Source organism: Typopeltis vanoorti, chromosome 21 (genome assembly GCF_054136105.1).
Source record: "Typopeltis vanoorti isolate ZY-2024b chromosome 21, IOZ_Tvanoo_1.0, whole genome shotgun sequence".
In the NCBI taxonomy this organism is placed as follows: Eukaryota; Metazoa; Arthropoda; class Arachnida; order Uropygi; family Thelyphonidae; genus Typopeltis; species Typopeltis vanoorti.
In genome coordinates this window covers 26,024,341-26,601,056 of record NC_143569.1, presented here as the reverse complement: position 1 = coordinate 26,601,056, position 576,716 = coordinate 26,024,341, and the positions used below count along the sequence as shown (strand labels likewise).

The following is a 576,716-nucleotide window of genomic DNA, read 5'->3' as shown; positions in this document are numbered from 1 at the left end:
GCGTTTCCGATTTCGTCTGTCGCCTGCTGGATGTCATGATTGATAAATTGCCGGATGTTGTCTTATATCCTTGTTTTCTTTTTACTTTTCTCTCTCCTCTGTTAGCTTTTGGCTTTACTGTGTGCTTCCTTGGAAATGTTATCGTTGCCTGCAAAGGGATGGCCTTACGTACGTGGTATTTTAACTTGAATTCCAGACTACTTCCGTTTTGAAATTCTTATTTGATTTAACATAGTGCGCGGTTCGCTGAGTCGGTAATACAATTGCCAACCGTGCATGTTGTTCAAGGGCTGTAAAAACGAACTACTGCGAATTACATGAAATTAAGGTCATTAAAAATAATTTAGTGGCTAAAGAGATCTCTCTTTTGCCTCCTCCCACTCATTTCTAAATTCGCATTATGTTGTAATTAGCCCAAATTGTTCCTCCTTGTTAGTACAATATGCGAGTATAAAGTCAAGTCATTAACGTTTGGGGAGGGGGAAAAAAGAAGAAAAAAAATCAGTAGCGAAAACGAACTGCATGCAGAAGTAGAAATCTTACTAATTTAAGATAATCTTAAGAATAATCTTTTTCAAGTTTTGTTCTCTGAATAACTGCTATTATAATTAACAATTTTCGTATACGACATTAAACGAGGAAGATCTTTCTTGAGGTAAAAAAGTTATCAATATTTGAATAAGCGTCAAATTCGCTTTCATAACATTTATAAATAATTCTTAGGAAAGGATTTTAAGAAGTTCAGATTTTAAGAAAATTCAGTTTTTTTAATTTTTAAACACCTCAATCTAAAAAAAAAAAAAAATAGACGTCCAAGATTCCTATCCTGAAATTAAATTTAACATTGAAAAGAATATCGGAATCAAAAAACATTTAAATACTTTAAGTCTGATCATTAGAGACGAGATTTGTTTTAAATGCATATTCCTAATCTGACTTCCATTTTTTTCTAAGAAAGTAGGCTTAACTTCATTAACGTCAATTAATTAATCTTCTAAACTCATGGTTTGCTTTATATAAAATTACGACCAAAGCAATTAAGTCATTTTACTGGTGTTTTTTCTACCTGCGTGTTGTGTGGTTTGTCTTTTTGGAGGATGAAAAACAGATTTTTGCGGAGACAAAACCTTGCCTCCTGCGTATGAGACTGGCTAACTCCTCTTTAGTAGACGACATAAAAGTTCCTCGCAGTAAGCCTATCATAAACTCGAAATAAAAAGTTTCTTTAACATTAATAAAATGAGAAAATCCATCTTAATTGAAAATAATTTTCTTTTGAATGATGTAATGAGGTTGCCCAGAATTAAAATCCAGTTACGTGAAAATTTAAAAATCACTAAAATAGAAAAATAAACTTAAAATAACACATTCTAGTAAGAGAAAGTAAAAAGCTTAGAATTTAATCCCGCTCGCAGTTATTTACTTTTAGAAAGGCATTAACCATCTGTAAAACTCCCAGATTGGGTCTTAATTGCCCTTAGTGAGGAATACTGAACACAAACTTCCGTTTATGCAAACAAGAAAATTATCTGGCCGACCACTTGGTGGGAGGCAGATGTTGTCGGTAGCAGGTAATGTGTAAGGAAAGTCATTACAACGCTGCGGGCCAACGGGTTATTAATCTTGTGTGGTCACGCAGGAATTTGGCTCCTGACGAACATCGCTTCTGCAGAAACTGGGGTACAAGTAAGCGAACATAAATAATAAATAGATTCGGGAGAAACACGTGGGTTATTCACCTGATAGTGTTTCCTCTGACTTCTATTCGTGTAGGCATTTTTTTTTTTATTATTACCTTATAACACCTGCTTGATCCGAAGCGAAAAAGTTGGCTTTGGTTAGAATCGGACTCTCATTTCCTGTGAAAAATTTCCGATAGGTGTGTCTGATTTACCGGTTCAGTCTAATTATATAATCGACTTGTTTTATTCAGTCTTCCTAATTTGCCAAATTATCGTTTCATTAATGAGATAATAAAAGTATTTTTATAATTATAAATAATTATAATTCTTTTAAAGGATATTAATCACCGCATTTCCTCCTAAAACTTTGTAAGCGTGCATAATTATTAAATACAAATTTTATGTGCGAATTGAAATGGTGTATGGATTTTTACTTTTACTAACAGCTGATTTTTTTTAAAATTATTATTTTTTGCTAATATATGATACTGAATATTTCAATAAAGCTTTGTTATTAATCTATTTACATATTCGTGAGCATTAAATTACTAACGAACTTATTTCTATTTCGAGTTAATGCGATAGTACAAATGATGTAAAAACTGAATTACTGTATCAGGAGTGCTTATTAACCGGGGTATCCGTATCGCTTGATGATAATTTTTCCTTCCTTATCATTTGCAGCGGTGTGGAGGAACTGGGATCATTGGTGTACTTTTTGAAAATAAAACCACTTTACACGTTTGAGTTCCTTTTCCCAAATGACAAAACAATTAATGAAACCAAATCTCATTATCGCTCTTTCTTTCTTTCTCTGGCCACAAACCACAACAAACTCAAGTTTCTCGCGCTAAAAATATCTTGCTATACTTTTGTAGCAAGTACGTGAGAAGAATTTTGTCTTACAGTAATTCTTTTATATGTTTTTGTTTGCTTTTCTGATCCGGGTTTAATTAAATTCAGACGCGATTGTAATGCACTTACTGATGGTTGTTCTCTTTTTTTCTCTCTCGCTCCTCTCTCTTTTCTTTGCTTCCTTTGTCTCGTTCAACCTTCTAATGAAGCTGTGATTGATCACTTGCCTTCAACGCAACGAATGCCAAACCCACGTGGCCAAAATATATTGATGTCAAAAGATGAAATCCAACCTCCCAGCTACTGTTGTCCTTCGTGCAACGTAAGAAAAAAAAACGTATAGCCAGTGATGTTCTGAAGTGCTTGTTGACGATATTAAATCCCTTCGCTCTTTCATAGATAAAGTTAGAAATTCACCTAATGGAAACAACAAAAAAAATTAATAATTTACCAAAAATAGTTCATTAGTGATGAAAAATGTCCTCACTTGACACCCAAATACCATTCTACATACTTCACAGCGAAGTTTAATATCATTTTAATAACAAGCAACTCATTTAAAAGTGTTACTAGGATTCGAAATTAGTTTCTCGTATTTTGTATCTCCCCATTCTCTCCTCTGAGATTGTTGGAAGTAGTTAAATATCTTTCAACTTTCGTCATCTGTATCCAAGTTTGCCTTCTTAGCTACGTATAACAATGCCCGCTTCAAATTAGTTTTCTTGAATTAGCTCATTAGATTTAAATTTGTAGCCAGCAGAACGTAGCGATTTACAGTTTTAATGAGATATACTCTTTGCCATCCTTATTCCACACGATTATGCATAAAACTCCTATCCTGAAACTTATTTCTCATGGGGGATGTTCTTCACGATCGTAGTTAATGAACTCATTAGCTGAACCTGGATCGTTAACATGCTAACAGTAGTAGAAATAGCCATATTTCTAATATTTGGGCGTCATTGCACATTTTGCAATGAGTAGTTCAGTAAATTCCAACAGTTGCTTAGTAACATTCGATAAACGTAGCTATGCTGAAGATATAAATTTAGTATAAATAGTAAATATTAATATTCACGTTAATGTTGATTTATTGCATTTATTGAGTATGTAATAAAAAGTGCAATACTCGTGTTAATCAACAATTAATTTCTGTTACTAAGTCACGAGTTTTGAATTGTTATGGTTCGTATTATTTCAACAATGTCTGATATCTTTGTCAACAATTGAAACAGAGCCCAACATTGTCGGGCTCTGTTTCAAGTCTTAATTTCTCTCTATTAAATAGAATATTATATCCATCTTACCGATACCTATTGGATCAGATATTTTAAAGCTACCTTTTATCATTTTAAATTCTTTCAGCACTTTGTAAGTTGCCATATTTTACAGCAAATGAACAAAAATTCGCACACGAAACACGCGATGGTAACACAAGACTGGTACTTCCTTGACATTCGCCACTTCCTAAACGACGTCATTTGTGAAGATTACAAAAGGATTCTTTTAAAACAACACTCCTAATGGTAGCAGTGATTTACAGAAAGGGGTTCTTTTGCCTTTCCTTTAGGTGTGCACTCAGAGATGATCTCTAGCTCACGCCATCAATGACAAGAAGAGCCATTTGGCAGAAAATGTCGGGTAGAAACAGTGCAATGAAAACGCAGCAAAACATTAACTACTACACAACACTGGCGCAAAGTTCTCCAATCCACTCTTGCGATTCCAGTTATTTCGGCCGGTTACGACGAACGAATCCACGTTTACTACCGCATAAAATCTTATTGAGAGGAGGCGGCTGCTGGTGGGAAAGCGAGCACTTTTCAGTACCCCCGAAAGGGTTGTGATCCATCGTATGAGAGTGTGTTTGCTCCCCCCCCCCCAGCTACGTGATGTTAGAACCGTATTAGGCGAAGGTTTGGCGCGTGATGTCGAAGTAGCTCGTGGTATGTTACGCTGAAACTTGCAACCGAGTCGAAACTTCAGCCAGATCATCATTATTAGAGGTGTGTTTAACGAAATACCTTTTCGTTTCCAAACTTTGGTTACAAATTCAAGCAGTGAAATGTTCTCACCGTTTTTGTTTTAAAGTTATAAGCGAAGTAAATATTCGGCCCTTGGACTTTCTCCCATTCCAAGTATAGAAATCTTGTGCATTTGCCAAACTGCAGCAAAATCTAATTTAATTTTGTTCAAATTTTTCGAGTCTCACGCGATTTGGAAACAGAATTGAAAAAAAAAAAAAAAAAAACCTAAAGTTATAGTAAAAGGAAAATTTATTATAAGGCAATTTGAATACAAATAAATAACGCAACGCCAACAATTGCTGCAACAAACACTCAACAATACTTCGATCACTGAGTAATATATCTAAACCACTGTTAAGAATTTTTTTTTTAGCTTACAGACAAAACTTTATTCTAATGTACAACAATGCTTTTAATTGACTGCGATGAATTAAACAATGTGTTTAATTCATTGCTATTAGCTATGTCCGCAGACAAGTTTAAGTTGGTAATAGTCACGAAATCAATAGCTAACAACAGTATGCATATATTATACTGTTTATTGAAAATATTTTATTTTCCTTGCAGCTTTAACTTTGATATTACAAGACAATTTTCAAACGTTCGTGTAAGAAAAAAATATTTTATTACATCAGCAACTCTCTTAGCGTCTAATACTCGGTTACCAGAAGTTAATACTCATATCCATCTATCCCATCATGATAAGTAAAACCTCTTGAAAAAAGGGAAAAAATCCTAATGCGGGGAGGGTTTATAGACTTCTTGCTATTTCAGATGGTATCACCTTTTTACACGCAAACTTATATCATTAGGCCCATGCCATATTCATCCCTTAATCCCTTTCTTCTACTTTACGGATGTCAAGCTGTCCATTCTCCCTCTTTTACCATCATTAATATTCTTTCATCTTAATGGATGCCACTGTTAGGAATGTATAGAAAAAAAGAGAGGATGAAATCAACCAAAAAGAGCCGTAGAAACAGACTTAATGCTTATTTCTCACGACTGCCCATTTCTTTTGAATTCTAAGTGGTAGCAACCGCTGGCATTATACATTTTCGCTCCGTACAAAGGAAAGCGGAACAATAAAATGTATGTTATGCTTCAGCAATTTCTTTTAAAAAAATAAATAACTAGTGAGAGGCTTTATATAGATGATAAAATGGTCGGTGCACTAAATGAATTATGGAAAAAAATATTTCAATAATAAACATTTCTATAGGCTGCCCGATTAAATAACGTCAGTGGATAAAATTGCCTCAACCTTTACCATTTAAAGCTGGACTTGTCACAAGCGCGCGCGCACACACACACACATCACGCGGTTAGTATGCAAACAGGATGTTGTTCGTGTCCTCAAACAAGAATTGATAATAAAAATGACTTCCTCTCCCGACTAATGTCATTCATTAAACGTAACTAGCGTTTGTATTTCTCTCTGTCGTCTGGCTTTTTCCGATTGTTGCAGGTCAGTATGGATTTTTTTTTTGTTGTTGTTGTTCGTGTTGCAGGCGTTTACACGAGCTAAAAGAGATAAATGAATAAATTAAATAAATAAAACAGACACTATGAGCGAAACTATTAGAATATAGCGTGGTTACCTTGGTAACGGAGTTATTAGGATAAACAAGCGAGAGGTAAACATTTTGGTACACGTGGACTATTGTTGGATGGCGTGTCTAAATGGACTATAATAGCTTGTATGTAGTAATTACCGTTTTCAAATACTATTTTGAAAGACTTTGTATGGTCTGTTTTTCTGTAGAAAATCACACTAAAATATACGTTCATTCTCTGGTTGCATATAGAATAAATCCCATATGAAGATATCACTCGATATTTTCATATGGAATCCACAAAAATCGAACTGCTCTCATTGTCCCATTATTCTTCCAACTGCGTTACGCAGGCGCACAAGCGTATACATTTATCATTTATACAGTTTGGGAGTTAATGTTTCAGATTATCGCTTGCATATTCTCTAGAAAACGAAAAATTTCAACTTAAGGATCTGTTTAATTTTAATCACGTTAATCAATAAATTAAGATTAAAAATTACAGCAGTCAACTGTTCCAGGCAGAACGGGGGAGGTAAGACAGGGATGCATCTTGTCCCCTCTTCTTTTTAATTGTTTTCTGGAATATGTCATAGATGAAGCTCTTCAAGAATATGACACTGAAAGAGTAATTTGCGGACTAAGAATAAACTTACGTTTTTGCAGACGATATCGATCTTCTGGCAGAAAGTGAAGAAGAATTACAAAGATAACCAGCCGCATTTTCGGAACATTAAAAAAATATGGATTATACATAAACCTGCAAAAAACCTCAAAATCCGACTGAATTTGTAAAGATACAAATTGACAATAAATAAATTGAGAATGTAAACAAGTTCACTAATCTAGGAAGCGCGTTATGTCAAGATGGTCGTTCAAAAACCGACATTAAATACCTAATTGCTAAGGTAACCGTGGCCCTACAGAAGTTAAAACCATTGTGGGGAGATAACCGAATAGCAATAACAACCAGACTAAGACTAACTGACACCTTGGTGAATTCTGTCCTCTTGTATGGTTGTGAGGCCTGGACTTTATTTAAGGAAGATGAGAGGAGACTCCTGTCTTTCGAAATGAAAACTTACAGAAGACTTTTGAGAATTCCCTCTGCTACTCACGAAACCAATGAAAATGTCTGAAAACTGATTGATTCAATTGATGGTAGAAAAAGGGAAAATATTCCGACAGTCGTCAGAAGATGAAATGGTTCGGACATGGGGAGAGGCCTAATGGCATTCCAAAGCAAGCACTAGAAGGAATTGTTCCAGGATCAAGGGTTAGGGGCCGACCTCGATTAAAATGGACTGATAACATCAAAAAATGGACAAATAACTCCCTTTCTCAACTGACATCAAGAACAAGAGACCGAGATGATTGAAGGAGGCTAACAAAGAATATCACATACCAGACATGAGCCCAACGGTCCATTTTGGACTACGGGAGAGAAGAAGAATCAATAAATATTGGAGAGAAGTTGCATGTTGTGTGCAATATAGCACGCTAAAAATTACGTGATAAAATATTTTGTATGCGTCAAGAATTAACTCAAAGTATTCTTTATATTGAGGAATAATTGAATTTCTGTTATGTTCAGCAGTCTATTAAATTATTATTATGAAATTTTAAACATAAATGGAGGTCTGCAAGCGATTAACTATTGAAAATGATAACTTTACTACAATTATTTTTTGGCCGAAAAGTATTTTCGTAATGAGCTAACTCGGAAGGCTGGTTACATGATTTAAAGATATTTTTTATTTTCCCGTTTATCTTTAAACAACTTACTGAAATGAAGACAGCCAATCAGATTTCGGTTGATGATTAGGTTTATTAGGTTGAAATTATGGCGTTAATAATTATGGGTATGTCTGCTCAAGATTCCTTGCTTCGTAGACGGTATTCGACAATCTTGTTTTATATGCATTGCAAAATAGATGTGACAGTTGCTACTTTGAAAAGTCGAAATGTGTTTGAAATTGTCGGTAGAGGAGAATTACAATTAATCATTCTTCTCCTTCTATTGATTTCCTTCTTTATGCTCAGGTTTTCTTTACTATAACAAATTCACACCTGTAGAAAGCGTCAACTAAAAAATTCCTATCTGTACCACAAGATATTAGTCAAGTTGGTCTTTCTAGTAGAATAAATGAATGCTTAGTTATTCAAAAGAGCTAAAAGTCGTAGAGAATGCATTACTCTCGATTCTAGTGAGTCGGGAACGGTCTTGTGTTATCGGGATCTTCATACTGCAAACACCAAATTTCAGTTCGCTTGCGTTGCTTCGTTCTTTTCAGTTTTGGGAGAACTCGATCCTTGACTCTACCTCGCAAATCTCCTCCGAGTATTCCTTCAAAAATAAAACCGACATCGAAAATAATTTGCAAGTGTGACATATACAACACATTGCAAAAATAATTTGGAAAATACCTCTATTTATTCACGAGTACTGGGTAAAAGTAACAAACCAAATGACAGAGAAAGGTATAAAAGCAAGAGATGGAACCGTCTTGTGTGTGATAAGCAAAGCAGAGGGTGATATCCATCACAATTTGCATTTGTCAACTCGGACGTGTTTGGGCATGGCCAATACCAACACTACGTTATTTGATACAGTCGTGTGTGTGTGTGTGTGTGTGTGTCAATAATCCTGGTTCACAATATCCAGTAAAGGCTCTGGGTTGCCTACGATGTAGCTAGCTGTTTAACTAGAGAAATTCCACAATGGCATATCATTATGATAATATACTACATAAGACTAAGGACCGTCGCAACATGGTGTGAGAAAATGGAAGGGTTAAAGGTTAAACTTGATCAGTACAGTGTCCATATCTGAACACCATACTGCTTCTTTTGAAACAGACCGCCAGCTAAAGACGAGCTCAAATGAATTAGAAACTAAAGATAGATTTTATAGTAAAATGTATGCGCCTGTTTGTCATTCTGAAGTGTGAGGTGTGGCTATTAAATAACGAGCCTGGTTGCAAAAATGTGGATTATTATTACAATTGTACAACTTTATTGTTATCCCCTCCTCTGTCTATACGCCGTCGCATACGAATTTTCCATTGTTGGAAGCAGTGCTGCAAGTCATCAGGTGTGTTATCTGCTTCAGTAGCGCTGCCGTTTTCTCCTTTACCTCATCCACTGACATCATGGAACGGCTGAGAGCGGAGCCTGAGTTGCAGGAGAAGATCATCTCATGTGATGAGACGTGGATTTTCCAGAAACAAAGAGACAACCGATGCACTGGAAAACTCCCTTGTCACTGGGAATGAAAAAAGCAAGAATGAGCAAGTCAAAACTGAAGACATTGGTGATCGTTTTTTTTTTTTTTTTTTATATCAATGGCGTGGGAATGGTTGAATGGGTACCAGAGGGTCAGATAGTTAACCAACATTATTACCTTGAGGTTATGGCCGAGCTGAGAGAACGAGTGAGGAAGAAGAGACCCATCTGTGGCTTGGATTCTCCATCAGGCCAACGTCCAGCCCACAATGCAATGTCTGTAAAGCAGTATCTGGCTGATAAAAAGATCCCAGTGTGGGACCATTCACTTTACTCGCCGGACTTAGCTCCATGCGACTTTTGCCAAAGTTGATATCCGCATTGAAGGGTCCCCATTTTCAGTATTGCAGTGAATGAGGTAAAGGAGAAAACGGCAGCGCTACTGACGCAGATAACACGTGATGACTTTCAGCACTGTATAGATAGAGGAGGGGAGTATGTTGAAGGGGATAACAATTCATCATCATACGTATCAAGGATTTAAGCCTAACATGGCCTGTGCCGGCCTTAGCAGTCATCGTTGAATCGTTTAAGAGGACGTCCTGGTTTTCTTTTTTCTAATGGCTTGTACTTTAAGGCTTGTTTTGGTAATCTTTCTGCTTTCATTCTTTGAACGTGTTCCATCCATTTATATTTATATTTTTTAATTAAAAAAATATACCACAATATACCAAAAAATATAATAAACCACATTTTTGCAACCAGTCTCGTATTTAATAGCCACACCTCGTATTTGGAACAAATGTTGTGTACAACTGAGGTAAAAGACTAGTGTATTGAGGTTTGTGAAACATTCAGACATAGCAATACTTTCCGCAGGATAGTGTGAGCGTATTACGAAACAGAATGGGAAATGAATAATTTTTGTAGCACGTGCTAAATATTTTATCTCCCTCTGTGAAAATAATGCGTAATATGAAAATATGGGAACTTTGTCCTTTGCATTCATTGAAGCTATGACACTCTACTAAGGTAAAAAAAACACACTTATACCTAAAAAAAAAAAACGTTTTTTTGTTTCATTCTTTTCATCTTTAAAGCAGAATATTTTTTTTTGTTTAAAATGGATACCGTTGCTATTTTTTTTGTTCTTCAAAATCTGTCGCTGTAACAGACAACTGCAAATGTACCAGAGAGGCCGGAACTCTCAAGGGAAGTTCCGGACTAAACTGATCCCATATAAAAAAATGCATTCATTAGAAGATTAATTCTCACTAGAAAATAAAATAAAAAAATTAAGCAATAGATGATGTACGGAACCGTATAGCCTTAAAACTACCTTCCATGCAAAACGCCACACGTCCGTTTTCACTTTTTTTTTCCCCTCCCCGAAATTTCCTGACATGTTCAGTCATTATTTCAGTTACTGGCACATAACAAAAGCACGTGCGCAGACTTTTTGATAGTTCTGAATTCATCACTTTCTGTTCGACGTTATGAATTATGCATTATGGACAAATTACCGTAGATTCTGCAAAGGGGTTTCCGAAATGACTATTTAATACGTGTTAATTACTCGTATACATTGAGACGGCCCACTGTACCGTTACTAAAGACACCCGTAACGACACTCGCAGAAGAAAAGGGAGAGTCAAAAAAAAACAAAAAAAAACTCGCCCATTTCTTTTCAATAGAAAACAAATACTTTCTTGACAGGGATTATAAAAGTATTTGTTCAATAATGAACACACTAAGAGATTCACAAGTTTATTAATTTAAACTGCGAAATTAAATCTAGCGCATTTTCTTTATTATTATGATTACAAATAGAATAAGGCAGGGAATGAATAAGACTTAAGTGGTGAAAAAAATTGAATTAACGGCAAACGCCAAGTAAATCCGTTAAAATTAAGATTTTTATCGCGTAGACTGGATGTTTAATTTATGAAAATTGCTGTTATTTAATGATTAAATGGATTCATTATATTGTAATTTATGACAAAAAGTTGTTTGGCATAAACATATATCGTTTTTAACTTGTTTAATATATCGAAGACTAACAATGGATTAAGTAGAAACTTTCTCCATTGTCAGTTTTTTTATTGTTTACGTCATTTTGCTCTATCATTGCGTTTCGTTTTATAATAATGAAACGCATCGTTTTTAACTTGCTAATAATATCGACCACTAACAATGGATTAAGTAACAACTTTCTCCATTGTCGTTTTGTTAATTGTTTACGTCATTTTGCTGCCTCATTGCGCTTTAGTTTATAATAATGAAACACAGTTTTTAAGTTGCTTATAATATCAAACACTAACAATAGATAACGTAGCTCCATTGTTGGTTTTTTTTTTTTAATTGTTTACGTCATTTTGTTGCTTCATTGTGATTCGATTTATAATAACGAAACATACCCCGATTTGGATGCACAATAAGTTTTGAATTTTGCATGAATAGGCAACTATATGATTATCCCTTAGTACTCAACGCACTCGATAACTCCATGAATAAATAACTTTCTACATGCAGGTACATATTAAATATTTCCATGTGAGCTCTTATTTTAATATTTGAACATTGGGAGATTTTATAAAGTAATGATTTTTGCTCACGACTTACAATAAAACTATGCATTAGATTCTATTAAGGTGAAAGGTCAAAATTACTCTTTTGCGAGAAGATACCAACCGGAACAGATTTATGCAAAATGAAATCCGGTTAAGCAGCTATTTTATATCTGAATCAGTTGTATAATATTAATTTTATTTCTAACGGATTTGGAATTCATATTCCACTGTTGGATATATATTTATACTTTTTGTTTTGGTGACAAGTGATTTTTGTCGTTCTTGTGAGCGAACCCTATACTACTTATTAAACACGAAGTGAACTTGAAAAATACGGTTGAGTTGTTCTGAATCAGATAAGAGTGAAAAATGCACAGACAGATGTTAGTTTTTTCTATACATGATTTACTGATGTCTTATAGGTTCATTCGTTTAAAAATGGATACGTTTGCCTTAAAACATTCATAAATTTTATCACCGTTTTTAATTAATCTCCACCGGAACTACAAAACAAAAAACTCATACTATAACTACAATACAGGTTTATTTTAATACCAATTTAAAAAGTCTATATTACATATTCAGATTCGTTTACCATATAGGAAAATTAAAAACTACATAGTATTTTATTAATTTCAGAAAGTTTGGGAAAGTATAACTTATATACACATTAAGTAAAATTTAACCAATATTTCAGAGAAACAGGAGAGAAAATTATAATCAGGAAAATCGTAAAGAAGGAAGACCTCTAAACGTTGATACTTTTATATTGATACTGGAATAAACAGTAGGTTGTATGAAAATCGTAAAGAAGGAAGACCTCTAAACGTTGATACTTTTATATCAATACTGGAATAAACAGTAGGTTGTATGAGTTTGTAAACTTGATATATTCTGAAGGCTAATTGAAACGTGCATCGAGTGCTTAGTAAGGGATGTTAATGTTACCAAGGAATGATTACGTCATAGTGAGAGCTTACTTGTAGCAAGCTGAAGTATTTTCATCAAGAGAGAAATTACTTTTTTCACAAATGAAATATTTATACCTCTAACTATAAATAATTATACAGCTATAATTTTACCCAAGCAAGAATAAGACTGTTGCGAAATATATCTGCTGCAGTTCTCTCTCGATATTTAATTAACATTTTAATTAAATAAATTAAATTAATTTTCAGATGGGCCGAAACCATCGGAATATTTTAATTCATTTCTCTGTAATGTTTACTGTATCCGTTTATTTTTTTAAAAAATAAAACGTCATATATTAAATAAACTGCAATGCTTACACTTTATCGCATTTTAAAATTTTATTTATTATATATACATTTTAAATTTATCTCATTTCCAGAGTGAACGAAATACCACAAATGAACAAAGTGTTAATGACCAGTTTCTAATGTGGATTTAAATTCGTCGGTACCATATTCTATTCAAGTTTCTCAATTTTATTGTAAAAATAATTTAATAAATTATTTATAAATATTTCTTGGGAAAATAATATAACTATAAAGGTCAGTAACGTATCCTACAAAAATATTAAGATTCTGTCATAATTAGGTTTTGAACTTATTTTTAACTGACTTGTGATGCGAAATGAAAAAGCGAATCCATGTACGTCGACGAGTGAATTCTTTACCAAGCGGATTACGTTCCCGTGTTCGGGTACGGGAGAAATAGTATACGAGGACATTTCTAGAGAGAGAGAGAGAGATGCATGACGGGAGACTTCATTCCAGGACTCCCGTGTGTACGGAGGTATTCTTACATCAGCTGCTGGGAGTAGTATAGCGTTTACCCTTAGTGCGATTTGAATTTGGGACCGATATTGCTTGTAGTGGTCGGACAACGCGGTGAGCCCTGTTAAGCTATATATGTATGCCTGAATTCATTACTTCTGACCCGAACAAATAATAGGGTCTAGAACTAACTCGTCTCGTGCATGCATAGGATAGGATACGAAATAAACAAGTGTTATTTGTAATACAACTTTGAATTATAACTTCACAGCATTATTAGATATGTAATAAACTGGAAATATGTACAAATAATCCCCATATATAAGTTGGCTGCATTCAGGAATTCAGGATCAAGATCCACAATAAATGCAGTTATTTTCCCGACAGTGCTGTGGGAAAATAACTAAGGACTTAAGAAGGGATTTGACTTATTAAGCATAAGTATTCCTCCTCTCCCTTATAAAATATAAGGGAGGTTCAAAGATTGACAGATTCGATTTCTGAAGTGTGATAGAAATAAAAAAATAAAAAAAAAGACTGACAGAAATGGAAACTATGGACATCCTATTTGAATTGAATTTCCACATTCCGATAATAGCAAGAATCAAAGAAAAACAGCTAGTGTATGAATGTGAGTACCGGAAAAATCAAAAACAGAAGAATGGAAGGAAAGACAAAGATTACAAAGAAAATTTATTGAAAACATCAATAACAAGCTCAACTGAAATGCTATGATATATCAAGATAATGTTGCTAAGAATTTTAAAATAATAAATTTTATTCAGTTATGCATATCTATAATTATATTTGTAATACGAAATGTGACAGTGAGGAAATGTTCGTTTCAGAACAAAATTATCAGCTTGATCAGAAAAAGGGTTTTAGAATTAACATTGCAAATAAATGGAGGATTTCAGGTTCACTATGATTGTGCAACAAAGCTCCTTTAAGGAGATGTAATGATCCATGAGCTCTAAACTAGGGGTTCCCCTGGTGGGCGGTAGATTATCTAGGGGGCGCTAAGAGGTGCTGCAAAATGCTGGAAAGTGCAATAATTAATTGCTGCTGTTTGATTATTATTATTGTTTCCAAGACATTTTTCGAGTTTTTTGTTGGTAATTTCTGAAGTGGTCCTTTTTTACATTAATAGTATTGAGTGTGTTATAATGTATTTTCCCATACTCTTGCTTACTGAACAAAAATATGAAGCTTTTAGCTATGTAACTGTTGTGTTACAGCTTGGCAAATTATAGGTTATGTTATATTGTGAGGATATAAAGATAAAGATTATTATTTACGAAACTTGCTTTTAAATATGTATGTACGCTTATTTCTGAATGTTCCAGAATAGAAATAGAACAGATGCAGATACGCCAAAGAAGAAATGTAGGCAGTATAGCATTGAATACCTAAAATATGGATGCATACCAGCACCAGCCAATGTGCGTATTGCGTGAAAGGATCTTCTCTAATGAGGTCATGAAGCCTTCCAGAATAATTGAACATTTGAAAAAGGTACATCTTGAAAAGGAAAATAAGAATTTAACTTTCTTTCAATCTCTCCGAGACAAATTTCAAAAGCGACCAACAGTTAATCATGTTTTGCAATGCTTCACAACAAAACACCGATGGTTTGTGTGCATCGTACATTTCATTGTTGATCGCAAAGTCTGGAAAACCACATAGGATTAGTGAGAACTCGTCCTGCCAGCTGTTAGTGAGATTCTGAGTACTGTTTTACATGAGTCGCCATAGACATAATTAAGACGATTCCTCTCAGCAACAATTCTGTTCAAAGGCGAGAAGATGAAATGGCTACTAATGTTGAAGAAACATTATGCTGTATATTAAGGCCAACAGATTTTGCATTACAACTGGGCCAGTCAATGAATTTCCTTTGCTTTTAGCTTATGTGCGCTTTGTAAAGGAAGAAAATTTGGTTCAAGAGTTATTTGCAAAGATACTAAATACATACACTAAAGGAGTCAATATTTCGTGTTGTTGAGCAGTTCTTCAAAGATAAGGAAATCCTACTTACTAACATTCTTTCTTGTGCAAGGGATGGAGCATCATCAATGACAGGTCGCTACAGTGGGTTTGTCGCCTACTTGAAAAAAGCAGCACCAAATATATTTACCATTGACTGTGTCATTTATCGCCAACATCTGGTTGCAAAAAACCTCAGCGATTGCTTGCACAACTCACTACACGCTGTCATTATTGCAGTGAATAACACTGAAGTCCATGCTCTCACTGATACTTTTTCGAGAGCTTGGTGATGAAAATGATGAACATTTTGAACGTTTGCTGCTCCATACTGAAGTTCGTTGGCCGTCAAGAGGCAACTGTTTCAGACGGTTTCATGATTTTATGATCTTTTTGATAGAGTTTTGTAGAGTTTTTTTGAATACAAAAAGGCTTTGCTCAGTGATGAACTCAAAGCTATCAGACATGATGTTGCTTATTTATCATATATATTTGCAACATTTAATGAAATTAATTTGCAGCTGCAAGGCGATGATATCAATGTAATCAAGGCCAAATCTTCCATCTCAACATTTATTTCAAAGTTAAATCTGTTGAAGCTAAACCCAGGCCGTCATGAGCTCTACCAATTTCCCTGCCTGTCCGAGTTAGATAGAAAGGCGTAGAGTGCAAAATCATGATCTGCAAGTTTACTGTGACCATTTGAATATGATTCATGAAGATATGACTAAACGATTTAAGAATCTACTTTCGTTGGAAGTTCCAGATTGGGTAATAAATCCATTTTCCGATAATGAGGTAGTGGGAGCCATGGAGGAAGAACTAATTGAGCTACAAAATGACTTTGAGTTTAAGTCAAAATTTAAGAAACCTTATCAAGAGTTTTGATTGCAGAAAGAGATCTCTGCTCGCTATCTTTCACTGTTGGGAGTGGTTACGAAGCTCCTCGTTGCATTTCCAACATCATATTTGGTGGAACGTGGTTTTAGTGTGGTCATACAACTTCTTTCGAAAAAAAAGAAATAGACTCCAGATAATTCAGCGTGGAAATTTAAGCCTCCTGATATTAAACTAGAGATAGGAAAACTGTTATATCACTCCATGAAGCCCATCCATCATGATTATTTACATTTCTGAACATTCAAGTCAATAGCTGCTACTGAATAGCATTATAATACAATGTTTTATTAGATTTAAATGTAAAGTTGCTATTAAAGTTAAATTTTTTTTTGGATTTAAAATAAATGTAAATTAATAATTTGTTTTAAAAATGTTATTACCGTTCCTTGTGGGTTGTGTGAATCGCTTTTCTGAATGTAGGGCGGGGGGGTCAGGTAAGAAAGGGGGGCAACTTACGATGAGTTCATGGAGTCGAGGGAGCGGTGGCCCGAAAACGTTTGGGAACCACTGCTCTAAACGATTGTTTACGACATTGATTGCTGATTTTTCTGTTGATATGGAGGAACAAAAGGCAATTCTTGCGGGTGAATTGGGGTTGGTTTGGTGGGTCTGATTAAGATTGTCATAAAAACTTAATTGGAAATCTGTTACTAACTGCGGGCTCCATTCCTACAACAACCCGTAACTGTTGTATTAGCATACATTGACGTTGGGTTACAAGTTTAATATTTTCTTTTCGTTTCCTTTAAATTAAAATGGGAGAGCTAGTCTGTGACCGTCAGTGAATTTATTATTTCCAAGGAGGGTTGAGGATACTTTAGTTTCCAACACAGAAGTCAAATAGGATATTTTAACATCCTCCTGAATGCTTCATAAATCCATCCAGACTACTGATGCCAATGCAAATGGCCAGAAGCGTATCTTTGTTATCTCTTTCGTTGGTCCAGCAGTGAATTTATTCATCAAAAGCGTGAGGTTTGATTCTTTGGTACTCATGCAACTCTTACCTTAAAGATAACTACTTATATTTAACATTATCTTATTTCAATATAAGCACACTTGAAATCCAAATACTATCTGGATTAATAATTTCAATACGGTTCTTAACGATTTAAATTACTATCAGATTAACTAAGTATTGATCAATTGCTATTTAACTAAATGAAGTTACCTATACAACTTCAGTTGCGACTACCCTATCGTGTTACACCTGATATTTCTGAAATTACGGTCGAAGTAAAAGGCAATTAACTCGCTCTGTTATGTCTGTTAAGACTGTGTGTTCTTTGACCCAGTTAACGGTAAACCTGCTACCTCCATATGAGACTCATAACCATAAGCTGAAAAGACCTTACGAAGGTTCTTTATATCCTACATGTGATCTAAACCCAGGTCTTTTAACCCTAGTGCATCCTCGATACCGATTTAGCTATGAATGCTCACACCTCGTAGAAATGAGTAAAAACGATGGCTGTTATGGACGAGTGAAGACAAATTGCAATTTTATTATACATGGCAAGTTTTTTTTTAATTTCTCGGGCTCTTACAGCATAGTTAATGTACTAGTGCTTAAGTGCATAGGTCTATTGTATATATGCTCATGGTGCGTAAAAAAATAATTAGCCGTACTCTGAGTACGAAACTACAAATGGACATTTGTGGTCATTTCGATATTAAGAGAGAAAAACCTGAAGTTGGAAGTATAATTTAAAACTTTCAAAATAATCCCTAAAGCTATGCGATAAAAGTAAAAACAATCCCTAAGTATTTACAAGTAAACAAAACTTCGCAATCTCAAATTTCTTGTCTAGTTAACATCCATCAAGATATTACGAATTTTCCAAGACCACCACACCTTGACTGCGGATAATTTAACACAACCTCAGTCCCACATCAGACGCAAAGCGTCGTCTGATAATGTTCTTGAAACGATAAACTTAGTTTGGGTTATTCAAGGACAACACGATACAAAAATCTCTGACCACCTCTGTGAAGAAAACTTGGAAAAGAAAAAGAAAAAAATAACGAAAAGCCAACTAAGATCGGACTTACGCTACATAAGAATCAGAGCGTAGCATCAGCCTGAGTCCTCCGAGATTAATCGTTCACGGAAGAAAAAGAAGGAACACCAGTCTCGCCGAACGCCTGAGAACAACACGCGAATTTGTACTGATCCACAGAAGAGTCATACATCCGTGGCATCACAGTTATCAGATAGCGAAGGTTTCAAGACGGTCACTAGCAGTGCCCTTCATTTCTACGTTCGATAGCAATGGTTGTGAGTGTGGGGATACGCATCACATCAAATAATACATCATTCTCTTATAAACCGATTTTCAAATGAAGCAGGGGACGCTCCACATGGTGAATCTCCGAAAATATTTAATGAAATATTTTATGTATAAGGAGAAAATGATCAACTTTTGATAGTAAGTTATAAAATAGTTTGATTATAAAATACTTCGAGAATAAGTTGTAAAAACGTTTAATAGTATGTTGTAAAACATTATGAGAGCAAGTTGTAAAACATTATGATAGCAAATTGTAAAACATTATGATAACAAATTGTAAAACATTATGATAACAAGTTGTAAAACATTATGATAACAAGTTGTAAAACATTATGAGAGCAAGTTGTAAAACATTATGAAAGCAAGTTGTAAAACATTATGAGAGCAAGTTGTAAGACACTATGAGAGTAAGTTGTAAAACACTATGAGAGTAAGTTCTAAAACACTATGAGAGTAAGTTCTAAAACACTATGAGAGTAAGTTCTAAAACATGAGAGTAAGTTCTAAAACATGAGAGTAAGTTCTAAAACATGAGAGTAAGTTCTAAAAGATGAGAGTAAGTTGTAAAACATAATGAGAAAAAGTTGTAAAACATTATGAGAGCAAGGTGTGAAAAATTATGAGAGCAATTGTAAATAATTATGAGAGCAATTGTAAAACATTATGAGAGCAATTGTAGAATATTATGAGAGCAATTGTAGAACATTATGAGAGCAAATTGTAAAACATTAAGATACCAAGTTGTAAAACATTAGAGCAATTTGTAAACCATTATGAGAGCAATTTGTAAACCATTATGAGAGCAATTTGTAAACCATTATGAGAGCAAGTTGTAAACCATTATGAGAGCAAGTTGTAAACCATTATGAGAGCAAGTTGTAAACCATTATGAGAGCAAGTTGTAAACCATTATGAGAGCAAGTTGTAAACCATTATGAGAGCAAGTTGTAAACCATTATGAGAGCAAGTTGTAAACCATTATGAGAGTAAGTTGTAAAATATTATGAGAGCAAGTTGTAAAATATTATGAGAGCAAGTTGTAAAATATTATGAGAGCAAGTTGTAAAATATTATGAGAGCAAGTTGTAAAACATTATGATAGGAAATTGTAAAACACTATGAGAGAAAGTTGTAAAACATTATGAGAGCAAGTTGTAAAACTTGATGAGAGCAAGTTGTAAAACTTGATGAGAGCAAGTTGTAAAACTTGATGAGACCAAGTTGTAAAACATTATGAGACCAAGTTGTAAAACATTATGAGACCAAGTTGTAAAACATTATGAGAGCAAGTGTAAAACATTGAGAGTAAGTGTAAAACATTATGAGAGCAAGTTCTAAAACATTATGAGAGCAAGTAGTAAAACATTATGAGAGCAAGTAGTAAAACATTATGAGAGCAAGTTGTAAAAATTATAAGAGCAAGTTGTAAAACATTATGAGAGCAAGTTGTAAAACATTATGAGAGTAAGTTCTAAACACTATGAGAGTAAGTTCTAAAACATGAGAGTAAGTTGTAAAACATGAATGAGAGTAAGTTGTAAAACTAGATGAGAGTAAGTTGTAAAACTAGATGAGAGCAAGGTGTGAAAAATTATGAGAGCAATTTGTAAAAAATTATGAGAGCAAGCAGAAAAACATTATGAGAGCAATTGTAAAACATTATGAGACCAAGTGTAAAACATTATGAGACCAAGTGTAAAACATTATGAGAGCAAGTGTAAAACATTATGAGAGCAAGTGTAAAACATTATGAGAGCAAGTTGTAAACCATTATGAGAGCAAGTTGTAAACCATTATGAGAGCAAGTTGTAAAACATTATGAGAGCAAGTTGTAAAACATTATGAGAGCAAGTTGTAAAACATTATGAGAGTAAGTTCTAAACACTATGAGAGTAAGTTCTAAAACATGAGAGTAAGTTGTAAAACATGAATGAGAGTAAGTTGTAAAACTAGATGAGAGCAAGGTGTGAAAAATTATGAGAGCAATTTGTAAAAAATTATGAGAGCAAGCAGAAAAACATTATGAGAGCAATTGTAAAACATTATGAGACCAAGTGTAAAACATTATGAGACCAAGTGTAAAACATTATGAGACCAAGTGTAAAACATTATGAGACCAAGTTGTAAAACATTATGAGAGCAAATTGTAAAACATTATGAGAGCAAGTTGTAAAACATTATGAGAGCAAGTTGTAAAACATTATGAGAGCAAGTTGTAAAACATTATGAGAGCAAGTTGTAAAACATTATGAGAGCAAGTTGTAAAACATTATGAGAGCAAGTTGTAAAACATTATGAGAGCAAGTTGTAAAACATTATGAGAGCAAGTTGTAAAACATTATGAGAGCAAGTTGTAAAACATTATGAGAGCAAGTTGTAAAACATTATGAGAGCAAGTTGTAAAACATTATGAGAGCAAGTTGTAAAACATTATGAGAGCAAGTTGTAAAACATTATGAGAGCAAGTTGTAAAACATTATGAGAGCAAGTTGTAAAACATTATGAGAGCAAGGTGTGAAAAATTATGAGAGCAATTTGTAAAAAATTATGAGAGCAAGCAGAAAAACATTATGAGAGCAATTGTAAAACATTATGAGACCAAGTGTAAAACATTATGAGACCAAGTGTAAAACATTATGAGACCAAGTGTAAAACATTATGAGACCAAGTGTAAAACATTATGAGACCAAGTGTAAAACATTATGAGAGCAAGTGTAAAACATAATGAGACCAAGTGTAAAACATTATGAGACCAAGTGTAAAACATTATGAGACCAAGTGTAAAACATTATGAGACCAAGTGTAAAACATTATGAGAGCAATTGTAAAACATTATGAGACCAAGTTGTAAAACATTATGAGACCAAGTTGTAAAACATTATGAGACCAAGTGTAAAACATTATGAGAGCAAGTGTAAAACATTATGAGAGCAAGTGTAAAACATTAATGAGAGCAAGTTGTAAAACATTATGAGAGCAAATTGTAAAACATTATGAGAGCAAGTTGTAAAACATTATGAGAGCAAGTTGTAAAACATTATGAGAGCAAGTTGTAAAACATTATGAGAGCAAGTTGTAAAATATTATGAAAGTAAGTTGTAAAACATTATGAAAGTAATTTGTAAAACATTATGATAGCAAGTTGTAAAACATTGAGAGCAAGTTGTAAAACATCACGAGAGCAAGTTGTAAAACATCACGAGAGCAAGTTGTAAAACATCACGAGAACAAGTTGTAAAACATCATGAGATCAAGTTGTAAAACATTATGAGAGGAAGTTGTAAAACATTATGAAAGCAAGTTGTAAAACATTATGAAAGTAAGCTGTAAAACATTATGATAGCAAGTCGTAAAACATTATGATAGCAAGTCGTAAAACACTATAAGAGCAAGTTGTAAAACATTATGATAGCAAGTTGTAAAACACTATAAGAGCAAGTTGTAAAACATTATGAAAGCAAGTTGTAAAACACTATAAGAGCAAGTTGTAAAACATTATGAAAGCAAGCTGCTAAATATGAGAGCAAGCTGTAAAATATTTTGAGAAGTTGTCAAACATTATGAGAGCAAGTTTTCAAACATTATGGGAGCAAGTTTTCAAACATTATGGGAGCAAGTTGTCAAACATTATGGGAGCAAGTTGTCAAACATTATGGGAGCAAGTTGTCAAACATTATGGGAGCAAGTTGTCAAACATTCTGATAGCAAGTTGTTAAACTTTATGAGAGTAAGTTGTAAAACATGAATGAGAGTAAGTTGTAAAACATGAATGAGAGTAAGTTGTAAAACATGAATGAGAGTAAGTTGTAAAACATGAATGACAGTAAGTTGTAAAACATGAACGGGAGTAAGTTGTAAAACACTATGAGAGTAAGTTGTAAAACTTGAATGGGAGTAAGTTGTAAAACTTGAATGGGAGTAAGTTGTAAAACTTGAATGGGAGTAAGTTGTAAAACCATGAATGGGAGTAAGTTGTAAAACATGAGAGTAAGTTGTAAAACATGAATGAGAGTAAGTTGTAAAACATGAATGAGAGTAAGTTGTAAAACATGAGAGCAAGTTGTAAAACATTATGAGAGCAAGTTGTAAACCATTATGAGAGCAAGTTGTAAAACATTATGAGAGCAAGTTGTAAAACATGATGAGAGTAAGTTGTAAAACACTATGAGAGTAAGTTGTAAAACATGAATGAGAGTAAGTTGTAAAACATGAATGAGAGTAAGTTGTAAAACATTATGAGAGCAAGGTGTGAAAAATTATGAGAGCAATTTGTAAAAAATTATGAGAGCAAGCAGAAAAACATTGTGTAAAACATTATGAGAGCAATTGTAAAACATTATGAGAGCAATTTGTAAAAAATTATGAGAGCAAGTTGTAAAAACATTATGAGAGCAATTGTAAAACATTATGAGACCAAGTGTAAAACATTATGAGAGCAATTGTAAAACATTATGAGACCAAGTGTAAAACATTATGAGACCAAGTGTAAAACATTATGAGAGCAAGTGTAAAACATAATGAGACCAAGTGTAAAACATTATGAGACCAAGTGTAAAACATTATGAGACCAAGTGTAAAACATTATGAGAGCAAGTGTAAAACATTATGAGAGCAAGTGTAAAACATAATGAGAGCAAGTTGTAAAACATTATGAGAGCAAGTTGTAAAACATTATGAGAGCAAGTTGTAAAACATTATGAGAGCAAGTTGTAAAACATTATGAGAGCAAGTTGTAAAATATTATGAAAGTAAGTTGTAAAACATTATGAAAGTAATTTGTAAAACATTATGATAGCAAGTTGTAAAACATTGAGAGCAAGTTGTAAAACATTGAGAGCAAGTTGTAAAACATCACGAGAGCAAGTTGTAAAACATTATGAGAGCAAGTTGTAAAACATCACGAGAGCAAGTTGTAAAACATCATGAGATCAAGTTGTAAAACATTATGAGAGCAAGTTGTAAAACATTATGAGAGCAAGTTGTAAAACATTATGAAAGTAAGCTGTAAAACATTATGAGAGCAAGTCGTAAAACATTATGAGAGCAAGTCGTAAAACATTATGAGAGCAAGTTGTAAAACATTATGAGAGCAAGTTGTAAAACATTATGAGAGCAAGTTGTAAAACATTATGAGAGCAAGTTGTAAAACATTATGAGAGCAAGTTGTAAAACATTATGAAAGCAAGCTGCTAAATATGAGAGCAAGTTGTAAAATATTTTGAGAAGTTGTAAACATTATGAGAGCAAGTTGTAAAACATTATGAGAGCAAGTTGTAAAACATTATGAGAGCAAGTTGTCAAACATTATGGGAGCAAGTTGTCAAACATTATGGGAGCAAGTTGTCAAACATTCTGATAGCAAGTTGTTAAACTTTATGAGAGTAAGTTGTAAAACATGAATGAGAGTAAGTTGTAAAACATGAATGAGAGTAAGTTGTAAAACATGAATGAGAGTAAGTTGTAAAACATGAATGACAGTAAGTTGTAAAACATTATGAGAGTAAGTTGTAAAACACTATGAGAGTAAGTTGTAAAACTTGAATGGGAGTAAGTTGTAAAACTTGAATGGGAGTAAGTTGTAAAACTTGAATGGGAGTAAGTTGTAAAACCATGAATGGGAGTAAGTTGTAAAACATGAGAGTAAGTTGTAAAACATGAATGAGAGTAAGTTGTAAAACATGAGAGCTAGTTGTAAAACATGATGAGAGCAAGTTGTAAAACATTATGAGAGCAAGTTGTAAAACATTATGAGAGCAAGTTGTAAAACATTATGAGAGCAAGTTGTAAAACATTATGAGAGCAAATTGTAAAACACTATGAGAGCAAATTGTAAAACACTATAAGAGCAAATTGTAAAACACTATGACAGCAAGTTGTAAAACATTATGAGAGCAAGTTGTAAAACATTATGAGAGCAAGTTGTAAAACATTATGAGAGCAAGTTGTAAAACATTATGAAAGTAATTTGTAAAACATTATGATAGCAAGTTGTAAAACACTAGAAGAGCAAGTTGTAAAACATTATGATAGCAAGTTGTAAAACACTAGAAGAGCAAGTTGTCAAACATTATGGGAGCAAGTTGTCAAACATTATGGGAGCAAGTTGTCAAACATTATGGGAGCAAGTTGTCAAACATTATGGGAGCAAGTTGTCAAACATTATGGGAGCAAGTTGTCAAACATTATGGGAGCAAGTTGTCAAACATTCTGAGAGCAAGTTGTCAAACATTCTGAGAGCAAGTTGTCAAACATTCTGAGAGCAAGTTGTCAAACATTCTGAGAGCAAGCTGTAAAACATTCTGAGAGCAAGCTGTCAAACATTATGAAAGCAAGCTGTAAAACATTATGAAAGCAAGTTGTCAAACATTCTGAGAGCAAGCTGTAAAACATTATGAAAGCAAGTTGTCAAACATTATGAGAGTAAGCTGTAAAACATGATGAGAGTAAATTTTAAAACATGATGAGAGTAAGTTGTAAAAATTATGAGAGTAAGTTGTAAACAATTATGAGAGTAAGTTGTAAAAAATTATGAGAGTAAGTTGTAAAAAATTATGAGAGTAAGTTGTAAAACTTTGAGAGTAAGTTGTAAAACATGATCAGAGTAAGTTGCAAAACATGAAGAGTAAGTTGCAAAACATGAAGAGTAAGTTGCAAAACATGAAGAGTAAGTTGCAAAACATGAAGAGTAAGTTGCAAAACATGAAGAGTAAGTTGCAAAACATGAAGAGTAAGTTGCAAAACATGGAGAGAAAGTTGCAAAACATTATGAGAGCAAGTTGTAAAAAATTATCAGAGCCTTAAAAAATTATGAGAGTAGGTTGTAAAAAAATATGGGAGTAAGTTGTAAAACATAAGAATAAGTTGTAAAACATAAGAATAAGTTGTAAAACATAAGAATAAGTTGTAAAACATAAGAGTAAGTTGTAAAACATAAGAGTAAGTTGTAAAACATAAGATTAAGTTGTAAAACATAAGATTAAGTTGTAAAACATAAGATTAAGTTGTAAAACATAAGATTAAGTTGTAAAACATAAGATTAAGTTGTAAAACATAAGATTAAGTTGTAAAACATAAGATTAAGTTGTAAAACATAAGATTAAGTTGTAAAACATAAGATTAAGTTGTAAAACATAAGATTAAGTTGTAAAACATAAGATTAAGTTGTAAAACATAAGAGTAAGTTGTAAAACATAAGAGTAAGTTGTAAAACATAAGAGTAAGTTGTAAAACATAAGAGTAAGTTGTAAAACATAAGAGTAAGTTGTAAAACATAAGAGTAAGTTGTAAAACATAAGAGTAAGTTGTAAAACATAAGAGTAAGTTGTAAAACATAAGAGTAAGTTGTAAAACATAAGAGTAAGTTGTAAAACATAAGAGTAAGTTGTAAAACATAAGAGTAAGTTGTAAAACATAAGAGTAAGTTGTAAAACATAAGAGTAAGTTGTAAAACATAAGAGTAAGTTGTAAAACATAAGAGTAAGTTGTAAAACATAAGAGTAAGTTGTAAAACATAAGAGTAAGTTGTAAAACATAAGAGTAAGTTGTAAAACATAAGAGTAAGTTGTAAAACATAAGAGTAAGTTGTAAAACATAAGAGTAAGTTGTAAAACATAAGAGTAAGCTGTAAAACATAAGAGTAAGCTGTAAAACATAAGAGTAAGCTGTAAAACATAAGAGTAAGCTGTAAAACATAAGAGTAAGCTGTATAACATAAGAGTAAGCTGTATAACATAAGAGTAAGCTGTATAACATAAGAGTTAGCTGTATAACATAAGAGTTAGCTGTATAACATAAGAGTTAGCTGTATAACATAAGAGTAAGCTGTATAACATAAGAGTAAGCTGTATAACATGATCAGAGCAAATTGTAAAACATGATCAGAGCAAATTGTAAAACATGATCAGAGCAAATTGTAAAACATGATCAGAGCAAATTGTAAAACATGATCAGAGCAAATTGTAAAACATGATCAGAGCAAATTGTAAAACATGATCAGAGCAAATTGTAAAACATGATCAGAGCAAATTGTAAAACATGATCAGAGCAAATTGTAAAACATGGTGAGCGCAAGTTGTATAACATGATCAGAGCAAATTGTAAAACGTGGTGAACCGCAAGTTGTATAACGTGGTGAACCGCAAGTTGTATAACGTGGTGAACCGCAAGTTGTATAACGTGGTGAACCGCAAGTTGTATAACGTGGTGAACCGCAAGTTGTATAACGTGGTGAACCGCAAGTTGTATAACGTGGTGAACCGCAAGTTGTATAACGTGGTGAACCGCAAGTTGTATAACGTGGTGAACCGCAAGTTGTATAACGTGGTGAACCGCAAGTTGTATAACGTGGTGAACCGCAAGTTGTATAACGTGGTGAACCGCAAGTTGTATAACGTGGTGAACCGCAAGTTGTATAACGTGGTGAACCGCAAGTTGTATAACGTGGTGAACCGCAAGTTGTATAACGTGGTGAACCGCAAGTTGTATAACGTGGTGAACCGCAAGTTGTATAACGTGGTGAACCGCAAGTTGTATAACGTGGTGAACCGCAAGTTGTATAACGTGGTGAGCGCAAGTTGTATAACGTGGTGAGCGCAAGTTGTATAACGTGGTGAGCGCAAGTTGTATAACGTGGTGAGCGCAAGTTGTATAACGTGGTGAGCGCAAGTTGTATAACGTGGTGAGCGCAAGTTGTATAACGTGGTGAGCGCAAGTTGTATAACGTGGTGAGCGCAAGTTGTATAACGTGGTGAGCGCAAGTTGTATAACGTGGTGAGCGCAAGTTGTATAACGTGGTGAGCGCAAGTTGTATAACGTGGTGAGCGCAAGTTGTATAACGTGGTGAGCGCAAGTTGTATAACGTGGTGAGCGCAAGTTGTATAACGTGGTGAGCGCAAGTTGTATAACGTGGTGAGCGCAAGTTGTATAACGTGGTGAGCGCAAGTTGTATAACATGATGAGCGCAAGTTGTATAACATGATGAGCGCAAGTTGTATAACATGATGAGAACAAGTTGTATAACATGATGAGATTATGTTGTAAAACATTATGAGAACAAGTTGTAAAACATTATGAGAGCAAGTTGTAAAACATTATGAGAGCAAGTTGTAAAACATTATGAGAGCAAGTTGTAAAACATTATGAGAGCAAGTTGTAAAACATTATGAGAGCAAGTTGTAAAACATTATGAGAGCAAGTTGTAAAATATTATGAGAGCAAGTTGTAAAATATTATGAGATTATGTTGTAAAACATTATGAGATTATGTTGTAAAACATTATGAGAGTAATCATTATTTAAATTAATGGGATATTAAATCCCACAATGTTTTAAAACCGAACTATGAGAGTAAGATGTAAAACATGATGAGGAGAGTAAGATGTAAAACATTATGAGAGTAAGCTGTAAAACATTATGAGAGCAAGCTGTAAAACATTATGAGAGCAAGTTGTAAAACATTATGAGAGCAAGTTGTAAAACATTATGAGAGCAAGTTGTAAAACATTATGACAGTAAGTTGTAAAACATTATGACAGTAAGTTGTAAAACATTATGACAGTAAGTTGTAAAACATTATGACAGTAAGTTGTAAAACATTATGACAGTAAGTTGTAAAACATTATGACAGTAAGTTGTAAAACATTATGACAGTAAGTTGTAAAACATTATGACAGTAAGTTGTAAAACATTATGACAATAAGTTGTAAAACATTATGACAATAAGTTGTAAAACATTATGACAGTAAGTTGTAAAAAATTATGAGAGCAAGTTGTAAAACATTCGAAAGCAATTTGTAAAACATATGAGAGCAATTTGTAAAAAATTATGAGTAAGCTGTAAAACATTATGAGAGAAAATTGTAAAACAAGATTAGAGCAAATTGTAAAAATTATGAGAGTAAGTTGTAAAACATTTTTACAGTAAGTTGTAAAACATTATGAGAGTAAGTTGTAATAAATTTTGATTTAATGATTTCAATTAAAAGTTAAAGCTTTTTAATAGAATGGAATGTAATTATTCCAGAATATAAAGAGAAAAAAATAATCCAAAACTTTCATAGCAATATACGCAGCTACTAAGCTTTAATTAGCCTCAGAAAGAAACTCCCACCTTCAGGACATAATTTCAGACAGACGTGCGAGTTCTGGAACAAAGTCTACTAGGACTAATTTTTCATTTCAGTCCCAAAGTAAATTGTTAATCCTTTATTTAAGAGATTCATGATTAATGAAAAGCGTTTAATATTATGTCAGCTGCGCTCCTTCTATGAAGAGACTATGGACATTATTTAAAATTAGTCACTTTTTTGTATATATGAATTGAGCATTTATGTACAATAGGAATAACGTGAGCGAATAACATGATGAGAGTAAGCTGAGAAGACAAGTTGTTTATCGTACTAAGCATTACATGTGGGTGTGATGCTTAGTACGATAAACAACCATAATCCTGTTTTTTGCTTCAACTAATAAACGAGCGAACGCAAGCACAATTATGATGTATTCACACTGGTAGATTAATTCAAAATATGATTAGTATACCCCTGCGTAGTTTTATGTAGTATGTCAACTTCACGCACAACAGGTTGTCTGCAACATTATGTTGTACACAAATGATGTACACAAATTAATAAAAAGTAAATATGGAACTGTTGATCTGTTTAATGAGTTTCCGGAGATTGTAATCCTTGGAATTTACAATTAGTTCACAAGGTTTGTAGTCGATCAATGCATGGATTCTGATCTTATGAATAGGCCAAAAGAGAAATAGATCTACGAGAAAGACTGCTTTCTCCCGAATTTAACATTTCATGGAAGGTTTTTAGAAGAGCAAGGTTTTTTCCCCGAAAAACTGCGAAGGCCGAAATGAGAGATACTTTTGTTCCAAAAAAGGCTAGACGTGCGAGGACGTGTAAAGGGTAGCGCAAGAATAGAAACTTATCACTTCTTAAGGTGCGATTTTCCTTATGAGAAATGTGACAAGATTGTGTCAGTAGTCTAAATTTCAGTAGCTTGCTCTCTTACAACAGGCGAATAGCAGGGTGATAATTGTTTAAGACATTGGTTATTGACGTTGAAGCACTACAAGTTTTTTTTTTTAATGAGAACAATGGATTATACAGCAAGCTATGGAAATGATTTAAAACTAGTCACTGTGAGCGTTTATGTATAGAAGAAAGAATGTGGGCGAACTTCGCTCTTTAACCTAACATTGATAGAGGAATCTAAAGATAGGAAATGTTCACCACAATGCAAGCTGAAACCACAACAGAGAAAACTATGCCGACCTATTTGGCATACTCGCTCTCAAATTAACAGGCTCAGCCACAATCCCGTCGTTCTAATCCCGCCGTGTGCACAGATTTGTGACTGACTTTAGGTGGAGATGAATTGTATTGCAAGGTGTGACACCACCTCTCCGCTTACTGAAGGTTTGAAGTGGCTTGAAAATCTTTGACCTCTAGAACAGCGTTTCCGGAATAAAAATACAAATAAAATATATAAAATTAATAATAAGAAAAATAAAAAAAGAAATTTGCCCGCCGACGGTACCAAATGTACTATAGGTTTCTTAATAACCTTCCGTGGGCGGGAGCAACACAAAAAACACTGCAGACTCAGCCAAAAACAGACCATACTGACAACTCCGGAACGAAAGTTTATAATGAGAAACTCAATCAAATACGCTGAACCTTTCAAGAATAACCATACGTTGTTACAAACTTTCCGTGAATCGTGTATAATGGGGGATAAGGTTAGCTAGGCGAATTTAATATTTATTAGTTATCATTAATTCGTTAGTTTCCAACAACCAAAATGCATTTGGTTGTTGATCATCGTCTCCATCGGTTTGGTGTGAAAGGAGGTGAGGGCAGTGGAACGATAGTTTGATGGATGACTTATCTTTCTGTTTAGGAAGGAATGAATGTAGACTTGCTTCAATGATAATAAGTGACAATTCTAAAGCCAATCCTTTCGAGAATTAAAATATCAGCAGTTAGAGATGACGTTGATATCTATCGTCATCATTCACATCGGTCTTCTCCTTCTACATCGCACATTACGGTAAATCGCCTCCTACTATGCTAAGAACTGGTCATTGCATGCCACCTCCAATCCTTCTTATCAAAGGAAGATCAGAATAATTCTTGATAGCATGGAAAACAACTCCAGGGATTCCCTCAGCTGTGCGGGAAATTTAACTTCATAATTAGCACCATTCCGTATGTTAAAGTACAAGCATTCATGCTCGTCTGGTATCCACCTAACAGAAGTGAAGCAAGCTTTGTATTCGGAGAATTTTGTTAACAGCAGCCGACTTCTTCGCTACTGGGAGGTCCCTTCAGTTAATAATTATTACCTGATGGGAATTTTTAACCGAGAATTTAGGTGCTGTAAGCGATGAACAAGGCGAAAGGTTTCATCAAGACTTGAAAACTATGGAAGATCGGTACCAAGGAAGATGGGATTCTCACATGATGGCCGACTACTGTTGGAGTATTCAAAGGGATTGCCAAAACAGAACACACAGCAGAAATTGCTACAAACAAAAATTTATTCCCTGAAACTCATGTGTAAGTAAAATTGTTATTTTTTTATAAATATTCTTGTAATTTTAATGAATATTGTTAAGTAGTTATGTATCTAATTATCGGCATCTCTCGCATTCAAAGCGCCAGTACGTGGGTTCTTACGCATTTATTCGTTTACTAACAAGCGAGAGCGGTGAGCGCTCCTATTCTGATCTGCGCACCGCTTTGAATAATAGGCTATATCTTCGGGAATTTTTCGAATTTCTTGATAAAAAGTTAGGAACAGATTTTTAAAAGTATATACTTTTAGAAAAGAATATTAAAAATTCCATTTTTTGATCCTCTAAATAGTACTGCCTCCTTAAAATTATCAAAAACTTACAAATTAGCAAAAAGAAAATGCCATAGAGGAAAAACCTGACGTGATAGAGAAAAATGGGTTTGATATTTGAAATCAGCGCACCCAAATTAGTAAAAAACAAGTCTCATATAAAAGTCAGCAAAAATAGTGTTGGACTGTGTAATCAACGATGCACTTCGACATGGCACTTCAAGTCAAATAATCTGGCCTGCCTTACCCTTAAGTCATGGAACGTTGGAATAGATTCCTGTAGTTGTTCTTGAAATTTAAGGGTGTTTGAGCTCACATCTACATTACTATTTTTTGTGTAATAATCTCTTTTCACTACCTGTTACCTTAGATATCCAGTCAAAACCCAATTTCTCCTCACAGACTGAACTTACACCTCTAACCTTTTCTGACACAAACATGCGGCACATCTGTTGCACGTCCAGTTTGCTTGCAAATAATTTCTCACCTTTAACCTCCTAACACTGCACAAATAGTCAATCTTTACATTAGAATAGGATATCCATATCTGGGATTGGCACATCAATGCCCGCACAAAATGTAAATGCAATAGAAGCACGTGAGCTTAATATACCTATGTGTACATGTATGATTTTCAATAGACATCAAATCTAATGCCTATAAGATTTTGGCAGAATGCCAAAATCTTATAGGCATTCTGCTTCTGCCTTATCCTTTTCTAATTTCCACCATTCCTTCACTTTTTTGTGATTTTTGCGAACACGAGCAGTTATTAGTCACCTTCTGTTTGCTTCAACTTTACCAAACCAAATTCCCATCCTTCTTCATTCCAACTACCATTGAACGTTCACGCATGTCTTGCTGATACTAGTCCCCTCCCCCACCCAAAGATACAATACAAGAAATACCAATGAGTTCCTTCTTTCTTAATTGCTCACACATGCCACAAACGTTCTATACGTATTATTAATTCTCGTTTGGGATTTTTTTTTTAAACTTAATTTTTTGTTTTTACAATTTCGAAACTTTCCCATTACTATTGGTTTTTATGAATCGTAAAGGTGGGATGCCGTCTTCCAACAAGAAGGTCACAATCTGATACTCTTCGAAGGTCGCTGTAACTTCTCAAACTTATTTGAGATCTGAGCACGTACATCCATGACGAATGACATCTTTGTGAGGTAATGATAGCTTAATCGTTAGGAACACTGAACTCCGACCACAACCCTGAAAATTTCGACTGCAAGAGTTGATATACTGAATGATATCAATGAACTCAAAGTTTTTTCATTCCATTTTTTTGCAACTGCAATAAACTTAATACATTTCTGCAGTCAGTATATTTTTAATTAAGTCTAGTTTATTGCTCTATTCAGCAGCGATCTACGTTGAAATTTCTTTCTAAAAATAATAATAAAAAAATTGCTTATATTGTGAGTGCCCGACTGTATTTGTACATGAGCGGATATATTCCCTTTATGTCGTTTCGACGGTTGCAATTTCTCTGTGTGCTTAATCTAATGGAACGTTTATGGTGTTATTTTTGTCCGGTTTAGTTTATATACTGAAGGTCTGTTACATACGGTTTTTTTTTGTCTGTTCTTTTTGAAAGGAATTTCTATACTTTTGCGTTTAACTACATTTAATACTCATGTCAACCGATTTTATTTTTTTTTTCTCGATTACTTAAAAAAAAAAAACAGTCAATGTTAGTAACCACAAACTATGTTCAACTATTTCCTGAAGTTGTCATCAAAGCACTAAATTGGGTTGACGTGAAAGGACTGAAGTGATGGGTCAAACAAATTTCCAAGTCTATAATAGAGTTCTGTAGCTTCATTTGAAAATCGTATCACGTGTGTACTAAAAAAAAAAAAAAAAAAAAGTTATAGGATATTTACAAGTATGTGGTCAACCGGTTTTGTGTGCAGGTATTGCTTCAAGATTGGTGATTCATGCTGATCACGAAACTGGAGCTTGCAGTGAACGAAAAAAAAAAAACTTTATAATATACACGTTTCGAGTCCATGTTAGATGGACAGTAAACGAAAAGGTAATTTAGGTTGCTACAGGCAGTGGCGAGTCTAAAAGCGTTTCGATGAAACACCAAATGTCCCAGGTAGCAAATGGACTGAAACCAACAAAATCAGCAAAGCGACATCTACCGGACAGCTTCGAAAACATAAGCTCAAATGATTTTTTTTTTTTTTTTTTTTTACTTTTCTATTGCGGTTTATTTCCTGTATCTTCGGCACTTGTAGTTTATTTCACCTGCAATTGTGATCGAGTAGGATATAAGAATCCCATCATCGTCACGTTCAATAGATCATACTGTTTTTATTTTTGGTCTGTTTTATTGCTTTCTTAGCCCAATGTACCATATCTCCCGTTAAGAACATCAAAGAGACAATAAAGTATATATAAATGAAGATGGAAACTTTATACGTTTCAAAGGTAGAACTAAACGGGCGATTTAACTTGGGTAGAAGGATAACAAAAATAAGACACCTGCTCTTTAATGTTGCGAAGTTGTGGCTATAAAAACTTAAACATCAGAAAAGCAGTGAGATGAGAAGAGTATCATCTCGATACAAGTATCGTCTTTATAGAGAAGTGTAAGGGCATATAAACCCGAATATCTTCTTTATAGAAGCGAGCGAAGTATGTTTTAAGAAAGTTACGGGAAAACCTGTCTTTTGTATGTCTTGCACTTTCCTCCAGTGATCGCATATTATATACTCTGCGATGACTCAATATTGCGGTAAGGATAGCCATTCTAAGACATTCTGCAATAAAACAACAGACAATTATTTGCCCCTGTAAAATATAATACTGAATTACCTCATTCAATACTAATCAATAATGCGAAAAATATTGAACTCCAAGTATAGGCTAATGCATGAAAACGTATTGTTTTGTTATTATTTTCTCCTTTGTTAAAATAACAGTTATTTACAGTTTAAGGCCACAAGTATATCTGTTCCCGCGTAAACCGAATTGAGATATCACAAAAAAAAACTCCTATCACCTCCGTTTGACTGGGTAACTTCTAATAGAAGACCTAATCGTCCCATTCCAAAGTTATTTTAATTTCGATTCGTTAATTAATCTACAAAAATTAATTTAACATTTCCAACAATATAAAATTATATTTTATTTGGGGATTTTATTTATCAGACAGTTAAAGAATGACCTGTGGGATTCTCTTTGTTTCGTTCACGAAATAAAATTGCCCAACTCAACGACAAACCTTCCGGAGTCGAGTTGGCAAACAAAGTCCGCAATTTGCAATCCAAGAATGTTTTTTTAAACCGGACGTGTGTTTCATTACTCATTTCTAGCTTAGCAATTTTTAAATCTGAACAGTGATTTTTGAATAGAAAAATCCTATTGCAAGATGCCCTCTACTAACGTACAACCCACTCGAAAGTTGGTTTGGTTAGAAAAGGCTTGAGGCATAAAGCCGTAATGTTTATTAACTTTGCGACTTCTCTACCTGGTCTGAGTCGAGGATAAGCAATGACCTACATTTTCGAGAGAGAGCTTATTTCATCTCTGACCATCGAACTCGCCTTCAATTTTGAAACCCCTTACAACCATTCCTGGTGCTAAGTACTATGATGACCACCAGTTATCATACAGTATAGCATAGCGTTCATGCCATTTTACTGTAAAATTTAAGCTGCGATAAATGACAGTGCATTTGTCACAAGTTATTTATCTTAGTGTGTTGCGAATAATATATTTTTCTAGTTGAAAAACGGCAAGAAATGTGAGCATGATTAATGTCTGTACGTGGATTTATCAGTGCTTCACTGTAGAAACAGCAATCTTATTTTTGTTTTGCTGCACCCTTCTTTAAAACCACATAAGGTTCGGCCAGTGCCCGGTTCCTGCTTGCTCAAAATTTACAATAAAACACTAAATTCTCAAGTTGAACATTTTCTGTTTAAAGAGATGTAGCTCATCATTGCGGATAATTATAACAAGAAAAACTTCCCAATCTAGTGGAAAAGGTTTTGTTTTCAAACTTTATTAAACTCTACGCTACATAGCTTTGGTTATTATCTATCCACCTCTCTGTTCACTAATTGTCACCGGAACTCCCGCTGAACGTGTGTGCGGCGCCCAAACATCTAGGATTAGCTAACACAAGCAGTCTGAAATACCAAACAATCGATACGAGGTTAACTTATGGAGCCATTTCGTAATTTGTTTACGTTACTGTCCTGTTAAATCATTAAATCATTCAGTGAGGTAGTAAATTAATTAGTTGCACGCACTAACTCATCAAAATATTAGAAATTCACATTAAATAATAGAATACAAACGACAATTTCAAACGCATATAAAATCGACCAAGTTTGTTGCGTACGACAACAAGAACGCAGGAATGAAATCGAGTCCATCTCGGAACAATACCAAAGCATGGAATAAATTTTGGAGCAACAAATGAAAAACGTAGAATACATTTCGGAGTAACAATAGGAAAACATATTCAAGTTTTGTCGGTGAAATGAGAATAAGTTTTAGAGCAACAATACATTAAATAAGAATCGCTTTAAAAGCAACAATGCAAGAAATGAGAGAATTCGTTTTAAAGCAACAATGTAAGATATAAAATATCGAATCAATTTTTGAGCACCAACAAACAAATAGTCGAATCCATCGGAGCACCAGAAAATGGACAAAACATTAAATGCTTCATTTCAATAGGTTATCAATGCTGCGTAAGTAGTGCTGACTACAGAAGCTTTTTTATATAGGCCTACTGTACTTCTTTCAAATACGCTTAAGTATACTAATATTATTCTTATTAAATATAAATATTACTTCATTATTTCCATACGATCATCATTTCTTCGGAAGCAGCAAAAGTGAAAAGGAACTCATGTTTAGATAAAGTAAAGTCAAAGGACTTCCCCTTTCGGATTATATGTCGAGATTTTGTACACTAACATCAATGGAATAGAAGAATGTTTTATATATATATATCTGAAAGCATCAGCATAATTTTCTCTTTGATATTAGAAATGAACGTATATAATGAAAAATACGCGAGGGGTGGAAAACTAGTCGCAACATTACTTCTTGGATGATTTATAGATACAAAATAAGTATATTTGAAAGAATGTTGATGTAACATTATGGACTTTTGTACAAAACACACACCAAAAAAAGCAGATATCCATATCTTGCTGCAGAGTTAACGAAGGATTGAACCAGAATGTTTGTCGATACCCACCTGCTGTATGTATATGTACGATGCATTCTGAATAATACGCTCAGCAAGTCTCTCCACAGCTCTTTGATAATGTTTCCTAGTACAGTCTACGGGTGAGTGATATATTCAGTGACCTATATAGTTGTGACGACAATATCCTCGCTACCTCGTTGTGATATCTCTTCTATCCAACCTCATTGCTCCACCTGCTTTGTCTACCGGATTAGACTTCCTAGCAGCCTCTGAATTTCCAACATTCTCTTAAATTACATCTGACTATGCAGGTGTTTAGGGAACAAAGAATAGTTACTATTGTTCGATGGAAGCACTCGCAAAATTCACAGCAGCAGAGTCGCTGTATATCTGGCGATATGCTAATATTCTCGACAGTTATATACAGAGGAATTAGCGGTAATGCATAAAGCCACATATATTTATTTTAATGAGCCGAACACGGCAAGCGTAAAATAATCATTTATTCTAATCCTATGCGGCTAATACCATCAACTCCTTTGAGATATGCGAAATTCAATGTAGTAATAGGGCGCCTACTCTAATTGGGGAGATTTCTGATAGGTTTCAGGTAAGCATCACTTAAATCTTAATCATATCAGAAGTAGTGTATTGCAATCAAAATGAATGGATCATATTGCAGAAGAGAAGACAAATGGTGGATTGGTTGGCGAATCTGAAGCTCGGATTCAAGCCTATCTAAATTAAGTCTCAGTTTTTTTTCTTCCTGCCAAGAACCGAGCTAGGCATCATCTTTCAATTTACATAGTTTTCCAAATTATGCGATTTATGTATTTTTATTTATCAATGAGAAAATCTAAGATGAAAGGAGAGTCGTTGCAAGTTTTTTCCACTTGGTTACACTATACATTAAAGATACCAAGAAATTATATACTTGGTTTAATCCTTTATCCGAGTGTAAGCAAACAAAGTTTGCGGCTGAAGTATTTTCAGGACTGGGCAACTCGTATATAAAAGCTAATGGCTTCATATCAATTGCCTGTAACCAAGGATTAAACAAAGAATATAATTTCTTGGTATCTTTAATTTATAATATAAGGAAGTGGAAAAACTTGCAACAACTATCTCTAATCCAAAGTATTCTAATAATAAGGTGTGACACCTTTTGGCTACTCGTATATGAAAATATGACCTGCATTATTTTAACCTTAGTATCACCTCTGGGTCTGGCTTCCACTGATGAGACCTCAATATAGGTCGAAACCAGTCTGGGTAGTGACCTTTCCCATAATGCATTCTACATGTCTGCAAGGATACGTGCTTTGCATTATGGGATGTTAAGTGATGTGAAGTCATTCGCCTCTATGTAGGTATTTCCCCAGTCCTGAAAATACTTCAGGCACAAACTTGTTTGTTTATACCTGGATAGAGGATTAAACTTAGCATATAATTTCTTGGTATCTGTAATTTATGAATGGAGATTGTTAATAGATAGACCTGGCTTACCACTTTATAGGTGATTCAGTTCATTCTGTCATCCCAACGAACTTTTTCAGTTCTTTTGTTTGCTTTATTCCTTGAAAGTTGAAAGAAATCAGTAAAATATCTGTCACAAAGTATTCACTCATACTTTGACTCGTGAAAGTAGCAATTGTAAATCGAAAGAGACCTTTAGAGATGTTAAAAAAGAGGTATGTGGCATCCTTTTGAAATCCGGTACCCAAAGCTATTCATCAGAAGTCATCAGACCACATGCAGCTTGCCGAAGACATGTGTCGACATGTACTGTCACAACGTTCAACCTCCCATCGGTTATCAATAGAAAAGGGTCTAGATGAGGAGCTAGAAGTAATAGCTTACGATTGTGACATCTGTCTCTTTCTCGATGTGCAATCCACAGATTCGGCAAAAGTGTTTCTTGTATTGTTATAGCGTTCAAGATGGCATCTTTGCTGGTTTTGTTTGTATTTTTTTTTTTTTTTTGATAAATCAGACTTCGGAATCAAAAGGCAAAGAAATATCTACAACGTACTGGTTGCAACAAACGGTTTTCGCTAACAAAGGCCAAAGAGCATGGCTAACAAACCCATTACAATACCTATTAAAGAAATGAATACATTTTTATGCTTTTAATGAATTTATCAATGAAACTTTGTTTAGCGACGCAGGCATCCATTACGCGTGACGTAAACCAGTCTTTCTTCAGAAGTAACGTGTACATAACCACTCGTTGATGCAAATATCTTATTTATTCACGAATATAATTACTTATATGCATTTCAAGATATAAACACAAAATATTTAGTCTTACTTCAACCCTATTTGATTAGATTCGTTCTCAAAGTAATCAAAGCCACTCAAAGTGCAAAAATAAACAAGGACATGATTGCCACTGGCGTAATTGACCCGGTTATATGAATATTGTTAAGATGGCTTAACCAAGTATCTCTAATAATCCTCATTAGGAATGTTAATTAGTTGATTAATTATACTAATTCGCATAAATTAGCATTTTCCAGCAGAACAAACTTCTAGTAGTTTCATAAATCGATTTAGCAAAGTATATTTAACTCCCAAGCTGTATTTCCAGTAGAGAAATCGATAATGAAGAGTACAATGTCCTACCGGATTCTTTAAAGATCCATCCTCTTTAACGGGAATACTCCAAGATGCATTGAGAAAGTGATATGTTAATACCCCTTTTCCTCCTAACAGTTTCACATCCATTTGCTCTTGATTCTCCTTCGGAAGATAATTTCAACGTTTAGCATTGCTGATTTTCTTCAAGAGAAATACCTATTGTTACGTATTAGAATCGAACAAGAATTAAAACGTTCGATTATCATACGTAACAATTGGTTTTCCCTCTTGACGAAAATCAGTTTCACGATACGTATTATTAGTAAAATACACATCTCTTATATTTGACAAATTATAAATTATTCGAAAGTTTGAAACCAAGGCATCGTTTTTGTGTTCCAAGGAAGATTTATCGCAAACGTATTCAAGACCTTATTCTTTGTTCGAATCATAGTCGAAGTTAGCAAAGGAATTTTAAGTTAGTGGTATTTAATGGTCGCGTAGAATTCTCGACAACTATTTCCTTATTCTAATAAATGCATATACATTTAAATAATCGAATACATAAATACATTAGATTTTCAGTTATACTGCTCTCAGGAAAATATGTATAAATGTCTTAAGAATAATACAATATGCATTCGAGGTTCGTTCCATGCCCAAGGCACAGAAATATTTATGATGCAGTTGGATTAAATGTGTATATTTTAATATTTGTATGCATAGTTTGGACCCGAGGATATTTTAGCAAATAAAGGAAATGGTACTTGTGTGACACAGGAATTCACAGTCGACTTGCTTGAACTTAATACTGTAATCCCGTGAGGAATTACAGTATTGGTTGTCGGTGGGTTGTTTACTTATAACGAATGGTATTATGGTGTTCAGTGGACTAAACGGCCAGGTTATTGACCCGAAAGAGAATTACAATAAAACTAAAGACATGCGCGCTACAATAACGAGTTTCTCTTTAAGTGTAAGGATGCTTCACTAAGGTCGTATTAGCTGGAAGGATATCTTTCATCGCGCTGATCAAGAATATAAAATCACTCTATTCTCAACTCTCTTTATATTTCTTATACACTAAATTTAAGTCGTAATTCTTTTCTCAACTCACTTCACGTGCATCACCAACAGCTGTTTTCGATAAGTGATCATTTATCGACAAATTCGCAGCACGTTTATAGGAGGTATATTAGATAAAGAAAAATAACGTGACAGGCTTTAAACACTTGAGAAAAATCGAAGACGCAGTAACATACACGGGAGCTTGTTGTAAGCGTTATCTGCTTTCCTTCGAATAGAACAATTTAAAATTTTATTTAACGAAAGTCGGAGATCATTCATGTCAGTATGGACGTGATTATGCACGAGGGGTTTGAGGCTACGATAGCCGACCATGTTTTAAATGAGGATGTGCGACGAAAGGAAGATGGCGTGTGAAACAAATCTTGGATAAATACATGGATATTCTCTCTCTCTAGAAAATTCGGTATTAAAAGCATTTTTTAAAAATATATATGAAATTATTTGCATGTTCGTCTTGGTGCATCTATGTTTTAGTTCAGCATGAACATACAATACCTGAGCAAGGAAATTGACGGTTTGCATTCAAAAGAACAAGCTAATTATCGCAAACACTAATCTAAATTCGCCCTTGTTTTATGTAAATGACGACAATAAAATCAGTTTTATTCTTTCACGCAATTTATGTTATTGCTTTATATATCAGTAGTGCATGTACTAACAAACTTACGGTGATGTTTATACGACTATGTTGCATGGTTAAAACGCAATCGACGAAAGGGGAAAAAATATGAGCAAGTGCAGCTAATAAATTATAAATGCATTTCCTCGATACCAAAGTGCAGTTTGACAAAGCTTTATAAGAGTTCAACGTTTCTAGGTAGTTTGTATCGGTAGGATGGTAGACTGATTAAAGTGCTCCGTGGTTATAAAAGAACACAAAATTGAATCGAGGGTTAGAGGCATATAAAATATGCATATAGTCCTTCTTGTTCAACTCCTCAAGTCTTTTAATATCTTGTAAAGGGCTTGAAGTTTTCAAGCAACTTATTCTTTCCTTTTTTTTTCATCTCACTAACAGAAATATGTTTAACATTTGAATCCAATACCAATATGTTTATCTAGGGTCATAACAACAAACCCTTTAGACCACTTCTAACGAGAAGACTCTCTTTGAAGCATCCTCCCCACCATAAACACTTGTTATCTGTTCACCAAATTCTTATCCTTTTCACTAGATAATAAACAAAATACCTTTGTCATATTTTAATTTGTTGATTCGTAAGCGAACATAGGCTTTTCTGCATCTCAAATGAATCACATTACCTTGTCTATCTCATTCAAAATAACTTATCTCATCTGTGTCTTCTCATAGCTTATCTCATCAGTATCTTATCATAACTTATCTGTAGCTTATCTCATCTGTATCTTATCATAACTTATCTGTAGCTTATCTCATCTGTATCTTATCATAACTTATCTGTAGCTTATCTCATCTGTATCTTATCATAACTGGAAATTTCCCAACAGAAGTTTACTATTGCCTTTCCCAGAGATTTATATAGGATACTCAAAAGTGGATTGAATATGTTTGCTATATATCTACGTAACATCAAAGAAAGTATCAGTCGTAATTACAATCTTATAAATCGTCAAATCAATAAAGATAAATCTTCTTTAGGTGAGTCTTATATAACTACTCTGAGTAATTTTGAATTCCCAGTAATATTGTAGCAGATCATTTTGGATCAATTGCATCCCTTTGAAGTGTTATGCAATTTTTTCTTTTTAATTCATACGTAGACTCAAATTATAATAATATATATTGTTGCGTTTTATGCGACTCCCACAAGTCGTTGCAATCTTTTGTACATTAACATTGTGGGTGGAATAACAATTTTTTCTATTTTTTTAAAATCAACATTATACCTTTTTTTTTGTATGTTTATTTATTGTTACATAATCCAGAAACCATGCTCTAGAGAACAAACGTGGTGTGGTTTTGAAACGAACAATAGCATATTAAATGGAAATTTAAATTTAATAAATTGCATTAGTACAAATATAATCTAATCGCGAATGTTTATTACTTTAATGAGGTAATGATGACGCAATACTATCTTTTATTTCCTCTGCGCTCCTATTTTTATTTCACTAGTTAAACAGATTTATTTATCTGCGTTATATAATCAGTTCAGAATAATCTAGTTAAGTATAAAGATAGTGTTGACAAGATGTCTAGGAAACCCTGAGTGTGTGTGTGTGTGTGTGTGTGTGTGTGTGTGTGTGTGTGTGTGTGTGACAGGAAGAGCAAATCCGAGAGGTAAGTGCGCACTGAGCTAGCCGGTTCTATTTTAACATCTATGTGCGAATGTATGCTGCACGTACATCTTGGAATAAAACCACAATTTGATCCAGCCAGTAGTAGTGTGAAAACAGATCACAAATACTGATTGAATAAGTTTTCTTGTTAATGTTACACCTACATTCAGTCTTCATTTTGTAGCTTACAATTTTTCTCAGCCCCAAATCACTTCATAAGCCTTGCAGAAGCCAGTTTGCTCCACATATCTGCAGTGGTTACTGATCAGTTTTAAAGCACTTAGATATTCAAAAGAATGAGTTCGATTATCTACAGTTAGCTGATTTTCTAAATAGATTTGCCTAACTCCAACAAACAACTATTCACCTAAAACACATTATATAGATGCCTTTAAGAAACGTTCAGGAAAGCTGTCGTCAGCATAGATGCACATCATAACTTATTCGATTGCTAAGTCATTAACGCGTCTTACGGGGTCGAATACTTACTAAGAAGTTTGGCGCTACTGTATCCACTTTGCCCTCTTAGACCGTGTTCTCCATATACCCCGCCCCAACACACACACACACACACAGAAATCTATGTAGAATAAGATCAGGTGTCCAACTTTGCCGCTGGCCACGGTCGAATGACACTTGCTCATTCAGAAACTACCTGACGTTACTAAGTAAGATGTAGGGGGGGGGGGAATGTGCGAAATGCTCGCTCATTCGAGTGTCATATCTTTATTCATGTTCCCAGAAGTTTCTCTAAGAGAACTGGCCGTTCATTCTGCAAAAAACCTCGTGCGTGAATATCAACCTGCCAGACGTTGCTGGAAGGTGTATTGGACTGATCAGTAAGTCACCCACGAGCGATATAACACTTAGGTTGTGTGCGCCTGCATTAATCCGCCGTTATGCTGAAACTATCTGATGTTTTAAAAAATAATTAAAAGTATTTTGGGTTCAAAAGTAATTTTGACTTATTTCCTTCTGTACCGTTTGCAATTCCATCTTCTGTGCATCAATGCGACAATATAGTTTGATGTTATACGTAATAACATAATATTTAGATAGCATTTTTTTTAATTGAAAGGACTTAGTAATCTGTTGAAAATACACCATCTTAAATATACCTTTACTTGAAAATGGCCGTTTCTCTTAGAAAAAAAAAATTCAAAGTTATTTGGTTATCTGACCTACACTTGAAATGTTTTTTTTTCACTATTTAGAATGTTTGATGGACATTTTCCCCCAGATTTACGGCCAAAGGAAGAAACTAAAGTAACGCCACAAGTATCGCTTCTGTAAATTGTGTGTGTTCTTCTAATCGATTTACTTCTGACCAAGAAGTGTTTTCAATATCAAAGAAAATTGTCAATGTTAATTATCGATAACTTTGTTAAAATTGGTTTAAAAATAAACTTTTAGAATACGAAATTAAAGTAACACGAAGTATTATTTTTTCTTTTAAGCTTACAAATCTCAATTATTTAAGATTTGTAATTATTTAAGGTAACTGATACTGAACCACAGAAATCAGAGTGAAAGAAAAACTGCGGATTAAATTAATGTTCGGTGAAAACGTCCGTGTTTTTAGAAGTACAAACACCTGTGTTTAAGAAGAGCTAACTAACCTTCTGTTGAAAAACGTATTCATAAAAGTTTCTCTCGTCATTGACAGGGGGGTCGAAGTCGGAATTTTTTTTTTTTTTTGTTTATTCCAACACAAAGAAATTATTGCATCTTTTTTGGGACTGGCGTTACAGAAAAACAACCAAGAAAAAAAAAGTAGTAAAGAGATAAACCCTCACCAAGAAAAAGCTGTATTGGAATAACAAAAGAGTGAGTTGAAGTTATGGCGAATATCTTACGCTGTTGGCGCACAAAACGGGCTAACGCAAAGAATTCTTCTCCTCGTAACTCATTTCCACTAATAAAGAGAATAGAAGGTAATAGGCGAAAGTGGCTGCTCAGGATTTAAGTGACAATGGGAAGCAGGGAGAAAAGAAATGGGATTGGAGGGGGGTCACCCGAAAGCTACACTGCGCCAAAGAGACACGAAAGCGGAAAATATGTGAAGTCTTTCTTTTTTTTTTTTTTTTTTTTTAAATTTCCCCAAGAGGGAGCGAGTATCAGTGGGAGTACAAGAATGTGGTATGAAAAGCCCCTGCATTTCAATAATGTATAGTTTATGGGAGAATTAAACAGAAACTCGGGAAAGATTTCCAAACTTACGTTGATAAATGGGTCACAAATCACGCGGATCAGAAGACCCCACGTGCGTCTGCTCTACTCCAACTATGACAGAAAGCCGTTGAACGAGACGTATGATATTACATGTGTCTTACGGTAGAACTACGTCGAGCGCTATTACTCCGACACTCCGGCGTGCGCGCGCGCTGCGGTGTCCTCTGTGATCAATCCCGCTCCTTTTTTTTTTTTCCCCAACGAAACGCCAGGATTGACCGGTAGGCAATGTTCTCTAACTTTCGATCAATGATTTTTTTCCAACTGCCATGAACAGTGCGCTAATGTTGCGCAGGTCATATCTTAGCTAAGAGATGTGTCCCGGTCTTTACTAACCCCCCCCTTCTTCCCCATCCCCTGTTTTCCCTTAGTAGTACTTTGAAAGGTTCAAGAATTCAACACATTTTTAGCTGTTGGCGGAAATCTGCAACACGAAACAGATGTACTGAATAAAAAAATACCGCGAACGTAAACTCCGTCGGGACGCATTTCTCATTCTTACCTTCTGCAAAAGGAGTTTACACCGAGATAGAATTAATTTCCTCTGCTGTTCATCTTTTTTACTTCGATATTTCATCGTACTTTGACAACGACTATTGGAAAAGAATATATATACGAAGCTGAGAATATACAATACCACTTTCTATGAAACATTCTGAAAGGTTCCTTTTAAAATAGTGTTTTGGAAAAACATGTAATTCAAACTACTAACACATAAACTGTGTTGATGTTTCATATAGAGAACTGCACCACGTATACTTTTTCAGATGTCGGCCATTGTGAAGCGTGTCAGGACCAATGCGGGGCAACATACTGTTGAATGCTAGACATATTTTTAGTCAGAAACGTGTATTAATTCTCCCAGCCAAAACGTATCACAAATACATTTCTTTGCAATAACGTTCACATTAACGGATGTCAAAAAATATGGCTTTCTATGATTTTATGATAAAGTCCTTTTAATATATAAAAATATTTTTTTTTGCTTTCTTTATATAATAATGTTTTTCAAACTAGTCCCCGAGTAATGGAACTTTTCCATCCCTCGAAGCGGGTTTTAATTTAACTCCGAAAAACCGAAGATAGAAACTCAAAGTTTCACATAATACAAGTTAGTGTTCCTTCTTATGTTAATTCCACCAATTAAAGGCTGTTAGCCTATAGTGCTATGGTATTATTATTAATGCAGCGGGTGAGATTAACCCTAAAACCCTGCATTAGGTCCAATCCACAGTAGAGTTTAGCAATGATATAGTGTGCACTGCTACACGTGGTTTGTCTATGCTGTTAAGGTGAATGCAATTTGAATATCAAGCTATATATGTTTCTAAACAATGTTGAGAAAAAGAACTGATCTTTTTGGATTACCCTGTCTAAACAAGAAGTAAGAAAATGATTTGAAAAGTCACTTCCGTTGGCTCAATGTTTTGACATTTCTGACTTCACAACCAGAATCTGTTCGTCATTGGCGATTTTGGAGTGCCTCTAAAATCTTATTACGCATTTTTATTTTATTATTTCAAAATATATTGTGAAGAACTTTAATTAAACTTACTTGGATCTTCTATTCAAAATATTTTACAAAACTGCAGTTTGTTTTTAATCGATTTCAGCGTCATCTTCACTTAGCGAATTTTGTAATAAATAACACATTTCACTCATTTCTGAAGAAATAAAAAGTAAAATGAATTTCTGTGTGGCGGGTTATTTCTAATAGAAAAATGACTTTTCGAAATTATACATTTATCATTTGACATCACTTATTGTTGATGCGGAGAGGGAAAGAAAAAGAAGAAGGATTTTGATACAAAATATAACTACGTTAGTATGCAAACGTAAATATCTTCAGATATCTGGTAACCAAAAAAAAAAAAAAAAATTAAGGAACAATATCTAAGTTCTGATATTCCTTATAAAGAAACCGGAAACATTTGGACAGTAAAATAGATACGACTGTGGGCTCAGCGGGAATTTCGTAAAACGTACCGTTTTCTATTGTACCTCTGTTCTGAGTGTCTGGGATCTCTTTTTTAGGATAAAATTTCCAATATCGGTACAGATCCTGGCGAGTGCACAGGCGTGTGCGAAGGTACCAAAGTATTTCTCTTTCTAACCGAAGGTGCATCAAAAATCCGTTTAGTTCCATACAGAGAACAACACTCCGGCAATCTTAAACCGCAGTTTAATATTTATCAATACCAAGTTTTTCCTCGGAACACACAGCTATGAAGTGGGATCCTCGGAGAATTCTGTGTCGCTATACGCGAAACTGTGACAACCATTCGATCCATAGGTGAGCGAAGGTTTTTACGGCTTCCCGACGGTAGCACAACAGATGGAGATTTCCCATGGGACGATGCAGAAATGGGGTCATACGTCTGTTCACACTGACAGTCACTTAAATTAAAAAGAAAAAAAAAATATTTCTAATATGAAAGAGAACGAGAAGGTTGATGACGAAAAAAACATGAAAGACATCAGGATTAAAAAAAAAAGGAGGGGGAGGGATTGCTCTGAAGTAAGCCAAAACAGTCTCCAGTAGTGGAGATACGTAAGGTAATGAGAATAAAAGTAAAAGAAATTACTCGGGAAATTGTAAAGCTCCATATTGTGTCTTAAGAAGAAGACGCAAAAAAAAAAGACTGAAATGAAAAGAAGTAGAATAAAGAAGTGAGTTTAATGAGTAAAATTAAAAAGGACTGAGAAGAGGAATTAGGAATTGAGAATGGATAGAACAGAAGAGAAAAGACTAAAAATAAAGAGGTGAAGAGAGCTTCAAAATAAAGAACTCAGGCGGAGAATGTAGGATAGATTTAAGCGCACTGCAAGTTCCTATGTAGTAGTAAATGATTTTTATTTTTATTTTATTTTTTGCTACTTCCACCCAGGAAGGTTTGTAAACATTAGCAACCTCGATGGACTCAAGGTTTTATTATTTTTAATTTTTGTATTTCTTAAGATTTATTTCTTACAATCATCGATTAAATTTTTCTGTCAGGGGTGCGTGATTGGAATGGATTGCTTTTTAATTTTGAGTGCAGATGGGCCCTGGTTCCCCCCCCCCCCAAAAAAAAAAGAAAAAGGAAATAAACACTAGAAAATTTTCAAACAGTCTTTTCCTAATTAAAATTCATTTCTTTTTATTTATGTTGTGTCTTCTACTTCTATACTACTTATCATGTATTGGCGATCACTGCAGAAGCTCAGTCGTGTGCAATGCGTAGTGTGTATTCCTAAATCGTCTACTGAACTTGGCCCAAACCAAGATTAAATCCTGAGTGCGCCACTGCAGACCGTGTCAATGACAAAAAAAAAAAAAGTACGACAGCAAGTGCGGTGATATCTGCCTCCTTCGATGAATCACTAACTCCCTGGAGGTCTCCCCTTAATAATATGATCATTCACTTTAGCTCAGACGGATACTATGTCAACTGTTTAATCTCTTGATTGGAGGGCATTGAAAGAAAGATACTTAAGTCAAAGTACTTTCCTAAGAATTTATATGTGCAGGGATCTATCAACAAAAATCATTCTCGGAGAAACTAAACCTTCGGGTTCAATCATTTTTATTTCTGCATCTTTCTTTGACAAAACTTGAATAATTCGGTTGATAATTTCATTCCAAATTACATTTGCACGATCTAACTTCGAATCCAGTCTAACAAGTGAATAAATTATTTTTATGCTTTTTTGAATCTTATTCAACAGCAAACGAAGGTGGATGGCTTTCTCTCCCCCCGCACTCCCCACCTAAGCAGATGAACGAATAGGACAATACACGTATTAAACATCTTTTAGGCTTCATAGACAGCTGGCTTCTCAATAATTACTGGAATTTGGAGAAAATTAGAAACAAATATGAACGTGATACTAAAACTATGCAACAATTTTTATTTAAATTAATTTCTAACCCCAAAATACATCCGCTTATGGCTTTGTAAATTCCAGTTTAATTCTCAAATATCCATTTTGTCAGCCGTCAATCTTCTCATCTCTCTCATTTCCTCCACGAGTATTTCGCAAGTTGGCATTTATGCATATTATTTCGTTCTAATAGTTTAGTTGCCCGTCGTAGAATCTCCTTTTCTGGTGAAACATACGCTTTTCTTACACTCCGCCCCAGTTGATGTCCCTTATTAATTTATTAAGTACAAATACATAACTCTTTAACCTTCGCTACAGAAGCGTTGAAACAATCAAAGATTATCTTAAGAATGTGAAAAATTAAATTCCTCACGATGGTCGTAACTAACTGCTAACTGTTTACATCTCTAAACAGTTAGCAGTTCATTGATCAGTAAATTGCTGAATAACAAGACGGTAATGACCAACAGAACATGTTTACTTCGACAAATCCATCCTTCCTAAGAAGTTTATCAACGTTCCAGCAGACAACTTGGAATCTCACTGTTCATTCACTATTATTGACAGCTTATTTCCCAACAATTTTCATCATTCTTCTTCTTAACTGACATTTTCACTGTTGCAAAGAAGCTTATGTAATTTCAATTCTAGACTTTTTTACTTTAAAAAAAAAGTTGCTTCTAAATCATTCATATTATTTTAAGGCTGAAATCCGGATGTTAAACTTAATTTAACTTTAAATTCTCAAAGCGGTAGATAATGAACATTTTCATGTTAAAATCCTTTTTTTTTATTAGTATATGAAAAGTAAAAAATCAGAAAAAAAGTGCTTCCTGAGCAGATGACAGCAATTTTTGTTTTCTTTTTTTTACCACACTAAATAATATTCAGGTGAGTGCAAATCAAAGTGTATACGTGTTAATGTAATTTGAAAAATAACGAGAGAGAATTGTAGGATTTGGAGTTAACTCCTTCAAACTAATCACACTTCTGTAGCAACACATGTTGCTCATCCCCGTTTATCATAGTCAAAATATCTGCCGAATTTTGTTTTTGAAGAGGATGAAGTATCGATTCGGGTTCTTCCTCCTTTAAACCCATAGACCTGCGTACATCCCTTAGTAACAACTCCGTATACAGTTTCGTAGCTTATATTCATTCGCCATGAAACAAAAAAAGGGAACATTATTGGCTAATCACAATATATTGACGCTATACGGAGCAGAAACGAACTGATGACCTTTCTGCGCGTTCGCTTTCGAGCACGCAAGTTGACATGAAAACCAAACATCCAGTTCTTATACATGATGGACAAACCTCGTATAGTTTTCAGAATTCTCTTTGTATGCATCCTTATAATGCTTTTGCACAACTCTAAATCGCCAGGATAAAGAAAATTACACGGCGATTCTAATCGCCGCCTAGCGGAATGTTTCCTAAGTTATTTTTCAAGCGATTAAATTACTCGATCTTTGGAGGCGAGTATGGATTTTTACACCAAAGTCGAGGAGAAAAAAATTAAGAAAAATATGTTAGACAACCGTCTCTATCCCGTATTTCTTAATCGCCAGTGGCCGTGAACTCCATTATCGATAAGGGCTCAAGACGGAACGAGGACATCTACAGAAGTGCAAAAAATTAGTTGAAGCGTTTCACTTTCGGGAATAAATGAGAGGAATTCGCAATAATATATATAAAAATCTCTATGGACAACTTTGGTAGAAATTGTCTTGAACAAGGGCATTTCTATTTGGTTTTCTTCATTTTTTATGCTTTTATTTTTTGATTTATTAGAAACCATGGGGACTTTTGATAATTTTTATATTTTATAATCAAATATCCAAGCTACTGCAAGTATTTCCGAGGATTTGCGTTTACCTAGTAATATTTCTGAAGTCAGAAACACTGCAACGTCACAAGAATAGTTTTCAATGGCATATGTAGCAAGTCTCTGATAAAAAATATAATGCTAAAAACTTACCCTAGAGATGATATGGCATTCGTATAGAATACGCAAAGTAAAATGCCAGCTTGCCATCATATGTAATGACAAGCTAGAAAATAAAGTGGATACTCCTTAGCAAAATGGGAATTATAGATAGACAACGCAAACTTCCAAAGAAATAGCTTTGGTTATTATTTTTTAAAAATTCATTTCTGTGCGGCACATGTGCTATGGAAAATTGGTAATAAATAACTATTAATTACCAATTTTCTCGGCTCGATCTCGGTTGTCCCACTCGCACAAAAAGCACGGGGTATTTGATGTATCCTTTTTGTTAGGTGAATATTTGCAAACTCTGGAAGCCATTACAAACACCACTTAAAACACAGTCACACGAATTTTAACGAATGACATCAACACTATTACAGGACACTTCGTAAAAACATTAAAAATCCGCAAACACATTAAATCTTCACACTAACTTAGAAAATATGCCACCTTTCAGAAGTATGATAACCTTAGTAGTCAACGACTAAGGTTCAACTAAAGAATCACACAAGAAAATGTAAATGTCTGTGACAACAGGAAAGTCATCCGTTATCTCGGCGAATCAGATTGAAAGTAGCCACTTGCTCTTTTATCTGCATTCCTCCCTCCCTCTCCTGTCTTAAGAATGAGAACTTTCGTGGAAATGTATTTATTTACCATAAAAAAGCACTCACACAACTAATTAGCTGTAATAAAGGAGAATGGAAATAAATACCAATGACTGAATTTAAATCCAAATACTACTATTAAAAACGATAAAATTAGAAATTGGGTAAAGCTGGTGGGTGATGGAATTTTTTTACTATTTTTTCTGAACTCAGCACCTAAAAATCTATAAGAATCAATTATTACTTCTCAGACAACTTTTCCATCGGAGATCTGTGTAGTTACTAACTGTTAAGAAAATGAATAACCGCCAATTTGCTAATGCTTCACAGAACTATTGTAATGAGTAAAACGAATTATGGATTTCAATACGCTCTTAAACAGCACTCCTAAAACTGCTTCGCTGGTCATTATTATTTATTAATAATCAACATTGTCAGAAAATAACTGTTAGAAAAAAATGCCAAAATTAAAAACAACTTTCGTCATCATTGAAATATGGCGAGGGTAGGATATAGAAGAGCAACAGCGGCCAACCAAATTCTATAAAAAGGGCAGTGCTAACAAATTGCAGTCTGGTCTATTTTGAGAATGAAAAGGCAGTAAACGATTATTTATTACGGTAGCCCATGACAGAAAACGATGTCATTGGTGTGACGCTATCTTCGTAGTATTATCATTAAAATTACTATTTGTGATTCATAAAAAAAAAAAAAAATTGAAGTGTTCAAAAATAGGTCAGTGTCGGTTAGATCTAGTTTAGTAAATCAAGAAAAAAAAAAAAAAAAACTCAGACTTCAAATTATTGTGCTAGAAAAACTCGCATCATAAACCAACAACAACTCTTCTTGGAAAACAAGAACTGTAAAGATGATTAGTTCCAGAGAAATAAATTCTTTCTTTTTCAAACCTGATTATGAAAAACTGATGTTTGCACTTACCGAGACAGCAGGGTTGATGTTTTCCCATTCTGTAATAGGGAAATGAGAGTAAAGGTGGTAACAGCTTCATCAGTTCAGAACGAACACGGTTCAGGTGTGTCTGTTTCCGCCTCTTTACTCCGCGTGAAGTTGAAATGGACATTATTTCTTCATTTACCTGTGACGTCACTGACGCTTTTAGCGAACAAGAGATCACCTTCCGTTTGCTTGATTCATCTTTCTGAAGAAGTGTAAAAACGTAATTACTTTTAGTATCCGCGGTGTAAAGAGCTTTAGAATCAATACTGACAATCTTAAGTAGAAGACCTAACCATTTATTTTTTAGTTAGTGTTTGCAAGACAAAAACACATTCTTAGATGTATAGAAGACAGTTTCTCAAGGTCATTTTGTTGTGTTTACAATTTCGGTATTTCTTTGCTAATTGCTTTATCAAAAGTATCTCCACTTCGATGTATTATAGCAGAACTAAATCGCTTGAAATAAGTTGAAAATGGCCGTAATAAATGCAAAGAAGCACTCAGTATTGCACTTCGCAAAATGACGCACGGCAAGCGAATTTTTGATTTTGTTATAGAAACAAACAGTTTCCTTTTCCCTCCCTTAAGAGGTATTTCAACAATTCAACAATTATTTCAATAATATTTCATAAAAATTCATAAAAATTGCGATATCAGGAAGCAATTATTGCTTCAGCTAGAAATCACTGAATATCTATTCTTGTAATACATTTTATTTTAATAATCTAAATTTAATAACTTAAAATTATTATGGTGACGACGAACGTGGATCTGAGTACAAAAATGCTGCAGAAATTATGCATTGCTAGCCACTTGGAAACTGGAATACACGCACAGCATAGAAAAGTGTGACCGATGAACGCAACTCTACAGAGCCTTCCTAATCCACTTTGTGAAGTGGATGCACTTGATCTCATTTTCATCTCGTCCGCAAAATCTACCAAGTCTTCCTAGCAAAGACTGAAATTTCAACTCCCATCAACAGCTACTTACTTTAGCTTCATTTACATACACTGACTTCCTTTCGACTCAAGGCTGTGACACACCATACCAGATAAAATCCAACCCAGAATCTACTAATTTTGACCTTCTCTGAGTAAAAATCTTTTTCCCATTCGGTCAAACGAATTTGTTCTTCTCATGTTGCCAATCTTTTTAACTCTTTGTCTTCCTCTCCTTAAGGCTTCTCCTCCGATTACACCACGCAGATATGTAGATGCTGAGCCATTTAGTATTACTAAGGACTTTACACAAATTGTTCACATGCCAACGCGAATACACTACCACTCACTAAACACCAGACATCTTTCTCACTAGTGACGCTTCCACGGAGGTCGTACTAATCTCTTCTTCTACGGATAAAAGATCACATAGCCACCCCCTAATCAAGAGATAAATGGCTTTATAACAATGTCAAGTGGGATGACGTTCTTAACTTCTATGCCTCATTAGCTCGGCTACATTGTTCTAGCTTATCAATCTAATCCTATGCTCCCCCCATCTGTCTTGGTCCTTCAAAAGCCAAAACGTAATAAGCAAAAGAAAAAAAAATACATTGAAGCTTTCATCAATAGCTTTGACTTCCTTCACTGCTTATACCAAAGCCAAAGAGTCTCCAGGAAACTATGAACACATCCAAAACTTATTTCGATATAAGCCATAAGCAGGAACTTGCATTGTATCAAAATAGCTGTCACTCCTTCTGGTCTCTTGTCAGAGCAATCTACTGTAACTTTTTACGTGCAATATTCCTCCTCATTTCACGCCATGATGGCTATATTGTGTTTTTACTCGCATAAAACTCCAATCTCCTGGGTTGATACTTTTCATTAATTGCAGCCATAACTGAATTTGGTAAACATTCTCCAACTATTGCAAACATTCCTCTCCGATCTACTCTTCGAGAGAAAGATCAGTAGAATCTCGTCCAAGACATCGAAGTCGTCTGGTCAGGATAGTATTTCTCTGAATCTCCTGAAAATCTGCGCTCCATTATCTCCATTTCGATCGGAATCCGACATGGATTCTCAACCAAAACGAGATGCGCCTATGCCACCCATCTTTGAAAAAATGCCATGGAAATGTATGGTGAATCTCATGTGGTTGCACTTGATATCTGCAAGGCTTTTAATAGGACTGCTTCAAGGGCTTGTTTTGTCTGCCCCATGATTTCTGGATGTTGCTTACCAGCCTTTTGACTGGACAGTAGTATGGGATGCTCTTCTGACAAGATCAAGATAAGATAAGGAATCGTGACGTGATTGGTTGATGACGTCATTGTGTGCATGGCTTCCTGGGTCTGGAATGTTTGGAATTTCCGTGTGAGCAACTGTGTCAGTGGCTTCAGCTCTTGTGTTTTGGTTCGCGTATGGGATTATAGGTGATGGTAGAGATAAGGATTCGTGTTATGATTGGTGGTGCCATTCTGACAAGATGAAGATCAAGATAAGATAAGGAATGGTGACGTGGGTGTGTGTTGTTTTCAGATGTAGATAAGTGACGTCATTTGTTATTTGTAAATAAATGTCTGGGGGGGGGTGGGGGGGGGGGGGGGTGGGGGGGGGGGGGGGTGGGGGGGGGGGGGGGTGGGGGGGGGGGGGGGTGGGGGGGGGGGGGGGTGGGGGGGGGGGGGGGTGGGGGGGGGGGGGGGTGGGGGGGGGGGGGGGTGGGGGGGGGGGGGGGTGGGGGGGGGGGGGGGTGGGGGGGGGGGGGGGTGGGGGGGGGGGGGGGTGGGGGGGGGGGGGGGTGGGGGGGGGGGGGGGTGGGGGGGGGGGGGGGTGGGGGGGGGGGGGGGTGGGGGGGGGGGGGGGTGGGGGGGGGGGGGGGTGGGGGGGGGGGGGGGTGGGGGGGGGGGGGGGTGGGGGGGGGGGGGGGTGGGGGGGGGGGGGGGTGGGGGGGGGGGGGGGTGGGGGGGGGGGGGGGTGGGGGGGGGGGGGGGTGGGGGGGGGGGGGGGTGGGGGGGGGGGGGGGTGGGGGGGGGGGGGGGTGGGGGGGGGGGGGGGTGGGGGGGGGGGGGGGTGGGGGGGGGAGAGTCAAAAATTTTTCTCTCACTTTACATGGTGGGAAATGCTAATGTCGAAGGTGCAAGTTCTAGAATTTTATTCACCCATGATGAAAACCAAAGTCCAAGATGGTGAAAAAATAATACTAATTCCATAAATTCCCTGAGTTCAAAATATATTGGACGAAGTGACAAGTTCGGGATATAAAAAAAAAAACATTAATGCAATAAGCAAATAAGATCAGATATAAACAAGAGGTGATTGCCTCACAAGGCAATCACCTCATTTTAAAACCCCAGGGTATATTGACCACCGTAGACAGTGCTGCCCCCTACTACTATTGCTCGAAAGTGAATTCTTCAACCAGTTAGGCGGCTCTTTCGCATTGTGTGGCATGAGTAATTACTAGACGCATCATTTAGGCTGTAATATGTCAGAGAATCTAAAATGACAGCAGCACGAGAAAAAAGTATACTCGAAGTTTAGCCTTATTTGATTACCTTATATTTCTGGCCAGGAGAAAATGAATAATTCAAATTATTCATTGTCTACGCCGGCATAGTTTAACGTAGAAAATAAGAATAGATACAATGTGAAGTTTTCTCCTCTTTTTTTTTTTTTTAATGTGATGAAAGTTGACGAACATCACTCTAGAATTCTGAAAAATAAAAACTAAAATTTCGTCAAGTTGACATTGTGACAATTTGCTTGAAAAATTAATTAGAAATATTTTTAAGATAAACTTTCATTCGCTAAACTTAGTAAAAAAATTGATAAAAATTGACTTTATAATTTAGAAAAACAACATGACTATGAAACGTGCGCATCATCTAAGGGCTAATGTACATTGCCTGGCCATACACTCATGACACTCTTTTTTAACTAAGTAATCATAATTGGCATATGAAAATAGACCGCTATCATCCATTAAATATTAAATTATTTAATTTATCTTAAAAATAGTATATATATATATATATTTTATTTTATTTTAACTTTGATTTAAAAACTACTTTTATTTAAATTATTTGAACAAATTCGAAAAATCTAAGATACACCATTTAATATTTTTCTTCAAAGTATTATAATAAGAGATCCTTCAAATAATAATCCAAATGGAAGACAGATTAATCGACCGTGAGATGCGGCGATTAATTCATTAATGCCCTTGGAGGTGATGGATGGCAATGTAAAGCTGTACCAATGAAGTTTAACTGAGGTTCGGCTGTTGCCGTTACCCCCTTGGGCGACGAGTTTTTGAGTTCGCTCTCTTAAGGTTTTTGCCTTAAGGGAGCACTTTGAGTCTCCGGCATGGCCCGCTGAGGGGCTTTGTCGGTGAATTATTTTCTTCGGAATTTGAGCGGTTCTGCTCAGTGGTCGGGGAGCCCGTCACTGAGTGGAGCCAACGCTGAGATTAGGACGGTCTTTCGCCCACTATGGAGTGGCCTAGAGATCGTCCGATTTTTTTGAGATTTCACCTTTACTTACATAGTCGGTGATTAATACCCCTGGAAGGTAATGGATGGCAATGCTGTAGCCAACGAAGTTTTAACCGAGGCTCGGCTGTTACTGTTACCCCCTGGGACGCAGAGTTTCGAGAGTTTGAGTTTGCTCTCTTAAGGTTTTTGCCTTAAGGGAGCAATTTGAGTCTCCGGGGAAAGGGTTTTCTGGCACGGCCCGCTGAGGGGCTTTGTCGGTGAATGCTTTTCTTCGGAATATGAGCGGTTCTACTCGGTGGTGGGGGAGCCCGTCACTGAGTTGGACGGTCTTTCGGCCACTATGGAGTGGTCTAGAGATCGTCCGAATTTTTAGAGTTTGCCTTTACTTAAACATCGGTGATTAATATCCTTGGAGGATAATGAATGGCAATGCTGTAGCCAATGAAGTTCTAACAGAGGCTTGGCTATTACTGTTACCATCCTGCCATGATCAGAGCTTTAATAGCTCAATAACACCTTATCCCTACAGATAAGCCAGTCATTATAAGGACCATAAGGAATAGTCCAAATCAGGCAAGGTAATGGATGGCAATGTTGTAGCCAATGAAGTTTTTACTGAGGCTCGGCTATTGTTGTTACCCTCCTGCCATGATCAGATCGTATTGCTCCATATTACCCTATCCATACATACATTTTCTTTACAGGGGAATACGAAAAGCGTTTTTGCTTCACCCATCACAAAATAACATTTTTCGTATGGTTTTCAAATGCAAAACCAAATATAAAATGTACTTCATATCAAGCTGAACGCAAATATCCTAACAGGGCGATTTAGCACGATATTAAAACAGTCAAAGGGTATAATTCAAGCATACTAATTTCGTACCAAATAAAGCCATTAATAAAGTGAAATCTACTAATCACTATTAAATAAATAAAAGTTTTCTCCTGTTCACTTGGAATATATTGTAGAAAGGAAATTCTTGTCACCACTGCTAAACTGGATAACTCAGTTTTATTTGAAAAGCTCTTATAAATAATCAGTATTAAGAGAATCGAGCCCAGCTTTCCGGTGTAAGGGCAAGAGCCCTTACAGCTACTCGTTCTAGATTAAAAGACTGAAAATTAAATTGTTTACTAAATAGAAATAACACTTTCAAGTCATTATAATCGGCCATATTGTACATGCCTAACAGAAAATGAATATATACTTTTAAATGAATAAAATGGAGCATTAACTTGTCATAACGTTACAATTAATGCATTATTTTGTCAGATAAATATTTTCAGAAAAAAAGCCTTTCATCAATCAATTTTTTATCTAATTATAATTGCAAATAAGGCAATATTAATTTAGCAAAAGATCAAAATTCTAAATGTGTTTACAAAGACCCACCCATTATGAAAAAGAAGGTTAATAAAACCCCAAATGCATTTCGTAATAATCAATAACGATTTGCTTTTAAGAAAACTATTTCTCATGAATAATGTCCTGACCGCTAGCAAGTTTATGCGGCATTTCTATCGAAGATAAACAATATAATTTCCAAAATAATCAGAATTTTTTTTCCTTCCTCAACCAAGAAAATAACTCTCCGAAATAACCACCGAGTGTGAAAGTAACTTAGCGAATTTAATTTGCTTTAATAGATTCTTTAATATTTTCTCACTATGAGAGTGTATATGTGCGTGTCTGGCAGTGTGTGAAGGATCACAGCACTGCGTTAAAAATTCATGGGTTCCTACCATGATGACTAAAATTATTACTGAGCTTTTAAAAGGGCGCTTTAATCTTCACGAAGGAAATTGTTTGAGAATTAAATTAAATTAAGTTCTTGGCGACATCACGTCAACTAGGAGCTGCATCGCAACGTGATGCATTAAAGAAATTAACCAGGGGAAGAATTTTTGTAGAGAGAAACTAATAAAGAACATGGACTTGGTGCGTGTATTGAAATTAAATATAACTCTCCCTCTCTCTCTGCACTAATTTTATTTTTCCGCTCTATCTTAACGTCCCAAATCTGTTTCTAACCCGGTATAATTCGAGTGAATTCGTTCCTCCTTGCCACACATTTCACACTAAGTCTCTCGGGGTAGATAAACCATGTGGATGATGTTCCATTTCACATTACTTCTCTTAATATCGCGGCTTTCATGTTATTTCCGAATCATTTTCTTGCCCTCGTAATCAAGCAGCTCTTTAGTGAAGAAGTGCACTCTTTTCCTGATGTCCAAGGTTTGCTAATTGCCTCATTTCAAACAGATGAGATCGCCGTAAAGGTCATTTGTTACGAGAAGGAGCTTCTAAAAATCAGAGGGAGACTTTTACGTTGCCACATTAGTAAGTAATTACGTGTATTACGTTCCTTTTACCATTTCAGACAAATATGTGGTATTAAATATCCCTTAAGCGTAGTTTCTTTCCACTGAGTCATCTTTCCCTGAGTGGTCTTTATTGTACCCAAGATGGAATTAAATAAGTTGGAAATCAGAGACAATCCCGCTTCTTAAGATTCATGATCAGATCTAGATCAGAAGGAAGCATTTAGCGGTCTGATTATCTGTGTAAAATAAAGATAGCACTGTGGCAATTATATATATATATATATATATATAAATTAAGGAACAAATTCTCCTACGTTACTGAGTCGCTTACTACACGTTTCGTTGGGAGCGGTACGTCGACTCTACTGTTGGTCCCGTTTCCCTTCAAGTTTGTAATTCTTTGTATAACTGTAAGATATGAAAAAAACGGAAATTAATAACAACCCCACCCCGAAATTAACAAGAAACTGGGGCAAGAATGACTCATACAGAAGCTACTTTGATCTGTGAAGACTAAACTCAAATAATGAACAATCATACTGACGATGTAACTGCTGTATTAATTATTGCATATTGTATATTATTTAAATAAGTATTTATTTAATAATGCTGCTTGATTCATTATACGTGTATAATTGCCAATTAACTTTAGGTGAAATGCTTTGTTGAGTTTTCGTCAGGAACTTCTTACCCCTAGCTATGATAACACTGCGCCTACAGACTTAAAGATTCTTTAATTCGCTGGAATACGTTAGGAGTATTAAAATACTAGCCAAAATTGTAAAATAGGATTTGATTAATTTGATTAAAATTAATCAAAAACTCCCATGTTAATCAATAATTTCAATTGTTGATTAACATGGGAGTTTTCCCAGAAATAATATACAACAATTGAAATGTTTCAAAAAGCCATTCAGAATACATTATGTTACTATAGCAACAGAGATACAATTATTGAGTTAGTTCGATTTTTTTTTTTACTTTATTTGATTGGAGGTACAGCTGAGACAGCTAATATTATTAAGCGTGGCTGACTGGTTTAGATTACGATCAAATGTTTTCTTGCCGGTTTGCCTATTTTTAGGAATAAAAAACCCCGCTACCTACGTTTGAGACATGTTAATTGGGTTATTGGGTTTCATATAATGAATCCATATTATAAAGGTCCTTAGCATCTTAGACGAGATGCGAACGTAAGTCTTTCCAACAAAAGAGACATCGTCGACTTTCACCGAACATGATCGTCAACTGAGTGTCTTCCTTAGCTCCAGGTTTAGCTAATGCATTGGTGGTGGTGTTTGCTATCATTCGAAACAAAGAATAGTTCGGATGAAAACAAAATTGAAATAACTCAATTGTAATAACCTAAAGTTGAGTAGAATGTCCAGCAAACCTAAGAATGAACAAAAATTGTCGCATGCTAAGCATGTGACAGCAATAAAAATACTGTACTTATCAAAATTTATATTTTTCTCAAAAAATATGCCTTAACTATATATTCCAAATAAAATATAAGTTAAAATGTCAGTTTACTAGATATATTTGATAGTTATTAAATATCTATTTTATGTATATAATTAGTTGTAAGTATATAATTATAATTAACTCAGCATACCCATGGTATAGTGCAATGTAGATTCGCAAATGACCTTTCCCGATGGGAGAAACAAATATATATACATATGCGCTCTATTTTATATTATATTCCACATGATGCATATACGCATAAGCACATGTAAACACTAAACTTTATACTGATTTTAAGAGTTTTTATTTAATATCTTGATCATTAATTCTTCATTCTTAAAATTACATTTTATTACTTCTTGTGCTACTCATAAATTTCCTTCCGCCATCTATTATCAGCGTTAAGAAAGTACGCAAACCCAGCTAAATATTTTCCTAACAGAGATATAAAGTCCCTTTTATATTGTAACAAGAAGCTTGAAATCTACGTTGCGGATGATCACCCACGATTTATATTTATGCAATAAAGATAAATTTGAACCCGATAGTGATGGAGCAGATGGAATACAGGGCAAGTAAATTCAATATTTTATTTGAAGTGTTATAAATGATTATTCTAATATCTACTCGGAAAGGTATGCAAACAGCACAGAACTAGTCCGATGTGCTCGGGTAATGGCACAATATTTTAGAAGGAATGCAAAAATCATGGAAGGAAGGGATATGGCTGCTGCTTCTATCTTGAAAAAAGGTAACCTTATTCGTTCATGAGTATCACGGTTGCTGTTTTTTTTTTTTTGTGACGCCATCTGTAAACTTGTAACATACTGAGTACCGTAAGTGGGCTAAAGACTAACACTTGCTAGAAAGCAGAGCTAATTACCTGTTTAAGTATCCTTATATAAAATACAATTAAATAGTAAACAGACGGACACAAACCTCCCTTATTGAGAACATGCACTGAATTCTCAGCCTGCATGTAAATAATCCGTCCGTTTCTACCATCAACTGAAATATATTTACTAGTTATTTGCTAAATGCAAGGCAAAAGAAAATAATTTAAGTTGCTATCGAACGAGTTTTGTGTGTTTGAATTGTAAATTCGTGCTCTTTGATTGTAATGACACTGAATATCTCCTTTTACGGCCTTACTAAAGATAATTATAGTACATCTGTTGTATATAACGCTATATAACAGCTTTTTTTCACTATATTTGCATTACCTTTACTTAGATAGTAAAGCATACAAAATAGATGTAGATGAAATAAGCTTATTTATCTGCATTATCTTCATTAAACCACTTCCCATTGAATAAATACAAAGGAAATGCACATAATACCGGCTTCAATATGATCGTTTCCCTGACAACAATCTCATTTCTTTAGCCACTATCTGTAAGAAGAATAAACATAATGGTAATCCAAGAATCTCATCGTCGAATTACTTTCAATGTAGTACATCTATTAGGAAAACATGGATGCATGCATTTTAATAACACAAAAAAGGTGACAAAAGTATAGCCTAACGAGGGTCGGGACGAAAATATAATCAATAAAACAATTTCAAAAAAAACAGAGTACGAATTGTATATTAAGGCTCATTGATAAGTCTTAGCATAACGAGAAGGTTACGTTGATGAGGCTTTCAAAGCTGCAAGAAGTCTCTTCAGTCGCTTGAAATAATGGAGACGCTTAAAAGGATCATTTATTAGAAGAAAGAAAGAAAAAAAAACGACCAACAATCTATTATTACTATAAACATGATTTGACGTCCATTTCTATTCAGGGTAATACTACATCGCGTGCAAGAGAAAACGTCAAACATCACTTTGGTTAGTGAAAAATAGTGTGCACAATTAAGCAAAGAGTTTCGTCAAAGGAAGAAAAGTGAGTGAGTGAGTGAGAGAGAGAGAAACAGAAAAAGAGAAGTTTTAACTTTTGTCTAACTGAGTGTCAGGTCGTCCGGCATGGAGTCACGCGATTGGAACGGCAAATGGAATAAACATGATGGGTCATTGACCATAGCCGTTATCAGCCTATTTCATGTGTCAAAAGGTTTCCACACATTACGCAGGTAATCTTCGCCTAGTTAAAAACGTTAGCGGCATGCAAATCACGACTGCAACAGTTCAGTTTATCACAGAAACTTCAGGTCGTAGAAGAGATTGAAGTAAAATGGCGCAAGTACCACATAAGTCATTAAATTAATGAAAAAAAAAATAGTAGTACTTAAGGGAATTTATTCATATAATATTTTACAGATACACGAGTATCCTTGTAATCATATTAGTTAAGAAATGTGATAAAATTCACAGCCTCTTAAAGTAGAATAGCATTTGTACTATTCTAAAAACATTTTCTAACTTCTTGATATTTTAGAATCTTCGACAATGTAAAATCTTTTCAGTCCAAACTGAGGTTTTGGAAAAGAAAAGAATTCAATAGGGTACTATACTTGTGAAAAAAATAATGGCGAGGATAATAGGCCGGCTATTTCGAAATAAATTCCTATCCACATAAAGCTGAATGAGCAGGTGCATTGTTATGGAGTAGAAGCTAATCCAGTACGTCACATTTCAGATCGTTTTCGTAGGCATCACACAACATTTACATACAAATGTTAAATGTATCCATTGAGAATGAATTCGACATAGTTTTATTAATATCAAAAATATCTGAAAACAATTTCATATTTGGTCGCGGAAAAATCAAAATCAAATGTTATCATTCTCATGGTTTCTTTAGCAAAAGCAATCTTTAATACATAGTTATATATCGTTTCTGTGACTATTTTCTTCCATTTTAAAGAATTTTTATACATAAAGTTGCAAGAAAGCTACCAGTTTTGATGGAGCGGAAATCGCAACCACAACAACGCGCGCGCGCACACACACACACTGAGCAATTCAATAGACAATGTTGAAGTAGTAAATAACCTAGCAGATGATTATAATGAGCTACACCTACCAGAATTGTATCAACTTCTGTATTGGCTTTATATTAATTTTATGTAAATTTCACCGAGGAAAGGTTTAAACATTGTAAACTTGTGGTACATTAGCACTTCAGGTGGGTAACGGATAAATAATGCGGAAACCTTGCTCTAGGAACTTTTCCACTTCATATCTCCAATAAGAAAGATGGTAATTTCACAAACGCTTACCCTCTACCACCTAACAACATTCACAACTATCCATGTTTCGGCCGAGTTTCAACCAAAGGCATATTTGGTTTGTAGCGAAGTGTGGACACAGCCAGGAGCCCAGCAACCGCTTGGATCTTATCTCTAATTTAGCATGGAACGTTTAAATATATCCAATATTTTTTTTTTCTAATTTAAGTCTCTATTTAGAGTTGTTAGGAGTGCCTTATTGTAGTCTTATTTAAGAAACATCTGATGCATATAGAGTCGACAAGATCTAAAACATAATGGCAAACAAGAAAAAAAGGTTCGATTTATTACTACTGACAAAAATGTCGTTCTAAAGACGAAAATAACCTGGTTTATTGGTGGACTATCACTACATGAACTGTTTACTGTGTAGTCATTGATAAACGCAATGTGTTTCAACAGGGTTAACATTGCTTTCAGTGGGAGTCCGTGATATGTCAAGTATGACGACGGTCGGCGATGCTATCATTCAAGTCAGTGAAAGGTGTATCACATCATGTTAACCATGGCCTCTTATGCAACTTCTCTCTGAAACCTCATGGACGGAGGTCAAGACAACGTGGTGGTCACGATTAACTTCTCGTTGTCATTGATGAAAGAGCTTTGCAGGTCTTCTTGAATAGATCGATGGAGCAATGTGAAATGGTACTCCACCCAGCAAAAATTGCGTCCTCTTCCTGTTTCGCTCGAGATCTCTTTTTCTCTGATTGATCATCTGTTGGACCGCATGCGGAACGATCCTATAAAACAGAGTAACAGCACAGTGCCATTTTTCCTGTACTTGTAAGAAATATTTGTTATCATTATCTTTCCCATGTACTTGATTATATATAACAAATTGACTTAAATGGAATTAGTAACATTTTTTGTAAGTAAAAACTCTGAAGACACTTCAGAGGTTTTGACAATAATATATGCGATATATACCGTCTGTTGTATTGGCCTGAAATCCAATCGCATTCACACAAATTGAGATCACTACGCGCTAGTTCGGTTTTTTAACAATGAAGATAACTAAGTGTCACTTCATTGTTGCTTCAGTGATAAAACAGGATATGAAAAGTATGTTTTCATATAATAAAATAACAGATGGATCAGACACTATGGCATGTGACAGAATGTGTAATACAGCATATAGTTTTACGTAGTAATAAAAAAAAAGTGACAAATTCTCTTTTCTTCCGGTCGAATATGTTTTAAGAGACTCTGTGCGTGTTATTTTTTCTCTCCTTCGGCTATTGATGGATTATGCTTTAACAACTTTTAATATTTCCTGGCAAACTAGATGCAGAAACAAGACCAGCCCATTCAATATTTTCTTCCTGTTACTCTTAACATCAATATCTCAATTTAAACCACCGAATTCCTAATATGTTACTCACCAACCGAGTTTAGCAAGTTTGTTCATGCAGTCGATATCTCTTTATCAGAATCCTGCATAACGAAGAAACTCCACACTCCCTCTGTGGAGTTTCTTCGTTATGCAGGATTCTGATAACTGATTGAATTTTCATTCGCTATGCAAGGCGAACTTCTACAGAGAACCACGATGTTGTTTATAATAGAAGAGGAGGGGGGGGGGGCTCTCGTTCAACTAGAAATACAAACTGCAAAAAGTAAAAGACATACGTTCTATGCTTTCAGATAGTTATTGACGTGGTAGGCTTGCATTCTCGCTGGCAGATAAATATTACTCTTCCTATAATCCTCATCTATATGATTAGTTGGAATTTCGGCAATTTCCTACAAACGTGATTTACAACAGCACAAGTGAAATATAAATTGATTTTGTAATTAGTTGGACAATCAACCTTAAGTGCCCGTATAGCTCAAGGTAACCTCCATGCTGCTAGATATCAGGAACCATTATAGGTCTGATTGCAGAGATCTTTTCTAGCATTTCTTCAGCCGGCTTGCGAGTCCTTTGGCTCAAACAAGTAGGTTATCTCCCCCCGCCCCCCCTACCCTTTCTGGAAACTCAGGTTTTTAATTCCATAACTTAAAAAGACCGTCGAATTCGTATTAATTCAAACAATGATACAAGCTAGAGTAAGGAACATGAGATTAAGGAGATAAGTAAAGTAAAATGTGCTATAGGTGGTTAAGGATTAAAAAATATGTTGACTTACTTATGTCCCCTTGTCGAAGGGGAAAAAAATTGAAAAAAAAAAAACTTCCATTCGGTCGAATTTCAGATACCACTCTTTTAATGGCCGTTGAATAAACCCAAATGCGCGAAAGATTAATCACGTGAAGGACCCACTGAGACGACTTTCGTGACCGACACCACAATAACCTGAAGAAAAAATCTTTCTCAATTACAATGAATGTAACGCATTGAGTGGATTTAATGGACGCAATTTACTGTTACTGAAAATAAATGTCGGACACCATCCAATTATACACTTGTTTTCGGTTTAAATTATTTAGAAAGATAAAATCGTTCCTAACAATTTATACGGCGACTCACTGAGTAGAAAAAAAACCATTTTAAACAACTTGAATTATGTAGACAAGATAAATAGTTAGAATTCTCACTTTCAGTCGCATTAAGCCTTTATATGCGATCTATAGTTTAATGGAGATATCTTAAAATGAACGATAAAATACATTTCGGTGGATTGCTATTCAAAGTGGACCATTGTTTTCCAACTCGCCGTACATAAACAAGTCATTAATTGGGTTGCTTCCGTCTAACAAGAAAATCCATAATGGAAAGAACTCTTGGTAGAGTAAGTTGTTTTACATGCACTGATAATCCATAATGTTTTTTTTTTTGCCTGTCCACATGGCGTTATTAGATTATCTCCTTTATATATATATATTGGGAAACAAAATTATTAAATTTTGAAGACTTCGTAATTTTTTCTAGATTAGTTTTTTTCTTTCAGGAAGAGAGAAATTTGGAAGTAAAAATAAAAGAAGGGCAAATAACGATCGGAGTTTTGGGAGCACTTAAAAATGCATAAGGGTACACTTCGGTAAAAAAAAAGGAAGGCGAAACCTTAACTTACACATGTGCTCGTCCTGCGTATGCACTTCTAAATGTATTGGTAATAAATTATTTTGCTTATAATAAATCAAACTCGACCTTTCGATTCAGTCTATAAAAGGGGTCTTACATTACCCTGACTCTTGTCTTACATAATTCGTATACTAATAAATTAAAGTCATCGGACACTTATGTGAAATGTCTTGAATATACAGAAGATAATTAGTTGCTATTCTTACAACACGTTTTCACTTAAAGGCTCATCGCTTGACGCCTATGGGCGAAACATTACTTTCCACCCTCCTTCAACACTGACAAGAACGAGCACGTTTCGGTTCTTTGTACGAAATACGATATTAAAGAGATGTTAAAACTTTTATCCAAAACAAAAGTGTATTTATTATAGAATTTTCCTGAACACATCAAACACGTCTTAAGAGTATCGTTTAATAATTTGTAAACTTGACAAGTTTAATGAGATCCATAAAAGTCCACGATAGCGAAGTTTGCAACCGATATATTACAATAATTTTTAATCAGTTCGCATTACATATAGTAATGCAGTTAAGGCATTTAACATATAGGAGAATGGTTGAGGACAGACACCAGAGATTAGTATATGGTGGAGTTTAGGAGAATGCTGGTGACTGGTGGATTACCTTGGGGTTCAGTACTTGGGCCACTACTCTTTAGTTTGTATATCAATGACATAGGGAAAGATTTAAGAAGGGATTTCAGTGTTTGCTGATGCAAAACTGGGGAGAGCAGTAGCTGATAAAGGTGACGTCCTGCAGGATAATTCAAATACTTTAGCATTGGGGACAAAGGACAATGTCCTCAATTCAATGTTTTAAAATATAAGGTTATGTACTTGGGGTTGAAAAGTTGCATACGATATTGGTTTGCAGGAAATTGATGAGGCTGGGAACTTCGGGATATTGATGGAGAAAGAGATAAATTGCATATTGTAAAAGTTGTTAAAATAGCTCAACGAATTAGTTGAATGTTGAAAAACAAGCTAACAGATTAAGACACGGAAAATATTACCCCTCTTTATAAAGCTATGATTCTACATGCTGACTACTGCGCACAGATTTGGTCACCTGGGTTTCTTGGGGACAGAAGGGTGGTCGAAAAGATTCAGGGACAAGTTCAAGATGGTGACAAGTCTGTGGAGTACTCCCTACGAGAATAAATTGAAGATTTTGAGTTACAAAGTTTAGTTAATAGGCGAGAAAAAGGGGGCATGAGAGAAACTTAAGATATTAAAGGTTTTTTTTACAAAAATGTTGCAAGATCCGTGGAAGTTGTGTAAGGACCATTTTTTTTGCATGGAGAGTGGTGAGAATGGATTGCCAGAATTGGGTGGGTTCCCTGAAGGTGAATGGATTTAAGGGGCGTATGATAGGATTTGTATAACGGTTGATGTGGGTCTTCCCGCGATGAGTCTCCAGACTCCATGGAAATGCGGTAAATAATAATATTCCCATAAGATTATGCCCCGATAATCATATAAATATCTATACTAAGTGACACAACCATACAAGAAATGAACAATCTCGTATGCTAGTAGTATTCGCTAACAAATGAGCTTTCAAAATGGCGGATTCGATTTATTACACCTTCTAAATTAGCGGCGAGCGTATTTAAAAGCACGGTGCTTATTTTATCATCTGTGGAGATAACGCAGCTCACTGACAAATTTAAATAAAAAATATCGATCTATTGTTTCCTATCAGCAGTTTCGCAATCAGGGGGAAAAACCTTCGAACAAATGCCAGATTTAATGAAAAATAACCTGATTTTAAATAGCAGTGGAATGCAAGTAAAAAAACGAGCAGTTAAACAAGGATTTTTCTGGACTAAGTAAATGTGATTAAGATTAAATTTAAAATGTCGAGTCTAAGCAGAAAACTATTGCTTCACAAATAAAAAAAACAAAGTGAAAGACTTCATTGGAACCGAGTTTTTCTTTTGTTATAAATCAATATTTCTATTAAACTTCGAAAAAACAGTCTTTTAAAAGTATCTTTTCCCGTTGCTACCTCAGTGATTTTTTTTTCAATCCTTGTCCACTTTTCGCACACGTTGTAGTCTCTCCCCACCCCCCTTCTCCCCAACTTAATTTACCCTTCAGATGTTTACGGAGTTTCATTAACAGCTCCTGGGCTACCGAAGTTGTCCACAAAAGGTTTCTAAGACGAACCACGTAATTGCTTCTCCTTCCTTGGGGTGTTCTCTCTGTACAAGTCTTTTTAATTTAACTTCTTTATGGTCACCCAAGTCCGTACACGCTGGCTTTTTCAACTCTGTCTACAAGAATCCGTCACTTTCTCAAGTTGTTTTTCTCCTCAAGTCTTATACAATGTTCGCTTCAAGTATTATCAACTTCAGTTTTATCATTTCAGTATTTTCCAGTCTTAATTTATTTATTTTTTAAAGTAATGTTGATGGCAGATTTATCTTACTGATCCAAGGGACGATAACTTGAAAGAACCAAACTCCACACTGATTAAAGCTATTGCAGGCATTTGTGTTAACGAAAATTAACAGTTTTTAAACTTCACGGCATTTCGAGTAATATCCTAAGGCTATTGAGAAACTTTTTATTTGAAATATCTGAAAAATTCCGGAACAAATTCAGACATGGAAGGCCTATTCACTCTTTGAACAACCTATTGACATCGTACAATAAAAGTTTATCGAAATGTTCACGTAAGTTTTGAACACAAACTCATTTTCAATAAATACAACGAATTCCTGAAATAAACTTTTGATGCGAATGCCACATTGATTTCTAATACAGAACAGAAGCATCCCCCTTCATGGCCGAATGTTATGCTCATCAGCAAAGTTAAATGAAAGCTGTCTACATTGTGAACAATCCGAAAAGCAACTGGTGACACTCAAATTAATTTGTATTAACAAAGCATCGAACATCCAAACGCACACATGAAAGGCCTTTTGTAGCCAACAATATTGAACGCAACTTTATTCACGTGTTTATTTCGCGTGTGTTGGTTCCCCAGAAGAAAGCTCGAGGTACAGACAACAATTTAATTTATGGAAATGTATTTGTTTCTGCTGTATGCACACGCGCGTGACATGCCGACGAAAATATGTCATTTATAAACTTTCGTTTGCGTGCATAAAAGACCATTTCCTCAACTGTCTATACACGGTTTGTTGGTTATTATTGTTGCCAATGCTTAGAAGGAAATATCGTTCTCTTATGAAAACACTGTCAGCTGTTCAATTCTATATAATGACTTCATGAATAGCACAACCCATTTCCATTTAAATGATAAAAAGTATAGCTTATCGTCTGTAAAATTCAACTAAGGACCTGAAAAAACACTCCACTTTATTATTTAATCCATGGGGCTTCCAAGCAGTTTTTATAATAACTAACGAATGCCTACTCCGTTCAATATTCCATATCTTGCACACTACACACAAAAAAGAAGTGAGCTTAAATATATCGAAATATTATTGTTTTTGTTAGTGTTACGGACTCTAATCTACATAATAAAACAAATGCACTGAAGTTGTGTGTATACAAACTAGTTTTCGACACATGACAGCTTATAAATAAAACATGAGATAAGAACCTGATCTTCAACAAGCATGTTTTCCAAAATTTTTTCTCATCTTAGCTTATTCTGACGTTGTGGTATCGAAAATGACAGTTTTTACAACCCTACAGTAACAACGTTGTTGCAGCGCCCTCTGTAACCTATTTACGTAATCATTTAAATATTTTATGCTACCTTTTCACAAAAAATGGCATACATGACCATTTTTACAGGTGCAAAATAACAAAAAATGATACTACACGTTGCATTGGGGGTCCAGTGTTATCGTTCTTCGCAAGGTAAGTGTAATAAATGGAAACAAACTTTGTGTACCATATCAAAAACCGAAGGCCAAAACTAACACAAGAAGAGTCCCGATGGCAGATGAAGAGTGGGAGCTATTATGGAAGTTTACAGAGCGTGCCTAACATCTAAGAAACGGAGATTGCTAACTCCTTTAGTGCCATTTTGGATGGGATGAGTCTCGCTTGGCACCTAAAAGATGAGTTTTAAGATGTGCACATATGATTAATTTATTTTAGATTTAAAATTTATGGATTTTTAAAATATTTAAAAAAAATATAGCATCAAAAATAACAACAATAATTCAATTGATATTTTCCTATAATATTAGAACTAATTATTATTATCTTGATTTAGATTAGTACACCTTTTTATTATTAAAAAATGAACTATAATTTACTCCTGTTCGGATAATTGCTGATAAGGATTCAGATGGGATCGACAGTGAGATTCGGTGATTAATACCCTTGGAGGGTAATGGATGGCAATGCTGTAGCCAATGAAGTTCTGACTGAGGTTCGGCTATTGCTGTTACCCTCCTGCCATGATCAGAGCTTTAATAGCTCAATAACACCTTATCCCTACACTGTCCTCTATGGTTAACGGGGAAGATGCAAAGCATTCTTGTTTCGCCTCTTTAAGGCAGTTCTTATAAGGATAAGATGAAAAACGGGGAAGATACCATACCCTTGGAGGGTAATGGATGGCAATGCTGTAGCCAATGAAGTTCTGACTGAGGTTCGGCTATTGCTGTTACCCTCCTGCCATGATCAGAGCTTTAATTGCTCAATAACACCTTATCCCTACACTGTCCTCTATGGTTAACGGGGAAGATGCAAAGCATTCTTGTTTCGCCCCTTTAAGCCAGTCCTTATAAGGACTAGCCCCGTGTGGAAGTGGACCGTGAGATGAGGTGATTAAGATTAATACCCTTGGAGGGTAATGGATGGCAATGCTGTAGCCAATGAAGGCCTAACTGAGGCTCTGCTATTGCTGTTACCCTCCTGTCATGATCAGAGCTTTAATAGCTCAACACCCTATCCCTACACTGTCCTCTATAGATAACAGGGATTCTTGCTTCGCCCCTTTAACCCAGTCTTTATAATTGCTGATAAAGTAGAATTCAAATTAACATAACAAAGATTTGATAATCTTGATTAGAGATTATATGAAGAAAACAAATGCGATCTTGATAAATACTGAAATTTTTGTAGTTTCCATCTTTGATTTACTAACAAACTGAGAACTTTTATATGCGCTTAGGAGGATTTGGAGAATGAGTTGCATTTGATGGGCAAGTTCACTTAACCATTAAGGAATAAGACCGAGTTCTTCTTAATACCCCAGGAGAAAATTTCCAATTAACTGTGTTCGCTAAGATGTGTCATAAAATGCAATAATGGAGCTCTGGTGCCTTTTATGACTCTTGGAAACGACTTATTGGCTAGGTGGAAAACATTTTGTTCGCATGGATCTACTATTACCTATAACAATTACATGTCCATCTGGAGTAATTACCAAGGTCTAAATATGTCAGTGAGTTGCAGAATCCCAAATAAAGATGGCGGTTAATCCAGTATGTGAGCTATAAAAGAACATGCGAACCATTGTGTATTATCTCTAACTTAGGAGGAGGTTTAATTGTCTTCAACAAACAGTGTACGTGAATCATTATATGCCTGAATGACAATTAAAACATTCTCTGAAGGCATTTCTAGACCTACTGAGTTTATTCTCATCATTTCTTTTTATACCGTCAGAAGCAAATCCATTATCTTTAATGATGCTATTCGGCTTCACATCACAAATATACTCAATATTTGCAAATCTAGTTGGCAGAGTGGTTAAGATAGCCGTTCTCCACCCAATAGGCTGTTGATTAGAATGCTGACTAGGATAGGTAGGCTAAGATGTTCATGATCGTCTTTAGTTGCAAGATCAGTTTCATCGCCCATTTGTAGACACGCCCTTCTTATTGGAAGCCTGAAGTGGCTTAGCAAAGTTGTCACTAGCAGTTTTTTATTTTTTCAGAATTACGTAAAAATATCTAAAAATTTAAACTAATGAACTTTGGCTAACAACTCATTTAAATTCTCTTGTACAATAAGATAAATTGAAATAACAGAATTCGTCGAATACGCTTATTAAATAATGACCCCATTAATTATACATTAAAACTTGCAAAGATTTAAACAATATCATATTTGCAATCACAGAGATTCAATCAATACAATTCTTCTTCCTTTTATGTATTAGGCCTAGTGGCCTGTTACGGATTTGCCCTTCCAAACCGTACCCGTCCCGAGGATAAGGTGGTTAGTCTTAAACCTCCCATTCGTCGAAAGAGACCAGATCAAGTTCCTCACATCACTGATGCGAATCGAACCCAGGTCTTTCCGACCAAAGGGCTTCGTCTATACCAACTGAGCTACGTAGGCTCACTACAATTCTAAGGGATTAAAAGAAGCTGCAAATTCAAGTCACGCGTACACACTCCATCAGAATAAAACATAAAAAACTCCCAATCTGAACCGATAGAGCATCGTGGAAGAGAAATTGAAATTTAATTTAAAACCAACTAACAAAACAGCTTAATCAGTACAAGGCCAATTTAACTATAACAGCTTTTCCCACTATGCTTCATACGAAATTCTCTTTATCTTGGTTTATCCATTTTTTTAAATGAGTAACAATAACCCAAACTTTATCTTCTTATCAATAGGCAAACTAAACATATTCCATTTTGTAACGCGTTTAGTTTTTATTGGCAGCTGCCTAACATCGCCGGCGGAACTACAACGCATCGTCTTTTTTTGTTGTTTCCTAATTTTTCATCTTCACACTACTGAAACTCTCACCTTCCTTGTCGTAAGTGAATTAAAATCATTTTAGAATAAGTAGAATTTCTGAACTCTCAAGAAATCACAATTTTTTCTTTCTTAATATATTCTTATTGGAAAACAAAATTTCCGCAATATTTCTTTTTATATTCCATTTACACTTAAAGTGTAGAACTTTCCTTATTAGCAACCCCCCCCCCACACACACACACTTCTTCAAGCGAACTTAGAGAAGTGTGTGTGTGTGTGAGGGGGTTCTCAAGTACGTATTTCATCACTGTTGAGTATTACGAATAACAAGTGGGGAAAACTTGTAATGAAAAATGTCTTAATTATTAAGAAACGAAGTTTCTAATTAACTTAACTGTTTGGAGTTCCTTGCAAGTAAATTTGATCAACTAAAAATTTACATTTTGAAATTTACTCTTGGGTTATTGGTAGAGATGAAAATTTACAATTTGGTATTTACTTATGTCTCTATCAAACTTAGGTAGACTAAATGCCTAGAACGAAAACAAACTGCTTCTTTTACTTCTGACTTTTATAACATTTATTCCTTTTTATTATTCCGATTATAAACAAAATTATATTAAAACAATCCGCACAAAATACTGCATAGTGATCGTGCATAATAATAATAAAAAAAAAAATATTACGACTTAGAACTAAAATTGGTAAATCTGAAAAAAAAATCATTTGGATAAGATAACGTGATATTTCAATCTCCAATAATCAGAATAACATTCACAGTGTCTAAATACAAACAGAAGGACGCTTCAAACGTCTTTACAAAAGATTAATAATACCCGCGTAACCAAATTTCTATTTGAGCATTTGGTTTCGAGATTATGTCAGAAACAGCTTTGTAGCCCTACACTGCGCATTAATATATTTGCTTTCTTTTAGTTTTAGAGATAATTTTAAATTAGGATCCAAACTAAAATTCTGGATCAAAGGTTGATAGAAAAACTACAGCTCTTTCGAATTAGATTAGAGGATCGTAGTTTTTCTTGCTGGGAGATGATACTCATATTATTACTATGTTAATATCCACTAAAGAGATCTGTTCAGATTTCAGTGTCAGGAGTGAAGCAGCTGTTCACTAAATCGAAGCTTAAGGGATAGTTCCAACGAGATTCGTCCTTTAATTTTTCTAATGAAAAATTAAGGGACGTCCCTATACACTGTTTTGTGTTTTTTAGGATTTGTTTTGTGAATAAATATACTCAGAAACAATGCTCTAAACATTGTCGTATCATAAAACTTATTTAAGACCTCTGGCAACTGAAAGGTCTTCAATATCATCTTCAGCACATTATTTGATACGCACACAACCATTTAAGACCACCCCTGTTACATCACTTTATGTGCAGGATTCCAGTCTAAATTCGTTCTGTCAAGATTAGTGTCGGATGTTCAAGAGGATATTAACCTTTAGATGTATTTCCGATTGAATACGTTGCAGCAAATTTTACAACTAAGGATTGTTTTGCTTAAAGCTAATGTCTGGTACTCTTCTGCAAGCAATTAAGTTGAAACTATTTAAAAATGTTGTTCAGTCTGTGTGTCTAAATAAAGTTCTTCTTTATTCATATGAAACATGAAAAATTGGTCGTCTTAATTCATTTATTTAGATAGGAAAAACCTGTGTATAATATTTGTGTTCATTCTTCCAGCAGATCGAAATCGAACATCCTTTATTGCTATATTTCTTTTATTTTGAATAACCATTTTTAGTATAAACGAAATTCAGATGTTGAAATTATTCGTTTATAAAAATTATTTTGTAACAGTTAAAAAATCTTATGCGATATCGAGACAGCGCAGATTTTTTTAACATTTTTTCTCTTGTCATTTCATGTGAAATTCCTATCTAATCGGACAGGATCAGCTGTAGTCAAGGGCGGTTTCTGTATTACTAACTAAAACAAGATCTTTACTGACCTGTTGAGTATTGTTGTCAATCGCCTATATTTTTCCCCCAAGGAAACGTTGTATTTCGTGAATGTTATACATAATACAGTAATTGCCTTAACCGTATGTGTTCCTATTTCAAATATATCGGTTTTTTGAAGTACACAGTTGGAAATGCATTATCGATATTACTAAGAACACGACATTTAAGTTATAAAAAAAAAACAAAAAAAAAACGAAGTCTGAGACATCGATATTACATAAGTATACAGGATCTACAGACTTTCGTATTCTGTTTAAAACCCAGGAGCTATCGACGATGTTCGACCTACTTCTTCTGAACATTAAAGGTTTGACCAAAGGCAACAGCTTCTTACTTTTTCCTCTGAACACCGCACTTTAAATAAATATAAAGAATAAGGACGATGATGGCCTTTTTCAACATCAATTCAGGATGTTGAAGTTACGAAACTGGTAATTTTTCATTGTAAGTGTACTCGTCCCAATCCTTTTCCATTTTAACATGAAGTAAATCAATCTGAAATGAATTAGTTTGCTCAAATGGACCTCTGTATTAATAAACGCTGTCATACCGGACTTTTGCTTTGATTGTATGTATATAAACAGCTAATCAAGGAAGATATAAATTTCCTATTGTAATCGTTTTTCTTCCTTTCTTGAAACTCAACAGTAGAATGCATCTCCCTCTCATCCCCCTTCTATTCTGTCATGCCACAGCACGTATCTAAATAATGTACTGTTCGTTAGAGGTTCACAATTCGAGATGGAAATTCACGTCTGTATTGTTGCCCCAAGCGCGAGACTGCGCGTCTCCATGTAACGAATTGTTAGGAAAACGCGACAGACTCATGTTTCCTAAAATACTTCTGGCAGAAAGAATTGTTCGCTTCTATCCGTTTTATCCATTTTAGACGCATGAGACGAAAAATATCAATGCGAGATTAGTTGATTCCTTTTCTTCACCCGAGAATTCAATTTCAGTGTGAATGGCACACTTTTGTGCTATTCCGGATAGAACCGTCGAGAACAAGCTAATCAGGGCGTTGGCATGCGATTCAATCTTCACGTGAATCAAACCGACACACCCTCGAAGAAGAACTCGAAGAGGGAACTGCTTAATTATATATCATTGAGAGCAACAAGTCAGGTATAATTAAATAACTTGTGTCGTTCTCAATTTGTCAATATTCCAAAGAGGTTTTACAATTATCAGGAGGACATTAATATGCAAAGGTTAGTAGTGGAAGAAAGTCTAGGGATTGTGTAGTTAGTATACCGACAAGACGCAGATACGATGCCGTTATGTTTTGCCATTTTTTAAAGGATACGTTGAAACAAAAAAATACATCCGTATTAATTTCTTTACTACCAATGCAGCTATCCTGTGAACGCAAAATATTTATGAGTAACACACTACACGAACACCTCATTAAAAGCGAGTGTGTGGGCTATAAAGGCAGCACTTGAAAGTGGAAGTTGGAGGGAACGCCTTTAATGACTGCGCTTCCTTCTTCGTAGTGTGCACCACAAAAATACCACTCGCGTTTTATGTGAGCTGAAAAAGTGGACTAAAAAAATGTGTTAAGTGAAGTGACTTATTTATCAAGTGGGAAATCACTCTTGCCTGTTCTCCATCACGTTTAAAGGGTTATTTTTTCCCCGTCAAACAACTGAGGTTTTTTATTTTAAAATGACGACAGGTTTTATAACCAAATCTTCGCTAATGCATCAATAGCTCATCTGCCACATGTGTTAGAATTTATTTCTGAGTATAACATGGAAGAGATGGACCTAATTACGAATTAAGGAACTATGTTTGGCAAACTTTCAACTTTCGAAAATATCTCCCAGCATTCTAAAATTTCTTTACGTAGACCACTTGAAGTAACAAAACATTTTAAGTCACCAACTAACAATTTTCAATTCTAAGTTGCAGATTTTCAAAATTAAGCTCGCTGTTATGACCTTTGATATCGCGTTAGTGTTTTTGTGAAATTAATCGGAAGGATAGTCGTTAGATTAATCGATTTCAAACAGCTCTTAGTAAACAATTAGTACACTAAGTATGGTACAATTTTAAGCACCATCCAAAATTGCCATTTGTGAACCAAAGCGTTTACATTTTTTTCCCAGTTCACGATTTAATTATATGTACGAAGCGAAGAATAAATGTGGACATATAAACAACATCTTTTCGCCAAAAATGTGAGAGTTCATTTGTATCAACCATTACGGCTATCGGTGGTGTTTAATTAAATTTGAATTAAGCAAACAGAATTAGCATATGAATGAGTTTGGAATGAAATAATTATATTAAGAAAGTGAAAGGAGAGGCGTTCGCTACCAGGATATAAAACTTCAATGATTTGCACCTTTCACATGCAAATTACCATTAAAGATCAAGGATGAGATCGCAGGATGACTATTCATCTACATTCGGTATCCACGTTGCTATAATAACCAAATACTCATTAATGCAGTTATCAGCTATGACGTCATCATTCGCTTACGTTATTGTCAGGAAAATCTAGCTATCCGTCCCATTCAAATACACACTACAAGGCAGGTATTGTTTGTAGATAAGGCAAAATATCAGCTCATGAATTACGTCGGGAAGAATGGATTATATCAAGATGCGACTCGGTACAGCAAAACTGTACAGAAGTCAAACTACTGTGATGTATATTCATGATCTTGCGCGCAAACCTAATTTAAATTCAGTTATCTCAATTGATGACTGAATTCTTGTTTATTATTATTCGCTCCTGTTCATTATGGAAGTTTAAGGGTGCAATATAAATAGTGTGCACGTATAGAATGAATATTACTACATATTCAGCTTATTTTTGTTTGCTGGAAAACATCGGAGCTATCCACAGTTTGCTGTTTCAATGGACTAATCAACACTCTTAGCGAAACAATTGCTATGACTTGTGTTCAATGAACTAATCAACACTCTTAGCGAAACGATTGCTATGAGTTGTGTTCAATGAACTAATCAACACTCTTAGCGAAACAATTGCTATGACGTGTGTTCAAACAAATCATTATCTTTTCGACTATGACCATGCTTAATTCGGCACCCACTGACCAGAAGCATGTCGTCCACACAGCTACCAAAACTAAAAAGCTAACATCAGTCCAACTAAACATCTCGGATACGTCTGTTCATTAAATTGCTAAAAAAAAAAACTAAACGAACCCTTTTTGTTTTTATACCACACAAGTCAGGGAAATCCTCTTATATGAACAATCGACAACTTCTCCACCTCTTAATTATATTAGACTAAGAACGTCATTACTCGTATTAAGATATCAATCGAGTGTGTATCAGTTGACTCCTCTGCAATTACGACAATCTATTGCTCTACCGGAAGCATGTAGTAATTGGCGGAGCAGATACCGGCGAAAGCAAAGTACATTCTCATCGTAACAAAGAACATCCAAGTCGTAGATGAGGTAATTGGATTTTTATGAAAAGCATTTAGCTATAAAAGCGGCGGTGTATGTGAGTGTGTGCGTGCGTCTGTCTGTAACCTTGTGTGTTTTGTCTTGTTTAGTTCTTTGGAGTTTGTTTGGAGTACAATTTTCCGAGGTTATTGCGTCTCTTCATCCGGAACATTTTGAAAATACTGTATTACTCGCTGAACGAGCGGAAGCTCGTTCCCTTCCACGAGATTGGGCTGCGAGGAAATGAACGACCTCCTGTGGAGAAGGGATAGTGTTCTTTCGGAAAACACTATTCTACGCTAGAGAGAGGGGGAAAAAATCTGTGAATTTGCAGCAAGAAAGATAGTTAAAACCCACTAGAAAAGTTTAAAAGTATGGGAACCATCATTTATGCCATTTTTTTCTATCTTTCTCTCTCGTTCTTTTTCTTTCTTGCCTGGTTGTATTATGGTTGTTAAAAGTATCTCGCACGCTCGTTATTTTGCCATTAATAACAGTGTGTGTGTGTGTGTGTGTGTGTGTTGGGCCTAAGTGCTCTGAGAGGCGTGAAGACTAATTCAGGCGTAGACGTAGGCAGCACTTGACTAAGTGTATATCGAGATGGCATTCATTGTACTGACAGCTAATTTTATTTCAGCTCTTCATACCCGAAAATTGATTAAACCCCGTTATGCGTAACAGCACATTGGATACGTCAAGTCTGGGTCGTGATATATGAAGAGTTCCTTTATATATAAACTTCGTTAGGTACTTACTTTCTGGAGAAAAATAGAATAAGCAAAAATGGATTATACGTTAAGGTACTGATGAAATTACACCATTTTCTACGTGAAGATGCTTCAGGGATGTGGAACAGAAACGTCAAAATACACATCTGAGCAAAAGACAAATACTGATCATTGAGTTCTTTGTTTATACGTAGGCTTTCGATTGTTTCTAAGATAATGCGCTCTGAGTGGAAGATCTCTCCCTGCTGAATTTTTGTGGCAGGGATTCTGCTAATTACTGTCATTATGTTCCTTTCATAGCTTTTAGAATGGCGCATGAAGAATCACGTGATCTTGACTTAAAACTTAATCCGATACTATTTATACAATAAAATTGTCGCAAGCAGTTCTTGATTCGTCAACATTCGAACCTAAGGTGGTCTCTGATTAATCTCCACCTCCGGTAGAGATTATCCTAATTTAAATAGTATAGGATTTAAACCCTATAACCTGATAATTTAAATTCCATAGAAAATCCTCGGTGAAATAAACTTATGATAAAAAGTTTTAACATAATTCCAGTTCGAAATAATTTTGAACTTATCCTCGAACCCAGATTCTATGAGAAACGCTTCTTTCAATAAATTATTGTTAGTATACGAAAAAAAAATACAGTAACTTAGAATTTAAACTTTTAAAAATATAAAAAAATAAGTTTTTCTGTCTATCCTTAATTTGCTTTTAACTAGTTTTATCCTTAGTAACTTCACAATTAACATTAGATTACTCGCTCGCTTATGTCCATTTATGACGTTATCTGACGTCTTTAAAAAAACTAAAATCTAACTTTAAAAAAAATTAAATAAACCTTGATTCAGTTTGACTCTGATCAAATTATCAGGATGGTCTAGAACGATGTGTTTCTAAATTTCAATTTCAATCTCTTGAAACCGCATATTTTGTAAATCAACAACAGTAAACATGTGCAACAAGTGGTCTGTTGACTACTATTAGCACATGTTTACTGCTGTTGATTTGCAAAATATGCGGTTTCAAGAGATTTGGGCAAATTTAGAAACATATCGTTCTAGACCATCCTGATAATTTGATCAGAGTCAAACTGAATCAAGGTTTATTTAATTTTTTTTAAAGTTATTGTAAATCTTATTAGGGTTCACAGTAGATATGAATATTCTTTGTGGTTTTTATTGTAATGCAAACTGATTTTTTTTTAAAATAAGCATGTGGTCTTGTAATCGGAAAAATATTTGCTTCTTTAAGTATCTAAGACACAAATGGATGAAAACAATACATAAAGGCAAAAGTATGCATTTTATGTCGAGATTTCGGATTTTAAGAGTTAAGTATATTTACTTGAACATCTATGACCGTCTCCATTCACCGAAATCACGCATTTAAATATGCAACACACACTAGAAACCCGACCTCTCAGGAAAAAAAATTGCCTGCTAAAATCTATGCATCACTCAATTACTTGCATGATGATTTTCAATTTTTGTCACATCGCCGTATCTCACACAATCTGTTTCTCCGGAATATAACTGCGAATTCAAAACACTTTTGATCACAAACAAATTGAAAAATACTTTAGTTTTTGAACTTCAACTCTGATATTAAAGATTGGGATGGGGATGAAGTCCACCAAAATACAGGAGTCATATGACCGAAATTTCGCCAAAGCTCAGGTGTTTACTGTAACATCAAATAAAAGCACTTCGTATCGAATGGTTATTGAGCGTTGGTGACTAATATTACAACCGAAGATATTGAAAATTTCAGTTACTTTTATATCGTACAAGTTCTTTTATTGAAGAGAAAACTTTTTCAATTGTGACCTTGTTATGCCCACAAACATTCGGTTTTCTTTTGAAATATGCACGGTGTTCTTGGCAGTTCTAAACCAAGCCAGAATTAGATGCAAAACTCCAAAGACCAGGATACGTACGTAAGCGTTTGAAATGTTCATTTCGTTCTATTCTTTGATTTCCAATTTCCAATAAAACTCGCGACAAACAGTGATCAATGGCAGCCTTTTTGTGGCTTTAAAATCGCTTGCTGTAAATGAAAAAGACTGGACGTTAAAATCGAAATATCAAAAACCAAAATGTTTCTATTGTGAAGTCCAACGAAGAAGCATAAACTCTCGCTACACTGGCTGAATACTTTTGAATTTTGGATTAAGTTCATTGGATGGACTATCTTTCTTATCTTTAAATATTTCTCAACTTTTCACTTTGAATGGAAGCTACGAAAATCCAACAATGGCCGCTGACAATCATCAGAGATAAAATTCTAGATCTTAAAAAGGTCCTCCTCTCCACCATTTGAATGAAACGTTTGAAAAAAAAATAATAATAAATAAATAAAAAAAAAAAACGTTTGAAACATTCAGAAAAACCAGCATTGCAGTGTGGCGCTATTGTCGTCTCACAGATAATTCCCGTTTGCAGGCAAAAGGGGACTTCACCAAGTGACACTCTGTGAACTAGTTGCGGTGAACTAAAAGGGGATATCAAAGAGGCTGTGGGGACATTGAAGATCGACATCGGCCGGGAAGAGTTTCGTCGAGCAAGACAAGACAACATTTCGCCATTAAGGGTCTCATTCGTGAAGATCAGCAAGCGAAATTGCACAAGTGATGAACTCTCGGTGGTGAACCAACATTTGACACAAACGACCACGACCTCCTGACACGCAGCGCGATTTTAGTGCTCGACGACGCTACTCCGCACACTACTTGTGAGTAGTTGCGCTGTAGTCGTTGGGAAACTGCCACATCTCCCTCTACAGCTCAAACTTAGCTCCTTCAGTCTTCCATTTGTTCTTTCCCCCTCAAGAAACACCTTTTCGGACATTTTCACTGCGAATGAGGAAGATCATCAGGCGCTGCGATGTTGGTTACTGGGTGTGGGCACGGACTTCAGTACTGATATTGATAAACTTATCTATCGCTGGGACAAGTGCATCCATAAATTTGTAGACTTCGTGGAGAAGTAGCGCATGTTCACTTATTTCTTGGTGTATAATTTCGACTTCACATTATTAAACATTCTCGAGAAAAAGGGTGTCACCTTACTTTTCGGAAACCCCAAGTATAAATAGAAAATCATGATAAGTCCTTAATAACACGAAGCTGTGAGTTTACTTGTCCTGATCGGGTTTCCTTTTTTATTAGAGAATTCATGCTCAGTTATTAGCTCATTTTATGTTGATATCTTTTTCTTTGCTGTATAGTATGCCAAACCTCAACGTTCAACTTTATTATATTCCCTAATTCTTTCTGAGTACTTGAGCTTATCTAATGGTTTCCTTTATATGTTAATCAGTTTTTACTTCCCCAATAAGACGCGCTCAAAAGGACCCTAGCTGGTGAAAGTAATCAGGAAGTGTTCCAGCAGCTTTCTACATGTTTCAGATTTTCATCTTTGCCTATTGTTTTCTGAATACCTCCTTATTATTCTGCAGCATAAAACCTTTATTCGAGCATAATTAACAGCGTATGAAAGGAAACCTCACTCATCTCACTATATTCTTCTTACACTTTAATTCTTTTCTACTTGAACTCTTAATATCTCGGCTGTTTTACATAACTATTATCACACTGTGTATAGAAGCGATATCTTTCACATCATCATTTGCGGAGCTAAAAGATGTTTTCATAAGTGAAAAATTATTTCTCTGAATATATCGTAATGCAAAATAGAAAACTAATTTCAGGTAAAAGCGTTGCAGTATAAGGCCTAAAGCAATTTCAACACACACTTTTAATTGTTGTGTGAATCTGAGTTTAAAACGAAGTGCACGCGAGTCATTGTTGCAAATGAGAGCAGCATGGATGTAATGACTGGCTAAATGCTCTTTGCATCTAATTTTCTCATTAGATCCTTCTCTCTTCTACTATTTGTGTTAATTTTCTATCAGTCTGTAAATGGTGTGGCTAGTTTCGTACTTTTCTTCCTTGCTTTTGTACTTAGTAAATTCTGAGAAGTGCTATTTAATTAAAATATTTAATAACACTTTAATTAACCTACCAGATGTAGGTTATCTTAAGTATTATATCATGAACACCAGCCATGGGATTTTAATTAAATAACATAATGATGTGCTTTGTTTTCCCATTTACCATATTTTTTTTGTTTGTTTTTATTTTCTTTGTGCCTTCGATAATCGATGAGATGAAAGGCGTAACATTCAAAATTATGGCATTCTCTTAACCATATTCATTACACAAAAAACAATTGCATTTCAACTCAATAAAGCTTTTTTTGACGAATAAAAAAATGGAATATATGTTGAAATGTTCTTCCAGTGATTGCTAAAGTGTCCAAGATAACGCATATAACAAATTAGCGTTATATGACTATGTTATGTTAATTAGCGTTATATATGTGTAAAATAAAATAACCCATTTGCTGTTTTTTTCCCATTGAGTAATCAAATATTCATTTCTGTGTTCAACACCAAATAGCTTGGATTTTTCGGCGGAACGTAACAACCTAGTCACCTTTAGTGCTTCAAAAACACAATCCTCCCTAACACAATATCTCTGTAGTTAACCACAAGGCGTTATGAACTAATCTCATATCCTTAATTTACCGGATAAAGTGGCATTTGGGAAAAATCATGTTTGTTAATTATTAAAATAAAGAGCTGAAAGGGGTCAATTTGGTATAATTAAGACATTAAAATTGTAGATATTATGGATCCATGCATATTTTATATCCAAATATAAAAAGAACCTTAAGAATGTTTCGAAAATTTGCCGAAGAGCTTAAAAGAATATAACCTTCGGCATTGGAATGCACTACGTAAAAAAGGGCAAGCCCGGATGTTTGTCTTATTAGTGCTTTAATTAGGTTTCACTTGCCTGACAGCTGTTTTGAACTAGTTGGTTCTCATCAGTGACCAGGCAGAAACCAAGAAAGCAGAAGCTCTTTCAGTATTCTAGCAATCCTTCGTCCTAGATAGTTTTGTCAGAAAGTTCAATTCATTATGAGTGAACTCGCCATCGATCTAAAACAGAGTTTGAAAATGAATTATTAAATGGCGGCCGTGAAAACTGCATTATTTTTTAAAACTTAAAATGAATGAGTGCGGCAAGTTTTGGAATTTAGTCTGTTCCAAGCACGCAACCTACTTTAACGTAATTCTAAAATAAAAAGGGGTGGGGAGAAAAAATGTCTGCCATAAACTATCAGTCATCTCTGTGATGGTCACCAACAGTCAACTTTCACGACACCTGGAAAACTGTTAAATAATCAGTAACCACTAATATGGACCCAACTAGTCAAGATATACAGCAGATGGCGTAGATATCACCACCTGATCACTTAATGTTGCACATTCAATGCATATATTATTTATAGCCCAGTGTAGCGAACTCATTTATCACGATGATAGTTTTGATGCTGTCAGTAATTCTTTTAGTGTTTCTATTACTTTTGTGTATGTTAAAAAGTTAGGCCTATTGTAGAGATTTGTAAAATCGGCTTCTGTGAGCTTGCTTCCATGATGTTTTGCTTGTTAAGTGTATATGTATTTCATCCAACAAATTTTAACTAATTAGACTTTTTGTCTACAGATGGAAAAAATGTGCAAAGGTTTAATCTAAATGAGGTAACTTATAATTAGACAATAGTTTTGCCAATCTAATGAAATTACTTGTTTTCTATTAATGTTTGATTTTTCTTTTACCTCAAGTAACTACATTCTTCTACCAAAATCTTCGTTCACTTTAATAAACTACTGCAGTCATCTGCATGGTTTATAAAACATCGATTAGCTCTTCGTTACAAATTATAGACAGTTACAATTAAACATGAAAACAGAACTATCACTTGTTCAATAGAAAAGTCGCATTAACGCGACATGACAGCAAATGTATAAACTCTGCTATGAACAATTCACAGCTTGCCCTTCTGATCTTTGACTGAAAGACATCAAAAAATTCTAAATAAACTACCAGGCCTCTTCCGAGTGGCATGCCTCAATATTCTGTCAGAATTAACACTATAAAGAAGCCTACCACTCGGAAGAGGAGGCTTTGCTAGGAAACGTAAATGAAACCAGTCTCCTAAAAAGGAAGATGAAAGTTCATCATGAAATTCTCCTCTTATTGCTGATATTTCCTCTGTATCATATCCAAGTTTCTTCTCCGTTATGCAGGATTCTCAATGAATGCCAGGATACTAGATTGTGCCTGCATCCACGGGGTCTCTCTTACTTATTAATGACCTTCCATCCTGTGCGTAGTTTTGTTGATGAGAGCGAACTATTTATCGCCTTCTTCATTCAACAGATCTTACTCAAATAATTCAAGTATAAAGGCGTTCTACAACCAACGTATTTAGGAAACAGTTTCTTTTTTTATTTTCCAACAGTGAGATAAAAAATAATCGAGTGCATTTTTTCTCTTATAAATGATAGCACTTCACTCACCTTACTCTTTACTGGTTCAAACTTATCACATCATCGACTACTCAGTCTTCAAAACTTAGCGTCCTATTTCGTTCAAAGCTTCATTTTGCCGACAACATGGTACACACTTGAAACATCAACAAATCGGCACAAGTTTAAAATATTTTTCTCACATTTGGTATAGTGTATAAAAATCCTCTTCAAATATGATCTTTGAGACAGCATCAATGCTTGATGCTGTCTCAAAGAGTTTATGCACTGCTTTTTCTACAGATATTTTGAAGGATGCTGTTTCACCTAGCTTGCCGCCACGTTCTTTCATTTTTAACTAAACGTTTAAACACGCGTGCAGCTACTGGTCAGTATTCATACACAGTTTCTACCTACAAATCAAGATCTCACTGGAACTCTCCTTTGTATACTGATTATCCATCAAAAGATCTTCAAGAATACGTCAATTCCTTCCTTCTCCTTAACCGCTTGCTCATGCGCGACACTCTTGTGTTTAAGTATAACTTGTGTGCGTAGTTAGGGGGAAAAAAATCTAAATATACACTAAACATAGTTTGTGATGTGGATGTGTATGCATGTTCATGCAGCCGGTTTTATTAAATTGCGCAAAGTTTCCTCTTCTTTCTAACTGGAGAGCATTTCTCAAACAATAAAGTTACAGAGGCGCTGAAACAAACACTTACTGCTACCGAACACTTACTGTGTCTCTTTCCTGCCAACCTGGGCAGGAAAGAGACCCAGATTTAAAACACTTGTTTCACCAACAAGTGTTTTGCTAATCTTTCCTCTCCCATTCTGTTTAAGTGACCATACCACCTGAGATTAGCTCTGCTAACGCACTCCTGGATGCTGACAGTGTCAAGTTTCTTCCTAATATCCTCATTTTTAATACAATATTGCCATCTGTTCACGCCTCTAATCTTTCTCAGGACTCTCATATCTGCGTTCTCTAGTGTTTGGTCAAGTGTTTTACTTCTGACCCAGCTCTCAGATCCATAAGTTAAAATTGGTTGGAACACCGTCTTGTATACAGCTAATTTACTGTTCTGACTAATTTCTCTCTTATTCCATAGACATTTATTCAGTTTGACTTCCTACCATACCAGCTTGTTGATCCTCTTGTCTATTTCCATGTTCAATTTACCATCTTCACTAAAAATCGTGCCTAAGTAGCTGAAATGTTTTTCTTGTTCTATAGGTTATCCATTCACAATGCAGTTGATATTTTCAACGTTTCTGCCTATTTTCATGGTCTTTTTTTTATTGCTGATTTTCACACGAAATTTATTACAACAGTTATTCAATTTAGTCAGGGAATCTTGCAGACTTGAACTGGATTTATTCAAAAGTATAACATTGTCTGCATAAAGTAAAGAGCTGAGATTAACATCTCCAATTTTGATATTGGATTTAATACCACTTTCCTTCATAATGTGATTCATATAGATAATGAATAACAGAGGGGATAATGTGCACCCTTGTCGTACTCCTAAATTTACCTTAAACAATCTTCTGTACTTCAATTCTAACTGCTGATTTACAACATAAATAGAGAGGCTAAGTATTGCTCGATTTAATGTCCCATTGACACCACATAACAGTAGCGTTTTGAAGAGTTTTCCTCTTGGCACTTTGTCGTTACTAAGGCAGAAAAAAGCTCAGCACTCGTTATACTGTCAGACTTAATTTTATCTTAGCATATCAATACGTCGCTTAAAAGCTATACAATAAGATGAAACGCTTTCTTTCAAAAGAGAAGTTCACTGTAATGAATGCCTGAGAATGATTTTATTTATGTCATACAACTTAAATATTTCAAAAAATGCTATTAGGTCGGCGATTCCTTAAAAATAAAATTAAATTTATTTCTGCTCACAGGAATGTAACGGATGAATAAAAATTAATTGTGAGCTTTATTGAAAAATATAAGAATCACCAAGAAAATATCCACTAATTAGCCTCCTCAAAACCTTGCAAATGCTGACAGCAGCCAACTTTGCGATCTCCATTGAGAGTTTGTAGCGAAGCAGATGCGGATTTTAGTTAAGGCACAAATTGACGCGCTGTAAATATTCAAAAATATAGTAGCAGACTAAAGAATATTATTAGATAATGGATTTTGCAAATGTTTCGGCTCGGTGTAATTGGAAACGATCAAAGCACTCAACATTGAATGCAACGAAATTGAAGTTCCGAATCATTACGCGTATCATATTATTTAAATCAGAGATCTCTTACTTCGGTTTTCTTGGGAAATCGTTAATCCAATACCTAAAAAGCATTTTTATAAACATTTCCTGCGTCGAAAAAGTTGTGGCACTACTGTACTTAATGGCCATGGATATATTGCAGCATTTGCAATAATAACGGGTTTCATGTAGTATTTATTTATCTACTTAAAGTGAAAAATAAGTTGTTCAGTTCCTATTTATTAAGTGGTTGAGTCCTCATATCTTTTGGGATGAAAACCATCAAAATGTGGCTGTACTTGAAAAATACAGCATATTCTTCCATTTTAATGAAACGTAGATTGCTGTTGACAAGACGTTCCATACGAAATTACTCATTGCTCCATACCACGTAACCAAACGGGAAATATCATCGCATTTCAACCACCAAACCCCTTTTTTGCTAAGTGATGAGAGTGAATCTCCAAATACCCGCTGAAGAATATAGGGAATATAAGTTATTTCTTAGGGGATTTCCGACTAATCCTCATAACATGGTGCTACGTAATGGTATAGTTGCAGGTAACTATACACTTTAGCATTGCCACGTCACGTCCGGAGACGCTCTTAATGTCAAATAACAAGGCTTTACTGGTGAACGTGCTCTTCTCATATTAAGATTTATTTTGTTGCCTCCCCATAACTCTTTGTATAATCTTAGAAACAGAGCTCAAATCTTGCGTTTCTTTTACACCATCGGGATTTTTTTTTAATGGAAAACACGAAAGGTTGTTGAACCTTTGTGTACTGGGCAAGGAGTGGGGTGAAACAGGAGTCATCCCCCTTTCAAAACAGTTGATTACTAACGATAACTGGTCAGTGACGCCACTAACGTAGTAACATCCCTTAATTTAGGCTTTGTGAAGACCTTCATTCTTAAAAATAGATTAACTGCGTTTATGTGGTATTTGCTTACGATATTTAGGCCTGGAAATTGAGTGCGTGTTTTAACCGGTACGCATGCTATATGAGTAGCGGTCAAAAGTGGTAATTATCCTTGGCTTTTGTTTTCTGTGAAAACTAACCTTGTCGCTTTTTACCCCATTAATATGGGTTCGCAAATATTTCAAATAGCAGGAATCGGCCACAACGTGCGTTAGAGAGAATACCATTTACAAAATAGAATTGAACCTATTGGAATGTACGTAGTTTCAGGTGACATTCATTTCTTCGTTTCTTGTTGGTTCTCTCTTCCTTGTTTTCATAAAAGGTATCAGCTTATAGATTACAGGGGAACACTGCCGCGGCAGTGTTCCCCTGTAATACTGGGGAACACTGCCGCGACTCAGTTTCTCCACTGCTTTTTTATCGTCTTAAAACAGAAGATCGTAATTTTGGATTTCATATAGGCTCGAGAATTCATATGGTGCTCTTTTCTTCTTCTTTTACCTTAACTTGGTCGAAAAAACTGAGTGGCGACGCCATTTCCTTTTGTCATCCGTGGAGATGAGTGCGTGTTTCACTCACTTTGAATAGATGAAATGTGATGAGACTATGGCAGACTTCTTCCTAATCCTAACTAGTATTAATTAAATGAATTGATTGCTACTTTAACTACTAGTATAAAATTCACTTGATAATGGTCAGATTCAATAAAGTACAATAAATATGGTAAAATAAAGCAACATAAATTACTCATTTATATATAAAAACGCAATTTACAATAATAATCAATAATAACGAATAACGTACAGTATTAAATGAATGTATATGATGTGATAATTCAAAATGCTTCAGTGGTATTGTTTCTTATTGTATTCATGAAAATAAATATTGACATACGGTATGAGACCGCCGAACTCCTTCAGTTGAACAGCCATTATAAACGCCTCTAATGCAAAAATCAGCTCAGAGAAACATCGATGTAAAACAAGGATAAAAAGTTTCAAAATTACTCGTATTGTGACCAAAACTGAGCAAAAGAATTTTCAAACGAGTTAAAAGCATTTGATTTTTAAATTTTTAAAACTTGGTTTTTAAATCCATGGCTGCTCCACTTGCAGTCCTTCTTCTAACGTTATACCTAAACCTACAAATAGTCTTCTACTGTGGTTGTTTGTTTTAAACAACATGTACTGCCCAATTCTTGCATAGTTGCTACAAATTCTCAATATCAACTCCGTCATATCTAAACACAGAAGTGTAAAATATGGCAATTTATTTGATCTACCATCCTCTTAATAAAAATTCACGATTCTCGTATGTTTATGATAGCATTTAGTGCAAAACGTTATATGCAGAATTCTAAGAATACTAAAACTACCATTAATAATAATAGAAACTGTTTTAAGCAGTCATTGCAAACATCTACTGAATCCAAAGTACTTAATTTTGTCCACAAGCTGAGAGAACCGAAGTCATGCTCAGGAACCGAACGAAACCTCTGATCTCTTAGTTTACACTAAGAAAGAATTAACTTATTTAACCTTGTTTTGTTGCGGCGTATTTCTCTGACTACCATCACCAAATTGCTCAAGAATGTGTCAATAATTACCGTAACGAGATGCAATCAAGTAACTGCACACCAATTATAATTCATAAATTAATATTTTGGGGAATAATTCGCTACTTCGCAAATCCTTGTTTCTTCGTCGAAAGCTTTGATCATAAAGGAGAAAACTTACGTGATTTATTCTAAGTCACAGATGAAAGGGACTCGGGTAATCAAGCCCCAGGTGCAATTACAAATCAGCACCTGCGTCCTCCTTATCCTGTACAACTCCCTCGGTTGTTACCTTTGTCTACTGTAGATCAGATAATCAAACTCTGGTGGCTAATGTCGTGAATAATTCTCGAATTAACGTATCTCTTCCTGTAATTCTATGATGTTGGAAAAGCTATTTTTCAGCAATAGATATAGATCTCGTTCTCTTAAAACGCGAAGTACTCAGAATAATAGCACTGCATGATTATAACAATGAAGTGCCTATCGAGGTGGACAATTGAAAATGAAATAATAATTAGATGGTAGCTGAATGTACGAGAATAATTCGCCAAAAGACCTTTTATTAATGACTTCAGTGGGAACAATGGGTCGGTAGAGGTTTCAATACGAAGAATAACTTTCAATCTACACAAAAGAATCTTTCCTAGGTATCTAAGGCAATAAATGACTGAAAGGTTCGAATATCATCCGAGCATGGATGTTGGTGTCTTTAGGTGGTAGATAAACCTAATCAACCAGCCCATCACTACACTACACTATTAGTTAGCTTACCGGTGGCCTGAAAAAGTCACAGTACCCACATAATATAGTGGTTTGGGGGCATTGCGACAGAAGTAACTACGGTGTGATGCCAGTGGATCCTGTCTACACATCGCATGAGGTCTTGTAGCCAGTTTGCCTGTTCTATATCATCAGGTGTCGCCTTCCTCTTTAAGGGTATATCTGTGACCGAAAATGACAGCTAATGAATATTTGTTTTTACAATTTTGTATTAATATTCGTATCTACATGACAAATTATTTCGTTCCTTTCATTTTCTAAGACGAACGAATAGAAGGAATAACCGGAACATCTTAGTCAGTTATATCAAAGCACATTGAGGCACTAACTTCGTCGTTGTTCGGGTTATCACTTGCCCTTAGACGTCTCGCTTTTCTTTTTAAAAGTCAGAGAATGTAACACAAGCATCGACTGCGTTTGTTATGTGCGTGGTTCCTTGTAAGGTGTCAAGCAGCGACACATCTACTCACACAGTAAGGACTTCAAACTTCGTTATTTTGGGTGTAAAACAGGGAACCAAGATTAAATGTGAGCACCTTATTATTGGAGCACGTCTTGTCAAGTTACTTCAGCTTCGTGAATTCGTAGAAAAGATTAGTCTCTGGCTTTTGGAATGCCAGTAATGTTGTCAGAACCAAAATATGATAGTTAATTAAGTTTAACTAATTTATCTTGATTTTTCTAAGGGGAAGAAACAGGCATTACGAGATCTAACCCACCTTTCTTACAAGATTTTGGTTCTGAGGAATCTTATGAATCTTGAGCTTCCTGGTGGACATCGTCATCCGATGAAATCGTTTACGAAGTTACAAATACACCTCCCCTAACTGAGCAAATGGAATTAAACGATCCTATTGGTGATCTTAATTAATAATGCAAAATTCCCTTTTAAGTAGTATATGTTATCTGCCGGGAATGAAAATTTGCTTGAGAGAGGGGCAAAACTTGAGCTTCCCATATTGGCCTGGTTGACCGAGTGGTTAGCGTGTCCGCTCTAAAGCCAAAAGGCTGTAGGTTCGAATCCCACTGTGGGCAAGGCTGTTTGTAATTACCTGTGGAAATATTAGTGGCGGTGAACGGTAGATGGCGTTGGTGTAGTTGAGGTTCGTTGTAGTTTGTGGATTGAGTCAGGTGGAGATAGAGTTGTAGAGCAAGTGCCCTCCGTCGATGAATCTTTGGACTCCCTGGAGGTGTCATATGATAATAATATTTTGAGACAAAGAATAACATTTGTTGATGATGTTACGTAGATGGATGACGTTTTCAGAAAAATGAAAAAAATTGCTGTTTCCAGAACAAGCAGTACTCTTCAAAACGTTTTGTTGCATAATAGTAACGAGAGTCCCTCCGTTCTTCTTGTCCATTCAGTAAATACGGAGAAACTTTTGAAAATATTTTCAAATTAAGAAAATAATTTGTGGGAAACTTTGAGCTGTTGCATCGCTTATGAAGACGCAAGCAGTTGCAAAATATTCGTGTTTTGTATGGGAATCCGGGAAATAAAAGAACATTTTGTAATAAAAAAATAAATAAATAAAAAAACGTGGCCTTTCCCAAAAGATTTGGTCCCAGAAAGAGAAACAAAAAAAATTAAACAAGCCGCTTCCTCCCTTTTCATTCTACCAAAAATAGCTGATATCTTTGCACATTGAAAAAGAGTCGGTCTCATTAAAATTGACCTCGAACCGAACCTCAGTAAATCATCATTTGAATGACAATTACCTAACAATAAGAGAACAGCACAACGTGAGAATAGAATGGATGCCAATGAAGATTGACTTTCTTCTTCCTAACTTGGACTTGTTAAAGCGTCGGTAATTGTTGATGAGGAGTAGAGTTAAGAATTCCATCTGGACATCAAAGGAAGCAATGATACTACAAAAAATAGAATGAAAGTATGATAAAAAAAAACTGCTGCTTTATAAGAACAGACAGACAGACGAAACGACATACAAGAAAGAGGGGAGGAAGCTTAAAATGCAAGAAATTTATAAACTTTTAGCGGTGGAAAATCTGGAACTGCTGCGCATGAGACCGGTTAATCATAGCATAATAAAAATTCGTTACTGATAAACTTTTAATCCTTAAATAAAGCGACTCCTACAATGCCATCTTATAATGTATTTTCTCTTTGGTTTTCAATAGTATTTTTTTTTAAATGTGATACGGATTAAGGAAAATAACAAAATTTGCCTTCTATAGATATTAACTCCATTTCTGAATATGTAAACAAATTATTAAATATGCCATATATTATCTTACTGCACAAGTAGGTATATCGGTTGCTAACATTTTCATGTATTCAACGCGTTTATCTGAACCGAATCGTAGCATTTGTTAGACGGCTACAAACGCAGTCCTCGGTATGACATGGAAAAACGGAAATCAGTAATATGGACAAAATAAATGTTACTGCTTTGGTGGAACATTTCGGAAAAAATGTTCGTAGTCAGCAAGCATTATTGCATCGGTTTTCATTGTTGTAGTGATGTCATAATACAACATTATTTGAAAACAGTGGCAATTCCGAGTTAAAAATATCGATTACATCTTTCCATATGGGAAAGAAAAATTATATTCACTCAGTCATCTACCACCTGAACATACAGATTGCCTTTGGAAACATATGCGGAGACAAACGATAATGCAACCGAAATGTAGGTCAGTTTCCTGAAGAGTCAAATTCATCTGTCTTTCATCCGATTCTGTCTCGAATTTCAATGGATCGTTTCCCCCTTTTCTTCGACCTTATCTCTTAAGTTGACACCCCCCTCTATCGTCACATCCTGTCCTCCATATTTGGAGTAACTTTTTTTAACGGCTAGGGAAGCTAACGACGTGCAAGAACCTTTAAATAATCGCTTCCACGCAGAAAAAGACAAGCACTTAATAGCACAACAGATACAAGACGGACTCCTGAAGAAAGTTTACAGTACAGGAAGAAAACTGGGGGGGGGAGGATGGAGAAGAAGGGAGAATAGCCACACGCTCACTCAGACAGAAGCATTCATTTCAGAAATGAATCCTTTTCGACGTGCAGCAGGTTTAATCGTAGCACTTTGTGACCGCTCCCTCTGCCGTTCTGCGGCGAACGTAATCCGCTTATCGTGGCTAAAGCTTCTACCCCGTATAATTTTCCACCAGAATTTGTTACGGCATGCGGAAGCCCGAAGTCGATAGTTCACTGATCTGGGGGGTGCTTCTATGCCATTTTTCTTCGTCTCTTGTATCTGAGTGGCGCAGATTAATTTTTTAAACACGAAAGTAAGTTTAATAGTTTTGTTCCATTTTCGTTGTTGTTGGTCGCACGCCCTCTGTTGGCAGACGTACTCTACTATCGGTAAATAATTGAAAATGTGAGTCAGACGAATAAGTTTACAAATCTTCCATTACCGAACTCAGTTCAATCGATACAGATGGTAAGGAGTTGCGTTCTAACTACAATCATCTTATGGAGTGTTTTTATTTTTTCTTTCTTCCCTCACTGTCCATTAAGATATCTCATTTGGAGTTGGATTTTGACGGAATTTGACTTATTAAGCTAGCTTTAATGCTAGATAAACTCATATTCTTTATTCAGGAAGTTATGTTCTTAAACACTATAGACCAGCGTTTCTCAAATGGTGGGTCACGAAAGCTAAATGCTGGGTCGCCTAACAAAAAAAACTCTCGAAAACCTAGGTGTTTCGGTTGTCTTTTTTCACGAAACTCTAAAATACAAGTAAATAGCGTTTAATCTGCACTAATGAATAAATACTTTAATTAATACAGACGAAAGATGCGCTCCGTCCGCGTGGCCATTTCACAGTCTCTTTGTTCGCGGTAAAGTAACTCTATGAACATTCAAATCTGTTTTATTTTACCTATAGACCATAAAAATTTTAGTGGGTCACGAAGATGAAGTATTAAAATAACCGGATCACGGAAAAAGTTTGGGAAACCTTGCTATAGACGAACATTAGTAAATTAATTATTACATGCTGAAACACTTCCTACTGCATAACTCCTGCACATATTCAGGCACTGAATATGTGCAGGAGTTATTTCATACCATCACAGATGACAATGGAAACATAATAAGTAGCGTTGTTTGTGGTTTAATTGTTCTATTTTATTTTACAGTTTTGGACCACTCAATGACCATGCATTGTCCAATAGGAATTCGTTTTATTCGGTAATATTTGTGTTCATGAAAAAATTAAATATCTTCAGACAAAGGACTAATTTTATTGTTAATTTACAGCGTCAGATGTTCTAAATTTGCTCGAAATTCTGATCCTACTATTATTTTAATTGGTTCTGAACTAGACGTTTTGTAGAAGTTAAAAAAAAAAATGAAAATCTCGTACTACTTCAAAGGTGCATTTATGTAAGTGAATGAATTAAAAGATCGCCCCTTGAATTCGCAATATTTCCCATGAATTTTCAAATACAGTAAACGCATTGTAAATACATTTTTAAGTATAAGATTTAAAAGGCGACTAAAACCGTAATATTGCCCTGGTTGACCGTGTGGTCAGAGCTTCCGTTCTCCAAGCCAAGAGGTGAGGTGGTTTGTTGGATTCTTTAGCCCACCCATGTAACTGATGCGCAATATGTTCACAATTATTCCTAGATCGGATTCACATCGTTTTATATAAATATCACACGCGCATTTTGCAAATGCACGAACATAGCTTACGAAGATTCACTTATCTCTTTTATTATTAAAGATAATGAATAGAAAAGTTTCTATTGATTACCTTTATTTAATTAGAAACATAAGTAACAAAAAGGCAGAAGACAATTTTAAGTGAAACAACTTAAAAAAAAATTAGTTAAATTACATACTAATTTTTCGCTGACAAAAATTTATGTGTTTGCATTCAATATTTTAATGAAAGCTTTTTAATTAAAGAGATCAAATTCACATATACCAAAGCCTTTGTCATTAAAATTAAGAGGATTTGGTATGCATTCTAATCGCTATTTATTGCAGAATGATCAAGAAATCAACACCAAAAGCAAATTTATGTTTTAATTTTAGAGCATTTAAATAAGTCTTCAAAACAATTAATTCTCTGAAGTGTACAATTCGCGATTGTATTAAAGACGAACACGTTGATCAGTATGCTCGTTCATTAATAATAAATTGAGCTAATTATTTTTGCACAGAAAAAAAGAATCGCGGTATAAACAGTTAGGAAATATTAACATATTATTTACAGCTAAACTTAACGAAATTTGAGAGCGTGTAAATAAAAGATTGGTCTAATTGAAAGGATTAAAATTAAAACAATATTCGAAATTAGTCAAAATAGTGAACCTCATTAGCATGAGAAACAATGACTCTTACGTCCCAATGAAGAACCAGTTAATAATTGATGTAAATCTTGCAATTTCAACTCCCTGACTATGATTAAAGAAATTAGGGGCATAAGACTAACATTTAAAAATAAAAATGAAAATCTTGTCATATTTAGCTAACTTGTATAAAGTATACATTTGAAACTACACTGAGGAACTTTTTTTTATTAAAAACATCAACAGTAGTCAGAGCAAATTTCATCCTATAGCTTTAAAGGCAACGCTTATATAAAGTTTTATTAAATAAATTACACTTTTGGTTTGATTTAATTCACAGTTTTGTCAGTTTTAAAATCGACTATTAGCGCAACATGCAGGCAAGCATACTTACATTATTCAAATCAATTTTTACGTGGGGTAATCAATAAGTAATAAGACTAATTTTACTGTGGCGAAACCACTCATCACAATATTAATTTCTTTGGAATAAAGAAATGTTGCTGTCTGTATTAACAAAAGAGGTTGATAGATGACACATCAGAGTGTCACGTGACTAAACGCAAGCTTGTTTCGAGGTGCCTACGAGCGATTAAATTTTGTGTGCGTTTGCAAAAATCGGCATCGGACAAACTTAAGAAGTTGTCGCCTTCTTGTTCCAGTCTTTCTTTCCATTCTGTGCACACATCCACTCGATGCTGCATTTGCTCTGGTGTCAAGAGTTTGGGATTCCATCGGGTACAAACACATTTCAGTGCCAAATGTCCAGCCATTATTGAGTGAACACTTCCCATAGAAATATTCAGGACAACATGCAGCTGGCGTACCGTAATTCTGCGATCTTCCTTGGTGATAATGGCTGCTGTGTTGATCATTGTCTCTGTAATGGACGTTGAAGGTCTTCCCTCACGTTCCAGATCTTCCACATTTTGCCTTCCTTCCTTAAAAGTTTTATGCCAGCGAAAAACACTTGCCCTCGACATTGCTTCATCGCGGAAAGCTTCGCGTAACATGTTAAAAGTGTCTGATGACGATTTTTGCAAACGCACACAAAATTGAATCGCATAACGCTGTTCCAATGACGCTTCAATTTCGACGACTGGTCGCGGTCGTAGGCACGCACAAACAAGCTTGGGTTTAGTCACGTGGCACTCAGGCACATCAGTCCGTATATGCCATCTATCAACCTCTTTTGTTAATACAGACAGCAACATTTCTTTATTCCACAGAAATTAATATTGTGATGAGTGGTTTCGCCACAGTAAAATTAGTCTCATTACTTATTGAACAGCCCAGTACTTGCCGACTGTGGATGTGAGTGTGAACTTTAATGGTTATTGCATCGTTTTATAAAATCCAAATATAATGAAATATTATTAAACTAGAAAAGTCACAAGTGATTTCATTTTCTTTTATATTCGAATTTATATCCTGTCTTATTGACCGCTAAAAAGTATTTCCGTTTTTTTTTTTTTTTTTTTTTGGTATTGCCAGTGTTCACTGGAATATGGTATACGCATATAGGTGTTTCAAACCCAGTGTTACGGTTAAAAGTGAGCTAATAAGGATCCAAAGGCTTTCAAATATAATTTATTAAATGACGATACTTGTAATACAAAATGTACTTATATTATTGGATATCTTGTGATGCACAAGGGGATTTTGAAATTATCAATCTGAATTAAATTATTTTTTTTATATGACTTAATACTCTAATGACAAACATGTCTCGTATATTTTTAAACTTATATACAGAATTACAAGCACACCGAATAAAATATCCACTCCTAATCTGAATATTATATTCTCTCTTTCTATAAGCAAGATGGATATGCGCGCAACAAAATTTTGTCTCTGCTTCTGCCATAAAGAAATCCTTGATTTTTATTTTTTGACGAAGGCCCACTCAAGAACGGACAATCTCCCAAGATAACCAAGTCAAATAAAAATGTAAAGTACAGGATGGCTAGACAAAAAGAAGGATTGTTTCTGACACGTCAAAGTCTGTGGGAAGCAGTGTTGCGAAAAATTCTTTTTTTTTTCAACAGAGTAAAGAAATAACCAAAATTTAGGGGTAGAACGTGAGATCCGTGAGCCAACCAGAACAAGTTTCAAAAATTGCTGCATAAAAATGCAAGAAATATCAAATGAAAATTTCAAGACGATGTAGGACCGGAAGAGAAAATCATATTAGGAAAAAAATGCACTCTAGTCTGTCGGGGAGATAAGACTATGTAGAAATCGAGTTAGCGATAAGAGAATCATAGGATAGAATCCTTCATACGCTGAAAATCAATGGATGAAAATCTATTTTCGTAACTATGCAAATCAATGGGAAGAATAACTTCAGATGAGAATGCAAAACAATTGCTTCAAGTCTCCTAATGTTAATGCAGTTCATGAAGAGATAAGTAACCAAATTGAAAAATATTTTTAGCTTACAACGCCTGTGTAATTGGTTTCGAAAACAATTTTATTCAAATCAAAACAACATAAAATTGCACTTATCAAACACTGTTTATAAAGGTGGGATTTTCAACTTTTTTTTCCCTCCCCTCAATGAAACAGTGGATGTCTGACGGCCTTGTTGATAGATTTCTTTAGAGACTTGGCCAACTTTGAAATTTAATTCCGCGTCAACGTCCTCCTCTTTCTTCAGATAAACACACTTCAACAATACACTGCATCACTAATGTTTTCTTTACCTTCTCATCCACGCGCTCCCCTTTTCTCTACATGCTTTTAAGCCGATGTTTCGTTTTCCCTGATAACACACCTTTTTTTGCACAAAGAGATGTCCTTCGTTTTATTTTGTTTCAGCGAAGGAACTCTCTTACTGGCAACACACATTCTTGCTCTCCTTGTCTGAGTACATATGAAAGTCCCTGAAAATTGTGCTTGCTTTTTCCCTCTTGTAGTCCTATAGTTTAAAGCTATTTAATCTGGCACAAAGACTGGGAATTCTCTTTGGGGATGCATTAGTCATCATCATTGTAGTCTGTGTTTGATTTAGAGACGCCCCACATTTCACCCGACTTTCTGCCAGGTGGCTTAACGATCAACACTTCCTTGTCCTTCTGAAGACTATAGCTACTTCGTGTTCGGACCCTCTCAGCATCCAGTTTCTAGCAATCGTAAGCAAGAAAAATAAATCAACAAAACAGTTCGCAAACGGTCAAATACTTGCTCGCTTTAAATGGTAAATGATGGAGACTTCTTTATGTTTATTTTAACACATTTCTTCCAATGAAAGAAATGTTTACTTCCTTATCCCTCTCTTTAAAAAAATATACAGAACATTCGGGCATTGGTGATCTTTATTTAGTTTTTTAATTAAAGAAACTGCAATGCCAGACTTCGTTTCTGCAATTCATTTGACTGGCTATTCGTTTGCGCAGACGCAGACGTAAAAATAATCACAGTTGCAATGTTGCCCAATTTCACAAATCGCATTTTTAGTTTTTATTTCTCGAAACTGTGTTCTCTAAATAATAATAATTATTTTTTTTTTGGAAATTCCACACACGAGTATTTTATGCAGAATGAAATGGTGTTCTCAAAGAAATGGTTTTCTTTAAGATGCATAACGCTTACTAATAGTCCTGTCGGGATTTTTTCTATTAAGACGATTAATCTTTTCTTTTTTAAACTATTAATTTTAAATTAGAATTTTCTTGATGCTTTAAAACTGCCGTGATGTTATGATCTATAACTCAACTCATTTCGTGGTTTTTCTCTTTTTCTTTAACTCAATTCAAAAAGAATTGAAATCTCAAGGAAGTAAAGGATATTAACGTTTTTAGGTTGTATTATAAGTGACTGTATTCTGCATTGTGGTTCAGGTTTATTATTACACAGAAAGTTATTTTAATTATCGTATTAAAAATATAAAAGTTTGAAAAACAGTTGTACCGTATAGAACATAACATACATACAATATTGCTCGTATTACGTGCAATATTGTGTGTATGTTAGAGCACGCGTTGTGTAATTTAGGTGCAAAAATATTTTCCACTGAGCAAAAAATAGAATATCTATGTTTTAATACATATCCAATATTTTCTCTCTCTCCATAAAGTATTCATTTATTCAATGATGAGCACATTTATTCAAACCGCTGTAGTATCTAAGTGTGCCTTATTTCAGCACAGTGATGATCGCCAACCAAAAACCTATTCCCAGAGCTTCAAAATTTGGTTCATAAAATTCCAAATATTTAAAAATTAGAATTTTTAAATATTTTAAATTCGGTTGATTTTGGTGTGATTTTTTTTTTATTCTGTCAACAGTACTAAGTTAAAAATCTAAGAAAGGAGCATAAAACTCATAAGCAATCGTTAATTGTTAAGAAAATTGAAAAATAAACAACCACAACAAACAAATTAATGCTTCCATAGCCATAGTAGTAACTGTACGCATCTGCAACTTGGTAGTTTATCTCGCCAAAAATAAAACAGACCTAAGGCGAAACAAGAAGCTTTTTGTCACGATAAAATATTAATGTACAAAATGTTACAAATGTTTCCTGCACTTTTAGGAAATACGTAATGACTTTAATAATTCTTCAACTACATTTAGTAACTCTTTCCAACTAAATTAATCATTAATTTAAATATTATTTTTGTAGTTAATTTGGGGGTTTTAACAGGTAATGAAGGAAATTATTACTCTTGTTATAATGAGCCTACGTAGCTCAGTTGGTATAGACGAAGCCCTTTTATCTATACCGATCGGAAACACCCGTGTTCGATTAGCGTCAGTGACGTGAGAAACCTTTATCTGGTCTCTTTCGACTATGAGTTAGCCGGTCTTATACGGGTGTAGAGGTTTTTTTTCAAACGTCAACTCGGGTGTTTCGTCCCTCAGGACAGACAAACCGGTCCGTGAACACACACGGATCTACAGTCAAAAATACATACTTGAAATCCCTCATTAGGAGCGCTCAGCAGGTCCTAAGAGAAGACAGATGAGGAAAATTGGGGGAATTCCACCCGACAACAATTATATTATGAATTTGCCACAGTATTTACTTGCAGCAAAAAACGTTTATCTCTCTCTCAATAAAAAAAAAAACTCCCCTTGGGAATTATATCTGGAGAGTAATATTAGTCCATCCTTCAACTATAGTCAGTAGCATGCATCAGAATAAACCAAAAAGGGCTTAGCAACGTCTCAGTTGTGAACATTTCCTTCGGCTTAGTTTAAAAGTGAAAGGATATCTGGATCGAAACAAATATGGAAATTCAAATGTTCATCTTAAGGACAAATAGAGTACGAAATCAGTGCATGGATTTGACTTACGGCGGTTATTTCTTGAAAGAATCCGAGAACCAGCAAATTACCGTTAACAGGACGTTTGTTCTCGTTACCAAGACCCTTTCATATCTCTCAAGAGATGGATCCATAACTAAGTAAATACCGCAGACAAACCACAATACTACTCTTTTATGGTCGTAACTCAGTTTTACATCCTTTTCGTGTCAGTGTTGGGTAAAAGTGCGAGAGTGGGGTTGTTCGGATAGTTCTGGTGTGTTTAGAAACAAGATTTTTAGCATCATTTCTTCTGAACTCGAAAAACACTGCCTCTTTCTTAATTCTGTTTTCTCAGTAAGCATTCTTAACACTTTTCTCTTTCGCCCTTCTCTTTTCTCGGTATCATAAACGCATCTAAAGGCGAAGAATTCGGAAGAAGAAAAAAAAAATCAAAAGAAGGAAAGAAGTGCAGCCAAAGACCCGAAGGCAGCATTCCTTTGTTGTAAGAAAGGATATCGTGAGAAAAATGAACCACCATTAGCTACTCTGTGTTCTTTTTCGCTGCCATTACAGACAAGTTTATTAGGTAACAAAGCGACGAATGGTGGTTGGATGGTAGCCGAACGTGATTCGATTAAAGCTACTCTTCTCTGCCTCCTTCGTTCCCCTCCCGACCCCACCACCTTTTCTCTCTGTCCCGAGCAGTGCAGAAGAAACAAACAAAAAAAAAAAAAAAAAAAAGAATTGCAAGCGTTGCCCTACTGATTACGAAAACGCGCCCTGGTTCAACTCATAAAGTATACAACCTGTTAAAATGTAAACGCGTTTCGGAGGTTCCCTTTTTAGCGTACGCAGTCAGCGGCCATGCATTTTGCAAATAGCATTAGTTACGACCTCAGGTTTTTAGCTTCGAAGAAGGCTCAGAAGCAGAAGTTGTGCATGCTGGAAGGATTTAAGCGGAAACATGTTACATGCGACTTTCAAATAGTGAATCAGGTCTAGTTAAAATATTGATCGAAGTAATTAGAAAATGAAAGGGAAAAAAAACGTTACAAACCCAGTTGCTTTTCTTTATGTAAGTACCAGAAAATAACCTGAAGTTCATAAAATCATCATATCTAGAAGTTATGCTTTTTTATGACGAAGCCCATCCGTATAATGTGAAAATATAATGCCTGAGTGTTGAAGACTAAGGAAAGTTTGACCCTGAAGCCAAACTTGGTATTTCCCCAGCCACTCCAAGACTCCACAATGAGCATGATGAAATTCATCCACCACTTATATGCATTCATAAAGAACAATGTAACAGTAGGATTCGTATTAAAAAAAGTAATAGACTGTAAAATATGCTATCAGTTTGTAGCACATTCACGAGATCTATCAGTTGAAACGATACAAGTTCCACTTGGTATGACTTTCCCTTACAGAAGCTTGAACTTTTCGCTCCTCAATAAAAGCAAACTGGCCAGAGAATACACTTGGTTAACTAACTCAACTACTACCTTAGCCAATTGGTTCCAGTGGTTAGGGATTTTATTGAGAATAGCTCATAGTATTACCCCCCCCCAAGAAGTAAACATTAAACTTTTAAACTTTTTTACAGTTCCGGAAACTTTTCTGGCTGGAATGATGGTCTTTATTACTAGCGAAATTGTTTGAATGAAGAATTTCATTGAACAGAAGAATTAACATAATTCAAATAGCAACGAACCTTATTTAAATGGTTTTCGCAAATTGATTCCAATAGTTAAGTTATTTTTTGTAATTAATATAAAAAACAAGTGCATATAAAATACTTTCTGATTTATAATAATTATCGCTAAATTTTATGTTAAACTTTTTGCTTTTCATTAATAAGTTAATACACCATTTAAAATTTATTATAAAAATAATTCTTTAATCAGAAGCTTGAAGGAGGGCAATGTCTGGCAAGGGGAAGAGAGTCCTTTTTAGGACTTCCAGGGTAACAAATAGCAATGCTGAACCGAGGAATTAAACTGAGGTTCGGCTGTTGCTGTTATCCTGGGTGTGAGTTTTTGAGTTCGCTCCCTTAGGGTTTTTGCCTTAAGGGAGCACCTTGAGTCTCCGGGGAAGGTGTTCTCCGGCAGGGCCCGCTGAGGGGTTCTTGTCGGTGAATTATTTTCCTCGGAATTTGAGCGGTTCTGCTCAGGAGTCGGGGAGCCCATCGGGGTGCTAGGATGGGGCGGCCGACACTGAGTGGAACCAACGCTGAGCGGTTCTGCTTAAACGGGGAGCCCGTCGGGGTGCTTGGACGGGGCGGCCGTCAATGAGTGGAACCAACGCTGAGACATGGACGGTCTTTCGCCCACTATGGAGTGGCCTAGAGATCGTCCGATTTTTTGAGATTTTACCCTTTACTTACTAATCAGGGTAACAATTAGCAATGCTGAACCGAGGAAGTAAACTGAGGTTCGGCTGTTGCTGTTATCCTGGGTGATGAGTTTTTGAGTTCGCTCTCTTAGGGTTTTTGCCTTAAGGGAGCACTTTGAGTCTCCGGGGAGGGTGTTCTCCGGCACGGCCCGCTGAGGGGTTCTTGCCGGTGAATTATTTTCCTCCGAATTTGTGCGGTTCTGCTCAGTGGTCGGGGAGCCCGTCACTGAGTGGAACCAACGCTGAGATATGGACGGTCTTTCGCCCACTATGGAGTGGCCTAGAGATCATCCGATTTTTTGAGATTTTACCCTTTACTTACTAATCAGGGTAACAAATGGCAATGCTGTAGCCAATGAAGTTTTAACTGAGGCTCGGCTATTGCCGTTACCCAGCCATGACTAGAGCTTTTTAGCTCAATAACACTCCATCCACACAGATTTTCTTCATTCAGATGACGGGATAAAGAGTCAAGGACTCAGTCCATCGCCCAGTTCTTTTAATTTAATTAATAGGGCAATGTCTGCTCTGCTTGAAATTGGAATTGAAATAAAATAGCAGTGGATAATTATTATTCTCCCGTTTTAATTGAATACGTTTAATAATTTGCTTAATCTCATATTTTTTAAAAATCTGATTTAATTATATTTCTCGTAACTCACGTATTTTCAAATTGCATATGGAAAACGTTTCACGTATTTGTTTCAAGTTTTCTTAAATACTTAGAGTAATTGCCGAATTACAAAACATAGCAGATAACCAAACGTTTACTCATTTCAATGTTAAAAATTTGAAAATATGTTAAAACCATAACTTAGCATTGCATTTTTTGCTTCCAGTGAGTTACAAGTCACATTAAACATTAATTTTAGGAGATACTTTCTTCTATTATATCAGTGTAAAAATAAACGACCTACATTTATATGCAGTTGCAATTAAAACAAGTTCTTTCAAGTCAGTCAGTGAAAGCAAAACAATTAATTGATAACTAATTAATACAAAACGAGGTTTTAAGTACTAATGAAAACAATTGTGATCACTTAATAATCTAAAATTTATAATTTATTAAGTTGACAATTATAATAATCTCAAATTTTGTCTTGCAATCTAAGTTTAAATACGTAATCAAGCAAATGTCTAGGTGAGGTCGAGATTTTCTTTTAGGACAATGTCAGGAAATGACTGCTCACTGAAGCACAGGAAATTCGGTGTTCAAACTGACTTTCCCACTGTTCGCTATTCAGAACGAGAAATGGCAAAACTCTAACGATAATGATTAAGTGTTAAAAGTTAGCGAACTTCAAGTCCAAAATATTTTTTTAAAAATCTTTGCATAATTTAGACTAATAATGAGAAAACAGAAGAAGCAAAAATCAAAGAAACCGTATCGAAAACTGATAGAAACTTTTAAGTACTCTAAGTATCAACTGCAATCTTTGCTTACCATTCAATTTTCTTCCAGCAATTTTTCCAAAAAAGGAAATTTCGAACTAGACAAAGAAAGCTTTCGTTATTCTTGTTCTTCGGTTTCTTCGCAATGCTATGGTTCCAATTATCCTGTCTAAAATCTCCACATTATAAATTTAAACTGACATCTCTACCAGCGTTAGCGAATTCCACTTCGGAGTCCCAACATTTTTCTATATTTGTCGAGGTCTGTAATCACTCTGATATTATTTGTTTTGTTATTTGAGCGAGTGAAGTTGTCTCCGTAATGTTTTCTGTCAAAAAGATGAGATTCAGTCATACATCACTGTGCGGTACACCAACCGTAAAACTACCAAGGTGTTACAGGTGAGGAGACATTTACTTACGTATCGTCTTACAGTTTTCTTAAGACGGAAACAGCAATAAAAGTGGGCACACTACTGTTTTGCACTATTCATTAGAATATCGCTGAGTTATTACTTTTGGGAAATGACTTCATTTTTTTTTTCAGACCGAAAAATAAACAGTCCTTCGACATCATTACGAAGACAACAGAATGACAAATTGTTTCCCTAAGATACTTTGCAATCATCAAGTGCTAATATTAGTTGGCATGTTTTGTTCTTTATGGCTGCTTGGAGAGTTTGCTTTAGTTCAAAATACTATCTATCGCTTTTTATAATAATAATAACACTTTTTTCCAACATCAAAATCGTTTGTTGCAATTTAATACATCTGAATCTTTGGCTCGTATCTAAGAAAGAAAAGAAAGATATTCTCATATCTGTTCTTTTTTTTTTTTGAGGATTACACTTAGCGAAGTATCAATTGCATTCTTGCCAGTAAAAACTCGTGTTTTCGACAGAAATAATCCTAACGCCTCTATATGAGACTGGCTAAATAATCTTCAGAATGACCAGAGGCTGAATTTTTTTTTTCTTTCGTCATGATAAGAAAAACTTATTAACTAAGGTCCAAACTTAAGGGGATAAAAAAGATACTAAGCAGTATAGAAAAAATGCGATCTCCAGTGATTCCTTAAGCAACTTTCTAGAAATGTTCGAAAGGAGTAACTTGGTTTCATTAGTTGATCCACTAATTAGTGGAATATTAATTGATCCAGTAATCAGTGGTTATTAGTTGATCCAATAATTAGTGGATTATTAGCTGGTCCACTAACTAATCTCTGAATGATAAAAAATGGTTTAGTTTATCGATGACTATGCGATGCGACGTCGTCAAGTATGAAATATGATCCCTACTTGAATTCTATGTTCTCATCCGAATTATGCCAAAATATTCTTTTGGTCTCGATTTGGACCGTCGTTATTTGCTTATAATAGTGAAATTATTAACATTTGATATTATATCACAGGTATTTTATAGTTAACATCTAAAGCAAATGTGAACATCTAACTGTTTCTCATATAATTTCCAAGTTTTGTATTTATTCCATGGAAGTAGCAGACCAGATCAAGATAAAATAAGATAAGGAATCGTGATGTGATTGGTTGTTCATTTGAAGACGTCATTGTGTGTGACGTCATGAGTTTGCAATGTTTGGATTTGCCCTGGGCGGGGTATATGCGTCAGTGACGTCAGTTCTTGTGTTTTGATTCGCGTATGGAATTATGGATGATGGTAGAGATAAGGATTCGTGTTGTGATTGGGGGGACACTCTGAACAGGATCAAGATAACATAAGGAATCGTGTCGCGGGTGAACGTGTTTTCAGCTGAAGATAGACTTTGAAATGTTTGGAATTTCGCTGCCCCCCCCCCTTCTGTCAGGGACATCATGTGGCGTGTTTGGTTTGCGTATCACATTGTGGATGTCATTAGAGATAAACAATCGTGTCGTTATGTGTTTGGAAATTTCTGGGGAACATATGTCTCTGGATATCACATGGTGTTTGGGTTTGGCTATGGAATTGTGGGCAATGTTTTTGAGATAGGATATCTTGGAATTTTCCCAGGGTGACACACATATGTCATTGTCATCATGCTTTGTCTTTGGTTGTCTGTAGATGGCCGATACTAATTTTCCAATACATTTTGGGGATTTCTTTCCTGTTATAGGGTGGGAATTCTTAGAGTAGAGTCGAGATGGTGGCAGTGATTAGGCTTTTCTGAATAATTGAATTATATGCTGGTGTCCCTCAAACACACACACACATTACACATGAACAGTTCCTAATGTATCCATGTTGATACTCTAATATATACCCTATGATTATTCTTATGAAAAAAAACTATTCAGTATTAGAATTATGCTTACCCAAACATACAAGCAGTGATTATGAAATTACAATTATCAATTGTTATGTTCAAGTTAAAAAAAAAATTAACTTACAATTCTTTCCAGAATGGGAACATCTTGGTACTATCTAGGTTTTCTGAATATTCCAAATTGTTGATTTTTAACATATATTCACAGAACACAAACACAAGTCTGAAAATGCAGTTGAATTTTTCATTATAGGTTACTAGGGCTAACATATATTCACACCACAAAACATAGGAGTTGAAAGATATTTCTGTAAATAACCAGAAAAGCTAGTTGATTACTTAATTAGATTACTATCCGATTGGTTCTCTGTATTAATTCCTTCCCACAGTTGCTCATGCCATGTTTTCCCTAGCTTGGTGGGAAAGTCAATGTGCCGTTTTGTTTTTAATGGTAAGTGTTATTTCCTGTTTTGAATTCAGAGTGCTGTTAGAGTATGGAATTCTGACAAGTGAAATGATTTTTTTTTTCAAATTGAATGGTTATTTTCTGTATTTTACTTTTAAAAATACAGTTTAACTACATATTCTAACAGAAGAACTGAGCAAAATTAATGAATAAATAAGATGTATGTGAATTTATTTTCCATCACTGTGGATGTCTCATTAAGTCTTATCTTAAAGATCTCTCTCTTATCCGGTCGCCAAATTGGTGTACAGGTGAGAAATCATGTATTTAGGTTGGAACTCTTTGTTCCCATGGGAAATTATTGCTGTAGTAAATTAATGCTCACATTTATTTTTTTTAAACCAATATGACTATTAATTTTACCTTCGATGCCTTGTGCTCATAACCTACTTCTGTAACTGAATTTTATTTATTTTATTTATTTTTTTCTTTACCATTAGTTATTTAAGTAACGGATATATGCGACAAACAAGGTTTTGAACTCTCCGCAGTGTTTTTGTTTAAAGACTTCTTTTGCAGCATAACAAATAATTAGTTATTTCTTATTATTTCAAATGAATATTAGCTTTATAATATATATAATTTGTTAATTTGTATGTTACATTTTATTTGACTGTAATATTATTAACAAATTTTATTTACTGAATCTAACATACAGAAATTAAATAAAGTGAAAAAGTGCAGTATTTTATTTATTTTTTCTTATTCTTCTGATTTAACATTTGTGCTGATGTTCATAGTAAGTTCATACGTAAGCACCAGTGGCAAATCATATTTGCCACTGGTGCTTACGTATAATTCACGTGATTTTTCTCTATGTGACATTTCAAAACAAGTTCAACTATGGTTTTTACATAGTTCAACTATGTAAAATTCATTTCTATTATTCCCAATTGACTGTTGTCCTCTCAGCCTGACATTTATATCATAATAGGGATATATATATATATATATATATATATATATTGACAATTATTACATTAGATATTCTATTCAATACAAATAAATAATTATTTATTCTTATTTCAAATCAAAATAAAGAAATAAAGAAAAATTGTAAAAAAAAAATGTTAACCCACAAATAAATATTTATGATCACAGCAAACAAGAAATTCATCAGCTTTTTCAAAGTTTTGAAATTCATGCAAATATGTTTTCATCATTTGGTATCATTTAAATGAAGAACAGGTCTGGCTATTAAGTTAGTTAATGTTTTTTTGATTTTTCTCTTCCAATGGCAAGTATTTTTTGATATATGCATGATGATTCACTTGTTATCTGCATGCTACGATACTTTTATTTTTTTGTCACTTTTCAGGTGAAATATTCTCCACTAAAATTCTGCCTATTAATTTAATACCCATTTCCTTTTGCTTCCAAGAGTTGACACAGTTTCACTGGGTGGATTTTCAAAAAAAAAGAAAGTCGCTGGTTAGTTTGTGGCACGAAATTTTAACACAATTATTATATTAGATATTCTTTCCAATACAAATATTTATGATCACAACAAACAAGAAATTAATCACCCTTTCAAATTTTTTACAAGGAAATTTTACAACGAGAAAAAAAAATATTATGGTCTTACTTAAATTTGAATAACACATCAACGACACCCAATTTATTCATTTAAATTTACACATTTTATTTGAATGAAATATTATTTACAAATTGTATTTACTGAATCTAACATACAGAAAATAAATAAAGTGAAAAATACAATCTATTTTTTGTTCCTTAATCTTCTTATTGTTAAATTTGCACTGTTGTTCAAAGGTTCTTCCCATTCTTGTGGAATTGCCATGTGGTTTTTGACAATGTGACTTGCATCTGAAATTTAATTTTCATTTGGTGATCGTTGGGAATTTATTACTGTAGTAAAATTAAGAGTTGCATATTTATTTTTTTGAAACCAATACATATATTTCTGAGCATTATTAAAAGCACAGAATCTTTCGTTATGTTCCCAAAAGCATTTAAAAGAACATGTTATGTTTTCACATTTTGAGCATCCAATTTCATTTAAATCAAGAACAGACCTCCCTATTATCCTTGTTAAGGTTTTTGATTTTTCTCTTCCTTTTTGATTAATATTTGATATTTGCATGTTGATTCTATCATCCAATTTCTTAGTATGTCCAGAGGTAGGGAACCAATTTCCCACTTCAGCTGATGGTTATATTTTATTAACCAAGAATTCTGTTTTTTAACTCTTTCAGGTAATTCTTTCCAACTACAAGGGGATTTTGTCAATGCATATCTTACAATAATTCCATCAGAAATACAAATTTCTTTAGGAAATAAATTTGAAGTGTTATTCAAAAGAAATCGACAATCAATTATTCCAATGATAACTGAAAATTCGTATTTTCACCCACTGTCATTTTTCATTAGAATTCATAATCGTTTTCCTTCATTCTTCTTCTTAGATTACTTCATATGGCATCACAAATAAATAGTTATTTATTATTATTATTATTATTATTTCACTGATTATTAGCTCTGATCTTATATTTTATGTTAACTTTCTGTTACAAAATTCTAAACAATTAGAACTTTTCACAAAGAAACTTTCAAAGAATTTTGTGGCTCACCCATTATTTTTACATTACCAAATACAAAACACCAGAATACAAAACAGCAGCTGCAGTGGTTGAACGATTACCTTAAGTCCAAAGTCACTCAACTCTATGGGTTTTTCTTATAGTACTGTTTACCCTTACTATGCCCTACCCTGCCTGTTCCTTCAAAAATGAACCTTTTGCACAGATGCCTCAACGACATGTTATCGCATGCTGTTGGTGTGTCTTTATCTTACTTTGTGTGGGGAAAGGTCAACTTTGTATATGTGTTATCTGGAGAGTACAAACATTTTTTCTATACCAAACTTTAAGACTTTAAGTCACTTTTTTGGGTTAATTATCTGCTGTCTCTCTGTAAAACAACCAAATTCTAAAAGTTCAGTTTTCGCTTATGTGAAAGAATTGTTTTCAGATAACTCAAATAATGTCAATAGGTAGCATTAGACAATTTCTAAAATAATCAATACATGGATATCAGTTTTCAACATTTCCCCCCCTCGTTCCTGGTATTAATTTCACAGTAGTGAATTTTTTTTAAAAAAATAATTAAACAGAATTGCATTAAGATATAAAGTTGTGGATTTAAATATCAATTTCTAATCAGAATAACTGAGTAAAAAATTCACTGCGATAAAACACAACAATAGTACACATCTTTGTTCATTCAAGTTTACAAATGCATATTTAATCTTGCTGAAATACTATTTACAAGTATATTCACTGTGAAAAATTCGAAACATGTAATTACCTAAAAATATTTCACAATATTTAGTTTAGACTCTTAACATTTTCCAAAGAGTTCAATGAATAAAATTTTTGTTACTCACTGTTTCTTGGTTACATTACATCAAAATAGTTGGTCATGCAAAAGAGTTTTTAAATTGGTACCATGGCAAGCACAGCTCCATACTTTTGATATTGTGAGAGTCGGGAAATGACACCATGCCTCCTTAAACATTCTGTGTATTCTTTTGTCACCAAATATACACAAACAGTTTTTTGTATAATGTTTGTAAATGTCCCAAAATAAAGAATATTTATTGAATTGTATAAAATCTTGAAAGTCTAATTTTACCATCGACGAATTTAAATGATTAGCGATAATTTTCCCCATGATACGAATAGCTGGTAATTCAGTTTCTAAAAATAGTAAATGATTATCAATGTCGTACATTTTTGGTGAAAATCTCTCAGCTTCTTCACAACTAATAGAAAAACTTTAATTCCATCAGCTCCTGTATCATCAAGTATTAGTTCTGAATCTTGGCATTTCAGAATATAACACTCACCAAGGTCCATTTCGTAGTCACCTCTTCTTTGCAAGTAGTCGAGTATATCAGACCACTTCCTGTGTAACTTTTCCCAAGTGGTCCTGGATAAATATATCACAATGTACGTGTCTTCTAAAATAATTATCGGTTTCCATCCTTTTAGAGCTATGTGAAGAGTTTTGTCTCATGATATTTTCCTGAAGAAAGAAAATTTCAATGATTTTTGTGGCTCACCCATTATTTTAATTTACTTTCCTGGATACAAAACACCACAACACAACACAATAGCTGCACTGGATGAACGAATTGCCATAACTGCAAAGACACTCGACTTGTTTGTTTTTCCTTATAGTACTGTGTACCTGACCCATAACCCTGACCATTGTTTCCAAAATGAAACTTTCGTGCAGATGATTCACGGACATGTTTCTACATGCTGTTTATGTGAGATTATCTTACTTTGAGACATCATAGAGCAAATCTTATCTCTGTGGCTCGAAGGGTATTCTGTATTATTTGTCCTTATTATGTTAAGTATTTTATCCTCAAAAAGTGTTTTTGATGTTAGACCATGTGACTAGTTCTCTCACTCATATATCCGAAATTGATGGAATGGAAAAAAATAGCATTAGGTGGTGGAAGTGAAAAGGTCGTCAAGAGGGTGACAGAGGTCTTCCCTGCAATGCTTCCCCACCCCCTAAACCCCATCATCCCCCTCTTCTTCCCCTCTCCTCCAGAAGATGTCTGCTCAGGCTAGTGGAGATGAGCAAGCTCATCATTTGCAGATATCTTTTAGTGATGTCACCTCCAACTGATACTGATAAATTTGGAGGAAAAAAACATTAACGAACTTAAGAGCCAGATCTGTTCTTCATTTAAATGATACCAAATGATGAAAACAATATTTGCATGAATTTCAAAACTTTGAAAAAGCTGATGAATTTCTTGTTTGCTGTGATCATAAATATTTATTTCAGGGTAAACATTTTTTTTTTCTTTCTTTCTTTCTGAGCTAATTTTCATTTGAAATAAGAATAAATAATTATTTATTTGTATTGGAAAGAATATCCAATATAATAATTGTGTTAAAATATATATATAAATATCCCTACTGTGAAAGAAATGTCGAGCTGAGAGGACAACAATTGGGACTAAAAGAAATGAGTTTTACATAGTTGAACTATGTAAAAACCATAGCTCAACTTGTTTTGAAATATCACATGGAGAAAAATCATGAGAATTATACGTAAGCACCAGTGGGAAATCATACACTATGAACATCAAAGCAAATGTTAAATCAGAAGAATAAGAAAAAAAATACCGTCTTTTTCACTTTATTTAATTTCTGTATGTTAGATTCAGTAAATAAAATTTGTTAATAATATTACAGTCAAATAAAATGTAACATACAAATTAACAAAGTATATATATTACAGAGCTAATATTCATTTGAAATAAATTCAAGTTTCCTGATAAATGTAAACAAACAAACAAACCATCTACTTGAAAACAATAAGTGTATAAAATCCTTAATCAGGAACGAATAATTTTAGGATATGTGTCATCACAATCATGTGAATGCTAATCACTTAGTCATATGTAAGTGTTTGAGAAACATTCAAACTTGAGAAAATGATACCTTTTGACAATACCGCGATACATCTCTGATAGGATGTGATTAATTATTACAAAATGTCTAAAGTTCCCATAGCTAGATTGAAAAGAAATGACCGGATATGAGACACTTAGTTATCTTCAAACAAGACTAATGAAATTTACAGTGTGGGAAAATAATTCACACACATTTTATTTATTTATTTTTGCTCAGTTATTCTGTTAGAATATGTAGGAACTGAATTTTAAAAGTAAAATAGAGAATAACAACTAACCAGATTGAAAAAAAAAAATTATGCGTCCAAATACCAAGTCTAAATACAAAATGGCGCACTGCCTTGTGAATTAACAAAGCGCATAATAACCTATAAGGAAAAAGAGTCCACTGCATTTCAGACCTTGTGTTTTGTGCTGTGAATATATGTTAAAAATCTACAATTTGGAATATTCAGAAAACATTGATAGTTCCAAGATGCAGCATTCTGGAAAGTAAGTTAATCTTTTTTGTTTAACATAAATATCGCATGTGATATTTGTAATTTCAATGACCAGTGATCGTATAGTTTGATAAGCGCAATTCTAATTCTTTATGTAACGTTCAGAAAGATATCATTGTAAATAACATCTGCGAAATAAATGCGTAAACTTAAATGAACAAATTGTGTCATTGATGTGTTATAAATATTTAAGTAAGATCACTTTTAAAATCACCGTGAATTCACACACAATTTGTTTATTTATTTATTGAACTTTAAGATCTTAATTTAAAGAAATCAAAATATTCGGATGAATTATGAATTAGAATTTGAATATAGAATAAAATATGGATGAGCTATAGAAAACAAAATTGTGTGTTTGATGGACACCAGCATATAATAAAATTATCCAGAAAAGCCTAAACGATGCCACCATGTACTCTTTACTCTATGAATTCCCATAGTCTTTTAACAGGAAAGAAATACCACAAACTGTATTGGAAAATTAGTACAATGACGGATGTTTGTCACCCTGGGAAATTCCAAGATATCTTATCTCAAAATATTGCCCACAAGTCCAAAATAACTCGTGATATCACAGAGACATATGTTCCCCCGAAATTTTCAAATACATAACGTCACGATTCCTTATCTAATCTTGATCTTATTGCCCCTACTACTACTCATGGATTCGGAAGCTAGTGCAATAAGCAATATTTAAAACATCACACAGGGGTTTGAAACGTATTCGAGTTAAAGCATGGTTAGAAAAATATCAGGAATATAAACTCATTAAGTCCGTACACTAGCATTATCCCTAGCTATCATTGGTTAATATGCGACACGCTTTTGTTGAAATGTATATCGTTAATATTTATGAGTTGTTCTTACTAATACAATAATACCGAAGGGATGCAGTGACTTAATAGTTTTATTCTTGTCACGAATAATGACTCCATGTCGACTAATAAACAACTCTATTCAGTTCTGTCATGCACGTGGTAACTTATTGACATTAAAAAAAATGTCGAACAAAAACTAATAAAAATATATTACAAACAGCGATCGATACTGGCTGCTCATGTATTAAAAGTTTATCCAGGAACTTCTGCGTGTGAAGTTTGCAATAACAACTGTGTTTTTATAGGTCATCTCTAGAACTAAGTACCCGTTCGAACCATTGCGATAGTTTATTCTGTGAAATAGGTCAGAAAAAATTATCATAAAATATATTTCATTTGTCATCCTATTGCAGGTGTAAATGTTCAAAATTTGAAACTTAATTTTTCAAAATTTGAAATTTAATCAACTTCTCTTCAAGGGGTTAAAAAAAAAAGAAACTACTCTTCTGCCTTCGTTTCAACATAGTTCTCTTTGTACTTCTTTATTTCCGGTGTCTGTTTCCCAGTGCACATCTTCTCTTTTCTCTCATTTATTTTTATCACGGTCTGTTAGAAAAACCATCTCTTTTCATATTATTCGTTATTTTATACTCAACTTTCTTTCCTAATGCCTTCATCAGTGAGCTGTGTTTGTACAATCTATCACTACCGAAATAATGCGAACTCTAATCCTCTAAGGGTAGCAGGTAAGATACATTTATTTGCCCGTGACAGGAGAGTTTCTTGGGATGAAAAAGAATCGCTCTCTACCAAAGCATTTTATTAAAACACCAAACAGCGAGTTAACGTCTGGAATGAGTTCAATTTTTTGACGTGGTATGAAACAATCAGTACACAGAAGACAATAAGGTGATAAATGACATTGTTTTGATACATGATTCTTATTAAAACAGCATTCTATATAGCAGCTAGCCTTCTCTTAACTTTTTTTTTGGTATGCAGCTTCAAAAATACTTTCAACTTTTCTCTTTTGAAGCAAACTTCACTCATACGATGAACCGCTTTATAAACAAACAGATGTAATGGTTTACTCAGTAGGAAAGTTAAAAACAAATCTGGCATCACATTATTAAAATATCGGAGTAAAAAGTTATTCTTAAAAAAGACCGAAATCTATTCTTGCATGAGAAATTATTAATTAGGTAAACACTCATTACAAAAATCATCTTTACACACTGAAACGTCTATTCGAAAAAAATAATAAAATAAAATAAATAGGAGTTAGTTATACCATCAAACTATCTTGTTCTAAACGGTAACTGAGTGTTATCAGTTGGAACAAGAGCAACTCAAATCTTTTTTCTGAGAAACTGAATTTCACAAAAATGTTTAGTCTGAGTGTAAGGGATCCTTATCAGTCAATCTTTCTTGTTGTTGTTGTACATGAAATCCATGATGAGCATTTAAAAAACCGAAATAAAATCTCTGCCTTAATGCTTTTAATGAGAGTATTTTAATTACAATTTATAATAGATTCGTTTAGAATAGGTCTAACTATTTGAGCTGAACGCTCTTAATTAATAGGGCACATCCCAAATAGTTAAATCTGTTTTCAGAAGTAACTATGATGATTGTAATATAATACAGAATGTTTAAAAAGGCGTGGGCCACACCGTTTAACTGATTAAAAATTTTGATACATAACATGGTGAATTATAAATAAATTATAAGCTACATTTCAAGTAATGAAAAAGAACCCATAAAACTTAAATTTAGCAATTATGCTATTCAATGAATGGATATTAATCCATTATTCTTTCATAGCTAAACATTTTGAAGTTTCGAAATTAATCCAATAAGCTCATGAGAATATAAACTTCAGAAATCGACGCCTAAAAGTCCAATCAGATTTCAAAATAGTTGATCAAATTCTGATCAAAAACACAAATAAAAGGCGAACAGAATTCATCCTCTTTTCAATTGTGTAACGTCAAGGAAACTACGATGGTGAAGATTGTACATTCCTAAGTTCTCTATTCAATATATAAATTTCAAAATCTTATCTGGATATGAAAAAAAAAAATGCATGCACTAAACACATTAAGTTATTTCGGAAAAAAATTGTATTACCTTGCAAAAGCATTATAAAATGACGCCACATTTATATCGAACCTATATACGAGTATATGAGAGAGAGAGAGAGAGAGAGAGAGAGAGATGGAAATTTTAAATCCAAACTGCTTCCTAAGGGCTGATTCGAACGGCTAAATGATCATTTATTAAGATACAATAAATAAATGAGAGCACCAGATCTGAATATTAAAAGCTTATAGATTATCTAAATTATTAATGTCTCTGTAAATTTAACCATATTTTTCATTTGCATTAACCAGTACACAATTCCGATATCAGAAACTAGATTTTGTTTTCTAATTCATGCAATATGCATCCCTTTTTTAGAGATCAGTTCACATCAGTTATCTTTTTTTGTCTTGTTTTTATCATTCGGTTCCCATCTATTTTTATAATCTTTCATATTTTCATTCCAAATGCAATCACGCTTTCAGAGTTCAAACAAGATGTTTTTCCCTTGGCCTTGCTCTTTTTCGTGTTTGCTTTATCTCGATATTACCGTAATTTTCATAAGTGTTTTCATCATCATACGCAACGTCTTAAAAATAATATGAGATGAGTTGCTTTCTTTTTATATCTTGCAGTATTCCGACCGAGTAGTTTGGGGGTTATTTCTTTCTTCGTATGTAAATTTTTTCACTTAAAATAAAACAGAGGGAGGAAAAGAGTAGCGGATAGATTGGAGGGAGGTATCGGTGATAAGATAAAACAGACCACAAAATCGCGTGTGTTAAACTAATAAATACAAATTCTTGGAAAAATAAAGATTTAAAATACTGAGCTCAAGAATGAATTAATACGATTCTAAAATAAGACAAGACACTAATGCTAAAATTAAAAGACCCCGAAACAAATAACCATTCGAAAAGGAAAGATACGAATATCATTAAAATACTGATTAGTAAATCCATCACAGGAAGTTAAACAGTATCTTTGAATAATATAGTCCTAGAAAAACCTCAAAACATAATAAAGTTAATGACGTTTATGTATGTGAGTTATTGCGTAACAAAAAACTAAAAAAAAAATACATTTTTTAGTGTTAGATATCAACATATAATATCCGGTGTTGTTTACCTCCTACAGTGTCCATTTCACTTTTGTTTCCATTTAGTGTCCACTTTCGTTGCTACTTATATAGTGACCATTTTAAGGAATGGCTTTACTATAAGATTAGGTTTTAACCGGTGCCTGGCAACGAGGATAGTTATCATTTATTCCCAAACTCCTCCTGATTAAAAGCGATTCAAACTCTCGCCGAGCTTCAACAGCTACATTATCATCAACGAAAAACCCAACAAAGAGGAATTTGCTGAGTCTGCAGCTTCAAGCTCATTTCCACTCAAACAATCCACACAATGAAACACCTTTTCTCCTAACAGGTTCTACCTCCATCTAGAGCAAATGATCACTGTACGATTTACTGAAGGAAAAAAAAAAGTTCCTTAAGCCCACGTATGACTTTTATAGAGATTGCTTCAACTTCAAAACATTTCATTAGTAGACGGTAGTGGCACGTGCATCAAAATATAAACAAACAAAAAATAAAAAGACACTATAAATACAATTATTTTTCCAGGATATTTTATCATTTCTTACGTAACCACAAGCACTTTATTTCCTTTGTTTTTTTTTTAAGGTTTCGCCAAATTCTCACTGAATTGAAATATCTACAAGTACTTGGTTAGCGAAGAGCGTCTGTTGCTAGGCAACGCTGCAATGTAACAGTAAATTATGTTTAGGCGCAAAAGAGTAATATCTAAATGGTGTTTCCAAATATAATGGAAACGACTACGAAGAAGCCTTAAAAGGCAGGAAGCCGTTTGTCAATAAACTAACGCTATCTTCGTACATGATGAGGCGAACCCAGTGATGGAATATATTGTTTCTTTCTTCCTGTCATTTACGCTAATGAGTTTCTAATACTTTGGTCATTTTCATTGGATTTAAATTAGAATGGATTAACGTTAAAAGTTCGCCCCTTACAAAGATACTGGCGAAACATTCGGAAGATATCGAAAACCAAATAAGATAAGATGAAGTACGCAAAAAGGAGAATGAATTTGTAGTCACGCGTTTTTCGGAAGAAACAATCACACAATACAACTTTTACGCACAAAATACAAAGGTAGATAAATAAACAGTAAGGATGTTGGGTAGCTAGATGGCAAGTAATTTGTTTCCTTCTTTCCTTTGACGCTTAAGTAAATGTAATTTTCTGCTGTTGTTTATCACGAGTTCTTTTGAACTAAAAACTAGTTATCCGAATACACAACATTGCTTTTGCTTCAGTTTTCCATTACACCTGAACTTTCTTACCTTGGCAGGAAAGTATGTTCATGAGGGAGAGAGAGAGAGAGAGAGAAACATACAGAGAGAGAGAGAGAGAGAGAGAGAAATCAATACTCTGCCCATTACCTCGCTATTCGCACACATACATCGTTTACTGTTTTAGTTCCTATTACCCCAGTGTTAACAAGATGACAGACTCCTTTTGGGGCCGCTAAATCCAATTAAATAGCCTACGAACAACTATATAGAGGAATATATGTATACTGACTGGAAAAAAAGTAAGGAATGATTGGTAAAAATTTTAAACTCTGCTTCTTATTCGCTTAAATCGAACAGTGGAATGTACCAACTCTCATAAAACATGTTTTTATATCGGTGACTCACCCAATGGTGAGCCACCGATGTAGAAACATGGTACCATTATGAATACAAAATAAATGATGTTTCTGAAGCAACCTTTAGGTGTTAATGATTTAAGTCCTGGTCGGGTGTATGCAGCAACTTAACTCTTATGTAAAAACAACGAATAATTTTAGCAATTTTTAAATAAACGTCCTCAGGCCGCTAATGTTTAAGATATCTCACATTGCATTACAAAGGTCGTGACATTTGTTCTTCGGTTTTAAAAACTTTACACCACCAATTTAAGACGCAATAAAAAATTTATAATGTGAGTTAATGTCAAATGAGAGGGTGATAGGATTTTTTTTAGCCCCAGATAGTTTGTGTTTTTATTTGGCAAAACAGACATCCTGATTCCATGGCCTTAGTTTGCATTATTCGTTTAAACCATAGCAAATCCCATCGTTACTTAAACCGACTGTATAAAGAACTCCACTAAGGTCGAATACGCTTCCCATTATCTATATTATTAAGCTTCCACTGGGTGATATTAGTCCTTACTGAGTATCAAGTGCAACCCTAAGAATTAAGTAATTGTTATGAAATATATTCGAAGCAGTTGTTTGTTTTCAAATGATTCTAAAAATAAAAAGACTAAAAGCGTATTATCACCAGTTTATGCTACACACTTGTTAATGTGTACGGTACAAACAAATAATTCCCATTTATGCGGTTGGCTTGTGCATATTATCAATATTATTAACCTCTCTTTCTCAATCCATTTATTTCATACATACTTGAAGAATTAAAACAGACCTGATGGGCTAATTGCATTTTCAGTTGTGTAATTGCTAATCAATCAGTGTTTTAATAATGCATTATATTCACAGTAAAAATTTGCGTAGTTAACAAATGCCGATGACTTGTTAGTAGTTTTATTAATATACTAATACATTATTCATATAGTATTAATTACTAATTACATATGATGATATTTGATTCACTCGGCTAAAAATTTCATTTCGTTCTACCATTAAGAAGTTCTTAAGTTCTTAAAAGAACTGGGTGATGGACTGAGTCCTTGAATCTTTATCCCGTCATCTGAATGAAGTAAATCTGTGTGGATGAAGTGTTATTGAGCTAAAAGCTCTAGTCATGGCTGGGTAATAACAGTAATAGCCAAGCCACAGTTAAAACTTCACTGGCTACAGCATTGCTATCCGTTACCCTGAAGTCCTAAAAAGGACTCATCACACACCAACCTCCTTTCTACCATTAAGAAGGATCTTTTTTTTTTGTTTATATAGTACACGTATCTGTCGATTTTCAAAACAAAATATTTAAACTACTTTGAACATATTTCTCTTAAATGCCGATCTCGGACTAATTTAAGTGAATATATGATACTCCTTTTTAAAGATACCAAGCGATTTTACAAGCTAGGTTTTAATCCTTTTTTCCCCAAGTAAGCAAACAGACAAGTCAGTCAAGTTTGCGCCTGAACGTAGTTCAGATCTGAGGCAACTCGTAGTAAAGGTGGAGTAAGTTCTGATCACTTTCCTTAGTATTTCTCCTTAATGCAAAGCACATCCCCTTGCGGAGATGCACGAAGTTATGCATTAAAGGCAAGGGCCACTACCCAGACCATTCCGACCTTTATTGAGGTCTCATCCTGAGCTTTTTATTCAATAAGGTCAAAGCACCTTGTGGCAACTTGTTTAGTTAAAATTTATAAGCTTGGCATTTCTGGGTCTGGCTTCCACTGACGAGACCTCAATAAAGGTCGAAACCGGTTGGAAGCTTGGGTGATGAATGGCAATGTTGTAGCCCGTGAAGTTTTAACTGAGGCTAGGCTGTTGCTGTCACCCTGGTCCATGGTGGGGTGGGGGTAATGAATGCAATGCTGTAGCCTGTGAAGTTAATTGAGGTACGGCAGTTGCTGTTACCCTTCCAGATGAGCAAATGAGCGGCTCTGATTGGTGGTGGGGAGTCTGCCACGGTGTAGAGTCAACCGGTTCTCAGAGTTTTTCTCAGTGGCTGGGTGAGCATTTATCGAGGGGAACAACGGTGAGTTTCTGACCCTGCGGGTCGCTCATTATTGGGTGATCCGGGGGATTTTACGAGTTTTTGGAGAGGTATCCCCGCACTTAAACAAAGGGAAGCCGGTCTTGGTAGTTGCGCTTGCCTTTCATGCATAGCATCATACATCTCCACAAGGGGATGTGCTTTGCATTAGGGGAAATACTAAGGAAAGTGATCAGATCTTACTCCACCTTTACTACGAGTTGCCTCAGACCTGAACTATGTTCAGGCGGAAACTTGACTTACTCGTCTATTTGCTTACTTGGAAAATAGGATTAAAACCTAGCTTATAAAATTATTTGGTATCTTTAACATAGTATATACCCAAGGTAAAAAACTTTCTACATACGATACCCTTGTTCAGTGGTAAATCGTAACTGCGACTTCTCTACTTATGAACAATATTTCCTGATGTGAACGTTCTTAGACAAGGCGTGCGATTGAGTTTTCAAACTTGTATCACAGTTCGCCTTCTTTACAGTTCTTCTGCAGATGGTATCCTAAACGTCCTTCTTAGGAAGTTTAGGATACCATCTGCAGAAGGGAGAAATCAAGTTGATCAGTCTCCTGATCGTATCGCAGTGATAATGCCACTGCACGGATACTATTGCCAGCCTTCACTTGTACTAGTGTCCCATTGCATAAACTAGTTTCGTGTTTTGTGTTCACTACCCATTCTTCAATGCCACTGGCACTGCAAGTATGTGAACCGACTGCTTGTCCTATCACAATGCCGCATAAATCTCGGTCAGTTATAAACATCAGCTAACCATCACAACTACCAATATTGCCAATTTCCTTTCAGTAGTGTACGCTAAACTCAATCATCTACTTGCTATCGTTTCACGTTACTAAAGCGATGATGGGAAACTTCAGACCAAACACATAATTGCAGAGAGCAGAGCTGATGTCATTCAAGTGATGAGAACTCTCTGCACATTACATTCTACTGCTGTTAGCATATACACAGAAGTGGAACCAGATATCGTCAGTAATATATGTATTCAGTATCCGAACTCATTTCAGCACGAAATTGCTGAACCACTAGCAATAACTCCTTTGTCTCTTCTCCCCCCCCCCCCACAGAAGTTGTACGAAGTTCATTACCTATTTGTTACTATGCATGAGATCACGCTCGGTTAAGGCTGATGTAAATTGCTTACCTGTTAAGGAACAGACTATTAGGCCAAATGTATTAGGTCTATTAATTGCGCGACTGGTTTAAACTCACATTCAGCTTAAAAATCCCCTACAAATGCACATCACATCTTAGACGGATTACGAACCCAGGTGGGTGTTTTAACCGGAGAGCACTGTTTGAGTTAAAGCTGTGTGCCGGCTTTCGAGTTCCTTCCTATGTTTGTTTACAATCTTCTTAAGAATATTTGAATACCATTAAGTTTTCTTATCTTATGGCACGATTAATCTGTTAATAGAAACAGATTACATTTTACTGATTCAACGTGCACTGCATGGAACGGTTTAAGTATCCAGGCAGTAATATTTAGATTGAAAATAATGCTATTCGATAAAAATGCATGACATCTCTGTAAAGTTATAAATTCTAGTTTCAAAGTTATATCACAATAAGACTACAAACATTGTTGTCTTGGAAACTGTACATGGAATTAGACCAACAATCAATCTTTGTTTTGAAGCTCTAGAAAATTGGCGAATGCAAAGGACTGCGTTTTAACTTTTGTAAAGCGAGAGGAAAAAAACAACAACTGATTTTGATATAAGTGCGTGTTTAGATAAATTTACTTACCGATTTTAATAACCTAACAATCGAAAATAACATTTATTTACAAATCAGGTTTGGTTTCGGGAATGTTACCTTGATCTATTCTATACTCGGATCTGAAACCAAACAGAATACGACTCCAGGGCATTTTCCCCCTTATCCGAAGTTCAACAAGTTTACGTTCAACGTGTCCCTCTTGGATACAAGCCACAATGAACTTCGATTTGTATTCCAGCCACTAGTGGACAAAGAACAGAACAAAACCATTCGCGTTACTTTGGACTAATGCCAGTAGGTTACGGTGGGAAAAAAAATACCTCGAACTTTCTGCTACGAGGAAGTACATTTAAATGCAGATTTTATTAACTCGCAGAGGATATTCGGTGTGTAAAGATTCCAGTTTTGAATCTCGTACGCTCAATATTTAATAGAAAGAAGAATAGAATCGGCATCGTTATTTCAAAATGCATTCTAAACATCAATTTACTCTGAAAATTCGGAGTGAAAACAAATAGAAACAAAAACAAATCGTAAAAAATGGGTGGCACCGTTGTCCATTTTTAAACGGCTCTTCAAATACACAGTTTTAAGCTATTTGCCTATTTTAGTGCATTCTATTAAACAGAGATTAACACTGCAAAATTCAGAAACTGGTGACGAAGATGTGAACTATTTTTACTGAAGCTTACCGAGTGGTCGAAATTAAAAATGCATGTTTGCTTTGCACTACAATATTGCCATTCGTTTTTCTCATTAGACTTGATCAAATGACATTAAATGCAAAAGAAAGTAACTGAGTACCAAATGTACTTGGTAATGAGATCATTAATGAAATGAAAACTAAACTTTTATTCTGTTTAAACACTATTTATTTACCTAAACGATTTCAATTAAAATATTCACTTAAAACTGCGAAGTGTTTTTTTTTTAGATAGAAGTAATTAAATTTAAGTATTTAATAACCATTTAATGAAGAAAATACTCTAATTAAGGTCATAAAATCTGAAGTATTCTTCTAGTTAGAATATTATTCGGTCTCTATTCAGTTTTTCGAATTTCAAAACCCTTGACCCATCTCCGTTTTCTAATGTAAGAAAAAAAAAAAAAAAGAGTCCGGCATGCTCTACAACGTACACTTCATCCTATACTACTTCAGAGATCCTGTTTAATTTGTGACCTAACTATTTTATTTTTCGTACTTTATGCACACATTCGCGTAAATTATACTCGTGGGAATTAAAATCTCAAATTACGTATAAAGATAAGAAAACGGTAATTTAATGACCAGGAAAAAGGGAAAAAAAATTCCTAAAAGGTGGTATTGTAGCACGTTGAAGAGGAGGAAGTATCTGAGAGTGAATTAGTTCTCACTAATTTGCATTTCGCGCCTGAAAATTCCGATAACACAAAGCATTCATTGTTTTGGTCAATAAGTCTCGATGGCGATTTTGCTACAGAGTTCATGAATTCTGTATGGAAGAAAACCAATTTTGTTTTGTTTCACGATTATGATCGAAGATTTCACCGAACTCTGATAAAGAATGGGTAGCACTGAGGAGCCAGAGTAATCTTTGATACGAAAACGATATTAGAAATTTAAGCTATTTTCTTTCATCTGTTTCTATTTTGGTCACTTTTAAGTTAACTCGATCTACAAGCTTTTACGTATCCTTAGTGACGTGTCAGGACAAAATTACACGGGATAAAACTGCACTGCAAAAATTACACGAGGACGAAATTACACAGGAACAAAATTATTCAGGGAAGAAATTACACAAAGAAAAAATTACACATAGATAAAAATACACTAAGAAAAAAATTAAAAGGAAAAAATACACAAGTAAGAAATTACACATAAAATAAAATTTACCAAGAATTGTACAAAATTTATAACCAGCAAGGGGTAAATCACTAGTGCGGATTTGGGCAAGGGGATTTAGGGAGGTGATTGAGTTGGAAACTCAAAATGATGTAGTGATTAGCTACTCCAATTAGTACTTACCTCAGATTTACGAGGAATAATTTCCTAAGGGAAAACCAATCGACAATTTTTAATCACCATGAACTGCTTAAGAATTTCTAAGAATTGTTTGGGTGAAGGTATATAAGTAAATTTTTGTCTTACATTCTTCAGTTCAAGTTTAGTGACTCGTAATACAACTAGTGTATAACGTGCGAGTTAATAAATTTCGTGATTAATTTTTTTTAATTAATTTTTAATTTACCCATGGCTGATGTTGAGTACGGCGTTAGTAATAAAGGTGGTGAAATTATAATTTACAAAGGATTTGAGTTTGTTCGTCACCGTGAAAATGCTATCGGAACTATTCATTGGCGTTGTGCAAAGTTTAGAACTTTACATCGTCGATCGCTGCTCCATACCAGAGACAACAAGATTATCCGTGAGTCTTCAGAACACTGTCATATTAACAGGACTTTTGAATCTGAAGCTCATCAACTTGCAAATCAAATGAACAGAAAAATGTCGACTCCAGGCGCAACGGCTCGTGCAATTATAGCTAACCATTTAGTGACTGTATCAGACGGATTAAAAATGTGCCTACCGAAGAAGAGCTCCATGACGAGGCGATTAAATAGATCCAAAGCTAAAACAATCGGAAACGTTCCGTCAAATCCAGATAATAAAAATTTTGAAATACTCTAAATGGATTATTCATGATTCCGGGGCAGAAGATCCAGAACGTATAATACTAATTGGTCACAAGACTCTTCTAGATCAACTTGGCTAGTAGATGGTAAAAGTGGTTAAAGTGGTTCTAGAAATATATTATCAGTTATACAGTATCCATGTCCAGTATGATTCATGCATCGCTTTTCTACCAGGGAAAAAGGATGAAATATACTTGAAGATGCTGAACATGTTACTGGAGAAACTTCCTCAAGCTCGACCACGAAAACGTTTGGCCGATTTTGAAACAGCAGCAATGAATGCTTTCTGTACCGTGTTTGAAAACATAGAAATTGGTGGCTGCTTCCACTTATCAAAATCCATTATACGCAAAGTAAATGAATGTGGACTAAAATCTCTATATGAATCCAATCAGTCATTTGCAGTACACATTAAAATGTTACAATCACTTGCATTTTTACCAGAAGAAGTGTTAGAAACATTTTTAGAAGTTGCTGATCTGTTCTCTAATTTAGACGAATATAATGAAGAAATCAGGTCATAGGTAGGTCTTATAAAGTATTACAAAATTAACGGAACTCTTATCTGAAAATAAATATAAAATGCATCATAAAAATTTAAAAACTCTAAAGTAAAAAACTTCGGTGGGTGCGAATATTCAAATTTGTATAATTTTTTCTTAGTGTATTTTTATCTATATATTATTTCATCCTTGTGTAATTTCATCCCTTGTAATTTTAACATGTAACCCCTTAGTGCGTCTAAGAATTGAATGATTTTTAATACGGTAACGAATCACACATTTGGCAAGCAAACGGACTAAAATAATTAGAACAAGGGCATGGAATTTTTTGCGAATATTCTTTGTGTCAGAATAATAATTATATAATGATAGTTTATACGAGTATTTAAAATGCCGCAGAACATTCGATCTACACTGGACCTATATGTCTATAGAGCACAATATTTTTTATACTAGAGTTACATATTATTAAAAATTTAATTGCTGTGGCAAACGTGTGAAATTATAGTTAGAACACAGTATAGAATATATTTAGTTGACGTAAACATGTCACGTACCTACAGAAAAATTGAAATATCAATGTGTGCATTGATGGAATTGTATGCTATAAGAAAACTCATTCTTCTCGAGTATATGGTTCTGAAAGATGTCAAAAGTTCAAAAATATGCTCAAGGAATTGTACTTACGGCAATAAAAGAAGGCTTCATATTTTACGTTGGGGAGAAGAAGGTAATATCAATAAAATTGATTATCAGGTAACAATTCCATTTATAACAACAAGCGGCTTGGGGTCATTCCTGGAAGAAGGGATTAAAACTGCTATTGGTTTCCGTTTCAAATATTTTTTCAACACTAAGGCTTGTAAGGAAAAAAGAAACAATTAATGCAACAATGAAACTTTTTATTGTTAAAATGTCAAACAATTAGATTTATTTTAAATTTAACTTAATATTCAACAATTACAAATATTTACTGTTACGACAAATCGGTTTGGACACAGAAACAAGGAAAAAACGATTGTAGGTCAGTACCCGCTCATGTGGCAAGTGATTTAATAGACTAGATTTCTGTATACACAACATTCTGCTACTGTTTTTTCCTCAAATTGGTATGATGTGGATTTGTATGATGCAAATAGGAACAAGTATGTCATTTTGCTCATAAATAACAATGACTGACCTTTACCTAAGCTTACATAAACTTACAGCAGAAGCAAAAACCGGCTACGTATTGGAAGCTATACCAATGAAACAATGGAAGAAACAGCTTTGCAGGTAAGATCAAAAGTATATTCATAATTGAAACTACAGCCATCATTAGGGGTATAATGTAAGGAAGATCACTACGTGTGCATGCAGTGACATACTTTACATAATATTCCTGATGATCTGTGCATGCAGTAATAGTCTACAAGCCTCGTTTACATATTTTCATTTCTTGCTACAATATTTCAAGTATTAAATATTCCATAATCTTGATTACATGAAAAAAAAAAAAACTTGAAATGAAATTGGCAGCTGCCTATTTCTTCAAAATAGGCCGCAGCCATTTTAAAAAGCAAAAATTAAAAAAATAATCTGAAATTCATTAAATTTAACCCTAAATAATCATTTACTTAATTATATTTGAATTATTTTAGTCATAATTTAAAAATAACTGTTACAAGCATAAAAAGGAGTTTAATGTTATCTGCCATGTTCAAATTAAATTTCAGTTCCTATTCGATTTACAAAAATAAAGTATTCGTATCACACAAAATGCGGGTTCACGGCTTCGCAACATACATCGAGGTCCTCGAAATTCGTCCTGTTCCTTTCCTGCATACTGATGGTGGCAAAAGACATAACTGGACACGAATGCATCGTTACTGGACCGAATGTTCAGTTCGCTGAATCCCCGTGTAGGCAATCAATTTGTTCACACCAACACTGTGAGAAGGGCAGACGAGATCGACTTTTCAGGGCACCGTAACAGCCGAATGCTTGCTTACTTCTGTGCTATTCGCAAAGACTCACAATTTTTTTTTTTTTTTTTGAAAACCCAAAAATAGTTCGCCTATAGGAAATTACTGCACATGTATTTTGATCATATTTTTCAAGCCCAATCTCTAGATGTTAGTGACAATATTGGAAACTGTTTGGATCGCGTGTGTCATTTCGAAGTAGGCTCTTATTCATCGGGGGTAATTATTACGAACAAACAAATTATTACACTGCATTTAATTATCTACCTAAAACTTAAGATAAGACGCTTACAGTAAATGAGATCAAAGAGTTTTATGCTTTGATAAAAAGTATGAAGCACTATTTATTTTTAAGCATATTTATACGGCTGGCTGCTTTAAATGTTTTAGCCTTAAGCACACAATTTTTCCATAATAGCATCAGATATCCTTCAAATGAGTAAGCTAATATTTTTTGTTAATTATAACATTAAAAATTACACGTACACGTTTTATTTCCAAGTGACTTGTAAAATAAAGTAGCGCTGGATTCCTCCGAATAAAATTTGTTTTCAGAATTCAACTGTTGCTATAAACATCAATGGGGAAGTCACTGTTACCATGGTTACTTTTCAACTCGGATGATTCAATGTTTTAAGGACATTTTGCTCAAACTATGATCTATTCTACGAGAATTTTTTGAGGCAAATCCTTAAATCATAATAAAGTCAAAGAAAGAAAGAAAGAGTAACTTTAGGAAAATAACTGTTTCATTATAAATGTTGAGCGCGCCATCTATCGGTGTCCATTACGACCACTTTATTAATCTGCCCATTGCTAAATGAGATATAACATCGCGAACCTCTAACTGTTGAACCAACCGATATCTACCCGCCTGGTCACTCTTCGGATGAACGCCTACTCAGTCATCCATGTAAATTTATCAGATCATCTGAGTGCTCTTTCCTTGATTGCAGAATGCAATATCAACTGGTCAATAACATAATTGCAATAGATTAAAAGGTTACTTATCACCATAAGACAACTCATTCGGGAGATTTGCCTGATTGTCGGTGCTTGTCCTATCTTTATTAGATTCGCTCATAGAGTTGTTCTTTCTGTCTGTCTCAGGATGTGGTTTTGCAAATGAATACAAGGTTCACATTTTGGTCCTGAACAAGATTAATCATAATTGAGTACAATGTATAAGGTACAAAAAAAGATTTTCCCTCTTAACCTAAAACTTTGATTACCGAAATTAAAGGTCAAAATGTCACCTAGGAATTTTAAAACGGAAAACATATCAGAATTATGATTTAATATGTCAGAGAAGGTAAAAAAATCTTTGATTTATAGATCACGACATATCAGGGTTGAATGCATTTGGTGGTAACAAATGCGAGTGTATGATAATCGTGGTCGTAAGAATTTATTAGTCTATCATTTGAAGGATTAGAAATGCGCTTTGACTTCATTTCGGAAAAGTAATTTTTATGTAAAAATTCTGCTTGGTCAATTTTACGTTTTTTGCAAGTCGGAATAATAACTTTGCAATCACTAAATCTCTCAAATGCTGAACATAACCGTGGAAAAAGGGAGAAGATCGAATGCAATCTTAGATAATGACAAATAAGCTACTGTATCCCCAGACAATATTGACGAAGTGTCTTCTTGATTCATGAGATGTAATATATGATGCATCGACACGCTGGTTATCAGAAACCCATTTTTCGACATGCCTAAAAAACTTGCAATTTTGTATGCTTTTATTTTCTTGTTAACAAAGACGCTAAATTCACTGCTGGAAGGGTTATTTGTAGATTAAAATCAGCTTATTGGAATACACTAATTATAAAATTACGCTCTTACGTAAATATTTATTTGAACGAAAACGTTTGAAATATGCCGATAAAAATATACTGCAACTCGCAAGTATCAATATGAACTCACTTTTTTCCACAACAGATGGCGCTAGTGTGCAAGTCAAAATGGCGCTGCTGGCAATTATTCAAGTGAAAGTCATTTGGGTTTTACAGTTGCCAGCAACGATAAAAAATCCTCGATGATGCAAAGCATTGTGGGCAACAGGAATTCTAAACAAGTTTGGTTTAGAATGATCCAAGAGACTCGAACATCTATTTTTAGCCATTGAACTGTGAGATATTTTCAAAATGAGTTTGTATAATATTCAACAACTAAATCTTTTAATAATGACAGTCTAACAAGAAATGGCCGAAGATTTGCAACAGTTATATGATGATTTAATTTTCCTCATAATCATTCAGCGATGAAGATTGTGTTTTGATATATGTTTACCCTTCCGAGGTGACATTTCATGCGAGGTGTGTAAAAGGTCATGAAAAAACCAGTAGCGTACAAAATCGAAAGACTAAGTCCAAAAGTCAATGTATGATATGAAAGTCATGCACGGCCGCTCGCGGACCGATCTCCTTTGTGGAACAGACCGTGCTCTTCGGTCATGCTACAGCAGTTTTTGATAACTCCACTAGAAGCTTATAGCATGCAGCGTGTCATTTTCCAACAAGATTGTACGCCCTCGTATACTACTTGCGGTTGCACGTTCGATACGCTGTAGGCAGATTAATGACAGATAACGTGGACCTCCGAAGCTAACTTAATGGTCTTCAAACTCGACATGACAGCAGAAGAGTTTTTGCGTGGGAGGAAGGATACATTAAAGGATATTAAGGATAAATGGCCAACCGATATGCTTAATTGGAAAATTTCACATTAACACCTGGATAGATAAATTACCAATCTTCGCTAAATCACGGATGACTTATAAGTTTATCATTAACTTACAGAGAGTTGTGATGTTTCTATGATCTTTAACTATTCAAAACAAACATCTTTAATAAAATTAAAGCTCAGTCCAGCATGGATAAGAGCCTTCCACTCTTCTCTGCCCAAAGAGAGCTCTTCCAAATGCCAACCGCTTCGAAATCCCAATGCATTTCTAAAGGTCGTGTGTCATGTTAATTTCGGTGTTCCTCTGGACCTTTGTACCCTCAAATACCAGGCGAGAGAGTCTCTCCTGTTCCATTCGCACAATGTGGCGAAACCAATGGAGTCGATGTTTTAATTAATTCATTAATCGTTGAGTTAGGGATATTCAAATCGTGTAGCACTTGGGTATTAGTCTGTTCTATCCAATGGGCTCTGTTTATTTTTCCGAGGCATTATATTTCAAAAGCCAATAGTCTTCTCTTTAAGTTTCTGCCCTGTAGAGAGAGCTATTCGTAGAATTTTCTTTTGTATCATTTTATTTTTCGAATTATAGGAATTTTTTTGTTTTTCCAAATTTTATTAAGTTGATTCATCACTGACCATACCATGGGAATGTTTTACTGTTATGCCGTTTAAATTTGAAATCACGTATGCTCCTAGGATCAACTTATTTTATGATCGATTGTTTTCTGGGTGCAAATGTTTTCCAATTTTCAATAATTGTTTTATTTGATTTTATAGCCATATTATAATTAATGCAGGTTTCACGTAATGATTAGTATTACGTCAAAATAAAACGTAAGCGAAAACAGACATACGACAAAAGTGTATTTAATTACATAATTTACATAATTACATGCTTAAATTTTAAATTAAAAAACAAATTATATAATTTAATTACATACTTTATAAACAAATCCTTTGTTTACACTTAACTTTAAGAGCGTTTTCATTACAAATATAAAATCAAATGAAGTTCTGATTTTTGATGCTGCAAGTTTTGTCTCGTTTTTGATTTCATGTGAATGCTTTCAAACTTCCAATGCGAGTTGTAATCAATTTTGAATATGAGAATATTGATATTTATTTCAAATCAAATCACTGCAGGAATATTTCTTTATAATTAATTTTCTTCTTAAGTATTATTTAGCTGAAAAAAATAAATAGGTCCGGGTTACATTTCAGTTCATCTCGTAACCATTTAATTATTTATTTAACTTCGTTATTCTTCGACGAATTTTTCTATGTCAAAATAAGTTTGCTCTTTAAAAAAAAAAAAATCCAAACAGTGTTCTAAACAAACGACTCAATCTCTAAGTGACAAACTTCTCAGTTGACAAAGTCTGACGGTCAATTTTCTAACAGCAGGCCAAACGATGCTCCAAGTTCGGATGAGTTGCTGTTGTGCTCTATCAGATGACGTCTCACTGTCTGTAACTTCCCCTAAACATCCCCTTCTTAATGACACATCAGTTAGTAACCAAGAACATATCTAGAGCTGAACTCTATTTCCTCTACGCTTAGCCCATCAGGTAGCCTATAGTCAAGTCCCACCGAAGCAAGCAACATCCACGACGCGGTTAACATGTGCTGATGTCGGCACACTTCCGACAGCGCGTTAGGCGTTCCAGCCCGTCATTGATTTTCTAGTGTTCATTGTCATGCCGACATGTCTCAGGATACTCGAGTGAGTTCGTTGTTTGCACGCGTTGTACCGATGCCGGGGGGTATTGATATTCCATAGACTCACTTTGGATTTGTGTTGCTGTAATGGAAACTTCTTGGGATAAATATCGCGAGGATTCTTTCTTTCTCTACCCTCCCCCTCCATTCCCCCGTCTTTCTCCTCCTCATTCGTACGCTCCTCTCCCTCTACTTGTTTGGAGATGTTTTTTTTTTCCTTCCCTCTCCGTCTCTATCCTTGGCTCGCGCCCCATAAACACGAAAGGCGTCAAAAGACGTGGTGTGGGAATAAAAAGAATATCCAACTCGAATTTAACGCGGGTGTGTTTCTGCCTAGCAACGTTTTATAGCACGAGGGAATTCGAAAATGTTTTTTTTTTTTTTTGTATGTTGTCCACACACACACAAAGTTCTTGTGCACGAGATGGTTACGGGCACTTGGGGCGGTGTTCCAGTAGAGAGACGAGGTTTTTAACTAAGCGGATATACGGATACTCAATCCACCTTCCAAAGTGAGAAGCGCGTTTGGGGACTGTTTATTAGGTGGTTTCTTCCGTGTTTACTACAGTACTCAAGAGGGGGGGGGGATCGTAAAGGAAAAGAAATAATTGCATTGAAAATAACGTTCACACTTGTGTGAACGTTGTTTCTGAACGGAGAAAAACTCAACGAAAGTGACATTATTAGGAATAATAATTTATTATTATTATTTTTTAGTAAAATATGTTGGGAGGAAATTCCACATTTCCCATTGATCAATAATTTAAATAATTATATTAGGCCGACTTCCAGCTTTCTAAATTTTCGATGTCTAATCGCCGAAGTTTCCGAAACTAGGGTTAAATGGCCTCGTCCTCCCCCCCTTTTGGTTATAAAAAGTGTCAGCGGATTTTTGTATCTTTTTATTAATATCAAAATTAATTTAGTCCTGGGAACTGACTTAGTATATTAAAACAGGCCAGATTAGCCATGATGAACAACAGCTTATGGCAGTTTAAATGTATGGAAAAGAACTGCTGGATATATATTACTAGACCGGATGAAAAACAAAGAAAAAACAAAATATGATACCACTAATAGAGTATATCCAGAAATATAGACAAAACATGGCTACAGTATGTAAAAAGAATGGACGGGGCCAAAATACCACAACAAATCCTTCGATCCCTAGAGGATGAAGACTGCCGGGGAAGACCAGACAAGCGATGGTTTGAGATCGTAACAGGCCACTAAAAAAAAAAAAGGAAAAAAAAATACAAATAGCTTTTCATTTCCATTCTTGATGTTTCCTAGTCAAGGTAAAGAATGGACATTGCAAAAATTACTGCGATTAATACTTAGGACGATAAAACAAATAAGATCTGGAAAGCGATTTGTCCAGTTGATTTGTTAGCATCTGGGACTTGCCATCTGAGTTTGATGCTGCCTAATTCATCTTCAACCACTCGTGACCTCCTGGGGATATAGCTTGAAAGTCTGTATGGAGGCAGTACTTGTATATACTGTACGTCGTTCTTGGATAATAATAAGTTGACCCGGTTATTGAATAGAAGTGGAAGTTTCTTAATCCTTAAAGCGCCAGGCTTTCTATGTAACAGACGTACTCACAATACGCACACTTACGGACCATACATAATAATAGCAGCGCGAAAAACATGAAGTTTTTTCGACGTGCTTCACCGAGTCCATAGCACGTTCGCTCTCCAGCCAACGGGCCTCGAGTTGGAATCAGATTGAGATTTAGACTTTCCACGATAGATGAATTTCTTCGCCTTGCTTAGTGGCCTGAAGGAGATTTGAAAACTCCGTGTTTGAGATGCTTTAACCTAACCAAAGGTACTAATGTACGAAAGGTGTGTATAACTTTTTGTGGATGGAACTCGCATAAAAGGACTGAGTAGACAGATGAGATGGTAGTTAGTTCATCAGACATGGAAATATGATAAGGCAGTTACTCAATATTGTACATCATGAAAAGACAAAGTCCACTGGGCCACGAACATAATCTTATAGTTCAATGGTTATCCTCACTGGTTGGCCAGCTGATGAGAAATATCCTTCTCATAATATTTAAATACTGTCAGACTTCAGGGGGAACCTTAATACGTCAAACGTGTGTCCAGGATCTTGTAGATTCTGAACATTATATGAATCTATCATGCTTTCTTTTTCGGTAATCGAATTTTTATCGTTGATGTTAGCTATAACCTCTTTTTGTTCGACAGACGTAATACCTTAAGAATTGCGATGTTATATCCCATTTCAGTACAATGTCCGACGCACACATAATATTCCATTACAATCCATCATAATCCTAGGCTGTGTTGCGTAGTCATTGACCAACTGCAGTAAGTCGGTTTTCTACCACTCACATTTATCCGCTGTTTCCAACCATATGCCAGAGGGTAACATTTTCCGTTCATCCCATGATTTTCGATATATCCAAGACACTTAAAAATAATAGTAATTATCCTGTTCACGAAAGGTAGAGAACCTATGGCATGTTAGTGCGTTACTGGGGGCGCAGGTGACAATTGATAAAAAAAGAAACCTACTGACACTTTCTTAAGAGGTTTTGAAGAAGCATTTGGAAGGCTATTCCATCAAGTTTTACTTGTTTGCAGTTGTACGAAAAAGGACGTCAGCCAGCCGTCCCTGTGAGTGGAGGAATGATGTTTGCCATTTCACCGAAGTAGTGACCATAGAAGTACCTGTGAAAGATACACGCTGCACCAGGGTTTATTTGGAAACCGAATTTATCACCTTTTGATAGCATCCAGGGTTTTTGTTCTCCGAGGAATTGTAGTATGATAACGAATCTACCATATTCTCTTAGAGCTATCTAGTCCTACGCTGTAAAGTTCGTCAGAGGTGTCACGGCCTTTGTCCATTATCGCTAAAAACGGATATCGCTTCCAGGAGAAGAAATCCATAAGTGGCATTCGCCCACTCTATTGAACATTCTGTACTATGAATGAACCTCAATGCTGGCTGCCTTCGCTAAACCAACAGGTTCTATGTTTCGTAGAGTTAGTGAAAGGATGGAAGACAGTTTAGCAAAAAACAGCCACAAACAGTGTGCAGTCATTACAGTGATTGTAACGATCCTATGAGAGCTCATCTAACCGACTGTCTCCTTCTGGAGTTAATTTTTTTTGCACAATCTTTACCACCATTTAAGTATATAAATATTGTTCTATGGTTGGGAGAATTGGGGTTTTATGCAGTGTTTAGCAGCTGCAGTTTTTTGAAAGTGCAAGGGATATAAGCGTAACTGATATGTGGTGATATCAATTTTGGTGGTCACTGACTGGGGGACTCTTCCTGTGAAGTGGAATTGGTAGATTTCTTCTTCTCCTGTCTAGGAGGCAAGGAAAACTACCTCCTTCAAAATTCCAGTGCATGTATTTGGATCAGAAGTGTTCAAACCATTGAACGAGTGAGCAGAAATCACAAAGGTCATCCCATTTTATCTTATAGTATCAAAGGAGACGAGACCTATGAGCATCTTTTTGACAGAAATGGAAATAGTAGATAACTCTGGATAAGTTTATGGGCTGTAATGAAGAAGAGAGCTACTTTGTCAGAAAAATGCAGCACTGACTATGTCAAACCAACCGTTTTTAGTTTGTTGAAAATCTGATGTTTTAATTTCGTCCCTGGAATAAATACTTCATCGGCTTAGATCTGAGTACAGAAGAGACTTATTCAGTTATACTGGGAAAATATATTAGGGCTCAGAGTCTAATAGATTGGGAAAGAGGCGAACGTTAAAGACGACATTAATCTATATGCATCTACTTGATCGCATGCTGCCAAAATATCAAGCAAATAACTACAATTAAACGCGAAAATTATTTAATCAGATATCATATTACTTTATACAATTATTTAACTGAAAAAGTTGAATTTTATTGTCAACCTACAAAAGCCATTAAAGGAAGCTAACACTTCGTATAAAAATGATCGGAGTTTATATGATTGAATTAGATATAAGGTTACAATATATTACATTAATGCTGATTTGCCAGCGCATGACCAGTTAAGTTGGAGAATGGCAAAATCTCCATAACCCAGCTATGCAAAGCTGTATGTTCAAGAACACAACATGAGATCGATTTTTGACGGGACCTCCAAACTAAATTATGGTAATGAATTCAGTGGCAAAAAAATCCATGACTTAAGCATTTGACATCATTAAATGTCAAAGATAGAACTACAGAGACACTAGGCAGGAAATTAAAAACACTAATGATGCAATATCGAAAACTAATTATCCGTGTAATCAGAGAATGTGTGTCTCACAGTCTAATGAGAAAAGAAATTCGATTGTTTGCTAATCTACGCAATGAACGGATACATAATTTTGCTAAATAATTCAATGTTGACCATTAACCCTATATTCAATGTCAAAATGATAAAACCGCATAAAATATTTTAAGTCATTAAACAGTGAACGGATGCAGACAACACTAAGCAGGAGCACAGAATAAGTAAAACTGCAGAGAAAAAAAAAGTGATGTAAATAGATGTAGAGTTTCTAAACTCATTGCAGACTTAAAGTTACTGTTTGAAACGGATGTGACGTCACGAATATGTCAGTTCATTTTGATCGATAATCATAATATAACGCATATATTTCTGAAGCTTGTTATTCATAATAACAGTTACTTTTTAAAAAATAATATCTTAATGCCTTGAAATGTTTCTTATTAAAGCGTTGCCACTAATATATAAGCAGCTCGCGGAACAACCGCGAGATGGTAGAGCAGAGTATAGGAGTGTATGCTTTTTAAAAATGGAATTGAAAATCTAGGTGTAGAAAATCGTTTGTATAATTGTTTTTATTCAACATATTTTTATGTTATATTTTTATTAAAACGTTGAACCTCTTATTTTTAATTCGACGCTTTTAGTGTTTTATTGTAAACTACTTCTCGCTTTATAAAGCTTTGTTTATAAAAACAAGAAAATAGAGTTGTTCCCTTTGTTTTATAAAATACGTGTTGAAAATCTAAATACAAACCACCAAAGAAATGAAGAGGGCTGGAATGGAATTTCTTTTGCTAAGAACAATACCCGATATCAAAAGTAAAAAGAACCAAGCGAAGATGCCGTTCTTCTATTAAAATGCGCCGACAAATAAAACTGGAAGCATCCCATAGCTGTGATTTCTTGTTAAAAGATGAAAAACACGACAAGGCTACTTTCTTTTTATGTCCTTGTGTCTAGCGAGACACTGAGTAAGTTCTGCATAGAGAATATTGCAATAACACGCATCTGTTTTGAACACCGTTGTTTAATTCTGAGGGAATGTTACCGACCTTCGAAGCGAAATTGAATTTGTATTGCCCCAATCTCCAAATATCGATTGAAATATGAAAAAGTTTTTATTGCTGTTGCTTGTCATAGACAAGAAACAGTCCTTGCGTGAAACCAGAATAACGTGTATAGGAAACGAATTTGCAAAACCATAGAAGAGCTTAGAATAACGGGAAGAGAAAAAAAAAAAATTTTTTAAAAAAAATGAGACATTTTTTTAATATAATCGTGGAAAGTAAGTGACCCGGAAGAAGTTTTGCAGGATTTATTGTTAAAAGTAGGTAACAAGACTACAAATATTTAATTAAATATAACTATTTGATTAAAATTAACATTAAATGTAGAACTTATTTTTTAAATATGGGAAACCCGTTGTTTCAGTTTATAATTCATTGTTAAGAATTTCCACAACAACGAAATTTAACAACAATACAATTTTAATAAAATTGTTTCCATGAAATCAACAATACGAATTCCAAACAATTGGTGTTTCCACAATAAAAACAGTTATTTGGCGAATAACATATGAGCTATGTTTGCAACCTGAGAAAATAACATTTTTTTTAATTAGCTTTGAATCAAAACTGACAGAAATAAACATCTAAAAACTGGCATCCTCACACATGCATAATGAAGTCGGGTTGGGTACAATTTCAAATGAACATATCATAAATATTTATCGACAAATTAATTCCGTCCTTATATTGAAAATATTAAGTCGGTTGTATTTCTCATGAAAAACGCTTCTTTTCCTAGTTTTAGCAAATTCGCCGTCGTAAATCAAATATATTTGTTTATTACATTTGTATCTATTCTGCCATGTTTCTTTACTTAGGCGAAGCAAGGCAGGAAGAAACGTAATAAGAGAAAAAAAAATTGGATATTCTTCTGTTTGTATCTGACTTGATTTCGTGACATTATGATTAGGTTTCTCCGTCCGAATAGCGAAGCAAGTTTTCGTGCTCTCGCGCCAACCAGGTATGGTAATTTTAATCTATGGAAGTTGTTTATTATGTAAATCAAGACGGCAGATGACAAAACTTACATGGGAGTATTCTTCAACAGAAGAGCTCTGTTGCTAATGAGGTGAGAATACAAACATGCCTTTGCCACTGATTTGTGTTTTCGGAGATGCAAATTTTTTTCAAAGACGTGCACAAATTTAAGTAATGTTGATGCGGTAAATTCTCACTTTGCAGGTTAGTGTCAGATGTTTTGATTATCGGATCAATTTTCCTATTGAACGGGTTTCAAGGACTAAAAATTGAAGCGTTTTGACTTTGGATTAAATTTTCTTTTTTCTTTGATCCCGTTTGCGGTCCTGCAGTTTAGAAATGTCCTCTAAACAATGTAAGATTCAACTGATAGGCATAAAAATATTTCAAAGTCTTGTTTACCCATCAAGCGATTAAGAATGATTTGACCCAACTCAAACTGTATCTTTAGTAAATATCCCAACCATATAGTTTTATTCCTTTTTATAGCATTGCCTATACGAACATACGATATATTTTCTAATGACGTTTTTGGTATTGAGGGATAGTTTAATCTGGATGTCAAATGAAACTCATCACCTTTGCACACGGAAGCCAAAAAAGCTTCCATTAATGACCAGCATGTTTATAAAATGCTGCTCGGAAAGGTTTGTGCAATATCCATAACGCTAGACACCGACAGGGAAAGATCATTACGGTTTGATTTTAATTTTTGGCTAAAGGAACTCTGGTAGATTATTTTTTCATTATCTTTCAGAGGTAGTCGATCTTTGGCACAGACAATGATATTTCTTCCTCTCTCCGAGAGCTAGGTTTCAATTCCACCGTTAAAAAAAATCCGTCGTAGAATACACAACCATTTATAAGAAGTATTCCAGATATTATAAGGAGTAAGAACTCAAGATGGCATCACTTGGCTGCCTCTCGGCATCTCACCACCATTAAACTGTAGAAATCATCAGTAGCCATGAACTCAACTACCAATGATGATTTAGGTAGGAGGGTGGCCCCCTACATACGGATTTCCAAAAATTAGTTTTAAGCTTTCAAACTATTATATTTTCAATGAAAATGAGTTATATTTCTTTAATGTATTTTAAAAAAAGTAATCCAGGTATTTATTAGTTTTAACAGATCAGTTTTATAGGTGGGGATTAATTTTCTAGATTAGTCTGAGACCAACGCTCTGTTTATTGTATGCCTGAGGTGACTACTGACTTTAAAATTTACATGTTTATTCTAGAGCAGGGTTCCCAGACTAGGCAATAAATAAATACTGTCACCCATCCGTCCACCCACACAAGTATATCGAACAGAGGTACTATCCGAGTAGATATCTCCATTCTCGAACCAGCAGGCTTATAGGTGGATGAATTTTGTGATTCTTTCTTTGTATACGACTTTTGTCGACAGGTGTTATACCATCATTACTGATTGCTTGAAAATGGCTGCTGATAACTTGTGTCCCCTATTGAGAAAGATATCCGGATTGTCTACCTCTTAGCCCACTCACGGAATTAACATACTGTACATTTACAACCGTTAGCGGATGGGATTCGTACATTAAAAAATTCTGTTTCGTTGTATAAGAATTATATTTACTACTGTAAAATCAACTAGTTATTGTGCAAGAAAATCATGTAAATTTACTTTGCTGTTGTTTTGGTGCATTTTTTCATCCATTTCGATACTTTAGCTTCTAAATGTGACGGAAATCAACATTATTATTATTGAAGAAAACCGAAACAAATTCTGCTTAGAGATTTGAGTTTAATTTGGAAAAAATGAAAAAGCATTTTGTGGCTATAATTGCGAGTTTCTAATCGCCAACAGCTGAATTCGTACTTAGAAGTAATTCAAAACAAATTTGGATTACTTACATCTGCAGAAATTGATTAGATCATCAATGGATGTTAGAAAGGAATAGTTCCACTCCATTATCCGGTCGATCATTTGCTGATAAAAGCGACAGATTAAACAGCTCTTAGTAATGGGCACAGTTTCCTATAAAAGAAAAACGAAATACAGGTAATTTTCGTTCCTACTGATAATCAGGAAATGTCTGTCTTCGTAAACTAATTTAGAACATTGAAATTTGGCGATTCTTTAACAATAACCAAGCGAAATGAAATACAACAATGCACTCAAACTAATTTATAGCTTATTATTCCCTCAACGTTGCTAGTACTATTGGTGACGTAATAATACTAGCAACGTTGAGGAAGAAATATGATGCAATATAATTACAACAAATATGGATTCAAATGTGATGTACTGGTACGTAGCAAAACGAACTAGAAAACATGTCTAGTAGACTTTGTCAATTAGACATTTTTTGAGTGTTTAATTATGAAACTGAGTAAGCATATCTATCTTAAGGTAGTGCTACACATACAAGTATAACGCATTATGAAAGAATTGTCAACTAGCGCCAGGCCTGAGGAGAGGATTTGCGCAGGATTGGATCTAGTTTTTAAGTTGATTTCCTAGATACTCGAGATAAATATACGTTTAAGATGTATTACGTTAGGGTGAAGTCAAACAAATGCCGCAAGAGGTGTAATGAAGACCTAAAAGAATAATCGCTGTGGATTGATTTCCTTTTTATAATGAGAACGTTGAAATAAAAATGGCAAATGAAATAAGAGATTGGAGGAATCGGAGTAGCTATTAATTACTAAACAAAGGTACTTAAAAAGGAGTATTGTCTTTTTAAATGCCATACGTTTCATAAGCTAAAGACCTTAACTATAGGCCTCTTTAGAAAACACAGTATAATTAAGATAATGGAAAAGATATCCTAATTTACACAAAAAATCCTCTCATGTAGCTTTTCAATTAACAATATTCAGTTAATTAAAGTTAGGTTTTATTCAAATAAAAGGATTTTATTTAGGCGCTACTAATGCTTGGTCTAAAAAATGAATGCACGCTTGATAATCGACAGAGACCTCTCTTAATAAACAATCGAGTTCTGAAAAGCTTCACTGAAACTTAAGATGAAAAGTAGTCAGAAAAGAGAAATGAATGCCGGCATTTAATTGTGTGTTTCCCAATAACCTCTTCAGTGAGTGTATATGTCTTAATTAATAACAGGTTTTTATGCAAATATTACTTCTTACAACTAGTTCTAACTTTACGTTTATCGTTAATAACTGTCCTAAGAGGTTCAAATTCATTAATTATTTTTACTTCCGTCTGCAGTGAAATAGTTTTAATTTTATTTCTCATTCGAAATACTTCAGAAACACTTTGAACTGGTGCGTAAACAGCTTTTAAAGCTTTCATAGATGAACAGTCAATTCTACCAGTGCAACAACAAAACTTCTTTCACGCTGATCTCAGTTTCTTTCCTTCATTTAAAGAATAGTCTTTTGATGAAGTCCTCATTCGCAATCCAAATAAACAGAAAAATTCTTTGCCTGACAAGGCAGACGGCAATGGATCATATAACTCAATAGATTCTACTTGAATGTAGCATCGAAGAAATATTTGTAATTTATAACTCGATTTTATGGACTCAGCTGCTTTAATTCATTTCAATGAAGCCGAATGGGAACAGTCATATTGACAATAAATCAAGTCGAACTTAAAGAATATTAAAGACGAGTGCTTAAAAATACAATTTCAAAACGTAAATTGTTTAGTGTTAGCAGAAAACGAAGTCATATCTGAAATGCAAATATATCAAACCTTCTAACAATTTAAGTTCACGAGCAAAAACCTCTCTCTCTCTCTCACACACGTGCATATAATAAAACATGAAGCTCATTTCTTGTGTAGAACTCTCAGTAACAGCAATATCTTGTTCAATAACATAAAATACGTTTATTTATATGTAGACTGACATATTCCTTTGTGTTGTGTGGAAATGTCGGGCTGATTTTGTATATTTCTCCCCACCCAAATGATTTTTGCATGCAAATAATTATAGACCATTTTATCTTTGAGAAAAAACTGGATTTTAGATACACAATCAAATGTTTAATTCCTTAATGATTTTGGAACAGCAGCATAATCGAAAATTCCAGGATCTCGAACTGCATTTCCATAACTGGTTCCAGAATATGCCTTGAATAAAGCATAATCATTTGTTATTCTTCCAGAATGGGTCAGGAATTTCAGCTTAATAACACGTTGTTCAAGGATGGGGGGGTCGGGAGTGTAGTATAATAATTGTTGTTGCAGAATGGATCCGGAATGTAATCTAATCACTGTTGTTGCAGAATTAGTTTCGAAGTAATTTAATCATTGCTGTTGTCGCAAAACGGGTCCGAAATGTAGTCTATTGCAGCAAGCGTCTGGAAGGAAGTCTAATCATTGTTGTTGTTTGAAGAATGGGTCCGGAATATAGTCTAATCTCTGTTGATGCAGAATGAGTTTGGAATGTAGTCTAATCATTGTTGTTTTACAGAATAGGTCTGGAATGTAGACAAATCACTATTTTTGCCGAATGGGCAATCCGGAATGTAGTCTAATCATTGTTGTTGCAAAATGGATCGAAATGTAGTCTAATCATTGTTGTTGCACAATGGGTCTGGAATGCAGTCTAATCATTGTTGTTGTTTGAAGAACGGGTCCAGAATATACTCTAATCTCTGTTGATGCAGAATGAGTTTGGAATGTAGTCTAATCATTGTTGTTTTACAGAATAGGTCTGGAATGTAGACAAATCACTATTTTTGCCGAATGGGCAATCCGGAATGTAGTCTAATCATTGTTGTTGCAAAATGGATCGAAATGTAGTCTAATCATTGTTGTTGCACAATGGGTCTGGAATGCAGTCTAATCATTGTTGTTGCACAATGGGTCTGGAATGCAGTCTAATCATTGTTGTTGTTTGAAGAATGGGTCCAGAATATAGTCTAATCTCTGTTGATGCAGAATGAGTTTGGAATGTAGTCTAATCATTGTTGTTTTACAGAATAGGTCTGGAATGTAGACAAATCACTATTTTTGCCGAATGGGCAATCCGGAATGTAGTCTAATCATTGTTGTTACAAAATGGATCGAAATGTAGTCTAATCATTGTTGTTGCACAATGGGTCTGGAATGCAGTCTAATCATTGTTGTTGTTTGAAGAATGGGTCCAGAATATACTCTAATCTCTGTTGATGCAGAATGAGTTTGGAATGTAGTCTAATCATTGTTGTTTTACAGAATAGGTCTGGAATGTAGACAAATCACTATTTTTGCCGAATGGGCAATCCGGAATGTAGTCTAATCATTGTTGTTGCAAAATGGATCGAAATGTAGTCTAATCATTGTTGTTGCACAATGGGTCTGGAATGCAGTCTAATCATTGTTGTTGTTTGAAGAATGGGTCCAGAATATAGTCTAATCTCTGTTGATGCAGAATGAGTTTGGAATGTAGTCTAATCATTGTTGTTTTACAGAATAGGTCTGGAATGTAGACAAATCACTATTTTTGCCGAATGGGCAATCCGGAATGTAGTCTAATCATTGTTGTTGCAAAATGGATCGAAATGTAGTCTAATCATTGTTGTTGCACAATGGGTCTGGAATGCAGTCTAATCATTGTTGTTGTTTGAAGAATGGGTCCAGAATATAGTCTAATCTCTGTTGATGCAGAATGAGTTTGGAATGTAGTCTAATCATTGTTGTTTTACAGAATAGGTCTGGAATGTAGACAAATCACTATTTTTGCCGAATGGGCAATCCGGAATGTAGTCTAATCATTGTTGTTGCAAAATGGATCGAAATGTAGTCTAATCATTGTTGTTGCACAATGGGTCTGGAATGCAGTCTAATCATTGTTGTTGTTTGAAGAATGGGTCCAGAATATAGTCTAATCTCTGTTGATGCAGAATGAGTTTGGAATGTAGTCTAATCATTGTTGTTTTACAGAATAGGTCTGGAATGTAGACAAATCACTATTTTTGCCGAATGGGCAATCCGGAATGTAGTCTAATCATTGTTGTTGCAAAATGGATCGAAATGTAGTCTAATCATTGTTGTTGCACAATGGGTCTGGAATGCAGTCTAATCATTGTTGTTGTTTGAAGAATGGGTCCAGAATATAGTCTAATCTCTGTTGATGCAGAATGAGTTTGGAATGTAGTCTAATCATTGTTGTTTTACAGAATAGGTCTGGAATGTAGACAAATCACTATTTTTGCCGAATGGGCAATCCGGAATGTAGTCTAATCATTGTTGTTGCAAAATGGATCGAAATGTAGTCTAATCATTGTTGTTGCACAATGGGTCTGGAATGCAGTCTAATCATTGTTGTTGTTTGAAGAATGGGTCCAGAATATAGTCTAATCTCTGTTGATGCAGAATGAGTTTGGAATGTAGTCTAATCATTGTTGTTTTACAGAATAGGTCTGGAATGTAGACAAATCACTATTTTTGCCGAATGGGCAATCCCGAATGTAGTCTAATCATTGTTGTTGCAAAATGAATCGAAATGTAGTCTAATCATTGTTGTTGCACAATGGGTCTGGAATGCAGTCTAATCATTGTTGTTGTTTGAAGAATGGGTCCAGAATATAGTCTAATCTCTGTTGATGCAGAATGAGTTTGGAATGTAGTCTAATCATTGTTGTTTTACAGAATAGGTCTGGAATGTAGACAAATCACTATTTTTGCCGAATGGGCAATCCGGAATGTAGTCTAATCATTGTTGTTGCAAAATGGATCGAAATGTAGTCTAATCATTGTTGTTGCACAATGCGTCTGGAATGCAGTCTAATCAATCGTTGTTGCTGTTTTGCAGAATGGGTTTGAAATGTAGTCTAATCACTTTTTTTGCCAAATGGGCAATATGGAATGTAGTCTAATCACTGTTGTTGCAGAATGGGTTAGGAATGTAGTCTAATCACTGTTGTTGTAAAATGGGTCTGGAATGTTGTCTAATCAACGTTGTTGCAAAATGGGTCTGGAATGTAGTCTAATCACCATTGTTGCAAAATGGGTCTGGAATGTAGTCTAATCACCGTTGTTGCAAAATGGGTCTGGAATGTAGTCTAATCACTGTTGTTGCAAAATGGGTCTGGAATGTAGTCTAATCACTGTTGTTGCAGAATGGGTTAGGAATATAGTCTAATCACTGCTGTTGCAGAAAGGGTCCAAAATATAGTCTAATCTCTGTTGTTGCACAATGGGTCCAGAAAGTAGTCTAATCATTGTGGTTGCAAAATGAGTTTGGAATGTGGTCTAATCATTGTTATCGTTTTGCAGAATGGGTCTGGAATGTAGTTTAATCATTGTTGTTGTGCAGAAAGGGTGTGAAATGTAGTCTAATCACTGTTTTTGCTGGATGGGCAATCTGGAATGTAGTTTAAACATTCTTGTTCCAGAATGGGTTAGGAATGTAGCCTAATTAATGTTGTTGCACACAGGGTCCAGAATATAGTCTAATAATTTTTGTTGCAAAATGAGTTTGGAATGCAGTCTAATCATTGTTGTTGGGCAGAAAGGGTGTGGAATGTAGTCTAATCACTGTTTTAGCTGGATGGGCAATCTGGAATGTAGTTTAAACATTCTTGTTCCAGAATGGGTTAGGAATGTAGCCTAATTAATGTTGTTGCACACAGGGTCCAGAATATAGTCTAATCATTGTTGTTGCAAAATGAGTTTGGAATGCAGTCTAATCATTGTTCTTCTTTTGCGGAATGGGTTTGGAATGGAGTCTAATCATTCTTGTTGTTTTGCAGAATGGGTGTGGAATGTAGTCTAATCACTGTTTTTGTTAAACGGGCAATCCGGAATGCAGTCTAATCATTGTTCTTTTGCAGAATAGGTTTGGAATAAAGTCTAATCATTCTTGTTGTTTTGCAGAATGGGTGTGGAAGTCTAATCACTGTTTTTGCCGAATGGGCAATCAGGAATGAAGTCTAATCATTGTTGTTGCAGAAAGGGTCCGCAATGTAGTCTAATCTCTGTTGTTGCAAAATGGGTCAGGAATGAGTTTGGAATGTAGTCTAATCACTGTTGTTGCAGAAAGGTTCTGAAATGTAGTCTAATAATTTTTGTTGCAGAATGGGTCCGGAATGTAGTCTAATCATTGTTGTTGTTGTTGTTTTGCAGAATGAGTGTGGAATATAGTCTAATCATTGTTGTTTTGCAGAATGGGTGTGGAATGTAGTCTAATCATTGTTGTTGTTTTGCAGAATGGGTGTGGAATGTAGTCTAATCACTGTTTTTGCCGAATGCGCAATCCAGAATGTAGTGTCATCAATTTTGTTGCAGAATGGGTTTGCAATGTAGTCTAATATAGTTTTGCCGAATGGCATCCAGAATGTAGTCTAATCATTTTTGTTGCAGAATAGGTCCGGAATGTAGTCTAATCACTGTTGTTGCAGAATGGATCTGGAATGTAGTCTAATCATTGCTGTTGCAGAATGGATCCAGCATGTAATCAGATCATTGTTGTTGCTGAATGGATCCAGCATGTAGTCAAATCATTGTTGTTACAGAATGTGTGTAATGTAGTCTAATCATTCTCGTTGTTTGCAGAATGCAGTAAAATATTTTTTTTGCCGAATTGGCAATCTGGAATGTAGTCTAATCATTGTTGTTGCAAAATGTGTCCAGAAAGTGGTCTGATCATTGTTTTTGCAGAGTCGCTTTGGAATATAGTCTAATCACTGTTGTTGCAGAAAAGGTCCGGAATGTAGTCTAATCTGTATTGTTGCAGAATGGATCCAGATTGTAGTCTAATCATTGTTGTTGAAAAATGGGTCCAGAATGTAGTCTAATCATTGTTGTTGAAAAATGGGTCCAGAATGTAGTCTAATCATTGTTGTTGTTCAGAATGGGTTTGGAATGTAGTCTAATCACTGTGATTGCAGAAATGGTCCAGAATGTAGTCTAATCTCTGTTGTTGCACAATGAATCCGGAATGTAGCCTAATCACTGTTGCAGAATGGGTTTGGAATGTAGTCTAATCACTGTGATTGCAGAAATGATCCAGAATGTAGTCTAATCTCTATTGTTGCAGAAAGGGTCCAAATGTAGTCTAATCTGCGTTTTTGCAGAATGGATCCGGATTGTAGTCTAATCATTGTTGTAGCAAAATTGGTCCAGAAAGTGGTCTAATCATTGTTGTTGTTGCAGAATGGGTTTCTAATGTAGTGTATTCATTGTTTTTGTTTTGCAGAATGGGTCTGTAGTGTATTTATTGTTGTTGTGCAGAACGTGTGTAGAAGGTAGTCTAATCACTGTTTTTGCCAAATGGGCAATCCAGAATATACTCGAATCATTGTTGTTGCGATTGGGTTTGGAATGCAGTCTGATCACTTTGATTGCAGAAATGGTCTGGTATGTAGTCTAATCCCTGTTGTTGCAGAATGGGTCCGGATTGTACTCTAATCATTGTTGTTACAAAATGGGTTCAGAATGTAGTCCAATCATTGTTGTTGCAGAATGGGTTTGCAATGTAGTCTAATCACTGTTGTTGCAGAAAAGGTCAAGATTGTAGTCTAATCTCTGTTGTTGCATAACGAGTCTGGAATGTAGTCTAATCATTGTTGTTGTAAAAAGGGTCTGGAATGTAGTCTAATCATTGTTGTTGCAGAATGGGTCTGAAAGATAGTCTAATTATTGTTGTTGTTTTGCAGAATGGGTGTGGAATGTAATCTATTCATTGTTGTTGTTTTGCAGAATCGGGGTGGAATGTGTTCTAATCACTGTTTTTGCCGAATGGGCAATCCAGAATGTAGTTTAATCAATGTTGTTGCAAAATGGGTTTGGAATGTAGTCTAATCATTGTTGTTGTGCAGAATGGGTGTGGAATGTAGTCTAATCACTGGTTTTGCCAAAAGTTCAATCCAGAATGTAGTCTAATCATTGTTGCAGAATGGGTTTCGAATGTAGTCTAAACAATGTGATTGCAGAACTGGTCCAGAATGTAGTCTAATCTCTGTTGTTGCACAATGAGTCCGCAATGTAGTCTAATCATTGTTGCAGAATGTGTTTGGAATGTAGTCTAATCACTGCGGTTGTAGAAATGATCCAGGAATGTAGTTTAATATCTATTGTTGCACAATGGGTCTGGAATGTAGTCTAATCACTGTTGTTGCAGAAAGGGTCCAAATGTAGTCTAATCTGTATTTTTGCAGAATGGATCTGGATTGTAGTCTAATCATTGTTGTTGCAAAGTTGGTTCAGAATGTAGTCTAATCATTGTTGTTGTCGCAGAATGGGTTTCTAATGTAGTCTAATCATTGTTGTTGCAGAAAGGGTTCAGAAAGTAGTCTAATCATTGTTGTTGTTTTGCAGAATGGGTCTGTAGTGTAATCATTGTTGTTGTGCAGAATGGGTCCCAAATGTAGTCTAATCATTGTTGTTGCAAAAAGGGTCTGGAATGTAGTCTAATCATTGTTGTTGCAGAATGGGTCTGAAATGTAGTCTAATCATTGTTTTGTTTTGCAGAATGTAATCTAATCATTGTTGTTGTTGTTTTGCAGAATGGGTGTGGAATGTAGTCTAATCATTTTTGTTGTTTTGCAGAATCGGAGTGAAATGTGTTCTAATCACTGTTTTTGTTAAATGGGCAATCCAGAATGTAATTTAATCAATGTTGTTGCAGAATGGGTTTGGAATGTACTCTAATCATCGTTGTTGTTTTGCAGAATTGGTCTGGAATGTAGTCTAATAATTGTTGTTGTTTTGCAGAATGGGTGTGGAATGTATTCTAATCACTGTTTTTGTCGAATGGGCAATCCGTAATGTAGTCTAAACACTGTTGTTGCAGAATGGTTCGGAATGCAGTCTAATCTGCAGAATAATTCCGGAGTGTAGTCTATTCATTGTTGATGCACAATAATTCCGGAATGTAGTTCTAGTCATTGTTGTTGCAGAATGGGTCAGTCTTATTCGGCCAGAATATGTCTGTAATCAGACTTTTTCTGCTATTGATTGCAGCCTTATGACATATCAGAACACAGACAAGCTACACTATATATCTGGACATCTTTACGTTTCTGGTGCTTCTAATACTTAATATGCACATATTATTATCCAAGTGAATTATTCTAAATGGCATATTAAATTATTCGAAACAAATTACAACAACAAAATTTTTCTTAGTGTATTTAAATCCTGAAACTCTCATTTGCAGATATTCTACACATCAGGTCTCTTTCACAACACCTCGATATAAAGAAAAACACCGTGGTAAACAAACACAGTGAAGTAATTACTAATATGTCGAAAGTATTGTAGTTTCAAAAAAAACTACACATCATAACCGAACAAATCTGCTAATCACGTTCTCTCGTAAAGAAGGATTGAAATTCTTGAAATTATTTCGTCCATTTCCCGTCAGAGTTTGTCTACCTTAAATTGTTTTCCTGAATAATTAATCAAATCTAAATTGATATCATTTTCAAGAAGAGGAGAAATTATAGCGTGGAACCTCGTATTATACATTCGGTTTAGCTTTTCCAAGGTAATTACATATTTTAGCCATGACCGGAAAATTAAAATTGCACTCATTTCGTGCTTGCAATATGGGACGGCCGCTGTCACACAAAAGTAATACAAGGTAGGCGCTGTGCACAGTCTTGTTTCTGTCTAAACGACAAAATTGATTTTCTTAGAAATGTAGACTACACACATAATGAGATCTCCGTCTGTATAGTAAATGTAGGTAAAAACACGCCTGAAGAAAACACAGATAATGACTTCAACTATCTTTTATTCTGATCTCTGTGTTTCCATTCTTCTACTTCTCCTTGGCAAAGTATTCTTGAAAAATAATTAAGATCTTACATAAGTTATCCAACTTGAACACATCATCACGTGGAAGTTAAAACTGTCTAATTTATATCGAATTACATATTAAGTAACGGTAATTTCTTAACTTTAATCTCTAGTATTTAATATACATATTTCGAAACTTAAACTTGAAATGCGATTAAGACTTCGTCACACAGTATCATTGGCTTAATTTTAAGTGTCCTGTTTATTATGGTTATTTTCCTGAATATATTTCAATTCAGTACAACGTAATTTATTGGGAATGGCATGATCCTCAACATACATTTTATTACATCAACACCTAGAGTATTTTCTCTTATATTGAGATTTGTATTCATGCAATGAAAGGGTAAAATAAATTATTGCAGGAATATAAATATTGCAGGGTTGCTGTGAAGGGTTTTCAGAACTTATGGGTGAAATTCCACTGCATGGACTAATCAGAATTTTTGTTGTAAAGTTCAATATTTAAGGTAATCAGAGTTGATAATTTAAGGTAATCCGAGTTTAAGAGTTGATAATTTCTGCATTTGTAAACGTCGACTGAAAAATTTCAAGGTCTAATTTCATGGGAAAAGTGACAAAATTTCAACGGCAACCTAATAGAGTTAAACGCTTGCTAACCTTAACTCTTTTAGATCGGCTTTGTGCGATAATTGCTGCGCATGAAACGAAAGCTGTTTATGTTTAGGAGAATAAAGAGTAGGTAATTTCCTTTCAAGAAGCTAAGACAGACAAAATTTAAGCGAAAATTTCACACTGAATGCTAGTAAGCAATCTGCTAATTGGCTTCTGCTAAGGGCTTAACGTTCATTAAACAATGACTGCGTATGATGAACCAGCTACAGGTGGTTTGAATGCGGTGTTTTGTTTAAGAGTACTCTAGGGGATAAGGGACCTAGGTTTGTGCAAGGGGGACTGCTTGGATAGGACTTGAATTAGGAGCGAGCATATTGGAAGTCTAGTCTAAAGGGACAAAGTACAACATAGATTAGGGACTATAAATATACCATAATACCTTCGTAATCTAATGACAGATTTAGACCAATAATTATAAACGTAGTCTGCATATTTGTTTATCTCATTAAGATTCTCTAAGGGCGAGAGGCTTTTATATGGAGTTGCTAATGCACTTTTCAAATAATAAATTAATTTATCGAACTAAAGATCAGTTTATGAGAGATATTTTAAAAACTGGACAATGATATTTCAATCTACTCTATAATATAAAATGATAAGCCTCTTTATGTCATGTTTTTTTGAAACGTTTTGAAACTCAGGAGGTACACTGTGTGTCGATTTTCAAAATTCGAGTCATCAGAATTCAAGGAGAACCGACCTACCAGTCCGGAAATCGGAGGGTTAGGTAACGGGGGGTGGGCGCTCCCCAACCTTTCGAGTCTATAAAATTCGAATCATCAGAATTTAAGGAGAACTACCCTACCAGTCCACAACTCGGGGGGTTGGGCGCCGCAGCGCCGGGGGGGGGACAGAAACTCCCTTTCGAGTTTCAAAATTCGAGTCATCAGAATTCAAGGAGAACTGGCCTACCAGTACGCAACGGGTGGGTTGGGAGCCGCAGCGCCAGGGGGGGGACGGAAACTCCCTTATCGGGTCTTCAAAATTCGAGTCATCAGAATTCAAGGAGAACCGGCTTACCAGTGCGGAACTCGGGGGGGGAGGATCCCCCCTAGTTTACCTATAAATAAACAAGCAAAGCATCTCATGAATTAACTTAAATTCCTTACTATCGCTCATTTTATTTTAATAATTAAAAAAGAAACAAATTTTCGAAATGAAAACGAAACACGTAGAGGTACAGCGAAGATGAAATTTTATTTCATGATTCAAAGCATGAAAGGAAAGATGTGCGGAGACCGACGCACAAAGAAATCGCGATGGTAGGGACACCAGAAATTAAAAACGAATGCCGAAGGGAGTAAAAGGAAAAAAAAAACCAGGCACGTTGGGAATGAATGGAAACAACCCACAAACATGAACCTAATTAGCCTGTGATTGGTAAAAGTGCTAATATAAAGTGAAGGGCAAGGGAGGACGAGGGGTCATTTATGGAAATTAACGAGGGTGTTTTTACCCAGTGTAGGTGTGACGTGGGAGAGGAAAAGCGTAGGAAACGTAGCACAAGACAGCGATGAATAGAGATGTCAGTTGTTCACGGTGAAGTGGCTTTACATAAAGTGAAGTTGAGACGTAGTCCTTAAGAAATTGATTACGCTACAAGCTTCGACGATAATTCTCCGTGGCGAGAACGCAGGTAAAAAGCGTTAACTATAATGAGATTCATTATATTTAATGTAATAGTTGATAGAGAAAAAACACTTAATTAAGAGCCACAGATAATTGGCCACTTACAAGTCCTGGAGGGGTAATTAGGTAACAAGATATTATCTCTCCCCTTTAACAGACAGATGTTTGAATGGGGGATTGAAATATTCGTGTTTTCTATGCGATAATCGAGTAAAATAAGTGAGTGGATCATTAATTCCGAAACATTCACTAGTTTGCGACGATCATAACTGTTATATTGGTCACCTAAGCTTTGCCGCTGTAAAGAATAAGCTAGGAGAAATCTAACACTTTCGCTATTAATGGCTGTAATAATTACAGCTACAAGGGGCTGTAAATCAGGCTTATTTCGGTGAAGAGTGCGTTCTCGCGGGGATCGCGTTATCGCTTCAAAATATGCCTGTCCATTTATCACTTCCTAAAATACCAAGATGTTATCGTGGAGTAGGAAACATTGCAACATCTTTTCTGCAGACACTAAGTAATGTTTCTTTCCCTTCGTTCTTAGTATCGGTCCCTCTAGATCAGTAGAATACGTATTTTCTTCTTCGGTCTAATGCCGTTTCCATTTTTCTCTTGCATTCTTTTCCAGCTATCATGTTGTCTACTTTTTTTTTCGTTTTCTAGTAGTGTTATCATCTTTTCATTTAATTTGCTATCATTTTATGATTTCTTCTCTTTCTCAGGTTTCTCTATTTAACGAAATATTCGCCTTTGCATATTAATTTTATTTTTTACCATGTCTGTCTAGTATTTTTCAGTTATTTTGTTTGCATTTGATTTACACTAAATATGCATACCGAAGTCTGAAAAGTCTGAGATGTTTATAAGAAAATTTTAGAAATTTTATTTTCTATACTTCTGAATGTGTTTTGGACCACGTCGTTATGGTGATTTATAGTAAAAGGCACTGAACCCTGTGCAAAAATCGATGTATAGCTATAAAATGCACGTGTACAAATGGCATTTGTAGAAACGTACATCTTAACTTTTTAAAACTTCTTGTTTCATACAGTGTAATTGTTTCAAGAAAAAGTTTATTCAAAATAATTTCATTATACTTACATTCTTGTTCACTATTAGTGGACTTTAAGGAGAAATTTTGTCAACTTTTCTTTTCCCTGCGAAAAATAAAAATTCGAATTAGACTGTTAGCTCATTTTAAACGGAAAAAAGAATTAACTATTTGGAAATCAAAAGAAATATTTGAAAACGAAAAAAATAAATCACGTAAAACTGAAATGAGCAAATCAAAAAGTACAAAACTAAAATGAGCAAATCAAAAAGTACAAAACTAAAATGAGCAAATCAAAAAGTACAAAACTAAAATGAGTTAATCAAAAAGTGCAAAATTAAAATGAGTTAATCAAAAAGTGCAAAATTAAAATGAGTTAATCAAAAAGTACAAAATTAAAATGAGTAAATCAAAGAAAACTGCAAAACAAAATTAATAAATCATACAGACAAAACCAAAATAGACAAATCAAAACTAAACCGTAAAAACAAAATAAGTAGATCCAAATTTTTTAAAAAAGTCAGCACAGTTTGGTAAGAAAAGAACTAAAACAAGTCTAAGATGGCATACTTTTAAAAAAACAAGCAGGCAAATAAAGCCAACTGAGCCCACTTGAAACAGTAGTTATTTGAGATTACCTGAAATCGTCATTCACTGGGATATTTCAATATGAAACCTCTTGTTTAGCGAGGAGATAGAACCTTCTCTGCCTGGAATAGTTTTTCCATTTGAGTGTCGAGTATTGTTTCCAAGATGATTGCTGCGCCATTTGCAGTTCAGACGGCTGACGACTTGTCCGGTCAGGGATGTAGAACTGCAATATCACCACAGAAGAGATCGGGGTTAAGATCAGGGGAATTCTTATTCATCCGGTCTACAGTGTGTGAGGATTTTTCGCTACGATGGGGCAATCTACATCTGTCCTTGTTAGGAAAACATATCCCGGAGGTCGATGTGTTATCATTACGTGACGTTCCATTCTCCTTTAATATTTCCTTGTGTTCAGATAGAGCACGCACTGTAGATAAACGACTTGGATATTTTCACAAGATCCAAAATATTTTTTCTTATCTTGGTTTCCTTGGCTCCTCCGAAACTACTGTAGAAAGATTAGAAATGAACCCAGGAGAGAAAGCAAAAGTTTGTCTGTGTGTGGCAGTTTACTATTTTTCGCTGTTGTTTCTGAAGTTCATCTTCTTTCAGATATTTGACTGCAGTTTATTATCGTCTTCTCTCCTAGCACTGACTTTCTCACAAAACTATTCTAAAAGCTACCTGATTCTTGATGGGAGTTTACATTTCTGTGAAGTCTTTCAAGTTTCCTTATAAACAGAGAAAAGAACTATTTCATTATGCATTTAGCTTTCAAGTAGAATTTTAATAATTCTACTTTGCATTGCCAACAAGGAATTAGTGAAACAATCAATCTGCAACTCATTGCATCGAAACTTTATATGGAACACAATTTTCTACATGAGTGAAAAGAGAGATAAAAGTAAATACTGAATATGCTATTTCTGAAAAATTATAATCCGATCTCAAGTTTCATTACCAAAGTTGGAAAAATGTTTTACAATGCTCCGCATATCGATGCCAATATTTTTCGAACCAAGAATAAAAGTTAGCGATTTATCTACTTAAATTCTTAGTTCATTATCTTATTAACTTTTTATTTATTTCATTAACTATAAATAAAACTTAATTATAATTTTATTTAAAGTTTCATTTTAAATAAAAAGAAAATGGTTTAGTACTGCAAAAGCAAAATAGCAGCGATAAACATTTTGAGAAACAATAAACAAATACTGAAAAATTTTGAAAAAATCAGCCCATCATATCAAAAAACTTTGAAAAACATCCAATTATATCAAAATTTTTGAGAAAAAATCCGAAATTTTGAAAAATAGCAAATCAAATTAAAAAATCTTTTAAAAATAGCAAATCAAATAAAACTTAAAAATAACAAATCAAATAAAACTTAAAAATAACAAATCAAATAAAAGATCTTTTAAAAATTGCAAATCAAATAAAAAATCTTTTAAAAATAGCAAATCAATAAATCTTTTAAAAATAACAAATCAAATAAAAATCTTTTAAAAATAGCAAATCAAATAAAAAATCTTTTAAAAATTGCAAATCATTATGGAATAATAAATAAATGTTTATATTGCTTTTCGGTTATTAAATATACTGAATCTATAAAAATACTTAAAGATTTGTGAATAATTTAAAATTAGCTAATTATTTAAAGCAGTAATTTAGAAATACTCTTTAAAGTACTATAAAATCACTGAATCTACTAAACTTAATAAAATTAATGAAGGTGTTCGAAATTATGCATAAATAAAGATTTTCGAATTATCATTTAAAAGCAAAATTATTAATTTCATTATTACAACAGTTGTTTTAATGGTGAAAATCGATGCTTTGAAGATAAAACCATTTGCATCTTCTTGATTATTAGCTGAAAGCATGTGTTTTTGCAACAATCTTTAATAGGAAATTTAATCCAGTTTCCTAACAAGTCTTCATATGTTGTCTTCCTTATTTAGTAGATTGCATACTCTAAGAACACCTGAGTGGTTACCATATTCATTGTAACTATCCAGGGATTAGTTCATAAATATGTAAATTCTGAGCACACGTTAAAATCTCTGCCTGTGTCAGGTTTGATCGAACTAGCGGCTATTGCAATAGGCGTTTCCAGGCATGCATCCTTAGTACGGTAGAGAGCAATACGGCATTATTGGTCACATCTACAGCTAGAGGCAGTAAAACTGTTATGGAGCAATTGATGGAATGGGATACTGAAAAATTTATGGAGGGGTTGCTTTGCCGAAATAATGTGATGCGCTTTGTATTACTGTAGTATAGAGCGGTGTTCGAAGTTCGCACAAAGAAAAATGCCAGTTTTATTACGGCGATTGCACCTTTTGGTTGTTATTTTACAACACTCGGCGTTTAGATAGAGAGCCAGAATTTGCACAGAGTATTATGTAAATCAAGTGCGGTTCTGTCTGTCAGTTATTGGGGGTACTGCGGCCTTACACAGTAATGTCAACAATTAACTGGAAAGTGTTTTATCTGTCGCATAGCAAAAAGGTACATTACACAAAAGAATAATTTTATTAAGGCCGATATTTTAGAATTGATTTTAAATTTTATATATACTCTTAGCAATATGACTATAACCGTTCAATATAAATAATATTGAATCAATATTATCGAATGCCATATTTATTATTTAATCATAGTTAAATATTAAAAATTATTTTGTGCTTCCTTTTTACACTTGAAATAATTCATAAAGTTTAAGCGAATTATTTTTTACTTCCCATGAAAATTGATTGCCAATTTACAACTGGAATTTTCTCTATCTTTCATTGTTTTTATCCTCTAAGTTCTTTTCGATTCGTGATAGTGTTCGTCTTTTTTTTGTGCAACTTTTTCAACTAATTCGAAATAACGGTCATGATTATTGGCATTTCTTCCCTGTTTAACTCCATTATTACCAAAAAAGAACGTCGCACATGAATTTAGTAACTCAGGAAGTAACTAAGTTGCAAAATGTTTCTAAAAAATGATGGTAGACCATAATGTTTAGTTCAAACTCGAGATTATACTAGTATGCTCCAGCTAAAGATCAGTGATGTTACATTCGTTCATTCCCCTTTACCATAATGTCAAATATTGACGACAAATGGGCAAACAAGTGTAGCTATCTTTAACATATAAGATTTAAGTAATAAAGAAAAAACCCAGTGTGTATTGGTTCTTAAATATATATTTATAAAATGCAATGATTATTGAAGTTTAATGATATCTGAAATGAAATTTGTGACGAACAAATATAGCCTGTTTAATGAGGACATCATAAATCTATTAAATCAAGAACCAGTAATATATTAAAACAAGTACTTCAATATAAACATGCATGAAAAGACATCGTCTGTTCATGAGGAACTGACAGCTTCTGATAATAGGATAAGAACAATAATAGCCCTAAATTCTAGTTTGAATTAAGATATTTACATCAAAAACCCCAGGCGGAAGAATCGTTTTATCCATGGTTGTTACTCGCGGTGAAAAATAGCTTTCCGATGGACTAAGAGTTAGATAATCTGTGAATCCTCTGCAGAAACAGAACTTTTGTGTCCAAGCTAGTAAGAGGTAGTTTCTCACTGAGTTATGAAAATCATTAACACCTCAAAGACTTATGTACTTCAATGTCGCTGCAGGATTCCAACAAAGAGCTATTTAACCCCAGAGAGTGGTGTTATGTGTTAGTTTCGAAGGTAATCGGTACTATACACTAATTAATGTAATTGCTATTCATCTCTTGTACTACGTTTTTGCATCAATCGGTATACATCTCATACAGTGTAATCTATTTTCGCTTGAAAATTCTTGGTGTTTCGACCAAATTACATTTACTCTTCTGCGTGCATCAGGTGCACCTATGAATGCATTAAAGAAACTGGGAAATATGTACATCTCAAACTTGAGGAATTACTTTTTATTTTGACTGTTCTTAATCCAGATGATCTACGTTAATCAGATATGTCGGAAAACAGGATTTGTGCATAATATAAAGCAGAATTCCATAGTATATTTTCTACTCAAATTTGAATATACTTTTCACAGCATAAGGTTAATAATGCTTGCTGTTTTAGTACTTAAAGTAGTATACATAAATAATGCTATATAATAAAAAATACTGAATGACTAATTTACGTGAGTGGGTGCCCTTTCATTAGAAACTTCTCTTATTACAAATATTCACCAAGTAAGTTACGAACGGTAGTCGTACAAGATTAAAATTGTTCTACAAGATGCTCACATACATGCAAACCCAGCATAATGGCTAAACATATCACTAATTGGAATATTTCAAGGAAGCTTACCTCTCTCATATCTCAAAATCCCTATTGTGTAGTCATCTACGTATAACAAGAATAATTACCTATCTAAATATTGTGAGCATCCCAGAAAGTCTGTTTAGGATTAGCAATTTGGAAATCTTCAGAATTCATACAAACTCGATAGATACCAATAATCAGATATCATTATAGAAGTTAAGAGGGAAACACAGATTTGAAATGCGCCATTGAGAATGTGAAACCTACTACAGGAGGATGAAAGGGATGATGGCACTGGTGGATTAATGTGAACGAATCTGGGGATTTAATACTACTTTTGAATACTTAAAAGTTGTCTAATGCCTTCACGTAGGTAATCTTACGAAACGATCACTTATTAGAGGTAATATAATTACTGAACTGTTTACTATCCTTGTAGTGAAATGTGCACCCAAAGGAAAACGATGTATAGAAAATACGATACCTTGATTATGCAAAAATGTCCTTCGCATTCCCTCAAGATTATGAGGATAGTTTTTCGTAAAGGGGTAAAAAACACAAATCAATCTGAGAGGGCAAAGTGGTTTCCTCCCAAATTAAAATATTGATACTATTTTTTATTATTAAAACAGGTAGTAATCGCAAACATTGAGCTTTAAATAACATGGATCATGCATTTAGTATGAAGTGAAGAGATATTGGTGTGTTCAGGCAATTAAAATTAACTATTTGGTAAATTTTCCTAATTTACGTTAGGAAACATTCTTTGACCTGTCATCAGTGATTCTTTTTTTTTTATTCAGGTTTTAAAGAAATTAAACTGAACAAAGTATAACGTAATAGAATTTAACTTACAGGGATAGGAATAACTGTTTATAATTTCAAGTTGACTCGATCACATAAAATCCGTCAAATCAAATTACTTTTCTACTTCTGTGTTTGTAAGAGCTACATGCGTGGCACTTAATTTTCGGTGTAAAATAAACTCAAGCTATTTTAATATTTATATCAAACATGTTTCTGTCAGCTCTTGTATTTCACATCGTTTATCATTTTGCTGTCTATCGTAAATTCAATACTTCAGGGAAAGAACCATTCCCTTAAATTCGCATGTTTTCGTTCGAGTATGCCAATTTTTAACAAAATAAACATCTGAGGACAAAAAACATAAGACATTCAACAGGAAACAGAAAAATAAAACATTTTTATAATGCTTAAAGAGCAAAATCAGTCGGGTTAAAAAAAAGCGTAAAACACGGTAAAATGCAAAGCATTTTATGAATAAAAAGATCGCTCTAAAAAGAAAGCCATTTTTAAGAAATCAGTACATATTCAATACTAGTCCTGAATAATTCATCCGTATAATGTCTTGACATAGACATTCACCATACTAAATACAAAACACATCAACGTCATGGAACGGACTGCGAGGAAATTAGAATAAACTGCTTGTTTTAAAATTATTTTTTCTTGTTTTAAAAAATAATAAAATAATGGGCAATTGTAGCAGATAAGTGTAGATAGGACAAAGATGAGTGGATAAATTGTTCAAAAACCTTTCATACACTGGAACTCAGTAAAATAAAATTTAAATAAAAACATTTGTTTAAGGGTTCTAAATATAGTAATTCTCTGCAAAACGACGATGTCTCTACCATCCAAAGTGCGCTCTCATTATCTGGTAAAAGACCTAAATTCTTAGCATATACCTTTCATGCCCATCAAGTGTGTTGTCGAATAATTAAAGATAAAGATGGCAAACGCTCAATGTTTAATGATGTGAATGTCACCACTGGATTAACATTTATTTCAAATATTAAGTTCTCGGAATTTATTCACGGTAATTCTATCGGTGACTTTCTACCTTTAATGATTCCAATGACATTCATTACAGGAGTAGCGAAGACTTATTTCTTGAGAGGATTGTAAATAAACAACGATATAATGGTACTAATAGGAATTGTCCAAATACTTAACTCTTTTAAGCAACCCTATTCTGGATACTGTACGCAGTCATCTCATATTTATGAAGTAATTGGTCTGTAGGAGAGCGAAGACCCTTAATAACTTAAAAGAATATCATCTAACCCATTACGATTAAACACAACTGCTTAGATATTCACATTTCACCAAATTAGCACAAATTGTATCAATTCTGTATATACCGATCTTTATTTACCTTCGCGCGTACTTATTTTTACAAGGTATGGTTTTAATTTCGTCATATATGCAGTAAACATTTAACCGAATCTTTCAGATAAGTTTTTTTAAGTATCATAATTAGATATAAATACTAAATTATTTCGTATCTAATATCATCGGCAAAAATTAGCAATACAGCATTAGTTGCAATTGCAATGGTAATATAAGATTGCATTAACATCCATTATAATTATTTATTCAAATATTTCTTACTGGACTCACCTTAGTATCTGCTAGCTGGATGAAAATACGTTCTTTGCGATTACAGACTGATACATAAAATGCAAATTTATTTTGTTCAATAGATACCTTCGGATTTTTTGTTATTAATTATGGTAAGTGGTCGACAAAAAGGAGCCTTCGTAGCGATTCTCGTCCATGACGTGAGGGATCTTTATCTGGGATCTTTCGACTAAAGGTGAGTTAGCCGGTCTGATACGGAAGTAGAGGGCTTTTTCTCACGGAAACTTGGAGACATAGGGGTAACCGCCTTATTCTCGTATTACAGTTAGGAAATCAAAGGATACTTGGAAGGTTAGGGGGGGGGGCTTAAGCGGCTGTTAAAGCCAATGATAGATAGATGGGAAAATATGACATTACTTTCGGCTATAAATTCCTGAATTTGAAACTTTTAACTAAACATTGTTGCCTACTATGAAAAATGGTCAACTCTAATGATTTATAAATATAATATGCACAAATGAAAGCAGCAATGCACTGTTAAAAAGTACATGATGGGCGATTCGATCTTTCTTTTTGCGAATCAATCCCCAAATGACAAATGCAATTAGACCAAAGCACGAGTCATTCAATGATCATAAACAATCAGCTTAGTGTCATCATTAATTGCTTCTAATATGATAGCAATGAAGTTTATTGCTCTGATTAATACTTAATTTTTCTCGTATCAACCAATTGGAGACAAAACTGACCAGACATATCAATTTACGTCATCTTGAGTATATGTGTGTGTGTGTGTTCAAAAATATCGACAAACAAGGAAAAAACCTCGATTATATCTTAAACAGAGTTTGCAACTATATTGGAGGCAGCAATTTCGAACAGGCGAAAAAAAAATATGTGCAGTTAGCGAGGATATTCATAGGAGAAGTGATAGGTGAAAAATGAGTGTTTCTAATTAGAGTAGACAGATAATGTCCCTGCAGCTATTTGGATGTGTTAATTATATGAAGTTTGTCTAATCCTTCTTCCCCTCCCCCCTGTCAAGATGAGCTCTATTTGGGTCGTTGCCAACACAAGTGATATCATCAAGTTGACATGGCTACAGGGAGAGCAAATATTTGTTTTTCATTAAATCCCCAACTCCCTCTTTTCATTTAACTATAACGAGCAAAATAAACGGGCGTCTAACTACAATAATAACAGAACATAATGAGTTCACACGTTCAAAATATCCGCCATGCAAATTACGTGTATAAAAGAAAGCATTTAAATCAAAAATTATTAGTTTCATACACTAATCCTTTGAAGAGCTTATGACTAGAGCGCATGTGCATGCCGTGAACTTAACATTGGCCTTCGACTATATATATATATATATATATATATATATATATATATAAATTTGAAGAAATTTTTAAAAGTATAAAAATGAGTTTCGGTTTAAAAATAAGAAAAATATCATCGTAGGTTGGGTTTACAAAACTTTGCCTGCTTACAAACCAAATCCTTTGTTCATTTTGTTTGTTCTGTGAAAGAGAATTTATATGAGTAATAACACGTGTATAACATTAAGCTTTCCGAAAGAAATGGGTCTTAAATTCAGAATTATGAGCTCGACTCTTGTTTTGGATGTCGATCCACTAAGGGATTAAGAAACTTGCAGCATCTAAAGTACAGTTTTGGTTTCAGAACGTATGCTGTGTGATTAAGATGGAGACGGTTTCTTTTTATGTGAAGTAACTGACAGCAGAGCTAATAAATAATTTTTATAACAAACTCTGAGATTACGCATTTTTATAAAAAATAAAATAATTTCCCTTCGTGAATGTAATATCCTTTAAAATTGTGTGCATGTTTTCTTTATTTTATCCTTTTCGAGCTTGTGGATTATTCAAGATTACGCATTTTAATACTTAATTCAAGAAAAATTACTCGAGTTCCCAAAATCTTATACATAAAACTGTTAACATGCATTTTATGGCATTCCAGATTGGTCAGATGTATTGCAGTGGTGAACACACATTTAAATATCGTTACAAGATTATACTTGGTCACGTGTTTTAAGGTGTCAGCCGACCTTGGAATATATGATCATGACATTCTCTTTCTCCTCCTCCTCTCTTAACCAAAAGCGATAGTATCAGCTTTTTAAAGCTTCATTTGGTTAAACTGAGGTCTTTCGATAGCTCCTATCATCGTCAGTATTTTAAACTGTAATTTCACTTACTATCGAATATACAACATTAAAAAAATGCACTGTCGTCGTTATTATCCGTGTACATAATACTCTAGCATAAAAGCATATTTTTTTAAATTTTTACTTGGTTATTAATTTTGTTAGAAAACTATATTTCAAAAACCGTTGTACGTGCTGATATCCCTAAGTTAACACGTTATTCTGAGAGGGAGACAAGATGTTTACTTTAATAACAAAGAATTCTTCAGTTTAAAACACGTTATAGTTATCTTCTAGGCAAAACTGTCAATTTTAAAATATGACCAACGTAATTGGAAAAAAAAAAGAAAATTAAAAGAGATGATAGTTTTGATAGGTACTAATAATTTAAGTAGTAAGAAATATAGTACGAAAGATGATATGAAAGGTCTGTTGGAAGAAGCTAGAAAGAAATGTAAGAGAGTAAAATTGTAGGATTACTACCCAGATATGACAGTACTGAATTAAGGAGGGCTGGCGGTCATAGCAAATGATTTCACGCGTAGGCTGTGTAGATGTATTTGATGGCAGAAAAGACATGTATAAGAATGATGGCCTGCACTTGAATTCATTTGGCATCAGAAACCTGGAGAAATTACTTCTTGGTATGAGACCAATGCAGAGTCAGGGAAACTAGATCATCAAAGAAAGAATGGGAAAAATGTGCGCGAAAGTTCAGCTATAGTATACAAACGTAATAAAGATATAAATGCCTTTGAACATGGTTATGTATGTGGCATAGGAGTGGAAAAATATGCTTTGGGTTCGGACCTTTTAAGTATGTCTGGGGAGGGAAAAGAGAAAATTCTAAAACAAGACCAAATAGATTGCATATCTAATTATACGAATAGGCTAGGTGGTAATTTATTATGTCTATACACAAATGCCAGGAGCAACAGAAACAAAGGGGTTGAGTTCGTTGCTTTATTGAATACGATGTGACCTAAGATTGTTGGCATTAGTGAAACCTGGCTATCAGAATCAGATATGGTAAGTGGGATTGAGTGTAACGGATATATTATTTTTAGGAATGACAGAAGAGATAGGAGAGGAGGTCTACTAATGATATCAGATGACTTAAGTCCAGTTAGGGTAGAAACACAAGAAAACAATGATGGTAACAATGTCCCATGTATCTGTGAGTTTGAGTTTATTTGATGTGAAGTGTAACAGAATGAAAAATATATTGGAGCATGTGATAACAGGCCCAACGTATCATTAATTCTAGTGTTCTGGAAATTAAACTACGCATCTTGAGATTACATTATTGCCCAGTTTTCCGACGTAAGTTTCCAATGGAAACTTACGTCAGAAGAAAATAATGGTGGATAAACAAGATAATGAACAAATTGTACGTAATCGACCATGATATGCAGCTCTCATAGTATCCAACATTTCTATCCAAAGGCTTATATAAATTTATAAATCTGCATTAAACTTTTCTTTAATACTAAATCAAAGAAGTCCGTGAGAAGCAAATATCCAAAGCCGAAATCTGAAAGAAAATGAATAATATTCAGATCGCTTTACTTAATCACCACTCCCGACTAAATAACCCAAATAGAAATTTGCATGTATGATATCCTACGGAAAACGGAACTTATTGATATTTTTCTTGAAACGCTTGCAGTTGTAGAACACTTCCTAAGGAAGGCTGTCTCAGAGGGAAAAGATAATTGGAAAAGAAAACACAGGTTCAGTGCGTTCGCAATTACACAGTAAATGCCATAAAGGAATGTCGGGTTGGATGCAGTTCGTATTTCAATAGGCCAAATGGAATAATGGACACGAGTTCAGTGGTAGTAGTGCAGTGCTCATGGAAGTACGTGCAGAAAATACAGAGCTCAAACTTACCATCCGTACTAGCAGGGAGTCAGTAGTCACCTGTCAGTGGAATCGCTTTCCTCTAGATGGCATTAAGAATTTTTCTAGAGGTTTCCGATGCATGCTCCTAAATATGTGAATATAAGGATGGGTGTGAGAGAGCGCGAGTGATACTCTTAGCGCGAAAGAAGGTATGAGTGGGCTTCATGGTGGCTAGGTTATTCTTCCTCGTTTTGCAACTTTTTTTTATAATTACCCACACGTGAGAGGTAAGCGAACCTGTAGCACACAGTTCCGTGTGCTACAGGTAAAGACCGAGAAAGAAGCGATTACTTGATATTTTCTTGAAGTGCTGGAGGTTGTAGTCGTCAGGAAACAACTTATGAGGAAGGCTGTTCCTGTGGACAGGGATTACAAATAATTAAAATGAATGCTAGGCAGCTGCTGCCCAAAATTTTATTTAGCTGTTTTATATAGACCAGTGAGGGATGATGTTTTACAGTTCATTTTAGTATTGGCCAAGGAAATACTTGTAGAAGAGAGACAGAGCTGACAAAGTGCGTCTCTCTCTGTGTGTTTGAGCGAAAAAGAGAGAGAGAATGATGTTGAAATGATTCTGTACGGAAGGGTCACTGTTTCCCTCTTGATAGCATCAAGAATGTTTATCTCCCAATTTGGAATAAGTTGGATATATGCTTGCTTCATGGGCTTGAATAAGTGGAACTAAGCATAGAAGATCAAAGGAATGATAGAGGATGTTAGCTGAGGAGCACAACATTTGAGTACAGTAGGAGGGATGCCATCGAGCTTTCAAGATTTTTACTGCCGGAGTTATTTCAAAATATGTATTTTTCTGCCGAAAACCTACAGGAAGCATACGGCTCGTTTACTCGTGTGATAGGAGATCGTGCTCCGTCATCTATGTAGGAGTTGGAAGAAAGGAATGCTGTCAAGGGAGCTTTGAATGCTGCAACAGTGGAGTTATCTGGTAGAGAAATGAACCGTATATGTGCACTCAATGAACTCTGTGAGGGCCCGAAGCAATTTTTTGGCTGATCTCAATACCATTTTCAATTCTAAAATGGCATGGAGATCAATGTTTAAGGCACTGTTCGTAGAAAATCTTGAGATGTTTGAGTAGAGAATGTTTGTAGAATGAATAGTCTAATATCTGCAAAAGTGTGAACGCGATTTCCAGTCAACGAGAGAAAGTCAATGTATAATAGAAGGCAGGTTGGCGAAAGAACAAAGCATTGAGGTGTTCCCGCATTTTAAATACGGAGTTCAAATAGATGAACCCATCCGCCAAGACAAGCAGTTAGAAAACTAGCTACCCAGTGAAGCCAGACTTGACTTCAAGTTACTGAGCAAGCCTCAGTGCCAAACACGATCAAATAGTGGGGAAATATCAAGAGCGCAGATTTCGCAAAACTTTCCGTGGAATTCAATGTGCAGAAATGGAGAGTGTAAGCTAAGAGATCTGCAATGAATCTAACACGGCGGAATCCATATCAGTGGTCTTACATTAAACGCTGGTCCTGCAGTACAGGAGAGCTGAGCGTTCACTTTTTGGAAATGTGATGGCCATCGGCCTGAAGTTTGATGACAAACATCTATTTTTGGAATAGATTTGATAAATATACTTCCATCATTATGAGTACTTGCCATCTGAGTGTAAAAGACCTATCATTAGATATCAAAAGATATGACAGGAAGATGATTTTGGCATCTAGGTTATTTAAGATACTTCTGATGCATTTTAGGATAGACCACAGAAGGCAGGTTCATTTATGCAGGAGTTGGAGAAGAACGATGACAGGGGTGAAGCTTGCAGTACTATTTGTCATTAAAATATGAGAGCGTTGGAAATACCGGCAAATATTATTTGTAAGCGCCACAAGATAGATTTCCATCAGGAAAGGAAGCAAAGATTTATTTATTTTGCTCTTTCAGAGTCAGAGCAATATCGGATCTCACAAAGGCAAAGGAATCATGGAGATATTTGAACATTTCAGGTGCGCTACTGTTGTAGCTGCATCTATAACTTCCATCCAAAATAGGAGTTTGGTCTAGATATCCGTCATTTACGCTTTATGTTGGAGAAAATAATGTCACTTTTTTGTTAAACATTTTGGAGTTTATACATGTTTTTTTTTTTTTTTTGGGAGGGGGCGGGGTAGGATGATTTAATATCTATTATAATTGCACCTTTTATTGTACTTTATGGTTGAATTTTGGAATATATAAAGACATGCAATGAGAAGAGGTAGCCTTGAACGTATCATCATACTGCGTGCGACTGTCACCTTGCCATGACACTTTTTTTTTTTTAAATTAAATGAATCATTATTTCTGTAACTGAAAACGTTTTAGTTAATGATACACTAATGCTATATAATCAATATTGTTGCTACGTAATAGAATACAATATAAAGAGTCTCGTGGAAAAGGGAAAAATCACCTACATACAGCCAAACTAGTTATGATTAAAAAGTTAAGTTAATCTACTTAAGCATATAAATTGTATGATTTTGATATACCTACCTCTACTGTTGCCAACTGATTTTCAAGTTTCAGTTCACTGATCTCAAAGAGACTTCAGTATTTAACTTGTTTCTGCGTACTATTGTGATTTTGCCATTAACAATTATAATAATTCCTTCCGATTTGCTTTTTTCTTGTATTTTCTATATTAATGATAATTATATTCATATAAAAAAGGTGTACTCAAGTCTTAAAATAATAAAAGAATGATTTTTTAAAAATTTAATTTTTTTAATAAAATTTCAATTTATATATCTTATTTTAACATTTTATATAAAATATTTCATATTTGGTAATAGAAATCGTTCTTTTCAAGATAGTTATACATTTACCCTTCCATTTCTATAATACAAAAGGGAATACTTGTTCTCACACGCTGGAATAAAATCACGATTGCATGTTTGTGAAAACGACTTGAATCAATGAGAATGTCAGAGAAGAGACATGGAGAAGGGGGGGGCGGAGAATAACTAGAACGGCAAACAGTATTACGTCGTCTGAAAGAGGGCAAGCCCAGAATGATTAATATCTTCATAGCAAACAGAAATGCTTCCAAATCACACACGTGTACTAATCTGTGCTGTATTTTACATTCAATAAATAACTGAAACTTGGAAAAATTTCGTACCCGAGTAATAAATGATTTTTGTAGCTGCATTAAAGCATTCTTCTTTGACAGTTAAAGTCTGCATTGGAACGAATAAGAAAAAGTACTTTTGCGTAGCCTTCGTCTACTCTAAGAATGATTACTATATTGCCTGCACTGAGAACTTCCAATGATTTATGGTAGAAAATTAAAACTGCTGGAACAATTCCAGGCTTAGTCACCCGAACAACCGGGGAAATCTCAAGATACAATAACGTTATTCAATAAGACGGATGGAATGTTAAAAGAAGTCGATCCTTACAGGGTTACTATTAGCGAAATAAACTAAAATATTGGTTATCATCGATCTGGCCAATCGACTCGTAAATTTAATATCTCGGTAGAGGTCATCAGGTCACGGTATTAATGTTTTCATTAAAATGAAAAGATTGACATTATCCTCGGCTTGATGTCAGAGAAAAAACATCGTAAGAAATATAAGAAATTGCGCTGATACAAGAGAAATATTCGTGGTGTAATGATCACATCCGTGCAACGTCTGGCAATTTTTAATAATTTAAAATGAGTATTTTTTAAACAATCAAAAGTAGAGCTCTAACAATAAAACTTGGTTAACAATGAAAAGTGATTTTACTGAACAATGCAGTGAAAATAACTCTAGCATTTATAAATCATCATGATTAAATTCATTATCAATTACTGGATTACGGAAATATTAACGAATAAACAGCTATTACGAAGAAAAATGAAAATGATAAATATTGTCGAATACCAAACGATTTCATCGGTGTTACAGTAAATTAAAAACAGCCACAAGTTTTTAACGTTTTTTATAAAAATTGAATTACAGAATAATACCCATATGTAATAGTTAGCACTAATTTTGAAGAGTAACACCTGCAGTAATAGTGTTTATTCTCCAAGCAACGAATGCTATGCTACTGGAAATTGTATTCATGGAGCTGCGAATAAATAATTCGTACTTTTTCATTTTAAATGTAATGCAGGCGATAAGTAATAAAAATGATGAATGTATTATATCATCTGCGAAGTAGCTAAGTATGTTACTGAGTGATCGTTAATTTATACAGAAAGGGACACTTTAATTATTCTAGCATACGAGCGAAGATGCTTCATTGTTATATGCAGTTGATAGAAGATAGGTGGCGAAAGCAAAAAGTGTTATGTCTGGAATTATGAAAATAGACAACAAAGATCATGTCCTAGTTATCTGTGAATTGCGTGTAATTCGGCCGGTTTGTCTTCTATATAATTAAACCTCTGGCGTACAAATGTAGTAGAGTTATTACTGCTAATTGATGCGTGCCAGTCATCATTATAGAAAGCATTCCACTTCATAAACCCAAATGATTTCTATGTAGAAATTCTCGCTTTTCTCCGTAGCAATAATTTGTTCTACACTATTCTTTTTCCTGCGTCTATTCCCTTGTAAGAAGGAAACTGCAGAAAAACAGCTAAAAATTATGCTATCGATAATCTACAATGCATACTTCAATTTATTTTTAAAGATTCCTCAGTTTTCTACTGGGTAGAAACTCAAATGAAGAAAATCGGAGTGGATTAACATTTCTGGGCGACATTGATGAAAATGAAAATAAAATGGATTACGAAATAATATTAAAAAAAAATGTTTACCCACGGTGCAAACGGTACTACAGGTTTATGACTTTTCCTCAATGGGCGTAACATCTAGTAAAATACATTAAAAACAGAGAACGTCAACGTTCTTCTTTGTTATAGATCAACAATGGGCATGCGCAACAGTGATTCGAAAAGTGGGTAATCATGAGTCTGAGAGGGCGAGAAACTGTTTATTTTGGATCGAAGAGTAGACGTAGCACAGACGAAGATAATCTTCCCAGAAAGAGAATCTGATTTTGTCTTACTTTTGCGTGTATCTCCAATACTGCACACAATACATACAAGATACAGCTTTTAATAATACGTCTTAAGTATCTTATCTCTCGGTCATATTCTCCTACCTTGTCTTCATATTGGCGGTGATCATCATTCTCATGTACATGACTCCGTGTTGGTACATTTTTCCACGCCACAATTTCTGTTTGCACCACACCCAACTTTTCTTCCACGTACCCAAGTTTAATTGGAAGATCTATTGACTTATTCCAAGGGTATCTCATACTGACATCGGCAACTGTTTACTCTTGAGATTTGTTTGATGAGAACTAAACTAAGAAGGGAACATTCATTTATAGTTATGTCTCAAGAAGTAGAACACTCATGTAAGGATAAGGTAATTCACAAAGAGTTAATTTACTTCGATACGCGCCTCATTACCACTTTTTTTTTCAAGTCCTTACTGCCTGTTCTTATTTATCTTATTTTTTTCCTCTTCGATTCTGTTTTTTTTTTCTCTACCGAATTTTCTCCTTCCTTTGGAGACTTCATCACTCACTATACTCCTTTTCCGTTCAACTTCTCCCTGTAGCAGAAATTAACCCTGGATTATCAGCTGTTTACAACCAATTTTCTTTCCACTCAGAGTACCAGGGAATCCCAAGGGTGTCATTTTCACACTAGTATAGGAGGAACATTCTCGCTCTTTAGCGTTACCCCAAATAATGAATTTTCTTTTAGAGACAGATCATCGCTAACAATGAAAATAAAAAGGTTATTTGATAGTGCAGTCTTCGCTTATTCATTATTTTGATATTTCAGAAACTCGCACAGCATCATTTATAAGATTGATTGATTTGATATACAGATTTAACAAAAAAAAAAATAATAAAGTAATTTTCAAATATTAAAAAATATATAATCTCTAGCATCAATTACTGTATGGTTGAGCATAATTACTGTCGGTTTGTAATTTTTTTTTGTTCTAGGATAAACTCGTCAAATCCCCATCCTTCCAAATAAGACTACCTTCATTAGTGCGGTGTCTTAAATGCCCTGTAAAGTGAGAATTTGTACTCCCTCGGGGTTGTTGCTCAAGCGCTAAAAAGGAAAAATATTTGCCAGGACTTGAGACTTGATGTGTACCGTGAAATTCAATGTGGACGGCTGGGTTTGCGCATGCGTATACACCTAGATAAGCCACTTATGTCTAGGAGTCGTGAATTTGCATGTCAAAATAGTTTCCTGACGAGAAAATATTTTAATTGCAAAACCATTTAATCGATTTTGTCTAGAATGATTAGGCTAAGTAATGCGCAAAAACTTTAGCTATAATAATGATAATTTTCTTTGTTATTGTAAGTGAATTGCTAAGGAGACTAATCTGGCTAGCTGCTGTATTTTGTTTTTGTCTGCAAGCATTTTTTTTCTTTGTGTTCCATACATAACGTGTGGTCTGCGAGCGCTCACTGAATTTTGTCTTGGTTTGGATTTCCATTATTCATAGACGCTTATGATAGGGGCTTCATACTCGTACGATGAACTTCCGTATAGAAAATGAAATCTGACCGTTGAGCATTTGCTGGATATCACTACCGTAATTTTTATTCCTGGAAATTTCGTTAAAGCAAACTGCAGTTTGCTGAAGTTTTTACCATCAACATTTCAGTTTCAATCGCAATGCTTAATATTTGATTTGCACATAAATGATTAGATATCTAAATAATGGTTTGTTAACATTCAAGTACTCTTCTGGTAGAATTTATTTTTATTGTTCTATCTAGAGTCGTTAGTTCACACTTTATAGAGATAAAAAACCTCTGACCTCATGAGTAGTTCAATTTACCGATTAATACAACAACAAAGGATCTATCGCGTAGTCCACCTCACCGATGATACTGCAACAGTGAACTATCGCTTATTGATAAACACAGAAAAAAATGATCTGCCGTGTATCACCTCACCGATGAACACTGCAACAAATGATCACGTAGTCCACCTCACTGTAAATACTTCAACAATGATCTATCGCGCCGTGCACGTCACCGATAAATACTTCAACAATGACCTATCGCGTAGTCCACCTCACTGTAAATACTTCAACAATGATCTATCGCGCAATTCAACTTATTGAAGAAAATCAACAACAATGACTTTGCTTAAATAATTCACCGCGTACTAAGTTACGGAGTTCATTCAAATCAATCCAGCTATACACTCTTACCAGAAATTAAAAATATTCTTAAAGACTTCAGCAAACAATACTTTTGAATGATTAAATTCCCAACGCATGAAATATTTCATTGTATTACGCGCAATCTTTCTAGTTAAGTCGGTAAAAGTGGTTCCATCATAGTGCACAGAAGAAGGTTGCTTATCTTACATCCCTTTCAAAACACGTCGTCGGAACTCGTGTCTAATTCAAATAACATCCCAGTGTGCTTCAATAAAGTTGTTGAGAGATCTCCTTTTTCTTTCTCTTTCAAAGCCGTCGTTATGATCTAAAGCACTTAGAAACATTTAAATTTCCGGAAACAAAATCATTTTGTTCAACAGCTACTTAAGAAAGCGCGCGTATTTGCTTCAATCTCTAGAATAGAAGACGAAACGCAACTATAGCCATTTATAAGTGAGCAGACACACACATTGTTGCTAGGAAAAGGAAAGAAAAAAAAAAGTGGAATATAGTAGAGGAGGATTTTATCAAGAAACCACTTTCTTAAATTAAATGAAAGAAAAAAGAGCGTTAAAGTTGCAGTACAGAAATTTCTCAGTAGATTAACTTTAAAGAAAATGAATTTTAAGAAGAAAACAAACAACGTCCGTGAGGGAGGGTTTCCTATTAAAAATAAGTCATTTCATATCAGGTAATAAAGTTAATTGGCTCGTGCAAGGCAACTATAAATGCTTCATTTCCCTCTAAGAACTAATAAGCACGTTGATGTGGCTTCTAACCCCAAAGCCCGAACTAAATTTTGAATAATCAGCATACACAAATGACTCGGAGGTTAAGTGGGGCCTTTCAGTATATACAATAATCGACAAGTTTTATATTACTTGAACATTATCAAAATAGCACCTAAAATTAACTGAAATCTGAGGCTATTTGAAGTCAAAGGGAGCGATTCAGATTTTATATACCTTTGCAGAAAAACACGGTTCGTTGACGAAGCACATCTGGATGGCCCTTTCAAAAATGTTATTCACTTGTTATAGTAATACTAATATAAGTAGATGGTCGATTTCGCGTTAATTTGGGATGAGTCATCTTGGTGGGAATCTTAAGAGTGACCCTACCACGTTATGTTCGTTCTGTTGATTTAAGCAAATTAACTTGGGACTATCATTCAGAATTACATCAGAATCATATGATTCTGATGAAACTATCAGTCTTCCCATGATGCTTAGCTACTTTTACACGTAGTTTTCTTATTTTTGCCTGGTGTCTTCGTGCTAGAATCTTCCAATACGCTATCATCTTTTCTATGACTGCCTCTGGACTTACTAAAACATTTATTACGTTAGATGATACCTAAACAAACTAAAACAGTGTCGTAATATTGAAAGTTTATTTTTCACTTGGTTAGAGTATAATAAATTTAATTTAATCCTTTATCCAAGTGTGAGGAAACAAAGTTTGCGCCTGAAAATATCTTCAGGACTGGGGTAAGGTGGTACAACACCTTACCCCAGTCCTGAAGGGAACTCCTTGCAAAGTTGGAGCAAGCTACCGACACTCCTGTCTCAGTATCTCCTATAATGCAAAACGCATCTCCTTGAGGATATGTCTAACGTTATGCATTAAGGGAAGGGCCACAACCCAGACTAGTTTCGACCTTCATTGAGGTCTCTTCAGTGGGAGCCAGGACCAAGTGGAGATATCAGGCAGAAGCATTAGCAGTTCATCTCTACCTATAGGAGTTGCCAAATGGTAAACCAGTGTCGATGTTAAAACACTGGATAGGTATTCGTGCACGAGGTTCAGAGAATGCAATGCAGATGAATTAATAGTGATCTATTTTCTTGGATAGGTGAGCAGTGAATCAAAATCAAATGTGTAACGAATCAAAATCATTTTTAGTGTGCCGATTCCAGCAGAATGGTTAACTTACAGAAATCAAATAATTTAATACTGCAATTAAAGTGATAATTTTTTAGTTCTGATATTTAATATCCAACAAATTTTAATCAATAAATCAAAACTTAATCGACAATTAAATATTACTTTAATAGAGAATTCATTAATTTTTTTTCACTCAGAAATAATGATTACTATTAAAGTAATTTTCATAACTGAATTCTGTATCATTTCTAAAAAGAAAATTGCAGGTGCACTCCGACAAGAACTTATTGTTTAGACGACGGACTCGCACTCAATTATAATGGCAAAATGTATTATATTAGCTAGCAACGTAAATTATCAGCAATGAAGAGGAGGAATCCTAAATTCTAGCTTCAATTGTCATGCAAATAACTATTTTCAATTGTTATCCAAACAATGGATGAAATCTTCCAGCAAATGTTTAAAATAAATACGATTTCTATTCCAACAGGAGCCTCGCTATCTTATAATAAATAATAAACCTTATTTATTGTTCACTTTTTGTTTCTCTATTGTAGACTTTATTTGCATTTCGTCGACTACCATTTTTCTTACTCGGGTATTTTCTCTTGTCACGTTTGTAGCCTTTGCGTAGCTTTATCCAATAACGACTAAAAGTGTCAAAGACTCCATCTAACGTAGCTAATTTATTTCTTAATAATACACAGGACATCCCTCAGAGAAAACTCTCCAAACTAATACTTAAATTTCGGGGCAGCTGTCATCAGAGTTTAAATTTCTAGCAGCTTGTCGATAGTATTGCTTTACCGCTAAAATTTCAATCTTTCTTTGGCCGGCAACCAGATGGCTCTGTCATTTTCAGATACTGTCGATGTCGGGATTTTAAAAGAAATTGTAATTTTCTCTGAGCAAAGTCAAAAATGAGTTTTTGTTCACACACATGTATAAGATTTCGTTCGGAAAAACTACCAGAAAGTGTTGAGTTTTTTGGGTTTTTTTTTTCCATCTTGACTTTTGTATCTTAAACGGGAGGACATCTGAAATGTCACACAATGAAAGAAATAAAAAGGTGTCTTCTTTTGTCATATCATTCACGACTGTCAACGAAATACGTAGGGACAAATGGCTATGAAATGAAGGCATTTCACATAGTACTGCAACCAGGTACAACAACGTGTAACTGTCGTGCAAATGTTCATTGTTCGGAACGTCTGGAGGTAGTCCATTTTTACAAGCGAGAAAAATACAAAGTAAAGATATATTGTCGTTGTGAACGCTAACCAGCTGAGGTCTTTTTTTCAATCTGTTTTTTCATCGCTCATACTCAGTGAATAGGGACGAATATACTTGAATTAATACATTTTTTTTTATAAATATTAGGGGAAAAAATTCCTCAAGGACGTCGTATACCTTAGAAGTAACACACCTTAATTTAGAATCAACACTGACTTTTATGTGTGCTAATAAGATCCGAAAGGAATTGTGGAATTAGCTTAGAAAAACACGAATAAAGAATAATCGCCCAGTTTTAATTATCGAATTGGGAATTAAGTGTATACAAAAAAAAAAAAACACCCAGTTAAATGGAGAAACTCAACCATCGGTTGTTCTATTCTCCAATTAAAAAACAGTTGCTTGCTTACAAGCAAGATTTCCCCATCTTAAAAAGATATCGTGTAAGTATTAAAAAAATGAGATTGGGAAGACTTCATGAATGAAACACGACAATGATTAGCTTCTTTAAACGTAAAATGAATTAAGAAATTGTCAAGAGACGAATAAGAAATAAACCCAGTAGTTTTAATTTAAAAAAATTAAGAAAGAAAGAAATTGGCAAAACCTTTAGTCTCGTAGCTATCCATCCTCAGCAGCTTGCTGATTTTACTCTCGTCTCTGGATAGTTCTTGAAAAAAGCCGTCACATGCAAAGCAACTCTTAATTTCATAATTGAATTATAATGGGAATCGCAATTTATGACGGGTTTGTTCCCAAAGAAAGGAGATGCTTGATCTTTAGCTTCTTTTTGACACCAAATGTGTGTAAAAAGTCAATAGTCCGATTATTCTCAAGCCTTCGAAGTTCCTTATTATGAAATGCTTGTCAAATGCTAATATCACACTTATTCTAAGTCAAACGTGCTTCCTCAGGTACACCTGAGCAAGCAGGTTTTGCTTTGCATTTCCATTTTTAGAATTGAATTAAAAAAACAAAAACACATCTGCACTCAATGTTACAAGGAAACCCAAACTATAAACAATGACTACCCCCTAAACAGAGCAATATACAAGTTCGGAAGTCTTTGAAAAGCCCACTTGAATTACATGATGAAATCAGCTCCCTCCCCCAAAGATTATAGACCTTATCTGTTCTTGAGAAAAGTTCTTGATAAAAACGTGGTAGGGAAAAATACTTATTTAACGAGCTGGACTGATTTTATATTTTTTTCCCACTCGCTTACTTCAGGTAAAGAATATGTAAAGTAGTCAAGATTTTGTTCCGTGATATGACGAACTTTTACTTAGGAAAGAACCACCCAACACCGATCTTATTTGTTTCTTTTTTAGATAATACTTAAAGAGCTACGTCATCCTTTGGCGTTTGACGTTTTCTTCCTGATTTGACGAGAATGTCATGACTTGGTGCTCGTGATAAAGTTGACATCTCCCACCCACACATCAGATCCGTCAGTCGATGACCAAAATTATCTGAAAAAAAAAAAAAAAAAACTGGGTAAAACCTGAAATTTCAATGAATTTATTGAAGTAGCTGTCATTTTTCAAGAATGTATTAAAAAACAAAACGCATAAGAGCCCAAGCAGGGATCATAGAAAAAAAAGAAGAGTTTTACATCTTATGCCTCAGCGCAACGCGGTCAGCTTAAAGATTAATTCCTCCCGTTTGCGCCCGTACATAGACAGTACACCAATGTATGTATGCAGGTGGTGTATGTGTGCGTGTGTTCGCGAGTAACGAGATAAGTCCGTTTTGTTCTTGGTGTGTCTTAAGGTTTTATATCCAAGGCAAGAGGCAGATGTCATGCAAGACTGGCGACCCCTTGACGTTTGTTTCTTCTTGGAGCTAGTATAAGAAAACTTGATGGATGACACCGCCTACTTGGTCCTCCTCCCTACTTATTTTTTTTTTGTCCCAGCTGTGTGACTACCTATCAGTTATACTCCTGTCAATATGGCTGCGATACTTTCTTTGCGCTTGGCTCCATTATGCGTTCGCTGCTTCAAGTGAGGACAGTGTCCTTCCTTTGTTTACACTGTGATAACAAATATCGCTCTGCATGCTTATCATAGCTAAGTCTTTGTGATAAACATTTGATTTATGAACCAGTAAAAGAACATTTTTATCTTAACTAAAATTAATATCGCTGAAGGGTTACACTCCCCATGATTAAAGTTACTATATGATATACTTGTCTTCATCTACCTGATATTCAGAGAGAACTAGTTTTGTATTAATATAATATGGCTCTAAAGACAGTCAGAAATGGGTCAATTATTGAACTGTGGCTATTGATATATCTGTTTGTTTTGGCATTGTTTTTAACAAACCAATAAATATATGTTTTGAGTATATATTGTCAGTATCATTGTTGTGTCCTAACAGACGGATAGAGGCATTGTTGTATCCTTACATACGTATGATTGATTTGACTGAATATTGTTGTATTCGAGCAGACGAATAAAGGTTGATTTAATTGGCTGTTATTATAACCATTGTTGAAAACGAATGCATCGTATGATGAACATATTTTTGAAATATTCATAGCAGAATAGAATGCAAGTTTATCATTAACACAGTATTTTAGTGTTTGATTATTATCTTTCTTTCGGATTTAGCAGATGGCAATTACTACACAAAGTTTATCATTCTTATAATTCTCGCCATTCAGGCATTGTACTCAACTGCTTCGACATTTTGGTTCAATTTTTGATATTTAAATATAATTATTGTGCCACCAATAAAAAATATATTACTCCTGGAAATAACTCTCAAACCTTTAGCTCATTAAACGCTAAAATCGAATGCCAGTCCATAGCGCAATTAACTTTTTCGTTATACCTCGAAAATATTACAGCAGCAAAATAAAGTAATTAGGATAATCTTCCTCTGCCTCCCTCATTTTGTGCTAGTTACGTTAGATACATTAAGAATAAAGTCTAAACTTAAAGTATAGTTTCACATTGATTATAATTTTTTTGTTATTTCGTTCTTAACAAACCTAGTGAAAATCTTTTTTTTTTTGATCCTAGCAATACTTTCGACCAACGAAAACTGATTAAATATTCGCCAATTCCGAGTTACATTTATGGCAAAGAGGCGTTTAAAGAATTGCAATTCGCTTTGGGTGAAAAATAAGCAATGAAACACTTCATTAAATACGATAATTGTAAAGAAACCTTGCCAAAGGAAATTAGGTTCTGAGTGTAATTAGTTGTGCATACGAAGGCATAATGTGTGAAAATTGATGCATTCAAGGAACTGTAGAAAGATAAAAGACCAATGTACGAAAAGGAGAAAGTGCTACGCGAATGTAGAGCAGATGGAAAGATTTATTGGGAGTCCGTAAGTCAGTGAAAGTGATTGAGTGAAGGAGTAAGAAAAGGAGAAATTGAATGAGTGGGTGACTGAGACATGGAATGCGCTAGTGATGAGAGAAAGAACGAATGGATAGATTATTGAACTAGAAATATTGAGTAACTTAAGCAGATGATAGATACCGTTCAAAAAGTTGACGGAGGAAAAGGCATCCCAATGTCGCTTCGTGTAAGAAAGAAAATACAGGACAAAACAGTGCTTTGCACTTATCGCAAGGATAAAGGCCATGCTAAAAGAAAATATAAAAAACGCAAAATTAGAAAATGCAACTTTGATAAAAGACGGGCCTATAGACTATTGTAGTAAGAAACTCTACAGGATTTCTACCAGTCCGAAAGTTACATTTGCTACAAACGAAATATTTTATTAAGAAATGATTTTTTGCGCAGAAAAATATATTCATTACCACATACTTTATTTTCGGTTTAGTTTTCGTAGTGGTATGCAGAGAAGGTTGTATCGGTCGTGATCTAAGATAAATTGGCCGAAGGGCTACGATTAGTTTGGAAAACAAGAATAACTCCTTGAAATAACACCTTTCAGTGATGAACTTGATCCGATATCTGCACATGCCATTTGTGTTTGCTATAATCAAAAGAGCTCAATGGCGCCGACAGGCCTGATGAAAAGGATGAGGGACACTTTTGTGGATGATCATATGCATCACACCTAATAGACTAATCCATAATAGAAGTGAAATGAATGGTTACCAGTATTGATAATGCATTGTTATCAATATCCTAGAGTTAGTGTAAATGCTGAGCAGATTTATGCGTTTTGCTTTTCCACAGAATGTCTCGTTCAGAACATGAAGGATATTACAGATGACGTCATGTTTGTATTAATGCGCTGTGCAACTTCTAATATCGCTTTTATAGTTGAATAAACTTCAGTTCTTTAAAAAAAAGGCTTTTACCTTCCAAAATCTGAAATAGTTGGTATAATGCAATAGTTTAATACGAAAATTCACTCTCTCTGAATTCTGCACAAGCCAATGCAAAACAGCTGGGCTAGTGGTTAACATTCCTAACATTAATCGCTGACAGAGAAACGTAGAATTTTTCCTGTTATAACTAGATTTTCATATGCAGAATCAACTGTTTTTAAAATACACCTTATAGAGTTGCTCGGAAGTTTGGAGAGTTCCTAGCGACAAAATTAATCCGTCTCAAACTGTTGGTTTTCTGATGATAACCAACGATTCTAAACAGCTGTCAGGCCAGTAAAACGTAGACTAATCAACACAAGTAAAAAGTGAATATAAGTGCTCCTGGACAGAGTTTGAATCTTTGCAGAACAAGACAAATGATATGCGGATTGTTTATTTTTGTAAGTTACTAAAGTTGGAAACTTGTATTTGGTTTTAAAATTATTACGAATATTTAATATCCTCAATATATTATACCTATCTTTCTAAGTTAAAGATTTCCAGATTCTATATTTTGGTCATTTGTTCGCTTAGTTTTCAAGTATATAAGTGTAGTGTTGCCGTGGAAAAAATACTTGAACTCTTCATGATGCATTTTCCCATGGCATATCGAACATCTATGTTTAACCTTCAGCTTGTGATTGGGATATAAAAGTTAATGATCAACTCTGACACAGGCTTCCACAGCATGGATTGTGTTGAACCTTTTTTTTATTGAGATGGAAGCTAACCTTCTCAACTTTATCTCTCAAATTTGGTTGTTTTCAAATTATTGATGGCAAAGCTAAATCTTCCGAGCAACCATCACTGTTTAAGATATCTAGTGTGGACTGAAAATATAATTTCACTTGGTTATTTAAACTAGTAAACAGAAAGAAACTAATCTGATGAATATGGTCATTCTCGATCTATTTTAGAAAGCTCGTGGGATGGAGAGATACTGCTGAGAAACACATTTGATCTTATGTGTGATAACTAGGATACCCCAAACAATGTGTGAATAGATGGAATTAGTTATGTTGTATTTTATTATTTTTTTTTTGGTGCATTTTGTTTCACTTCCGTATCGTATTGAAGAGCTATTTTTATTTGTGGTAAAAGGAAAAAAAAGTTATGTTATGGAATAATGCCAGTAAGTACATCATCTAGCTGGACTTCTTGATAGATCAATGATGCCTTTGGACCCATTGTGCAGTATACGCCACTAATCTGTTGCAGTCATAACATACCATTCATCTCAAGCTTATTATATGCAGTATGACAAATGTGATTATAAAAATAATCCATGCATGCAACATCTGTTTCCATCCAAGTTAAAAAAAAATCCACTAACTATTTTAATCAACGCTCTCTTTTTAAAAAAAAAAAAAAAAAAAAAACTACCACACGCACAAACAGACATATTCGTAAACCTCTTGGCATTCTAAATGCAATTATTTCAGAGACAAACCGTTGACTGTTAAAAGTTTTCTCGGCATTTTCTCTGTTTAATTTGAAACGCATAACATGCATGGAGTGACATTAACTAGGTCGGACACCCCTGTCCTCAAAATAGGATGTATAATATGTACGTTATTCCAGGCGTGCCCTATTGAAGACTTTGCAGCGGAAACATCTATTTATATATGTGTGTGTGCGTATGTGCTTATTGTGGTGGTAAATCTGGAGTTGTTCCAACATTTTTAGTGTCAAAAACGCACGGCTCTCTTGCAAGAATGGTTTGCCTTTCACAATTTATGTAGCAATCATTTGAAAAGATGTTTACAACCAACTAAAGTAAGTTTTCAATTTGTCGATAGTGACTTGAGGCTAGAGAGCGAGCCGCTTCTAATGTGGCTTCTATCTCGATTTAACTATTAATTATTCATACTTAATTTTATCCTGTTCTATTTCTTGAATGTAAAAGGAGTTATTTATCGAATAGAGAGAGCTACGCAGATTAATAAATGTCCGTAATTCTTAAGAACTACTGTTTTCCAGTGAATTATTTATCATGGAAGACAAAACGACTCGACTTCGTGGACATGACGTGTTAATGCCTTCAGCTCCCTTGTGATCTTGCTTTTATTGATTAGACTGAGAGTTTTGGTTTTCAGCTTGCTTGCAAAGTTTGTTAACAATAGAAGATGCCAATATGGCTTCGCCAATCGTGGAAGTTTATTTTGGCACGCTTGATCACCCGTTTCTAACTTCGTCAGAAAATACATTTCTCACACATTATTTATTAGCGTATCCGATGAACATAAAAGGAATATTGGCAACCCATTCAAGATATCCTAGTTGTATGTGAATCTAAAACAAACTACATAGAAAATAATACTGCTGAATTATCAGGGGGAAAAATTAAATGCGCTAATTTATCGCAAGTGACGTTCTATAACCCTGAATTTTAATCCACTGAGACCTCCCTTTAAACGAATCGGCATAAAAGACATGCTAATGTGTTTAAAGAGCGGTCTGTCTTTTAGTTAAAGAATAAATGGATTATTAGATGGATTATTCGTACTATTAAATACCCTCAAAACGTTCTTTGCTAACATTAATGTAGGATCGACCGTCCTTCTTCCGGTCATTGGAAATGATATCCTTATCCCCCGTGTACTAAGCGAGGACCCAACTATTCAAACATCCGTTTTTCTCGTATGAAAGGCACGATCTAAGTGTAAAGTTTCGTGCAGTGTTCATCCCATTTCTCTGACAGCAGCTCAACAGTATGATATAAAGGCAATACCCAAATCTTTATTTACATATCGCCAGCCTCTCCAAACCTGGTTGCGTGCCAGTGTGGCCATAGAAACACGCCATATTTTCAAAAAATACTTTTCTTATACCACCGTATGTGAATAGTATCACTGGAAAAGATAGAACAAATAAACTTATGGAGAAAATATTTTTTTCTGTTTTTTTCATCGAAAACTCTTCAGTCTAATTCTGATCGATATTTTTCACTTTTGCAGAATTTTTGAATTTTAGCCGAAGACAGTAATGAAAACATAGATTTAGTGTTATTTTTTATTCATATAGTAGCCCATTATGTTGCGATACGTATCTTACGTTCATATCAAAATCCAAGCCTTGTTTCCTTTTGGAACCCTATAAAATCTGCTGTACCTTAAGAGATCGTCTTCAGTTTAGCTCTTAAGTTCAGCAGGAAGATGCATTAAAAATCGATTGCCAAAACACAAGTTAAAAGAAGTAAGTTATCTATTTTCGATAATGTAATTATGGCAAGTTTTAAATTGGAGAAGAAAGAATCGCTCCGGAATGGAGCTGTGTAAGAAGAAGTATGTGAAATATTGCTATTGACATTCTGAAGACAGTCGAGTGAACATTTCTTTATATTTAGAAACCATAACAAGCGACATACCTACAACCCAAACTGGAATGTCTTCAATCTTTATCTATTGTGACAAAGTGAACGAAATGTTTTGAATTTCAGGAACAATTAGCCTAAGAAATATAATTCGGCCCAGACTGAATATAAATACTGATCCTTTGAAGTACCTTCTCCCTGCATACTTAATCATTATATTCCTCTCAGATATACATTTTTTTCTGGTTTCTTTTTCATGACATCGTTTTTTCTCACCAATTTCTTTTGCTCTCTCATTTTTCTTTTTTCCTCCTATATATACATTTTCTTTTCTCCTTCGGTATATTTCATTCGTTCTCTTATTTTTCTCTTTTCATTATCTCTCTAATTCCATTTATTGCATTTATTTCTAGTTTTCTATTTTCCCACTATTCTTATTTGCCTCTCTCTTTCTTCTCCGTATTATTCGTAGCTCCCAAGTAGCACAAAAGAAGTCTTCTACTATATTTCCGCCCAAACTATCTTTTTCTCCTTCTATTACATAACATTAATGACGGAAGTCTCCTGTCAGACTTGTTTGTCAAGAGACATCCCAAGAGTTTTGCGTCCTAAGAGGAGTGGCAGAAAATTCTCCTCTGTCTGGATCATTAATCAACGCATCTCACACATTAAGTCGCCACGGGACTTATCTAACTCACAGTCTTACAATGGGAACGAATTCTCTAAACCTGCCATAATAATGTCATAAATACGTGGCAGCAACGGGAGGCCCATTTCCACTCGGTAAGTGCACAAGTCGGATTTCTGTACAAAGAAGAGCTTGCGACGAAAGATGATACCCGCTTAAACATTTGCACTCTGCTTTTTTTTTTTCTTGAAACTTAACGGCAATTAGAGAAGTTCCATTAAGATAACTAATTAACAGATTTCGTAATCCTTAACAGCAATGCACAAAAATGTATTAAATATGATCGTTCATTTTCGGGGCATTCCATCCCCAAATCTTAATGGATATATTCTTAACAAGAAGAGATGGAAACATTGAAAATTTAGGAATTCTTTACGTCTGTAAATTACGTTTAATTACAAACTGTAAACCTCCCACAAAAAAAACCCTAACACGCCTATCTCAGATTTTATAAGGTAAACAAACTAATTAGTCCCAAACTTTTGCAGTTCTTCCAATATTATATTCATTCAAACGCGAACTATTCAAAAATGTAAGTTTTTATGGAGACTATCAGTGTGAATCTCCTTAAGTAGATTTGCCGATAAGCTTTTATACAAATTCTAAGATCTCTAAGAATTAAATTGGCTTCGAACACGACCCTCCTCTCCAACCCCCGATAACAAGTGCAGTTCAAACCGTTCTCTCTCTCTCTCTCTCGAGAAACGCTCAAAGACTAAGTCATTTAAATCAGCCAAAGATTTTCGGAGAATTCAGAAAGTGAAACAAGCTCCACTCATTAGCTACAAAAATCCAAGTTACCCACAGGAAAAGGAAGGCCATTATCTGCAGCCAATAATAAACTGTTTTATTTTTTTTCTCCCTCCCAGCGCATGATTAAATTTCTGAAGCACAGGCAACTTTGATTATATTCGAATTAAAGTTTCTTGGCGTTGTTAAATATTTCTGGGGTGGTATGAAAAAAAATGGGGGGGAAGACAAAGAAATTGAGCTTCAGAATCAGTTATTTAAGGAAGCTCATTCTTCGCTTCAATTTCATTTTCTTATTGGAGCTTTCATTATTGCCACACTTCCAATCACCAGAGGTTATATCTAATACCGAAGAATAAATAAAGCATTTCCTTAAGAATGTCTTATAAATTAGGACATGCGGACCGTGCCGAGATTAAGAAGTCGTTTATTTCTTGAAGGAGAAAGAGACGTACAGGTATAAGTATATTTCGTTAAAATTGACTCTGTTTATCACATACAATAATCGGGTGTTCCCGTCGTTCTATGCAAGACTGTGTGTGTGCCTTCAGATTTGATTAAATTGTGTTTCATGCATCCAGATTCTTATTACGACTAACGGAGGTCTAACAGAAGCAAATAACCTCTGGCTAGAGCTATTAAATTCTGCCTCTATTAACAACGCAGAGTCTAAAGTTGAGTAGTGAAAGTGCGTTTTCCATGTAAAGCAAATCAAAAAGCTAATTTAAGACTGGGGATTCCAGACTGCAACAAAATTGTGTCGTGCTTATTAAATAATAAAAAAAAAAAAAAACTTATGAGTCATGGTCTTATGAACTATTCAGTCGTGTCCTGGTGTTGTCTCCTGTTTTTACTTTCGCCACTTCATATTTAATGCGAGTCGGCAACTCTGATTTTCTTATATATGAGAAAGAGCATCAATGTAGCAATGCTTTTCCTTGGAATGACCTCTTTCCGATGCTCATCGTAGTTACCCTGATATTAAATTATTTATAATTTAACTGAACATAAGATAATCCATCGAATACGGTGGTGGTAGGTGTTTTAGCATGATACGTCGGGTTTCTCAGACAGGCAAACCAACTTTCCGAACATATTAAAGACCATTTACTCACACTTAGGCGAAGCAACAGTGCAACGTCCGCGTGGTTAGCCTAGTGGCTTTGCGCTTCACAACCATGTGATTGGGGAAGGAGTGTCCCAGGTTCGATTTCCGTCGACGACCTGAGGAGCTGAAGGATCTTCCTCAGCCATAGCCAAGTTAGCTGGTCTTGGGCGTGGACAGCAGGGTTTTTTCCTCCAGTTTGTCTGGCTTTTTTCATCCCGGCCCCGTGACTACACACGGATCTACAGCCATAAACACCTACCCCCCATGAGGGGGCTCAACTCGCTCCATACGAATAAATAAAAATAAATTAGTGCAACGATTAGGTTTCGCTGGCCTGACAGCCGTTTCAAATTGTTGGTTCTCATCAATCCACTGAAGTGGGTTAAAACTCACTGCTCAATCCCATGTCCGTGTTGTAGACTTCATAAGTGAGCTCTTGGCTGAACAGGAAAGGTTTTTTAGTTTTATTCACATCAACTTTCTACTAAAATTCAACCGTTTATGTTTCATTTATTTGGCATTAAAATCATGGGAATATCCTCGTTATAAAGCATTGATCTTGTCAAATTGAAGCCTTTCAAGTTTTGTATCTTGGTGCTGTCAAGAGTTCACGTATGCTTTTGCACGTTGGTGTGCGAAGGTACTGCTCAGTTGTTTTCCCTTCTGACGTTTCTTTCCGGTTCTCTGATAAGAACCAACACTTCCTGGACAGATGTTAAGCCAGTGAAACTTAAATAATGCACTAATAGCAGGCAAATATACTCCTGGGTAGTCTCTCAGGCAATCCAAGGCAACTCCTATGACTTTATTCCCACCAACTCTCTGGTAAAACTCACAGGTTTTGTGTTTAATTTTTTGTTGTATTAAAATGATGAGTGTTTACTATACTCATAAATTCCAATTAACATTCCCAACCAGAAGGGGAAATGCTCATTCATGCATCACTATCATTCCTAGGATGGACTACAGAGATGAAAAGTATATTTCTTTCTTTTGATGTATCACAATATATGCATCCTTCCTTTTGTAGCTATCGCTTTATATTTCTCCCTTTTCCCCATTACTGCGATTAATCCATATTTCTTCTATTTCATATTGTTTTATTTCTTCATCTTCTCTGTTCCATCATCTATGTGGATGATGATGAGGCCGAATGAACTCTTTCCACTTCTGTCTGTCCCTGGAGAGTCCGAACAATTCTGTCCAGTTGGTGTCGCTTGTTGTGATTTGGTTTTCAGGTCCTCTTTTATTTTGTCTATCCATTAATTCTGAGCCGTTCTTCGGATCTTTCACCTTCCATCGTTGTATTCAGGGCTTTAGATGGTAATCATTCTGTTCCCATTCTGGTCACATGGCCAAACCATCGCAGTCTTCTTTCTTGGATTTTGTCTATTATTGTTATTTCTTGTTTTAGTCGTTTTCTTATGTCTTCGTTTCTTAGTCTATTCAGCAGAGCTACTCCAAGTAATCTTCTTAGCCAACCCATTTCAGTAGTTAATCATTTTTTCTCTTCAGCCTTTTTGAGATTCCAACATTCGCTTTCATAGAGGAGTATTGGGAGGACCATTGTTTCATAGATTCTTACTTTTGTTACTTGTTTGATGTCGCTTGCCTTCCATTTTATTGTCGTCCAAAAGTTTGCGATGCTTGACTGATTCGTCTGTTTATTATTTTTCGCGTAGTAAAGAAATTAAAGATTTACCGAAAGAATGTAAGCTTGTTCTACTAAATAAGTTAATTTACATTGGTTTCTCTGATTGTCAATTTTTCCTTTAATATTCATCCACTTTTACTTTTCTGTGTCATCCTCATCTCTCTCTCACACACGTTCACTTCGCCTTTTTTCTATCTTCAGTTACCTTTACCTCATTTGTACTTTCATTACCACATGACCGTGCTTTTTTTTTTATCCATCTGTCTTTTCCACACCTTTTCAGTTCTGATTCATCTCTCCTTATCTTACATCTCTCCCTCTATTCATCCTATTCTATCATCTGAATCTATTTTTGCACTTTTGCAATGCTATTTCACACAAATGTGTCCTTAACCTCCCACCCGGCTTTTCTCGTAACACATTTTCGAAAACTTCTTTCTCTACTCCAACAGGAAACTTTAAGACCATCAAGCTAGTCATGGAAATGACGGTACTCGAACACTTACACAACCTGCCTTTGTAATATTGCTATCGGGCGTTCACCGGAATACGAATTCGCCAATATCAGTCGACCCACTGACCTCCATCATTGTTCATTGAAGAAGAAAATTGATTTTCGGAGCATAGTCACCAGCTACCGGAGTAATTTGCAGCATACAGTAAGGAACGAGTATTTCTTTCTCGCTCTGTATGTCGTCGTATATGTTTTCTAAACAGATGCCACAATCATTTGTTGCTGCCTCGATGAGTCGGAAGTTTTATTCCGATGCATTTCTAACAGTACGAAGATAATGTTTTAATATTTTTGCGTAGTAACGAAATTAAAGATCTACCGAAAGAAAGCAAACAGGCGGTAAAAGGAAGCCGCTGTTTTGTGTAACGAGGTAATGATGACAGCAAAAAATGTGCTACCCATGCCAGATGAGAGAAATGATGCAGATAATGGATCTACTACGAGAACTAATGATAAAAAAATCCATCTGACTGTGGGAAGATTTTCACACGGGTTTGAAGACGTTATCTGCTGCTAATACTGAAATCGAATGTGATTATAACAAGAAAACGAACTGGTAGAGGGGGGGGGGTATCGTAAACGAATCAAAACTGATCTGCAGGATAGACAGATGGAAGTGACGAAGAAAAAATGCATTACAGATAATCAAAGCATTAGGATAGATTACTTTTAAAATGTTATGGTGCAGTTCGTGAATAGGATAACGGTTTGCAGTGGGTGTGCATCCACTTCTTACGTATTGCATTGTATATTAAGTATGTTCTCGTATTTTTGGGTTTCATATTTCAAACATATCTCATTGTAACAATATAGCACTATTCAAATATTGTTGCGTCATTTACACAAAAAAAACACTATTGAAATCATCGAGAATCTTGAAATAACAGATATACCAACATGCTATTGTTGTATCTATGTGCTAATAACTGTCTGCCAATAATCGAGCTGATCTATCATTTTCCCTCACAACACTGAGATAACAATACTAATGAAAATAACATAATACAAAATAATCACGAGGACATATTGGAATTACAGAGATGGTAGAGAGGAAAGTAAGTACTACTATAAAAAGAAAAAGAACCAAATAACGTTATATCAACTAGAGAAATCAACTAATACTATAATTCCGTAACAATGAAATTTTTTACGTCAGATACATAAACCGAAAAATTGCTAGAAAGTAGATAGAGAAACATTAAATATATTTTCGATCCTGAATTAAGGCTAGTATCTTAGGTCACGGAGTTGTGGTGTGTGTGGCTATTCTTATGGTCCGTTTTATTTGGGGAAAAAATATTTAAACTCCCATATTGCTGTCTAATAAAAGAATAAAATAGTGCAATATGGAAACGAACAACAAATATGGAATCATAGCAACAACAAAAATTATGCGCAGCAATAAATACAGTATAAATAATAACAGACAACAGCGTAAATGTGCACAGTAGAAAACTAAGCAAATCTGGTCAGACAGAATAAATTGATAAGCCACAACAGACTTGATAAAACAACAGTAAATGTTGAACGACAAAAATAACAGATAAGCACAATAAAAAGCAACTAGAAAATCTGTAATATCAGATACGATGTTGTATCAATTAAAGCAGACAACCCACAAATACGATGTAACAACAGCAAAAGCAGATTATAGTACGATTCAGCAACAGGAGACTCAGAGGAGTACGATGCAGCAACAGGACACAATTTGAGACGGGTACGATGCAGCAACAAGAGACAATTCGAGACAGATAGGACGCAGCAGCAAAAGCAGTCGCATACTGCAGCAACAGTAAAAGCATTCAAGCACCAAGAAGAGGCACATAGCAAAAATAGACCAAACAGCAGAGAAAAATAGGAAAACAGATAACATATGAGAATGATATGATAGTAAGGGACAAACATTAGCATGGGACAAAGCAATAGAAAAATTCCACATTAAAGATGTGATTTGGTACTTTTCAGCGCCACAAGCAAGTCCCGAAATGGCGTTTGCAAAATGTATGCTTATTTCTGAGTACATAAGAACCGAACGAACACAGAATTTAAAATGGTCATATCAGAATATAAACAGTGAGAGCCACTATGGATTGTTTGAGTATCCCTGATATATATATATATATAAAAAACCCAATAACATCAAACTGAACAAGAGAATTTTTTTCTCCACATATTAAATATTCTCTAGGAAAACTACTTCATATCAGCAGTTTTGTTTCTGTTATTTCCTTCGAGAAAACTCTTATTCGTGCAATGAAGATACTACTTGGATTCAGCGACCATTTGGATGCTGTCAGGGAATAAATGACACGTTTTGGGACCAAACAACGAACACCTGAACAAGGGGACGTAAGTAGAGGCATAAAAATGACAGGATTTTATAGCTAAAAACAAGCCATAGATGTGTGCATTGAGCAGTTGTGATACGAAGATGCGTGTCCATGTGGCCAGCTACCTGTGTTAGACTATATATAAGCCGTCGTTCACGATCGCGCTATTCTTTTCGGTAAGAATTATAAATAGGACGTGGGGCAGTGAATTTTTATTGCTGCCATGAATTGTGGCTACCGTTTTCCAAACGACTACACTAAACCATAGAACATTCCCGAAATACCTGGGGCTAACTTTCCCCATGTTGCTAGAATTTGGTTTATCTCTTTGTGCTTTATCTTCTTACGATTTGCTTTAGCCAGCTTTAGTACAGAGACCTGGGTTTCTGTTTTTGAACCTCTCTAGCCTAATGGGAACGCCAGCGTTCCCTATAAAATAAAACATTCTTATCCGCTGTATATACGGTCTATTTGTTGGTTTGACGCCGTAGGCCACCCTTCACAGATAACACGAATAAAAGACTTTTTGAAAAGACAAACTTCCAGGTTTTATTACCCCCGGGTAACAGCTGGTTCTGTTCTAGTTACAGATCGCGGCATTCGGATAGATTACATTTGAAGTGTGTCAATACACCTCCTTACCCCCTCTTCACCACTATCTTCACATTCCGAAGGCTAACTTCATCATCATTTTCTGATATCCCACAACAGATGGATAACACAGATCACAAACACCTTTCACTGCAGGCATTGCGGAGTTGCCTATTGATAATTCTACGGATGTAGTGTGTAAACCACTCCTTCCAATATAAATGAATAAAATAACTAATGGGCTTACAGGTGGCACTGAATATAAGGTTATCTTTCTACTTCCACCGCGTGAGTCAGACGGGTTCGATTGCTCCAGAATATATTAAACAACGATAGCGTACACAAAAGGATGTTTTCAGTCATCTCCTACTGAAAAGGATAAATTATTCTCAGTCCACTTGATGTAAAAGAGAAAATATTCAGATGCTATACAATTCAAACGGGATCGAGTAGTTCTTTCATAGACGATTAACTTCAAAGAGATACATTTTACTGTTCGGCCGTCTGCGGAAATCAACACCGGTATGTATACAGCGGTAGCTATCGGTTCAATTGAATTTATTAATACTTACAGATGAACTAACTTGCTAGTCAGTTATTAACTTTACTAAATCGTACAAACCTGGTTTGTTCTGCAGTTATGTTAATCAATTTCCTTTCGCAATATTTTGCTGTATTATTAATTCATGCGCAAACCTAACAGCTGGTCAGCATTCTCAACACAGTGTTTTAGACACCAGATCACTGAATATTTAGAAATACGCATATACCTTGTGATCAAAACGCGTTTAGTCATGCGATGGATTTGCAACATGTTGTTTCCGGTTTCATATGTAGCTGAATGTTTCATTAGCTTTATTAGGCCGTTTTTTTCCCTTATTTAGTTTAATAAAACAAGCTTTCCATCATCCTTTCTCGATTCGAATATATTTATTTCCGTACTTGTAGGTGTGTGAAAATGATAATTATAACTACTGAATATTTTTCTGTCGTTGTAATTATAGTAATTCGATCACAAAAGCATCAAACCATCTGATAAAAATCTTAAATGTATCCCAAGAATGTATCATCATGTTATTTAGGAATTGAAGAATGTATTTAAAATTATTCGAAAGTTACATAATGAAGGAACAAAACAGAGACCTAACAAGGTATACCTGCAAACTACATTAAGCCCTCTCTATGTCTTGACTTCACAGTCACACGGCGAACGACAAATCATCTGTCACCTAAATATATAAGTTTAACATTAACACTCTTATGGATTATGACACAGAGAAAGAAAATTAACGAGACTAATACTTTTTTTTTAAAAAATACTTAACTGTACAGGAAAACTGAAGTTTAAATAAATCACGTGCTTTCAGTCACCACCCAAAAGTGTTAAACTTGAGAATATATTTTATTTCACAGAAAACTTCTAAACTCACTTTCATTAATTTCACTTGAAACGAAAAAAGAAAAGATGTCGACCTTGAAAAATTAGTAATTATGATATAAAACTCATAATGCATGCTAATTAATTTCTTGATGGCTTTCTTAAAGTTAAGATTGCATCAGTGTTCATCGGACCGTACACACACAAGATTACTTTATATTTTTTGTATTGTTGTAATGGCTGTGTATTAACGATGTTATTAATGTTGTGCTTTATGGAGAAGAACATCAAATGCTCAATCATTTAAATTAATGTTGGCAGCAAAAGTAACAATTCATGAGCAGCTCAGGAAGTGTGTATCTATGGAAACACACCCTAAGCATCGCAGTGAAGTGGCAATTTTTCCTTAGCTAATCAGTGCTCATTAGTAAAGTTGGTTGTTTTTAAAACAAATTTCGAAAACTATCCTAGAATAACCCATCATAATATCCACGACAACAATTTTTATATTATTGTACTAAATGCAATGGATGCGTTTGGGGATACAAAGCTATGTTTAACCATCGTTAGCACGAGATGATTGACAGGTACTTCATGCTCCGAAGACTTACAACACTTAGCTGAAATAAAAATATAGCAAGGATAGCAGAAATGACAGCATCTATCTTCATTGATTGTTTTTTCCCCTTTTTTTATGTGTAGTCCTGAATTCTTAGTTGTGAGTACATTATTCTTTGACGCTAGCAGTTCGCTCCGTGAGTGTTCTCCTGAGCAATAAAACTAGGTTAGGCCATCGGCTCATCTCAATCAGTCATCTGAGCCATGCAGGATTATTTTGATTCTTCGGGAAATAACCTGAATAATTAAAACTGCTTTTTCTCCCACTATATCAGATGTTTTCTTGCAATTTAAGCATAGAGAACTTATTCTGGCTTTACATAATTGCATATCCAACCTAAATTACTTTGACTGTTTCGTGACCAATAATTGAAAGTTAAACCTGTCTTTCTCCAAACCGGTTCTTTAGATTAGTTGCTTAAAAATATGTAATCTGAAGATGAGCTTTGGAGAAAGAGCTACAAGTACGGCATCTCGATTTTAATCATTTTCATGGTTTTCTGCCTAAATTATTTCAGTCGGTTTATTTTTTACTTTCTTAAAGTGAATCCCTCTTCATTATCCCATGCTTAGAATTGCACTATTTTCACAAACAGTGCAGGAATTATCATAAATGGGAGGTTATTAAACCAATAATACCTTATGTACACACACACACAGTGTATGTGTGTGTATATATATATCCTTCTTTCTGTTGCTCTGCATCCCAAATCAAGCTTTGGCCTACTGGATTTTTTACCTCCAACCTTGTCTGTCCAGAAACTTACTTCTCCACGTTGTAGATTGTAATGATGATGTTGCTATCTTGACTAATGGTATCCATCCGCCCATCCCTCTTGTTCTTGGTTTTCCTCTTATCTTTTAAGAAGGCTTTTGTTATTTATGGTCTTTTTAAGAATACTGCCCCTGACATTTTCCATAGGAAAAAATATGCCCTGCCCACTGCAACTATTTGTATTTGATTATACTAGATTTGTTGGTTCTTTAGTTTTAATATAACAACTCATGGTTGTATCTGATCCTCCACAGACCACTTTCATCCACTGGGCCTAAGAGTTTCTATGTCTTCCTTTCAGCTGAAATCACACACTCTACCCTAGCCGTAAATATCCAAATTTCACGTCAGTATATAATGTCAGTATATAACAACTGGAACGAATTTGATTTATATATTTGTACTTTAGTCTTTTGAGCTAAATACATATGAAAGAAAGAACAGAAACCTGAACGAATTATACCCTTCTTTATCCGTTTCTGCACTTATCCCATCTCACTGCAGTCATTAACTTTATATTAACTCTTAAATATTTGAATTGTTTAACTTTCTCTCTTTAAAAGATTCCAATTTTCACACTTGTACCAGTAAACTGATTCTTCCTGGTAATAATAATTATTTTAGTTTCTGTTGATGAATTTTTTTCCTCTCATTCCTTGCCAAGATAGTTTTAGCCGTTTACCTTTTTCCTTACAGAATCCATGTCAAAGCCACCCTTAGAATATCTCTTCTGTCCATTCTCAGTACAAGTCCAGATCATTTGGGTAGGCGTTTTTTTATTTCACTGCTGGTGTTATGTTCTGCCTGTGGTATAACTAATTTGTTTACATTGAGGACAACATTTTTTGAAGTTTATGTCGACACTTTGTTTGGAAACTACTTAACTGTCTTCCTGTTTATCGGTTTCACTGTTTCTGATCCATATAATACGTTTCATATAATACGATTTCATAGCATTCACATTGCTATCTTCTTTCGCTTTTATTGATATTTGAACAATTCCGATATTTTTTTTAATCATCTGAATATTAAGTTTTACATAATACAATCTTTCTGACATAAGATAAGTTGAAAGACTTATCTTTTGTCTTATTAAGCTCGTTATATATTTGTCTATTTATCCTAAATATAATTACTCTACATTTAAGAGAGAAGACTGCTTCAAAAAATAGCCGTCGAAATAATCAGGGGAAGCTTCTTTTGAGTTTCAAGTACAGCTATGACGTAACGTTTAGTATCTACCGGTGTTCTATCAGATGTAGAAGACGGCTGGGAAAATTATATATAAATTCGGATGGACAGGGACCGACGAAAATATTTACAAAACTGCTAACAGAAGAAATTGAATCTGCATGGAAGAAGAGTGATGAGACGAGAGAGGGTTAAATCAACCTAATTGCCCAATTCAGTACTGAATCAATCATTTTAAGGCTACTCTTAGAGACATACCCCAATGTGGGGAAGATACAAAGTAAGGCACTGGGCAAAGGAAAAATAAAGCCTAATTTTTGGATGCAAAGGAGGCAGTATTTGTTTGTGTCGAGGCACTGGAGGTTAAAGTAATCCCGGAAAAAGACGCTCTTCTTGTCTATCGGAGTTGATTGTTATGAAAAGCAAGCTTAGAAGAATAGACTTTCTTCTGCAAGAAATAAAAAAGTTGGAATTTTATTAGCAATATCAGCAGCACTTCACTGAAGAATGGTTTGATGATCATAATGTGGGGCTGGAGAAGTTAGAATTTTGAAATTTCTGGGGATGTGCATAACGTGAAATTTACCAAATGAGAAGGAAAAGCTCAAAACACTCTCACAGCAAACTGTGCATCGCATTTATCAATCGAAGAAGGTCAATGATATATAGAAGAAAGGGAGTAGGCGAAAGAATTACCAACACTAATTGAAGAGATTGAGGATAAAAATCCATCTGCCATCACACGCAATGTGAGTTGAAATAGATTGATGGCAACCCAGTTATAGAACACACACCAAATGATCCGGACTCACTTAGACCTTTGGGCCAAACCCGATAAAATGCCTTAGACATAAAGAGCGACCATCTGAGATTTACCTAACTTTTCCCATGACATTTGTTCGAACTGGGCGACATACGATCACCTATTGATTGACAACAGTGGAGTCAATAGTGCGTATCCGTTATTAGTCAAGAGGATTATAGGTAGATTAGAAGTTGAGTGTTAATTTTGACTCCGTTACTCTACTTTAGAAATTGGGGATAGTAAGTGAAACTGGACAGTAATTTGATGATAATGATTTGACGAACGTGAGATGAACATCAACTAATTTCGATATGGACTCCGAGATAGATGCCAGTGGAGAAAATAAAGCTGGTAAAAAGACGTCTGCGTTTGATCACTTCAGAACTAATAAACGCCACTAGAACAAGCAGATCGTTTGATATTTGTTTAAACAAGATATCTGTTTCTGGTAAAAAAAATCAGCAATTTACGGAAGCATTTTTGGAATGGGAGGGGTGCCAAGAAGAAGATTATCCATGTAAGAACTTGAGGAAAAGTAACCCGTGAGGAGAATGACATTTCAGCAGGTACCTATCCGAGCACAGAGGTGGAAGTAAGGCTTAAAAAAAGTTACCGCCAATAGCTTTTGCAAGAGATCAGAAAGTATGACTCAATTTTATGTGGTTTCCACTCATGAAAGGGTTTGGAAACCTCTCAGATATTACCTAGAGTTCAAATTCGGAACGTTGTCAAGCCTTGGATAAGCGGTTGACGTCTCAGACCAGCTGATAAAATTCATCTCCCAGTAGTTTGTTAGTTAGAGAGCGGAAAGCTTCCTGCCAAGAAGACCAGCTGGCACAGAGAAGACAGAGATTTCGATTAGAGTAATTACGATATGCTGTTCTCTTGTGCAGCCTTAGCACACTTTGTAATAGAATAGGAAATAATTCAATATCTTTAAGATTTGTTAATGATACGTGTAGTGGAAGGACTGAATCATAAAACTGAAACCAAGGCGCATCAGTCAGTTTCGATGATGCCCTTCGGTTGGACAACCCCGAGATCAAATTCCGTCCAGGAGGGAAATAATTTTTATCAAGGCTTTTCACTTGAAGGTGAGCTGGACTGTCTCATACAGATGTGTTAGGGTATGTTTCTCGTAAACTACAAGTTTTATCCAGTAAAACAGGCAAACTGGCCTAATTAACACATAACTGACAAGGATAATATATTATGTCGAGTACTAATCGCCATTTTAAGATCTAGGTTTCAATAAAGCCAAATTAATTGAACTGACAGGCCATTGAGCCTAACACGAAAAAAAAAATTTATACACGTAAACAATATTTCAACCAAGAAAATGAAGCACAGAAGCCGCAAAGATCATCCCATTTAGCATTGCTATATCTTTGGTAAGACTAGATACGAATGTTTGTCTGAATGTTGCTCCATGGAAGACGATGTGAACTCCAGATTGTCATCGACTTCTTACAGGATAAACAGCATTAATGGATATGCTTAAGATTTCACGATAGGAACTTTCTCGTCTCTCTACTCAACTCGCTTGATCAGTACAGTTGGAAAAGTAACGTATATGGACTAAAGAAGATAATTTCGGTAATTAAGGACTGTAGAAAATAAACATTTTAAAGAAGGAACATTCAAAGAGTTCAGAATATCTGCTGACACTGAAAGTGACAGATAGAAAACGAATTGGGTAGAATGTGGAAGAGAATTTTTAGTTAAAGAAGATCCAAAAAAGATAAAATTAAGTGTAACGAGAAATTGGATGAAATATCTTGCGAGTCTGGAAAGAATCATGGTATCGGAAGTGTCCACCACTTGACATTATGCGGATTCTCTCCAGGACCACCTTGCATGCTGACGGCAAGATTACTTACTAGAATTCAGTGCTTCCCAAACTTCTGGATGTCAGGGTCCCCTTTGGAAAAATTAAAATATTTCAGGGCCACACTCAAAAAATCGTAATATAGACATATATTATTATAATATTTATTGTATTTATATTCAATACAAAACACACACAGCGAATATTGCAAAATCAAATGCAAATATTACATTTTTAGCCTCTTACATACGCATTTAAAATGGCACATTATCTCATATTTTTATATAGATAGATATGTTATTGTACATTTGCAGTACAAGCACATGAAACGTAAAACGATTAGTAATAAAGAAAGAATTAAAAATATAAAAGAAGTTTAATAAATTTAATGTGATGGATGTGTTTCAATACTGCTATACCGATATCAGGTGAAATATTTGACACTGCAATTTTTAGATTTCTGCTTTGAAATGAAACTTATATGAATACGCATATATTCAAATATTCATTAAGCGCCGAGATAAGCAAAATTTGTGAACACGCACCGATTTGTGATTTATTTCCATTAAAATATAAAAAATAACAAAGAAGAAATAATAAATAATAAAAATTAAACACGTTTCTTTTAAGATAAAAAAAATCTACTTAGTCTTAAAACATTTTAAATTTGTTTTCATTATTTCACGGCTCCCCTGAACAAAACCTATGGTCCCCAAGGAGGCCGCGGCCCACAGTTTGGGAAGCGCTGGACTAGATGACTTGGACGTCTCCTAAAGCATTCCGCTGTGGCACCCACTTAGTCTGTTCTGCAGAATAATCATTTTGAAACAGTACTTTCGAAAAGAAATAATGGGACATTATAAATTCGTTCGATTGAGAAAACTAAATCTGCGATTTTTAAGATGGGAGACCTGTTAGATTTAGGTGTTATCACCTTCGGACAATGATATTGAGATGTCGGTGATATACAATCAGAATATCAATCTATTTAACTGAATCTAGTGACTTTCCTTACCTATTATCTAAATGAAAAGTTTCATAGTCGACTAGTGTCCCCTATCGGACAGAATACGAAATTGATTTAGAGAATAAATGAGCATCTCCAAGGATTTTAAACGATTCACTATCGTCTATATACATATACAATATTTGTATATGTACATCTCATCCAGGAAAATTGTAAACTTTCAACTAATTAGCGCGTGAGAGGAACTGGTCAAAGGTTAGAAAATCCAGAAACTTAGGTCTACAGAATAATGTGACAATTTTATTGGGAGTTTATGGTTTACTGTGAAGTACACAAATTTATTGTCAACTTGTCTCGCAGAATATGAAATTCATCTGTCGCCCAATACGTTCGCAAACATTTCTCACGGTGGAATTTTAACAGATAGTGTTGATTTAAAAAAAAAAAGAAAAAAAAGCATTTAACACTTGTTCCTTTAAACCCAACGAACTATGAATGATCACATTTTAGACAAACATCAGAAACAAAACTGAACACCATACCCTATACCAGTGGTCTCCAAAGTGTGGTACGCTAACCCCAGGGGATACGCGAGTCGATACTTGGGGGTACGTTAAAAAAAGTTTTATATTGATTGGAAAAAAATTAAGTAATTAATTAAGGATAAAGAATATTACTTTATTTCATCAATTAAACATATATCTAATATAGACAAAGACTTTATAAAGATCCTGTAAACTTAAATTTGCGAGTAGCGCACATTGGGCGACTTTGCACTCATAATCGACCGTGGTAAAGCTGTCATGTTTTTTAAAACTAGGGAGTAAATCTCTTACTTCTTATCATTGCCATTGGTTGTAGAGCATCCTGGTGTTGACAAGTCCAATTAGAGAAAGAAAATTGCTTAGTTATACTGTTACCTACAGATGAAAACACAGTTGTATTAATTATTTGACTATTAGTGGTAAGTAGTTTATCGATTTTTTAGTATATATTGTTTCTGTGCAAATTCAACGCCTTTTTGTGCTTACTTTTACGTTTACAATAGAAATAATGAATTAATATTATCAAAATTACATTTTCTAAAAGTGTTTGATATGATCAATAGTAAATGAATTATATTTAAATTTTACAAATTAACCCTAACAAAATGGATAAATGATTAAAAAAATTTCCTCCAAAGAATTAAGTGACAAAAACATTAATCTGAAACTTAACAAAACCTTGCTCAAGGAAGTTCGAAATTATCAAGAAGATTACTTGAAATGGGAATTTACATCGACGATAGTGAATAATGAACCTCGTCCTACATGTGTGTCATGTCATGAGATGACATGTAATGGAAGTATGAAACCATCATTATTAGTAATACACTTAAAAACTAAACATCCTGAACACAAATCTTAACAATTCTTTCAACGATGTTTGAAGACATGTAATTCTCAATCGAACAACTTAAAAAAATCCACAAAATTAACGATAAATATTTGGAGGCATCTCTTGAGGTTGCATTCTTAATTGCAAAAGACCAAAAGCCACACAACACTGGGGAAATACTTGTACTCCCAACCGCCATAAAAATGGTAGAAATAATCCATGTAAAAGGATATGCAGATAAACTAAAATGTATTTCCTTATCAGCAAAAGTAGTATGGGTGTCACTTTAAACAAGATCAAGATAACATAAGGAATCGTGACATCATTGGTTGATAATATGACGTCATGAGATTGGAATGTTAGGAATTTCCCTGGGGGCATATGTGTCAGTGACGTGAGTTATTGTGTTTTGGTTTGCGTATGAAATTATGGGTGATGGTAGAGATAAGGATTCATGTTCTGATTGGTGGTGCACTTCTGACAAGATCAAGATAAGATAAGGAATAGTGACGTGGGTGTGTTTTGTTATGAGATATAGATAAGTAACATATTTTTTAGTTGTAAATTAGTTACGTTATTGTTTTGAATGGAGAAGGGATATATATTAGTGGATAAGGAATCGTGTCGTCATTGGAGGGACTTCTGACAAGATCAAGATAAAATATGGAATCGTGATGTGGATGTTTGTTATTATAGATTTTGGAATTTCTCTGGGCCCTCCTCTGTCAGTGACATCATGTGGTGTGTGTTTGCCTTGTGGGTGATATTTAGAGATAAGAATTGCGACATTATGTGTTTGGAAATTTCTGGGGAACATATGTCTCTCTGTGATATCAGACGGTGTTTTGGTTTGGCTATGGAATTGTGGGCGATGTTTTTGAAATAAGATATCTTGGAATTTTCACAGGGTGACACACATCCGTCATTGTCATCATGTTTTGATGTTTGGTTGTCTATGGATGGTTGTCTCTGGAAATGACACCATGTCTGCCTAAACATTCTGTGTATTCTTTTGTCACCAAATATACACAAACAGTTTTCATAAAATGTTCATAAATGTTGCAAAATAAAGAATCTTTATCGAATTGGATAAAATCTTATAAGTCTAATTTTACCATTGATGAATTTAAATGATTAGCGATAATTTTCTCCATGATACGAATAGCTGGTAATTCAGTTTCAAAAAATAGTAAATGATTATCAATGCTCTTAGCTTTTTCACAACTAATAGAAAAAACTTTACTTCCATCAGCTCCTGTATCATCAAATATTAGTTCCGCATCTTGGCATTTCAGAACATAACAATCACTGAGGTCTTTTTCATAGTCAACTCTTCTTTGCAAGTAGCCAAGGATATCGGACCACTTCCTGCATAACTTTTCCCAAGTGGTCCTGGATAAATACATCACAATGTATATGTCTTCTAAAATAATAATCGGTTTCCATCGTTTTATAGCTATGTGAAGAGTTTTGTCTCGTGCTATTTTCCTGAAGAAAGAAAATTTCGATGACTTTTGTGGCTCACCCATTATTTTACTTTACTTTCCTGGATATAAAATACCATAACACAATACAACAGATGTACAGGATGAACGAATTGCCATAACTGCAAAGACACTTGAGTCGTTTGTTTTTCCAAACTGTTTGCCTGACCCTTAACCCTGACTGTTCCTTCCAAAATGAAACTTTCATGCAGATGATTCACAGACATGTTTCTACATGCTGTTAGATATGATGTTGATGTGAGATTATCTTACTTTGAGACATTATAGGGCAAATCTTATCTCTGTGGCTCGAAGAGTATTCTATATTATTTTTCCTTATTATGTTAAGTATTTTATCCTCAAAAAGTGTTTTTGATGTTAGACCATGTGACTAGTTCTCTTGCTCATATGTCCAAAATTGTTGGGATAGGGGAAAAAATAGCATTAGGTGGTGGAAGTGAAAAGGTCATCAAGAGGGTGACAGAGGTCTTCTCTGCAATGCTCCCCCATCCCCACTAAACCCATCATCCCCCTATCCTCCACACCCTCCTCTAGAAGATGTCTGGAGGAGGGTGTAGAGATGATGGAGCTCATCATTTGCGGATATCTTTTAGTTATATCACCTCCAACTGATACTGATAACTTTGGAGGAAAAAAAATAAAAAAACGTTTTTTTTTATTTTTAATGTATGGAATATCAAATGTATGGAAGTGTGGTTACCATGGTATCCAATTTAAAAACTCATTTGTGTGACCAGCTATTTTGATGTAATGTAACCAAGAAGCAATGAGTAACAAAAATTTTATTCATTGAAATCTTTGGAAAATGTTAAGAGTCTAAACTAAATATTGTGAAATATTTTTAGTTAATTACATGTTTCGAATTTTTCTCTGTGAATATACGTGTAAATAGTAATTCACTACTGTGAAATTAATACTATTTTTTGAAACTGAATTACCAGCTATTCGTATCATGGAGAAAATTATCGCTAATCATTTAAATTCATCAATGGTAAAATTAGACTTATAAGATTTTATCCAATTCGATAAAGATTCTTTATTTTGGAACATTTATGAACATTTGTAAACTTAAATGAACAAAGATGTGTGCTTTTGTTGTTGTGTTTTTCCACAGTGAATTTTTACTCAGTTTATCTGATTAGGACTTGATATTTAAATCCACAAGTTTATACCTTAATGCAATTCTGTTTGATTATTTTAAAAACAAATCACTACTGTGAAATTAATGCCAGGAATGGGAAAAAAAGTGTTGAAAACTGATATCCATGTAATTGATTCTTGTAGAAATTGTCTAATGCTACCCATTGACATTGTTTGAGTTATCTGAAACAAATCGTTCACATAATCGAAAAGCCGAACTGTAAGAATTTGGTTGTTTTAAGGAGAGCCTGCAGATAAGTAACCCAAACGTGACTCTTAAAATTTAGTATAGAAAAAATATTTGTAATCTCTGGATAATACATATACAAATTTTACCTTTTCCCACACAAAGTAAGATAAAAACACACTAACATTATATCCAACAGCATGCGATAACATGTCATTGAGTCATCTGTGCAAAAGGTTCATTTTTGAAGGAACGGTCAGGGTAGGGCATATAGTAAGGGTAAACAGTACTATAAGAAAAACCCATAGAGTTGAGAGTGACTTTGGACTTAAGGTAATCGTTCATCCATTGCAGCTGCTGTATTGTGTTGTGGTGTTTTGTGTTCCGTAATGCAAAAATAATGGGTGAGACACAAAATTCTTTTAAAGTTTCTTTGTGAAAAGTTCTAATTGTTTAGGATTTTGTAACAGAAAGTTAACATAAAATATAAGATCAGAGCTAATAATCAGTGAAATAATAATAATAACTATTTATTTGTGGTGCCATATGAAGTAATCTAAGAAGAAGAATGAAGGAAAACGAATACGAAAAATCGTATTTTCATATCAGTGGGTGAAAAATACGAATTTTCAGTTATCATTGCTATAATTGATTGTCAATTTCTTTTGAATAAGGCTTCAAATTTATTTCCATTTCTGATGGAATTATTGTAAGATATGCATTGACAAAATCACCTTGTGGTTGGAAAGAATTACCTGAAAAAGTTAAAAAACACAATTCTTGGTTAATAAAATATAACCATCAGCTGAACTGGGAAATTGGTTCACTATCTCTGGACAAACTAAGAAATTGGATGATAGAATCAACATGCAAATATTACTCGCCAAAGGAAGAGAAAAATCAAAAACATTAACGAGGTTAATAAGGAGGCCTGTTCTTGATTTAAATGAAATTGGATGCCCAAAACATGAAAACATAATGTGTACTTTTAAATCCTTTTGGAAACATAACAAAAGATTCAGATTCTGTGCTTTTAATAATGTTCAGAAGTATATGTATTGGTTTCAAAAAAATAAATGTGCAACCCTTAATTTTACTACAGTAATAATTTCCCAACAAACACCAAATGAAAATTAAATTTCAGATGAGAGTCACATTGTCAAAACGATATGATGGCAATTCCACAAGCATGGAAGAACCTTTGATGTATTTTTCAATTTATTTATTTTCTGTATTGTTAGATTCAGTAAATACAATTTGTAAATAATATTTCGTTCAAATAAAATTTGTAATTTTAAATGAACAAGTTGGGTGTCACTGATGTGTCATACAAATTTAAGTAAGACCATAACATTTTTTGTCCTTCTGAAATTTCATGCCACAAACTAACCAGAGACTTTTTTTGACTCAGTGAATGAAAAGTCTTATTTGTTCATGCAAGCCCTCAAATACTTCATGAAACTGTCAACTCTTGGAAGGAAAAGGAATAATCGGGTATTAAATTAAATTAATAGCCAGAATTTTAGTGGAGAAGTTTTCACCTGAAAAGTCGCAATACTGTTAGAATTTGGTTATTTTACAGAGCCATTAGATATTTTAAAGAAACGACACATTACTAAAACTCTTAAAAATATTGCTGTAGAAAAACGCTTTGGAGAGTTCAAAACCTTGTTTGTCTCATATCCATTACTTAAAATTACTAATGCTAAAGAAAAAATAAATAAAAATAAATAAATTTCAGTTACAGAAATAGGTTAAGAGCACAAGTAATTGAAGGTAAAATTAATAGTGATATTGGTTTAAAAAAAATAAATGTAAGCATTAATTTACTAAAGCAATAATTTCCCACAGGAACAGAGAGTTCCAACATAAACACATGCTTTCTCACCTACGTACAACAATTTGGCGACAAGATAAGAGAGATATCTTTAAGATAAGACTTGATGAGAAATCTACATTGATGGAAAATAAATTCACATACATTTTATTTATTCATTAATTTTGCTCAGTTCTTCTGTTAGAATATGTAGTTAAAATGAATTTTAAAAGTAAAATACAGAAAATAACCATTCAGTTTGAAAAAAAAAGCATTTCTCTTGTCAGAAATCCATACTCTAACAGCACTCAGAATTCGAAACAGGAAATGACACTTACCTTAAACAAACAGGCACATAGACTTTCCCACCAAGCTTAGGAAAACATACCATGAGCAACTGTGAGAAGGAATTAAACAGAGAACCAATTGGATAGTAATCTAAATTAAGTAGTCAACTACATTTTCTGGTTATTTACAGAAATATCTTTCAACTCCTATGTTTGTGTGTTTTTGTGCTGTGAATATATGTTAGCCCTAGTAACCTCTGATGAAAACGTGAACTGCATTTTCAGACTCGTGTTTGTGTTCTGTGAATATATTTTAAAAATCAACAATTTGGAATATTCAGAAAACCTAGATAGTACCAAGATTTTCCCATTCTGGAAAGAAATGTAAGTTAATTTTTTTTTAACTTAAACATAACAATTGATAATTGTAATTTCAATAATCACTGATCGAATGTTTTGGTAAGTGCAATTCTAATACTGAACAGTTTTTTAATGCATTGGTGATATCTGTAAATTCCTATTTCTGCATATTCCATTATAAATAATATCTGTGAAATAAATATGTAAACTTAAAAGAACAAAGAGTGTCGTTGATGTGTTATGTATGTTTAAGTAAGATCATTTTTGAAATCACCATGAATTTACACACAATTTGTTTATTTATTGAACTTTAAGATCTTAATTTTAGACAAATCAAAATATTCAGATGAATTATGAATAAACTATGAATTTGAACATGAATATAGAAGAAAATATGGATGAGCTATAGGGAAAAAAGTGTTAGTGGGACACCAGCATATAATTAAATTATTCAGAAAAGCTCGAAAAACACTGCCACCATCACGATTTACTCTTAGAATTCCCATACTTTAACAGGAAAGAAATACCCCAAAATGTATTGGAAATTTAGTACAGCCATCTATAGAAGGAAAAAAAAACTATGTTTGAATGACATTAGCATATAATTAAATTATTCAGAAAACGCTAAACATGCCCGCTATCATGACTCTACTCTAAGATTTCCCACCTTTAACAAGAAAGAAATACCACAAAATGTATTGGAAAATTAGTACACCCATCTATAGACAACCAAACACAAAACATGACGACAATGACGGATGTGTGTCACCCTGGGAAAATAAATTCCAAGATATCTTATATCAAAAACATCGCCCACAATTCCATAGCCAAACCAAAACACCATCTGATATCACAGAGAGACATATGTTCTCCAAAAATTTCCAAACACATAACGTCACGATTCTTATCTCTAAATATTACCCACAATGCATTAGGCAAACCATACACACCATGTGATGTCCCTGAAAGACGAGGACTCCAGCGAAATTCCAAACATTCCAAAATCTATAACAAATACCCACGTCACGATTCCTTATCTTGATCTTGTTAGAAGTGTCCCAACAATAACGTCACTTATTTACAACTAACAAATGACGTCACTTATTTTTACTACATTTTTATTTGAAACCGGCTAGTGCACCATCAGCTGAATGGTCATAATGATTCCACGTCCTAAAATGGGGTTAGAACCCAGCTGTTTCTATCCAAAGAGGAAATAGCGCATTATTATCGCATTATTGCATTATAGAAAAATGGAAACTTGTTTCGTGAACAGAATCTACCGTTTTCTGTCCATCATCCATATGTATTTCATTCTCAACTTCTGTTCCACGCTTTACCAAGGCGTGTCTTCTTGCTTAAGTTATACAATGTTAGTTATCCAGTTCATGTACTAATGGTACTATAATATTGTATTTTCTCACACGAAATGTTGTCGATTTTACAGTATATGTCATCCGAATAATCTTGAGCAGTCCACCCTAACAGCTAGATCAATAAAATGTATCAGTTTATTCGTATCCATGTAGTTTCAATATCACCCAAAGGTTACTTTAATTTAAATAAGCAACTTCGCATCCATGTAATTATTGACAGTGGTTAAGTCTTTTGATCTTCATCGAATCTCGTGTCCTTTTTCTAAACGTATGCGAGTGCCAAATGCTGTTTTCTATCCTCTTGCTTGTTACTTATTTCAGTGCCATATACGGCTTCGACTGAAATTTGGCATACATTTAATTCTAAATCGTAAAATAGATAAAATATCTTTATTTTACTTAATAAATTTTTTTTCTGAAGTAAATATATATATATATTTCTAAACAACCCACAGTTCAATCGTTTCATTGTTTTACTGATCTTTGTATTTAAAGCTTTGTTCAATTGAATTTTTGCATTATTTTATTTATTAAAAGAAATTCATTCTTAATCCGTGATGCTGCATTCATGCACACATTTGTGCACTAACAGACCAGTGCTCCTCAGCGGGAAGAACGACAAAAGTTGGCGTTGCGGAATGGACTAAAGACGATTATGTTTACTAAATTATACGCATGGCACAAGAAAAAGAAATTAACTTAGTTTGAAGCTGTGCCAAGGAATTTTTTTAATCTATCTTTAGGAGAAGATCAAAGCTTAATGAAGACAGAATGCATATTCCGGGTTGTTTCTAAGCAACATACGGATCAACAGATGAGAATAAAAAACTATAGGGGTTTTGCACTCAGAGATGTCATCTATTATATGGCAGTGTCCGATCTGCTTGCCTCCAAGTAGAGAGCATCGTTTGCTCATGACCAGTAGTAACGGATCAATGTGTAGGGTTAATATATATTTTCAAGAAACTGGCAAACTTCTACAATTATTTCAATACTTAAAGTTTGTTTACTAGTTGTATATCCAGGATAACATCAAACAGTAATAAAATCAACAACAATCGAAAAAAAAAAACCGAAATTTCACTACTCTCCTCTAAAACTAGGTTAGTGCTTCAAGGAAGGAGGATTTCCATTCTATACTTTGAGGTCGTAAATTTAACACGTGACACTAATCACGATTTCGAAATGCTTTATACCAATCACGTGTCCAACGTTTGCCTCTTAAATGGCCGCTAACTAAGTCGTTAGCAGTAACTTTTACAGCACTTCGCATAACGTGGAGGCGGGGGAGGGGGGTGCAGAGAATGGCTAAGTGGCAAGTGCAACCAGACCTATGTCGTGACACGATAATCGGAGACTACAAAAATCCATTTTGGGTAATAACGTCTCTGCGAGAGCGCGTGATCCAGCAAGTGTATCCATGCGGAGAGAGAAGGGAAAAATTCAAGAGCAACCAAAACAGTCGTTGGAGGATCTTCCACTATAAGATCCTCCGTTACTTATAGGAGATCCTAAAACGTGCAGCGCAATAAACATGGTTTTCCCTCAAGCAGTGCCAAGACCGCAAAGGACTGTGATGGAAAATGCCGCAACTCGCCTACTCTATCAATTACTCCTCTAACATCATTATATAGAGAAACAGTAGACAATAATTCATCCGTAGAAATATACCGATTAGCTCGACGCTTTAATGCGTTTAGCCAACCACATTTGTTATCACCTGCTAAAAGGTGATTGCACGAAGAGTCCACTGTGATACTTGTAGGCATGCAAGGATGTGCCCTGCGCTTGAAAACAGAATAAAGAAGATCTATTGCAGCACTCCACATGATTGAGAAATCAGTCTTCTAAACAATCCAATCTACTCCTAAACCTTATTCCCGTCTGTTGAACAGTATATATAATGTGTACGTGTGTCTGAAAAGCGCCCTACCCTATCTATCCTGCAGATAGAATAACTTTACTATGGTTACAAGACAACAGCTTTTCTACTTAAGAAAACAGGAAACAAAAATCAATCTAAAAGCATAATGCTAACGTCAAAAATGATCAATAGACCGATGCTTCAAGAGTGTGGATTTGCTTTTTTTTTTTAGAATTATCTCTCATACCGCCTTTATTTTTATTGTTGAGTTTCCACTGAATATTTCTGACAATTGCGACTGCTTTAAAAATTCGAAGATGAATTCTAAACAGTCAAGTCACATAATTCTGAATACATATTTAAAAATATGTATTCATGATTAGTTTAAATGCATCATGCTGCTAAGTTAAACGACCGGATTAAAAAAGATTATAAAAAAGTCAGTGAATGGACTGCCTACGAAATTAATGGTAAAGTGTTGACCACTGGAACTTTTCTTCAAGATTTGCCAAATCAACATTCTTCTTTTAAGATTTGCCAAATCAACATTCTTCTTTTAAGATTTGCCAAATCAACATTCTTCTTTTAAGATTTGCCAATATCAACATTCTTCTTTTAAGATTTGCCAATATCAACATCCTTCTTTTAAGATTTGCCAATATCAACATCCTTCTTTTAAGATTTGCCAATATCAACATCCTTCTTTAAGATTTGCCAATATCAACATTCTTCTTTAAGATTTGCCAATACATTGAGTTGCGAATATTAATATTGTTTAATATTTGCCAATGCATTGTTGCCAATATTAACATTCTTGTTTAAGATTTGCCTATACATTGTTGCCAATATTAACATTCTTGTTCAAGATTTGCCTATACATTGTTGCCAATATTAACATTCTTGTTCAAGATTTGCCTATACATTGTTGCCAATATTAACATTCTTGTTCAAAGATTTGCCTATACATTGTTGCCAATATTAACATTCTTGTTCAAGATTTGCCAATAGGCATTGGCAAATCTTAACAAGACCAAGTAAGTTGATGATTTTTCATATCACAGTAGGAATGTTTTATTTTACAAGTTGTGAAATGTAGCTACATGTTCATTCTTATATAAACACTTGAAAACTTTGACGGGGAAGGCTATGAAGTATAAAAAGACTGCCACTTAAGATATTTCGATCGATTCACAAGTTTTCTCTTATTCATAAACTATCTCTGAAAATTATCTTTTCTGAAATTCATTCACCTATTTGTCCTGCCAGAGAAAATTACTGCCCCTTTTGTTATTCAACAATGCTGATTATATCCGGGACCTTATTATTCCTGAGTCTGTCTCCTTCATTTGTTAACTGAGGCAACGTAACGAATTCTTAAAAGCTTCCGACAGCGACCAGTACGCACCTCAAATTACACTTAATTACTTAACGATGCATCTAGGACACTTTAGTGTAAATTGCCTACAGGTTGCTATAGTAACCTGCTGGCTTGCACGTGATGAGAAATGAATCACGTTCGTCTATGGCAAAGCAGGTATGTAGCTGTCATTTTTCTTTCCTCATTGGACATTTGCAATAAAATGCTCATTACCTCTGCTCGTCCGCTGCAGGTGAGAATGATAGCATCTTACGATGTCACGTGGAAGAGACGCGGGATTATTACCTTATACATCAGTGTTCTGTCAAGTATAAACATTTTTACGTCTTTGGATATTGAAAAGAAATTTAAATTATACGGAATGCTATTTTTGTCGATTTATGCTTGCTTCCGCTTCTGAACATCAGGTGGCATTGTATAATGATAATGAATATTGCACTAATGATAAAACTTATTTTCACGATTTCTGAAATCCAGTGAATATATTTACACAAACTAGAGTAACACAGAGGTAACACACACCCAATTATTGGAATGTCTAAATACTCCAGGTAATTATGGCTAGGAGCCACGCTTGTTTTCTGTGTTAAGACACTATAATGAGGAAAATATTCTTATACAAATGGTGTAATAGAATGAATCTTCCTAATCTAAAGAAAGATTTAAGACATATTAATAAATATTCGCTAACGTCTTCCGTTAAGTACAATAATTAATTATATTTCGATAACCGTTGGCTATGCCTGGCATCAAACACTACTAATCACTTCTATGCTATAATATTTGGTTGTTTTTCGTGATACACTTCGAAATAAGTTTCTTTAGTGAATTCAACATTACAAATTTTAATAAAATGTTAACTTTAGTAAGCGAATTACACACTGCAAATTTTAATAGAATGTTAACATTAAGTGAACTACACATTAAAATTTAATAAAACTTTTATTAATGTTTGCTTTATTTGTAAGAATTACGAATCCGATTCCACTGCTGTTAACAAAAACACAATGGCAGGAGTGTTCTTGTATTACTGTGATGATTGATGGGTCGCCTTGTTGGAAAACTGCACTTCCATTAATCGGCCCTTCGAAATACATATCGACTGTCAGATAAACCGAAAACTAGGAAAGGATTCATGAAACGGATTCTTAGCGTCTACCTGAGAAAGCGAAAGAAAGGTTTTGGGGCTTACAACACTCCATTTTCAGCAGAGCTAGCATCGCCTAATGCCTCGTGCATTCAACTGATACGTGCACTTCCAACTCATCCTACGGAAAAGGAATTTTTCCTTCGAAAAAATAGCGAAGGTTTCAATATCCTTAGGAAAACCATACGTCATTGACACATCTTGTTTCTTATCGACTAAAATCGCAACGGAAAAGGTTTAGCAAAGCCAGAGAGTGACGAATTTAAAAAAGAAAATTCCTTTTTCGCTTCCCGGACAAACGCTGTGAAGGCTTCTCAACAGCAAAGAGGTGCAAATGATTTCTGGATAACGCTTGCAATAAATAATATCGCCAGCTACACTACGATCAGGTTGCGATAAATTATTTCATATTTCGATGCGTTCTACAGATGACCTCTTGCAGTATGATATGAATCAGGGACAACGCAGGCTGTCCGTGTGCACAAGTATCGCTGCTGGCACGGACTATAATCATATTAAGAAGCAGACAGTGCTGTACGATGTCTAGGCGTGTGTGTGATAATTTTCAATTACGCGGTGTTAAAGGAATGATTCCTACCCGACCGACCCCCTCCCGTAAATAGCCAACGTCCGTTTTCCAAGCTCCCTAAGTGATTCTCTCCTTCGACTGTGATGCATAACAACACACTCGTGTGAACCTTAATGAACATAATTAAAAATCAATGCCTCAATCAATGCGATAACTTATGATAAAGAAGTAGTTTACTATTGTTTCATGTCCGAGTGGTCGCTCGTATAGCGAACCGTTCAGTTAATGTTACATAGCTTTCATTTTTTTTTTTTAAATATTTGATCCGACGACAGGTGGAGTAATGGTCACTGTTGTTATTGGATGAAAAGTGACAGAGCTAGTGATAGGTAGTTTGTCTTTTAATAATTTGCTCTAAGTTATTACAGTTATGATTACCCTAGATTGTTAACAATAGAGGTCTATTTTCTATTCAACTGAAAATAAATTGAGTATTATAATATTAACGAAAACAATACTGATAATTTTCAGTAAAGTAAGAATAACAGTTCTCTCCTTTTGTTGTAATATTCACAGTCATGATTCTCTTCTCCATTGTTGCCAGCCATTGTTATAAATGCTATTGTCTCTTTCGATTGTATATTGTAATGCATTTTTAACAAGTATTTGGCATGCATTTGCCAAATGACGCCAATTTGATATTTTTATGGAGATTTTATCTAATGATATAGGATATATTATGTGTTCTTGTATTTTCAGCATTTTATATTGTGTCCATCAAAAACATATCCCCATAAATCCAGCTTCCACCACAACATATTTCATCTAGGAGGGTTAAAAAGCATGAACTCAGAATTACGAGGTTCCTACTATAGACCGAAGCAGTCATAACGCTACTGCAAACTGTGAAATACGTGTTCGTTTCTGATTTTTACGATTCTAACGAAGCCAGTAGACGTTAACAAACGATGGTCATTCCTTTCATAACTAGTAAATAACATCCTAGATAGCCAGTACACAGAGATAACTAAGATCGACAAAAAAAAAAAAAAAAAAAATTCCCTCGCTAACCTAGTGCCTTCGGTATCTTAATTTACGTTGGTCTGGGATCGCATTCTACTCGCTTTTGTACCATCCCAACGTCATCAACACCTGTCGCACGATCTTCCACATTCGGTAGTGTCATATCCTATTGAATCTGTCGAAATTATTGACAAATTAATCTTCTGGTTCGCTAATGAGTGTCAACTGGTGCAAGAGAGTTAATGCGCGGCGAAATTTATGACGCAATAGCAAACTATCAATAACCTATTGGATTCAGTATATTTTCTCCTAGCGCAGAATTGATGAAATAGAAGTCAGAGAGATTGCTGAAAGGAGGCTACAAGTAACTGAAGTCGGACCACGCATTTTTTATCGTAGATGTGCGGTTTAATGTTGGCAAGTAAACACTTTACTTTTCGTTGTGGAATGCCCTATTTTTCTTTGTTTGCCATTCGTTGATAGAAAACTGATATTAAGCAAAATATTACTTTGTGAGATTATCACCTTCATAAACTGATCATTGCTTGTCACTTGAAAGCAGGTCACTTCTTAGTAAGGAAACATTTATTTTCATCCCTCTTTATCCGTTAGTTTCTGTATAATAACAAAAATGTTAGGAACCCAAACAAGCTTCTTCAGACAGAAAAAATTACTTCAAAAATGATAATGCAAAAGCCTTTGAAAGTTTTGGCACCACCATCCGTCACCTTTATACCACACCTTCAATGATCGTGTTCGTTTTTAATACTGTATTGCCGGTTACCTTTCTGTCAGCAGGTATTTATTGTAACCGCTCCTCTGAATAGAGTACAATACAGCGGTGATAATGACGGAGTGGGTCGTCAACTATAATTCAAGTGAGAGCTTCTAAATTATAAAACTGCTAAAAATGATGTCGGAAACATCATCCTAGACTATCACAAAAGAGAAGGAAAATAAGTGGATTTTTTTTTTAAATCTCGTGCAGCTACTGATATGTTTATGAATTCAAAGAAAAATCAGTTAAGTTCGTGCTATGACGAGGATTTCTTGTTCAGGTCTGAGATGCTTTTTCCGGCATAAATTCGGACTTTGTTGTAGTCAAAGAGTTAAATTCAGCGTTCCTATTTTGTACACCTGTTATGCAAATGATATGTGCTTCTTAAAGATTAATATCATATCCTGCAGCAACAGTGCGATAAACATATGGAAATCTTGGCTGCACTGCACAGAGTCCAGTCCTCAACCTAAAATAACACTTTGGGAGCGACCTCTAACTTTGGGTGAAACTAGACGAGTAGACCAAGCAACAGTACACACATGGATCGTTGATTTGCAGGTAGGGTGGTCCACAATACTTTATTTTTATTATCACAAAGTGGTAAAGAACATGCCTACCAGAGTGGAATGTCTTATAAGAATCAAAGAAGGGTCGAACATGCGTGTGATGTTCAATTAAAGGGTTCCTTGAAACATGGTGTCGTTCCAACATTGATAATAGCAGAGCGTAGGCATTAACTCCGTTAAAGAAACGTCATTGGCCCGGAAAAGTATTTAGTTCCTAAACTGAACAGTTTTTATCTCCTTGATGCGATTTCTTCCCTTTTAGTGTCTTGCCTTGGGAGTAATGCACCAGAGAAAATTTTATTCAATTATTTTCTTTTCCTCAAAGACGACTAGAAATCGTCGTTACTTGAATTTTTCTTGGACGCTATTGCAAAAACTTTTTTTTAAAAAAAAATCCTAACGAGTAGTGCTCGGCAGAAGAGAAAATCAAAAATTCCTCCAATTCATTTTAAGTCTGATTCTTTTATCTCCTTGTTCAAGTCTTAAAAAGGTAAATCGAGAAGAATTAATCATTTTCCCTTTTCCATTTCGTACTCGTTTAGTTGTAACGATTCCATTATATCATTCACTTGCCTTTAAGGCAATTGTGGAAATCGAAATTTCCGTATTTTTTTTCCAATTATTTTTTAACCTTTTCTTATATAATTCTGAAAGTTTTCGACGAGTTGTCAACTGTTAATTTAATATCAGTTGCCTCCCTTCTGGCAAATTAAACGTTTACTGAAGGAAATGTATTTTGTCAACCCAATTTTACTGATTGGGCCGATACACTTTTCTCAATGTTTAAGTGAGAGTAATGTATCGTCTTAAATTAATTTACCATAATGGAGTTCTCTTTATTAGAATAGGTGAATATTCTAATCTTTATTTAGCGAATATTTTTACAAAAACATTCACTAAAGAAAAAAAATTGATTATAGAATTATTCAATATGAAGTTGAATGTAAATAAATTTTGATGAATGTTAAGAAATGCCTTATAGTCCTTATAAGGACTGGCTTAAAGGGGCGAAGCAAGAATGCTTTTCATCTTCCCCGTTATCTGTAGAGGACAGTGTAGGGATAAGGTGTTATTGAGCTATTAAAGCTTTGATCATATCAGGAGGGTAACAGCAATAGCCGAGCCTCAGTTAGAACTTCATTGGCTACAGCATTGCCATCCATTACTCTCCCAGGGTTTCATCCATCCTCCTCCTCCTCCCCCCTACCGTCAAGAAATGCCCTTATAAGGACTGGCTTAAAGGGGCGAAGCAAGTATGCTTATCATCTTCCACGTTATCTGTAGAAGACAGTGTAGGGATAAGGTGTTATTGAGCTATTAAAGCTCTGATCATGGCAGGAGGGTAACAGCAATAGCCGACCCTCAGTTAGAACTTCATTAGCTACAGCATTGCCATCCATTATCCTCCAAGGGTATTGGATTGAAGGAATCAATCAATCAATGCATTGTTGAAGGCTGAATTTATTGTTCAGTTATTCAGTAATATAATTGATGTCTTTGAATATAGTTCTATTTTTTAAAAAACGAAATATATTTATAGATTATTTAAATATTTATCTTATTAATATAAAGAATAACATCAATTTTTAATTATTTTTTAAAGCATCAACCGTATAGTTATACACCACATTTAAAAACATGCACAAAATCTACTTATTGATTTTAAAGCAATGCATCTTTGAATTTCTGTCTTCTAAGAAAAAGGTAAACTTACGCGATTTGCTTTATTTATATTGAATTACGAAAGAAGAAGAAGAAGAAAAAAAGAAATACGTGTTGAAACCCGTAATCACCAAGACACGAATATCTTGTTAGAAAGTATATAAAACCAACACGGATCGCGGTCCTGGAAAAGTCATAAAAGAAAGGAAAGCAAGATTTACCACGTGCGCCGTGCACTCGCTCCAGCTGTACGGCAAGAGAACCGAAACATTCAGGTGCATCACAGGACTCTATTGTACCTCAGCGTCGCTGTGTGAGCGAACCGGTCAATACGCGTATACAGGGCGGTCGCGCGCGCTAGACACACACACACATACAGAGAGCGCGCACACTAGACACATACAGACAGGCGCAGAAGAGAGGCAGCATTTAAACCAGTGACTTGGAGTTGTAAGGACACTCTCTCAGTTTACGTGCGAGAGATTACATGCGCGCGCTTGGCGTACTCCCAGAGTTGAATTGGAACTTTTCTTTTACCTCGTGCTTCCCTCTCTCTCTCTCTGATTTCACTCTATCTCTCATTCCCTGAACTTCCCTTTTTTTTTCCTTCTTTTTTTTCTCTTTCTTTACTCTTTCCGTATCGCAGAATCTAAGAAGATTGTGTTTGCGTGGTTACCAAAAAAAAATAATAAAAGTTCGGAAGAATGTCCGTCTGCACCAAGATACGAAAACTTTATCGGGTTACCTAAAAGGATACTTTTCCATGTCTCGGAGAGTTAGTGCAACATCTAGAACTTTCATCTTGTTATAGAAATGTGATCTTTTGAGAAAGCCAACCTACTAAATCTAGCCAGACCGTCTGTTTGAGAAACTACCTTTCTTAAAATCCCCCTACACACTGCTGTGAAGGAAGTACATCCGGGTCACTATGTGAACAAAGTACGACATCCAAAAAAGACAAGTTTTTTTAAGCAGGGGCTTCCTCTAATGGGAGCATCAAACTATCAACTGGAAGTCGGAGATCGACGCACTTAAATGATTTCCCAGATTGCATTTCGCTCAAAGATTGTAAGATGAATTGTTCCGGACAGAGTGGTGTGCTTTGTTGCGGGGGGTTGAAACGTCAAATACTGACTGACCCCACTGACCCGATTCTGGTGATGTGAAGGTAGTTTTTTTTTTTTGGCTCCCATATTTTTGCTCTGCTTGCAGTGATTGGTATTCTATATAAGGATATCGAGTGCCATGCATTACTTGCTCCTGGAGTATTTGCTCATTTCTTATCTCTCATCAGGTAAGGAGCTTTATATGCATTGTAGTATTAAGAGTCCTAAAATGGATGATGTATTGAGAAATAAATTATAACTGCACTGTTTTAAAAGCAACTCACTATTAAGGCACTTTAGTCTGCCAAAGAATCAGCTATTGCAATAATGCAGACCTATCGTGATTTGCCTTTAAATCCAACAATGGAAATTGAAAAAAAAAATATATATCTGTAGCAGCAGTACACTTTGAATATTAACACATTAACTTTTGTTTCGCGAGGCACGTGCTTAGCCATTGTTTCTATATTCATAAATTGTTTAAGGATTCATTAGCTGGTAAACTTTGAAGATTGCACTGTTATTAGCGCGTTCTGATCGAGTGGGTCAACGGCGTACTAATCGAGGTTAACGGTCTTGATAAAATAGTGAGAACATGTGATAGATGGAGCGGTTCATCCAGTCTTGAAATAAACTGGAACCGGAAGTGGAGATAAATATTGTATAAATAACTTCTTACTTTGCATATACAATTTCCATGTCTACGGGTTTACAAGTCTGAATATATTTGAAATCTTATGATTCCACGATCTAAATCAGAATTATACATCACATCCATTACGCCGATACATACCAGTATTGCCGGAGACAAAAACACCTGTTATCTGACTAAAACGTACGTACTAATGAACCTCATATAATCCAATTAGACAACCTAAAAGGTTTAGCTGAACGCACGTAAATAATATGACAGTTTGCACACAATGGAAAGTTTAACGATTACTGCGTCCCCCCCCTTTTCTATTTTTATTACTTTGTTCCTATCAACACGGTACTGTATTTGATCATACGTTTCTACGGAAACTACTGTTTATGTATTCCGTGACATAATTAGAATTTGCAATGATTACAAATGCTAAAAAAAACGAATGCATTTTTTATTAAAAAATAGTATTTGTAGAAGGTGCATCCACCGTATATTGAAAGTAAAGTCTTCAATCAAAAAGCGATATGAATTCAAGATTTTTTTTTAAAATAAAAGAGTAATGAAAAATTCATAGAAGCAACGATAAACTCACTGTTTTTAGCTGTCATGACTCTGTGCAACAGTTGTAAACCGAATTACATTATTAAGATAGCATTTGGCTCTGCGTTATTTTTTCTAATCAAATCCTGAGACAATCTGTGCATTTAAGAGATATCTGAATAGAAAATACTTAAAAATGAATTGATAAAAATGAATTATACTCACCTCGTTCCATTTTTTTATTGGGGATCTTTCAACTTTAAACAAAAAAACAGATACAAGCCTCACAGATCCATGCCACAGTGGGATTCAAACCCACGACCTGCTGGTTGTAGAGCAGATACGCTAACCACTCAACAAACCAGGCCGGAAGGCCTAACATTTGATATCTTTCAATAAGTGAGGTGGTGTGTAGCCAAATGAAATTATCCCCGATTTAAAGACATTCAATCAATATCTACTGGCAAAGTGGAATTTCGGATCTACAGCCTGTTGGAAGGAGACGCTATCCATTCGGTCAACAAGGTGTCTTTTACCGATTGCTTAAGCAGACAATAATAAACGTTAATATACAATAGCAAACTTTTCTGTGTTTTATTGCATTTTGTATAATTCGTTGCTCCCTTGGGATAATTGTCTTTTGTTATACATTATAACATATAATTAGGTATTTGAATTATTTGAAACACGAGCAGAAGATCTTTATCTTAATAATATACTTTATTGCGTATCAGCGAGTGAATGCCGTGTCAAGAAAAATGGCAGACTTTGAGGCAAAAATGTTCATCGTTGCTTGCTTGTATTTTCCTTGTCGATAATTTGCATTAAAAATAATATCAAAGACGACTTTATATTGCTGAACCTCTAAGTCGGAGAAGTGCGCATGCTCAAACTACAGTTGTCAATTTTAGTTGCCATATTATGAAAAATGGAAGAATAAATGTTTTTCAATTAAACTGAAATTATCGACAAATTTATTTTAATATTCTATATTGACTACAGAGGATATCCAATGATTTGTCTTTACTAGATAGACTGAAAAGTAATTAATAATGAGAGAGACTGTTTATTGAGCACGTAAACAAATTACGTGTTCGACTGTGTCTAAACTATTTAATAAAATTGCTAGTTTTCATAATGTATTATTATAAATGAATTTATAATTTTATATAAAAATCTATAAACACAACCAAGCGTTTGCCTGCTTAGTTTTCTTCCAAAATGTTAATTTCTGCGAGCGCCCCCTATTAAAAAAAAAGTACTGCAGATCACCTGCTTACACTAACACGTCAGTAATCGGCATCTACTTCCTTTCGCGAAGTGATGGAATGACTGGATTTTCAGTTACCCTAAAGTGCTCACCAGTGAGAGAAAGTCGATGGGAGGGAGGGCGGGATGGGGGTAGGGTGGGTATTCGGGCAATGATTGGAGTGTGTTACTGGGAGAACTGCACGTCGTGCAAGAGTTGGCAGCAAAGACACACGTAATATGTCATCGCCCGCCTGCAACGTAATATAACACTCGGCGTTGTATTCGGTCTTTCTCTGGAGAGCAACTTTGTGATCTTAGAGTCAGTGTTTGAAGATGACACTCCTCGAAGCGTTTTTCCCCTCTGTTGGTGGTTCGCTGCTTATAGACCGTAAACAAAGTAGGTTTTCTGGTCGAACGCGATTGTTTTCCTTGGTGGGCACAAATCAACGATTCACTCATCTATTAAAGCTACGAATGCCGGCTACATTGCTCATGTCTGACGTTTGATTATCGCTCCGTGACAATTCGTTCCTCATTAGTTTCCCTTCAACTGATGATACGCCATAAGGACGAAACAGAAATACAACTTGTAGGATGTTTGAATTAAATTACGACACCGTAAGAATTACCTCTTCGTATTTAAGTAAAGAAACAAAAAAAAAGATTATTTTCCTGGTTAACTGTTGCTGCATTAGGGAATGTCACAAAAAAAAGGTCGTGTTTATTGTAGCTGTAGGAGACACATCCTTGAGGCAGCCTCGTTACTCGGATGAACCTCTTAGTAGCTCCAGAGGGCACTGTACACAATGCAATAAATTAATCACGCTGTTTTTAGACGTACGTGTAACGTACAGTGATTATACAGTTTCGGGTGAGTTATGTAAACATGACCTTCTTTCACCTTTAAACACTACCCTTAAGGTTTTTATGGTGGTGTTTAAGAGTAGGGGAAAAAAACGGTCTTGAAAGCTTTGCTGTGCGTGTCAATACAAATGGAACTTTAAATTAACTGTTAATACTTACCGAAAAGCAATTTTTTTTTAATTTGCTGTAACCGAGAGATAGAGACACAGAGTAAAGAGGGGAATGATCAGGTATACAGAGAAAAGAGTGGACAAATGAAAAAAGAAACTTAAGTTCAAACAGGAGGAGGAGAAGGAGGAGAAAGATTAGTTTAAGGAGAAAAAGAAATCGGAAAGATTTGGACTCAAATGGGAGTACAATAAAAAAAAAAAAGAAATACATAGCAAAAAACAAACATTAAAGAAAGGCATGGTTGCATAAATGTATTAAAGATAAGAAAAAGGTTCTGACATAGAGGAGGAAACGTTTGTACGAAAAGACAAAATATCATTGACGAAAAGATGATTGTCCTAAGGAGAAAAACGTTAACATGGAATTGCAATCAGAAAATGGAAGAGATAAAAAAAAGACAGAGTAGAGGACCGAAAAGTGTAAATTAAAAACTGTTCTGCATCTTTAATATTTAAGCTCTGGAACATCCAATCAATGCTATCAGCATCGGATAGTAGCGATGTCGAAAACTGCAAAGCGTCGACCGAAGTTGAACCAAATTGCACGAGGCAAACTGTCCGCATTTTTCCGATCAATGTTCTTTTGCAGTGGGCATGAATTTCGGTTGCATCTGTCGTCTTTTATTTATACTGCTGAAATAATTATGAAGACCGTTGCAGATGGAGAATGCATTCTAGCAAAGGAGTTCATTTAGCGCATTTTCCACAAAGTAAAATTGGGTTTCCTGATGTGGGCGAAATTGCGCATTTATAATGAACGAGGCAAACTATAACCAGGTGGAACGAGTAGAGGGGGGGGGTTATTTACCTAACCTAAAAGTGCTTTGCACTGGCCATATGGGGATAAAAGTATCCTCAAAGGTACTTAAGAGCATGCATAGAAAATGTTTCATAAAATACCAACACCGCAGCCACCACCAACTATCCAAAGTGCGGCAATAAAGGCAACTATTATGAATTCAGACATTAATGTAAGACAAGGAAATTACGTCCATGTTGAAAGGAAGGAAACTATATACATTTTTAATGATGAATAATTGGTAACGGTTCAAACTTGCAATGCAAAATTGGGGAGATATCAATAAAGTTAATGCTGATTCTAACCATAAATGGGCTTGTATAATTCATGCCTAGTTTATAAACCATCGCTTGAGACTAATGTTAATATCATTACCTCTTAATAAAGATCTGAATGGTTTTGAAATTTGCCGTTCTTAATTTAGAATCGCTGACCGGATAGAAAGCAGCCACTCTGTTCAGGTGAGGCTACTCTTTTACAAGATGCGAGCTTTCCTAGTATTGGCGTATATTATCACCAATCCATGGATGATTTGTCCTCAGTTACGAAACCAAGAATTGTAGACAATTATTTCTTATATCAAAACGCAGATTTCTTAAAACACAGTTTTATTTTGTTCTTTTGCTACCCAGAAAAGATGAATTTGTATGCGTTACGATAACTTTCGGGTTTTTGCTCTGTCAGTCAACTATTCCATTTCTACTTGTCTCTGGTTCGCCATCATTACTCATCGAATGGATATGGAACATCTCCATCATGCCATAACAATCGCGTTGCGTGTCCAAAACCGGTGATATTTTCATCCATTCCTGTCCTATTCGAGTCGATCTTTTCTTACGGTTAGTACAAATTCCAGCTATATTTCAGACATCTTTGAAATTCTCTGGTCCTTCTCTGCACAGCTCACTTACAAGTAGGGTAGAAAGATCCACGAATTGAAATTTTTTATCTACGTCTGAAATCGGTGCTGATATGAAAGAATTTGTAACACTCCATTTATATCAAAATCAAGCGAGTTCCACAAATGAATTTTGCACTTATAACAGTTTTTACACAATCTACACTACCCTTGAGAAAGTGAAGCAAATATCTAGTTTATCCCACACTTTCCGAAGCGACCTCAAACCTTCAACAACACCGAGAGTAAGAGAAACTATTTGGGTATAAATACTGTATTTCTATATTTTGAACATTAATTTACCTGAAAATGGAATGAACATTTCTTTTGTTTAAAACTACACATTCTTTATGATGATTTTGTAAATATACAGGTCTCTGACATTTCAGTATGTATAAACTGGAAGTTTAATTACCGATAATATTCAGTTTAACCTTCGTTGGCTTAACGCTTGATTTCACAGAGTTATTAAAGACGGAGTGAAGAGAAAAAAAAATTTAAAATACGGTACTGCTCTAGACAACAAAAAAATGTACTAAAAACAAACCCTCAGCCCCGTTCATTTCCAACTCATTGTACGGGAGCAATTTTACAGACGTTTTTCTGGCAATGACCCAATAGAAGCGTCTTATCTTAGACTGTTAATGTCTATTCCATTGAAGGAATGGAATTATTATTAGCTCCACAGTTGAGATGGCGAAAGAATCGTCTATGGTCTTGAACTTTTTATTCTTTTCGCGATTGTTTTTTTTTTGTCCCTTACTTGGAAAAGAATCAGATCGTGTTGCAGAAAAGTATTGAGTACTTTAAAATGTCTTCTTATCCATATTTTAGATGGTCTGAACATATCATAGTTGACTACTATTGTGACCAATGACCCCATTGGTCATTTTTAAGATAGATATTTGGTCTTTATTTCTTTTTACTTCATCGGATCGTTTAATTGATATTTATGCAAGCAAGAATTCAAAGAAAGAATAAACGCTTAAATCTAACATTTTCCTCTTGAGTTGTAAAGATACGCTATTCCCCTTCTTACTATATCGATCTTAAGATTCCAAATCCATGCAAAAATTCAAAATAGAAATGTTTTCTAATTCTGCAGGCCCACTCCATAATTCGCATTTCGCTGTTACTGTTTTTAATGATGAAAGGAGTAGTGGAATAGACAATTCAAGTGGTTTTTATTGCTGCTAGACAAACGGTTTCCCCTCTACCTTACACGAAGTTTCAGTTTATCCCCCGGATGCTGAACAGTAACGGTATAATAGCACTCCACTCACATTACATATTCGATGTTTGTCTTCATTGTTTATATATAATACGTGCTTTTGAATTGCTTCTCGTGTTTCGGCCATTAAAATGCTTTTTTTTATACGCATATAATTTAAAGAATAACAGGCTTGGAAAGGAGACATATCAGCACTCGAGTATCGGCATAAAAGCATTTTTGAACGACTTTTATGTACAATGAAAAGGTTTTTAGTGAAAATCTGAGATTCAACGGGCTCAATGGTATCGCACCAGAATGGCGGAGTTCATTTGAACTTTTGTAATTATAAGGTATTTTTAAGAATTTCCCGGAAATGTATTGGAGGAATCATACAAGAAAATGCGTATTGAAATAACAAAAACCATCAATAACATTAAATAGAAAATGGTTAGTTTGATATACAAAAAGAATTAAGAAAACGAAATGAGTACTTTTGCCTTTATGGAATAAAAATACTTCAGATTATATTTGATATTTCCACCATATTTTCCGACATTTATGAGTCAATTCCAGTCCTACATGCAAGTACTTTTGTTCATTGCTTATTAAGGAAGAATATATGAAAAGATCTATTGAAAATCGTCTACTTCCTGTTTCTCAGAAATCAAGAGATTTTTTGGTTAGGGCTTTCCATTTCGAGAAAATCAAATATAAAATATTCGTGATTATGAACGTTAATCTCTCAATAATAGTAATGAAAGGTTAATTGAGAAGTGTACACATATTTACAGATAAATTCGTTCTCCTGTAATATATAATTTCGCCTTGTGGAAGTCCTGCTAGGAATTCACTTCAATATGATGAAGACTTCCGCCCACAAGAATATCGCAGCGAACACACAATCCGAAAAACATTAAGTGACTATGAGAGACCGGAGAAAGGAATGTTTGATTAAGTCAGCTTCCTTTATTGGCGTTGTCTGACTCGTGCGATAGAAACGAACCAAAGAATGCTTCACATAGTGATCTAAGTTGAAAGCAAGTAAGTGGGAATTAGCGAATAGCTGCAATTCAAATTTAGACGCTATACCCACTTGTGTAATATCCCTCGAAGGAGGATATTGATAAGATGGATAACATTCGACTCCGAGAAGTCCTTATTTCTCAAAAAAAAAAAAAAAGTAAGTTTTTACTTAACATCTAATAACCAAGCATTTATATTTAACTACGGCATGAGCATCTAAATAACTTCTCTGAAGTTTAAAAGTGAGCTAGGGCATCATCTAACTGCAGTCTGAAACATCCAAGATTTTAATGCATTAATAAAATGTCTCTAAAACGTTTCGATTAAAAAAAAAACATCTCCCGATCTTACATCATTGAAGGATTGCATTAACATCTAGAAAGCATCTTATTCAACGTATACTATTTGGTTATTTCGCTCCGATAAGTTAGGCAACAAAAAACTCGCCTTATACTCTCAAAAAATATTCCAAATGTTCCTGAAAAGCTACAGGAGATGCTCAACATTCGAGTAAACATTTTCAAATATATTTGTGTAATAATGAAAGGAAGTAGTTTTGCACTATTTTAATATCGTCATTTCTTATCTCTTCGCCTGTGGCCACCTTTTTTTATACCGCTCCGAAAAGAATTGCTTATAAGATGAGATTTCCCATAGAAGATTTTAACAGCATATTTTGGTCTCTGGAATACACATGAGAGAGGATAATGGTATCTTGGGATCCTGAAAAGGAGCTTTGATATAGCATACTAGCACGGTTGTAAAGAGATTTTTCTATTTTTTTTCCCCAAGCTGTAAGTTGTCGGTTGCCTTTAGAATCAGAGGAGAATGTAGTTCCATCAGCAGATAAAATTTACACCTGAAAGCTGTATTAACCTTTTTCCATTTCTATGATGCCATTTGTAGGCAGTTTCTTAGCTCAATTACTTTTTTTTTTCACATTTTTGCGTATGTTTTAAAATTATGCATAGTTTCTCTACCAATCTTATCCTTAAAATATTCAGTAAAGTATTATGTTGGACAATGTCTTTCCAGGTAAAAGTTTCTCAGCTTAGCTTACTTTAAAAGGACATATATGTACTATATATCCAAAATATTGGGAAGTCTACGCGGGCCATACAACTATTTAATCGAATTATGTTAGCGGAAGGATAAAAAAAAACGGACCGGCACAACCGACTTACATAGCCCTCCTGTGCTACTTCAGCTATTCCATGGTAACGGCTGTATCAGGATTCAATAGCGTTCGATCAGAAATCAGGCTGTGTGAGGATTACATTTTTGGATGTCATTGCTTACCTGCTCAGATGCAATCGAGCTTTCATTAGCAGAACTTAAGCTGTTTACGGGAAACCACCGTGGAAGTTGTCTTCACTAGCCGCATCAATAGATATCCTGAGATACAGGAATTATTCCACATTCCAAAAAACATTCCAAACATCTGTATGAAGTGTGCAGCAGTACATATATTATCGCAAATAATGCAATAGTCCTACTATAGAAATAGGCTGAATATCATACTTCTCGATAAAGAGGTTGATGTATTAATTCCATCCACTGATCACTTTTGGTTACTGTTTCAGTATCCATCACTGCTGATCCTAAATTATCACGTGGTTCCTACTGTTAAACATCTGTTATTGTACTGCGTTATTGCCCTTAATTTGGCATCAGGTTACTATACAGTAAACGCAATGTCAAATGGAATCATCTGATTATTCTGCCGAGCTTCCCAATTGCTTAAACGACATAAAGTTACCATACTGCGTTACCCAATGGCATCTGATTACTGCATTGCTCTTTTCCTATTGTTTGACGTCAGTTTGCTGAACTGCGTTTTCCCTATTGTTTGACGTCAGTTTGCTGTACTGCGTTTTCCCTATTGTTTGACGTCAGTTTGCTGTACTGTCTTTTCCCTATTGTTTGACGTCAGTTTGCTGTACTGTCTTTTCCCTATTGTTTGACGTCAGTTTGCTGTACTGTCTTTTCCCTATTGTTTGACGTCAGTTTGCTGTACTGTCTTTTCCCTATTGTTTGACGTCAGTTTGCTGTACTGTCTTTTCCCTATTGTTTGACGTCAGTTTGCTGTACTGTCTTTTCCCTATTGTTTGACGTCAGTTTGCTGTACTGTCTTTTCCCTATTGTTTGACGTCAGTTTGCTGTACTGTCTTTTCCCTATTGTTTGACGTCAGTTTGCTGTACTGTCTTTTCCCTATTGTTTGACGTCAGTTTGCTGCAGCGCGTTTTTCCTATTGTTTGACATGTAGTTGCAGTACTAAGCTCTGCATGGTTAGCCATGAGGTTAATTTCTATTGTCCTGCTACTAGCAGCATGCTATTAATATATTGGGCTGTAGTTAATCCTGTTCAAAGCGAAAACGGATACCGTCTACTCTATATTAACAATTGCATACATGTTAAAACGTATGCAGTGATTTGTTCTAATTTATATTATTTCTCTTCTTTCTAATACCTATGGAAATATAGGTTTCGATAAGATCAAATAAATCAGGACGAAGATTCAACGAAATCTTTCACGTATATGATTGATTTTAAGCTTTCACAGAATATTAGGCAGGTTTCTCCGACGTCATACCCTATCTGCAAATGTGTTAAATTTAATGCAGCCTAAGATATTGTAAATACTGCGCGGAGATGTTTTGATTGATGCCTCGCTCATACAAGGGGAACAGAAACACTTAATACATGTCGTGTACATGCGACTTCCGCTGAGATTTGTATGAACACAGAAGAGAAATTGGTCGAGAGGGTTTTTAGTGTAAGTGCAACAGCACGAGCCTCTCTAGCGATTCGTTTCTATCTATGGGAGCCACTCTCTGTATGTCTGCAGATTTATCATTATTTCATACACTGCACGGCCTCCTCCTCTCTATCAATTTCCAGTGGGCACGTCTTCTCTTCTGATCAAATAACGTTGTCTGACATTTCACATCCCTGTACGGATTATTGCAAACAAATCTTGATCATCCGTCCGGAAATATGTTCACTGCACGTTTTGTCAGAATTCGAGATAACGGGAAGGTTCGCATCGGGTTTTTATAAATAGAGATCGAACGCATTCCCTAATATTACCGGAACCAAAATAGATCCGTACACTATCTGATTGTCTTGACCTGTGGAGCTCCTGATTCAATTGATGCTTTCAATCACGTACCCTCTTTTGTGTAATGGCCGCTACGAACATTACTGATATACGCACTTAAAATTTAAAATTGCACGAATATGGACTTATTTAAAATTATATGTAAAGCGTTGGAATACAGAATACGTATGTTTGTGATCTAACGATCGAGTAAAATAAAGAAATCCAATGTCAGCTGGTTTTTTTTGTCTACATATGCTTCTAAAAGATGAAATAAAATCGGAGCTGCTTTTCACAAATTGGCTTTTATGGAATGAATTTCACAACATTCTTATATATTGCTATCGGACTTTCGCTGTTGTTTTTATATCACAACAATGTTATGGGAAAGAATAAGCTACAATTGAAATATGGTGACGAAAATTCTTTTGGATTTTAATTGTAAATGAATAGCTCGAATTTATTTCAAACCTTAATTTGTTGGATGACGTCAGGCAATACTTCCAAATTCAAAATCTATTTCAAAATAAAAGAATAAAATGCTGAGTCTGCGCAGTTATGAACTATGATGTGGGACACATAATACACTTCTGTAGTCCGTAATATGATTGATATACTACACTGACCAACTTATAATCTTACTATCTTTACTAAGACAAACTTTTTTTTTGTCAACATCAAGCAACTTTATTATAATAATGCAAGTAACAGCAAATTAAGATGCTACACATAACAGCCACTTTCACAGAACACACAACGCTTAAAATGTTTCATCTAAAGAAAGCATACACGCTAATCACCGGGGCATACGTGAACGTAGTGTACGTAGACTAAACGGGCACTTCTAAGTCAGAAATAAGCGACAAAGACCGGAGTTAATGATTCTTTTGTTTAAGATGACTGCAACTAACGTCTGACCTACTTGTATATTTCCGAGTTTGAACGTGTTTGTTGATTACATTTTTGGTGGATGAAACCTACTTCAGAGAAAAGCTCTGTTTGAGAATAGTAATTCACTTTTCTTTTTCTTATCAAGGAAACCTTACTTCACGTAAAAACAAATTTGACCTTCCGTAACATTGCTATTGTAATAAATGACAGAAAATACGATTCATTTTATGCAACTTTTGAATAAAGCTACTGATTGTTAATCAAGATACAAGTTATTAATAAATGTAACTAACAGTCCTGAAGAAGAAGACAAATAAAAACGAAATGTTAATACTATCAATAACTACTAACCATCATTTTTAACAATAAGTTTTGGAAAAATATGTTTGAAACTGAAATGCATGACCCGAATGTTTGTGATACAAAAACGTGTATTTATAATTTGGCCTAAATGATCTGTAACAAAGAGATTAATAGTTTAAATACTCTTAAAGATAAGGAATGTTCCACTATTATAATATTCTTAAGAGACGTATCAAATTCGACATCAGAAAGTGTTTGAAAACTTGCAGATATTTCTCTTTCTTTTTGTCGTTCAGACAGTAATGCTCTTCTCTTCGGGATTAACATTCAATACCTGTCAATGGGTTAGGTGGTTTTGTTTTTGATCTCATTCCTGAGTGAAGAATGTCTTTCTGTCGTGTTTTCTCAGAGCGTAACTTCCGACACTTCTGTGTCTATATCGTCAGGTTTTCTTGCACCATTTCCTCAGCGACCGTGTTTTATTGGATTATTACTTCCGGCGGAATATGATAGAAGCACTGCTGCTTTTTTTTTTTTTTTTTTTTAAACTTTCTCTCTATCATGTTTCTTTTTTTTTTCTTTTAGTTTTTGTATCCTGTTAGGATATCTCGGATTCCATCAATGGATCTATACTAAGCTCCGGAAATGGCGCAAAGAAATTATTAGCATGAAAATCAAATCAGTATAATTATATTTATCCTAACTATCATGAGAATATTGTATTAACAAGTAGATTTATTTTTGCCTTTTGGTTACGAAAAATTAGAACAGTTCTGTCATATGTAATATTAAGCCTAACATTAGAAGTGAACACTCCAAAGAATCGGAGTTAGCAAGTAGACAAAGCATAAATATAACAGACATTGAAATAAAGAGAATTTCCATTTAATTATGTTAAGAACTCTAAGTTTAACTTTCAAAAAAATACCATGAACTCCCCAGTTTCTTTTGACATTAAAAAGCATCCTCTTTTACACCACAGACAAACCACATCTCCTTCCTGTCGCTCAATACTGTCTAGAAAAGGACTGGCTAGTCTTTGAGATCCAAAGAACCTGACTACATCACTTAAATCACTTAGTCTACGGATTTCCCTACGGAAGCGTGAGCATGAGTTTTTCACTTCTTGGGTGCCCGTCTACTTCAGCCAAAGTGTTACTTGTTTACCTCGACATATCTCCTAAAATTGAATAGAAAAACATTGAATAAACCTATAGTTCCGAAACCCTTTCCAAGTACAGAGAACTTCCGTGTTATTTTTCTGTTATACTTGAACTACAAATGGACAATGTACGTTGATGGTTTGTCCACTTACATTTATCGGAAGAACTTTCCTTAATAATTTAGGCAATGGAATTCTACGTTAAAGAACTGCCTATCATAAATATTAAAGAATAAATAATTACTTTCATAGTTTATTGATGTTAGGATTCATGAAAGGGTTATTGATGTGATGATCAGTTCGTAATGCAAAAAAACTTGAACGTTTTCGGTTAACTACTCGAATTTAGATACAGGGTTCCTTAAAACGAAATCGGTGACCGGAAGCACACCATCCAGCAAACCCGAAAACCGGAAGAACAATTAAAGTGCTCTTTAGGCTACTCTTCGTATTTCAAATAGCGATGATGTATAACTCAAAGAAGTTGAACTGTTACACAAAACAAGTTGGAAAACGTTAATCTTTTTCAACACCATCCCAACTTGCGTCTTTTAATCGCTCTTCTAATATATTCCAATCGATTTCTACAAAGTAATGTTTATAGTTTCTCGCATCATTTTGATACAGTACCAGGCGTTTCTTCGTAGCTATTTTCTTATTACATTTCTCGCTCTAAAACTCTTTTCGTAGAAAAAAATTGGCGCTTCTTTTTCTTGTCAAAGAATGCTTTTCTCATCTTAACGGTTATCTCGAACTGATCGGTGGAACGATGCAAAACACACTTTTTAATACAACTACAAACCACTCCCAGCAAGAGCATGGACTTTTTCACAGAGTGGCGCAGCTGTTCCAGCGGCTATGCGTTAATATAGTGCAGTCTACATGTCACGTTTATGAATACTTAAAGTTCGGTAAATATTATAGCAAAAACGTAGGGAGATATCGCAGGTGATGTAATAATCAGGGTTACAAAAATGCAATTCATATAGCTGTATTTTTATCTCAATCTAAACTTTAAAAAAAGGGCTCGATCAAGTTACTAATCTTAATAGAAACTTTATGTGTATAGTCTAACGATAGATCAAAAAAGAACTCCAAGAAGAGCATTTTTTTTATTTTGAATTTAACTGTTCGTCTAAATAATGAATAATTATTGCGCCTCTATGAGAGATGCATGTAATTTGTAACGAAGTTGCTTATTCTGCGTAGGGGGATGAACATCAGTCTCCCGCTGAAAGAAGCAACTGCGTTACAAATTACATGCATCCCTCATAGAGGCGCAATAATTATTCATGCGTTAATGACCATATATACTCATTTTTAAATAAGTTTCTAAATATATACGATAAGTACACCATTTGTATCTATCGTAGAATTCTGAACATGTTTTAATAACGTAAGAATTTTTAAGGAAGCAATCACTGCATACGATTATACGTATGTGTGTGTGTATATATATATATATATATATATATATATATATATATATATATGCAAACAAAACATGCACAAATTCTCTGCATAATAGAAAAACAAAAATAGTTCACCGATCTTTTGCATTATGCATTTCATATCGAACATACATTATAAAATTCTCTACAGAACGATCTATTTATATAGATTCCTGAAAACAATTTTTTTGTATAATATTCGATTCACCAACTCAATAAAACATTACTTCGTTACACAAAATATTGTTCGGGTTTTCTATTGTGAAAATCTCGCATACGGATGCTGTACTCTACAAAAAATAAATACCGTTATTCGTTTGCTAGTATGAGTAAGGAAGAGAGAGTAGTTCTTACAATATTTCACCTGCATATTTGTAAGCGCTGTCTGCTAATTCAGTAGAGAATTTGGAAAAGAGTACGAAATTGATCAAGTTATACAACGGTCATAAGAAACACCTAAGTTCTAGCAGTTCACTCTAAACGTGTTCGTTTTCCCCGAATACATCGCAAATATGCTATCAATTCTCCTTTTAAAGGCATTTCCTGCATTGCTTATGGCTTAATACAGCAGCAAAATTTGAATATCACAGAAACCTCGGAGAAAAAAAGATTTATTTTTCTGTCATTTCGCATTGCGTTTAGCCTAGCTGAGAAAGGGGTCCCAAGCCTCAGCGATTCTTATAAGAAAAATCGGTCATCATGGTCACATGGGAAAGTACATCATCTTTCTTGCTAGAGAATCGGTCTCCCCCCCCCCACTCCTGAAAAAAAAAAAAGAAAACTTCGAAACAATACTTACTTTTCATACATCATCGCTATACGAGAGTATAAAATGTACAATTTTTACAAATGCAGTCCCATCATACTTTCAAATGTCTCTCTAATGTTGATCTATACGGTGAGGTTTCAAAATACTTTTTTTCCCAGAGATTCTCCATAATAAAAAACCACTTTTGGATAACAGCGATCAATACATTGCCATATCGTAGTCTGCTAGTAGGCTTACAGCTTCTTTTTAGCTAAGAGTTTTGTATGGTAACATAAAATAAACATGGTCACTCTGAACTTTGAACACATAAATTTTAATTTCATTCCGATGTGTGCGTTTTCATTTTTTCCCTGAGTAAACTATTAAATAGTGACGTCCATTTGCAAGCAAGATAGCTATTAAGTGTACAAAAAGTGGCACCGGTCGATCAATATATTGGTTAGCGCACCTGCCGGTAGAAGCTGTTGTCAGTGTTCGTTAGACTGATCACCGAACCCCATCTTCTATCGCAAGCACCACGCCACACACACACACACACACACACACACACACACACAGACAGAGAGAGAGAGAGAGAATTGGAAATCTAATACGTCTATTGGGAAAAAAGTTACTTCTACTGTTTGAAAGGGTAATTTACGCTAACCATCTTCTCAGATACCCCTTGATAATATACGGAGACCTAATTGTTTAAAAGTTAAGCAAGTTTTCTTCTGTGAATTGACTTTCTACTAAGAAACTGAACATATCATCGTGTTATTGGAGACGATAATTGTCCATTCGTTATCTTAATTGTTAATTTTGCATTTTTGGACTGCAATTCACCTCTCCAGTGACGTCACAGAGACATTGCGGTCAGAAAAAAAGTAAATTATTGTTATTGTTAGTCAAGTCATAGTCGGATGAACTCTTATTCTGTTCACTTCGAGAAAATTCCATTTATTTAAAGCATTTCCGTCCGCGTCGCATAGTCGAACTCCTCTGATATTACTTTCTTACAAAGAAAATCCTAAGCTTCAGGTTAACCTTCTGTAACTCCATCTCAAAAGTATCTTAGGAATCGGAGTATGCAGCGTCAGCAGTTGTCAGAATAGTTGGAGAGTAAGCTAGACGTCTGTCAACACCAACTAGTGGTAGCCATCCCCCTTTTTTTTCGAGTATAGATGCTCTTCAACGAACAGTCTCTCCATTGCCGTCCATCACATATATAGAGGATATCACTTTGCTAAAGCGACATCTGTCAGTGACAATTTTAACTTGCTCACTTGTGATGGACACAACATTTCTCCTCTCTGCAGGCAAAACCCATACTTTTAATATTACAAATCGCGTGTCGGCCCCAAAAAAAGTCTGTTGGAAACATCTGACCAGTTCTCCGGACAACGATTTGGTTGCTTATAGTGTTAAGCAGATATCTGACTTATCACTATTCTGAAAATTTTCAAAATATTGCTTACGTAAATGGATCAAGAGTAAAGGAACTAGTTTCTTTCTTTTTTCTTCATGTATAACAGAACACCAGACACACAGCCAGTTCTAGAATTCTCGTAGCAGCCGTACATGGCCACAAGCCAACCAAGAAGTTTCGAGGTGGAGGAAGAGTTTTAAATTGAATAAAAAGATAATAAAATAAAACGATACTGGATCTGTAGAGAAGATGCAGGTGTACAAATAATTATTCTAGGACTACCACCATGCTGGGAAATGTTCTGAAAATATTCATTTATACTACCTTCTTGCGAAGAAGGGAGAAACTATTCTTTGGGATTAATCAACTCTCCCCACCCCAATGTGAAATTCGTTTCTTTTTACGTAGGGATTGTATGCTCTGTTAGTGGGAGGAAAGAAATCCTGGTTTTAGAGAGGATAAATTTCTTATTCCTATGAGATCAACTAACTCACTTTTCGGTTGAAAGCCTTTGTATTATTGGCAATTGCAGACGGGATTCGAACCCAGGCATTTTGCAAATTAAGGATACCTAAGCGCTGGTAGTGTATTTAGGGAGAGTGAATACCCTGCAGAATCTCCTGAGGAGAGAGTAACCGCTTGCCAAAATGATATACTCACTTACCTTCTTGCGAGCAGAAATGCATCTTGGGAAATTTCCTAAATATTTTTCCGCTCATTTCTAAGAAACTCGGAAACGAACTCAGTTTGTCTCAGCATAGTCGGAAATTTCCTCTAGGGTTCTCCAGCCTTCGCCTTGCAAGCAGAAAAATAAACCCTATTCATTTCGTACATTATGTATAAGCATTAATAATAAATGTTTATACATTATGAATACGAATATTAGACTAATGGAAATAATAAATTTCCATTGGTCCACCAGGATATTTAGGTCCATGTAAATATGGCAACGATATGGACTATACAGTTTAAACTCAATTGATTCAGTAGTATACACGTAAGTAAACTAAGCACAAATATTGCCTGTCTCTTTGTTTTTCTGGGAACACTTGACCATTCGAAGATGCATCGATTCCAAAATTATAGCACAGGACTGACTATGTAGCACAGTGAATATATACAAACCGATTAGGGTGAGCCACACTACTACTCTACCATGTACATGATCAGACTACATGATATCTACTATAGATCACCAATATCTATCATGTCATGTGCATCATTCAATCATTCACTATTGTAGTCCTACAAAAAGAGATACACGAAATACGTGATTCTTCGCTCTTACCCACATCCAATATTTTGACTTCACAATGATTATTCACATATTTAGTTGCTTCCACTTACTTTTATTACTATCGTTTTTGCTCTTTTTCGATGACGTTTCATTGGTAGTCAACAATTAATAACTTAAAAATATTAAATCGCTTTGCATACACAAGAGTGGTCTGAAAGTTCTCAGCCTTGACCATAGATAGCAACACTATCGGCAAGATTTTTTTTCTAAGTTGGAACATCTGTTATAAGTATCCATGTTAACTTGCAAGTCATTCTATCACGTAGTTTGTTTTATACAGCTGTTTGAAGCAAACGTGATGTACGTATCCCTTGAAATGGATGAAATTGAGTATCGTGCAGTTATAAAATTATTTGTAAAAGAAGGTTTAACGCCAAAAAAAAATTAATTCTAATTTCATAAAAGTTTATGGGCTCTCTTCTCCTTCGTTTTCGACAAATAAGAAATGGGCTACCGAGTTTAAGCCGTACCAGCCTTGAAGATGATCCACGTGAAGGACGTCCAAAAAATTGTAACAACACAAGAAATCATTGATCAAGTGCACGATATGGTATTGGATGACCGGTGAGTCAAAATGCATGAAATTGTTGGGACTATAGGCATTTCAAAAGAACGTGTAGGATATATTTTGAATGAAGTATTGCAAATGAAAAAGCTTTGCGCAAGATGGTTGCCGTGCTTCCTCACAGCAGATCAAAAACGCACTCGCATGAAAATCTCTTTACAGTGCTTGGAGCGTTTTAACAAGAATAAAACTGATTTGTGGGTCGATCAATTACTATAGATGGGACTTGGATTACCGTTACACACCAGAATCCAAACAGCAGTCAAAAGATTGACAGAAGCCTTATTCAGTTCCAAAAATAGACCAAGTCGGTTCCATCAGCAGGAAAGGCCATAGGTGATGGCATCGGTGTTTCGGGATGCTAAAGGCATTTTGTTTATTAATTATCCTGAAAAGGGTAAAACAATGACTGGGGAATATTATTTCGACCTTTTAACCAGACTAGAAGAAAAAATTCGTAAGAAAAAACCCCGTTTGCAGAAGCAAAAAAATCATCTTTCATCAGGGCAATGCACCTGCCCACAAAGGTGTTTTGGCAGTGGGAAAATGAAGGGATCTGCACTATGAATTGTTGAAATATCCACCCCATTCCTCAGATTTGGCTGCCTCTGACTTCTATCTCTTCTCAAAACTAAAACTCTTCCTCGGTGGTCAGTGTTTTTCTCCGAATCAAGAGGTGATTGCAGCTGTAGAGGGGTATTTTGCAGATCTTACTAAGAACCACTACAGGGACGGGATAATGGAGCTGGAGCATCGTAAAGGAGATCATGTTGAAAAATAAAAATAATTTTGAAATTATAAATTCGGTTTTTCATTGTTAGGCCGAGAACTTTTCAGACCACCCTCGTAGATGAAGAAAATCTACTAACAAGGGAAATCGAATAATTTGGACATTAAACAGTTTGACAAACGGTATTATCAAGGTTCCAGTAGGTCTGGGAATTACGTATGTGATAAAAAGTGTAGACTATTGGTTTATTCAACTTAACAGAAAATTAATGACATTACAATGTTAGTTAATAACGCATTATTTAATACGAAATACACACGATTTTAAAAGTATTGTGTGCGCGTTCATAGTGGATAGAAATGGAAACGGTACCAGTGTTTACATCCATAATAACCATACATATTAATACATGTATATATAGATTAAAAAAAAAACTAATAATGCGATTTTAAGAAAAACGTTTAAGTCTGACAAAAATCATACGACGTCTCCCCATACAACCCATCTGTGATCTCATTCAAAACAAACAAATGAGTCAGACACCATCGTGAGAACTCCAGTGTTGATTTCAGCCATCACACAAACAAGCAGACAGGTAGACGGACGAACTTGTTCGAATACAGAATGACGTATTGATCACGCGTTTTCAAGAAATACTATAACCCGTACCAGGAGTTACTTTATCTCCGTAACATCAGCAAAATAATTACCTCTAAGAACCGTCTCAAGTAACCAATCATCCCGTCCACTTATTACACTGTACACCCTTTAATTGGCAGTTGTTAAAACGTTTGACAAGCTATTTGTTTCCTCTACACCTGTAGATGCCACAAATAAAAGGGTTGTATGCTGACGGTAGCCTACTTCGGGAGGGTACTTGACTCTCAGGAAAACATAAGCCATAATTAGTTCGCTTGCTTTTGTACTCATTTATCCTTTAGGTAACTTCCTTCTTATTTGATTGCGACTTATTTGGGCTTTTCTATGGAAGAAATATTAACCAGTTAGCTACAAGCTCCTTGAATACAGTTATATGAACTGTACGAAGCATGTTTTCCAAAATAATCATTTATGCGTAATTCATGATATATTTTCACGATTATATGATAAAGACAACTAATTCTGATTTTAAACTGCTTCTGTATATCGTGGTATGTTAGTTGGAACATTGTTGAAAGCTAACAATGTTAGTGTTGAAACATTGTCGAAAGCTAACAATGGAAAGGTTTTTCCACTTTGTTTCCAATAGCTGTTATTTTGCCTTCCACACGAGTATATTTTTCATGTTTATCGCTATGAATAATATCTAAATAATTTTATGTTGCTTCTTCAGTATCCCTGAATTCCTAAAAATTAAATAAAATTATATTGTCATCTGCATTGCGATTTCTTTGCTTAATACAATTGTCACTCATGTATGCCTATGAAAGAACTGCGAAAAAAATAATTACCGAACCTACGCCTTGTTGCTAGTGTTAGTTCCCGTCTTACAGATCCGACATTACATTTTGTGTGATGATGATGAATACATCCTTCAAATTCATCTCTAGAACGCGAACTAAACAGAAAGTGTCATTTGTAAGGAAATCGCGTTATACCGTAAGCTGCACAGCAAAAGAAAAGAAAAGGAACTTATTTTCCCATCTGTTTATACATCGCTGGCGAACTCACCATTTCATCTCAGTTATTTCTCGAAGTCTGGTAAGCGGATATTTTTCTTAATAATCTTTTCAAAAGTTTTTGTTTAAAGGAAAAAAAAAACAGCTTTGTTTCCAAGATTATCGTTAAAACTACAGTTTCCCTTCCAAGGCATTGAGATGAGAGAAATATTGTTTGAATTACACTCTTCAAGAGATTGCAGAGGAAAAACGAAAAAAATGGATCACAGGGATTTGGCAGCAGTTTCTAAGAAAACGGCTCTAAATTTGTTTTTCAGATAGAATCCTTGATGTATGGCTGGCAGGAAAACAGCGTTGGTTATCGAGGACCAGTGTCACAGTTTTGTTTCAAAAATAATGGATGAATTATTCAAGGTGAAAAATTTTCACAAAACGAAACAGCCACTACTTGTAACAGAAGACAAACAATGCTTTTTTTTTTCAAGCAACAATGATTTCTCGCGTGCCACGTGATCGATCAGCTGATTGTAACACAAAAGTGTCTGTTTCTTCCCGATTACATTTTTCCTTGTTATTCGCAAAGCTTTTCAAATACATTTGACGGATGCTTTTTAATTCTCGTTCTCCGCGCATGCGTTTTAAGTCTGAGTACCCCGTAAGACAGTAATATAAAGAAAAGGGTTGTACTAACCATCTTTGGGAAACTTGTTTCAGCAAAATTTCTTTTTTTTTCGCTGCCAAAAATCACACCCAAATGGTTTCGAATGGAAGTAAAGTGAGTTGGTAGAAATTTATCATGTCCGGAGAAGCGATAGATTCTTTAAGTTTCGCCGTAGGGTGGATTTGGTGCATGAACTGTTACAACTTTTCCCATTTCGGATACATCCCTTCTCCTAGATATCAGGCAAAAATATTTTTCTTTTATTTTCTTTACTTCGTTCCATTGTATGGAGTCTTGTAATAAAACAAACTACGAGTAATCTTACTCTGGTGAATGTACGGCTTCCAAAACATGCTGAGAACTATTGATTTTGTCTCCTACTCAGTAATTTGTTCTCTCTCTGTATTCGCGATATCAACCGAGAGATCATGTAAGGTGCTTGAAAATTTTCTATTTCGAGATACAGTAATTTTTATTTTGTTTTGTTTCTTCTTCAGTTTCATGAATACAAAAGTAATCATTAAAACAACTGCGATTAGTTGTTTATTTGTAAAACACCGTAATGTTTTACGTTTATTTTTTATAAGGAAAACTAGATTGTTTTTTTTTTTTACTTAGTTCTTTAATACTGACGAAACTATTTCCTTCTGTTTGACTTCAGTTTACCGTTAGTATCAGAAGGAAATAGTTTTGTCAGCACTTAGCACAAACACCCAACTAATGAATGAATGAATTATTTAAAATTATATATAATGAATGCACTTAATATGGGAAAGGAATCGAAGCTTTAATCCACGGTATTTGTATAAACACAAACTTACAAAAAAAAATGTGCATTTAATGCAATAAAATACAGACATTTGGAATATGCACGTATCTCCAATGTAACTTAAAATTAACCTGACATTTTGCACAGATCTTAGAGATCAAATTTTCCCTAAATTCATCTAAATAAAAAGAGAAAACTATGTGTACAGATGGACAGAAAAGCGAATACAATGAATGAATACACATTTAAAAAATCTAATAATAATACGTCTAAAGGAAAGGGTAAAGCCGCAAGCACATTATTTAAGTGGATAGTGAACGAATATTCTAAAAATTGGTGTCTAACAAAAACCAAATGAAGAAAACATTGGAAAGTATAGATTATCGAGTTGCTGTTTCGTTTACTTCCCCTGTACTAATGGTTTCCCTGCTTTGCTCTTGATCATAACCGTGAAGCAACACTTCTGATGACTGTTGTCAATATCAGATATATCAATTATTGCGCTTTTTTTTTTTTTTTTTTGTCTTTCTGAGAACATTTTAAATATGAATTTTATATTTACTTGCTACAAATAATTCCTTTGTAGTTCTTAATAAAACGCTATTGTTTAATATGAATTAAAATTTTATCCTGCTTAGTTTTGGAAATCAGTTTATTACTGCCGTCTGTCCAATGTATGCTACTTGAAATTAAAAAATATAGTAATTTTAAGTCACATATATATAAAGCAGACACCGTTTTCGATATGTTCTCTTATAACTCGACAATAAATTGACCGATTTTGATGGTTCTCCACCAATAGATAGAGGATGTTCCAAATATAGTTTACGTGCATTTTCATCGATGTACAACTCCAGATTATGAAGCAGTGATTATTTCTTTTACCTTCCCCAACAATATCTGGTCATCACTAATGTGTGGCCATTTTTAGATATTGTTATATTATCTGTGGCTAGATACGGTTAAGTTTTTAGATATTGTTAAATACTGTGATATTAAAGGTTTCTTTCATTGTTTGGGATGAATGATGTTGGAATGGATGAATGAATGAATGATGTTTCATAAAGCATCTGAAGCATATCAGATCTGCCGATGGAAGAATGGAGTGGAATAACTTTATTTGCCTGCGAATTTCGACAAATACCGCCTGTTGTATCTCGTGGAACCAATATGGACGAGGTGAGGCCAAGGACAGACCCTTAGATATGCAGGTTTAGATTGAAGAGGTGAATGTTTCGGACACGGGCAGTTATATGCAGGATGTTCTCGAGTTAGCAGTCCTGAGAATTTATATTTATAGTAGCAATATAACTCATCTTTGTTTATAAAGATGAGTTATATTGCTCACAATTCTACATCATGACAAAAGTACCAAATGCTCGAGTAAATACTCTGAAATGAACAGCTGATAGTATAAGCTCACCTCCGCGAAGCGGGTGAGATCAGCTAGTGTGTGTGTGGGGGGGGGGGATGCATTTTTCTACTGTGATTACATTAAGGTTTAAATATGTGTTTTAAGATAAGTCTTAAATACGTAAGAAACATTTGAAAACATTGTTATTATGAAAAGCTGTTTTTTCTATCGGTGTGTACTTGTGGAGCAATTCTCACCCACTAAAGCGCCGAGAAAATCTTTCTTGTGTGCACATACGAATGAAGTGTCTCTGGAGGACAAATACTTTTTATTCCACCTATCTGGAAATAAAAATCACCTATCGCCGAAGGAGTTTTACAAATATTTCTGTTCCACTTGGCCTGATCCTCGCACACTGTACATTTGCTAGACTGGCTTTGCTCAGCGTTATTATACGCGTCTGAGTACCCATGCGCAAGTATAGTTACCTCGGGATATCATTAATGGATTTTTCGGGTTGAAAACCTCAATTCACCAGAGAAGCTTTATTCCCGACAGGTACGTTGACAAATGTGTTAACGCTTGCTTCACAAGAAATAGATATCAAATGATACAAGAATCCTTGATTTGTTTTAAGAACGAAAATTAGTCATCTGGTTGCTGCAAAAGTCTGTACCCCCTCAAACGTTTTCCGAGTTACAATTTTGTCTTTACTTTATCACGTCAAGTTTTCATATTTTAAACCAGGATTTAATTTCTTAGTGTCACTTGGGCTCTGAGTTTAGAAACGATAATGCGTATGTTTAGGTTATCATATGCCCGCTTTGACATTTTTGCCCGTTCGTCTTGATAGCCTACAGGGAATAGTGACAAGGGTTTTAATAATTGATACGATGGCGTTGGTCTAACTAGACCTTCATAGGAAATCTGTGAGTTGCTACATCTTAAACTACAAAAAATAGGGCACTAACCGTTTGCGATTAAATTTTACAGATATACGATACACTTAAAACGAGTCAAAAGAATAATTTACGCTGTAAAAAATAATTATGACAAAAATGAGTTCTTTTTAATTTTTGAATATAATTTGAACTCATTTGTTACCGACTATCCTGAAGGAATATACTGTTGAAAAGTAACGATTTATTTTGTTAATAAATAAAACAGCATACGTTTCAGAACACACGCACGTCAATTTTTTTTGTCACTTCAAACTTTTGAAAATGTTCATGAGCCCGCTTTTTTGCATAAAGGTTTTGGTATCAAATCAGATACATGCTCTTCTTTGTGCATAACAAAATATCGGCTTATATCACTGTATATAGAATACAAACAATGCCCGCATCCATTCTTTATATTCATTTGTATGGATGAAAAATAGTTTCCTACATAAACTTTCAACAAACACAGTTTAAGAATTTATAAGATAACTGCATGAATGCGTGGTAAACTCCATGATGCTAGATCAGCGAATGAAAGATATGTCAATATGGATGAACGAACGGACAGCATCTTTTGCTTTCCAAACTATAAGTCGGGGATGTTTGCGATTGTCTTTTTGAATGCAATATTGGCTTTCGTCATACTTTGTATGATTATCGTTTTAAGGGCGTACTGAAATAGTGTTTTTGGTAGTTATGTGGAATTGTATGAAGCAAGTAAGGCTCTGAGGTCAGTGCGTATTATGTCAGTAATCTGTTTTTATTAATATGCAAGTTTGCAAAATGAAACACTTAGTTCACCGTAGAGATAAACCAACCCTGACATCTCCCTGTAAGACTAGCTAACTCATAGTGAGTGGAAAATCCCTATAAAGGCGCTTGACGTCCTAATTAGTTCTTACCAGGTACCTTACATGTTTCACCTTAATCTTCACAGGGCACTGAACTTTTTTCTTTTTTATTTGGGAGCGGGATGATATTGTACGAGTACAGTGCTGTCCAAGTCGGTTACTATTGATGATGCTACTACTTCACATTCAGGTATTGATTCAGATATTAATGTTGTATTGACTCTTTCGCCATCAGGCACTGTTTGTTCGTTTAGTTAACGCAATTCTGATTAAGGTTGTTTACATCTTAAAAAAATGAAAATTATGTCGCACGTTAAAATCAAGTAAATTTTAAAAGAAACATGAATTACGAATATATGAAGTTAGGTGATACAGCAATCATGAAATATATATTTTAATCTCACAGTGTAAAGTCTTCGAACTCATGGATAAACGTTCTTAGTACAAAAGTTAAGCTTTTGTTTCTATATACTAATTATGAAAGGTATTTTAGCTATGGTACATTTATCTACTCAAAAACAATCATTTTGAATTAAATAAAGATTATAATAAATATTATCAAACGATTGAATTAAAATACTGAGAATTACCAGTTCCGATCTATTTATGTATTACATCAGCAAAATATTCGCTGTCAAATACGGTAGTCACTTATTTGCGTAGCAAATTTACTCACTCGAGAAAAATGGGAAAAAAATTGAGTTCTATTGTCATTGGATGGAAGAATTCAACTGATTGTGACCGCTTACGTATATAGCCAACCATTATTTGAAAAATATGTATATGTAATAGATATATTTTATCACATACGTCATATTGAAAACATGGTTTAATAATCATTACAAACAACAAAAGAAGTTTATACAAAATCGTTAATAATTGAAGTATAACTAACAAAATAGTCACATGTTAAAAAAACATATCCATTATTCCAATCATTACAAAAATTGACAAACCCTTGTTTCTTTTGTTTTTATTTGATATACGGAAGCAAGTATAAAAGATATATACAAAATTTAACAATTGCATCTCACTTCCAGTTAAAATAGTCAATCCCAATTCCAGATGCCTACAAGTTATGAGTAATCAATACAGCTTGCATCCATAATTGAAGGCCATCCCGGTTTAATAAAACGCCTTTATCGTAACTCATGCCGCAAGGATATTCTCTTCTACTCCGGTAAAGTATTCGACCAGTAATCAAATTAACTTCTCGAAAAACATACTTCATCATCTCCTTCCTTTACAGCTCTTGCTTCCATAGTTTCGTGTGCATATCGAGTTGAATTTGGAAACGAATCCCATGAAAGCAATAACTCGCTTAGCACGTTTACTCATGAACTTATTCCCGCCACTGAAGATCCCATCGGTGTCTCACAGGAGAAGGAAGCCTTAGAAATAAATATCAGAAAGCTCGAATGTTTCTGCAGTGCTGCCATAAAAATATCTCTCCTTTGTGTTTGGTTTTTTTTGCATCAATGTCCTGGTGGCTTTTAGATACGCTTGGAAAGATTAGGAAAAAATATTACATTAAAATAACTAAAATATCAATTACTTATAACCGCGATGATATTCTTAATAAGCGATGTTTTACCCTAAGTTTTGCTTTCTTTTCTTAATAAATTAACCAATGAGGTGTCAGTTATACTTTTGACTAAATTATTTTGAGTGCAATCGAGCGTCACTATTTGTAAAAACAAGTTTCTTTTATCTTTAAAAAAAGTATTTTAAAATGTGTCACCAGTGGACAATCTGCACAACAGCGAAGTTAATCAATCGCATTTAACATGTAATATTAGTTTAATCAGTGATTCGGTTATAAGTATTTGATATCAACCGTCTCTAAACTTTTCATTGGGTCAAAAATTCTCATTCAAAATCTTAATCTTCATCTTTAATTATCCGTACTGTTAGAATTATCCGACAGGTAATTTTCCCAAGTTAGTAACGGTTCTTGATTATGTTTTATTTCTTCTTGGTTAATTTATATAACCCAAACCTTTTAAAACAGTCGGTAATCATCCCTTTAGAAAAGGCCATGAATTCCTACTATCCAAAATATTTTGGATTCTTCGGTTCTTATTATCTCAGGTAGAAAAGTAAGTCATTCTCATTAACATGCGTTAAAACGGCAAAGATTAATATACAAAAAATTTTATCCATTCTCATTTAACGCAATTAAAGAGGTAGTCATTCCCGTTAAAATAATTTGAAAACAATAGCTCATCTTCATTCTTATTAACAGGTGAAAACAATAGCTCATCTTCATTCTTATTAACAGGTGAAAACAATAGCTCATCTTCATTCTTATTAACAGGTGAAAACAATAGCTCATCTTCATTCTTATTAACAGGTGAAAACAATAGCTCATCTTCATTCTTATTAACAGGTGAAAACAATAGCTCATCTTCATTCTTATTAACAGGTGAAAACAATAGCTCATCTTCATTCTTATTAACAGGTGAAAACAATAGCTCATCTTCATTCTTATTAACAGGTGAAAACAATAGCTCATCTTCATTCTTATTAACAGATGAAAACAATAGCTCATCTTCATTCTTATTAACAGATGAAAACAATAGCTCATCTTCATTCTTATTAACAGGTGAAAACAATAGCTCATCTTCATTCTTATTAACAGGTGAAAACAATAGCTCATCTTCATTCTTATTAACAGATGAAAACAATAGCTCATCTTCATTCTTATTAACAGATGAAAACAATAGCTCATCTTCATTAACACAAGCGAGATAATGTAGCCGCTTCCTCGTTAATGTGAAAAACAAAGTCGTCCTTACTCAGATCACTATCCTATAATACGAAACCTACTTTAATTTTAAATGAAAATACTGGAACACTTTCTGATTTATTTTTCCACAATTAACTCAAGTGATCAATTACGTTGTATAGTGTGTATACGTTGCCTTGACGCGATTCAGAAAATATAGTTTCACGGTCTTGGTACTTCATCAGATGGAAATGATGAAAAACCTAGTTGGGCAGTCTTTTTGTTTTTTGAATAAATGACTGTGTAGAAACAAAGTTACAAAGATGTGAAACTGCCAAGCTACTTATTTAGCTTATATAAATAACTCACTCATGGCTGCTATTTAAAACTAAAGTAAAAGCGCTAAAACCTGACAGTGAAATTGGTGAATATATTTACCAAAGATGGAACACAATGGGATTTTAGACTGCATTTTAAATGGGATACTCCAAGGAATATTGCAAAAAGGACGTCCACATGCAACTGGAAGGCATATGATGGATACACAACGACCACAAGTGAAAATGGGTGGGGCCTGGCTGTCAATACTCGAAACGGGCAGAACAAATGGCAACATTCCCTGAACTTCACCGAAAGGACTACTCACAGGGTAAAAAAACAAGCTAGAAAGAAGATTAGCTACAACTATTAACGGAAATGCATAAAGGAATGGAACTTGAAATATCTTTCGTGCAGAACAAGTGAATCGGAAATTATTCTGTACTGATTACATGTCATTTCGTAAGAGATGAATAAATTCAAACTTCTCATTGGGACAACACTACTAGACTTATGTGTGGAACGAGTTAAAATCTGCGAAAGATTACCTGAATAAAAACAAACGAAAAATACCGAAGTGTGTAGCAAAATTAGAAAAAAAAAATGAGCTTGACGTCATGGGCTTTTCTCTCTTTGAAACTTTCAGGCAATCTTAAGTGGCGAGAATCCTTAGCATATTAAAGTTATGCTGAATCAAAATATGCAGCTGTTATCTATACTCTAGATACTGACCATATTTTAAATTTCGTATAGCGGTGGATCGTTCTTTTTACGACATCAGCTGTCTGACCTTCAGTTGTGTTCTAGACGAAATTCGAATTTCCAATCCAAGTATATTATCGAAACCTTTTGGTAAAGCTACGGGCGCTCGGTTTGGTGAATATAATTTATGTTCTAAATAAATTATATTTATTTAATAATATTCCAAATCCCAAAATAAACTGTCATAAGGAACTGAAACGTTGTTCAATATTAATACAGAATTATACAAGAAACAGCATTTCATCGTTTTGAATGATTCGTTCTATAGTAATCTCTTAATGCGAATCGAATTCAGTTGTCAAACAATTTTATGTAAACTTAATGCAGCTGCAAAGATACGAAATTAATTCTGTCTTTTTAATCCTCTAACATCGATAGCAATTGAATACAATCCGGCGATTAAACTCCCCATAAAAATATGTTTTTATAACCGAAGTAAAGTGGCAAGTCAGTCTAGAGCAAACCTGAATTGCATCGATAGCTTTAATAAGGAAACTGAATATCGAATTTCAAAATCCGTAAACTGAGAGAGGGATTACTAAGTGGACACACATACGCGAAGCAAGAGAGGCTAAAATAAGAAAGATTTTTTAAAAAAATTAGAGATAGCTGTCATGCTCCACTGTCCTGTCAATTTAAACTACGGCTCAACCATATCTTTGGGTCATACTCGTATTCTGCTGACCGATGAGGTTTCTATTGAAATATTCACGATAGACAACTGAAGATGACAGCTATTTCATGAACCTAATCTGTGTGGTAAAGCGGAAGTTGGGTGCGAGGAGGCTGTTGACTCGGAATCCTGAACATGTTCATTCAAATATAAGTACTATGCATGAGTTTTAATTTTCATACATAATAAATTTTATAACATTAAATTCTAAGTCATGCTATTGGAAGATGGAAGAGATCTTGTTTTACAATGTACGTTATTCTCACAGTATTAAAATATTGTGCATTTTAGTCTGTTCAAGCATCCGGCTTAATAATATCTATTCGTTTTTTGGGGGGAGAGGGGGTTAACGGCTTCATTTGTTCTTCCATGCTGTTCTCACACCCTAAAACAACATTGGATAACAGGGAATGCAGTAATTTTAATTTTACTTTTGAATATTCTCTTTAAATTCACACACTCCATCGTACTGTAATCAAAACGTTTCTGAAATTCTCAGTTTAAGTTCTGCCACTATGAAGTTATTGAAAACGAAGTCGCTCTCAAAGATGTGTCGAATGCATTTAATTAGTTTAGAATTATCACCGAAGTCAAGGAAACTAACATCCAGCTCTTAATTTCTTGCGACAATGCCACGATAGCCGTCTGATATGATCTCAGGTTTCAATTAAGCAATTAAAGGAGTAGGAACGAATTCAGAATATTAAGAAAGAGCACAGAACCCCCACTGAATCCTTGGTCAAAGACTATTACAAATATTGTGCGATCTGAATGCAGGTCGGACACTATTTTCAGATGTTCACTAGTTACACGCAGATTCATTTAAGTACATCATTTGAATAATTTTTTCCATTTCAAAATAGGTCAGGTAATTTATCCCCCAGTGAATGACCTATCCTGTTCACTGAAGACCACGTGGCTTGAATAGGTTTCATATTTAACCCTTCAGAGGAGGAGGATTTCTCCATTGTGTACTTTTGATTCCCATACACAGTACTCAAGTGCTAATGATTTGCAGCCTTCAGTGGATGGGACTGTCAGTTAAAAAAACAAGCCATAATCTTTCATACCGATGGTTGTGCACGAAAATTTAACATTGAAATGTCAATTGCTTCCACTACTTTCTAGAACTGAATTTAGCCTTATATTTAAAAATTAAACTGGTCTTGTGAATGATTATATATTTTAGGAACATTATCATTTAGAAGTTCTCAAATTACCGTAATTTAGTTTTTCGTAAGATAACTTTTAATCATTTAAAGTTCCACAAACTGCTTAATTGCATGTATTTGAATGCCCGTGTTGTGTCTGAGAGAGAGAGAGAGAGAGAGAGAGAGAGAGAGAGAGAGAAATAATTGGACTTTTCAGGAGATAAAATCCAATCTCCTCCGCATATGATCGCCTAAGTCATCTCCAAAACGTCTTGAGAAAGCTTCCTTGCTCTCTATACTGAAGCGGTCTCTTCAACAGAAGGCAAATTTATATCAAAGCGAACGTACTTTAGAATCGGTTATGAACAAAAAAGTAGTCCGTAGGAATTTTGTTATCTTCGTAATGATTCCTAATTTACAACTTGTTATTTAGCATCATATTAAGGTGAAAATCAGTAATTCACTTGATGTGTTATCATAATTTCCTTCACCTTTTTCTGCGGCCGCAGTCATCGAGCTACCTTTTATCGTGACGTGTTTCAGTTATTAAAATTCTTGCACCATACTATACCCAAATAATATGGAATAAACATTTCTGTAGGTAAATATTTAATAACTACACTAAATTCGTAACAAATATCTACGAGAGGAGTCTGGAAAGCTCTGATAAACATCTAGAATAAAAATGAAATTAAAGCAACTGAAATACGGGGATATAACAGCGTACGTTACCTTCATAACTCTGCTACTAGTTTCTTTCTTGTGGTTATATGAAGTGCTTTAATTTCATTTTTATTCTAGGTGTTTATCAAAGCTTTCCAGGCCATTTCGTATGTATTACACTGAAAGAAAAATTCTTTTAAGTCGTAAAATATTTTATTGCGATCTTGAAGTCAACATGTTCACACTAATGAAAACTAACAGAATGTTACCTAAGTTGAGCTTCTTTTTACTAGGGGGAAAGCTCATCAAATCCCTTTAAATCCGCTAGTACAAGCTACAAACCAACTAGGGATCAATTTATAAGATTAAAGTTAGCCGCAACGAAAGATTTGAAAAAACAAAAATGTAAACCTCTTTTGAAGAATCCGAAATAATAAATCCTTCCATACTCCACTGCACGTCATGTGATTCCCTAGACAAGTCTTTAGATTTTCTTCTTGGTTACATAACGCTTTCTTCATACACGAAAAAAGATGAGTAAGAAAAACAGTACCTTAGTACTTTTTCAAAAACAACAAGGCGAAAGGGCTGGTAATGACCAGTTCGAACGTTCATTCAATTGACAATAAAAGCAAACCAAGTTCCGGACGAGTAGAACAAAAGTGCTCTGTGGCAATAGAGGGAGTAGGTGGCAGCTGGTGCGGGATGAAAAATAACTGGTCCATCTGAGACGATGCTGTACATTGATGCAATAGAAGTCAAAGGACAAATAAATCATTCAAGGCAGCAGACACTTTACGATTTCCTTCCAGTTGTTGGCAGCTTTGGTGTGGCTAAAGCAATGCTCTGTACAAACAACGACCGGTTGCAGCACTCCTTTAACAATGGCCTCGATGGACACAAATGATTTTTACGACATTCTAAAACTGGAAACGTGCCATCATTACAGACAACTGTGTGCGCGCGCGTGCTGCTGCTGCTGCTTGTGACACGAGATCGTCTGCTACGAGATTTGGAGCATTCGAACAACTACGCAGGAAGCTATAAGTCTTTCAATGACGGTGTGTGGGTAGGAATGTCCGCTCTTTGTATTAGCCAAGCGCTTGAAGATTTTAGACTGTGTCATGAAAGTAATGAAAAAATAAAGTATCAGATATCAATATTAGATGGGAGTTTCGAAACAAAATATTATCAAATATGGTTACAAACGACAGCAATGCTTGGAAATATCCACGGAAATTTCAGTTTTGAACATAACATCGGAATTCGTGTTTCCTTAAAACATATTCAACCGACAATGCTCAAATATGGAGCATGACAGACGTACCGTGGTTACGCTGCTTAATTCAAATAGCCTAGTAGGGGTTCTACTTCCGGATAATGCACATCGATTCCCACAACATCCATTTATAAAAAAAAAAAAAAAATTTTAAAAATGAGAATGAAATCGTACTTATGAAAACGCAAAGAAAATCATGTGAATAAATATCTTTTTATGCTTTATTGACCTTGAAAAGTTCTTCAAAACACCACAATTAAATAGTTTCAACGAACCTAATACATCGATTGTATTTAAGTTGTAAATCAGAGGTTAGAAGCCCATGGTTTGATGTTGTCTGGTGTTAGACTGGGCCACGTGTTATCTCCACCGTTATAAACTAGATGGTCCATAGCATTATTAAAAGCGATATTAAATCTGATATTCAAATAAGGCTATCTGTCAATCGTAGTTCTCTACTTTACGCAGATGATATTCTCTGAAATGAAATCAGCTATAACCCTTCTGAAGTCATCTTAAACCAAATAATCGTTGTGATAAATTCGACACAAGAAATGAAAACATGAAAAGAGGCTGTAGCATAATTCTTAGGCGAAGACAGCAAATTGATTATGGAAATACATAATTAAATAATACTGGTAAAGTGAAAACCAAAGTAGTCGACAAACAAACACATGGATCGGATATTTGCGTTATAAATAAAGAAAAATTCTTTCAGAGCTGATAAAAAAAAGCAGTTGATCAAAGCCTGATGAAAAATCACAGAAGTGAAAGATGCCATCAATAACAATTAGAAACGAAGACTAGAAAATAATTAAGATTATTATTCCAAGAATGTGTAATTCTGAACTCGTGTCAATTAAATATATCCTTTATAGTTTTCTCATTACGAAAATAAGTCTGAAGTAAGAATGTACAATGAGCTGTATAATAGTTCAAGACAGAAGGCAACAAAAGATTACCGATCCAAGTGTTTGATGCAAATAAATGGAAAAACTAACAATTCCATGTAATACTTGTCAATTAACATTTGAAAAATGTCTGGATATTCCTTCCTTCAACAAATGAGATTTCTCCCTCTTAAACACCGTATACTGCTCACAAGAAAAGAATAACCACTGCAGTAAATTGAGTGATCTTATTTGTGCTCCAGTTATTTATAAAGAAATAATTATAGTCTAGTCAAATACTGTAAGATGGAGAAAAAGGATCTGTGACGTCAACCGGGTTTTATGCTAAAATAGTGCGCCAAATCCCTCATGGAAGTCGCAAAGTAAAACAGTTATCAGGCTGGTTGCAGCTCATTATTAAAAATCCCCAAGATGTCCTCGAGTAGATTAAATTTTATTGCTTATTTTAGCATCTTATACGAAATCGGTTTCGTAGTTCACCCACTTAATGACGGTATCTGTTAACGCCATCTGTGTCGTGTCTCCCTGACAAAATTTGGCGGAAGCGAACCACCACCACCCGAAAAATATAAATCACCACAAGTCTCAATATGAAAATTCTGTTTAAATTCACTGTCAGGTTTATCCTTAACGCAATTAGGGAGACAGTAATGAAAACGACGTCGTGCCCAGACACACACAGAAACGCAGTGCTGAACACTAACAGGAAGGTACGAGGAGAAGACATTTGGACAGGTGCAATGATGGATGGAAATTTAATCTGCATGAGACCGACAGCAGGAAGGGGTGTGGCAGCCCTTCCAGCTTGAATTGCAAATCGAAAACGAGAATATATACTACTCTAGGGCAAACCCTGCGATTACGGAAGAGTCGATAGCGATGCATGAACGTTCGTCCGAGTAGAAAGATGAACTTTGACACCGTAAACTTAAGGGGAAACTCGAGCACTTCGTAGAAGGTCAACAAATCTGTAATTCCATCGGCGCTCGTTCATTTGTCACCATTGCCTTTGATGCCACGCGACAAAAGTCAATTATTTCAAAACGTCTTAAATTTCGTCATTTTTTTTCCTCCTTTCGCAAGAACTATGGAAATCTTGACGGTTTAATTTCTTCCTAGCTAAGAAATTATAAGAATCTTTACAAAGAGCACACTCGGCTATCTGTCTTCTTTGCCTAGTTTAATGCGAATTGAGTTTACTTTTATCAAAAGGGATAAATAAAAGAAAGTACTTCAGAATGTAGGTAGAAGCGGACACCTGAATGTAAATATTACACCAACTCTAGCAATGAGGTTTCCTTTCTGTGCTCTAAATTAAAATAAGATTAAATCCAACCACAGCCGTTGCCATAGTAACTCATCTCCGAGAATGCATCCTTCAACTGGATACAATTGTTATGGTTTTAGGCATCGCACATTTATTTATGGCCTTTTGCCCTTTGAGCTCTTTATAAAGACAAAAGTAATTTTAATCCCTTTACTCTGTCTTTTTTTTTCTGGAGATATTTAAATTACTAAAACAAATGCTTAGCAAATCCTTCAGTGAATTGTCGGATTTAGCTAAAATCAATTGAGGCTGTTTGAATGTGTGGTTGTATTGATTTCCGAAGTAAACCGCTGTCCATCTGAGGTTTCGTCTGTAAACATAACTGACTGATGTAATCCAGAACTAGCTTTCAATTAATATAAGGGTTTACTATCGAATGCTGTGCATATGAGCAAGAATCTTATTAAGTTTCTGGAGATAGGTTTCCGTTTAGAAGGAATTCCATAGCATTCTTTACTGTCTTGAACTATTATACAGCTCATTGTACATTCTTACTTCAGACTTATTTTCGTAATGAGAAAACTATAAAGGATATATTTAATGTTTTAACTGAACTTGTGAATAATTTCCAAAATTTAAAAGTATTTAGTTTTTAAAACAAAACCAAATCCATGTACTACCAATTATAAATCAAACCCATGTACCACCAATTATAAATGTTTCACATTTATAATTGGTGGTACATGGGTTTGGATAAACGGGGAACTCGGCTCAAGACTCTGCTCAACTCTACGTGAAGAAGGCAACCAAACATTGCCTTCTTCACGCTCCATTAGAAAACCAGTAAGAAATATTTTCTTCGCCCAACGAGAGGCCCAGCATGGTCTCTCGTTGGGCGAAGACATTGAGCGACCACCTCCAGATCTAAACCCACTAAGCCAATCGGCAGCAAAGAGAAGAAGTCATCCAGTTGGCTACCAACTTCAGTTATGTAGAATTAAACTCACCTGATTACCATAAATATTTACATAATAAAATGCTAATCATGTGTCAATATGAACAAATCCAGAATTTGGATTGGATGCATTCTCCAGTTCTTATGGTGTAGGGGGTAGAATCACCTATCACACCTCCGCATGATACTGGTTAACACTAACGCGCTTTCAACAGTGGATTTTCTAAATAGGATTCGAACCTAGATTCTTCTAACCAAAGACCGTTTATCGTCCTTTTTGACCGTATACACAGCGCGGAAATACCCTTGCTTTTCCCAATTACTAGAGTTACGGATGTTCTCTCTCAATAGACGCGACGCATCTCCAGTTCTCAAACAATACTTCCATTTCTTTGTGGTTACAGAGGAAATGATTCCGATTATCACATTCTGCATGTGTAAGGAGTCTCTTAATACTGTCGTTGAATAACTTAAGATACAAACTGAAGTAAAAACGCATGCATTCGACAAAGTCCGGTATCAAAAGCACGTTACTAGATACGAGTTAGGAATTCTTTACGTAATAAACTATTGATCTTTAAATGTTTTTTTTTTCATTTAGTGTTACGTTGTTAACATGGTTGGAATGCAAATCTGGAATCTAAACGCATTCTGTTGCATGTTAAATCTGACCTACATCCATCGCCAACATCCGCAAAACAATCGTAAACATTTTAGTCAAAAAGATGAAAAAAAATTGTTTCCGAAAAAGTTAAGGATGAAATGTGGGAATCTTTTTACAAAACCATTTGACAGCATACAACGCAGGTCAGCAATGTTGGAGTATAAAGAGCGTAGGGAGGAGGGAGGGGGGAGAGAAAGAACGAAAAAAGTCTCGTCTTTCCCATTTCTCAGGCACGAGACCAAATCCACGTGGTCTTAGGTGAATCAATATACTCCGTTTCTTTAAATACACCACCACTTTGGAAGGAGGTGAAAATTTTGGCCTCGTGCCAAGCAGAAGGCGTCAGCTCTTGTGGTGACTACTCCACTTTGTCGCCAAACTTTTTTTTTTTTTGAGGAAATATTAATTTAAACCAATGAAAATACAGACATGATAGAAAGAAGGGGGAGGAGAGAGGGAACACCTTGCTGTAAATGTAGTTTAAAGACAGCCTATCAGTTAAGTTGAGAGGAATGCGAACAAGAAACACAGCCTAGGAAAAGGCTGAAGGCGAGTTTTCTGCTTAGCAAACTTCTATTCTCGTACCAGCATTCGCTTCAGGGGCTTGTTTGAGTTTGATTTCAAAACTATAACCCAGTCTAATGAGATAACGTCAGAACCATTTAGCATGGATCACCAAATAATATCCAGAGCGCTGTTTAAGTGACTATTACAACACGTACATCCCACAAGTGAATGATTTAACATTCAGGATTTCAAAATCACTACTTCGCAAACGGAACCAAACTCCATTATATCTCTTATACGCAATTACTGCCGCTCAGAAAGTAAATCATTTGAGAAATTTGGTGGAGTATGACAGCGTTTATTTGAATAAATGAGTCCAATACATCTAATAATTCATTAGCATGCACTTTTGATTGGATGTTTAATCATGGGTTATAGTAACAAATCACGGAGTAACCCCCCATTTCCCGCAGGACACGCACTCGTATGTAGTTAGTACTCTGAATAGCACGTGCATTGATAAAGCTTCTCGTCGAGTTCAATGCAGTTTGTGGACCTAATCACTATGAAAGCGTACCTGCTCGAGGTGTAATATATAACGCCATCATCGCTATTCCTTCTGTTGTTTTGTGCAATTTCTCCTCATCACTTTTCATCGTGAAACTGTAATACCTCCAGCTGATTGTTGGCAGTGGAAATACACACTGAGTTGCCATATTACTAAGGATATCTTCATATGTGATGATTATTTTACTTGGTTGGATCGCGATATGAATTAACTTCAAACGGCTAGAAAGAGAATATTAGAATGTCTCTCCATCTCGAAGTAGGCTATTAAATGCTAATAAAACCAAAAGCTTCAGCTACTGCAGCCTGAAATGTCTCCCTTTCATCCATGAAAGGATTCAAATTCACATTTCCACCTTCACAGATACAATTGGTTCTATCGAGTGCGCTAGGGTAGGTCTCCGAAAAATGGTATTAAGGAATGATTAGCCAATTGCACTGATATGTTGTGTTTATATTCAACGGGCTGTTTCCGAAATAACTTCTTATATGAATATGGTAACTTTGAAAAGAAAACAAAAAATCGTATACACTTAAGTCATTTATAGAGAATTTAAGTGTTAATACAACTTTTCTCTGTAAATGTCTATTTTAGAACTCTAAAATATCTTGAATATCGGGCATGAAAAAAAGACAACATACGTCCTTTCATACGCTAACTCACTGACGTTTTCTTTTTTTTTCTGTTTTTTTTTTGGGGGGGGCTTAACAATTGTCATCCTAATTCACACTGCATCTCTTTTGTTCGTCCATTAAACAGGTTTAATAGGTTATTTACCAGATTATTCGGAAATAGTGTGACCACAGGTTCATCAACTTCTTGTTGAATTATTGGATTCGAGAAGAACGACGACTCTTCTTATGAAAACCTAGTCTTCAACATTGCTAACATATCAGGGATATCTTGTAGTGAACTGGTCATGCCTTTGCGCGCCGTGTCATATGAGGAGAATAGAAACAGGAGGGTTTCATTCTCATGGTTGATAGTCCTGAGCGCACAGCTTGTCAGCACTTAAAAGGTGGAGAATATCGACCGTATGAACTGGCCGGCTCCCTTCGCTGACCTCAACCCCAATTGGTCATGCTTGAGACTTCTTGAAGAGGTGCATTTCATCTCGCTTCTGTGACCTTCAGCAGTTGAAACCTGTTCTTCACGCACGGCGGAGACAAATTCCGCACTTGATCGCCCTTAATGGGCTAGGTGCGAGATATGCGCAGTAGCAACATGCTGGTTAGCGACGTCACTTTTTTAATGTTCGAATAAAAAGAAAATCAAACCTTAAGTTTCAAGAAAATCTAGTGTTCCACAGTCGGATAATCTCTTTTACGTTTGTGTTTTAAAATGTTTACACTAATGAAACATTCAGTTACAAAATTTACTATTGCTGATACACCCTTTAGGAATTTCCAGTATATTATCAAGATCCAAAAATACGTCTATTTAAGTACCAAATAGGAACTTACTTGTTAATCCGATCTATGGGTCATGTCTGACGTATGTTATAAATTTATAAATAAATATGATACAAGTTTTGAAAAAAAAAAAAAAAAAAGCATTAGTAGCATACTCTATTGAGATAATTTGATATTTCAATCATCCTCCGAAGGCGAAAATTTTAACCTAATTGGACATTGAGAGATTTATTCCAAGATCTCAAAAAAGCATCTGTTAGAGCATAATTGAAATTAGAGCAACATCATAATTAGAGCACCCATTATTGTATGTTTATGTAGACAAATGGGTAATACAGGTGTTAAATTCGTCTACAAAAAACAGAAATCTCTAATTCCACACAAACACGAGAGAAAACGATAGCTCGTTGTCTCTCGTGTAACACAATTAGAAGCATTGCCGAACCCCCCCCCCCACGAAGATGAGAGCATTATAACGGATCTCAACGCTAATACGCTGGAGAACGGTTGATTTACTTTTGTAAAAAGCCATCAGATCAACGCCCAGATCTCAAAAGCAATTAACTTGCGTCACTCGTTCTACAGAACTTCCAAGCTCCATCGCTGTGGAACAATAGAAGATTACAATAGAGCCCCAATATTGGCTTTCTTTAGGAACATTATACTCCAGTGATCAACGTAATTACGAGATAATACCTTCGTTTTTTTTTATACATATAATTTTCGTTTTATCCCGTTTATGAAATGTAATGTACATGTTTTCTTTTTTGAAGAATTATGTAAACCTAATTAAAAGTCCGTAGCAATTATCCACTTTGAATATTTGATCAGATTTGATTTTGAAAGGTTCGTGAAACACCTGGCATAACTTCTATTTGCATTAGATTATAAAAGAGAAAAAAAAATAATGGAAAGATGACAGAACAGAAGAGTATATAATGCTACGAAGGAAGGAACAAACGGGGGAGAGAAACATGAAAAAAAAACGATATTCATTAGGTAGAAATGTGGTCTATTTAAGAGCTTCGCTTATGGCTACATTTTTCCGTTTTTTGTTAATAAGAAATAATAGCATCTGCACCTGCTATGGCTTAGTTTTACTGTCCTAACGTATACTACGCCGTTGTTTGGAAAATCTCTTCAACAGCATTTGTATACTTCAGTCAGTCGAACTTTGGTAGAAGCTTTAATATTACTCGAGTTCATATTGAGCTTCGTAGAGCATAAAAAGTTCAAAATGAGAGACTTTTTCTGAAACTATTTACTGCATATTCAAACATCTCTCACTGTATAAAGTATACTGAATTTTTTTTCACATGCAAATGTTTACTGTGCACTCAAAAGATGCCTTTTCGATACTGATAATGAAATGAGCTGCGGGCCATACAAACCAATCATTCTAAAAAATGCGGTAGGTATCATTCCACAAGGATGTAAAATAGAAATCTGTCCTATTTCTGGGATATGGACCAGAGCCAACATCATCTCGGATATCGACAATGCAAACGATACCCCGAAGATGTTTTAAAATGAAAAATTTTGTCTGAGAAGACGCTTATCTCCGGCCAAATAAAAATAAAATGCCACTCCGTTATGACAAATTTGGCAACAAGTAGATGGGAGTTGAAACTTGAAAATTACGAGTGAGGTTGCGTTATGTTTCACAGAGCGATAAGTCTAGTTCTCAAGCGTACTAAGAATCATCAAATGAAGTAATATAACCCAGAAAACGGGCGATATAAATCCTTATAAGGTGCGTAGATTATGAACGCAAATGATTTTGTTTGATTTATACTGACATGTGGGTACGCCGATATCCTGTGGAAATGTGAAACTAAACCTGAACACCACGAATATACCTTTATTATTTCCATAATCTTCTGCTTCTGTACTTGTGTATTCAAGGATTCATTGGTCTAGTTTACAGGAAGGAGAAATTGACCCAATATTTTTTTTAAATAAAAAGCTCCCGTGTTTCTACAACATTATTATAGGGAATCAGCCAGCATTCATTGCCTATTGTTAAGTCTCTCCACGTTATTGAGGAGGTTTATATTACATTGTACCGGACATTTGAATACATTTTAAGTTTTGTAGAAAACGTCGTGAGCGAAATACGAAACTTACTAACCTTTTTATTGAACAGCCGCAGGTTATGATCATTGAGGAGCACTTAGATTAGGACAGTTGCTTCAGATAAAGAGATAAAAGATGGGTAAGAGGGAAATGACGGAGGGGGAATGCTGAATGTTACATACATTGAATGGAGTCGTTTACTTAGTATAAAACTGTATGATAATTCCTGTAAAACAATCATTAACGAGAAATTTCACCTCATTGGGGAAGTTAAAGTTTGGTTCATTGCTCAAACTATGAGAAGAGTACTCTAATGTAGAACAGTTTTGGGTTTGTACAACGTTTAGAAAACGAATTCAGCGTACTGGAGATGGGCATTACTTAGACGGTAGTGGGTTTGTTTTAAATTACAGCGGAAGCCGATAAGGTTATGTTCACTTCAAGATGATGAATCGTACCACTTCTGTTGCCGCAGAGCGTAACAGATCGCAACTATATCACACGGTGATGGAACTATAGATGCAAGGTACTTGGGTCACGATAGGTAGAAGAAAAATATCGACTAGATGGGATGGTGGGATACATTTCTTTTGCGGACCTGAATATTCATACGTAAAGAAAGATGAAGCGAGGTTTGGTAGAATAAAAAGTATCATTCTTTGACTTATATAAATTCATTTCTAGTAAAATGTCCCTAAAGATGAAATGCACGCTTTTGTCTTAAACTTCAGTTTCCCAAGAAAACATTTGTGAAACTAAAGAACCTTCGACGTTGTCATTAAGAAAAACCTCATCGCAAACCTTTCAGTTATTGAGCAAGTAACGTGCAAAAATATAAACGCCAACATCACCTACGAGTATCCAAAAAATGAGTTTTTGTTAGCTCTACCCTTTGGAAACCATTAAAGATTAGCGCAATTTAATGTGTTACTAGAGGACACGAAGGGAGGGGAAAATCGCGCATGCGCCTCAAATGGAGGAGGGTGTGAATAATGCAAAAGATCTGAACATTTGTTTAGTCGACTCGTGTTCATAATCTGTGATCGTGAAGTATTCTGCTGCCAAACGTCATGTTGATTTCGAAACGTACATTTCTAGCACAAGTTAAATATACTTCGCACCTGAACTAAAAAAAAAAAGTTAACGTTAATACAGTGACTTTCTCATATCCCTCCATTCGATTTGTTCGTATGATCCCTAACCCCTTCATTCCACGTTGGATATGAATTGCAGTATCTATGAGACTGCAACTTCAAAGGACTCCACCCTGAAAACCCAGTTTGGCTCTTGTTGGCAGCAAATTAGCAGCTCATTTTTTCCAATCTGGAATATTCGATAATATGCTGTACTTGAATGAACAAAATTTCAGATCATTTTTCGAAATGAAAAGGCGTGCAGTGGAGTTATCTTAAGAGAAGGTAAATGCTACACTAATTTTTTGAGATTTTCTACTTTTTATCTTCGTGAGAAAAATCAGTGTAAGAGGTGACACTGTTTGCACAGTATTTGAAGAGTCAACTTTCTTGATAGATGATACCTTTAAGAATAACGTTTGACCAATGTCTCAAAAATAAAGGCCAGTAATTGCGTTTCATAGCTTATACTACTTTTTAATTATTTCTATAGTTTTTATAGATTAATAATTATATATTTTATAATTATATAATAATAGTTTTTACAAATTAATAAATAATTAATTTGATAAAAATCAAATTCAGATTTTAATAATACACCTATTTAAATTTTATATACAAAAAGGTTTATTTATCAAAAAAAAACTACTAACCCCGTGTGAAAGAAGGAGTGAGACGAACGGACTGAATAAAAACTCAGGGTAGCAAATGGCAATACTGCAGCCAATGAAGTTTTAACTGAGGCTCGGCTATTGCCGTTACCCAGCCATGATTAGAGCCTTTAGCTCAACAACACCCCATACTCACAGATTTTCTTCATTCAGATGACGGGATAAAGAGTCAAGGATTCAGTCCATCACCCAGTTCTTTTAAGAACTTAAGAACTAACCCCGTGTGGTTACAACATTGGATTAATACCCTTGGAGATTAATGGATGGCAATGCTGCAGCCAATGAAGTTCTAATGAGGTTCGGCTATTGCTGTTACCCTCCTGCCATGATCAGAGCTTTAATAGCTCAATAACATCTTATCCCTACACTGTCCTCTACAGATAACGGAGAAGATGTAAAGCATTCTTGCTTCGCCCCTTTAAGCCAATCCTTATAAAGGACTAACCCCGTGTGGTTGGTCTTGCAACTTCTGCATATGTTCTTCCGTTTGTTATGGAGGCTGTGATTTGTTGGGTGGGTCTGCTTTCTTGTATGGACTTGCTGCTTTGGGGGTTGTATCTTATGGTTTTGGGGATGTGCTGTACACCCTCTGTAGTTAGCGGGGTGTGGGCCCCGCAGTTAGCACATTTCGCTGGCTGGGTGCGTGGTTTCTTGCATTCTAGTGTGGCGTGTTTTCTTTCACATTTCACACATCGGAATTCTGCTTTGCAGCATCGCTGTGACCGAACCTCTAACATATGTGACATTGTGTTGTTGTGTATTTGCATCTCAGAGATTCTACTTTTATAAATAGGTCGCACATGGTTTGGAGGTCGTATATATCTTTCTGATCTTTTGAGATTTCGACTAGGATCAAGGAGGTAGGGAGTCTGTGCATTCGGCTTACCTTAATGGAGTTAAATCCTTTGTTATGTAGGCCTGTGGTGACTTCTTCTGTTGATATTGTTTCTGTGATATCTCTTAGTACTACTTTCAGATGTTTGTCGCTGTTGAGTTGGAATGTGTGATATGGTAGGTTGTTGTTATCCAAGAATTTTGTTGTTTCTGTAGTCTGTCGATGTCTTAGGTTGAATGCGTATTCCTTCTTCCGTGTTTGTTGCTTTTGTGAAGGTGATTCCTGTTGTTTTCAGAGCGGTGGCAATCGATGTGCAGTGTTCCTTGGCCCTTAGGATGACTGGAGGTGTACTTTCCTTTGTCTGTTTCTCTTGTTTTGGGTATTTCTGTGGTGTTAGATATGTTTCTTTTCTTTTGTACTTTCTGGAAATCTGTGTGCGATTATGCTGTTTGGTAGGCGTTGCTATGTGTTGCTTGTTCTTCTGGTTGTGGCGAGAGTGCTAAGACTCCAAACCCAAAACAAACCACCCACAGCAAACCAACAAGACCAATCTCCTCAACATAAGCTGCATAGGAGATGCTTGCAGAACTCCTACAAACTGACCCAACAAAAGAGGCCAAGTACACCATTCTAAAACACACACAGATTTTATACTCTGCAATCCTTAATGGATAAAAGCAAAATAAAACCCAACTCTCTACAGATCATCAGCTCGAATGCTAACGGACTACCCAACAAATCAATAGAACTACAGGAATTCGCGGCAGAAACCCAAGCAGACATCATCTTAGTAAATGAAACACACCTGCGTTCATCTGACAAGCCAAGAATCAACAACTACACCATGTACCGGACAGACAGAACCTATGCAAGCGGAGGAAGAACTGCCATCTTCATTAAAAGAAGTATAAAACACAACGTAATCGCCATACCTCAAAGAGAAGTCACGGAAAAAACAGGAATTGAAATACACATGGAGAACACAAGCAGTATCATGGTATTTGCAGCATACATCCCCCCAAATAAAAAACTCCTAAAATCAGATCTGGACGAAATACTAAATTCAGGTAAGAATACTCAACGGAAGAATACCCACCTCTTATACTGCTTCACGAAACATAGCAGTAATAGGACTCACAGAACCCACACACTACGGAGCAACCAGACGTCATGATGTACTTGATATAGCTATATTAAAAAACATAGCACACGGCTATCAAATACATGCAGTCAACGAATTAAGTTCTGATCACAACTACATTATATTGCAACTAGGCACCACACAAGATTTCACGGAAAATACCTCCACCTTTATAAACTGGAAACAATTCTCTCAGCCTTCCAGGAAATTCTTGGCCCAGTACCACATATAATATCCACTGAAGACATAGAAAAAGCAGTAAAAACCTTTGAAAAGCAAGTACTAACAGCAGTATCAGTTAACACATACAACCAAATGCGCACCACTAAATCAACTCCCAGAGGACATTAAACAAACCAGGTTCAGTATGCCCTAAAGGATCACCGTAGCGAACTCTGTAATAACAAAATACACCAATTAAACACAGAGGATTAATCATTGTAGAGAATGATGAGATTACTTCGTTCGAAACGTAACACGCTTCCCCCAATCCAAGGAGAATATAGAATCGCCTACAATGATGAGGAAAAGGTAGAAGCATTTCCAGACAGCTTAGAAAGACAATGCAGTCCCAATTACGCCAATGTAGATTTAAGCTTCATAAAAATATACATCATAGGAAAATTAAACAACAAAAAGGCTCCGAGTCCAGATGGTATAAGGAACAAGATGCTCAAGCTACTCCCACTTAAAGGGATTATACATCTGGTAGCTATCACCAATGCCATCCTTCGGCTAAATTATTTCCCAGAGCGATGGAAGCTTGCAGATGTCTTCCTAATTCTAAAACCTGGTAAAAATGCACAATTCCCACAGAACTATCGGCCTATCATCCTTCTATCATGTGTAGGCAATATAGCCGAACGCGCTATACTAACACGGATTCAGACGAGCAATTCGGATTCAGAAAACAGCATTCTACGACCCTCCAAATTTAGAATCATTGAATACGTCACCCAAGGGTATGAATGGCACCAACATTCTGGCGCAGTCTTCTTGGACATAACACAAGCATTTGATAGAATTTGGCATCATGATCAAAATTTCAAGCTACACCAAGTAGGAATCCCAATACCACTAGTTCTACTTATCAAATCATATCTCAGCAACAGAAAATTTAAAATAAAACTGAATGGAATCAGATCCACAGGAAGGAGAGTCATGGCAGGAGTCCCACAAGACTCTCTGCTATTTCCCCTACTATTCTCCATATACATGGCGGATCTCCCCAAGTTGTCCCCATCCATCACCGCTCTCTATGCCGAAGACACAGTTATCATAGCCAGATCCCTCCGTCCACATTTGGCCACAAACAAGCTACAAAGAGCAGTCAACGAATTAGAGGACTTGTATACCAAATGGCGCATTGCCATTAATCCAGGAAAACGCTCTGCAGTACTTCTCACCAGACGTAAAGCAGAACCGAACACAAGCATACAAATGTTTGGAAAAATCATCTCTTGGCACAACTCTACCAAATATCTAGGAGTTCATCTTGACAAACGCCTAAATTTCAACACACACATAAATAGTATCTCCACCAAAGCAAGTCAGAAAATAGCACAGCTATATCCACTTTTGAATACAAAGAGCTTCCTAAACATAAATAACAAAATCCTCCTCTATAAATCAGTAATAAGACTACAACTCACTTACGCATCACCAACCTGCGGACACTAAAAGCAACATCAACAGATTACAGACGATCCAGAACAAATGTCTAAGAATGGCCTTTAATGCTCCTTGGTTCATAAGAAACCTCCAGTTACACCAGGAAGCCAACCTTCCAGATTTCAAGGCCTACATGATAGGCATTGCAGAAAAATTCTTCACAGACAATCACCCAAATCAGCTAATTCAACAGGCAACAGACTACAAACCCTCAGATCATTTCAAACATATAAAACCAAAATCTTCCATCGCAAGATAAAACTAATATAGCTTACAATGATCGGGTAATTTACCCACAATAATCCTCTCATACACCAGCTAAAATCAGATGAAGGGATAAAGAGTCAAGGACTCGGTCCATCTCCCAAAGAAGTTCCAAGTTCCTAACCCGTGTGGTGGCCAGGATAAGAATAACTCGACTGCAGCCCATTCATGTCGTACGAGGCGACTAAATAGGTACCCAGGTAGGGTAATGGATGGCAGTGATGTAGCCAATGAAGTTCTAATTGAGGTCCGGCAATTGCTGTTACCCTCCGGCCATGATCAGAGCTTATAGCTGTATATTACCCCATCCATACATTTCCTTCTGCAGATAACGGAGAATATGAAAAGCATTCTTGCTTCGCTCATCTAAGCCAAAAAAAAAAAAAACTACTAGATAGGATCGGGTGACTGGATTTATCCACTTAGGATAACGGATGGCAATGCTTGCAGCCCAGGTCGACAACCTTTTCAGACTCACGAGCCACATTCAACTTTTATTTTTAATAATCGGGCTGCAAGCGTTTAATTAAGATAAAATAGTGAGTGAAAAATACTTAAGTTATCAATTTTTATTATTTTTAGCACATATATATATATATATATCCTATAGTTGATGTTATTGAATTATATTAAAAGACGGACCAACGAACGCGACTGTAAAAGTGCCCCAAACTCTCGGTTATCGTCGGATGAAGTCGCTTTTGTTATCCCCACTCATGAGGACTCACAGGGTTGATTCGCGCCAAGTTGCACGGCGATATCACGAATATAGGAATAAAATTATTTTAATTTATTATTCATATTATAAAATCTATTATTTAAATAATTCAACATAGGAGCCACATGTAAGTATGGTCAACCTTTTACGCAACGCCGGTTGCCGACCCCTGCCGTAGCTAATGAAGTTTTAACTGAGGGTCGACTATTGCCGTTACCCAGCCATGACTACAGCTTTTAGCTCAATAACACCCATACACTTTCTTCAATCAGATGAAGGGATAAAGTATCAAGGCATCAGGGTCCATCTTAAAAAAAAAAACCTACTGTTACTGCATTCTGGGATAGAATGCAGGTAACATCAGTTAATATATTTATAATACCTCATGAACTCTTACATAAACATATCAAGCAACAAGGTCGGTGTACGTTCAAGAATAAGCATTTTCCTTGCTAACATCCGTTTATTTAAATAGAAAGTTTCCACAACAATGGGAATGATTTTTGAAAATTCTATTGTGAAAACTTCACCAAATAGCATCTTCGTAACAAGATATCTTCAACTAACATATCCCGTACTTGTTCAGAAAATAACATGTCAATTTATAACGAGAAGGAACCCATCCTTCAGCAGACTATAAATATCGTTTTCCTTAAACCACAGAGCCACACACTTGAAAGAATTTTATGTCACAAAAAAGGCTAAAATATCTCCATAAACTTATCACTTTAATGATTTCCACTTATGTGACATTTATGGCAAAAAATAAGATTTCCCTCTCCGTCTACAGGCACATTGTAAGAGAACAAAGTAAGCCAGATTTTATTTAACGGCTTAATATCCCATCTCTTTGTTTAACTTAAAGAGAATCGAAAACTATAAAAACAGCATATGAGAAAGATTTATGATTCTCTTTATTACCGTAGCAAATGCACTTTTAAAAGGTTCACGTCCCCCTAGCGTCTAAAACGAATAACAAATTCGCATTGCAGTGCCTTTCGTTAGGTGGTTTCCTACGTTGTTTAGAAGGTGGCTGAAAACTTATCTTAACTATCAACATCTCATGTCTGGCGCCAAGAATCGCTTCAAAACACACGCTCTGGGACATGCGTCTCCATCTAAACATCACACTTTACCCCTCCCCTGTATTATCCGATAGATATCTAGGATGGTTTATCCGTTTGTTGAGGATAAAGGTAGCGTACGTGTTCCTCTACAGAGACTCACCAACTTTGGATCCGATAAAGATCTTGACATCTGCACCAGTGTACATGAGAACAATGGAAAAGCTATGTCGCGTGACACCATCCACTGTGGGACTAACGAACGTGAACACCATACTAGGCTACTCAATGGATTTCTGTGTTTGGCTTAGAATATATAAAATACACACACAAAAAAGCGATGCATTAGCAAAGCGAGACAAGAATATCTTGAAATGTTTCTTTTTTATTTATATAAATAAGGCAGGTGTGTTAGGGGATGCCCAATGCGTACTAAGTAACATTAAAGCCATTCTGCATTCGTGTTTGCAGCACTATTCACTACTCTAATGCCATTGTACTTATAAGCACCTTTTTGTTTTCTTTTCGATACAAACATCAACGTTTATAGAATTATTTCTTTATTCTATTCAGATACTGCTGTTCGTATACCGATTATCATTAACTGTCGGCATATTCATTATGTCGAGTTAGATTCTTGGGTTAAAGGGGGGGGGGGGGCGGATTACAGGCAAAGCACAAGTGACTACCCAGAGAACTACAAAGTATAGCTAGGCAAAAGACAACCGAGTCTAACATCCTATTCTAATGCGAAGTGGGGGGGTTAGCGAGTGACAGAGTAAGAAGCCTTGTTCCCTCTTCTAGGAAGTTTAATTTCTTTTTCTCTATATACAACTAACATGAATCAGGAATGTCGCTAATTTCTAATTAATTATTGTTGCATAAATAGTACCGATATAATTAAGTCAAAAATACATCCATCCACTCTTCATTAGTGTAAAGACCAATTTATATGAACCCTGACGACTCACGAAAACGGCAAAGGCAAATCTCCTTCAGTTGACCAATGGCTGTATCTTGAAAATAACTTTAGCATGTACATAATAGGAATGGTACGAGTTGCATCACTCTGTTGTAATCATTTGTGACAGTGAGCGTGTAGTGTGTACATAGCAGTTACTTGGGTTGGTTCATATAACGATTGAACCAACAAAGGCTATGATGTCAATGTACTGTGTTATTATGTGTTCGCCTAGCGGCTGCAGAAGTTAAAATATTACCACGTGATCGTCAAACTCATCTTCAGACGAAAAGCTATTATAAAAGTTCTTCCTGCGTCTTAAACGGGTCGAACGCTCTTTCCATCCAAACAGTTCTGGATGCATAGAAGACGAAACCATCGTCTAATGATTGGTCGAGTTCATGTTCACAAAACCTGGAGTGTCGTGGGTTATGGTGATTAGTTGCTATATTTCTTGTCATGGGCCATATAATAACAAGAATATCCAAAGGATAAGAAAAAAAAACACAACAGGAAAGCACCTTAATTTGTTCTTAAACTAAATCAGTAACATGTAATCTCCATAACTAGCACTCAAGCAAAAACGTTCAACACGAATGAGAAGCCAATTGCAGTCATTGAATGCGTTTATTCAGCGGAAGCCAATTAGGTCGCAGCACCAGGCAATTTGCAGGTCATAAATAGTCAAGTTATAACTGGCGTTTATGACTATTTATGATGTTTCCGTCTTTTAACTTCAGAGCAGTTGGCTAAAAAGGTAACACAGACGCATGCGTAATATTTACAAGTGCTTTGCTGGGATTTCAGACAAAAACAGAAGATAGTAATTCTACAGGATTTGTTCATTGGAAATTCACTCATCAGACTCGCATCCAGATAAAAACATTCCTTTGTAAGTGTGATGGCGGTCGTTTTCACTTATCTGATCGGCATTTGTAGCTGCTCTTTCAAAAACGTGATCAGAAACATCAGCTTAGTTCAAAACAGTTATCACGAGGATTTTAATAGTGTAAAACTAAATCAACCTCGATTGAAGTAACTAAGATTTAAGGCATTAATTCACACAAGAAAATGTTAAGAAATATGTGATTTTTAAATGTTTAGCATGAGTTAAGTTTATCTCGAATGAAACAACCCTTTTCCTGCCACTAACCTCATCTGGGTATTCGCGTACATCATATTGCTTCGCATTCAAATAGGCGACCGATAACTTTTGCAGTGTATTGTACACAGCTGATCGGTGGCGTGATGTGCTATCTTTTAATTCCCCATACGCTATCTGTATGGTGCATACTGCATATAAAGCCACTGGTACGTTATGTTTACCAGAGTTAGAAACGACTCGTGCGCTGCACTAAGATAATATGATAATTACAAGCTATCCTTCTCCGCAGGTCAGTTGGTCTATCAGATGATAGGTTGCCTGATGGTAAAAAGGGGGGGGGGGTAGAGGTATTGATCTCTTTGGTCTGCACGATACGCATTGTTATCCATTAGAAAATGAGACAGCATTTTCTGTGTATGTGTGTGAGCTCGCCAGAGAGAGAGAGCTTTGTCTCCGCAAACATTCGTGGCTGCAACCCGTTTCACAGTCGGTAATTGATTCAGAAGCAAACAGCAGGTTATGGTGTCCAGAGTAAAATATCGATCATCTCCCAAAGTCTTCTCAGTAACATTTATCGCAACTGGCTCAATGAAGTGTAGTTAATAGAGTAATTATCGTGAACTACATCAACAGAAAAGTGGCCAAAAAAAAGATTCGAGAAAGAACTATTCCTTCTGCAACTTCGATAGTTTTTATTCCATCTTTCTTCGCCCCCACTTTGAGAAAATTCTACGAAGCATAAATTTTCAGTGTCGTCATTTTAAAAATTTCGTTGCGATTCTCCATATGATTCTCACTGCGAATAGTTACCCGCTACTTATAAAAATAATAATCTTTTATTGACTTGGCCAATGCTATAAATAAAAGGTATAATCTAGTCTTCAAACATCGGTGTTATCTTCTTACATGCGTGCACAAACTATTACTTTAAAAGCATGTCTCCCCTTACCTCATTGCGCTATAGATTATTATCGAGGAAAGTAGGATAGCAACAACCTATTTTTTTTTCTTTCTCACAACCTATATTTATATATGGCAATATATACATTATTAATCTACACGGGAAAAAATATAGTATAAAAATCTATCTTAGCAACGGACTGCGTTGTGACTAATAAAACAGGTCGTTTTCAGTTAGATCCATTTAAAAAGTCTTTAAATAAATGCTATGTTTTACTCGGGGTGAGGTTATGAATTTTATATGATTACTGGAAAGAAAAAAATCACTAAACTCCGATCTCAGGTCTTTTGCATGGTAATGATAATCATATATGGCTTTTCCACAATTCAAAGAGCAAAATCAAGTGTTTTTTTTTTTTCTGGAAACCTATGCTTGAGTGTTTCCATTGGTTACAATACAGACAACCACAACAAACTAATACTAACTGCTTTTGTCATTAAGAGCGAGTACACAAGCAACCCAAAGCAATTATATATTAATGAAGCTGAACATATGGCAAAAATTGATTCGAGTCCATAGAAAAATAAAGGTATTATAAATATACAGTTAACATGATTAAAATAGAATACGTTTAACTGGTTTACGTTATTCATTTGCAAGAGCATTGCTTTTTGATTGAGATGTCAGCAGATATTTCGAATCGCATTTCGTTTCCTGGTAAGAGTTATGAATATGAGAAGAATTAGTCACTAAGTGTATATTGCCCGTAAAAATGTTATTTAGAAAGAAAGATTTATAGGAGATTTTTTTTAAATATCTAGATGAATATAAACTGGATTATAAATATACTGAACTTTTTAAATAGATTTAAAAGAAAGAATTACTCCTAAAAGAATGACATTTTCTGCTAACAATTTTCATTAAAATATCTGTAAATTTCCTGATTTTAATATTTCACAAAACTAATTGAATCCGCGGAACAAAAACTGCAACTTTTATCTCTCTCGAAGCCCAAACGGGCCTCTGCATCAGCAGATAAGGGTAGTCGAAATAATTCATCCGTACATTGATCGTTGGAATGGTTTGATGGTCTGCATTTACTGGGCGATAGCCATTTGACGTTTTCTTTTTCTTTCTTTTACTTTTCTTTCTCTCCTCATTCCGGTCCCTTCCTCTGGTGTCACGTGTCATTGCCGCGTGCTTCGGCAATTCGTCCTAAAGAAAGACGTCACTTGACTGTGAGTGCTGTGGCGGATTTTAGTCTCCTACACAAAGCAATCAAAGACACTCCGATACTCCGGAATCAGGCTAAAACGTTTTACATTACCTGTCAATAAATCTTAAGTCGAACTCAAGGAATAAGTCTTGCTGCCCTATGGCAATGTTCGGTCCTTAGCGATGAAGTCACTGCGTGTAAAAAATGTGTCTCAAGGAAGGTCATACTGAATTTCTTTAACTTCTGATAACGTTGTTGTTAAATTTGTAGAGATGAAAACTTTACCGGCAGACGAGCGAGGCGCCACCAAGCGACTGAAACAATTAAAAACAGAAATGACACCGAAACGTTTGATTTTTTTTTAACATAGAATAACGAAAAAGACTAGTAAATTTAAAGTATAAAAATAAAATATGGTTCAACTTCTTGTGAATAATAAGATGACCTTGGCCCACTCGGTGTTGAAGCCTAAAACTCTCAGGCTTATTCCCTTGAAGCAGAATGATTTAGTTAATCTTTAGTGCATAATAAAAACGACTACAGTACGCCTTAAAACATTAAAGAAAAATGAGCAAACAAGGTAAGATAAGTCAAATGAAAGCTAGTGAATTTTTTTCTGAAGTTCTTTATGCATCATTTTTTTTAATTTGGTTAAAATGGAATGAATGATAAGAACGGTTTAGAAATCTAATTAGATGAACTCACTCTGCTAACGGATTAAAAAAACCCACAAAAATAAATCCAGTGATTCTTCTACAAATGAATTTCTAACTAGTATCCTTTAGGGTTAATTCATTTACAGATAAGTTAATAACATAATTTAATTTTCTTTGTTCAAGAGGTCTCGGGACAACTATTCGCAGTTCATTACATTACCCACCGTTACCATAAGCATACCTGCTCAACATCCGGGCATGAGGCTAGTGAATAATCATTAATCCGCTTACTTATGCATAATTTTTAGTAACTTGTTTACTGTATGTTTACTGAATAAAGAACTACTGCAACAATTCATGTTGAAAACGAAATCCATTAATTTTTAACTAGCACGAATCACTGAGGCAATACTTCCCCAACAATTAAAATATTCAAACATGTAAACGTTCCAGTAACAATTATTCTTTTAAAACGGACAACAATGTTATATGCGAACATTGTTGATATCTTTCTGTCTATACGTATATAAAATAACCGTGATCTGTACGTCTTAAAAGCATCAAAGGAACGTGAGCAAACAAAGTAAAATAAGTCTGATAGAAGCGAAAAGAGAAGGACGAAAGTCAATGCGCAGGATTTCACTTTGGTCATGCGCTTTAGCTAAAGGGAAACTTAGTAGAAGACGCTCCACAAGTTGGAAGGGCCCTTCAAATCGCTACTTGAAAACAATCTTCCCGCTTCGCTGCTCTCTAGATGTAATTGAAAAGCATTAGTTTGGTTTGATCGATGTTTCTTTTTCCTTTTCTTTCTGTTGTCTATGTCTCTTTGTAATTTCTCATCGATCACACACAAACACGAGAACCCTCTATTTAGACTTAATTCTCCTGTATAAACAATGCCCACGTTGAAATCCAAAGGAAACGTTCGACGATCATGTGTTGTGACGTCATTGACGGATCACTATATATCGCATGTATTTGATACTGTCACAGGCCATCAGAAATTGAGATTGATAACGATTCTTAAATGTTCATTAAATAATTGCGATGGCAACCAGTGCAGAATTAGAAGACTCGATTGTATTGATGTGATTGGTAACACAGAACGAGTATCATTGTTTCGATAAATGTAAATGAAACTAAGGTCATTGTGTTAATTTAGTATCAATGGCAATTTCGCATGATAGGCATTTATAAACATTCCATTTAGGCTTTTATTTTTGTAGACAGAAGACGTCTTAAGCATGCGCGACAATAATTGAGCTTTGCGTTGTGTATCGAAGGCCGATGCTTGCTCGTCTAGTCCAAGCTACCTTGGCTTGCTCGGTTGTGGGAGCATCCAGGTCCTCGCTACAGCACTGTGATTTCATACGCGGGCATAACCATTCCCCCCCCCCTCCCTTCACGTCGTCTTAAGCATACGCAGTAAACGTAGCTCTAGCCAGTGAGCTTCAGCCAGCCTTTACAAGTGTGCGTGTTGCTTGGGAAAATTAAGTTACAACCAACTTTTTATGACGACGTTATTGACCAGTTCATAAAGAAGAACCGTAAGGTAGAATTTGTATTCAAGTGGCTAAACTGAAAAAGATAGAATATTATTTGTAAAATAAATGTTGTATTTGTATGATTAAATGTACATCAATTTCTAATATAGTTTTAAATGGTCAGTAATTCATTATTCCGCTAATCAGACTTCAATCATACCTCTCACTCCCTGAATGATAACAAGAGCAAGCGTGAATTTCAAAATCAGCATTCGCCCCTGATCAAATACTGAACTATGATTGGTCCCTAGAAGGGGTGAGGGTTCCAGATCAATTAACCTTTTGCCCGCCCCGCAGCAATGATGCCAACGAACAATAGGCTTTTCACATGTGGGATTCAAATAATAATAAAAAATCGAATCTGAGAAAACCAAGCAATGGAATATTCATCCGCGATTTCGATGAGCAACATATTTTCCCTTTTGAAAAAAAAAAACAAACAAATAAATAAAAAAATTCTGAGAATTTCTTCAAGCAACATTTCCAAGCTCAAACGAGGCGTGGTTTTCCAGTCTCAAGTGTGTAGTCAGTTTTCCACCCATCCACAAATAAAGGATAAATAAAGCGGTAATAACAATCCATTTCGCAGATATTGCGTTGAGGCCCGATGGTAGTTGCCTCAGGTATAAACTCACACAATCAGCATCCATCTCCGTCAATTTTAATAGCCACCTTGAAATCTCTTAAAACTAAACAGGCACATCAATTTGCATTTCATGGTCCTATACGTCTCGCGACTGAACCAGAACAATTAACCAATCCCAAAGACCATCTTCATGTTCATCTATACTGTGCGAATAATGAACTCTAATATATATGGTAAAGGAGCAATTCTTCAAGACACGGAGACACCTTCCTTTCTTCTTATTCACGCGCAAACAAAGGTAAAGCCAGTGGATTTAGGAACGAGCACGATCGCTCGTATAAACACCAGGCGAAGGGTACACAAGATTGATTTTCAGACAAAGCACTGGGATTCCGAGATCTATTTCACAAACAAGAATTTAAAATATTTCACTACGGTACGTTTTGTGGCTGTGCAAAAAAAAAAAAAAAAAAAAAAAAAAAAAAAAAAAAAAAATCGAATAACGAAACAAAATAATATAGCAAAATAATAAAAAAAATACTGTGAATAAAAGTTAAAACGAAACAGCTATGCAATATAAGAGAAATTTCAGTACTTGATGTCTCCACGTAGACGAAGCCAAGATCTCATTACAGTCCATAGGCAACGCACAACTAACAGAAAAAATTAAAACAAACTCACTGCCAATTGCAGTTGAATATTTCTTTATAATTTCAACTATAGAAGAGACAATCGGGAATACAATAAACAATTTAAGATTTTAATGATTGTACAATGAATACATGATATGTACCTCTACATCTCTTCGTAATATATTTTCACTTTCAGCTAAAAAAAAAAATGTTTATATATTTATAAAATAGTTAGTTCGCTTCCTTTCTTTACTAAGATGGATGTAATGTTGCCATGACAACAGTAAACTCTATACCCACACAAAGACAGTCAACCTGCTCGTAGCTCAACGGTAAAAATAATTCCATACTTTGATCTTTCTAGTCTACCTTAATTAACAAATGTGCGAACAGCATCCTCACCCGTTGAGTGCGGTTTTAAGAATAAGTGGAGAGAAAGCGTAAATACTTGAAATTTTGTTTTTTGAAGTGAAGTTGATACTGAGGCACGCTACGCGCGCAGAATTTCTAGTAAGAAACCAATTTCCTATACAGACATATTTGTTTCTAGCAAATTACATATCATATCGATAGTACTAATGATTCTGATTACTATACCATTTAGAAGGACTTACACTTCGTACTATTTAATTGTGTTCATAAAAAATCTTAAAATAACTTTTCAAGAATGTGAAAACTGATTTTATGCCAACGAACTCCAAAGTTCCCACCCTCACTGCTACTTCTGCCGATGGCCGATATCGAAGACCTCTTCGGTTAAAGCATTCGCGAACCAATGAACACAGCGCGCCTTACAAGGGTTTGGAAAAGCTAGCGTGCAAGGAAAATCTTGTTACCACCACCGTTAACATCGACTAGCGTGACCAACCGGCCATTTCAAAGACTGTTTACCTACTTCTTAAGTATTAAGGAAAGATGAATGATCTTAGGAATAAACTCGCGTTGTCAATAGTGAGTTAGCTGCAGGGACAACGCCTACTTTTCCCTTCGCTAATCTTTTGCGGTAGTTTAGAGAGATCCGCGTACTCTAAAACAATCACCAACAGAAATATGATACTAAGACAAGCCACGGATACATACGGGAACTATGATTGAAAACCGCATCAGATATTCTCCAGTGTTCGGATCTTTAATAAATAAAGCGTTTTTCGATCTTCAATTTTGTAACTTCTCGCATCTCTTTCTAAATGTCCGCCATCTTTTATAATAAATATCAGTTTGCCTGAAGCCATAAGCTGATAGATGGCAAGAAATATCTCTAAAAAATGTATAACGTCAAGAAAATAGGCTGCCTATATTTCTCGGACCACAAAGTGAAATAATCAAGTTGGGTTATTTGGTCTGTGTTTCATCTTTGCATTTTGTGTGTGTTCTAAGGCTGGTCGATTTTTTTTAATTCACAACAGAGCTAAAATTCTAAATTTAAACACTGTCTGGTCCGTCCGTTGACTCAATATTAGCTGAAGATGTGGACTATGTTGTTTAAATAGCAGGAACACACCTTTAGATGGAACGTCTACTTGTCTCAGGTCGGCTAACTCAACTTTCGCTGAGGTTTTTTATGAAGCTGCCTCTTTTATTGCGATGGAATTCGAATCCACTTCTTTGTACAAAAAGAGCACTGTTGCTTCCGATTGGGCCAGGGAAGCAATGAAGGGAAGAACGTTTCCTTCAATGATCAGAGTATTTAAAATATGAACTTTTTTTCATGTGTAAAGCAAAAGATTAACTGGCAAGCCTTTCCATTATTATTATCCGATTTCCATTAGGTAACATCGGCATTTTAGCGACGAATTACGTCAATTCATATTTACATCCTGACATATTCAAATACCACTAAATGTGTTCTTCTATTTGTGAAGATGGAGGGGGGAATGAACACCTCATAGTTCGACAATGAAAACAGCAAGTTGCATATACTGTGTGCGTGTGTGTAACGAAAAGCAGGTGAACTATCGCAATAGAATATTATGAGATCACGGCAAACACCAGAATGATCTAACCACTTCCAAAAACACAGAACCGTAAAACTAATTTAGCAGTTCTGAGAAAAGCGCGTGTATTGTAAACAAGGATTGGCATACAAGCAATTCCACTACGTTGTAAGAGGACAATAAATGAATACAAATGCGAAACAACCCCATTCTTTACCGCAATACGTTTGGTTGTGATAAAAGCTACAGAATAAATGCAGTTTACAGGAGTGTAAACATTTTACTATCCAAACGTTACAGACCGTAGTTTCCCTTACACAGAGAATATCGAACCTTAATTAGATACTGAATGCAAACCTTACGCTTTGTTTAAAAACATTCAAAAATATTCTTATGAGGAAATATTGAAAAGTATTTATCATTAAAAATTTATTGACTTTCTAAAATGCTTAAGTCACCTTTTTTGGAGCTCAACAGAAAGATACCGAAAATCAGTATCACACAACCAATGTTATCGACCGTTACTAAATATACACTAACCACATTTGATTGCTTTTTGGCATTCGTTCAAGTCTGCCAATTATATGATCAGATTATTGAACCTACCACGATCAATGCACTGTTTAAGTGAAGGCAAAAGATCGCATCTTCCTGCAGGTCAACGTGGCTGCCAGTTGATCAATAAACGCAACACAAACAAATTTAAGAAACAATAGAGGTCAGCCTGACTCTCAAACAGCTCATCAGATATCACAACTATGCGATATTTTCTATTCTGTTGGAAATACTAAACAAGTTCGATTCTCGTCCTCGAATATTCTTGGATTCAAGATTCCCTCATAGGGAGTCCCGTATTCCGCGAAATAGACGAACTATCAAGAAGCCACATGCAATTGAGATCATATACAGGGTCATCGCCTTCGGTCGCTCCTGTAACCAACTCGCCCTATCCGCTATCCTGACTACCATTGGATTACGCGAATAAACAATTACCCTCAATATCTTGATTTCGTCAAAAGGAGTTCAGAAAATCAAAGTTCTTCCTGGAGCAACAGCGAAATCATGCAAACGTTCTGCTATGCATTGTTTTCGCTAGTGTAACCATAACTGAATGGTTCCTCCTCTAAATGCAAAGAATGTTGTCAGCATATAATTATAAACAGGACATTTTTCATTCCTCTTCTTTTGTAGTGCTAGACAATGTAATTCTAGCGTCGCATGCAATGTCATATATTCAAAATTCCCATGGGCGACCATGGCTTTAGGAAACTAATTTTTTTGATGCTTCACAATGTGCAGTTGGTGTCCATTCATCAGGTACACGGGATTATAACTTCAGCGCTTATTAACTAGATTGCAATAGGCAGGTGCGTGATGGATCCTACATTTGTCCAGTATAAATCCTCTACATCTAATGCACTCAGTATAGGTAATAGTATTACTCTTAATAACAGGTAAAGGCTAACCGTATTTATCGAACCATTAGCTACAGAGAAAAAAAATTTCTATATTTGGATCAACGACCTTAATACTAAATTCAGCAGACCGTATATAATAAATGTTGCTTAACCATCCATTTTGCCTCACTTCAGCAACTACAATTGTAGAAATTGATATTAATCTTCAAACCTGGAGAGCACGTGAGCTAATGAAAAATAAAATAAAAATCAGTTCCATACGCCTTAAAAAATAATTAAAAATCGCTTAAATGATGATAAATGATGTTCAATAATGGTAAATGGAAGCGATATTATAACTGTCTTTGTTATATTAGGATAAGCTTGCTTATGATATAGGTGCTAGGGCTTTGCTACTTGGTTTGAATCCTCACGGCGCATGGATATTTGACTTTGTCTAAGTAAATAATTTTTATTATAAATTGAGAGATCACCTTCCTCCTGTTTAGGGGAAAATGGTGATTCTTCCTTTAATTACCAATTGTTTGAACGATCTTCGAAAATGCAAACACTCAGGTTGAGAAGAGACTCATAGCAAAGGAAAAAAGAAAATAAACGACCTGCACGCTTTAACAGCGACAATTTTTTGCTTTAGGGAGGAAAGATGCATTCTTAAAATGTAGACGTCAAAACAGATTAAAAGAATATAAAACACTAAGTAATTATAAGACATCTAATACCACAACGTGTCTGTGCCGACACATCGTTAAGCGGTGAGGTGGATAAGGGAATTCATTCCCAATTTCAACAACGGGCGTAAATAAAAAAAGTATTAATGCTGTCAGTGAAATAACTTAATGCGAAATGGAGGTTTATCAAAAGAAAAGAATCATTTAATTAATTCTGCAACCATTATTTGTTGTGATGAGCTGCAAGGATCTTAATGGATTAACTAGGTCACACCCTGCCTAACAGAGATAATGTCCGTCCCCATCAACCGAAAGAGACAAAATGACAGCCAAGATTCGTCTGGAGGTTGAGTCGCCCATCCCAACCGACCCCCTCCTTTTCCTCCACCACCTAAAAAAAACACAACAGTAGTAATACTTTGGTGCTAATGCAGTTTTATCCGACACATTTTTATCTGTAGGGTTTGAATAATGCGTGCTCTAGACTCCTAGGTGATTATCGTGTAACAGGCACCTGGTCTTGACATTCATAACAAACAGCATTACTACAAAACCATCACACACGCTTTTAGTGAAGCGTTTACTTGTTTGGAAAAATACGAATAAAAACCCTTCTTAATCGAGAAAGAAATCATCAAAAAGATAAACTATTTAGGACCATTCATTAATTAACGTAAAAGTTTTCATCGAAAAATAAAAGAATCTGAAACAATAGAAGAACGGTTGCTCAGATGTTAATGACGTTATTCAACAATTAAAAAGTACTGCTGCTCAAAAACCAGTTATTTCCAGCGCATCCATTAAAATTCAACCCACACCTAAAACTAATTTAAACCGCAGCATTAAATGTTTTTGCTTTAACAATGAAGCTTATTCTTTCGATGAATTATTACGGCATAATATTAAATTCCATTGCGTCTCTATCCATTCCTGTGGTGCTGCCCTCTGGTGTTCGAATGTCGAACTAACGAATGACATATGTTTAGCGTGAAGCTGGTTTATACTCCATTTCTTCTCCCACTAATTTTCTCTAACGTTTAGGATTCGTATTTTTCTGTTCATCGTTTATACAATTAACGTTCGCCGCTCTCGCCTTAGCTTGGCACTGTGTGCAGACGTCATGTGTCTTTACAAAAAAAAAAAAAAAAAAAAATCCTGTCCGTCTTTGAAGCCACGGATGTAACCGATTGTCCGATTTTCCATTAAACCTCCTCGCTGTGACTTCCTGAGTAAGTTTCCAATTGTTTTGAGTGCGTGCGGGTAACGAACTTACACTCTAATCTGCTATTCACGACACTCACGGTTGACACCTACAACCTGTGACAAAAGTCGGTGAAGCGTTGGTCCTAACCAGCGCCACCCCGTGGGGGAATGTAGCGAACATTGCACTGAAGAATAAAATAATTGATTTCCTGATGGTGACAGATGAGATTTCCTTCTCGAATTATTCAAGTCGAACACTTCGCGTTTCGGTTAACAACGTGACTAGATTGCCTAGCAACAATAGAGAGGGAGTTTCACGTGATCGAAGAAGGAAATTACAGCTCTTCCTGCAACTTACTTAATAGTTTTCGTAATAGATCTGCTTCACTAAATCCTTGGTGGCATTAAGGTGTGGTGGATTACTGGAAAATTAGCTAACTGACCATTCTGCAGACGATGAACGAACAAAATGCAAGTAAATGGACTACAGCGGACACTTTATCGATACCGGAACCAATCTTCATCCCAACCGAGGCTAAAGAAGTACATTTCGCTACCACTAATCATTTGCTTACTCATTTATTTCAAGACTTCTAAATTTACCTCTCATGTGTTTAAGATTTCTCACTTTGAATATCGTAAATGTTCGTTATTTTTTCATTCTTTCTTTAAAGATAAAAACTGCATTTCTTATTCGTTTATTTGCTTCAGATAGAACACATGATTTTCTCCAATATACTTTTTGTCCTTTTCGCTTAATCCTTCTGAGATTAAAATGGACAAACTGTTTAGGACATTGATGATTTTCATTCTCCGGTTTAAAACGACCATCAAGCATACGGGAATACTGAAATGTTTACAAATTTCCGTGTCTGTATTTAGAGCCGTTCTTCGGTATTATTTATTCCATAATCCATTCAAGGGATCGATGTCGGGAAAGTGTAAAACCTTTAATGGTTGGTATTAAGTTTAAAACCAAGATCTTAGTTAATATTGAACCAAAGATATGGATGTATTTTATCTTGTTCAAGCCAGTTTGTGATATTCGTTTTAAATCTCAAACTTTTCAGGAGATATCTGCTTCAGAACAGAAACAAATATTGGCAATTAAATCTAAATACAAAATTGTTTAGAGTTCCAGCAATGCACGATTTCTGTGAATCATTCATTCGATCATCTCTTCAATTCTGTGCATCTGCTGGAAATTGGTATTCACAAAAACGCATGGAATAACAGGCTTGTTCTACGGCGTTCAATGTTCAGTCAGCTGAATAAACGGTTCAGCTGATTAAAAAGATTCACGAACGTAGTTGGATGAGGCAAAGTCTGCTTTGTAGACTACGTGGATTTTTTCGATCAGTATTACAAGGTTAACTAAATAGGATTTGCGCCTATTAAATGAAACAGAAGCCAAATAAATTCATCTTATTGAAACACCCTGGTAACTCTTCTTGTACAAGGGATTCTGTGTTCTACCTCGTTCGATAACGAATTCCTGAGGATGCTTTTTGATTACTTTATGATAAATCTCCATCTCATTTTTGTAACCAAAATACAGAATCGTATGCAGATATTGCATCAATAGAAATAAGGCAGGCCATATTGCTACCGGGAAAGGTTCGCTATCTTATTCTGATGCTGTTGTATTTAAGAAACCTGAAGAAATAAAACATGAAACTTAAATGTTATTAGTATGATAACTATAATAACGAATGTACATCATATCCAAAAGCACGATCCTGAGAATGCATTTTTGTTTCATGAATGCGCGTGACCTTGTTAAATGGTCAGTATGCAATCTACAGCACCAGTACAGGACTTTTAACAACCTATGCTAGTCGGCTGTTAGTTTAGCTTTTGTCGTACAAGGGAGATTCCAAGAAAAAAAAAACAAGTCAATAGCTCAACGTATTCGAAACAAAAGCAGGTATTTTATATGATCCCAACCTCGGAAAGGATTTTAATGAACCTAATGAACATTAGTACCGTGGATGGACTGAGGATTTTTCTCTCGCTTTTTTATTTTATTTATATTTTTATCTATTTTTACACAAGTCGGGAAACTGATCTCAAGATCAAGCATGGAACTTTTCTTCAAGCCACTTCAGGCTTCCAATAAGCAAGACGATGGTTCCACCTGTTGTGTGTAACCATCATGATGAAACGAAATTCATCTCCCACCTAAAGACAACCGCAAACATTTATACCACGCAGGATAACCCGTCAGCATGTTAAACGGCCAGCGGTTACGCTTATCCATCCCCCAGTCTGATCAATATTGAAGAAATGAAATCAAGGTTGGAATGTTTTCTTAAACGCATTACTTAATGAACAAAGTCAAGAAAAGTAATGTTGACGTCAGAAATGTAAGATGTTTAGCATACGCGAGCATTATTTCTAGAGAGAATCACTAACTAGCAATATGAACACCAATGAGTGCGTCAGTTACACAGCGAAAGTTAAATTTACGTATTAAAAATGAATTGTTTTCTGATTTTAACAAAAATAAAATGCTTCGTCAATTTTCCTCAACGTTTTAAATATTAAGTTTTAGCAAAGTAGGTTCGTTCTTTCTCAAGTAGAAGAAAGGACGTGATGAAGCTAATTGGTGCTGTTCGCCTGCGAACTCGCTTCAAAACACGCATCTGTTGCCATTTCTTCGATATGGTAACTGGAAGCGATCTTCGATGAATGCCTCATAGAGCTAGTATTGTATTGCAGAACAGAATTTTGTTCTCAGATATCAAAACTATTTTAGTTGGAAAAATCTTGAGTCATTGAGATAAAAAATTGTTTTTATGATAAATCCATTCAATAAAGACGAGTAATCTTTAGTATATTGTTATAACTCTAGCGATCGTTTTGCGCATTTTAAATAAGGAGAACAATACTTCCGTATAAACCTCAAGAAACCGACAATATTTATAATCTCGTAACAAGTTGTTAAAAACGGAATTATTTTAATTTATACTACAGAACAATTTATTCGCATCCTCAATCATCGCTAGAATATTGCTTATCCATTGTTTCTAACTGCATTGTTATCAACAATATAAAAAGTTCGTCCAAGCATGAAACGACTGAAGTATGCACTTATTAACATCAAAAATTCAAATTAATGCAAACCGAAATACTAAAACTTGATCTTCATCAGAATTTCCGTTTCTGTACAAGAAATGCAAATTTATTTAGAAGCAACTGATATGTGTCCAATCAAAAATCGTCGATATTTACCTCCTGCAGCTCCAGTTTACCACCACCTTCCCCAGTAGCTTCTTTCCGTTCCTTATCTCCATATTCAAAGATAACTTACTGGAACATGAAAGTGGTCCTTCAAAATCTGGCGACAAGCCAAAGTAATCATTCTAATTTGGCAGACACTAACGAATGGTACCCGCGGAGAGATCGTTAGCATGACATCCGTACAAAGAGAGATGGGGTGGGGGAGAAATAGAGGGAGAGTGCGATGTTTATCCGTTGAAGCCCCATTAATTTTGGGATGCGACGTTAAGCGAGCAATGAATGAACCGTTAATACTCTAAACTTTGATAAAGTTGAAAAGGCAGGTCAAAGAAAATGACGAACTTTCAAAATGTTTTCGCAAACTTGGCCGATGACTGAAGTCTTACTGGAGATGAATCACATTTCAAAAGCTTTGTCATATTCTATTACTCTGTGCTTAAAACCGAACGACCGTAATGGACGACCTTTTAAACTTGCATTATTTTGTTGATCAGTGCTAATATATTATTGGACTGACTGCTGTTAATTATTGCGTGAACTTTTTATATTGTTGTCCGATAACAATACAGTTAGAAACAATTGGATAATTGAGCAGTATTCTAAAAAATATTAAAGCGCTGATAACAGAATCGTTATTCAAGAAATATAATCTAACTTTAATATCAAAGGAAGAAAAGCAGATTAATAACCTATAGAAAATATTCTCATAAGAAAAATAAGACATCTATGATTATGTCCATACTACTGTCGATCATGGCGAATAATTTATACGGATCGGTCACACAGCGTAAACTATATTGCTCAAATATCAGGAAAATTTACATTTTCAATAATTAAAATATCTAATAAGTACTCTTTATGCTACCTCAACAGTTGACTCCTCCCCAATAGTTTTTTTTTTTTTTTAATGAAACAGCTTAATCAGTCGATGAATAACTAGTGGAAATTGGTTACAAGATGTGATTACCAAAAATATGGACGTCTCAATTTTACTATGCTTTCTGACCTTCTATTTCGTTTCGACTGTGCTGAATTGTGAAAACTAAACTGGTTAGGAATCTGATGAACGATCCAACCTGTGAAAATTATCCGAGAAAAATAGCAGGAAAAGAGAGAAGGCATTTGGGTCGATTTTACTGTTTTTTTAACTCTTTAGTGTGACGCTTTACATTCTGCGAGTTGTAGTCTATCATACAAACACGAAGAATATGCAATATTCGATTTAGATAAGACCGAATATGGTCTTTAGTAATTCCGATCAATGACGCTGTCATATACTTTTGTCTATATCACACACGAAAGGTAAACCTACAGTACCTCAGTACTTCTAGAGAACAAACATGGAAATTTTCAAGTCACATCAGACCTTCAATATGGGTAGAAGGGGACTCGAGCCTGGTGATGAACTGCATCTCCCAAGGGAAAACCATCACAAACATCCATGCCCACTGCTGAATTCAAACTCTCGGCTTGTTAAATGGAGATGGATGGGTAAGCAAACTCGGCCAGCAACATGGCTTGCGATCTGTCATAACACTTGAAGATATCTGGAAGTGTTTGAACTAAACTCAGGTTAGACTGATTCATAAGTTACGTTTGTATCAAATTCAAAGCCGATTTGATCCAGAAATGTGCTTTCATTTAAACTCAAGTTGGAGGAATGTGAAGGCTTTTCTCTTGTCCGGCATCAGCGCTTATTTAGGATTCTTCCTTTAGAACACGCATTAAAGGAGTCAGTTAAGGTACACTGAAGAAGCATCAACAAAATGGATGAATTATCGGATTATTTGATTCTTTTCCAGTTACACGAAGTCCTTGGCATTTCTGCACGACCAATCACCGCTTTGAACTACATAATATGAATGCTACGATTAATTACGGCCACAGTTTATTTGTAATCATGGGTGTCCGCAGAAAATTTTCCGGGGAAGGAGGGTAAATCTTGATGACAAATAATTACATGAATCAATTTTTATTTAATTTTTTCGTCCCCCCCACAAGTAGATCCCAGGGGGAAAGTGCCCTGTTTGTCCCCCCCTTCTGGGGACGCCCATGTTTGTAATTGTATATTTCGATACGAAATGATTAAGACAAAGAACATGTAGTTAGTAGTTTACAAACAGAATGCGTCAGTATTAAATGTTTCTTGAGATTTCCCTAAGAAATGAACATATGTTTCATTTATTTAAGATCAATTCATTTTACAAAGCATGTAAGAGGTCACTACAAAATCCGGTAAACACCTTACAACCAAACGATTAGAGTAATAGCGAGAGTTGAAACCACCTAATACCCAGATTAGATCCAACCGACTCCTTGATTACATCTACATTCGACGTAGATTAGATTAAGTGAGACAAATCCAGATTCCCAATCGGACATAAGAGAACATCATGCCGATGAACAGTTTAGAAACCGATCAGACTAAATGAGGCCTAGACAATTAGTAGCCGCGACACAACTGCCTCCAAAACATCCCACTTCATCTAGTGACGTGTGTTGTATTATGTTGGTTTCGCCCATGCACTACTAGAGCTCGCCAAGAGCCAATTACATGTGGAATGCTCTACCAGTAATTTTGGGGAATGCTATTAGCGCGCGTCCATTGGGAATAAGAAAAGAGAAGGGAAGCTTGGAGACAAAAGCCATATTTGTTGTTGTTTTGTATGTGGGAGGAGGGGGGGGGGAAGATAATTAACACGCCGATTTCAATATTGATTATAAATTAAACGTTATCATTTTCTGTTTTACAATTGTTCTAACTTCCGGACACGCGCAACGGTGTAAGTCACAGTCTGATGCTAATACAACCAACCCAAAATATCGAAAAGTTAAATCACTTCCCGAGTTTAAACATAGATTTTCGATAAATGCACGAAATTAAAATGTTTACCTGCATTCTAAGCTTTTCATGGCGTCAATTTATTTTCAGAGCTTTACTGCAAAGTGCAAAAGCATTTAAATTTATGTTCCTAACAGACAAGCGGGCAATAAAACTGTTTAATTTCTGTTTACAAATTTGGAATTATGGCCTATTCAAACGACTCCATTTGCAGCAATTTACATTATTGCGTCATCGGTTAATTGGTAGCAAACGATGGAAAAGTTTTTGAAAGCAACGTTCGCAGATGCGTTTTCTATTATTACGTAGTTAGTATTGTTGTCCAACTAATGGAGTTAGCCTTCTTGATTTCTGCATGTAATGAAAATTACGTCATTATTTTCCCGCTTTTAATTGCAACACAAAATTCATTTCCTTTAAAGGCAGTATAAGTTCGCATTAGCATGCCAGTATTAAAATGATATAAGTCCATTTATCACATAATATGGCGCGCAGTCAGAAAGGATTATATAATTAGAAATAATTATAGTGAGAGGTCTGGCGATTTATATAAATTCGCGTCACTTTTGTTAAATTACAAAGAACAGGTTCAAAAATGTTCTGCTATTCTGTTTGCCTACCGGTCATTGCTACAGGTTATGAATGAGCCCGGAATACTAACGCTAGGCAATTTATTCCACCGTAGCTTCACTGTTTTTCGCGTAGATAAAATAACAGAATAAATCCCAAATAGTGAAACGAAAGAAAAATCTTTTGTTTGCAAAAATATCTCAACGTTACTTCTTCCTAACAACATCTGTCTACACAGATCTGAAAACCTCCTATTCTTGCGTAGTAATGTTTTTTTGGTTCTTCCTGTGGTAGTCAGTCGCAGCCTATAGTTTCTTATAATCCCCGTTCCCCAGGGAATATTCTCTAAAAACCCGAATGCTCTATCTTTACTTCGCATCAAGAAAAATGCTACACTTGGCTAAGTCATCCTCTTAGTAGCGCTGAGGGTACGACTCTTCAAGTGCCCTTAACAACAATATCCTAGGGGTACGACACGCAGCGCCACCTTTATTGATCGCAGTTTTCCTTACGTGAAAATGCACAACGTATAAATTCCTATTTGCCTGCGCTTTTGAAAATGTTTACGTTCATTTTCTGATGGTTAGAATTGGGAAATATGAATCCCAATATTTGCATAAATAATACATTAACAGACCTCTTGCGAATTACGTTATTGCAAGGTTTTCCTGTGGTAGTTAAACAGATAAAGGCATATTGCATACTGAAGTGTAGGTATTATATTCACATCAAATAATTAGACATTCGCATTATAACATTGAGCATAACTAATTTAAATATATAATAACCATGAACACGGTGCTGTATGCATCTAGTTAAAGTACGTAGAAAGTTTTAAATATATACATAAATCTAATTAAATATTTAATATTAGGTACATAGCCAACGTACGGTATTTCTCGATTGTCTTTACTTTAAATTAGAATATATAAGAACAGAAAACTTGGAAGAAATCGAGACCACCCTCATAGAGAGAGAAGACGCATTACATATAAGGTCCTTGACCTGTATGGAATAGTCGACATCAGATAGAGAGCACCTTAACGTTTCAGCGAAGTAGTGATTGTCGCCTCCTTTGCCGCAAATACGCAGCGACCAAAGGTCAACACAAGTGTGAAAATTACATTTATCCAGTAGACTTTTTTTTAGTGAGGGGAAATGATATTTTTCACTGTGCCACTGCAAGCAGAACTTATAAGACAGTGCTAATGAAACGGTGCTTATAGAAAAACAGCATTCCTGTGTATAGAGTGACATTTTAATGTTGTTTTAACAGTTCAAAAAGCATCCTCTCATTTATCCCCTGAGACGGCTGATATTTACCCATCACAATAAATAATTTTTAATAAATTTATTTATTGTCACAGTTATACACTATTTAGTAAATAACATGTAATTCATATAAATTATTAATTATAATGAAGAGCCAAAGGCTTCAATTCGGCGACATGAACTTATTTAAGTTAAGGAACTATATATAGAACGAATATAGAAACTATATAAAGTTCGGCGATTCCAAGCGTAAGCAAATACCTGGATAGAGCAGCAACTGACCCTTGAAGGTAGTCCAAGATGAGGCAACTCATAGAAAGGGTTTTGCCTCAGCTTGCACTACCTTCAAGGGTCAGTTGCTGCTCTATCCAGGTATTTGCTTACGCTTGGAATCGCCGAACTTTATATAGTTTCTATATTTGGCATGAAACAATATGGGATATAATATCCCTTAACTTAAGTTCATGTCGCCGAATTGAAGCGTTTGGCTCTTCATTATAATTAGTAATTTAATAGGACACCTTCTGGCAATTCTCATAGAAGTGATCTGTTCGCTACAAACTTTTCGAGTTTCTTATTCGGCTAAGAAACAATATGGGATGTAATATCCCTTAACTTAAATAAAATCATATAAATTATTAATGATGAGTTTCTTCAGTTCATTGAAATTAAATAAAGGATAAAGATGATGGTCAGAAATAATAAACGATCTGTAAAATGACTGTTTAGGGTCTTAACTTAAATCTTCAATGTATTATATACTTCTGAAAAGCAGTAAATATAAGATTTTTCTGAAATCTTTCAAATATTTCGCGACTAGTTCATATATAAACAACTTTTCCGTATCAAACGGCCTCAGAACATTGGATTGCAATATTAATTTGCAAAAAGTAAATTTAGAAACACTCGTCCTTTAGAAGTATTTCAATCCACACGTTGTGTACCAGTCTATTAGATGGATGTTTCAGACCCGTAACTCATCACGCGATCTTGTTTTGATTTTACCGAAGGTTTCAGCTTTCGATGGCCTCATTAAAATGATGTTTGCGTAAACAAGGTACAAATTTTAGTTCATTACCTTTCAGACAAAATCAATCATATTTTTAACTAGTCAAAACAGTTCGAGGGAAAAAAAAAAAAAAAAAAACAGACCTCATTCGGAATTTAGAATAATATTTCTTTGCAATTAAGTAATACTTCGTGATTTTCTCCCCAGAAATACCGTTCCCCAAGAGTCCACGAATAGAGTTTTGCTAGAACCTGAAAAATATCCAAACATCATGTGGGATAAAGCTACTCTCCAGCTATGAATCTATGTCTATCTCAGAAGACATTAATAGGCCAATCTAAAAACGATTTAACCACAATGAGACACACAGACAAACGTAATGTGCATGTTCATGATCCATCAGCAATAGTGAATGTTGTGGGCAGGATGCCAAACGATCGGTCAAGAAGCCTGCATGTCAGGCCGGAACAACACATGTATCTCACTCAGTCACATATCATTGTTTTAAACAGTGACAACGCCAAAGTACTTCGCTTGTTATTAATAGCCAATTTACATACACTTTATTTCAAAAAAAAATAAATTTTATAAATTAACTGCAATGGATTCAATATTTCTAAAAAATCTTAAAAAATCTCTTAAGAAATTCAATTTTTAAGAAATTTATTTATTGTGACAGTTATACACCATTTAGTAAATAACATAGAATTCATATAACTTATTAATAATGAGTTTCTTCAGTTCATGGTCATCAAAGGAATTGGTGATTCCTTTACCCTTGGAGGGTAATGGATGGCAATGGTGTAGCCAATGAAGTTTTAACTGAGGCTCGGCTATTGCTGTTACCCTCCTGCCATGATCAGAGCTTTAATAGCTCAATAACACCTTATTATCCCTACACTGTCCTCTACAGATAACGGGGAAGATGAAACGCATTCTTGCTTCGCCCCTTTAAGCCAGTCCTTATAAGGGCCTCCTCTTCAGTTCATGGACCACCATACCCTTGGAGGGTAATGGATGGCAATGCTGTAGCCAATGAAGTTCTAACTGAGGCTCGGCTATTGCTGTTACCCTCCTGTCATGATCAGAGCTTTAATAGCTCAATAACACCTTATCCCTACACTGTCCTCTACAGATAACGGGGAAGATGAAAAGCATTCTTGCTTCGCCCCTTTAAGCCAGTCCTTATAAGGACTTCAGTTCATTGAAATTAAAGGATAAAGATGATGGTCAGAAATAATCAACGATCTGTAAAATGACTGATTTTGTTTTGATTGTTTATCCTAACCACAATGCGAATTCTATTTTCGGCATTTTTTTTAAACGTATAAATACTTCTAGGGAAATCTTTTCGCTTGGCTACCTAATATATTCCACTCACTGAAGCGTGCTGGGAAACATGCTCGGTGTTAATTTCCTCACATTATTTAAATGACCGGCGTAAATTCGCTGGCTAATAGTTTAATTCATCACACGATTTCACACGTGGATTCATAGCGTTTCGACCATTGCTCAAGACAATATGAGTGAGCACTTTGTATTCCTCTATAATGGTAATGAACGGTTCTGTTTGACGTCATAGAAAGATCATTACGTGACGACATTCCCAACAATAGAACATGCAAACCACGTTCCGCGCGAATTTTGCACGTGCGGTTGTCATGAGAAGAAATTGAGTCTGCATTCTCATATTAGCAGCAATATTTCACCTGAGTGGATAATATGTGAAATGGAAGGGCTACTCTTATTGCAGGTCAGATGAATTTGAAACGCAATTTGTCATCAAAAGATTGTAATTATTGAGATGGCATTCGATGCTCTATTGGAACAGCACGGAGTTTGATCAAGTGATGGCGGGCGTGTATTATAAGCGATTGAACGCAATCAAGTGTGCCCATTAAATACGGGACAATGATCATACAGGAAGATAAACATTCACGTGTTCTATCCATATATTAATATTTCAAAGTTTTTATGCGGTTCACCTGTTTTATTTTGCGTTCAGTTGCATTAAATTGATGCGATACATTTTCTTAATAGTTCAATGAAACTTCGTAGTTCTAAGTGCTCCAATTCGACTGTTAATAGGTTGGGAGAATTTCTAGGAAATGCAACAAACTTTAAATTCTTCACACAGAATATAAATTCCAACGTACTATTTACGCGCTTTGTGATCTGAACCCATAATATTTTCCCTTATGTGGTCCTTCCCAAGAGAACACCACTTACAAAATCAGCTGAGGACCAAGATGCTCAATTTCACCAGCACTGCAAGCATGAGTCGATGGAGGAGTGAATCACGTGACTGGAGACGTAAGCAACTCCCTCCTGCCCCTTTTCTTTCTCGATGCCCAACATCTTAGCATTGATTAATAATCTGTGTGTGTGTGGAAAGCTGGCGCACGCGAACATCACGGATCCAACAAAGTTCAGAATAGTTCACAAACTTTTAAAGACTACGTTAACAATGATTCGAAATCCCTACCTTAACCAGTTAGTGCGAACCATGTTTCCATGACAACCATCGTAGCATCATATTCTTTGCGCAGGTTTCGGGTGTGTGTGTGTGTGTGTGTGTGTGTGTGTGTGAGCGTGATCCATATCTTGTTAAAAATATTTCTAACTTTTTATTTCTTTCTATCTTCGCTTATTTCTTTGATGTAGGCTTTAGTCTTCCTCTTCTCAACAAAGTGATTAGAAGAAACTAGAAGTTCCTTCTGTTTTTCCCCCACTCACTCGCTACACATGATAAACAGACGAAAGCATTCCTATTTTTGATAAAAATTCCTTAATTTTTAAGATGATTTTTTTAAAGAAAGAAAAATACTTTATACTGAGCACCTGAAGGATGCTGTGACGTATTGCAAAGGCGTGCTTACCTTCCGATATACACACGCATGGATCGTTCCTTGGGAACTGTAGTGTTGGTAACAAATGTCTATTAGTATAAACCTTCCTTCGCAGACAATGGAATTTCAACTATTTTGTAAAGAAAATTTGTTCCGAGAATTCCTTAGAAATCATCCGAAAAATGCTGAACCTTAAATCACGGGGTTAAAGAATGCTCTTTTGAGGGTCTATTTTTACGGTAGTCTACTTCAAGTATTAAATGTTGCCTGTGTGTGTGAGAGAGAGAGAAAGGAAAACGATAGGTGCGTGCTTGTGCTAAATGGGGTACAGAAAAGTATATAATCATGTCATTTATAATAATTTTTCATTCGCGATTAGCAAAGATCAAGATGGCTCTAATAGCGGCTATAAAACAGTCTTCTTAAGACATCCCCATAAAAGAAGAATTAAACCATTCTTCTCAAGAACTAAAGGAACTTATTGGTTGGTTACTGCATGCTGTATTACGTGGATACTAACTCTGTGTTTCCTTTATAGGGACTGTCAGTCAATGGTCCACTGGCTGAACGTTTTCATTTGATCATTTTTCTCGTATCTATTGCCTCTGGGTTCCTGGATTTCTGATATTTCATCTCCTATTTGGAAATTCTACTTGAGGACAATTTAAGTCTAAATCCTAGAACTCCAATCAGATCCCTCCCTTCTGGACATTTGTTGCTGCATATTCTGCAATCCAGCATTGTGTCTTTGCGTACACAATGAGGTGCTTTTCTGGAGGATGGATAACTTATTAAGTCAAACATTTCTTTATATTTATCCCAATATTCCTCAAGCAAGAAAAAAGAATCGAACCCATATCCATCTATGCTAGAGGCGTAGATCACCTAGAAACAAATGTGGTTATTAATGACGGTTTTAACATTACCGTTTGAACTGTCATGTCGACATGTTATGTTCAATACAATAGAAATAGATGAATGAATGTGAAAAAAAAAATAATAAAAACAGACGATTGGGTTCTCATGTAGAAGAAAACGGTTTATGTACCAATCAGTTTTTCTTCTTTCAGAATATAGCAAGGTGATATTGCGTTTTATGAATTTTGATGAAAATTGTGGTATTATTACATAAATCAGCCATTTTACATATGCACGCACTCGATAGCACTTTACATTGTAGGCTTAAAAACGAGTAAAATATGAAGTCCGTAGATAAAACCCTCACCAAGACAGCAAATCTAAAACAATTATCACAATATAATCATAAAATGGTACGTTTTCTTCTTGATACGAAATACAAATGCCAAAATATTCTGATGAAAATATGGTTAACCATATTTTCATTCAGACAGTGTGCAGTAATCGAAGTGGAACTTTGATTTCTCTTCATAATGGCTCAATTGAAAACAAAATTAATTGATGAATAGAAAATAGAATTCGATGATCCATTTATTTAAAATGCACAAATATTTTGTACGGACAGACAACAATCTAATGTAATCTTAGCAACTTGCGTAAAGGCGTATAAAAACATCACAAAAAATATATTTCTCCACTCGCAGTCTTCTCCAAGGTGTTTGCAAGTGCAGCACTTCGCTTTAACCATAAAAAAACTCGGTAATTATATCAAACTCCAGAAAAACAAATCTCCGCCTTCGGATTCCATCTATTTTAAATGCATGAACATATTAAGTTAGGAGAAATATATTACGTTTTTAGAAAACGAAAAAAACTGGAGAAACTATTTTAAGGAACTATTAATAAAAGGCATAAGAACCTGATATTTCGTGATGAACGTAAGCCATACTGTGCCTCTTTCTTAGTTATTGATTACCTGTAGACAGAGATTTACATCCATTCTAACCTGATGAGCTTCCAGAAGTAAAATTAAGTGGAGTTGTCAGCCAATAAGTTTTTTTTTCATCGTTCGGAATTTGTTAGGATTTTTCTAGTAAGGTGGGCGTAATTTCCTTGCCTATTAAAAAAACGCAATTTAATCCTACGTCATCTTCGAGTTGTTTATTTAACTTCAGTGTCCAGACGCTAAGTGTGAAAGATGAGGGGGTTACTGCCTCTTTTCTTCTGTAATTAGAAATCTACTTTGATAAATTAGCTCTTGGTATTTCTTTACCTTTCACTAATCCTTAGTGTTAAACGGCTGATACAGTTTATTATTCTACACTGGGGAAAATGGCGTAGATATTTCTCATTTAAAGGCAGGGAGAGAAAAATCATAGTGTCTGTTATTTTGCTCATCTTTTTTTTATTTTACATTCTTCTGTTATTTCGAGTTTAGAACGTTGCTGATTCTCCTATCAGGGAAATAATGTCAGAAAAAAAAAAAAATTTCTCTTATACTATTTGGACACATTGTTTCTTACATCACCTGATTCTTATTGAACATTCTCTTTCCGGTTTTCGTAGTTTAATAAATGCGTATCGAATTAAACACCAATAAATGTATTGTTGTCTTATCTATAAACAATATTAGCGTGATGGGGAAAAACCATCTTTGATTAAATATAAGTGACTTTCCATGTACAGCACCTCTTCTTCGTCTGCTTTCACCTCTACTCGATCTTCGAATGTTTGCTTTTTTTTTTCGGCTGACATATGCGTGCGTTTCAATCAAAGGTCACGCTAGTAAAATGCTATCGGTGACTGGTACTTGGACGATCGCGACATAGTCATTGTGAATCACCAATCGTTTTATTCATATGCAAACTTCATCGTCTAATAGACGACTACTGTAGGAGACACTGCGGTGCCAAAAACTTCGTTTCCCGATAAACCAGTTAAAAAACAAAACAACAACACAGTTAATCATCTCTTCTTAGCAATATCTATTAGTTTGAGAGTAATCTTACTACAATAAACGAAGCATTTGTAATGTGGGTTGCTCATTTTTCTTATAGTCCGCGTTTCTTCTTTATTTTTTCTCCCACATCTTCCACCACTAACTGAAATTCGTAGCGGAGACATTAAGGAAAATAGTTTATTTCAAATTTTATGTAAACCCTTCATAAATAGTCGAAAGATTCGGCCACTAAAACTACAGCCATGAAATGTTTTCGGGAATTTTTAAATCGATTTGCTCTTCAGCCAATAACAAAGCACATCAACTCCAACATTCGTTTCATCCATTTGTTTTTTCTGAATGGCAATTGCGAATTGTTTTTATTTTTTTATAAAAAAAAAAACATCATTACCATTTCCTATAAACGGTTGCTTGAATGCACACGCATATCGCTTATAAAAGATTGAGAAGGTGTGTGTGGGGAGGGGAACCACTAGGTTTAAATACTTAATCTTCGAATCTTAATAAAGTGTAAGTCATGTACGACAAATCAGTTAAACATCCTCATACGGAATTACAAAGAAATCAATGAAGCCGATGACATTATTTCCAAACATACGAACAGTTTTGTCAATCCTTCCAAGAGATGTTCGGAGACAGAAGGATCATGTCTCGGTGAATTTCATGTTTATTGAATAAGCACGGGTGATAAGACAAGAATGAAGAAATCTCTTGGGACCAACACATCAGTAATCGAAGCAAACCGTGTTTAGATGCTGCCCTGGCATTCGCATCTTCTAGCGAATGCTTTAAAATTGACGAAGACGCAGCAAACCAAATGAGGGAACATATAATAAACAAGGGATTGACGGGAAAGTTATTTAGGATTCAATCGTATATGGTAATAAACCACGATGGATGACAAAGCTTTTCGGTTCAATTAAATACATTTTCCTCGAGCGTTTTCAATTAAGACAGAGCAAACAATCCGCTCTGTGAACAGATACATAATTTAAATGCTGTTTGCGTTAGTTTAGTCTAAAACAAGGCAACATTTCATCATCTCCGTGCGTGATCTTGTGGGCAATATTTTTTCCCTCTTGGTTTATTCTAAAATCGTAATTTCAGCCTTTAGTTAGTTATGAAGCGTTTTCACAAACAGCAGTCCTTCAAAGTAGAAAATTAAAGTAATTTATCAAGCCTTGGGTTTCATTTTAAAGAACAGTTTTCGCGTACCGTGAAGAATGCTAGCATTTAATAAGTTTTCTACCAAACAGAACATTATTCCATTTTACAGCTGGCAGGCGGGAAAAATGATAGCAAGGCACATATCTATGTAAATAAGGGGTGATTAAAAAATTGTCACTCGTATGACATTAATAACTAAGACCGCTTCTGGATTAATCAAAATACTTTTTTTTTTATTGCGTGGAATGCTAAATGGAAAAGTAATTATGTGACTGTTACGTCACAAACAACATTAATGTTGCACCTATATAAAATGCACGCCCTGGTGTTCTGTGAAGGAAACAAACCTCGTCTTCCTATATAACTATATTTAAATCCCGTCAGCTATGTAAAGACTATTTCTATGTGCTGCAAACCAGTTTTTTTTTTTTTTTTTTTAACTTAACAGTCTCAAATGAAGGTAGAGAGCATTTCCCCATTGCGGCAACTCTGGTTTCGCATCCTACATCGTCAATATAGGAAATTTCAAAAAAAACAAATGGCAGTCGCCGAGACTTGTACACCCTCTGTCCAAAAAGAAACCGAACTTTTCGAAAATAGAAGAAACTAGTGGCGCCACCTGTTGTATCTTTTTGTTGTCGAAAGCGGCAACCTTCGTTAGTGTGTTGTGTCAACTGTTTATGTCATTTGTTTCATTAGAAGTAAAGTGCCAAGAGTGGCAGTGTGTTTTGACGAACGGTCGGTCGTCACGATCTTCATGCCATACGCGACGAATTCTCGCTATCAATCGCTGATAACATCGAGATAAAACTCACCATTGACCGTTTGGCCAGGCGAAACGAATTCTTCGTGGATAATGCCCTTGGAATGGTAAAAACAAATCAGCGTTGTCGTTACTTTTGACTTTTCCAAGCGACTTTTTTTTCGGATGTCCCTCTTCTGGTGGTCTCCACTGAGAACTCTGGCGCTTTGTTTCGGGCTCGTACTCAAAACACCACGTTTCGTCACCAGTAAAGATCGTTTCAAGAAGTTTGAGTCCATTACGAGCGGTTTTAATGAGGTCCTTGCAGTGTTCAATTCGATACATTTTTTGGCCGTCGGTCAACTTGTGGGGAACAAATCGCGAATAGAATAGTGACAATGATTTCGTTGAATATTACTGAATGATCACCGATGTAGCTAATCATCAGTGATGTGATCTAAGATGTAGTGTATATCTGCACCTTTTTTTTTTAACTTGGTTATAAAGTAAATTATATGGCTTAATTCTTCAACCCAGTGTAACCGAATAAAGTTCGCACAAGAAATATCTTTATAATCAAGCTACTTGTATTTTTTATTAATAGATTATAGAGGCAGCTGACTTTACAGCAGTTGCCTCAATATCCCACAAGGCAATGCACACTTCCTTTCAGTCGCATATATTGCTAAGGATTAAGGGAAGGGTCACTACCCAGGACATGTACTTGGCATTATGACACTGAGACAATTGGTTGGAACTCGACAGCTTCTGTATACGATACTGCACGCGCAATGTTTGCTTTCATTTAGATAAAGGATTAAACAGAAATAAATTGCCTCCGACTTCCATCTAACCTTATCTGAAAATATGTGTTTAAACTCATTGAAAGCATTGACATGCGATTATATGTGGCTTAGGCCGTTTTTAAGAAAGATGCATAGCCTTCAATGGAAAGATTCATCTTTCCATTGAAGACCAATATTAAATATAATCTTAAAGGAAATGATGAAATGAAATTCATTACTACACTGTTTGAAGATTAAGTCATTTTAATTTTGAGCAAAGTTAAGGAAGACCACAAGTGTTTCAATGAAAGAGTAAGATGAGACAGAGCTATACATATTTAGTAGTTTCCTCGAGCTTTCCTTTATCCTCCGACACTTCAGAGCCTAAAGTTTCAGGAGACTGCTTTCCAATATGTAGTGCTTATTTTGTTCCCCAGCTGGTCTGTAAAAGATATTACCATAAACCTTATGAAAGTCCATCAAGTTAAAGTGGGTCGGTGTTTACTGAAATCCGAGTTTTGTGTGCATTTCCTGCGTTCAGATAAAGAGCTTTGGAGTTGACGTAGTTGATATTTTATGCCCTTTATCCTTTCAGGGATTAACGGGTATCGAAGTAGGAAGTAACTCACATGTAGAGTATGCTCTGCTTTTATCGATTGGGTTCGCTTTCTTCAAGAGAATCTGGCCTAATTTTAAGTGTTCGCAATTCTTTGTAAACCTGAAGTATTAGCTTATCAAGTTTACCATTACTTGAAATACTCGCTGATTTTTCATAAGAATATAATAATACAATACTAACAACACGAAGACGAATATAATGATGGGAGAACAACAACTTATATGACAGTTATTTGATGGCCAACACAAGACTATTCAATCAGCTTTTAACAGTTGACTTTAATCCGACATACAACTCGAACAACAAGGTCTAAAATGCCAGTCTATCATTCATGATATTTTGTTGGCAGAAACATGTCAAAGGAAACGTCAGTTGTATTGCTTGTGACACTTATCTCATGCAGAAATATTCCCCGAAAAAAAAAAAGCATCAGAAATTCACCATATTTCGATGACGGAACTTCAACACTGCCATCTAAAGAAGGATTACTTTGTCAAACATGAATATCCTTGATGGCATCTGTCTAACCGGGTGAAGTACACAAAGTTAGTTAAGCGGAACATTCTTGACCTGTCAATAAACCAATCGGAAAGTTCTGGCAGGAGATGGCAGAATTCAAGATGCGTAAAGCAGAAGAAAAAAAATAGCAAAAAGAAGGAAGGAAACATATGGAGTTCATCCCTTGCATTTTCGACATTTCTTTGGCTTGGCTTCAAGTCTGTATAGTATCTGATGTTTGCTACTTAGTTTAGTTGGCTGAATTGCTATTTTACATTCCTGGTTTGGTCAATCGTGGTATCAGAAGCGAACTCTAAACAAACGGTATTACATTAAAAGAAATGAACTTCTTTTATTCATAAATTATTTTAACCTCTGGAATACTTTAATTTACAATTTTATCGCAACATTTATGATGTTAAAATATTTTAATTAGTTTGGTGTCAATATTACATTATATGTTTTGAAATCATAACACTTTTAAAAACGAACTTTCCGATGCATTTTAGCAAATATTAAACTGTAAAGCGAGCTGTTCCAAAGAACTGCTCATGAAATTGGATAAAAGGAGTACCCTTTCTCTTACAGACTAATAATCAGACAAGTGATTACGATCGATCTATACAACTGACGGGTTGCTGTATACCAACAAAAAAGCGGGTATCGAAACAGCAATTTATACATCTGCTGTCATCAGAATTTTCACTTCTCCACTCATGCTGTCATGTGATTGAATCTGTTAAATTTATCTATACTTCATAAACCATTTTGTCATTTATCGCAATCTCTTCCCTAACATGTGGATAGCATAGCATTTGTTGTGCCATTTTTGTTTAATGTTATACGTTTTTATTGAGAATTAATATCTTTTAAAGTGTTAACGTTTTTTTTAATTTCTCCTCCATCATATGACGGAGTACTTAAAATAAACATCATGTATAGCTCGACTTCTAACTTTTAATAGTTAATTTTTGCACTTCGTAGTTTCCATCTACAAAAAGACGCGAATTCTCCTGATGTAGAACGTGTAGAATGCTCATTTCCCATACAATGCAACGAAAACATCAGATAAATCAAATAATATAGAGATCTGTTTGGTCGAATTCGTGGGGTCGAATCCTACCATGTTTCTAGGTGTTTAAGACTGTCACTTAGCTTACTGGAGGCCTGAAGTTTCTTGAGTTCCAATATTTGGTCCTCTAGAGCAGTGCTCTCCAAAGTGAGGTACGTGTACCCCAGGGGGTACGCGAGTCGATACGTGGGAGTACGTCAAATAAGTTTTATATTGATAGGAAATTAAGTAATTAATTAAATATAAAGAATATAACTTTCTTTCATCAATTAAACATATATCTACTATAGACAAAGATGTTATAAAGATCCTGTAAATTTAAATTTGCGAGTAGCGCACATTGGGCGACTTTGCACACACAATCGTCCTTGGCAAAGCTGTAATGTTTTTTCAAAACTAGGGAGTAAATCTCTTCTTATCATTGCCATTGTTTATAGAGCATCCTAGTGTTGACAAGCCCAACTAGAGAAGAAAAATTGCTTAGTTATCCTCCTATCTACATGACACTACAGTTGTATTAATTATTTGACTATTAGTAGTAAGTTTAACGATTTTTAGTATATTGTTTCTGTGCAATTCCAACGCCTTTTTGTGCTTACTTTTACGTTTACACCAGAAATAGTGAATTAATATTATAATAAATTAATTGACATTAGATACAACACAATTTTGAAAAACGAATTTCAACAGAAATCTCTTCACAATTGGTGGATGGGACTGAAGTTCGAGTATAGCAATTTAGTAAACACAGCAAATGATGCACTCCTACCGTTTGGTTCTACTTATTTATGTGAGGTATCATTTTCTGCAATGGCCGGTATTAAAATCAAATATCGAAATAATTAACCTTCGAACTAAACTTTGTATCGCAGTATCAGAAGCCATCAAACCAGAATTTCAAGAAATTATGAAAGAAATGCAAGGTTATTGTTCACATTAAATATTGTAATAAATATGTTTGTAAGCTGTTAATAATAAAAATAATATGTAAAAGTATCTAGCTTTTTTAATTATTATATGCTGATACAAGGCATATTTCCTCTTTATAATACTTATTACAATAGATTTTTGCTCAATCAATTGGGGGTACGTGCTATTTATTTTTTCTGTCTTGGGGGGTACGCGATCCAAAAAGTTTGGAGACCACTGCTCTAGAGCAAGATGTACAGATTATTTAACCCTTGTCCACCTACTAATGTTATAGGGGAAATATAGGTGTACATTTGTGGGAGGGATTCACATAAACATGTAAAAAGGACCCTTAGTAGTGATGACTTGAGATTATTTTCTTCACTATGACAATGCTCACATTGGCATCATGTTCCGCATTCCGCTAATACCCAGATCTTAACCCGAACCATAATATTTCTAAGTTAACATTGAATCAAGACAGAGTTGAATCCGCATTCAAAAATACGCAAGCTATACCTGCTGATTTCGAAATACAGGACCATTGCAAACAAATATGACGCATTATCGCTGATAAGAAACTACTAATAGGATCTCAATATACTAGATAAATATGTTATCTTAGGGGGATTTTTAATCTACGAGATGTGAATCTCGGTAATACTAACGCTACAAATGTCCTTCAAGATTCTGAGTGATTGAAGGTTTATTTTTCACTTGGTTAGACTATAATAAATTTAGTTTAATCCTTTATCCAAGTGTGAGCAAACAAAGTTGGGGGCCTGAAAGTATCTTCAGGACTGAGGTAAGCTGGTGCATCCGTTGGCAACTCGTAGCAAAGGTGGACCAAGCTCTCATCACTCCTTGTCTCAGCATCTCCTTGAAACAAATCTCCTTGTGGACATGTATAATTCTATGCATTGAGGGAAGGGACACTACCTAGACCGGTTTCGACCTTTATTGAGGTCTCGTCAGTGGGAGCCAGACCCAGACGTGGAGATAACCGGCAGAAGCATTAGCAAGGTCATTTCTATCGGATATCCTGAATGATATCCAAGCGTGACACTTCATTTTCCTTTCCACTTCCACAACTTGATAGTCTGTAAGCAAACTTTAAATGTACCCATTTAAAGATAATTTTTAAACTACGCATTCAACATTCTACCCTTCATTTATTCACAACCTTCCTTTGCTACTGTTTCATCTTTCTTCGTCTCAAACTTACATTCCTTTGAAGATACCAGAATATTCACAATTTAAAAACCTTTTCGTTTTCGTGAAAAAAAACTCGTATATAGTTGACGGGAATTCTAAATCTTCTGAACTTATTTTGTAACAAAATCAAATTAGAAAACCGTTATGTCATTGAGCATTAATACTAACCAACGAAGCTTGGCTTCGAACCACTCTACAATGTCGGTTCATTTCAATTAATACGAGATAATTACGTCCTTGTTTCGTCATTCGTAGTCTTAGATTTAATTAGAACTAATGAAAAGCGATTAAAATAATGTCTTTGTCGATCGAAAGATGGAGAGCTCTGCATACACACACACACGCATGATAACTAATTAACATATAATAGAGTGCTTAATTCCCAAATGATTACTAAACTCTTATCAGCGTCACAATCTGTTTCCGAATAAAATGCGTGCTCGCTGCACACACACACGAACGAAACGACAAAATAGACCCCCTTTTCGTGCTCACTTGTTTTGAATTTCTTTTTTTTTTCGTAAACCTTTTTCTCTGGAGCAACTTGTTCAGTAGTTGGAACAACCGAGCTTTGTTCCAACTTGTTGTTGACATATTCAAGCACACCGAACACTTTCTTTAGAAATAGCCACGTGTATAACATTATTTTCCATCAACTCACGCACATGCTAGTACAAAAAAAAAAAAAAAAAAAAAAAAACGCCAACAAAATGTCATTTCGTTTTCCAAAACTTCATAGCGCCTCACTTACGTGATGCCACATTACATTTCGCGCTACACGTCACTGCGTGTCGCGTGAATGGAAATGTTAAAAGGCAAGTGAACGTATTTTTAGAAAACAATGCGCAATCCGATTTGAATGCAAGTATAGTAACTTGTTTACCGGTTGACAGTTTCCTTATTATTTATAACTTTAGAATTTCTTTTTAAACCCGAAACGTGTTAGGAATGTCACATCTTAAACCTGCTACGAAATGTAAATAATAGCGAAGAATAAAAGAGAATTGTTATGCACGAATTAAAAAGTGGATAGACGCGGAGGATTTTAAATAGTGATGTCGTGTTAGAATAAATAGTTTCTGTACCGTCTGTCACGTGATCGTTACCAGCCAAAGACAAACTTCAGGATGTTGTAATAGAGGTTTAGAACAATTATTAATGCCTAGGCTATATTTATCCGAAAACATTCTGCGGAAGCAAACTCATCTAAATAAGTTTCATTCTTGCAAGTCTAATTACATAAAGATTTTGACTACTAAGTCACGGAACTTAACTTTAAATCCGATAACCTATTTCTTTTAATGTTCATTTTCAAAATGCATCTTCATAATGCGTATAGCACATATTAGAGAAACATTACATCATTAAACTTAAAGGAAAAATAATATACGAAAAAATGAATTAAGAAAACTCGACGCACTTTTATTTGGCTACAGGAAGTGAAATGAGGATAGAAATTTGTTTAAAACTATATTTTTCATATAAAAAATACCAAACATTGGTATATGGGAACTTTGTTCTACGAGTGTGACTCCACATCAAACATTAACCATTTTAAGATTTCAAGTCAACCAGGATTGAACAAAAGATCGATTATTTTCCCACGTGTAAAATGAAAAAGGTGTTGATTTGGGAAAATCGTTCTAAAAGCCTCAGATAACAGTATTCTCCACCTTGGGGTCAAAAACAATTAGAATGATTCACATCGCCTAAACTTTCCAAAGGGTTTTACTAAGGTGATGAGAGAAATAGGAGACTCGATGACTTACGAAATGTCAAGGACAATTATCACAATTGGACATGCGTGAAATGTATTTCAAACACATCCTGAAATACAACCCCTTTAAGAGGAACGAGTTTTCTAGTTTATTATTATTATCAGCAATTATGCATTAGCTTGAAAAATATGAGAAAAATGGATTCTTTTCTTCGTTCAATTCCTCGTTGTTTAATAAGAAATAGTTCTCAAATCAGAACTCGAAACTAAACTTAAGTTACTCTGAAAACAAAATTACGCCTTTTTCTGAGCCGTTAATTTAGAACGTCCACCCATTCTAAATGAATGAAATGGGATATCCAACAATTTCTAGAATTCCATCTCTTTTGGCTGCGTAATCGAAGAAAGTCGTGTGTAAGGTAAACGGCTCAATAAGGCTGACCAAATGGGCACATTACTGAAGCAACGCGAGTTTAGATTCTGCCCATTAGAGCATATAAAATGTATTTACAGCTATTATCGCCTCAGTCAAATATAAGTCTAGCTAAAAATTCTGCTAGTAACGATGCCCTGGAGCATAAATTTATGTGAAATTTTGCACACGGAAATACAAGCAAGAAAAATCTTTAAAAACGGATGGGGCGAGCACTTTAATGGCAGTTGTAAAGATACAGAATGCCTGGATACTTGACCAATAACAGAATCTCCGGTAGCTAGTTTGCAAATATATTTTTATCCCTCTCTTGTTCCTCATTTCAGTTGGGGTAGTTATTTTTATAAAGGTAAATTTCATTTTGCGATGCTAAAGTGAGAGAAGTAGGTTATGTCGGTTGAAAATAACCAGCCAGCCTGAATAAACAGATTCCTTTTTCCTAAATGATGGTTACTAATCTCGTGTAGCAACAAGTTATATGCAGACGTTTAAAAGAGATAAATTTATAGAAATAAACAAGGGGAAAATGGACAAGTTTTTAAAATTCCCTAGAAATCCAATTCTCCCATAAATATCTGTGAAACAGAGTTTAAAGTTAAGGCGAAACCAAATATTTAGGTATAATCTCGAATCACAAATGATAAATTCGTCCAAAATTTCTAAATTTGTTTCAAAAAAATCAAAGAATATTTCTGCCAAACAATTAAGTATTTATTGGCTACATTCACGATTTTGTCTTTTGCACTAATAGAACTGGATGTATATACGAGTTAAATGTAATTAATGAAATTTTCGGAAATAGAGATTTTAAAAAATCATATTTGCATTGATATTATATCGATATAATACCTTGGGGGAGTAAGGCTATTATTATTTTTTAATTTTATTTTAAATTATCGTTTTCGATTTTTCTACTTAAACTCTGCACTAGAAACATTTTAAACCGACTTAGGCCTCCAACAAGTAAGGAGGGTGTCCCAACGAAGGTCAAATTCATCTCCCTTATAATGACATTTAGTAGTAAAATACTGAACAATTGTTTCCATAGAAATTTTGAAAATCGAGTTGCGATTTTCAAAGTTGAATTCTTTGACATTTTAGTCAACAAAGTGTTGACTAAAATGTCAAAGTGTTAACACTTTGTTTCTAAAGTTACTATAAATGGAATACACATCTTAAGCATGTTAACGTTGTTTTTATTTTTAATGAAGTGGCCGTTCCGTAGACAAATGAAAGAGGAAAGAAAAATTGACAGAAATATACATGGCGGAAGTGCCGTAACTAAAGTAACATCACACGAAATACTTAATTTATTACACGAATATTATCTGTGCAAGTTAGCAGGGTTTGTTTTGGATGATAATCAAATAAATCGGGAATCTAAAGAACTAACTTCAAGTCATTCTAATCTTCCAAGTGAGCAAGGTGATGGCGATAGTCTCAATGATGGGAGATGAAAATCGCCTACCCCTTAAAAATGCAGAGTATAGCAATAGGGAGAAAATGGAACACGTACTTTGTTAAGAATAGTACGCCAAGAAAATAAACTTTTCCTCGGACCAATGACCATCTCTCGAGAGCTGACCGTGAAGACTATTTTTGTGTACTTCTGAATCACGTGGGTCTCGTTTTTCGCGGTTAAGCCAAGTTAGTATAATCTTTTATAAACTGGGGTATTAATAAAAACGAAATGGTCATCATATTCAAAATTTACACCGATTTTTGACGTAAGTTACAATATTGAAAACATTTTCAAATCAAGAACGAAGAGGTATCCAAAGAAGATTAAAATATGAGTTTGTTGTGTATCGCAGAATCTAGAATGGACGTAATTTTATACAAAATTGTTCTCCCCAAGCTGGTTACCATTCCTTGTTTTCAGACGTCCATTGCCTTTGAGTTTTGCATGTTTGCTGTAGATAGCATTATGCAAATGTGGCTACGCATTTGCATTGAGTGGAGTACCAAGCGAAGAAGATGGTCCCTTAACGCTTTAATAAGGTACACGATTACGACACATACAAGTGTGTGCAGAATGCTCATTACCAATACAAAATTCAGATTTTGAAATAGTTAATATTAGGGTGCTCATATATTGCCGAAAATAAGGCTTTCTTACACTCCTCTCGAGTAATCTACTGTTATGCATTTAGATGTATTAATGACTTAGTGGGAAATGAGCGAAATGTGTTTGAAATTTTAACCTCTTAGGAAATATTTCGTAGTATGTGACTGCAGACGAAAATATAAATAAATGTGAAGTGAATTTGAATTTCCAGGGGGTAGGATGTTCAGAATACTGCGCCATGTTAAGAAGTACAAAACATCTTCGCTTTATCATCACCGCTTGCGACTATGACAGTTACATTCCTCGCTGGTTGTTTTAACCTGTGCATTTTTCCAAAATTAATTAAATTCGTTTCTGATATTTCCAGATATCAGCATACTTAACAAGTTAACTCGGCCATTTAAAGGGAAAATGCAGGAAAAAAATCTGCAGATAAGACATCGAACCTCTTATGTCTTAATTTTCAATAGACACGCGAACTAATTTTTAACATTTCCCTACAAACAAAAAGCTAGCAGCAAATACTTCCTATAAACATGTTAAGAAAATACGCCTACTTTCTACTCACTGCAAATAATAATATAATAAAAGCAAGAATATTCCACAGTCCTTGAAACCTACAGTATTTATTGTCACTAAGGTCACTGTCGTCTTAATAAAAAAATACGTGCATGTAAAATAATCATTTTCACACACTCATTCACATTATGTTCTTAGCGAAAATATAGCGGTACTGTAATCTCGTTTACGCACAATATATGAGAACATTGTGCAAGTTCTGAAACTCTTCTTTTAAATTAAATAAAAAGAAACATTTCTCGTGCATGTACAGTGAAACGCCTCCTTGATAAACCTTAAGTATTCCACCGTTCCTACCTCGTATTCTAGAATAACCACATTCGAATTATTCTAGGTCGCAATAAACAAATATCTCTCACTACTAAAAGCCATACGACTTATAATAGACAGGAATATAATTAAGCTCTACATAAAATTCGCTTCCTGGTTTCATTGACAAATTTATAAAATAAAAAAAAAGATATTCAGTAAACTAGAGCAATAGGAAACAATAAAAATTTAAAATGCTACTCTTAAATTCGAAAGCAAAAAACACGTGGCTATCTTTGGAACTTACCCGCAACATTATTCATTGGAACCCACAAAAATAGAGCAGGTGATAAGACGGCAACTAGCATATCCACATAATTAAAAGTAACGAAGCGAACTCATCTTTGTATTGCGGTATACGTACTACGTAACCAGGAATAAAATTCATGAACAGAAAAAATACGGAACATCTCCACATAAAGCTGAACCGCACAAAGCACGCATAACGAAAATGACTGATAACACCACCTAGTGGTAGAATAACGAAGTAATAATAATGGCAACCTATCAATGCCATCTATTACAGATTAGTGAACACGGTTTGACAATATATACAAACCATATATTTGATTATAAATGAAAAGAATAAAGAAATGGTAACTTCTCGCGTCTTGGTTTTTCCATACGGTTACATATTATTATTAAATTCTCTTTACATTTAAATAATGAAAGTCAACATTATCCCAGTTTAAATATATTATAATTTAATATTAAAATATTAACAGTTAAATGAACATAGTTATTAAAAAATATTTCTTAAAACTTTTATAATATACAGTATTATAACGCTGATAACAGTGCATCACTCTGAAGTAGTCACTGACATCTATTTTCAGTTAGCTTCCTGTATGAAGAAATGGGGGGGGGGACTATAGTTGTTCAAAGGAATCGTCTATTGGATGTTACTTCATTAAGAGTTGAAGTTAAATTGGATGAAGTATTACCCAGTTAGTTATCATTTCTTTATGATTCTATGGACCCTACACAAAACATGCGTACCTGGTAGTTGGAAAGGATGACGTTATTTAGCTTCCCAGAATCAGGAATGTATTTAACTAGCTGGAATCAAAATTGAAAATTTAACATTTCAATCTGTCATGCTAATGGGGAAAATAACAGTCACAGATCAATTACCGATTCTGTAATTTGACTGAACTATGTATAAAAACGTGCATTACCTTAATCATAATCCCTAAAAAAAGCAAGTATTTCCCATTAAACATTGTTAACTGAACAAAAGAAGAAGATGGCACGAGTGTCATCTTTGAGTCACAATACAAAGCGATCAAGTGCATTCATAGTTCTGCAGAAATGTCCTTTACATTCATAGCACTAGGCATCTAAGTAAGACTGTTGCACTAAGTAACACCGACTACAGGAACTTTTTCCTGGTGCCATTCTTCTGCCTGTTCTTGAGTTAGTCGATCTTTGGCATAAAACGTATACTTGTTTTTCTTCTCTCAGAAACTCGGGGCTTTAACCTTACATCTATAAAATCGATATAGTAACTGTGTGGGTTCTGTATCGATTTTCTTAATCGATGCCCCTAAGCCCCTTAATCCTGTATTACAATACAGGATTAAGGGGCTCAGGGGCCACTTAATGGCAACAGTTTTCGGTCATACTCTCCCCCCCCTCGAAATATTGAATCACTGGTAGCTTGAACTCACTATCAGTGAAGTCCGAAGACTGGCTGCGTAGCTGTCTCCAAAAGATAGTTAGGATTAAACGTGCTCCGCATACTCCCTTCAAGGAATAAGGGGCTACAGGATTTATTTATTTTTATTTACAAACAAATTCAAATTTCTACCCAGTTTGAGCACGTTGATGAAATACTGCATATCACCGACAATCAACCTATGAATACTCTATGCATTTACGGATTTCGGCAAAAAAAATGTATGCTTCTTTTAATAATTAGAAACAATTAAAAGTAAAACGGCTGAACTAGAAAAGATTCTTCGTCTTTCTTTATTTCAATGAGAGAGTGTGATTCTTTTATCAGATAACAAGCAGCGTTGAACAATCATTGTTTTTGCCCATTAGTGAAAAATCTTGGCTGGAAAGCAGCAAAACAAATTTTCTGGCAGGCCGACTATGATACAGAAACATGGCTTACTCAGGATCCCGAATTAGCCAATCTTCTATGTGATAGTTTTTATATAATATTGTGTTTGCTATGCAAAAGAGAGACAGGCTTTTAGTTTGAATTTCGCCACACCGCTTATTGGAGAACTAAAGCGGCTTGAAAAATAAAAGTTCCATGTTTAATCACTACAGAAATATTTCTTAAGTATCTAATATTTTTGTTCACTCGTGTTGTTATTAATTCTATTTATTGTACTATAACTTTAAATGTCGGTGAGTTTCAGCCACACGCGCATTTGTTTAATATATATATATATATATATATATATATATATATATATATATATATATATATATATATATATATATATATATATATATATATATATCATACACACTGGTGTCCACAAAACCTAAGGAAACAGCATTTCTGAAGATTACAACCACAAATTCAGACGAACTCGCTTATGGCAATTTGTATAACTGATGATTTCGAATAGAAAGCGGGTATACATTCTAACTTAAGAATCGCGCGCAAATGGGTAACGTGGTAACACTCAACAGGATTAAAATGCCAAAGGCTGCGCTAAGCGAATTGTGCTTGAAGGAAGCTCTTTTCGTGAAGGAATATAAGTTGTAAACTTGGATGTCTTGTAATGTCTCAAAGACGTCATCTAGATGATTTCACGCCGGGAAGAATTATTGGAAAGCTTGAAGAAGACTGAAGAATTATTGATATTACCAGAGAGTTTGGAATCTCACACAGCGTTCTCTCCAGGACCTGGTCTTCTATCTCAGTATGGTATCACCGATTTTCGACCTGGGATGGCCCAGTTTATAAACAATTTGCCGAACAGATGGACCTGCAACATGGCATCCCATCGCAACGCCTTTTTAAACTCACCTACCAGAAGGTGAAGTCGAAGTTGCGCTGATTTGGGAGAATCATCTTTCTCCAATTGTTTATTATTATTATTATTATTACCTGACATCTCCAGGGGGGGTCCAAAGCCTAATCAAGGGCGGACACCTACTCCGCAACTCTCTTCTCCACCAATTACACCAACGCCATCTACCGCCCACCACCACTAGCAATTCCACAGATAATCACAAACATCCATGCCCACGGCGGGATTGGAACCCGCAGCCTTTTGGCTGGAGAGCGGATATGCTAACCACTCGGCCAACCAGGCCGGCTACAAACACGTGACTTCTTACCTGGCACGATGCACATTACACATGGAGGGTGTCCGTTGACTTCTTTTAGAGCAGTGTGTATGTGTGTGTGTGTGTGTGTGTGTGTATTTATTTATATATATATATATCATCTCCAATCCCGAAGTTCAAACTATTCAATGCGTAACAGGACAACGGAAAAAAGAATAATTTAGTTGACGTCAATGCCCTGAAAATATTAAATACAGTCGCGTATTCCACCTGACCTTATTCATCAATAGCACGCAGATCCATTGCCAACAGGTCCCTTTCTTAGGATTGATAACATCGATCTTTATCTAGAATAAAATGTCGCATTCAGTGCTGAAAGACCATCTCAAAGAATTTCCGTTATGCTTTCGGCATTACTTTTAATCTGAATAGCTATTTATTTTCCAGAATTCTCCAATACAATTCTTTTCTATAGAAGAATAGTGCTGCGCCCAAATTCGCGAAGGCTTTCCAAAACTGAATTCGTAGTATAAAATAAGCAAACTCTTACTGATCTTTCTTTTTTCCCTGTAATATAAAACTTACGAAGTCAGAATTTTCTTAAAAATACAGCTTACGGTTATTAGAGTGTTCATTAGTTTCCCTCCTACTGTCTTCCAATCTTTAGCTCTCGAAAAATTGCTATCGATTTTTAAATTGTCTTCTAGAGAAATGCTGTTAATCAGTGGTTTAGGAGCTGTAAAGTCGTTCTCTTATATCTCCTACTATGACAAGAAATGGTTTAAAAGGTTTTAGATAGGTCGACAGTTTTCATCTACAGATGTGAAACCTCAAATCTGAACTTGAAAAAAAGGTCATGCATTCTCTCTACAGCGGGATTTCTAGTTGACAATCTTCAGCTCAAAATCAGGCAATGTCTAATGATTAACAATATTTCTTCGGTTGTATCATCGTAAAAATAGCTTGTAGAGATCAAGTGAAGGTAATCACATTATTTCGTTTTTAGGAGTATTTCTCTGAATCTTTCTACAGAGAAAATTAAAAACGTTGCCTATCTTTTAGATACTTTTATTTTCCCCGCATTCTTAGTAATAGATTATGGCTTTTACAGTTCCCTAATCTGAGGTCTATGAAACATCAGCAGAGTGCAGGTATCTCGTATTTTTCCTCAAAACACCGAATTGTTTTTTACAGAATTAGTGTAGTGGAATTTTAACCTTTACTGTCAGACATGTAATGTATATGAGAATAGAGTTTATTCTTAAGTAGGCATGTATACAGAACTGTCTAAAATTACTTGTAAAGGCTCGGATAAACTTACCAAGGGTGAGCCAATATTAAATATTATATCCATGAATACCCAATTATATAGAATACCCAATACCTATTGAAATAAGAACATTTGAATATGAATTTAAATTTATATATGGCATTTACTAGATGGTCTGGTTTATCGTATCAGCTATCCAACCAATCGGCTTTGGTTTGAATCCCAGATGGATTTTCCGTTCTTGGTAGACTTTTCCACTTTATGTTGAGCCAGTTTAAACCAACCAGAAGCTGCCCAACATTCATTTTCAGTAGAGTTAAAGACGCATCGAACCTTCTCCTCTTCTTCATTTATTCCGTATACCTCTATCCTGTGGAAGAGCCTACCTCATAAGGTGTTTCCCAATAATTAATAATAATAAATTAATAATAATGAAATATATGAAATGAAGTAAAAATGAAAATAAAATCTTTCTTCCTTCGTCATCTGTATTTCATCATTTGTATTCCACAAACAGTACTATAGGTTTTTGTGCCTATCGTGGATGGGATCCATATAAAGAAAATTGATAAATGTGAATGTCTTTAGTCGGGAAATGAATTTCATCAGCTGGTGTGGGACTTCTACTCGGTTCACTGGAGGCCTAAAATGGCTATAAAAACGTTTGTTGTTTGGTCTAAAATGCCAAACAATTAGCGTACCGAAGGTACCAATACTTATGTATTAGTATTATGGTATTAATACATTAGTAGTATTTGCTATAAAATAGTCTAAAACATGAACATTAAATCCATCATCTTAAGAAATGCAGGAATCTTATTCTAGACACCACTGGAAATTTTTCAGTTCACTCCAAGGTTTCAATAAACAGGATAGTGGTCTTACATCTGCCCACGAAAACCATGTACCATCTAAATTTAGATTCAGTCTCCACGTTTTGTGTACCAACTAATCAAAGTTTAGTCCCTCCCGCAATCAAATCACATTATACTTCTCGTGCTTCTTAACTATCCTTTAATTTTCAACTGCTAGTTTCCAGTTGAAAACGTTTCTATATTTCATCTTTTATTTAAAATAAATGTCCTTCACATCTTTGAAGAGAATCGAACCCAGTTATTTTCCAATTAAACGATGCAACTGATTCAATTTTAATAGGAACTACCCCATAATGGTGCTCTGTAAGAGTCTGTAGTTTTATATGATTCGAGGTGCGTTGAAAGTGGACGAATTTTTGGAGGAACAAAGGATTTATAATTTCTCTACAAGGGCAATAAACTAAAGAAGTACATCATTAATGACAATTTCCGACATTTATTTAAAAAAGTGCGGAAGTTGTCATTTCTTTTCAGAGAGGATACAGCATACAAATGTATACTGCAAAGTACTTGAGTTAAATGATTATCTGTATAGGTAATCAAGTTCTGAAGGTAATTTATCAAGCCCAGTAGCAAAAACAATCTCGCATCCCTGAGCATCTAGGTTATAAGTATATCCTTGACACAGTTTTGTAAAATGCAATCCATAAATCACATTATCATCGAATCATAGTTACAGATAAAGTAATTCATCATCAATAAGCGTAAACGGAACGTCACATTAGTAAACAAAAGAAACCTCTGTAAGTTACAGATATTTTAGTGCCTCAAAGAATTCTGAAAACAAAATCATGAATAAGTCACCATATTTTGAGTTAACGATATAATTAGCAATAATAATAATGAATATTATTATTATTATTAGATTTCCATATATTCATAATGATATTTTAATATTCATTATATTTCGTGTAATATACTAAAGATAATAATTACGATAAACAAAAACAAAAACGGTTCAAAAATATATTTGGCTAGCATATAAAACGTTTTTTGCAAAACATCCAAACAGGAAAGAGCATCGAGATGAAAGATGGGAAAATTAGAATGGCAAACTTCTACTACCTCGTGTTTTCACTTGCGTAGAGAAGATAAACAGCGGGTCTTTGTATGTATGTGTGTATGTGTTCCATATGAGTTTAACATTTTCGACTGCTTGTAATGCGCGCACGTGCCGCATTTCCCACGTTAGCATACTTTTTTTCTCTCATTGTTGCGGTAAAACTCTGCCATGAACTGAATGTTTCCCACCAGGACTTTTCGCCACATACTAGCTATTTACTTAAATATAAAGAAAGGAACAGGTTGCTCACATAAACTCGATGTGCCTACCTGGGTCTAATATCCTCCATTCCTTTTGAATATGTGTGTGTGTATGCATGATTTTGCATTTTGTTACTGTATTTGTGTGTAATGATCTTTAAGGATTTAGAAACCAAGTGCTATTACAGCTCGAAAATATTTTAGCATTTATTACATGTCGTATGTAAGCGCACGGAAATACATCCGTTCTTGAATGATTAGTTTAATGATGAAAGGTGATAAACATATACACGTACATATGAAACAGTAGCATAAGTAGGCTCTTTTTGGTGATCAGAAGGAGTCATAGTTCGGAGAATTCTAAGCTAATAGCATTGATGACACTTCTTCGTTTTCTGCATTAACAGAGGCTTAAGAAGCCTGTGACTTAGTTACTTCGGAAACATAAAAATTCGGTAATTATCTTCCCAAAAGAATATAACAGAAGTTGATGTTAGCATATTTGTCATCGGAGGGGGGGAGGTGCCTACATTTATTTTCTTTTATACGGTACTGCTTAACAGTCATGGATGCGCGATACTTTAGTAATTGGAATTAACACTGATACTAAATTAGTAACCAGTTATACATTACCAACGTTACTTTACTTTCTCAATCTATACAGTATTGTAGTTGGTTGTTTAGATTAAATCCAAGCAACTAAGGGTATGCAAGTATGACAACGCTAGTAAAAGAATCGCTAAACTTAAGCGTTACTGAAAGAGACATATTATTGTCTCTTCTTGCATTGTATCATATTATTTGAATACATTTTCTTTGTAATCCATTTCAATGCACTGAACACATTAAGACGGAGCTAAAGATTATACTCTTCTGACTAGGAGGACAATATAATCTCTACATTAGTCTCAGTGGAACCCAAATTCTCACAAACCAATTGTCTACTTTATTCACTTTATGGGAGAGTCATCATCATTTCCATGTTCCCTCAAGGGCATTTCAGGATAACACAACACAATAAAGACATCGTTGCTAGCCTTCTCACAACACTTTGTGTCCAAATTGTTCTATCGTTTGTTTAGTTTCTAATTTGATCAGCTCTTGCTCTATTCTTAGGCAATCTTAACTCCTTTAATCCATCTTAAACTTAGTATTCCTTGGGCCCCTTTTCTCTACCATTTAATGTTGCAAAGACATCTTTGTCTAATTGTTCATATCCTGCTTTGTTTAAATGTCAATAAATGTATCAGACATGACCTATGCTTACAGATTCTTGATTCATCTCATAATGTAGTTTTTACTTCCATCTTTCAGAAAAATAGCATATTATTAATTATGTTTATATTCATCTTTAAGATTTCCACTGTCGTATACGCCAATTGTCGTCACGCAAAGGAAAACTGCTTAAGCATTCATGTTATTTGATGTTCACATTCGGATACCTAATTTAATAAATGTTAAAGTAATTCCTCCAAATATCTAGAATAGTATTGCCTTCATTTCAGTTTTTATAGTGGCGCTCTCATCTTTGGTACTTTTTGTGATACTCCATCTTCCATTGTTAAGTGTTTTAGGTAGTTTTTTTCAGTAACATTTATTGCTTTTATGACACTTTCGATATTCTTGTTTAGAAGAATTATTTTAATGCATGAGAAATACGACAATTATTATGGTTTTGCCTCATTTGTTTAATACATTTCAACAAGCTCGTAACCTTTCTCATTACATCTGGGAAGTCTTACGAAGATTTACTAATTATCATCAAATAATGTAATTAGAAACTTTAAATGTAAGGTATATTATCTTTAATTCTGAATTGCATTTCAAATGGAAAGCAACGTATTTGATTTTTCTGTTTATTATTTTATTGTTATTATTTTTTATATGGAAAAAGCTCAGATCGTAGGGTACAAAAATTGCAGGTATAGGTTAATGCCAGCCCCTTATCTGAATTTATGCAACACAAAAGAACGGAATTATGACTAAAAGTCGATCTGTTCCATTATTCCTGTATTAAGAATGCTCGTTTTAGTGGAAAGAATTTTCTACTATCAGTCACGTGATGCATAACCTAATTTTCCGTCACAGGGCATGTATTTAACTGGACTTGAAAACGATCCAAAGAGAACATAGCATAGAACGATGCATTGTGAGCATATGAAAGAAACGCCTTTGATGGCATCACAAGAAAGGATTCTAACTCATCATCTAAGCAAGCACTTTTCCAGTCAGTTTACTATCTATACGGTTTATATCATTTCGGTAATGGTACCAATTTACTCACTACAAAGCAATTCCCATAGGAATATCCAAGACGCAAATATATTTTTCTTAAATATCTCTCTGGTAGTGATTTCGTTCCATGCGTAACGAAATATAAACATTCTCATATATAAGAGGATAGATGCAACATAAATATATCGAATTCTGAATATTCAACAAAGATCATACATCGCATTTCTTCAACTTTATCCAAGAATCCAGATCAAGAGGAAGAATACCTCTAACTACGCAAAAAGTCAGAAATAAACCATATTTAGTTAGTAACAATGCTGTATTTCAAGGGAAATCAAAAATAGTTCATAAATATCACGAAAGCTGATATATAACTTGCCGGTTTGTTTAAGAGTGATAAATTGTGCAAATCATTAAAGAATATCAAGAACCATAAAAACATCACAAAAAATATTCAGTATATCTACAAATAATGCACAAGGTAACAAATGGATAACTTTTAAGCTATTTTAATCAACTAAAAAATCTAAAATAAATACTACCAGGAAGGTGTATAATCAGAGTTAATCGATAATGATTACGGATCTCACCGCTTCTTCAAAGGCAAACTTCAGTTTTATTTTTTCTCACTTTCGGGCCTTGCGTTTACGAGAGTCGAATATTGAGTGACCAACATTAAGTACTGATACATTACGATCATCCCATCTTTCTCGGTTGGCGTAGTTGTTGTGTGAGGCTCGATGTTTCTTTATCCAATTTCTCCTTTTTTTTTCTTTTTGAGATCTAGTACGAAACTCTGTGAAAACTGCAGATTTTCCTGTAGTGTAGAGATTGCTGGGCGGGACGCGTTACACATACTATATGTGGCTATTATAATTCTCTGGAGTGTAAAAAGTTAAGGACGCTTTACAACTTAAACTTCTATAACTAAGTTTGTCGTGCTACACATTCGGGAGAAGGAAAGAATATACTATGGGTGCGCAAATTATTAGGAACGTATACATCTACTTTTTACGTCTTACTACATTTAAATTATTTTGAGCTTCATGATATTTTAGAACTATTTTAACTTTAAATATTATATGAAATTATTTTATCTTTTAATATTGTTTCAAAGCTATTTATCGTTTAATACAGGGTGGCCATAAAATAACTTTCCCTCTTTGGAGGTATCTGTAGCTAAAACTAATAGACGGAATGAGACCACATTTTATATTGAGACTTTTGAAGGCATGCGGAGATGAATTCCGCAAAAAAAGATTTAGTATCAAAATTCGCCGATATGGGGAAATTTTGGCGCTGGCGGAGCCCAAAGCAGTCAGATATTTGCAGTAAACGCAGGTAAAAAGAATGATGCGAATTTTACTATGCGTGCGTGACAGCAGCGCCACCACCCACTTAAAAAGGGATTGGGAACGTTCAGGCAGTTATTCGAATAACTGACGAATTGTGCTCAATATAAATTCAGCACAGTTGTTTTACCTTAAGCGGCCCTTCGGGAATTTAGAAGGCTTCATAACCTGCGTACAGGTCCTATGTCAGTTGTAGCACTGAGAGCTATGATTAAGAAGTTTGAAGAAACTGGATCACTAGGAGTTAGACCTGGCAGAGGACGGAAAGTAGTGCAAGAAGAGACAGTAATAGAGTGACGAGGCTGTCGCTTACACCATCGAAATGTTATTATTCCATTTTATCTGCCTTTAATGTAATTAATGTAAAATTAATGTAAATCCTCTCATTTTCGGCTCTGCCAGCGCCAAAATTTCCTCTATCGGCGACTTTTGGTATTAATCTTTTTTTCGCGGAAATCATCTCCCCATGCCCTCGAAAGTCTCAATATAAAATTTGGTTCTCATTCCGTTTATTGGTTTTAGCTACAGAAGCCTCCAAAGAGGGAAAGTTATTTTATGACCACCCTGTATTTTAAACTAATTTTCACTTTTTATATTATTTTAGGCTTGAACCTTTTCCATTTTTAATAATATTATTTTTTTAAATTTTAGCAGGCGTTATCTTTTGTTATAGCATTAATTTATTACATTCATCAATACGGATTTAATATTCATATTGGTGCGTACAAATTATTAACCAATTCATCATAATGTTCCAGCTCATTTGGACTCCTAATATTTAGATTGCACGGTAGCGAATTTTAAGACGAACTTCAGTTTCTTGAACTCAACCAGTCCCATTATTTTATGATTAGTGGCATCAACTCATCTACACAAAACATATTTAGTATTAACAGTACATATGAAGTCTAAGAAAAGAAATTACATCAAGATTATTATAATGTAAAAAGAAAGTTTAAGAATATTGATCGATAACACCATATGGAGCACCACTAAAGGAAATTTGGACGTCCAAGTCCATTTTATAACACAGGCCAAAGACGTGCTGCAATTTTCTCACCTTCTTGCTGTTAGAGCCATCTATCGAATTTAAACTCATAACGTTGTGACTTGTTATAAGTAGTTGCTGCAATAAAAGATACGAACATGCGATTTATGGCTCACATTGGCTGCTAATAAAATAAATTCTAGGTTTTCCACGTAAAAAATCAATTCCCCACGACCGTTTAACACTGCATTTATACAGAGAAACCACTTTTACAGGAGGAAGTTTGAAGTTGGAGTTTTACCCGGAATCAGCTTCAGATCTTATCGATCTACCAGAAGTTGATAAAGTTTGCCAAAGCGAGTCGACGAAGTTGAAAAATCTCAGTGGAAAATTACAGCCGACTGTGCAAAAATCTAATAAGGATTTAATCAGATTGGCCTTCCGTTGTGAAACTGCATCGGAATTCTAGCCGAGCTAAAAAAAAAAAAGCTCCAAACTCACCATGCCTTAGTAATTAACTTCCCCTGAAGCAAAACTACCACAAAAGACGATATCTTAACAAAGATTCTCAATTGCGAGTTTTCTTTGAGAAACCACTCGCTGATTTGTCTTCTTCCGGAACACTAACTTCCCCAGTTATTTATTTTAAACCAAGAGCTTTTTCTCCCCATTCATTCACTGTGCAGATGCGACCTAACAGGCAAACCTAAACTTGGTATTAACATTTCGTTTTCTACAAAAGTCTTCTAAGTATCAGTCAACCCCTTTTCGAAAAAACTCTCATTAAAAGTTTCAGTCATCAGACGTCATGATTGCAGTGACCTACACAATGCCCAGCGAACTATAAAACAGACCTGAAATGTCCACAATATTGAATCGGGGTGGTAATATAACCAACGTGGTAGGTTTGATCGACTATGGCATCCTGAAATCGATTTCCTTAATGATCCCTCTCCCTCTCCGAAGTCATCAAGTCTCCCTTGAGTATCCGTTATGCACACGTACGTATAAATGAACGCTGATAGACATCAGGAAAGCATACGGTAAATTAGAGAAGGTGGCCCACTGTTGGAGAAAAGTCCGCTCTTGCATACAAAAAACTCTTTCTAAAAACTGCTAATGTCAGTTAATAAACTGATTACAAGAGTTCAGAAGAAATTCGTTGTTTACTCCGTAATATTCTCAAAATGTATAGACAATGACGTAAACAATGTTGTACATGCATAACACTATTTAGCAGACGTATATAAATTTAGGTAATTTGAGTTTGTCAATCTGTTGTTGTGAGCAGACGTACTAACAAAGCTATTTTACAATACTGCAAATGAAAAATATCTTCGAAGCGTACAAAACACAATTTTTACTAGCACGTTATTTGAATAATTCTGAATCATTGAATTTTTCTTTAGAATAATTAACAAAAGGCCGCATTAAAAGTATTGAGCAACACTGGAAAAAAAAGAGTCTCCAACGTCTCACAAATTTAAGTAGCATGCAACAATTTAAGCCGGAATTCTACCTTGGAAGTTGTTTTACCCGGAAGAGCTAATCTCTTTAATTCTTCGTTACACACGCTAGCATTAGAACCAACATCAGAATGCTGGTCTTCCATTACTTAGACAAAACAAAAGAAATACGTCCTTTCTCTGCGGACTAAACTAACTTACAAGGTACAAGGACATCACAATGACTTGGAATAATTGTACACAGGGCCTGAGGGACCGTTATATGGAGAAAGTTTAGTTACTTGCCTTGTTGCTAAAGAATAAAATTCAAAGTTCTGGTACCACTGTCTTCGTATATATTCTTATTCCCAGATGTATTGTAAGACTTCTTTTTTTTTTAATTTTACAAATGTATGCAAAATAAAAACGCATTTTCTATCTGTTTTCCATTCAGTAGGCTTAGTATTCAATATATTTTTTAGATTCCATTACAGAAAGACTAAGGAGGCATTTTGGTTGGGAACACCTCATTTCGATGCCTTATCTTGTGAACCGAAGATGATTAGCCAGTTTCATATGGAAATGAGAGGGATTTTTTCCCCAATTTAAAACTCAGATTTTTATTCGCTCCAAACAGCAAAGTTAGCTAGAAAGTATACGCAGTTAACACATTTAATACTCTCGAAATGTTTTAAATAATTTATTTATTTATTCGTATGGAGTTTCCTTCCTGTTTCTCCCCCGTCCCTATTGGGGAGAGTTGAGCCCCCTCATGGGGGGGGATTAAGTATTTATGGCTGTAAATCCGTGTGTGTTTACGGGGCCGGTTTGCCTGCTTGCGGGATGAAAAACCCCAGATAAACTGGCGGAAAAAACCCTACTGCCCGCGCCCAAGACCGGCTAACTTGGCTATGGCTGAGGAAGATCCTCAAATTCCTCACGTCTTCGACGGGAATCGAACCTAAGGCACTCCTTCCCCAGTCATATGGTTGCGAAGCGCACAGCCACTAGGCTTACCGCGCAGACTTTTAAATAATAAAATTATATTTCTCTAACTGAAGCAAGCATTTCCTTGTAATGATGTTGGTTGTAGCTGTTATTACTCATGAAAAAACCAATTATTAATGGATGAAATTCAATTATCGGATTTTATTCAAAGCACATTCCTGTAAATAAACCAACTGATTCGTTTACTGTGCTCTTATTTCTATAGAACTGAAAAAAAAACATACATATAATGGAAAAGAAACTTGTCCTTCATCGAACATACAGGTGTAGGAGAATATTAGACAGTATAATCTTTCTAATAATGTTTTGGAGTCTTTAATTGAAGAATATAATCCTTAAAATAATATAATGCAATAATCCAGGTCGCTGCTAAGTACCTTTTGCTATTTTAATTGTAACAATGATTTGGAATGCTTTCGTATGCTGTTTGCTACTAAGCAACATGGAATAGGCCTCAGTTCTGAATGCTGATGGTTATACAAGGGTCACTGCAAGCTGTATTATACAAATAAACAAAGTTATGACTACATACTATGCGAAGTACCATTTTAAAAATCATTAATCCTATGAAAGCTAAATTCTGATAGGTCAGTATGAAAATCGTTCGTTTGTCTTACAGTGTACAAATCATGCATCAATATATCGCAAATGCGAGTTATTATTGTCAATTAATGGAGCTTCCTGTACAGGTTCACTTAAATACGAAGCGAGAATAGTGGAGTGCAAGATGACTTATGGTTATGAACTATTACCTTGATGAGATAGCGACTCTGTGCATTCTAGGCATTAATTTGAGTTATGAAAATGATAGCCCGTTGGTAGCTTATATCAGCAGTTGGTGGTATGGATTGCTTCTGGAATGAAAATGGGCTACATCGTCCGATGGAATGCATGCTTGTTATATGAGGGCGTGCAATTTGTTCGATTAATTGTTAAACATACATTTGAACTAACACATCTCTCTCTCTCTCTCTCTCTTTCTAGCTTTCTTTGTATGAGTCTTACATAAATTTCTGAAGTCTTTCAGTAATGTATATGCTCTTATTTTTTTATAAAAATAGTTGAATATATGTAACTGCTTATTTGTTTAAAATATCTTTGAAATATTTTATTAGCTTCGTGTGCTATTATAAATTCTTATACCTTCTTTTTTTAAGTAGATGTGTAACCAAATGTAAATATTTTGGTAGACCAGACTTTCATAGCTATCAGTCATATACAGTACATATTTATTAATAATTTGCCGAAAAGTATTCTCACGTGGATCCTGATAATATATTACCTTAATTTCATGGAAACTAATTCTGTAATGAGAAAAAATATCTTTCGTTTTAGAAATTTTTCCTTCCATTTACAGGAATTAAAGTAATTGCGACAGGTCTGAAATTGCGTCTTCGCACATGACTGAAAGGATCGATAAATGAGTGACTTTAATCGAAGTGTAGAACATAGAGGAAATAAATAAATTTACCAGTAATTTTAGCAGGATATCATTCTATCAGTTTAAGTTTTAAGCTAGATTGTGAATTACATCTAAAGCAACTAATGCTAAGGGACCAGAATTATAACTGTTAGTGGCATTTTTCTGGACGGTGTCTTTCTCAAGGATGAAAAACCCGGATCTGGTAGGAAAAATCTCGCAAATTCTGCATGAGATTCAAAGATTCTCTATTATATTAAGTAAACGTGTTTAAAGTGAATTATACACTTCGTGTTATTTTGACAACAAAACTCTGAACTATTTGGATAATCAAAAGCGTGTTATTTTGATCATTTAAAATCATAAGTACACATTTCAGAAAATACAAATAATGTTTACATTTCAAAGAGAATTGTTGTTGAGTTATTCAAAATATGCATCTTTAGGTCAAAAGAGCAAACGACATGATTACTGAATATTTAATTTTTTTTTTTGCATTTTATTACAAAAAATAAACAAACCTTACCAAAAATCAAACATATATTAGATTATAGTTCAATCGATAAACATCATGATTTGTATCGTTGAAATGCAGAGAATCCCAACAGAAAAACACGCAGTGCACCTTCTAGCAGAGGGCGGACGTTATTGATTTTCTTAACGAGACCAGATTAGTTCTTTGCCATTCCGTGTAGTGAACAACTGCTTGCTTTTGCACCTCGAATCCTTAGAACGATATAATTCCTGTATTTAACATGCTTTTTCTTATTATAATTACCTGCCCTGAAGAAGATCGAGTTGCGTGTTTCTCAACATCAACAATAACTTCGGGAACATAATCGGTTTGCCTTCGCCAAACTTGCCGTTTTCTTTTTTGTTTGCTTTTGTTTTATTCGTGGCTTCATAACTAAGTTTCTCCACGTGGGACCCCTCCAGCCTGCTTCAAGCAAATGTAATTAACCCGAATAAAAATCTAGATATTTCCCGCAAAGTTTCTGGGGATTGCGTTAAATTGCATGGTTCAGTGTGCGCAGTTAAAGGAAAATGATGTTTACCGAGTTGAGGGCATTGGTATCAGTCTTTAACCAGTGTATGCGCCTTGATTCCCATGTTGCTTCCACTAATTGGTAGATTGAATAAAGTACTGAACGGTTACCGAATTAACTTCTTTTTCTGGGAATTAAAAACCTCATTAAATACAGATTTAGTTAATTCAGTAAACGTTGTGATTTAGTGAACTAAGAGTTTTCCTATTAGGAATCACGATGGTTCGTCTTGAGAATCGAATTTAGAAATCTGACTCAAATCAAAAAGCAGAGGTGTCATAAAACGAATTCTGATTCTTTTTGTTTAGGATAAAGTACCTTCATATCATTTACTAAACAAATATGCAAGTAAAATATTTTAATGTTATCTGATAGTACCAAATTTCATGATACTACAAAATATTAAAATATTCAACCTGTTATCAGAATGCTCTTAAAATATTCAATAAAAATTCTCTTAAAATATTCAAGATGCTATCAAAATTCTCTTAAAATATTCAAGATGCTATCAAAATTCTCTTAAAATATTCAAGATGCTATCAAAATTCTCTTAAAATATTCAGTATGCTATCAAAATTCTCTTAAAATATTCAAGATGCTATCAAAATTCTCTTAAAATATTCAAGATGCTATCAAAATTCTCTTAAAATATTCAACATGCTATCAAAATTCTCTTTAAATATTCAAGATAGTATCAAAATTCTCTTAAAATAATTAGACTACTATCTAAACATTCTCAAAATATTCCATATACTATCAAAATGCTCAAAATATTCATGATACTCTCAAAATAGAAATATGAAAATAACTACTCTTTTGATAATTGACAGTAACATTATTTTGATAATAAAGATTTAATGGAATTTTAGAATCGAAACTGAATTTTATTTTCTGATGATATCAAAAATTTGATTGATTATGAAGAAAATATTATTTAGCAAGTAAATCTACTCAGTGTAAACATTTTAGACCAAAAATCTATTGAAAAAATTTATTGAAGACCTTTCATGTTGATTATATCAGTGAACGGGAATGAGGTTGCAGTTTTTGAATAAGCGCAAATTCAATGCCTGCAAAGTCATCATTCATTGGTTTTTAAGTTATTGTAAAAAGATCCCTTGTCATTTAAAATGCATGGTGCGTTGTTGCTATAGTCCCGAGTCACAGAGCGATGGAATTGGTGCAAGTGACCAAATATCGATTGTTGCAGTGCCTAGCAACTACTATCGTCAGATCAATATCGTTATTGAAAACGAGAACACTGATGCTGAATATTGGTGTTCAATAATTTTTTTCGATCAACATATATACGTACGAAAGCTTAACCTTAGTCAACGTTCATTGCCAATTTTAGAATGAGTGGATATTCGAGGCAATTGCATTTACCCAATGAATAAACAGATGAAGTACCCGCATTGAGTTTTCATTGTGGGTTTTCATTTTCATATTTAATAAAGTCAGGTAAGTTTTCTAGAAATCGAAAATAAAACGGCATAAATGCCGTTTTATTTTGCCAAGATAATTTGTGATGTAAGAACTTTGGCATTTTGACATAATGATCTCATTGTAGTCAACATGAGCACGATTTCCATTAACAAAAGTCGTAAATTAATAATTTAAAGAATAATAAATGACATTTTCTTAATTGAAAGTCTTCTGTTCCTTTTTAAACGTCTTTACCAAATCTGTCATCATATTTATCACAACAAACTATACTTTAGGCGAGCGGCAACTTTATTCGGTGTTGGTGTTTTAATTAACCTTTCAAAACGATGGTATAAAGGGTTGTTACAGACAAGTCATCCCTGTGGTACACTCTGCAGGATACCATCGCTAGCATGACGTGAAATGTACTGATACAATTAGCAGAAAACGCAGCAATAAAGAGACGAACTTTGAATATGTATATATTTCTTTCTTCAACCCGAAGAGTTTCATAATGAGTTTTAATTAAATTTATCGCCATAAAGGGGAAGCTAAATTTTGACGACATCCCAAATTACTCCCATGATACTTTCTTCGGGTTGTGCCTCTTCCTGACATCAACACGAAATAATTAGAGTCTAAACCTTTCCTGTTATACTCGCGCAAACCGAACTCCTCATAACATCGTTTTTCCATTACACCCAAGCTGAGTTGTGCACCGGACGCTGGAGATATTTTCATGTTCGGTGTCATTCCATTAACGGCTGTCAGATTCTCCACGCTGCCGAGTGTCTCAGGTATCTTAGGGGGGGGGGGGAGATACGCGAGGAAAGGGGGTGTCATAAGGAAGGTGGGGAAATGACAGAGATGAAAGGGGGAGAAAAACTGTAATCCGAACACCTGCACTCTGTTTCTTCGTCAACTTGATTGCGCAATGTCCCCCTGTAGGTGCCATTCTCCCCCCCCCTACGCCCAAACAAACCTGATCGGTTTCCTAGTTTATAATCTTCCGACGGTACGTGTTCTTTTCTCCCTGGTGTAATCTGACAGAGATTAAACTTCGTCCGGAAAGGCAAATTTTGATTTCGTTCTCTTTTTAAAGATTTTTTTTCCTTCTGTGAACAATTTTCCGTAATTATAATTGCTCAAGTGAAGTGACAGAAGTAGATAAGAAAACATATAAAAACTTATACGCGATCTTCTCTTTAAAAAGAAAAATTTCTTAAAGTCAGTGGAGAGAGAGAGGGAAGGAAGAAAAACCGCAGGGGAATTAGAGTGATAACCGTCTAAAAAGAGTTTTGGGGCGATGGATAGATAAAATGGGACAAATAACGCAAGATCAGAAAATACGTATGAATTTTAAACCCAACAGGTAAATATGTAGAAGGGCTGTCAGTTCTAAAACAGATATTTCTTTTATAAGGAGTAAATATTGCAGACTGTGCGTAATTTATATTCTTATTTGAAGAGCACCCATATTTATTTTCAATCTCTAATACTTAGCATCATATTAAAGCATCATTTTATATTAAAGAATGATGATGAATGTGTATTATTCATTAATATTAATTAGACAAGCAGAGATTGATTTCTTAAACTATAAAAGTTTTGAATGTGATAGCCTACGAATATAGAAATTACACCAGAAGACGTAATATTTATCCTTGTCTTTCGGAACCATAATTTTGGGATAACATGTTTTGTCTTATGCCTAAATATTTTTATGTGTAAATTTCGTATGCTTTATGGAGGGAAAAATCTGCGCCATCCATACGAAGAAGAGGAAGAAACTGGAGGCCTCACTGTCTGTTGAAAAGAAGCCTTAAGGAAGGGTTGTTCGATTCTAGATGGCACTCAACCCAGATCTTTCTATCCAAATGGCTTTATCAAACCGACGAAGCAAAAGAGCCCGTATATTCTTCATTTGATTGAGTTTTTTTTTTGTTTTCATGGGTTTCACTAGCCTGGAAGATTGTTTCCACTGTACCTACTTGGTATAAAATAATTATGGATTACCTTTCCTTGACTTGGGCTCACTGTTAGCAAACGTTTGAGAAATGGAGAGGGTTCGTCTACGTCCTTTGGTGAATAAAAGGTTTTAGATTATTTGTTTATTTTACTTATTTATATTTTATTATAATTGCCATATACTATATCATTGTGAGGAGCCTTCGTAGGCTAGTCGGTATAGACGAAGTCCTTTGGGCGGAAAGACCTGGGTTCGATTCCAGACCATGACATGAGGAACCTTTATCTGGTCTCTTTCGATGGAGTCAGAGGGTTTTTTACCCGGAAACTAGGATTTTTCATCTCTCAGAACAGGCGTCCCGACCCGTGAAATCTACATATATAGTCATGAATACTTACAACAATGTGGAAGAGATATTCTTATTCAGACACAGAATAAGATTCTCTCGGTCCTTAGTTAACAAAAAATGACTTGGATGCTGTTTTCTTCAAAATTAACACATCCCCTATCGGAAAAAAACATTTGAAGAAGACTAACACAATGGTTGACTTGCGTAAATATATCGTCTAAAGCAAAGATGCAAATTACCCGAAGCAAGCAAAGACAAACCTTCTCTAGCAGTCCAATAAGTAAAAAAGATCAGATTTTTAGGCTTGTTTCCATTGCCTATTTTAGTCAAATATGCGATGGAAAACACACATTAACTATATACAGAATAATATTGCATATTTCTCTTTAAAATGCATACCTAGAAGATATATTACCCACAAATTACTAAGCAAATATCCTAAAAAATTCTACGCGAAAATATTACTGAGATAAAGTATATCTCGCTATGGCTTTGCAGTACAATATTTAACAAAGAAACCAAACTCTCTACAAAAGAGATTGGTGGGCACAACAGTTCTGGAGCTTATGCTTCGATTTTTATGTTATCAATGTACGCAGTTATCTTCTGATACCAAATCTAAGACTCTACACTATCATAAGAATACATTAATTTAATACCGAATAATAAATTATGGTGCAAAAAAAAAAAAAAAAAACATTGACGACGGTAGATTACGTTATTGCTCATTCCTTCGACATACCCCAAACGAAGGCATCAAGTGATGTAAGATCAGAAGAACGTGGAGGGTGAAGTAATTCTGTGAACCTCGGAATGAGCCTCCCGGGGAAGTGTTCTGATAAATAGACTTTAGAACCACGTGATGAATGTCAAGTTGCTCCGTCCTGTTGAACCAGTGCGCGAAATGGAATGTTTTTTGTAGGACACATCTTATGCAAATACTGGGTGAACGGAACCAACACATTCGGGGAGTAGCGTTCGCTATTCAAGGTCACTACACCACCACTCTTCAACGAAATGGGGCCTAAATATACCATGGCCAGAAACCGCACTCCATGCGGTGACCTTCTCACCGTGAAAAAGTTTCTCTTGACAAATTCAGGTCTCGATAAATCCAGATAACTGTCGGTTGGTCTGTTTACAAGACTGCTTAGGATGGGAAATCCGCTTCGTCCGAGAACTAGACATTATGCAGGAAGGATGGATATTTATATACATTGGGCACCACGCGTGCACAGTATTCCCACCGTGCAGGCAATCCGTTGCTGTTCAACACTGACCCACCTGAATGACGTACGAAAAGGCACCCAGCTTCTTAAGGATTCTTTCTAGTGACCGACTCCGAATCTTAGGTTTTACCGCTCGTCGGCAATGATGACACAATTGCTTGGGGCACGCTTACGGAAACGACAAACAAACTGCTCACAAAAACGTCATGGGCTTTGACCATTCGCTCTACCAACTCCGCATGAATTAAAAATTATTGTCAACAATAAACTTTTTCTTCCAAAGTCAACACGACTGCTACAGCTAAATATAATAGCGTAGAGTCTAACGTACTCTTCCATTAATATGCATGCAGTCGAAAGGCATATCTAATAGCATGTGTACTACTGAAGGGAGGGGTCGAAGTTCAGCGCTTTTTTTTTTTTTTTGCCCCATACCGTAGTAACTATCCAATATATGAAATCAGAGAGCGAAACAATTACAGTAATGTGATAAAGCAAGTCAGTAATTCTTTTTCTCACACGTATTTGACCAACTTTCATAAAGAACTTAACTCTATATGCAGCGATAAATAGAGCCTTGTGATGCTTTTCCTCAACATTTCCCAATCACTATTCATATTTTTAAACGTGTCAAAAAATATCTGATTCATCATTCTATCATTTTATTCTGAAAATTATCTATTACTATTTAAAATGCTACACACAATACAGTATTTGTTCATATTTTGAGAACATCTCACATAACAACAATTTACTATACTGACGTTTTGTATAAAGAGTGGCTACGTTATCCTTCAATTTTGCCTTCTCTTCTAATTACAAATTTATTCTTATTAATACTGTACAGTCCGCCAAAACGAAATAATACTACGGAGAGTGATGTTAGTTAAAAGAAACATATAAGCAAAACAACATTGGAAACAAAATAGGAAATCATAAGCAAACATACAGTTTGCAACAATTTGCCTCCAAATTAATCCGTTATCTGTCAAGACCCCAAGGTTATCAGATCTAATATTTCTGTCTTTTAAGGCACTTTTTACTTTATCAATCCAACTACATCTAGGTCCTCTGGGTCTTTTTTCTGCTATCTGGAAGATAAAACATTTTTAGCGAATCTTCTCCCATTCTGCTTAAGTGACCAAACCACCTAAGATTAGCTATGCTAACGCATTCCTGGATGCTGACAATATCAAGTTCTTTCCTTAATATCCTTGTTTTTAATGTGATACTACCAGAGATGCCATCTGTTCTCTCCACTAATCTTTCTCAGAACTCTCCTATCTGTGGTCTCCGGTCTTTGATCAAGTGATCAATTATTTCTAACCCAGCTCTCAGATGCATAACTTAAAAATTGTTTTCAACACTGTCTTCTATACAGCTAATTCAACATTTTGACTAATTTCTTTCTTATTCCTTATAAATTTATTCAGTTGCTTCCTACCATACCAGCTTTGTTGAGTCTGTTGTCTATTTCCATATTTAATTTACTATCTTCACTAAACGTCGTGCCCAATTAGCTGAAATGTTTTTCATGTTTTATAGGTTCACCATTTAGAATACAGTTGATGTTTTCAATGTTTCTGCCTATTTTCTTTGTCTTTTTATTGCTGCTTTTCATACCAAATTGATTACAACAGTTATTCATCTTAGTTAGGGAATTTTGCAGACTCGTACTGGCTTTATTTAAAATATAACATTATGTTCATAAAGTAAACAGCTAAGATTAACATATCAAATTTTGATATCAGGTTTAATATCACTTTCCTTCATAATATGATATATGCAGCTAATAACTAACAGTGGAGATAATGTACATCCTTGTGTGACACCAGATTTAACATAAAATTATCTACGCCTGCAAATAAAATTATCTTCCTGTATTTCCTTCAATTCTAACTGCTGATTGACAATATTGCTACTTCAGGGTTTGCTACTGAATCTCCAAGGGCTGGTTCTTGTTTACAAACTCTTTCATGTTTCCTTCAATGACGTATGTGTATTTGAATCTTCAGTTCACCTCTGAAATCTTCTCAACTTTTAATCGTTTTAAAACTTTCTTATGTGAATTTGTGAACATTTTTATGTTGGAACATGGTGTTAGTAATAACCAGTCCATGTCCTGAAGATCTTTGTACGCGGTATTATCTCTGCAGTTCAACTTGTGTTTACTATTTCCCACATTTAAACTATTGTTCTTTTAATAATTTAAAAGTTACTTTATTTATTTAAACTATTTTATTGATCTTTATTTAACAATGGTATAGTTAATTTTCACTCTTGCGTATGTAACTCGTATTTTTAACATTACGCTTATAGAAAATGAATTCCCGCTTTATGAACGCCCTCTAGGAAAAAATTAACTTAAAAAAATTCATTTTAAAATTATGGGGCGCTTACATGTTCCTAAATAAAACTTCCAATGGTTTAAACATTAATAAAATGTAAAGTGAAATTCAAAAATCATCTCCATAATATTCTGACACTTTTATATTCTCTGACGTTTTGAGATAAGGAAATAAACGTTTCATCCCTAACTTTCACCATAGCAACAAATAAGCGAATCACTGCTAATGAGCAGAAGACGAAAAATGAATATACGTCACTAGACAACTTCAGCTGGATTTTGTAATCCATCTTGTATTGTGTGTGGGTGTGTTTACTACGATCCCGTTTTCTGAGTAGCGGAATTAAGAGAACCGGAATTTCTTCTCGGAGAATAAGTAAGACTCTACTAACCTGTCTGACTGATCGGAAAAGCTTAAGAATAGACAAAAAAAAGGGTAGAAAATGTCTTCTAGTAAGCTCTAGTGAGTTAGACTGTAGTGAGCAACTAGAGTCTAATTTCTGCAGAACTACATCATCAAAGATCAGAAGGATACCAGAAAATAGTTTGAAAATAGAAAAATAAAATAATAATAATTTTTGTTTAAAATAGTAATCCAATAATCGGGTAAGTTTAGTTAAGTCACATTTATACGTGATTAATCTCGACTGTGAGGAAGTATTTCTAGTATTCCAGTAAAGTGAAATCATAATTTTCTGAAAGTTAATTCTAAGATCATAAAAAGATTCAAAGAGTTTTGAACGAAAAAAAATCTGGTAAAGTAGAGCACAATGAAAAGACAACAATTCATTAGCATCGCTTGCTTAAAGTGTACGTTTGTTTTTCGAGCGTGTCGAAATCATTAGTCTATTTGCTAAGGAGTTAATTTGCCATAATAACTACAATATACGTCATACTTTAAACCGTGACATGATCTATCTTTCTAATTAACAAATGAAGGAAGGTTTTTAAAAATGAATTCTTTTGTTTGCTGGGATTGTAATAATTAGTTTGCAATTGACATTACCGAACTACAGGCAAGCGGATAATGTTTTAGAGAAACAATCAAAGAAAGAAGTTGACGCAACAATAAATTGTCAAAACTCTTACTGCATTGTTTGTGATTTTTTTTATAATTAAAACATGTACTTTCTAGCTGAATTATAATTCTTTTTAACGAAAATCATAATCATTTTCAACCAAAGCCTTTTAACACAACATCAATTAACTGTCGAAAAAGTAAATGTTTTTTATTGGATTTGCACAAACAAAAGAATTTTTGTTCGTTTTAGTTGAAAGTTTATCCATTACAGGAATTAAAAGAAAACCACTGACAAATCTAAATAATGAATCTCTACCATGTTTCATTAATAATTATATATTTTAGAGTATAATTAATTGAAATCTTTGCGATAAGACACTCATGCTTCAAAGGTTTGTTTGTTCAACAAAAAAAGGTAATGCGAAAGACAAACTTGGTGCAAAAAATTCAAAAGAAGCGAAATAATTTCTGCCTTCAAGTATATATAAGCACTCATGTAAAGAAGCGACTGAACCTCCCCGAAATAAACGACCCTGTCAAACTGTTTTGCAGATAGAATTTATTTACGTCCTAAATCAGATTCTATGCGAGACACTCTCGACCCCATTTGTTTATTACACGCAATTCGACATAAAAACTAACTGCGCATCTTTCTATTTCTCTACTTGTATGCAAGTCCTATAAGTATCATTTACTCCCGATGCATGCCTCATCACTTATCGTAAGCCTCATTGTTTCCTTATTTTGTTTTCATTGGCACACCTATCAGTCTGCGAGTGAGAGAACTAATAAAAATTGCTTTCGGAGGTTCGCTTTATGCAGATATGTGCTATTGTTGAAAAAGACAGCTGCATTTGTCTACCGAATGAGTCACTGTCTGCCTGATTAATTACCAAACTATTCGCAACTTAATCCAAAATCGGTTACTTTCTTGAGGAAAAATAGTAACCTTCCCTTTTTTTCTTTTGCTTTTCTAACTTACATACACTTGCCACTGTTTCTTCCATCTGACACCAGATGGCGCTACTAGCGATCGATTCGCAGCGTCTAATATCCATTTGATCTTTTACCCCAAGAGAATGCGAGCATAATGTTTTCAGTGTGCAAGTGAATGACACCCATTCTCGAGAGGATTACAACGACCCACTATTGCTAACTCACGGGCATCTCTGTAGACCTCAACAGGACAATTCATCTCTATTTATTTTACTCCTGTCGCCTGGCAGAGTAGTTGGAACAATCGTTGCTTCTTTCTAAGCAATCCCCATCCCGGAAGTATCGAAACTCAATGCTCTCCCATTTAAAAGTCCATCCATAAAAGGATCTAACGACATTCCAGCCCTGTTTAAATAAAGTTATCGTTTAGAGGCTTAAATCAAATATCCTCGAACCCACTGCATGGCTCAGTTTGGTGCTCACACAATTTATCTTAAGGGCTTAGCAAATAGAGCTGCAGGATAGCTCCAGCTGCAGGATCTCGTATGCGAAATCTATCAATCATCTCTCCGCTAGGCTTAAAGGCAGTGAGACTGTAGCTTTCACAACTGGTTTGTGCTCATTGTTATCTCCTACAGTCTCGCGCGGTGGTCTCGAGTGGTGGTAGCTCTTTTCTCTAAACAGCAGACATCTGAGAAAGATATTAAGAGAAATACATTTTAATGTTTTGGGAATACTCCAAATGCATATATCTCTCTCATGGGTGGGGTGTGATACACCGCGGAGACCTCCGATAACCGAAATGCTGAGGCATGCAGTTATCTCGCGTCATAGAGTGAGCTGCTACAAGACTCCGGTTTCCATTAGACAGAGATTGCTTCGATTTTTCGTTGAGAAACAAAAAAGAAAGTCCAACGTCTGCGTTATTTGGATTTTTTGTTTCTAGAGATTTGTTCCGATATACGGTTTTTTTATACAGATTGGCTATTCTGAAGAAAATATATTCAGAAGAAATATTTTTTCATTCTTTTTCTCTCTCTGTTTATTTATTTATCTATTTATTTGTATTTTTCTGTTCTACGTATACTTTTTTATCTCTCTCTCTCTCCATCTATCCTTTTATCTATCTAATGTCTTTATGTATCTACCTTTTATTTATCCATTTATTTCATATTTAAGATAAACTTTGCCATTGTCTCGGCGACAAAACACTGAAGACGGAAGTGGTTTTTTTTGCAAAGATGTTAATATAAAACTGTGCTAGAATCGTCGTATTAGATAGCATGTATGGAGCTGAGGAAGTGATTAATGCCTGCTGTGGAATGAAACAAGATTCCACCGAAAGAAAAAAGCATGACAGTTAACCGGAAATGAGTTTGGACACCAGAGTACAGGAACACAATAACAAGCCAGGAAAAAAAAAGAGAACGATAGAAACTATATTCTGAGGCTTTCTACGTGTCTTTACATCTGCATATCGACAAAATATATCAACTAAGTTCCTGTGTTTTATTACGTAAACACAATTAAAAAATAGAACAGGTTCTTTTAAACTCTGTGAACTACTCGATAAAAGTCTCTGACCACAAGACGTAAGGTAAAATCTTATTTCAGAGGCCTTTTAAATCCCTATGCAAATAAGATGATAGCGCTTATAAGATCCGTTAAGTCTTTCAAAGAATTTCGAAATTATTTCTAATCATATAGAAGAAATAAAGTGGATGTGGCATCTCTGAATTATGTTTTCCAGATGGTTGTTATACAAACAATTATTCGAGTATATTCTAACACACTACTAGAGGACGCTACAATCGACTGCATTAAAAAATAAAGAAAATTCTGAAATCTTCAATTAAAGCATCGGAATTACACATACAAATATGCGTCAATATATTAGGCTGCGCGGAAAGAATTTTAAAACGTATTATGCTTTTCAGTTTATTAGTTTTTTGTGGAGTGTTTTACTGGAATTGTACTAATGAATACTTCATTTATTAGAATTATCAGCTCCTCTATGAAACACCTTGTGTTTCATAGAGGATCTGTTTAAGCATTTAGTGATGGATTAACATCGAAAGCCTGTAAGGAATTTGTTTTCTTGATGAATTTCTCTATCTCTTTGCTGCTGCTGAAACAGCAATTGTTGCTTTTTTTGGATATCTTTGATACTTTCTATTTCATGTGACGTTTGATTTTTACTATTCATATAAACACAGGGTAAATTATATTTCAATTTCATAAACATTTACAAAAGTTGCTCGAAATTGCGACCACCAAATTCACAGCATGCGTTAACCTGCGTAGCAAGTTCTGGTGCACTCTTTCAAAAATGTCTGGCATGGTTTAGATCTCGCCCGCTGCAGTCAAGTACCCTTGCCAACAAATCGCCTACCGATTCACAGGGTTTCGTGGCCCAGACAAAAAAAAATTCAATGGAGTTAAGTTCGATGAACGAGCAGTTCACGCCACTAGGCCACTTCTGTCAATCCATCTCCCCACAAACGCAACTAACGTGGAGTTAGTGTCACCAAACGTCACGTGAAAGGTGTGACAGTGCACCATCGTGTTGAAATCACGTGTTGTCTAATGTGCAAAGGCACATTTTTACAAGTGTGGCAGTGTCTCTTGCAGGAATATTAAGTGCGCGGGGTCATTCAGGTAGGGTGGAAGACTCAGCACCAACAATGCCTACTCACATGTTGATGACGAACTTATTCCGGAATCCATGGCAGCGAGTGGTTGCCCCTAGACCAAATGTGGCTGTTCTGGTAGTTCAACATGCCTTCCCTAGTAAATACATCGGTGAAGAGCACCAGTGCTGAAAATCGAGGCTCTTTTACAATGTTGACTGAACCACCTACATAACCTAATCCGTGGTGCAAAATCGGTTGGGTCCAGTGCGTGAACCTTGAGACAGAAAGGGGTGAAGCCGATCGGCATGCAGAGCCCACCTAGTACTGGAGTGAAGGACACCCATGGCATGTGCAATGCACGGGTACTCACAGAAGAGTTCTCTTTAACCCGACGAAGCACCTCATCGTCGAAGTCTGGGGTACGGCGAATCCTTGGAGCTCCACAGTCATGCCTGTTGGCACTGAAGGAACCTGTTTCCTCCAACCGCTGGTTCATGTTGGTAAACAGGATGTGCGATAGAGTGGGACTATGTGGGAAGCGCTGTGTGTACAACCGAAGGGCAGTCCTCCCATTACATTGAGCTCTGCCGTACATTAACATCATGTTGGCATAGTCAGCATTCGTGTAATTTGCCATTGTGCATTAATATGATGTGCTAGTGATGTGCGTCAATGCGACACTGCATTATCATCACTAGGAAGAGGATTTTTATGGTTTCAGCATGAACCCAACCTGAAGAGAGATCAAAACTGTTGATCGTAAGGATCCCTACCAAAACGATTCAATTTATTTGATGATCATTTCTTTGTTGTGGCTCGGTCCATGATAAAATTACGTAAACATCCTTTCCCTAGTGACCACAAGCCACCCCGTGATGTTAATGGCCTGATCCATACCAGTGGCTGAACTCATGTCAGCACAGATCCGAAAATGTTTCTGCCCTGTACCATTGCAATGGTGCGTTTGGAAACATGGGTTGCTGATCAAACCTGATTCCCCCCCCACACACACACACACATACCCTAGAAATTGTAATGAACATACGGAAACACCCAGTATATTCAACAACGTATCGCTTTTAATTTTGAACAAACTCCAAAATATGTACTGTGGACTGTATTTAATATAAAACTTAAAAGATTAATGATTTATAAGAATGGATTAATAAAATGTGTTAGACAACAGTCTGATAAGTCGACTATTTATATCTCAAATGGATGCTTTGACTATCATTTTAATGGATCGTAAAATAAATATGACTTATCAATAAGTATTACTTATCTCTTTGGTTTTTCTTTCAGGTATCTTGTCCAGAAAGCCAGATGACGGTATGAGGGGGCCTTTCTTTACTTTGGAACCACCCCATAAACTACGTTTCTCGAATAACACAGGCTCAGAGATGAAGTGTGAGGTTAGTGGCAATCCAAAACCCAATCTAACCTGGAGGACTAAAGACAATACGTCTGTACAGGACTTGCCTGGATTACGGTATCTGCGACCGGATGGTTCGCTGGTGCTTCCACCGTTCGCCGCAGAAGACTATCGACCAGAAGTTCACGATACAACGTATATGTGTGTGGCAAGCAATGTAAAGGGAACCATAGTTAGCAAAGAAATACAGGTGACTGCAGGTAAGTGAAATAACTCATCAAGTAAACCCAAAGGGCATTATTCCACTAAATATTTAACATCACTAGAGGTCTACAGGATAATAATAAAAACTTTAAAATTATTTTAGGCTACCGATGCTTATGTAGTATGCCTTTAGCTCCTTTCGGGTCTCTGAAAATATTATCAACTTCCGTGGAAATTATAAATTTATTCCTCTTACGATTTTCTTTTTTTTGTTTACTAGACTTTGCAATGGGGCACAGAATATTAATGTTTTGTCGTAGATTTCTATAATAGATCGAAGACAAAAATATTAATGGTGTGTATATTTGATCGAGGACTAAAATATTAATGTCTTCGATCCTATTATAACTGTGAAAGTGTTCATGTTTCCCTAACAAATGAGTTCATAGTCACATAGCGCACGGCATTCATCAAATGTTGATATGGTAAAACAAGTATTTATATTGCTCAGGAATCGCTCGTAATGGATGACAAAAGAAGGGATAATATTTCAACTTAACTTTAATTCTAGCAGTGTTGCAGCAAGAATGTAGAGTTATCTGAAATGGAAAATTAATTTTTATTTGTTAATTGAATAGAAATTCGCTACATTCATTACATGTATCATCTGATCACATGTATCATCTGATCGTGATTTTAAGTTGATCACAATCACAAAACGTCACTGGATATTAAATATATCGGTCTATATTTAGGAATAAAATTCGTCCAACTGTCTTTTAGATAAGCAATAGACAAAGACGTTGAGGTAGATGTTGTAATGAAGGCAGAAGCAAATAACGACAGTGTCTTGTCTGATAATTGGTGCATTCATTGGCCCAGTTTGTCATTTTATCGGAATAAAAATCTGTACTTTCTATGAGGGGAAAACTCTGGAACCGCGGTATGAAAATCGCTAACTCACTTTCAAGCGAAAAGCCTTGTAATGGTTTCAATGAGTCCTGCACCGGATTAGAGCCCAATTTTTTCACGAGGCAAACACAAATATCAATAAGATATGTGTTTTTGTTGTGAATTATGTTTACACCACCAAATGAAACATAATTTTGAATATTTGGTGAATAACAAAGAAATGAAAACATTCTCCAAACGCAATAATAAAAGAAAGAATAAGTCTCTTTACATAAAAGAATCATCGCAGAAAAATGTTACATAAAAGTGAAAAGTTTTCATAGTCAAAATCGTGTAAAATTACATATAAATATTAAATAAAAATAAATAAATAATAATGTAAACCGTTTCAGTCATCGGAAAGCTCTACTGCGCAAACAACTTCGGGATTTTTAAATGGTAGTTCCATACAGAGAGAGAGAGAGAGAGAGAGAGAGAGGAGCTGTTGAACTTCTAATAGTTCAGTGCTGCGGATATAAGAAAAAATAAATAAATAATTTAAATTCTACTTGTATAATCTTTAGGGTATTCCACTTTTCAGGAAATGCACATGAAGAATACGGTTCCAATTAATGGGAATTTAGCACAGCCTAAAAAGGAAGATAAATTTTGTTCATTACGCTCACTTAAATCCTTAAAAGCTCAAACATTTTGTTCCAATTTTCTTACATAAAAAATCTCGTAAATAACATACCAGCATGGAAAAGAAAAGAATTCCCATCATCAAGATTTAAAGATTTTAACTATACTTAAGAGTATTTTGTGTATGTACACGATTACTTTAGCGTCCCCACATTTCACTTTGGTATAAAAGATTCGAATGCCGTCTACGAAGCATTCTTTATAGGATATTTTCAGCTGAAGGTGGGTAAGCCGCTTTCCATACGTAGGTAGAAGAGGGTGGGTTGTTTGGAATTACGACAAAAAAAATAAATATGAGCACATCTTATTAGGCATATTAATTACGTGCGTTCTTCTGATTGGTGTGTCTGTTTTGATGAAAATGTGCTATCAAGTCTCGGACAGGGTTGAAATCTCGGGCTTTGCAATGTTTTCTTTATGCCCTTTATTTCAATGACAAATAAACCATTTGAATTCAATAGAAAAATTTTCCATAAAATAAAAATGCAGGAACCTAGCGTAAATGTATTAATAATTATTACGACGAATGATGCAAGGTCAGATGCGTGAATACTTCCATAGATCAAACTTTGATAATTTTATTAACATGTTGATTTTTTAATTTCTCTCAAATTTTCTGCAAAAACATCCGAATGCTAGCTTAACAATAACAATAGTGTAAAGACAAAAGATTAGATGATGGTACTTGTTGAAAGAATCAGTTCTTTTAGAAGGCGTCGAAATTCTTTTTGTGAATCTCTTAGAAATTTAGTTCCTTGAGGAACATTGGGATGATATCGTTTAGAACGATGTACTCTGGAAACACACACATTGGTGAGAAATTAAAAACGCCCCATGCAGTGTCACATATTCTGGAATATGAATGATGCCACTTTGGACGAGTTCCAGGAATCAAATTATTATCCAAATTAACTTTTCTACAGAGGGAAAAGATTGTTAATTGATCTTTTGCCTGAACATGCGTAAGATTAATAAAAAGAATACATTATTTAAATTCCATTTGTAATTCTGCGAATGTTGATATTTTTATGAAGTACAAATTATGAAAGATTGTTGTTCCAATAAATGCAGGAAAGCTGAAAAAATTATAATGAGAATTCCTTTTTAGTCATACTTTTCCAATCTCCAAGTATATAGCTTACGGACATTTGAACTGTAACTCTGAAATATACTGGTGCCGAAAAGCTAAGGACGAACTACATTTTACCTGTATATGAAAAGGTTTCATAAATACAACCAATCGTAGACAAAAATTGCCAGCATACTAATAAATTATATTACACAAAAATGTGTTATAAATTTCGTATAAGCTAAACTGCAAAACATTTTTGGCAAAAGTTACACATTTCCTAAGGATGAAGTTAAGAATTAATACAGTGCTTACAGAAAACTATGCGGAGAGATATTTCAGTATGGAATATTTCCACTCCAAACTACTATGCAGTCCCAACGTTTTACCATAATTAGCACCAAGTGATCCAAGAGTTCTTGAGGCAAACAGATCCTCTCCTCCTCCTTCAAAGCAAGGATAAGGCGTTGTTTGTTTTCTGGAGAAGAATTTCGAGCAGCAATGTGTCTCCCTATTGCGTCCTAAACGTATTCTATGGGATTGAGATCTGGTGAGCGTTCTGGCCACTCGAGTCGATTAATATCCTAGGTCACCAGAAGTATCTCCACTGCTCTTGTACGATGTCGTGTGGCAATGTCATCCATAAAAATGAATTCTTCGCCTACACGGAAATCGAAAATGCCATTGAAGAATTTTGTTGCATTATCGTTCCCATGCATAGTCCCTTTTTCCTGCACTTGTAGCTTGGTGCGTCCATTAAACATAATGGCTCTCTACACCATGACCTCGGCAACGCCGTATCTATCCCTTTCAAGAACATTCTTGCGATGGTAAGCAGTACCACCGTCACGTCAGGTCAAGTGTCGTCTAGAGTCGGAGAAAAGACTAAAACGACTCTCATCTATAAAGAGTACATTAGTCCTTTGGTGTCTCGTCCAATTTTTATGGATACAATCGCAGTGAAAGTGTGCTCTACGATGAGCTGTGAATACAGACCTTCGGACGTATAGGCCTACGATAACTTGTCTCAGACATCTTGTCAGAGTTTGTGGAGATATCCGCGTACATGTCGTTGAATAGAGCCGAAATGCCAGCTGACCAGCCGTGGTGTGTCGATTACGTTTTACTGTTATAGCTAAAATTGTTTGTTCATGTTCCGTAGTAGAGTGAGGGGAGGGTGACCTCTTAGCAAACGTCTGGAATATATTTCATTGGTTTTAAATCCTGCCCAGAGCATGGATACAACGCTCTGTGAGATTCCAAACTGTCTGTTAATATTAGTAACTTTGTGAACGTCTTCAAGTTTTCCAATAATTCTTCCCCATGTGAAATCATCTTGATGATGTCTTTGAGACATTACAAGACATCCAAGTTTGCAACTTTATTCCTTCACGAAAAGAGCTTCCATCAAACACAATTTGCTTAGCACATCCTTTCGCCTTTTATCCTGTTGAGTGCTACTGCGTGATCCTTTGTGCGCGATTCAAAAATTTGAATGTGTACCCGCTTTCTACTCGAAATCATCAGTTATGCAAATTGCAGCAATTTGCATAACTGATGCAAAGCTGATTCGAGTGAATTTTCGGTCGTCATATCCGGTTGCAAGAAATTTTGTTTGTCCTTCGGTTTTGGATAACAGTGTAATTATGAGAAAAACAGTCAAAATTGCTTCAGCTGCAGGTTGCTGTGAAAACCTACTTGTAGCTGTAAACTTTGGTATGAGTGGCTGGGAAAAAATACTTCCATAATAGTGTTTGAAATTTAAGATTCAAAATCAAATGAAGTACTGCATAAAACCTTCATTATAGAAGAGCCAGAAAGAAAGACAAATAGAATCGATGTTTACGCGATATGATTTGTATAACAATAATGAATGCAAATATCATTAGAATGCAACGAAATTCTAAAAAGAAAAATATAAATAAAATGCTTTCCATATGGAAAATCAGGAGTAATCTACAATCCAGAGAAACATCCTTTTAATTGAAAAAAGGCTGTTTATTCGTTTTGCCCACAAATAAAGTATAAAACTCTTTTGGAGTTCGAAAGAATTGTACAGAGCTGGAGATCAAACTGAACATTTCAGCTTGCAAGCGATCTATTATGCATACTGTAAACAAATTAACTGAGTTCTAGTTTTTAAAAACTCATACGCTTTGCACCTCAATAAATTTATAATAATTAGACTTCCTGTAAAAATACTTGAAAATTGTAATGACAAATAGATCTCAGGTGTGCTATATTTTCGCAGGAAAAATTTGAACGATTCACACTAAAATCTTCTGCAGTAAAAAAACTCAAAAATGATACTGAAAATGCTATCCTAAAGCCATCCTCTTTTGTCGCGAAGAATTTACGAAAATTACGCAAAACAAATACTGTAAGACTGAAACTTACCGAAAGAATCTTCATGCCAAACTTTATCAAATTCTTTTAAAACATCGAGATATATTGCCTGAATTCTCCAAACCATTCCAGTGGCATTTATTTAAAGGTGAGTGATGTAAGGAAGTTCCCATGTGAATCGACAGTGTCAGAATACCCAACGACAATCATTAATTAAGAATGAATTTTGAAGATAATGAAAAGTTGACTGTTAATGGATTTCGTCATTAATTTGGAGAGTGGAATTAAGTACGAATAGTAAGATGGCAATTTGATAATAAAGATTTTTTTACATTCATTCTGTTTTTTTTATTCTGCAAAATATGAGAGTGTACTTTAAAAGGAACAAGAAAATTAAAAACAATAACCCAAATCTACGGATAATAAGAATATAATTACAATAACTATGAACAGTGGAATCCAATGAATTTAACAGAATGATGAGGAAAGATTTTGAGCCTCGATTGGTCCAAATAAAGAGAATATTTCAAGTTAGAATACACATCTGTAGACTTCATAGCTCGGTTGGTTTCAACGATGACCTTTGAGAAACCTGGTTTCGAATCCTATTTAGGATTCGAAGAGCCTTTACCAAGGCTTTTCAAATGAAGATAAGTTAGCCAGTCTCATATATAAATGGCAGAGATTTTCTTCAGAAGATGTTCTTCTGGAACTGACAGCAATAATACGTATTCCAGATAGAACTGACCACCCTATCATTTGAAAGTAGCTAAATAACTTGGCCACGCTTCTGATCAATGGAGATATTCAACCAGTTTCGTCTCCAAGCTCTCTTGTATATTTAGCGGCCATTTTCTCCCAGACTATGGAGGTAATTATGTATTATCGTTTTCTCCCAACCAATGTCATCAAACAATCGACCAGTTTTACCCTAAATCCTCGTTAAAATTATGAAAAAGCTATTCCAATACAACCTATTCACCACAGGGAACTTCTGGTCATTATTGATAAGCAGCGAATTCCATTCCACTAGATCCACAGTACATCTGGTAGTTTGCATTTGCTTAATATGGACATGGAAAATTTTAGTCAAACTACTACACTCTTCGCATTTCCAGGACCTAATTGTTTATCCATGTCTTTGTATTCTCCTCTTTAGCCTTTTACGGAGAATCATGGTTGGATTCCACACTTTAGACTTCCTCATTAAAGAGTGCTCAGGGTTCCGGTCTGTCATATCATCATTGCCCTATACATAAATCATCTCTTACTGACCTCAAATTGTGTTTGCTAAGGACCGTTCACTTTAATGAGGAAGTCTTTAAAGCATTGGTCATAGGAACATTGAATGTCTGAGCTCTTCATTTAGCTGAATTAAGTGCTCAGACATTCAATGTTCCTATGACCAATGCTTTAAACGATTATCTCCCTGCCATTCTTCAGTATGGATAGATTAACGAATTCATATTTCTCTAATAACTAAAGCGAAATCGTTTTCTTCTTGCTCGTAAAAAAACAGCACAGTTCACTGTCTTTATCTTAAGCAATACCGACATTCTCAGAAAAGATCATTTCTCTCTTCTTGGACATTTGTTAAACTTTTTTTGGGATAAACACATCCCATCCTTTGGTCTCCAACATCTGAGTATCCTGTCCAGCACTACAGTAAGATTTATCAACCAAATATGCTCGATCGTAGAATTCCAATCTCACATTGGGCGTTCGTGGCAAATCCTCATCTAATTGAAGTCAGTTCAGTTAACTGATTCCCAAACACTTTCACAGACAGACTCCAATCGCAGTCTGTCTGTCTCTGATGTAGGTATGTTCAATAATATTTTGATGGGAAGTGTACCACTGAACTTGCTTACATCATTCTTACTTGTTCTCCTTGTCCTGTAAAAACAATAATTGGCTACTCAACAACCATTTAGATTTCAACTGCAACCGCACTACTTTCATTCCATCTCCTTCTGTTCTTTGAAATAGCCATTTTCTCCAAATACTTCCATCAAATACAATCTCCAGCTAGTCAAAGAGGATATCAATTGGCTCATTCTCTTTCCGCTTCCACGAAGGTTATTAATTACGGTATGTTGGACTGATATTATCTAACATAGAACACCAGGATGACACTGAATAGATTTAGCACTCTAAAATGAAAATAATGAATGTGCGAATAATCAGGAAACAAAGTGGGATAACCAAGCAGATACTTATGTGTGAGGCAAAACTGCAGGATCAGACCAGAGACTACACGCACCGATATAGTTATTTATTAGGTTTATCATTATAAGACAATGTTAAAATAATCCAAATTATTTGGTCCCGTCCTTTTCTTATCTTTTCTGTTATCCTGCTTATTTATTCTGCTTTCTACATCGCGTTTTCATTTATTAAATTTAAATGAATATACGTAGACTAAAGAATAACTTTGATTAACCGAACTTAGTTAACTAATTTATAACGTTAGTTTCAAATAAGCTTTCCTATGAGATAATCCACACAAATGTGCACGAGATGTCATCTTACTTGACAGGCACCTAATTTCTTGTCTATTTCACCATTGCGGAATCTGAAATGATAACAACTACAATAAATAATCATGCAAACTTTCAAGTGTTCGAGGCAAACTGCATTATCTTTATAATGAAAAGACCTACAGTGTTATCTATTCACGTAACAGAAATGTATCTATTATAATTAAGAAGTGTGGTTGATGAGCGAAGTGCCATCACCGTATTTTCGTTTTCATTTTTTTTTTTTTTTGGATTTTGTAAAAGCATTTTATAGAGTTCCACATCATAAACTTATATTTAAACTGCATGGTATGGGATTGGATGTTAAGTTATTATTGTGAACTGATAATTTACTGTCTGATAGATATCAAAGTGATGCGTACTGAAGAGCAATATCACGTAAAAGAAAGTCGCTAGTAGGGTTCTTCAGGGCTAATACCACTACTTTTCAATCCTTCTAAGTCAACGATGATATCACGCGAATTCAACTGTATGAAGATAATGGGAAGCTTGGGTAGGTTTAATGTAGTGCGGACTCGTTAAAGAGGATCTGAAGATGCTGAAGGGGGATTAATGAGGATACCCGTTGTATGTTGCTAACTGTTATGAATTTTGGGATCTGCTGATGGCGCAGTGCATACTGCACGTGTGAAAGTCTATTAGATGATTTTTTGGCTCCCACCCAAGGAAGTTTTTGTAAACCTATAGTACATTCGTATCGCATGTGGGTTAAGCAGTTATTTTTATCAATTTATATGTATTTTTATTTTTATTTTTTCATAGTCGGGAAACCCTGCTCTAGACTAAACATAATGTAACTTTTTACTCCAGTAAGCGAAGAGTTGGTGGGCGAAGAAATTTATCTCGCACCTAACGACAACTGCAAACATCCATGCTCACGGCTGGATTCAGACCCGCAGTCTGTTGGTTGGAGGGAGGATACCATTCAGTCAATGATGTCGATTGGAGGAAGCTTGGGATTTTGGGAGTTATAGCAGACCGAAATTTGAAATTTAACTGGCATGTCGAAAAGGCTGTATAAACAACTCAGAGGAGGATTTTTGTAATATTAAGAACACCAATCAGCGTAGATAATATAATAGCATTCCATTGTGTTAGGCCCTGATTAGACTAATGGGCTCAAATATGGTCCCTGGAATTTGGGGGTAGTGAATAAGAAGGTGAGAATTATTTTTACGTGGAGAGTGGTGGATGGAAAGACTGCATTGCCTGAATGTGGAGTCAATGCTAAGAGGCGAATGCGATTAAGCTTTAGTAAAATAAATACTGAAGATAGATGTTGCAGGCAGGAGATCCTCTGTGATAAGTCCTTGTACTTTTGTAATATGTGTGTATATAACGCATATAATTGTTAATGGAATGAATCTTTCTCTCTCTCTCTTCCCCTCCCTCGATGAGCCGTTGACAAACTTTTCATCAACTAAATGAGAGGACAAAATGCATCCAAAGATTCACTGCTGTAATTGGTCGAGTGGTTAGGCTTGTTCGCTCTCCACGTAAGCGTCTGAAGGTTCAATTCTCGTCGTAGTCATGCTTGTTTCTGATTGTCATTAGGTGAGAGATGACTTCTTTACGCTTACTAGAGACCTGAATGAAAAGTGGAACAGGATTTCTGAATGATGTAACAAGCAAACAAAAATATACAAATTTATGGAAATTGAAAAAAAAAAAAAGCCTCTTTAGTATTATGTAAGTAAGTATAGTAAACGCATAGTACTTTCATAGTACTATGCGTTTACGGTTTACAAGCTCCTTACTTGGGAGGGAATCACATAAAAGTATCAGCAAATCTTAATATATCCGCGCATAGGAAATAACATTATGAAAAACAAACACAATTTTCATCGAATAAGTTCATAGAATAAATAAAAATAATCTAATGCTTAAAACTGTATGTACTAATACGACTCTCACCTTCTGCCGGAACTGCTCTCAATTGTTTAGTCTTTTCACAGATATTAGCACTGTATCAAGTGCCATACTATGTGAGGTACTGCTAATGCTATGAATATGTCCACCATCTGGAAATTACAAACAGAGAAGGTGTGTCTAGTAGATTCAAAATGACAGTATCATAATTCTGATCGCACAGAGTTCAAAACTGAGGCGTGAAATGAATATAGTATTATTAAATAGTCTAAAACGAGCACTGCTGATTTACCAATCGATGGTTGTATATGCACAACGGCTTTAGTTTAGCCAATAGGTTGCCAATCTGATAGTAGCCCATTATCTACTTGTGGATGATAGCATCGCTTATTTAGCAGGGATATTGTATATTTCTTTACGAGTAACAGTCTAGTAGAAGTCAAAATTGTCGAGTAGCCTTTTCTTCTAATTACATGAAAATATACGAAAGAAAACTTAAATAGATAAAAATTGATCAATATTAATATTTCATTTCCATATCATCATTGATCAGTAGTATGTAGCCATCAAATACTTATTTTTTCTTTTAAGGCAGACTGGGATGTATCAAGTGAGTAGGAAAACTATTTTAAAAAATAAAGATGGACGTACTATAAGGCATGAAGAGGGTCAATCTATAATATCTTCACAGTCGAAAAAAAAATTCAGTTTAGCGTGATATTTATCTAATAATAATAATAATAATAATAATAATAATAATAATGGTTTAAAGTGTGAGATGTATTTAGCAAGATTACTCCCTCAAATTGAGACAGTTTAAACATTACATTCTTATTTATGTTTACTGAAGCAAAATCAGCTTCATAGTTTTCTTACACGAACTTTCTAATAGAAAATGGCCACGAGACGACTCTGTATTTGAATGAACCATTTGTTTGCTTATGCAATTCTGCGGATTCTGAAAAAATATTAGAATTGCACAAAATATCGGACAAATCTGTTTTTTTTCTTTATACTGTTAACCTGTGAATCTCTGATTCACAAAAATCTAAATATGAATGACTGCCCAAGTTCCAAGTTTTGGAGTAATGTTATTATATACCCCTCACATATTTAACACGTTTAAATGTTTAAGAATATTCAGGTGAATTTTTCTACATTCTATTTGATTATACCATTTTACAGTTTTAGTTCTCAATGAGGCTGGCCATGAAACTTTCATGTGAAACTCACTCACGGAATCTTGCAAACCCCTATAGTACATTGGTATTAGGGCTAAGGGTAACTTCGATCTAGAGACTAAATGAAGCGTTTTCTGGCCACTACAAGGGCCTCAAATAAGCAGGGGGGGGGGGATTAGTGTCACGCTGGGTGTTGAAATTCTCTAACACTTAAAGATATATCCGGCCTGGTCGGCCGAGTTGATTGCGTACCCGCTGTCCAGCTAAAAGGCTGCGGGTTCGAATCCCGCCGTGGGCATGGATGGTTGAGATTGTCTGTGGAAATACCAGTGGTGGTCGGCGGTAGATGGCGTTGGTGTAGTTGCGGTCAATTGGTGATTGAATGGTGCAGACGGAGTTGTAGAGCAGGTACCCTCCTTCGATGAGTCCTTGGACACCCTGGAAGTGTCAAATAATAATAATAATAATAATAAAATATTCACAAAATATCTAAAGCCAACGATCGGACGTGGATCCACAGCAGCGGCGCACTCAGGATTTAATGTTGGAAGGGGGGGGGCAGAGTTGAGTAGATGATTTGAGAATGCACCCTACGCATCGCATACCACTTAGCATCTGCAATGATCGCCAATACATGATACCCATGATCTCCTCTGGCCGGGCTAGAGAGCAAATGAAGTAGTGCTACGCCCGAGCACTACTTCGTTCGCCTTGTGCTCACAGCGGCCGTGATTCCCGTGATTCACGACACAACATAAATAAAAAAATGAATTTTAATTAGGAAAAGATTTTTGGAAAATTTTCTGTTTTTTTTTCTTTGTGGGGGGTTCCAGGCCCCCTGGTCCCCCCTCTGGGTGCGCCACTGACCCGCAACATGTCGGAAGTGCTATCCTCTGTGACAATCAGATGGACCAATCCCTCCAGTTTTAGGTGAATGTTAATGAATAGCTTAAGTTGAAAGGTGAAGTTCATTGCCTGGTATGAGACCATCATCCTACCTGAAGTGTACTGCAAAACGTTTTTATGTATTTTCTGTGCCTAGAGCAGGATTAGGTAAAAAAAAGAAATAAAAATTACAAAATCACTTAACCCATCCACCATGCTAATGTATTATGTGATCACAGCCTTTAGCAGGTAGGAATCATAAAAACATTTTGTGCTCTTGAAATATTTTTGATGAAATTAAGCATAATGAGGTCCTAATTAGAATCTCCTCATGCTCAAATCGGTTGTTAATATCATTTAGGGAAACAAACTACGAAGGATGTTATTATCAAACTAAGCGCTCGGTACTAATTTTCGTGCTAATTATATCGTCACAAAAAAGGCAACTGATAAAGAAAATCAAGAACGTATATTGTATATTTTATTAGAGATAATGTAATTTACATGTCATACTACATTCGATACATTAAATCGCCAAAGCATCGAGGTAGAGAAGGAAGGACCTGCATAGAGAAGTGACTTGCAAATTGCTCATTGTTGGCAAGGAAACATGGAAACTAATTTACATCAATATGGAAACACTACGTCAAACCAGCAGCATTTTCGTTTGTTACTAGATTAGCTGTATAATTCTTATAACTGCGTGGTAATTATAACTATTATTTACTTGTTTATAGTAATGATTAATCGTTTTCACTTTTTTCATGAGATTACAGAAGATTTTTTTTTATTCTTAGTGTAATATTTAATTTAGTTATACTGTATTACCTAAATTAAATTATATATTAACGGAGTTCCTTAATCATTATTATTGTCTTTCGTGTCTTTTAATTCCCCGCACCAGGTGTGTTTTCAGTTTGTCTTCGAAGCAATCTTTCCTCGTGCAAGAATTTTTAATTTTGTTTTTTTTTTCCTTCTTTTGCTCCCTCCCATGGAGCAGCCCACCCCTTTGTGTTTACACTTCCTATCGCTATCCAATGTCTCTGTTTATATTACTGCTTGGTATGTTAGCCCGAACAGAAGCAATAAAGATTGTAAATATAACACGGAGCTTCCTTAATCAAATGCGACTCGTATTTCCCAGTTGAATCATCAGCATATGCATAAATCATGAAAATATCGCTTTTGTCGCTCGTTTCTAGTGAAGAGCTGCAAATGATCTTGGGGAATGGTATTATGAACGGCTCCTCCACACGTGTTATGCCCCTGGCTATAGAGAACTGGAGGAATAACCGGTCAACATCACAGCGCTGTTATTTCACCAAACTAAAAATAAAAATAAAAAAAGGACGGCTTAAGTCTCATCAACAACGCGATATATTCACTAGTAATTAGATTCATATTGATTTTAGGAGATCCCAGTTCTATAATGACTTCCTGTTAGAGGAAGAAAGATGAGCTTTGTGTGGAATCAGCTAAGAAAATGAAAAGTTTCTTCGCCTAAGCGATTACCGGTTTACCGAGATGGTATTTCTTATAAGTGTATTAAGTCGGGCGAAAAGACGATGGAAAGGTTTGCTAGTCGCAGTGCGGGAAACTTTAGCCATTATATAAATAATAAATGGCTCGAAGATGCATCCGTTTTCGATAGCCGTGAAAGGTTCTAATATTATTCTGCTTTTTTCATGATCTCTCACTAATTATAAGATTGGCCTATCACCGTAGCGTGAAAGTAAATTCATCCACTTGATGGAGGAATAATATTACATCCAAGAAGGAGTTGTTTTAAATGATGAGTTGATCGTTTTTCTGGCCGAAGAATTCTATGTATTATTCGAAGCGGATATAATCAAAACCTTTAGGAATTTAACAGACTTCCAGTGGAGCCAATTCAAATTGCAAATTCTCTGTAGTTATTTTACTAATTCCTCAATGGAACCGCGCAAATAGTGAAGAACATAAGTGAGAAGATTGTCAATTCAGAGTAGTGAGGACTCCAAATTTATACCTAAAATTCTATTATTTGGCTAAATAGAGCATAATTAAAAAAAATATAAATAGATTTTAGGATAACTGCAGAACTAGTTAATTTTAGATCTCTTTGATGCACTCCCAGGCTTTATATATTCTGCAGTAGACATTCCTCGTCATACAGCTGACAGGGATCCGCATTAGGTCTGAATAGTGTTGAATTCGAATTCCATCTAGGACAAGGTGAATCATCTAGCCTCGTGGAGATGACAGGTTTATTCCCACGCGGATAACACGATTGCTTCTGTGCAAAACAGACAAAGCGTCCACAAAACTAAACAATGCGCTCTGATGACTAGCGTGCTATGTAGATACTGTCCGACCACAGATGCGAGATCCCTCGACACTTGCGCATGTCAGAGGAAGGCGAATCCATTCCAATAATAGGGTAATCAATGTGTTTCGTGGGATGAGTGTTTATTATTATACGCCGGAAAATTAACTTCTCTTTTATGAAAATTCTAGTTTTTAAAGTGGTAACAATTTTGCTTGTACAACAGTCGGAAAATTTTTACGTATAAAGCACGTGATTTCGCATGTTGGTGACGAATTCGTACATCGCCTTATTCCTTTCCCCCTCTTCAACATGAATTGACTCTTCTTGGCAGTCTGCCACTCGAGGTTCTTGCATTTGTGGTCGGACAGTATGATAATAGGCATTATCACTGCAAGATATGTTTTAAAAGAAACGGTGTTATATGGTACAAGCTACTACTTTCTCTTATCTTGTTTCTTTTATTTATTATTATTTTAATGACGCTTCAACATTCTCAATTTTATATCATCATTGCATGATATGCCATTGAGCCAACTCTAAATGTGGGCATGAGTTTTGGTTTATTATTTGTCTTTCCCTATTCGTTTTAATTTATTAATGAATCTTGATTAGTTACGAACCTAGTGCTTTAGTTGTGAATAAGTTTTCCTATGAGTCAGTTCCGGTGAATGTGCAAGAGATGTCATCTTGCTTAACACGCAGTTAATTTCTTGTTTACAACATCCTGGTGCGGAATCTGAAATGATAATAACTACGATAAATAACTGTGAATACTATTCAAGAGTTAAATTGCACCATCGCTAGAAAGGTAGACGTCTGTAATGGACGTAACAGAAATGAGTATATTACAGATACTAAACTTTGGAGTTGAAAACTCTAAGCTTTAGTATCATGCCTTTCTTTTAAGGTAAATTAATGTTTCAGTAAAGAAAGTGCGTTAAAATATGGTCTCTATTTCTTTCTCCTTTAATACTCACTAACTGATATTTTACAGGAATCCAGCCGTGCTCCAATTTGTATTTTTACTCACCCGTATAACGCTCCGACAAAAAAGCGCGATATTTGTGACATACTCGTAAGTTGGATTTGAATGTACTATTTGCGAGGTCAGATGCTATTTTGTACCAAGTAAATAAATGTTCGGGAGGGGGGAAATTAAAAGTACACCTTATAAATATTGTAACTGGATTCTTATCTGAACGTGTGCTTTGTTTCTCTGAGTTCAGTTTTCTTCAATCAGCTTGTTTGCAGGAACCCCGTACTAGCAACATATTTTCCGGTTTTGCTCTGACAGCAAAAGTTAATGCTTCACCAATCTTTCTGGACTGCGACTTTAAATAAAAGCTTCGTTCTTTCTTCTTCTACGATAATTTTTCTACTCCTGGATAACTTGGGAAATTGGCGTATCGCTCGGTAATTTTAGGTCACCCTACCGTCTGCTCTCCCTATTTTTGGTAATCTTCAAAAACGTTACAAACGGGAACTAATTTGGTGTGTGTTGAACTATAAAGTAACGATTCATCTTTTTTGTTCGCTCTCTCTCTCATTCTTTTATTCTTTCTTTCCTCTTTTCTCAAAGCGTAAGGATGATATGAAAGAAAATTTCGAAGCAATGACCCTTTTGCCCAGCGGTTGGTTATCTTCAGTGGATAAAAGAATAAAGTTTTCTAGAAAACGAAGAAAAAAAATCAAAAAAAAAAAAAGACGAAAAATAAACCACGGATGTGCTGCTGCCAAGTTAGTGGGGTGTCTTCCAGGAATGTAGTTTATCACGGAAGACTTCCGTACTGGTAGAGGAGAAAATATATATTTGTGCTTAGTGGGTATCTTCAGTGAAGTATCTCAATGTTATGTCATGGTTTGCCAGTTCAAAGTCTGAAGGGATTATCTGGGTTTAGAAATCGAAATAAAGAAAACGGATGTCAGATAATGTTCGTAGAAAATAGTGAAGAAGGAGTGAAGAGGGAATAGGTATCGATGCCACAAACAGAATAATAGAAAATAAGTACAGGTGGGCTGCAAACAAAGAATAACAAAAGAAAAACAGCAAAAACGTCTCTCTCTCTCTCTGTCTCTCTCTCACATACACACACACACACAGAGTGAGAGAGAGAGAGAGAGAACAAAGGGAAGTGACAGAAAATAAGAGAGTGACAAGAAAATAAAAATGAATGAAATAAGAAGAGAACGAGGGAAGAAGAAAGTTGATATTTTCATAGAGGGAATGACAGACTGACTGATATTCCCTTTTCAGTCGTTTTCTACCGTAGGTGACTTTGTAGACGTTGCCCACAAAGTATTCCTGGTGAGATTTTTACAGAGTAGTTCACCATTGCTTTCTCCCCACCCCTCCCCCAGTTTTATCGGGGCTCGGGACCAGCATATGGCTGGGACGTGTTCATGATTGTAATTCATGTGTGTTCACTGGCGGTTTGCCTGTTCTGGAGGACGAAAAACCCGAGTTTGCAGGTTAAAAATACCCCCTACTTTCGTATGAGACCAGCTAACTCACCTTTGGTCGAAAGAGACCAGATAAAGGTTCCTCACGTCATGGACGGGAATCTAACCCAGGTCTTTCCGACTAAAGGGAATCGTCGGTGTCGATTGACCTACTCCAGAGAGAGAGAGAGAGAGAGAGAGAGAGCTGGGTGATGATGATGATGATGACAGAAATTAGTAGGGATTATGAAAATAAATAATAAAAAGTGAGGAAATCGAGTTTAAAATGAAGTACATTTTTAACAGAGGATGAAACTGCGAATGATTGAAATAAAGCAAGACATAAATTACTATCAATAGAGTGAAAGCATAAGCGTATTCTTTCGTTATTTGAAAACATCCACGGAACATTTTACATAAAGGAATCAGCCGTCGAATACTTCTTTATGCTCGGAGCCTCGAAATGTTCAAATTAGGAAGACATCATCCAGTCTACTTCTAACTTTCCGAAGCTATTTTATCTCTTAAATGACCCTCCTCTTGCACGTCCACTTTAAATTAAGTTTTATTTTTAGCCTTTTTATTTCCATTGTTCTTGCCAACAGGTGGCGCCATGTGTGAACATTAACTCTTTTCTTTAATCACGGAATTGTTTCTTTAATCATTAATTAGGCAAGCAAAACTTCCTTCACGCCATTCGCCGGCCGTCGGGGAACGCAAGTGACGCGTCCTTGTTGGACGGAATTTTAAGCTTCCTTTTTCCTCTGATCGGCTGATCGCATCCATTGTTTCTGTAAAACGCTGTCTTTAATTAGCATCAAAGCTGAGAAAAACGTCACTTTTTGTAGCGATGTTCTTTTCTTTTGTTTTTTGGTACTTTAGCTAAAACAACATAACTTTCCATTAGAGCTGTCTGTTCTCTATCAACGTACAGATACCGAAGAAGCAGTCAAGAAAAATAAAATACAGTTTGCAGGAAATCCGTTAGTCTTTACCGGAAGCACGAAAAAAAAAGAAGAAAAAATATGCTGAATTTTTACAAGGAAAAAAGAAGCTACAAATTAAAAATTTCTGATGTCGTCCAATTACTTACGTGTCGTGTGTGAGGCTGTTCAATAATAGCCAATAAACGTATCAAGACTTTTAACTATCTTATGAGCATAAATAATTTAAACATCAAGGTCTCTGAAGACCAATACTTTTTTTTTTAATATTTGTAGTGGTATACATAATTTACTTAATTTGATTATTTTTTAGATAACTTCCGGTCTGCTGAAAACGCGTCTCTAAACGCGTTTTCTTTTTCAGTATTGTTGCTTATCTGTATCGATCCATATAAAGAAGTGATCCGGATAACTAGCTGATTGTTATGAGTGGAGCACGCAGATAACTTTGTGCGCGTTTAGCCTGAGAAATAAATTTTCACTTGTATTTCTCGTGCATGATTATAACTGAACAACGCAACACGCGAAGAAAAGCGGATGCATAGGCGAGCAGTGGCTAAATATTTCCTGTACTCTATACAATGCAATAGAAATGGATACTGAAGGCCATAATATATACTATGTGTGTGTGTGTGTGTGTGTGTGTGTGTGAGAGAGAGAGAGAGAGAGAGAAATCATATATTCAAAAATATCGTGCACTGATATCAAAGATCCATTATGTTTATTCAGTTTTCTAATATAATTTTCCATTTTCTAAGAAAAAAAATGAACAGTTGCATGCTAGTAAACATAGTAATGTTCATTCTAAATATTTATGACTCATAAACAAAACTTTTTTATATATTAGTAGAAGTGATATTTCATAAAATATTATTTCCGGTAAAAATCTTTGCTGGGGAGGATTTTTTTTTCTGGTGGCGCCAAAAAAACATTGTTTGGGCTGCCAGAAGAGATATTTATTGGAACCTTTGTATTTTTTGCGAAAAGATCTTTTCGTATTTTTATTTTTTAGTTTATTTCTTGCTTCTTTTCTTTTCATTTTTAACTGTAACTGTGACACAGCACAAATTAAACATGTCGGATTTTGTTTTTGTTCAAATCTTGAACGAACAAACAAAAAAGGAACTTTTCTAATGGAGGTTCTCTTTGAAGTTTTTTTTTTTGTCCCATCGAAACATTTGTTGCTCTGCGAATTAATCAAAACATGCCGCTTCCAGAGAAACATAACATTTTATTTGTTTTGTTTTGATATTTAACACCGCATCTACGGAATATTTAATATCACAGAGTGCTTAATGCAGAAATAGAACAGTTTTTGAGCTTCATCTCACATCTCATTTGAGCTTCAAGGAAGAGATCGAATTTCTTGCTAGCTGCATGAAAGTCGTATAGGTAATGATACGTAACGCGCATATCTGCATTAGAAATGAGCTGCATCACTGGAAAATTGTTAACATTTTTTTTGTTTTATTAAGAAAGATCTGGGGAAATAATTAAACCCAGCTTGTCTAAAATAGAAGGATATTACATTTTATTTGTTTTGTTTATTTTTTATTTAGTGCAGAGATCAACTCTCTCTAAACAGAGTTGATTGCATACTTTTGAAGCATGAATCTCCGACGTGTAGTATTTCTAAATATTTTTGATACCCGAAAGAGGAATCCATGAGCCTCCGTTGCTAGCTGCAGTCGGTATAGATGAATCCCTTCGGTCGGAAAGACCTGGGTTCGATTCTCGTCCATGATGTGAGGAACCTTTATCTAGTTTCTTTCGACGAAAGGTGAGTTAGTCGGTCTCATACGGAAATAGGGGGGTTTCGCCCCAGAACAAGCAAACCGTCCAGTGATGAATGGAGCAAGGGGTGACGCAGCATTTCATCCAATCAATGGATGGATGAGATTAATCCTTATATTAGGGAAAACATCCCATCAGAGATTTGCTATGATCCATGAGTCCATGGATCATAGCAAATCTCTGAATCCCCTGTGGTACTGTATTCATTTTACTCACCTGATTTCAAAGCATTGGGATATGCCAGTGAACACGAAACAAAGGTTGAAGGTCATTCCTAAATAGGCTAATTGCATATGCATTTAAACGGTAGAGGTTCACTAGAATCACCGCATGAGCTCAGGAGAAAAGTATACTTCAATGGAGATGATTCTCATTAACTTCATTTAATAACTGTATGACTACATCTTTCGTAAATATTCAAAATATGCAATGAAGTATTTAAGGCTATGATATCAATGTATTAGGTTTTTGTTTCCGGTTTGCTTGAGGATTTGTGAGGGGGGATAACCCACCACTTCCATATGACACCGTCTAACTGACCGAATAATACGATATCCCAATGACACAACGTATCATAACTAGCAAAACTAATATCAAGCGTAATGTTAGTTTAGTACATTTAAGCTGGCTGACGCCAATAACGATGTGTCAACAGCAAGTTATCGTTTCCAAAAAAGTGCGCTAACCAAAGAAAGAAATGAACAAATAAGATTACACAAACTATCTCTATTAGACAATTTTTGAAATCGCAAATTAGATATACAAAATATGATTCGCCTTTTATGAATGGTACAACTGGTTCGGAAAGTTTTACTTAAAAAAACTGCTCATTCTCATTTGAAATTAGTATTTGAAAATTTAATTCAGATGCAACTAACTGTCCTTCACAAGCCTTGATTCATTCTCACAGAAAAATGTTTTAGCAGGGAACTTGAGATACGAATATATAAATAAATTACTGTCAAAAGTTCTAGATTTTAATTTAATAAAATGCATTATTATCTTATTCTAATTGTTGTGTGTGTGTGTGTGTGTGTGTGTTGGAACAGATTTCCACATTTTTCTAAATCTCTACGGTTAATCTTGGATATCTTCTAAATATAAGATATCCAAGTTTATTTTTCTGATGCATAGTTTGCAGTAAAAACAAACTGCGAATATGTTTACAAGTGTTACCCAAGTGATTACTTTGACTCTGTGTATGTGTGTGTGTGTGTGTGTGTGTGTGTGTGTATTGCAAGTTAAATTTAAGTAAATATTATTCAAATAACGTAAGATGTCTTCGTATTCATCTTGTAGGATAAAAGCTATCAACCATAAATTCACTTAATTATGAGAAAAAAAAAAAGCAACATCAACCCATCACGTGAATTATTTCTTTGTTTTCAATCTTGTTATTTTGCACGACAATGTTTGCGAAAGATTACAGAGTGATACCAGATCTTCATACTTAAACCTTTGTTTATTTATAACAAGGGAATTTCCTATAAAAATGCTTGCATAGAAGCGACTGTAATTTTCTTCTTTAAGCTAAAACGAAAGAAAAATCTAGAGTAGAAAGAAAATATCAACGAAAGTGATCTAAGAGAGATTTCTCCATAGCAACTGAACAAGAAAGCAAAAGATCCATCTACCAATGACCAGCAGTGAAATGTGGGACCTAAGAGTAAAAAAAAAAAAAAAAAATGAAGGCAAAGACAGTAATCGCAACCGAAACATCAGACAAAACACCAAGCACTTTTAGCTCCGGAAGTCCCACATGGTTCCGTTGTCATAGTAACCAAAATCAAACAGTACCAGGATGATCGAATGGTTGTCTCGTTTCTCCCTTAGAACTGCACATTTTCGTGTACTGTCGAGATTTCTAGAGAAAACATTGTCGGGATGATAGCGTTTTTGACTTTTGCATGTACCCGAGTTATTTGTCAAAGTGGGAAGCTTACAGATACCGCTGATAGTTTGGGAGGTACTTTAATTAAGTTTGTATAACAGTTCCTGTGTTTTCTTTCCGAATTTTATTTTTTCGATTGTCCTAATGATTTTGAAGCCACCAACAGCATAACGTAAAAAAAAAAAAAAAAAAAAATGAAATGTGCAACGAGAATGTGTCTCAAAAAGAAAACGGCTCGCCAAAACAGAGTATCATATGACAATGACGCTGGAAGATTGTAAGGTTTAGATTTAATTCAACGTGTGGCTGTTATGACGCTATAATCCTAGAACTTAATACAGAAAAAGGGACTCACCTCAACAGTAAAATCACGGAACCCGCATTGGAATGTCAAGAAGTAAAACTTAAAAATATAAGAAAATATAAGTCCTTTGCTGAAGTAGGCAACCAAAATTCGCAATTGACCTTGAAAAGCTTTAAGATGACCCTTATGCTGGAGGTCTCTTACCTGTTTTTGAGATTCATTGATCAAATACTCAGAATTTTTGTCTCCCTTATAAAATTCACGTGTGGCATATAATGACAAATATATACTTTGCTTAAATTATAGATTTATGTTTCCTTCTCTCTTCCAGCATAAAATCTGAACAAAAATACCAATGACGTGTAAGTGAAAAAAAGATGCTCAGAGTTGTCTGTGAATCTACCAAAATTTTAAATGCATTGAAAAGTTTTCTCCTCTTGGATTTCCTTTTCGGTGCATTTTCAAAAGATGGTAAAACTTTTAAACACAAACCACATCCTTCCGCACTGTGGCTTGGCAGACTTGCACTACGTTGAGAATGCGTGTCGCCTGGTTGGTGACACCCTTTTTGTTTCACTTCGCCACCTTCATCGTATACACAACGGAAGACAATGTTTTGTTGGTCCGGTAATCGATATATACATCCGTTACTTTCAGGAAAAATCGTCAATTTTAAGTTGGCTCGCGAACTGTGTCTGGAAAGAATGTTTCCATTAAATGGAAGGTGTTCTGTGCGATTAAAACTATCTAGCGGCACAATGCCGATGTGTTCGTTTAATTTTGCCATCTTCAGCTTCAAGTGAGTTGTCATTTTGACGTATCCACTCCTAATGATTACTAAGTTTTCTTTTCTTTCTCTTTTACTTTATTTTCTTCAATGCTTCGTTTTGCATGCATTTTTTTTCATCAAATAACCCTTTCTCCTCTTATTGAAACTGGACACATTTATCTTTTGAATAGCACAGTAAAACCCTAATAAAATATTAACCTAATAATACTTAAAATCAACCTCATTTTTAAAACGCTCGATTTTTAACATAACCTCATTTTCAACACCTTCGATTCTTAACACAACAACCACCTCGTTTTATATGCAATAAGTAGATGAAATTTAATACATTCGGAATTTTAAACAATGATATATCAATTGGAGTCAATTCTTAGCCGGTTCATTTGATTGCCAAAAATAATTTGAAATCAACCACTAAAATATATAACTAAAACGCTTCAATTTGGCATAAATAAGATGTTAAAATGGAGAACATTATGGTTCCAACTATATTTTATAGCCAAGTAGAGAAATAAAGTAACTTAAAAAATTTAACAGAGAGTTACCTAGTTAGTTACGTGAAACCTAATTTAAGCGATTAATTAAAAATATCCAATACGGGCTTCTGGGCATAGCTCGGGCATTTCAAATGCATGTTCTCATATGTTCTCTGGTAAATTTCGAAATCTTTTAAGTTTTTTCTATTTGACTATAAAATATGGATGGATCCATAATATTTTCTATTTTAATATCGAATTAAACTGAACTGAATTATTACTTATATGGCTTTATGTGGGCATATTATAAAACGATTTGCTGTAGACTTCAGCTTATTAATGAAAAATAGATTGATGTTAATTGTTCTATTCATGTATTAAATATTCCTGTAATTATTGCAGGACTATAATTAAATAAATTTTCAAAGTAAGTATACATCTGGTTTATCGTTATCAGTTATTTCGTTATGTGAATCACTTTTATTTTGTTAGTTGTACTCTACCGTTATAAATTTCAAAGTTTCTGGAACTGCAATAAAAGTAGAATAAAACTTTTATCGATACTCAGTGCTCTACCTGAAACATTTCGCGCAAGGCATCGCGAGGTTCGTGATTGCCATAGTAACATCTTCGCTTGTGCAAGCTTATTACGAAGAACACAACAATAGAGAAATCGCGTATCATCAATGGCATTTCGTATAATAAGAATCTAGGTAAAGTTGGTGGATTAAATTGACCAATATGAACTAAAATCAAATTTGATTACTAAAGTTTAGTGAGTATTCCCAATACAAAAGCGTTCTCAATAAAAATAAATAATTAAATAAAATGAAATACGTCCAGCGATTCCAGAGAAGAAAATGGCTGAAAGACATGATATTAAATGCTGCAAAATTACAAAATTAGGACGGACGTATACACGTAAAGAGAGAGAGAGAGAGAGTTGGTAATAATTTCATGTGGGTAAAAAAAAAAATCCCGTGAGTAAAAAAAAAAAAAAAAAAAAAAACATAGCAAGTAAAAAGAGATTAAATAGGCAGCAAGATCGTTAATTTGCATTTTCAACAAGTTTGGGTTTTAAGTATATTTAGCCATCTGACCTTAGCTTGCCTAAAATAAATTATGGAAGATTTCTCTAACGTTGCAAGACATAATCGCATAGAATAATAAAGCATCGTTTGGGATAATATGATAACAATAATTTCGAAGCAAATTAACTAATTAATTAGCAAATTAACCCATTCTATTTTTTAGTTATTCACAAAGATTACGTGCCTCAAGTGTACGATGAGTTTGTGATCAGGGGGAACACAGCAGTTCTTCGATGTAATGTGCCAACATCTGTTCGAGATTACATAGTTGTGGATTCATGGACTCGAAATGATGGTATAATATTGAGAAATTCTCATCACATTCCAGAAAACAAAGGTAAGTTTGATCAAGTGAGGTATTCTTTCAAAATTAAAAATCATATATTCAAAAATTGTCAAATTAAAAAGAATTTTAAAATATTCAAAAAGAAATTAACTTACAAAATTAATACTGAAATTAAAACTGGTACCTCTTTATAAAAAAAGAAATAATTTTATTTTTTCTTTTATTTATCAAATCACTTTTTTTCCTTATAAAAATGGGAAAGAAAATTTTAGAAAGAGAAATCTATAAAATTCTAAAAAAAATTCAAATAAAATTCTGATTACAATTACTAATTAAAATAAACTAAGATAATAAAAAGGAAGCATTATATATAGAACTATAATCTAATCAATCTATTTTTATCGCCGTAACAATCGAAATACAAAATCGAAGCAGTGAGTCATTGTGCTATAACAATATCGTCCTAGAACTCCTCATTATCTTTTGGCCAACTACGTCATGCTCTTTGATAGCTTCTTTACTATTATTATTGTTGTTTGATCTTTTTTGTTTTGTAAAATAATTTTTAGTGTTGAAAAGACTAAATTGAGTGTTACATTTCTTGCGCATGGAATTTGTCTCTATTTCTTTTAAGTTAATCAAATTCCTTCAAGACACATCCACAGAATTTATACAGAAAATATTCAGCTCGGTGTTTTATTCCGATGCAAGACAGTCGGATAATTCAGCTGCCTAAGAATAACATTTTCTTCTCATGTCGACTCCACTAACCTATAATTAGGTTACGTTGACGACTACACTAAATGTGACACCAACAGGGAGAGATGGAGAAAAATCCCTTAATATAAGATGCCATAAATACAGTTTCCGAAGCGGATCTAAAGTAATTTGTTACAGTCAGCTCAAAAATGTCAGCATCCCAGCATCATTAAACATATCGCCTCCTACTGTAAAAATTAAAAAAAGAAAAGAAAAAAACTTCCCTGCATCACTGTACATTAATTATAGGACACCTTTTTGAAGGAGAAATTGTGAAGACTGCAAGATTTATAATTCTTCTTACCGAAGCGTTATACCGTTGCAGAAAGGTGAAACAGTAATTGCTGTAGAATACAAAGAGCAATGAAATTAGTGACCTATAAATCTGGCCAGAAGTTTAAAGCCTTCGTAAACCTTTTCTGAGTCATAAAGCTGCCTAAATTCTCTTCTCATTCGTATGCATATTTGATTGAAATGCATACAGCAGAATACGTCGCTACACAGTGAGCATAGCTAAAGTTAAAGATCCTGTGCACAAAAGAGAATATTTCTGCCTTTATAATATTTTAAGAGACATGATAATGCATACTGAATTATTCTAAATTTTCTTATCCTAACTTATAATAGATATTTGTCATAAAAGAGTAAATGGAGTTATACCTCAAATAAATAATATGAATATTTTCATGGTAAGTAGAAAAATATAAATTATTTCAAATCATTTGTGATACTTTAAATATGAGAAGCCATTTTAGTTCAGTTATGTGTAAACCCTGCTGAAAAGATTGTTATGAATTAGGTAAAAATCTTTTAACCTTAAAAATTAAATAAATATTTAAGCTCCGATATAAATGTAAAATGATATTAAATACGTAAAAATTAATGAAAGAACCACAAGACTGTATTGATTAGTAATCAAGAAGTAAGATGCAAAATGAAAGCAATCCTTAAGAATTTAATGCTATTTAAACAATATTTTTATATAGAGGTATGCTGAATGCTGAAATACTAGTAAGTTGGCCACTATGTATTGGCCATTTTTCATTGGATGGCAATGGGATTAATAGTCTGCTGTGTGTCCTAAGGCTAGTTTGTTTGGATGAAAACCTGAAATAAACTGTGATAGAAAGCAAATAAATATAATCGTTGAGTCCTAATTATCAATAATAAAATATATCTTATGAATTACATGCTATCATTCATAATTATTGTTTCTATAATTAGTAACTGTTCGATTTTTTAAGGTACAGCGTACACTGTTCTTCGCTCAGGTGAACTTATCATTCACGAAATCAACGATAAGCGACATCGATATAATTATCGCTGTCATACCCGTAATACGTTGTCTGGAAATATTATCGTGAGCCCAACATCCGGCAAAATTATTGTAACAGGTAAGTTTCTTTCATTTTCGTGTACAAGAAAAAAATGTAATATTACCTTCCCAATTGGGATATGCAAATGCCCTTTCCATTTCGAGTTTTATTATATTAACGATATTAAAATTTATTTTTGGAATGGGAAGTTTAATTCATAATTATAAGTTAATTCCCCAAATAATTTTCAAATAAAATAAAATCTTATAAAATATTATTTTTAAGAGTATGTTATATAAAAAAATAACAAGTTCTCTGATAAAAATGAAAAATATGGCTAAAATAAAAATTCGCTGACTTACTGGAGTGAGGTGAAAAATTCGTTTAACATTAAGTGCATTAGTAACTATTTTCCATAAATGACTTTCTTTTTACTAATTATGGAGACTAATGTATTGTAGTATTATTTGAATTAAAAAATGCTGCATCAATTCGTAATCCCCCCCCTCCTTTTCTATTCACACAATTTACGTTAACACATAAAACGGCAAGTTGAAAAACCCCATCAAAGTCCCCTCAGACAGCCCTCTTTTATAATCGACTAAATGATTACTCATGCAGGCGCAAACTTTCTTGTCCATTAAATTTTTACATTGACGAAAGATAATCCTTTGATGCAACTAACGCACCATCATTAAACTTTTACATCAGGAATATTAATGTGTCCATATTCTTGTCAGCACTTTTTATTCGTTTTAATACCGTACCTCCCCCACATATACTGAGCAGAGAAGTAAAAGAGATCTATTCTTGGAGAAATATATCGATTCACCTAACGCCTCTAGCTAAAAATCCATTTTTCATACGTTTCAGTGAAATGTTAGAGCTCTAAATAGTAGACTTTAAATGTCACTGAATATAAGTTGAATTTCCATCAAATGATTTCGATTGAAATTTATTATAGCATTTGCCCAGCTACATTGTTACAATCGCGATTTTAAAAGAATATTCGTTTCAGGTATATTGAAAGGGTCAATACTGTGTCTCTTGAAGCGTGTTCCTTGCTAAGTTGGAACTTCTCCTTCGGAAGGAGAAGTTTCAACTGGACTGCCTTCTTCAGTTTAGTAGTCTCACTCTGAAAAATAGATTTAAGGACTAATTGTAGTTACATTCAAAACTACAACAGCTTAAGCAGTAGTTTGACTTCTATTGGTTTAAATTCTAACGCTGAACTTATGTAAAATGCTATTGTTTCTAAGGCAGTTCTGTAATTCAGTTTTCTCTGATTTACAGCATCTGCTTCATTTCGAAGGCACCATTTGTCTATCAGCAAATTTTACCCTTTACGTCTACAGATTTTTTTTGATAAAAAAACAAAGCAAAGAAAAATGCAATTTAAAATATTGGCGAACGTGTCAAAGTGTTGACATTTTAAAGACCACCAAATAGTCTTCCAATTGCTGTCACCAACCTGGAATCTTATTTCTTCACTATAAAAGAAAACATATCACCAAAGCACTGACCCCAGCAGGGATAGTTATAATCAAGTTCATTGCATCATCATTCTTGATCCCTCGGAGAATGGATCGCTTCTAAAAACTCACAATAGCAACTCCTTATATTTAGGTCATCGTATAAATGATGCCTTAGATGGCTTATATAAAATCTTTGTGGACTATTTTTAAGAAACTCACGCTTATCCCGGTTGAGATGCAGAGGCACATGTCACTTTTCGTCATCCGAGTGAACGGCACGGAATCCTTCGAAGCAGAAAAAAGATGTTATTTTTCTTGGTTGTCTGCGTTTTTCTGTTTAAAGGAAAATTAACCAGAATTTTAATTTTTCTTTTATCACATTTTCTAGAATTTTACCGTACTCTGTTTATTTAAAACTAAGACCCTATGAATATTTTAGAAATACACTACCTTACCAAAAAGATAGTTGAAGCTAAAGACACTAGAACTATGGATACATATTCTTCCCAAATCTTAAGATTCTTATTTGTTTTTTTTTATTTGTAACCTACAGGGGAGTGTTAAATTATAGCAATAAGCTTTGGATTTAAAGTGTTTTGTTCTGTTTTCTGTCGTTTGTGTTTCTTAGGGGGGGGGGGAAGAAAAAATATTTTTAAATTCACCGCACACAGGTCATGTTGTAAAAGCTGTATCATATTGGCAGTTTGTTTGAACAAAACGATTAAATGAATGCAAAATGAAGAACTGTATGATGGTATCGTGATAAACATATCATTCTACTGTTCAAAAATGCTTAATCTGTGATGTGTCCTGAAATATAGACTTTGCAAAACAAAACTGAGCAATCATTTGCGAGTATTTTTCGTGTAGCAAAGCTATTCATATAGACAAATATTGATGCCTTAAATGTAGTACAAACTAAGTTATCCATTAAAATGACGGATGATTTACTTTTTACTATTAAGCCATCATTATAATGTTCTATGATTAAATGTTATAGAATAAATATTCGATTTTTGGTTTTGAAATGCAATCTGTGATTTCCTTTTTTAATATTTTAGTATCTCATCACCTATTTATATCTCTATTAGCATGAATATAAAATCGATTCTCGCTATAGCAAACTCACGGAGGGGGTACAATTTTTTTCTAGTGATTTTTATCATTACTAGCCCTCTATTGAATTTTAGAGGGCTAGTAATTTTAGTTTTCGATGTTTGTTACAGTTGCTATAGTGAAAGATGACTGTATCCATGTGGACAAGCAAAATATAAGTATATTATACTTGTTTTTAACAAAATGGATTACTTCTAATTAGATGGCAGTAGTAGATGATTAGTTGTTTTGGATTTATGGGCCAAGAAAACTAATGCTATGAGGCTCGTGTATATGTCTGTAAATAGTGGGTGTTGTTCTGACTGGTTTGCCAGATGAAAAACCCGAATTTCCGGGACAACTTTTATCAAGGATAAAGGTTCTCCCGGAACATTTGTATTTTAAAACCAAAAGTTCAGGTACGAGTCGAAAGCATGAGTTTTTCTATCAAAGAGAATCAATACATCATGAATGATCCACTCCTTCACGAAGATGCTCTTCTATTTTTTCAACACCAATGTATACGGTTTCATGCGTATCTTTATTTTATATATGTGAAATTCAAGTAATATGTTATATGGCAGTCTCAATAGTTCCATCGATTACCGCAAGAGAGCAGCATTGTACTGTCAATAATTGAGTGAGATGTTTCTAAATACAAGGTTATTTAACGATGGTATTGTATAAGAACGGCATACACAAATGGAATGTTGGATGTGGTTGAATCAACCAAAAAAATAAAAATAAAAATCTGACGCATTAAGGTGAGCAAAATGAATTCAAAGCGCCTTTAGGCGCATGCAATTAAGCAAATAACTAAAGTAAATAAAAGTATGTTTACCATATTGATAAAATAATCTGATTTATTCAGGAAAAAAATCCTTAGTTTTTGAGAACATTCCTCAAGTTTCTATCAGAAAGGTTCAACAAATTATATTTAAAAAAAAAAAAGCTTTGATTGGAGGAGTTCAAAATGTATCAACAATCGCACGTTTTTATCCGATATTTATAAATAAGTAGTGCGCATGTCTGTTAAACTGAAAGGTGAGCACATGATTCCTTCTCCTGAACGTGGTGCGTGTGTATGTGTGTGTTGCTCTACCTGAGATATTCTGTTACTTAATAGAATTCTTAGACTATATACATTTTTCTAAAGATAAGCATCAAGGTATATCTTCTAACATGGCATAAAAGTAAAAGGTGAGGAATTAGCAAGCTTTAAGCATTTATAATATGAGATATATAATATAATTTCATCGGAGAAGTTTTAAAATAAAATAAAATAAATTAAATATTACATTAATCAAGTGGATATTAAATCCAGCATTATTTTATTTCAAAGCCGAATGTAGAAACTATGAAAATTTCGTACGAAATTTGATCAGAGAGCTTACTGGAATACATTCGGCATTAGCGATTTATCCTAGCACGAATCTTATAGAAAACACGATCGCTTGCCCAAGCGTCCATATATTCCTTTCTATTGGTTCATTTTGATAACGTTTCACTGGCCTCACAGATGTTTCGAACTGGTTCGTACCCCTCAGAGACCAAAACTATCGTTCGGTACTAAGGAACTCGAAGTGTCGGAGAGGTGTATTTTTCGTAAGCGAACTCTCGGTCGGTGCCAAAAGTATTTAGTAAATTAAAGATTAATTATGAAGTACGATTTCTAAACCCAAATGACATTCCTATCTGAAAACTCGTGACCTTTAACATCTCTATTTTTTTTTTTTTTATGAAAATCCTGGTTTTGCCATTCTCTTACTTACCCCCCCCCTCCCAATTCAAGTGGTGTTTTTTTTAAAAAAATTAGACTCCTCAAATACTCTCTTGTTAGTTATCTAAATCCTGATTTTCCAAAATAAACCAAAATACTTGCATCAACATCACTGTTTTTTTTTTCAATTATACTTGAAACAAAAAAGCACCGACAAAATAAGAAAATATTTTCTCGTAAATCATTCTACTTACTAAATTATTTTTCGTCGACATTAATAATCAACTTTAAATTATCTTTGGAATTTCTTCTTTAACATTAAGAATATTATAGTTACAAGACAGATATTTGAAAGTGTTGCTTCTGTATGACATTTCAGTTTCTCGAGATACTAGGAAAACATTGTTTTCTAAGTATATTTAAACAAAATTATATCAAATTAATTTTTGTTTAGAAACGTTATGAAACGCATGATGCTATTAGCTTGAAAATGGAAAGGAAAAATCCTCAGATTCGTCTCGTCACCTGACAAGTTTCCGTACGCCAGCTTACAAATACTGCGTTGTTAAAATTGCTGAACTTTGAAAATGAAACAAATGAGCAAATTTACAAACCTCTGAAAGAAGGCTACACGACGTGAACTGAATTTTGACCAAGCGAAGGACGCTGTTTCGAAGATAGCCAAAAATAACATTACATTTCTGTTACTTGGAGTATCCGCATTTTCACATTAATATAATAACGTGCATAGTCCTTGTTTCTACTAGTGTTCGATAAGAGTGTTTTCACAAAACAGACTAAATCACTGATTGGCTCTTGGACGAAAGTATTTTCTCAGTAATGTAGCATAACTAACTTTGTTGCCAATATTCATCTATTGAAGTATTTTACATGGTAGAATTGTATGTCGGGTGAGATTTCTAAGGATGGGATAAACATTATACGAGAGATTTTTGTGTAATGTTTATCTTGTAGTGGAAGGGCAATTAGAAACAATTCGTCGCCCTCTGTAAGACCATTGCTTTGCTTTTATTTGAGGTCTGAAGTGATCTTTTATTTGAGGTCTCTAGAGATCAATCATGGAATAAAGTTCCATGATTGATCTCTAGAGCGGGAATTATCTGGACTATATAATCCTTAGAACACCCACGGTACTAAATGCATAGTAGGTTTACAAACTTTCGTGGTTGGGATTCAGATTAAAAAGTAAAACATTCCAATAAATATGGCGATAATAAAATGCTTTCAGCAAATGAAAACCTTGTTTAAGACACTTGAAGATTAATTAGGAATAACTTTGGCAAAACACCTTTTATAACCATAGCGTCGACCTAACTTAAAAGTCTCTTAATATTGTTTATTTTTAAATTCAAAACTCATTTCGTTTCGTGGAAATGTCTACCAAACATAAGACGTTCATTTTTATTGAGTTTGAGGAATGCTGAATGTTTAATGAGTGGCAAACAAGTTATAGAAAGAGGAATTTGGCAAAAACGAACAATATCCGACAAATAAATAAAAATTCTAATTTTGTTTTTGTATTTGCTTATTTAATGTTATTGCTGGTGGCGCTAATTAGTTCTGAATATATTATTTGTTTCTGTCAATTTATATGAGCGCCAAACAGAAGAGGAGATATTTCAGTCCATCCCATAACGCTAATATAAAACAGCGTTATATATGTTTCGTGGATAATTTGAATTTCTAAAATATTTATGTGCATTTTCAATATAGATATATTGAAATATATCAAGAATAGATCAAGCTTCTACTCTTCATCCGCAGGAGGCTGTGCGTGTTCAAATTCCACCGAAGACATGAGTGTGTGAACGTCTTTATGTGAGGAACAAATGCCGTTTACACAAGTCCACAAATTTTCATTGGCAAGATTTTCAATGGAAAAAAAAAAAAATCCATTCACATGTCTACCGGCATTGTTGACCAAGTGGACAGCCATATTCAGTAACTCTGTAACCATAACAGGCTATGCATTCAAATTTGTAAATGTCTTTGTTTCATTAGCTAGTATGAAGCCATCATTACACTAATAATAAAAGTCCTGAATTGGCTTGAAAATGCACGATGTTACCTCTAGTACAGAGTTTCTAAATTAACCTTTTGCCCACGATGGAACTAATGAGCGTTAGTTTTACAATCCTCAATGGGTTCAGAAAAAGCTGTCCTTATATAAAATCAGTAGTTTCAGATAATCAACACACTTCCTTGACTGCTGCCACTCGTTTTGAATTCACATCTTTGCTATTTATTTAATGACAGTTTTAGAATTATGTGTTGTTAACAAACTTTGACCAACGAGAAGCAATTTCTAAAAGCTCTGCCTCCCGACGATTCTATTTAATTAAAATGCTTTTCAGACATCTTTCATGCATAATGTTGACAATGCTACTAAACGCAGTGACCTCGATGACCGCTATTGTAAAAATGTGTACGCACCACTTTCATTAGGTGAGTAAGAGAGTACAAAATCCGAATACATTGTGTAGCTAATTGAAAACCCCAAGAATTTAAACAGTTAAATGAGATTTGAGAGGGCTTGTGAATAATTGCTAATTACACCAGTAACTGTTAGAGCGGGATTCAATTGTTGAATGTTAATTGTCGGTCCAAACATTAGCAACTCATTAAGTGGCTGAAAACCTGGTTAATCTTTCTGACAAACTCCTCAAATAACTTAATTGACTTCGGAACTTTGTTTATGTAATAACTAGCTGAGGAACATGCACGCCAGTGGTGTTAGAGCGTTCAGAATTTTTCTTCCACAGGTTAAAAGATCACGTGGTATGACATGAAAAGTACCTTCTATTTAGTGGCACTTCGACTGATAAACTATGTGCGGATATGAAGTGTGGCAATCGATTCGACCTTAACATAATAACATTACATTAATTCCATTATAAGGGTACGATATTTACATACCACCATTGCATGTCAAGGGACGGATCTTGAATGTTCGCAAACACCAACTAAAAAACCCAGCCCACTGTCATATTTGAACAAAGGCAGACTCAATCGATAAGGAAAACCGAACTAGGTCATTGTTTTTCAATCTGAAAGCTGTGTAAACCAAGGGTGTGTTTTTGAAAGACAAAGAATTATTTATTTACTTAGTGGGTACTAAACGTTTTCTAGGAAACAATGCGCTCGTGCAGGTCGATTATATTCCAATAAAGTTTTTCTAGCCTTTATCTACAAATATACGCTTCTATAGTTTCGAAATATACACAAGGGTTTAAATTTACAAGAACAAACTAAAATACTTATAAAGCAAGTCTTTCATTACGTTTCAACAACTATCAGTAGAAAACAGCGCCGCCTAACAAAAAAAAAAAAAAAAAAAAAAAAAAAAAAAAAAAATCTGACAGAATAAAATCCGATTTTAAAATCTTTTTTTTTTTTTTTTTTTTGGTTCGCATAATTGTGATTCGTCGTCATATTTCCCATTTTTTCCCATTTTTCTTAACTTCTTAAATTTGTATGCATGTTTGACGAAATATGTTCTATTATGATGTCATAATGCAGAATTCAACGGGTACTACGAATAGGATGTTGCGTTGAGTAATTATGACGTCACATCCGATCTCATGTCTCCTCGGTAAATTAGATTCAACTTGTCATGTTTGTTTCAAAGGATCAAAAAACAAAATAAAAGTTTAAAATTACTATTTTTTGTTCGGGGGGGGGGGATTAAATAAAAGCGACAAGGTTGGACTTTCGATTTTAAAGCAGAACAAACTGTTGGTTTGCAATACCAACTATGATCATTTCCAAGGCTGTTGGTAACAAAGTGTACACACACTTTGAGATTTTCAAGCGCAAGTATTGAAGTGACGCTACCAAACCTTTGTGATACGATTAAATTCTCTCAAATAACTAACCAGTCGAGTAATCGAAACTTCAGACAGATGGGCAAAACACATGTCAAAACACATTCGCCCGAATAAAATCTGTCTAAAACAAATATCCTCAGAACCACTTAGCGCATCGTCGCAAGACGGCGTCAAAAGTTGTCGCTTTGAAATAAAGGACCACAAAAGATTATCTATGATTAACTAATTAAATTTCGTACACGTCAGAGGCGAAGATACTTAAGATAATGGCGGACAGCGGCTGTTAATACTTGACGAATTTTATACGATCGTGGTCTGTTCGGATGTAATCTTTTAAACCTCCTTTAATTACGTATGTGTCGTTCATATTGAATTTCCATCTCTCTATCTTGCATTAATGAAAGAAGGCCACTACAAGCTCTTCAACAACAAAAAAAAACGTCTCTCTGTCAGACGCCATTACAGATCACAGAGTTTGTATACAAATGAGAAAGACAAAGCGCTACCAATGAAACAAACAAGTCTGCTCTTGTTTGCTTTCATTTCGTGTATGGCTTTGGAGATTTGCTTGTTTTGAAGTCTTGATGCGTGTATCTAGAGAGAGGGAGAGACAGAGAGAGAGAGAGAGAGGGAAACTATAATTATGCACCTTCTTATCCTTAATTACTCTGGCGTTTTCGATTTTCTGAATGCTATATGGCACTTGGGATACCTTTAATGTTCCCACAAAGCATTCTGGAAGCTTCGCATTTACCTTCTACTTCATTGTTTTACGTTTTCCTAAACACGGAGTCTTAAATGATGTCTTAGCATTTCCTTGATGCTTGTGTGAGCGTCTACGTTAGGATAAACAGTTTTCAGCTTCGAGTAGTAAACACAAAATGGGCATTGTTTAAACTGTAATTACTCGTATACGTAATTAGTTTGTCTATTCGTTATACCACTCTTGTCGTATAAGTTGATCCTTTTATATTTTTGTCATTAACAAATTCAAAGCAAATATTTTTGAATTTCAATCAGGAGGGGTATACGGCATATAATCAAGTAATAACGACTTGCTTTTAATTTCATTACTGTTAAGATGCATCCAACATACGATCCGACTTAGCAAATGCATCCTTTATATTCACAAACTAAATTACCAAATGAGAAGCGTCCCAAACATTAATCAAAGTACATAAAACAAAAGCAACTTAGATATTTTCTTCCATTTTATTGTATTTATTTGTTGGTTGAGCGGAGAAGAAAGTCTTGTAAAATCCCTTGAGGAAAGAACATAGAATAACATGAATCGACTTGAACTTTTATTGCCGAAAAGTTTCTAAAACTCTTCTAAAACATACAAATCTAAAATACTTATAATATATTATATGGCGATTAACTCAGGAAAATTAATGTTAACTTTAAGCGTAATATATGAAATAAAACAGGTATACAAAGGGAAAACCTTTCTGTAATATGGATCTGTAATGCCATTATAGTACATTGCATTACAGAACCACTTAGCGCATCGATACCGTCTTGCGTCGATGCGCTAAGCGGTTTTGAGGATATTTGTTTTAGACAGATTTTATTCGGGTGAATGTTTTGACACGTGTTTTGCTGATCTGTCTGAAGTTTCGATGCTATATTCGACTGGTTAGTTATTTGAGAGTATTTAATCTTATCGCATAGGTTTGGTAACGTCATTTCCATACTTAAGCAAATGCTAATATTGATCGTTTCTATAGAATACGTCATACAAGGAGGTTCTAAATTACATTAGTCATTAGTATCAGACGTTGCCCGTGCAAAATACTGCCAACTTGCGGTACGTTTCGAAATGAACAAACTAATACGCCAATAAACGTATGTATCGGATATTTTATAAACTCTTTCACCGTGGTTGATGTTCATTATCTGGGATATTTTAACGTGCTCACTACAATTTCATGAATATTTAGACAACACATTTCCGTTTTCTCTTAGACAACGTTAAACGTGTAAGATAATTCCATAGTGACTCCCTCTTCTGATGCGAATTTTAGCAGGCACACCGTATATTTAAAACCCGTCATCTGGATCTCTGGCTGTCATCATCTACCGTCACAACTCTGTCCATGTCTTCCTCGAACATCCGTGGATTTCATGTCACAGATAATATTAAGTTCTTCTATTGGGATAGGAAAGGGGAGGAGAGGGCTGATAACCTGTGACCACCATATCCGACAGATTTAATTGCCAGGTAACAAAGGGAGTGGATAATGAAGATGGAATCTGTACGATAGATTGCACGCATAGGACATAGCACTGCATACATCGAACCGTATCTCTACTTTAGGGAGTTCTAGTATCTATATACAGATCCAGTATGCATCAACTAACAGAACCCTGTAGGTAATTAACAGTTGAGGATTTCGATGCGAGTGCATTTTCATTAGATACAGAGAAAGAGAGTGCATGGGAATGCGAGTTTAGGATGTGAAAATTATTCACTTATTTATATTAATGTATATTATTTAGCAAGAGCCTGATAATAAATATATCGGAAAGAACTGAAAATAAATATTTAAAGGAGATGAGAGAGAGAGAGAGAGAGAGAGAGAGAGAGAGAGAGGAGATGAGATGAGTTTTTAAATATGGAAATGGGATGAAAGTAGAGAAAAACGAGTAAAAAAACAAAAGATTTACAAGATTGAAAGAGATAAATGAAGAAAGAAAACTGCGAGTGCCATCTGGCAAAGCATTATAAGGTGATTTAAATCAATCAGAATAAAACTTCGTCTATCCAAAAGTCATTACCTACTGTCAAAGAATGTTTTTCAAGACAGCTGTCTACATTTCATATATGAAAATTTTTATTATGATGCACTTTTATGCTTTAAATTTACAACTTAGAATTTTAATTTTCAATTGAAAATTCCTGCTTTGTGTTTGACTGTTTCGGATGATCATATGACATCTTTTCCGATTTTTAATGAGTAGCTAAAAATTAAAAAATAATAATTCACTCCTCTTGAATGATCGAAATGATTGAAAATTACCGAATTATAATCCCTCAACCAATTTCTATTTTCGAAATGAAACAGTCAATATGCATTGCCGATGCGTTTATTACCACCACCGGAGTATTCTCCATTTTTAGTTTTTGTACTTCTCAAAAGAAGACCAAAGAAGCAGCCTTCCAACTACAAATAACAAAGAAAAAGTCCTCTGGGAGATTCTAAAACGCTCTAGACACAATACTGAAATAAGAAGAAAAGTCCGCACTATCCCGTAACTCTCTTGAAAAGATGCCGAGGTTCTGTGACAGCAAAACTTTTTAAAAAAAAAAAAGAAACAATGCAGACACAAGCAATAGCGACATATGTTATGAAGACTAATGTTTTCTCGCACCGTAAGCTTGACTGAATGTTTTGATTGTCGCTGTGAAAGAGCGTTAAATACAGGAACAATGGCTTCCAACATTTGTCAAATTCTTGACACCACTGCAGTGGGCATAAGAGTGTTTTGAGTCACAAGGCGTAAACTTTAAAAAGAAAGACTTAACACTTTTGCATTTGAAGTCGGCGAGTCCCATCTCATTAAAAACACATAATGATATTTGGTAAGGTAGTCGGTTTTTCTTCATTCATCAGGATGACGAAAATATATTCAAAAGACGTACACAAAACCAGTTTTCAAATAGTAATATTTTTGAAAAACTGTAACTGTATATTATTTGTGCTTTATTAATGTTTAAAATGTTTTTTTAAACAAGTACCGCAATTCTGCATTGGATATTATTATTAAAAATTATTATTATTATTATTATTCTGTACTGCCATAATATTGTTTCTGTATCATTTAATAGATGACTTACACAGAAATAAAATAACGTCAATAAAAGAAAATTAAATTAAAGATGTATAACATGTTTTAAAGGATTATAAATTCGTATAAGATTGTTTAAGGAATAGTTAGTACTCTTTAATTTTTTATAATTTTCTATTTAAGTAATTTATCTACGCAATTATGAAATCTCTGCAGACATCAGTCAACTCATGTCATAACTCTTTGACATTAAGGTTTTTATCCTCTTAAGATTTCTGCCTGTCTCTGATGAGCACCAACAGTTCGAAACAGCTGTCAGGCAAGTGAAACATAAATGCACTAAAAGGCGAATATAAGGGCTCGTGGCCTGAGTTCATGCCCTTTAGTTAGTTCAAACCATGGCAACTCCTACGAAGGTTATATTCTCATAAGCTGTCAGAAAGGTTTTAAATTTGGCTATAAATATATTATTATTATTATTATTAAGAGAGACCTCCAGGGAGTCAGAGACTCTTCGAGGGAGGCCACATACCACACACACACACACACACACACATACACACACACCAGCTACAGCTATCATACTTATTCTTGAATTCATTCTCACTGCTTGCACTCACAACATCCAATAGCAATCCACTCCAATCACGCACCACCCTCTGAGAGAAAAATCTAGCCCTCACACCCTTCTTGGCGGCCTTCATTCTCAGCTTTCAAGGATGCCCTCTCTTCCTTTCCCCACCCTCCATAAATTGAAAAATTCCATCAATTGAAATCCTGTATGCCCCTTTCAGAAATTTGTAAGTCTCAATCATATCACCCCTCTTTCTCCTGTTTGTTAGTGTCTGCAGTCTACAAATTCTCAATCTGTCTTCATCATCAGTATTCACAATCCTGGTAAACACTCTCTGATAAACGTTTGCGCTCTCTCCACTATATCAGCATCACAACGGAAACCAACAGACCAGACCCGCGCATAATAGTACAAGTGAGATCTTATCAAGGCCTCATTAAAGATGTCATTTTGAATTTAAGGATGTGATTTTGCCTCTTTACAAAAGGCAAAATGACATCCTTATCTTTACATGTGAATGTTCGTTTCAGCATTGCAATTATCACTACTAACTCTCCAAGGTCCCTAGCCTCATCAGTTTCCTCTAGCATAATCTCACCAATATAATACAACATTGGATATCTAATGTTGTAAAGATAAAAAAAATCATGCTGAAATGAATGACTTTACATTTACTGAGATTGAACTGACATCCATTTTCCCATGCTCACAATTCCAGCCTATTGAAATCATTCTGCTACTGCCTATCACCAGCATTCCTGATTACCTTACCTATCTTTGCATGATGAGCAAAGATAGGTAAGGTAATGAGCAAAGATTGGGAAGGATTTGTCGTTTGTCAAATCCTTCCCAATATCATTAATGTACAGATTGAATAACGGTGGAACAAGCACTGTTCCTTGTGATACACAACTTGTTGCCTTAAATCCTGCAGATTCGTATCCCCCTGTGTGTGTGTGTATATACCTTCCGTATTATATATATATATATATATATATATATATATATATATATATATATATATATATATATATATATATATATATATATATATATATATTTGAAAGAAAGCACTTCTCTATTTGACTGATAATGCAAATGCTTTTGACTAATTTGCTGTCATGCTCTCACTCATTAGTTGATAAATAAATGATTATTGTTAATTAATGTTATCGTCAAAACAAAAATATGTATATAATATTTTGAAGAAACTAGCAAATGTCTCCTAATCTTCCATTAATTTTATATGCTTTTTTATGATTATAACGAAATAGTTTTATGTATTATTTTCATTTCTGTCTTTTAGAATCCCATGCTACAACACTGCCTAGAATTACCTTCAGCCAATCTGGATTAAAAGGAGAAGAAGAAAGTGCAGTATTCATACCATGTGTAGCTCAAGGTTACCCTCCACCGAATTACATGTGAGTGGATTATTTGACTGCCAAATATAATCTTCTCTGCCATATGAAAACACTATAGAACTATTATTAATTTTTTTATCTTACTGAGAGTTCTTCATCTTTTTTTTTGTAAGTTAACTTCTTTTTTTTATTAATTTGTACCTCTGGTATACTTATAAAAGGTTGATGCAGTATCGAAGATCCATCAGAATCATTATATTTGCTAATGTACTGGCATTGCCTACTTATATTGTTATGTTACTATTTTAATCAATTGAATTATACGGTGTCAGTTCAAAACGTGTCTGGAATGATGGGATTGCACAAAGAATAAGAGACTTTGAAGATTAGAAGTTTAATCTCCTTAATGAGAAAGCTTGCGCTGACAGAATTACACGTTGACGGGAATGATGTCCTTTTTTTACTCGGTTTGAAAAGAAAAAAAAAAAAGGAAAACAAAGTCTACTAATCTACGGATCTGCTATTTAGCGAAGTTTCGCCTTTGTATAACGTTTTTGTACATTAGCAAATGGCGAGAATTTCTTAAAGAAATCAGTTAACCTGACTTGTTTAAGGTTCATACTTAAATTTCAAAAAAAAAAAACACTTTTAATATCGCTTATAATTAAATCATTCTATCCTACGTTGTATTTGTCCTACGTTGCACTGAGTTAAATTTTCGACCCTATTAATTTATCCCTTACTGCAACTCTTATAACGATGCCTACAAAGATGCTAAAGAAATGTATGATTTTATTTTAAATTATTTTGCATAATTAAACCTAAAGAAGTCAGGGAAGTGCTTTGCAAGTTGTAGCACAGCGAGATGAACGGATAGTTCGGTACAAATTTCCTCCTCCCAAAAAATAAACAAATAAATCAACAGAAGTTGAAATGAGCACCTGCACTCGTGATATTATGTATATATATTTTTTTTTCCATATTGCATTTGCACGTGCAGAATTGTTATTTTAATGTTGGTGTAATAGTGTTGCTATTTTGATTGCCTTACTGTTTGTGAGTGCATTACAGTTCGTATATTAATTTTTCTGCACGTGTACTAAAGAAAGGACGATGAATATCTAAAATCTGAAAAATGAAATGGCGTTTACAATAATTAATTAAACATTGTACATAAATACTTTTATCTGTCATGCAGGTAGTTTTTCGTTTACTGAAAATTTAAAAAAAAGGCATTAACCCCCACACACACACTATCCCCATTCAAAATTCTTTTTTAAGTCCTAATGAGAAAAAGCACAGGTTGGTGTTTTCATATTTATAAAAACAGAACAATTTCGTTGAATTCGTTACAATAAAAATGTCTTTGTAATGAAGTTTGCAAAATGTACACTTGCTTGTTGGTGCGTGGGATGTTATTTATTGGCGCAAAAATCCTTTCAAATAATGAGATTATTACATTTCGTCTTCTCTAAGCTGATGATTTAATATTTGGAGTTAAAGATGTGGCGAATAAGTGAATTTTTAGTGTGGATATTAATTTAAACCTTCATATTCATTATCCTCCCAATATGACTTTTGTATATTGATTAACTCGTGTTAATAAAGTGCTTGGAAAATTTATACTTCAATATTTCAAAAATACTGATTGAATGCTTGCAATAAATGAAAGAAACCACAAAATACGTGGTTGAGTAAAGATGCATATATATTGCATATTAAATGACACATCAATAACATCGCCGTTGTTCATATTTCTAAGCCCAAACGGTCATGCGTTAGCTTTCTCAAACGTTAATCTGCAAAAATACAAATATTACTTGTCGAAATACGGCACCATTCCACACAAATTTCATTTCAAAATGTCGAAAATTAATCGTCGCATTTGTTGCTTTTATTTCTATCTAGATTTCAAACTCACTTCACGTTCGCACTGGTGCGTGAATGAGCACAAATATGGGCGGAAATTTTTATGTAAATTATACGCTACATCTTCTTTTTTGCGCGCCCTCTCTCTCGTAGTAAATGAAACACGTTTATCACTATCAACAGCTTGTAATTTTTCATGTTTAAAAGTTCATTTTAAATTTTCGCTTTCTTTTCACGTTCTGTGGCTGAATTCAGATAAAAAAAACTCTTCTTATAATTATAACTGTATCCACATTTACCACTTTATAATTAACTTCAGTTAAGATAAATATAAAACATCTCGGAAAATTTTAAAAATGGACGAACAAATTTATACATTTAAAAATGCAATTCCTAAAGTCCTAAAAAAGACTGGCTAGAAGCAAAAATGCTTTTCATATTCCCCGTTATCTGAAGAGTACAGTGTGGGTGTTATTGAGCTATATAAAGCTCTGATGATGGCAGGAGGGTATAACAGCAATAGCCGAGCCTCAGTTAGAACTTCATTAGCTACAGCATTGCCATCCATTACCCTCCAAGGGTATTGGATTGAATGAATCAATCACCGCATTTCACGGTATGTGTAAGTAAAGGTGATATCTCAAAAATATCGGACGATCTCTAGGCCACTCATTCGTGGGCGAAAGACCGTCCAAATCTCAGCGTTGGTTCTACTCAGTGAAACTCGAGTACCGAGCAGAACCGCTCATTCCGAAGAAAATAATTCACCGTTCACCGGCACGTACCCCTCAGCGGGCCGCGACGGAGAACACTTTCCCCGGTAACTCAAAGTGCTCCCTTAGGTCAAAACCTAAGAGAGCGAACTCATTTACCCAGGATAACAGCAACAGCCGAACCTCAGTTAAACTTCATTGGTTCAGCATTGCCATCCGTTACCCTATATATGGGCATCTCATATAAAATCAATCACCGCATTTCACGGTCGATTGATTCATCATTCGGTCCTCCTGCAAGGATGCAATTCAATTGACAATTGACAATTGACATTTATGTCTTTAAGGGTGAAGCAAGATGCTTTTCATATTCCCCGCTATCTGTCGTGGTTACAGTGAGGGTAAAATTTACGAGCAGTTTGCTCGCCCTGAATGGGCATGGAGATTATGCATCGTTATAGGAGGCTAATATAGTTTTTGGTCTTCTATATTTGAATATGTCCGTTGGCTCATATGCTGCAGCTTGTTGAATCAAATCATTGGGGTGTGTGGACGTCTTTAGAAAAAACTTGGAAGCTAAGGATTGTAGATAAGAGAGAATATATGGAATATTTGTGTCTCTATGGAGCTGGCTGTTTCTAACATACCACGGGGCGTTCAGAATCATTCTCAAGCACTTGTTCTGCACACGCTGAATCTTGATAATGTTAGCGTTAGAGGTGTGGCTCCAGGCTGGAGAGGCATAGGTGATTATGGGACGAATCGTCATCTGGTAAAGTTGCAATTTGATTCTGTTGCTGAGCTTGCTATTTCTATTAATTAGCGGGTAAATCTGAGCTATGGCTTTAGATGCTTTTGCACATGCAGACTTGATATGTTGGTTGAAAGATAGCTTTTTGTCGAGAATTACACCCAGGTAATTTGTTTCTGTCTGCCAGGGAATTTTAGTATTGAATAGTAACACATCTCCTGCAGGAGACATTGGCCTTTTTGAGAAAAGAACCGCTGAGCTTTTCAGGGGGTTGACTTCCAATCTCCACCTAGAGAACCAACCCTCCAGCTTTAGAATGTTTTCTTGAAGCTTTCTAGTAACGAAGTGGGGTCTGAGGGATCTGGTTAGTATTGCCGTATCGTCCGCATACAGCGCTAAAATGGAAGTCATCGGATTGTGAGGGATGTCTGACATGTATACAGAAAACAGCAATGGAGCCAGTAGAGATCCCTGTGGCACTCCAGCAAAGATATGGCGCTGGGACGATATAGAACCGTTAATTTTAACTTGCATTGATCTATTCTGAAGATATGAACGAATTAGATGAAAGGATGCAATTCATGATACCCGTTATTACTTCAATATTTTTTATATAAAAATCAAAATGGTATTGCACCATATTTCTTTTTACTTTTTTAATTGCTTTCAACCAAATATTAAATTTACATTTTTTGAGAAATTATTTAATTTTACAATTAAAATTATATATAAAACAAGCAGAAAAATTTTAAGAAATGTACGAACAAAATTGTACATTTAAGAATGCAATTCCTTATAAGGACTGGCTTAAAGGGGCGAAGCAAGAATGCTTTTCATCTTCCCCGTTATCTGTAGAGGACAGTGTAGGGATAAGGTGTTGAGCTATTAAAGCTCTGATCATGGCAGGAGGGTAACAGCAATAGCTGAGCCTCAGTTAAAACTTCATTAGCTACAGCATTGCCATCCATTACCCTCCAAGAGTATTGGATTGAATGCACCACCCCTAAGAATGCAATTGACAATTGACAATTGACATTTATGTCTTTAGGGGTGAAGCAAGATGCTTTTCATATTCCCCGCTATCTGTCGTGGTTACAGTGAGGGTAAAATTTACGAGCAGTTTGCTCGCCCTGAATGGGCATGGAGATTATGTATCGCTATAGGAGGCTAATATAGTTTTTGGTCTTCTATATTTGAATATGTCCGTTGGATCGTATGCTGCAGCTTGTTGAACCAAATCGTTGGGATGTGTGGACGTCTTTAGAAAAAATTTGGAAGCTAAGGATTGTAGATAAGAGAGAATATAGGGAATATTTGTGTCTCTGTGGAGTTGGCTGTTTCTAACATACCACGGGGCGTTCAAAATCATTCTCAAGCACTTGTTCTGCACTCGCTGTATCTTAATAATGTTAGTATTAGAGGTGTGGCTCCAGGCTGGAGAGGCATAGGTGATTATAGGACGAATCGTCATCTGGTACAGCTGCAATTTGATTCTGTTGCTGAGTTTGCTATTTCTATTAATTAGCGGGTAGATCTGAGCTATGGCTTTAGATGCTTTTGCACATGCAGACTTGATATGTTGGTTGAAAGATAGCTTTTTGTCGAGAATCACACCCAGGTAATTTTAGTATTGAATAGTAACACATCTCCAGCAGGAGACATTGGCCTTTTTGAGAAGAGAACCGCTGAGCTTTTCAGGGGATTGACTTCCAATCTCCACTTGGAGAACCAACCCTCCAGCTTTAGAAGATTTTCTTGAAGCTTTCTAGTAACGAAGTGGGGTCTGAGAGATCTGGTTAGTATTGCCGTATCGTCCGCATACAGTGCTAAAATGGAAGTCATCGGATTGTGTGGGATGTCTGACATGTATACAGAAAACAGCAATGGAGCCAGTAGAGATCCCTGCGGCACTCCAGCAAAGATATGGCGCTGGGACGATGTAGAACCGTTAATTTTAACTTGCATTGATCTATTCTGAAGATATGAACGGATTAGATGAACCATTTTTAGTGAGATACCGGCTGAGATAAGTTTGTGCAGGAGTCCAAAATGCCAGATTTTGTCAAATGCTTTAGATAGGTCTAGGAATACCGCACCTGTGCACTGGCGCCAGTTGTAGCTGGTGGTGATATATTCCACAATTCTGTGGATTTGCTGGGTAGTACTATGGTGTTGTCGAAATCCAAACTGTTCTTTAGGGAGGATGTCTAGGTCATTTACTGAGGTTTGGAGTCGTGAGAGGATGACCTTCTCTGCAACCTTACCCAGATTGGAGATGAGACTGATTGGACGATAATTCTGCGGTAAGTGTGGGTCTTTGCCTGGCTTTTGTATAGGAATCACATCAGCCATTTTCCAGGTGGAAGGAAAATAGTGAAGTCTTAAGATTGCATTTATTATATTGGTCAGATGCACTATAGCTTTTCGAGGCAGCAGCTTGATCACCCTGTTTGAGATGCTGTCTGGTCCAGGAGCTTTATCGTTCTTAAGTTTTTTAATAATATCATATAATTCAACAGGTGATGCGGGTGCAATATGATCGGCACTGGTGTCCGGGAGGTTTAGTGCATGCCTAACCTGTCTGTGGATTTTGTACAGATGATTGAAATCAATGTTGTTATAAGAAGGTTTGCACTGATCCTCAAGATTTTTAAGTATGGCTTCTGCCTTATCTGCATCTGTGTTGACTAAGCCCTGGTTTGAGATTATAGGGGGGGGGGATCTGGTTTTATTTTTGATATTTCTCAGTAGGCCCCAGATAGAGTGATCAATAGGTGAGATAGAGGCTAACTTTTTATCCCAGACTTCGTTTCTATGTGTTTTAAGTGCATCTCTTACTGCTCCATTCAATCTGTTAAGCACTGTCTTATCCTGAGGTGCGCGAGTGTTATGAAATCTCTTCCTAGCTCTGCTCTTTTCTCTGATCAGGTCCATAATGTCCTCAGGCAAACGATCAGGCTTGGGAACAGGTTTCTGGTAGGATGCAACCATTATAGCGGACTTAATCTGTTGGGTGAAGCTAGTCACTGCAGATTCCACATCTTCTGGTGTGCATATGTGAGGGACGGGTCCTATTTGATCCCAAAGTGCTTTAGACAATTTCTCCCACGATATGCCTGAATGAGAAGGAGGAGACAGGCATTCTTGTTCACCCAATTGCAGTAGAATTGGGTTGTGATCCGACGACAGCTCGTTTAGTGATGTAAGGCTGTACTGTAGTTTAATGTCTTGCAGGATGGCTATATCCAGGATATCAGCAGTGCCAGATGTACTGAGATGAGTTGGTTCGGTAGGTCCAGCCACAACAGCATGGGTTAATCCTGTGTAGCTAGAGAGGATGCGACCATTTTTGTTGGTAGATTTACTGTTCCAAGCAGGATGCTTTGCATTGAGGTCTCCAGCAATGATGACCGATCCTTTTACTCCAAGGATGGCATCCAGATCTGAGGTCAATAATGTCTTTAATGGAGGGTTGTATGCAGAAAAAATTTTGAGGTTTCCAATTGAGTTTGTGAGAACATTGATTCCTGTGATTTCGAGGTTGGTGGTAGTAGGGTTGGTTATTGAGTGATGATTGATATAGTTTTTGATAAGGGTGGCTGTACCTCCGCCTCTATACCCAAGCCTGTCGTTTCTGTAAATCTGATACCCTCTGATTTTCAGGGTGTCAGCAGGCCTCAGGTGAGTTTCATTAATTAGTAGTATATCTGGGTTGTATCTATTATTAAATTCCTGGATTTCTATCAGTTTGTTTTTTATACCGTTGGCATTCCAACCGATAATCCTAAAAGAGTTTGGGACGATTTTTTCCTATGCATCAGAGAGTGCCGATAATATGGCTTGGGTTTGCTGTAGGAATCTTTTTGTGACACTTAAGGATGGATTTGAGTTGCTGAAATCCTGCAGCATGTTTGCAAGAGAAGAGGTGATAACAGCTGATAGATTTGAGTGTGGATTATTCCGGTTCTGGGTTTGTACTATCTGATAAGAATGCAATTAACGCATAACGTTACTGGCTGGATGGGTGAAGCAAAAATGCTTTTCTTTTTCCCCTTTATCTCTGTAAGTGATACTGTGAATGGGGTATTATTGAGCTACTTGCTCGCCCTCTTGGGGCCTGAAGTTAGTGATGTTCGGTGTGTAGTAGAATAGATTTTGGTCTTCTGTATTTGCAGTGTGTTGCTTCACTGTAGTTGTTGGCTTCTTTGATCAGTGGATTTGAGTGCAGGGTTGCCTTGGAAAAGAATTTCTCAGCTAAGTCGTGGAGATGCGAGCGGATGTAAGGGATGTTTACTTCTCGGTGGATCTGGGAGTTTCTTATGTACCATGGGGCATCTAGGATCATTCTTAGGCACTTGTTCTGGATTCTTTGTAGTTTTTGTATGTTGGTTTCTGAGGTATGACTCCATGCTGGAGAGGCGTAGGTGATAACTGGGCGAATTACCGTTTTGTACAGCGTTAGCTTGTTTCTTACATCTAGTTTGCTTTTGCGGTTGATCAGGGGGTAAGAATGCAATTAATGATACCCGTTATTATTTCTATATTTTTATATAAAATCAAAAATGGTATTGCACATTATTTATTTTTTAATTTTTTAATTACTTGTAATCAAATATTAAATTTACATTTTTGGAGAAATTATTTAATTTTACAATTAAAATTATACAGAATTATAGAAGTAATAAATTCTGTTTACCACTAACTGACTAAAATCAATTAAAAAGGGAAAAAATTAAAATATTTTCAAATATTAATAATTTGTGAAAAATAAAGCGTTACTTTTGGAGACTTATGTTACTTATGAATACTGTAGCAATATAAAACATTAAGCTAAATTAATTATTTAATATCATTTTAATATTTTTATTAAGATTTTAAAAAAGTAAAGACTGAGAACGTATTTTGAAATATTTTGAAGATACAAAACAGAAAATGAATATTACTTTTAAACACCTTTCATGAAACGGTATGATAGTAAATATAAGGTGTACTAATAAGTCCTTGAGTTAAACATCCTGGTTTTAGGTTGCAAATGTGATTCGATAGATATGTATGAGATTTATTTCGTAAATTGTAAATATGTATGAGATATATTTCATAAATTGTAAAGCACAAGGGTTATGGTGATTTTTCCTAACATGGGAATGCTATTTTCAATGACAAAACTCGCCTCATATCGACTTGTTTCAAATTATGTAGCAGTTCATGATTTTTATTATCTACAACGAATGCAGTGGATTTTACCCTATGATGAATGTGGCACACGCAATCTATTATTGTTTGTCAAAGGACAATTGCTGTTCTGTTTCTTCACCGCTTTCCAGCATTTCATTGATCGGTAAGCTAGTAAATAGAGATGTCACGTCAAGACTCACCAGCAAAGTCACTCTCCGATAACAGAATATTAAGGCTATGCTGTGCTTGCAAATCATAAGCTTGAAATAAGCGTTCCAAATTCGATTTATGTGGCGTCAGTTGCTCGTATAATGCACACTAATACAATAACAAAATAAAAATACATTTCAAGAAAGTTATTAGAACAGTAAGAGATTAATCAGTGAATTATTTTAATATGTTATCGATTATTGGATTTAATAAACTAGTTGGCAATATATCCAGTTAATCCGTGCTTTATAATTACATTAGGAAAAATATTTTAATATTATTTACTGATTTTTATTTGTACTGGGAAACAATAAACCATTAAATTCAGATGTTAGGTTGATTTTGCCTTGTATATATTTATAAAAATTAAATTAGGAATAAATTAAATAATTTACTGAGATTTGTAGCCAATCTTAAAAATGTATTTCTGTTCGTCGCAAATAACATAAGAGACGCAGCATCACGGGCATTGTGATTAGCCAACCATGTCAAACCCAGACTCTCTTGGTTCATGATAGCATTAAGTAATGATATTTATTTAGTTAAAACACTAAATAAATATCTTTGTAAAAAAATTACTTCAAATGAGAACAGATCAAATGGACTACATTTATCTTTCCCTATTGAGAGAAATCCTTACTATGAACCTTACTAAGACCTTAATTATAATTAGATTACACCTGCATTTTTAATTCCTTTTAATTTATTTTTTCAATCATGCTAGTGCTTGTGTTCTGTATTTTAAACCAATTATAACGAAGATATTCCCAACACGCTAAGCGAAACACTACAAATAAAATATTCTTAACTTAAATAATCCGATTATATTTTTATTACGTACATACGTCTCGATTAAAAGGCAAACTAACAAGGCATTTAGACAAACTAACAAAACAATCAAGATTTATTGTACGATTTAAACAATATGTTCGAGGGTAAAAAAACAAAGTTTCTGATGCTGTATACAGATGACTGCGACAATACCGATGTTAGAAAAAATAGTTAATCAAAATGCGTTAATATAATGGTATATTTTGAAATATTTCTTTCTTTTTATATTAAATTGACATTATTCATATGGGAATTTTCCCAGGATTATCATAAAAGTAACATTTCATTTGAAACTCTGTTAAACTAAAATACATCATAACAAGATTTCACTTTATTTATATTCATAAGAACCCCTCATTACTATTTGACATTTTCTCCTCAAATTAGTATCAATGTATTTGATGACGTATTATTAAGACAAATGTACTGCAAACATTTGACATACTCGTTTTCAGACTTCCTGCAATTTGAGTAAGATAGCAAAATTACCTTTTTCCCATTGAGACAGTTAGATGACTGCAGTTCTCATGTGTGGTCTCCACTTGGGCAAAAGTCCGTAATTGCTTAAGCTCATTGTATTAACTTATTCAAGTCACGTTTTTCTCATTTTAACAGGCTGATCGTATAATGACTCGTTTGTCGGTAGATATGCATGCAAGCATACATAGGGCACCTTTGAGAAATATGTTATTACCATTATTATTCTATTTTTATATATTGGAGGTGAAATGTTCGTATAAAAAATGCTCGGGAAAAATATTTTTGATATGAAAGTCCTCGGTTATTCTTAAAAATATCATATTCTTAAAATAAGAATTTTTATATCAATTCTTAAAACACACACACACGCACGCACACTTGCGATCTTCCATAAACCATAGAACTCGCAGTTCTTGAATGGCGCGCGCTCACACACACACACACACACACACACACACACACGCGCGCGCGCGCGCGGATAGAACGCCTTGGTTTGCACTTAGAAGCCGGCCCACTTGCTGGAAATATTTGGAGTGGTTTGAATACCATTCTAGTGTGCAAGAAATCTTTAAAAAAGGAACTGTCATTGGGAAGGGGTTATTTCAGTTTCTTAGGAGTTGGCAATGTATGTTTTTCAAAAAGTCTGAATCTATTCCTTATGATAAAAAAGAACATGCAGTTATAGATGTAGTGCATGCTCTTCATAGCCCTAGTTTCTATAATTGATTCCAATCAGCTCCTAAACAGCACAACTTATCTTTCAGTTACAAATCACATCAGAAGTAGGTTAAATGATAACACAGAAATCGAGTCATCCAGCAGTTCGCTTTCCCACAATTGGCTATCCGATACGTTCTATTGAATATCATTAGATTCGCTTATAAACACAGAGAATCTAGTTATATCCGGTCATGAAGACAGAATGAGTTTGAAAACTTCTAACCAACGAATATGTATGTTTTTGATGACACTGCTGTGAGCTAATACACTGCTGTTCATTTCTCGCTTCTGAGTATATTACGTCTTAACTGTAAAAGAAAAAATTGAAGCAATGGTGCGTTTACTGATAACTAGTTTTGTAAGAAGCCTTTTACGAATTAATTTTTGTGTATAAAGGCTTATTTGTAAATGATTCCCACAATTTTTCTAGTAACTGTTTAGGAATGCAAGCTAATTTGTTTAGCAGTAATTCGGCCTAGGGGATCAAGAAGCAACACGATGAGGGTTGTAATGGTGAAACATTCAGATAAAGAGAGAGCAAATACTCGATGTGTTTGAAAGGCATAACATTTACATGATATTAAAATTATGCATTTGCAGTGATGAAAAATTGATTGTTTTCATGAAAATGAGTATTTGTTCTTTAGGAACCAGAAAATAACGACAACAGCAATTTTTTTATGAAGGCTAACTGAAAAACTCATTGATACTGCTGTCAAGAAGTTCCATTTGATTTTTATATCAATCTTAAATACTAGAGGCAGAAGAACCTATGGCATACACACCGCCATGTATAAGGTATATATACATGCTAGTACCCTATGTATATATACTGAGTGGCCACTTAATTAGGAACACCTACCCATTAAGGAAAATAGACTGTTTCTGTAGACGTTGAGTTACGTAGCTGCAATTTGCTATGTAAATCAGCAGACAGGCATCTGCCGGTTCTGCTTTTTTTTTTGTTTTTGATGCTTCGTAATGGGTAAAATTGTGCATGGTCTGAATGTCGGTGCAAGACATGCTAGTACCAGTATCTTGGCTATTCTTCTGGGCGTTTCACGCATAACAGTTTAGGGTGTACCAGAAGCGGTGTAATAACCAGACAATTTCAATCTAACGGCAGTTTTGTAGACAGCTCATTGATGCATGAGGTCAGAGAAGAATAGCAGGGATTGTGAAATGTGACAGGAAGGCCAAACCAGTCAGTCAAATTCAGCTCAATACAAGTGATGGCCAAAACATTATCTCGGAGCGCACAGTTCGTTGCACGCAATCAAGGATGGAGTGGGAAGCAGACGACCATCCCAGGTCTCAGTGCTGTCAACTAAGAATAGGAAGATGCGAGTTCGGTGGACAAATGATTATCAATACCGGACAGCTGACAACTGGAAAAATGTCGTCTGGTCTGACGAGTTCCGGTTTATACTGTATCATACTAACTACAGAACCAGAACATGACAGTAATAACATGAGGTCATGGAACCTTCCTGCGAAGCAGCAATAGCTCAGGCTAAGATAATGATGTGGGGAAATGTTTTCGTGGCATACGTTAAGTCCCCCTGATATCAGCAAATGGGTATATTTCCAGCAATACAATGTACCATGCCACAAAGCGCGTAGCGTGTTTCAGGAACATGACAGCGAGGTGGAAAGATGAACCCGTAGTAGCAACGTACCACCATCCAAACTGCAACCATTAGGTGATGCCATTGTGAGTAGCATTGCAGAGTAACGTTTCAGACAATTAGTTAAATCAGTGCTACAGAGAGCACAGGTCATTCTTAAAGGGATCCCACTCGTTATAGTGTTCGTAATAAAGCCCCAACTCAGTTTATGGAAGCTTTGTATGATAGAACTTCATCTTTCTAAAAAATATCCCTCAATTTCGTATTTCGGTACTCTTCTTAGACTTTTTATACCATTTATGAAAACATTGCCATTAAAATGCTAATGTTTTCATAAATATTAGTTAGCAGCCTTAGTTTGGATATTTAGGGGGGGGGGGAGAGATGAACTTGGGAACAACAAAGTTGTATAGAACAGCGTTAGCTAATCATAATATCAGTTAGTACAATATAAAGATATTATACTAACTAACAATAGGAATAAATACAATTAATTGTATGCAAAGAATTTTAAAGGCTATTAGTGTGATTGTTATTATATGCTTTATGCATGTTTTAGATCTTCATAAAAGATGTGGAAATTACAAAGAAAACTAATTTTTTAAAGTTTTCTTAAACAATCTGTATATCCAAGAAATTCGTTGAAATGAGATTCTCGCTATGTTAATATTCGACTGATAGCAAACATTTCTATGGAAATATTTACGCTATTATAAATTCAAGAAAATTTATTAAGCGCAAAAAAATGTCTTTTCTTATAAAATTCTACCTGCCTGATAAAAACCTAACATTCCATGTATTCATGCATAATGTAAGAAATTCTGTGGAGTAAAAAGAATGATGTCTTTTCTTATTTTCTTTTCCTCAAATCTTTAGGGAAAATATACCAAGAAGAATAATAGGACTTCCATTTCCATATGTACTATAGCATATAATCCATTATCTTAATGTTAGTGTGGTTTTGTATCTCATGCGGCTTGCATGTCGGTCATTCATCCCACATATCTGCTTTGCAACAATATACCTCGATTTTCAATGGGTTTCCAGCCGTAAACCCCAGTGCGGTTCTCTGTCCATTATACAGGAAGCAACAACGACTTTGGTTCCCACAAATGGAGGCATTACTTTAAGAAAGATTATCTCAACACATTTATACGGATACACGCTACCCTAAATGATTTTTCTGTAAGAAAATTCCCAAAACATCTTTAATATGCAAGCTAAAAATTATCATGAAAATGAAGACATTGTTTGAAATGAGGGATTTTTTTTAACCTTTCGTTGATGACAATTTCTTTTGCTAGAAAAGGCCTTTATTTCAGAATATCTATTTTATGTGATATATGGAATGCGATGAAAAGGACATTTGAGAAGATTTTATGAGGGGAAATAGAACAGACATGAAGTGTGAAAAAAAGAAAACACTTAAAAGAATAAGAAAGAGAAACGAACGCCTGAAAATCATTTGCTAGAATTCAATGCAGTTGGAAGATCCACGGTAACAACTGAAATGACGGTGAAGCAATTGGTGGTTGGTTGTATTCGACATGTAACAGAGCGGAAAATCGGAAATGTTAGCCCAAACATGGAGGAAATATGCGGGACGTTTTTTTTCTTTGAGAGTTTAATTTACTTTTAATTAGGTTTCTCTTTCTCTGATATTTATCTATCAGTATCTTGTCGTTCAACTGTTAACGAGAAAAGAAAAAAAAAATATATATATATATATATAATTGAGGAAATAATTTGCAAAATATCCGGGATAAATCAACTTTTTCTCTCTCTCTCTCTCTCTCTCTCTCTCTCTCTCTCTCTCTCTCTCTCTCTCTCTATATATATATATATATATATATATATATATATATATAATGTGAAACGTATTCGTGATACACTAAATATATAGTACAGTATCATGAACGGACTAAGGATTAAATGATCAAGAACAACGCACTCTAGGGACTAAATATGAAACTTTGGACACCCATTCAACCCTTCGGTATGCATTTGTGATTTGTGAGACCACTGCCGAGCAATGAATCTCAACTACTATTTAAACACATCTACAAACATCCATGTCTGCACTGCCATTCTAAAGTGTAGCCTGTTGGTTGGAATGCAGGGATGCTCCCCACTTGCCAACCAAGCATTCATAATAGGAACTATTATCTGCCTGCTTTCAGTTTTAATCGAGATAATGTGATAATAAGATTGAGTTTGTATTAGTTGTTTTGATTTCCGATCAATGCACCCAAAGTCTATGAAGACATGAATCTGTTAATTGTATTCTTCTGGTGGGTTTACGGAATTAAAAATTGTCTCCGTATGAGACTGGCGGCTAACTTCCCTTTCGTCGAAAGAGACCAGATAAAGGCCTATCACTAACGGGAATCGAACCCAGGACTTTCCGGCCAAAAGCTTCTATATATATATATATGTAAAGCTAATTTAAACCACAATTTCCAAATCTTCAGCAATGATCTCCAGTATCAATTTAAAACTTCTGTTCAATTAGAGTGTAGGTCATATATCTGTACGCACGTACAAACATGTGAACATAACAAATATAAAGGCGAGTGTCTTCTCTATTATTACAAAAATTTAATCCAAAATGAATTGTAGCTTTAAGATAAAGATTGTATAACATATTAGCGGGAACAAACATCTTGCAATTCAAACGAATACAAAAGCTCAAAAGAAACGACAAAATAAGTCGCCAAAAATAAATAAATAAAACAGACTTAGCTATTCCGAAATCCATGCAGTCAACAGAGGAGAAAAAAAAAGTCAAAAATGATATTGAAGATGAAAGAAAGAAGTATGAAAACGCCTACATCATGAAAACTGGAATCTAAATCACGTGTATTCAGACTGACGCTTGAATCGTCACAATATATCTTAAATTCCAGATGAGAACATTCCACCAGTCTGAACTGATAGCAACTGTTACAGACAGTGATATCTGCATAGACGATGATCAAACCAACTGGGGGAAGGCAGAGAAAATCCTCTGGGGAATATTTGACAGTTATAAGCTTCCGATGTGCAATCTCCGATTCAACAGCCCTTTTTAGATTGAAATTCTTTGAAAAATTGCATCGCATCTGTCGCCAAACTTTTCTCGCTTCGAACATCACGCTACAAATAAAGAGGGGATTATTCTTAGTATACTTCATTGCAAGAAGGAAGAGGGAAAAAAATCTTTTCTCTTATTTACCCGTGCGACTTGTGCCTCGGTGGCGGCGTGCTAATGAAGTAATACTTATTCGGTTCACCGATTTTGTTTTTTTTTTACTAAATTTATGCCATAAGAATCTTTATATTTATGAACATATTTATAAATCATACGCATTTATTAACTACCGCAAATCTAGGCACGATTCTTGCTTTATTAAATATTCCATTTGGTATTTTTTTTGTCTTTGTAAAAAAAAAAAGAAATTAACGAGAGAAGAATATAAATCAGCTATTTCTTGAAGACGTTAACGTTTTCCTTATGATTCAAAATGCACAAAAATGAACGAGAACAAAAAACTGTTATATGTGTTTACCGCTTAGTTTTGACTCTAGGGAAATAACAAACACCATTCTTCCCTTGTAAATGTCACTTTTGGGTAGAAAATTAATGGGATATTAGTAGCGGTCCACCTAATCTGCATATGCATAATGCAATACTTGAACTGATGTACAAAGTGGTTCTACTGTAATGAAACTGCAATCTCTGCTTTTTCTCTTAAAAGAGTGCGTCGTTTATTTTACGGTAGAAATCTGTTTACAAAATAGAACATAATTAAATATGAATTGCTTTAAAAGGGAATCTTCTGAGAGGTTAAGTATCTTGTTCATGATCTTCCGTTTTTTGAGTGCTATCTTATGTAATGGCACCGTCTTATAATTAGCTTGGGTTTCAAAAATCAAAACGATTTTGCACTTTCTCTCTTCCGTGCGTGTAACCAATAATTTTTCGCCATAAATATTTTATAAGGAATATTTACACATTAATATTTATACTAATAAAAACATAGAAAGCTAATGTGATTTTTTTAAAAAGAAATCCCTCATAGTCTTCTTGTTCGTAATTTTTTTATATCTTTCTTAGTTTTTAAGACTCTCTAACGTCTCTCTCACTTACCAACATCCAACATATACTGGTATTCTGTCTGCTTTCTGACTTGAAGTATTTTATTAAAATTTGGAATTTCCGCTAAAAAGCCCTCAATTTTGGTTTCTCAGTCGAACCATTTTACCAGAAAAAAATTGAAAAAACGTTTCTGAATGATAATGAACGATCCCTTCTCTGACTGGGAATGATGCAATTTGATGAAATTTAGGATATCCACTAAATGTGTTACGTCATCTCAGTTCTAGTTTCAAATGTGTTGTTGCAAAAATTAATAAAGCGTTTGAAACGATGCAATTCTGATATTTTTCGTCATAATGGAAGCAGATTCCATTTTCAAAGGACGAGAATCAATTGATATCACTATTCAGTAATGATGTTGTCGAACTCACATTTTCATGACTGACTCCTGATAATTTCTATATATTTTTAATCATAAATTCTTGGATGAATTGTTATTCAAGTAAGTAATTTGAAGCAAACTTTTTGCATATTTAAAATATACTTCTTCCTTATATGTATATAAGGCCTAGTGGCCTGCTACGTTCATATTAGACATGGCCTTACGATATGAAACCGCGTCCTCCTCGAGGATAAGGTGGTTAGCCCTATGCCTCTGTTTGAAATCTACTCTATAATATAAAATGATAAGCCTTTTTTTTGTAACGTTTTTGTGTCACGTGTTTTGTCAAGTTATTTGAAACGTTTTGAAACTTAGTGGCTACCCTGAGTATGTATGGCACCTACCCGGCCTACCAGTCCGGAACTCGGGGGAAGTAGGCGCCAGAGAGGCGGAACCCCCTTTCGGTCTGCAAAATTCGAGTCATCAGAATTCAAGGAGAACCGGCCTACCAATTCGGAACTCGGGGGGGGGCGTAGGCGTCAGGGGGCGGATCCCCCTAGTATAATATACACATATTAAATTACATGACACCAAGGTTTAAATTCGTAATCATTATTTAGTAATTCCAAATGCAATATAATTCATTCCTTCTACAGTATGGTGAAAATAAAAAAAAAAACAGTACTGAATAGGGCACCTTGTATTTCAAGACAGTTTCGTTGCTCATGCGAACGTTCTCTGTCATCATGGAGAACAAGGGTTGGGGCATCTGCTGGGCACGTCGTGCAATTTTATCCCTTAATTCATCAAGGTTTGAAGGCGGGTCATGATGGAATACCAACCTCCTTCAACATACCCCCAAACGAAGGCATCAAGTGATGTGATATCAGGAGAACGTGAAGGATACTCGAATTCTTTGAACCTCGAAATAACCCTCCTCGGGAAGTGTTCTGATAAATAGGCTCTAGAACCGCGTGATGCCTGTCAGATTGCTCTGTCCTGTTGAAATGCCAGTGCACAAAACGGAATGTTTTTTGCACGACACATCCTATGCAAATCTGGATGGACGGAACCAAAATATCCTGGATGTAGCGTTCGCTATTCAAGGTTACGGTTATACCAATTATGTTGTGGGTGGATGACACTACTGCTTGGGACACGCTTACGGAAACGATGCATGTCATAGGCTTGGACCATTTGCTCTACCGACCTCTCTGCTTTGAAGCTTATTAAATTGGTTTACGTCACCCTCGGAACTTCTTAATATTAAAGCATTTTGTTTAATATTCCTTAAATCAAAATTCAAATTCAATACACTTGGTTACATTGGCACTACCCATGAAACAAATTTTGCCATTTAGAAATATTTGACTGTTCTGATTTAGGAAAACGCGTACTACATTTTAATGCGTATACCTGGTCTCATACAATATAATGCCATCAACAATTGATTTATTCTATTTAAATAATGTGTATTATTCAGTTACGTATTTCAGATATAGTTAAGCACAAAAGGGTCTTCAGGAACTGTGAAGATGTTGTTAACATTTTTTAAAGATTCCTACGCACACAGAGGAAAAACGAGCGAGCGAGAAACTCCATATTGCAAGATGCAAGTTAAGAAAAAACGAGTAACATGGAAGTTTTAGTCTTTAAGAAGAACAGCAGATGAAGAAGGCTGTTTCAAAGGATCATCATAAATGGAATAAAATAGTAAAAGTAGAAGTTCATTCGTAACGTTTGAAATTGTAGAATGAACGGATGTTGACCAGCAGTTGTGTTTGTGTTGGGGGGGGGAGGGAAGAAGGTGTGTTTACATTCTTAAGAAATATGAAGGAACAAAAGTAGATAGTACAGTGGATGTCTATAGAAGAGGCCGAAAGCAAAATCAAAAGTAATTGTAGTGAATCGCTGAGAAGGGATTCTGATTTATTCAGATTGCCCTCTTCTGGATGGCAACAAGCATTTTTCAGAGGTTTTGATGCGCTTCCCTTGAGAAGGGGATTCTAAAATAGGAAAGCTTAGGATTAATACAGTACTAAGAGTTATACAGGTCATAAATAGCTTGAGACCAGAAAGGATACCTATTTTTGTTTTATTTAAAATGCGGTACCGGCCATCTATGTAGTCAAGAGGTGTAAGTTACGATTTCTATGCATGTGAAAACGAGATATCTGATCATGCATGGAATGGAGCTCGAAATATTACAGAAAATGAGGCAAAGTGATGTAGGATCTTTCTAGTATGAAATAAGAAGATTCTGTTCCGGTAGCATTGAAGTGGACAAGGCTGGAATATGTCAAGGAGAACAATGTTTAATGCGTTGATTACGAAAGATCGTGCTTCTTGTGATACTTAAACAGCATATGTTTAGATTAAAAAAGAGTGAAGAGTGCGTATAACAGTCATCGACAGACCTATGGATAGGATTTAAGAATATTGCTGTAATACAGTTAAGTACAGGTGAAAAAGTGTCAGTGGAATACCGCGAATAAGGTACTATCGAGTTAGTAAGGAAATCTAAAGAAAGGAAACCACCACTTATTACACCAAGCAGTGAACTACCAGAGAAGGACACTGATAGTAAGACGGCAGTTTCAAATGTTATCGAAATTGTCGAAAGCGACCATGTGTGTTTGTCCAAACCATTTCATGGCTTGAGCCTATGATAAGTGATTATGATCACAGAGATTCACTTGTTCGAGAGGGGCAAAATCCATGTTGGTGGTCATTGTTAACTGGTGGGATTTCAGCTGGTGATATACATCCAGAATGGGAGGTAATATTTAAAAAACCTTTTCATGTCATTCCCAATTCATGAAAGGCTGAAAACATATTTTCGGGAGTCAAGTGTAAAAATATTGAGAACCCTGCTCTAGAAGCAAGACATCGTACTTTTTTCAAGCTACTTCAGTGCTTAAAAAATAGTGCTGGTGGTGGTATGTAATTCGTAGACACGAAAATCGTCTATCTAAAGACTTGAACAAATATCCACAGCGCTGAGCGATTCAAGTATAGCAACCAATCAATTATACACCCGTACTTGTCCAAGCACTACTAAGAAAGTTTTGCGTTCACTTTATTATTATCCCGGTCAAATAGACTAATAAAAATTTGTTTAAAAGAGCAAATTCTTCTCTCTAGAAGAATTTGTTCTTTTAAACGATGCTAAGGCAACTCTCATACCGAAACTGCATTTTCCTAAGCTCTCAGTTACTTTTCGAAACTATCATTTTCGAAAGACATTTTTCTACTTGGCTATAAAACAATAATAAACATTTACCATCCTTTCTTTTAAGAATGGATAATAAGTGAATAAGTATAATAATAATAAATTTTAAGGTTGACTCAAATACTACGAAGATATACAGATTTCTACCGAATTCATTCGACATTAATGCAAGGAAGCGCAAAATGAGGAGTTTAATCTATAAGAAGAATTCATTAAAATGAATGCGTGTATATCTTTAAGCCAAAGTGGTTTTTAAAGCTAAGAAATTCGATGATTTTCTGTTAATTCTATTAATTTTGTGAGTCAATTGCTAACCACTGTGTAAATCTTTGACAGTTTTGACCGATGCATTTGCAATGCTGGCCTCAGTTTCTCTCTCTCTCTCTTTCACTCTTTGATTGGAATGTGAAGTGCCATCCATCAAACTGGTTCAAAACAAAGGTTATATCTATATTTAAGACAGAGATAAATGTGGAAATTATATAAGAATAACTTTATTTTTTAAAAAAAGAGGCGCTTTATAAACCCAAAGAGTAAACCCATCGGAAAATAACTCCGATGTCTTCATACAGGAATGGCTAACTTACCTTCAAGGATAATTTTTGTTTTTATACCCACATAATGTCAACGTATCGTGCGTTAGTACTGCTGGTGGATTAAGAATTGAATAATACGAAATCCTAATTAGACATTGAACTTTTTAAGTCAACGTCAGGCCTCTACCACCCCTACAAAGGCCTCTGTCCTACATAGAATTCAAAATCAAGTATTTTTTTAAAAGCTAACTTTGACCTCATAGCTTCGTGACTATGGAGAAGCGCTTGGAAAAGTAGTTAAGTATGGTTTAATACTTTTAGGGTAACCGTGGTTACGGATTCTAGTTAATAGAAAACATCATTAATGCACAAAAAAAAAGGTATGCGAAAGAATAAATCTTTGACAGGTGTTCTAGTAGTAGGAGATTTAAAAAAAAAATCCATCCATTATCGCATGCAGGAAATCGACTACCCAGTTGCAAATGGAATAAAACACAACATAAGGATGGGATTACGCTGAAGTCAAATTGGATTAACTGCTTTAAAGGCGATGATAATTTAAAGTCCATTAGAAAGGTGTAAACGCGAAGGTAAATTCCAGTGTTATAGCAGAATTTCTCCTCCTCCTCCTCCACCCAAACAAATCTTCCTTGCGTACTAGTTTCAACGTACTCTTGCCTATCATTGTATGGCTTGAGCGATAAAGAAGATATTTCCAGTTAATACTTTTAATAACAATGTATTTCATTGTTGCTATAAAATAGAAAATAAAAGCGATAAAGTTTAGCACTATATCCGTTAGGTGGCGTTTATAAATACACTTCGATAAAAAAGATGACCATTCACTCGAATAAAATGTACTTTGCACACTCTATTTTATTAGGAAAAAACAGCGAATAGTTTTTTTTTTTATTTCTTTTGCTCTTTATCTTCAGGGCTTTAGATTACGGAAGCATAACTTATTTATCCCAAATAATCCTGAACCAATAGAAAATTTCCTTAAATTAATGGGTTCTTGTTTACATTTACTTCAAGGCATTCCATCCATGTTGTTAAACTCTTTCCCCATGTGTGGGTGTTTGTGCGTTCAAATGTTCTGGTAGTAGTTTATGCTTTCTATTTACACTGATCAGCTAGTGGTGCATCTTGACACAACCGAAAATTATCCACATGTCAGTTAAGTTATAAATAACTGTCGCAGAAAGGTACCATCATGAAAAAAGCTACTCGAGGTGCTTCGTGCACGTGTAATTATATTATCACTAAAAGCTTGTGCATGTATCATACGCTAGTGCCACTTTGTCACTAGATGGGTGCAACTGCAGTGTTTTACTACATTTCTGGAGGCTGCTTGTTTGAAGAAAGTTTTGATGTGTAGTGCAGCATATTAAATAGGTAGCTTGAAGAGTAATGGTAACTTGGGACGCGTCTTTACCTGTACGCTTGCAGGTGTTTACCGTAAGGGGATGTTGGATGGGGAGAATTCTACGAGGGCTTCTTGGAAGTTAATCACAATACGATAAACGTACAGGTGTTTCTCACATCATTCATTTTTCATTCTAATTTTTCCAACAATGACGAAACAGCTCAGTAGCATGTACCGAATTATTTGGCTGTTGCGTTTATTTATAAGTTTTAATCCAAAACATTTAAAGGTTTATAGCTATTCTTCAGAATTTAGAAAATATATTAAATTATTTAAAATATTTCTGAATGCAATTGTATGTAAAATATAAGTTGCATTATTATTTTTAAGAGAAATTTATAATATAATATTTTTCATAAACTGTATAAAAAGCAAAATGAATCATGTACCACTTTCATACGAGATAGAGAAACAATTTAGTAAGTTTAATAATGTCATTTCAAAAATTGTGATAAAGACCTGTTACACTTTATATAATGTTCCATATCATGAAAACATATATTGACAATCATGTTTTCACTTGATGTTATAATGTTCTTATTTTAACAGTTTCAGATATTTAATTTCTGGATGCTGACACATTCAAGATATTGCTAACAAATATTTCGCTTTGTTTAGATGGAAAAAGAGCACTGCCGAGGGCACCAGTCCTATTCCTAACGACAATAGAATAACAACTGGTAATGGAGTTCTCATGATCAAGCGAGCAACTAAGAGTGACAGTGGCAAATACCAGTGTATAGTGAAGAACAACCTTGGAGAACGAAGGACAGAAACTGCTTTGACAATCACAGGTAACCAGATTTTTTATTTTTACATTCATATTAAAATAAAGTACTAAAGCGAAGCCTAATTTGGTTCTCTAATTGAAACACTGTGTGCAGAACAGTCAAAGTAATTATAAGGAGGGGAAAAAACCACTGAGTAAAAAAAAAAACATTAATTACTTAAGATGTCATTAAATTACGATCTTGGCAATGCTGTGAACAATAAACTGCATAAATACGAAGCGCGCACACACACACACACACACACACACACACACACACACACAATCTAAGGAATAAAAAAGATGAATAATGAAATGAGAATAAGAGTAAAAGCGTACTAAATCAAAATGATAACCCTTTAAAGGAAAGAAGAAAATTTATAATTATTTTTATAACAATGTCAAATAATATGATTTTTGTAATAATGCGTTATGATAATAAATTTCATTGTTGTAATATTGATTGCGCATGCGGCTTCATATGCAGCCGCGTATGCATGAATCGAAGACGAAATGACTAGTTTACAATTATTAGATTGTAAAGTATAGTCAGTTGTGGAGTATGATTATGTATTGATACAGAGTACAGAGTAAGACACTAGAGTACAACCAAAGTTGCTACATAAATATCATAGATTTCGTCAGGCATTTGATTCAACGTCGAAGAGAACTATGGAAAACTATGGAAGAATTTGGAATTCCTAACAAAACCATAAGAATAATAAAGAATCTGTATGAGAAATCTGAAAGTGCAGTACGAATGGAGGACACCTTAATCAACTGGTTCCACACAGAGAGCGGAGTAAGACAGGATGCAATCTGTCACCAGACCAGTTCAATTTTAGACTGGAAGAAGCAACCAATAAGGACTTAAACCATGAAGACTCCGGAATCAAAATATATGGGGGAAAATGTGACAACTTTAAAATTTGCAGACGACATTGCATTACTTGCAAGCACAGAAGAAAATCTAAAGCGAATTTCTGATAAAATAAAGGAGGAGTGTATAAAATCTGGATTAAACATAAATATAGACAAAACAAAAATTATGCAAATAGGAAAACGAAGCACCAATTTGACAATTGAAATTGTTAGTAAGAATCTAGAGCAGGTAGAAAACTTCACCTACCTTGGAGGAGTTATTGAGTACAATGGTGAAATTATAAAAGATATAAACAGACGAATCAGTCAAGCATCCCAAACTTTTGGACAACTTAATAAAATATGGAAGTCAAGAGACATCAAACAAGTAACAAAAGTAAGAATCTATGAAACAATGGTCCTCCCAATACTCCTCTATGGAAGTGAATGCTGGAATCTCAAAAAGGCTGAAGAGAAAAAATTATTAGGTACTGAAATGGGTTGGCTAAGAAGATTACTTGGAGTATCTCTGCTGGATCGACTAAGAAACGAAGACATAAGGAAACAACTAAAACAAGAAATAACAATAATAGACAAAATCCAAGAAAGAAGACTGCGATGGTTTGGCCATGTGACCAGAATGGGAACAGAAAGACTACCATCTAAAGCCTTGAATACAACGATGGAAGGTGAAAGATCCAAAGGACGGCCCAGAATTAGATGGATAGACAAAATAAAAGAGGACCTGAAAACGAAATCACGACAAGCGACACCAACTGGACAGAATTGATTGGACTCTCCCGGGACAGAAAGAAGTAGAAAGAGTTCATTCGGCCTCATCATCATCCACATAGATGATGGAAGAGAGAAGAAGAAGAAGAAGATTGATACAGACGATTGCAATCATCTTAAGTATCCTTCTATCTAAATTCTTTGTTTAAAATAAATGTTCTGTAGAGATAATTTCTAGATTTTCACCCATATCTAAAAGGTTTTTAAAGTTGACTGCTGTTTATAGTGAGCAAACATACAACTGTACGATCGACAAAGTAATTAAAAAAAAAAAGATAACAAAAATAACCATGAAGAGATCTTGCATTATATTAGAATCGGAATGGGTTTTTGATAGTAATTATATTTACGATAAAATATTTCTTACAAATCTTTCATAAGACAAATTACTATGAAAGATTAACTTCATTTTGTACATGATTTTGAGATGAAAGTTTTAAAGTAAAACAGAAAAAAGAATTAAAATCCAACGACTGTGTCAGTATTTTAGTAACACAAAAACACGACTAACGCATTCAGATTTAGATATAAAGTAAAATTCAGACATAAGCTTATTTTCAAGCTTTTTAAAATATTCCCGTGATTAAGCATGTCAACAGAGTTAAAGGGATTATTTATGCAAAATTCTTTCTTGATGAAGTATAATGGACGACTTTTCGTTTGTACGCTTTAACTGAAACAATGTATGTTTACGTCTCCACATAAAGAAGCACAATTAAGGTAGATCTTACACAACGCTTCTGACACTTTCAGAAAAAATAAAGTAACAGATACTTTTATGATTTCTTATTTCATTTTATTTTTCAAATTAAATTCATCCACTACAATTACATAAACCACTTTAAAAATTCAAAAAGCTACGCTTTGTGCAATAGCAGTGTGTTTTAAAAATCAAGAAGAAATTTGCAGAAGCTGAAATTAAAAACGTTGGTACTTACTCACCACAGATTAAAGTAAAGAGATGAATCTTCTGAGGTAGTCAAGTATAATGTGACAAAAAGAAGAAAAAATATAATTAGGAAGTGATATGATATATAAGGGATGGCACACGTTTACACCTTCACTACTAGTAAAAGTGGATTGTAAAACATTTCAACTTATTAAAGTAAAAGAAATATATTATTATTATTATTATTATTATTATTAATAGAGACTTCCAGGGAGTCAGAGATTCATCGAGGGAGGCCATATACTACACACACCAGCTATCACACTTATTCTTGAATTTATTCACCCTTCTAACACTCACAGCATCCAATGGCAATCCATTCCAATCACGCACAACCTTCTGAGACAAAACTCCAGCCCTTACACCCTTCTCGGCGGCCTTCATTCTCAGCTTCAAAGGATGCCCTCTCGTCCTTTCCCCACCCTCCATAAATTGAAACATTCCATCAATTGAAATCCTGTATGACCCTTTCAGCAGTTTGTAAGTCTCAATCATATCCCTCCTCTTTCTCCTGTTTGCTAGTGTCTGCAGTCTACAAATTCTCAATCTGTCTTCTAATCAGTATTCCTAAATCCTGATATCATTTTAGCACTCTCCTTTGTACTTTCTCTCTCCAATATATCAGAATCACAACGGAAACCAGAAGACCAGACCTGCGCACAATTGTCCAAGTGAGGTCTTATCAAGGCCTTGTAAAGAGGCAAAATAACATCCTTATATTTACATGTAAACCATATATCAGCAACCCGTGGGCTGGATCCGGCTCTATACTTCTTTTGATCCGACCCTAATCTATTTCAGCGAAGTTTTTGTCTGATTCATGGTGGGAGAAAACATGGTGTGTTCTACTAACTCACATTGAACTGACGTCATATGACTTGTGCAAAACACCCTATGTTTTCTCCAACCAAGATCTCTTTCTCACTTTGACTAGCCGCGTGTGTGAACGTGTTACAACGTGTCAGTTCGGTTCTTGCGTTGCTGTTGCGCTTTGTTCAGTGCCTGCATTGATGTTATGTTCTGTTTAGTGTCTGCGGTGTAGAAGACAGTTTTGTTTGACAGTTCTGAATATCGCTTATAAATTTGGGACAATGTCAGGGGTTATTGCAAAAAAAAAAAAGAAAGAAAAGTAGATGCAGAGAATCGTCAATTTCAAGACAACTGGAAGGAGGATTATTATTTTATTCTGAATAAAGGTTTGCTGTGCAACGAATCCGTATCCGTCAACAAAGAATACAACTTGAAGAGACACTTTACTTCGAGACATGCGGATCACCCAAAAATTGATGGACAACTACGAAAAGATGGAATACAAAAGTTGAAGAAGAGCTTGGATACCCAGCAGAAAAAGGAGAATGTATCAAAGAATTTCTGCTAGATATTGTAAGTATAATATGTCCTAAGAAGAAAAAATACTTCGAGAATATTTGTTTGTCGAGACGAGACGTGCTGTTGCCCAACAGATAGAAATTATGGCTGATGATATCAAAAAAACCTTTAAAATAGACAACTACTAGCAATATTTATTCGAGGAGTTGATGCGGATTTCAACATGACAGAAGAATTATTGGCGCTTCGGCCGTTAAAAGGAACAACTACCGGTGAAGATATATTTGAAACAGTCAACACAGTCTTCAAGAGATTTGGGCTTAAATGGAGTTCACTTTCTGGCATATGCAGTGTTGGAGCCCCTGCAATGGTTGGTGCACAGAAGGGATTTATTGGAATAGGTCATGGAAAAGCAATAGAACTACAGACCCATCGGGAAAATTTAACAATTTTCACTGCATTATCCACCAACAAAATCTGTGTGCAAAATCGATTAAATTCACAAATGTTATGGAAGTTGTAGTAGCCAGTATTAACTTTATTAAGTCACGTGCACGTAATCAATTTAAGGAGTATTTGGCAGACCTATTTTCGGATTATGAAGATGTGTCTTATTATTGTGAAGTGAGGTGGTTGAGTAAAGGTAAAATGTTAAAACGATTTTATGATCTGAGACAAGACATTGCAGATTTTATGGACATAAAGGAAACACAACCAAGTAAAAGATGAGGAGTGGGTGTGTGATTTAGCATTCCCTGTAGATGTCACCAGATACCTAAACGAACTGAATCTTAAATTGCAAAAACAAGGACAATTGGTTCATGTTCTGCATGGACATGTCAAAGCTTTTTGTAATAAACTAAGATTGTTGGAAAGTCAGATAAGAGCTAAAAATTGTTATCATTTTCCTACTCTAGCAACTCATAAAAATATCCCTTATAATTGTTATGGAGATGAACTGAAGGCACTAATAGAGCAATTTGATACAAGGTTTGCCGACTTTAAAAACAAAGACTCCACATTCGCTATATTTGCTCGTCCGATGGATGCTGATGTAAATAATGTGCCAGAAAACTTACAGATGGAACTTATTGAGCTTCAGGCGGATTTTGTGCTAAAATCACAATTTAACAATATTTCTTTGACGTATTTTTATAAATTTTATTTGGTGGAAGAAAAATATACAAATTTACGCGCCTTTTCAAGAAAAATCATTTGTCTTTTCGGCAGCACATATATGTGTGAACAATTTTTTTTCGAGGATGAAATACAATAAATCAAAAATTGGGACGAGAATAACGGAAGAAAACCTCGGAAATTCTATGCGATTATCCTTAAGTAATATTAACGTCAATATTGATAGTTTCGTAGTTGAAGTACAAGGCCAATCTTCACATTAAATTGTTATGTCGTTCATTATATTATAAAATTTATGTAGAGCTTTATACCAAAGCTTTATATTATAAATAAATGAATTATGAAGTAGCAACTTGTTTTAATTCATTTAATATTAATTTATTTTATTTAATAATTTGGTTCGGCCCTTGACTCGGAGACAGAATCATAATTTGGCCCCCGAACTAGGAAAGGTTGCCCATGCCTGATGTAAACGTTCGTTCCAGCATTGCAATTATCTTTTGAGTTATAATTGCCATCTTTGCCACATGGCCCCTAAACTTCAACTTCCTATCTATTAATACTCTAAGATCCCTAGTCTCATCAGTTTCTTCTAACCTAATCCCACCAATATAATACGACACTGGATATGTAACCATGCCGAAGTGAATGACTTTACATTTACTGACATTGAACTGACACCACAATTCCAGCCTATTCAAATCATTCTGCAAAAACTATGCATATCAGTAGCATTTCTGATTACCCTACCTATCTTTGCATCATCAGCAAATAACTGTATGTCGTTTGTCAAATCCTTTCCAATATCATTAATGTACAGATTGAATAACAGTGGACCAAGCACTGATCTTTGTGGTACACCACTTGTTACCTTAAACCTTGCAGACTCACATTCCACGTATCCCACTTTTTGATATCAGTCAGTCAGTCATCTTCTAATCCATGCTAATATTGTATAACCCCAACCCATTTTCTCCAATTTATGCAGCAGTCTGTCATGTTATATATCATGTCTGCCATGATATATATTCATGTTTTTGTGTTTCTCAGAACTGGAGAATGTACATAATGTCAGGAATATGCAGTTCTACAAGACAGTTCAGCATCAAACTGCATTCCACGTAGTTTATCATAGATTGCACTGCTTAGTAAAAAAATCATAGAGCTAATAGTAGATGACTAAAATTTTAGTCAGGTTTTTTCCTAAACATTCATTTAAAAATTTGCACTAGAAGGAGATCTTGTCAGAACGATTCTCAATAGTGTATTATTATTTAATTTTGAACTATACATCTCAAATAGACAGCATGAATTTTCCCATGTGTGTACAACCAAGGTTAGATAGCTGATGCAAAGCTATGTGTGTGTGTACGCGCTTGACGTGTAATTTAAATATCTGCTACATCACCCATTTCACTTCATATTTGCTGTGGCTGTCTTGTCAAAATAGACATGCTTACTAACTTTAATTTACTTCGGAAATAGAGACAGCCCTCACAAGGGGATTGGAGGCCATTTGGCACTATATCTTTTTTTGTTATTATCTTTCACTCATGAATATGGAATAACTCTCGAAGATTCTGCAGGAAAAATTCACATAATCAGTATTTGCTTTGCGGATGATGTGCTAATTAACTCTAGAAATCCAATCTCATCACCACATGAAACATCAAAGAGCAATTAACATCATTCATACCTTTGAGGAAACGCCTCCGATCTATATTAGAATACACATGTCAAGATCACATTCATAATGCTATCATTATTGAAGAAAGCCATGAAATACACCTAACAGAAATATGAACGTCAACTGAGACATTTGCCTTCTTTTTTCAATGTTCTTACTGTCTACAAGCCAACAAATACACACGAGGAAGAGAAAGACCAAGAAAATAGTTCTGGCAATACATATGGAAACGTGTTTTTGAAGATGAGACTCATGAACCATCTGACATTTACCAGTTGGCAAATGCTCACTTTCATTTAGTAGTCTGTCTTGTTCGATAGAGTTGTTGTTATATGGAAATTTATGTATTTTCTTATTTACTGAGATGATGAAGATTTATCCCTATATAACCGTCGGTATTCTTAACTAGAATAACTAAAATAATTTTTGGCTGAAAAGAGAGGTGAAAAAAGCTGTTTTATTCCGAATAAATGTTCTTCATGTTATCGATGATGAGAGAATACAGATCTTTTCAAAGGACATGCCACATCAACCTTCTGACATGCAACCAAGCCTAAGTTAACTATTATTCGAAAAAGGCGACATGCATTATCTCTCATTCTCTCGAAGATCATCCCAGATAAACGAGTATTCTATTTAGAAACATATTTTCGTTTTACAACTGCTGAAAAGCAACAGGAAATTGCCAGAATAAGATTTAATTCTGAACATTGTATAAAATTATTTTAATAATAATAATAAGAAGAAGAACAACAACAACAACAAAAAGAAGAACAAGAAACACAATAATAATAAGAACAAGAACAAGAAACACAATAATAATAATAATAATAATAATAATAATAATAATAATAATAATAATAAGAGGAAGAACAACCACAACAAAAAGAAGAACAAGAAACAATAATAATAAGAACAAGAACAAGAAACACAATAATAATAATAATAATAATAATAATAATAATAATAATAATAATAATAATAATAATAATAAGAGGAAGAACAACAACAAAAAAGAAGAACAAGAACACAATAATAATAAGAAGAACAAGAACCAGAAATACAATAATAATAACAACAACAAAAAGAAGAACAAGAACACAATAATAATAAGAACAAGAAATACAATAATAATAACAACAAAAAGAAGAACAAGAAACACAATAAGAAGAAGAAGAAGAAGAAGAAGAACAACAACAACAACAACAAGAAACACAATAATAAGTACAAAAACAACAAAAAAAGAAGAACAAAACAAGAAACAGTATAATAATAATACGAAGAAGAAGAACAACAACAACAACAAAAAGAAGAACAAGAACACAATAATAATAAGAAGAAGAACAAGAATAAGAAATAGAATAATAATAACAACAACAAAAAGAAGAACAAGAAACACAATAATAATAAGAAGAAGAACAAGAACAAGAAACACAACAATAATAATAAGAAGAAGAACAACAACAACAACAAAAAGAAGAATAAGAACACAATAATAATAAGAACAAGAACAAGAAACATAATAATAATAATAATAATAATAGGAAGAACAACAACAAAAAAGAAGAACAAGAACACAATAATAATAATAAGAAGAACAAGAATAAGAAATAGAATAATAATAACAACAACAAAAAGAAGAACAAGAAACACAATAATAATAAGAAGAAGAACAAGAACAAGAAACACAACAATAATAATAATAAGAAGAACAACAACAACAACAAAAAGAAGAATAAGAACACAATAATAATAAGAACAACAACAACAAAAAAGAACAAGAACAATAATAATACGAAGAAGAAGAACAAGAAACACAATAATAATAAGAACAACAACAACAAAAAAGAAGAACAAGAACACAATAATAATAAGAAGAAGAACAAGAACAAGAAATACAATAATAATAACAACAAAAAGAAGAACAACAACAACAAAAAGAAGAAAAAGAAACAATAATAATAAGAACAAGAACAAGAAACATAATAATAATAATAATAATAATAGGAAGAACAACAACAAAAAAGAAGAACAAGAACACAATAATAATAAGAAGAAGAACAAGAACAAGAAATACAATAATAATAACAACAAAAAGAAGAACAAGAAACACAATAATAATACTAATAAGAAGAAGAACAACAACAACAAGAAACACAATAATAAGTACAAAAACAACAAAAAAAGAAGAACAAAAAAAAACAGTATAATAATAAGAAGAAAAAGAACAACAACAACAACAAAAAGAAGAACAAGAACACAATAATAATAAGAAGAAGAACAAGAACAAGAAATACAATAATAATAATAAGAAGAAGAACAACAAAAAGAAGAACAAGAATACTATAATAATAAGAAGAACAACAAAAAGAAGAACAAGAACACGAAACAATAATAATAAGAAGAAGATTTTGAGCCATAATACCACATTAATATTTCAACACATTTTTACAACAGTTTTATACTTTCTTCCTGTGAACTGCAATTATTTTTAATTCAATCTCCAAAATGTGGCTGCTAACTGCATGATCAACAAAATGAAATCGTATTCTTGTGGAAAGAGTGATTCGTCAAACTGAAAACATCTCTGCATGCTTTAAATGTACACTTGAAATCCCAAAAATCAAAAGTTGCACACTCTCTGAGATCAAATTACACTCGTAACAATTTCACTTCAAGGTACTCTCCACCACAACTTGTTTTCTCTTTTCTTTCTAAGTCACTCAAGCGCCTCTTGAAAATATCATCACGACGGTCTTGAAGCTTATTTACAAAGAAAACATCTTATCCGTTTCCGTTCATTAATTGAAAAGACCACAATGCAAAGGTAGAAGAACCATTCTTATCGTGGTCAGAAATGCTAATTGCCGGAGAAAATTAATTTAGCTGTTTGTGAAATGAAAGCCTGCAGGCCGTTGCTCATCGAAAATAAAAACTATGACATCCGAGTGAGCAACAGTTTCTAAGGTTTTCTCGGACGTCAAATATGATAAATTATCACATTTCTTGCAACGTCTATGATGACATAATTTTTCAGAAAAAAACGTTCTTCCAAAACAATGCCTGCGAAACTTGAGAAGATAAATTATTGGGTTATCTATATGCCCCTATGTAAACACGAAAAGAAGGGGAAGATATAAACACATACTAAATAAAAAACAAGAACAAAGAGGAGCAAAATCATTGTCATTTAATACATAGACGGAGGATGGGGGGGTGAGAATCGTACATAATGAAGCTGGTATGAATAATGAAAGATTGATGTACGGAGATTTATATGGAAGAATTTGAAAGAGGGATTCCTTCAAGTATACGGAGAGAGAGAGAGAGAGAGAGAGAGAGAGAATGATAAATGATCTAAGATAAACATGGGGGAAATCAACCGTAAACAACAGCGCGCTAAACAATGATATGTCTTCATTAAAAGAAAAAATCTCTCAGTTTTCTTCTTTCTATTACTTTGTTTAATTTCTTACAAAACGTGAAACGTCTTCAGGTGGATAAATGCACATTAAAGAATCGAAATTTTTCTTATTGTAGTGTAAATCGAAAAATATCCACAGATAAAATGTAAAATGAAATCTTTTCGGAACTTTGAAAGAAGTATAACAAAACATTGTGATATTATAAGTGATTTGATTTTTATGAAAAAATTGTTTTTTATACAACGTCCAATATGTTTGGCAACGTACACGTTTTTCATTTTGTCCTGAACCTTCAAGTCCAATTAAAAATCACAACAATAATAATAATATATAAAAAAAGAATATCGACAAAGTTATAAAAAGCTTGCGGCAATTTACTTGCCGCAAATAAACAAATAAATTGGTAGGAGAGTGGGAAATAGTTCATGAATAGTCAGTGGGAAAACAATCAATGAAAATATTCAATGAAAATTAAATGAAAATTCTTTCAAATGAATAAGCGTAATAATTGAATTGTACATCATAATTCGTATTTCATTATTAAGAATAAACTAACTTTTGTATGAATGTTAATGCATTATAAATTCTTGTTTTTTTAAGCATAAAATCAAAATAAAGGCAAAATGCTTTCGTTTTTTTCTCACCCAAGAAAGGCTGTAAGCATATACCACATTAGTTCGTAGATATACACTAAGGGGTTTTCAAATAATTTAAAAATCCCTGGAAACACTTAAGATCTCCAATAAGTATGACGGCAGTCTCGCACGTTGACTGTTGAGCGTCGAGAAATTACGTAACAGGGTCTTAATGTTTCAGATCACAATAGGTTTAATTTCATTTTTCATATGACGTCATCAATACCGTAATTTTACTCGTTATAACTCTTAGCATTAGTAAAAAGCTGTATTACTAGTTTGTATTTTTTTTTTCATTTTAAAACTGTTCCTGCTTTTTTATTATAGGAATCCCTGAAAAGATTATTATACATCCATACGTTGATATTAGTATCATGGGGTTGGGTTAAATGTTAGGTAATCCAGAAACACTGCTATAGACAAATATGATTTTTTTTCAAGCCACAGGCCTCCAATAACCAGATTTGTGGTCGCACCTGGCGACGAATTTGGCCTGCTACCTACAGACAGTCACAGGCAAGATTCAAACCTAGAACCTATTGGCTGAAGAGCAGAAGACTTATACTCAGTGGCTGCGCGAAGCTTGAAATCGTGGGAGTGCTGCCACTTTCGAAATATACATACACACTGCAAGTACAGTGTATGTGTTTGGATAAAATATCAAAATTATGGTAAAAATTTAAAAAAAAATTAAACATGAAAAAATATTGTTTATCATCGATAAAATTATAGTTTGGTATAATTCAAAATTACTTAAAAATAAAATCCATTATCATAACCCCAATAATTTTCTAAAATAAAAATTATAACAAATGTTATGTCTTTAATTGTAATGTCCAAATATTTAAAGAGACGAAGTAAACACGAAGCACTACGAACACTCTACTACTGTCGCAAACTGCATATAAACAACAGTGGAACTGCGCGACGAACAGGGCCGCATTACGCTAATAGCGCGTATCTCACTATGACACTGTGGTAAACACAGTGCTGCTAACGTCCTTCGCCTTCCTAAGTGCTACAAGATGGATTTTTATTATTTTTATGCAAATTAAGAGAATTGTATACGATTGTTGATGATAAAATTAAATATTACAAGCAAGTATAAATAAATTAATAAATATATTTATAAATCGAGAAAAATTGGGGGTGCTGCAGTTCCGCACTGTCTATACACGAGCCGCCCCTGCTTATGCTCTCAGGCAACATATCATATGATAAGTAAATCTGCTATGGTACGTGAGAGGAAGCAAGAGGATATATTATGGAGAAATGTTGCTTATTGGTAGTTTACCGATACATCACAATCAAGATCTATCCTAGGAAGTTAAATTATAGAAATGGTATCCATAACAGATCCTTTATTCATAATTTAATCCAAAAATTTCAAATAAAACATTAAATTTTATGGTTACTGTGTATTATTGTTGTTTATTATTAAACAACACTAATAACCTTGTCGAAAAAATGAAAGAGAAGACTATCTAATAAAACGTGTTGTTCGTGTAAACATCATCTAGATAATAAGTATTGCATTATTCATATGTATCGCATCTACTGAATTATCAAACTGTATATTTTCCACCTCCAATGCCATAAAATAAACCAGCCAAAACAGCAAGAAAAAGAAATATCCTTCTGCAAAATTGCATGTTTACTTATGTGCCCGATAATCGCCATGGGAGAGTTGTGAATGACGTACAGACGTACAGTACAGACGACTGCAAAATTGGAGAGTTAAGGTTAATCAGAATTTCCTTACCTACTAGTATCGTATTTCGCTTCTTTATAAACACCTTACCTCAAAAAGGCAACTTTTCTGTGCTCGCCAAAGAGAGTAACATCTGTCGTTGTTAGAGTGAATATATATTTTAAGATCATAACATGTGTCTCGGTTATGCGAAATGATTCCTGTCTACTAGGCCATAAACGCTGCGAATTTATGATGAGAGAGCCCAAAATAAAGTAATATACATCTTGCTATGTTACCGACAACCAAGCGAACCATATAATTTAACGCAATACTCTTTCTTCCCCCCGAGGTTTTCCCCCATCCTCTTCTACATATAAGGCATATATTTTACAGCTGCCTTTAGTCGAGTGGAAGAAAATTTCACTAGCGGTTAATGTAAATAAGTCTCCCACTACGAAGAAAACAAACTAGTATTCAACATCGATCTTACGTCTCGTGCGTTTGTGCTATCGCCTACACAACTTGACCACGGTTATTACTTATAAAACTGAATAACATGAAAAATGGTAGGCTGCATTAAGTTGGCTTAGCTTCGTTTTACAGCAAGTCATTATTTCAGGAGTATTATATCACAATGAAAGCGAATGGCAGACGAATAGCAAGAATGAAAAGGAACAACAATAAATAATAACAATTAAAGAATTCGAACAATTAAAACAAGAACGAGAACTATATTGTTTTCATATTTTTGGCTTTTTCGTTTGCAGTAATTAAAATATTGGTATTTCAAGTGTGGTAAAGACCAATTCCATCTTATCTGTATTTCGGAAGATCAATAATTCCAAACTCTTGAAATTGTTTATGTTTTACTGTTGTGCGTGCCTGGTATATTCATAATATATATGGTCATAAGCCACAAAAGAGAAGAACGCAACTTAGCCATCAAAGAATCGACCCCTCGTACCGCTTTCTAATTCATGCGACTCCGATAATAAACGTTAATCAGCAGCCAGTACACAGAAAGGTAGTCAAATTGTCAGGAACCAATTATAGGTTTTGCGCCATCATTATTGGATTATTTTTAGAAAATTAAGCGGGGTTGTGCGAATTTCTTTGCCCATGATTTTTTTTTTTAGCCGAACATAATTACATTTCGCTTTTTCGTTAACTCTTTCCAAAGACACACTGATGAAAATTACCTGGATAAATTTGAGTTTATCAAACCTCTTAGCTAGTAACACGTCAGAAGTCTGTAAAAACTTATAACGCAATGTCTATTAGCAAACCGAAATGAAGTGTGGATGTAAAATCCACTTTTTCCTTTCGAGACGGGGAAATATGGCCGCATCCTACCTTTTTTCTTTTGACGAAAAGAAGAAATTTTCGTCATCCGAAAATAAAACTATTCCATTTATTTTCGACAAAAATAAATGCCGAAAATAATGCCATTCATAAAAAAAATAATAATAAATAAATAAAAAAAAATTAAAAAAATAAAATTAAAATATATCGTTGGATATTAGATGGAAGGAGATGTCTGTTCTTGGAAGAAGTTAATAAAACCTATAATTGAAAGAACTCTTTACATCTTTACATGTACGTTTAAACCATTTAACACAAGTAGCTTAAGTTATTCTAAAACTACACCTAACTAGCTAACGGTACGAGGCGAATATATTAGGGTCTCTTAATTCCACGTGTTCTCTAGTCGAATTATTTCATTTCAACAGAATTTTCGGAATCCTCTCGACGCCGTATTAGACCGATTAACTCACGGTTTGTTGAAAAATCCTAATAGACGTTTCTAGCGTTCCTGACAAAATTCGAAAGCAGATCTTTCCAATCAAATGGTAGAGTCGCTTTCAACCGTGTTACCGAGGCGTCACTTAGGTCGGCAGAAAATGTTTTATGGAATCATTTAAGTACAGAATCGATTGCCGTTGGTAGATCACCTTATCTGTTCTCTTATTTCATCCAGACAAATCGCCTACTTCCATTTAGACTTCTATGTTTATCTTACAGTCGAGTCTTGTTTTGCCGATAAGAGTATTTGTGGTAAACATGTTTCTTCTTTTCCTTTTCGATATATAAAGAAAAGTATTCTTTTTAATCTTTGTTTTCGTAAAGAACTCAACTAATGCTGGAAACGAATCTTCCCTCCATCCCACACATCACAAAAAATTTCTTTTGTTTTATTGTAGTTGGTATAGTTTCCTTCAAATGACTGCAATTTTTTCGTTCAGTTCTATTTGTAAACAGCGTTAGATTTGAACAGAATACAAAATAGTGTAAACAAGGATTCTCACTTGTCTAACAATAAATTCTAACGAAAGGATTTAAAAATTGCACTTTATCCTGCGATATACTACACTCAGACAAGGAAATTCATTACTGATTAAGTTGTAGTTTTTAACAATAAACTTCTGTAGCCATACTCAAATCCTGAACGATAATTTTTCTGTCTATATACCGTGCATTATATAAATTTTAATCTATTTCTCTTTGCTGACTTCCAAGACTTTTACTTAATCCTGTCCGCTCGGCACATTTAAAAGGAAATATATATGACACTTGTCACTGCATCTGCAGATGAAGTATTCTAATAATTTTTTTCTTTGCGTCTGCAGATGCAGTATTCTAATTCTTTTTTTCTTTGCATCTGCAGATTCAGTCTTCTTTATTTCTGCAGATTCATTCTTCCGCTTTACATCTACAGATCCAGTTCTTTGCGTCTGCAGCGTCGGTTTTCTTTATGAACAAAGACTAATATTAAGAGGTTACGGAAATCAACAGTATGGAATAGCAAAATTTCAAATGTTTAATCTCTGCAAATAACATTTAATAAAGGGAAAAATTAATTTTCCCTTCATGAAATATCTTTCCTGATGTTATATATTTTGCGAACATCGGTGCATTTAAGAAAAATTGAGTTAATTTTAATCAACCAGAGTGCTAGTATTAATGATCAATTAATTATTCATAAAACAGTAGTTTATTTGGTGTATATTAATCGTACTAATATTCAGATCACTTTGTGATAGCTGAAATTCACAATAAACAGAAACAAGAAATAATTATTTAAAAAAAAAGCAGCTCACAAGATGTATAGAGAAACCTTACTGGAAATAAATAGGAAATTTCAGAGTTAATTTGGTCCCCAAAATAGCAGAACAGGTACGCATGCGAGTGGTGTGTCAGCCATGACACTAAAAATAATCGCGTGGTTATAAATTATTAAAACTTGTGACTACCTTTTAAAAATATCTATTGGGTTTACCGCCTGTGGTTGACAGCATGTCAATACAAATGCTCGGCAAGCAGGTGGAGAACACGTACACAGCACGAGGAGGGCTACTTAGAAGCAAAGCACGTTGCACAAGCCATGCGGAAAGCGAGAACACCGTGCCAGGTGCGCCAATCCGGAGCAGGCATCCGAATCCACGCGTAAACAATGTAATGTTACGTAGATCTCGTTATGAAGGCTTCCGCCACTAATTATCTTCTGGTGAGGTGTTATGCCCTACTTGTTCGTCCCCACTTTCCCTCGACAGTTTCACCGAAAACTCGAAGAGTATTGTGCGGCAAACAGCAACTGGATTAAGAGAGTCCAGTAAAACATACACTGTAAATGACACAAAATTATCCCTTCGGGATTAGGGACAACTGCGAGCATTTCAAAGTTTGCGAATGCCTATAAGAGACGGAGGGAAGTTATCATCTAACACCTTTGTCATCTTATCGTGAGGAGCAAAATAGCGACAACGCCATCACGACACGCGCTGCTAATCTCTCCTTTATTCCGCCAGAGATACGGCCACCTGACACTCGTCCAATGATACACTATTGTTTTCTTTTAACATTACCAACAGATGGCATTCGACTGTTACAATCCGACATTTTCCATCGGAAAACTTTACTTCCACAGCAGATTCAGAAATTGCTCCTCCCTGTTTCTATGCTCAGTTGAGATGCCTGCGAAATCTTCATCCCCTTAAGATCTCTCTCTATTCTCTCTCTCTCTCTTCATTCAACACAAATAAATGTCGAGTTGTTCAGGTGATTTTAGTGTTTCTTTTCTCTGCATTTTCTCCTGTCTTTTGTCTTCTTTATCTTTTCCACTTCTTATCTCTCTCTCTATATATATATATATTCCCAATGTTCAAATTTTATTTCTTTGATTGTCCCTATTTCCTTTCATATATAATTGCTTTATCTTTCCATATATCATTCACTATTTCTGTCTTCTTCCTTTATCCCATTTTAATCCATTCTGTCTTTCTTCTTTCATTTTCTTTCAAAATGCTTTTATTCAAATCTACCACTTTTATACTGTTTACACGATTTACCAATGCAATTAAATAATGCATTTTATTTAAGAAAATATTTCTTAAAATTATTTTTCTTCTAACAATATTATTTATTTTTGATCCTCCGTAGCTTGGTCAGTATAGACAAAGTCCTTTGGTCGGAAAGACCTGGGTCCTATTCCCGTCTATGACTTGAGAAACCTTTATCTGGTCTCTTTCGAATAAAGGTGAGTTAGCCGGTCTCATACGGGAGTGGAGGGTTTTCTCTCCCGGGTTTTTCGTCCCTCAGAACAGGCAAACTGGCCCCTTGAACACACACTGTTACCGTCAAAAATACATCCTCCCCAGGGGGGGGGAATGTTTTTAAATCGCGGACCCTGCACTGGAAGCTGAATAAACGCGCAGAGGAAGAAGAATATAATTATTTCTATCTTTTAATCGATTATTTATTATGGTTTATACCTTTCTATACTTATTAAACATAGTAGGAGATATTTAAATGTCTTATATCATAATGTAATAATTAAATTTTAAAGAAAAGTTATTTTAATACATTTATATTGTTTATGGTTTCTTTTTTATAGTTTATTTCGTCTGCTTTAAGCACGTTATACAGAAAATAAATATTTCTCATTCGATACGAATAAAATGCTTCTGAATTCGTGTGTTAACGTGCAAACGTGAAGCTGTTTTGTACAATTTTGTCGGGATAAAAGAAGTAAAAAAAAAAAAAAAACTTAAAACACGCAGTAGCTCATGCATAACGCTAAATTTATACACGTAAAATAGGTGTAGACACCGTGCGTGAACATAAAAATTAGTTTCCTATAAAATATGTTAGAAAACACGAGAGCATACCGCTAAAAGGGGGGGGGGGAGGAGAGAAAGAAGAAAAGATTGCAATACACGCACCGAGTAAATGCACATATAAACCACCAAAAGTTACAAAAGTTTCAAAAAATACGGGTGAAAGTTTTCAAAATAAGAAAAAGAATGAAAACGCAAACTGTTATTCAACTTCAGGAAAACAAAGTGTTTTCAACAAAGCAAGTGACATAGCAGACGAACGCTATTTCTTTAGCGATACAGTAGATTAACAATGGTCACCACACTTCAGCTCAACGAGCCACTGATATTGTCGCGCGGAAAACTGAAAATGACAGCATATCAGTAAAACGCATCTCGAGCCACTCTTACCAATTGTTAACACAGTTCCTGATATGTAATCTAAAGGATTCGATGAAACTTGTTCAAGAAATCTAAAACTACTTCGTAAATTAGAATCAGTTGATGAATATAATAACACAGTCAAACTTAAGCTCTGATCGAACTCAGTTGTATAAGCTTTACTAGAAACGTACACTTCATTAAGTTATTGGAAACAGTCTAAACACAGTTTCGTGTTTCATAAAGCACTAACACAAAGTGTCAATGTCTTGGATGTGAGGAATTGACAGCAAGCGTATAACACCGCTTTAGACTACAATGAAGACTGACACGAGTTAATAGGTAGTTGTTACGTTCTCAACAATGAAGACAGACCGAACCAACGAGTAGTAATGAAACTGGAGATTGAACCAATACATTGTTTAGATCACAATTTTTTCTGATGTTTAAGAACAGAATGAATTTATGATTCAACTTACTTGACTGCCAAACAGCAATGAATGAAGAAATAACAAAGACTGTAAACATGAAAATTAACTGTAAACAGCGAGCACATAATATTTATTTATTCGTCGATTCACTTTCATTATTGCAATTTATTATCATTTTTCCCTTTCTTTCAGCTCCTCTGAATGCAAGAATCAGACCTCAACGCCATCTAGCCAATATTGGAGAATCTGTAACGTTCAATTGTACAGTATCTGGCTATCCTGTGCACACAATATTATGGAAGAAAGATCAACAGCAGGTGGCATTAAATGGACGGATTAAGATGATAGCCAGAGATGCCTTATTTATTTCCAAGGTGAACAAATCCGATCGTGGAATGTATCAATGTTTTTTACAGAACGAACAGGACGTGGCTCAAGGCACGGCTGAACTCTCGATCGGAGGTAAAGATATCATAATTCGACTTGTTTTTTTATTTATTTTCCCTTTAGTTTTATACTGTTTTGAGTCAAAAATGCGCACTTCTAGAGTGTCGGGAAGGTTGGTTGTAACTAAAGGAGATAAACTGGCTGACAATGGGTTTACTCGCAAGTCGCCTTCCTCGTGGTCATCATGTGAGCCTTTTGGGTTTATAACCTAAACACTTATCCTTTTGTATAGTATTTAAATATCTTTCACATGAACAGTCCAACATGTCTAAAAGTAAATCTTGCAGGAGTCGTCTCATTGCCTTTCGGAATCCAACAGCTATCCTTTGTGAATTCAATCTCCTGCCACACCTGATTTATTGATTCACAAGACAGCATCACTTTTCCAGTGACGCAACAGAATAAAGATCTTTCATCTTACTTTTCTAGTTCTCAAAGGATTTGCTTCTTCCTGCATTTTATGCGTGTTTTTAACATAAACGTTGGGATGAGGGAGAGAGTTTACATCTTTAAAAGATAATATTTAACAAGAAACCAATTTAGTAAAAGGCAAAGTAAACATCTTGAGTCGAACAATACAAAATCATTTCAATGTGTTCGGCAAAGGAAAGTTATATTTCAATGATTTTTTTTTAATCTTCTCCGGGTAATAAGAGACAGTTTCGATAATTCATAATTTACTGTTATAATACCCGGATGTAAAATCCAGCACGCAGATGGCGAACATTCAAATACAAAAGGCGTAAATTTTTCCTCTTTCGCAATAAAACGAATGTATGGCTATTTAAATACGTCAACCGTCTACGGGGAATTCGGAAGTACTTTATTTCTCTCTCTCTCTCACACACACACACATTCCTGCAGGCACATTATCTCTTCCTATCGCTCAATCTGATGTTTCTTTACAACATGCACGATTGTATAATCCTCGTACACTGCATCGTCAACAGCACATTTCCTATTAACTAACAAGAAGGCGCAATAAGCCCCTGGGGATCAAACGCGCAATTAAAATTATCTTTAAATAGCACGAGAAGTGAAAGAAGAGAATAAAAAAATAGCGTCATAAGAAGAAATAAGCGTGTCATAAAAAAAACACAACTGTAGGAAAATATAATGAAAGATTTGACTGGGATTAATATTAATTAAACTACACAGGAATCTAAGTAATCACAGTACAGCAGGCCTTGCAAAAACCAGTCAGTCAAATGAGCTAGAGGACATTTTCTACAGAAATAATAATGAAGGTAAAAAAGTCCTTTTTTGCTATGCAAAAAATCACAGAACTTCGATAAATGCAACAAAGAATGTCTCTAATTGGAGTTCAGGAGGAGAGAGACCCATCGCTACCCCCACTTCCGAAGAAACAAAAAGGAATTATAAGATACTCCGTTGTATTATTTTACCTCCGGGTACTCCGATTTTTATCGATCCAGAAAAATTAGTGTATCAAAACGCACAAATATGCTTCCAATATTTCACTTTGCTCCAAAAATCAGCAATAAAATTGATATCCAAACTATCAGAAATGCTATTATTTTGTTGTAGTTTTAGAAGTAAAGACAATGAAAATTAAATTAAAGATACCATTTAAAATTCCCGAAGTGAGACTGATTAGTGGGTTTTCCTTGTATCTCGCAATTAAAAGAATTGTTATTGGGTCTAACAATGTGAATAAATGTTACTGCAATCTAACAATGTGAATGAATATCATTGTTATCGCCAGTCTGTTATGTCTGCTCACTGTGTATGATCTTCTAGCCGCCAATCTGCCTATTTTGTGAGAATAAATGTCATTTTTTCCAGTTAAGAAAAACCTATCTACCTTCTGTATGAGACCAGCTAACTCAGTATCAGTAAAAGAGCCCTTATAGAGATTCTCTGCGTCGTTATACTGACTTCGCTAAGGATATTCCTTCTTATGTTCTATTATTGGTAGTTTGTGAGTACTGTTGAACACGACTACCGTTGGAAAATCAATTGTTATTGATTGTTACGTGCACTAGCATCCATAAGAGACAAAAAATGATTCTGATTCAATAGAATCGTAAACTTCCTGCCAATCTTCTCCGTCTTTGACAATAGAATGAGGTCTTCGGATTCTGCGCAGACTCCAAGGGTGCAAATCAGCCAGTGGCATTTATTACCCCAGTAGAACGATTTTTATGCGAACATCCGTTAGAAAACAACCCACGTGAAATAAAAACGGGGGATTGAGGTGCAAAGCCTCCGTGTTAAACACAGCAGAAGAATCGAAGTAGTTCACCCTAAAAGATGCCTTAATGTATGTGTTGTTGGATTTCGCGAAGTGCTCGCTCTAGTAGGGGCAATTTAAGCTGACACGACTTATGAGAGTATCGATCCTCGTCGCCGAGCGGGCCACTCTACGTGACAGCAAAGTTAGTTGAAGCCATCTGGGGTTGAAAACGAGACACAATCAAAGTTTTAATAGCATCAAAAAAGGCTGTTAAGAGGTACTTCAAAAATCTGTTATTTGTAGCAGTTAGATTACGACAACCTATCACGTAAAAAAATCTCCTCCGTAGTCCCCTATAGATGAATCAACATAGTAACGAATCCATTAAAAATTCCACTTTTTGCCTATATTTACATCACTAGAAGTTGATTTTAAGTTCACAGACTTACTTAAGCCTAAAATCCCATTTTTAGACATTATCCCGATTATTTATATTCTTTTAAATGTATTGTAAACTGTGTTTTCATATCTTTACAGAAGCTGCAGCTGCATTTATAGCAACATTCACTGACAAAATCGTCCATTCCGGAGAGGGAGTCTCTCTGAACTGTGTTGCAGCGGGAAATCCTTCACCGGAAGTGACGTGGAGTCTCGACAACGTAAAACTGGCCCAAAGTCCTCGAGTATTACGTGGAGAATACATCACAGGTCAAGGGCACGTCATTAGCTACTTGAATATCACCGACACCCGAGTCGAAGACAGTGGGGAGTATCGCTGTAATGCCACTAACACCGTGGGTCATGTGACACACTTCGCAAGGGTTAATGTCTATGGGGCTCCATTCATCAGACCCATGGGAAATGTGTCTGCCATCTCAGGGAAGACATTGACCATTAAGTGTCCATTCGGAGGCTACCCTATCGATAGCATCACTTGGAAGAAAGGTAAGAAGAAAATGAAAAGTATGCATTCATTTAACGCCGCATTTTATTCTGAGCCTCAGTAGGCTGAACAAAGTAGTCAAATACTTCATTTTCATTGAGCATTGCTGACGATCGATAATTGTTTTGATGCTAACCAATATATTTTATTAAAGCTGTTTTGTTTTTAACTACTCTCTAAATCAATAAAACTTAACAAAAAAGAATAATAAACTAAGAAATACTAAAATATTTTCTTTCATTAATTTTAAATATTTAGTTTCAAAATTATCAAATTGAAAATGTTTCAGTTATATTATTATAATTGGATCTTCGAGCGCAATCATCGCTGGATGAAGTGGCGCATATTTTTTCCTACTACCACATATAATACATTTATAATAAGTCGGAATTCTTAATAAGACATTAAGAATTCCGACACCTTCATTACAAGGTGTCTGAAATTTCAAGTCTTTCAACCGAAGTGTTTCGTGACAAAGGACTCAAAGTTTTGCATTGCTGAACTTCTTAATTCATCAGTTCCTTTAAATATTTTTAAAGAGACGGAGATCGGATGACTATGAGGGGGGAGATCGATCGTATATGAGAAACGTTACAATCACGTTCCCGTAACTATGCCGGGACGACAAACGACATTCCGGGTTATTTTGTTGGAAGTATAAATTACATACACGCTAAATTGCTATATGTCTTCCACTAGTTCCACGAGGTGTGCGCAGATGTATGGTGCATTCAGATATATTCCATCATCTTAAGATGATGGAATATATCTGAATCCCTCGTTGCACTACGCAGTCATCGGATAATTTGTGTATCACATCTCTTAGACGTTATGATCCTGTTAATCCTACTTCTGCGTCTTGCATAGAGAAGCAGTTTCCATCCACACACTGGGTGTTGACTTGTCGCCGTTCGTGATAAACAATCGATGCAACGAGATCTGAGATTTCTTACGGACACCACCTGCACCCACTATCACATGCATTTTTACTCATATAAGACTAACGCGTGTTATATGTCGTCATATGTTTGTTATTTTAGCCACTCAGTGCACAATATGGAAAATGTTATGAATGTATTGTAGAAAGGAACGTAAATGGATTCAATTTGACATCACAGACTATTAAAAGAAACGATAAGAAATGTTCACTGTTATTGTTGACGTAATTCATGACGTAAGGGAACTAAACGTTAGCAAATATCAGGATTGGTGTTGTGATTCTGTCACTCTTAAGTAGTGCAATACTTTACCGGCCATATCGAAGGTTTGCCTTAATCTCATCTACCTTTCAACATTTATATATGTTATGTTAATATACACCATCTTCCCAAAAGTCATAGTTCACAGAAGAAGTAAACAACGCATGTTTTCATTGACATCAATTAATAACGTGTTGCCCGCTTGTGGCCGAAATAATTGGTTCAGTGCGTCATAGCCGATTACTTTCTGGTCCCACTAAGTTCTACTAATGAAGACAGCAGTCTTAGGGGCTCCCTAATTCTGCATTTCACTTTATCCTGTTCTTCTATCGGATTGGTCAGCATGAGAAAATATGCAGTTTCTGGAGTAATCGGAGTATTTTATGTTAGAAATTATCTTTTTTTTTTCCAAGTTAAAAAATGACAAGGGGGGGGGGGTAAAACAAAATAAAAATGTTCACTAGTAGTGCTTACAAGCCTACCACCTACCAAGTATCGTTACCTTCTATCATAAATTTATTAGGATAAGAAAGACAGCCTGATGCGTATGAATATATTTTATATTCATATTCCCTTATGAGACCATGTAAATCGCCTCACCACCACCACTGGTGTTTCCACAGACAATCACAAACATCCGTGGCCACGGCGGGATTCGAACCCGCAGCCTTTTGGTTGAAGAACTGATACGTTAACCACTCGGCCAATCAGGCCAGTATGAAATAAGAAAATAATTTACCTTAAATAATTATGTTATTAAATACAATAAATGCTTAATCCATGTTTCTTCTCTATTGTAATATTTCTCTCTGTCTTTCCTTCTTTTCTTGTTACCGCCATTCTCATCTTATTCATTTTCGTTTCTTTTTTTGTGTCCTTCCACTTCTTTCTTTCATTTTGCTTTTGATGTTGCGACGCAAACCTTTTTACGTTAATTTGGAAAAACCTTGTAGAAATCTTTCCCAGGAGAATGCAAATTTTCTGTTATTACTACGCCAACTGAAAGCAGGATTCTGGAAGAAGTAATCTTTTAGATCTAATTAGAAAACCCGCAAAGTCCATTAGCTAAACTATTGCCGTGCAATTCGTAAAATGTGTTTTCTTTAAAACATTAAGCGTGGTGTTTATAGAAACACATCACCTTTAACAGGTCGTTGGCCATCTAATAAACATATACGCGCTTTTGGACTGTCTTGTGTAGATTTTGAGATATGAACCATGAGCTCTCTAGACAAATCATTGATTTCTTTAGATTGTTCTATGCATACAGTTTTAATCTAATTGCTTTCTTTTATTTTTATGTTTTTTCTTATCTGTTGATTACGACTTCCTTGATGGTCACATACACCGCAATTATGTTCCTTACATTGCATTCACCTCTCTAATAAGACCTAATAAAACAGTATAAAGGTTAGCTTCAGAATAGGTGTCTTCAATTTGATTATCATTGCACATGCGCCAAACTTATTTCCCTTATTTTCTATCTGCAACTGATGCACTCGCGCTCATGTTTGGGTACATGGTCTTCAATCATCTGCTAGCACCAATTTTGCGTTCTTAACTGCAATTAGTGGAGTAATTTTTCATTTAATTAGATGAACAGTGATTTTTTGTTTCCAAAATTAATACTACGACCAAGTGAGTCTCCTAAGAGAGCCTTAGATAGACTGTAAGCCCATCAGAGCACTGTCTCTAAGATAAACCATTTCTTGATTGCCGACGCACAGTATTCCGCACACAAATTTATAATAATCAGTGGATCTAGTAAGACCTGCATGTGTTGATTGCCATAGACTCATGAACAGAGCAGTTGCCCTAGTTACCATGTTTGCTCAAGATTTCCAACAAATTAGCTACCCTAGCTTATCATCTCCAGTCAGCACCAAGAAGACAAATGACTTCGTAAATCTCCAAGGAAAATTAGGGTTAACGCAGTTTTTATTACAGAGAAAATGACTAACCGAGCCAAAAAAAAATTTAAAATTAGTCTATTTAGATTATTTTTAGTTAATGACCTATATACACTTTGTTGGGGGGGAAAAAAGGTCCTTTCCATCGTCTCGTGATATATCCAACTGTCAATAAATTAAAAGAAAAATATTCGATGTTTAAATAATTGGAACGACGATCAAAATATTGAGTGTTTAAATGATTGAAACGATTTTCAAAATATTCGCTCTTCAAATGATTCAAAGGATGATCAAAATATTCAGTGTTCACATGATTGAAACGATAATTAAAATATTCAGTGTTGAAATGATTGGAAGGATGATCAAAATATTTGGTGTTCAAATGATTCAAAGGATGAACAAAATATTCAGTGTTGAAATGATTGAAACGATGATTAAAATATTTAGTGTGCAAATGATTGGATGATTAGAATATTCGGTGTTCAAATGATTGAAACGATGTTCAAATGACTGAACAGTGTTCAAAACATTTCGTATTCAAATAAATGCGCCCTACATGCTGGGTGTATATATATTTTGTTTTGACTATGCATCTTGGAATATGCAATCCGCATCTTTCCGATGCAGTAAATGAATACGTCTAGTTAACCGTACAACATTCCGCTTTGAGAAATTAGTTACAGCCTTAGAGATGATTTTCTAATGCATGAATTTTTTATGAGTGCGTGTGTTTCTATATCTGGTCGCTTGCTTCACGGCCTGCGAAACCAGCTTTTAAGGTTTCCTTTTTCAAATCCTTGCATTGGATGATTATTATTTTACTCTCGGGATCTATAGTAAGTACAAACGCGCCTTCCCTGGGAGACAAATCAATCATTCTGTCGACGCACAGTCTCATTAGATTCTCCAAGTATTTGAAGCATTAGCTGGCTCAATATGTGTTACTTGTGCCTTCTGGATCATTCTGCTTTTTATCTTTTTTCGTTTCCAAGGATTTGTTGGAATATTTCTTATGTCGCTATTCTTTATTTATCTCTTTTCTTCGGTCTGTCGACTCAAAAGGGTTAAAAGAAAAACTTAAAGAAAAGCATTAACGTATTTGTTGTAGTCTCCCTTTTAAAATCTCTTATTTTACAGCTCCGTATTATGGCATAAGAAATCTTAAAACCTCTTTCTTTCTCTCTCTCTCTTGGGGTGTGTGGAACAGGTGCGTGGTTCAGGAAACGTCATATTCCATATTGATCTGCCCTAAATGTTCCCTGATGTGTCTACTTATCCGATAAGGTCCGTGCTAACGGCTTATCTAACGTCGGAAGATTTTATGTTGCAGAATTTGGAACCATTACAACTAATGCAAACGCGACATTTAAATACATTAAAAGGGGAAAAAAATCTTTACCTGTGTAAACGATGCTTCTTGTACGCTTTTTCTTATTACTTCAGGCCGAAATTATCATTAGCAAGTTGAAGAGGGGAATAAAAAAAGAGACTATGGTAATGTTATTTTGTTTTTGTTCGAAAACTGTAATGGAGAAAAATATCGTCAATTTAATCTCCCCATACCTCTCCCCCCCCCCTTACACACACATTCCCTTTCGCTGCTCCTGTGTTTTATTGAAGAAAAGTTCGTATACTCGAGTAGCAACCTGCGAAGAAGTTTTGTTGTGTAGTTGTTGGTAATCAGAAATAAAAGAGAAAATGCGTTCTTCAATTAAGCCTAATGAGCCGTGTGTGGAATATTAGAGAGGTATAAAAAAACCGAGATCGCAAATGGTGATTTTTTTTCCCCTGTGAAATGAATACCTAACTTAGTAAACAAATGACCGCATTGGAGGATTTTTATGGTTCGAAATTTTAGCAGTTTACATAACATTTCACATATTCGATCTTTAAGAGGTCTTTGGTTTCTTATTCTGTAATAAATATTGTCAATGAAACTGAAAAAGTAAAGAATGCAGTTTCTATTACTGTATTACATGGAAACAGATCTACACATAAACGGAGTGACCTTTGAATTTATTCTTTTCAGAAAACGCTGATAAAAAAGTAGAAGTTCCAGCGAAATCCGTCTTTTAAATAAACAATGTAAATAGAAAAGTTTAACGTAGCAACGAGAATTTTCTTGAAAAAATTTCGAAGTTTTCATATTAAAATTACTGAAATTTTAATTCTAAAACGCTATCACTGCTTTGTATCATTCGCTAGTTCAGACAGACAGCTGGCACAACAATGAAAATGGTAACAATCGCTTTAATAATTAATCTAACAAAAATGTGTATTAATAAAGCTAATAATAAATTTATTTCATAACTACTTGAATATACATGTAAAATTTGGACATAAATGTCTTAGTAAAGCTAATTATTTCTTCGTTTTCTTTCATCCTAACATTAGTTCACATGACAAAACTACTTATGTTGTCATTCTGAATTAGCTACAGATCTGCGTGCACATGTATATTTTATTACGCGAAATACATAAAAAGAAACTATGCAATCATTTTCTGTATATATGTATTACTAGTAGAGGCATAACGGAGTATATTTGGCTGTTATTGCACCGCTACAATGATATAGTACTGTCCAAGTATACACTAGTTCTCAGAAATCATAAGTGAGCAATCATACAGGCGTGGTTCACGCAATGCTTTATTGTATGAGAGCTCTATTGTCTGTTCTGTCATCCAGGCAACCCTTGATACATCTTTATTAAACATTTAGCAGTGATATTATTGTGAGGCTAAATTACATCAAAGTCAATGTCTTGGACAACGAAGAATTAATTTGTCGGTTGAATTTTTTTGTCGTTCGACTTTAGGCTCTGCCTATATTAACTCAGCCTATAATTGCATGTATTTTATTCAAATGTAACATATTCAGTATGATTTTATTAAAATTATCGAACCAATTCAACCTTGTTTCTAATATAACAATCATTCTAGAATCAAAGTTTGTTTGGAAAAAATTATCAAGTCCTTAATTTTGTCGAGGACCATTCTGGTTGAAAATTTTAATTGTGATAATGATTATAATTAGCATAGAAGAATTATTATTATTTCATTTAGGTAAATATTAAAAAGAGTTGCTGACAGGGGACATTCCAAACTTTCTCCAATTGTGAACTTAAACACTCTCCTTTTTGTCGACGACCAAATAATAATTACAAATTCTGAAGATAACTTACAGAAAGCTATTTAGATCTAAATGAGATAGCCAAAGATTATGGTATGATAATATCAACAGAAAAATCAAAAACTATAGCCTTTAAAGGAGAAAATCCAGCAAGAACTAAAATAGTAATAGATAACAAGATCTTAGAACAGGTGAATTCATTTAACTACCTAGGATGTATGATCACATATGAAAATGAAAAAGATATAAACCTAAAAATTGCAAAATATTTAAAAATAACAGGTGTAATTAACTCTATATTTAAACCAAACCTAGTTCAAAAACAAACCATGCTAAAAGTATACAATACATTAGCCCTACCAGTCTTAATGTATGGAAGCGAAATCTGGACAATAAAACAAAAAGACAAACAAAGATTAACAACAGCAGAAATGAATTTTATGAGAAAAACTGCAAAGTATACCCTATTTGATCACAAAAGAAACGAAGATATTATGAAAGAATTAAACCAGGACGTCCTCTTAAACGATTCAACGATGAATCCTTCTAAGGCCGGAACAAGCCATGCTAGGCCTAAATCCTTGATATGCATGATGATGATGATAATAGAAGAATTATATTACGAAACATACCTTTTTATTATCATCTCAGATCCTTTTCATACTTATTTTTATACTATAAGCCCCTGAATCTGCTAAAATAATGATTTTAATTTCAAAGAACTACTTCTGTTGAAGTTATGTTACAATAGCAAGAATATAATTGCAAAGAATATAAATTGCTTTTTATGGAATATATTATTGACCAATTTAATGTCTTCGGATCAAGTTTTTTCTTTTTGGATCTAATACAAATAACACTTAAAAATTACTGAAATATGAATGTCCAAAATGCGATGTTGTTCGGAAACACAATTTAATTGCCTTATTGGTAGTAATCTTGTATTAACTCTTGCTTTTATAGTTCAATCTGAAATGTATCCAATTAAATTCCAAAGAATTGTTTATACCGAGAGTTCTTTTAAGTTTTTAAGGAAAAAATCCATTTTGCTCCCAACGTAATCTCAGTTCTGGTTCTTTTGCTGTTTCGTCTCAATTGCTGTCAATTTTTCGTATTTGTTCATCTCAGAGCGGAAGAAGTTATTAAAGAGAATGATGATATTATGGAAGTAATGAAGTGGTTGCTATAAAACCTACACTCAATAAAAATAAATGAAGCACCTTCACTAAAATCGTCAAAACGGAGAATTCTTGTGCAATATGAGATCACTAATAGACGTTATCTGCAGAAATAAATGATATCCCTTTATTTTAGTTTTCAAGAACCACTTCTGTTGAAGTTAGGTTACAACTGCAACAATGCAGCAATTCCCATTTGGTAGATGGCGCTGCAAAGATAGAGATTTGTCATTCTGCAACAATACGATTCTTCTTTTAAAAAATGTTTCTTAATGCTTTTATACGATTTTCATTTAATTACCGCAAACCATTTGAAGCAAAACATCATGTAATCATAATCTATAGTTATTTATGCCGGTGATTTTTTTTTTTATTTCAGTTAGATAAACGACACACTTCGATCATACAGTCTTCCATGATACCATTAACTTTCTGTTGTTCTGTCTCTGTTGACTGATCATCGATGTTCAGTCTCTATGCGACAGAGGGCGCCCAAGACTCATTAGTTTGTTAACAATGAAACTCTGCTTACATCTGTGCGAGTATTTTCTAATCAGATACCACAGCTGAGTCTGTGACAAGGGAAAACCAGAGCGTGTCTCTAGAGTGGATAAGTAATTAGCAAAATTGGTAAGCTTAGCCAGTCATAGGAACAAGTGATCTTGTTCATCACTGATGACTGTCACATGTTTAAGCAATCAAATGCGATAACGACGACAACAACTAATCAAAGTTAAAATATTGATATTAATTTTAGCAACGAAGGCTTAACCACGTTCGACTTGGTACGTGGCAAATGGCGCTCACTCGAACTATTCAGACACTTCGGGGCTTTTATTGACACCTGTCGAGTTTCTCAGAAGTGTCGCTACGTCTTTTCAGACAGCGCCAGAAACCTGCTGTTACCATAGCAACGTTTCGCTTAAGCAACTCACATAAACGTTTATTAGGGGGGAAAACTTTCCCGACTCTCGCACTGAGCACTATTCCTCGGGCAAGTAAGTAATAATAGATGTTTGGTGGCATTTTTTGTTGCTTTAAGTGAAGGGTATTGGCGCATGGCCTTTATTTAAGCGGCTGTGGCCGAAATCTAACAAAATGTGTCTGTTTGTTTAGGTAAAACTATCCTTCCCGTCAGCCATCGCCATACAGTAACAAGCAGTGAAACGCTGACGATCCAAGATGTCCAGAGGGAGTCTGATGAGGGAGAATATACATGCACCGTGCGAAATTCAGAGGGACAGACCGCTACGGGGACCACTTATGTGGCTGTTGTAGGTAAGTGAGTTTCTCACAGTTCGTATTGAAGCATATGAGCTTCCAAATTCCAATTTTTAATCTCGGCTTAGTTCTATTCCATTCCAATTCTTCCTTCCCGTATCTTCTTTCTTAATTACCCCGTCATCGTCCGCGTTATCATCGCAAGAATGAATCATCGTGTGCTCACCCACACATACCATTCATTCCTTTGAGCGGAAGAGAATGAGGGGTTGTGGAGAGGCTTGTCAACGGGAAATCTCACCCACCGGAAGCGACAAGGTCGTTCGTCATCCGAGCTATTTTCCTAGCCTTTTGTACATTGTCACGCGACTTAACGTAGTGCTTAGTGGTCGTCAGTTCCTGTCGCAAATCCCACCACGAATAATGTGTTGCTGTACGACGGTGGCAATGAACTGCTACAAAACTCTAATTCAATTGTTCACTCGACCAGCAGTGAAAGTTGGCTTCTTTTGCACATGCGCGCAAAGTGTTCCGTGAATTTTCAACTAAGTTTCTGCCCCGATACAACAGCAAAGTGTTTTCGAGAAAGCTTTTATTCCAGTGCGAAACAGACCACTCGGAAGCAGGCCCACTTATTCTCACGGAGAGAACCACGCAGATGTTAGTTCCTAACTCAGAAACAGGAAAAAGAATGTGTACGAATGCGTGAAGTTAGATGCAGATGGCCTCTTTTTCTTGGAATCTTGAAAGCAACCGTTCATCTACTATGAAAGAATAGGATGGGGAGACTTATTTTGAGTAATTAGACTCACTTTTCCCATCCTTGCAAAGCAACTTTCTTATGCCGTAAATTATATATTTTTCAAAGACTAGAGCAAGCTACACTAATGCACACTGAAAGACGAAGCTAACACTTGCAGAATACCGGCATCATTGTCTAACGATCATGTGACCTTCCTTTTATCTTCATTCAGCTACAAGAGTAATGTGTTCTCAGAGAAAGTGTAAAACTTCCTTGTTGAACTGAATATGCCAACTCAGTGAAAACACAATTGGATCAACACACGGCGCATTGCTTCAGAATGAGCAGCTACTGGCCAATCTAATAACGATTCTATTTCTGTCCAACTCAGAATGACTTTGACCAAGTCAAGCAGAATAAATTTTGGCTGGCGTAATGCGCTCTGTTTATCACTCTGTAATGCATTACACTACAAACATAGCTGCTTAACTCAACTCTGATTAAACCAAAGGCAACCGTTTTTCGCTAGCTCTTTGCTGGTGAATATCGTAAACTCAGCTGTAACAGAATTGACTAAATTCTCTATAAGGTTGTGCTGACTTTGAAATAAATAGATTCGTATTCGAATGTGGACTTCAATTTCAACAATACTTGCTGATAATTAAAAGGATGACATCAAGGTTTTTTTTTTTTTATATCGAAACCATATCATACTCTAGTACCAGAGGAGTATGAAAAGTAAGACTCTAGTATCAGATTACGTATTGTGGGAAAATACGATATGAAGTTAAATGTCATGTGTTTCGTTTGTTTTAGTAAAATGTGATGTTGCTGATATTAGCCTTTAAAATGTGTTTCGTTTGCTTTTGTGTGCGTGTTTGTATATATTGACTTCGCTCACTATGAATGGTTGGTTAGTTTCCGAGGGCCGCAGGCAAGGAGTGTTTATTTCTATAATGCGCGCGTTGCTAATGCACACAGAATTAACGCGGAATTCAACGCGTATGTCTTGAAAGCAATTATTTCTGGCCCAAGGCTCTTGAAAGCCCACCAGACTATTTAAATTCAGAAGCCAATATACACAAACACGTAAATGAAAGCAAAAAAAAAAAAAAACGAAACAAGTGCCAAATCCAAGATCAGCAATGCGTATGCGCCTTAGAAGGAAACTTCTCTGGCTTACGACCCTCGAAAGCTAACCTGACCATTTAAAGTCAGTGAAAAAAAAAATCACATGAAGGCAAACGAAACAAATCATAAAATTTGATTCATGCACTCAGAAAGAAAAGATGCCAATAAACACAAGCACTAATGAAACATGACATTTGATATCATGTCACGTTTTCCCAAATCACGTGATCAAATATTTTACACTAGAATACGAAACCACGTCATCCATGCATATTGGTGTTGTTATATACCTGGGATAAGTAAAAATATTATTTAATAATACGTTTTTACGAAATTGCATGTTTTATGCCATATCTGGTAATGTAAACCTTATTATTTTTAAATAAACAAAAATGGAAAGAATTTTGTGATTTTTTTCTCAATTTTAGAGGCAGCCGGGCACGTTGGTAAGTTGGAAATTGGTAAGTTGGCCCCAATGAACGCAATATCTTATCCATTGCTCACACATCTTGAGATTATCTTCAACTCAACTAGAAACGTAACTATGGGAGGTTCACTTATGGAGCATCCTTCGCTATTCTTTTCGATTATCTCCGAAACAAATGCAAATAACAGTTAAAGATTCTTTAAAATAACCGAATCAGCAACAGAAAACTAATGTAGTTCTACCCATGATGATGATGTCGTTAAAGAAATTACCCTTGTCCCCATCAGGCTAACAATATCAGACGATTGCTTCAGAGAAAGGGTGGGGGGGGTGGGGATGGAAGGTACCTGCATTAGCGTAAAATGAGGTATTTTAGAGCACTTCGCCTAATTAACACATTATTAGAATGAAACAACTGTAGGTATCCAATAAAAAACAAATGGAATCAACTAATTAAACTTTCTTCATTTCTTTCTTTTGGTTTATTCGCATCTTTTTGCTATTACTCAAACGATAAATCCATTTAAATATAATAATTGAAATTTCATTAAAATGTTCACAACGGAATACTCATTATAAACAATACAAAATTACGAAAGATAAATTATTTCCCCAAATTAAGCAATATGCAGTGTTTAAATTTATTTTGTATTACTTTAATATGACAATAATTTTAATTAAATTCGTATGATAGTCTGTTGTAGTCAAACAATGCAATTTATGTTAGTAACAGTTTAATTTATGAGAGTGCAGGATGAGAAAATGCAAAGATTAAAACAGAAAGAACAATCAGAGAAATAAATATAATGTAGTTTCTTTTGAATGCACTTCCCAATGGAATAAAAGGTGATATTACATAAAAAAGCGACTTATGTGAATTTTAATTATCGATAGAAAGTGTTTATTGATAATTAGTTGATGGACTACTGCTGAATAATTTTAATTATTGCTCTCTCCTACACAACAAGTCACCATGAATCTGTAGACATTTAGATCTCATTTCCATTGAAATATTTAGCGAAAACTTTATTTAGAAACATATTTAGAGAAAACTGTAATAAATTTCATATTCATTCCATCTTCCCCCCCCCTTTTTTTTTTAATTTATACGCAGCTGCTCCTGCCATCAACTCGGTTTTCTTTCCCGATCGGATGTCGGCCAATGAGGGATCCCGAACCAAAATCATCTGCAGTGTGACAACTGGTGATCCACCTATAAGATTTCAATGGCTGAAAAACGGATTTCCTTTTTCTGCCTACGGAGATGTTTCCGTTCAGGTGACGGAAGATTCGTCAATCATCAGCTTTAGGAGGGTCACTGCGAACGATCTTGGTCAGTACACTTGCGTAGCCAGCAACAAAGCAGCTTCTGCCAATCGCACTATGCAAATGACAGTGAATGGTGAGTTTAATAGATTTAATCTAACTAATAGATTTAACCAACATGCTATTAGTTAAATCTATTAGTTAGATGAATAAAAGGCATGTCCTAATAGCACTACAAAAAGCATCTAGGATTATTTATTTTCAGCGCTTTTAGTTAAATATAAGTCTTGGCTGTTCAACTTTTCTCTCAGTGAAAGATTTGGATAGTTAAATGAAAAAACTGCAATCTATAATAATTACAGAATTTAAAACTGCAGTTCTCGTTACATATAAACTAAAAGAAAGATACGTGAAAATAATTTATTTAAATAAAATAGAACTATATCTAAGTGGAAAGAAACACATTACGGTTCTTTGAATTCATATATTTTCGGTGCAGCAGTTGATTACGTCAAACAGAGGGCGCTGCGTATTTAAATATTAATTGGCAACAATTGAGAATATTTTTCAACAATTCGAAAGAATTGTTGAAAAATATTCTCGTGGTTCTCCGAATTCATATATTTTCAGCGTAACATTTGATTACGTAAAAGAGGGCGCTGTGTGTTTAAGTATTAATTGGCAACGCTTGAAAATATTTTTCAGAATTTTTACAACTGGCTGCAAAATGTAATTACAGCTGCAGATACAGAAGAGCCTGTAGAACGAATTCTCTTCAACACATCTCGTGAATAAGCTCTCTGCGGCTTCATAATCAGCGCAGGTACTTGTAGATTAAGAGAATTAAATAAAAGGAGAGAACAATGTCTAAACAAAGAAAAGAAAAAGAGAGAATGAATTAGAATAGTTATATTATTGATTAAGGTGGCTCATTCGCTTGAGAAAAATTTTCTTTCATTATTATCTTTCTTGGTGGTTGTTTATTTATTTATTTTATTTTATTTTGCAATATCGTAGGAACATGTGAAAGTCCTCTGTTATATACAGAAAGATAAAATACTCTTTTTAACATTGCCAAGATACTAAAGCTGTTATGGAGTTTATTAGTCAAGTATATAATTATCCCCGGCGGAAAAGTATTTGAACTCGTAAATGAATACAGTTACAGAATTCCTTTTCCAATTGCTTTATAGAAAGTAAAATACGAATAAAATACTCGTACACGTAAAAGACATTTGAAACTCCACCTGGGAGCAGAAAATACAAAAACTTTCCGATCCCTTACACAAGTAGCCTAAACGAAGATTCCCTGACATGTAATTTGTTACTAGAGGGAATCCTTCATCATTATCAAAGAGTTAATGAATGTCTAATAAGCAAACCCAGGACGCAATGGGAATTCCAGGTTATTTTTAGACATACGAAACTGCGGTCGTAGAAATGAATTTTGTCTGTAATGGATTTGCTATTAGGCATCTAGTTCCATGAGACGTGAAATCATTCTTAGCTCGCTAAACGAACCGTGGAAGATAGTGTTGCACACTTCCACGTGAACAATCTCATGATTTGATTGAGCGAGTGAAAAACATGACGTAGATGGATTCCTTAATTACCACGTTTAATCTTCCTTTTACATTATGTCTGAGTTGGTGACAGGAGGAATTATCAATCTGTGTACTACTGTTATTACAAATGTGATTTACTGTTTAAATTTTCGGCGAAGATAGCTCACTGGAAAGTCATAAGATAGCAAAACCACTAAAAAGTGGATAATTAATATGTGTAAGTCGGTGGGCAAAATAATAGAAATATTGCAAGAACCATATTCCATCTAATGAAACAATTATATGAAATATAAATAAATAAGGATGTGCGATTTTTTTTTTTATTATTTCACTTACTTATCTACATTTTTTTGTAAACAGGTAAGTTTTGCTATTTACGCTAACGTAAATATGCAAATACATACGCAGAAACAGATTATTAAGCTTCTTTCCACACTGCTCAATCCGCTTCTATTCATAGTTCGATTTTGCCGTCCTTATAGTCCTTATAAGGACTGGCTTAAAGGGGCGAAGCAATAATGCTTTTCATATTCCCCGTTATCTGTAGAGGACAGTGTAGGGATAAGGTGTTATCGAGCTATTAAAGCTCTGATCATGGCAGGGGGGTAACAGCAATAGCCGAGCCTCAGAACTTCATTGGCTACAGCATTGCCATCCATTACCCTCCAAGGGTATTGGAGTGAATGAATCAATCTCCGATTTCGCCGTTTCTTCCATATTTTATTATATTTACAAATCATAAAATATTTAATATGTATTTTACATTATAATATATATCTTATCAATATCTTTTAATTGCATTAGTTTTTTGCTTTAGTTCTTGTAAATTTATTTACAAATATTTTATATATTTATAAATAAATATATACAATTATAAATTTATGTATATTTGTAAATTGTACTCAGCTGTTGAAAATTTAGTGCAATTCGTAAATATGCATTATATATCCGCATTATTTACTATCGTAAGTTAGCAATTTTTGTTTATAACATCCGACATATAATGCTACCAGAAATATTAGTTTTCACCTGGCATCGGGAGAGAACCAGAACTGGAAACAAAACTATTCGGTCACTAGAGGCCTAATAAATACAGCGCTAATAAAAAAGCAAAATATAGACCCTTCACAAATCAGATCTTTTATGTAGCGCAATGCCAAGGTAGCTTATGAAGTCAAACGCTTCGTTGGGCCGCTACCACAGCGATTTAGTTTAATCTTTGCATTTAAAGTAAAATCTGGATATATCAATAGGAGATCATAGGATCGCAAATATAATACATTATACTGATGAAAAGAAAAAAGTGATTAAAATGACAATTCATTAATTCAGTGTGATGAAAATTCGATTACTGCAAATAAATTAAAAATTAAAAGTATAAGCAATATATTTGTTTTTTATATCTAAAGCTAATTTAAATTATAATTTAATTAATTTAAGCCGGCCTGGTTGGCCGAGCGATTAGCGTATCCGCTCTCCAGCCAAAAAAGACTGGTTCGAATCCCGTCGTGGGCATTGTAGTGGTGGTGGTCTGCGGTAGATGGCGTTGATATTGATGATGACGGTAATTGCGGTTGTGGAGTGGTGGAGATGGAGAGTTGTAGAGTAGGTGCCCTCCCTCGATGAGTCTTTGGACTCCCTAGAGGTGTTATGTAATAATAATATCTAAAAAAATAATAAATAAACGTCATTTTAGAAATTCGAAAATTTTAGAGATGAAGCAATGATGTTTTCTAGAAAATAAAACTCGAAACATATCTTGAAAAAAAAAAAAGTTTACCTGGAAAAAAGAAAAAAAAAGAGAGAGACAGAAAGGAACAGGAGGATACAAATTATGGAAGTCTCATCGCCATCAGACATCATGCGGTGAAGGACATATTTATATAACTTTGTGATGGGTTTACCGCACTCATCTCTCCATCCCATCCCACGTAACAACCGCACGAAAGAGATAGGAATTTGAAAGCCCTGAATAATGGCGCAGGTGTCACTAACAACCTGCCAGTTCTTCTCCAGTAATTTGCGTACTTGGAGACTCTTTCGCCACACGAGATTGAAAAATATGCAATCTGATCAAAATAGACTGCCATTATTAACCTGCATGTGACAGCTCGTGCACACTCATACGCATCCCAGTCTTTTCTCAGCAGCAGCAACATCGCCATCGAACTACGAGAGGTAATAAACCTGAGGTCACCAGTCGGGTAGATTGGATAGTTACAAGTAGCATGCACGTGTCGTCCAGGAGACAACGTTTGCGTTTCCATATGATGTTTAGGTCGACATCACGAAACTCCGCTTCTTTCTCCCCCCACCCCTTCCAGCCCACCCCGAAAAATTTTGCTCTCGGAAAGATTTAACAAGAAGGCTGGCACCGTACGTTAAAGTTAGAAACTGTTCGTTTTTCTTACTATAAATAGCTCGTCATTCTCATATCGCTGTGTGGTTAATATATGTGTCTGTGTGCGTGTACGGACACAAGGATATCCTTCTCGACTGACACTGCCGTTACCATAATTATCTACGGACTCCGTTTGCATTACTCTATTTTTGTCTACATTATCGTAGCCCATTCTCTTTAATCTTTGCTACCGTGTTATGAGCTTGCTCGTCTGTTCTTTGGTGGCTTTTCCGAATCTCTCTCTCTCTGTGTCTCTTTTCTTCTTTCTATTTTCATGCCAAGCTGTTGAATTTCATTTATTTTTTTTCTGCCCTGTAAGTTATCTTTTCCTCATTCCACCATGCAGTCAGCCTACATCAGAGAGAGAAACTTTTAAAAAGTAGTTATTTTTATTAGTTTCAAGTTTACAATAACGAGAAAAAGATTGAGAAATAGATTACAGAGATTACGGAAATGGAAAGAAGAGATGAGAAAGATCGCAAGTGCTTTCTCTTGGCTATCAACCAAAGATTATCCACTCTCAATGTGAAGAAGGGGAAAATAATTTTTTTTATTGTTTGTTTAACAATCCATCCCCGTGGCATTTATTGTCTAAATGTTTTTCTATAGATTAAGCACTATACCCCTTCAATGTCTCTCTCTTCCTATACACGATCATTGATTTCGCTGTAGAATGTAAAAACTAACACTTTACGCCATATGTTTTTTTATCCACAAAATATATCTCAACAAACAATCTAAAGAAAAGAGGTTTGCGTGCAAAGACAGAATTTTCATTTCGGTACAAATTCCTAATTCAAAGGGCTCACTACTTTTCTGGTAGTTTCTAAAAGTGCCAACTATCTTTTAAGAAAACTCCACAAACGTAATGGGCAATTTGCTGATATGATCTTTCAACACAATCACTTGCTCTAAAGAATGTATTTGAAGAAAATTGCCCCTTTTATTTTAAAGCTTGTAGTGGCCAAAATCGTATAAGAAGACCACAAAATATCTTGCATTTCGATATTTCTTAGAATGAAAAATATTACAAGGCAAATAGAATTTTTTTTTTGTTGTTAAAAAAAAAGGGGGAAAAGGTGAAAATAAAAATTAGTCCGAAGATTAAAAATTAAAAATTAGTCCGCAGATATTTGATTTTTTTTTATTTGCTGTTTCTCGCGTTTTGCAATTATATCCTACTGCATATAATACCATAGGTTTCATTATTAAAGTTAATATTGTTTAGTCTGGAAACTAATTATTTTGTGGAAATTATTACAAAGAATTTTTTTACATTTTTTTCTAAAAAACTATTGTTTAATAAGTAAATACATATTATTGTTTGTTATATTTTACTGTTGACTTAAGCAAAACTAAAATAAAAAGTGTAATAACTAAACACCTTTTTTTCTTTTTAATATAAAATTGATTACAAACCATTCAAGCGAAATGTTTGTGAAAATTCCTCCCTCTGTTAACAGAGCATGCAGAAAAGTAGTACATAAGAGTACCTTGACTTTATTGAAATAGTAAAAGAATTTAGAAAAGCAAAAATCTCGGCAACAATGAAAAAAAAAAAAGTATCTTCCTTTAGTGACAATTCAGGTAGTTGCAATAACTCAGGATGACTTTAGATTGATATTTCTCCTTTTTCCTTCCACGGTAGCACAGAGTAAATATACAGATGTGTACACAGAATAAATATGTTCTCTCTGTTTTTTTTTTCTTGTTTAGTGCCTCCTCGTTGGAGAGTGGAACCTAAAAACTCAACAGTAATCCTGGGTAAAAACGTATGGCTGGATTGTTCTGCAAATGGTTATCCTACTCCAAATATATTGTGGAGAAGGGGAAGAGGTAAGTATCGAACGCTTGAGATCAAAACACTTTTTGATAATTTCCAACGATTAATTTCATTTGGCATGCCTTATACTTATGACGCTGGTCTATTAAGCTTCTATACCAGCTGCGTTTAATTCAATGTATTTAATCAAAGCTACTTTCGATGGGAAGTAAAAGGTAAAGAAAGTTTATCCAGCATTATTTTCTTGAAGTGTTTCATAAAGATTTTGTTGTGCATTCTGGATTTTTGAAAACCTAAAACAGAATTTGTTGTCTATTTTCAGGAGAAAATCTTGGCAGTTTCTCTTATATAAACTCGGGACCCAGGCTAAGGCAGTATAATAACGGAACCTTAGTTGTTAAGAATTCGGAGGAAGGTGATGACGGAATATATCTCTGTCAAGCTGACAATGGGATCGGAACAGCGCTGAGCAAAGCTATTTATTTGAAAATCCTCAGTAAGTATCCACAGTGGAAATGCCTCTGGAACCTTTTCAAAATTCGAACAGTTTTTACTTGATGCTTCCTGCAGCCACAAAAACATTAACAAAAAATGAAAACGTAGCACTGGAAACAGGCAAAATGTGCTCGCATACCGATATTTAAATCGGTCCACTGACGAGAGAGTCGGAGCAACAGAAAGAGAGAAAGCAGAAGCGTCCGGAAGATTTTTTTTTGTTTGTTTGTTATTTTGACTGACGCAGTTGATGTCTGTAGACCATGTGACAGTGACAGATTACTTTTCGTGTATCCGAGACAAATGCAGATAATTCTGGTTTTGTAGTGTTTTCTCTTTTGTTTGGGATGATCTACAAATCAAGTAACCTCGTGATAAATCAGGCATTTGTGAATTAAATGTCAAAAAGTAGAAATCATTTTTTATGCAATTATGGAACTTTCAGAATGGGTTAGCAGCGAAGAGAATCCGCTATGCGTGTTTCTCTTTCCAAACCTATGGCATCAATATTACGGAAATAATCTGTAACAAAATCTATAGATGGCAAGTTTTCGACCATATGATGCCACTGCAAATAAATCTTTTAAAATATGACAGGAACTCACATTAATTTATCTAACAAGTAAACATTCAAGTGTTCTTTTATGATAGAACATAGTAGTTTTTTTCTGTTTCTCGAAATATGCCAACTGCAGAAACCAGATCGATTTCAAGCACCCCTGGCTCTTTTCGCTACACAGCTACTAGTGATTATTGAGAATAGCATACAGTACTCCTGTGTTGAAGTGTAATAAAAGAGGGCGCTTTTTAGAGGTTTGTCTAAAATAATTAGATCTTTTGATTGGAAGAGAGAAAGATGGGGAAAAACACCAAGCCATTTATTACCAGGTGATATAAAAATTCCAAAGATTTACTGGAAAAAAAAAAGATGGTCACTTATATAGAAATGATGGTTTTCCTTTTCAACTTAGTCCCTCATCGAATGTGCACGTTGAATACAGCGCTAACGCCACCTGCAGAGTTGTTCAGAATTACATTTTTTTTTAATTTCATCAGTGGCTTTAACAGGCACTTAATCATCCACAGCCTTCCTAGTACAGGTGTATTTCTTAATCGTAATACGAGGATAAGGCGATTACCCCTATGCCTCCAAGTATTCTTGTCTGTAAATTGCGTGCGTTCTGCTGGCCGGTTTGCTTATTCTGTGGTAGAAAAACCCGACTTTCCAGTTGAAAAAACCACCCCCACACTTCTGTATGAGACTGGCTAACTCACCTTTAGTCGAAAGAGACCAAATAAAGGTTCCTCACGTCACTTGACGGGAATCGAACCCAGGTCTTTGCGACCAAAGGGCTTCTATACCGACTGAGCTACGGAGACTTGTTCGGAATTACAGCTTACACAAATAAGAGTATCGTGTCTATTGATTGCGTGTGTTTTAGTTGGTTCGCCTATTTCACGGAATGAAAACGTACAGTTTCAAGGAGGGAAACTGTGCTAATACTAAGTGGCCTTCAGTTGGGGGAAAGACACCGCTGCTAACATCTCAGACAGCATCCTTTTCAAATTGCGTTCAGCACCAAGTTCTAAGGCCAAAGAAACTAAGGCTACGTCTGTTAGTTGCATACAGTCCGGCAGCTACTTCTGTTGTGGGAGGAAAAACCCATGCCATTTCCGTATGAGTCCGGCTTCCATCCCTTCGACTGAAAAGCTTTTCTAAAAGTTCTTGTTCTACAGGATGCGAACCCAGGTCTTCCAAACAGAAAACATCGTCATTATCGACCGAGACTTCGTGACCAGATAAGATTTTCCTTACAAAAACTGTTTCCTTACAGTTTAACTCTCTACTCTGTGGCATTTTGTCGTATTAAAGCAACCAGTTCTACATATGCTGTTCTTACATCAAACATTATTCCTGCAATGCCTCAAGAAACGTCGTAATTCTGTTGGTTTGCGCTTTAGTCCGCAAGAACGAATTCCTATGAACAACTCCTTCACAATTAAATAAAATATCATCCTCGTCTTGTGTTTCAGAAGGACTTACATAATCATCTCTGGATTTTCCCCATTTCCTTATCTCCAAATTCTGATCAAAACATTTCAAACTTTTCCCAAGCACTTTTACAGATGAAAACAAAACTTCATGCAAATTCTTTGCTTTATTACTCATTTCGGCAATCTGAATCTCGAAACGCAATAAATAATCGAGGAATTAAATAAAATTTTATGACGTTCCGGATATTGACTCATAACAAAGCAATATAATAACAGTCGTACTGCGAGTTTGTAGTACTTGGCAGCCACGAGTATCAGGATATGCTGATTGTTCTGTGCATTAAAGAAACAGAATTGATCTAATAAAATATAGTTTTTAAGATGCACAAAGAATGGCCCATATTATATAGTAATGTAGGTCTTAATAATTCTATCATTATAATCACTCGTAATACTAAATATTCTCTGATCGAATGACTGTTCTACTACGGTTCCCTAAGGGAAATTTATTCCTGAATTATTATGATACTTCAAGTTTTCTGCTATTAATTATCCTATTTTGTGTGTGTGTGAGGGTACATGATCAGAGAACAATGGATAATATCGGAATATTCACTTCTGTGCTCTTAATGAATTAAGGGGCTGGAATGCTTGAGGTCAAGTATTGTGTGGCTTCAAATTTGAACATTTATTTATGTAGAGCGTTGGAATCCTGTTTAATCGTAATTTGAATCGGAACAACTGCCTCTCCTTGTCAAAACTCTGGGAAAGGCTCATAATTATCGCACGTTTAATAGTTGTTTTCCTATTTATATATCAGTTTCTTATGTCTACGTGCAGATATTTCTCACAGTTGTTTCTACTCACAATTATAACATCGTAAGCTTCTCAGGATGCTTAAGGGTTTTGTTTTTGTTTCTGCAGAGACTGTCTCTCTTACCTTCCTATGAATAAAATCCAGTTTAGTGTACTAAAATATTCCCAGATTTCTCAAATGAATTAGTTCGTTTGATCTTTTCTCTGCACTGCAACTCTACAGCAATTGCAACATCCTTCTTCCGTGAATTGTTACGCGGTTTGGAGGCCAATAGGATTTCTAATAATGATATTTCTTAACCATGATAAAGGATGTGTGAACACATTCTTTACACCTACGACGGGAGAGGGAGAGGATAAAAAGATTAATTTGGAAGTCCGCCAAAGCAGAATTGTTATGGTTATGTCTGTTTACTTTCTGTGAGAAGTTTACAACGCATGATCAGCTTTTCTTGTACGTTCTTGAGACAGATATGCAATTCGATCCAGTTCTTTTAATTATGGATTGGGATATCGCCGTGATTTAAGTCTGAATACTTTTTTTCTCTTCCTTACATGGATAAGTCATTTTTAACTTGATTTATTATCCTTCGAGCAATTTTGCGTGAGGAAAAACATAATTTTACGGAAAGAAAGGCCTGCCGTATGCGAACTAATTCACACTCGCTTACAAACGTTCCTCTAAACGTTTCTCATGTCATGACGAGATTTGAACCAATGACTTTTCCAACGAAAGGTCATGTGCCCCCGTCGTCTTCTCGACAGCAGTACGGAGGAACGACAAGATGGATTATCAAGGCTTCAAACGTTGCGCTTTTGAATGCTGATACATTTATAAGTTATTCTTAATGGTATAAACATGAAACTTGACATAAGCATCTGTCAAAAATACTCCTATTAATGCTAAATGCATAAAATTAGAGGCGATATCACTTCACCTTTAAATGCGGTTTAATTATATCTCAAGACCTTCCCCTACAACGATTTTCCTTTCAACCATTAAGAGTCTTCGCATCAACATTTTCTTTCTTTTTTTACCTTCAAGAAATTGGACTATTTCCTCTGATATTTTTTAAATTCCTCGGTGACTTACACACTCACTTTAATTCTGATCGTCCATTCTTACGACATACTACATATAAAAAATGGTAGCCTAAGACCCGGTGAAAATAATTACCTAAAAAAGAAACTCGCGGTAACCTTAAACGATTCTGCTGGTAATGTCACCGCTATAAATCACCCCGAAATATGAGGTGCGTAGACAAAAACGCTGCCGTAGCTCTCTTTTTCATTGAGTAAACACTAGATCAAACGTAATATTACCAGCCCTCTTCGAGTCATGCATTATTTATGACGTCAGAGCCACTCTATTCTTATGACCCATTAGCTTCTAAATTTGCTTATTACATTATCCGTTTCCATACAACCGATATTAAAATTTTCTACAATTTATTGACTGGCTTCTTTGGCAGGCCTAATATATATTCCGGGAAACAGATGGTACCTGCTTGGAATATAACCCAGCAGTCATCTACGCTATGCCGTTATAATAACCTTTTAAAATGCTGCTTAGAAGCTTCCTGTACACAAAGGGTTGCTCGCTTGTGGCCAAGTTTGTCATATAGATTGTCATTTCTTAATCTTAAATTGGTAAACGTACACAAGTTTAAACATACATTCTGTATTCAGCTAATGTTGCTTCTTGCTCAAACAAAACACAATAAACAGATTTACTCCAAGATCGCTTTCAATTTATATCATCACCGCATCTTCTTCTCCTCATTTTAATAATTTTATTAATAAATTATTAATAAATCAATACGACAACAATGTCGTATTGATTCTGTGGAAATAATAGGTTCTGCTTGCGAATACTAGATGGCACAATAATCGTTTATTGTCATCAGCAGAAAAACTATTAGTAAATGTTAATAGTAAACCATACTATTAGTAAATGGTATTATGCTATGAAGAACGGACAGAAGATATTTTAGCGTGGAATGCGCACCGAACGTCTAGTATACACCTATCTTTGTTTTATTTCTACTTTTTCAATTTAACTTTTATTTTACGAGTACTTTTATCTTTTACCTCAATCTCTATTCTGTAGGTCTATAGTTATTTCATTTTTCATCTCTCTCTCTCTCTCTCTATGTTTAACATGAAATATTTATAATATTCCTATTTCTTGTTAGGATTACATTTGCTATAATGTTAAAGCAGGTACTTCGGGTTACCAACACTCAAATTCATTCTTTCTTTCAGTCTCTCTGTCTGCTGTTTTATTAACACTAAACACAATTATATAGCAAATCGCTCTTAATTCATCTATTATTACTTTTCCTTTTCTGCAGTTCCTCCTAAATTTGAAGAATATTACCAACGATCTGTGGCCACCGAAGGAAGGAATACAACTCTTACGTGCAGAGCTAGAGGCGACATTCCTATTAACATCACGTGGAAGAAAAACAAAGAACAGCTTTTTCCAAATTCTGACTCAAGGCAAGTAAGACCTTTAGGGTACTTTGACCTCGTTCATTTCACACGAAGAATTCATTATTTATTTAATTATACAAAATATATTTAATGTGCTTCCTTCTAGTGGAAGATAAGATTAATATTTATCATTTATGAATAAATACGGTGCAAGTTAAATAAATATTTTATTGCAGTAAACTTAAAAAAAAAATCATAGCTACTAAATTTTTAAAGTTAATGTGCGCTTATCTCGCTAGATGGCACTTTGTTAGGATCAATTCAACACACGTCAGAAAGATTGCATGATGAACGCTAATAAAAATTCTCCGTTATTGCTTTTCCTTTTTGGGGGACACCCCTTCAAAGTTGTATATTTAATTGGCGAGTTTATATTGATCGCGGTCCGACAGGATAGCTACAAGGCACGCGGTCATAAGCTTTATTGTAAGTCCAGTAGCACATTGCTAGTGGGTGAGGGTTGCGTCATTAAGAAAATGACAAGTTTCTAATAAAATATTAAGCAAGCATCCAAAATGACATAACATTTTTGCTACTAAATTAGTTAAGTTGTATTAATTTTTAAGGAGTGATTCGCAGTAAGAAGTACTAGACGTCACACAGGGGGATGCTGTGAAGCTTGCGGGTTTGTCGATAATATCATTAAAGGTGTATTTGGGATTACATGGTTGGTAAGAGATGAAACATGACAGATACCAGAATAGATCGTTGCTATTGAAGAATAATGTCAGGTGATCGTATCAAATAAAATACGACTGGTGGTTTAAATGGCATTTTAGTGATTCTATATGGAGGACTCTCTTCGATATGATCACATAACTGTATTGCATAAAAATATAAATCATTCTCCGCCACCTTTAATAGAGTGATATTACAGGCAGAATCATCGCGCACGTGCAAATTTTCCTGTTTTATATCAGACATGTAGAATGTTTGCATTTCCAAAAGTCAATATAATAAACTATTATTTATTCTATTTGTTGGTGTTCATTATTTTTTTTATAAATTACGTCTATAATATTTATATATTATTTAATATATATAACTTTCTTAATAATGTGAATGCATTCCAGATATTTAATAATTTTATCTCCTTCTTCCCTCAAACGATGGTTTATTGATAATGATTTCCCGACTTTCGTAAATGTATGATTACATAATTGTAATCATACATTAAAAAAAAATCTAAAAGTTTTTAAAAATAAATAATTATCCTAGAGATTAAAATAATTTTGTTTGTTGTCACGTTAGACGCATATATCACTATGTTTCAGCGATTATACAAATATGGCCTTATTATATAAATAATTGGGTATTAGAATTAATGCTCACTGAAGTTACATGTAATTTGATAACAAAAATAATTAAAATTGTTTAATAATAAAATAAAAATGTTTTAAAAGTTAATTTAAAGTTAATTGGAATTCACAGGCACAGTTTAGTTAGGATAATTCCGTTCCCTCACTGACACTCTAGTGTAGATGAAATGAACGTAATAAAAATTTCTGCGTTTACGATATTCTAGACTTCTCGTTTATTACAGACTTCTATATGTAGTCGAATAGTCATGAGCTCATAAAACTCGGAAATCTGCATTATAAAACGAAGTATGCTGAAGTCAACAATAAATACTGTTAACAATAGGTTCACTATCTAGAACGCGTGCATATGACATCATCATTATCAGTTGGTGAATACATTGAGTAACAATAACTGGACGCGTGACTGAGTAATTTGCAGGACATCGTGTTGTGAGGTACTGTCTATAATAGCGACATTCGTTTCTGCATTATATGCACATCATTCTTCATCCTTACTGAAAAAAAAAAAAAAAAAACATTGAGCTAAGATAATTTACGGGATTAGAAGTTCCTAATGCCAGTGTTTTCCTGAAGATTAATTTGTTTAAAGTTCAGTACAAATCGCGCATTTTCACCAGAGAATATTCGCTATTTCGTGTAGCGAATGACTCCATCTCGACACTGGCACTTCGTAAACATTTTCTCTTAACCCTAGATCGTTACAGCATCCTTAACTCGAACTTCATCATCCACGCCGTTATGCATAAAAGTAACAAAAGCGGTTGCCATGACGACGACCAAGTCGATGGGATTTTCCAGCGATGCGCCAAGAAAATTATTTTATTCACACGAAACTTCACTTGCCTTCTCCACATCGCAGTTGTAACAACTTCCACAGAAAGAATTAATATTATATTATCACCAGAAAGGTCCTAAATGTGGCTAAAATTTCGCCCATTTATTTAACTGTGTTTACTTGTATTTCAGGTACTCCACTCGAGTAGCATCTGACAATCAGCGCTCCACCTCGCACCTCATCATTACTTCGCTATCTCGTTACGATTCGGCCTTGTATAACTGTGCCGCGGTTAATGACCACGGAACTGACGAGTCCAGCATTGAGCTTGTAGTCCAAGGTAAGTGCAGTCATTAATATTAAAATGTCCTTCTCATATGTAATATTTATGGCATCAATTTTAACACCTCTCTCTCTCTCTCTCTAAACGATCTCATCTTATCTCTCTATCAATGTCAGGTGGAGAACTAACGCCCTCTACATGTACTCTCAGAATCGTCCAATTTTCTCAACCTGCACGTTTGCCGGTGCAACTGTATCGTAATGAGCCAACGTTAGTTTCAGTCCGTGACCCCGTATGACTGACGTAACGCAGGTGTACTCCGGGCGATATTATAATGACGCACGCATTCACCTTAAACTATAGCAGTCAATGGAGAATACTTCCCCGTTAGTTAGGTTGGATAGTAGAAAACGCTTTCTATTTGGTATCTACCCCGTTTTCTGTGCATTTAACAGGCTGCATGAGCTTCAAATAAATCCCAGCGTTTACATACAATACATTTATTTGCTCATTTTTATATAAAGACTACATTTTTGTTTGATCATTTAATGTTCATTTTTATCAAGCTTGTAACAGACATGATAAAAATTTATTCAGTCTGGTAACAGGCCAAATATAAACAGGCTTCCTATACATTTGATTTGATCAATAATAAGACGCTTAATTTTATAGTCTGTCTATCCAAGCTGTGTGCTATGGATATTTTGCAGAACAAAAAACAAATTGTTTCCTTGAGGAAAAAATTCTCTATTCCCGATGGATAATGGCCAACTGTCTTTCAGCAGAAAACCGGTTTTGTAAAACGTTCCTGGAGTGTTAAACAGGGTTCAAATCTCAATTTTGTTTTCACAGAAGCATGGCATCACTTCAAACATTATATGGAAATTAAAAATGCTGCTATAATTCTCTCTCTCTCTCTCTCTCTCTCTCTCTTTCTCGGCAAAATCATATATTGATTTTTAATTCCCAAGTTTTGTAAATAATTGTTTTTATGTTTAAAAGTATTTTTTTTTACATTTTAAAAGTATTCGGGCTTTCAGAGAATCTTAAATAATACTGTTTGCTCAGGTAATGATCTCAAACTAAAAATAAATCCGATTTCCCAAAATTCTCGTAAACTAATTGCTAGCTATCTACTATCTATTCAGGAATACTATAAAAGTTGGCTATTAACTGAAATAAAAACAAAGTTTCAGCTTAGTTTTAAAATCCTGTGATCATTGCTAATATGGATCATAACCAATACATTTAAGCCTATCGTGAGGATCTTTGATAATAAACTGATAACTATACTTACAAAAATAGTGTTGAAATATTATTGTGAACCAAAGGATGACACAACAACTATAAGGTTCATACGGACAGCTATAGGCACCACGTTAGGAGGCTTGGATAAAGCAACTAGTTATGTTTTCTTTTTTTATCTCAAATGAATGCGTTTTCCTGGTCAGTTTGCTTGATTGCAGGGAAGAAAAATCGAGTTTTCAGAAGGTAAAACTCTGCACCCTCTTGTGAGACTAGCCACAATTGAAAAGTCCTAATTCGACCAAGCCCTTTCCAACCAAAAGGGCATTGCCAAAATCGACTAAGCTACGGAGGCTCCTTCTGATGAACTATTGTCAAGGTATATAATTGTAGGTTTCAAGGTCCCAGCTATCAGAAGCCAAGATCAATGATCACTAGCTCATTCCTTTCAAATACTATTGATTTTTTCCAACAAGAAAGTGCCATCTAACTAGCAGTAAAACGTTTCATATTCGCTGTGAAGCATTCCTAGGGTATAATGCTTTAGTAGGCATAAAAATATTAGGCTTATCTTTTAGGACTAATACCATTAAACCTGTATTACGTAGGTAAACAAAATATGAACCTAACATTTGCTAAAATTTCTTCATCTTTTTTGAACACTCATATGAAACATATCAAAAGCAAGTCATGAGAATAAACCTCACTCTACATTAAAACATTAAAGCCATATATTCAATCTGAATGATACTTGTAAGTCTATTTTCTTTACGCTCTTTCCTTTACTTAACCGTAAAAGAGAAAATTTCCTTGCGACTGCCTAAAACCCAAGTAATTACTACTCTCTTAGAATGTAAACATGCATTTGTACATGTTTGCTGAAAGTAGCGTCAATAATTTACTGCTGCTATTTATTTATCGTAATTCATTAAAGGTGTACCCGATCCTCCTGTGAATGTGTCCGTAGTCAAGACAACCAGTCGATCTATTAGCTTACGATGGCAAGTGTCGCACAATGGAAACAGTCGAATCACAGGGACTACTGTGCAGTATCAAACCACGCCAGGTGAGTTTTGTTTAGATGCGCTTCTAATTTTCCTTTTCAGTAGCTTCACTGCTGCTAACTGTAACTAAGCTGCAGATTCCTGGGTTTTAAGTTTTGATGCTTCTGCTGAATTTTCTTTTACATTCTTTCATTCTGAGAAATTTCGATTTTCTCAAATGAGTCATGGAATAAAATTATATTTCTGTAAAAGAAAAAAAAAAAAAAATCTCGAAATCTGCAGGGAGCTACATAGAACTGTAATCAAGTAATTCAAGTTTTATTTTTGAAGAATTCTGTTTTATTCGTATGCCAGGTAGAAAATTTGAAAAAAAAATGCATCTAAGTTGCATCTAGTGAAAATGTTACTTTTTATTTCCATTTGAAAGAGTGATATATCGCGATGAAATTTTCAAAATTATGAGCGTGTTCATTACTTACGTGAATTACATAAATTCAAATGTGCGATGTACATCAGTGTTGCAGCTAATTATCTTAACTATGCAAATTTTCATGCTAGTAACGAGATGATCTTTTTATAAACACATCTCAAGTCTTAAATTTCATCAATATCATTCCTGATGCACTCACAAAGATAAAAAAATTTAATAACGTTTAATTAAATTACGATTTGAAGTACTAATTTCAAATAATTTAAATCGTTCAGTAATTTAAAATAATTAATAATCAGTATGATTTAACTATCAATAGGTTGTTTTGCTTCAAACATATAACAATGGTTATATTATTAACGAAACGTATACGGGTAAGAGCTGGCCTGGTTGGCCAAGTAGTTGGCGTATCCGCTCTCCAATCCTGCCATGGAGATGGCAGGACTGAAGAGCGAATGAAGTTCTTCATTCATTCATACAAGCAAAATGCACACTCTCTAAAGATGGACTGGGTCATCATTTGGGATATAGACCTAAACTTCTACCTTAATCGGTTCGGGGGGAGGGGCTTTCCTCAGTAATAAGAGAGATCAGAGACTAACCCCATACCGGTGATAAATACAGGTAGCATTACGAACAAACAGTGTGCCGCATAAAAAGCATCGTAGCTACAGAATGCCCATATATAAAGCAGACTAAGCGAAATAGAAATCCATAATGAAAAATGATTACTGAAAACCTAGAATATCTGAAGCATTGAATTTTAAGAAAAGAATAATAGAGATCAAGAAGGAACAGTTGATATTTAGCAGTACATACAGAAAAAAAGAGAAAAAACATGCGCTATACGTCCTCTTTAGAAGTATTTTAAGTGCATCTCACCGACGAAAGATTATGGAAAAGAACAAAACAGGCTCCTATATTGATTGAACGTTGCAGTCGTCATTGAAATAAGTCTAACAGTTTTGGTGAAATCAAGCTTAAAATTCTTCAAAATCTGTTAAAAAGGAGTTTTAGTAGTACGTATACAACAAACATGGGATACGTCCTAATTTTGAAACTTCAGTACAGAAATAGTTGAAGAGCAATCGTGTATAAAGATTTCGGCCGAGTTTTGTAAGAAACATATTTCAAAAGTTCGGAGATTTTGGCATGATTTTGAATAATTATACTTAAAAATAAACTGAAAATGCGATGCTTGATATAAGGTTGGGAAAAAAAACTTTTTTGAAAGCCTAAAGAAGTATTGCTTGAAATAACAGTAAAAAGAGATCTGGAATAAATCTAGAAAAATGTTGCTTGGAAATAGCCGGAAAAACAGTTACTTGAAATACGTTTGAATAAAGCAGTTGCTTGAAATTAGCCTGAAAAAAAAAAATACAATTGCTTGAAATTAGCCTAAAAAACTACAGTTGCTTGGAATTAGCCTGAAAAACTACAGTTGCTTGAAGTTAGCCTGGAAAAAAAAACTACGTTTGTTTGAAATTAGCCTGAAAAAACTAACGTTGCTTGAAATGAGTCTGGAAAAAGTTGCTTGAAATAAGTTTGGAAAAAAGTTGCTTGATATTAGCCTGAAAAAACAGCAGCTTTAAATTAAGCTTGAAGAAAGATTAAAAACATCTACGTAAGATATTTAAAAAGTGGAAAAACAAAACGGAAATATTATCTGAAAAATTATTTCAAGTACATTCAATCAATTCACTTTCGTTGCGCTTTTTAGTAGAAATACAAATTTTGAAGACAAAGTTATAAAGGGAGTTCAAAATCTATAATTTATTTGCATATACTTATTTCAGTGTTTCTTAATTATCATTAAGAATAAGAATCATTATCACGAAAAGAGAGTATTCTCTCTTTTCGTGATAATGATTATTTTTCTAGGTAAGTTGTGGTTTAGACATTCCTGATAGTAATGTTCAAAATAAAAGCGCAGTTATGATTGAAATAAGTCGAGCATTTTAGGTGAAATATACCTAATGAAATAACCTCTAATAAAATAAAGAAAATATTAAAATAATGAAGAAAAACTATTTTAATATTTTGATTCTAGATATTTCATCTATCTTTATTATTCTTTTCTTCAGATGACTGGAGTGGGAGAATTTCTCAGTTAATCCTCTCCGGCTCCGAAACCACTGCAACTCTTCGAGCCCTATTACCTGTCACCACCTATCAAATCCGGGTCATAGCAGAGAATGCGCTAGGCAAGAGTAATCCGAGTGAAGCTATCAACGTCACCACTGACGTTGAAGGTAAGAGAAACAACTCGAGCAGATAACTAAGTTAACAAAACCAGTGCAGTTCCATTGTTGATTTCTGCACCCAGTTTATCTGGCGCACGACGCGTTCGCTTGTCCCTCGCTTGTTGCTCGAGCAAGCACACGCTTTTCGGTGGCTTTTTGTCTTTTTTTTTGTTCTTTTTTTTTTCAGTAGATTGCATGGGAGTTTCAATCAGCACCGTGTCATTAAATTATAGTCTTCTTATTGCTGTTGCCATGGCAACTTAATTAAGTTTTAGAGCAGCAGCTGGTCACGTGGAATACAAGAAGCAAGGTGTGATAGCACTTTTTCTGTGTACGAAGAAAAAAAAAATGACTTCTAAAATAGGAAAATAAGAAGGAGAAAATGAAAGATACACAGACATCTTCGGTAAAACCTTCCTAAGAACAAAACCTCTCAAGTATACTTAATTATGCTCGCACTCATCCCCGACTAGGAACTTAGCTCTGAAAGGTACGGCAAATGGCCAGGTTTTCGTTTTCTGTTTTCCTTCTTAGCTAAGTACACAATTCGGTTACTTTGAAGAATTCTCTCTCGAGAACAATGTTAGATTAAATAATAAAGGATTTTTGTGTTTTTCCCCCTTCGAAATCCAAACAAAGTTACATTAACGGAATAGTCTGACTTGATAATTGTTAACAAAACAATGGAACTGTATTTGCGTAACCTTAAAATGAATAATTCTGCCGTATTTATCTAAGAAAAAAAGTATTATGTAAAAAACTAAATCTCCTGGAATCTGTTCTTTGTGGGTGGTATTGTATTCTTAGAATTTTAATGGAAACTATGCATTTGGAAGAAAAGAAAAATTCAACATGATAACTTAATCGTTTTTAAAAATATTATAAAAACACTTTTTTCAAGATGAAATTTCCAGTTTTTCGTAGGTTCCGGCTTTTATAAATTAATTAAGAATGACGCCCAACAATAAACAATAAATGTAAGAATAAGAAGAAAGGAAAGAATACATTAAGTTGTTAAAAGGCCAAAAAACGACTTAATTAAATAAATACTTTCATCCTATTACAGAATAAACAAAAGTAACTTTGTTCATTCTAGATGTAGAATGTCTTTTCAGATCCACACACCATTAGAATCAAAAGAGAGAGAAAGAGAGAGAGAGAAATTCTCTATAATTGACTTCCTGTTAGTATGTTCATAACGAGAACAATCAATAAAAAATCAACCATGGGTGAAGTTTCAGTCACAGTAAACGGCATCCCTAATTAGTTTCATCAGAGGCGGTATCCGTTTGTTCCTATTCTAAGTCACATCATTACCATGGTTACCATTGAAATAAATTGTGTGCAATCCTATGTCCTCTACTTCCGCTCTGTATATATATATATAGGACATCCATAATAAAAGGAATGTACTGTTATGTACTCATTTATTCACCAAGTTCAGCATACTCATAAATAAATAAATGCACTTATTCTTATACGCAGCAGGCACGTACGTTATAAATAATAACTTATTTATAACGCATTACAGTTTCATTAGTATAGTTCCACCACATATTTTAAATATATATATAAAACACTTTTTATATTTAAACAAAATTGATTGTTCTTATCTGTTTTCGTCTTTATTTTTGTTTTTAAATCTCTCTTTAAATCTGTTAGACCTAAATTCAGAATTGAACACAAATGTATGGATCATATACAATGAGATACCAATTTTGTTTTTCAATATGGTAATAGATAATGCAATAATGAATTATTTTATTAGTAGGAATGTTGCGCGTATAGAAGAGAAACCTCATTCTCTTCAAATGTCACAATCTTGCAATTTATACAATGTAATCAGTTTCGATTAAACCTTCTAGTTCTCACTTTTTTAACTCTAAATAAGGATAAATTTTAGATAACTTTTATGATTTCAGCTCCAGGAGGTCCGCCATTGAATGTCGAAGTGCACTCAGTTGGGGCCCAATCGCTGAAAGTAATATGGAAGGTAAGTAGCGAACGTCAATTATATAAACTTTAAATAAATTATCCTCTCGTGAAAAATTTAAAGAATAAAGAAATCGGACTTATAAGAAATATTCCTTTTTTTTTTGAAAGGATATTCAAGTTCAAATGGTAAAAGAGATTTTATAACTCCTGGTATTATTTCAGTTAATGTGTTCATTTTCATCCCTGACCTCATACAGCCGCCCGCTGAAGAACTCCGGCACGGAGAACTTAAAGGCTACTATGTAGGCTACAAATTCTCTGATGACAAGGAATCATACCAGTTTAAACATGTGGATATTCCAGCCGATAGGGATCACATGTCCACCTACTTGACTAGTCTTCAGCCTTACACCAAATACGACGTGGTCGTTCAAGCCTACAACACAGCTGGACCAGGTCCACAGACTGAAAAGATCACGTGTGAAACTCTAGAAACAGGTAATTGCATGATCAGAAGGTGCTTCTTGTGAAATTAGGTATGTTTAGTGAGAGGTTCAGTACAAGCAACAATATTTAATACGTTAAATTGCCTCATCATTTTTTCATCCAAATCTAACACAAATACTTGATGATCGAATTGTTTTAAAACATAAAAAATATGACGGAAACCGCTTGTAAAATAAACGTCATTTGTATTTTCTTAAAGTTTAGAAGAAACTTAGTTTCTTCTAAACTTTAAGAAAATTCTTAAAGAAACTTAAGAATTTTCTTAAGAAAGAATAAACACTTTCAAAGACAAACAATATTTGCTTATTCAACAATAAATTAATAATAGATATTTGGTATTCATTAGTTTATTAGCTTACGAATCCATGTTCTTGTGTTTTAATTTAACAAAATAATGATTGTTTTTGCAGCCCCACCTATATCTCCGATTTTGTCCGGAGTATCGACATCAGCGTCCTCTATCGAGTTAAAATGGAGCAGGGATTCAAGTGATACCTCAATTATCACAGGTAATATCCTATCCTCTGCTTATCATGACTAAATTAAATTTAATCTTAAACAATTTTTTTTCCATAAATTTATTTATTCGTCAGAAAGTCGCCAAATATTCGTATCTACTTCTTCCATGTCATATTTTAAAAAAAATAACAAATTAAAATAAAAAATCGTAAGCATATGTTTAACATTTTCTGAATGAGTTTTAATATTTTGTTTTAATTTTTAAAAGTGCTTTAAAGTTCCGCATATCAAATCTAAAGCATTTGTTTCAATCCTTAATATGGTCATATTCACAGAATGATTCCCATTTTAGTTATTACCAATAGACTCAGATACAACACGCACACCAGTGCTACATTGCCTAAGTTCCTTTAAAACTTTTTCTCTTTTCTTACAGAATACACGCTACATTATAAAACGGATGATGGCGATTGGATGGAGAAAAAGTTTGACGGTAATACAGAACAATACAACTTGGACGGACTGAACTGTGGAACTCAGTATCACATGTACATGACGTCATCAAATAGCGTAGGGACGGGTGAACCCAGCTCACCGATAACCATCAAAACCAAAGGAGCACGTAAGAATGCATTACAATTTTATTTTACTAGAGGTATGCTACTTTAAAGACAGCAATAACAACCTCCTTGGACTCTGATTCGTGCTAAATATTAATTTATTAAAAATTAAATATCTAATATCCTCTCTCTCTCTCTCCCTCTCTCTCTCTCTCACTCTATCGTTCTGTATGTGTGTGGGGGGGGAAGCTTTCTTAATCTCTTCTAAACAATATTGTCAGAAAGTACTGACACACTCCGGCAGAACTGTAGCAATAATTAAAGTAATATGCAAATATTGCTGCTGTAAAATGAGTTCTAGGAATATACGTGTTTAATTAAAATCAATATCTAATTTGAAATAAAATGACACGCGGAGCAGAGCATAATCATTTCGAATTTGAAAAGGTGACTGGACAGCATATTCTAGGATAGAATTTAGCATAAGACGAATCTCTGAAATAATCCACTTTTCAAGCACAAATTGAAACATTACGAAAATGAAGATTGAACGGAAAAACCAAAGACTGGAATTTTTTCACGAAGAGATTTGACTGCATGCTAGTCTAATCAAGAAAAGAGTCCTCAACGCAAGTAAACGTGAGAAGATACAAAAAGATTGATATGCGCTCCATTTCCATTCGAGGTGTTTCATTTAATGTCACATGGACAAAAAGTCAGATACAATGACGCATTTTTACCAGTGATAACATGAATATTTAAGGATTATATAATACATATACAGTACCTCTAGAGACCAAACGTGGAATCCTTTCCAACCACTTGTCCTCCAATAAACAAGATATACTGATGGTCTCACACCGGATGTTGAAATTAATCTCCCACCTAAAGACATTCCCAAACATCCACTCCCTGGATGGACTACTAATCTACAGTTTGGTCTCTAGTAAACACGCTATCCGCTTGGCAAATGTCTATTGTCCATAAACCTTTGAACTCTTTCTCCATGAGGGACATAGTGGCTGTGTGCGGAATTAATGCCGAGCAATTGTGTGCTGTGCTAATTGCGTATGTTCTTTTGGCCGGTTTTCATAGAAAACCGGCCACTTAGGATCTATCATCTTCTTACAGTATATTTCTCGGATAAGAGAACTTGAATCTAGCGACAACCCAGCGAACGTGATAAACAGGATTGCTTTATTCCTCGGTAGAAATCTAGCGGCATTGTAATAGGGTTTGAGCGTTTTCAGGCCATTTGATCCACTGCTTTCTTTTTCAACGCAGCCATGAAACAGAGAGGTATAATTTGAAGTTCTGTACAATGCTTCACTTGTTGAATTCTATGGTAATACGTTTCTTCCAGAATGACGATGCCTCTGTTGTTAAGTAAAGTCTACTTTATGTTATTCTAACGATAGCATTGTGCCAAATGGACTAACCATATCAAAGTTCCCATCTAAACACTAGGACAATACCAGTGGAAGAAATGAAGCCAATTATGCCTGAAGAATTGTGGTTTATTTACCATAGAACTTGCGAGAAGCACGTCAAATATTTACCTTTTTATGTTCATCTAATCCAAACAAAATTGGTTTATAACATAATGTGAATAAGCAAGCAAAATCAAGTAAATACTGTGACGCAGGACAAAGTTGAAAATGCACTTTATTAAAACTAGTAAATAGTTTATTTCTTCTGTATCTCGTAAAATTCCAGTAATGTAGCACTACAGTGCACATGTATTCACATCGTCCTGTCTTTAATATTCATCAGTCTATCCTTATTCTCTGTATTTTAGTGCATTTCTCTTTCTCTCCATTTCTCCTCCTTCTCCTCTCATCCACCTCTTTCTTTCTATCTATTTTATTTTCAATTTTCATTCGTTCATCTCTTTCTGTTTCTTTCAATCTACCTCTAACATCATTTTCATTTCAGTTGCTCTCTCTCTCTCTCTTTCCATCATTATTTCGTTCACAGTCTCTTCTATTTCCTAATGTTTCTTGTGAATGCATTTAATCTGTTGCTCATTTCCTCTTCGGCAGTAATGCAACACGAATAAATTTTCAATCTCTCTTTGTCTTCAGTTTATTTCCCTAATGTTTCTTGTTCTGCATCTAACATATTCTGTCCTGAATCAGTCTAATTTTACAAGGGTACAAAAGGCAATGTTTGGAGCAGAAGAGAATTTTCCCTTATTGGTGCCACCCAGTCGGTTGCTATACAATTTGCCCAGCAAAAAAATAGAGAACGAACAAGTACAGAAGCCGACTACTATTCACAACATCCAAGCAATTGATTTGTTCGCTGGTGAAAGGAGGAGTGATTAATCTGTTTTCTATTTTACAGTATTAAGTCACTCCATATAAACGTTCGCAATATGAAACCTTTAACTTCTACATCTTCAATCACCAGAGGCTTGAAACAAATTGTCGGAACGTGTTATTATTTGTATCAGTTACATCTAGACAGTTGATAATAACAAGTACCTGCATCTATGCTTCTAATATGTTTTTATTTATTTTCCCTATAGTCATATAATCGAAATCATAATCATTTTGCTCTCATTTAATTACTTTTTTGGTCTGTTTTGGTTTGGTTATGATTACGACCGAAGTGATTAAAGCTATCATGCCAGTGGATTATCTGTGTTAATTAGGTGTCAGTATTCATCAGACCAACCTCTTTCTTTTCGGGAGAAAACAGACCTATCTCACCGTCATTGTCACCATCCCATCCTAGATGGGATTCTAAACAGAATCTTTCCAACAGAATGGACAGATATTGTAATGATCTCACGACTCTGATATTTTTGTGGTAAATTATTAATTTGCTTGTTCTTGACTATGTTAAATGTGGTTATAAATAATACCTGATTTAGACTATTAGATCAACATAATCCTGCACGGTATTTATTTTTGGCTCTTCTTTTGCGTAACTGTATTTTCAACATATTTTATACGTTGGTTATCTTTAAATGAAATATTAACACACCACCGTTCGGTTCTAGAAAACTTCAAACCTACACTTCGCTGTAGGACGCGAGGTTAACACACAGGACGCAATGAATTAAATAACAGTCACGTGCTGGTCCGTTGTCTACACAAAGCGTTTAATTTTACCTTAAGATTGATGTTGCTCGATGTTCAATTAATTACGAAAGTCTTTAAAATAAGCGTTAAAACTGCTAACTGAACGTAATCAATTTTGTGGGATTTAGAAAATCCAACATATCCATAAATCACTTCCAATAACAGGTAGGAGCAAACTATTAGTAAGTTATGTTTTCAAAAGTAAAACATGCTTCCTTAAAACACTTACATAGGTCTCTTTCTACCACCGGAAGAAAGTTAGAATACGTAATAACAAGAGATGTAAGATGAATCATTTAAAGCCGGATCTTTAAATATTTGCAACTTTGAGCTAGTATTCAAACTATTCATAAGATAGGTTATAATCAGTTTATCTTAGACATAACTGATACGAAATATCAATCCTGACGAAGAATTCTGCATCTCTCTTTCTTTCTTTAGCTCCGAAGTCACCAAATCCAAACAGATTCATCACAGCCAACACCACCTATATTCTCCTGCATCTCAACACATGGCAAACAGGCGGATGTCCCATCCTACATTTCACCGTTAAACAACGTCTAAGTTACCATCGTCAGTGGACACTTGTCTCCGAAGAGGTGGATGCCAACGAAGACATTCTAGAAGTTAGTCATCTCACTCCTGGACAAGAATACAATCTTTTAGTGACAGCATTCAGTGATGCCGGAGTCACTGAAGGAGAATACACTTTTAAAACTTTAGGACGAGGTAAGGTTAGCAGTTTTATTAAGTAAATATTACCCTAAAAATCACTGAAATAGCAACCATTATTAGGACGCCCTACAAACATTACGAAAAAAAGTACCAAAATTTGTTAATGCCATTGATGAGAATGTAATCCAGACTACGCCCTTAAACATAAGCCTAGATATAGAATACAGTACTTTAATGGGTGTTTATAATAACTTTCTTTTATGTGACTCATTTTGATAATTTAACCACTATACGGTACGATTTTATAGGTAGCATCAAAGATCTCTTTTTCTTGCATTATTTTCTTTGTTTGAGAATCGAAAATCTCTCTCTTCCCTGACGCGTGCAAAGAATGTCCATTAACGAATCTAACCTCGATGAGCAAATGCCATTTTTCCCCAAGGTATATAGATGGAAAGTGTTAAAAGGCTACCTTCTTTCATATCTGGACAGAAATACATTTATCTTTCCGAATGTACATATACCGTGGGAGGCCGTTTTTCATGTGAAATATTCATGACAATAATTGCTTTCAAGCGAAATGAATATTCGCCAAATTGCTGTTGTTCCACCCAAACGTTATGTTCGGAAATTAAGGCAAAGCTCCCCACGTTTCTACACTTGCCATTAATCTTAGCCGGGCTTTCCACATTGTACAAGTATATTGCCCATCAACGGTGCAGGATGGTAGCAAAATCAGATCTTTAAGCACCATATTTGCTACGATATGTAATATTTCTCTCGCAGATTACTTCAATAGTGTATATTTAAAGGGAAAAAATCAATCTTTATAACAGTCGGAACGATATAATGGATAGTAGTCCCCACCCCAACTTCTTCTCTTTCGTTCAATAGAAACGTTCCTGTCTCAACAGACTAAGATAGCAGCGATCAAAGTACAGACATTTGAAATATTCACTGGGTAACCAACAATCGATCTAGATTTTGCCAGCAGCCACTGACATCTAGGCCTCTCCACGAATGGCTAATGATATAACACACTCCAAAGAAGTGATAGCAGGTTTATGCGTCTCCGAAAATGCAGTGTAATATACGTTGTTTTATTGCTTATATAGACTGTCGGTCGTCGAGAATCTGATATGAAGTATGAATACCAAAATTTATCCAGTAAAGAATAATCGAAATTGATTCCTGTACCCACTTTCTTTTCTTCACAAAATACCAACATAATATTTTACTTATTATCTTCTTAGCTCACTTGATCACAATACAGTATAATAATATGTAATTTTTATATTTGGATTTTAAACTTTTAATTGCTATTTGATTTTTTATATTTAAAAATTTTAAATTCAAATTTTCTAAATATGACACATACATTAAAAATTATTGTATTCGTATTTTAAAATAGCCTGACATTAAAAATATGGTTTATAAGATACTGCTTGGCTATAAAAATGATATATTCTAAAATATTGTTTCGTTTTTATAAGCCATTATAAATAATGGTTTATAAAAGATTGTTTGGTTTTTAAAATAATGCGTTATAAATTATTGCTTGATTTTACAAATAGTGACTTTAAAAATATTGTTTGGCTTTAATAATGTTTATAAAATAATTTGGTTTTAAAATAATGGTTTATAAAATATTGTAAATATTGTTTGGCAATATTTATTTGGCCATTATTGCGATTATTTTGCAATATTTGCCAAATAATGGCAATAAACCATTATTTGGTAAATAACGGTTTATAAAATAATTTGGTTTTAAAATAATGGTTTATAAAATATTGTAAATATTGTTTGACTTTAGAAATAATGGTTTATAAGATATTGTTTGGTTTTAAAATAATGCATTATAAATTATTGCTTGATTTTATAAATAGTGACTTTAAAAATATTGTTTGGCTTTAATAATATTTATAAAATAATTTGGTTTTAAAATAATGGTTTATAAAATATTGTAAATATTGTTTGACAATATTTATTTGGCCATTATTGCCATTATTTGGCAATATTTGCCAAATAATGGCAATAAACCATTATTTGGCAATAATGGTTTATAAAATAATTTGGTTTTAAAATAATGCATTATCAATTATTGCTTGATTTTACAAATAGCGACTTTAAAAATATTGTTTGGCTTTACAAATAATGGCTTATAAAATATAAAACATCAATAACATACTTTTGCGTATAAAATATTTATAATTTTCAGATAAAAATAAGATACATTTAATATTTATAAATGCTGAGAAGTTTATAAAAGCTGCACCAATCGAGTGTTTCAATGTAAGTCCATATTAAGCTGCTTCACTGCGTATCAAAATAAATTAACTAAGAGTTATTTAAACTTGACCCGTTTTTGATCACTTTAAAAATACATGAAAGTAGAGTTGCTTTTGCTTCCAGATTTTAATTTAGACATAGTTTTAAATGTGCTTTCGCTATAATCATCTCATGACTTATGTCAAACTGCTATTCATCTGAGTTATAACAGCACCTTAATTTCGTTCAATTGCACTTGTATTCTATTTATACAACTTTTCTAGGTAGGTTCGCCGATCGATGGCGATTTCCTACTTCCGGTGACCGGAGATAAAATAATATTTAATACTGTGTCAGTCAGTAGTTCTACACGTAACTCAAGGCAACCCATATAAGATAGTTTCCTTATACACATACAAAGAGGCATTTATTTTATTCATATAAACATGTTGCCTTAAAACGCATTTAATTACTACTCAAAATAGACTTAACTCATTCGCATTTTGGTGTTCGTGTTTTTCAGGATTTTTATGAAAACGAATTACGTATACTTTATTTTAAAGCAATTTTTCAATAATATTACTAGAATCCGTTACGCTAAAGAATTTTTACAGTATACTATTTTTTGCCGTTTTGTTATACGAGGTTTCTTTCCTCTGAAGAATCTTCTACAGGTTTATTTTGTTACGAAAAACCTACTTATGAAGATTCTCCACATTTTATAATTTAAGAATTTATTTATATTTTATTATTTTTTCATTAATTCGCAACTTCTTTGGATTTTAGATATCCCAATTACTGATTTGAATGTCCGAAACTAATCTCTAGAGATTTAATAATTCTCTATCTCAACTGAACTTTATATTATGTGCTTTAGCTTAGTCTAAAATGCTTAATTGGCATCATTATATTTCTTCGTTAGGGGGAAAAACTACCTATCCCACTATGGATAGGTAGTTTTTCAAAAGCAACTGAATGACTACCACAGATAATTAGATCTTTTATTTTCATTTTACTGAGCTTTTAATTAATTTTTTTTCTAATTCTAAACTGTGTTTAATCCTATTCCAAAATTACTTTCCATAGTCACCAACTCATTAGTATTATTATTACACAAGTAAAATTCATTATACTAACGAGTATTACTAGTATCAGTAATAGAGCATCGTAAAATAAGCAAAGATAGTTGCTCTTCACTGTATATTTCTTTATCATGTTTTAAAGCATCATAATTCTGATGCATATCATGTTCTCCCAAAACTCTCCTAACCACAAGAGTGCGCATATAGCTAGCCGTATGGCGTCGTTGCTAAGTATTCGTGCATTGCTTCCTTAGATACTAATAGCCTGTTGAGTACCGCCGTTACAGTTTCATGCAAACAAGTTTTAACGATCGGCTGTTCTGTAGTTTTCGAAATGAGTAATGTGAGTAAAGTGGGCACCAATTTTCATTTAAAACATAAAATTACTTCAGAGGCGTTTGAAATATTGCAAGCAACCATCATCGGGTAAAGACTGTCTTCAATGCATCCACAAAAATAAATAAGCCGTCAGATCTGAATCGGACGAGCATGACGACTGTATTCTTTAACTGTGAAGAAGCTTCCATTAAGAATTATTTCCTAATAAACAGACTCTCAGTCAAGAGTATTACTTAGGTGTATGTAGATGTTTCAAGGAAGATATCCGTTGAAATAAACCAAAACTTGGCAGACGAAAAACACATTATTTCACCAAAACAATGCTTAAATAAGCACTGCACTGTTTATGCAACAATGTTTGGCCAAAAACATATCAGGAACATCAGCGTTCGCCAGTAACAACAGAATTTGGTCAAGAACCTGGTTGGCCAAGGACAGCATTATTTGGTCATGAACGTTACATTGTTATGTGTAACAGTGTTCAGAACAGGACTATTTGACCAAGAATAACTTGATCTATAACGACACATCTTTACTCCTCGAACATGGAGAGATTTCCGATGCCCAGGTCGAACTGCGATTGTTTCCAGCAAAAACACTGGACAGTGTATTTTATTTATTTCGTATAATGATACAATGGCCATGAGTCCCTTTTACGGAGAGGCACGGCACCATCTCAATCCCGCCCTAATTTTATCCGGGTTCGGAACCAGCATAGTTGACGAATCAGTCCCTTGAACACATGCGAACTGTAGTCCGCGTGTGTTCAAGAGGGTCGGTTTGCCTGTTCTGGGGAACGATAAACCAGAATTTCCCAGTGAAAAACTGAAAAACCTCCACCTCCGTATGAGACCGGCTTACTCACCTTTCGTCGACAGAGACCAGATAAAGGTTCCTCAAGTCTCTGACGGGAACCGAACCCAAGTCTTTCCAATCAAAGGACTTCGTCTATACCGACTGAGCTACGGAGGCTCTGACAATAAGATGAATTTGAAGGAATAGAAATGATTTGTAACTTAGTTTAGTCTTTGCTTTCCTCATTTCAACAGCGTTTAATATTGAACCATTTACTATAACCAGCGAACGTAAGCTGTTTGCATTAAGCAACTGTGATTTATTTTAGTTCACTGTCGACGGTTTAAAGTTAGCCATTTTCTCTCTCAACGAAAATAAATAAAAAGACGATATAAAATGTTGGAAATAAATACATTAAAAATCCATTTTTTTCCATAATGGAAATTTATTGACCTCTTTAGTTACCATTGTTGCTTTTGTAGTGGAACAGAAATCAATCATACTTAAAATGCCTTCGCATTAAAGAAATTATCATAGATGTAGCACTGCGGCATTTCTTTTGTGTATATAAAAAAAAACCACTCCGCTTAAAACAAGCACCTATCATGCAATTCGTCAGTATTTCAGCTCTGCAGTGTGTGTGTGTGCTCGCCCACTAATGCACTTTCGTCAACGTTGTAACGGAAGGAGACTTTGCCTACGGAAATGAATGTTCTCCTGTACCAAAGGCACGTTTGTATTCAAGCCGCACAGCAGAGAAAATTCGTTCTCCTTGCGGTCTGAAGCTACAATCTTTGCATAGCAAATTACACGAATTATCCAAACGGAATTGTTTACAACATGAAGATACTCCCAGTGGAATAATTTTATAGCGAACTAAGCATTAAAAAATATTTACCTACGAATAGGAAGAAACACGTACTGAGAAACGAAATTAAATTTTAATGTGAGAATCTTTAAGTTTATTTTTTGATATATTTTTTTTTTATTCAGGATACATTCGTCCTAAAATTTTTACCAAATATCGCGAACGAAAATTCTAGCGACTATAATTACAAATTAAATTTTAGAAAATGCCATAAAACGATTGTTTTCATGGCTGCAATTACATAAAGTTTTCAAACCATGCAATTGTGCACAGGTTTTCAAGCCTATAATAGCGCAGCACATGCGCAAATGTAAGTAAAGCGTACACAATGGGTTATTTATTACGCAACAATGAAGTGATAACTTCATTGTTGCTTAATAAATTGAATTGCAGCGCCTCCTGTATAGAAACTACGTTCTACATAATTCTCAACGTTGATCTTCTTTAGAAGTAGATTTAGAAAATGACACTTGTCTTCTTCCAGTGCATATATTTATTCGGAGAACGATAAATATTGCTTTCTTTCAGTAGCAGGATCTTCTCCCGCTCTAGTCAGTGAAAGTGACCTGCCTTTTTATAAAAATATGACACTCCTCCTACCGCTGATTGCATCTACTCTCGTTCTCAGCATGCTACTCTTGGTACTCATTGTGTGTTTCCGAAGACGAAGTCGACACCGAAATAACCGCAGAGGTAAGAATTTAATTTATTTTATTATATGTTAGATAGATTAATTAACCCTTATATATTTTACTAATTCATGGGATGGAATGAATGTACAGGGAGAATGTACAGAATACAGTACAGGAGGTACAGGTTTATTTGTTGGTTATATTACACCAAAACAATTCTGTGATCAATTTGCAGCATTTCTGGGAAATTAATGCAGAGAACAGTTCTTGTTTTATTCATTTTTGTAAGATGTCTGGTGTAACGTCGGCCAGTGAGTTGGTATAGGATAAATACAATTAATAGGACAACTGAGTGGTGGGGACTGGCATTTGGAAAAGTTATAAAAAAAATAAGTAATCATGTTCGTCGTAAAAAGGAGTCACATCATGTCTGGACTGAGTGAAGTGTGGTACTATACACGCGATTGCTCGTGTCATCATAGCAAACATCTTGAATAGATTATGGTTTTATGAAGAGATTGTGAAGATAGACTGAGAATAGATAGGAATTGATTTCTCTTCTAGTTTGAAGAATTAGAAGAGCGTAGCTGAACTGTAAATACCAATTCAGCTTTACTGTCTGCAAAAAAAAAAAAAAAAAAAACCTGAAAGATTCGATTATGGTTATTTTTTAAAAAATCCGCATAACTGCGTCTTTTGATAAAGCTTTCGTATCAAATTATCGACGGATATCATTTATGGATATCATTGAAAATCCTGATAGAAAATGAGTCAAAAAAAAAAAAAGAAAGGAGAAAGCTTTTCTTCCTATGACCAAATATGGTTTTACGCATGCAAGTCAATTCCATTTAATTAAAATCATTTGACTTCATCATTAACGTCATTGAGGGCTCCCTCTAGCGGAAAACGCAGTCATTTAAAGTGATATTTCTTTTATAGCAGTTCTCTATCTGAAATAAAAATTTTAAACACTAACTCCGTTCTTCTTTTTTTTCGATTTATGTTTTATTCTAAAAATATCTGGACAGTCAACATTTTTAATCTTCCACGTTGGAAATATAACTCGTTGCTCGTGGGAACGCATCTTCAGCTATAACACTATCAATCCTTGCCCACTAAGGAGCTCTGCATTCAATAAGAATTTATGCCTCGAGCTAATTCTCTATCACCGAGCCTCGTCATAATCGACGCGCTGCCAGACAACTCTATTCGGAATGTCCACGCACTGAAATATGATCTTTGAACGCCCAACAGAATCCAGTTTTATCTAAATAACCCTCCAAATGGTGTCAAAGAAAACTTTACCAGTTGTGTCCTTCCTTCGTTTATAGTCTTCACCGCTCTTCATCCCCATTGCCTGTAGCAGCCTAATATGACATTTGACGCAATGCTTCCATTCCAACCCGGTCCTATCACTTGAAACCGTAAAATGCGGGGGTTCAGTTCACAATTTTTATATCAGAAGGAATAAAAACCACTTTTTAGGTGTATAACAAACACGCACTTAACAATAATATTGGAGTTTACTCTTTTTTATAGTAAAAAATCAAATGAATGCATAAAAATATACTTCACTGAGAGAGAAGAATATCTTGAAGACGTTAATAGGATTTTGAATACTGAAAACACCAATGAATCCTTATTGAAATTTCAACTTTGGAAATGTTCTTGTTTTTTCCTAAAGTAAATATTTCTTGCTTCCTAGTATAACAACCTCTTCTGTCGTTCCTTCTTTTCAGTGATCAGCCACTTCCAAATTCTGAAACCGTTCGCCTCTTAATAGAAAGCGATTTCTGTTTAAACACTCATCTTCATTTCTCAAAGGATGAGCCTAATCGATCTCTTCTGTAATGAACAAAGGATTTTTAAGAGACTTTAGAGGCACTACCCGAAAGGAAGAACAGAATTCAATGGTTGGACGACTTTATGATTTGTATGAGTTAATAGCTGTTCAAAGGCTGGAGCTGGAGTTAGTAAGTCCCACTAGACAGAAAGAAGGAACTTAAGCTATTTTTATTCTGTTTTTATTCTATTTTTATAATTAAGATTATGCCCACATAAGATAACTATCTGGATTTAAAAGAAATTATGTGAATAGAAATACAGTAAATGAGACGTGTCCTGGATATAAAAAAAAAACAGACAATATCACTGCTTTACAATTAACAGGCTGTGGTTTCAAATTCCATTCTCGGAATGAATACTGTGAGTTTTTAGTCGACTATCACTCGTTTCATAGACCTGAGGTAACTTGAACATAGATTTACATCCTCACGTGTTTGGAAAAATAGTTAAAACGAGTTATTAACTAATTGCAAGTTATTTAACGAGAATAGATCATTTGAACTGTTAGATAAGTTATAATTATGTCTTGCTTTTAATCATTACGAAATTCCTTTTATAAATTTCCTGATTATTTTATTTTTTTAGATTTCCATAACAGAAAACCTCATGACGTCACACTAATAATGAAAGATATTTGTCAAAAAAAGAATTTAAAGAAAGGTTTTGATAGCTCACATTATATATCAGCAGCACAAAGCAACACAGTGCACGATTCTGGTAAGTGATAAATATATATGCACAAGGTAGTATATATATATTATTTCGTAGTATGTGTAATAAACATAATATGCTAAACACAAAAAATAATAGTTTAATTTTTTAAAATAACATTAAACTTCACAAAATAGTCGATAGATGGCAGCACTGCCGGCTTCGCATGATCGTCAAGTGTGATACTCTTACCTACTCGATAATTCTTTTTATCCTTTAACAAAGTGCTGAATCAGTGCTTCATAAGCACATTTTTTTAATGTGAAGGTGAAGTAGCTATCTAAAAATATGGTATTTTGTTTAACAAACCGTAAATAAGATAACTTAAGCAGAATAACGTATTGTCTGCTTAAATTGAGCCATAAAACATCATCGACCTTTAAAAGGTGCAATTTTCAAATCACAATAAATTAAAGTATATAACACAATTATTTATACTAAACAAAAAAAGTATTATTTTATGACTGCTTACCTCAAAAGCTTGACAATAAAGTTATGAACAAACATTAACTTCCAACCTGCAGCCTTCCAACGAAATTCATCGTGTTTTATTTTTTTTTTCATTTTAAAATAATGAAAAACTGCCAAAGAGTGAATAATCGCACTATCACTGGAATATTCTCCAAGCAGATGGTTATTCTGCAACAATAAAAGGATATTTTACTGACTGTAGCCTATTCCAAAAGAATGATTAAGCAACATCAACAAGTAGTCATTCTACAACTCTAACACCAAGTAGTTATTCTACAAAAATAACATCAAGTTGTTATTTTATTTCAACTACCCAAAAAGGTTATCCTTCAACAATAACAAGTATTCACTGTAAAACAAAATTAAATTAGCTATTCTATAATAATAACCCAAGTAGTTATTCTGCAACAATGATGCCAAATTATAATTTTTACATTAATAACCAAAATGGTAATTTTTCAAAATCAAGCCTCAACTACTTATTCTGCAACTACAAAGCAAATATTTTATTAACACATAAAAAAATAAAATGAATATTAGTGACTCTTCTACAACAACGTACACAGTAGTCGATACTGTGAAACAAAAATAGCTTAATACTTTATAACAGTACACAGAAGTGCTTTAGGTAATTCATGACTGGTTATTCTGAAACAAATTAATGACTATTCTGCAACAATGTACACGAGTCAATAATCGAAAACAATGGTTATACTGAAATAAATTAATGAACTATTCTACAATGTACACGATGGATACTCTAAAACAACGATTATCCCGAAACAAATTAATGACAGTTCTACAACAATGTACACGAGGGATATTCTAAAACAATGGTTCTTTAAAGATACTTGTGACATTAGAATTATAAAATATATACACGTTTACACAAGAATATTATTTAATTTGCCAAATATTTCAGTCTGAATTATTTGGCAAATTAAATAATATTCTTCTGTAAACGTATATATATTTTAGAATTCTAAAACAATTATTATTCTGAAACAAATTAATGTCGTCTATTCTACAACAATGTACACAAGTGGATACTCTAAAACAATGATTATTCTGAAACAAATTAATGACTATTCTACAACAATGTACATGTGTCGATAATCTAAAACAATGGTTATACTGAAACAAATTAATGAGCTATTCTAGAATGTACACGAGTGGCTATATTAAACAATTATTATTCTGAAACAAATTAGTGACTATTCTGCAACAGTGTGGATACTCTAAAACAATGGTTATACTGAAACAAATTAATGACAATTCTACAACAATATACTCGAGCGGATATTCTAAAACAATGATTATTCAGAAACAAATTAATGACTATTGTACAACAATATACATGAGTGGATATTCTAAAACAATGGATTTCTGAAACAAATTAACGAATATTCTACAACAATGTAGACGAGTCGATAATCTAAAACAATGGTTATACTCAAACAAATTAATAAACTATTCTACAATGTACACGAGTTGATACTCTAAAACAATGGTTATACCGAAACAAATTAATGACTATTCTAGGACAATATACACGAGTGGATATTCAAAAACCATGGTTATTCTGAAACAAATTAATGACTATTCTACAAAATATACACATGTGGATACTCTAAAACAATGGTTATACTGAAACGAATTAATGACTATTCTACAATATACACGAGCGGATATTCTAAAACAACGATTATTCTGAAACAGATTAATGAGTATTCTACAACAATGTACACGAGTCGATAATCTAAAACAATGGTTATACTCAAACAAATTAATGAATTATTATACAATGTACACGAGTGGATACTCTAAAACAATGATTATACCCAAACAAATTAATGATATTCTACAACAATATACACAAGCAGTTATTCTAAAAGAATGATTATTCTGAAACAAATAAATGATTATTCTTCAACAATGTACACGAGTGGATAATGTAAAACCATGTTTATACTGAAAGAAATTAATTAACTATTCTACAATCTACACGAGTGGATACACTAAAACAATGGTTATACTGAAACAAATGAATGACTATTCTACAACAATATACATGAGTGGATATTCTAAAACGATGGTAATTCTGAAGCAAATTAATGACTATTTTTCAACAACATACACGAGTGGATACTCTAAAACAATGATTATATTGAAACACATTAATGCACTTTTCTATAATGTATAGGAGTGGATACTCTAAAACAATGATTATTCTGAAATAAATGAATGACTATTCTACAGCAACACACACGTGAGTTGATATTCTAAAGCAATGGGTATTTTGAAACAAATTAATGACCTATTCTACAAGGTACATTAGTGGATACTCTAAAACAATGGTTATTCTAAAACAAATTAATGACTATTCTACTACAAAGTACACAAGTGGTTACTCTAAAAGAAAAAAAAAGACTATTAGTGACTCTTCTATATCAGCACGCAATCAGTCATATGTGTATTTTTGTATAACACCCAACTGATGATATTCTAAAACAGATTGATGACTATTATTGATTATTCTGTAAGAATAAGAACACACCCCGCAAGTAATTTTTCTGTAATAATAACAAGGATTATTCAACAAGAATACTATTAAATAGTAAATAATATAATGATGACAATAGACTTACTTTCTATCAAAAAGAAAAGGATAGTTAATAAAAATCAAAACATGTTCTTCTTGAAGAGTTTCATTTTTTACAAAATAAACCATGAATCACAATTATCGCGTATTGAAATGAAAACAAGTGTTTTGCGTGAGTAAAATTACTATAAAATAATAAGTTATAAATAGAATTTATAAATGTACACTAGCATTTGTACACTAGCAAATTTTCACATGCTAGTGTACATATCATACTCATAATCGTGGATGCATTTAAATGCATCCACGATTTTTTTTGTCCAGTATAAGCCCACTCTCCTGCTTACTGCAGGATCGAAGTGGATTGAGAAATTACATATTTGCACTATAAATAAATGTTTTCAGATTATTCTTTCCCCACCCTTATTAATGACGTATTATATTCCTTATATGACTTTGTTCCTTTCAAGGGTAGAATTCACATGAAAAATATCTCCATGTTGAAAGTATCATGACAAAATAGATAAACACAACGTTACATGCTATAGCCTGTAATCTCCAGCACGATAATGATCAGGATGTTTGGAGAAACTGCACCAGACTCAGGCTGATGATGGTTGCTGCAGAGCCTGTTGCAATATCTTTGAATCGGCATTCGGTTCTGTCTGAAGCAAACGACGATGAACAACAAAAATTATCGCTTTTGTTGACAATTGTCTCGATTAGAGCCGAAACAAAATCATTCCCCTCAGACAAGTAAACACCTTACAGATCTAAATTAAGTCAGAATATTCTTATGCAAAGTCTTGTCCCGAGATGCAGACTAGTAATTCGAATACACAAAAGACGCTATCCATTAAGTAAGATATCTTGTCATTTCTCTTTTGAGTTTTGAAATTAAAAGGCTTGAGGTCTAAATATGTTGGTTTTAAGAAACATACCCCAAATCCCCAATCTTTTCCCTCGTGTGTGTGTGAAATACATAGTAAACGCTTGCTTAAACGACTTAAGATTGTTACGCATTCCTGACATCTCTGTAATATGCTAAGAATTTATTTTCTGGAATGTCAACGGATGTCAGATGTTGCAAATACCACCCCGCTATCTCAACCCTGAGGGAAGGCTGCTTTAGCATCACAGAATATTTTAAATTAGGCATGATTAAGTAATTGTTGTAAATAGTCTTGTGTTTCGAAACAGACTTTCAAAATTAATGCATTGTATCTTGTTAAAACAAACTTTTAGTTGTTTCTCCAACAAGACCAAAACCATCCATCATTATTCTGTTTAATAGTAGCATTTTGTTCTAATTAATACTTTTAAATTAAGTTTTTTAAACTAAATATTTATTTTTATTTATTTATTTATTTTATATAATTCACGACCAGAGTATGATATTCGATTAGGTGTTGCTCGTAATATTTTAACTAAATCTAAAAGAGTAATACTAAGGCAGTTACGTGCAGTGTTATATGTTAATAAACTTTAATATATGATAAAATTCCAAAAAAAGTGATATAGATTTCTGAAGAATATGAAAAAAATCAGGTTTTAATTGTAATGAAATTCATTCTTTGCTTAGAATTTAAATATAATCGCATCTTTAGAATATTCTGAAAGCTACGAGAGAGAGAGAGAGAGAGAGAGAGAAGAAAATAAAGTGCACATTTAGAAGACCCCAAAACGTTACAGATATACTGTATATATATAAATAAACTACATTTATAATTGATTTCCTCCGAACAAATACCGCCTGCTGCCATCTAGTGGCATTTTTGTACGACTGAAAGATAACCTGTAAACTAGGGAGAACTTGAGCAATGTCTTATACGGAAACAATATAGATCTCTCTCTCTCTCTAACAAAGAGATAGTTTCACTGCATTTGGAATATGTATGAGGAATTAGACTACAGATAAAAATATAGTCTATTTCCTGACATATTCCAGGTTTGTTTAATTTTCATGTGTCCTGCATCCCCAAAAGTGACAATTTGATCTCATTACCTTTTAATTACATCGAGGTTCAATCCAGCCATCTGTGATATACTTGATTATAAATTAGTAAATTTCCATTAGCTGCACGCTATTTTAAAATGTGTAATCCAATGACTGGAGTACAGTTAATGAGTGGAAACAAATTTTCGTTTGGTAACGTCCACACGAGTGCTTTGTATTAATTACGTGTTATTACAGGCCGTGCAGAAAATTTTACACAACGCTAGGGTCGTAAGTGGGACACTATTCCACTATTATGACACCGAATGCGCCATGGAAATAATTCTGTCTTCAACTATCAGTTAATAGCTTGCTCAAATTAATTTTTTCGCTTTATAAAATTGAATTTTAATTAATACTTAGAAATAAATTAAAATTTCTAATTAAAAATATTTAAAACTGCATTCCTATTTTAATATATATTTAAACTTTTATAAGGTTTAAATTTTTTAAATTTAGGAAATATTTTTTAATTTAAATACTTTATTTTAATTTTTTTTTAAAAAGCGCATTTATCATATTTTCACCGTATTAAACTTTTAGAGTAATATTGTAATCTCCAACTATCAGTGAATACTTTGTTTAATAAATTAAATTTGTTTAATTTGCTGTCTTTATAAAATTTTGAATTTTAATTAATATTTAAAAATAACTAAAGATTAAAATTTTTAAAAACTATTTAAAATTATACACCTATTTTTAATGTTTTCGTTTTAAATTTTTATATTAAAATTATATTTTAAAATTTAAAAACATTAATTTTAAAAAAATTGTGAACAGTTTTTAAAATTTGTAATATTATAATAACCTTATGATAATCATTATTATAATGGATTTCTTTGATTTGTCATACACCAGCTTCTTCACTAACAACACACTGGATGTTGCGCTGCATGATAAAATGTGTTTATATTTTTAAACCTGTTAACAGACTACTTTTTGGAGGATTCAAGAAATTAATAAACTTTTGGGTTTTATTTTGTTGCTTTTTTTCCACGCTGTTATTTGCGGTGGTTGACTACCGTTTGTCTTCTACTTCTGCTTGGCTCGTTCGGCACTTTAAATGCAAATTCTCATCCACAGCACGTGTCTCCATTCCCACCTCATTCATAAGTCCTCTTTCACAATTCATTCGTTCAATGTTCTCTGTGGTCACAGCTGTTTCCAGTCCATACATGGACGAACGAGCGTATTTGCTGGTGTGAACCAAACATGAGCTTCTATTGTACCCTAGGTCATTATTGCACTCCTCAATGTTTAAACACATTCGCAGCTGTTTCCTCTTGTTTAAGAGGAACTGTTATGATTTCTGTTTTTTCAATAGTAGCAGTTGTCACCGTTATGTGAGACAACGCCATCTATCGTCGTAAAGTATAATTAATGCTTTTTTTTTCTACTTTTTTAGGTTACAAACACGAATATATCGAACCGTATTCGCCTAGTCTACTGGGATCAGATAAGGATGGCTACAAGTCGCCTTCCGAAATTAAAAGGGTAAGTTGATAGACGCAATTGTCTAAATCGGGAGTGTTTTAGAAGATGAATTTCTTCTCGTTCTATGCCACTGTGTGATCATTTCTTCGCTGACCATTATCGGTGATCTCATTTAAACCTCGGTTAAATCCGACTAATGTTTTGTATTAAGGGTTGAAGAATTCTTAACGATTCAATCGAGCTGTCACTTTCTTTTCAATAAGATCCATGATTGTTCTTATTCCACATCTTGGAATATTTCGGGAGGAAACCTGATCATCAGAAAGATGGGAAAGAGCCTTTAATTTCCACGATGTGAGAAATAAACCAAATAAAATCTTCGAAGTTCTGTCTTACTGTGCAGTATTGCTGTTATTTACGAATTAATTTCCTAGAGAAAACCATTTTAGGGGAAGCAGTAAAGGCAACAAAGCGGCCATCGATCTCTTCAGCCTCCGTACAAACAGGAGCCGAATGTTGGGTCATATCGAGAAATGAGCTGAAATGAGAAGTCGTTGCCCAAGACGTTATGTGTCCATAATTCACCGGAGAAACATTAAAAAGCGAATAGTAACATGCTCGTTCTTTTCCAACGACACCACTGATAACTTGTAGCTATAATTAATGATTAAATCTGCCTATAAAATCCTACGGTTTTACTCCACTGACTTCAAGGAAACCCGTAAGCTCATACACCATCTCCTTCCCCCCTTATCTTTCTTCCCATCATCCTTTATGCACATCCGTGCACACCCACCCACCTGCACCATGCGAAGAAACAAGAGATCATTATCGTCAACAGGCTTCGGCGGAAAGGTCTTTGGAAGCTGGGTTCAAAACTTTAAAGAGAAGTTATGAGGCCGTAAATAAAACGTAATTATTTTTCCATTACCTCTGGTGTTGCTTGATTTACAAAGTTCGAAAGGTTTCACCGCCTTGCTTGTGAAAAAGAATTATTTTGAATATATTAACAATCCTTCCCTGGTAATCCTTCAGATGACACAAAGTAAAACTGATTTCGTGCAACACATTAAAAACTTTTTTCCAATCAACTTTTATCGCGGCTCAAGAAACATTTCCTGAATTATCAAAGAACATGCACTGACTTACCAGATTATCAGATCCAGTTATAGTATGGTTCGTTCATTTTATCATTACTGACCTTTTAAACTGCACGTTTATCTAGTATCAAAGCTATTCTTCCGCTCCTTCCTTCCATCAGATTAAATCCAGAGAACGCCATAGTATTCTAACGAATATTATTGTCCTAAAGAGATGTCAACAATAGTGACCTGTTCTATATTGTAATGGTACAACAAAATTGATTAATGGCGGTTTACCAACAATAGTTACATTATGACTATGTTACTAAATATTGTTACCAATTTTTGTCGTCTGCATTTTGAAACGTTGTGCAAACAATTGTAATTGCACGTAATAGATTCGAAATGCATGATTTCGATTTGAGTGGCCTTCGATATTGCAAACGTTGGCTTGTATTTATGCGTCATTATTTCAGTAAGAGGTGTAACCTGTTATGTGTAATTAAATTTATAAAGTAATAATAATATTATGTACATATCATTTAATCACGAATATATATACTTACTTTTATATACTAAATGATGTTTATTTTGAATTTCCACATAAATATCGAAATAGAGGTGTCCGAGTTTATCTCAGCCAGACCTATCCAATCATACCATGCACAATTTTAATGAAATAGCCAGTTGAACATTTTAATTTTAATAATTATATTATTATGCGATATTTGACCATTGCACACTTCCTTTAACGTGATTATGTCTATTTTATTAAAATCGGCGTTACTGCATAAAACGGATAACTGAGGTGTGGACAAATTAATGGGTTAGATGAACTGACAGATGTATTGAATATGGAATATAATATTGAGATTTTAGGGAGGGTATGAAAAAAGCAGCAAATTTTGTTTAATGGGAATGTTTTAATCGTATTCGATGCTGTTCTTGTAGTTATTTATGTTTACATCAAAGCAACTAAGTAGGTCACAGTGTATTCTGTCTGTTAATAACCGAGTGTGTTCATATGGTCGGACAGTCTGTTTACTGAATAAAAGGCCTAAGTTTCCAGAAACAAAAACAACAGAACAGGATGGTCACGATTCCAGTAACGACAGCATAACTTCTCATTACCCTCCGTACGAGCCAAGTCTCTTCTGAAGAGATAGAAGATGGCGAGTTAGAACTCGCCATCTTCTATCTCTGATCATATTACGACTTAAGAGTTTACTCTGTCGGATGATGACCCAGATCGTAATCCGGGTCATCATCGTTTATCTCTCCACTACGACCCGAAGCTCTTGGACTCTCCGGATGCATTCTAATTAAATTAATGATCCATTCTAACTGTGGTCGTTTGATGCTGTACTGAAATGTGCGTGCATCCTATCAAGTTCGTGTGTAATTTTAATTTTTCCGGAGACAGTTCATTTCCAAAGCCAATAATTTCTTTGAGTATCTCTTCTAATTGTCCACGTCTCATGTTTATAAAGGTTAGCGGAAATGATGGATGAATTAGAGCTTTAGTTTAAAATTATTTGTTAAGTGATTTCTCTTCTGAAGTTTTTTTGTCATTATTTTCAATACTAAAATTCTGTTCATTTCCAATTAAACAGCATATCAATAAACCCAAGTAGATAAATCGATTTATTTATTCTGATAAATGACTTATGTTATCATTCCCTCTTTCGTTACTGTGACCCGATCTTCATTATTCCTGTTGATAGTAATAAAGGTTTTATATTTTTTTTACAGGCTTTTTCTACTTTTATTATCTTACTATCTGGTATTTGTAGATAAAGTGCCATTTTATTTCAATTATGGCGATGTCATTTATATTTTAAATTATTAAAATATAAATTTTAATAGAGTAACCTATAAGTCATGAAGGGGTTTGAAATGTCAATAACCTTTTTGATTATTATTATTATTATTTTAATTTTATTTTTTTCCAGTTATTCTGAGGAACATTTAGGGAAAATTAATCACGGAAACGTACACAACCCCAAAACGAAACTCGTACAATTTTATTTTGAAAATCAGTTCCATTATCCTAAATCAAAGAGCATATCGCTGCCATTTTCCATTCTCCAGATACTGACAGCTCCCGACTTCTTCCTATGGGGGTTTATCTGAAGGGAAAATTGTATGTAAACAAGCCCCATACAATCCAACAGCTGATGGGAAACATTCCTGCAGAAATTAGGGAGATGAAGTCAGAAACATGAACACCTGTCATAGAACATGAAGTGGAAAGGAGGCAGTCTTTGTGAAGCTGAAAATGGAAGGCATTCACATGATGTGGTTTTTTCATAACGAAACCAAATCCAGGTTCTGTGTTTCATTATAACCAAAAAATAAAATAAAACTAATAAGTAAAAAAAGTTATTATAATGTTTAATATATTTTTTAAATTAATATATTATTTTATATTTCATAAATTATTTATGTTTAATATATCCATCAATACACGTCCTCTCTCCAGATATATTCTATAATATCATTTCTATAATAGAAATGCTAATTCAAGAAATTTACATTATTATTTGAAACTATAGTAACTATAAAAACAATGGTAATTCTATTACATACTTTATAATCTAATTTAGATCCAATTACCAGCAAGTAGAGACGAAATGAAACCCTCGAATAGATAAATAGTGACATTTTGTTTCAGTAAATAAAATTCATCTATAACATTTTATTCACTTCCAAGTAGCGCCATCTCTTAACTAGAAATAGAAACATATTTAATTATAATATCAGTTGTGGGGTGCGTGTGTATTTTTTTTTGTTGTTGTTCTGTTATTAATACACATATTTCTTTTCAGAATAATCACGAGGGAATGTTCGCAACAATTAAAAGATTTCCCCCAAGACCGGCTGTCTATAAACAAGGTATCAATTATTTATTCATCGGTCTTATTACTTATATTTCAGAAAATCTAAAAGTTATAAATATAGCTTGTACGAAAATAAATTATTCATGAAAATCTAATAATATTTATAAAAAAATTAACAATTTTCTTGTTATATTATGTATGATCATAACTATAATATGCAAACAAATATGACTGGTGTGTGACTAAATATTAATCCAATAAAAATATTAATACTTTGATGGAAAAAAAAGCTAAACTAAGATTTTTAAATTATGCAGGCGACAAGATGGAATTTATTTAAAGAAATACTTAGCACTGATAAAGTAATACCGAATATAAATACTTTACTACTAAAATTATTTTAATGTAATTAAATTAATATAATTATGTTAAAATAAATCTAACCCAAATAAATCGATTTAATATATATATATATATATATATATAATTAACTTAAGAACTATATGTGCCTACTTGTATTTTCTTAAACATTTATTTTAAGTTGAATTTTAAGTTTTCATTATTATTATTATTATTATTATTATTATTATTATTATTATTATTAAATAATGATCTCTAAAGCTGTAATTTATTATTTTTCTATTGGTTTCTGATTAATTCCAGGAATGGAAGCCTTCAGTCCCCACCAGATGGCGACACCAGACAGAGAATACACGAGCATCGTCAGCCAACCAGAAACAGAATACAATAAGTCCAGTCCTTCGAGTGGTAGTGAAAAGCCTCTACGATGAAGCGCTATTATTATAAAGAAAATATAAAAAAGAAAACAAAAAAAATTTCTTAATTGTCAGCGAAATGTCTGACGTTAATCTTTCTGAAGAACTCGTGCTGCCCAGCAAGCAATTGTTATGCCACAAGATGTTTTTTGGTTTTTGTCTTTTGTTTTTTTTTGTTAAAACTTCGACTTGTGACCAAACTTGTACTTCTTGAATGTAAAGCAGCCGTGATGGCCTGTTAGATTTGTCTTGCTATGAATTTCTATCGAAATAATAAAACAATGAATTGCTTACCAAGTTGTTTCTGCTACAGAAATTCCTACGAAGCAGGTAGAATAATGAGTCTCGTGTTTTGTACGCATGGAATTTTAAGTTCGATGTTTATTATAAGTTTTTTATATAAAAAAATTGTATCATTTATATTCATAATTTGTAAATAATTTTATAAATGGATCATTTTTAAATTATTTCATAAATAATTAATTTGTGCTAATTTTATAAATAACTAATTTGTGCAAATTTTATAAATAACTAATTTGTGCAAATTTTATAACTAATTTGTGCAAATTTTATAACTAATTTGTGCAAATTTTATAAATAATTTGTGCAAATTTTATACGTAACTAATTTAACAAAATTTTATACGTGACTAATTTAACAAAATTTTATAAATAACTAATTCAACAAAATTTTATAAATAACTAATTCAACAAAATTTTATAACTAATTTGTGCTAATTTTAAAAATAATTTCACAAAATTTTATAAATTTTTTATCAATTAAAAAATTGGTATAATAAAAAATTTTAGTCTAAGCCATTAAATAAATTTGATTCATAGATATGCAATGAAAACAATTTAGAAGTTTTAACATTTGAATCAGTTCGTAATTTTTATGAAATATATAAGGAAATAACGTATAATTTTTAAATAATACCATTAATTATTTAGTAGATTTTATTACTGTACTTTTATTATATCTAAGAAAATTTAAAACGCTTAAATTTTAACAAAAATTATATGAACACTTATAGTTTTCAAAAACTGTTAAAATGTATCACCCACCTTTTAAAATATAATATTCAATTTATTGAAATAAATACTTGAAAGGTGATCGCTTGTACAGACCCTCTGTAATTATTACAAGAATTGTAATTAAAATCTAACTAAATGGTAAAAAAGCCGTGTGGATAAAATTCTTTTTTGCCAAAACAATTAATTGAATTGGAAGTTAGAATAGTTATTTGCATCGAAAGACATCTTTTGTAAGCATAAATGATTTCAGTGGATTTTTGCTCATTACATAACCTAAATATACTACTATAAGCGTCTTCCTCATTCGACTTATGTTACACGTTCTGATAGTGCAGCCCTACGATATATGGAAGCAGTACATGTTTCATTGTTGAAATATGTACTTGGAATAATGCAGCTAACAATAACTTACTGACACATTTGTCAGTCAGAAAAGTGTTTATAGCTCAATGGTTTTTATTATGATACAGCAATGATCAGAAGAAGGATATGCAGGCTTTTAATACGTGAGTTTTTTTATGTAGATAATTATTCACATTTAAAAATCCTTATGAGAACAATCAGCAGGAAAAAAAACAGACGCACCAAATAAGTATTCAGACAGCACTGTATGTTACAAAAACCTAAATCGTATGCATGTGTTCATGCTCTCTCTCTCTCTCTCTCTCTCTCTCACACACACACACACACTTCAAAGTGTATACCCTCCTTTGGTCTTGATCACACTTTTCCTCATTCTAAGCGTATTTCCCCCACTTTGTAATGATATGAATCAGATATTTTGAACGAATATTCCTTTCACATCATGCTCTGTTATCGGACATTGATCTATTTCTACGTTCCATTTCAAGATTGATTGAGACTGGGACTCTCTGCTGGCCATTAAATTCAACCTTTTCCTGCATCATTTTGCTCAAAGCATATCGCAACAACACCGGATATATGACAATGATTCACTTCTGCATTCCCTATATTACACAGATCTGCATGCTATATATTTCATATAGGGAATGCAGACCTGTTCTTTAAATTGCCAAAACGTAAAATTCTTGCATAGCTATCTTATGGCGTATATCCTCCCGGATACTACAGTCCGAGGTCATGACAGAACAAACCGATCCAGGCCATTATAGCTCCTTCACCAACTTTTACAATTAAAAAAAAAAATTGTAGAGTGATTCTTTGCTTCTCTATCACGGACTTTAGTACTCTACATGCCAGTCACGATGCTCTTTTCATCGTGTTAGTCTGAGATGTGATGCTGTCATTAATGTGTGACACTCCATATACTTACCATACCATAAAAAAAAACTGAGTGTGCACATCTTTACGTATCGTGCCACTAACTTAATATCAATCAAATTAATAGTGAGATCGTGAATTAAAAGAAAATAGTAAGGTGTCTAAAGATCCCGCCCCTCGTGAGTTACTAAAATGATATAATGTAAATAACAAAAAGCTACTTACGTACAAGAGTTTAAAAAACGGGAGTAGCTATAGCTATTTACGACAAAATGCTGAAGTGTAAGTAACAAATGACAGTAGTATGGTAGGCACTTTGAACCAGATCAAGATAAGATAAGGAATGGTGACGTGATTGGTTGTTCATTTGATGACGTCATGAGTTTGGAATGTTTGGAATTTACCTGGGGGCATATGTGTCAATGGGTTCAGTTCTTGTGTTTTGGTTCGCGTATGGAATTATGGGTTATGGTAGAGATAAGGATTCGTGTTGTGATTGGTGGGGCACTTTTAACCAGATCAAGATAAGATAAGGAATCGTGTCGTGGGTGTGTGTTGTTTTCAGATGTAGATAAGTGACGTCATTTGTTGTTGTTGTCAATAAGTGACGTAATTTGTTAGTTGTAAATAAGTGACGTTTTGTTTTGAATGGAAATGGAAGATATATTAGTGGATAATGGGTAATGGTGTTAGTATGGAATTGTGGGTGATGGTTAGAGATAAGGATTCGTGACGTCATGAGTATGGAATCCTTGGAATTTCCCTGGGGGACACATGTGTCAGTGATATCACATGGTGTTTTGGTTTGCTTATGGAATTGTGGGCGATGTTTTTGAGATAAGATATCTTGGAATTTTCCCAGGGTGACATGCATCCGGCATTGTCGTCATGTTTTGTCTTTGGTTGTCTATAGATGGCTGTACTAATTTTCCAATACATTTTAGGGTATTTCTTTCCTGTTAAAGGGTGGGAATTCTTAGAGTAGAGTCGTGATGGCGGCAGTGATTAGGCTCTTCTGAATAATTTAATTATATGCTGATGTCACTCCAACACCCACTTTTTTCCCATAGCTCATACATATTTTATTCTATATTCATATTCGAATTCATATTTTATTCATAACTCATCCGAATATTTTGATTTGTCTAAAATTAAGATCTTAAAGTTGAATAAATAAATAAATTGTGTGAATTCGCTGTGATTTCAAAAGTGATCTTACTTAAATATGCATATCACATCAACGACACCATTTGTTCATTTAAGTTTATACATTTTATTGCACAGATATTATTTACAATATAATATGCAAAAATAGGAATTTACAGATATCACCATTGCATATGGTGTTTTTCTTGTCGTAACATTTCTTTGATGAGACATGTGCGATTTGCTCATTTTGATACTGCTTCCCATACTAAGATATAAATTTCACAGGTCATTAACAAAAAGAGCACTGCTATAAAAACAAGTCTCTGCCACTTTTGCGATGGTTCTTGATTTTCACCTGCAAAGAAAAAAAATTATTGTTAGTGATGGAAAAGTTAGAAGATTACTATAATCCTAATATAGTAGTTGGTTTTAGTAGTATCAAAACTTTACAGAAACATACAAATTTGCCACATGAAACCGTGAAAAGTTGGTTAGCAACACAACCTACTTATGTGAGACATAAACCCATTAGAAGAAAGTTCAAACGCAATCAAATCAAAGTCCCAACACTTTTGCACACTTTTCAATGTGATTTGGCAGATATGTCATCTCATGCAAAAGAGAATGGGGGTGTGTTTCCTTCTTGTATGCAATGATTGTTTTTCCCGATTTGTGTGGGTTCGAACACTGAAGAAGAAATCAGCAGACGCTGTTCTTAATGCTTTCGAGTCTATTTTAAAAGAAGTGCCATGTTACATAAACACTGATCAAGGAAAAGAGTTTTGCAACCAGAAAGTTCGTGCATTATTTAAGAACCATAATATTTATATGTTATTTATATCCTGGCACGACCAGGAGCGAAATGAAAGCACCCATTGCAGAAAGATTTTTCAGAACATTGAAAACAAAGATCTGCAAATGGATGACGTATACTAAAAGTAAAAGTTATACGAACGTTTTGCCCTTACTCTTGCACATACTTGTAACCTCACACCACACTCACTATCGGTATGGTTCCTTCGGAAGTTAACCTTCACAACGAGGATCGTGTTTGGAAATATTTGTACGGAACCCAAGAGGAGACTACCAAACCAAAATTTCAAGTAGGCGATAGTGTGGTTTTAAGTGATGATACCCACAAATTTAGAAAAGGGTATTGGGGTAACTGGACACAAGAATTGTTCTCTATTGCTCAGAATTATTAATAGAAACCCTGTAGTATATAGACTTCGCAGTCGGGACGGAGAGATAGTGGAGGGAACTTTCTATGAACCTCAACTGCAAAAGGCTGATATACCCCATGAACTTCCGGAAGACGTGTATCTAATCGAACAAGTACTTAAACACCGCAAACAGAAAGCTTCAGTATTTTGTTAAGTGGCTCTGTTATCCCTCACCGTATAATTCTTGGGTTCGTAGCGAAGATGTTTTACTTAACCCTTCCCAGTAACGCCAGCATGAAAATGTTTCCTACTAACACGCAAACGAAATTTCAATTGGAATTACAACACGAGATCAGACTTAAAAAGGTAAATGAGAAGTTGCTCTTTCCGAAATTCATCTTACGGGAGATTTTAATGACATCGATTCCGGTTACGATGAGTTTCATATGATACGTGGAGTTGGAGGAGTCAACACTATTGACAACAACAACAACAACATCACAGGAAGTAAAGTTTTCGAAAGTCTAAAGAATGATTTTACAAAGTGTGCAAGAATCCCCGTGGCAGTTACCATTCACCCTCTGAACTTCTTCAAGCAGTATTTGATGTGAGTTCTGTGATTACTGGCAAAAAGAACCCGAACAACACTATTTCTCTGACAGTCTCAAAAGATTACCTTTTGTTTCCCAAGGAGGCCCCTGGGTTGGGCCTTCTAATGGGTTTTAATCATATTGGTGTTAAACTGAAAGGCACAATCACTGGGAAATATCCAGTTGATATAAAGAGGGGTATAGCCACATATTTTGTTTATTCTGATTTCATCCAAGAACAGATAGTTGGTGATACATGTGCACCACTGTTACGAGTTTTTCAGTGCAGCACCAAGTGTTCCTTCGTTTTTGCTCACCCAGATTATTATCCGTTAGGAAAACAAACATTTCAGTCAATTAGTATTGAAATTCGTTCCGACAGCGGCGAGTTGTTCCCCATTCGCGGCGGCAAGACAATAGTTAAATTACACTTCCGACAAGTGAAGGATGACTGATTATCTCAGATATTACACACTGCAGGTAAGTGGGGCTCAAATGTTTACAGGGGCCCCCAATACAGCGTGGGTACGGATTAGGTAGCATTTTCAGAAGTGCCTTCTCCTTTCTAAGTCCACGTTTAAAACTTGCAGCTCAATTTGTCGGTCGTCGAGCCTTTGTAAACAGAGCATCAGAAGCTAGGAAAACCATTGCTGAAAAGGCTCAGGGCTGATTATTTCAGAGAGCTCAAGGAATCAAGAAGAAAAAAAAGAATACTGAAAAGCGCAAACGAGATGACATCTTTTGCTGAGGATATGATGTCAGAGTTAGATCTTTTTTTTCCCACCCTCGTGTCAACATGTGTGTGGAAAGAAGTTCTTATGTCACCTACCAACCAATATCCAGTACTGACAGTGCAGGTCCTGTGGAATTTTGCATACCAGGTACATTTGAAGAATACTTGGATTTGGGAAAATCATACCTACGCGTTCGTGTGCGCATCACTGGCAATGATGGTAAACCTATCGAAGATTCTTCAGTTGGTGTTGTGAATAATTTTTTCCATTCCCTGTTCAGTCAAATTGACTTTTTTCTCAAAGATAAACTAGTGAATGTGGCATCAGACACGTATCCTTATAGGGCTTATATTGAAAACCTACTAAATTATGACAGAGATGCTAAAAACAGTCAACTGACAAATGAACTATTTGTTAATAATGATGTGGCTAATGTTAGTGATATGTTTACCAAAAGTGAATGTGGGATGCATAGACGACAAGCTCGAATTAACCAATCAAAAAGTGTCGAGATGCTTGAGCGAATACACGCTGACATCATGCATCAAGACCGGTACTTAATCAACAACGTTTCTGTTCGTGTTCGTATGATTCGCAGTTCTCCCGAATTTTGTTTTCTGACTGCAAATGCTGATGCTAAGGCTAAAGTGCAAATTGAAGAGGCTACACGTTTTGGCCGCAAAGTCAAATAAACCCAAAGATTCAACTGGCTCACCTGTCTGTGTTAGACAAGTCAAACATGGTATATCCTATCAATCGAGTGCAAGTGTCTTATTTTTCGATTCCCAAGGGTATGTCAGATGCCACACGAGACAATCTGTATCTAGGTGTAATACTATCTAGATTAATTATCGGACTGGTCGCTAGTGATGGATTTAATGGCACTTTCAACAGAAATCCATTTAATTTTCATCATTTCAATCTGAATTTTCTTGTGGTGACAGCTGACTGTATTCAGCATCCCTCGCAACCTTTGACTCCGAACTTCAGTGAAAGGCATTACAGCAGATGTTACATGTCACTGTTCACATCACTAGGCAAATGGAACAGAGAGTGTGGTAATGACATTTCTTATGAGGAATACGTAAAGGGAAATGTTCTCTATGGATTTGACTTATCGCCAAATCAAAATGCTTGCCCCCCCATGTCAGTCTGTTAAGAATAGGAAGTGTGCGCCTCGAAGTTAAATTTGCTCAACCTCTTCCTGAAAACATCACAGTGGGTCTTTTTGCAGAATTTGAGTGTACGTTATCCGTAACAAAGGATCGTTCTGTGTTACTGGACTATGAACACTGAACAATTAGTAAGCATACCAGAGTTAGAACCCACCACAAGAAAAGTGGGTTTAGGAGTTTGTGCTTGTGATGAATTGCCACAACATCCGATCAGACAACGACAGTTGATGTTCGTCGTGAACACAGATCCAACTTGGTTGCCAGGAACAACATTGGCAAGCTATCTATATCAAAGCCAAAAATGTTGATTTTTTTCGATCGCTTCGGTCGTCCACCCGAAAGCGATATTGTTAACTTTCTGAATATCAACACTAATATATGGCATTATAATAGTGTACCTGTACAAGTTAATGATTCTGTCGCGTGTGGTTTGTACTGTGTATATTTTTTAATATTGAGATGTCGTGGTTTTTCTATGCAAAACATTATTCTAAGGATTTGTGGTTAAATGATATTGTAGTAACTTATTCTGTTATAGTCATTTACTCAAAAAAAAAAAAAAAAAAAATTAAAAATTGTTTTTCACTTACCATTTTTTCCACGCCAGTTTCTTATTCCCACGCAGCTTTCCGGGAGATAAAAAGACGAATTTGGTACTCGTTCTTCGACCTCTCCTGCGGGCAGGGGGTGGACTGGAAGCATTTTCCTCACTGGGACTGGCTGATGTTGATGGTTGAAGGGAATGGTTCTGGGTATTCGGTTTGTTCAGTGTAGGTTCTGGATGTGGCAGTCTATGTTCCTGTTGCTCTCCTTCTGTGTGAACCAATTGGTTTTTCAAACCAAATACTTTTGCAGAACATTTAAATATGCTTTTACTTTTTCATCTGCATGTTTATTTCTTATTTTTTAAATGGCACTCATTTCGTCATCGAGTGTGTACAGTTCACACTCCTCTGGTGATTGGAGAAACGTAAATTTTTTAAACATATTCATTTTCTAATAAAGGAACAATGATACTGCCTAATAATGGGAACAGTGCTCCCCCGTGCTGTAAAACCAGTTTTCTTCTAGTAATGAAGGGAAGCGATTTGTTACTTAGTGCTCTTATAATTTTTTTTTTCCTTCGTAGGCGTGACTTCTGGTTATGTTTTAGTGGAATATTTTCAGATAAAACATTTTTGCAGATTTCACAGAGTGTGGTGATTTGGCTGGAAGTGGAGTGTTTTAAAGCATCATTTGCTTGTTTGGGAGAGGAATGAGATAAGTACTTGATGAGATATTCATAGCGTTTGAGTCTATCAGCCATTCAGGGATAAACACTGTATTGGGTTCTTCTCCTGGCAAAATCCGTGACCTCAAGCGTAAAATATCAGGTGTTTCCTGTCTAAAGTCTAAAACTAAATATGAGTGGGATTCCCGTGTTGCATCTTTATAAATCTGAACTAATACGTTTGTTTGTCCTGGAAATACTTGGGAAGCTAAATGAGAAAACTGTAAACAGTCTCGGGGATTTTTAAAAGCAATAACATAATGGCTATTGAGAGAAATTGTACAAAAACGTCGATTATGAGTAAATTTCTCACATTTGAATCAAATTCAGGTAACTTCAAACCATTCATGAATTCTATGTTGGTATTTTTTTTTAATTTATCCTTAATTTCACTGTAACAGTAAACGATTCGCTCCGGTGGTGGTTTGATTAGTTGATTACAATGTTCTATGAGAGACAACACGAATGTTGTTTTTCCTGACTGAGTAGCTCCCGAAATAATGCATGAAAACGGATGTGTGAACATATCGAAAATGATAACATAATTAGAGATCATGTAACAACAAATAGATACTCGCTTTTAATATAAAAAAAACTCCCCATCAAGATTTTTTTATCACAGTCACCATGTAATCATCCCAAGACGAATTTTTCTTTTTAAATTCTAAGAAAAAAAAAGTTATTGTGGAATAATAGTAACAATAACACTGATGTGAAAACTCACAAGAGAAAGGCGACACTGCAAATTATCGTGTTGGGAAACAATCATGGATTTTTACCTACCAGGTGGAATGTGGTTTAGTTTTCTGTCCCATAGATGCCATCTTTTGCTTATGGGGTATGTGAGTGTAAGGAATTATCCTTTAAAATTCCCATGGGGAAAAGTGCATATGTCTGTTGACACTATGCACTTCGCAAAAGTGTATCCAAAGCTTTTTGTTACGGAGGTCGTTTTGAGTTGGCAGCTCCATTTGTCTCTATGGACAGAAAATGGTACAGGAATTTGGATGTTTTGTGGCTCACCCCTTACTGCTGCTATCATAGATTCCAGATTAATCTCAGTGGCCGTGCGAGAATTTAAAGTAATGTATTTGCATTTGGTCACAATCTTACCTTCCTGCGTTCTGCAGGAATAAGATTTGGGACCTGTGGTAACAAACTCAACTATAAAGTCACTGTCGAGTTCATCCCCTAGCTTCCCAAGGTTCATCCCCTACCTTGGGGAACTAGGGAACGAACAAGTGGATGGTGAGTATTTGCCCAGTTTTTCCCTGAAAATGACAATCAGTATCTGTGTATAAAAGTCGTATTTGCAAAGGTTCCATGACTTCATATAACTTTATCCTACCATAGGCAGCTACAAATATGGAGATTACAGCATTCGCTTTCCTATTTTCAGGCTTGGTGCCTTCAATTGGAGAGTAGGCAACCATCATCTGCTCTTCTGAAACTAACCTGCCATCTTGGATAACTTTACAGTTATCTAAAAAAAGTTCTACGAGGTCTTCACCTGGGTCTGAGTTCTTAACATTCTCATGCCAAGCCTTCCCCATAGAGAATTCAAACAAAGCTTAGCAAGTGAACGTTTACAGGGTTTTTAATAATGTGTTCACTATTTAACATAACACCTTCCCTTAGTAAAAACTTGTCCAGAGAAGCCTGTCGGTTTTGACCTTCAGGCCATCCAGATGCTTCCTGTTTCAGCTTCAGAAAGGTATCAATATAGTGAGCAAAGAAGTTTTCTTCCCCTTCAGATGTTTAGAAAAATGCCACACCTCGTTAAAATTCTATAATTTTATAACCGCGAGCACGTGCTAAATCTAATTCTGGAGTGCACCAAAAACCTGTAAAAGATCAGTCTGTATGAGAGCATAATGGGGCCATTTCGGAAGCACACTTTCCACACAGGGGAAAGATTAATTTTTCGTTCACTGTGATGGGCAAAACCGGTAAAAACAGGTCGTTAGGTATTTCCACTTTTGCATGGCAAATACCAAAGTATACCCCAGGAGAATAGTCAAAATTATCGAGAATAACTTCGGCATGCCCCATAGGATATACCTGGTATTTCATTACCATGGATAAAGGCTACTGAAGTCCAAATAGCGAATAACTTCCTCTTCTGACTGAATTTTGTGACACATTTTGTAGCAGTCGGTTCAGCCACCATGCAGAGTACTACGAGGTAATATGGGATCTAGAATATTAAGAGCAGCAATAAAGTTTTTCAAGGCTGTGTTTTCAGAAATGTCTGTATTAAATTGACATTCCTAAACTGAGATCACATCGAATCCTTTGCTACTAAAATAGTTTTCGCGATCCTTTGTTTGCTCAAAAAGGCTAATCGTGTTTGTATTTCTATATGGTTGATAATTATTTGCTCTATAGTATTCCTGACATCCATGGTAGAAGCAACTGTAGTATTCATGTAAAAAACTTCCACATTTCCCATTGACAAAATAAGGTCCGATGCAGACTTCTCCCCCACAGAACACGCACGTTGTATACTTATGTTGTTCTGTTGTTCTTGGCATTTGAGCCAAGCCAAAGCCTTTCGACTTTGCACGTTTACCCCTATGTAACTCCGAGCAGGAAGTATGGCCAAAATGTTAGGTTTTAAAAAGTTCTGGAGAAATACTCTCAAACATACTCCTGCAATTGTAATGTCATGGAGAAACGGATGGATCTGAGTGAGCTGTATGAAAAGAGCGCAAAAAACTGTTGCAGCTGTCATGCAAAACATGCACATCATCCTTCATATAAGCCAAAAGTTCCGTTTTCAAGCAGCATTCACTGTCTAGCCGATTTTCGTACCAAGTCTCAAACTCTGTACGAGTTTCTTTGTTCATAAATTCTGGCTGGAAATATGATTTTTTGGGGATGACTCCATGATAATCCAGAAAATCAGATGTGTGAAACTTATGAGGAAAGAAACCCTGAACAAACTTCAGGGAGATCGAACATGGCTGGTAGTTTCCTGAGACCCACACTAATGTAAGAAAAACTATAAAGAAATATGATGTTTAAAGGGTCATAATAGATAGCAAGTATCTTCGATCCATCAAACACTACACAGGGTTGGAAATTGTTTGAAAAAAGATATTCCAAAATAAAATACCCATGAAAACCACGAAACTTGTGTGCAATCACACGGATATTTTGGTATTTTGGTTTGAGAGTCCGAAAGATCCTACCATCTTGTCCCCTTTTCATGATATTCTTGACAGAAAATAACTCATCTAGGAAATGATCCACACAGTTTTCACCACAGAACTCGCGTTCGTGACTACCGAAATTAAATATACATAAGACTGGTACATGACGATGATTTTTAGTAATAGTTTCTGTGTCAAAAAAAACATAGAAACCTGCTTATTTGAGACCTCCGATTTTTGCACAAAAACATCTACCTTGGGTGTTCTAATTTGCAGTGGCAGCAGAAATTTTCAGGTGGGCAGACGTGGCTTTAATCTGTAGAGAAAGTAGTCAAACACTGCCTGAAATGATGGAATTTTGAACAAATATTATTTTGTATGTGCAAATTCAGATTTTCATTGCTGTAGAAAAATCTATTGCATGACTCACACAAAAGAAGGTTCAACACACTATGATTGGCATTTGTGTGGCACAGAGTACACACATTTTTACATTTACAATTTGATAGATTGTTTGTATGTTTTTCAAACAATTGGGGCAATAATAACTATCCCCAAACAGAGCTGGCACACTATGCACTAAATCATAATGAGACTTGTGGTATAAAAGACAGATCTGTTTACTTGTATTTGGTCCCAAAGCACCACAGAAAAATTAGCATCTGCCAAAAAAATTATGATTTTGTATTCTGGAGTCAAAGGTTTTTAAAAGAGACCTGCTTCTGAAATACCACAAGAAATGAGCAGAACCCCTACAATTCTGTGGAGAGTTAAAGCCCTCTTTGTTTGTAACTTTTTACGATCTAACCGCATTGTCTGTATGTTTGGGCATCGTCAGTGTGTGCAGAAACACCCAGAACAAGTACTCGAGCCATGCAAAAATTGCCTTTGCTGGTAATTTCCACAATAGCTTTTTTTTTTATTTTCACAAATTCATCCAGGCTAAGCAGCGTTCTTCTTTTTACATTGGATCTGCCTCCACCATTGTTACTGATGTTAATAAGTACAATATCAATAGTAAGATCATTTGCTAAAAGAAACTCACGTTTCGATTGGGTGACAGCATAAAATGCATCAACTATTCTTTGGATAGTTAATTCAGAAAGCAACATGAATGGTAAGTTAATATTGCTTTCTAAACTAAACCCCCCAACCGAACATGAGAAAAGGTTCCTAAACTCGATAATCGCTGAATAATCTGATTAAGTATATCTCGAAAAACATTTCAAAAAACACTCTGGTGGTAGGATTTCAAGATCAAAAAATCAAATTTGATACTCCACTTGACGAGTTTGATATTTGATAGAATTACGTGATTGTCCCACCGAAACAGTATAAAAATCCCTGTAGAGTGAGGGGTCAGTAGTGGTAAAAGAGCTTTTAGTTTCACATTCAGAATGTAAAAATTGTGGGGATCACAAGAGCGTCCAGCCACACCAGCAAGAGAATCACATGGATTAACACTATGACCTGTGTGTTGTTGTTCATATTCACTCACAGGTGAATCTGTTAAATCAACTTCGCCAATAACTGGTGCACGATTATCCACATTACCTCCACTAACAAACCGAATGACTGATGATCATTATAAAAAAAAAATATTTTCTAGATTCAGAAATCTCTTTTATAAATAAATGTTAATCATCATAAAGTGATTTTGCAATTGCAACACTACGTGATCTTTCACTAACACAATTTTACTAAAACCAGCCCTCAAAATCTTTCCCAAAAATCCTAACAAAAAAAATGACTTATAGACATTTCACTTAACACAAAAACAGCTTGAAGTATTTTCATGAATTTGTTTTTAATTTCATTGGCAAAACCACCTTATAAACGTATGTTAAAAACTTAGACATTAAAAAAGTATTTTCTAGATTCAGAAATGTCTTTTAGAAAATAAATGTTACACATCATAATGTGTTTTTGCAATTTCGACACTATGCAATGCTTTCACTAACATAATTTTACTAAATATCCACCCTCAATATTTTTTTCCAATCACTAACTAGCAAAAATAAAATAAAATAAAAATAAAATAAATAAATACATACATATAATGACTTATGGGATTTCACTTAACACAAAACAGATTGAAATCATGAACTTAATTTTTAATTTTCCATTGCAAAAACCACCTTATAATCTTATAGATAAAATTCCCTAATGTAGTCATTAAAAAATTCAACTAATGTTAATATTTTCTAATGACATTGCCATGTTAAAAGTTAACTTACATTTTCTCCAGAAATTTTGGAACTACTAACTTCTGAATGCATGCAGATATTCCAAATACTAGAAAGACAACAGGAAGCAATGGGCCCATTAGTCTATTTATAAAAAATCAGAACCAATGGAAAACCAATAACGACAACACGTGACATTGAATAACTTAGTTCTGATTGTTCACATGAGATCAAATTCCAGTTTCCTAGCTACACAAAATGAAAATTGTGATGACACAATATGTGTCATCACAATCATGAGAATGCTAATCACTTAGTCATATGTATGTGTTTGAGAAACAACCAACTGTGGGAAAATGATACCTTTTGAACAATACCGCAACTCATATATTAGAGGATGCAATTAATATAAACAGATTAAAATACAATTCCATAGTCTGACAGAGGTCAAAACTAAGACGGAAATAAATGAGATTAACAGAAAGGCAATCACTGAGTTTACTTTTCTTCCACGATGTCGGTAATCATAGAAGCTCCAGAAGCATGGGAAAAAAACGTGGGAATTTATACCTTTTGAACAATACTGCAAGTCATCTAATACAGGATGTGATTAGTTGTATACAAAATGTCTAACTGGATATAAATCACTCAGTTATCTAAAAACAAGTCTAATGAAAATTAACAGTGTGGAAAAATAATTCACACACAGTTTATTTATTTATTTTACTCAGTTATTTTGGTTATAATATGTAATTAACTGAATTTTAAAAGTAAAATAGAAAAAACAACCAATCAATTTGAAAAAAATATCATTTCGCTTGTCAGAATTTCATACTCGAACAGCATTCGGAATTCCAAACAGGAAATAACAGATACCCTCAGCAAAACAGCCAATAGACTTTCCCACCAAGCTTAGGAAAACATATAATGAGCAACTGTGGGAAAGAATTAATACAGAGAACCAATTGGATAATAATCTAAATTAAGTAGTCAACTAGCTTTTCTGGTTATTTACAGAAATATCTTTCAACTCCTATGTTTTTATGTGTTTTTTTGGGATGAATATATGTTAGCCCATATATGTCAACTGCATTTTCAGACTTGTGTTCTGTGCTGTGAATATATGTTAAAATCAGCAATTTGGAATATTCAGAAAACCTAGATAGTACCAAGATGTTCCCATTCTGGAAAGAAATGCAAATTAATTTTTTTTAACTTTAAAACATAACAATTGATAATTGTAATTTCAATAATCGCTGCTCGTATGTTTTAGTAAGTGTTATTTTAATACTGAATAGTATTTTTTCATAAGAATAATCATAGGGTACATATTCGAGTATCAACATGGATACATTAGCATGTTTTCATGTCTAATGTGTATTGTGTGTTTGAGGGTCACCAGCATATAATTAAATTATTCAAAAAGCCTAATCACTGCCGCCATCACGACTCTAAGAATTCCCACCCTTTAACAGGAAAGAAATACCCCAAAATGTATTGGAAAATTAGTACAGCCATCTATAGACCACCAAAGACAAAACATGATGACAATGCCAGATGCGTGTCACCCTGGGAAAATTCCAAGATATCTTATCTCAAAACCATCGCCCACAATTCCATAGCCAAACCAAAACACCATGTGATATCACAGAGAGACATATGTTCCCCAGAAATTTCCAAACAGAAAACATCACGATTCCTTATCTCTAAGCAATACCCACAATGCTTTAAGCGAACCAAGCACATCACGTGATGAGGGGTGCTCATCTGTCCCTGACAGATGAGCGCCCCCCGGCGAAATTCCAAAACATTTCCAAACTTTATCTTATCACTATCCATCACCCATAATACCATACACAAACCATTTACTTATCTACAACTCATAACAACACACCTCCAGGACACTGACATTGCTTCCCCTTTTCCCCTACCCCTATTTTGTTCATAGTATCCCACCAATTATGACACGAATGCTTATCCACTAATATATCTTCCTTTTCCATTCAAAACAGTAACTTCACTTATTTACAACTAACAAATGACATCACTTATCTACTTCTGATAATAACAGACATTCACGTCATGATTCGTTATCTTATCTTCATCTTGATCTGGTCAGAAGTGTTCCACCAATCACGACATGCTTCCTTATCCACTAATATATCTCCCTTTTCCATTCAAAACAACAAAGTCACTTATTTACAACTAAAAAATTACGTCACTTATTTACAACAACAAATGACGTCACTTATCTACATCTGGAAACAACACCCACGCACGACACGATTCCTTATCTTATCTTGATCTGGTTAAAAGTGCCCCACGAATCACAACACGAATCCTTATCTCTACCATCACCCATAATCCCATACGCGAACCAAAACACAAGAACTGAACCCATTGACATATATGCCCCCAGGGAAATTCCAAACTCATGAAGTCATACACGATGACGTCATCTTCTTATCAACCAATGATGTCACGATTCCTTATCTTAACTTGATATGGTTCAAAATGCTTACCATACTACTAATGATGTATCATAATTGCTTTTCGAATCAAAGTATTTGCATTTGAAATGCCATGTTTATCCATGGTTATTTCTGATTTACATACGAACAAGTTGCGATAATATTCAAGTTTTGAAATCAACAACAGTTTTAAAGATTTAACAGCATTAGACTGTTATACAAAATGTCAACCACAATATGATTAATATTCATTTAACTGTTACATTTTGATAGATAAAAGTAAAGAATCAACAAAATCATGACAGTTAAAACTCTATGATGCAACGATTTGTTTAATGATAGAAATGAACTTTTGAAAATTCAGGATAACCTCTATGATGTCCTTGAATTCAATGCACGAAATGAATTTATTATAATATATTTACAATAAAATGGTTCAGATATCATGATCACTTACGATAATTTCAATTTTTCAATAAATATATTTGAAATTAAAAGAAAATAAAAAATCATAATTATCCATTGCGCATTTCAAATAATTTTTAATTATTTACTATTTCCTTTTGTTGTTTTAAGAAATCTGGAATCAATGTCGGAATAGTTCATTAAACGGAACTAGTACTGTTCGTACGTAGATCAGAGAAAATGGGAGGGGGGCTGCCTAATATTCTGCACATGTCGATATCATTAAAGTTGTCTCTGGCGTGTGGCATTTTTGGATATCTCATCTCAATAATTACGATGGAGGCAGAACAGATAAACGCAGAGTTATATTAAAACTACGTTCATCACAGTTTTCCAATCAAATATCTCATGCTAGAGGCATATCGAAAACATCTTCGCTCACACGCAAAAAAGAGTAAAAAAAAAATATTCTGGTTTATCATTTTCTCTCTAATGAACTCGCTTACCTGAGGAAGACGAGGAGCAAAGAACATCATTTGGATGGAAAATTTTGCTTTTGGAGATTCGTGACTAATTTAGTTTCTTTAAAAATGGACCGTTATTATGAGCATTGCTGCACAATAATGGACCCGTAATAAGGCGTGCTACACACAGATAATGTGTGGTGATCACGGAATAATATGCTTTCCAATTTTACCCAAGCGAACCCCTTTGTTTTGTTTTTATTTTCATTTCTCCAGTCATCACCAACTTATGGAACAACTAGCAATGTCGCTAGTTAGCCAGACAGACACACAAAAGAAAAACCGAAAAAAACGAATGTGATTCGTATGTCTTACGAATCCAACCCCCCCCCCCTTCTTTCTCCACCTCTAGAAAAAAAAAAGTATCGCTGAAAATTTTGTTGGCAATGTTCTCTCAGGCGATACTTAGGGCAGTCCTTCTGCTTCTCAACTCAGTAATTAGACGACACAACTTGATGTGGTGTATAATTTTCTATAATTTTCCACTTATTCTTGGTTGCTATTTTTTTGTCCTTTCCTTGTTTTATTTTTTTTAACTACCCAGTTAAGATTGTCGGTTACAAATGTTCTGTGATGCCAGAAGGTATCTGTTAAATCTTTTTAAAAAATGTGTATCTGTACTTCTGATTAAAAAAAAAAAAAACGAAACGAGAAACAAAATTTCGAAACGGCAGCATAGCGTCATCTATTGGCCAATAATGTTATACGTGTAATGAGAGTTCTATTAGCAATATAGGCAAATCTCGATCCATTTTAACGAAAGTGTGCATAGACATTTTCGTTAAACTAATTCGCACTCAACGTTTTACTTAACTACGAATTGGTTTGAAAACTTGTTCAGAATTGATTTAAGTTAATATTTGGAAGAGAAAGACCAAGAATCGTTTCCAATAATAAAAACTGTGTTACATGAATGTTGGTACGCGTATACTGTACTAACTAGTTCAGGAAACTTGACATTGTTCCGATGTTTTTTTCCCCCTTACTTTACAATCACTAACTAGAAGGCAGGCAGGTGGTTAATAGCATTCGATTTTTGCCATGCAAGCTGCTCTTTACAGAAGTGACAGCTAGATCGATCGGTTACTCTTATAACCTATCGGCTCAAAGTTACAGAACATGTTTATTGATTATTAGAGGTTGAAATACAAGGCTACCGACCTCACAACCTTCAAGTGACAATAAACACGTTACCTTTACCTAAAACAATCTCAAAGATTAGAACAGACATTAATATCGTATATCATAAATATAACTATTTAAATACGTATTGTAATGCTTATTTTTTAAACCAGCACCATCTAATCCACAGTACTTGAAAGAAGTCAACGGACGCCATACTGTGAGGAACAAACAGCCAATGCGCCCACATTAATCACCTTAATGAGATGTAGGACCTTCTTTCTCTGCGCTTACTGCAGCAATCCTACGAAGCAAACTTTCGACAAGAGTACGATAGCGATCAATGGGAATTTTAGACCATACCGTTCTTGCTGTTGGCATGTAATGAGGTCTCGGACTGTTGTGGGGGGGGGGGGGGTGAGCGTCCGTTAACCTTACCCAACGCTTCAGTTCAATCAACGTATATTCAATCGGCTTGAGATCGGTACTTTGTGGAGTCCAGTGAAGTGTGGTGACGTCCATGTCCAAAAAACAACGCAGTTACACCAGCCACCGTATGACACGGTGCATTAGCGTGCTGAAAGAGACCTCGGTCATTTCCGCTGAAATGCCACCAAGCAGGAAATAATGCATTGTCCAGGCTATTCAGATACCTCTCGGGGTTCAATATTCCAGGCACAAAAAACAGAGGTACGAGGCTAAACCAGGGAAAACAGGTTCATACCATCACAACTCCTCCTCCGAAATTTCATAGTTGGGGTTACGCACTCTGGTAAGAGACCTTCACCGGGAATCCAGCCTGCTCACACCCGTCTATCTGCTTATTAGAGAGTGTAGTGCGATTCATCACTCCATAACACAGCTTTCCAAGCATCCAAGACCCACTGTACACGCTCTTCGTACCACTGAAAACAACGCAGTATGTTGGTTCGGATATTGAAGGGCTTGCATATTGAGGTTCTACCATGGAAACCCATCACGAAGCCTCGGTTCTGTGTTTTTGTGAATATCCGTGTTCCGGTTGATGTCGGGAACTCTGCATTCAACGTGTCGGCCGACCAATGGCGGTTTTACATATTATTCTTCGTAGCACCGTAATGGTCATGTTCGGTGAGAGTGGCGAGTCGTCCATTGCGGATAGCATTTGCAGTTGACTCCCTGCTCGTCCATCTCCTTATGGTATCATTTATTGTTGAACTGAATAGCTCAATTGTCAACAATTTGCAGAAACGTTAGGCCTGCATCATGGCATCTTATCACAACGGCGCTTTGAAACTCCGTCGGTCTCATTCTAATAGCCATATCACCAGAACAGTTACTATGACTTGGGAGCATCACATTCCTCCAACAAACACTTGATTCGTTACATGGCACGCTGCACTTCGCCCATGGGGTGTCCATTAACTTCTTTCCAAGCAATGCATTTTCCTTCATTTGTTTAGAGATTGCATCGATGGGTCTGTGGCGATTGGTCTGTCTTCACGATGAAAAACTGTCACTTTTCGCATGAAACTGACGAGTTAAAATAATCTTTAAAATATTGTTGATGTCCTGGATGAAACTGTAATCCACCCGACGGATATCTTCATTACGGAAGTAGTTACTTAGGCTCTGATGAAACCACCAATTGTTTGTTGCACAGCCATTTGTTTACTGAATCTCTAAACTGCAGTTACAACAACGTCCATCTCAAGGTTACCTGTACCACTTGAGTCGTACCTCGTATGATCCTTGCTAGAGAATGCCAAACAGTCCATCTTTTATACTAAATACTAATTATAAGAACTAATTAATACTTATATTTCTGAAAAGTTGCACTGCCATCATCAGGGATCACAAAATAATGGTATGTGAATGCAGGCACTAACACTGGGTAAATGCGGATGAAGAAAGGCAACCAAAGTCTTGCTCTAAAATCCTAAATGATGCTCAAATTAGGTGACTCTGATTTAGGTGGTCTTGGCTGTTGAGCTGATGATCTGAGGATGAGTTCTTCCCAAATTTGCGGCAGTTTCATGGAGCTAAATTTGTTGAGGTTTGGAAAATTTCTCACTACTGAGACAGATTCCAGAAATAATTTATCATATTTATATTTGGAGAGGTGTAAAAGAGTGGCCTTCTTCCGGTGTATCATGTGATGAGTATCCAAAGCATGGTCAGCAAGTCCAGAGCGCCTGTACTGGTGGAAATGAATGCAAGTTCACGTGTTTAGAAATCTGATATTGCCTGTCCTGCCTTTTGGCCGTAGTAGCAGAGTTTGTAACTGAAGCGACATTTCTTAGACCTACCTGATCTAAGGAATGTAGCTAATCTTTGATGAAGCGGATAAGGGTTGTAAATTTCATGTTGTCGGCAAGTGATTGTATTTCTTTATGAATTTTGTTAATTTTGGGATGTGCCCTGGATATATGGAATGGTGACAGTGTGTAATCGAACAGGGGAAGGAAGGGGAGGGATGCGGTTACAGGATTTTTGTGGGGGATTGTAGCCATTGGAAAGTGTTGAGAATGAGGTTAAGATCAGTAAGTAGGAATCTGCTATCAGAACTGGTTAATTTTTTGCCTTGTTATATTGGATTTTATAATCCCATATTGTTGGGAGGGCAGGCAGGATGTGTGACTGCTGGTGGATGGATCTATCAGTATGTATGAGTTTCCTAGGTATCTACCATGCAGTTTCAAACTGTTGTACTAAGGCCAAACAGGCAGGATAGCCAATAGCAGAATATTCTGAACAGGTGGATTACATCCATTTCCACCAATACAGCCACTGGGGAGATTTGCTGAATCTGCTTTGAACACTCGCCAGAGGATACGCTGAAAGAAGGCCACTCTATTACACCAAAGCAAATACAAACATGAGACGCTCTTCCTGGAACGTGCCTCAGCCATGAGAAACTTTCCAAACCTCAACAAATTGGGGGTGTATTTAAGTTCCCGAAATTTGGGAAGTTCGCAGATCTTCAGCCAAGACCGCAAAATTTAGTCCTGTAGGCAGCATCATTTAAGACTCTAGGTTGGAAGTTGGTTGCGTTTCTTCGCTCGAATTTACCCAGTGTTAGTACCTGGGTGCAGACAAATTGTTTTGTTATCCCTGATGATGGCGGTGCAACGTTGCCGAAATATAGGAAAGTATTAAAGTTATTATAATTAATATTTAGTATACGTTGTAATTTCTTGAAGAATAATAGCCATGAATATCCTACGTATAAACCTTTCAACAAGAATATTTCCCATTCATTCTACACTCGTTGTGATCTCTGCAGATTGTTTCTTTTATTCTTGAAGTTTGATATTCTGCAGTTCAGCTACCAAAGCTGACTTCGCTGAAGTAGTATGTAACGGCAGGTTATCATTGCTGGTCCATTTACCCACCAGAATACCAGATAATCTTAACTATCCTTTCTTCCAACAGTTAACTTTCTTCTTAACCTTATTCTGATTATACTCTTGACAAAGGTATCATCAGAATTGCTGATAGATCCTTAATGAATGTACAGAATCCTTCAGAGTAATCCTCAAGGGATCCTGCATATACCATGTACACCCTTATTCAAATAAATTATAATCATCATTCTTTTCGATAGAATTATATGAGGTGAGTTTGGACAGCGTATGCACCAAAGTCTTTCGGACCCAACAAATCCCTGCAATCATAGTCAAAACTTGTTCTATGAAATTAACAACGGTCTACCTTACATTGTTTGTAGGACATCTCCTGCTCAGTAAGTTTCTGTCTATCCTAAAGCTGGAAGGAAGCTAATATTCCGAAAACCGGAGATAATTTCAATTAATTTTTCGGTATTGAGGTCACATGTTTCTTACATCAACAAAGTTGTCAAAACTTATATAAAAAGACTAGAAAAAATTAATTACACGTAGAAGTTCGCAACTTCACAGTTAGTAGATACAAACACAGAAATAGTAGTTATATTAATTCCTCTATACGTATTAGAACAATGTTAGATGATGTTGTCGCGTTCTGTGGCATGACGCGTGTCATATTCCAGTCCGTGGTTGTTAGATTTTTCATGAAAGCGCACGAAACTTGATGTAGAATTAAGCCTTGGGTTTTTATTACATCGTGTGGGGATAAGGATCATTTCTGAGGCTTCTTTAAACCAATTATGATCCGAATATGTCATTGTTGTTTCTTGCTGAATTACTTGATGGCCTGTGTTTGTTGTATGCGATGCCAAACCTGATTTATGCTATGTTCTTTTTTCCACGTCTTTTACGTGTTCAGACATGTAGATCTCCCCACTTTCCCGTCTGGCCCACATAGCAAGAGCAATGAATTTCATAAACGCCTGGTTTGGTTTTTTCATGAGATGATGTGTTTTTGTTGATGTAAGAATCTGGAGATTTTATGTAATGTAAAAAAAACCACTTCAACGTTTTAATCACGAAGCAAGTTTTTAACATTCTTGATGTTAGGTAACGTGATTGCATTTTTGAAATCTTGTTTATGTAAAGTAGCTGTTGGAGGCGCATTAAAATTTTTGTTGATTATTTTCGTTTTGTACCTATTGAGATCGAGCGTATGCCTCGGGTTGCACAGTTCACTCCATTTTTGAGGTACTGGAAATGTAGACTCTAATGTGTTAATCACGTCTATCTTTTCTAATGGATTGGGATGTGACGCGGCATGTAAAAGGCTTCCAGTTGTAGGAGGTTTATATGTATTATAGTACGCCCACAGATTCGAGACCCTTCGACACTTCTGCGCATGTCAACAGAAGGAGAATCCCTTCCGATAATAGGGTAATCAGTCCGTATTGTGGGATGAGTTGTTTATTATTATACGTCGGAAAATTAACTTCTCTTTTATGATCATTGTAGTTTTTCAAGTGGTAACTATTTTGCTCGTATAAAAGTTGGAAAATTTGACGTATAAAAGCACATTCGGGTTGGTGACCAATTCTACATATAAACCTTATTTCTTTCTCCCCTTCAACATGAATTGACTCTTCTTGGCAGTCTGCCAACGAGAGCTCTCGCTTCTGTCGTCGGACTATAACTGAAGTTCTGATAACATAAGCTATGCGTAATTAATTTTTTTCTAGTCTTTTTAGATAAGTTTTCGTATCTACGATTATAAGTGACAACTTACGAAACTTGTTATGTTATTGCTTTATTTCATTAAACCTGTTGTATGTTTAGAAACATGTGGGCTCAATACCGAAAATTGACCGAGGAACTTTTAAACCACAAAAATCTTTGTATTCATTCAAATGGAGATACCGTTGATCAATGTTCCTTGCCACAATCAATCCTCCTTAAAATAATGGAAAACAATTAAAATCCAACTTCTTTACAATCTGGAAGAAAATTAATTACCATGTACCAACAGTATACTTTTGTCTCTCTAGATACATAGCAGATCTTTATGCCTACTCTGCCACATCTAGCAATATGTCATGGAAAGGTTTGAATAAATTTGGGCAGTCGCCCTTGTAAAGCAATCAATGAAGTCTGGCAGAGAGGCTCGCTCAGTAATCTGCCATCTTATTACCTGCCTCCACTCTTGTAAATGTATAGTCAGTTTGGTATTTGACTCTTCACTGGAACATGGCGGAGAGCCCCCTGTCTTTAGATTTCTTTATCAGTGATGTTCCAGAGCGCTACACCTCCTCCTACCCTTTTCGTATCCCCACTTCTTTTTATTATACAAAGTACAGTGTATTTGACTCATTTGTCATACCTTGTAGTGTTGAAAGATAAGAAATCCCCGTATCACCAGCAAAACTTAAATTAGAATCTCAAACAAATCAAGCAGGTACTTCTCTATAAGTACATTTAAGTAGTTAAAGAGACCCCTTTAAATACCTTTTTTTCTAGTTGATTTTTTTCCGAACTTAAATTTCATTCACTCTTGTGCTAGTGTGCTTGTGTGTGTACAGCTCTGTAGTGAATATTTTCCCCTTGGAATACAAAATAAGCATTTATTCTACTGCAACGGCAGAGTCGTTTTATACGAGTGGTTACTATTAATAACCACTTGTATTAAAGCATATATTAAATTCCTTATATATAAATCGATTTAATATTTCTTTGTCATTTGTTATATAAAAGTATACAAAATTAGGCATCAGAAAGTAAGTTTAAGTAAATTTTAAGTATCTAATTTTAGGAGCGAAGGAGAAAAAAAAAAAAAAGAAAAAATACGAGACGGTGAAAAACTTCCGGTCTTGTGTAAAATGACCTGGACATTTTTATTTTTTATCTACAAACTTTGTTTTAGAAACTTAATTATGAGAAGTTGATTATAGGAAGAGGAGGTATTTTGAATTATACTCGTAAGATACTCGCCAAATATGAATTTGAAAATATATTCGTTTCAAAAAAATACTAGTATTGGAAAACTGGATAAGAATTTTGTCTTAAGCTGGTTCACATGGTGAAAGTTAATTATTCAGAGATGCACATGTAGTATTAAACCAGTCCCGTCAAACAACACGCTTCAAAATCTCTTTCCTATGTAGAAAAAGTGGAGTCAGTTCCAAATTACATTGGTGACCTATAATAGAAAGCATCTCACCTTCTGAATTAGATCATCGAAAAAAAATTCAGATCTGGATGAGTGTCCTAAGTGAGCAGAAAAACAGTTTAAGGCTACACATATAAATAAACATTCTTAAATTTGGGGCATTTACTCCCTAACCACGCTATCACAGTTTGGTAAAATATTAATCTCCCGTCTACATACTCTGTAGTATGTAAGAAGAAAAAAAAATCATATTCTAAGAAATAGACAAAAATTAGAGAACTGTTCATTAAAATACGTAATATTAATTTCGAAATTTCTCTTAATTTGATTGGCATATCTGAAAATTTCAATTTCGGTGATTTTCGTAATAATGATTGACAACATTCAAAATGGGATAAATTTTCTTTTTGAATTTGTTTTTACCAAAGTAATAATTTCTGCTTGAAAATGTTAATATTGTCAAATAACCTGATTACTACTTGATGTTTGCCTGGTAGCTTAAGATTAAGTTGACTAAGGTGCCTTGTAATGTCAACTGAAAAAAAGCCAGGACCTTTATCCATTGATCATTTTTTAATATTTCACATTCATAATTTTTCAATTCTAAAAAATTGTAATTTCGTCCAGAAATTCGTGAAATCGCTTTAAAACGTTGAATAGAAAACCATCTAATTTCTGCATAATAAGGCACATCGCTATCTTCACTTTCTATATCTTCTAGAAAGTTACTAAATTGGCGATGATTAAGCCCACTTGCACGAATATAATTTACAATTTTACTGACATTTTTTAGGACGTGTCCAATGTCTAAAACTTTGGACCATAGTGTTTGCTGATGAATAATGTAATAAAAATGTGGAAAATTATTATTACCTCGTTCTTTGCATTTTTCTTTTAAATTTGTAACAACTCCTTTACAGGAGCACCATCAGTTGCAAGACAAACTAGCTTTTTTAATTGTATTCATTCAAAACCTCCATAAGGGCGTCAAAAATATCAACCCCAGTGGGTGTATCGTGCGTAGGAATAATTTCTAGAAGTTCTTCACTTGCTTTTAAGTTCATATCACATCCACGAATAAAAACAGCCAGCTGAGCGACAACCCGAACATCTGTACTTTCGTCAATTGCAAGGGAATATGCCTCAAATGTTGGAATTATTGATTTTACTTGATTCCTTAAGTTCCAGGCTATATCATCATTTCTGCTAGCAGTGGTATTTCGAGATAAGCTTATATTTTTAAATTTCTTTAGTTGATCAGGACACAACACTTCAACTGCTTTAATAATACATTCACGAATACATTCCCCTTCAGTGAATGGTTTCGACTTCCTTGCAGTTAAATGTGATAACAAAAAACTGGTTTTTACCCGAGCTCTATTATCTTCAATAGGTTTGGTAAATACACTTTGTTGATTTTGAAGTGTCCACTTTAATTCTGACAATTTATCTTCACGATGTTTCGCAACATATTTGTCATAGTTGTCTTTATGATTTGTATAGTAATGCCTTTTAATATTATATTCTTTGCAAACTGCAATAGGATTTCTACATATCACGCATAATTTTTTTCCCTTGAATACCAAAATATTGTAACTCCCATTTTTCTTGAAAACTACGATGTTCCTCTTCAATTAATCGATTTTTACTCATACTAAATCATAAAGCATAACAAGACCTAAACGAAATCACAACATTCATCTACCAAAACGCAATTCTAATCAACGGCACCAAAACACGGATGTTGATGATACACAACCCAAGAATCATGCGCCCCGCATCACTATCGATACATTGTCATACATACCGCTGCATTAACAACAAAAATACCTGCCAATGTTCCGAAATCAAACCTGTAACACACGCAAAATACCTCGGTCTCTATATAGATTCCCACCTTAAATGGACAAAATATATAGAATACCTACACACCTAACTCCGGATCATCGCAGCAAAACTCTTCCAAGTTAAAGACATTATCCCACCCAACATAAAAAAACTCTTATATCATGGTATCTGCGAATCCCTACTCAGATACGGAATAACAGTCTATACAAATACATCAAACAGCCACCTAACAAAATTAGAAACACTACACAGGAAAATCGTGTCAACAGTGATATGGATACCTTACACGCAACAACCAATATCCGACAAGCACATGCGATACACAGAATTCGGAGCATTAAAAACCTGAAACACTACATGACATTAACGAGGAATTACTTCAACTTCACCTATCGAAACAACAGAGACACATATCGTATAACACGACCTACAACAACCCTCTACATCCCCACACCCCTCAACAACTCATACGGTTCTTTTGTGAGAGCGCATCAGATACCCACGCAATTCAACAACCTACCAAGAAAGTTAAAACACGTAGATAACTACAGAACATTAAAAAACGAACGAACTCGAAAATATACCAACAAAGTTAAGAAACCATTAACACTAATATACACATCACAAATCACTAGCATCCAATGCCTACATCCCATACATAAACAGTAAGAACAACACAAATAATGAAGGCTAAATCCCACTCTCTTCATAAAAGCTAACCCAAGCTTCGAAGTAGGTGGGATTAACTTGCCTCACTCATCTACAAGTAATCCTTATAAACAAATGCAGAAATTTGTTTGTTTAATCAATCTTTCTCAAACTTTGAAAAAAAAAATTATACAAAAAATTCTGTATAATCTTCATTGTTAATATTAGAAGAACGTGTTGTAAAAACATAATATAAAGGCAAAAAAGTATTGTTAAAAATTTTAATTGAAATCCAATGTAGAAAATGCAGCATCTAGTGCTGAATTCTGTAAAATTATAAGGTGCAATGTCACACAAGATGTTTATTGTATGTATAAATATTTTAGAAATCAATAAAAAATATTATCATTAAAAAAAATACTAGTTGAGGGTTTCGACATTATTTTTATAAATTCTTTATTAATTATAAAGAAAACACTACACTTTCTTACGACTTGAAAATTGATAACGGCTAGCCTCCGATTGCTGTGGTCTGCGGATGTAGCCCCGTAGACTTGCTCGTTAAAATTCGGTAAAATTCGATATTTTTGCAGTGGTGTAACAAGAGTTTTTGAAATGACAAACAGAACTTTATTTCCTTTAGAAATTGCAGAGTAGTTTGGCGTATAAAACGATGTTAAGTGGAAATGTTAATTTTTTAAATATGTTTATTTAATTCGGTGTTGTCAAAAGTTAAATAACCATATTAGTTACAAAGTTTGGGAGGGGGGACCGCATGTTACTTATCGGCGAACCTCATACGGCTCGCAGACCGCGTGTTTGACATGCCTGCTGTTGTCTCTAATAATTCGGACTTCGAAGGTGAGATTTCGTTCCTTCAGGTAATCTTTAAATTTTATTATTTCATGTCATATTATGTATTATGAATTCCTCAACTCTTTTAGGGCAGTTCAGAATGTGGATCCAGTTCGGAACGCGAGAAACATTTATATGGAATTTTGAGATGCAAATACGGAAGATTTTATCCTCTCAGTGAAAAAAACATCCAGACTACTACCACACTCGTCTGGTAGTAGTTTTAACTGCTTCAGGATAATGCTGTAGTAATAATTCCGTTAACTATAAAACGTGGCTTTTATATTTAGCCATTTTGGTATAAGAATTAATTTATTTTAAAAAAATTGCGTTTTCAATCTATTTTACAATGAAAATAAATAAATAATAATAATGAGCATCGTTAAATTAAAATTGTTTAATTTCAACTCGTGAAATAAAAACTAAATACTAAGAAACTAAATATTCAAATCACTTATTTACATATTCGAACATAAATGTATAACGAAGAAGGTCCATAATTAGATTAGGTGATAAATATATAGTTAAATGATATAAAATCAAATATTTGTCTTTTCTAGCTCCAGTGCAATGGAAACGAAACACCATCACTTCGGAGTCAAGTAAAAGATGAGACAGTATCTACTCAATTTCCCTTCTTTCAAAAAGAATATACTCGTGATTTTGTTACAGAGTAAATTTTGGAGAATTAAGGAAAAAAAAGCATCTTGCAGCACACCAACGTTAATTACTATAAATCTAATTTTATGATAATTAACGCAATCCCGTAAGGAAAACGTATCTCGCAATTTGTTCTAATTTATAACCTAGTTGAATTTACAAAAAGTGAATACGTTGCGAAATAACATTAGCAGACCCTTATTACCATAGCAACTACTAATGTCAAATTGTACCAACAATTGCCCATTAATAATTTAACGTATTGTTACCTAACTAATAAGGTTACGTAACAATCACAATAAAATTTAATGTTATCTCTTTGTTTACTCAATATGGTTGTAATATTATTATTTGTTGGATAATAAGACATTTCCAATTTAATCAAAAATGAAATTAAAATCAACATACTGTTGATTGAACGATTGTGTCTTTTCTACATATGTAATGTTAACATTACTATTGTTAACATTATGATTTTCATACCTAATTGGATCTATATTGATTTTAGATTTTAATTAAATTTTACTTATACTATATACTGATGATATATTAGATTACGTATTGTTCAATACCTAGTTGCATTCCTTCTGGTGTGAGTAAATGGCAAACTCCGTTTATTCTGTAGCACAATGACCAGTGCTTCCCTCTCTCGTCAAAGAAACAAACTAGTCCAATTTATGATTGCAAAGCAAACAAAGCGACGGTCAATTTCAGTCTTCTCATTACAGCACCTGGGGGGGTCTTGTGCTTCTTAGAAAGTGCGGTAATCAATCATATTACTAATCTTTCAATCCTGCAGATGCGAGGAGTGCTTTGAAATGATGTAGTGAAACACTTATGATAGATGAGCCGCTCTCTCCCATCGCTCTCATCAGCGCTCTGTAACAGTGTATTCCCAGAGTACCTTGTAATTCACCGCTGCCTGTCGTTATCTTTTCCATCTGAAATGACTACTTCCGAACATGGACTCTATCATCAAAAATAAGCACACATCAAGATAATTGCCTCGTGCGATTTCTGCCTCCTTAAAAGAAAACTTTTGTTTCGGATGTTGTTTAGAAAATTCACTGATATTTCTCGAGTAGGCTAAGACTTAGATAGAACGCACATATTTTTCTAAGTTACCTCTAAAATCCATCTTTTAAACTAGAGTCGTTTAGACGTTCAAATGATACCCAACTCGCTAATGCAAGCATGGGTAATACTCTACTTGGGAATGTTAGTCCAATGGCCTTTCTACAGTAATAGCCGGTAAAATTGTTTTTCTAAAATCGCTTCCATCATCTGAGAGAGAGAGAGCCAATTCATTTGCAGGTGATAGAGTTAGAGAGTGTTATTCCGTCATAAGCATCCCGCTGGTAGTTATTCTCTTCTCCTTCGCTGAGTGCTTATTAACCTTCATAAGGTGATTTGCACTATGGACGAGAAACTCGCTCACAAAATAAATGAACAGAATGTTGATATACCAACAATACAGCTACTCCAAAAGACCTAAGCAAATGAGCTCATAATTACTGCTTCAACAATTAAACTTTATTGAATGTCATATATTGTTGTCTGTATAATTATTATAGTAACAATAAAGCTGTAGAGTTAAAGTATATTGTTAATAAATGTCACATGTGGTTGATGTAAGAATATAAGTTAAACATAGTCGCATTTTCCTATTATTCTAGAAAATGATGTCTTAACAAAGGTTAAGACAATACGGGTAGGTTAACAACGAGGTAATTATAATTTAAATAATGAGCTTTGATTTGCAAGAAAATATTATATCCAATGTCTAACTATCCCTACGGCCTCCAAATTAAAAAGGATCCGTCTATATGTTAACATAATTTCAAATAACAAATTTAAAACGGTTACTGTTCAATATAAAAAATACTTTTGTCATATTTCATAACGAATAATCATTTATGAAAAACAGTTTTTTTCTGTGTTTCATAATAAATCAGGCAGGTGATTTTCTATGCGTATTTCAATTAAATGCATTTCTTCCCTGCATAACTCAACTTCTATATTGTTCGTTGTATTGTTTTCGTAATTTTATTTAGAGAGGTTAATTATTATTTTTTCATTGTCCAATTGCTATCATTTCATAGAACAATAATTCCATTTCAGTCCTCGCCGAGATGAAATTTTTTATTATTATTTATTTAATGAATTAACGTTTTATATGCCTTTAATGATGTAGTTCCACGTAGCAATGTTTCTGTTCCAGAGAATTCCTTAGAATCTTGTGGACTTGATCCATGAATATCATTTTAAGTTTTCCAGGACTCGAGATCTCAACAACTATGGCGTCAAGTGCCAGACAACTTCAGCGAATTATACTAATCCTTTCATAGAACAGAGAACCTCAGAGGAAACTGTCTATTCTAAATCACCGGACATCCACCATTCTCTGCCCCTCACCTTAATGCTGCCACAAGCACAGTCTCAAATGTGTGTGTGTGTGTGTTGTTCTAGGAAAGCGAGCGACTAAGGATTCATGTTAATCGTCTCAATTTAAACGCTAAGTTTAAATACGCCCAATGCAAGGGACTAGCATATAAGCACGTCATGAATCTTAATACCTGCTTGGAAGCCACCGAGATTTCGTTGGCATGTTTAAGCCTCACTGATGATGGGGACGGATTAATTACTGTCGTTTACTAAAGGTGTGCTAATTGGAACCCCTCCTAAGTGAAACGCCACAAATAGTCGATTTATCCTTGACTAACTATTGCAAACCGAAAGAAAGAATAAGTGTTGTTATAACAAATAATGTTACTGTAAATAATTAATAATAGCAATGAAACAATAACAAAATACACCTTATGTCCAAAAAGAAACCGAACTTTTCGAAAATAGAAGCAACTAGTGGCGCCACCTGTTGTATCTTTTTATTGTCGAAAGCGGCAGCCTCCATTAGTGTTGTGTCAACTGTTTATGGTTAAAACACACTGCCACTCTTGCCACTATAACTCGGCTTCTAATGAAAAACCAAGAGTGACAGTGTGTTTTAACGAACGGTCGGCAAATGAGTTTCAAACAGACCTGCGATTGACTTTTGTGTTAAACTTGGTAAACGTTTTATCGAAACGCATCAAATGCTTCAAAAAGCATACGGTGATGAATGCTTATCCCGCACTCAATTTACGAGTGGTTTAATGTCGTGAGACGCTTGAGAATGACGAAAAGCCGGGTTGTCCAAAGACTGGACTGAGCGAAGTTAACATCCAAAAAGTGCGTAATTTCATCAAAGAAAACCAGAAATCTTCCGTGAGATTGATTGAAGATGAATTGGGGAATTCCATAATCAACTGTGCACAACATTTTGAACGAGCGTTTGGGCCTTCGTAAATTGAATTCGCGATTTGTTCCCCACAAGTTGATCGACGACCAAAAAATGTATGGAATTGAACACTGCAAGGACCTCATTAAAACCGCTCGTAAGGACTCAAACTTCGTTTAAATGATAACGAAGACACCATGTTTGAAAATGAAAATGAAAACACCACGTTTTGTTACTGGTAACGAAATGTGGTGTTTTGAGTATGAGCCCGAAACAAAGCGCCAGAGTGCTGAGTGAAGACCACCAGAAGAGGGGCATCCGAAAAAAAAGTCGCTTGGAGAAGTCAAAAGTAAAGACAATGCTGATCTGATTTGTTTCTACGATTCCAAAGGAATTATCCACAAAGAATTCGTTCTGCCTGGCGAAACGGTCAATGGTGAGTTTTATCTCGAAGTTTTGAAGCGATTGATATCGAGAATTCGTTGCGTACGGCATGAATATCGTGACGACCGACCGTTCGTCAAAACACATTGTCACTCTTGGCACTATAACTTGGCTTCTAATGAAACAAATATCATCACAAACAGTTGAAACAATACTAATGAAGGTTGCCGCTTTCGATAACAAAAAGGTACAACAGGTGGCGCCACTAATTGCCTTCGAAAATAAGCTGCAAATCATACAGAAATTTTAAGTAAATTGCATTAATCATATTATTAACTAAGAAATATTCCAATGTAGCATGGTTTAAGGTTTGAGACTTATTTTCAGTTAATATACAGTAGAAAATGGGAATTTACAATAACTATGATGCGAAATGTCTTTGCTTTTATCACTTTATGTCTATCACGGATTATGTTGCTTTATATAAAATAGAGTTATGTATCAAGATTTGATAGAATTTACAGAAAATCTTCTCCTCATTGATCTATACAGTGCAACCTAAATATTAGCAGCTAATAAAATTATAAAAATATATTCATAATAACTGCTGTCTGCTATTTTTGCGTATGTATAAATTTTTATAACAGACCAAACACGGTTTCATTTTCTAGACTTACTGGCCCCGTGCTAGCAGCGACAACATTGATGCAAAAAATGATTTCGAACAACAGAAACAAATAATCGTTTCATTGATAAATTCAGTAAATTTGCTTCCATTATCGAAATCTAGTTGAAGACCGATTTCTAAAAGAAGTTCTGTCTCCTTTCCCCTCTTCAACAATAATAAAAAATGCTTTGTCCTTGCATTCAGCAAATCAGAATTTCTCATTTTAATAGCATTGATTTCATAAGCAGGTATTTCGTTTGCAGATTTCAATGGAATTCTTCTCTCTCGGTTTTCTTTAGATCCTCTTTCTCTATGTTTTCTCAAATATCAATTTTTCTTTCGTTTTAAAGCTCATGTTTTTTACTAGTTTTCTGACGTTTTATTATTTTCGGCTGTACTGAGGTTACAATAATACTCTCATGTCTTAACATCTGTTTTTTAATCATCTATTTAAATCACTTATCACCGAAAATATTTTGACGATAAAATAAAATGAATAGAATAGATTATTTTGGTGAGAAGATGAATAGATTAATTATTCTAGCCAGTAGAATAGTTGGGAAGATCCATTATTTTTGGAGACTGAAATTTGTTCCGCATATTCGCTTTATTTAAAATATGATGAAAAAAATAGAGACATTTAATGAAAGGATTTAATATTGGTCGAGTATGTAATCATATTTTTAAATGTCTTTTGAAATTTAAACACTGCAATTTACTGTAAATCTTTAAATACTGTGCCAGATTGGCAGAATAGCGGATTCCGTTTTATTTCTAAAAAAAATATTTGGTTTCAATCACGCTGAAAATTATATCGGGTTCGAGATTATTCAGATAATGCAGATTTCACTGCGAGATTATTTGCCGTTTTGCACTTTTACAGATTGTTATGTGAACATAACCAGTAATCGCCTGCCTTATCTTGTAGATATTAAGCAACGTAACAATAGGGCATTCGTTTAAGGCAACGTAACAATAAGGCAATTAGAATATAGGATGCAACCAAGCAAGAACATGCTAATTATGACGTCATAATAGGCATTCATCCTATGGATACTGTTAGTGGATATTGAAAACAGGTAATGAATATTTATTAACGTCTCTTGGGCTAAATGGTTTTACTAGAAACACTTACTACTAAAGAGACGATAAGCTATGATTGCAGACATTTTATTAGGACTCCTTAATGCAGGATTAAGTTACCTGATCTTAACCGGAGGCAACTTTTTTTTTTTTTTTGCTTCTTTTCCGGAAGCTTGGGTTTCCTCACAGCAGGTTAACTGTCTGGCGAACAAAAAATGTGGCAGAGATGATATCAGTATTCCACCTATCTAGCATGGGAATGGCAATATAGTGTATCTCTTCATTACAGTCAATTCACGCAAATAGACAACTACGTCCAAAATAAGGATTGATTAACAAACGTGATAAACTCCCATAAATCTTTTAATAAATATAAAAACTAGTATTATCGAGCATTAAGAATAACTGAATATTACGAATAATATTTTAAAAATTTATAATTTTTAATTCTTATAATTTTTAATTTAAATATAAAAATAACATCTGTTTCATATTTAATTCAACTTTAAATTCGTAAAATTAATTTAAAATTGCATTCAGTTTTAAAATACTTTAAATTACGTTTTAAAAACACTTAAATTTCAAAATACTAAAACGAAATGTTTAGCACTTTGAAGTGTCCACAGATAGGCAACATTTTTGACGTTATTCTATTAGTCCTAAGAGTGACGTCACATTTTTCATAAAATGAGAATTAAAAACCAGAACTTGAAAAAAAAAATACAAATTTTGGGTGTTCTTCACATAATCATTAAGAATCTCAATTTTAAGAGAATAAAAAGTGGAATAACTAATGCAACTCGAAGGTATCCTTCCAGTAATAGAAGTCTATAGATCTTCGCTAAATCATTTCATTCGTACTATTTTCTTCATTCAAATGATGATGCATTCCACTTAAGCGAATCTTCATTATGCTTTGGAAATTATCATGGTAGATTTTATGAATGTCTGCTTAAAGTTTCTGATTTTTATTCCGTATTTGGTTTTCTGGACTTAAAATTTCTAGTATAAGTTTTTTCAAAATTTTTAGTACAAGATTATTCTTTAATAAGCTAAGATTTAATGGTAATACTTTAGGCAAAACTGGCAAGATTTAACTCATATTCATAGCTTTGTTTTTATGTCTTATGATTTCCCTCCTCCCTATTCATATGAACAATGTATTTTTCCCAGCAAACAGGAATTTGATGATACAGATTTATTGACTGATCTAATAATATCAGTATGCATTTTACTGCTTCAATAAACAAAAGCGATTTTCAGGATTTAAGTAAGTGTCTTTCTCCATTTGATTTTCTACATTACAGCCAATGGTGTAAACAATGAGAACAGTGTATTGGTAGTTTCGTTATAACAATCTTTATTTTTTTCAGTTGCGCAAATTATATCAGACAATGAAATAAAGAAGTTTATTGTTTGAATATCAACATGCAAACCAGAAACGCGTGTTTCCAATTTTTGAGGTGGATATTTTTTCATAATTCATTACTGAATGTTCCCAATGGAGTAATTTTCCATTCTTTCTTAATATAAAATGCTTTGTGAAATAGTTTTATGGCTTAGTAGAAACGGGTCGGCATACTTAATAAATTTTTATGCCAACGCTTTCGTTTCCGCTATGCATGCACGTTCACTCTTCACCCTTATTTGTCCCAAGTAAATTCTTACATTAATTAAACACTCGCCAATACCTTTCTTTCGTGAATCGACTGCTAAATGTCAGTAAGACAAATTACGCTGCATAATTTAAGGAAAATTATCTCATCATAAATGGTAATTATGAAATCAGCTTAATTCTTGTATTTGTTGTTTGACTTCGAAGCATATCTTGCCTGTTCAGATTTTTAATCGGTTTTGGCAAGCATTTTTACGAACTTGGTGAATTCTCATTGTAAGAGACTCCGAGTGTGTTTGATAAAGGATGTGATCTTTCGATATGCCATTTTCAGCGAGGGCAATTGTTGGTGATATTTGCATAATAAGGCTCGTAGACATCCAAGAAACAAAATGTACTGACAGGTCTTTGAGATCCTTGATTTATATTTCATACTTTCTAAATCCGTCACCCATTAATAAAGTTGTAACAAATTAATGATTTCGTCTGCATTGCATATTGATCCAATCTTTCCAAAAATTGCCCAATATTTTGCAGTTCACTTCGATTGTGACAAATGAACCAAGACTTGTTGACGAGGATAGCTATTCTACTCCCTAGGGGCATTCTGTAGTGTAACAAATCGAAAGAAAGACACAACACTTGCCTTTCGAGATGAAAGAGGTAGGTTCAAATCCTTTTTTAAGGTATAAAGAATTTTTGAATACTTTTTTATAATGCCATCTCGTGGCTTGAAATCGCGGGGTGTTGCAACTTTCGAAATATACATACACACTGTAAGTACAGTGTATACGTGTTTGGATAAAATATTAAAATTATGGTAAAAATGTAAAAAAAATTAAACATGAAAAAATATTGTTTATTATCGATAAAATTATGGTTTGGTATAATTCAAAATGACTTAAAAATAAAATCCATTATCATAACCCCAATAATGTTCTAAAATAAAAACTATAACAAATGTTATGTCTTTAATTGTAATGTCCAAATATTTAAAGAGACGGCGTAAACACGATAAGCACTACGAACACTCTACTACTGGCGCAAACTGCATATAAACAACAGTGGAACTGCGCGACGGACAGTGCCGCATAACGCTAATAGCGCGCATCTCACTATGATGTGCATATGCTTCGGCGCGTAGCAATATGACACTGTGGTACACACAGTGCTGCTACAAGTTGGATTTTTATTATTTTTTATACAAAATAAGAAAATTGTATAGGATGCACGAGCCGCCCCTGCTTTTTTAACTGAAGGCGAATCACTTGATCACATTATGGCTGTGACAGGGATTTTTTCCCTTCCTAAACTTGGGTTTTGAAGGCGAAAAAAAAACAATACACTGATCACTTAGCATTATTTGTTCCGACTCCGATTCAAATTAGCAGCAGGGCACTTCTGCTGCTAATCTCATCCCATTATAGAAAGGAATACCCTTGCATCTTCAACGAGATAATAGACGCTTTATAAAGCTACATCTTTCAAATAAGTTGTTCTTGTTTTATAACTGCTTCTCATTTCAGTAGAGATCATTTGTCAACTGAGTCTGTGTACTGAGTTACAACCTAAGATGGATGCCTATTATAAAATCCGAAATATGCAAAATAAACATTTTACTATGCACCTAGCAGTCACAACATTAGACATCCTCCATGCTGAACGAATATCCCAACGAACATTAGACTACGTATGTAATAGCAGTCACCAGCTATAAGTAAGTAGGAAGGTGTCATTTGGAAATCCACCCGAGCAACTAAAGCCCAGGTGGACAGAGTATTGTGCCTGCTTAGTTCTCATGTATTTCTGGCCGGTTTGTATATTACATAGGATGAAAAATTCGAGTTCGCGGGAGGGAACTCTGCTAGAGAGTTTAATTCTCTCCTATGAATATCGGCTGACTCACCGTTCACTCAAAAATCCGTTATAATTTTTTACGTCTTAGACGGGATACGGACCCCGATCTTTCCATATAAATTATAGCTGCCTTCGAGGAACGATGTCTGCATTCCAGTGCGTATAATATTTCGCATAGGTCGTAACTTGAAATGAGAAATGAAATGCAGCCAGACAGGCCTGGTAAGGAGCCTTTTTTTGATATTATAGAACAATATCTGTCAATGCACAGATTGGTGTAATAAAGGAAAACATGCAGTTAACGTGTGACATGGTATGATCAGTTTGAGAGGGGGGGGGGATGAAAGATCGAGGAGACTGTTGGGTCTAATGGACATGCTGCAACTGGATAAATGAATGCAGTTACAATCAGAGAATGAATGCGACGTCCGAAAACACAACGTGTTGAACACTGTTCATAATATTGTAGGATAGCAGGAAACCACTAAGGTTATTATTCCTGTTGAACACAAACAAAAAGGATGGGAGACAGTACTAGCATTGGATATTAGAAGATTGGAGAAGTTCGCAAGAAGTGACAAATCTTTCTCTTACTATTTAATACTGACGAGAAACTGAGATGAACAGTAACACAAATTAATTCACAGGTTCGTTATACTTTGATCGCAAAGCGGTGGGCATGAAGTGATTATCTGGGAGATGATTTGCTAGTAATCCTTAAGCCAACTTATACAGGAAACCTGAAAACCAATAATTACCGTAACTTACTTGAACATCAGCATTCCACACACACACGAATTGTTGTTGGCGATTTTCCTTGCACATGATGGGCACTTGCAGTAGGATAACGAGTCATTTCACAAAGTATGTGTGTTCCAAAACAATTACTGAAACATGACAGCGAATTCATCTGAATGGATTAGTTCACTGACTGAATGGATATAAATCCCATTCAATATCTCTGCAAAAGGAACTTACAAAAAATCTGATTGAGCTACACGATTTCATTTTGTTTTCCGCTGGGACCACATACTTATGCATTTTTTCGTAACCTCATGATGTCGTGCGATATTCATTGTTTATTCTATTCCGAAAGCTGGTATCTAAGCCAACATGCTATTAGAAGGGTATTTCCAATAAACTGGCCTCGTTGTGGGTAAAAACAGTTAAGTATCGTAGAAATTACCAACATTTCAAGAATATATCGGAACTATACATTTCTTTCTTACTCCTTCACTTTAGATTCACCCACGCTGATCTTTTCGTAAATACAAGAGAACTGGTAGAAACTGGTCAACGGAATTGTAGGAGAGGATAGTTAGAACTTTTTCGCATTCAACCCACAGAAGTGCGTTCTTAACAACCAGATATCAAACTTTAGATTATATTTCTGAACTGCAGCAATTTTTCTTCGCTGGAAGAGAATTAATCTATATTTGGCAAGAAATATGAAATTAACTTTATATGCATTTGTGAAGGTATTTCCTAGTGCGAACTGACTTTCGTTATTAGTTTACTTAAGCGTGAGCAACAAGGAAGTTGTTCACGCCTTTTAGCTTATGGAATTAAAAGAAGTCAAGGGGGGGAGACAGGTCTGATGAATCAGGCGAGTGATTTACGAGCGTGATGTCCTCTTGAGCTAGAAACTCGTGAGTTGAAAGAGCTGAAAGAATGAGATGCTGATCCTTCGTCTCTAGGTCGTAGCTTTAAGCCAACATCTCGTCAACCATGATGCTCCTGATGGAATTTGATCCTACGTAACACGATCTTTGAGCCAAACTGTATTTCGATCATCCCGTTGGTCTTGAGTGAGAGGTCTTTCGAATAAAGTTTTTGGAAATCCCCTCATTTTCAAATCTTCCATCAGAATTTGATGGCAGTGTCAATTGAGATTTTTGTTTCACAGGCTAGCTCTAAAACAACAATTCGCTAATTGTTGATTATATTTTTGCGAACACCAAATATTGGGTACAAGATATCTATGGTTATCCAGTGTAAAGATCATCTTCACACTGGATAATCATCTCCAAACTGGATAGCCATTTTAACTTTGAACAGTTTTCGGTATTATCCCCAAAAGTGTGTAAGCATTTGATACGTTTTTGTGACTTTGTTTTACCAAGTTTCAAAAACTTGGTGCACACACGTTATTCATTAATTTCTGATATCGTGACACCCAAACAGGAAACAAAAACCCATGTTCATTCTTGAGAGCAAGTGACGTAATGACTGAGCTTGTTTCATCATGTTATGACACGTCCAAACATCCCATAACATGACAAATATGCTCATACAAAAATATGCTAGTGTGTTGTTCAATTTCTTTATTATAATAATTAGTATTCTGCAAGTGAATAAACCTGCTATGACATGTCGTAACAAGACGAATATGCTAGTGTGTCTCCAATTTCTTTATTCCTTTAGGTCTGAAAATTCTATGGGATGTTACAATTTATGAAAACATCAAAACAACTGACAGCAGAAGCAGATTATATATATCTGCGTGTTCTCAGCCTGTTTTTTCTGTTTTGTAGAATACTTGTCATCTTCTTATAGAGCCGAAAAACTATTATAAACTCTCCTTCAGTCACGTTCGAATTTCTCATTTAAATCTCACAAATTCGAAGAGTACAGGTGCAATTTTTTATGACAGAGAGTAATAATTAGCCTGTAGACAAACTCGTAATTCTTTAGAAATGAATAAAGGCTTCAATGATTGCATTTTAGTTCCACCCGAACAGCTGCTTATACAGGTTAGTATTAAACAATAAAAACTAAACTTTTTCTTATTACATTGAAACACACTATCCAAAGATTGACATGCACACGACACAAAGCTTATTTTCTACAAAATTCAAGATGAATATTTTGAAAAATAAAGAGGCGCTGTTCATTCCCAGAGGCACTTAAACTGACAAATATTTCATAAGGTAAGATTGATATGTTATCATGTTCATCTCGCTTCTGATTATATCGCCTGGTAAACTTTTATGAAATAGATTAAAAGCTCTGCAGACAATGACGAAACGCCCGTTATATCGCTTGAAACGTCCCCTGTCTAAAGTAACAAAAGAGTTCCATAAGCGCGATCGTCGTAATACACCTAACCTTGAAATTAATCCTAGGCACGAAGAACCGCAAGGCAATATTAACAGTCCCTGTTTCCTATCTTCCTCGATCAAGGATATTATTAATCCGTTGCTATGCGATGGTGTAATTCAAATATGTGGACGACATGCGCCTCCTGCCTACACGACACCAATCTCTAAATTGCCTTGGGGAACATGCGGTATGGCATTAACGTGAGATCCGCTGGTTTATAGATCCACGGTGTCGTGAATCCCGGTAAGTCTTTCTTATATATCACAGGGGAATCTCGAGACACACTGATTTAATAAAGAATTATTTGTATTCACAATCACAATAAACAACAGGGAACTTTTTTTTTCTTACTTCATACGTAATTGGTGTAACAGGCTGCATATGAATTTTATACAGTCAGGTTTAAAGCAATTTATATGATACTTTTATTAAGATTAATTATTAAAAATAATCCATAAATACTAATTATTAAAACTAATATTTTATTAATTGCTGGGTTTTTTTGTTTTTGTTTTTTTTTTTTATCTGATAATGTTGGAGTCTTGACAGGTAACAGATTGATTCGGAGGAAAATTGTAGATAGGAAGTTAGTAGTGATGTAAGTTTATCATAGAGTACTATCATATCTTGTGCACCCCCTTGAGGGTACATCTCCCAGGGAATTTGATGATGATGATGATATTTTATTAAAACTTAGTTGCTAAAGTTGGTTATAAAGTTATTACTTTAAAGCCAGTCTTGGCTGTTCCTAATGTTTGGAATTGCAGCCTCAGCATTGCGACTACGAGGGAGGGGAAGGGGTCAGTAAAGTTCTGATAAACACTTAAAACAAATATTACGTTTATATCATCTTATATATCCTAAAAGAAAAAGAACCAGTTATTACAATTTGATGAAACATGGGGGTTAAAAGGTTTTAAGATCTTTCTTGTGGTTATATCAGTTGCTTTAATATCATTATTTTTCTAAGTGTTTATTAGAACTTTCCAACCCCCCCCCCTAGTGTGTTATGTACTCGCTTTGTGGAATAAAAAAACCAGACATTCTAGAAAGTGAAACTCTACTCCACTCGCATGAGCCCATATAAACCACTTCAGTTTCAGCTTGAAAATGAAGTCGTATATTTGGTCAAACTGGACAGAATCACCATTAATGGAATACACCAGGCGGTGGATTCCATTTCGATATTATGGGCATGGTTGTTCCTCTGATGTCTTTTTGAAATAAAAGATCATAGATGAACGACATTCATTCGTTATTTCATTTCACTTACTGTACCCCTGACGTGACCTTAAAGAATCCCTAATTTAGTCTTTAGAGAGTAGGTTTTAAGGTTCTTGCATACTTCAGTCCTTAGCCTGCACAAGGTATGAGTCTTTCCAGATGTAGTCGACCTTCTCGAAATCAAAATAAATATATAATAAATTTTACGATGATTCTCTACCTTTCACAAAAAGGCCATAAGCATTTCTATTGTTTGCGATGCACTGAGACTACTTCTGAGATCATTTCATAAAAGCTTTCACTTCATCTTATTTCAAGATAACTAAACCCGATTAACTTAAGAAGCTAAGGAACAACTCAAAAGATTTAGTTCCAGCTTTAACTGACCTATCAGTATATTTTTGGAGTTTGCAATGTGCAAAATATCATCCTACTCTGGATTTGTAGGTTATTTCAAGTGTTTGATGGATTAAAAATGTTGAACAAACATCACAATGCTGATTTACAACAAAAGACCTCGGTAATTATCCACATCAAATAATACTGTTCGAAAAATAGATTTGCACTTCAGTATTAGAATTCTGTTGCGAAGAGCGCCTATTCAAATATAAAAGACTAATTATGAATTAGTCTTTTATATTTTAATATTTTATAATAGGGGTGTGGTTGGGAGGAACGGCGCCCCTGACCTTAACGCGAATGGGTTGAAATTATTGGACTTCTGCTGTACTAACAGCTTGTCCATAATGAATACCTTCTTCCAGCACCGAGAAGTCCATAAGTATACCTGGTACAGGGATACACTTGGATAAAGGTCTCTGATTGACTTCTTTATAGTCTCAGTAGACCTATTTTCCTCAGTGGTAGACATTCGTGTGAGAAGAGGGGCAGAACTGTCAACTGACCACCACCTTGTTGTGTGCACTCTACGGCTTCAGAAACCAGATGCTACCATCAACGCTGGTAGGCCTAAGCAGCTATACCGCGTGAAATGGGAGGCATTGGAAAATGAGGCTGTGGGGAAGAATTTTACAGATGACATTTCCTCCAGTTTCAAAGAGATTCCCAAGCATACTGCAGATGTTGAGGCGGAGTGAAAGCTGTTCAGAACAGCTGTCACTGCCTCTGCACTCTCATGGTGTGGCAGAACGCGGCTCGGCGTGGCAACGGGCAGTGAGAAAAGGACTCCTAGGTGGAACCAAGAAGTCCAAAAAAACTATCCAGGCAAAAAAGGAGTCCTACCTAACATGGTTTAGAGTCAGGTCACCTGAGATACGTTTGCGGTATGCTGAGGCAGTAAAGACAGCAAAGCAGAAGGCTTGGGAATCCTTTGGAGAAAGATTAGACTCATCCTATGCAAATGTAAACAAAGTATTCTGGCAGACCATCCGCCGCCTTCGAGGGAGGAAATCGTGCACAGCAAGGGCAATTAAGGCTTCTGATGGTGCACTTTTAACAACCGAGATGGATATTTTCCACAGATGGAGGGAATGCTTTGAGAGCCTTCTTAACCTGGGTGGACCAGCAGTTGTGGACATCCAAGAGGTGCAGATTGGGGCAATGACTAGTATCACAGCAGAAGAGGTCCATTTAGCAATAAAATCGCTAAAATCGGGTAAGGCTGCTGGCGATGATGAAATTTGGCCCGAAATTCTAGTCTTTAAGAAGGGAGACCAGAAGGATTGCAGTAACTATCGTGGCATCTCTCTGCTCAGCCTGCCTGGGAAAGTGTATGCTAAGTGCTTGGAAAGACGGTGCAGGAGCATAGCTGAGTCAAAGTTCCAGGAAGAACAATGTGGCTTTCGTCCTGGTAGAAGGACAACTGACCAAGTCTTCACTTTAAGGCAAGTCTTTGAGAAATCTTGGGAATATGCCAAGAATGTCTACACATGTTTTGTGGACTTGGAGAAGGATTATGACCGGGTTCCTCGGGATAAGCTTTGGCAAGTAGTACAGGAGTATGGAGTGGATGGCCAACTATTAGCTGCCATCAAGTCCCTGTATGAATGCCCAGAGTTTTGTGTCAGGGTAAACAGCACAAAATCTGAACCTTTCACAGTCACCGTTGGCAACCGCCAAGGGTGTGTTCTGTCACCCCTCCTTTTCATAATATTTATGGACTGGATTGATAGGCACAGCCGAGGCAGTGAGTGTGTCAGAATTGGAAGATGTAGCATTGGACGTCTGCTTTTTGCAGATGACCTAGTTCTGCTTAGCTCTTCCACAGATGACCTACAGCGAACCCTGGATAGGTTTGTAGCTGTTTGTGCAGACGCCGGAATGAAGATCAGTGTGGCCAAAACTGAAACATTTGTGGTCTAAGACAACCATCCCAGTGCACTCTAATTGTAAGTGGAGTCCCAATGAGGCAGGTGGAGAAGTATAAACACCTTGGGTCCATATTCACGAATGATGGAAAATGGGACGTAGAGCTAGATACTCGAATTGGCTTAGCAAGCTCAATATTGCGGGAGCTTGGCCGTTCGGTAGTATTGAAGCGGGAGTTAAGCCAGAAGGCAAAGCTGGCTGTCTTCAATACAGTCTGTCCCCATCCTCACCTATGGTCATGAGAGTTGGGTAATGACCGAAAGAATGTGGACACGAATCCAAGCGGCTGAAATGAGGTTCCTACGAGGGGTTGCGGGGCTGACAAGACTCGACAGAGTCAGATGCTCTGCAATTCGGGAAACCCTCAATACTCAACCGCTGCTTCTCCGTGTTGAGAGATCACAGTTACATTGGCACGGGCACCTGGTCAGAATGCCACAAGAGAGGCTCCCTCAACAGGCCCTCTTTGCCAAGCCAGGGGATGGGAGGCCACGTGGAAGGCCAAGGACTCGCTGGATAGATTATATCCAAAACCTTGGGTGGACACGTTTGGGAATCCCACCAGAACACCTGAGCTTGGTGGCAAAGGATCGTGACCATTGGAAGTTCCTCTTGCAGCTGTTGCCCCCACAACCCAATTAGGAAAGGTGGGCCTTGAAGATGTATGTATGTATAATTATGAATTAGTAACAATGTGAAAACTTTTCACATTGTTACTCTGATACTAGCGCCATAACGATTAGGTGGCTCAAAAAAGAATGCAGAAAAACATCAGTAAAACAATACATAAAAATGAAGCAATTAAAAAAAAAAGAAATAGAGAAGAGTAAATAAGAAAAATAAACCAAAGAGTTTACTTCTCCTCCAAATAATATTTCCTTCTCATCATATTATAAGACAAAAAAATTCTCTCGCAACCCCGTTATATTAGTGGCGCTTAATTAAAAGCAAGAAATTTTCTAGTATCAAGAATTAATGTAGTCGCCTAGCGACACGTTCCAGGGAGATTGGGGCGAGGGTGAAGATGTATGTGCAGATGAACTGAAACATTCCTTCCTTTTAGGAAAATCATATTTTAAGAAAGACATACGATACGTTGTAATTTTCTGAGCGTACTCTTGGTTTAATTAACTCGTATTTCGGGCATGCTATAACAGAAGACACGTAGTGAGGCTGAAGAGTAGAAATATAATTATAATTTGTTTCTGCATTCATATTTTTATTAAGATGACGGCATACTCGTTAAAGAGGCTGCTCAAGAAATTCCAAAAAATAGAAATTCGACGATATGATGAAGGCAATTAAAATTTTAATATCAAGAAAACTCTTCACATTGTCACTCTGACACTAGCGCCATCTACATAAAATTACATAATGTTCTAAGTTTACAGTCATGAGCTCATCATTACAGTCTGCTCGTTTACAATTTCCAATATTATTCTCTTTATTTATGCATCTTAAGTCAGATTTATTTCTTTATGTCTCAGTACGGTAAGTGCTGAAATTCTTTCAATTATTAATAAGGAAAGAATTCATCGGAAACTTCGTTAAAATTAGCAGATACTTTAAATATCTGTTTAACATTTCATAGGATTAAAAATGGATCAGTTGCATTTGGATATTTTTCTTAGAAAATTCCAATAAGTAATGCGAAGATTGCAATCACTCGCTTTTGAAGATTTTTCGAAGTACTTTTAAGAGCTGTAAGCTACTTAAAACGTATTTTAGACATTCGCTCTTGGATTAAGATATATTGCATTTCTAGAAGCTTTACGAGTAAAATTAAAAATCTATTAGAACGAGGTTATTTTATGAGTCAGCGGTCCATTGACTGTTCTATAAAGAACTGAGTTTGCATGATATAAATGCCGCGAATATCTCATAAAAGTGCATTCTTTTACACCTTTGATTTAATAAAAATTAGTTACAGAAATTTTTTGATGACGAAGTTGGGATAGAAATAAAAGAGTAATAATAACATGTAGATGGAACTACCACCTAATTAAAAACGTTAGGTATTCAGCTGTTAAATAGGATGAAGACTAATTAGAGAAGACATGCACAAAACCGTTTATTCTTTCACTGAACTTAATTAGAGGGTTTCACAATATGTGACAAACACTGGAATACAAACGTCTTATAAGCGATGTTTTACTTTTAAAAGGGATAGTTGAACTCTAAAGGCTGTAGAGATCTTCCATCTTTCCTAAAATTTTCAAATATAAATATTAGAAATGGTATAAAAATACAGAAAGTTTCTTTGGAATTATTATAAGAGCCTACAAGGCTTATTTGCAAGATGGTAATTAAAAATATTAGAAATCTGTCATTATTTTTAAGTCAGAATGAAACACAAATGCGCCGAATGTTACTATAGAGCAGGGATGGCCAACTACGCGTCCTTTTGGAGCCAAAATAATTTCCGTTAGACTTAGAAGAGCCGCAACCTTTGACCGATGCGATGGTACTGGAGTAAGTGAGTGCGAGCATGGCGAGGTTGCAACGAGCTTGTAAGAACCGTTTTGACTAATTACAGACCTACTTTTAAGGAGCTTACCAAGAACATGGATACGAGGAAGGCCTCTACTACTAACTAAATAATAAGTAACTAAAATTATTGTGTTTCCACTTTAAAATTATAATTGTTCAAAGTAAACTTAATTTAATGTGTTTCGAATTAAATATTTTTAATGCAGTAATTTTTATTAACACTGTTTTATTCTCTGCATTTTTTGTTCCTCTTTTTTGTTGATTGCTCTTCTCTTTTTTTTTATTTTTTCCTGGTAGATCGTGAAGTGACGCGAGCCACGTTGTGGCTACCCCCTGCTATAGAGTTTAAGAGAATCAACTTTCTGCACGCGAGTGCTTTGTGTTGTACTACTTAAAAGACACGGACTCTACCTATAAGCTCATACAGTTGTCTTTCATTAATCCATCAACCCTAATTAATGATCAGGTGAAACCCGATGCATATAGTTTGGCTTTAGAATAATGACGGATGTCTTATATCTTTATTTTTATTGCAATCTTGCTAAATTGAAACCTTCTAGTTTCTGTATTTTTGAATTACACTTATTCACCTACATTTATAAAGAATAGCTTTCTGACAAGAGACCACTGTGATATCGAACAGAGTTTTTTAAGGTTTCTGCCTGGTCTCTGATGAGACCGAACAGTTCGAAACAGCTGTCAGGAAGGCTGGTGAAACTTGATTTATGTACTAAAAAAAAGCTGGGCAGAGTTTAAATCTTTTAAGTAGTGCAAAAAGTATTCATGTACCGAAAACGTATTCTTAGAAATTCTCTGGTAAACTTTTAAGCAATTCAGTCCGTGCAACTAGTATATTGCGTATTTTCACTAGGTTGTTTTTCGGGTTTATATGAGTGTGACCTTTTAGCAAAAACCCGAGTTTCCCTGAGGATAAATCCTGTCATATTACATCAGATATTAGGTCATTATCATTCTTTTCGGTGTGCTAAGGCCACCTCGGATGTTATAATAAAGAACCCAGATGAGAGGAAGTGAAATTTAGAGATTACAGAGTTCATCAGTAAACTAAATGAGCACCACTGGGGAAAATGGGGGAAACAGAAATCTTTAAATGGAAGTCTAAATTAAAGAGCGAATATTGAGGAGGTATTTTTCGTGTTTTCACTTTGAAATAATAGGTTTAGAAAAGGCAATATGTTTCAGTAGTAGTTGAACTTCAGAGCTAAGTTTACATGTGCTAAGCTAAGTTTATACTAAGTGAACAAGCAAAGTTATTGTTATAACTTTGCTTGTTTAGGGGAAAACAAGCAAAGTTATTGTTAAGAATGAAAGTTGAAGTTGCGTTCGAAATTTCTTTTATTTTGAAAATTGTTGGGTTTGCCTGTCAAATTCTGATAAATCGGAATTGTCTAGGAATCTGTATTTATCTTCAATATAATTCTTATTTTTATTAAGAATTATATTGAAGTGAGCTATTTAGAATTATTTGGAGGGAAAAACCGCCACACTTTCTGAGAGAGATTTGCTACCTCTGTTAAGACTCGCTAAAATTGATTTAGTATTTTTTTTGTCACAGACAGGATTTAATCCCAGACCGGGAATGAAGAGACGAAACCATTCAGCTACCGAGGCGCTATTACTAAGATGAGTGTTAAAAATTGGATTAGGATAAAGGTTAGTTTATATAACTGGACTAATGCGACAGATACTGAGTATTTTTGGTTCTGTATATCACGTGACACCAATACTTTTTATTGAAGAATGAACAATTCAAGTCAGTCATAATTCCGAACGATTATCAGAGAGAGGATTAGTTTAATTGACTTATGCGACAGATACTGAATATTTTGGTTCTGTGCAGTGGCGGCCCGTACATAAGCACTGCGACACCGCAGCACCCCCAAGGAAAAAATTATAAATTTAACATTTTGTTTGTGTTTATAAATAATAACAATGCTTACAACATTATATAAATGCAATAGAACATGTTACAGCTTATGTTTCGACAGTGATTGAATAGTTTATTTTTATTTTTTTTCATTTTGTGTATGCAGCACCCACACTTAAAATTTTCACCGGCTGTCACTGGTTCTGTGTATAACGTGATAGATGTCTAATATTTACCGTGGAAGAATGAATAATTCAGGTCTATCCTGGTTTTTTTTTAACAAATAAGTTTATATTTTAAAAACTGGTCCACTAATGATTTTACACGTAGCTCCCTTGAGATTTCTTGATCATATTATAATCCACATATTTCTTATATGCACGTTATACAACGTGCATATAAAACTTCGTGGTTTATTTTGAGCATTTTAAATCAATATCTTTATTCAACTTAATTAACCAAATCGTGTTTGAAAATATATCCATCCAACATGAAATTCTCCTGATGAGAATAAATTAAATACGCTGCATGACCGCCAGATAAGTTCACTTTAATAAGGAAGGATAAAAAATATAATAAATGCTTCTAACGTTGATCTCCGCCGATCGATTTTACTCTCAGATTCACTTCGATAAAGATTTCATTAAATTTCCATTTAATTTCAATTTGATTTATTAGGTCAAAGTTAAATCAAAACTGGAATATATTTTCATTTAGTATAACCCTATTTCATAAAGTATGGTATTTTATATTTATACAAACACTACTTCATTACAGAATAAAAATAGAAACGAATTCCTCATCTATTATAAGGAAATTCCATTTTCTGTAGTCTATTTAATAATAAAGAAATATCAAAAAATAACGAAATGCTTAATTCAGGTTAATGTATAGCAAAATGATTTAAACCCAACTTCCTGTGAAAATACCGTACGTTCAGTGCAGTATATTTTACTGTAAAAATGTTCAGAGCTTGAGGTATGCTCATTTGTCTTCTGCGACCGATATTTCAGACGAGTCATCATAATAAAAAGAAATAGAAGGAGATATTTCGAAAACAAAAAATAGCCTTTCTATCATATTACTACCCGAAAATTCATCTGGAAAGTGTATATGTGTTAATCAATACAGCCTTGTCTCTATTACAGCCCAGTCTAGTTTCTCTCACAGGAAAGAAAGAATGAAAAAAACGTTTTCGGCATGCAGTGTAACCACAGAGACATCTCACACAAAGACGTCATCTACCGTGCTAGCGGTATGAACTTTTCTGTCATTCTTCCGAGCCTGGTCATGATTAAGTGGCCACAAGGGTGTATAAGCGAATCGAGTGATAACCTTGCGGGCTTGGCAAATGGGAGATGCTTGTTACTCGCTCCCGTAGTTAAGGAAAGTTTGCAGCGTCTTAGTAACCATCTGTATTTTTCTCATCTTTAATAGAAATGACGCTTGTGGTGCGGGGAGTGATTTATAAGAATTAGGCCGCATAACTTACGTAAATGGAACGAGCCTTGCAGCGCTGTCCGGCAATTGTTATCCATCAGACCCTTATTGGCCTAGTGTATACACCATTTACTCCATTAATGTCTTGATAGGTTAAAGTTTAAGACGCAATTTTCCTTTGAATTATAGTCGCAATTATTGCTTTGGGACTCGCCTTAAACTCTTAATAACTGTCTAGGATTAAGGTTAGAATTACAAGGACTAAGTGATGATTATCATCCTTGCCTTTAAAGATACGCAATCTAAAGAACATTAAAAAAAGTTTTTAAGATTAAAAGTAGCATTAATTACCGAAGCCAGAAAGCTTCACTTCGTGTCTTAAGACTTAGTTAATTCCGCTTGCATTTTAACATTGCCCGAGTACATACACTCAATGATCACGTTGCTATAACAACGGACTTGAGTGAATTGACTCTTAAAGGTGGAAAGGGAAAATTTTGTAACTGTGGTGTTATAATTAGTGAGACTGTTTGTACTGCGTGTGATTGAAACCCCCCCCCCCATTACGGTAGGCAATTATGCTGGGGTAAGAATCTTGTGTTCGGTTTCATCTTTCAAATACGTATTTATAAATTACCAGAAAAGCGTTTTTATGGAAGCGCGTGTCAAATGCTATGTGTTGTGGTGAGCTCTGATAGATAACATTTGTTAGACATACGTTCTTAATGTAGTTTAAACGTATACGTGTATTATATTTTTATACACTTCCGTTAAAACGATTTAAATTTAGACTAATCATCACCATTTATTGACGAAAGAAAATATAAATCATTTAAATTTATACCGATGATTACAATTTCATTCCCATTTGACGATCTTTATAGGGTAGATTGTGAAAATATTTTTTCAGCAGTTGTTTAAATTATCATTAACTCAAAGTCAGTCGATATTTGTGGATGTAATGAACTATCCAACCGATACCTTAGGGAAAACTACATTGTTTATAATAGCCAAGGAGCGTAGTTCAATGGGAGTAGCTCCATAGATAGTTAAGATAAACTCTCCAGCTATTTAGCGAAGATACAAAGCGTTCGAATATCTTTCTTCTGTTGAACAAATGGGATATTACAGTGAAACGTGATGCAGTTTGCATTGTTCCTTTTTATGAATGTACGCATAAGCAGAGCCAGGGGATTTGGAAACAAAGTAGAGCCAACTATTTTGATTACAGAAGCACAGAAAGAGGACAATTACTAGTCAAAGTCAAAAATCGTATTTCTCTTCCGACTGACCTTTTTCAGTTTTTTTTTATTTTCCCCCCTCTACTTCCTTCTTTAGCTATTTCTTCTTTCTTTCCTTCTCTGTCTGTTTCTGTATGTACGGAACTCTAAGAAACGTCCCCTGGGAGGCCGAAGAGCAAAGTGCATGCCATTCCCATAGTGTTATGGGTTGATTTAGAAATAGCGGTTGATACAACGAGGTTCATGAATTTTCCAAGACCTTCCTTCAAGGTTCTTTTGGGTTTTTTTTTCTTCTTCTTCTTTACTTTGCTCGCCAACTTTACAGCGCGATTTTGATGCACTTACCACGAAGGCTGAAGGTTACGTGAGGCACACTCTGAATTGATAACAGCGATCGTAAAAGACGCAAGAACTATCGAGATGAGAGTCAATTTTCTTTCCACTGTCTTATGTCTGTCTAGAGTCGGGCAATGGGCGCTGACGAATGAGAAAGGCAGTTTTCCAACATCGCGTGCTCTCCTTTGCTATGCAGTTACCGTAAATAAATACGCTACCCCATCGCTAATAGAGGTCGCGTGCGGTTAGGGAATTTAAGTGAAGGATGAAATTCTAGACAGGGGCAGGTGCACGGTGGAATGTATCAGATGGGAATAAATACTCGAATTAAGAGACAAGGTTAGTTCCTCCCATTAATTGATGTGCGCCATTTTAGAGACCATCTGTCTGGTCTAATGGGTGTGTGTGTGTAAAAGGGACAATAAAGTTACTGGCCTCGTTTTGGTTACAGTAAGGTGTCCCTAGTACCAAACTGGTCTTATGCTTATTTCATGAGATGAAAGACTACGAGTTACGATAAAGAAATTGAGGAAGCTATTTCCAATCCTGTACTCAGGAAACATGCTGAAGGATTGGTATTCATTATCCAAGTTCTTTTAGTTCTCCAGTAAAAATTCATGATAAAGAGAGTTGTTTGTTTCTTTATGTGTTTAGTCGCGATTGTCAAAGTGGCATTAGAATACACTCCAGTTTATTCCATGGGTGATCCTGTTCCAGGTTAATGTGGAAATTATCCTGGAAGATACCAATGCTGAAAGCTACTGAGACGTGATAACTATCACGTGTATGCTGAATCTTTGCTTTACCTCTTCTCCGATCACTCAGAATATGAAACACTTGTTGGGAAAAAAGCGATAAAATTCAAATAACTTCCATTATATTTATTACGGTCATAATATAAATGTATCGCTCGGTGTGAATGCCTATTTTATATTCTCTTTACCATGTTAAATGGCGATGCAAAATAAGTTCCTTATTAGTATTATTTACAGTAAGTCACATTCTAAGTGCTGTACCTATAAAAAATAAGAAATATCACTCAATATAATGAGCTTTTGGACAACAAAAGCTTAGGAAGTAAGTGCCTTATGTTGGTTGTTATATAGCTGATAATACTAGTTTTACATGTAGTCTTCAAACCATTTCCATCCACCAGGGACGTATTCCAAAATCCAGGCGCCTTCCCTGCTTAAGAGTTTGAAATTTCGATGCTCTTAAATCCAAGACAGTTAGTCACTGGATCAGTGGTCTAAGCTTCCAAATCCAGATCTTGCGATACACAAATCTTATATCCAAATCCCTGACCTCGGAGACTATCCTTAAAGCAGTACCCTGCACTCAAGCATTGTAAATCAGTGTACACCCGATGTTCTTGGCTGAATCTTAGAATCCTACCTAACGCGCGAGGATCGTTTATGCGTTATCCAATTACAAAATTGGCAAACACTTCGACGACATACACGTCCATTTAATAGTCGTAATACATTGACCTCATTAAGCCTGGTTGTTATGGTGCTGTAATTTCAAAAACCAATCCTTACTGAATTTCGTTGTATGCTTTCAAGCAAATAAGTCTGTCTGTCTGTGGGGTTAAAACACCAAAGTTATTCGATCTCATATCTAAGAAAGAGACGACAATCTACTCTCCTTCAATTGAGAATTATTTTTTCTTTCATTTCAAAGGAATGTACCTTATGTAGCGAATCAAAGGTAGAATGTCGTATAACCCCAGCAAACGCGATACGATGATGCTCGCTGATAACTCTGATCTTTGAAATCACATTGAAAAAAAATCATTACTCAAAATCAATGGATTTCTGTCTTCTTTTCAACCTTCATACTCTACATATGTCTATAGTTGTTTAAAATAACTTTTGGTGGGTGTCGATTGTGCGAAAGACATATATATATATACTCATCTTCTTACAGTGAGGAGAAATCCCTGTAAGACACATTGCTGCATAATCTGAGGGCACAGAATCATATTTTCAACATTTAGAACTATGTCACATGATAAAAAGTAATGCATTTTTTCTTAAAAGTCGAAACCTTTTTTACGTTTCTAATTTTTATGTGACATTGTTCTCGATAGGGCCTTCTCAAAGGTGCCGGCGGTTATGTTTGAGAAAGCAGGGTATTTGTTTAAGAACGACTTCATCTCATTACGTACAACGCATATGGAAGTATTCAGTATAATGATAATTTTAAAGTTATTGGAGAAAACACCTAAAAGGAAGTGTAGTTTGCATGCAGAAAATATTATACAGTTTCAAAAACATCACAGATTCCAATCGAAAGCAGAAAATCAATTTTTAAAAACAAAACAAAGCTATTATGAATAAAAATAGATGCAAGTAACATCCAATCATGGAGGGATTGGTGTGTATTTTGTAGAAACAATTCATGAACAGAGAGAGACAGAGAGAGAAATACTGGCGGCCACTTTTTTTATAGTTATAAGCTTTAATGTGACAAGTCACGCTAAAAGAAACATACAAATGTAGTTATGTGCTACTAACTTTCGAAGTCTGGCCTATGCGAGAGGAAGCGTCATTAGCGAAAACGATCCGATACAAATTGGCGGTGTCACTGAACTACGCACAATGGTTTTTACGATGAAAGAGGATGAAATGTTTGTAATCGCCGAAATAAGACCGGAGAGAGGGATCAGTCAGCAGGAGTTTGCTAGTGGATATAAAAGGAATGAATCTCCAATCCCCTTATGTAGCTTAAATATTAATCGGAAGGGGGGGGGGAAGTAAGCGATACTGAGTTGCATCTGGATAGCTGATGGTTTCCAATATGACAGTTCTCTTAGCTGGTTTATTTGCTTTCTGCCGTCCATTACTGAATAACAGAACTGGTTATTATGCATATTTCCGTATTATAAATGATTTTAAAACTGTTGATAGCTGCCAAACACAAGATGGTTTGTTCTCGGGCTGAACGTTTTGTGCGCATATTCGCCTGTCACACTCTATTCAGTAATTGCCATGGTCACGAAAGTTAAACAAACTTTAAGGTATATTTTTATATGCACAATTTGAGTCAGCCAATGATTATTTTGTATGAATTTTCAGGTTAATCTCTCCGATCACCAACCTCTTGATAAACGAAAACATTTGACAAAAGTGTCCACAGGATGCAAGAGAACTCTGGAATAGATGGTTGAAATCATCAAAATTGGTGATCATACCTGTCTTGTTCTTACATCGGCAGAGGTTTTCTATGGGTTTACGTAAAGAACAAAGATCATACATCGAAAGTGATTTCATCATAAATATTAAACAAGCAAAATTAGGGATGGAGTAATAAAAGTTACTTGAGAAATGTTGGCGTGCACATTGCAGGAGGTGAGCTTCAGACAGGAGTGTGCCAAACTACATACCGGATTGACAATAAACTTGATCACTCTAAACTAAATAACAACGAAACTTTACGCACCAAAGTACAATTATAGTTTACTACCGTGTCTTAAGCTTTTGGATAAATATTTACAGTTAAAATATTGGTGTAATTTATGTCATATATATATATATATATATATATATATATATATATATATATATATATATATATATATATATATATATATATATATATATAATCACATTTTATAGAATAGTATTAACTGAATCACCATTTGAGTGTTCAACAAGTGTTTTTTAACTATTTTCCTTAACTATTACATGCACGTGTTTTGAATCCTATTTAGAATTTAAAATTTAATTCATATTTAAGATATTCACATCATCCGTGAGAAGGAGAAAGGTAGACAACTGTCTTAATATTTTGGCAAGGTGGTGCACGCACATAAAAGCATTGTCTTCTACCTTTAAAAAAAAGAATAAAAATGTTTACAACCCCTTCAAAAAAGCCACTCAGCTACATCACTAGAATTCCTTACGACACTAAAGTAGGGATAGTTATATTTATAGACTTAAACATCGTTCTGTTTCTGTCGATTCTATTATTACATTTTCAGACGGTGCGACTACAGTCGGTATAAACTGTAAGAAAGATGGGATGAGGTGAATGTTCGTTCAACAACCCTTCCAGGACGCCGACCTGCCATAAGATATTTATTAGACTCGGAAGTCATAAGGCGCTGCTGAGTTATGACAGGTCCCAAGTTAGCGTAAAAGAGCGAGCTGTGTGTGTTTCTCTCCAGCGCTGCAGACGCAGGTATGGAGAAGCAAAAGGGGAAATTGATTTTATTAGAATGGATCTACAACAGGCCAAATGCATCTTCTCTGATGCGATCGGAGCGTAATTAGGTTTTTCTACACCCTAGCAATGTGCTCTCCTGCTCCTTTCTTCATGTGTAACCTTTTTCTTCCTTTGCGGAAGCTCCAGGTAGAATCTTGGCCAGATTTTATCCAAGGACTTAATTTTTTTTCCCCACCACACAAACATACGCATGCGCACACACATCTATAGAAAGATTCTGTCTGCTGATTCCCGAAGAGATTATCGACTAAAGAAGCATCTTTTATCTCCGTTGCCATGGAAACGAAATCCAGGTTAAATGTAAATAATGATATTATCGTCCCGAGCACGAACTAAAGCACAAAAGGATATGTGAGTGAATAAAATCCTCCTGCCCAAAGCCTTAGATATTTAAAAGATTCATTCTTTTTTTTTCTCTTTTATCTTCTTGTATGGTCTTAAATGTATAAATGATGTAGGCGATTGACGTATAGCGCACTGTAGCTACTATCCTTTTTAACAGTTTCATAAGAATAGAACGTCAAGTTATTGAGATGCGTGACGATTATAGCGAAAGCCTCTTTTTCAATATTCAATACCTGTAGTCATCATTGAAAGGCAGCAGAGGTGACGCATTGCACCCTCTAATAAAGTTTGTTGTTGGTGAGTGAAGTGTGGCATAAAGTGCAGCGAAGAGATTATTAGAAGTTCATATATTGTGGTTGAGCTATAAAGATTTCTGACATCTCATCAGTTATATGGATGATTACTTGGCGCTCCCTTTGTTGTTAATTTATCATTAAGATTGTTCTAAAAACCAAAAACGTTCGATTAAAGTTTTTTTTTTTTTTTTTTTTTTTGGATTTCGTCAGTCATGAGAGATCCCAATAAATGGACATAAAACTGTTCAGAAACAAAAGGATTTTTGAAATAACATCGTATGAGAAGTTCGAAATGTAAGTTAGTTGCTTGTTCGGTGTAGTGAAATTGGAAGAAATATGAGTTGATAAACAGCCTGTAGCTTTGCCTTTTCGCACTGTTTTCTGCATTTTTATATAACTGCGGGATGGGAAGAAATTAATGTTTGAAAATAACTGTCTGAAATATACATAAGAAATAAAATATTCAAACGTAATGGAAATCTCTGACTATTTTGATGATACTTTTAATTTGCGTTTCTAGTTTACATTGAAATAAAGATTATAAATATAAATTTAATAAGGAAGTGATTGCTAATTTCTTCCAGATAAATCATTTATTGGATGCTCTTCGAACTACATTAAAGAACAGATTTCCAAACATGTTCAATTTTTTTAAAATTAACTCGTTAGCTGCTTAAACGAGAGGGTATCACTGTATGGGTCAAGATGTTGAGTGAATAGAAAACTATTTGAAAAAATACACATCAGTTTACTATAACCACATCTGGAAATACAAAATCTTAAACTAGGAATGATTAAGGTATTGGCTTATTAATAATTACTGGATCTTTGGTTGTTCACTACTCGCCTTTAATAGTGTTTGTTAGTTATTATTTTCGTCCATCAGATCATCTTTGTTGCTTTGTATCACTAACGTGTATTTAACAACGCATGCTAATAACTCTATATTTAAAATGCACTTCTTTATCGAGAATATTTAATTGAAGCTTATTATATTATTCAGTTAGTTTCTGTTACCCTGATAGAGGACGCCTTAATCGATTTCTTTTTTTTTTAAATTGCCAACTTCAGCTACAAAAATAAAACTTTAATTATGCTTATTATTGTTTGCTGTTTGTTTTAAATTATGGCCGAAGCGACTGTGTATGTGCTTGTTCTCTGGGCAGGTTTGTCTGTTTTTTTTGGATTAAAAACTCGAGTTTTTAGGAAAAATACTTCTTCCCATTCTTCTGCATGTCATCAGATGAATGCGTCCCAGATGAAAAAACCTTATAAAGGTTCTTCGCGTCCAAGTGATTGGAACTCGATGATGCCATTTGGCTGAAAAGCCAAATGGAATCATCGATAGCGACCGAGCTACAGCGACTTTCTGTATTAGATTATTAATTTAGGTTTATATTCCTTGACGCCTAATATAGGAGAATATTCCACACTATTTGTTTGGTTAAGATTACTGTTTAATGTCAGTAGGGAAGGGTAGTTTTGTTTGTTAACTGCTTATGTTCTCAAACTAATAATTTCATTCACCTCTCTGTTCTACAGAGCGAAAGGAGATAAATTTCCTGGAGACAAAAAATCCTTCTGCCTTTCTAAGTGACGATTAAACTCGCTTTCATATTGTAAAAATGCTTTTCGACGTTTTGATTAGAAAGGCGCATGACTTAACGTTTTCGAGGTTCGAGTAGTGGGTTCAAATACCACGTGTTTTCTAAGGTACAGCGGGTTTGAGATCTTTATAATGTTATCTTTCTTCAGAAGGAACGTACTTCATATAATTCATAATAGCTTTGAAGGGTTTCACAAATTACTTTCATATAAGTTGGCAATCATTATTGATAAGAAGGATCATTCTATAGAATGATAATTTCGAACGCTTTGCCAAATTCTGGAAATATTCTGACTGAAAATAATATTCTATATTAATAATTTAATATTATTAAATTATTAAATATATAATATTTAAGAATTTAATATCTAGGGCATAATTATTTTTGAATTTTTTGTGTAGCAGAAACGGAGTGTGAAATCGAAGTGTGCATCCATAGCGCTAGCCAGTCCGAGGAAAGACCGTTATAGGTTCGATTTTAGTTGCCCAGTAAAGGAAATTCTTTCCAAGCCCATGTTCGACCGTTTTACCAGTTATTCGATCATTGGTACAGGTAAGTAGGATTTATCTCCAGGAAAATTGGCATTTTAACCGCAGCATCTAAACTTCGATCGTGTAACTCATACTATTACAGACAATAATACGAGTGTTAGAGTTTAGGGCCACCAGATAACAGTAGATATCTGTGGTACTTCTTCCTGAAAGGCTTTATTCATTGATAGTTTGGGCTAAGTTATCTGTAAAAGCTTGGAGATTTGACTGCTTTACTGGTCTTTGAAAAAATTACTTAGGGAAAACGGTCCTAAATAAAACCAATGGGAATAAAATGCGTTAAATCACGATTAAACAATGAGATGGCCAGACAATTTTCATGAAGACCACACACGCGCGCGCGCACACACACAATTTCAATGAAATCCATCTATCCAGAATCGAGGATTGTCAAGAGAGTATATAGATGAGAGGCATCTACTAGTTACTTAATCATTTTTGCAAAAAAAGTAACTAAAATTTAGTCCTTCATACAAATTCAAAGACATTCTTGAATTCTGCAGTCTAAACACAACTTATTTCTGAATTGTGATCTTGCTGTGTCGAAGATAACCAACTGGTATCCTTTTAATAAATTCCATTCATGCACTTCTCAGTGAGGCAATAAAACAACCCGATTTTCTCTACAGTTTTGGTTATAGCAGCTTGCATGCACAGCTGGTTCACATTTATCTTTCTCTTTGTTTTATTCTTCTTGTTCGCTATCAGAAATAAACCTGCAGATTTGATCTGATTACAAGTTGATTTGTTTTAGTATTTAGAGTTAACACGTGCAGAATGGGATTCCGAAATCAAATATGTTGTATTCAGAATTCCAATAGCATTTAATAGAAGGCTTCATTCATCTTTATGAGTATATTATAGAACATTTTAATGCGCAATTATACTAACACCTAAAGTATTAGTATAATTGCGCATTAAATGTTCTATAATATATACGACATATAAGATATCCCACTAATACTAATACCTAAAGTATTAGTATTAGTGGGATATCTTTATTTTAAGCGAGCACAAATTCGATGTGGAGATTTTAAGAATCTGCAATCACGTACGACAAAAAATAAGCCTTTGTAGCCTCCTAGAAGGTTTTTTGATGCTTTCTTCTCGATTTAAACACCCTTTTGAAGAAGAAAGACGTTCGATCAGCAAATCTCAGGGTAATATGATAATGCGTGCCACATAAAAATGGAAATTCTCTGAGCTTTTAGTGTCTTAACTGTCAATATATTGATTCCCTGTTGTCTACACATTCCTGCTATCTTGTTATGGATTTAGGCTTAAACTTGCTTGTTCATCCCTATTTTCCATTATGGGGTTAGAAACATGGAAGGTTGAACAAGAACCAAGTCATATGGATGAAGTTTTTGAAAGCTGTATGAGTTTGAAACAACTAAAGATCATACATCAATATACATAAACGTCTGAATTAGTTAATACTCTAGGTTTTTTTTTTTTTAAAGATCTGTGTCTAGTAATGGTTTTTTTTTCGTTATCAGTCTACTTGCCATGAACTTTGAATTACAAAGCATCAGAAAAAAAAAAAAAAAAAACATGCCACGCGTTGCTGGTTAATATATTATACAGCTTTTAATATTTTCTACGTAGTTTTCCCTTTGGTTTTAATTGCGCTTTAAAAATGTACTAACGGCAGAATTGTTTTCACGTATGAAGTTAAGAATTAATACAAAATAAAACTTAAAACGGATTTCCTAAGGTAGAGCTTTTATATCATTTGCAGATATATGTGAAATAATTTTAATACTTCTAAGAAAAAATGCATTTGGATTTGGAAGAAAATGCATTTGAAAATATATTTGCTGTCAAGTACTTAATAAAAATTAAAAAATATTTTTATTTATTTTTTTTAATACTTAAAACTGTTCCGTTTTCGACTTCATTACTTCGGTAAGTATAAAGGTTATAAGTAATTAAAGATCTCACTATAAGCACCGTTTTTGATGGTCAAGTTAATAAACAAGTGATCTTGTCCTTAACCAATGTTTTAATTTTCTTTCGAGGTTCTTATACAATTAATATCTGGAATATGTGCTGACTAATTTAATTTTCATATATTCTCATTTCTTCTGCTCTTATCTTACGCTTTATCCTTAATACTTCACTGTCACATTTAATATCAGCTCTTCCAAGGAAACTGATGCCATGCGTTTAGTGCATGATGTTCTGGCACAAACTTCCACAATTCTTTACAAACTCTTGATTGAATGGGTGGAATGAAGCCAGACGACTCGATTAGCTGTCAGTTACTTTTCATATTATATTTTCATAATTTAATTAATCTGGCCTTTAAAAATGGCTGACATCACTTCCTATGACACCTTATTCGTAACTGATAATTTTTCGTAACAGTATATATAAATATATATTTACGTTTCAGAAAAACAAAATAAAAATGGAATATAAATCGATGTAAGTAAACAGCAATAATCCATTCAGTAATTTTGAAATCTTAAATCTGGTATGATTTTTCATACTTTTGTAGCACTAACTCAAGTTTCAAGAAAGCGAACTATAGAGAATTAACAAATGATATATTTAAACAAAGTACCCTTGAAGAATGTTCTTAAAATTTTCTTATTAAATTCATGACGTCATTACCAGGAAGTTGTCAAATATGCTGAAGGAAAAAAAAAGTAAGAAATTTACATCTTGGAAAGTTTTTCATGATTTCTTTCATTTGCATCTAGAATTGATGTTTCTTCGTCCTTGTGATTTTTCAAACACACACAACGGAAAGGTCACAAACGTTTTACCTTGAGAGCCTTGTACAAATCCTCATCCTAAAGATTATAGTGAGAAAAAGGAACTTGTATGGATTTGCATTTCAAAATACAAATTCCAAACAACTAGCGATGAAAAACGATGGAAATGAATAAGAATACAAAAAAAATAAAAAAATCAGAAGCGCGTCAATGTGGCAGGATAAGATGGATAGCGTTCTGCTACAGAAAGTCTCCCACATTATCTCCCGAACAATCGTAGCTGTCTTTTATGATTGAGGCTACGTAATGGAATATTGATCGACAGGAACAGATAGGTTGGGTCGTTTAAGTTTATTTCGGGATACTATTGATTCCATACTTGTGCAATGGCCACTACTGTAAGTTATAACATACAGAAGTGGTAGATAATGAAATCCACAGAAAACAATAATTGTCTTCATATTTGACCAAGAACTCTCTCTCTCTCTCTCTCTCTCTCTCTCCACTGAACGTTAATATAGAACTCAGCATGTCTGGGTTACCGTGAAAGCATTTGTCAGCGGATGCAAACTTCATTAGCTTGGGAGTAGGCATTAGTTTTCTTGATACGATCAAGAAAATAAGTTTCCAAAAATACATTTTCAAGGTCTGTTCGTAAATCACAGAGTCTAGGATATGAAAGCATTGTCAAAACTTATTGTAATCATATAATAGCTTAATGAAAGTTCCATCTTTATGCAACCATAGTCGACTACTGGAAGGATTGGGAACGTCTATTAATGTCCCAAGTAGGTTAACACAAGTATATTCGGTCTCTGTCATTGATAATGCATCAGACATTATAGAACGTTATATATTATTGCATATAAAATAGTGACTTTTATAACAATGCTATAAATTTTATTTAAATTTAAATTAAATTAAAAATGTTATATTTGTATGTAACAGTAATTTGTATATACGCAACGATATGCATTTATTGTTGCAGACAAACTCATTAGTTTTCAAATAACTTAGTTGAATACATGAAATCAAGTCGAGCTAGATTTGAACAACTTATTGGTGTGTATATATATATATATATATATATATATATATATATATATATATATATATATATATATATATATATATATATATATACCAACAAGTTACAGATATACACTCATGAGTCAAAACGTTATGACCACCTATGTAATAGCATGTTCCGAATCCTCTGGCACCGTGATCATTGCAGGTTCCTAAGGTATCCTGGACCAACTAGATAGAATAAAGTTCCGGATGTCAGCGATCTAGCAAGACAATAGCATTGACAACATGCTGCGATCCATGATCCAACAAATATTCGATGGGATTAAAATCAGGAGAATTAGCGGCCAGTGGAGTACGGAATGCTTGGTCTGTGATCTCCGAACTGTGCTTGCACCTGCGAGTTGTGACACGGGATGTTCTCTTGTTGGAAAAGTATCGATCAATCGGGAAACACTGTCACTGTGTAAGGAAAAACAAGTTGGTAAGAATTTGCTTCCAGAGTGTGCTCAATGGAGAATAGAGGACCTAGGGATGTCCATGATAACAATCTCTATAAGGATGCCGATACCATCGGCCTTTCCGACCACCCTGAAGTCTGATTGGCCGAAAACTGGTGGGTGATCATAATGGTTTGGCTCATCAGTGTATATTACTCGTAATTAATTAGGGAATCTAACATATCCTTGCCTTATCTAAAGAACATTCAAGATAAAACAGCTGTGATATTAAAATATATTTCAGCATAATAGACATGTTTTTGCTCCGTCTATTGTTTATTTTTATGTTCCATAACGATGAGAATTAATTATAGATAAAGTGCAGAGTCGTATTTTTATAACTAATGTTGGTTATCCCTTAGAGGAAAAATTACTTGTGTCATTAGTCTTTCAAAACAACCTGTGCTTTATTTAAAAAGAGAACTGAAACCGTACTTTCTCATACTACAGTAATTTGTTAAAAGTTTCAAAAATCAATACTCCGATAAAACAAGGTTGCACAAAATTAGATGGAAAGGAATGCAACTCTTCCTAAATAAAAATGTTAATTTATTGCATAAATGTATTTTATGCATCCCAAACGATAGAAGAAAACTCAACAAGTCAATTATAATAATAATGAAAACCTCAGTTTCAGAAAATCCATGTATAGCAATGAAATTTCAAATACAATACATTATTTTAATAATTAACTTTGTAAAATGAAAGGTAGAACGTCAGACTGGGTGCACAGAATAACAAAAACATGAATTTTATAAATTTCACAGACGACATAAGCGTGACAAAATATTTATTTAAGCAGTGGATTGATTAATATTTGAAAATACTACTAGACAAGACTCTACCAACGGGAAATCTCTTAAGAAATTGCAGTCTGCAATTTTAATGTGATTCACGTTAACCAGATAAAGATCATTATCTAATTATCCTAAAATTATTCATCCCTTTTATCTAATCCTATCAATTCTTGAAAGGTAATCCGATAGTATTTCCTTCGAAAAATCATCTAAATTTAATGAAAATTCCCTGAGAAGCTTAATGTAAATATTTAATTAAATAGCATTATGATAATTTACAAGTAGAAATGCAGAATTTTCTAGATTCTGAAAGAACAACTGAAGCATGTAGCTTCTACAGAGGAACTAAAATGTTATCATCAGTCAATAATATATAAATAACCGTGCACTGCAGAAGAGCTAAAGAAGGGGAAAGGCAGCTTCACGGCAAGTCACATAACTTCTACAGAGAAGTCCACGTGTCAGGCTGTGCTCTTATGCGTTTAGCAGCAAATATGTTTCTGAAATTAATATTTATTTTGCACGATGTCTTCCATTACTTACATCACTCCGAGGCATTTTTTTAATTTTTTTTAATCTTCCCAACTTCATCGGGCTATTTTAATCTTCTTTACTCGTCTCTATGGTAACAGCATCCGAGAGCATTTTCATTACGCAAATAACTGCAGACATTAATCAAAACGGTTGGAGGGTTTGTGGCCTGAAAGTAGCTAAGATTATTGCTTCGGGCGATCTGATAAGAAAACGGTACTTAAGTCAAGAAGTTTGATTTATTAAAACGAACGATGAGATCTTATCTCGTGTGTGCTAAGGATATTAAATTTTCTAGACACTGACCAATCTGTTGAACATCTTGATCATTTTGAAGTAAAGATAAGAATTTTCTAGATAGAACAAGCCTTATTAAACCTCCCCCCCCTTCGCAATAACGATTTAATAATAATGTTCATTTTCCGTGGCGCCATACCCACTGCGTATAATGGATCTTTGTCTTTCTTAAATTGATACTAAAGACCAGACTGTTAATGATCTTCCGAAGCTCTGCTTCTCTTCACCTTCGATCACGCCTATTGAATGGGTCGTTAAGCCATGGCACATTCGCTTAATTGGTGTTCCAATACGTTGAATTCGGATGGCCAGATGACATGGGTCATTTACATCTTCGTCGTGTGTTTCCCATCAAGGACACCGTAATAGCGGATTGTAGTATGTACAGGAAATTAGGCAGCTAACACTTAACAAAGACCATAATTAATCTACGTTTACTTACATGAATGAGCATAAAATAAAGGATTCCAATTGGAAATTAATTTTGTCAGTAAAGGTACGTTCGTCTCGTATAGTAAGTTTTTGTTTTAAGGGGAGTTTTATCTTTCTGTGATATAATTCTGTCTCCTTTCTGTCATATTCTGGAGTCTATTTAATGGCTTTTTTTGTAGATAGTCACACCGTGACGCCACATTCAGTTTGGTGTTTGCGTTGATTTACGTATTTTCACCGTAAACTGAAATAAGTAAATAAACGTCTTCCAGCAATGGACGATACCGATGACATTATAAATGATGACATTTTTGCTTAACCTGATGCAAAATTGACCATTAACTTTTATTCTTGCCAATAACTATGCATTAGCTCACTGGTTTAGTTTTAAATTTATAAGCTTTAAATACATTAATAATGACGAGCGTTTGAAGCTCATATAATCCGATTTAAAGACGTATGAGTTTTTCTTTTTATTGGGAACTACGTTATTTTAAATATTTACTAAAAGCGAAATTATTTTATTCCACTTAGTATTTCTTTTCAAAATTAGCATACACAATTAAAAAAAAAAAAAAAAAAAAAAAAAAAAATACAAATCTTGGAAGAATTTTTAATATAGACTATGAGGATGCAATGTGAAAAATAAAGATGCATTACAGTTTGATGTGATACTATAATGAAAAACGAATTGCACCTTTTTTTTCTTGTTCATTGTTTCACATGTTTCAAGACACTATTAGCAAGAAAATATAAGCTCTCAGGTTAATTCGTAATGTCCAGAATTAAGGAATATTGTTTTAAATATATAAATTCATTCCTGAGATTAAGAAAGGATGGGATAACTGTGCATGTTTTGCTATATTCGTTTCTATGGGATAATTGCATTTTTATTTCTCTTCTATCTGTTCTATGGGATAATGCATGCTCAGATTTCTGTTCCATGACTTTTCTCTATAAAAAGTGAATGCAAAACAACTAAAATGATAGCATTATTATATTATAGAGATGCCTTTATTTATTGTCATTTTGAATCCTAAATGCAAAATCAAAGCAAAGTTTTTTCTTTTATTTACTCGCAAGGTATGAATATTCTCTATGCATCAATTGAATAAGCGGATTAATGTAGACACTTTACAACTTCACTGGTAAGAGGAGGCCAATAGAATGTTAAGAGAGACATCAGTTCCTTTTAATAGCGCTAGCATCTATTCATTGATTGTCTATCAGAATAGCACAAGTACAGAAAAAAATAAAAAGGTCGCTACTTCGTGTCCTGCATCTCTGCACCTGTCTGTGGTCTGATCGTCGAGAACAGCGTAAGGAGAATACCGATCAAGGCTCACCTTTTCAACCGATCCGTTCTTTAGATCCAAACAATTCTGAACCAAGAATGTTAACAATGTCAGGCTTTGTGTTGCACGTTTTCGTCACAATACTGAATGGAAAATAAAACCAGTGTTACGTAATACCTCGAAACAATCGTCAATATCGCATTAACAATTGAGCATAAGTGTTTATAGAAATAATTTTATTTGAATAAAGTAGACACGTTTAGCAAGGCCAAGTAACGTGATCCGCCTGGAGAACAAGAGCAGATTGAATTTCAAGAAAAAGTCAAGGAAGGAAACTGTCCGTCTTAGAAACCGTTAAGATAGGAAGGAAATACGTCATAAATTGTGAGGCACTTCAAATGATGTAACTGGAGATATACAGCGAAATAAGAATCGTTTTCTTATTTTTTATGATGCCTGGCTAGAACACGTGCGTATCATTATTTTTTATTTATTTTTTTATTTTTTATGAACGATGACAAGATATAAAAATGTTCTTTCGAACTTCTGATTAGTGCCAAACCTTTGTGTGGAGCCGTTAGCAATAGAAAACGGAAGGCAATCACTCGCAGGCAGAATGCCAACTGTTAAATGTCCAATAAAAAAAGGGGAGCAAATTCAGAACCGGTAATAGCAATAAGAGGGGCCAAAAGCCTTTTCCACGTGAAATTATTTTAGGTTTCCAAGTCTTGCATTCATCTCTACTATGTTAGCACAGTTCGCCATTTAACCCTCCGTGTGCTGGTTGGTTTAAGTTGATTTCCTCGATCTGGGTTGTTGCCAAGGCCCTGTGATCGTTGGTCACGTGCAACCGAGCCCTTAGCAACAGAACCGGAGACAAACATAAAGTAATAAATCTTTTTTAAAAGAGCAGCCAGTCTCTTTGCATGACAGACATGGATAAACGCATACGTGGCTGACAACAATATAGACAACAATTAAGCACTTAAAAGACATTCTGATTGGTTGCATGAACAATAATGAATGGCAATACAGTTAAGCTTTAATTCTGATTGAATAGTCTTTTAGTTGATGGAGAAAGCTTCGTAGAGCGATGCTTGCATCACTGTGTGGCAACCAAAATAAAAACAATGAAGAGAAAAAACCTGAAGAAACGTAACTTAATTTAAAGCAACTTTGTCTACTCGAATAGATGTTGTCGTTTGAATCAACCGCTAGTCAGAAGTACTCAAGATGACAATCTTTTTTTTTATTCGTATTTTTTTATTCGAGTCATAAAGAAAATTAATAACATCCGTGGGTAAATGCGAGGAACTAAATAAGAGCCAAAATAAAACACCCGAATGACTTTTCTTGAAATAATGTTTTGGGAATGTCGTCGTAAAATCTTAATAATTAGGCAATCGGACAGAGGCTGACGTAATACCACAGCACTAATGATCCATTACGGAACATGGCTGATTCCGTAAGCATGTACACAAAAGGATCTTCAGTCATGAACTGCTAGATATGCGATGGTCTAATGAATAAAGAAATGAGACTATGTATAAAGAGGCAAAGAAATAAAACAGCTTCAGACAGCAACCACGTTCTGATTGCTTGAGAAAGTTTACTTTTAAATCTTCTCATAAAATTTCCTGTTGCTAGGCAATTACGGGTTCGCTTGGAAAACTCAGTGAACCCGCCTTAAGCATGAAAAGATTGCTGTGGACTTGATCAGGAATGTTACATTTCCAGTTAATGTACGTGTTATTATAAACATACAGTTCGTACTGGTCGTACTTGAATAATATCCATATATTATTCAAGTATGACTGACTGACTATCATCAACGTAGCCACTACTAAAACAAGTGATTCCGAATAGCATAAGTTTCTCTCTTCAAATTCATAACGTCTCCTTTGCATTCTCATCCATTGTTTAATACAGAATCAACAATATGAACATGTTTATCATTGTTAATTACATATTATCAAATGTCATTATTAAATCTATCATATAAACAATCTGTTTACTTCTTATATTTCCATATTAACGCAGGCATTTTATTACGATACATTTTTGATAAAATTTTAAAGATAGCTGCGTTTGCAAAAGTATGCCTTTAAATCTATCATATCTTAATTATGTTGTGTGTAATATTAACATTTAACATTGATATTTTGCCGGATTCCTGCTAGCTTTCGCCACCCTTGACCGACGTTAATACCTGAATAAACAATTAGAAAAAAAATTAAGCCTTCATGTTACATAAATGTTATTTTTATCAATTATATCTTCCTTGTAGTTAATTGACTTCCACAGAACAAAGGTTAATTCAAATGTTTAACATTAAAGCAATTCTTAATTCTGTCCACTCACGTCACTCAATACTGGGAATGTATTTTCTTTCCATCCACTCCCATAATGAAGGAATATCAGTGAACAATAGAAACGGCAATTTCCTAAATACTTTTTTCTATGATGGCGTTGACAGCTGGATTTCGTGTTGTCGATCTTAATAATGAAAGTAATGACCAAACGCCAGTTGGTCCTCAATAGTCTGAAAGCTTTCTGTTGCATTTAATCCATTTTCTCTGTGGATCATTTCTGTTTGCTGTCGCGATGCACTTAACCCATCAAAACCTGTCATATTATTTGGCAGTTATTAATCGATACGGGAAAAGAAAGCAACTGACTATGATACTTATTCCCCTCCCACTATTACATAATCGCCAAGATGTTCAGGTAACTAAATCAATACGTCCGCAATTGTATAAACCAAAATGTATTCTTTTTTTTCCATTGATTTAAAGACTGCTTGGCAAATCCTTACGATTTAAACTCAGGTGCATTTGCTTGCAGAAAATATTTTTATAGCTATAGAGGAACCAATGGTCCCGCCTATATATTGCAAAGAAAATAAATTCCTCAACTATAGTTAGGCTGTACTAGGTGAGAAAAGGCAATCCATCTTTGTCATATATGAATGTCTTTCTCTTGTTATAGCAGACACTCAAACTCCACCTTTGTATGTGTGTGTGTGATGGGTTGGCAATAATAGACCCGACCGAGAGAACGTACTGACACACTGTCTAGTATTATTAGTTTAACAGTCCACTATTTCTTTCAATAGGCGAATTGCTGGATAAATTCCACAACTTCCTGGCATTCCTTTTATCATACTATGATGCCTAAAAGGATTGCAATTGTTGGGGTCAGACAACTCTAAAAAATGACACTCTACAAACGGTATTAGGATGTTGGTTCGACTATAAATTATAGAAGAAAATGCTTAATTTATAATTATAAATTTTGTGTTAAAGTTAAGCTAAACTATAAAATTATAAGCTATTAGTGCCAAAACATCTGTAAAGAAAAGAATTTAAAGTACAATCGGAAAGCTATCAAAACTATTGTTAGCCATTTCTGAAATTACTGATTAAAAATTGTTACGGAAGAAGAATGAAGAAAATATTAGCCAAGCTAAAATCTGAGAGAAAGTTGCATAATTATTAATAATAAGATCCCATAATGTTCTACACATTCACAAAGATACCTTTGTATGCAATAGATGTTGCACAATTGTGAAATAGGGATGAAGTAAAAAAATATACTGAAAGAGTAAAATTTTACGGAACATTGCATAAGAGGAATAAGTCTGTTGTATATTCTATAAATTGCTAAACAAGATAATCTTTGTCTAAGATTTCATATATATCTAGTGACTTAATATTTGTGTTTTTGTATCAACTATACCATGATTGCTGTAACATTAAGCGTCATATTTTGTTTTTCTCTTCGGTTTCAAAATTTAACTCATATCCATCACATAACTGACTGATGTCGTGCTAAATTAGCCATGCAAGTTTTGATCAGAGTGGGGGATCATTAATCATTCTTTTGAATTGCATATGCATGATGAGGACCTATCCAATATCTTAATATCACGACATTGTATGAAGCAACCGATTGCAATGAATCTCTCTCATCAGCATTTGATTCTTTACTCGCCATCGCCCGTTTACAACATCAGACTAAGGTCGAGAACTAAAGTCGATGGCAAAGCATCTCGAAACGTTACAAAGTTCAATTTGGAACCGGAAACTTGATCTGTTAATAGTGAAGTCTTCTATAAATCACTCAGACGAGGAATAAACAAAAACTGTTGTTTCGGGTGCCACCATCCATCTTTACCGATGGGTCTCCAGAGAATAATAGAAGCCAGACTTTGTGCGCTTTACATCCGTCCTTTCGATACTGCAAAAATATATATAATGCATTTCGTGGTTAGTGTTCTGATCTTGGCTTTTTATTGTTTTTACTCTTGGTTTTAGTGTTTTTCTCTCTCTTTTTTTCTCTTGCTTTATTTATTGAATGGACTCTGCTTAGAACAGAACAGGCAATGGCACTGGTAGAGACAATCCCTTTAAAAAAAAAAAAAAAAAAAGACGTGACATTTTAGCCATGTCTAACTAAGACATCACAGACCCTTCAATTATTCTTAACAGTCTTAAAATATTGATGAAGTAATATGGTTTGTTTCACAATATGTTCGCCCTCAAAGCTACAAGATGAAGTCGGAAATGACTTCTACTTGCTTCCTAGTTTTCAAATGGTTTCAAGAAAGCTACAAAGATGCTAATTCGACCTGAAATCTTTGGGAGAAGAATCGTATCAGTAGTAAAGGAGTTGTTGATAGGTTTGGTTTACTGCCTTAGCTCCTACGGTTATGGGAGTGTGTTCTCTGTTGATTGCTTGCGTTTTTTTTTTCATAGCGATTTCCTTCTTTTCTATGATGAAAAACCTTAATATACGGAAGGGGAACTCTGCCACTCCTTGAATTATTAAAACTCGGATTGGTTTCTGCTGAACATAACTGGATGCTTCTATGTGAAATAAAGCATAGATTCTTTCGTCTAACAACTAAGAAATTATTAGAAAAATAAACTAAATATAAATAAATAAATAAAAATCGATAATGTTTATGTCTTTGAAATATTAAAAACATGTCAACAGACCTTAAGTTCTTTATAAATTTCAGGATAATTCAACAACATCTTTGTTTATTCTTTTAAGTGAATATAATTATATATAATTAGCTGATGTCTGACCCTTTCTGGTTTGGGCATAAGATCTATAACAAAAACGATATTAATAGAAAAAACATTCAACTCATCGGATTAATGAAATAAGATAGCATTTTTCTCATTGATTAAAGATTAAGGTTCTTATATCTGCGCAATATTTTCTTTGATAGATAAAATATCAATTATTTTACCTCAACGGTATTCTATGAGCATTGCGCCATTTAAAAGGAAATCGCATGTAGCTTATGTACCGTAAGTGTAATAATAGCGGCAAATGCCGCTGTTGAGAAGAGAATCTCATGTAACCGTATACAGACAGGCGCAGAATACACTGTACCTGCATCTGGTTTCCAATAATCCCCCACAAATCTCCTACAGCGACAACTGACACGAGACAAATGATATCCCGCCGTTGTATGAAGGAAAAAGAAATGACGCCCGAGAAATGCCGGGCAGATTTTGGCCTTCAGACACATCAACTACTCCTGAGCCTCCTTGAGGAAAAAAGATTGTTTTACGTCGGCGATATTTCAAAGTTTCCTGCTTGTGGCATTTTTCAATAAAAAGTTCAAAGTCTGGTGTCGTGGCTCGAGCCTTACTTCGGAAATGTATTGTGCGATAGATAAATTGTTGTCACCAGTCAAAAGGTGGGAATCATCCAGGCACTGAGGACTTCAGTGCCTCACTCTGCTGATATGCATTGCAAATACAGACAATTTTCTTTCTTATACTGATGTTCACAACGCCCTCTAGTAGTGCAGATGGATGATTTTTTTTTCTTTAAAAGAATAGATTTCTTTATTTGTAGGAAATGAAATTCTGTTGTTTACTTTGTTGAAATATCTGGTGAAGGAATGTTTCATATTTATCAAATTTCAAGAGTATAATCCAATTCCAATAAGAAAAAAACTCGGCTATTCAACGATGCAGTAGCGTTTTATTTTACGAACATATTCTCGTCCGTTTAAAGTTATAGCACAACATTATATGCTACGTTAGAGACAAAACGTTGGGGTTTAGATATATCCTAACTGATGATTGCAATTTCTTAAAGTGACGCTATTTTGTGCGGCCTACTCAAACGAACCCAACTTATCCAAATAGTAAGGGATCAGTATATTTTATACGGTACATTTTGAACTTTGGCAATAGTCATTTTTTTAAAATTCTTATTCTTTTCATCATATGCATGGATAAATTAGTTTTTCTTGAATTTCCTTACACACACAGACATAGTTTATTCTCTTCTGCGACTGATGTTTTATATATTTTGTAATGTATGGCTTCACTAACGTTGTAAACCTACATTTTTAGAGTTAACACATAAGCCTAAGTTTTCCTAATATAGCAGCGTTGAAATGTATAATTAAGGGGATTGCCCGTTATGAAACAAGAAGGCTTCATTTAAACAGTGAATAAATTCCCTTTCCCAACAAAGAAACAAACAAAAAAAAAATTGACTCGATCATAATATATATGTCATCGAAACAAAATAAAGTAAATAAATTGTACAACATTAACGTTATATTTGGAATAAAATTTGTTGATTTGATATGCAACTTAAAATTAGAAAGAAAAAATTATGTCATTAAAACTGTTAAAAAGATTTGAAAATTTCTTTTACTATCCTTTACGCCTTCTTTAGGATTGTAACTTAATCTACTAACTGAACCTTATAATACCTTATTCTAATTAAACCAATTTGGTGTTTCTAATTTAAACTGCAGCAAGCTTTCACATATTTCAATATTTTATATATTTAGAAACTAAGGTATCTCTTATCTCAAAAAGAAGTAGATAGATAGAAAGTAAATGCATCCTAACTTTAACCTCAAATCAGTTAATAATTTTAGGTTAGAGAAAAAACGTCGAGTCCAAAACTAACTATTCTGACTGCTTTGCTTCTACAAATGCTTGCAAAAGCTGTAGGTTACTTATATGGATGCCATTGATTTTAGAGCTCTAAAACGTTGTCTATTCTATATTTTATTTAAATTAATTAAAAGTTTATATGTGTTTGTTTCCAATTTCTATACTTTTTTCATATATAAGTCACCTACACGTTGAAAACTGGGTCATAATTTGGACTTTCTCGAAAGACTATGACGTTAGCAGTAAGTTACGTCGTCAATATCGAAATAAGCGAACTCCTCTTTCCATATTAGTGTCATCGAAAAGAATCTGTTTTATTTTATACCAAAAGACTGGACACTTCAATCTTCTATATCTACGGTTTACGATAATTCAAATGTAGTAATGGATCCGTTAAAGCGTCGGCTTTGAAACGCTGTCCTACATTCTTTAATTCGAAATTTCTCGTCATTCCAAATAAGAGAACCTCTTTCAAAGAATGAAAAAAAAAAAAAAGCATTAGAGCCAAACCACGCGACTTTATTAATGAATGCTACTTATGTTCACAATGTTTCAACTGCTGATATTTCGTCTTTCAAAGGATGTTTCTCTCTCTTCTAATGTAAAGATTCTAATTAAAGAAACTGAATCTGCAGTTTTCTTTCAATACTGAAGTACCCTTTCTCGCACATGATACATGCTAGGGAAGAAGAAATTAACGAAGTGAAAATCTATTATTCAGTGACGAAAATACACGCTTTCCGAGCAAATTTAAAGAAATTCAGTCTTGACCCGATTATTTTGGAAGCACCATCATGAATTAAACATCTTTTCAACATCTGTTCCCGCAATAGAAAATTCATTTCAAATGAAGTTCTTGTCGCTGTCATCGGTGATGCTATCCACGCCATCGAGGCTATTCAATAATCAAAGCGTCACTAATAACAAAGTAATCGCATATACAACTTTTGGAGTGCAATTTTGTTACACAATTCAATGCTTTAATGTGGACCTTGTTAGAATTGTGCCATATTTTGTAACTTCTACTTAGAGTTCAATACTGAAATAGTCAATAAAATATCTTGGTATATTTAGAAACAAAACTATATCTCTATCCGCGCGGTTAGCCTAGTGGCTATGCGCTTCTCAACTATATGCCTGGGAAAGTCCTGGGTTCGATTCCCGTCACCAAGATGAGGAGCTTAAGAATCTTTCTCAGACAGAGCCGAGTTAGTAGGTCTTGGGCGTGGACAGCAGGGTTTTTCCTCCCTCAAGCAAGCAAAAAGGCCCCGTGAACACACGCAGCTACAGCCATAGAATATAGCGGCAGGCATAGGACTAGTCACCTTATCCTCGGTAAGTGTACTACTTATAAGGGCTTAAGATAGCTCTGTAACAGGCCAGTAGGCCTAACACGTAGAAGGGAGTTTCCATGGCAACAATAGGTTTTTCTTAACGGTTGTAGTTCAATTTACATACAAAGCATACTTAAAGACATAGTGCTATCTTATCCTAAAATTATGATTATGAAATCAATGCATACTTGGAAGGTTGTGGGCGTATAAGAGGCTGTTAGAAACAGTATCGATGTTGACGAAATAGGTTAGCGTCTGAAGCTTGTCGGTAGGATGCGGGCATCTACTTCGAGAAGGGTTGAGTTCGGATTCAAATTAGGCCACACTTTATTTGGATCGCGTATTTAAAACGGAACATATTTACGGGAGTGATTTAATAAATAAATAATACAGAGAAGCCATTTTTCATAAAACTTATATATTTTTGTCTCCTTTTATCCTGTTTTTACTCTTTTTTATCAGCAATATTTCTGTAGATTATTAAACTAAATTTAGTCTGTTCGGAAGAACGTTAAAATGTTAGTTACTTTACAAGTCATCAATTTATGTTTGCATTAAGAATCTTGAATTTCGAAAATTCAAAGCATATAAATCTTACTTCATCTTTAAACTGAATTCTCTTGATACTGAATATCTTAAAAATTAATTCAGAAAGAAGGTTTCCTCTCCTTTTAGTAATGGGCAGAGAATTCAATAAACTGATGTAAACGTTTCGAAATCAAACCCCTTAGTTTTCTTAAGTGATCACAAGTGCTACGTTTCTCATATCTTCTTTTAAGATCCAGTAATTTGATTCTTGACAGGTTAGAAATTTACGTATGATCCAATGGTATCGTCGTTGAGCAGTGATGGTAGAATAAGACGGACAATGAAGACCAAACATTTTCCCCTGTCACTTCTAAGCTACCAACAACCATATGGGACAACAGTGATTGGGTCACATCAGGCGATGAATATCATCCATTGTATAAATCATCAGATACGAGCTGTATGGTTATTTCGTCCTTCTAAATTTAAAATTAAATATCAGGTTTCGTCATCCTGCCATTCATTTGAAAATAGATGACCGATTCATTTAAAAATCTTTCATTTGAATGGAATTGTCTTCTGCTCAGGATAAGCAATTTTTCTACTACAATCAGAGACCGGCTAACAATAAATCTCGGTTGTTACAGCCGAAAATATTCTTCGTATCCACGATTGAATGAGAGCCTAATTCTTTCCAACCAAGCAACAATTATTTTTATTCTTTTTGTTCCATCCGTCAATCACAATTAATCTACCTATAAATGAATATCTCATAGTCTATTTAAATAATCTTCATTGTTATTATTCTATATTTTATTGTTTTGCAGTTTAATCAAGCTGAATATGCTGCTAATACGATGACTTCTAAAGATTAATTAATAATGAAACCACTCACTGCATGGCTCCGTTCTATAGTTTCTAGGTGTCAAATAATTTTTTTAATAACAACAAAATTATTTAGCACTGGCTAAGGTAATTTAATATTTTCATTCTCTCTCGGCGCTTCTTTTATACGATAATTTACTTTGAAAACGTAATTGCTTTCAATGGTAGATTTTAGGGTATACAAATCTCAGATTTTATACCGCTATACGTCTTTCGTTACAGAAATCTTACAGAAATTTTATGCTCCACGAAAAACAAACTTCAACATTGGCGAACGCCTATGTAAACGTTTTTAATCAAAGCGTACGATTTTCTATCCTTGGAACTCCACAAAACAGCACATTTGCGGAAAGCTATAGGAAACGAAGAAGCATCACAAGATAATGTAACAGGCAGGTATGAATAACTAGTAGCAGTAGTAGATCACACTTAAATGCGCTATATGTAAATGTAATTTTTCTCCGAAACGAACAGTTTATCGAATAAAATATTGTTTATTCCATTCTTGAAAGCTCCGCTTGCATATTTTGGCGTCTTTTTGACTCATACAGTTCTGTTGTGGTAAGATTTTAACAATTAATTCTAGAACGGCTAGCCTATTTCATTTTTGACGAAGTAAACTGTCATGCGCCACCTATTAGGCATAATCTCCTGTTAATAGTTTTATCAAACGTGCTTAATAGCAAATGTTCGTGACATTTTTTTCAAAATTTAAGGCCTTACAGTAATTAATCCACACTTAAAACTGTTCTTTAAATAGCAACAAATCATTAATCTTTAGACACCGCATTAAACCGAAAGAAGGTCTATTCAAGTAATCTGGCTTAATCTCCAATAAACCCAGATGAAGGAACAAGCACTCTGGTTTAATCTCAGACATTTAATTTCCTAAGATGAAGCCAGAACCTTGCTTAATAAATACAACAGACTGTTATTTCGAATGTCTGATGGATTAAATTAGAAGAACGGAAACAAAGACATTATTCTGCGATGCTAAAAATGTTCGAAGTTTGCTTTTGTGTACTCAACACTGAACGATTCTGACTGCAGTAAAAAAAAATAAAGTTCTTCCAGTTCTTATAAAAAGACACTTCGCTAAAAATGGTAGTTATATTCAAGTGCAAGGAGCTTCTATTAAACGATGTATCGGAAAAGAGTCTGAATTTTTCCTTCTCTCACTCTCTCTCTCTCTTTCTTTACTTCGTATGTTTCATCCTCAAGGGATCTGATGAGCGGCGCCTTACTGGATCACCAACATTAAGGTAAACATGTGTTAGAACGTCTGGCGACGCGGTATCTTCGGGCATAAGATCAATCATTATTTGCCGTGGGCTGTTTACCGACTAGTCAGGAATTCTGGGCGACAGTTACTTGTTTGAAGACAAACACCTACGAACATGGTGAACGATAACATACGATATGGAGATAAAGTATCTTGGCCGGTTTTATCTTGTCTTGCTACACCGCGATAAATTTGTATCAGGGATTCATCAAGAGACGAATAAATGCCTGCAGTGTAGACGAAGTCAAAGACCCTACTCATACAGACAGCGAGGATAAAGAAGTAAGAAAAAACGGAAGGCGAATCGATAGGAAATAAACTTGGCGCCACCCAGTTTGAAGGCTCTATCTTCAAGTAAAGATTCTGGTCAAATGAACCTGTTATCTGACTATCAAAGTATCCTACATTTCTTTGTAATTTGCTTTTTCTGCAATATCCGTGATACTATGACATTTACACGTAGCTCAGGAAATACAGGAGACAGAATTGGTGACTGTAAATATTTGACAAGTTCTTGTTGGACTTGGCACGAAAGTGAACTACATATTAATATATTCAGGTTGATTGCTCTACCGGAAATCTTTTGGCATTCTAGCTAACAATGACTGAAATGTATTCCGTGTCAAGTATTTGATATTAAGTAACACCATCTGTTGCTAGCAATTAAAATAACATCAGTATTTTTTTTCTTATAAGCTCCCTGGTAAACTTTAGAAATACTTTCATGATTTGTTTTCGATATTTAGCTATAAAATATCACCGGATCTATAAAATCCTCAATTTTAGTGTTGAAATTAGCGCCTTTCGAGTGATTTGATTAGTTCTTTTTATTAAGTGTTTTGAAACAATGAAAACTTTTAAGTAGTTTCAAATAAATCAAACTCCGATGAAGATCATTCTCTGATAAGAACAAAATGTTAATCATTCTCTGATAAGAACAAAATGTTCCAGGGATGGGGGTCACCAAACATTGTGACTAAAAACCAGCAATCGTATTCAATATTCTTTCTAAAAAGTAATTAAGAATTTCAACCTTTCACTCATTTAACAGTAATAATAAATGTGTAGAAACCTTAAAAATGTCGGACATATATTCTAATTTTGCCTATGATTAAATAAATGTCATGGTTACTTGTTTTTTTTCTTAAATAGTAAATCTTTAGTAAAGAAATTACCTTCAATGGCTGATAAGGGATTAAGAGTCTCGTTTTCTTTCTTATTTCTCGCTGTTTACAGAAAATTAACGGATTGAAGGGAAAAAAACAACAAAGTTTTTCTTTCTCTCCGTCTATTGTAGGTGTTTGTGTGTCCTTTCATGTAAGAGACAGAAGAAATATGGATGTTTCCAAGCTGAAACAAATTAGTATTTCATTTGTTCAATGGGGATTCCCCCTTCGCATTCATCACGAACTCGCGCACCTGCACATACACAGACGCACAAACACATAACACACGTAGTGATTATCCAGGCGAACGGCCATAGTGACTCACCTGTCATGGGATCTCTGAGATCATTTATCACAACCCCTCCTGTTTCCACTTCTCACCTCACTACCTTTTGCCCATGTCCACGCTTTATTGGGAACATATGTCCCATCAGTTGAACTGGGACTATGGAACACCGAAGTGTTGAAATGGAAGCGCGCACACACACACCCACCCAAAAAAGTGAAGATAAACTGCCGCGAATAATATTAAAAGCATCCCATGCGATAGACAATAATGTATTGTCGTGAAAGGTAGCGACCTCTAGTGGATATTGTTAATATTTCCGGGCACGTTTGTTAAGATCATTAAGCAAGGTTGTTTGAATATTCAAACAACCAATTTGAATATATTTGTTGTATAGACCGGATAAGAAATTCTCCGTTCACATTTTAGATATTTTCAGTACAATTTTAGAAATCAGGAAGTGGTCAGGAACATGACAGATTTGCAGAGCAATTCAAATTAAGAGAAAAACTGGAAAATAAAGAAATCATTAAATAGAACTACAATTTTTTTAAAAAAAAATATAAATGAGTGTGTTGAAATTCTAATGAAAACAAAATTAAATACTTAATAATCTTTAATGACGTATTTAAGAAAATATGAGGGGAAAGCGAACTGCGACCAAGATATAATTTAGCGTATTAAGCTTTTGTTAAACTTCCGTTTATATTACTTTATTTGAATATTTAGTTATTCTATTCTTAATCGAGTTATTCCTTCCTGTTTTAGGCTCATGTGTAGACCATACGAGCTTTCGAAACTAGATCCAACGGAAAAGGGTTGATAAAATTAGGGATAAAATTGGATTGAATTGAGGATATTGGATTGGGGATAAAACAGGATAAAATCGGGGGTTTGGGGAAAGCAATGGTGAACTATCCTGTAAAAGTCTCACCAGGAATACTTTGTGGGTAATGCCCTACAAAGTCATCTACTGTCGGAAACGACTGAAAGGAAAAATCAAGTCAAAAACCGACTAAGCTACAGAGGCTCTTAACTGAATAATTAAACATACTAAAATTAATTTAATTGTTAAGACTAAGGATATACAAACTACTAAGAATAATGAAAACCATGATGGAAATAGAGTATAGAGGTGAACGAATATATTAAGGACGAGGGATAAGGGAAGAATAAGTTATTTGTGGCATTTTCCTGTAAAAGTGTTTCAGTATAAAGAGATTTGGGTTGTGCCAGTGATTTATGTTAGCCAAATGGAGATAAATTTTTCTCTCATAAGCCAAAACATTAAACCGCCTGAAATGTTTCCGACCAACCAAACTGGTTATGGCCAAATCCTGATATGAAGATTGTTTGAATGGACATCACTAGGTGCTTGTATATTCACCGATAACTCTCATGGGATTGTTTCGGACCAGGCACTGCGCTACACGATGACAATATTGTCAGATAAATCTACTCTTCCAGCAAGACAGCATGGCTGCTAGGATCCAGCGTCGACCGGAAAATACCGAGTTCCACATCATTCGCATAAAAAAGTTTGATGATGTTGAAATGAAGAGAATTAGCCTGAGAGCACATGGAATGCACGGATATGCTTTCGCACTATGCTTTTACAATGATAGCCTTGTGACAGGGACGCTGTTATTCTGAATAGTTTGTCTAAAATATCTCAGGATACCTTAAATGATCTAGTGGAGTCAACGATAAGATGGGTACAACAGGTTATCTCGGCTAAACGAGACCCAAGACTACTACGAATACTGAAAACCATGATGGAAATAGAGTATAGAAGTGAACTAATATGTTAAGGACGAGGGATAAGGGAAGAATAAGTGATTTGTGGTATTTTCCTGTAAACGTGTAGGTGGTTGGTGGATGTAAATACAGATCTGGGAAGGATTTTGAGCACTAGGGTTTAAGAAAATGGATATATGTTAAAATATTTTAATAGGGAGATAAATGCTGTGAAATTCCAAATCTGTATGGGACCAAATCTTCTTCTTTCACTATGCCTTATCCCATGTTAAACGGGGTCGGCGCACCGATCTTTAGCCTTCCTCTTCTAAGTTCTCCGTTCCAGGGCGTCCTTCGGACTCCATCCTTTCTCCCTAAGATCCTCTTTCACCTTATCCCTCCACCTGAGCTTGGGCCTGCCTCTTTTCCTCCTTCCCTCCAACTCCATATACTCCACTCGTTTACCAACATACTCCTCACCCTTCCTCTCTACATGTCCAAACCACCTCAGCATACTTTCTTGTATCTTCTTGCCAATTGGTCCCACCTTAACCGTCCCTCTGATGTAGTCATTCCTTATCCTGTCCTTCTTTGTCACACCACTCATCCATCTCAACACCCGCATCTCCGCTACCTCCATCTTCCTCTCCTGTGCCTTGGTTATAGGCCACGTCTCCGCACCATGGAGCATCGCCAGCCTCACCACCATCTTATACAGCTTTCCTTTCCTCTTACAACTCACTCTCTTGTCGCACAGGACCTCGCTCATCTTCCTCCAATTCATCCAACCGCATGTTATTCGGTGCTGTATTTCCTCATCCAAGTCACCATTCCTCTCGACAACCGACCCAAGGTACTTGAATTTCTTCTCTGAAATTAGCCTTTCACCCTGGAGTCGTATGGCCATATCCTCGTCACTCCCTGTTGACATATATTCAGTCTTCACCCGGTTAATTCTCATGCCTCTCTCCTCCAATGCCTTTCTCCACTCTTCCAGGGTATTTTCAAGCTTCTCTCGGGATGATTCGCAGAGAACAATGTCGTCGGCAAACAGCATGCTCCATGGTACCTCCTTCTTGACATCCTCCACTAGTACATCCATGACCAGGTCAAAGAGGTAGGGGCTCAGAGCTGACCCTTGGTATAGCCCTACGACAATGGGAAACCCTTCTGTCATGCCGACACTAGACCTGACCTGAGTTTCTGTTCCCTCATACATCTCCTTCACCAACCTCACGTACTTCTCTGACACCCCCCTTCTTCCTCATACACCTCCATACCTCCTGCCTGGCCACTCTATTGTATGCCTTTTCCAGGTGTATCGAATCAGTGTGTATGAGACCAAATAACCACATTCAATTAAAAAGTCTACATTCTAGACAGAGGTCAAACCCGGATCTCTCCAACTAAATGGCGTCGTTGCTCTTTCAGCTGCTTTATAGGAGACAGACTAAGTTATAATCTCTCATTTTATTTCTTTCTGTTACAGGAAAACTCATCGAAAAAGAGTTAATCGAAATACAATTAATCGAAAAAGCAATTCACCGAAACTTTTTCGATGAATTCTTTCATAATTCATCGAAAAGTCATTTTTCTTGCAAAGTATTGTTTAAAAATGTTCAGTAACAATATGAAACGTTACTCATGGTACAGACAACATACGAAAGTGGTCATTGAAACGAAATAATTATTTTCTTGCATTTTAGAACATTTAATGTAAGTGTACATACTGCTTCATTGTGCAGGTAGCGATTTATCTTTAGAGAAGACATTTCGTTCTACCAAATTTTGTCATAATAACTCTAGTCCGACTGAAATTAAAAATAATTTCGTTAAGTTTCATCCAGCCAGAGAGGAATTGCTAATATCAATCCGAAACTTCTTTACGGAAGTTATGATAAAAGTGATCCCTTTGGAACTAAAACTGAACTGTGCAGACAGCTTCTTGCACTGAAAACGTCTGCGAATTCTGCTAAGTCAGCGAGTTATTGTAATACATCATTTCGACACTTTTCTTTGTAGCCCCGAATATAGCTGAACTGCAAATACCGAATCCGAGTAAAATTTGTCCATTAATAAAATGTACGAGTCGCATAATTTTTATCAGTCCTCTTCAACTGAAGGTAAGCTGGTAGGGCCTAATACGGAGATGAGTAGACTTTTCATCCTGGAAATAGGCAAATCAGTCCCATGAACACACATATATACAGACAGGAAACACTTATCGGACAAGAAAGACACTAAGAATCCTTATTGTTCTATAATTATTCCTTAGTAAAGTAGCATTGCTATACCAACAATCATTATATTGAGGAGGATAAGGGAAAGTAGTATTAATCATTAATATTACTACTACTATTACTACTGCTAATAATAATAAATTGATTCTTTGATGTAAATATTTTTCACAATATAATAATAAAATATACAGGAATTCAGAGTAAAAATATTGGAAAACTTGAAAACAAATCATTCCTGAAGATTTTTCAAACATGTTTCACTTATTTACTCCTGTTTCTGTTATCCCTCAACGACAGGAGTGACGCATGCACTTATCTCCCGAATAACCTCGAAAGCAAATAATTGCAGTTAATAAGGGAGAGGATTAAGCCAAGAATACTGATGAGTTTATGCGTCCCCCTGACCATCTGTGTCTCAAGATGCCCAGCTTTCAATTGTTGGTTATACTGAAAGGCACAGTCCCCTAAATTCTCACACAATGTTTGATGAATCTCAGTTGCAGACTTTTCTTGCAGCACGAAAAACTTGATGGCCCGCACCTCTGTGTCTTCGAATTTCTTCAAAACCATTAACATGTTTTCTTACATATCCTAAAGGAAAAACAATAATTATTACGATTTCAAGAAACATGGGTGTTAAAGGGTTTTAAGATATGGTCTTCCTTGTGGTTTATATCAGATGCTTTAACATCATTTTTGTTCTTGGTGTTTATAAGAACTTTTCAGTCTTCACCCCCCCCCCCTCGTACAGCTCGATATCAGTCAGCATGATTGATATCGAGTTTACTGAATTCCTCATGTATACCTCCAAGTCACTTACCATCAGTGTTCCTCCTCCCTCTCCACTGACCTCGAGTTCTGTAGGATGCTATTTTCACGAGGATGAAATACCTTTATGAAATGTTCATTTGACATCTCAATTATATCCACCTCAGTGGATATCATTCACTTCAATCAGTATTCCCCGCAAAAACATTGCTTTCTAAATAAGTGACCTGAAAGATATAGCCCTCTCAAAACAATTCAAAAAACAAAAAAAAATTGCACACACATCTTCACCTCACATGCATTATAATTCATTTTTCGGTGAACTGTATTTTCGATGAATTGTGTTTTCGATTAACTGCTGATCGGTGAATTGCTTTTTAGGGGAATTGCCTTTCAAGGAATTGCTTTTTCGATTAAATGTTGTTCGACGAACTGATTTTCGATTAATTGTTTATTCGGTGAATTGCGTTTTCGATAAATTGTCGTTCGATGAATTGCATTTGATGAATTTTCTTTCGGTGAACTCTCCGGATACCATTTCTTTCATTTTAAGTGCGATATGAAGCTTCTCATGTGACTGAGTGGACAGTAGTAGTCTCTAGCGTCATTCGCCACAGTGAGTGACGCTGCGATCAGTAATATGAATGAAGCACAAGTAGTTCAAAATGGGGGTTGTTATAGATGCACGTACAAAGCAGAAAGTGGTTACAGAATACCTTACTACGGTGGATATATGTACGAACGAAATTCGTGCCCATCTGAAAAACGTTTATGTAGAAGAGGCTGTTGACATAAGCATAGTTAGACGCCAAGTAAGACACTTTGAAAGTAGTGAAAGTGAGATCAGAAAAATTTCAAAGACCTTTGGGGAACGAGGGCTGAACTTACTCTAAACATGAGTGAAGCCTTCCTTCCGTATGACATCTCTGCAATCTGAAACAGCTCCTCGTCATTCCTTTGGCGTCCTTTTAAAGGAAAGATTGGGGGAAAAACTGCCCTCTTCAAGAACACCTGAAGCTAAAACAGCTCCGGCTATTCTGGAAGAGCTCTAAAGTCAGAGTAAAGACTTTTACGATCCAGGATCTCTCTCAGCGATGGCAAAAGTGTACAGAGAATGATGGAGACCAGTCGCGGCTCGTCCATAAGGGCTGCAAGGTTGCATTGATTGTAGCTCCAGCATTGATTATACTAGCCGGTGCTACTCACTAGTATACTCAACACTGGAGCTGCATTTAATGCAGCTGTTATGGACGAGCCGCCACTGATGGAGACTGTTAACAAATGCTTGAAAAAGATGAAAGTTTCTTCCGTGTGAAAACCATTGTCCATTGTTAAATAAATTATATTTTCCGAGGAAAATGGCAGTCATTACTTTTTGTGGTTATCCTCATTGCGAAATTAATATTTATATAATGTATCATATTTCCATGATAATAATTCGCTACAAGCATGTGAAACTTATGTATTAGCTGGGCCATGCTAGAGTTCTTTAAAATGACATATTAAAACGAAAACGATTAAGTATAATATTCACGAAACAACCACCATAAAACCAGTAATTTCCAAATCATTAATTATAAACAAGATTGTACTTCTTTACGAAGCACGCGTTTGAGGTGGGCACTTACTTTAATACATACCTAATTAAGCGGTGTATATGTAATCGATAAAGCGAATCTCTAATAATTGCAAAGTAGTTCGCAGTCATTAGAGATCATGTATGAAGAATGTCTATAGAACGAAGGCTTTTTTTTGCTAAAAGCCGACAGTAGGAAGGAAGTCAAACCAAATTTTCTTTGGATCTTTTAAGCGGTTTAAATTAGGTATATACTTAAGTATCTATTTCAGAGGATACATTTTTAAAGACGTATATAATATTTTCTATAATTAATGAATTAAAAGAAAGTTTTCATTTCCGTAAATTAAATGGATTGTAAAGAAGTCGGTACTATTAAATTTCAAGTTAAAGGTGACTTGGATCTGTAATTGGGGTAACATATTCATTAAAATTGTGTTAGATTGTAACCAATGAATTGCCGTTTGTTTATATATTGGTAAAGAAACTAAAGCTAATAGTCAAGAGTATTGTTTGTTAACTGCGTATTTCAGTGTCAGTGAAATGAAATGTTTGAGATTTCTAGTGGAAAAGAGTGTCCATATCTATATTAGACCGGTAAAGTAACTTTTAGTTTAAAAAATCGGTATATTTTAAGGTGTATAAAAAAGAGTTGGTAGTGATGTTACCTCTGATCGTAAAAATAATACGTATAGTAATTTAAAAAATGCACTGTTAAGATTTTAAAACTGTCCATTTCTAACAAATTAATTCAGACTCCGTGGTATATAGTGAATTCTGTCATTGTATTTGTTTAAATAACGGAGAATGCGCACATCGTTTCATTCTTGTATGTTATGATTGCATTTGCACGCACGACTCTTTTTAAAAAAAGGAAATGATCGGGGAAATGGTTTATCGACTGATTTGTGAACTTTTGCCAGACAGAATTGAACAAATAGTTTTGAGGTGCATAAGCTCATTTGTGACCCAAATATCTGCTTATACAGAGTCATATATTGCTGATGATGGCAAAAATCTTTTGAAATAACTTTCAGTTTTACTACATTAGTACTTTTTTTATTCAGGTAACGTGCAAACCATGCTTACATAAGCAAAATGTTTCTTCATTTTTTTTTACTGTCTACCGGCTGTCTTATAGAGAAAAACTGGTTTTCTTAATAACTAATATATTAGTTATTTACGTCTTATGCCATATAACTAAATGCTTTAAGCTCAATTTATAAACAAAATGCAGTTAGCAGTTAGTGGACGACAAGCAACGCAGTTACACTCTAGCCCCCCCCCCCCCGCTAGTTAACTGCTCGCTAATTCTTGTCTTATCAACTACTTATCTCGTATTATTCATAAAATATTCCCAATTGTTATTAATTGTAATTAGATATCGAAAGAAGGGAAATTTCAGAAAAATGCTATCCTCAGTATTGCATATGCACAAAGCGTGTTTTCCTTAAATATTCTCTTAATTCATAAATAAATCAATATAAGCTATTATTAGATGTCTCTTTATGGCAAAAATCCTGGTCAACTATTACATACCTTCAGCGATGGCAAAATAGAGCTCACGTACAGAAAATAACTTTTAATGCAATCCCAATAAAGCGTGCAGTAAGCTCATCGATCATCAAAACCTGTTATTAGTGATTGACTTCAGCGTATTTTTAAATATTTAAAAATGTTTAAAAATATTTAAATAACCTCTTTCCAACTATTATATTCCGATCTTTTTATTTTGAAATGTTATAACTCTTTCTATTGACACAGGAGATTTAAATGAATCTACATTAATATGTGATAAAGATCTTCAACATATCATTCGAAAACTTATTAAAGAAAGGATAAAATTATCCTGTCCTATGCTAATGGGGTTCTAAAAATCTCGAAATAAATTTCATAAAGTACTGTAAATTACACAAACTCAAGTAAATTCGAAAGCTCTGATACTGAACTACTTAAAAGATACGATGTCATAGGAATCAGTATACTTCCCTTTTATGTATGCATTTGGTTACCTAAAAGTTCTGTTTTGAACTTTTTGTTCTTAGGCTGTTCTGTTCTGTTTTGTTCTTTAAGAAAACAAAGTTTGATGTGGTGGAGAAAATTTGTATTTAATGAATACTTCTTGTAAGCTATATCGCATAAGCATCTTCTAAACGTAATGATTATGAGATTATTATGATTATGATTATTATTATGATTATGCTTACATTAATTACTCATTAAATACAAATTATTTCCACATCAAACTTTACTCTGAATCGAATATTTAAAATTGAATTTTCACACTTAATCTTTCAATTTCAAACATTTGAAACATTAAGTGAGAAAAGTATGACCTCGAAAAAAAAATTCAGATTTTAAAACCTATTTTTCCTCAACATCACAAACCATCGTGGAAGGTTGGGAAATGATAGCGAAGGATTAGGATCACAGTAGGGCAGGAAAAACATAACTGAGAACCCAATTCTTCATTAATGTATGATAAATATCATTTCACATAAAGCTTTCACCATGTATCATCCCAAATGTATCACCATGAGGATTTTAACCCACAGACTGTCAACAACAACAAAGCAAAAGGGCCTTTAGACCACTCAGTCGTAATAGAAGGTTTGGTTTTGGATTGGTTGTATTTTCAAATCCAGATTAAGAATAACAAATATTTCCCCTAGAGGGAATGCTTACCATCGATTCACTTGCTCGTCTGATAGTATTGATGTAAAATTCATGCGCGTTACTTACGTGTGGCATATCACTGTAAAGTGCCGAATGTCGGCCATGGCTTTCAAATTCATTTTCAAGTACCTTAAAACCTAAAGACTAAGATGATACAAGTACAAACAAGAATAAGCTATCATAATTGCAAACGATTTCCTTAAAAATTGGCTTGCTTGCTTTATTCCTCTATATTCTCTTCAGCATCAATTTTTGTTGCTATAGAAACCATTAAATTTCATTGTTTTGCCTTCTCGCATTGTTGTGAACTATACACAACAGAGAAAGAGCTTGTTTCAACTGTCGTATGACATAAATTGGAGTAGGATTTCAAAATATTTCCTTCCCTAATTATTCATTACTCACGTTTTTCGTGTGATGAAATAGTTTTTTTTTTGGTTAAGAAAGAGATGATGTAATGTTCATATGGCAAAAAAAGTACGTCATCAAGAACGAAATAAGCCAGTCATTGTTAATTAGGAGTTATGCAGGTACCTTACACCTAGTTAACAATGATCGACCTATTTCGTTCTTGATGACGTAACATTTTGCCATATAAATATTATACTATCTACCAATAATTGTTCGGACACTTAAGCAATTTATAACTGATACTAGCAGGAGAACCCTAACATCGGATATGTCCACTTTTGGCTTTGATCACCTCCTGCACCCTTTGAGGGAGGCTTTCCACCAATGAGCAGCAGACATCACGTAGAGGTTGTTTCCGTTCCTCCATTAAAGCAGCACTGATTTCAGCGGCAGATCAAGGACGTGCTGCTCTGGACCTCACTCGCCGCTCCAATTCGTCCCACATTTGCTCGATGGGGTTAAGGTCAGGACCCTGCACAGCCAGGGCAGTCGTTTAATACCCATCTCTTCATACCATTCCATTACAGCTGCAGCTTTGTGTGTTGTGCCCAAAGAAAAGTTTGTTGGTGGAGGAGTGATGGTGCGGGGTGCATTCAACTAGTTTGGAGTGGGGACCACTGGTCGTTGTTCGTGGTTCCATGAAGGCAGTTCAATACCTTGATATTCTGGATAATTAGGTGCAGCCTACAATGTGGAGTTTCATGGAAAGGCATTGTCGTCTTGATAATAACACGAGTTCGTTCCATAAAAACTCCACATTGTAGGCTGCACCTGATTATCCAGAATATCAAGGTATTGAACTGCCTTCATGGAACCACGAACAACGACCAGTGGTCCCCACTCCAAACTAGTTGAATGCACCTCGCACCATCACTCCTCCACCACAAAACTTTATTGTGGGTACAACACACTGTAGTAACAAGGGTTCACCAGTTCACCAGGCTGTCTCCACACCCTTCCATCAGACTGGAAACAGGTGAACCTCGATTCATCGCTCCTCTGGTCAATTGTCCATTTCACACTCTCTTTGCGCCACGCTAGACGAGCTGCCTTGTTCGTTGTTGTGATGTTCGTCTTGTGTGGCGCAGCTCTTCCGTTAAAAACCAGTACATGGAGTTCTTTTCGTACAGTATTGGTGCTTACCATGATGTTACTGGCACTCTGGAACTCATCACAGATGGTCTGTGCGGATTGTAGCCGGTTTTTCCGTGCCACCCGTTTTAACACGTTCCTGTTCCTGTCAGTCATTTGCAGAAGCCACCCTGGGTGTTTTCCTGCACTAGTGATGCCATAAACTCTCTATTTGTTGACCACACCGCCAACCGTTTATTTGGATTTTTCAGTCGAGTGCAATGGCATATGAACATACCAACAATGTGATAGCCCACGATGATACCTCTCTCGAAATCACTGATTTCACGTCGTGTTGCCATACCACCAATCTTCAACGTCTTCGATGAAATACTGATTCCTATTATCTGTACACCAGTTTTTATATCATTAACAAACCTGGAATGTTCCATAACTTTAAATAACAGGGGTATTCGGACAATTATTGGTATATAGTGTACATCATCTTTTTCTTAAAAAAAAACAAAAAAAAAACATATTTTATCATGCAGAAATACGTGTGACAAAACCCTATCCGGCCCCATCTAGGGAGATGACGCAGATGTTAAAGTCGTGCACACTTCCTTTCTGTTTTACGCTTACGTGTAATCCATGTAGGCTTTCAAAACCAGATCCCACGGAATAGGCATTCATTGCATTCAATTTACAGACATAGTATCCTATGTCTATAAATTAATTAGGTATGAGATCACCTAACTCACTTTCAATGTCCTGATAAAGGTGCTTAGCGTTCTAGAACGGGATTCGAACCGGTGTCATCCCAACCAAAGGGCTCTGTCGAAACGAAATGAGCCACAGAGACCCTATATGACACTATTAATCTTATTTGACAGAGCACTAATAATATTAGATTAAGAAACATTGATCATTTCCATTAACTCGAAACAGTAGGTAAACACAAATACAAAAGTTCTATGACTCCTTGGAGAATGACTTTATTCGCTAAATAAACGCGCGTTGACCTGTAAGCGCTGTTGATTAAGCTAATGAGAGGAAACTCATTGAAAGAAGTAAGAAGAGGAATGAGAAAATCAAGTATTAAAATAATCCTTCTTAACAGCAAACGAACCCAGAGCAGAATTTTTTTTTTGGCAGTAGTCACCAGGAAATTAATGAGACACGGTGTTGCCCAAGTAGGACATTAACATTCTAAGTTCAGAAGTCATCCTTTTTCTTCGTATCGGAACGAAAAAAAGAATCAAGGCTGTAATTTTCAGCGGCTACATCCCGCACGAAAGAGACTGTAAAAATCTTTCAACATCAAAATTAATAGTTGGAAAAGAAGAGGCGAATTGTTAGAATGGCTAAATTCCTTGAAAAGAATCTAATTAATAACCCACTCTTTTACCTTCCTCATCTGCTTTTATCTTTCCACCCGTTTAGAGTGTGTGCGTGTGTGTGTGTGTGTTCGTTGCGTTACCAGGAATAAAGGTGCCACCTCCTTCTCTGTCCATTGTTCTTTTATCTCGCCCCACCTAATTATCTTCTCCCTATTGATTTACGTTGTAATGCACCACCTTTTATTAGCCTCTTTGTAGTTACTCTAATAAAGAGATCTTGTTTCAGCTCTGCCCAGCCTTCTAGACGCATGTCTGATCCGCGGAGTGCCACCATTCACCGTAGATGATGGACACTATTGTTCGCCGACAGCGATTGTCATTGTGTTCTATTTGTTTTAATGTAATCTCGGAATCCTATTACAACAGAGAGGCGTTGTAGGGAAGGAACCTGCATATCAGGGTTGGAACACAACTCGAGATTAAGCACGAGTACTTTAAACAAAGATATATATGAGAGCTCTTCATGCAAACTATTGCAAGGGTTAGAGGAAAGGAGGCAGAACACCAAAGTGCCTATCTTATCTCTTTATAGCGCGAGCTGTTTTTGTGTGTGCGTGGGTGTGTTTGCAAACGAATATATTTTTTTTCTAGTGAATCGGAAGGGTTTTGTTATTAGGAACTTTGAATCTATTCCCAGCGTGGAGAATCCTTTTGAGAGTTTGCATTTATCTGATTAAGCGAACTGCAGTTTCTCTTTCAACAAATGGATTGTTTGGATTACATGCGTTTGTTCAAGAGACTTGTACATGTCTTTGTGTGAATGGTGCACTGAGCATTGTAGGAGTAAACCGTATAGAAATTGAACATATTTAAAAATCAACTCTCTGATTAAACACGAGTCTGACTTTTTAATAACCATTCAGGGTTTTTATTAAAGAGGCTGAGAAATAAAAATTAAACATTTCAGGAAATCTTCAAACAGATATTTGGATGAGCCGAAAGTTTAAATTAAAAGTAATTGGAAAATAAATGAATTTTTTGCCTTCCATTGTTTTTAATTTTAATGGTCGACTACTGCAAATAATCAAAATTAAATGTATCTAATTTTTTAGATACATTTAATACAAATGTATCTAATCCGTTTAAAAATATGTTTCTTTCTATAAATAATTTTTTTTCTATAAATAATTCTTTTAAACACATTTTTGAATTTTGTAAACTTGCGTCATTAATTACTAGCATTGATATCTGTTAAAAGAGGAGAGATGGCGCTCTAGTCATCACCTCATAAACTGTAACTTATTCATCTTGTACACTATTGGTTGTTTAACGTTATTTCATGCTAGCCAATACAAACGAGAGGTTAACGAGATTTCAACGCACGTGACAAACTCAAATTAGTATATAAAATCTTTCTATAATTAGATTCGTCTAGTTGGTAACAATTAGGAAGGTAACATGAAGATAAAATTACTGATGAATCTGGCAGAAAACAAGTACTATAAGCGATCTGAGTGAATAACAAAAAAGATGGTGCATTATTTTCAAGGGACGCCATCGTTATTACAGTAATTAAATATAGAGCCATTTAAAGGCAGTTGATTTTTATTCGCCTTTGTAAAGCCTTTTTATTGGCCTTGATTTACTTTATAGAAATGTTGCAACTAATTAACTTAAGCCCAGCTAACTGCAAATAAGTTAGTGTTGCAAGTTCTTCAAATATTAATGTTATTAATATTACATAAGACGGCTATCAAAAATAGAGTGGATTCTTATATAAAATCTACACGGCTCACTTGGACCTATTATAAAAATACTTAAAATCAGCTTGCTTTTACAATTATTTAAATGTTAGTCTTCTACTCTGAATAATAAATATAATGTTAGCCTTACACTAGCAATAACAATAAAATCTCAACAATGCGTGTCTCTCTTTCTCTCTTAACAATGTGATAATACCCTTAGTGTTGCGTGCTACCAACACAATACGGTATTATCTCTGTTAGATTTTTCCCCATTTTTAATTAGACTATTACCAAAGTTTATACTTCTACTTTCACTTAATTCACAGTTGTATTCAGAAGTATTAAGCGTTAAGGGGCAGCAACGTACAACTAAATTGACTTAACCTTTAAAATGGGAAAAGTAAATGATTCAGAAGACACCTCTTATTAAACATTTACTAGGCTAAGTAGAATATGAGATGCTGTCACTGTTCGAGGGTATTCAACTCAAGGAAATAAACTTTAAGGGAAAAGAAAACGAACAGGAAAGAATTACTAATGAGGACCACGTGCAAGCGTCAGCATCGTTTGATGAATTCTGCCTTCGTGTGTCTCGTGCATTGCGGTGAAAAGCACCCTTTTGAATTGTCGTTGCAGATGCTTCTTTACACTCGAAAAGACTTTAGGCTCTAAGAAAATGAGGCAGTTGAGGCCGAGTATTAACATAATAACATTCCCACTTTTCTGTGTCCGTATGCACAGTGGTGAGCCGAAAAATGATAATTTTGAAGAATCTACCAGACTAAGTAGATAAAATAAAATAAAATAAAAAGATAGAGAAGAAAAGGAAAGCATTGGTGTAGTTATAAATTATTCAACATATTACCAAGAAACGAGGACTGTGTGAGACTTCCCGGAGATACGATAGCAACATGTTGTAAATAGGCAGTGGTGATGCAAGCGGAGTTCTCGCCAGTCGATGTCCGCTTCTACTTTCTGCGCACCAGCGGTTAATGGCATTTGGAGATGCAGCTTTGGCTGTATTTCTCTCTGTTGCAACTTTTCGCTGGCAACAAGACAGCAGTATTTCTCTATGACTACAACAATACACTACTGTTGCGTTGCAACAATCAAAACATTTATTGTAAATTACTCCACATAAAATTCATTACTATTTTTTTTATTATATCACATGTTATTTCATTGTTGGAAATTTAGATGACGAAACAATGTTACAAGAATATAAATAAAAATTATAAAGTCGAGATTGAAGAGTTGAGAAAATTATCATTCAATTACACTAAAGCGAGTTTTTGTTTGCTCTTGATCACTACCAGATATTTTAGCTCGTAATAAATTTAAAAACACAATGAACTCCACAGATAATTCACTTTTGCTAGGCTCTTCCGAATAACAAAACAGTAATAACGTTCTTGTGATCGATATACATACATAGGGAAAAATCCCCTGATCGGCTTACTCAAGGCCGTGATGACAAAAATAATTATTAATTGGTTTTTCATAATTATTCAGACTCAAAATACAATACTAATATCTAATTGACATAAAGCTAAGTTATATAAAAAATAAAATAAATATTTCAAATATAACATTTTTCTACGTCGTATTTTATTCTGCATGCAATTTCTTCTTCACTTTCGATTTTAATAGATGGACATTAAAGCTTTTTTGGTAATGTAAGTTAAATGTGTGTGTAAATGCATATTTCAGAGATATCACTTACTATGAATGATCTTATTGGACTGCGTTCAAAGATGAGTTTGTCACCACTCTTGTAAATATGAAGCACCCGTATTTTCGTCAACCTATGTTTCATTTATATTTTGTCAAACAATTGTTATTTTTGTACTTTGTCAAACAGTGCTTGCTTTTATTTGACAAAATATAATCATTTGAAAAAATAATTGCCATGTATATTTTGTCAACGAAATACATATTTGGACAAAATGATCGATGTCTTGTCTTTTGTCATGTCGAACAAAATATTGGATGCTGACAGTTCTATATTTTAAGACATTAAAACGTAAGCAGCTCATTCCACTTCATTGTACAATTTTTATGCATTAAAATTATAGATATTAATTTTTGGAATTTTATATGATTACGTTTTGTTTATTTTAAATTTCTTGTTTATAAAAATGAATCTATTTAATTCAAAACCCTTTATATTTCTGTGGTGTGGTACGATGGAAACTAAAACCCATGTCGGCTAACCAAAGAATCATCCTAAGCGACTATGCTAAACTTATTTCTGTTAATCCTCGGATTTAGGCAGCCTGCTGTTAACTTAGCGGGCGTATCTTTTAATAATCGTACCTATCAGAAAGCGCACTGCTTCTAACGAAATTATTGGTGTTTCAAAATTATTACTCGTTTTTCATAATTATTACTCGTGTTTTTCATAATTATTACGACAACAATCAATATCCTGTTACATTTAAAAGAGTGTAAAATGAGTAAACGAACAAGCAATTAATGATAGCTTTTCTAAAGCCCACTGTTGTCAACAAAAGCAAAGTAATTTAATTAGTTTTTCGTTTATAATGTTCTTTAGTGTTACAAAGAACGTAAATTAATTCTGTAATATTTGATTAAATACTGTGCATTGTATACTACTGAAATAACATACATTGTATAGCTGTTTCTTGTCAATATGTCAGACAGTTCTTGGGTTAATAATGCCCACTTTGATTAAAATTAACTTACAATACAGGATTTTCAAAGTTTACAATGTTTGTCACGTGGATTGTTGCATTCAAACTATTGTTGCGAAATAATGAAGTGAACGTGGTTACTTTTTCAAATCGCTTGTAAATAAAACCTCTGAGTTTACCGAATTTACTATTAGAAATAAGTTTAGAAGATTATTTTTATTGTATCATTCACAAAGCATGCAAATAGTAATTACATACTACTGTTTAGTATGAGCGATACTTCACTGAAATAATGATGAAATAATTTATTTACATTAAATCAGTTTCCAATATATCTTATTTAACGATGGAGATCACAATGAAGACTCTGAAACAGTAGTTAACGTTAAATTCAACTTCATTGTTATTTATGAAAGAATAAAAACAATTCAGGACTTAATTATAGCAGACGTTTAAGTCAACAGACATAATTTTTATTTGCTTTTAGACATTCTTTTTACACTTGCTCATCGGTAAGACATTCAAGTAAATATCTTACCGATGAGCAAGTGTTGGAGTCTGAAAACCTAAATGCAAATTGTGTCATGCATACATATGGAAAGATCACATTGCTAATAATGGTGATGGCAATTATCTCATCCGTAAGCAGTAATATTTTGAATGTAGCATTTATAATAAAAGGTTGGCCACATTGTAATTTTATAGTACAGGAAAATAAATTTTATAAACGAGTTAAAATGGACGTTTTATTTTCTTAGTGCTCTGTATCAAAGAGTCAACTTAGGTATCCTTAAAAAGTCAACATATTTTATGCTATTATCCCATACGATTGAGAAGTGAATATTCTTGATTATCCGTGCCTTCAGCAACATTTATTTGTCGATTATAGGATCTCATTTCTCGCAACATTTATGAACTCATAGAACTAAATTAATGCAACAAACAAACTTTAGCTCTGATCAGAATCACAACGCAAAAAAATTGAGTAGTGGTGATATTACTTGTCCCCGCATTATTTAAATGCATTTTAAGCGAGTGGGTTATTTTATGATCACACTTCTCCGTAGTACAGTCAAAGGAACTTGTGAGGTTTGCCCTTTGGATGAAAAGTGTTGGTTCGAGTACCGTACACATCAAGAACCTTTATTAAGCCTTTTCGACTGTAGATGGCTCAGGTTGACTCACAGAAATTAGAAATTTCCCTTCCTGAAACTATTTTTTGTAAGGGTAAAATCAGTCAACCCGGCTTCAAACACACGCAATCTACAATCATTGAACATTGGCCCCATAGCGCGATTTGTTTTGCCCTTCCATCCACCTCAATTTCAACTTTGATTCAATCATGTATGGTTTATTTTCCCGTTACATCCGCATGCTCTACTACCCCTCAAAAATGATGACCAAGCTTGAACATTTGGCTGTAATTATATATACTTTTGTTATACTGATTAACAGAATAATTCATCAGTTTATGGACCTTAAATAGACTTAAATCTTCTGATGAAAGGCATTTAATAATATTAGTATTGTTTGTTCTTTTAACTTACATATAACGATTTTAGATCTTTTTTATATTTCTAATGAATATAGATGTTCGAAATTTTAGAAAGAAATGCAAATTTTATTTTTAAAATTAAAAAATATAATAACAAATAAGAACAGAAATAAGGAGCGTAACAAGCTTTAATATGAGGCGTATTCTTAAGAGAGAAGATCAATTAAATAAGTCATTACATATTAACATCAACCATAGAAAGTGCAAATAAAATTGTCCAATTTGGTTACATTTTACGAATTTGGGAGTGATATTATTCAAAGTGAATTTCAAGATTTATTTTATAAGGATTTCCCCCTAAAATAATAAACAATATTCAGTACCGCTTTATGCAACATACCAAAAGAACGTTTGCGCATGACACATTTCCATAGTCATTGTTGGGATCGAATGGAAATGAATACAACAATCAACTGACTTTCATATGATTTTTATGTTCGCATTGTCAATTTCAATGATACTAATCGATAAAAAAAGTAAAAAACAAGTAAGCTCGGAGAAATATTTATAAGCATAGAAAACTATTAAGAATGTGAGTACGAGAAAAAAATACCAAAACTACACAAAAACTCTTAGAACTTTGAATTATCGAAACATGAAATTCAGTGGACAATACTGAAACGAAACCATATTTTGCATGAAATTCTCGTATTTCAAGTACTAACTTCGAACGAGCTAACTTTGGTATCCTAGTTGGCAAGGAAAATACATTACGTGGTCCTAAAAGCGCTTGTCTTTAGTATTCTGAAAATGATGCCGAGAAAGAGGTGTGCTCTATTCTACATTCTTATATAAATAGCAGATTTCACAGCCTTTATACACGAAAAAGTGGAGCATTTTTCCGGCCACATGAACGTTGTGTGTCTAACATGGAGCCATGAGCCATCACGTAAAGGTAGGCCTTCACAACAGATGGCACAAATCTTTGTAATCTGCGATCGTAAAACGTGACGCAGATGGCAGTGATGAGTGATAGCCATGAAATGGATTTTTCTCCGGCACATGTTCTTCACACTTAGGTGCAAAATGCCTACTTTGGTTCGCAAGATAAATATGCCGAACATGTAGGATCTTCCGTGTGCGAGCTTTTATACGAAAGAACTAAATTAGTTTTATGCCGCAAAAGGCCTTTAAAGCAATAGGTGCAGAAGGAATCCTTTAAGATAAAAAAAGCATATTTTGGGCTTTCTGGAAGGGATAAGAAAGAGAAATATTGATGTATTATGAAAGGGGGGGCTTAGGCTAAAGCTAGATAACTACACTGTTTATATTCGTTTTCTTTGAATATTTATATTACCACATGTTGAATTATTATGAGTCGGTATATTAATACCAAGTTCCATCTCAATACTTATCACAGCAAACAACCACCTGAAGATCAACATTTGCCTTATTTTTAGAGGAAGTTCGATATACGATGGAAACAATAGTGTTGTTCTCAACGCTAGTTCTAATAAATGTACGCATCGCTTCACTGCGAGATGAATTCCTGGAAATTACTGTAGACATTCCTTTTGAAAAGGTATGAAAGCAGTTTTCTCATGAGAAACGAGCCGATAATAGAAAACGAAGCTTTCATTGAGATAGAAGCCATATTACATGTTCGGGATGCAGCTCGGTTATACGAGGTTTGTTTGTTCACAATATTTGAACATGCCGTGATATTTACAAATAGTTCAATTCAGATCTATATATACGATGCATGTGACAGAAAATAATCCAGTATAATGAGAAACTCTAAGTATGAGTGTAAATTATATAATCCTTAATTCTAGCGTACAATAATAAAAGAGGAAGATGGAAGTGGCTTCGTTTTGTGTCTAACATAAAGCCATGAGCCATCAGTTACTATTGTACCTGGAACAGCATTAATACATCATTGAGAGAATGATGGGATTACAGTTAACACAGAGATCTGCATATAGACGATATTTTGAATATTTGAAAAATATGCGGAAAAAGACGAATCTGTATGACGACCGATAAGTTTGGATCTTTAGAAAAGATTGATTATGTTCTGACCTCGATGTCCTTGCTAAAATCCTCCTTGAGCATCGAAATAGATTTGAAATGCTGTTTTTATTCTCCGAAATTACTTATGTCAACAATGCTACTAATTCTTATCGCCTCATCCAACAAAAATACTTGGCTTGGTGTGTTGTATTGGTAATAGTGCAAGCTGAATGATAATTTTCCCTCTCTTTCATTTTCAATAACAAACACAATTAACCTAGTGCTTAATCATAAGATTCTTGAATACGTTGAAATCACAGCAATCGCTAAACTCCAGAAAAAAAAGGAGTTGAATAGCCTACGTCTGCAAGC

General features: G+C 34.8%; 1 protein-coding gene across 3 annotated transcripts; it reads left to right on the top strand.

The window, feature by feature from the left end:
* Positions 1-217,434: 217,434 nt before the first annotated feature.
* Positions 217,435-478,284, top strand: LOC150094684 (cell adhesion molecule Dscam1-like). 3 transcript variants are annotated; one of them, XM_090411282.1, is made up of 26 exons: positions 217,435-217,636; positions 335,065-335,394; positions 359,022-359,195; positions 361,148-361,297; positions 375,030-375,147; positions 397,737-397,912; positions 416,493-416,762; positions 419,482-419,889; positions 428,422-428,583; positions 431,941-432,228; positions 437,775-437,894; positions 438,164-438,337; positions 443,502-443,649; positions 445,932-446,080; positions 448,203-448,334; positions 450,787-450,954; positions 452,868-452,938; positions 453,138-453,378; positions 453,798-453,896; positions 454,283-454,468; positions 457,937-458,224; positions 464,054-464,215; positions 466,585-466,716; positions 473,185-473,273; positions 477,124-477,190; positions 477,799-478,284. In XM_090411282.1, exons 1-26 carry the CDS (start codon positions 217,588-217,590, stop codon positions 477,924-477,926), a joined length of 4,479 nt encoding a protein of 1,492 aa, XP_090267408.1. In that variant the 5' UTR covers positions 217,435-217,587; the 3' UTR covers positions 477,927-478,284. The 3 variants fall into 3 exon arrangements, with proteins under 3 accessions (XP_090267408.1, XP_090267407.1, XP_090267409.1); XM_090411281.1 differs by having other exon boundaries at positions 464,051-464,215; XM_090411283.1 differs by lacking the exon at positions 457,937-458,224 and having other exon boundaries at positions 464,051-464,215.
* The last annotated feature ends 98,432 nt before the right edge of the window (positions 478,285-576,716 follow it).

What these genes read in the sequence shown, in the direction of transcription:
- LOC150094684 (XM_090411281.1), top strand. Translation starts at nt 217,588, where the DNA reads ATGCATTACTTGCTCCTGGAGTATTTGCTCATTTCTTATCTCTCATCA. An exon ending in ACACCGAAATAACCGCAGAG is followed by an intron (nt 464,216 to 466,584) that starts GTAAGAATTTAA and finishes TTATTTTTTTAG; the next exon opens with ATTTCCATAACAGAAAACCT. An exon ending in CAACACAGTGCACGATTCTG is followed by an intron (nt 466,717 to 473,184) that starts GTAAGTGATAAA and finishes CTACTTTTTTAG; the next exon opens with GTTACAAACACGAATATATC.